Below are 576,716 nucleotides of genomic sequence, written 5' to 3'. Positions count from 1 at the left end.
TTTCCTTTTGAGGAGGGCAGACATTACTAATGCAAGGCGGCCATCTTAGAAGGTCAACAACGGGTACATGTCTAGTCTTTGTAATCAACACAAATGGCGGCCATTACTGAGATACGAAGGGTCATGCGTATATTCCTTTAGAAAAACAATATAGTGGACAGAGACCAGCTCTTTGTACGAATGATGGCATTAGCAGAGCAGATGCACCGGAACCTCTGGGAGATGTTGAATTTTCTGCGCTGCTTTCCCAGGTGGAACGGCACTGACCGTGATGTAACGAAGAGGCTGCCATTACTGAAGGAGCCACTAGACACAGATTTGCTTCAAGCCATTAAACCTGCATAAGGCAGTATAGGGTCTTATTGATCTGGCCAGTGGGACCCAGTGTTACATAGTGTGAAGACAAGTGGCCTAGTGACTGGTGTATGAGAACAGACAACGCCATGGTATAGCCTTAAAAACGTGAGCATCCCGACTCTACCAAATGGCGCCTTCTAACCATGGAGGCCAGAGGAGGAGTCAGGAGCATTAACATAGTCTAAGAGTATGGATGAAAGAAAGAAAATGAAAGCAAGTCATTATGGGTCATTAAAGATCTGTCAGAATAATACAGCAGTTCATTATTACAATCAGTTTAGAGTCATAGCGAGGCAGGAAAGGCATCCAGGGTCAGAAAAGCACACATAGAGGTGATTATTGTGGCATTAACACCCGATCTGGCAGGCCGGATCGTGCGTTATCGGCCCGGTGCCTGAGTTAATAGCCAAATCGAAGCTAGGGTGTTTAAAGGGGGCCCCAGGCCGATAACACACAATCCGGATCAGGTGTTAAGGCCATTAGCACCCCAGGTTGCTAAAAAAAGGGTTTTCCTTTCTACAAATGGACGCCAACATGGCCATCATGGAAAGGGAAGCAGCGCCCCGCTTCCCTTTCCATGGCTGCTGTTCTGAGCAGAGAGGAAGGTGTGACTGCAGCGGCAAGTGCCACCGCAGCCACAATAAGGTAAGTTTGGAGGTGACGGGATTACAAATAAAAAAAGGGGATGGGTTGGGAGGAAGATGGCGGCAGGGGAGCCGGCCGTCAGGCGTCTTGGAATGCACATTTACACCAGCGGTTCAAGCCCGCCTTTCTAGCTACTGTATTGGCTGGTTCCCGCTCCTGGTTGCTAATGCCTAATAGTTATATAATAATGGAGCACATTTAGGGTTGTTATCAAAAATACTTAGCATAAACCCTGGATTGTGAAGCTGATGGGAGATTGGGTAATATTATAGCAAGAAACCAATACATAACAGCATTTATCAATGAATAGTGAGCTTAATTGGAAGAAACAGGGAGGTGATGGGTGGAGCCCATTCTCAAGAGACTCACAATCCACAACGCTGCATATCCAGTCATTTGTGCTTTTGGTTCATTGCCCATAGTAACCTCACAAATGGCATAAAAGAGGAATAGAAGTAGCCGGTGTTGGGCTGGTGCATGTGTTCACCTGGCCAACTGTGTAACGTTCTTGGGGCCGGCCCGACCTGCATCATTGACCCACCAACATTCGACTGTACAGAGCACCCGCATTCGACCCTGCTCGACGTCCACTTGATGCCAGGGCCTCCACGATCCTACGTGCCCGACTGAGCCTGATCAGCTTGCATCAAAGTTCGAACCCGGGTCCGATGCATCAACCCACCAAGAACAGATTCCAGGTACTGTGATACAAAACTTACCCTAGGGCCCACTGGGACCTTAGAGACTGGTTAGTTCAATATATTTTTTTGGTAGTACCTTAACTACTACCCTTGGATCTATGCTACTTTCTCCAGTCATTTGCATCGTCTCTGTTCTTCCTCCCGGTTGAGTTTTTGTATAGTAATCTCTTTTCGTTCTACTTGCAGATTTTGTGATTAGAAAACTAAAAAACAATGGTGTACTGTGTTACTGAGGTGCATTTGAGAAACTACAGCAAAATTGCTATGCTATGGGACAAACAAACATGAAAAGAGACACAAAAAGAAACACAGTAATTGGTTCAATTTGAAACATAATACACTTTATTCATGCCTTGCATTGCATGATAAAACCACTGCAAATGACTACTTAAGCAAGCAAAGCTGCAACCCTCTAAACATGGGTGCAAAACTACTGCAACTTCCCCAGCCCCTCTGGATCTCTCCAGCTCTAGCACTCAGACCAGTTGAGCCTAACCTACTGCATCTCTAGCATCATAGCAAAATCCCTACTAGTTCTCAGCATTTCCCTGTCCCCACACATAAGCTCTCTCATCCCCCAGTTCTCTCTAACAGCAGTTTCCCAACCACACACTCTCATGACTTCCCTTCTCCTGCTGCCATCTCTAATGCAGAGCTAATGCTGTGTCTGTGTGCAGCGTCTGCAGTCTCCCAACTGGTGCGCATGCAGTATCCTAAAGCCTAACAGAACAGCTACTGATTATACATTTCAATGACGCAAATGGCAGTCTGTGGCCCTCATTAGGACCCAGGCGTTAAGGGGTTTACGGCGCCGTAAACGGTGCCGACACTTAACGCCTGATTCCAAGGTCCCTTTGCGGGATGGTGATTTTAACGCCTGCTTTTTGCAGGCGTTAAAACCCATGCCGCAAAGGGACCTTGGTGCTAATTACGGCACCGTAATTTACGGTGGCGTAATTAGCGCCTTTCCCCATTCCCATTATGCCCTATGGGGCAAAAATGGGAATGGGGAAGGGTAAAATGGGAAATGGGGATTTACCGCCCCACTCACCTTGGAATGGGGCGGTAAATCCGCCAACCACCATGGCGTAAACGTAGTGGTAATGGAGTTGGGGGAGGTGGATAAGAAGGATTATGAATGTGTGAAACTAGCTTTGATAGCTAGATTTGGGAAGACTCCTTCCCAGTACCTTAAGAGGTTTAGGACCCTCAAAAAGCATGATGGTACCCCTTGGGCTACCTGGGTGAGTGAAAGTTTGAAAAACTTAGAGGGATGGATTAAGGATTACAGAGTTAACACTTATGAAGGAATGAATAATCTTGTAATGTTGGAGTCAATTTATGAATTCTGCTCTCCTGAGCTCAGTCATCACTTGGCTGATTCAAAGGAATTAGATTCCAGGAAGTTAGCTAAGGCTGCTGACTTGTGGGTTGCCAACAGGGCCACTCACAAGGATTCTGGGGCTACTCAGAAAAAGGATTAGGGAAAACAGCCAAAAAAGGACTCCAAAGAGAATTCTAATAATTCCAATTCCAAATAGGGCCCCAAACAAAACCAAAAGGGTAAGCCACAAGGGAAACCAAATCAGGCTAGTGTACCTCCTGGTGCCAAACCAGAAGGAGGTCAGAACAAGCCACCATTCCAGAAAGCATTTGGTAAATACTTTGTTTGTGGCTCTACTGACCATGTGAAAGGAGATCCCAGATGCAAGGGTAAACCTTCAGGGGTCCAGCTTGTCTCCTTAGCCTTCGCTCCAGAGGAGGAAGTACAAATGGCAAGTGGAAACTTTCTATTACTGGCTGATGAACCCATTGGAGTCTCAGCCAGTGTTTCATTAGTGTCTCTGGGTTTGTGGGAACAACAGAACTTAGATGTCTATAATTCTATTCCAGATAATACTAAAGAGTATTACAAGGACAGTGTCCAGGTGAATGGTCAGGAGACTCTTGCCATTAGGGACACTGGGGCCAGCATAACTGTGGTGGACAAATCGTTTTTTCAGGCTGAGGATGTTGGTAAGGCACCCAAACGCCTCACCAAGTTAGCTGGAGGGCCTGTGCAGATACTTCCCCAATAACCAGTTCTCATCCAGTGTAATGACATGACTGTGAAGATACCTGTCAGCATACAAAGTGAGGTGCCAGGAAGGGTTCTGCTGGGTAATGACTTGAAAACTCTTGGAGTAGTGTCACATACTCCCAGATCTCCTAGTAAAAGGTTACAGGAGCTCACCAGACCTGCAAGGTAGAGAACCATGAGAGGTGCTCCCAAGGAGATGATGAAGAAAGAGATCATTCCTGCTCCACTGGAGATGTCAGCTGCTGTCTCTAAGAAACTAGAAGGAAAAGGGAAACCTAAAACTTCTAAAAAAGAACCTCACAGCCAGCACTCCAGTGCAGCCAACAAGCACTTCCCCTAGGTTGTCCAAAGTTACACCCGTAACTCCCCCTCCAGCTGAGGCTGAGAGGGAGGTACAACCCTGTGTGGTTGAACTAGACTCTGAAGAAGAGCTGGTGGAAAGCCAGGAACTCATTGGAGATCTGGATCCTGTTGACCATCCTGAGCTGCAGTCTTTACTGGCAGAAGGTGGACCCAACAGGGCAGACTTCAGCCGGTCAAGTGGCACAGCGAGTAGAGCGCTTGCTTTGACATCCGTGCAGAGCCTGCGAAGGCAGGTTCGAATCCCAGCCACGCCAAACTCAGCGTTTCATCCTTCCGAGGTCGATAAATGAGCACCACACACCGTGGGTAATAATAAGCAGTGCTCAGATACCTGAGGGTTCGTAGCGCTATATAAATGCCAATTTATTATTATTATTTATTATTAGAGAATGTCCAACTCTGGAAGGTCTTCGCCACCAGGCAGATGCTCAGGCTGAAGGGCAAGAGCCTGGGAAATATAGGTTACACTGGGAAGATGGCCTCTTCTGCAGTGAACCAAAGGAGTCTGCACCTGGGGACAACACACGACTTGTAGTACCCCAAGAGAACAGACCACAGTTCTTGCAGTTAGCCCATGAGATTCCTTTGGCTGTTCACTTGAGTTTCAAGAAGACTAAGGAAAGGCTCTCACTCTACTTTTATTGGCCAAAGATGGGGGCTGAAGTAGATAAATACTGCAGGAGATGCCAGATCTGCCAGACTTCTGGTAAGGTTGGCTCCAAGAATGTGGCACCTTTAGTGCCTCTCCCTGTAGTGGGAGTCCCATTTGAGAGAGTAGGGATTGACATTGTTGGTCCCCTTGATCCTCCAACTTCCTCAGGTAACAGGTTTATACTTGCTGAGGCAATTCCTATGAGGACTGTTACAGGTGCGGCTGTGGCTAAGGCCCTCCTTGGTATTTTTACCAGGGTTAGGTTTCCTAAGGAAGTAATCTCTGACAGGGGTCGAATTTTATGTTCCACTACATGAAAGCCATGTGGAAAACCTGCAGAGTTACTTACAAATTCTCAACTGCATACCACCCTCAGACAAATGAGATGGTTGAAAGGTTCAACAGAACCATGAAGAGCATGATAGGTGCTTTAGAAGACCCCCTTAAAAGAAAGTGGGACCTTCTACTGCCATGCCTTCTCTTTGCTTATAGAGAAGTCCCTCAGGAGGGAGTAGGTTGTTCTCCCTTTGAACTTCTTTATGGTCATCCGGTCAGAGGTCCATTGGCCCTGATCAAGCCGTGGTTGGAGAGTGCTCCTTCCCCCAAGCCAGTCAGAGTGTCTGGCTGTCATGATGCCTACCCCCGGAGCACCAGGCCAGGCCCAGCACCCCCGGGAGCAGGCATCACGCCCCCGGGTAAAAGCCCAGCGGCCCTTTATAGGGGCTCTTTGGACTCTGTCCTGGCGCCATTGGCGCCAGGCTCATGTTGGACATCAGTCCTGGCGCCATAGGCGCCAGGCTCATAAGGGGAAGTGTTTGGTGCACTTACCTGAAGCAGACCATGCTGCATGAAGAACCAAGCCAAATGAGGCTTAGGAGGGACTATTTTTCTGAAGGAACTATTTTGTTACTTGGGTGGGGCTGTGGAAGAATACTCACCTGGAACTTCTTCCAAGGCTATTTAAGCCACGGCCGGACAACCACACGTGGTTCGCGTTGTTCTGCATCCCAGCAGCTGAACGCTCACCGTGTCTGCTCCTGCACCTGGACTCCAGCCACGCCCGCCTCGAACCTGGAACACCTGTAAGGAAAGAAGAGAAGAGAAAGGTGAAAACCAAGAACTTATTCAACCTTCTTACCTGCATCCAGAATCTTCACGCCAGCATTCCTGAAGGAAGACTTCCATTGTAACGCTCACCTGATTCCCGCAGAGGCGCCGGTCTTGACTGGGCGAATACCGTATCTTCAAAGGTGATGTGTAACACACGGTTGGCTCTTTGGGCTGGACCTCTGTGCACTGTATGTCTGACTCGAAGACTAAGATGTCTGCAGATAGAAAATATGGGATTAATGAACTGGGGTTATTGGGTGTTTCTCTCTTCTTCCCCTTCTCTTCTCCTGTAGAACCCCAAAGGTTAACGCTCTCACCTTAGGCAAGTGAACGCCAAGCTCTCCATCTGCCTCGGGGCAGGGTGCCGTAACCAGTTTCTTCACTGGATAAGGGTGCAGGCCTCTTGACCTCAGAGGACTGCTGTCCGTCGTTTACTGCACGAACGGTAAGTTCAGAGTATTTCAAATGTCTTTAAAAGTCTTTTGTAATGATGTCTCTTGTTTTGCAGGGTTCCGGCGATGGCGGATGACGGGCTGAAGTGAGTTGAGGATGGAACCCGTGTGAGGAATAGAAGCGCCTGGAAGCACGTAAGTAAGCGCTTGTTGCCTGCTTCACGATGCGCACTAACTGTCCTTTTATCTTGCAGGTACAAGTTCGGAGCTGCTGAAGGGTGCCGGAATACCCACTGGGTTCGGCGTGGGAAGGAGTACTGGCACGTGAGTAATAAAGTTACCCAATGTCTTTAAACGCACCTTCTTTTGTCTTTCAGATGCGGGATGCAGCGCCGAAGCCTCCGGAGCGTGCGAAGAGCTGGTAAGCTTTTGTCTTTCAGATGCCGGAATGCAGTGCGAAGACCTCCGGAGCACGTGAAGAGTAGGTAAGCCTTTGTCTTTCAGAAGCCGGAATGCAGCGCGAGGCGTTGGTGACAGCCGATGGACCAGGTAAGAGAAGCGCTGTCACTGAAGACCGTAATGCTAACCTGTTCTTTCTTGTCTTTATAGGTGTTGCTGAAGACTGGATTCAGGATGGTAAGCCTTTTTCCCTTAGGCCCAGGATCAGAGCAGAGGACACGATGAGCGTTCTGCTGCAGAGGATGCAGAATAACGCAAAGCAAGATTCATCCATCGGGTGTGGTTTAAATAGCCTCCTGTAGTGCTCAGGTGTCTCCTTCCACAGCCTCGCCGAGGTAAGAAAAGAGTTCCTGCTTTCCAGAAGAGTTCCAGTGTTCTGAAACTAGGGAGTGGCTCCTGCCCCACCCAACAGGAAAAGTAGTCCCAAACAGAAGAGGATTAGAGGCTCAACTGGCAGGTAAGTAAGCAGCATGGTCTGCTGCAGGTAAGTCCACCCAAGCATTATGAGCCCGGTGCTTCCAGCGCTGGGACTGGGCATATTTATGAGCCTGGTGCCACTGGCGCCAGGACAGGGTCCAAAAGGTCCCAATTGGGACTGGTTGGCACTCGGAACCTGGGTTATGGGTCTGCTTCCAAGGGAGTTGGGTAAGTCCTGACCTTTTGGAAGCAGAGATCATGACAGCACCCCCCCTCAAGGCTCCTCCCAAACTGGGCTTCTCCGGGGGTTTGGGTTTGTCAGGAAATGTTCGATGGAATCTTTTGATTAGATGAGGAGCGTGGACATATTCTGCAGGTTCCCAGGATCTTTCTTGGGGGCCGTAGCCTTTCCAGTCAATTAGGTAAAATAGTTTAGATTTGGAGATCTTGGAGTCCAGGATGCTTTTGACTTCAAACTCGAGTTCTCCATCAACTAGGATAGGTTTTGGAGATTTAGTTAGTCGGGTTTGAGGTTGCACAGGTTTTAATAGAGAGACATGGAAGACCGGATGTATCTTCATGTGAGGGGGTAAGTCCAACTTGACTGCTACTGGGTTTACTATGGTAGTGATGGAATAGGGACCAAGGTATCTTGGGTTGAATGTGCGTGGTCCTTTTAGAGGTAGATATTTGGTGGATAACCAGACTTGATCTCCTACTTGATATTGGGGGGCTTCCTTCCGATGTTGATCTGCTCCTTTCTTGTATTGTTCCTTAGCCCTTTGAAGGTGAGAAATAGCTTCCTTAAAGGCTTGGGTGATTGTAGAATGCAGGTAGTCTACTGCTGGTGTTCCAAGATCTTGGAGTGGATCCAACTCCGAGGTTCGAGGGTGACTGCCGTATAGAAGAAAAAACGGGGTTTTCCCAGTTCCCGAGTGGACAGAGTTATTGTAGGCATATTCGGCTATCCAAAGGATATCTTTCCAAGTTTTTTCAGTTTGTTGCAGCATGCAGCGTAAATACTGTTCCAGAGTTTGATTGGTCCTCTCGGTTTGTCCGTCGGTTTGAGGGTGGTGACTGGTCGATAGTCTCACATCAATTTGAGCCGACCGACAGCAATTTTCCCAAAAATGAGAAATGAATTGACTACCTCGATCCGAAATTAGAACTGAAGGAAAACTGTGCAGTCGGACGATGTTTTCGAGAAATTCTCGGGCCAGAGTTGTTGCTGTTGGCAAGCCTTTGAGTGGAATGAAATGCACCATCTTGGAGAATAAGTCCACGATTACTAGGATCGTATTGTATCCGGAGCATGGAGGTAGATCGGTGATGAAGTCCATAGAAAGCGTATGCCAAGGGCGAGGTGGGATGTCAATAGGGTGTAAGAGCCCGGCTGGTTTTTCCTTTTGACTCTTGTTTTGGGCGCATACTCCACAGGACATTATAAAGTCTCTGATATTTTTTTTCCAAGACGGCCACCAGAAGTAGCGCTTGATCTTTTTTGAGGTTTTGGCCATACCGGGATGTCCTTCCATTAAGGAATCGTGATAACAAGAGATTACCTTTTTCTGTAAATCTGTGCTGGGCAGGTATAATCGTTCTTGGAAATACAATAAGTTGTCCTTCACTGCAAAGTCCTTTCCCTGCAGGTGCCAATTCTGTATGTCTGCTGGAGTTACAAGTTGCCTGGCTTTATCCTTAACTTCCTCTATGGATTGTGTGGCGATTACACCCAGAATTCTTTGTTCGGGAATGATAGGTACAGGTTTAGGGTTGATCAAGTGTTCTTCCACTCCCATCCGGGAAAGGGCATCAGCTTTACCGTTTTTTGTACCAGGTCGATAGGTAATTATGAAGTCAAACTCGGCAAAGAATAGTGCCCAACGGAGTTGTCTAGAGGATTGGGCTTTTGCGGTTTTCAAATATTGCAGGTTTCAGTGATCCGTAATCACAGTAACGGTGTGTCGGGCCCCCAGAAGATAATGCCGCCAAGCCTTAAAGGCAGACTTGATAGCCAGAAGTTCCTTATCAGTAATAGTGTAATTGATTTCAGGAGGCGAGAATTTGCGGGACCAAAATGCCACGGGATGCAACTGATTGGTTACTGGGTTCTTTTGTGATAGAACTGCCCCCATGGCAAGGCTCGAAGCATCAGTTTCAACGATGTAGGGGAGTTCGGGGCGAGGATGTTTTAATATTGGTGCAGAGATAAATTTAGTCTTCAAATTCTGGAAAGCTTGCTCCGCCTCGGTAGACCATTCAAAACGTTTGTTTTTCTTTAACAAGGCGGTGATGGGCTGGAATATTCGAGATAATTCGGGGATAAACCTGCGGTAAAAGTTAGCGAAGCCTAACATGCTTTGAACACATTTTACGGAGGATGGTGATGGCCATTTGAGAATTGCATCGACCTTCTTTGAATCCATACGCCCTCCGCTAGGTGATAATATGAATCCCAAGAACTCAACTTCAGTCACGTTGAAAACACATTTTTCCAACTTGGCGAAAAGTTTGTGTTGACGCAATCTCTCGAGGACCATTTTCACGTGTTTCCGATGTTCAGATTCCGACGAAGAATAAACGAGGATGTCGTCAATGTAAACAACAGCACACACATCTATGAGCTCTCTGAGGACATCGTTCATAAAATATTGAAAGGCGGCCGGGGCATTGCAAAGTCCGAAGGGCATGACCTGATATTCAAATAGCCCATACTTGGTGCGGAAGGCCGTCTTCCATTCATCGCCCTCTTTTACTCGTACCAAGTGGTAGGCTCTTCTAAGATCCAGCTTTATATATATGCATGCTTTTCTGACTTGGTCCAGGAGTTCAGGGATCAAAGGTAACGGATATCTATTCTTAACGGTGATCTGGTTCAGGGCACGATAATCTATACAAGTTCTAAGGTCCCCTTCTTTTTTTGGAACGAAGAACAAAGCTGAAGAAGCAGGGGACTTGGAAGGACGAATAAACCCATTCGCTAGGTATTGATCCAGGTATTGTCGGAGGTGAAGGTTCTCAGGCTCGGTGAGGGCATAAATTCTACTACAAGGAGGAGTAGATCCAGGTATCAGGTCTATCTGGCAGTCATAAAACCTATGAGGAGGTAGAGCGTTAGCCTGATCCTTCCGGAAAACATCTTGGAATTCTAGGTATTCGGGAGGTAACTGAGGAGTCTCCGAAGAAATTGCTGCCAGTGCAACACCAGGTGGGGGGTGACAAGAAGAGACACATTCTGGAAACTGAACCGTTCTTGCTCGCCAATCGATCTGAGGATTGTGTTTCTCTAACCAAGGTATTCCTAGAATAATCTGGAACTGAGGGGCCTTGATCACATCGAACACGATCTTCTCATGGTGTCCATCTTGACTTACTAGCGCCACTTCTTGAGTGGTATGCGTTACTGGTCCGGAGGCTATCTCCGTACCATCCACCGTAGTAATGACGTCCTTTACAGCCTTGGGACAAAGAGTTAGATTCATCCTCAAAACCATTTCATGATCCACATAATTGCCGATGGCACCGCTGTCGACGTGAGCTTCAATCGCATGTAATCGATCAGGATGATCAGGGTTAATGAGGACCATAGGTATCACGAAATGCGAGGTCACGGAACTGGTTTTAACGCTCCTACTACCTTCTTGGCTGGTTTCACCGGACAGACTCGAAGAAAGTGCCCTGAGTTTCCGCAATAGAGGCATAATTGCAACTGTTTTCTCCTTTCCCGCTCCTTTTGTGTTAGTGGTCCTTTCAGGCCCCCTATTTGCATGGGTTCCCCGGAGTCTACTCCTTTGGAAGGAGTTGGTGGTTTGGAAAATACTCGAGCATCAAACTTGGAACGATCGGCCTTCCTGTTCTGCAGTCTGTGATCTATTTGAACGACTAAGTCTATATAGTCTGAACAGTCTTGCGGGGGATTCACTACTTGGGCTAACACATCTTTGAGCTCTCCACGTAGACCTCTATAAAACAGCGTAATCCTTTTGTCCTCAGGCCACTGAGTTTCCACTATCAGTCTGTTGAAAGACGCAATATAAGCCAAAAGGTCTTGATTACCCTGTCGCAACGAAAGAAGCTCATTGTCCAAGGCCTGCCCCTGTGAATGTCTTGCGAACAGTTTTTCGATACTGAGCTGAAAAGCTTGAAAATCATGGAGAACCGGATCATCTTGATTAACTAGAGGGATCGACCAGTCTGCCGCATTGCCACTAAGGTACGAAAGCACGAAAGCTACTTTAGCTTGATCAGTTGGAAAGGCTGCTGGCCGGCATAAGAAATGCAACCGGCACTGATTAATGAATACTGCAAACCTCTTTGGGTCACCAGAAAATCGCTCGGGCGGAGCCAGAGGTACATTCCCAGGTAGGTTGATTTGCACTGGATTCATAGAGGATGTTGAAGGAAGATTTGCCCCTGATGCGGGTAATGGGGTCTGTCCGGCTTGTGACTGTAGCAATTGTCTAGCGAGATCGTCTGTTCGCTCCTTGGAAATAATCAGTTCCGTTCTTAGAGCGTTCGTTTCCTGACGGGCTGCATGCACTTCTGCTCTTAGTTCCCCAAGTAACTGGGCTAGCTGGTCGGTATTCGAGGTTTCCATAGCGCCTGGGCGGGTGTTTTTTGCGGTAGGCTTTGCGTTCTGTAACGCTCACCTGATTCCCGCAGAGGCGCCGGTCTTGACTGGGCGAATACCGTATCTTCAAAGGTGATGTGTAACACACGGTTGGCTCTTTGGGCTGGACCTCTGTGCACTGTATGTCTGACTCGAAGAGTAAAATGTCTGCAGATAGAAAATATGGGATTAATGAACTGGGGTTATTGGGTGTTTCTCTCTTCTTCCCCTTCTCTTCTCCTGTAGAACCCCAAAGGTTAACGCTCTCACCTTAGGTAAGTGAACGCCGAGCTCTCCATCTGCCTCGGGGCAGGGTGCCGTAACCAGTTTCTTCACTGGATAAGGGTGCAGGCCTCTTGACCTCAGAGGACTGCTGTCCGTCGTTTACTGCACGAACTGTAAGTTCCGAGTATTTCAAATGTCTTTAAAAGTCTTTTGTAATGATGTCTCTTGTTTTGCAGGGTTCCGGCGATGGCGGATGACGGGCTGAAGTGAGTTGAGGATGGAACCCGTGTGAGGAATAGAAGCGCCTGGAAGCACGTAAGTAAGCACTTGTTGCCTGCTTCACGATGCGCACTAACTGTCCTTTTATCTTGCAGGTACAAGTTCGGAGCTGCTGAAGGGTGCCGGAATACCCACTGGGTTCGGCGTGGGAAGGAGTACTGGCACGTGAGTAATAAAGTTACCCAATGTCTTTAAACGCACCTTCTGTTGTCTTTCATATGCGGGATGCAGCGCCGAAGGCCTTCGGAGCGTGCGAAGAGTTGGTAAGCTTTTGTCTTTCAGATGCCGGAATGCAGTTCGAAGACCTCCGGAGCACGTGAAGAGTAGGTAAGCCTTTGTCTTTCAGATGCCGGAATGCAACGCGAGGCGTTGTTGACAGCCGATGGACCAGGTAAGAGAAGCGCTGGCACTGAAGACCGTAATGCTTACCTGTTCTTTCTTGTCTTTATAGGTGTTGCTGAAGACTGGATTCAGGATGGTAAGCCTTTTTCCCTTAGGCCCAGGATCAGAGCAGAAGACACGATGAGCGTTCTGCTGCAGAGGATGCAGAATAACGCAAAGCAAGATTCATCCATCGGTTGTGGTTTAAATAGCCTCCTGTAGTGCTTAGGTGTCTCCTTCCACAGCCTCGCCTAGGTAAGAAAAGAGTTCCTGCTTTCCAGAAGAGTTCCAGTGTTCTGAACCTAGGGAGTGGCTCCTGCCCCACCCAACAGGAAAAGTAGTCCCAAACAGAAGAGGATTAGAGGCTCAACTGGCAGGTAAGTAAGCAGCATGGTCTGCTGCAGGTAAGTCCACCCAAGCATTATGAGCCCGGCGCTTCCAGCGCTGGGACTGGGCATATTTATGAGCCTGGTGCCACTGGCGCCAGGACAGGGCCCAAAAGGTCCCAATTGGGACTGGTTGGCACTCGGAACCTGGGTTATGGGTCTGCTTCCAAGGGAGTTGGGTAAGTCCTGACCTTTTGGAAGCAGAGATCATGACATCCATTTAAAAGCACCGCGTTGATCGCTGCAGCGCCGTGCTTCACTCACCTGTTCCCGAGACGCCGCCCGGCTCCATCGCGGCTCTCAGCACCGGCCGCCACATCTCTGCACCTAGGGAAGAGAAGAATAGACAAAAGGTGAGCAAGGGAACACAAGAGGAAAGCCGAATTTTCAGCCATATTACTTACCGGCTTTTCTTGGTGAACCATTCCACATCTCGGGTCAGCGCCGCATCTTTGGCAGGTACCGCACCCCGGCCCCTATGGGGAAAGGACAAAGGACATTACTGGGGAATTATAAAGACATTAGAGGGGTCGCCCTCATCACTAACTCACCTGATTTTACCACCGGCAATTTAACCCCTCAACGCATCGCCTTTGTTCTGCACCTGAAATAAAGGACAGATCACAGGTTAGGAAAAACAACATAAAAGGAGGCTCAAACTTGAACTTTTGCATCTTCATACTTACGGCGTATCGCTCAGAAAAGTCAAGTGGATTTTCCAGCGCCATTCTGAAAACCAGTGAAGTAACTGGACGAACGCGCGCCCCTGCACCAGAACCAGGATGGAGAGTTCATCCTTCCAAACCATAAGGTGAGCTTAAACCGGAGTTTTTGGAGGAAGTCAGAGAAGAACGAAGGGGAAGAAGGGGGGGAGCAAGCACACTATTCAGCAGACAGTTAATCCCTTTTCTCATCTGCAGAAGGATATTTCTACGGGCCAGACAAGCAGGATTAGGGGGACCTTGTCACTCCCAGGTCCGAATTCTGCGCATCACGCTTGAAGAGGCCACAGCAACCCAGACCAGACCAGCCCCTCCGTGGGAGCCAGGTGAGTGTTACAGAACGCGAAGCCTTCCTACAAATTCCCACCCAGGCGCTATGGAAACTACTGAGACTGACCAGTTGGCCCAACTACTGGGGGAATTACGGGCCGAAGTACACGCCGCTCGTCAAGAGACTAATGCTCTCAGGAGGGAAGTGATTGTAACAAAGGAAAGAGCTGATGACCTGGCTAGACAGCTTTTGCAAGGTCAAGCTGGATCAACTCCTTTACCCGGTTCCGGAGGAAACCCCGCTCCTGTGCTTTCCAGTAACCCGGTGCAGATTAATCTACCTGGAAACATGCCGCTGGCCCCACCCGAACGCTTTGCTGGGGACCCCAAACGATTCGCCCTATTCATGAATCAGTGTCGTTTGCATTTCCTGTGCAGACCTGGGGCCTTCCCTAATGACCAGACCAAGGTAGCCTTTGTATTGTCATATCTCAGCGGCAGTGATGCCGATTGGTCAGTTCCACTGGTAACTCAAGATGACCCGATTCTTCGTGATTTTCAAGGATTTCAAGCAAGCATGGAAAGGTTATTTGCTTGTCACTCCCAGGGGCAGGCTCTAGATGTCGAACTTCTATCTCTGCGACAGGGCAATCAAGACCTCCTTTCCTACATTGCAACCTTTAATAGACTAATTGTGGAAACTGGCTGGCCAGAGGATAAAAGAATCACGTTATTTTATCGAGGTCTATGCGGAGAACTTAAAGATGTCCTGGCCCAAGCTGTAAATCCGCCCCAAGAATGCTCAGAATATATAGACTTAGTGGTCCAATTGGATCACAGACTGCAAAACAGAAAAGCAGATCGGTCCAAGTTTGAGACCCGGGTGTTAGTCAAGACCCACGCTAACCTCAAGGGGGCTGAGGCCTCTGAGCCAATGCAAATCGGAGGAGTTAAAGGACCTTTAACTCAAAAGGAACGTGAAAGAAGACGGCAGATGCACTTATGTCTTTATTGTGGATCCTCTGGACACTTTCTACGAGATTGCCCGGCAAGGCCGCCCAGGAAGGTGGTAGGAGCCGCTGATAAAATCCATGTAACCTCTGTATCGGGAAACGACCCCGCCCGACAAGCGTAGGGGTCCGCTTGCCGAGCTTGAAAACAAACTCTCAGACCTCGCATTTCATTGTGCCAATGGTCCTCGTAGATCCGGAACAGCCTAAGCGGTTGCATGCAATAAAGGCATACATCGATAGTGGGGCTATAGGAAACTACGTGGATCGTGAATTGGTCTCCAGGATTAACCTCCCTCTGCGTCCTAAAACCAGCAAAGATGTCATCACCACAGTTGATGGAACCAAAATTGCCTCGGGACCGGTAACACATTCCACAGCTGAGGTGACACTTGTAGGTCCGGACGGCCATCGGGAGGCAGTTGTGTTTGATGTAATCAAGGCTCCACAGTTTCAGGTTATTCTCGGAATCCCTTGGTTAGAGACACATAACCCTCGAATTGATTGGCGAGCGAAGAGAATAACCTTTCCGGAGTGTGCACGAACCTCCTACCCAGAAAATCTGAAGATCAGTCTAGCATCAGTAACCTCTGTCTCCATGCAACTACCTCTGGAATACCAAGACTTTCAGGACATCTTCCAAAAGGAACAGGGCAACACGTTACCTCCTCACAGATCGTACAATTGCCAAATCGATCTGGTGCCCGGTGCACAACCCCCTTGTAGCAGGATTTAGGCCCTTACTGAGCCGGAGAATCTGCATTTGAGACAATATTTAGATCAATACTTAGCCAATGGTTTCATTCGCCCGTCAAAGTCTCCGGCATCCTCGGCTTTGTTCTTCGTGCCAAAAAAAGAAGGCGACCTTAGAACTTGTATCGATTACCGCGCATTGAACCAGATAACTGTTAAAAATCGTTACCCTCTGCCTTTGATCCCTGAACTCCTTGACCAGGTGAAGGACGCTTGCATATACACCAAGTTAGATCTCCGGGGGGCTTATCATCTGGTACGAGTAAAAGAAGGTGACAAATGGAAAATGGCCTTCCGTACAAAATATGGACTATTCGAATACCAGGTGATGCCTTTCGGGTTGTGCAACGCGCCTGCTGCCTTCCAATTCTTCATGAACGATGTCCTTCGGGAACTCATCGATGTCTGTGTTGTCGTGTATATCGATGACATTCTGGTGTACTCCTCTTCGGAATCAGATCACAGAAAACATGTCAGGGCCGTCCTTGAGAAATTGCGCCAGCACAAACTGTTGCAAAGCTGGAAAAATGCGTTTTCCATACCACCGAGGTTGAGTTTCTTGGATCCATCCTGACACCTAAAGAGGTCCCAATGGACTCACGGAAAGTGGATGCCATCCTCAAATGGCCATCACCTAGTTCGGTGAAAGGTGTCCAAAGCATGCTTGGTTTTGCCAATTTTTATCGCAGGTTTATCCCGGAATTTTCACGGGTGGTGCAACCCATCACTGCACTCTTGCGGAAGAATAAAAGTTTTGAATGGACCGAGGAAGCTGAACAGGCCTTTCAGGAATTAAAAGCTAAATTTACGTCCGCACCTATTTTGAAACACCCGCGTCCTGATCTCCTATATTTAGTCGAAACCTGTCATGATCTCTGCTTCCAAAAGATCAGGACTTGCCCGACTCCCTTGGAAGCAGACCCATAACCCCGGTTCCGAGTGCCAGCCAGTCCCAATTGGGACCTTTTGGACCATGTCCTGGCGCCAGTGGCACCAGGCTCATAAAGATGCCCAGTCCCAGCGCTGGAAGCGCCGGGTTCATAATGCTTGGGTGGACTTACCTGCAGCAGACCATGCTGCTTACTTACCTGCCAGTTGAACCCCTGATCCTCTTCTGTTTGGGACTACTTTTCCTGTTGGGTGGGGCAGGAGCCACTCCCTAGGTTCAGAACACTGGAACTCTTCTGGAAAGCAGGAACTCTTTTCTTACCTAGGCGTGGCTGTGGAAGGAGACACCTAAGCACTACAGGAGGCTATTTAAACCACACCCGATGGATGAATCTTGCTTTGCGTCATTCTGCATTCTCTGCAGCAGAACGCTCATCGTGTCTTCTGCTTCTGATCCTGGGCCTAAGGGAACAAAGGCTTACCATCCTGGAATCCAGTCTTCAGCAGCACCTGTAAAGACAAAGAAAGAACAGGTTAGCACTACGGTCTTCAGTGGCAGCGCATCTCTTACCTGGTCCATCGGCTGTCACCAACGCCTCGCGCTGCATTCCGGCATCTGAAAGACAAAGGCTTACCTACTCTTCGCATGCTCCGGAGGTCTTCGCACTGCATTCCGGCATCTGAAAGACAAAAGCTTACCAGCTCTTCGCACGCTCCGGAGGCCATCAGCGCTGCATCCCGCATCTGAAAGACAAAAGAAGGTGCGTTTAAAGACATTGGGCAACTTTATTACTCACGTGCAATTACTCCTTCCCACGCCGAATCCAGTGGGTATTCCAGCACCCTTCAGCTTCTCTAAAGCTCCGAACTTGTACCTGCAAGATAAAAGGGACAGTTAGTGCGCATCGTGAAGCAGGCTACAAGCGCCTACTTACGTGCTTCCAGGCGCTTCTATTCCTCACGCGGGTTCGATCCTCAACTCTCATCAGCCCGCCATCCGCCATCGCCGGAACCCTGCAAAACAAGAGATATCATTACAAAAGACTTTTAAGACATTTGAAGTGCCCAGAACTTACCGTTCGTGCAGTTAACGACGGACAGCAGTCCTCTGAGGTCAAGAGGCCTGCACCCTTATCCAGTGAAGAAACTGGTTACGGCACCCTGCCCCGAGGCAGATGGAGAGCTCGGCGTTCACTTACCTAAGGTGAGGGCGTTAACCTTTGGGGTTCTACAGGAGAAGAGAAAGGGAAGAGGAGAGAGGCACCCAATAACCCCAGTTCATTAATCCCATATTTTCTATCTGCAGACATCTTACTCTTCGAGTCAGACATACAGTGCACAGAGGTCCAGCCCAAAGAGCCAACCGTGTGTTACACATCACCTTTGAAGATACGGCATTCACCCAGTCAAGACCGGCGCCTCTGCGGGAATCAGGTGAGCGTTACAGAACGCAAAGCCTACCGCAAAACTCCCACCCAGGCGCTATGGAAACCTCGGATACCGACCAGCTAGCCCAGTTACTTGGGGAACTAAGAGCAGAAGTGCATGCAGCCCGTCAGGAAACAAATGCTCTAAGAAGGGAACTGATTATTTCCAAGGAGCGAACAGACGATCTCGCTAGACAATTGCTACAATCACAAGCCGGACAAACTCCGTTACCCGCATCAGGGGCAAATCTTCCTTCAACATCCTCTACGAACCCAGTGCAGATCAACCTACCTGGGAATGTACCTCTGGCTCCGCCCAAACGATTTTCTGGTGACCCAAAGAGGTTTGCAGTATTTATTAACCAGTGCCGGTTGCACTTCTTATGCCGGCCAGCAGCCTTTCCAACTGATCAAGCTAAGGTATCTTTTGTGCTTTCGTACCTTAGTGGCAATGCGGCAGACTGGTCGATCCCTCTAGTTAATCAAGATGATCCGGTTCTCCATGATTTTCTAGCTTTTCAGCTCAGTATGGAAAGACTGTTTGTAAGACATTCACAGGGGCAGGCCTTGGACAATGAGCTCCTTTCATTGCGACAGGGTAATCAAGACCTTTTGGCTTATATTGCGTCTTTCACCAGACTGATAGTGGAAACTCGATGGCCTGAGGACAAAAGGATTACGCTGTTTTATAGAGGTCTACGTGGAGAGCTCAAAGATGTGTTAGCCCAAGTAGTGAATCCCCCGCAAGACTATTCGGACTATATTGACTTAGTCGTTCAAATTGATCACAGACTGCAGAACAGGAAGGCCGATCGTTCCAAGTTTGATGCTCGAGTATTTTTCCAAACTACCAACTCCTACCAAAGGAGTAGACTCCGGGGAACCCATGCAAATAGGGGGCCTGAAAGGACCACTAACACAAAAGGAGCGGGAAAGGAGAAAACAGCTGCAATAATGCCTCTATTGCGGAAACTCGGGGCACTTTCTTCGAGACTGTCCGGTGAAACCAGCCAAGAAGGCAGTAGGAGCTGCAGTTACCAGGGTCACAAACTCTGAGCAGGGAAACGACCTCGCCCGACAAGAATAGAGGTCCTCTTGCCGAGCGTTAAAACCAGTTCCGTGACCTCGCATTTCGTGATACCTATGGTCCTCATTAGCCCTGAACATCCGGATCGATTGCATGCGATTGAAGCTTACGTCGACAGCGGTGCCATCGGCAATTATGTGGATCATGAAATGGTTTTGAGGATGAATCTGACTCTTTGTCCAAAGGCTGTAAAGGACGTCATTACTACGGTGGATGGTACGGAGATAGCCTCCGGACCAGTAACGCATACCACCCAAGAAGTGACGCTAGTAAGTCAAGATGGACACCATGAGAAGATCGTGTTCGATGTGATCAAGGCCCCTCAGTTCCAGATTATTCTAGGAATTCCTTGGTTAGAGAAGCACAATCCTCAGATCGATTGGCGAGCAAGAACGGTTCAGTTTCCAGAATGTGTCTCTACTTGTCACCCTCGACCTGGTGTTGCACTGGCAGCAATTTCCTCGGAGGCTCCCCAGTTACCTTCTGAATACCTAGAATTCCAAGATGTTTTCCGGAAGGATCAGGCTAACTCTCTACCTCCTCATAGGTCTTATGACTGCCAGATAGACCTGATACCTGGATCTACTCCTCCTTGTAGTAGAATTTATGCCCTCACCGAGCATGAGAATCTTCACCTCCGACAATACCTGGATCAATACCTAGCGAATGGGTTTATTCGTCCTTCCAAGTACCCTGCTTCCTCAGCTTTGTTCTTCGTTCCAAAAAAAGAAGGGGACCTTAGAACTTGTATAGATTATCGCGCCCTGAACCAGATCACCGTTAAGAATAGATATCCGTTACCTTTGATCCCTGAACTCCTGGACCAAGTCAGAAAAGCATGAATATATACAAAGCTGGATCTTAGAGGAGCCTACCACTTGGTACGAGTAAAAGAGGGCGATGAATGGAAGACGGCCTTCCGCACCAAGTATGGGCTATTTGAATATCAGGTCATGCCCTTCGGACTTTGCAATGCCCCGGCCGCCTTTCAATATTTTATGAACGATGTCCTCAGAGAGCTCATAGATGTGTGTGTTGTTGTTTACATTGACGACATCCTCGTTTATTCTTCATCGGAAACTGAACATCGGAAACACGTGAAAATGGTCCTCGAGAGATTGCGTCAACACAAACTTTTCGCTAAGTTGGAAAAATGTGTTTTCAACGTGACTGAAGTTGAATTCTTGGGATTCATATTATCACCTAGCAGAGTGCGTATGGATTCAAAGAAGGTCGATGCAATTCTCAAATGGCCATCGCCATCCTCCGTAAAAGGTGTTCAAAGCATGTTAGGCTTCGCTAACTTTTACCGCAGGTTTATCCCCGAATTCTCTCGAATAGTCCAGCCCATCACCGCCTTGTTAAAGAAAAACAAACGTTTTGAATGGTCTACCGAGGCGGAACAAGCTTTCCAGAATTTAAAGACTAGATTTATCTCTGCACCGATCTTAAAACATCCTCGCCCAGAACTCCCCTACATCGTTGAAACTGATGCTTCGAGCCTTGCCATGGGGGCAGTTCTATCACAAAAGGACCCAGTAACCAATCAGTTGCATCCAGTGGCATTTTGGTCCCGCAAATTCTCACCTCCTGAAATCAATTACACTATTACTGATAAGGAACTTCTAGCTATCAAGTCCGCCTTTAAGGCTTGGCGGCATTATCTTCTGGGGGCCCGACACACCGTTACTGTGATTACAGATCACCGAAACCTGCAATATTTGAAAACCGCAAAAGCTCAATCCTCTAGGCAACTCCGTTGGGCACTATTCTTTGCCGAGTTTGACTTCATAATTACCTATCAACCTGGTACAAAAAATGGTAAAGCTGATGCCCTTTCTCGGATGGGAGTGGAAGAACATTTGATCAATCCTAAACCTGTACCTATCATTCCCGAACAAAGAATTCTAGGTGTAATCGCCACACAATCCATAGAGGAAGTTAAGGATAAAGCCAGGCTACTGGTAACTCCAGCAGACATACAGAATTGGCATCTGCAGGGAAAGGACTTTACGGTGAAGGACAACCTATTATATTTCCAAGAACGGTTATACCTGCCCAGCACAGATTTACAGAAAAAGGTAATCTCTTGTTATCACGATTCTTTAATGGAAGGACATCCCGGTATGACCAAGACCTCGGAAAAGATCAAGCGCTACTTCTGGTGGCCGTCTTGGAAAAAAGATATCAGAGACTTTATAATGTCCTGTGGAGTATGCGCCCAAAACAAGAGTCAAAAGGAAAAACCAGCCGGCCTCTTACGCCCTATTGACATCCCGCCTCGCCCTTGGCATACGCTTTCTATGGACTTCATCACCGATCTACCTCCATGCTCCGGATACAATACGATCCTAGTAATCGTGGACCTATTCTCCAAGATGGCGCATTTCATTCCACTCAAAGGCTTACCAACAGCAGCAACTCTGGCCCGAGAATTTCTCGAAAACATCGTCCGACTGCACGGTTTTCCTTCAGTTCTAATTTCGGATCGAGGTAGTCAATTTATTTCTCATTTTTGGCGAAGTTGCTGTCGGTCGGCTCAAATTGATGTGAGACTTTCGACCAGCCACCACCCTCAAACCAACGGACAAACCGAGAGGACCAATCAAATTCTGGAACAGTATTTGCGCTGCATGCTACAACAAACTGAAAAAACTTGGAAAGATATCCTTTGGATAGCCGAATATGCCTACAATAACTCTGTCCACTCGGGAACTGGGAAGACCCCATTTTTTCTTTTATACGGTAGTCACCCTCGAACCTCGGAGTTGGATCCACTCCAAGATCTTGGAACACCAGCAGTAGACCACCTGCATTCTACAATCACCCAAGCCTTTAAGGAAGCCGTTTCTCACCTTCAAAGGGCTAAAGAACAATACAAGAAAGGAGCAGACCAACATCGGAAGGAAGCCCCCCAATATCAAGTAGGAGATCAAGTCTGGTTATCCACCAAATATCTACCTCTAAAAGGACCACGCACATTCAACCCAAGATACCTTGGTCCCTATTCCATCACTACCATAGTAAATCCAGTAGCGGTCAAGTTGGACTTGCCCCCTCACATGAAGATACATCCGGTCTTCCACGTCTCTCTATTAAAACCCGACTAACTACATCTCCAAAACCTATTCTAGTTGATGGAGAACTCGAGTTTGAAGTCAAAAGCATCCTGGATTCCAAGATCTCCAAATCTAAACTATTTTACCTGATTGACTGGAAAGGCTACAGTCCCCAAGAAAGATCCTGGGAAACTGCAGAATATGTCCACGCGCCTCGTCTAATCAAAAGATTTCTCGAACATTTCCTAACAAGCCCAAACCCCCGGAGAAGCCCGGTTTGGGAGGGGCCTTGAGGGGGGGGGTGCTGTCATGATCTCTGCTTCCAAAAGATCAGGACTTGCCCGACTCCCTTGGAAGCAGACCCATAACCCCGGTTCCGAGTGCCAGCCAGTCCCAATTGGGACCTTTTGGACCATGTCCTGGCGCCAGTGGCACCAGGCTCATAAAGATGCCCAGTCCCAGCGCTGGAAGCGCCGGGCTCATAATGCTTGGGTGGACTTACCTGCAGCAGACCATGCTGCTTACTTACCTGCCAGTTGAACCCCTGATCCTCTTCTGTTTGGGACTACTTTTCCTGTTGGGTGGGGCAGGAGCCACTCCCTAGGTTCAGAACACTGGAACTCTTCTGGAAAGCAGGAACTCTTTTCTTACCTAGGCGTGGCTGTGGAAGGAGACACCTAAGCACTACAGGAGGCTATTTAAACCACACCCGATGGATGAATCTTGCTTTGCGTCATTCTGCATTCTCTGCAGCAGAACGCTCATCGTGTCTTCTGCTCCTGATCCTGGGCCTAAGGGAACAAAGGCTTACCATCTTGGAATCCAGTCTTCAGCAGCACCTGTAAAGACAAAGAAAGAACAGGTTAGCACTACGGTCTTCAGTGGCAGCGCATCTCTTACCTGGTCCATCGGCTGTCACCAACGCCTCGCGCTGCATTCCGGCATCTGAAAGACAAAGGCTTACCTACTCTTTGCATGCTCCGGAGGTCTTCGCACTGCATTCCGGCATCTGAAAGACAAAAGCTTACCAGCTCTTCGCACGCTCCGGAGGCCATCGGCGCTGCATCCCGCATCTGAAAGACAAAAGAAGGTGCGTTTAAAGACATTGGGCAACTTTATTACTCACGTGCCATTACTCCTTCCCACGCCGAATCCAGTGGGTATTCCAGCACCCTTCAGCTTCTCTAAAGCTCCGAACTTGTACCTGCAAGATAAAAGGGACAGTTAGTGCGCATCGTGAAGCAGGCTAAAAGCGCCTACTTACGTGCTTCCAGGCACTTCTATTCCTCACGCGGGTTCGATCCTCAACTCTCATCAGCCCGCCATCCGCCATCGCCGGAACCCTGCAAAACAAGAGATATCATTACAAAAGACTTTTAAGACATTTGAAGTGCCCAGAACTTACCGTTCGTGCAGTTAACGACGGACAGCAGTCCTCTGAGGTCAAGAGGCCTGCACCCTTATCCAGTGAAGAAACTGGTTATGGCACCCTGCCCCGAGGCAGATGGAGAGCTCGGCGTTCACTTACCTAAGGTGAGGGCGTTAACCTTTGGGGTTCTACAGGAGAAGAGAAAGGGAAGAGGAGAGAGGCACCCAAGAACCCCAGTTCATTAATCCCATATTTTCTATCTGCAGACATCTTACTCTTCGAGTCAGACATACAGTGCACAGAGGTCCAGCCCAAAGAGCCAACCGTGTGTTACACATCACCTTTGAAGATACGGCATTCACCCGGTCAAGACCGGCGCCTCTGCGGGAATCAGGTGAGCGTTACAAAACCGACGCATCCAGCTTAGCCATGGGAGCTGTCCTGTCTCGGAGAGACCCCGAAACCAACCAACTGCACCCCGTAGCATTTTGGTCCAGAAAGTTCTCGCCGCCGGAGATAAATTATGCAATCACCGATAAGGAATTATTAGCCATTAAGTCCGCCTTTAAGGCTTGGCGGCGTTATCTTCTTGGCGCCAGGCATACCATCACCGTGATCACTGATCACCGAAATTTACAATATTTAAAAACTGCCGAGGCTCAGTCTTCACGACAGCTCCGATGGGCTTTATTCTTTGCTGAGTTCGATTTTGTAGTCACTTACCGTCCCGGCTGTAAGAATGGCAAAGCGGACGCGCTATCTCGAATTGGAATGGGAGAAATGGACACAAACTCAGAACCTGTGCCGATAATTCCCGAACAAAGAATCTTGGGGATAACCACTTTACAAACCCTTGAAGACATTCAAGCACGGGTAAAACTATTCCTGGACTCTTCAGCCTTGCAGGATTGGCCCAAAAGGGGGTCTGACTTTTCAATCAACGATGGCTTACCTTACTTCCAAGGACGTTTATTTTTGCCAGAAAAGGAATTGCAAGAACTGCTTATTTCCCGTCATCACGATACTCTGATGGAAGGACATCCTGGCATTGCCAAAACAGAGGAAAAAATTAAACGACATTTCTGGTGGCCGTCCTGGCGAAATGATATTAAATCTTTCGTGATGTCCTGTGGAGTTTGCGCCCAAAACAAAGGTCAAAAAACAAAACCCGCGGGTCTTCTTCAACCCTTAGACATTCCACCAGCACCTTGGCACACCTTGTCACTAGATTTTATCACGGACCTGCCCTCTTGTAATGGGTACAATACTATTCTGGTTGTGGTGGATTTATTTTCCAAGATGGCCCATTTTATTCCGTTGAAAGGATTACCTTCAGCTTTTGTTCTTGCCAAGGAATTCCTCGAAAATATCATCCGTCTGCATGGATTCCCGTCCATACTAATCTCCGATCGGGGAAGCCAGTTTATTTCTCATTTTTGGAAAAAGTGTTGTCAACTGGCACAAATCGACGCAAGACTCTCAACCAGCCACCACCCACAGACCGATGGTCAGACGGAGAGAACGAACCAGACCCTTGAACAATATCTACGATGTATGTTGCACCAATCGGAGGGTAATTGGAAGGATATTTTATGGGTGGCTGAATATGCATACAATAACTCGATACACTCTGGAACTGGTCAGAGCCCCTTTTATACCCTATATGGACATCGCCCTCGTACTTCAGACCTGGACTCACCTTAGAGCCTCGAAATGCCCGCAGTCGACCATTTGCATTCTACGATTACTCAAGCCTTCAAGGATGCTACTGCACACTTACAACATGCGAAAGGGAAATACAAAAAGAATGCGGATCTGCATCGAAAGGAGGCGCCTTCATACCAAATAGGGGATCAAGTATGGTTGGCTACCAAACATTTATCGCTCAAGGGACCTCGGACTTTTAATCCAAGGTATTTAGGCCCTTACTCGATCAAAGCTATAATTAACCCAGTGGCAGTCAAGCTAGATCTACCAGCTAACATGCAGATTCACCCCGTTTTTCATGTGTCGCTTTTGAAACCAGTGCAACCAGGAACCAGATTAATAAAGCCACCAGAACCAATCCAGATAGATGGGGAGCCTGAAGTCGAGGTGAAGAACATTTTGGACTCTAAGATCTCAAAATCAAAACTTTTCTATCTAATTGATTGGGAGGGGTACGGGCCTCAGGAAAGATCTTGGGAACCCAGCGACCACGTACATGCACCTCGGCTAGTAAAAAGGTTCCATCGGAATTTCCTGAACAAACCGAAACCTCCTGAGGGAACGACCTTGGGGGGGAGTGCTGTCATGATGCCTACCCCCGGAGCACCAGGCCAGGCCCAGCACCCCCGGGTGCAGGCATCACACCCCCGGGTAAAAGCCCAGCGGCCCTTTATAGGGGCTCTTTGGACTCTGTCCTGGCGCCGTTGGTGCCAGGCTCATGTTGGACATCAGTCCTGGCGCCATAGGTGCCAGGCTCATAAGGGGAAGTGTTTGGTGCACTTACCTGAAGCAGACCATGCTGCACACTCACCTGATGCAGACCATGCTGCATGAAGAACCAAGCCAAATAAGGTTTAGGAGGGACTATTTTTCTGAAGGAACTATTTTGTTACTTGGGTGGGGCTGTGGAAGAATACTCACCTGGAACTTCTTCCAAGGCTATTTAAGCCACGCCCGGACAGCCACATGTGCTTCGCGTTGTTCTGCATCCCAGCAGCTGAACGCTCACCGTGTCTGCTCCTGCACCTGGACTCCAGCCACGCCCGCCTCGAACCTGGAACACCTGTAAGGAAAGAAGAGAAGAGAAAGGTGAAAACCAAGAACTTATTCAACCTTCTTACCTGCATCCGGAATCTTCACGCCAGCATTCCTGAAGGAAGACTTCCATTTAAAAGCACCGCGTTGCTCGCTGCAGCGCCGTGCTTCACCCACCTGTTCCCGAGACGCCGCCTGGCTCCATCGCGGCTCTCAGCACAGGTCGCCACATCTCTGCACCTACGGGAGAGAAGAAGAGACAAAAGGTGAGCAAGGGAACACAAGAGGAAAGCCGAATTTTCAGCCATATTACTTACCGGCTTTTCTTGGTGAACCATTCCACATCTCGGGTCGGCGCCGCACCCCGGCCCCTATGGGGAAAGGACAAAAGACATTACTGGGGAATTATAAAGACATTAGAGGGGTCGCCCTCATCACTAACTCACCTGATTTTACCACCGGCAATTTAATCCCTCAACGCATCGCCTTTGTTCTGCACCTGAAATAAAGGACAGATCACAGGTTAGGAAAAACAACATAAAAGGAGGCTCACACTTGAACTTTTGCATCTTCATACTTACGGCGTATCGCTCAGAAAAGTCAAGTGGATTTGCCAGCGCCATTCCGAAAACCTGTGAAGTAACTGGACGAACGCGCGCCCCTGCACCAGAAGCAGGATGGAGAGTTCATCCTTCCAGACCATAAGGTGAGCTTAAACCGGGGGTTTTGGAGGAAATCAGAGAAGAACGAAGGGGGAAAAAGGGGGAGCAAGCACACTATTCAGCAGACAGTTAATCCCCTTTCTCATCTGCAGAAGGATATTCCTACTGGCCAGACAAGCAAGATTAGGGGGTCCTGTTCAATTGGTGGTCCGAATTCCGCGCATCACGCTTGAAGAGGCCACAGCAACCCAGACCAGACCAGCACCTCCGTGGGAGCCAGGTGAGCGTTACACTGACTATGTTTTAGGTCTCTGAAGGAGAATGTCACAAATGATGGCAGAAGCAAGTGATAACTTGAAAGCTGGACAAGCATTGGTCAAGCACTGGCATGACCAAAAGGCTAACATGTTTGAGTTTACTCAGGACCAGCTAGTTCTCGTTATTATTCCAACAAGGCAGAGGGCCTTGCAAGACAAATGGATGGGACCCTTCAAAGTTGTGGGCAAACTTGGAGAGGTCAACTATCTGGTGGACTTGGGCAATCCCAAGGAGGCTCCAACAGTCTTCCACACCAACAGACTAAAAGCGTATGTCTCCAGACCTGATGTAGGAGCTTTGCTTCTAGCATCAACAGAGGAAGAAGAAGAGAGTGAAGTTCTTCCTGATCTCCTCAGGGGCTTACCTTTAGACGAAAAGATTGAAGGAGTAAATCTCTCTTCAAATCTGACACCTGAGCAACAGGAAGAGTGCAAATCTATGTTGAATCAGTTTGCCTCCCTGTTCTCACTCTCACCAGGCTTGACCCCTTGGGGGCAGCATGACATACTCACTGATGACTGTCTGTCAGTCAAAAGCAGAGGATATCGAATGTCAGAGAATGTAAGAAGCCACATCAAAGGTGAGGTCAACAAGATGCTTGATCTCGGGGTAATAGAGCCCTCTACTAGTCCATGGTCTAGCCCAGTTGTGTTAGTACCAAAGGCAGGATCTAAAGAACTTAGATTCTGTGTGGATTACCGAGCTCTTAATGCAGTCACTAAGACTGATACCCACCCTTTGCCAAGGACAGATGAGTTGGTGGATAGACTTGGTGCAGCCAGGTTCCTCAGCACATTTGACTTGTCGTCAGGCTATTGGCAAATAGCCCTGACAGACCATGCCAAGGAGAAAACTGCATTTTCTACCCTAGTTAGCTTATACCAGTTTAAGGTTATGCCTTTTGGATTGAAAAATGCACCTGCTACATTTCAAAGGATGGTAAACCAGGTTCTGAATACCAGGTTCTGAATGGGATGGAGGACTTCTGCATGGCATACTTGGATGACATAGCAGTGTTCAGCAATTCCTGGGAAGAACATGTAACCCACCTGAGAGATGTTTTGCAGGCTCTTGGACGAGCCAATTTGACCATAAAGGTGAGTAAATGCCAAATTGGACAGAGTAAGGTAGTCTATCTTGGACATGAGGTAGGAGGTGGAGAAATAAGGCATTTGCTCAGTAAGATTGAAGCTGTGCAAAATTGGACAACACCTACTACTCCAACCCAAGTGAGAGCCTTCCTAGGCCTCATTGGGTATTACAGGAATTTCATTGAAAACTATGGGTCCATAGCTTCTCCACTGAATGTCATATCCTCTCCTAAATTCCCTAAAAAGGTTAGGTGGAATGAGGAATGCAATCAGGCCTTTGAAACCCTGAAAAAGGCTCTTTGCCAAGCCCCAGTACTCAGAGCTCCTGACTACCACCAAACTTTCATTGTGCAAACAGATGCTTCAAATGTAGGAATAGGTGCAGTCCTCAGTAAACTGGATGGGAAAGGTAGGGAGCACCCCATTTGCTTCATCAGTAGAAAAATGAAGGATCCTGAAGCAAGGAGGGCAACCATTGAAAAAGAGTGTTTTGCTATTGTGTGGGTTCTGAAGAAGTTTAGGCCATACTTGTATGGTTCTACTTTTGTCATTCAGACTGACCACCAACCCTTGAGATGGTTAATGCAAATGAAAGGGGAAAACCCAAAACTATTGAGATGGTCAATCTGCCTGCAAGGGTTTGATTTCACCATTGAACATAGGTCAGGGTGTCACCACCAAAATGCTGATGGTCTCTCTAGGATGTATGTCATCGACTAGAGGTATGAGATTCATCCAGGAGTGGATTAAATCCTCCTGTCCCTTAGTCTGGGGGGGCGGGTGTTAGGGAGAATTCTCTCTTTAGGCTGAATTTCCTAACCTAGTGAGTCCCCCAGCAGCTTTGCTGGATTTCTGGAGTTTGTTTTTTTCTCCTACCAAGAGTGATACTCTTTTTCTCCCACTCTTGGACATGATTTATGGTGTTCCTTTGACTGTTAATGTGTTTTATGGGCTATGGGGTCCTTTACTCCACAGGGTCTCATATGTTTTTACTATGTGTGTTACACAGCACCCTCCGTGCAGTAACACAGGGGTGTCATAGTGACACCCCACCATAGACTCCATACCCTGGGACTGACTACTGTCTCCCAGGTCATGTAAAGTCACCATTGGCTTTACTAGTCCCAAATTATGAACAAAAACCAGTACAAACCATCATATTGTGGACGTACTGGTCGGGGCAATTCGATTGCCCCGGGGTCTGTTAGTCGAGGTGGCACGTCTCCGTCCCCCCTGATCGAGTTTTGGCTGGTGGCAGTGGATACTACTTTTTATATTCGACCGCGAATATATCCCTATGGGATTTTCCCATTGTTCGAGGCTACCAACTTTAATTATTCAATTCTCATAGCCTCGAACATACCGCCGGTTTATTTATTTAATATTAATTTGCCGGTTGGTATTTTTTGCCAGGACTCCATTCTAAAATGGCGTTTGTGTTCTCTTCTGTGACTCCAACCCAAGTCAAGCCCTTTGTTCCACTTTTTGGCAGGCTTCTCCACGGAAGCCTCCAAAAGTGGTGCCACTCTGTCTGGGTACCACAGGGGGTGTGGGAGGGGGTTTAGGCACCCTGGGCTGAGTTACCTCAGCCGGCCGGCTCACCACTTAGCATGTTTGATTGACAGCTAGGCTGAGTGAATGGGGGTGTGCTTCATAAAAGCAGGGCTTTGGGGACTGGAACTTCAGAAGTCGCCACAGGACCTGAGAATCCAACGAGGGAGAAGCTGAGCCGACCTACCACGATGACACCACCAGTGGAGCCCTGCGGAACCGACTCACCACTTCCCGACGACAGAGAAGATCTCCCGGCTGGAGAGGCTTCTTCCCCTGACTGGTGGGCACAACCAGTTTACCTTCTTTTCCTCGCATCCCAGGACGTCTTGTGGTCGAATGGCCCGTACCAAGCACCCTGGCAACCGGATAGCCACTTACAACTGGACCGCGAATAAAAGGACCGCTCCTTTTACCTGAGAACTCCACGGCTGGTTTCTTCCCTGGCAGTGCAACGGACTCCTGTCTTCCTCCCCGACGAGATCCTCTCTTCCCCCGGACGAAGCACCGACTTGCATCCGCTGCCAGGAACAACTGCCCCCGCTGGAGTATTCTCACCACTTTAAGGTACCGTGTCCGCCAGGCCTCCCTTTCTAAAGATTGCTACAAGATAATAATAATCCCTAAACCTTCTGGACTGGGCTGGCCGCCTTGACCTTCTAACTGGTCCCTTTCTTTTGGTCCAACTCTTTTAGTGACCGTGTTTTTGAACTGCTTACTATTAGTGCCTGTGTGTTTTTCTAGATGTGGTTTTTACATTAATAATTATATCTCTTTTACACCAAGCTCTGGTCAGTGTTTACTTGTTCTACTGTGTTCTTTCGACCTATTGTGAATACTCTGTATACTGCCTAACTCTTCTTGAGGGAAGTCTGACTGCTCAGCCACAGCTACCAAGTGAATCTGTATGGTACAGACTGCTACCTAGTGGGTTTACTGCCAAACACCTGTAGTCTTAAATCTTTTGCAGTGGTCCCAGAGGGAACTGCACAGGTTTCTGCCTAACAGGGGTGCTGTTAGGAGAATTGGGAAGTGGCTGCTGTGGTACAGGTTCTGCTGGGAGGTGCAGGGATGCTTTTTTGTTGTAAATTTTGGTTTGGAGGGAGCTGATTTTGCCCGCTAGGGCCTTTTGGATGTTAGTGCACCAAGGATTGTCTTTGGGGGTATTGTTAAAGAGAGGAGAATAATTCCTTGGTATCTGAATTAGCTTTAGATATTCTATCATTAAACACATTTATTTTGTGTTGTTGATTTCCTTTTTGTACAGGTTAGAGTGGTTGGTTAGCTTAATTTTGTTCTCTTCAGTGGGAGAGTGGCACCATACTGATTGCTGCTTTCTTTTTTGAATCCTACGTTCTTTCAAGTGATGTGTAAACCAGTTATTCAGGTGGGATATGTGTCTACTTTTACGAGTTTTAAGAGGGGCTATAGTGTCAAGAGCTGTATTCATGGTGCTATTGAAGACTTCTACCAGCAGGGTAGGGTCTGAGGTATTAGTAAAGTTATCAAGAGTAGGAAGAAGGTGAGGTAGGAGGAAATGCTCTGCTGTGATCTCTTTTTTACACCTAGTAGGGAGAGGCGGTGCCTTGAGCATCGGTTTAGGGCGGGCAAGGACAATTAGAGTGGAGAAGGAGATCAAATAGTGGTCTGTCGAAGGTTGCAGTGTTATGTTCGTAATGCTAATGTTACAGTTCAAATCGGCCACCCAGTCTAGCGTCCTACCTTTGGCATGTGTAGATGAGGAGATTTTTTGTGTTAAGCCATAGTCATTAATTAGTGAGGCTACTGATGAGGCATGTTTGTCATTACTATCATTGAATCCGAGGTTGAAATCTCTCAATAGCAAAATGTGTGTATGGTCCTTAGTATTATTGTTTAGGATACTGGTTAAGTCCTCCTCAAAGGAGCCTAGTGGTCCCAGTGGTCTGTATTATACAAAGATGGTGAGGGTACGGTTGCCTGATAGGTTGAGTTTGGCTGTGAATATTTCACAAGATTGGAGTGGGAGATTGGAGGTAAGCCTAATCGGTAGGTTAGATTTGTGGATGATAGCTAGGCCACCACCTCTAGAGTTTGGTCTGTCGACTCTTAGTAATTGGTAGCCGTCAGGTACTGTTAGCATGATGTCCAGGTTCTCATTTGCTATAATGTCGAAGATGTCGGCAGCATGAGCTACCATCGACCTGGCATTGATAAGGGACCCAGTTAGTGATAAGGTGCTGGTTGCCTTAGTTACAGGGGAAACTTTGGTAGCGAGGAGACCTTTTTTGAAGTTAGTTTGGTTGGTAACAGAGAGGGCAGTTGACATAGGTTTGTCTTTGGTAGTATGGTTGTTTAGTGGCTAGTCGAGTAGGTTGGGCGGCCTTACAGGGAACACCTCTGATGGTGTGGGCAGATAGGGGGTCATAGATGCAGGGCAGTCTTGCTCTCAGCCTCATGTTTCTGTCCTTGGGCGGGTATGAGGCTAGGTATACGGCCGCCATTATAGGAAGGAGGCCTAAGGCAGGAAGTAAGGTCTGAGCCTTGGTAACTTTCAACATACTTAGTGGCAGGGACAGCAAATTAGCAATCATGTATGAGCTAGGGTTGTGGACATTAATTTAAAGCTAAACTTAGTAGTCATGCAGCGTAGGCTAAATATGTCATGCAAACGTAAGCCTTATGTGCTAATCAGATCATTAGCAGTATTAGAAGCATTGTTATAACAATAAGCAAATATCAGGTACTGTGTAAAAATTAAGCTAGTACATAAGTAGGCATAAGCAGAGTGTAATACGTAATGGTCATGTGGTAGGCAGAGTATGCTATTCGGAAGTAGGCAACGGCAGGATATTGCAAAAGGTTCTATGGCGAAGGCAGGAGGTACGGTGTCAGCAGTTTAGGTTATTACGTGGATAGGCATGGGCCGTACTATATTTGAAATAGTTGCAGGCTACATGCAAGATTTCCAATACGCATGTGAGACCAGAGGCAGCACTTTGGCGGACAGGCAAGTACAGGTACATTTGAGTGCCAGTTTGCAAAGGCGAGGGCCTAATAGTCGTAGGTGAGTCAGCACAAATTCATACAAACGGTTCAATGTAAGTATATGCAGGCAATGTGCATAGCAGGTGTCACAGTGAAGAAGCCAGTGCGGTGTATGGTACAGTGCGGTTACAGTGCTGATAGCATTATGGGTTACCAGGACATTGTCACAGTCTTTAGGCAGCAGTGGTAGAATGGCGGCATAGAACAGATTCGAATCAGCAGTAAAGGTCGTGCTAGAAGTAGTGAGGCACACGAGGCAGGGAACAGAGACTACTGCCTTTAACAGGGACTACTTACGAACAGTTGTGTAGACGCACTCTGTTTTAACAAACTTTTCTTGCTGGTTGGGGTGTTTGCGTCGTCACTATCTGGGGACACCAAAGGCGTGCAAGGGTGTAAAACAATCCCTACGTGTGCTGTTTTCTTAAAGAAATGTATCTAGCTGAGCCCCTGAACCCCTGAGATGCGCTATACGGTCCTATGCAGTGGTCGTACAAATGCTTTAAAGTTACACTACACCGTCTCATAGATGGAGCAGATACACTACCTGGATTTTACCAGCCTGTACCGCTGTGCCCCTCTATAAATAATGACAAAGCCTACCCGGTGGGACACCCCGAGATCATCTGTAACAATTCTGGTGACATAGATCAATATTTAATCTAATCAGATGCAAGGTCTATCCACCCGGAGGTCTCTACATACCTGTGTTGCCCTATACGCTTTTCTGCACATGCGTTGAGAAAAACAGCCCTGCTGCGAACACACAGATGCGGAGCGCCACCTGACCGGCACTTTGCGTACAATCGAGTTACAGGTGGCCCTGAAACAGGCATATCGCCTGGGGCGCATACTTGAAATATGACATTTTAAAACAGTCACCCCTATGCTCTTCTGTGAATATGTTTCCATGTTCCTACAGCAGAAACAGGAGGCCTCTAGCTTTCTAGCCAGATGTGTGGATGATGCCACTAAACAGGCCTACAGTGATGATTATTATAAACATCAGGGCATACGCTTGCATATGGAGTACATTGAGGACAACTCTGCTTGGCGTCTGCTGGCGAAATTATGCCTTAATTCATTGTGGGGCAAGTTTGCGCAAAGAGTTAATCCGTTCAAATCAAGCCATCGTTACAGATGCAGATGTGCTTCACGCCTATCCATTTGATAATTCTTATGACGTGAGTAGCTGCGTGTTCATAGATGATGAAACGGCTTGTCTGTGTTGGCGCTACTCCGTAGAATATCCAACAACTTCAGACAACGCAAACATATTTATGGCAGCGTTCACAACCACTCACGTCCACTTTAAACTGTTTGCTGTAATGGAGCAATTACAAGAACGGGTTCTGTATCATGATACTGATAGCTTTATTTTTGTCAGTCGGCCAGGGTTTCCAACCCGTCCAGCGGCAATTATCTAGGATATCTAACTTCTGAGCTGGCTCCTGACAAATATATTTTGGAATTCATATCTGCGGGGCCCAAAACATACGCCTATCGCACATCTCTAGGAACCATCAACATGAAAGTAAAAGGTATAACGTTAAATGTTAACAAAACGGCCCAAATACATTTTTGACAATTTAAAAGATCTGGTGCTGTATTTTATACATGGCGATGCGTGTAACGACCCTCAGTCTATCGTCGTTACACATCCGGGTATAGTGCGCAATATAAAACAGTGGGAAATTAGCACTCAGTGTTGTGTTTGATAAAAGAACCCTGTTGGCAGATGGATTGACCCATCCCTATGGCTATTAAATATTTTGATAATAACCACTATGACCTCCTTGCTATTGCATATTTTTATTTATTTATTTATTACATTTGTTACTCGCCCAGACGCGAGGGTATTACAGCGAAATTTCAGGTGAATTATAGCATTTTTATACAGTGTTACAGTTACAATCATATAAAACATATTTTATGCTGAATTACAATAAGTCATGTGATCAAATTTCTTATACTAAGTTACAATCGGTCAAAGTAGCAGGTCACAATTTGTTTAAACACTAGTTGCAGATCTAGAGGTGACCCCTAGAGATAGATGAGGCCATGGGGACTTCATTTAGTGTTTTGGTTCAAAGAAAGGCGGCAAACCAGAAGCATTCTTGTACTAAGGTGGAGTAGGACTGGCTGAGGTTAATATTTGTTGAATAACCAAGTTTTCAGTGCTTTTTTGAATCTTAGTAGGGAGTCCTCATTTTTGATGCTAAGGGGTAGTGCGTTCCAGTGCGATGGGGCTAGGACTTTGAAGCTACTTCCTCCTGCTCTACTGTATTTGTATTGAGGAACTTCCAAGAGGGGCAGTTTATTAGATCTCAGTGTCCTCCAGGAGATTTTTTTCTTGATGGTGTTGTTGGGGTAGCTAGGCGCTTTGTTGGTGATGCATTTATAGACGATGCTGAGTGTTTTGAAGATGATTCTGGCTTCAATTGGCAGCCAGTGGTTTTCTCTCCTGATGCTGGATATATGTCCTGACTTCTTTATATCTAGAGCAGGTCTAAGGGCTTTGTTCTGTAATAGTTGGATTTTATTTAAGTTGGTTTTGGAGCTTCCTAGGAAGAGGATGTTACAGTAATCCAATTTCGTTAAGATCAGCGCTCTGGCCAGAGTGATGCAATTTGTGGGGGTGAGAAATTGGCGGCTGAGTGCAATAAGTTTTGCTGTGAGGGCTGCTGTTTGTTTGTGCATCGTGAGGTTGGCATCTATATATACACCAAGAGTTTTAACTTGTTTGAGTACTGGGATCTGTGTACCGTCAATGTTGATGTGAGAGTAGTTAGAGTGGAGGGTGCTTATTCTTTTTTGGGAGCCCACGATGAGGACCTCCGTTTTCTCATCGTTAAGGCAGAGACTGTTTAGGGCCATCCAATTTTGAATTATAGAGTAAACTTTATTGATGGTGTAGGTGTCTTGGGTGTGGTCACCTGTAATGAGGATGAGGATCTGGGTGTCATCTGTAAAGTTGGTGTAGATGACACCCATATCGTCAAGAGCCGAGAATAGGAGTTTAGTATATGCATTGTAGAAGGTGGGAGAGAGGCAGGATCCCTGGGGGACTCCTATGGGTATTACTATAGTGTCCGCTGCATAGTTTCCGATGGCAACTCTGGATGTGCGGTCCGTTAAAAAGGACTTGATCTACTGAGTAGCGTTAATGGAAAAATTAAAATCTTTTTTTAGGGTGTTGCATAGTTTGTCATGGTCTACCAGGTCGAATGCTGCTGATAGGTCCAGTAGCAGTAGGGTGGCTAATTTGCCTGAGTCTCTGATAGAATCCAGTTGGATTTTCAAGTCCAAGAGGGCTGTCTCCGTACTGTGGTTGGGCCTAAAGCCAGATTGTCTGGCTCCTAGTAAGTTATTTTGTTCGAGGTGGGTTTGTATTTGGTTGTAGGCTATTTTGTAGATAATTTTAAGTAGGAAGGGGACAGTCGTTATGGGCCGGTAGTTCGTGGGCACTAATGGATCTAATGTGGGCTTTTTTACTAGAGGGGTGACCCATTCCGCTTTAATGCTAGCTGGGACCTGATTGGTATGGAAGGAGGCATTCAAGAAATTGGTAATTATGGGTGTGAGAGTAGGGGCACATAATTTGATTAGGTGTGCTGGAAAATTGTCTCCTCTGCAATTTGAAGCTTTAAGTTTCGATATAGTATTGAGTACTACATCATGGGAGACAGGTGTGAAGTTGAAGAGTGGGGTGGTATCTTCTATGTTCATGGAGATTTGGTTAGACGTGGAATGCTTATCAGATAGGAGATTTCTTTTGGAGATGATTTTATTTTGTAATAGTTTGATTTTTGATGCCAGGGCATCTTGGATGGTGGTGCACCATTCTTTACTTGGTTGGACTGGGTTGATTATGGGGATCAGATTCTCCAACTCCTTGAGTATGGTGAACAGTTATTTGCTGTCAGAGGATGCATTACTGATTCTGGTGTTGAAGACATCTGCTTTATAGGTAATGATAGCTGATTTGTAGATTTTGTTTGCAGAGTTGAATGCTTCCATAGCTTCTAAGGTATGGGTTTTATTTAGCCGGTGTTTGAGCGGTCTTTTAATCCGTCTAAGAGAGACTAATTCATTGTTAAACCAAAAAGAGGATTTTTTATCCTTCCGTTTGGTTTTGTTAACACAAGGTGCTAGGGTATCAATTGTGCTGGTGAGACAATTATGATACATTTCAGCTAGGGCACAGGGGTTTTCAGTATTGATCTTTTTATTATTGAGAGAGGTGGCTAATAGAGGGTTGAGGTTTTCTGCTGTAAGTTTCTGGATGTTTCTCGTTACATGAGATTCCTCAACGACAGTTTTAGGTAGGTTTGGTTTGTTACACAAAATAGAGAAATGTATACTATGATGGTCTTACCACGGTATCGGGTTAATGGAGTCTATGGATACTATGGTATTGAGTGGTAGTATGCAATCTAATGTTCTCCCTTTTGTATGGGTAGAGGCGTTCACTAGTTGTGTGAATGCCATGTCTTTGAGTGCACTGTGTAGTGCTTCTGCTTTGTGGTCTTGGGTATCATTGAATCCTAAATCCAAGTCCCCTAGGACTAGACATTTTGTGTTCACTTTAATAAGTGGCGTTAGCAGTAGTGGTATATCTAATTCTGGCTGAGATTTGGCATTGGGTGCTCTATAGATAGTTATTATGTTTATGGTAGTCTTGTGGTTTGTAGCTAGTTTGGCTAGCAGGACTTCGTAACCGTATGGGTTCTCGATATGGCAGGTTCTTATTTTGAGATGGGTTTTAGCAATAATAGCTACTCCCCCACCTACTGATTTCTTTCTATCTGTCCTAAGGATGGTGTAATCTGGAAGAATGGCAATAGAGAGTGAGGGTCTTGAAGCTTGGTGGAGCCAGGTGCATAGCGCACCTGTTCTAATTCACAACTGAGTGTCTGAGATTTCAGGTATTTGAATCTTCATGTTTATTTATTCTTTGCATTAAATTGTTTTTACACTTGTATTTTTCCTTTCTGTATTAAGTATGTCTTTTTATGAATAAAATATTTTTACAATTCACAAACAAGTGTCTGAGATTTCGGGTATTTGAATCTTCATGTTTATTTTTTCATTGCATTCAATAGTTTTTACACTTGTATTTTTCCTCTCTCTATTAAGTATATATCTTTTATAAATAACATATTTTACAAATCATAAAATGGTCTGACTCTTTATTATGCAGCAACTTTTAAAGAGTCTGTTTCTAATCACATTACAGCATTCTGTTGTTTTCAAATGTTGACTTTTTTATTTTCACCGACATTATTATAAACTCTTGACGCCTTTTATCTTAACATATATTTCCACTCGTTTTATGCAGAGTGTGTTCACCCAAGCTCAACATAAAGACACACCAGGGTTTTATAAACAACAGATTTTTTTACTAACATTTTTATTCAGTTTTTATTCACAATAGTTCAAGCTGTCAACTGTTGCACAACGATCTTCTCCGATACAAATTTCGACATATCAGAAATTACATCATACACAGACGGTCTTACACTGTGGTAATAAGCAAACATACATAATAGAAAAATGGTTGACAGAAATTCATAAAACTCCCTGTCAAACAACCAATATCCTTTCACGCAGCGGCAATTTTGTTGCAGGTTGGCCGCTTTTATTCGCAACGATGACCCCACAGGGGCCCTTAAATCACCAAGAGCCCCTCTGTGATGCTTTCCTCAGTAGTTTTCCATTATTGGGTGGTTGGTCTGACGCAAATGTTTGCGTTGTATAAAAGATTGTATAATTCTGTCGGTGCTTCCAGATAACCTAACAGTCTTGGACATATCATACTTAGATGTTCTTTAAGTAAAGCCACCAATAATCGCTGTACACATCCAATGGCGGGTATCACATTAAATTGATCACTCTACGACAGGTGTTCATTTTTATCTCTTGCAAATAAGGTGAAACATGAACACTCTCAGCTGTCAGAAGTCATTCTTCGTGTTTCCATGCACATTGTTCTAGCATACTGGGCCTGATTATGGCTCCGGCGGTAGCCGTGCTGGTAAAATCGGCAGGTTACTGCTGCCAGATTTTTTACGGCACCTTGTTCCACCGAAACACCTGGGGATGAGGACACCAGCGTTCCTAAAAGTCATGCGCCGGAAAAATGTCAATCCCCATTCCCATTGGGCTCAATGGGAATGGGGATGGCGGAAGCACCTGGTGGGGGGGCGGCAGCCGCCTGCAATCATGGAGTGTGCTGGTCTGGTAACAGCGGTGCCGGTAGGTATACCAGCACCGTTGTCACTCGACCGGCATGCTGTAATGAGGCCCACTGTCTTTGATATACTTTATCTCCCCACTTGCACACTGTTTTCTCAATAATGCTTCTTACACACATCGGACATTTTTCGCCGTTTGTATACTCCACAATGTTTAGATACACATCGCTCCGCCCCATGTCTAACCCTTAGCTGAATTAGCGACTGTATCAGACGCATAATTTCTACAAGGCATCTAGAGCTCAGCATGTGACATATATGACGTAGCAAATTATCCGTGTAAGGTTTTTCCAAACACTCGTGAGCATCCTGGCGGGTGTCATCAATTTTGTGCCCTGAGCACCATCTGTGAAAGTGTTGTTTTAAACACATTTTCACAACAATGGCCGTAAAACCTTGGAAGGCCAAGATTTCGACCCAGGTCACAGCCGGTATAACCATATAATTTTTTACGCTATCGGTTTCCATTAGAGAAACACAGGCCTTACAAAGGACATTTTCAGAACACCCTGAGTTTTCAATTTGGTTTGAACATTGAACACAGTAAATATTGATAGTCTCTACTACAGCCTGGTTGTCCTCAATGCCATCCACTTTATCGGTTAAAGGCTGTGAACAAGACAAATATGCATAGTTTTAACTACGGTTACTTCTTACACCCTACAAAATACAATTGCTTGCATTAAAGTATACGCAGTGGGTAACAGGCCGTCCGAAACCCGAGGCACTTGGCCCCCCATTTTTTCTGCTGGTGCTGCGGGGCATAAGCAGTGTCCGGCGTCATCGCCGCATTCACCTGAAAACCAGAAAACCATAGACTCATATCTACTTTCTTCAGTTTTGCTTTGACCGCTGTTGGTTGCCCCATGATCACTTCATCGCCACTCCAGGTCGCCATTCCCAGATGAGCCCCTGTTATGTTAATGTTTCCTTAATGTTTTGAATGCAATCTCCAACAGACTCCCCGATAGCCGTAGCAGTAAGCACTGGCTCGCTGTCACCCGAAAGTTTAGCCATGTTCTTACAAAGCACCCCGGTCTCACGATCTGTCAACACATCCTGATCAATCTCCAGATCATCATTATCCCTAAAACAATATGGAATATAACTATCCTCAGAACCCCCAGTGCTTCCTGGAGGTGTTTTCCCCTTGTCATAACTGTAGCTGTTAATAGTTGCCATTTTCTGAATAGTCCCTGAATAGCTAAAAAAGCGCTGTATTTTCCACTGCGTCGCTAAAAGCTAGATATCTGGGTTGTACGACCCTCCCCCATGCCGCCGTCATAGCTTTGGGCCAGCCCTTTCAATCACATTTTATATTAAAATTATATAAAGTGTATATACAACGTATTTAAGGTCTTATCAAATGTATTCCAACTTTATATAGAAATAATATAAAGTTTATAGAAAATTCTAAAATGATGACGTCTCATCTGCCTAGCTTTATATTACATCTCTAATAAATCTATATAAATCGATGTGTCGATGCTCTATAAAAATAATATTAAGTATATATAATATCTTTTATAAAATGATGACGTTGTCCCCTTTATATTACAGCTTCAATAAATCTATATAAAGTGATGAACATTAAAGCACTTATCAAATACGCTCCAAGTTTACATAAAATCAATATAAAATGATGATGTCACCCCGTCTGCCTAGCTTTATATGACAGCTTTATAAACATTATACAAGGTTTATATAAAATTATTCAAAGGCTTATCAAATATGCTCCAAGTTTATATAAAATCTATATAAAAAGATGACGTTGACCCTTAAGGACCTAACCCATTCCTGTGTCATCAACGCGTCACTACCAACTCACACTCACCGCCTAACTCCTCACAACTCACTTTGCCCTCGACCAAGCAACAGCGCACATGCGCTCTCCCATATTAAAAGCATTTTAATATAAACTTTATATTAAAATCATTTTAATATAAAATCGAGATTCACTTTATATCAAAACATATCAAAACACACAAACACACTTTATAACCCTTTATATAAATACAATATAATTTTGATATAAAAACATTTTGACAGCAACACTTTTTTATATTAAAGTTGATATAAAAAAATCAATAAGGCGGGACTAGGACCGGCCCCTATAACTACTAACATCCCTTTGTTGTGTTCATGGACCCAGCAGCTGCTTTTGACTAGCTGTCTCTTCAGAACCCTGTCCAACATGGGGCTTCATAACAGCCTACTTCACATTATTGTAAGTCTCCATGATCGTAACTTTGCTAAAGTTAGACTCAAGTGTGGTGAGACAAGGTTTTGTCTTAACCTCCTTTTGTTTAATAACTTTACCAATTCTCTATTTGCCACACTGTGTCGAGCTTCAGCAGACATCCCCAATTCCAACAGCGTCAAAATTCCTTTCCTCTCTTACGTAGATGACAGCGCACTTCTGGCAAGGGCTCCCAATTCCGTACAAAAACAGATACATATTTATGTAGGCTATTCGAAAGATAAGGGTAGAGGTTGTGTTCCTTTTTCCCCAATATACCAGTTAGGAGGGTCGAAAGGGCGAGACTCTGCTGATTTGCTGTTTGGCGAGTTGGCTCCCCACGAAACAGGAGGTAGGATCATACACATTGGAACTATCACAAGTGAACATCTGTATATAAATAGAACAGAATCAACATTTGCATGACGCTGAATCAAGCTGTGATAATTAAAGAAGTACCGTCCTTCACCTAAACTAACTCTCTATCCAGTATATATCAACGGAAACACAGATTCCGGCTTCACGACACGGAGCAGCATCTCGAAACACCAATACGAACGGAACGTCGCTGTGATTCACACTTATAAATGATCCATCAGCCAGATGTTTGTGCAACCGAACACATGACAGAAGCCACTTGGGGACATTAGGATTCCAGCCTTTGACCATTGCAATTGAATCTGTGATATACTGTTAAATACCTGACATCTATACAATCTGCCTGGGGACTGCGGGCGCATTTCCTTTGACCCAGGCTCCCTGAAAGTATAACTACTGGTCTTCCCGATACCCGAAGAGATCTCGAAACGTCATACCTGGAACTGCACATACAACTTGAGCGCACCCAGAGATAGAGGAAAGCGTTCGCGACCCTGAAACGTGGAGTACAGTTCTAGACAAACCACACACCATGATGACCCCGAAAACCACTGAAGATGAAAAGAAAACAGTCCCTCAATCGGGCCCACGGACAAGACAATGAACTAAAACTCAACATGGACCCCACAAAACACCAAAAGTAATACATTGTTCAATGAACAGCACCAAACTATGTCAGAGCTTTCTAGAAAGCGCACTGCAAAAAGCCCCACAGGACCAATTATAAGCTACAGCTGAACATAGCAGTACGCCAGTTGCAACACATCCCCACTCGATACTCCATCCTACAGAAGAACAAGAGAAAACGGAATCAATGCACGAACTCTCCAATGTATGGAGGTCACCGGAAATATCCAACAACTTAATATACACTCCATTACCGGCAATCGGGAATAATATGACTACGACCAAATGTGATAAGAAGATGAGATCTTGGCATGAATATGAACAGGAAACCACTTCATCCTCACCGATGGAAAAAACAGAAGCCCAGAGGAAAAAACATTTTGAACAAATGCAGAAGGGGTCACTTAATGACTTATACAGCATAGAGAAGACCCAGACAACTCCCCCTGTGGAACAGGACAGCGAGGAGAATACTAAAGACACCAAAAAACAATCAGAAAAGCACAAGACCCTGTCACAAAGTATCCCTCAGAAAGATAAAGCACAACTAGCAAAAAGAAGGTGGCAATCCTTATATGAGAGACTCAGACAATAGCAGGAACTGACACAATCAACTGCCATCCAGCAAAATCCACTAATGGCCCGCCTCCCTCTAGACATTCTCGAAATAGAGGCACTCATGCAGAACCAGGAAAAAAGAAGAGAGGTCTTTGGGAAACCCCCGAAGGACACCGTGATAGAGGCGTATCAAAATACCCTGGCAAGAACAAGAGAGCCAGTTGAGAAACAGCCCAAGAAAATTGAACACACACCCCTTTTGCCTTAACTAACACAAGTGCAAACACAGCCAAGTACAAAAAAAACATTCTTTGATGCATAAGACATCATCAGTAACTTGACAGATGTGAAGAGGAAAGATACAACGAACCTCACGAGAGACTACTACTCTTTGACCAACAAAAAACGAAATGCTCGTGTCCAGAATTCACTTCAGCTGAAACAGGGGCAATTCCAACAACCATGTTAGGCTTGCAAAACATGCTAGTCGCTATCACTTCACAGCCAATGATTCCATTCTTAAAATTCAGGAGGCTAATGTTGATGCAAATAAAGATCAAACAACCCTACTTACCTTAATACACTCAAAACAGATATACATAGAATCCTTTATCGAGAAAATACATGACCGCATAAATCGAGAAGCAGAAGAGAGCAGGTCATGACAATCCAGGCTTTTAAACATTGCAAGAAACGATAGGTTAGAGAAAAACCGACTTACTGATGAACTAATCAATATGATGACAACGATCAATACACAGAATGAACCAAAGCAGAAGAGGCCCGAATCATCAAACAGGGCACCATTTGACAGAGAAAGAAATATAGCTGACAGAAAAGAGCAGAATGAGAAAACTGTAACACCGATAACAACTGTAGTCGGCAACCTCATCGATATAGATGGCGAATCCAGCAGTGGACAACACGCCTCAACACCTAAGGAAAATCCACAAAAAAGAACAAAAGAAAATAATGGTACTAATGTAACTTCAAATAATGCGACATTACTTGCAAATTACCATATTTTCGCCCAACCCACCAAAAATGATATAAACAAAATAAATAAAGACAAGATATCAAAACCTTGAAAAAGAAAAAAAGTTCTCGTGCCTTTCTTCGACACATTACAACCCCAGGAGAACCCCTCATAAACAAAACTAAAAAGGAGCATACCCGGAGCCCCTTACAACCAAGCTCGACTCCAAAGGCAACCCTGGAATAACCTTGAATATAGTAGAAGAAATACCAACAGAACAGAATGAAGAAGACCCACAGATACAGATGCTTTTAGAACTATTGCAGCACCTGGACGATGATGGGGAGATATCAGAAGAAGCTCAAATTCAGATGAGTGATACTTCACTCATTATAATCGATCGGTATGAAGAATCTGAATCAACCCAGACACATGGTATGACGCTTACATGTGAAGAAATCTCAGTTTCTATGCTGTTTTCTCAGAGTGACTGACAAAATAACAGCTGATCCAACATCAGTGATTCCACTCTCAAAACAGAGTTGAAATGTCCCACCCGGAGGATTGAACTAAGTTTACTGTCCTTTGTCGATCCACGCAGACAAAGATCATTAAATACACACAGCCTACTGCTGACCAGGATCGCAACACATACAGATGGACTAATTATCAATAGAACAAATACCCTTAGGCTATTCAAAGCCATACCAAACTTAACAAAGATCTCCACCAATGACATTCAGACAATAGAATTCATAGACAAGATAAACTTGGATAGAGTTTGACTACATTTTATATCCAACACCACTGAACAGTTCATCATCAACAATAAAAGACAACTTAATTTTTTTGGGATTCGAAGTACAGAAAATACCCAGCACATCTCAAAACGAAGAAGGACGCAATATCGAGCTCGACTCCCAGTATACGAAATGCGCATCGATCTAAAATAATAAACTCCAACAATACAGGGAAAATAGATACACCTCAGAGAAAAAACCAAAACAATGAAAGAAACAATCAGGAATAGCGAAATACCAACAGGAACCAAACAGATTACACAAAACACTACATATGGAGAGACATGGATTGGCCGCAAGAACAATAACCATTACCGAATGTCACAAGGCACAATCTCTCCTTATGCCTCTGGAATACAAGTGGAAATATACATCTGTTCAATGAACCAAACCAAGAGCTTGCCACTTTTGATATCATATGTATACAAGAGTCATGGATACACAAGCAACCAATTTGTGATGGCTACACCACCATGATGAACCCAGCGATAACAAAAGAAAGGGGTCGATCGGCGGCAGGACTTTTGACCTTAATCAAAGCAGGAGTGCACCTAGAAATCATAGAATCACTCAATATCCAGGAATGTGTTCAATTAACCATTCTTAGACAAATAAGGTCATACGGCTCAATTACATCGAAGAGAAATGGCACGCCAGCTAGAGAGATCCTTGGTCTAATAAACAACTATTGGAACCCAGTCGCAATCTCAGATGAAACCTACATAGACCTGGTATGTACGACTATTGACAAAGCAGCAACTACATATCGTAACATAAATTTCATCCTATGCGGCGACTTAAATATACACATGTTTGACAAAAAAGGATCAGCACTTAACAAGCACATGTTATCCCCGAGAGCACAGAAATGGAGTTAAGAAATGGAAGCTAGATCCCTTACCAAAGTCATCGCTATTGACAAAATCACTAATCTCCCGAGCCAAACATGAGAATGTGGCACCTCAAAAGCGATAATTGACTACATTTATGTATCAACGAAAACACACTCTAAAATCACCAAAGTAGAAAATATCAAAACTAATAAAAGTGACCACGACATGTTGACAATTTCTTGGTCCATGTTGAATGCACAAAATGACAAGGTAACACTACCAGAACTAACAATCAATACTGGGATGAACAGACTTAAAATATCCACAGTCGCACTAAGAAAACTTCTAATAACATTCGAATCACACAAGCTCAGCGATATTGAAAAAGTGAATTACACCTGGCTTCTTTGTCCATTCAGAGCACCGACGAATGGATCCCAACCCAAGGATCCGCCTCATCTCCATGCGTATAATTCACAAATAATCATCAAAAAGAAGGAGCTACGAAGGACAATCAAACAGATAAAAAAGAAAACTCCAGTAAATTATGCCATCTTAAGGAAAATCAAGCAAAATTACAGAAATTGGAGGAAAAATAATAGGGCAATGCAAGATCAAGTTAACGCAGAAACGATGCTCCTAGCCCTGAAGAAAACCAACTTGCGAGATCTATGGAGCCTGCTGAATTCCAAACACACAAGATTCCAGAAGATGATAACTGAAGTCCCAGGAGTAAAATGGACAACCCACTTTGAGGGTCTATATAAAGACAGCCATAACCGCACTAGGCAAAAACAGGAACCCATAATGGAATCCTGGACTTTTGAATGGGACTCTGACGATATTGAAAGAGCAATTACTAAACTCAACCCATCTAGAGCTCCCAGGCCCGCTGGCCTTCCAAATGAGATAATCAAACAGGAACCGATGATATGGAAGGACCTCTGCGAGAAACTTTTCATTCTAATTACTAAAACCAACACGATCCCGCTCTCTTGGCAAACAGCAGTACTCATACCAATCTTCAAACAGGCCGATACCAAAGACCCTCGAAACTATAGATCAATCGCCCTGTTAGACCCTTTAGGAAAGATCTTTGCCACAATAAATGGGCAAAACTTCAAAATAGGGCAAAAAATGAGGAAATCTTTGCCATTCGTCAAACAGGATTTGTGAAACACATTGGCGCCAATATCAACCTTCTATTGTTGAATCTCGTAAAACAAGAGGCAATATTGAAAAGAATGCAAATATTAGCTGTTTTCGTCGACTTACAACAAGCGTTCGATTTAGTAAATAGAGACCTACTGTGGGGAAAACTCCATAACTGGGGATGCCCGCAGAAATTCTCACACCCACCAAACAACTTTACTCCAATACTTCAATCAGAGTAAGGATGTCCAGAGCTGGCACAATGACAGATCCCATCACAACTTAGAATGGTCTCAAGCAGGGCTGACCTCTAGCAGCGGCTCTTTTTAACCCTCTCACAGCCGATTTTGAACACAAAATTCACACAACACAGACTAACCCTCCAAAATTGAATGCCACATCCTTACCCTGTATAACTTACGCAGACGATATCGTTCTATTATCTCAAAACCAAAGAGGGCTACAAATAGCCTTGTCTAATCTCGAAACATACATGCAAATGAACCAACTAAAAACTAATATTAAAAAAATGAAAGTTATGACTTTAACACAACAACATCCAAACAAGAAAAACACCAAAGCGCTCTTTCAATACAAAGAAAAGCTCAGACAAGTCAAGACTTTCAAATATCTTGGAAATGGGTGAATCAGTCCCCAACCAAAACTGAATGGGCCCTCCATCTTTAAACCAAAGCCCACTCACTAGATCGACAAGGACGTATTTTACACTACAAATACGGGAAATACTCAGCTAGACCGATTATAACATTCTACCGCCAAAAGGTGGCAGCCATACTTACCTATGGAGGAGAAAATATGATCAATATTGACCCAAAGATCTGACAACAACTAGAAGGGATCTTTTGGAGAAGAGTTCTATCCCTCCCATCGGCCGTTCCAATGGCCCAGTTGAGATTCAAGCTAGCAATACAGTCACTGGAATCACTCATCATGTGGAAAACATTAGACCTCCACAGGAAGATAATTACAGAAGCAAAGATGCCACCACTGCACATATTCCAAAAAAAAACTCCACATCCCAAGCAACTACTTTATTAACATGGAAAAGACATATGGAAGCAATACGAATAACATCAGCAATTCCGATAGAAATGCTCTTACAAAGACCAGCAAAAGAAAAATTGCTCTTAATGACTGGATCAAGATGATTGAACAGAACTCGAAATACCAACATAATCTACATTGTAAATTTTACAATCGGACGATCAATTGTATACCAAAATCTTCTTAAACCTTTCCAGCTCGACCAGTAAGAGACACTTTTTTATTTTTTTAATTTTTATTGTTTTTGGTTTAATATCAAATAAAACCTTTACAAAATCAGTTTACATTTTGATACACTACATATATACAATAAAAAAGAAAAACAAAAATATACTAATAATTCATGCAATCATTAATTGCGCTTAAAAACAATACAATTTGAAGTAGAAATTCATATAAAAAAAATAAAAAAGGTTTAAAACAGGACTAAAGCCAATAAACCCCATCAATGCAACATCATTTTCACATTATTATTATTTTTTTTTTAAATATATTTTTATTATTGTTTTCTGATGTTTTTTGCACATCAACAAGTTTCAAACAATGCATGTCAATCACAATAATGCTTGTATCTTAGATCGTTCTTAGTGTCGATAAACTTAAACCGGCAGAAAAAACAGATAACGAGAAAAAAAAAGAATGACTTGCACATGGATATCAAATTAACACTTGTGCCCCCCCTCCCCCCCCTGCCCTCCCCCCTCCCTCCCTCCTTTCCCTCTTTTCCCTCCTTCCTTCCCCTGGTTTTGCTCTAATACAGATATGGTCGAGTCCTATCAAACCGATTATGTGGTGCTTTTTTTCAACTTTTTCACGTGAGATCCTTCGTGTTGGATGTATTGCTTAACTTCTTACTCTGTTGGCTCTCCTGTGTGGGCTAGCTAGCTAGTGGGGGCAGTTTTCTGTATGTTTCTTGCGGATCATGTCAGTGTGTGTCTGTTGCTTCGTCTCATGGTGTCCCTGTGCGCTGAGTAGAATTCTAAGAAGGGCAGCCATATCGTATTTATGTTCCTCTTAGATTCTTGGATTGCTGCTGTGAGACTTTCCATTTCAAAGATGGCGTGCGCTTTAGTGACCCAGTCGTTCTTTGTGGGCAGGGACGGGGATTTCCATTTTATTGTGAGACAGACCCTTGCTGCTAACATCAAGTTGCGGGGCATGTGTGCAAGTATTGATTTGGAATCCTCCCCGTCTGGCTCTACTCCAAACAGGACTAGGATTGGAGTTAAGTCCCTGTGTATTCCATCTATGGCTTGTATCCAGCCCAAGACCTCCTTCCAGTATGTCTGCACTACTCGGCAGCTCCACCATTGATGCCAGTAATCACTGGTTTCACCACATCCTCTCCAACAAAGTGGAGACGTGCCGGGAAACATCTTGGACAGTCTTTGGGGAGTATAATGCCATCTGACCAATAAGCGTGCATTGTGCATTTTGTATTGGACTGAGATAGATGATGTCCACACTGCCCTACGAATGGTGTCCCAGGTTTTCGGTTGTTCAGTGAGGCCTAACTCTTGTTCCCACCTGACTTCGGATTGGGGGCGTTTCAGACAACCCCTCGTGAGCAAGGCTTTATACATGCGTGAAATCAGGCCTTTCATTGTTTGGGGGACACTTATTATCTGCTCAAATGGAGTGAGGGGGCGTTTTAACTTTGTGCCCCACCTGACATCGTTCAGGGCACCTCTTAGCTGCAGGTATAACATAGGGGTCACCTCGTTTCCACGCATTGGTTCTCTCGCTTCTTCGTAAGAAATAAAATTGCCTTCTCTCCACATTTGGCCCACCCGCGACAGCCCTGCGTCGAGCCAAGGCTGAAAGTGCTGTACTTCTGCTATAAGATCACGGATGGGAGAAGCCCAGATGAGACTGAGAGGGGAGGGCCATGTTGTGACACCCTCCATTTTTCTGGAAGGGCGCCATAGGGACCATAGGACCTTCAGAATTGGGTGTTCTCTTATCCTACGGGTCATTGCTGGTAGAGGAACCCACATCCATTCTCCCAGTGTGACTGGTGCAAAAATGTCATTTTCTATGGCTATCCATTGTTTTTCGGGGTTTTCCCAGAGGTGGTCTGATAAAACTCTGAGCTGTGATGCCCTGTAATACTCTTCTAAATCTGGGTATCCCATGCCCCCTGCATCTTTGGGTTGAATCATTGTGGAGTATGGAATTCTTGGTTTCTTGTCAGCCCAGAGATATTTTAGGAGCGTTCGCTTGACCTCCGCCATGAACGGCTCCGGTATTATTATGGGGAGGGATTGAAACAGGAACAATAAACGAGGTAAGATGTTCATTTTTATGGAGGTGAAACGGGCTGCCCAGGATAACGGTAACCGCGTCCACCTGCGTATGTCTGCTTGGATGGTTTTCCATAGTGGGACGTAGTTGGCTTCGAATAGGCCTGATATGGGAACCGTTATGTTTACGCCCAGGTATTTTACAGAGTGGGATTGCACCAAGAATCCCCAGTCCGCCCTCAGTTGCTCCAGAGCTGCGATGTCAGGTTTCAGTGGAACCGCAATAGTCTTTTGCAGGTTAGCTCTGAAGCCCGAGAGAGCCCCATAACGTAGTATCTCTTGAAAGAGGGCGGGTATGGATTCAACAGGTCGGGTGAGGTATAATAAGATGTCATCCGCAAACATAGCTAATTTGTATTCCTCTCCTCCTCGTGGAATTCCGTGAATCAGGGGGCTGGATCTTATGGCCTGGGCAAATGGTTCAATAACTAATGCGTATATTAAGGGGGATAGCGGACAACCCTGCCTCGTGCCCCGTGTTAGGGTGAAAGACGTCGAGGCGACACCATTAATAGATACTCTAGCTTGAGCAGAGTGGTAGAGTGCTTTGGCCCCTTGGATCCATGTGTTCCCTAGGCCGACCCATCTTAGTACTGCCCGTAAAAAGGGCCACTCCACGCGATCAAACGCCTTCTCGGCGTCGATCGATAGGAGCAGGGGGCCTTCTCCCGCCTCTCGCAGTGTCGCCATGAGATCCAGGGTCTTCCTGATGTTGTCTGCTCCCTGCCTTCCCCTTATGTACCCGACCTGGTCAGTGTGGATCTGCTGTGGCAAAACCACCGCCAACCGTGCCGCCAAGATGCTAGAATAGATCTTGGCGTCTACATTAATTAGGGAGATAGGGCGATATGATGAGCATTCCAGGGGGTCTTTATTTTCCTTTGGAATGACAATAATTATGGATTCAGTAAACGATTTAGGTGCCTGGCCCGTCTCCAAAATTGAGTTAAATAATTTAGTAAGGAATGGGGTCAAGGAGGTGCTATTAGTTTTATAAAAGGCTGGTGTGTAGCCGTCTTGTCCCGGTGCTGAGCCCGCTTTTAGATTCGAAATCGCTCCCTGAACTTCAAAGGTGGTGATTGGATTATTTAGTACTCCAAGGTGTTCTTCTGTTATTGTTGGTCGGGGGAGAGCAGATAAATATGGGTGAATAGCCGGGGTATGCTCCTCTCCTTCTGTTGTGTATAGTTCTGAATAGAACTTAGCAAATCGGTTGACTATGTCCTGCGGACCAGTGAGGAGGGAGCCCGATTCATCGTTAATCTTATGGACTGCCCTTTCCGCTCTTTGTTTTCTAAGTCGGTTTGCTAGCATTGTGTGGGCCTTATCCCCCTTCTCGAAGAACTTCTGCTTTAGGTACTTAAGCTGCGTGAGTGCCTTGCCCTGCCATATGTCTCTCAATTCTCCCCTAAGTCCCTTGATTTGGTCTATTAAATCTACCTCGTGAGTTGGATTCTGCCTCAGAGTTTTCTCTAGAGATGTTATCTCTGTTCTCAATTCCCCCTCTCTGAGCTGTCTGAGCCTTTTTTTGGCGGCACCTTCTGCTATGAGGAGCCCCCTAATCGTGGCTTTTCCTGCCTCCCATACTGTGTTTAGTGGCATGTCATTAACGTCGTTAACTTCAAAATAATTATTGATGGCTTCTGCCAGGGATTCTTTAAATATTGGATCTCTGCACAAGAAGTCATTACAAATCCATCTGCGCTCGGGTTTGGGCGATGGGCCGAGGTTTAGCTCTATAGTGCATAAGTCATGGTCTGACCAGGCTACAATTTCTATGGTGGATTTCAAGATAGCGCTCTCCTCCTCTGCTCCCAATAATATATAATCTATTCTTGAGAACGTTTGATGCGGGGGAGAGTAGAAGGTGTATTCCCTGTCCTCTGGGTGCGTTGTGCGCCAGGTGTCTATTAGGTGATGTTCTCTTAACAAGCCTCGAAATCTATCACCTTGTAGGTGGCTGGGGGGATGGACATTCTGTGCCACTGAAAGCCAATCCTTTTCTCTTTCTGCCACTACATTGAAATCTCCCCCGCAAATCAGGGTGCCCTCTCGCCAGTCCTCTAGGAAATCGAGCAATGGCTCGATAAAGGTGGATTGGGCTTGATTCGGGGCATATACAGAGCAGAGAGTGACCTTACGTGTTCTTATCCTTCCTTTCAGAGCTACGAACCTGCCCTCTTTATCTCTATGTATGTGGTCTATTTGGAGGCCCAGGGATTTCCTATATAGTATTCCCACCCCTCCTTTCTTACGCGGGCCTGATGCCCATATTGGGTCTTCCATGTCCCTGCCCACAATTTTACGTTCTTCCCCTCGGGTGTATTTCGTCTCTTGGACGAAAAGAATGTCAACTCCGGATTGTTTAAATTGACGAGCTAACATTGACCTTTTTTGAGGGGAGTTGAGGCCCTTAACATTAAGGGAACCGAAGACGATTCCATAAGTCCTAGCCATACTGACCAATGTAGATCTTATGTTGTGCCCCATTTGTCTGTAGCTTTTGAGGTAGCTTTATTTCCAACACCAGTTTTTGGTTATTGCCATATTGAGGAGGACCCCCCATATGTAAAGTATTGTAACGTTTCAATTTTTCTGTTCTGTAGGATTGCTTGTTCCCCCCTCCCTCCCTTCCCTCCCCTCCCCTGCGAGATGCTCTCGGGAGCATCCCATTTGTGAGAGAATGAGACGCCCTTTTCATAGAAGGGCCACACTAAAGGGGCCCCTCTCCAGCGATATTGCATATTTTCAACCTAAAACTTGAACAATTAATTCGGCCTGCTTAGTGCAACTATTAACTTATATGGGTCCATGGCCTTAACTTTAACATGACAAATGTCCAATCAACTATTAGCTTGTGGTGCTGAGGCGGGCGAGATCGAAGCCGGCTTTCCCTCATGGGCCTCGAGAGTTGCTGTACTTTTGCATTCTATCAGTACTCCTCAAGGAGTGTTAAGTTTCTTGAATTTCCATTTGGATTGCGCTCGTCCTCGTCGTGGTGGCTTTGGTGCTGAATCGCGCAATGGGCCTGTTGGTTCTCTTCTGGGCTCGGAATTTGCATCTCCCCCCGAGACCTGCAAGTGTTTTAGAGCTCTTTCCGCTTCCTCAACCGACGTGAGCCTGAACTCCTCACCATCGTATTCGAAAGAGAGCGAGAAAGGGTGTCCCCAGCGATAGCGCACTCCCTTTTCCTGCAACCACCCCGTTAGGGGCCGACATCCTCTTCTTTTAGCCAGGGTCATTGCGGATAGGTCTTGAAAGAGTTTGACCTTTGAGCCCTCGAAGTTTATGGTGTCCTTGTTTCTCGCCTTTGCTAGGATTTCCTGCCTTTGCGTGTAATAGTGGCATTTAACAAGGACTGAGCGGGGTCCGCGCGGCGGGCCACCCGCTCTGTGTACCCTGTCGAATTGCATTGCTGGAGGGTTTTCGCCCTCATAGAGAGATAGAATCAGGGATTTTATTTTACTTTCCAAGCTGGTTGGGGTTTCCCCCTGCGTTTCCTCGAGGCCCATGATTCTTATATTGGTTCTCCGCTCCCGGTTTTCCAAATCGTCTATTTTGGACTCTACGTCTCGTTCCTTCTGCTCTAGGTCTTGGAGCCGAGCTTCGTACTGCATTGTGATAATGTCCCCTGATTGCTGGACATTCTCCACGGCGTCCAGCCTATCTTCTACCTTGGCCATTTTTGATTGGAGGTCTGTTACAGTTTCTGTGAGGCTTGTCTTTATCGACCTGATCTCCCCGAGAAGGAGGCGAATGTCGGATTTTGTGGCACTATCACGGTCGTTACCTGGTATCTCCGAGGTGCTTTGCACTTCATTCTGCTCCATTGCCTCGTTTGGGCGACTGAACCTGCGCAGTGTTGCCAGGGTGGCTGGATCCAGCTTGTGCGTAGAGTTTGGCGGGCGTTTGGTGTTGCCTTGGAATGGGTAGTGCTCCCACTAGCGATGTTTAGGGTGACAACGACCGGGGCAGTGCGTAGGAGCTTTATTGTCTGGGAGCATAAAGATCTACCTGTGCTCTTGGTGGCGGTGCGATGAGTCGATGAGAGGCGTTGCTAGCCTCGATGCAGGTTCTCCTTTTTGTCGCTGGGGGTCACCACCCAGCTTGTCAAAGGGTTTGCTGCTTGAATGGAGCCAGGTGCCAAGTTGGAATGAGATGGCCACCGGTGCTTTATTATTCGAGTACGTAAGAGTGTCCACACGCTTTCAGCAATCTGTGGTGGCAGTGCTACGTGCTAGCGGATGGTGATGCCAGCTTTGGTGCGGGCCTCCCTTTTCTTAAGCGTGGCCCTTATGCTGATACAGTGAGCACCGGGGCTATGAGTACTCGGGGGCTCGAGTTTTAATGTTCTGTGAAGTGCTCTTTGCTATGTCCCGCACTCGCTGGACCAGCCCTGCAGCGTTCTCCCAGGCAGCGTGGAACCGCAAGTCCTTCGCCACGTGTGTCGCCCCTGGCCTGTTCGTTAAGGGGCATACAGCGCTACCTGAGCCGGGAGCCTGGTTAAGGTGGGATGCGCGCCTCGAGCATATCCGTGGGGGGGAGGGGCGGATGGAGCTACGGAAGTCCGTTCCTCACTTTTATGGGCTTTCAATCGCGCTCCCCCGCACTCCTTACCGGGCATCCCTTGCGTCTCTTCTGCTGCGGCCGGTTTGCGGCTCGTGGCTGCAGGGCACTTCGCTCTCGCCCGCCTCGGGGTGTTCTGATTCCTCGGCTTCGGTTAGTCGGCCGCCATCTTTGTTGTTGGTGTGACGGCTTCGAGCGTTTTTTTTCCGGGACCGCGTTTACTGAGAAGATGCTTACGATTCTTCTCCAGACTTCCTCCGCTTCGTCCCTAACTGTTCATGTTCGGTCCCATGCACTTTTCGCGTTGAGTTTGATCTTTTTTAGGCGAATTTGTTCAGCATTCGTTGTCGCTGGAGAGGGAGACACGGGCTTAGGCTGCCTGCATGTCTGCGCCCCCTGGTGGTCTCCCCTCACATTATTATTTTAGATTTAGTAAACAGTATTAACCTTCATTTAGCCACATAGGAAGGAAAGTGCAAGCTAAGCTTTTGGTATGGCCAAGTTGTAAATCAAGATATACTTAGTTATACATTCAGATGTACCTCAGACAATTAAGGGGCTGATTCATGGAACAAACGTGCGCCGAAAATCCCAGCGCAAGCAGGCGCAAGGAGGCGCAAGCTTGAGAAAGCAAGCGCACGCGATTCAAGGAAGGCGCTGCGCTACGTTCCCACTGGTTGTGCGCCAAATCCGTGCATGGCGCATGCTGGCGCACACGTCTCCAAACAGCGTGCGCTAAGCGCACAGCGAAAGCGCACATAGCGCAGCGCACACAACAAAAGTAGGCGGAACAGGGGGGGTAACACGCAGAATGGGGAATAACGCGTGAAAAAGAAGGCGTAACTTGTGAAGTACTGCTGGGAAGTACACGGAACGCCCACACGCAGCGAACCACACGTATTTATGGAATCGAATATGGCAAACCCGCGCACGGGCAAGGACACACACAGGCCTAAACACGTCCGCCACACGAAGGCAGGCGGTAGCGTCCCTGCGCATTACAAAAGTGTGCACAAATAAAAAGCTTGTATATTCTGAGTGGGGTACGTGTATTACTGGGGTCTGCGGGTAGTTTCACACGCGAAAGGGCGCTGTGCGAGTGGGGTACGTGTATTACTGGGGTTTGCGGGAAGTTTTACATGTGTTTGGCCCTGTGCGAGTGGGGTACGTGTATTACTGGGGTTTGCGGGAAGTTTTACATGCGTTTGGCCCTGTGCGAGTGGGATACGTGTATTCCTGGGGTTTGCGGGAAGTTTTACATGCGTTTGGCCCTGTGCGAGTGGGGTGTGTGTATTACTGGGGTTCGCAGGTAGTTTTACACGCGAAAGGGCCCTGTGCGAGTAGGGTACGTGTATTACTGGGGTTTGCGGGAAGTTTTACATGCGTTTGGCCCTGTGCGAGTGGGGTACGTGTATTCCTGGGGTTAGTGGGAAGTTTTACACGTGAAAGCGCCCTGTGCGAGTGGGGTACGTGTATTCCTGGGGTTCGCGGGAAGTTTTACACGCAAAAGGGCCCTGTGCGAGTGGGGTACATGTATTCCTGGGGTTCGCTGGAAGTTTTACACGTGAAAGGGCAACACCCATGTGCGATACGTCACAGACGCGCTTACACGCTAAGGGCCTTTGGTCCAATGAAATCGCGTACGTCTGCTGACCCGCTTACACGCTAAGGGCCTTTCCTCGGATTTCACACTGACGTGCACTTTTTTCACGTGCCAATTCACTCCGTATCAAGCTGGCCACACGTACACACACGGAAGACCACGCTCCTGCCCTGAAGGCCATTTTCCTGCCCCCCAGACCCCCGAGCATGCTCCCACCTGCCATCTGCTGCTGCCTGACTGCCTGCTGCCCATGTGCCCTGCTATTTGGTGCCTGCACATCAGCCATCTGCAGGGGTCCAGTTGCTGTGTCCACCCCTGCTGGAACAGAAGACTCCCGACAGGGATACCATCGCTCCACAGCCCAGCCCCAGGACCCAGTTGCCCACCCACTCCTGCCTCTGGGGTTGCGATGTCGGGCACATCTCCATCTGGCACCACTGGCAAACCCCAGCCAGAGAGGCAGAGGGCCACCAGCTTCACTGCCACCGAAGTTGGTGTCCTGGTGGAGCATGTCCTGGGGCATTATGATTGCCTCTTCAGAACATCACGCGCCAACAAGGAAGGACGGGAGAGGATCTGGGACGACATAGTGGTTGCCATCAACACGGAGGGGGTGGCAACTCGCGACATCAAGCACGTCAAGAAGCGCTGGGAGGACTTCAGGTCCAGGACCCTCCACAAGGCCCGGCGCACGCATGAGTAACATCCAGATGAGGGTCCTGGAACGCGTAGGCCCAGTGCTCCACGCCCAGATCCTTCGGAGGCAGACCTGTCTGGAGTTGAGCAGTAAGTGGCCAAGCATTGCTGTGTGAGACAGGGCATGTTGCAGTGTGCTGGTAGTCTGATGCTTGCCTGTATGTGTGACATAGGCCACGTATGCACGTGTGTGTGCAGGGACATCATGGTCATGCATGTGAGACCAGTTATGTGTGAACCACATGGTTGGTGCATGTGTTTTAATGCAACATGGGGAGCTCTATGCGGAATGCACACATGAAAGCATGGCTGTCTCTGTTCCTGGGCATGGAGGGGGGTGAGGAATGGGTGCTGATGTCATGTACATGTATGGTGCACATGTGTGTGTGTGTGCCTGAGAAGTGTGTGTGTGACTTTGAAACGCCATGGATGCATGTGACTTTGAAGGCAACATCTTGGTTTACAGGGGCCCTTCTACATGGATGTTGATGTTGATTGCAGATGCCGGGACTGTTTCTGCATGTGTGTTGTGTGCATTCACCCATGTGTTGTGGAGGGACAGGATGGAAGTGACATTTGACAGTGCCACTCATGTGTTATTGCTTCCTGTCTAGGGTATTTTGTACTGTACCCTGATGCTTGTGTTCTATGTCTCTCTCTACGCAGCGTTAAGTGAAGAAGAGGGCGGAGACGGCGCTGTGGAGCCAAGCGGCGGGGATGCCTCCACTGGGCGGCGACGCAAGGCCCAGCCACCCTCCCAGGAATTATCATCATTCTGGAGCGAGGGGGCTGGTGCTGCGTCTGCCACAACGGCTGTGGCGGAAGGGCCGGGTGAGCCCCCACAGGGGCTTCCAATGGTGGAAGACAGTACAGAGACATCCAGGTTGGTGGTCTCCACAGAGATGGAGGAGCCCGCTACTGAGCCGCACATGTGGCCTGGTGGGGGTAGTACCACTGCTGCAAGTGGTGCAGTCCAGGGCTAGGGTCAGGAGGCAGCGCAGGTCACCGCGGAGGGTCTGTGCATGTCCCTGTCCTTGACCCTGTCACTGTTCCACCATGATCCAGCAGGGAGGCCCCGTCCCAGGCCCGTCCGCAGGTAGGGAAGAGTGCCATGCCATCTGCCTCTCCACTACCTGCAGACGAGGGGTCCCATGAACGTATGGGCTCCGTCCTGGTTGGTGTCGCGTTGCGCACATGTGACATTTGTGATGACGTGCGTTCTTCCTGGGCAAAGAACGCATGCCATAACGAAGAGCAGCATCGCAACGTGGCACTGTTGGGAGGGGCCCTGGTCGGTGGGTTCCTACATGTGACGCGCACTCTGGCAGACCTCTCCTCCTCTGTGGAGACTATGCGCCAGTCGTTCTCCCTGCCGTCTTCCGGCCCAGATTCTACCAGGGCCCCCTGTGGACCTGGCCTGACCAACACAGCCAGCTTGGTGAAGATCCCATCCCTGCCACAGTCGGGAGTCGGCGGTCCAGCAGGGGTGGACACCACAACTGGAGACCAGCTGATGGAGGATGTGCAGGCATCATCGGACAGGGCACATGGACAGCAGCAGCAACAGCAGCAGGAGCAGGCTCTAGGTGAGAGCAATGATGGCTCGGGGCCATCGACATCAGGGGGGGCAGGCATCGGCCAGAGGGCAGGAAGACCCTGGAATGGATGTGTCTTCCGTGTGGCTGCGGTTGGGCCAGCGCATAGATGCGGAGTTCTTCATGCGTCGGGCGGTGAGGCAGGCAGAGTGCCTCGAGGCGACTCGCAGGGAGTCGGAACAGGCCATGAGTGCCTCCCTGCGAGACCTCAGGGCCAGGGCAGAGGCCCGGCTCCGGGACATCGACATGGAGTTCGATGATGCCCTGGCCCGGGACACCACAAAGTGAGCCGCAGGACTTGCCCGCTGCCATTGTATATAGTTAGATGGTGTTAGGTTTCCTTTCCTTTTCTTTTTTTATTTTGGTTGCGCTTGGACAATGCACCACGTTTTTGTATATAGTTTTTTATTAGGTAGTATTTTTGGTAGGTTTCATTTCATCAGTTGGGCTCATGGACCCTGGATTGTTCATTTGTACATAGTTCACCATTGGATTTTTCTCATTTTTTTTATTTTCACCATGGAGCAATGGATTTTACTTTCTTTTTTTCCCTTGGATTTGCTTTGTTGGACTGTGACTTTGGACACCATTTCTTTTGGATTTCTTTGGATTATGATTTCTTGATTTTTATTCTTTTACGGACATGCAGCATTTCTTGAATTATTCCTATTGTTGTGTGTGTTTTTTTTTTATTACATTCATGTGTTTAATACATTTTTTTCTTCATACTTCGATGTGTGGTATTATCTCATTGGTTTCATGCATGTCATGATATGGGTTTTCACATTCACTTGCACCCATTGTGTGTGTGTGACTGACATGTGTTCAGTAACATACTTGCCTTTGGGGTTGTATCATGTAATTGCCTTTTCTATGTGGGTGGATGCAATACTTGGTTGGGTCTTTGGGCTGGGGAAGCTGGCCATAAGGGCCATGATTGAGGATCGTCATGATGTGGGGGCAGGTGGACATGAGTGGGACATGAGTGGGGGCCTGCTGGCAGGTTCCCCGCACTGCTTGGGGGTGGGGGTGCTGGGGGACATGAGTGGGGGCCTGCTGGCAGGTTCCCCTGACAGCTGGGGGGTGGGGGTTGCAGGGGGACATGAGTGGGACATGAGTGGGGGCCTGCTGGCAGGTGCCCTGCACTGCTGGGGGGTGGGGGTGCTGGGGGACATGAGTGGGAGCCTGCTGGCAGGTGCCCCACACTGCTGGGGTGTGGGGGTGCAGGAGGACATGAGTGTGACATGAGCGGGGGCCTGCTGACAGGTTCCCCTGACTGCTGCGGGGTGGGGGTGCAGGGGGACATGAGTGGGACATTGTCATGATGCCTACCCCCGGGCAGCTGGACCAAGCCCATCCGCCCCGGAAGCAGGCATCCGGACATCTGTTTAAACCTCAGAAGCCCCGGCTAGGGGCTATCTGGGTTCAGTCCTGGCGCCTTAGGCGCCATGCTCATAGTAGAAATCAGTCCTGGCGCCTAAGGCACCAGGCTCATAGTCATCACTTACCTCAGGCAGACCATGCTGCCCATGCATCCAGGCCAACCTAACACCTGGAGGGACTATTTTTCCACAAGGACTACTTTTCATTCGTGTGTGGCTCTAGGGACTTCTTACCTGGGACTACTTTCAAAGCTATTTAAACCACGCCCGATCTTCAACACACGCTTCGCGTTATTCTGCATTTAGCAGCGTAACGCTCACCGTGTCTGCAAACCTGCAGGCGTTAAAAATCAACCCGCAAAGGGATCAGGGTGCTAATTACAGTACCGCAATTTGCGGTACCGTAATTAGCACCTTCCCCATTCCCATTATGCCCTATGGGGGAAAATGGGAATGGGGAAGGGGGAATTACCGCCCTGCCAACCTTGGAATAGGGCGGAATTCCCCTTTTCTCCAATGCGGTGCCGGTATTTTACCGGCATGGTCCAAGGTGCTAATAGCACCTTGTTCCACCGCCTACCGTGTAATGAGGCCCAATCACTTATATTACAAGACTTACCTGATTGTCACCGGAGGCTTTATTCTTCAATACGCCGCATCCAGGAAAAAAGATAAAGACAGTGAGCTAATCTCACGCATCTTTACAGGATAGTTTGGGTAATACAGACTCTTACCTGAACGCCACCAGCAACCTCCAGACAGAATTTGCCACTGCAAATCAACAGGGAGTGCAAGAGTGAACTTTGGACATTTTGAACTCTTTAGAAACTTGGCAAACTCCGGACTCAATAATCGTCCAGAACCCCAACACCTAAAACCCGAGAAGTAACTGGTATCTACGCGCCCCTGCATGCCACGCAGGATGGAGAGCTCACCAATCAAAAACATAAGATGAGGACACTGACCGGGAATATCGGAGGTGGCAAGTGGGGAGAACGGGAGCAGGGAGGAGGGTCTGCATTCACACCCACGGGGCTAAATACCTTTCTCCATCTACAGGAGAATATTTCTACAAGTCAAGTTTACAAGACTGAGGGGGTCCGTCCAGACGGTCATCTTTGCCCTACGCTTCACGCTGGTGGAGGCCGCAGCGGTCCGGGTTCGGATCTACGCCCCTGTGGGAACCAGGTGAGCGTAACAGAATGCAAAGCCTACCTAAAAAACCCCACCTGGGCGTTATGGAAACTTCTGAAACCGACCAACTAGCCCAACTGTTAGGGGAATTTAGGGCAGAGGTGCACTCTGCACGTCAGGAGACTAATGCCCTCAGGAGAGAACTTATTTTGTCAAAGGAATGCACTGATGATCTTGCTAGACAACTGCTGCAAAGCCAAGCCGGCCAAACACCACTACCTGGACTCGGAGGGAATCCAACTCCTGTCTCTTCGAGCAATCCTGTGCAAGTGGTTCTCCCAGGGAGCATTCCTTCACCCGAACGTTTTGCTGGGGACCAGAAAAGGTTTGCCGTGTTCATGAACCAGTGCCGCTTGCACTTCCTATGCAGACCAGGAGCCTTCCCAAACGACCAAGTCAAAGTAGCCTTTGTACTGTCGTACCTTAGTGGCAGCGCAGCAGATTGGTCAATCCCGCTGGTCAACCAAGATGACCCTCTTCTTCGGGATTTTCAAGGTTTTCAATTGAGTATGGAAAAGCTGTTTGCCAGGCATTCGCAGGGTCAGGCCCTGGATAACGAACTTTTATCCCTACGACAAGGCACTCAGGATCTGTTAAGCTATATCCCAACCTTCAATAGGTTAGTGGTAGAAACCGGCTGGCCAGAGGAGAAAAGAATTACTTTATTTCATTGTGGGCTTTGGGGTGAACTCAAAGATGTTTTGGGCCAAGTGGTGAACCCACCCAGGGATTGCACAGAATATACAGATTTAGTAGTCCAGTTAGACCACTGACTCCAGAATCGAAAGGCTGATCGAGCTAAATTCGAGAATCGAGTTCTGGTCAAACCACATGTTACCTCCAAAGGATCTGACACATCAGAACCCATGCAGATCGGGGGGGTTAAGGGACCCTTAACGCAAAAAGAGAGAGAAAGAAGACGACAAATGCAATTGTGCCTTTATTGTGGGGCTTCAGGACATTTTCTAAGAGATTGCCCAATTAAACCATCCAAGAAAGTAGCCGGAGTAGCTGTTAGAAATCAAACAGAGCCTGAATCGGGAAACGGCCACGCCCGACAAGCGTAGAGGTCCGCTTGCCGAGCTTGAAAAAGGACACTCAGACCTTGCATCTAATCATACCAATGGTCCTCATTGATCCTAGACTCCCATCACGTATGCACGCAGCAAGGGCATATATCGATAGCGGGGCCGTAGGAAACTATATGGACCATAAATTGGCTTCTAGGATGAATCTATCTCTCTGCAAAAAGACCGCTCCGGATTTCATCACCACAGTCGATGGAACTGAAATTGCCTCAGGGCCTGTAACTCATTCCACTACAGAGATGACATTGCTGGGTCAGGACGGGCATCGAGAGACTATTGTGTTTGACTTAATCAATGCCCCACAGTTCCAAATAATACTGGGGATACCTTGGTTAGAAACACATAATCCTTGTATTGATTGGCGAGAGAAGAGAAGAACCTTCCCGGATTGTGCACACACCTGCTACCCGGAAAAACCCTTGAACAAAGGCCTGGCCACAGTCACTACTCCAGTCGTGCAGTTACCTCAGGAATACCAAGAATTCCAGGGTGTTTTCCAAAAAGAACAGGCAAATACCTTACTGCCACACAGATCATACGATTGTCAAATCGACCTCAAACCCGGTGCACAACCCCCATGCAGCAGAATCTACGCCCTCACGGAACCCGAATATATCTGCACCTATGACAATATCTAGACCAATACCTTGCTAATGGTTTAATTCGTCCATCCAAGTCCCCTGTTTCCTCAGATTTGTTCTTTGTACCAAAAAAGGAAGGTGACCTTAGAGCATGTATAGACTACCGCGCATTAAACCAGATTACTGTAAAGAACCGATACCCATTACCTTTGATCCCCGAGTTACTAGACCAGGTAAAGGATGCTTGCATTAACACTAAATTAGATCTCAGAGGGGCATATCATTTGGTACGTTTAAAGAAGGGTGACGAATGGAAAACTGCCTTGCACACCAAATACGGATTGTTCGAATATCAGGTGTTGCCCTTTGGGTTGTGCAATGCACCAGCAGACTTCCAGTATTTTATGAACGATGTCCTTCGTGAACTCATCGACGTTTGTGTTGTCGTTTACATTGACGACATTCTAGTGTACTCTACCTCAGAATCAGATCATGTTGAGCACGTTCGAGCAGTCCTTCAGAAACTACGTCAGCACAAGTTATTTGCAAAACTGGAAAAATGCGTTTTTCATACCACGGAAGTAGAATTCCTAGGATTTATCTTGACTCCAAAAGGAGTCCGAATGGACTCTCGAAAAGTGGATGCAATCCTCAAATGGCCATCACCCAATTCAGTTAAAGGAGTACAAAGCATGCTCGGATTTGCTAATTTCTACCGCAGATTTGTTCCAGACTTCTCACAGGTTGTACACCCCATCACAGCACTTTTGCGAAAAAACAAACGCTTCTTGTGCACCGAAGAAGCTGAAAGAGCCTTCCAAGAGTTGAAGTCGAAATTCACATCAGCACATGTCTTGAAGCATCCACGTCCCGAACTTCCATTCATAGTCGAAACAGATGCGTCCAGTTTAGCCATGGGGGCTGTCCTGTCCCAGAAGGATCCCAAAACCGGTCAACTTCATCCTGTAGCCTTTTCATCCAGAAAGTTTTTGGCCGCCGAATTAAACTATGCGGTTACCGATAAAGAATTGTTAGCCATCAAATCCGCCTTCAATGCTTGGAGACATTACCTTCTCAGTGCTAGTCACACCATCACAGTAATCACTGACCACAGGTACCTGCAGTATTTGAAAACAGCCAAGGCCCAATCATCCCGTCAACTCCGATGGGTGCTATTCTTCGCCGAATTCGATTTCTTGATTACTTATCGGCCTGGTTGCAAGAATGGTAAGGCAGATGCCTTATCCCGAATAGGATTGGGAGAAGCATTTTCAAACCCAGAACCAGTACCCCTAATTCCAGGACAAAGAATCCACAGCGTAACTTCTTTACAGACTTTGGAAGATATTCATTTAAAGATTCAACAACTTTTTGATTAAACAGCCCTGCAGGACTGTAACAAAAGAGGTCCAGATTATTCAGTCATTAATGAGTTACCTTACTATCAAGGGGGTCTGTTTTTACCACACAAGGAACTGCAAGAACTGGTAATCTCCAATTACCATGATGCTTTGATGGAAGGACCCAGGTATTGCCAAGACTGGAGCTAAAATTAAAAGACAATTCTGGTGGCCCACCTGGCGAAAGGACATAAAGTCATTTGTGTTGTCTTGTGGGATCTGCGCCCAAAACAAAAGCCAGAAGAAGAAACCAGCCGGTCTTTTACAGTCTTTGGATATTCCGCCTACACCTTGGCACACTTTGTCCCTAGACTTTATTACAGATCTACCCCCATGTAATGGGTTTAACACCATTCTAGTAGTTGTTGACCTTTTTTCCAAGATGTCTCACTTTATTCCTTTAAAGGGATTACCTTCCGCTTCAGTTTTGGCCAAGGAATTCCTTAAAAACATCATTCGAGTAAATGGATTTCCTTCTGTATTGGTGTCAGATCGAGGTAGTCAATTCATTTCGCAATTCTGGAAGAAATGTTGCCAACTAGCGCAAATCGACGTGAGGTTATCCACTAGTCACCATCCCCAGACCGATGGTCAGACAGAAAGGACCAACCAGACACTGGAACAATACCTACGTTGCATGTTACATCAGACCGAGGGCAATTGGAAGGATATATTATGGATTGCCGAATACGCATACAATAACTCAGTACATTCAGGAACCGGACAAAGCCCCTTTTATACCATGTATGGTCATCATCCTCGAACCTTAGAACTTGATTCACCCCAACACTTGGAAATGCCGGCAGTGACCCATCTGCATTCTACTATTACTCAAGCCTTTAAGGAAGCAAATGAACATTTGAAAAAAGCAAAGGAGAAATACAAGAAGAATGCCGATCAGCATAGGAGTGACACTCCCCATTATCAGATTGGAGATCAAGTTTGGCTGGCAACCAGACACATACCCCTAAAAGGGACTCGAACTTTTAATCCTAGATATTTAGGGCCTTACACCATTAAAAAGATTATCAACCCGGTCGCAGTTAAATTAGAATTGCACTCTAGTATTCGGATCCATCCCGTCTTCCATGTTTCACTTCTAAAACCAGTTCAACCCGGAACAAGATTAGCCAAGCCACCTGACCCCATCCTAATAGATGGAGAACCTGAATTTGAGGTAAAAGATATCCTGGACTCTAAGATGGTTAAATCTAAACTTTTTTATTTAATCGATTGGAAAGGTTACGGACCACAGGAAAGGTCATGGGAACCCAGTGACCACGTCCATGCACCTCGATTAGTGAAGAAATTCCATCGGAACTTCCCAGACAAACCAGGGCCCAGAGGAAGAACAACTTTAGGGGGGCATTGGGAGGGAGTGCTGTCATGATGCATACCCCCGGGCATCAGGACCAAGCCCATCCGCCCTGGAAGCAGGCATCCAGACATCTGTTTAAACCTCAGAAGCCCCGGCTAGGGGCTATCTGGGTTTAGTCCTGGCGCCTTAGGTGCCTTGCTCATAGTAGAAATCAGTCCTGGCGCCTAAGGCGCCAGGCTCATAGTCATCACTTACCTCAGGCAGGCCATGCTGCACATGCATCCAGGCCAACGTGATACCTGGAGGGACTATTTTTCCACAAGGACTACTTTTCATTCGGGTGTGGTTCTAGGGACTTCTTACCTGGGACTACTTTCAAAGCTATTTAAACCACGCCCGATCTTCAACACACGCTTCACGTTATTCTGCATTTAGCAGCGTAACGCTCACCGTGTCTGCAAACCTGCATCCAGCCTTCTGCCACGCCCGCCTCGAACACAGAGCCTCTAGGAGAGAAAGGAAAATAGATTACAGATTTAATCTGATTCCTCACCTGATTTCGGATCCTGCATCACTCCGAGCCTGAAGGGACATTCTTCCGGCACGCATCGCTTCCCAGCTGCAGCGCCACTCCATTTTCGCCAGCCCAGGGCATCTCCGACTCGGCACGGCCTCTGTCACTTTTTCAGTGATTTTCAACACCTGGGGAAAAGACAAGAAAAAGCAAGGTGAGCCTAAAGAGACAAAAAAGGCAATCACTTATATTACAAGACTTAGCTGATTCTCACCGGAGGCTTTATTCTTCAATACGCCGCATCCAGGAAAAAAGGAAAAGACAGTGAGCTAATCTCACGCATCTTTACAGGAGTGTTTGGGTAATACAGATTCTTACCTGAATGCCGCCAGCAACCTCCAGACAGAATTTGCCGCCGCAAATCAACAGGGGAGTGCAAGAGTGAACTTTGGACATTTTGAACTCTTTAAAAACTTGGCAAACTCCGGACCCAATAATCGTCCAGAACCCCAACACCTAAAACCACTGAAGTAACTGGTATCTACGCGCCTCTGCATGCCACGCAGGATGGAGAGCTCACTAATCAAAAACATAAGGTGAGGACACTGACCGGGAATATCGGAGGTGGCAAGTGGGGAGAACGGGAGCAGGGAGGAGGGTCTGCATTCACACCAATGGGGCTAAATACCTTTCTCCACCTACAGGAGAATATTTCTACGAGTCAAGCTTACAAGACTGAGGGGGTCCGTCCAGACGGTCATCTTTGCCCTACGCTTCACGCTGGTGGAGGCCACAGCTGTCCGGGTTTGATCTACGCCCCTGTGGGAACCAGGTGAGCGTAACAGACATGAGTGGGGGCCTGCTGGCAGGTGCCCTGCACTGCTGGGGGGTGGGGGTGCAGGGGGACATGAGTGGGGGCCTGCTGGCAGGTGCCCCGCACTGATGGGGGGTGGGGGTGGAGGGGTCATGAGTTGGTGATCAGTAGTGCAAGCTGACATGTGGCTTGGCTGGGGGGCATGCCCATGGTGGATGGGCTGCCTGCGGGACATGACCAGGGGTGCAGGGTAGTCCCCTGTGGTGTGGGCTGCCTGCAGGGGCCGTGGAGTGTGTAGAGGGAACACCTGGGAGGACCCACACTGCCAATTCACGTGTAGGACTCCCTGCGCACCCCCGCAATACATGTACCCTGCTCATATCGCGTGTGAGATTTCACGCGAACCCCATTAATACACGTACCCCACTCGCACAGGGCCAATCACGTGTGAAACGTCCCGCCAACCCCAGTAATACACGTACCCCACTCGCACAGGGCCAATCGCGTGTGAAACTTCCCACGAACCCCAGTAATACACGTACCCCACTCGCACAGGCTCTTTCGCATGTGAAACTTCCCGCACACCCCCGAAATACACGTACTCCACTCGCACAGGGCCAATTGCGTGTGAAACTTCCTGCACACCCCCGAAATACACATACCCCACTCGCACAGGGCAATCGCGTGTGAAACTTCCCGCGAACCCCAGTAATACACGTACCCCACTCGCACAGGGCCAATCGCGTGTGAAACTTCCCGCGAACACCAGTAATACACGTACCCCACTCGCACAGGGCCAATCGCGTGTGAAACTTCCCACGCACCCCCCGAAATACACATATCCCACTCGCACAGGGCCAATCGCGTGTGGAACTTCCCGCGCACCCCCGAAATACACGTACCCCACTCGCACAGGGCCAATCGCGTGTGAAACTTCCCGCGTACCCCAGTAATACTCGTACCCCACTCGCACAGGGCCCTTTCGCGTGTGAAACTTCCCGTGAACCCCAGTAATACACGTACCCCACTCGCACAGGGCCAATCGCGTGTGAAACTTCCCGTGAACCCCAGTAATACACGTACCCCACTCGCACAGGGCCAATCGCGTGTGAAACTTCCCGCCACCCCCGAAATACACGTACCCCACTCGCACAGGGCCCTTTCGCGTGTGAAACTTCCCGTGAACCCCAGTAATACACGTACCCCACTCGCACAGGGCCAATCGCGCGTGAAACTTCCCACGAACCCCAGTAATACACGTACCCCACTCGCACAGGACCAATCGCGTGTGAAACTTCCCGTGAACACCAGTAATACATGTACCCCACTCGCACAGGGCCAATCGCGTCTGAAACTTCCCGCGAACCCCAGTAATACACGTACCCCACTCGCACAGGCCCTTTCGCGTGTGAAACTTCCCACAAACCCCAGTAATACACATACCCCACTCGCACAGGGCCAATCGCGTGTGAAACTTCCCGTGAACCCCGGTAATACACGTTCCCCGCTTGCCGTGCTGGTACAGGATTAGCGCAGCCCTTTGCGCTGGATTGGGGATTTTGATGGCTTTTCCCTGCGCGAGGGGCGTTCTTGGGGGCGTAAATGGCGCTGCTGCAGGGTTGCTGCGCCACTGTGCGCCACGGCTGGTTTTGGTAGCTAAAATCCATGAATACGCTGTGCGCGGAAATGGATTTTAGCGCACGTGGCTGGCGCAGACAATCGCACGCGCACACTGTGCCCCAGCCGCGTGCGCCACTTGTGCGCTAAATTCTATGAATTACCCCCTTAATCTCAATAAGTGCAAGTAAGTCAATCAGCTTCAAGGTAAGTTGTTGGCTGTAATCCTCCATACATCGTTTCCACAATGCTTCTCTAGCAGTATAAGTTTTGTTTAATATGCTCAAGTCAAAAATTTGATTCCGAGATTCCTCAAAAAAGTTACAATAAACCACCAGGTGTTTCAGAGTTTCACTCTCTTCATCCGACACACAGAAACGACATATACCTGAACCCATTATTCCCTGGCATCTATACCAATATTTAGTTCTCTCATAGGTTGGTAATTGGTTTAGCCTAAAACGGAGGTAAGTTTTCCTTGCTGTAGATGAGGGGAATTGAATTAAATATTTTGGTCTATCACCCCATTTCCTCCGAAAGAGATTGTATTCATAAAAGGATGAATAGATGTCCCCTGGTTTCCACAGGGGCGTCGATCGGACCCGGACAGCTGCGTTCTCCATTGATGACTGAGTAGTCTGGGCCTTTCTTTACCCAGTCCTGCAGGGAAGTTGGATCGAAGAGTTGTTGGATCTTTACCTGAATATCCTCAAGTGTCTGTAGAGTAATTATGCCAAGAATTCTTTGTTCTGAAATTATAGGCACCGGTTCCGGGTTTGCATATGCTTCTTCCATCCCTATTCGGGATAAGGCATCTGCCTTGCCATTTTTACAGCCTGGTCGATAAGTGATCACGAAATCGAACTCGGCAAAGAACAATGCCCATCGAAGTTGGCGCAACGATTGGGCCTTGGCTGTTTTTAAATACTGCAGGTTTCGGTGATCTGTGATTACAGTAATGGTATGCCTGGCACTGAGAAGATAATGCTGCCAAGCCTTGAAGGTGGATTTGATGGCTAATAACTCTTTATCGGTAACCGCATAGTTTAATTCGGGTGCCGAGAACTTTTTGGACCAAAATGCTACTGGGTGAAGTTGACCGGTTTCAGGATCCTTCTGGGACAGGACAGCTCCCATGGCTAAACAGGATGCATCAGTTTCAACTATGTTTGGAAGTTCAGGGCGTGGATGCTTTAAGACAGGTGCAGACGTGAATTTCGCTTTCAGCTCTTGGAAGGCCTTTTCAGCTTCTTCGGTCCATAAGAAGCATTTGTTTTTTTGCAAAAGGGCTGTGGTAGGGTGTACAACAAGTGAGAAATCCGGAATGAATCTCCGGTAGAAATGAGCAAATCCGAGCATGCTTTGTACCCCTTTAACTGAACTGGGTGATAGCCACTTGAGAATTGCGTCCACCTTTCGAGAGTCCATTCGGACTTCTTTTGGAGTCAGGATAAATCCAAGGAATTTGACTTCCGTAGCATGAAAAATGCATTTTTCCAATTTTGCATATAACTTGTGCTGGCGTAGTTTTTCAAGGACTGCACGAACGTGTTTCTCATGGTCTGATTCTGAGGAGGAGTACACTTGAATATCGTCTATGTATACGACAACACAGACATCAATGAGTTCACAAAGGACATTGTTCTTGGAAGGCGGCTGGTGCATTGCACAACCCGAAGGACATCACCTGGTATTCGAATAACCCATACGTAGTGCGAAAGGCAGTCTTCCATTCGTCGCCTTTCTTTACACGTACCAGATGATATGCCCCTCGGAGATCTAATTTAGTGTAGATGCAAGCGTCCTTTACTTGGTCTAGTAATTCGGGGATCAGAGGCAATGGGTATCGGTTCTTAACCATGATCTGATTTAATGCGCGGTAGTCTGTACATGCTCTAAGGTCACCTTCCTTTTTTGGTACAAAGAACAAAGCTGAGGAAACAGGGGACTTGGATGGACGAATTAAACCATTAGCAAGGTATTGGTCTAGATATTGTCATAGGTGCAGATTTTCGGGTTCCGTGAGGGCGTATATTCTGCTGCATGGGGGTTGTGCACCGGGTTTGAGATCGATTTGACAATCGTATGATCTGTGAGGGGGTAAGTTGTTGGCCTATTCTTTTTGGAAAACATCCTGGAATTCTTGATATTCCTGAAGTAACTGCACGACTGGAGTAGCAACTGTGGCCAGGCCTTGGTTCAAGGGTTTTTCCTGGTAACAAGTATGTGCACAATCCAGGAAGGTTATTCTCTTCTCTCGCCAATCAATACAAGGATTATGTGTTTCCAACCAAGGTATCCCCAGTATTATTTGGAACTGTGGGGCTTTGATTAAATCAAACACAATAGTTTCTCGATGCCCATCTTGACCCAATACTGTCATCTCTGCAGTGGAATGAGTTACAGGCCCAGAGGCAATTTCAGTTCCATCGACTGTGGTGATGACATCCAAAGTGGTTTTTTTGCAGAGAGGTAGATTCATCCTAGTAGCCAATTCATGGTCCACATAGTTTCCTATGGCCCTGCTATCAATGCATGCCCTTACTGCGTGCATGCGTGATGGCTGCCTTGGATCCACAAGGACCATTGGTATGATGAAGTGCGAGGTCTGAGTATTCTTCTTCAAGCTGGGCAAGCGGACCTCTACACTTGTCGGGCGTGGTCGTTTCCCGAATCAGGCTCTGTTTGATTTTTATCAGCAACTCCGACTACTTTTTTGGATGGTTTTATAGGGCAATCCCGTAGAAAATGTCCTGAGGCCCCACAGTACAGACATAATTGCATCTGCTGTCTCCTTTCTCTTTTGAGTTAATTGTCCCTTGACCCCCCCGATCTGCATCGGTTCTGGTGCATCTGTTCCTTTGAGGGTAACGTTGGGTTTAACCAATACCCGATTCTCGAACTTAGCTCGATCAGCCTTTCTATTCTGAATTCGGTGGTCTAACTGGAACACTAAGTCTATATATTCTGCGCAATCCTGAGGTGGGTTCACAACTTGGGCCAAAACATCTTTGAGTTCACCCCGAAATCCACGATGAAATAATGTAATTCGTTTTACCTCTGGCAATCCGGTTTCCACCACCAACCTATTGAAGGTTGCGATATAGGTTAGTAAATCCTGGTTACCCTGTCGTAAGGATAAGAGTTCGTTATCCAGGGCCTGTCCCTGTGAATGTCTGGCAAATAGTCTCTCCATGCTCAATTGAAACCCTTGGAAATCCCGAATAAGAGGGTCATCCTGGTTGACTAGTGGAATTGACCAATCTGCTGCGCTGCCACTAAAGTATGATAGTACAAAGGCTACTTTGGCTTGGTCGTTCAGAAAAGCTCCAGGTCTGCATAAAAAGTGCAATCGGCATTGGTTCATAAACACAGCAAACGTTTTCGGGTCCACAGCAAAACTTTCGAGTGGAGCTAAAGGAATGCTCCCTGGTAGAATCACTTGCACAGGATTGCTCGATGAAACAGGAGTCGGATTCCCCCCGAGCCCAGGTAATGGTGTTTGTTCAGCTTGGTTTTGCAGCAATTGTCTAGCAAGATCATCAGTGCGCTCCTTTGACACAATCAGTTCTCTCCTGAGGGCATTAGTTTCTTGGTGCGAAGAGTGCACTTCTGCCCTAAGTTCCCCTAACAATAGGGCTAGTTGGTCGGTTTCTGAGGTTTCAATGACGCCCGGGTGGGGATTTGTAGATAGGCTTTGCATTCTGTTACGCTCACCTGGTTCCCACAGGGGCGTCGATCGGACCCGGACAGCTGCGTTCTCCACCAACGTGATGCATAGTTCCGAGATGACTGTGTGGACTGGCCCGCCTAATCTCGTCTGCTTGATCCATAGAAGTATTCTCCTGCAAGTGGAGAAAGGGATTTAGCCACCCGTGGATATGAGTGATAGCTCCCTCCCACTGTTCTCATTCTCCCTTCTTGTCACCTCCGATATCCCCTTTGAGGAACCTCACCTTATGTATTTAAATGATGAGCGCTCCATCCTGCGTGGATTGCAGGGGCGCGTTGATGCCAGTTACTTCACTGGTTTGAAGTCGTGGGAGAGTTCCAGAGAGTATTGACTCTGAGGTTTCCTGGCAAAGTTTGGTAAGTATCAAGTTTATAGAGTTCAATATGTCCGATGATTCACTCTTGTCTCCCCTTCCTTCCTTGTCTTGCAACTAAGATCGTGAGAAGATACCCCTCGTGGCAGTTGGTGGTGCTCAGGTAAGAGTCTGTATTACCCGACGCCGTCCGGTAAATGTTGCCGGTGTTTAACGTGTTGTTTTCTCTACCTTTGCAGGTGCGGCACATGAAGATGTGGAGAGTTATAGAATAATGCCTCCGGTGGTAATCAGGTAAGTCTATGATGATAAGTGTTTTCTTTGTTGGTTTTCTCGGCACACCTTGTTGTTTTCTTTTGTCCCTCAGGTGCCGGAGTTCGGCGAAGGAATGATGGAGGCAGCGCCGTATCGAAAGATGCTGCAAGGACTCATGAGTATGGCGCGGTGCTGTAGATGGAGATGCGACACATACAGAAATGATGTTCCTTCCAGGTCCGGAGACGAGATGGATCCGAAATCAGGTGAGGAATTCGAAATAGTTAGTTTTCTAATCTTGTCCTTTTCTTTCCTCTTGGTTTTAGGAGCTCCAGGTTCAAGGCGGGAGTGGCAGGAGACTGGATGCAGACTGCAAGCACGGTGAGCGTTACGCTGCTGGATGCAGAATAACGCGAAGCGTGTGCTGTTGCTCGGGTGTGGTTTAAATAGCCTCCAAAGTAGTTCCAGGTAAGAAGTTCCCTAGAACCACGCCCGAGTAAAAAATAGTCCCTGTAGAAAAATAGTCCCATCCAGGCCTCACGTTGGCTTGGACTCACTAGCAGCATGGTCTGCATCAGGTAAGTAAAGTCTATGAGCCTGGCGCCTATGGCGCCAGGACTGATTTGCATGATGAGCCGGGCGCCTAAGGCGCCAGGACTGAACCCAAACAGCCCTCAGCCGGGGCTGTTGGGGTTTTAAAAGGTATCTGGATGCCTGCTTCCGGAGCTGATGTGCTTGGTCCTGATGCCCGGGGTAGGCATCATGACAATAGGTCCCAGTCAGGTCTAGCATGATGCACCAGTGGTATCTCTGATATTTTTTCTTTTGGCTCGGCAGACACATACTCATTGACTCTGGAGTTTCGTTGATCACATTGAGAATTAACTTGAGTTTTAAAGTGAGTTTATTCAGGGAATGAATGTTGTGGTCACCAAGAATGTTGTTGTGCTCCACATATAATGTATTTTTAGGAGGGTCAACTATTTTAAAATAATGTTTTAGACTTCTCCAATTTCGCTTTGCTGAGAGGGGTAACATGTTAATCTCATGGCATATCAATGCATTAGGGTCGGATAATGCTAAACCTATAACAGTTTTCCATAATTTGCCCTGTAGGGCATCGAGAAAATCATCGATCTCAAAGGTACATATATCCAAAGGGTATAACAAGATGGATTATACTTTAAGTAAGTAGAATTGAATAAGAGGTAACAAAGAAAACATACAGTGTTTATGGAGTATAATTTTCATTTGTGATGTCAAAATTTTGACTTTATGGTTTAAGAAAGTCTTCCACATGGTCAAGGAGTAAGTGTCTGTAAATGGGTAGCCCAAGTATCGAATCAGAGCCGCATACACAATGTCAACCCAATTGAGTGACCAAGCAAAGCGGATGGGTTTCCGTTTGTCATCAGCAAATATTAAGATATATCCCTTTTTTAAGAATACGGCTGAACATACCCACAGCAAAAGAAATCATGATGAAAAGAAAAATAATCATGAGCGAAATGAACAACTGCCGATTCTGTAAAGGGAAAAATATATTGGAAACGCTAAAGCACATTTTCATGGAATGTTCAGCTCTAAATGAAAAACTAACTCTATTCAAAAGTTTATACATGATTTCACATTTGGTTATTTTGCCGAGAATACAAATCTTTGAGATGAGCTTTACTGTATACGATTTTTAGGAAACGTAACCTGAGACAATGGGCCTCATTACGACTTTGCCAATATCCTGGTAGTAAATCCGTCAGCATACTGGCAATTGGTAATACCATTATCGGTTCTCGGTCTGGCAGAATTACTACCGAATTATGAGTGCCAGTAAGGCTGGTAAATCCTAATTTCATGGAGTCCTAGAGGACCCCATGGGGATTTGCCAGAATTACTGCCACCGGTATTACCACTGCCGGTAATACTGGTTATTTATTGCCACTAGGGTGTCAAAATAAACTCCAGCCCATAGCTGGAGCTAATTCCTCCACCCCACCGACAAACTTGTACTTGGCCGGTGCGGAAACATGCTGGTATACAGTAATACTGGCACGTTATTTCCATACCGGCCAAGTCATAATGAGTCCTAATGCGTCCAGCATTGTTATGCTTATTAGTGTCAATGGATTTGGATATGTTCTAAGGCTATTTTGCCATTTCTCAGGAAGGATTTGTATATTAGACAAGGATGCCTGAGGCCACGCAACCCATAACTATTGTATTTTTTTTAATTTCATTCTACCTATTCTACCTATTTTTAATCTAAATGTTTTTATAATAGTTGACATCAATTTTTGTAGCTTGTTGTTTTATCATTGTCTTGCTGGATCAAATTGTGTTAATGCATATATTGACTTTTGGTTGTATGGATACTCGTTAAAATACCAGAATAAAGCATATTCATTCAGCATATCTGAAAAGACTCATATAAGGTGTACAGCATCCTAGTGTGGAAACCCGAGGCTGGTTTGAGGCTTCATTGATGCTCCTGTCTAAGTATTCCTTTTTTGTCTCCTTAATGTCTTTGGCATATCCACTTCTGAGACTGTAACGTTTTATCCACTTCAAGGACATCTTGCCGTTAGTGTTGAAGGTTTCAAACCATCTTTATCAAATATTGCAAAATCTCTATTGATCCATTTGGTTAGCAGCTTTCGTACCTGGCTTGGGCATTGTGACAATGTTCGGTGTGCCTTAGCAGATTGCAGGGTTCTGAGCTTATTGGCTTCCTATAGTGTAGTGAGAGGATCTTGCCAAGGCTTCTGGGTTATCTTGTGGCCCCCGCTTCCACTGTGGTGTCTGACAGGTTGCCGGCTACAAGACCTATTTGAGAGTTGGAGAATACCCAACGCGTGTGCTGGCCTTACATGTTCCCATGCCAGGGATCCCAATTGCCTTAGACCACCTTTGCAGGGATGCAGTTTGAATGATGTTGATGACTTCAAATTCAATTTCCGAATGAGAAATGGTTTGAGGTTATGTCAAGTTGCAGACAACACAGTGACATCATCTATGATGTCATACCAGTGATTGGCACTGTCGTGAATGGATCTGCAAGGTGATGGAGCTGCAAAAAAGGTCTCTTTGAAATATGTCCACCTATTATCACAAATTGCCTCCTGACTTTTATGATGAGCTTGACATGTGTTTGGTGGGGCACGTATGTTGTGGCGTATAGTAACTGAATGTATTTCATTATGTTGTCGGTTGAGGAGGGGTTAAGTAGCTTAATCCTGGATCTATGTGAAAAGGTATATTTAGATTGCTGGTGGTAAAAGTATCAGCTGTTGAATTCCTTTTTTTTGGTTTTCTTATTTTCAGGGGGGGTGCCGCTCAGCACCACCCCTTACGTTGACTGAGGCTTGTTTGATTCAACCAATTCCTGAAATATTGCTGGTTTGGTGGATGATGACATTTTAGAAAATACTTCCCAGTGAGATCAGTCCGATCATCTTTACGTGACTCGTTCATGCTATAGAGAGATGACCAATCACATTATTATTTGTTTTTGTATATTGAGCGCTGTTGCTGACTTGTCTTGATGTTTCAGTGTCATAGTTTGGGCTGTGCATTTTGATCATTCCCCTGCTCATTCCACCAAATTTTGGGAGCCGAAAGCCTCCAATGTCTTTTCTTTTATTGGAGACATGTTGTTTGTGAATCAAATTCTTTTTTCCAGGCCCTTCATTCCATCCAACACAGATTTCCCTAAACTTAAAATTCGACCCCTATTTTGTTAGGTAGGGGATTAAATTTGATATAGACGTGTTGCAGCCAGTGGTGGATCACATACGTTTCAGCCTGACTGTGAAAGGGAAGCTTTTTCTGTTGAATCTATCTGTCTAAAAAAGCCTTTCATAGGTGCAAGCCTCTGTTTTCTGGTGCTGTGAAAGATCGCAAGTGGTAAAAGTGAACGTACCCCCATCCCTGGCTTTATAGGCAGTTCTGATGTCCTCTCTGAATACTAGATGATGGCGAATCATTGTATTTCTATCGCCTCTTTTTTAGGGCACCCTGGGAAAAGGCTAATTAGAGGCAACATTCTTTGAAAAGAAAAGGTGATTTACTCCCCAGATTCTGCATCCAGTCACTTTGAGACCAGAAGAGATTGACTATATACATAGAGAGATTGCTAATAGGGGGGTGACTCTGAGTTTCTGGAGTTCCCTGTAAAGAGTAACTGGAATCATCTACATATTATGCACAGTGAGACCAGGGACAAAGGCGTATATACCAAGGAAGGTGAGACAAAGCTGACCTTTGCGGAGGCCTGCAGTCTGCTTTCAACTGGTCCCAAGTGAAAGGATGAAAAGGATTGGAAGCACGTGCTGTCTTGTCAGATGCCGAAGAAATGAACTATGAAGGGCAGTCAGTGATCCCCACTCTACAGGGTGTTTGACTCTCCAGAATTCTTCCATTGTTATGGGTGGACCCTTTTGTGGTTCTGTTTACTCAGTTTTTACTCAAATGCCATTAGCCACAAATAGGTGTTTCTCACTTTGATTGAAACATGCAAATACATTGTGGTGTTCCCAGGTTTCTCTCTTTATTTAATTCCCCCCTCCCCTGTAGATCCCACTGGGATGTAACCTCTGATCCCAAGAGTATAGCAAAGGATTTAATTTGGGGGTGCTTAGGAAAGGACAGAATTGAACATACCCTCTCATCCGATCTAAAGACGGAGGATGCTATGGACTTCTTGACTTCCACCTCTGCTTTGTAGCCGCTGCATTGTGTATTTCGGTGAGAATTATACGCTTGTCCTCTTGCCTGGTAGCTGCTGTATGTGGTCCCATAGACAGCAGATTCCTCTGCATGTTCTCGAGCACCCCTTCCTTCCCACCCGAAATATCCCAACTCTGGGAAGCGTGGACTCCTCTAACTATTGGATCTTAAATCACCTGTTCAAGCAGCCAGGGTTTCAATTTCTGTCAAGTTGAGAAAGCCAAACACTCCCACCCCATCAAGAGTGGATAAGAAGATGGGGACTTGTTTACATAATGCAAAGGCTAGCACATGCAAAGAGGGTAAGGTTTCCGACTTGGGAGGCCCTCACTTTTTCTTTAAGGATCAACTGGAAATTGCTCACCAGGCTAATTCTTCGCCCTGATGTATGCAGGTTAAATTTGAGGTCCTTTTTGATCTCCCCATAAGGCTAACATCCCACTCTGTGTAGCTGTCCATGCTCAAACTATATAAGTAGGTTGTATGATGCGGCAAACTTGGCATTTTGAAGGACCCTTAAGCCTTTGTGATTTGCACCAGTGTGGCGGGCTATCCTTAATATGGGGCACACATCAGCAAATATGATTCCACCGCTCCAGTTGACTCTAATTCATAAATCTGACAGCATCTCATTTCTAGGCAAGTTGAAGCACATTATTATGGAATCTGCATTTTGTCTTGCACCTGCTGAATCCATGCAAATGCTGCCCTGCAATGCACAGACATGGCGCAAGGATTTACAATTGTTTGAATGTTGAGGTGCAAACATGCAATAAACCAAGAACCACCCGCATATCCATGCATGGTTGAAACCTCAACATGCAAACAACCAATATTGAATATGGAGGACTGCTTATGAGAAAGTAAAAGTGTAAGGGGTCCTCTCCGTGCAAAATATGGGCACATCCGGGGAAGCTGAGGTAGGAAGAGAATCTCCTAAGTTTCAAAAACCTAAAGACAACAATTTTTAGATAATTGACCAATCCACCCTAATGTACTCCTTATCGAGATCACTCAGTCTGATCAGACTGTCCATCCACATGTTGGTATCTGGGGGATATTGGCTAGTCCACCGCAATAGTATACATTTCCTGCCCGCTATCATACACATAGCCAGTAACATCCGAACTGAGGTCGCGGCCCCGGGGAACCAGCCAAACACACAGCACATTAGCTCGCAGGGAACTTCATAGTGTAGCATTGCCTTGAGACTATCCATCACCCCCCTCCACCACTCCCCCAGCTGCGGGCATGACCATAACATATGGCGTGTGTCTGCGGATGGCGCCCGGCATCTCTGGCAATTGTCGCTCTTAGATGGGTCAATCCAGGCATGGCGAGCGGGTGTCAAGTAGACTCTATGAAGAGTTTTAAGCTGTATCAGTTGTAAAGCAGTATTAAACGCCCCAATATGGGATCTTGAACACAACAGGGCACACTGTCTACCAGTAATTCGAACCCCCACATCTTTCTCCCACCTACTCCTATATTTCATTGGCTCTCTTGTGGAGTCCTGTTGGATGAACCCATACAAGGAGGAGACCAAGCGGCTAGCAGCAGTCGAATTAAGGAGATACTGAAGGAATGAGAGGGGTGGGTGTAGGTCGGGAAAAGTAGGGGACCATGCTTTAAACACCACACTCATACGGAAACATTGGAGTCTCCTATGCAGGCCACCCCCCATTTTAGTCACGAACAGTGACACACACTTCCCCTCCAGATATAAGTCTACCATGGTACCTATCACCTGCCCTTTCCATTCAAGCTGCAGTGCCCCATCACACATTGTGGCAAGGCACTCAATCCTCCAGAGATGGAGCCCCGGGTCGAAAAGCATGTACACTCCCAACTTCTCCAGGACCCTGTTCCAAGTATGCACCGTAAAGTCCACTGGATCAACCTTGATACCAGGACACCCTATAAAGCATATGGCCGACCAGAGCACTTCTCAATCTGCACATGAAGGTACTGCAGAGAGCCCGGCATCCAGTATGAGGAAAAATGTAATTTCCCAGCCAGAAAGTATAATTCCATATCCGGTGCACATATGCGACCTTGGTCCCACGGGAGAACAAGGGTTTTCCAAATAATCCGAGGGGGCTTGGGATGCCACACCAGCGCCGCCATTAACGATCTCAAGTCATTAAAAAAGGAAACACCCGGACACACCAGGATATTCTGAAACAATCTTCGCAATAGCATCCCTCCCCAGTAAAGACAAGGGCAGCGAAAACCACTTCTCTAACTTGTGTCTCAAGATTGTCCGACAGAAGAGACTGATGGTTCCTCTTAACATGCACACCCAGATATTTAACAGTGGTCGTTTCCCACTTAAATCCTCCCAAGTCCCCAGATCTCACTGTCACCTCATTAATCAGAAAAAGAATGGACTTCGATCAGTTTACCCGTAGACTCGAATACCGCCCACATTCCGTGACCTCCTGCGCCAGGATATGCAGGTTCGTTCCATTGTCTCATCCGGATATAAGGAAACAAATTCTCTTGACCCTCCCATTGACAGTCCGTGATTATTATGAAGCCTCCACAACCTAGCCGTTAGGGGCTTAATAGCGAAGGAAATAAGAAGGGGGGGAAAGCGGGCATACCTGTCGTGTGGTGAAGGAGTCTGAATACTTCCCAAACAAGCCGTTCCTAGCCGAGGCTCCTGAGTACAATAGCCTCACGGCAGAGAGGAAGTATTTCGGGAGCCCCATGACTCTCAACACCTTGAACAAGTAGCCCCCCTCAACTGAGTCGAAGGGCTTTTCCATATCCAATAGAGGTGCTATGGCCTGTACCTTCCGGTCAATCTGAGCCAAAATAGAAAAAAGTCTCCAGAGGTTCAGCGAGGTCGACCTCCCGGGGATAAACCTGGATTGATCCTTGTGGATTAGGCACAACACAAACGGGAGCAGCCTATCTGCCCGGATCTTGGTAAAAATCTTGGTATCCAAATTTGAAAGAGAAATTGGGAGGTACGATGCACAATCCAGGGGACTTTACCCTCTTTCAGCAATAGAATTACCACCACCTCCTGCATCAAAAGGGGAAGCTGGCCTGACTCCAATAACTTTTCCCACACACCCTCCATATGTTTAGCCAACACAGCCCCATTTCCTTAGAGAATCCTGCTACAATCCCATCAAACCCAGGTGCCTTAGCCTGAAGGGAGAGCCCTCATTGCCGCAAGAATCTCCTCCTCTGTGATTGGCTTACCTAGCAGCAGGCACGCCTCCAGGGCTAATGCAGGTAACTAAGCTGTTTCCAGATATTTGATCATTTTGCTCACCGCCAGAGATCACCTATATGCCTATATCCCTTCATAATACTGTGCAAATGTGCCCAGAATCGCAGCAGAGTCAACCACTACCCTCCCATCTGACGTTTGAATTGCATCAATGTCCGGGGAACCTCTTTCCTGTCGTGACATAGCTGCTAGCAGACACCCAGGCCAATTCACCTCCCTATATTGGCGTGCCATTACCAGACATACCAAATATCTAACCTCCCTCTCATTTCGGTCCACTGGGATCTGGGTGCTGATTCCCACCCCATTTACAGAGACCACAGAACTGGGGAATTATCTGATTACGTTCTTGGTAGTAGCACACAATGCTCTGTCATTCTCATCAGATATGGACTGGCCAACACGTAGTCCAGCCTGGACGATGTACCATGGACAGTTGAATAGTAAGAGAACTCTTTCACTTCCGGATGCAGCACAAGCCACATATCCACCAGGCCTAACGTCAGCATACTCTTGCATACCTGGTCTGCCACCAGAGAGATATGGCGGACATTCCCTTCAGACCTGTCCAGCTGCATTCTCAATGTGACATTCAAATCACCTGCCCAAACAATATTAGTATGCATAAACTTAAAGTAACGCGAGAGCAGGGATTCAAAAAAGCCTGGATCGTCTAAATTTGGCCTGTATTTATTAATACATTTCACCAGAGAGTGAGCCCAGCTCCCTGACACAATAACAAATCTACCCCTTGGGTCAACCACTTTATGCAGAAGCTGGAACCATAACGATTTATGCAACAATGTCATGGACCCCTGCAGAGTAATTAGAATACGATGTGTAGTATATATTGGAACCCCAGGATTTGGCTTCCCCTTCGTTAGCCACTCCAACCGAGAGACTTTCCTGTAGCATAATCACTTTTGCGCCAAGTTGCTCGCAATAGTTGATGACCTTTCTGGTTTTACATGGGTTGTTCAATCCCTGCACATTCCATCTTATAATATTACATTCTGCCATGCACCCATAGTCTCTGAACTTGTGTGCTGCATATCCCCATCATCAAAAGGCGTGAATCAGTTTTTTGAAAAAAAACACACCCACAACTCCCCTCACCTCCTCCCCCTCCCCATACCCTTGCAAGTCTCAACAACCCTCGCCACCCAACACCCACATCCCCCCACCACACTGCCCATACTGCCCGGGAGTGACATACCCCCCCATCCAATCCCTTCCCCCAATACCCAACGACCAGGCTTCTACCCGGGGGCACAGAATACAGCAACCTAGCCCACGCAAACCTCATCAGCTCCTCACCTTAGGGGAGAGGGCCCACTTAAACACTATGAATGGCAAAGGGCCGATTTAATTACAGTAATTATCTACTTACAGGCCCCCAAACCAGCATACCCAGCTATGCAATCATGTGCTCGGCCACCCAACAAGAAATTCACTTTGAACATCAGATGGAGGACCCCCACCCTCAGATCCTACCCCGCCCCAGTCAAGACACAGGCTGGAATTCCACAAATGCAGCAGTTCCCGCTGGCTTCCTGAAAAAGATTGTTTTGTTATTGTGGACAACTCTCAGTCTTGAAGGGTACAGCATTGCATACTGTATTTGTATTTCATGCAACATATGCTTAGCCGCCAACAATGACAGCCTTGCTTTTTGCACTGACGGGGTGAAGTCTTGAAAGAACGATATCCTTGCCTCTTTGTAGTGCAGATCCCCCAATTCCCGAGCCCTATGTAAAATTACATCCCGGTCATGATCGTTCAAAAGTCTCATAATAATAACCGGGTGGGGATTTTGGCCCGGTCGCAGGACCTGGCATGATATACAATGTGCTCTTTCTACAATGAATTGGGAAGAAAGCAGGGAATCCTGCAGCACCTCCTTGACAAATGCTTCCATGAATTGTTACAAATTGCATGTCGGGACTGACTCCGTTATCCCCACCACCCTGACGTTGTTCCAACTGGATCGCACCTCCAAGTCTTCGTTCTTCTCCCGGATTTCCTTTACTTCCTTTTGCAGGCCATGAATCGCCTCTGTTACTTCATTACTAGTAACTTCCAACACCGCCACTCAGCTTCAGGCACACAGCTCTCCCTAGCCATCCCAGAGGGGTATACCATCTTTAGAAAGGATAAAGAAACATCAAGAGGAGGCGGCGCAGCCGTACTAGCTAAAGATACTTTAAATACAAGGATATCCTCTGATCTCCCCTTCAGCGCAGGGGAAGTCATCAGCTTGAAAATATCCCTTACACCCTCTTGTACACTCAGTCTTCACATTATCTAAAGCCCCCCTGTGGTTATCTGCACTTTCAAAGATGACATCACAACACTCCTGATTCACAACATGAAACCTCAGTCCAAAGCAATCATCATCAGTGCGATTTCAATTTAGGTTTGAATGACCCCTTAAACATCCATGCAGACCTTTTAGCCAAATCTATGGAAGCCCAAGGGTTCACCCAAAGGATCCATGCCCCTACACACGAAAAAGGACGTACTCTTGACTGGTTAGCAGACACTAACTGTACCACTAACATACACTCCAATATCCCCATGCCCTGGTTGGACCAAAACACCATGATCTTTACCACTATCGTTATCACTAAAATCCAGAACCATCCAGCACCAGCACCTAAGGCACCCTCCAGAAGCTTTAAGAATATGAATAAAGACAACATGCTGTTAGGAAAGATTTCTTAATTGTGGGTAATTTTCCTTCCATGTGGCTACCCCTAAACTTTTTGCTGTTGTTTTCACCATGATCTAGACTTTGCCAGAGAAGTGCAGCCTTCTGCCGCACTCCTCTGGGCTTTCGCTCCATTCTTATGGGGAAACTGACATGCCCTAAAGACAGTCAGTACTGGGAAACACTGTTTTCCGTAGTTTCTTTATCATGTTGCAGCTTTCGTGCAACATGACACAAGAGGGCACTGTAAGCTAAGTTACTGCTCTCTTGGGTCTCTAGTCTTCTACAGGCCCTAGATACTCTGCTAGGATTGTAAATGATCGGTGCAAGTGAATCATGGACGGGAATGGTGGCAGCGATCGTTTCTTGTGTTTTTGAGCTCCTTTTGGCATATTAAGGGTGTTTCTCGCGCTTAGCCCAAAATGGTGGCCTGGCTCCCAAAATGGCCAGACCACGAGGCTCCTTTGTCCTGTCGGCTGACCATCTTGCCCCCTTCACCTTCCCCAGGTTGAGCCGACCCGGGGCCTTCCTTATTTGGGCATGTACTTTCCCGCGGGGAAAACAACACAGATGCTTTTGCGGGCTTCTACAGGTCTTGTGTGTGCCTCTGGGATGTGGGCTGGGATGTCTGGTCCCAATACACATCCTGGGTGCCAGAGAGTCTAGTGTGGTGTGAATGCCTTGGACCGCCGTGGTCCGTGATAGGTCCACGTATGGTGTGAGTGTTTGATGAGTGGATCTCCCATTGGGTCCCCTCCGTTTTGGCGCGAAGGGAACCGTGGATAAGAGGGGGCTGGAAACGCCACTACCATGTCGATCTCCTGCGTTCTCACGAACAAAGGAATACAGGAGCCAAGTATCCTGCAACCACGAGGCTGAACCGAGGAATCGCTGGTGACCCGCTGAAGGACTGCTCCTCTACACTGCTGTCGCTTTGTGAAACCCTTTCTACCTCTGATCGAACCAGAAGGCCTGTACTGGTACTTCGACCCTTGGAATAGGGGGGACAGCTATTCTCTGCATCTTCACCATCTCCTGCACGTAAGCCTTCGGAAGTGTCTCTGGGCCATCCAGCAGACTGCCCAGCCTACCCAGGAGTCTTGCTCTGTAACCGCCATCAGGTTGTGTTGTATTTCGAGTCCTTGTCACTCTCACACGATTCGTACACTTGGCATTCCCAGGTCTGAAGTGAGTAGTGTACATTTGGCTGAGATAGACACGGCTGCTCCGTTGCCCTGCTGTGGTAACAAACTGTGTGGGTTCACTGCATTTGGGACACCCTCAACTCAACTCTGCTGCTGCAGAATCTACACGACGACGGGACGTCCCCTGCTCCCCTGAACCTGCCAGCACTGAAACTGACGTGGAGAAGCCTGGGTCTGCTTGCATCGGGGACCGGTGAGTAGCATAGCTAGGAACTGGTCGCCCTCCTGCAGGAGCCCATAGCTTATCCCCGCTGTGTCAAACAACACGCCTTTCCGTACTCGCGCTCTGCTTCTGCCCACAGTGGAGGCTGCGCTTGAGTCGCGGAACTCTGTTCATCTTCTTTTGTGCACCGAACTGAACTGCCTGATTCCCTCGAAGAGACTCCCCTTTTTGCCCGTTGGCACCAGCGTGTGCAGGTACTTTTGAGCACAAGGCTCCACTCTTCGTAGGGCTTGGACTTCCTTTTAGTTAGGTGCCTCTGAAGGCGGACTGGGTCTAATTATTATTTTGCGCTGCCTGTTTTCCTCCCCTTCTAGGTGGACTACACATTTTGTGCGTCTAACTCTTTAGACTCGTTTGTATTTGTATATATATTGTATTGGTTTGGTATGTGTTGGTTTACTAGAGTTTTATTGTGATTTCTCGCTACGGTCATTGGTGCAAAGGCCTTGGAATAAATGTGTATATATGTTTAATATAACACCTGTTTGGAGTAATTTGTAAGTGTCCTTACTTTGTATGCTCATTGCGGGCTTTCCGTCACCCTCACCCCTCTTGAGACCTAGTCTTGACCGCCGCGATCGCTACCCTGATTGGTCTGGCTTGTCCAGAGGTTACCCTGTTCCAAGTAATTAGGTTGGCCTTTTGAACCTCTGCGCCTCCAGGACAGAGTTCAGAAATCCGTCTTAACAAATTGGTGTACAGCGGTGGGATACGACTGAAGGTATCCAGTGTTGCGCACAAACTAAGGCATTTCAAGTTATTCCTGCGCACAAACTAAGGCATTTCAAGTTATTCCTACCAGGACACGTAGTAAATTGTCGTAGTATAACTTTTAAAAGGCTATAGTCCTATCTAACAGTATGGAAACAAATACCTTGTTAACTTTAAATGCTTCTAAATCCGAAACATTGAAAAAGATGTGTGCGGAGAGAGGTGTTTCCTCTCAAGACACCAAATTGGATATGATCCAAAGAATCGTGGCGTGGTAAGAAGCGCAGCTTGACGCTATAACTTCTGAGGACAGTGCGGAAGGAGGTGGGGCTGCTCTCACTGGTAGAACCGACGGCTCTGCCGCTGCACTGATCCACTGCGACCACGAGGACAGGGAGGATGAGATGTCTAATGTTTCCTCTGCCAGTGTTGATGGGGAGGCTATGCTTGAATTCTAGAAGCAAGAGCTGCGGTTTAGGCAGAAGGAGCTTGAGTTCAGCATAACCAAACTACAAATCGAACAGGCAGAAAAACAGAAAGACAGGGATCACCAGTTGGAACTGGCCAAGCTTCAGGTTGCAAATGGATCCAAGGGTCCTGGACATGGGTCTGGGGCCTCCTCTCATCCACGGTTTCCGAAAGATCTGCTCAGTGTGTACGAGGAAAGGAATGACATTATGGACTGGCTGAATACGTTTGAGTATGCATGTGAAGTTAAACAAGTTGACAATGCTGATAAGATTGCCTGGTTACTCAGCAGACTGCCCCATTCTGGCTGTAGTGCCATTATGGAAATGTCGAAGGCTGAGCGAGCTGATTTCGCAATGTTAAAGCAAACTCTCATTTTAAAGTTTGGAAAGACTCCTGCCCAATATTTAAAACGATTCCGAGAGTACAAGAAAAAAGAAGGTGGTACTTGGGTATTTTATGTAACCGAATCCTTAAAAAACTTGACTGGCTGGGTCGAAGGTTATAAGGTTTCTACCTTTGAAGGCATGATAAATCTTGTCATGCTGGAACACATTTTTGCATCTTCTTCCCCGGAGCTTAAGCAACATTTGGCCGATTCGAAGGAGATAGATTCTAAGAAGCCGGCCATTGCAGCAGACTTATGGGTGTCACATCGAGTGTCCCATAAGGACAAAACTCATCCTGGTAAGCAGGAGTAAGGGAAAAAGTCCAAAGATAAGGAGGGTGGAGAATCTGATAAATCTTCTTCTCAAAAGGGCCACAAAAAGAAAAATAAGGGTAAGACACAAGAGAACTCACAGGGTAGTGGAGGTCAGCCTCCGAAACAGAACTCTGGTTACAATAAGCCTCCCTATGTAAGCAGACCCAATGGATCTTGTTTTGCTTGTGGAGCAACTGACCACGTGAAGGGGGATCCCCGGTGTAAGGTTAAACCTTTGGGGGTCCACTCCTCTAATCTGGCCTTCTCCTCCTACGAGGAAGAAGAGATTACAGGAGCATCCTTCTCCTCAGACTCATTCCCCAGTGGTATAGAAGCGGAGGTAGTTTTAGTTTCCCTGGGTTCCTGGGAGCCTAAAGTCGCAGAGGCTTATGCTAGGATTCCGGATAATACCAAGCACTACTTTAAAGACAGTGTGCGGATCAATGGAGTAGATACTCCAGCTCTTAGAGATAGTGGGTGCAGTCGAACTGTAGTGGATCCTACCTTGGTAGACTCAGAGGAAGTTGCCAGAGCTACTCTGATGCCCACTAAGTTGGCTGACGGCCCACCTCGCATGTTTCCAGTAATACCTGTAAATCTTACTCTCAATGGTACAGCAGTCAGGATTCCAGTGAGCATTCAGAGAAAAGTCCCAGGAAAGGTCTTGTTAGGCAATGATCTCAGGGCTTTAGGTCTCGTAGGAGACACTGCCGACAGACCCTGAACACGGTCTCAAACACGGGCAGCATTGGCCAAGACCAATACGCCGCCCCAGCCGAAGGGGAAACCCAAGGCGAAAGGAGTAAACAAGTCAAGACGAGGGAAAGAGAACATTCCCCCGAGCTCGCCTACCACTGCGGTGGAGGAAGTTGGTCAATCGCCCGGGTCTGACGAGGAGGTGGCGATGCCTGAAGTATTTCACCCCAACGACCATCCTGAACTAAAAGACTTGTTAGTAGAAGGTGGTCCTGACAGGAAAGAATTCAGTAAAGGCCAATGTGAGTGCCCATCTCTGGAAGGCCTAAGGAGACAGGCCTGCTCCCAGCTTGAGGGTGAACCTCCTGGGACGCATCAGATTTATTGGGAAGGTGGACTCCTGTATAGTGAGCCCACAGAGTCTACAGAAGGAGACCATAGGAGGTTGGTGGTTCCCCTTGCTGTAAGACCCTTCCTCCTGCAGTTGGCGCATGAAGTGCCCCTTGCTGGTCACCTTGGTATTAAGAGGACCAAGCAAAGGTTATCCATGCACTTCTACTGGCCCAAGATGGGGGTGCAAGTAGAAAGTCACTGCAGGAGTTGTGCCTCCTGCCAGTTATCTGGCAAGGTTGGCTCGACAATCCAAGCTCCATTGGTACCACTCCTAGTTGTGGGAATAATATTCGAAAGGGTAGGGATCGACATTGTTGGTCCCCTTGACCCACAAACATCCTCAGGTAATAGGTTTATCCTGGTGCTGGTCGACCATGCTACCAGATATCCTGAGGCCATCCCATTGAAAACTGTAACTGCCAAGTCAGTTGCAAAAGCGTTACTTGGCAAATTTACTAGGGTTGGCTTCCCTAAAGAAGTTGTGTCAGATCGTGGCAGCAACTTTATGTCGAAGTATATGCAGGCTATGTGGAAAGAATGTGGGGTCACCTACAAGTTCTCTTCTGCATACCACCCCCAGACCAATGGTCTGGTGGAACGTTTCAACAGAACGTTAAAGAGCATGATTGGGGCTCTGGAAGAACCTCAGAGAAGAAAATGGGATCTTCTTTTACCATGCTTACTGTTTGCCTAATGAGAGGTACCACAGGAGGGTGTTGGCTTCAGCCCCTTCGAACTTCTGTTCGGTCATCCTGTACGGGGACCCTTAGCCATAGTCAAAGAGGGATGGGAGATGCCCACTCCCCCTGTTACTACCAACGTAGTAGATTATGTGCTGGGGCTCAGAAAACAGATGGTACTTCTGATGGGCTTGGCTAGTGATAAATTGAAGGCAGGACAAGCGCTGGTGAAACATTGGTACGACCAGAAAGCTTCCCTCATCAACTTTACACCTGGTCAGCAAGTCCTGATCATGAATCCCATAAGGCCTTCAGCTTTACAGGACAAATGGTCAGGCCCTTACACCGTGGTGGAGCCCCTGGGTGAGGTTAACTATTTAGTGGACCTTGGAAGGCCTGGACAGGCTCCAAAAGTGTTCCACGTAAATAGGCTGAAGGCTTTCGTCCCAAGAGTCGAAATCGCAGCACTGCTACTGGCTTCAGATGTTGAGGAAGAGGAGTCTGAACCTCTCCCTGACCTGTTCCAAAGCGATCCACAGAGAGCTCCTTTGAGGGTGTCCGAGTGGCCCCTCACCTGACTTCTAATCAGCAGGCTGAGGTGAAAAGTTTGCTTAGGCAGTTTTCCCCCCTGTTTTCACAGTCGCCTGGTTTGACACCTTGGTGCAAACATAACATAGACACAGGAGACAGTGTACCTACCAAAAGTAGGGGATACAGGATGTCAGACAAAGTACGGTCTTATATTAAGACCGAGGTCAACAAGATGTTAGACCTTGGGGTGATTGAACCCTCTAGTAGTCCTTGGTCCAGCCCTTTGGTTTTGGTTCCAAAGGCAGGCACTTCTGAATTGAGGTTCTGCGTGGATTACAGGGCTTTGAATGCTGTCACCAAGACAGATGCACACCCCTTGCCTAGAACAGATGAGCTGGCGGATTCTTTGGGTGCCTCCAAGTACCTCAGCACATTTGACCTCACTGCTGGCTATTGGCAAATAGCGTTAGCAGAACATGCCAAGGAGAAGACAGCGTTTTCTACTGCAGACGGCCTTTACCAATTCAGGGTAATGCCGTTCGGGTTGAAAAATGCACCTGCCACTTTCCAGAGGCTTGTGAATCATGTGTTGAATGGGTTGGACGAATTCTGTCTTGCATATCTGGACGATATAGCAGTTTTCAGTGCCACCTGGGAAGACCATGTGAAACACCTCGGGATTGTGCTCCAGGCTCTTCAGAAAGCACACTTGACCATAAAGGCTAGTAAATGCCAGATTGGACAAGGCTCAGTGGTTCACCTTGGACATGAAGTAGGCGGAGGGAGGATACAGCCTCTTCCTAGTAAAGTACAAGCAGTACAAGACTGGCCTTCCCCCACTACACAGACCCAAGTGAGAGCCTTCTTAGGACTCACGGGGTATTACCGCAACTTCGTGGCAGACTATGGCACCATAGCTGCCCCTCTGACTGCCCTCACCACTCCGAAGAAACCCAAGAAGGTAACTTGGACCGACGAGTGTGAGAAGGCCTTCAATGGCTTAAAAGACTCCTTGTGCCAGGCCCCTGTCCTCATGGCCCCTGATTATCAAAGACCTTTTATTGTGCAGACGGACACCTCTGACACTGGGATAGGAGCTGTACTATCGCAAGTAGTTGAGAAGGGTAAGGAACACCCTATTGGTTTTATTAGTCGCCAGCTTAAGGACAGAGAGCTCAGATGGTCCACAGTGGAGAAATAATGTTTCTCTGTTGTGTGGGCCCTACGGAAGCTGAGGCCCTACCTCTATGGGACCGACTTCACTGTGCAAACTGATCATAAGCCCTTAAAGTGGCTAATGAACATGAAGGGAGAGAATCCAAAGTTGCTTAGGTGGTTCATAAGTCTACAAGGCTTCGGCTTCACTATTGAGCATAGGCCAGGTGTCCAACATAGCAATGCTGATGGGTTGTCCAGAATGTTTAACCGACCTGAACAAGAGACTCATCCAGGGGTGGATTAGTTCCCCCTGTTCATAGTCTGGGAGGGGCGAGTGTTAGGAAAGATTTCTTAATTGTGGGTAATTTTCCTTCCATGTGGCAACCCCTAAACTTTTTGCTGTTGTTTTCACCATGATCTAGACTTTGCCAGAGAAGTGCAGCCTTCTGCCGCACTCCTCTGGGCTTTCGCTCCATTCTTACGGGAACACTGACATGCCTTTAAGACAGTCAATACCGGGAAACGCTGTTTTCCGTAGTTTCTTTATCATGTTGCAGCTTTTGTGCAACATGACACAAGAGGGCACTGTAAGCTAAGTTACTGCTCTTTTGGGTCTCTAGTCTTCTACAGGCCCTAGATACTCTGCTAGGATTGTAAATGATGGGTGCAAGTGAATCACAGACGGGAATGGTGGCAGCGATCGTTTCTTGTATTTTTGAGCTCCTTTTGGCGTTTTAAGCGCGTTTCTCGCGCCCAGCCCAAAATGGTGGCCTGGCTCCCAAAATGGCCAGACCGTGAGGCTCCTTTGTCCTGTCCGCTGACCGTCTTGCCCCCTTCATCTTCCTCAGGTCGAGCCGACCCGGGGCCTTCCTTATTTGGGCATGTACTTTCCCGCGAAACACAGATGCTTTTGCGGGCTTCTACAGGCCTTGTGTGTGCCTACAGGATGTGGGCTGGGATGTCTGGTCCCAATACACATCCTGGGTGCCAGAGAGTCCAGTGTGGTGTGAATGCCTGGGACCACCGTGGTCTGTGATAGGTCCACGTATGGTGTGAGTGTTTGATGAGTGGATCTCCCATTGGGTCCCCTCTGTTTTGGCGCGAAGGGAACCGTGGATAAGAGGGGGCTGGAAACGCCACTACCATGTCGATCTCCTGAGTTCTCACGAACAAAGGAATACAGGAGCCAAGTATCCTGCAACCACGAGGCTGAACCGAGGAATCGCTGGTGACCCGTTGAAGGACTGCTCCTCTGCACTGCTGTTGCTTTGTGAAACCCTTTCTACCTCTGATCGAACCAGAAGGCCTGTACTGGTACTTCGACCCTTGGAATAGCGGGGACAGCTATTCTCGGCATCTTCACCATCTCCTGCACGTAAGCCTTCGGAAGTGTCTCTGGGCCATCCAGCAGACTGACCAGCCTACCCAGGAGTCTTGCTCTGTAACCGGCGTCAGGTTGTGTTGTATTTCGAGTCCTTGTCACTCTCACACGAGTCTCTCACACGATTCGCACACTTGGCATTCCCAGGTCTGAAGTGAGTAGTGTACATTTGGCTGAGATACGCTCCGTTGCCCTGCTGTGGTAACAAACTGTGCGGGTTCACTGCGTTTGGGACGCCCTCAACTCAACTCTGCTGCTGCAGAATCTACACGACGACGGGACGTCCCCTGCTCCCTTGAAGCTGCCAGCACTGAAACTGACGCACAGAATTCTGGGTCTGCTTGCATCGGGGACCGGTGAGTAGCATAGCTAGGAACTGTTCCCCCTCCTGCAGGAGCCCATAGCTTTTCCCCGCTGTGTCAAACAACACGCCTTTCCGTACTCGCGCTCTGCTTCTGCCCACAGTGGAGGCTGCGCTTGAGTCGCGGAACTCTGTTCATCTTCTTTTGTGCACCGAACTGAACTGCCTGATTCCCTCGAAGAGACTCCCCTTTTTGCCCGTTGGCACCAGCGTGTGCAGGTACTTTTGAGCACAAGGCTCCACTCTTCGTAGCGCTTGGACTTCCTTTTAGTTAGGTGCCTCTGAAGGCGGACTGGGTCTAATTATTATTTCGCACTGCCTGTTTTCCTCCCCTTCTAGGTGGACTACACATTTTGTGCGTCTAACTCTTTAGACTCGTTTGTATTTGTATATATATTGTATTGGTTTGGTATGTGTTGGTTTACTAGAGTTTTATTGTGATTTCTCGCTACGGTCATTGTTGCAAAGGCCTTGGAATAAATGTGTATATATTTTTAATATAACACCTGTTTGGAGTAATTTGTAAGTGTCCTTGCTTTGTGTGCTCGTTGCGGGCTTCAGTCACCCTCACCCCTCTTGAGACCTAGTCTTGACCGCCGCGATCGCTACCCTGATTGGTCTGGCTTATCCAGAGGTTACCCTGTTCCAAGTAATTAGGTTGGCCTTCGGAACCTCTGCGCCTCCAGGACAGAGTTTAGAAATCCGTCTTAACACATGCTACCTCTCCTAACTCCTTTCCTAGACTCAAAGCACCAGGATAATGATCCATCAATCCTGATATGTCAATACAATGAAATCATGGCAGAAGTTATTGATAAAGTTGCACCCCTAAAAAGAAAAAATTCTAAACGCTCAGCATACATCAACCCTTGGTTCACTTCAGAACTCAGAACAATGCATGCGTCAAAAAGATCTGCAGAAAATATTTAGCGCAAACCGCCAACTATAGCAAACAAATGCCTCTTTCAGGCAGCAGCTAATAACTATAAAAAAGAAATTCTTTCAGCTAAAAGTGAGGTCTATAACCAGAGAATATCCAATGCTCAATCCAACACTACAGAATTATTCACCATTCTCTGTGAGCTAGAATCTCCAGCACCTACCCCGGATCACATTGTCAAAGACGAACAATGGTGTTCTGATATTCAAAATGCCTTAGCAGACAAAATGTCCTCACTTCAACGAAAAATAGAACAAAAAAAATCGAAACTTTGCCTTAACCAAACACAGCCAACCTTACCGCCTTCAGCAGAGGCTAATAAATTCTCATTCTCTCAGGGACACAGGTGCTAATAGCTTGATGTTCTGTGTTCCTTATATTTATATCAAATACAAAGTGAAATATGGTTTGTTTAAGGCCCAGTCCATTTTGTAGTGAAAAAAAAATTCTAATCTGAAAGCATTTTGGCAGCCACTTTCAAGAAGGGTTGCATTTGTAAAGTTAAGTATTGTTTACGACCATAGGTAGTGATTCAAATCGGTGGGCAGTCCTTTCAGACATGATATCTTTGAAAGTACCTTTGCCTAGAGAGATATCAGACATTTTATGCAGCCGGGGGAAGTCTTAGTATAGACTGGATGTTGCACAAGGAAAAGAATGCGAAACAATTTAATTCTATTTATCAAAAACGGTGTGAAGTTCACTTTTTTGCATTCCCCTGTCTTTCAATGCTCAGGCAGAATCTGGTTTAGTGTGGGAAGGGGGAAGAGCGTTTTCAAATACGCATCTGTTACTGGAGAATAGTACATCTCCAGCCTCGAAATATAAAGAGACTGAAAGCCTTACATGAAATTCATTTTAAAAATGTGCATGCATCTGGATAGAAAGGACTACATTCATGTCAAGGGAAGCGATACGCACACACATACACACCGATAGATGAAAGACCAAATCCAGGTTTAATGAAAGTCACATACACACCTCTATAGAGAACTACACCCGTGCATTCATAGAACACAGGGTAAATGCGGGGTCTGAACATAAAAGATTCCTGAGAACATTACATGTGAATTCAAACTTGCATGAACCAATGCAAACAAATACCTTTTGGAATGCACATGGCTTAACACATTGTCCTAGGCTAGCCCGTTATTGCCTATGTTCCAATTGTCCTCTACGTGGTTAATGTATTCACTATTTCACACCTGCACAGGGGAGTTGGTGCGTACATGTATATATTGAATGCTAATTGATGTAATTTTTCTCTGGCACCTCACTTGTAATGCTGGAGACAATCAGTGGTTTAACCATATGTGAATTATGTAGAAGGTTCTAGTGAGAAAGATTAGTGACCAATTCAAAGCAGAAATGTCTAGTGTCTATTCGAGGACAGCATATTTACATGGGCATGGTTGTGATTGGAAGTGGACTTACGATTTCAGTCTAAGGAGGATAGCTCAGGGGCAACGTGCTCGCCTTGGAAGTAAGATGACACGGACTAACACAGGTTCAATCCCCGGGTCAGTGCTTAGAAACCTCTGGGTATTAAGTGCGTTATAAATAACCTTATATATCATAATAGTGAAATTCATATAGGCAGGTAACATTTTGTTTTAAATCGAGTACTATAGGGTAAAGTTAGAAACCGACTTGGTTTGAGTTGCTTCAATTCTTTTAAATACATTTCAATTTTTAGCTACCTCACTCTCTCTTCTTTGGCCCTGAAGCATGGGGGTGGGTTTGTATAGATGGCAGCAGGAGGTTGGTATTTCACATGTGTGAAGCGAATATTAAAATATATAAAAATATTAAACAGCCTCCGGTGTTTTGGCTGCACAATGTTCCGGCTTAGCAGCAAAGATTAGTTGAAGGTGTGAGTTGCTTGCTCGTTATAGATCTTGCTATGTTTCCAGGCTCTGTTTATCTACCAGCTGTTTCCAGTTCTCATCACTTTTGTATGAGGTATTTGAGTGTGTTTTTTAACTATTGGATAGCTGACAAGTTAAGCGGTTTCCTCTGCTATGGCCCCAGGGTGCACTTCCAAAGTTTAAAACTCACGTGACGGCCAACACAGCCCTTTAAAATTTTCAGAGGTCTCTAAATCGAGTACGATTAAACAAGGGGAAACTAACAACTGTGAAAGTGATTTGAAGGAGGGATCTGATATTAAGTGCTGTCTAAGGGTCAACATTAATATTATTAACTAGAGAATGTTATTAATGCGGATCTTATATTTCTAGATTGAGGGCAGAGGCTTGCATACAGTAGACCACCAATGTTAGAACTTACAGACCATTGGGTCCCCTGCATACAGTTTTCTTCATTTACAAACCAAACCGGAATTGCAGTGACACAATCAAGGCAGAAACACCTTTACTCTTCCCTTTAATGCTCCCTTTTGTACGATGCAAAGCATAGCATGAAAAGTACACTTTGCAGGTGGCATTCAGTAAAGGATTCCTATGGAATCCACCTGCTATTACCCAGGTGCACATGCAAGGCGTATTCCATTGGGGTCCACTGGTTTTACGTCTGCATGAAAATATCATGCAGGCATAACACTGGGTGCTCTTCCCAGATGGAGGAGAAAAGGAATACAGAGATGCAAACTATGCTTTGTGCCCCTCTACCGCCTTCTAAAGGTGCACCAATGGGGCAGAGCATTACATCGAGGCGTGAAAGCGTTACACCTCTCCTTTACGCCTCCATTTAACGCACCATGCCACTGAAAATGATCCCAAGAATCTTTTGTATTTTGTGGGACTGTAAATAGACCATCAATATCTCTTTTTGGATCCCCTTTTTTTAATAAACTTTATTTTGAAAGAAAAAGGCAGACATCACAAAACATCACTTACATTGCATGCAAGATAAGCAACCTGAAAAGAATGCATCATATTAGCTCTACCAGTCGGGCTGTTCTCTTCTTCAGTTTCATGACCCACTTCCAAGTTCCTTAATCACTTTGTCCACACCCCTCCCCCCCCATGATTCAGGTGGCACATCTCCGTCTGATTGCAAAGACCTCAGGAGGAGTAACCTCAATGGGTCCCGGATATCCATAGGCCTGCATGTAGGGGCTACCATGGCAATATAAGTCTCTTCCCTTTCGCTGGTATAGACCAGATCTCTCATCCATGTTGGGGCCGACTCCGCTTTCCAGTACCTTAGAATGCATTTTTTAGCGACAATACATGCCACGTTATTACGGACACTTTGCCGATATCCCCCAACAGTAGGAGACATTGTGGGGGGATATCGATAACGTCCATCAGAACCTCGGCCACTTGAGCCCAGAACTGTGACACATACGGGCAATCCCAGAACATATGTAAAGTATTGGCCGGGGCACCCCACACTTCATGCAAGCATCATCAAACCCAGGGGTAGATCTGGCCAGATGAGCCGGCGTATCGCGCAGATGAAGCAAGACCTTAAATTGGATTAACCTGTATCTGGCACACATTGACACTTCTTTAGTCAAGAGACAGCATCTTCCCCATTGTGGAACATAGAGCTTGTGTCCCAAGTCACGCTCCCGCTTCAATCGCCTGAATAAGGCTATCGAACCTGGAAACCATAAGCCTAGATTCCCAACCCGCAATAATTGCTTCAATACATGGATGAGTATTCTGGTCCTTTTTGCATAGACTTGATTAAAGCTCAGCAGCTCTTTGTATGGTGCACCAGGCTTTCTATGGCACCGGTCCGGAGTTCTTACAGGAAGAATTCCCCCATATGTTCCTTCTCATTCCCTTCGTTCAGCTTCCTCCTCTTTCAGATACCATGTTGTTTCCGCTCCAGATCTGGGGGGCGTGCCTTTCCCATGGCGGCGGGTAGGTTATGGAATTCCCTTCCGCTGGCCTGTCATGCTACTGAGGATCACCTGCTCGTTTGCCGCGCCTTGAAGTCTTTTCTTTTCTAGGACTCTCTTTCACTTCCGCTCGGCTACGTTGTGGTCTGTCTCCCAGTTAGCGCCATGATGCCCTCGTTGGTGAAGGAGCGCTATACAAATAAACAAACAACCTGGGGGATACAGAAGTTAATTGTTGTGAGAACGATTAATGGATGCCAAGTGATACTATGGGCAATATTACACGGGGAGTCGTCTATATATACCAATTTCAGTTATGCATGCAAATGTTCAGAGGTTGTATTCAGTTAAAATCTTTTTTTTTTTAAATGAAAAGGCATTCTTTGACGTTTAGTCTCTTAGGAATACCTTGATGGAGAGAAAAGCATGGTTTCCAGCCAGCCATAACATCCCACTCAGGTGATAAGATATGGCATTCACAACACGCCTATACACAAGTGTTTCAAGGCTCGTCAAGGTGGTCACCGGGGGTTCATACTAAATGAAATGAGCTGTTGCTGGGCATGAGAGAGATCAAGTCTATTCTAGTCCATGTTTGGGACCTGTAACAATGATGCGTCACAGGCATGTACGGCCCAGGTAGGATAGGAGCGTAAGATGAATGGGGTGTCTTGGACCAAAGAAGTTTCAGTGTACTGCACAGATGGTATTGCACTGGGCTCTCCAAGCCACCAGGAGCCAGTGCAAGGAGCACTACTCCGGGGTGATATGTGTCGGAGACAAGCAGCAATCAGCCACTGCTGACAGAGTCTATTATAAGGGGTGGAGACATATCCCACAAGACCCACACACCTGTCAATGCCATGATCAAGTCTTGGGGTGCTAAATACAACTACAGCAGGGACACTTGGAGGGAAGGGTAGATATTAGCTTGGTTTCATGTAATGCATGTTAGGTTGTGTAGCAATTCCCACTGCCTAAATATGATTGCTGGCGTGATGGTGACTCCATGGGCCAGGCCCTACCACATGCTGCGTGAGGTGGGACCCCGCATGGGGAGGATTTCCATGGTCTCCTGCACAGCACAGGGTCATTGACATGGATAACACAGTGGGAGAGAAGGCTCACTGGTGTGGTTTGGAGTTGTGAAGCTGTGAGTATTGGTGATGGTGCAGGAGGAGGGGCAGGAAGAGGAGATAGGAGGAGGGAGGGAGCATGAGAGGTGCAGAGGTGAAGATTGAGGAACAGTGGAGCAAGCACAAGAGGTTGAAGGTGGGAAGGTTAGGGAGGGGGCTGAGCAGAAGAGCTTGTAAGGAGAGAGAAAGAGGTCAAATAAATGAAAAGAGGAAGGGAGACACGCGGGAAAGAGGAAGGATCAGAGAAGAAGCAGGAAATAAGAGAGGAACAGAGGAACAGGGAATGTGACAGCAAGATAGATCACACACGCACTCACACACTCAGTGAAAAACACTCAATATTTTTTGCCTATACCTGTACTCACATGTATTTATTTGTTCACATTTGCTCACTAGCTATGAACCCTTTCTTGATGATTCCTGACAGAAGGAGATGTATGTTGTAAACTCTGTGTATTTAACTCCAAGTCATGTATCTTGGAGATACAGCTATTGTAATTTATTCTGCCTCATCAAATATAACACTGTTGTTCTGTGTGGTGTCTCCCAGTAGACATATTCATATCATTGTTTTCATAAGTACAATGAAAAATTCTGGAAACAATGAAAGGGGTCTGATCATTTCTTTGACCAGGGAAATTTGTTTGTCCCATATGCATAAAAGTGTTGGGTCTCCACCAGAAGCCCCTTCTTTTGATCGGTATTGGGAGGAGGAATGAGTATGTGACATTAGAGAGGTTAGAGGCAGCCAGCTTGATGGCTAGTGGAGATTGATAGACCCATAGGCAGGAGTGAGCTTTGAGTCAGTGAGGAGGGAGGCAACATTGAATTGCTTAGCAGCACCGTTACCAGATCCGCACCAGGAACCTAGAACATCCTGGCCAACCTCACCTCTGGGAGACGCTGTGGAATTTGCTTCAACAGAGCTTGAAGCTTCAACAATAATACCTGAAGCACTTGAGCGGCGCTACCTAACCTGCGGCCCACAGGGAGAGGCCAGAAAAGTAAACAAGACCTCATAGTCTGACGCATAGCCTATGCGCTGCATTGATAGAAATCCTCAACACATCGCTGGAGCCCAGTACACAGCAACATTGCACCTTATCAAAAGCTACCGATGGATCCCCATGGCACAGTACAAAGCCTTCTCTACCCCTATAGGATTACTTGCTTTTGGACTTCATTGGGCCCTGGACACTTTCTAACAAGCCCTGGATAAGAGCCGGCACCCCCATCATGAGTATGTGGGGGCTTACTTAAATGTCATCTTGATATACAGCAAGCTCTGGGTTGCAATACTCATAGTCTTTCACAGGTTTGACATGATCTAGGACAGTCAAGCGTGGAGGCTAATCCCAGCAAGGGCCTCTTAGCCATGTCCATGGTGAGCATCTTTGACTTTAAGGTGGGAAAAGCCACCGTTCAAACAAGGAAGACAAGTTGAAAGCAATACACATCATTCTGACTCTCGGCCCACAGGCACAAGTTAGCAGCAGGATGGGAATTAACAATGGGTGGCTGGACGGTGCAATGTTCAGGACCCTGAGGCAGTTAGGTGAGTCAGAACCCGACCAAGCACTTCTGACCCACCTCAGTGCTGGGAGACGTTGTTGGACTTGCGGCAGTAGGGCCTACAGATTCCACAGCAATTCTTTTTTATTTATTTACTTGCATTAAAATTGAATCAACAATTTGTTAGCAAATAACATTTCCATAGAAAAAATACAAAAGAGATGAAAGGAACTGAAAAAGGATAAGAGCAAAAGGAAAAAAGGAGAAGAAAAGAATAACCCAATTAAGAATAATCAAATTAAGACAATTTTACAGTTCCAATCTCTGGAAATATTTCAATCAGAATCTTGACTACTGAGGTAACATGCTTATTTCTGTAACCTGCCATTAGGAACTTCCACCACCCATCAGAATCAGATATTTCAAAATCCAAAAAGAGAGCGATCTGAAATGTAGATCTCAGAGCCGGGCACAATGTCATTATATGAAACAAAGATTTGACTTTGGTTTTGTCGTTACAATACTGGCAACATTTCTCTGTCGAATGGCCCCGAATACCACGAATCTCATTAGTCAGATGCAAATTCAGACCTGCCTTCAAAAATAGATTGCTTACCTTTTTGTCTGGGAATTTCTGCAAGTATTCACACAGTGAAATTAGTTTCCGACCTTCTGAGAGGAGATGTGCGACAGAATGGTAATTACTGGCCGCCTCCAACAGTAAAATTCAATCACAGTCCTGAAGTTTTCGTTTTACCCGTACCGGGTTAGACAGTAGTTGCTCCAGGGAACTGCTGATCACTTCTAGAAGGTTCGTCATGGAGAGGCGCCATCCATTCAGAGATGAATTAGAGGTCCACCACATTTCTTTGCAGATCATCTCCAGAACCAGAGATCGTGAAGGATTACAGCATTTCCCAAACAAGGTGAGTCTGTTCCAGTTTACCATACATTTCAACAAGCTCGAGCCCAATTCACTCCAAAGGAGAGTGATCGGTTTGGACAAGGGGACCCCTAGGATTTGTTTCCAGAATATGCCCTCCAGGTGGTTCAAGATAGGGTCTCGGATATTAAACATGGCCTCCACCCCATAAACCACTGCAGGGACCACGCTAGCTCTTTAGAACTTTACGACTGGTAAGATGGAGAAACAGACACATCTTTTATTCAATGCACAAGCTTGGCTGGTAGAAGTTTTCATCTTTTCCATAAGATAAGTTGTCACAGGAACAGGATTTAGAGTTACTCAGCCAGACACCCAGGTATTTGAAAGATTGCACCTGTTCGATCTTTTCTCCATCTAAATACAAAGAGTGACGGTTTTCCCCCTGAGCACTGTTGCCAAAAGACAAGGTTTTCGTTTTCCCCTTGTTAATTTCAAGATCGTTTTGTTTAATGTACTGTTGTAGGCGTCCAGTTGCGTTTGAAGGCCCACAGGGGTCTGGTTGATCAATACAATATCATCCACATATAGGAGTCGAGGCAACTGGACTTCACCAACCTTAGGGGGGAATGATCTGGTAGACACGAAGGCTTCAGGCATGTCCGCCACAAAAAAATTAAACAGGGTTGGTGCCATGGGACACCCCTGCTTGACACAATACCTGAAACACGGGAGTGGTGCTACCCAACCTACGGCCTACAAGGAGAGGCCAATTTGAATTTCTGGAGAAATGTTGTAAGCAAGACGCCTTTGTTTGCCATTCTGACACCTTTTGAGTTGCCTTACATTATATATATAGTTCCGAATAAACCTTCTTCTAACTAAAACCACAAGTTGCTTCTCTCTTGGCTTCTTGGCATTTAACATCATGAAGATCTTCACCATCGATTTTAGATGTTCGGAAACCCGGAATGGACGTTACTATTCGACAGGCCTGTCCCTATTTCAAACATTGTAACTGGAGTTCCGTAAATACAAAATATTATTCTTTGCTGCACGTACCGCTGATAGTCACAGGTATTATGCTGAATGAGCTATGTGTCTCTTTGCAATTTTCTGCAGAGCCATCTTCACTTCCTGGTTTCTTAGACTGTAGATCAGCGGGTTCAGCATTGGAGGGGTCACTGTATAAAACAAAGAGTACAACTTCTCCTGGTTTGCAGAGTTTTTAGACACCGGTTTCATGTACAAGAAGATGCCTGTGCTGTAGAATAGGACGACGACCACAAGGTGCGAGGCGCAAGTCGAGAAGGTTTTATATCTGCCTTCATCAGTGCGGATTCCCAGGATGGTGGTGATGATGGAGATGTAGGTGAAAAGAATGACAAAGCTTGGAATCAGCAGAACAACAGTTGCAGCCGAGAAGATCACCGTCTCTGCAAGGAAGGTGTCCCCGCATGCGATCTTTAAGAGAGCTGTGGCTTCACAGAAGAAGTGATTGATAACATTGGACGTACACAAAGGCACCTGTAATGTAAAGACTGTCACCAGCATTCCAGTGAGCATGCCACTAAGCCAGCAACAAGCCCCAATGGCGACACAAATGGACTTCCTCATGATGACCACGTAGCGCAAGGGAAATGAGATGGCGACACAGCGATCATACGCCATGACTGCTAGGAGCACACATTCTGTACAACCCAACAGCAGGTAAGAGTACATCTGGGTTGCACAGGCCAAGAAGCTGATTCTCCTCCCAGCGAGGAGGAGTTGGACCAGCATGTTGGGCACCGTCACGGTTGAGTAGCAGATGTCCAGGAAAGAGAGGTTCACCAGGAAGAAGTACATGGGTGTGTGAAGGCGCGGTTCACAAATGCAGACTGTGATCAGGATAATGTTCCCAATGACGGTGGCTGCGTATATCGCTAGGAACAGCAGGAAGAGATAGATCCGGAGATGGGGGTTATCGGATAAACCCACCAGCAGGAACCCCTCCGCTGAGCTGCCGTTCTTCTCCATGGATATCTGTGGGTACAGGAGGACATTGTGCATGAAGAATGGTCGGGACATTATGAAACATATTTATATTGCAACATGGAGTATTGGACTGTATAAGCCATTATTATCTGATGAACTTAACTGCATCGGATGTTCCCAAGAGAAGTCCAGGGTATGATCATGTGCTTTGTGATATCTCCTGAAAGAATTTAGCACGCAGCACCACCTCACAGATTCCTGCTCCTCATCCTGCTATATTAGCGCCTTGAGCCTCAGCTGGAGAGAACATCTCTTTGCTTTGTTTCCCGAGGGGGGGGGGTTCTACATTTGCACATGCTACTTTCAAGACTTCCCATTCAATCTAGTCAATGAATTAACTTTTTCAAAGAGCACAATGAGCAATCCTGAGCACACTGCGTCTGCACCACTTCTCCCTTAGTTAAGCATTGTCTTCTTGGCTACCTTGCTTGCAACCCTGCCATATGCCACTCACTCGCCACCTTTACATGGATTCAATCAGAGAGCGTAAACCCCCACTCATCACCATGGACCAAAATATCTACGGATGACTTGTGGGAGGACACACATCGCAGCCTTTGAGGGTCAAAAAGGACCTTAGTCCATAACCCCTGATTCTTCACCAACATAAGGTAAAGCCTTATTGACGCTCACACTGCTTGATCCAATCCTATCTAGCCAACAGCATGTCCCCAGACAACCCCTGCCATCGTAGCAGACTACAGTTCATGGCAGTCTGATGTCATTACCAACACAACACAATGCAACACTCATCACTGACCTCGGCACACGCCATCCCCAGATGCACCCTGGATCACGGAAAGGCGTCTTTCATCACATCCACTCTCAGACCAAGTGAGCTTACAATGGGATGCTACTTCATCCAGTACCATGATCAAAGATCAATTACCATAGTGCACACATGTTCTCACCTGGGACCAGCTTCACAAAAACCATGACTCATCTCCCCCAACTAAATCCTTTCCTGCAAATCTGCTCTCACCCCTCAAAGTGGGGAACACACAAATCATATTGGCTTTCCACTCACAGCAAGGACTTCTCAGACATAAGCACATCTCTTAAATGTCTATCACCCACTCACTGAACATGGGAGGATACGTGACGCCTGTGCAAGTGCAGACTCACATGACATAGGGTAGCTCTATGTAGTATGAAGTATGTAGTATGAATGCAAGACATTCTTGACGTTGTTAAGGTGATCAGGTAGAGAGAATAGCGACCTTGTAACTGTGGGACAATCCTTCTTTTTCACAGTCGATCATGTTTCCTGCCAAACTTTGCACTTCTGCAGGACTGTTTACATGTATTAAAATCTCCGCCTGGAATATGCAAGGGCTCATTATCTGCTTATATCTAAAAACACCACCACACTGCTCAGCGAGTTCTGTGGGGAAAGAAGGGGATCTCTTGCTCTCGTTGTGATGTCTGGCCAGGAGAGCAAAGCTTGACAAAAACAGCTTGCCTTCAACAAAGTAAATCTACCCTAGTTCATGTCAAACTACATTTATTGTGGTTGTGCATTACTTGACACCTTTTACCCTAATAGAAAAGGGGGTTCTCCCACAATTCTGCACAAAGGGAACTGAATGGAGCAAAGAGACAGTTGCTCTGGTCTACGAGCTTTTAAGCCAACTCCACTTATTTCAAGGGGGTTTCAATCCCCCTGGAGTCTCCTCATCAAAACCACATCTTTCAACTCGTTGACACCATAGATCTCAACTTGTAGCTAAACAGACGCAAGACCGCCTGACAATAAGAATGGCCTCTGCCCAGCCCTCTCCAATGGACCACTTTGCCATTCAGCCATTGTACCCTCCCAAAACTCGCCAGCAACTCCAAACTTACCTCATTTAAAGGTCAATTTTCCAGCTAATCACAACAGTTCCCATTCCTTGACAATGTCACCCAGCCATCAGTTGAACATTCTTCTAATATCCACAACAATAACATGCTCTACTTTATAAATGCTCAGGCTGGGAGGCCACTATGGAGAGCAAAAGAAATGGCTGCCTAAGTGCTCAGCTCCTGAAACAATTCCGCATTTCATTACAAATCAACTCTAATAACAAACGCAAAATCTGGTGAGAGTGTATGCATAACCCATGTCACTCAGCCCCGTAGAGTGTTGAGGTCCAGGAAGTGCTGGAGACTAGGCCAGCGACCCCAGCGAGGGAGTAACACGTGGAGGCTTGATGGACAGGAGACACACAGAGCAGAGGTAAAAAGGGTGATTACATTTCTGTGTCAACATTAGAGTTCCAAACATAGATCTTAAACGAGAGCAACACTCCTGCCCAAACATTGGGCACAGGATTGCGAGAATTAACAAATAGTGACATTTACAAAACTTGACCAAATCCAAGGTTACCACCAGCTAGAACTGCCTCCAAAATCAAGGTGTGTTACATGATTCTCCACACACAAGGGCCTATTCATATACAAGCAATTCAATTTGATTATATCATCTGCAACAGAAGTATTAGAAGAAACCATTTGTGCATCCACAGCCCTTTTGAAAATGCTTTCAACTTCAGCGATGATATATTGATCTTGGAACTTACCCAAATGGAGCATGATGAAAAATTGAGACAAGTATGTGCTAGCCTTACTGTAGCAGGATTCACACTCGATTATGAAACGTGTGAGATACAGGAAACCCACCTCAAATATTATGGATACATATTTTATGAGAAAGGTATGTACCACGTCATGAAAATATTGTGCCCGCTTCATGCCCAGATATAAACTTACAAACCCACTTTACCACCTGATGAAAAATAATCTTACTTTTTTCTGGTCCTCGGCATGGCAGCTTGCATTCGACAAAGTGAAGAAAGGACTCACAGAAGCAAAACACTTATCCTACTTCATCCATCCTGGCAAAGCCAAGCTATCTTAGATGCCAGTCAGTTAGGTTAGGTACCATTCTGACCCAGTACAACCAACACAAGCTGAGCCCCAAGCATGTTCTCGCCAAAGCAGGTCTAGCCCTGTCTCCCGTTGAACCGGCATGCACTCAACCTGAGAATGAGAGCCTAGCAGCCAACTGGTCCTGCAAACATTTACACCACTTTCTCATTAGGAAATATGTTGTATAATAATTAAGTCTTCAGCACATGAACTGGTAAGTAACGTTAGACCAAGTCCATGTAATGTCCATGAGCTACTGGGTCGAAGTGATGAAGGACCTGGATCTCCAGGGCGGCTCTGGTGGTTGGATGGCAGTATTTATTCCACAATCAGGAGGAGAGCTGGGAGGGCGACCGCAATGGGGCTTCTCCCTTCTGGCCCATGAGCTGTTCACCATCAGCACATTGTGGGTCTCCCTTATTCTTCCAAGAGGATTCTACTTCCCCGTTGTGTTCCGCATTGATAGTTGTAACCTTTTTATTTCGCCACCTGCAAACTAGTGAAAAATGTCTGATTTTCTTACATACGGAGCACTCCTTATCTCTTGCTGGACATTCTCTGTCATTTGGCCAAGTGTTTGGTGCATCTGTGGCACTTCAGCGGTTCCTTTCTTCTCCACTTCCCTTCTCTTGCGTCAGCAACCTGTTTCTCCTTTATATTTCTAAATGTATTCGCATGGACCTCTGCTGAGACGGAGCTGCCTGCAAACTCTTTCCATTGCCCTGTGGTTTGTTCCACTGTCCTCGCAATCTCTATGGCCTTATCCAGCTCAAGTTCTTTCTCTAAATGAATTTGTCCTGCACCTTTCTGCTGTTGGTGTGGACCGTCATCATGTAGCAGATATTCCTTCTGCATTGTTGCCAAAGTTGCACAGTGCAGCTAGATCACGCAACTTGGCTACATAATCATCCACGGGTTCTTATGCTTCTTGTTTGCGACCATAGAATCATATTCTGTGCAGAACTGTGTTTTCATTGCCGGCAAAACGCTTCACAATTCTCCTGACAGCCTCTTTGTACACATCGTTGTTCTCATCTACCCCTGCTTCAGGCGTAAGGCTGGCAAATACACATTGTCCTTCCACTCCCAATGTATTCAATAACATTGCTCTGCAGCTCGGTGCAGTATACTCCGCACCTCTTAGCACTTTCAGGTATGTTGTGAACAAGGGATGCCAATGTGGCCATGGGATTGCAGGTCTACCTGATGTTTGCAGAAACGGTCGGCGGGAGGCGTTGCTCCTTGCATGGTGATCTGCGGGTATGGGATACCGTCCTGGTCGCCAAATATGTTGTATAATAATTAAGTCTTCAGCTTACTTGAAGCAACAACTTTATTTGCTTCAGCACAAGAACTGGTAAGTAACATTAAACCAAGGAGATATAATGTCCATGAGCTACTGGGTGGAAGTGGTGAAGGACCTGGATCGCCAGGGCTGCTCTGGTGGTTGATGGCAATCTTTATTCCACAATCAGGAGGAGCGCTGGGAGCGCGACCTGCTCTGTGAAGTTGGTGCCGTAATAATGGTCCTTTGCCGCTTGGCGCGACTGTCGCATTCCGGGAGAGGTCTCGCGAGACTTTGGCTGTGCCGCATCTCCCGAGCTCCCTACAAATTGGACCACATTGATAACCGATCATGAAGCGCAACCCTAACTATTTGCTGACCATTAAACGTAAATTTCCCATGGATCCAAACTCCAAGAATAGGACCTCGATATCAACCATGTGCCAAGGAGAGATCAGAACGCTTTGCAATACATATCGCAACACCCAACAACGGGCAAATCATCCACAGCAAATAGAGACGCAGAAACCTATCCGAATTACATTTCAGCACACACACTGCTTCCTGCTCTATCTGCAACCATGCTAACCACAGCGACGTATGACAACCCAACACTCCAGACCACACTATAAGTGATTAAGTAGAGAGGATTTAAACCATGAGATGTGCCCTACAAAATTGCTGCTGTCAAAGAAGTTGAATTACTTGTGAAGGCACGCCCCTGTACGCTCACGCTAGAAAAAATACAACCCGCTAGGGAAAATAGGCCAAGAGATTTCTTGAAAGGATAACAAGTTTAAATCGTACAAAAAGTAAGGGTGCAAGCAAAGAACTCTGCTGCTTGAGAACGTTCTGGCTGCCAGTGATACAAACATAAGCTTCTAAGGCATCACTGTGTCACCGACACATAGTACACATCGGCGTGGCTGGTTGGTGAGACCCTATACATGGGCCTGCTGCATAGGGGATGCCAGGCTGGGATTGGTTCCAGTCTCGCCCGTCTGTCTTCTCTCACGTGGGGACAGCTGGGCTCATCTCCATCTCTACAGGGACTTAAGGTCAGGCGCTTCACATGTTGCTATTACAGAGTTACTACTGCAAGATAATACTACTACATCACTATGGCAGCACCTGGGAAACCTGGGGACTGTCACAGGGGGAGGAACACCATCATGCTATAATGTATTCCTCCCTGTACCTCATACTACAAAGGGTGCATTTATGTAATAAGATGAAATGGTCATGTTCGTTTAGATCTTTTATGACCATTGATTTTATGGTTGGTGGGCTGAGGTCACCCACCATTGCAAACGGCTCTTAAGGCACGTCTGGAAGAACTTGTAAAAACCACCATAAAAACCTGTGCAACATTCCAAAACACACCAAGCAATGAACCACCGATACCACTACGAATCATTGACTTTCTAAACCACTGATTTCTTTGGTCCCATCTCAGAAGGGTCTAATATCCTCATAGTCATCGGTGAATACACCAATGAGTCAGTTGCAGAAATAAGGGATGAAATACTCAGAAACTAGGGGATCCAGAACATTGCCAGTCAGACAATGGGCCCCCAATCTCTTCAATGGAATTTAGTTTGACATAAAAAATGTGCACTCATGTGGCTTCAGGGCAATGGAATGGACGCCATAAAGAAGGCTGTCAAAGAAGCCAAAGTAAATAAATGCCATTACGACAAGCAATGTTCCCCATTTTACGCCATGATATGATATGATGCAGCATTTATAACGCGCCTGTAGACAAGTGTTTCTACACGCGAAAACATGATTACACCAGGCCACATGATCACACCAGGCCAAAGGAAGCCACGGCAACCATGCCGGCTGCTCTCATGGGGGTCGCATCAGGACCAATGAGTGAGACGTGTCAGTATAAACAGTCAGAAAAATCAAAAAGCTAGACGTTATACCACCAGGAGAAGAGTAGAAGAGAAACATTATTTGAAATAGGAGATGAAGTTAATATGAAGTCATTTTGAAGCAACTTCAAGCGAGAAAATCTTACTCCCAATGTGCACATACATCATCGAAGGTAAAAGAAGCGAAAATACATAGGCAATGAATGCCTCTCATTTCAAACAATTATACAGTCAGGAGGAAGAAGGTGCTACAACAAACCCAAGCTATAGCAGACTAAACAGAACTAACATCAGGAGACAAAGGTGAAGATCATGAAGGAAGAAAAAACAAGATACCTCACCACCATCACAGGTGAAGTGAACCAACAGAACCAGCATCAGGAGACAAAGGTGAAGATCATGAAGGAAGAAAAAACAAGATACCTCACCACCATCACAGGTGAAGTGAACCAACAGAACCAGCATCAGGAGACAAAGGTGAAGATCATGAAGGAAGAAAAAACAAGATACCTCACCACCATCACAGGTGAAGTGAACCAACAGAACCAGCATCAGGAGACAAAGGTGAAGATCATGAAGGAAGAAAAAACAAGATACCTCACCACCATCACACGTGAAGTGAACCAACAGAACCAGCATCAGGAGACAAAGGTGAAGATCATGAAGGAAGAAAAAACAAGATACCTCACCACCATCACAGGTGAAGTGAACCAACAGAACCAGCATCAGGAGACAAAGGTGAAGATCATGAAGGAAGAAAAAACAAGATACCTCACCACCATCACAGGTGAAGTGAACCAACAGAACCAGCATCAGGAGACAAAGGTGAAGATCATGAAGGAAGAAAAAACAAGATACCTCACCACCATCACACGTGAAGTGAACCAACAGAACCAGCATCAGGAGACAAAGGTGAAGATCATGAAGGAAGAAAAAACAAGATACCTCACCACCATCACAGGTGAAGTGAACCAACAGAACCAGCATCAGGAGACAAAGGTGAAGATCATGAAGGAAGAAAAAACAAGATACCTCACCACCATCACAGGTGAAGTGAACCAACAGAACCAGCATCAGGAGACAAAGGTGAAGATCATGAAGGAAGAAAAAACAAGATACCTCACCACCATCACAGGTGAAGTGAACCAACAGAACCAGCATCAGGAGACAAAGGTGAAGATCATGAAGGAAGAAAAAACAAGATACCTCACCACCATCACAGGTGAAGTGAACCAACAGAACCAGCATCAGGAGACAAAGGTGAAGATCATGAAGGAAGAAAAAACAAGATACCTCACCACCATCACAGGTGAAGTGAACCAACAGAACCAGCATCAGGAGATCAAAGTGAAGATCATGAAGAAAGAAAATGAGACGTCTCAAAACCATGAGAGTAGAGGTGAACCAAACAGACCAACATCAGGAGACACAAGTAATTGCAATTTTAATTGTTTAATTGAAAAGCGCTTATACACAAGTGAAGTGCTTCAAAGCATTTAAAGTGAAGATGATGAAGGAAGAAAACGAGACACCTCGCCACCATCAGAGGTGAAGTGAACCAAACAGAACCAACATCAGGAGATGAAAGTGAAGATCATGATATGATATGATATGGCATTTATAACGTGCCCATATACAAGTGTTTCAAGGCACGACGAGGCAAGGGAGGGCAAACAGAGGGAAGATGGAAACAATGATCCCACTAGGCCAGGTGACATTGAGATCGTGCAAGTGCAGAGGAGGGGGGCAAGGGGAACAAGTGCAGGGGGCAAGGGGAGGGGACAGTGCACTACATAGGGTAACAGTAAAATAAATAAAGACTATAAATAAAAGTGCGGCCAGCTGGTGGCAGGTGCAATGATAAGTGCAGACATCGGGTTTCAAGTACTAGTAGGGCCTGTAGGGATACAGGAACAGTCCCTGAGTGCAAGGGTTGCCAGGGGGGCAGTGCTGGTGTGCAACTGGCGGGGAGGGGATCTGGGCCTGAGATCAGAAGGTAGCCAGGTAACAAGTGCAGTTTCAGAATCAGCCAGGAGATCAGCAGGGGAGAGGAGGAGAGAAAGCAGAAGCAAAGAGGAAGGTCTTGAGGTGCTTCTGGAACCGGAGATGGTTCTCCTCAAGTTTCCGAGAGGCAGGGAGGCTGTTCCAGAGGGAGGCCCCAGCAGAAGAAAGAGATCTACCACCAACTCGCTGCTTGGAGAAGCGACTAACCCTGAGGGAGTTGAAGCGGATGAGTGAAGAAATTGCGAAGGAAGATATTGAGGTCCCAGGCCCCAGAAGACCTTGTGGACAATGCAGAGGGGTTTGAACGTAATCCTCGCCGCTACTGGGAACCAGTGCAGAGATTTCAGTCCTGGAGAGATACGATTTATCTTTTTTAAGAGTGCGCTTCTGGCAAGAAACAGTATCGTCACACCAACAAGATTACTTCTTAAATAGTATTTATTTTTTGCATTAGTATCATGCACTTTCCTTCTATGTACATTAGTTCACATATTCATATTTGTTTCCTCTTTTTTGCATTAATGTCATGCACTTTCCTTCATACATTTGTTCGCATCCTAGTATATTTTTTCTCTCTTCATACATTAGTTTGCATACTAGTATATTTTTTCTCTCTCGCATACTAGTATATTTTTTCTCTCAAAACGTGTTTCCTCACGTCTTATGCACGTGGTTCATCAGGAGAGATGCTAAATAGAAAAGTAAATTTAGGAAAAGAAATAAGAGAAAAAGAGAATTATTTTTTTGTTATATTGTTCATATTTTGGTGGTGGTGAGATGCGGTGAGCAACTATGATTACATTGCTTGTAAGTTGTACTCACCTACATTTCTTAGTCATCTAGTCATAATTCTAATTTATTATTCCTTTTTCATTTTTATCTCTTTTATTTATTATATAGGTATATTTCAGCTAGTTTCTGTAAGTAACAAAGAGAAAAAGTATAAGTTTTTAACCTATAACTTTAACTTTAACTTTAATATTTTTCCGCAGGTTTCTGTAAATAACAAAGAGAAAGGATGTACATTTTTAACCCAAACTTTTTTATTTTCCCAAACCTTATTTAGGAAACCTTCTTTGAAATAGTGGAAATCATTACAAAATTGGAGTCACCATTAATCTCTCCATTGTATCCCAAGCCATATACTTTCTAGCTTAGGGTGCCTTTAAAGACCAGAGTATATTCCTCACTTTCCTTATTTTTAAAAAGAAAGAAGTTACCTTTTTGTTCATCTCGGTACGATTGCCTCCAGTCTGCCAGGATCCGCGCTAACTCTCTGTGTGATTCTTTTACTTTTATACAGGCCGCGATCGCGTGATGTATGATGTCATCGCGTCACATTACGCGATGACGTCACACGTCACGCTACAATGTCCGGCGGCCATTTTGGTTTTACAATTTTGCCGTTATTTTACAGACATTCGGTTTTTTTCAAAGAATTTTCTCATTTCTTTGAGATAATTTTAAATTACTGCGTACCGGGTTAAAGTGTGTCCTTCCTTTGGGGCCTTATTTGTATAATACCAAATGGGTGCAATATAATAAAGTAAAGGATAAGGAACAAAGAAAAGTATCAGAAGGGAAGGACAGATCGAACAGTCTAAATAAGAAAAACCTTTTCACAATACATTCTATAATTTTACCATCAAGAAAATAAATAAATCTTTGTGCTCGTCATCAAAAGATTTCAACATAAAGCATTTTAATAATATACTGAAACATGATAATAGTCAAGAATTTTGATGCATTTTCAAAAAGTCTTGCACTCTATTTTCATAATTTGGAAATAATTGAACTTTTTTTATAACCAGTAAGCCATTTCATGTTCAGAATTCAGACCAGAATGGCACGTGTCCAGGTTACATATCCATTTTGCTTCTCTTCTTCTTAGCTGAAGTTCTCTGTTTCCTCCTCTTTCCATTGTGTCAACCCTTTCCATACCTAAAAACTTGATTTGTTTAATTTCAGTTATTTGGGGGCTGATTCATGGAACAAACATGCGCTGAAAATCCATGCGCAAGCAGGCGCAAGGGAGCGCAAGCGTGAGAAACGCAGCGCACGCGCACGCGTGCGATTCAAGGAAGACGCTGCGCATGTTTCCCGCTGTCCGTGCGCCCAATCCAGCCATGGCGCACGCAGGCATACACGGCGTGCGCTACGCGCACAACAAAAGCGCACATAGCGCGGCGCACACAACCAAAGTGGGCGGAACAGTGGGCGTAACATGCGGAATGGGGAACAACATGTGAAAAAGAAGGCGTAACTGGGGAAGTACTGCAGGGAACTACACGGAATGCCCACATGCACGCGAACAACCCGTATTCATGGATCCGAATACGGGAAACCCGCGCACGGCAAAAGACGCACACAGGCGTCAACGCGTCCGCCACACGAAGGCAGGCTGAAGCGTCCCCGCGCACAGTACAAAAGTGCGTGCAAACAACAAACACGTATATACAGCTACGATGAATGCCCCATTTGTCGCAGCACTGATCGTGGGACACCGCAGGAGGAGGAGAATAGCCAGGGCATGCATTTTTGCACCACTGACAAGTCTTTTTGGGATGCCTGACGACCAGGTCTATGGCAGGTATAGGTTTCCACCCCACATCATCCTACACATGGTCAGGGAGTGGGAAGATGACCTTACATCCCCCACCCTTTGCTCCCAAGCATTGAGCCCCTTGGAGAAGGTGCTCAATGTCCTGCATTTTTTGGCCACTGGGTCATTTCAGCGGACTACTGCCATAGTGGGGGGGGGGGCTCACAGGCCACGCAGTCACGCTGCCTACACCAGGTACTGGCAATCATGACAGCGCGCCCCTCAGTCCGCAGGCACATATACATGCCCAGAACACCCGCAGAAAGGCAGGTCGTTGTCCTGGATTTTTTCAGGGTGGCACACTTCCCCAAACTGCTCGGTGCCATAGATTGCACCCATGTGGCCCTACGTCCACCTAGGGCCACTGAGCATATCTACCGAAACCGCAAGCACTGGCATTCCATCAATGTACAGGTGCTATGCGATGCAAAGGGAATGATCACCTCTGTCTATGCAAACTACCCTGGCTCCACCCATGACAGTTTCATATACAGAATGTCCGCCCTGAGCCGGGCCCTGGAAGCTGGCCAGCATGGCGACACATGGCTCCTAGGTGAGTACAAATGCCCTTGCACATGCATGCATGTCACACACACACACACACACACACAAATAAACAAACCACAATAATCACAACCATTTACACCTCCCCAGGGGACAGTGCCTACCCTCTGAGCAACCACATGATGACGCCAATCCGGAACCACACCACCCCAGGTAAGATACAACGCCGCCCATATTGCAACCAGGGCCATAGTGGAGCGCACATTCGGAGTGCTCCAGTCACGTTTACGCTCCCTTGACCGCTCTGGCGGGCAACTACTCTATGCACCACCAGTAGTGTGCAGGATCACGGCAGGGCGTCCCGGTGGACATGGTGTTGCCCCCACATCCCCAACCACAGGCACAGGTGCTGCCCATGGGAGGGGACAGGGCACGTGGCGAGGAAGCCCGGACCCAGCTTGTGGCCACATTTTTCACCTAAACTCCCACCCCTGCGGAGTGCACACAGGCCTGGCACATACCAGGTGACAATCCATGATGACAAAGAGACAGTCAACTGTCACAACCCTACCACCCTGAGATAGTTGCCATGGAAGTGCCACATCGTCTGCATCCCTAGCTACTTAAACACAAGCTATCCTGTGTGACCAAAAGGCACACATATGACATATGACATGATATGGCCTATACACAAGTATTTCAAGGTGCGATGAGGCAGGGAGGGGGGAACAAGGGAAGACAGACAACGGTACAACTAGGCCAGGTGTCATTTAGATTGTGCAAGTGCAGGGGTAGGGGGAAGGTAAAAGTGCAAGGGGAAGGGGGGGGGGGGAGTGCAGTACAGGGGAAGTAGACCAAAAAACAAATACATAGGTCAGCTGGTGGCAACTGCAAAGGGTAAGTGCAGACAAGTGCTGGGAAGGGGGGGCTGTAGGGATAGAGAGACAGTACCGCAGTGCAGGGGTTGCCAGGGAGCCAGTGCAAGTGGGGAGTGGCTGGGCCAGGGACCGAGGTCGGTGAGAGTGGCCCAGTGCAGATCCAGGGCAGTTCCAGTGAAGAATTCCGCAAGGGAGAGGCAGAGAGAAAGCAGAAGCAAAGAGGAAGGTCTTGAGGTTCTTCCCGAACCGGAGATGTTTCCCCTCAAGTTCAAGTGAGGCAGGAAGGCTGTTCCAGAGGGAGGGTCCTGCCGCGGAGAGAGATCTACCCCCAGCTAGTTGCTCTGAGAAGCGGATGACCCTGACATGCAAGGTGTGCATCACACACACCTGCAAAACAGGCCATGGCCATCACTGTTATGTCACTCAAACCCTCCCAAACCACAACATGACATGGCAAGCAATACCCATACACCAACACAGTAACAATAAGGTACACATTGTCCAAAATGTACAGTGGCATCAGACAATGATGCCTGACCAGGAATCAGATGAAATGACAGACCAACAACCTCCCACCCAAAATAAGTAATTTCCAAATGCATTACAAGAGTTGAAGATGTAACATAACAATGAATGCCTGTCTACATGCACATTGTGCATTGCAAAATCAACACTGCAGCTTCTGTGTGCTGTGTCCTACTCCTGCAACACACTGCTCAGCGCACAGCACAGTGAACAGCCATTGTGTGTGATGCACACCCTGAGCATCACATCTAAGCGACAGACCACATCAAAAAGCAAATTAGGCATGTCCAGGATCCATAATTGGTCACAGAACATGTGCTGCAGGGACACAGTGGCCACCAGAAGGCAAACAGTGTACACGTGGATATGCAACGGAGGGAGTACATGTAGTGCATCAGAGTGCAAGTGTGTGGGTCTGCAAGGACATGCACTCAACATATGCATGTGCACTCAAGTGACCATCAGTGTTCTCTACACATCACATGTGAACATTCACCATGTGTACACCCCAGCATGTCAAACCACAACTATCCCCTCGCACCTGAAAGGTAAACACAACACATGAACAGGCATTGATCAGCAGAACACAACATGTACATAGGATACCACCATTACAATGTCAGAGTTCCCATCACACTGCAGGGCAAGGCAACTATCAACAAAAACCCCCCCTCCCTCACAAATGACCATGACCCACTGAACAACTGCACCTGGGTCATGGAGCCTTCAACCCTCAATTCCACCTGGCCACAGGATCACCTTTACCCTTCGTCACCATCTCCCACCTTGTGTGTAAAAAGGTGCTTGCACCCTCAGAATCCACACTCATTTCCAAAATCACATAATCCAAGGCATAAAAATGAACCCGAACACCCTCCAGTAGATGACTTGACGTAGCAGTACCTCACAAAGGCCAAGTACTACCACAATGATGCAACAACCAAGGTAGCACAGTAAAACAATGTCACAACAGGATGTGAACCATGTGTGGTACATAACATAGGATGATGCACCATGAACGGATGTGTATTGTCACAGGTCCCGTGTACAGGCGCGGGAGTGTCACGAAACAACCACCCCCACCATGTCCCGGGTGCCTGCAAGGTCAAACTCACACAGGCCCCTGAGACCCTGGTGGGGAAGGAGGTTCAGGGATATGCAGTCGGGACAGGTGTTGGCACACTGGATAACTGGAATGAGTGGCAGGAGAGGGGAGGAGGAATGACACATGAAAGTAGGGAATGCATGCAAATGTACTACCTGCATGAACACATACACAATCCAAACAGACTTGGACATCATTGTCATGGCCTTCTGTAGTCCAGGCTTAGGAGTGGTACGAACCAACCAGCCCCTCTAGGGTTTTGGCGCCTGCAAGTTCGGGGCTTACACAGGCATCCGCAACCCCAGCGGGGAAAGAGGGTTAGGGAACGTTGCTTGGATAGGTACGGGAAGCAGGAACAGGGTTCAAAATTGCATAGGATTCCGGGTGATTAGGGGGAAAAACATACCAAATTGAATCACACGTACATCCATGCATTAGTGCACCCCCCAGCAAGCCTATGCAGAGCAGTTTGAAAGAAAAACAACAAGACACTTAGCTCTGGTTTTGAGTGCTGGCCTCCTGCCTGCGCACTCTCAGGTCCGGTTACAGGAGCACTGCAATGCTGCAAAGAGAGCCACAGTCAACAACCTGTATGTGCCAATTACACAAAAACACACCACCAAACATGCCCCATAGCAACAAACTACTCTACAAACAGACAATCTGGTGTAGATGCTTTGTACCGATATATAACATTACCCCTGTGACGGGTCATACACAGTCAATGCAGTAAGTCAGCCGCCGGTGGGTGTGTGGCAAATGGAACACCAATGTGTCACAATTCACACAACATGCAATATTCCCTGGGTAAGCAGACAGACCCATATAGCAAGCCATGACTTCAGAGCAAGTTGCGTACCACCATGACCGAAAGAAAGCTGACAGTGCATGTATCAAAATGTACATGGAAATGAAATGCACTGCACCCGAGTATGTCCCTTGCTGTATGTCCCTGTGAGCTGCCCCTTTCCATGTCTCGGAAGGCCACATGGTTGATACAAGTGCCTCAATGGACCTTGGTGTACCGGAGGGTATGTGCCACTGCCCCTGCAGGTGTCCCAGACAACCTTACAATCAACAGCCATCAGTCCACCAACACATCTGAGCTGCATTGTGTGCTTCAACACCAATATTCGTCCAAGCTCACCCTCAGTGCTGTGACTAAGCCTGCATGTGCAACTCGCCTGGTGCAAGCTTTGCTGTGTTGTTGCCCCCCTGTGCTGCTCACCTTGCCTGGAGTTCCTTGGAACATGTCAGCAGTTCTAGGATGTAGGTCTGCAATCCCTGTGCCTCTGCTTGTGCACACATGTGCATGTGGGCACCAACAAACGTGTCCAGAATTTAGACATCCAATGGGCCATGTCTGCTGGCAAAGGTGCTCTGGAGGCTCGTCTCCCTGCAGAAAGGGCATGAAACACATGATTAATGCTTCAAAGTCATCTGTGTGTGTCTCTTCAGGCATCCCATTACTTGACCATGTCAGAGAGTCACATCATAAATCACACCATCAGTCCGTCTTTCACATCCAAAGTGTGGAACACACTATCTACAGCATGAATTGCAACAAGCATGTGTACAGTAAAGATAAGAAACATACTACACAATGCATAGCAATTAATGTACACATTAATCAAGAAACACCCCATCTAGCAAAAGCTGAACAGTGGACAATAACACCAAAATCATCCCACCAGGGGTGCAAACACAAGTCACACAGCACCAGACATGCCACAGATATGACAGTCCAAAGCCCTTGTGTAAATGTTTGTGACACCGAACCATCCTTGCGAGCCCATGGATAAGGGAGGCAGGAGTGGCATATGTGAGTCAAGGACCCCAAGCAGCAAACACATACACAAGACAAGCCTGAAGGGCCCAGCTGGAACAGACAGTGGATGCCTTCAAAAGCCACAAAGCACCGCACTGTCACATGAAAGCACAATAGACAAGCAATTTTAAACTATATTAACTATTAACTAATTACACTAACTCTGGAAAACCTACATTACCTAATTAAACTAACTATCAAACAGAAACTTAACTAACTAAACTAAAAGAAAAATCAAAAATGGCCACATACGACCCGGGGGGAGGGGAGGCACCCAGGAGGGGGGAGGTACAGGGTGCTGCTCAACATCCACATGCGATGATGCTGAGCCAAAAAAAAAAACCTCCATGGGCTCAACGCCTGCTCAGCCCGACCTATGTGGGAGATAGATGGTCGTCCGAGTCTGGCTCATCCTGGAAAGGAGGACGTGGCACAGTAGCCTGGCTACGCCTAGCCGCAGCTTGCCCCTCGTCGGCAGCAAGTCTGCCGGACGGGTGAGCCTGGTTCTGTGTGGCGATGTGACGTAGGTCTGCATGCAGAACCTCACGTGATACACGTGCTTCCTCTTGCAAGGTAGCACGTGTAACACGGAGTTCCTCCTGCAAGGCCTGGCTGGACAACCGCTGCACCTCCCGGCAAGCCTGTAGCTCAGCCGAGATGGTACGCTCAAGCTGTGCAAACCTCTCCTCTGCCCGCTGCCTCTGGGACATCATAAGGACACCCAGAGTGGATCTGAGGGAAGCATACTCCTCCCTCAGGGCATCCATGTGCGCCTCTGCTTGAGCAGCAATTGCTTGACGCAGAGACGACATTTCATCCTGGCGTGCCCTGTCTGAGGCCGCCATGCCCAGCCTGAGCGAGCGGGCCGTGCACCGTGCCGCCTGCTGCTGGAGAAGCACCTGCCTAGCAGGAGGGAGCACAGATCGGGCACACGCTCCATGCTCTCAGCGATGTTCTCCATTGCTGCCTCCTGCCGTTCTGAATTGGCAGTCATGTCTTGCTCCCACTCAGTATGCTGCGGTTGCGCGCGGCGACCGCGTTGCCGGGCTTGACCCTGCGGGACGCAAGGACCGGGGGTCCTCGCTGTGTTGGCACCGCCCGCGGCTGCACGACTACATGCCCCCGTCGACGTGATGTCCCAGGCACATCAGTGACTGGTGTGGAGGGTGACCCTGCGTCCCGATCCACCACGGGCGGAGGAACCAAGACTGTCTGATCCCTCAGTGCCGGTGTCGCAGACAGAGGAGTGTCCACATCAGAATCACTCACCCCTGACACATGGACTTGAGGCTCATCCAACTCAACATGGACGTCAGAGTCGTCATCAAGGCTGGACTCATAGGTAGCCAGAGACAAGATGGACTGCAGCATTTGGGGGTTTTCGTGGCCTACCACCCCACGACCCCCACTAGTGCTGGGTTGATGTAGTGGTAACAACCCTGTGTCTGGCATGACAACACCATCCTCCGCCTCCATTGCGTCATTCCCTGAAAAATAGGGAGAAAAAAGGTCACTACACATGTCAGAAGCACACAACACACACACACACCGACAGCAAATGCATCAGGCAGACATGTGACACACAACATATGACCTGCAATGCATGCTGGGTCAACTTTGAATTGCTTCTGTGATCAGACCTGTTGAAAGGTGGCAGTTTCCATGTAAGTGGGTCTATGCAGTGCAGAAAATGTGTACGCCACTCACTACCTACATGTACAAGGACTCCATGGTGTGTGCCAGGAAATGTGAAGGCAGTGCAATGTCAAATTCAGACATCACGTGCATTGTGCATTCAATGTGTACCATATCTAGAAGCCAAGCACCCCTCCACCCCAGTACCAAAGCAGGGATGCCTAGCATGGTATCAAAAGGCTGACCATACACCTGTGTATTGACAGGCAGTGTTGACTGGCATCAACAGCTGAATGTGATTCAAGTGACAACACTGCAAATGATGCTGGGACAGTAAGCAGGACACATGATGAAAACTCTGGATTCCGCCCATGTGTGAAGAAGACACAACAACAGTTGGACAGAGTCATTGGCCATTGAACAGGCTGAGGCCTGTGAGCCACACAGATTGACAGACCCTAAACATGTGTGCAACGCAGGACTGAGCCACAGTTGACATGGGAAGGCTGATGAGATGGCAGGCAATGTATGTAACCAAGGACTTGTATTACAGTGATCATCCAGTGAAGGACACATAGGGGCACGCGTGCAATGCACATGGAGCATGAATGGGCACTCATGTCCCTGCGGGACATCTGACCTATGCACAGTACAAGTGAGATACCCTGCATCAAGTACTAAGGCTGTACCACACGGCATATGTTTGGCAGATTGTACGCTGGAAGTTAGCATCTACACAGGACGCATGAACAAGAAAGTACACATTGGCAAGATTGAAGAACACCAGTGCAAAGGTGGAACTGGGGTGCAGAGTGGCGGAGGAGGGGCAAGGGAGCATGCCTACATGGAGTCCCCGCATTGCAGGCAGAGGAGACATGCATGACGGAAGCATTGCATTACTTACACAGCAGAACCATGTACACGTCACATGTAGCGGCAATCATGCACAACACATCCCACAAGTGAAACACACACGTCCTCAACAAACACACATCAACACTCACTGGACTGGGCATCAAAGTCCAGCATCTCTCCCACTCCTTCGACCAATTCAGGTGGTATGAACTCCGCAACGAGTGCCTCATGCGGAGTGAGCTCTTCCTCCTCTGGTGCAGGCCCACCGCCAGTCACCAGAGTCAAGTTGTAATTAGAGGCACGCTTAGCCTTAGTGCTGCGTTTGATGTCATTCCAGCGCTTTTTGCACTCTTGCGCCATGCGCACCTCATGGCCGAATGAACTGATATGTTCCGCAACATGCTTCCAGTGGGTGTCACGTTGGGCAGCCGTAGTGTGACTATTGGCACCCACTAGCATGTCACGGCTGTGGCCCCGCACGTAGTCCACGAGGAAGTCCAGTTCCTGCTTACAGAAAGGCTTCTTCCTCGAAGTGCAGGAGGTCGTGGCTGTGTGTGGGGTACCAGCCTGTGCTGCAGGTGCAACCTTCCTCCTCTTGGACTGTGGCGCAGAGCCTTGCTGGCTAATGTGCCCTGACCAGTATGGCCAGTGGGTTCGGTGGATTGAGCCAAGGGAGTGGCAGGTGGAGGGATGACCAAAGGCCTGACTTGTGTCGGTGGCAGCTGGGTGCCCACTAATGGACCCTGCGCAGCAACATCAGCTGTGGCAGGGTCATTGACCGCAACGGTCCTGGTTGGCAGACTCACAACCGGGGTGCTGTTGGGTGCATCTGCCCCTGCACTTGCCAACACCCGGCTGTTCGGGGCAGCAGATGACATGACTGCCCCAGGGACACGTGTCTTGGTCTGAGCAGCCCGGCATGCCCCTATGGTTTCCCCCCTGGCCTGTTGGAGATCTACCAAGGGCTCTTCAAGTGCCAACGCAGCCTGCGCTGGCAGACCCCGAGCCTGGGTGGGGGTGTCCACAGCTGCACCTGCAGCTACCACTACCCTTCGGCCCGTGGCAGTCGATGGAACGGACTGCCGGGTCACACGGGCGCCAGTGCCAGATGCAGAAGCTGCATCCCCCGGATCAACAGGGGGTGGTGGCATGACTGCACCGACACATGGCACAACATTGTGCTCAAGTGGCGCACCCTTGCCTCTTCCCCCTCTGTGGCCGCCCTGGACACCCTGGAGTCCCCCTACTCCCTGGTCACCACGACCACGTCCCCGACCACGCCCGCCATGAGGAGTACGCCCAGCTGAGGTGCCCCTCACCTTTGGTGTCCTCCCAACCATGGCACAAATGTAGTAGTGCCGGCACAGATGGAGTGGTGCCAATGGGAGGTGTACACCACAATTGACCTGGGCAATTAGGGTGAAGGGGGTGGGAAGCAAGATGTTAACAGCCCCCCTGCACCTGCAAGGCTGTATGTGACCCCGGAGATGTAGTGACGGGTCACGCAATGCTCAGGCACCCCAAAACTGCAGTAAAACCGTGCACGCAACCCTGCAGCCTACGTGGTGGATTCAACCTCCCGCAGTACGCGGTGGCACCCAGTAACACGAATAACGCATACGCGTGGGACACGCAGGCTACTATGACATCAAAAATGGGTGCGATACACAGGGGCACCCGCAGTGGGAAAAAGAGCGTGTGCGACTCACCGTCTGGCTAGCGCGATGCAGAAAAACACGCGTAGCCAATACCCCTGCCAAAGGAAGAGAAACGTCCTTGATAGCTGTGAAGTTGTGATGGCGCGCGAAACAACAGGAAGCAGCAACACACGTCAGTCTCCACGAAAGGCACGTACAGCGAACTGCTGGGCCTGCTCACCTTTAACCCGTGCTGAGGGAAACGCACGCGCGCGTCACATCACTTACGTGCATGGGCCCTTTCCTCATATTACACGCGGACGTGCAGTTTTTCACGCGCGCTGAAATGCCCATGCACGCCTGTGCGCGTCACGTCACAGGGGCGCTTGCGCTTGAGGGGCCTTCTGTCCAATGAAATTGCGTATGCGTGCAGACGCACTTACGCGCTAAGGGCCTTTCCTCAAATTACACGCTAACGTGCCAAATTTTCACGTGCCAAATCACTCCGTATCAAGCTGGCCACGCGTAAGCACACGGAAGACCACGCTCCTGCCCAGAAGGCTGAACTACTGCCCCCCAGACCCCCGAGCACGCTCCCACCTGCCATCTGCTGCTGACTGACTGCCTGCTGCCCACATGCCCTGCAATTTGCTGCCTGCACATCAGCCAGGGGTGCTGTTGCTGTGACCACCCCTGCTGGAACCGAAGACTCCCGACTGGGATTCCATCGCTCCACAGCCCAGCCCCAGGACCCAGTTGCCCACCCACTCCTGCCTCTGGGGTTGTCATGTCAGGCACTGCAACATCTGGCACCACTGACAACCCCCGGCCAGAGAGGCAGAGGGGCACCAGCTTCAGTGCCACCGAAGTTGGTGTCCTGGTGGAGCAAGTCCTGGGGCAGTATGATGCCCTCTTCGGAAGTTCCCGCGCCGACAAGGAAGGACGGACTCGGATCTGGACTGACATCGTGACTGCCATCAACGCGGAGGGGGTGGCAGTCCGCGACTTCCAACATGTCAAGAAGCGCTGGGAGGACTTCAGGTCCAGGACCCTGAACAAGGCCCGGCGCCTCTTGAAGGCAGCGGATGCCAAGGGGCGCCGGGGCCACTTGTCGGAAGATCAGATGAGGGTCCTGGAACGCATATCCCCAGCGCTCCACGTCCAGGTCCTTGAGAGGCAGACCCGTCTGGAGTCGAGCGGTAAGTGTACATGCATCCTGATTGTGAGCTGTGCGTGTGGTGATGTTTCAGTAGTGTGCAGGTTGCACATCTGTTTGTATGGGGTCGAGTATGGGTGGGGGTGTACAGGGCCGTGGGGCTAACACATGCGAGGGCTGTAATGTGTGAGACATGGATGGTGCTTGTGTGTGTAGGCTTGCATGCCAAATGCAGTTGTGTGGGCACACATGTTTGGATGAATGTGTATGTAAGTAGACATGTCCGTGATGTCACGCATGTATGTTTTTTTCAGCTGCATGTATCAGCACTGTGTACATGTGCATTTGTGTGTATTTGACAAGGGTGCAACAGTGATGCAACATGGATGCATGTGACAGCAGGATGTGGAAGCCTGATTGGCAGATGTGACATGGATGCCCATCTGAACACTGCAACACTTGGCAGAGGTGTACACATGCATGCAAGTGTGGTGGTGTGTGTACATGTGTGGTGCACTTCCTGTGTTGCATGTGATGTCTGGCTCAGCTTTGCCTGCTCATGCTGTTGTATGGGTATGGATGATGCTGGCAGTTGCAATATGGCTGTGGTATGGCTCCTGTGTGCGAGTTGAAATGACATGTGTGTTGGGGATTGTGATGGCATGTCTGAGGTTTGCCAATGCCACTCATGTACAACTGTCATGTGTGTATGTGTCCATTGTACAGTGCCCTGATGCCTGTGTTTTATTTCTCCCTGTCTGCAGCGTCAACTGAGGAAGAGGCCGGAGAAGGTGCTGTGGAGCACAGCGGCGGGGATCCCACCGCCAGCCGGAGACGCAAGGCCCGGCTCCCCTCCCATGTTGTCATCTCGTCGGGGAGTGAGGAGTCCGGTGCCGCGTCCCAGGCCACAGCTGCCGGGGGGAGGTCCAAGAGGCGGAGGTTGGAGTTGGACTCCTCGGCAGCAGAAGGGGCAGCTGGGACCCCACAGGGCCCAACGGGGGAAGATGGCACGGAGTCATCCAGGTTGGTGGGGGGTTTGGTGGAGGAGGAGGCTGTGCAAGCAACAGAGACGGGGTCTGGAGGTGGGGATCCCACTGGTGCTAGTGGTGCAGTGCAGGACCAGGGACAGGAGGCAGCACAGGCCGCCGCGGAGGTGCCTGTGTGCAATCCTGTCCCTGATCCTGTCCCTGCATCATCTTGCACCAGCAGGGATGCCTACGTCCAGACCCGTTTTCAGGCAGGGGATGAGCAAACAACAACTGGCCTTCCTCTGCCTGCGGACGTGGCTATCCAGGTCCGGGTTGAGCCTGTCCTGACTGGTGTGGCGTTGCGTCAACGGGCCATGCGAGGTGACCTGCAGTGTTTTCATGAGGAGACTGCACGTCATCTCGAATGGCTTGTTGACCACGTCAGCCTGCTGGGACAGGTCACCCAGGCCAGATTCCTCGGTTTGATGGGGCTTGCTACAACCCCCTCCTCAACTGAACCCCCTACGCACCAGTCGTCCTCCGTGCCATCTTCCCACCCATCAGTCACCTGGGTGCCCTGTGGAGCTGCCTCTGACGGTGCGGCCAGGCTGGTGGAGGAGGCATCCCTGCCACAGTCGGGAGTCGGACGTCCAGCAGGGGTGGCCACATCAACGACTGCACCCCAGCCGGTGGAGGATGTGCAGGCAGCAGGAGGCAGTGCACGGGCAGAGGCACAGCAGCAGCAGCAACGTGGTGGGAGCCATGAAGGCTCGGGGCCTTCAACATCGGAGGGGAAGGCATCGGCCGGAGGGCAGGAGGACCCAGGACAGAGAGTGTCTTCCGTGTGGCAGTGGTTGGGCCACGCCATAGAGGCGGAGCGGCAGCGGGCGGAAGAGGCACGGCTCACAATATTCAGGGCGGAGAACTCCATGCGGAGGGCCCTGAGGCGGGCCGAGTGACTCTAGGCAATCCGCAGGGGGTTGGAGGTGGACACGTCGACGGCCCTGCGGACCCTCGGGGCCATGGAGGAGGACCGCCTCCGGGACATTGAGCAGGAGTTCGATGATGCCCTGGCCCGGGACATCCAAAAGTGAGCCGTCAGACTAGCCTGCTGCCCTTGTACATAGTTATGTAGGTAGTGTTACGTTTCCTTTGTTTTTTTATTTATTTTGGACCTTTTGGACATTGGCCACATTTTTGTATATAGTTTATTTTATTAGTTAGTGTAGTTAGATAGGTTTCCTTTCTTTTGTTGGGATAATGGACCCTGGCTTGTTCGTCTGTACATAGTTCACTGTTGGATTTTATTTTTCTTTCACAATTTACCCATGGAGCAATGGCTTTCAATTATTATTTCCCATTGGATTTGCTTTTGTGGACAGTGACTTTGGACACCATTACTTTGGATTATGATTTTTGGTTTTGCATTTTTTCACAGACATGCTTCTTTTCATTTTTGTACATTCCCATTTCTGTTTCTTTATTTTTGAATCTATTTATGTTTCCTTTAATACATATTTTTTTATCGAACTTCAATGTGTAGTATCATCTCATTGGTTTCATGCATATCATGATATGGGTTTTGAGATTCACTGACACCCATTGGGTGTATGTGAGGGACATGTGTTTGTTTCGAAACTTGCAATTGGTGTTCTGTCATGTAATTGCCATTTCTGAGTGGGTGAATGCAATCCTCGGGTGGGTGTTTTGCATTTGGAGGCTGACCATAGGGACCAGGGATCTAGATTGTGATGACTTGTTGGCTGGGGGACATGAGTTGGGGCCTGCTGGCAGGTGCCCCACAGTGCTGGGGGGTGGGGGTGGTGGGAGACATGGGTGGGGGCCTGCTGGCGGGTGCCCCACAGTGCTGGGGGGTGGGGGTGGTGGGGACATGAGTTGGACATGGGTGGGGGCCTGCTGGCAGGTGCCCCACAGTGCTGGGGGGTGGGGGCGGTGGGGACATGAGTTGGACATGAGTGGGGGCCTGCTGGCAGGTGCCCCACAGTGCTGGGGGGTGGGAGTGGTGGGAGACATGGGTGGGGGCCTGGTGGAGGGTGCCCCTGCACTGCTGGGGGGTGGGGGTGGTGGGGAAATGAGTGGGGGCCTGCTGGCAGGTGCCCCTGCACTGCTGGGGAGTGGGGGTGGTGGGAGACATGGGTGGGGGCCTGGTGGAGGGTGCCCCTGGTGGCTGGGGGTGCAGGGGGACATGCCTTGGTGGGCAGTAGTGCAAGTTGACATGTGGGTTGGCTGGGGGGCATGGCCATGGTGGATGGGGTGCCTGCAGGACATGTGCAGGGTAGGCCCCTGTGGTGTGAGCCACCTGCAGGGGCCGTGGAGGGTGTAGAGGGAACACCTGGGAGGACCCACACGTGTAATTCACGTGTGGTGCTCCTCGCGCACCCCTGTAATACACGTACCCTGCTGTAATCGTGTGTGGAACTTCCCGCGCACCCCTGGAATACACGTACCCTGCTGATATCGCGTGTGAAACTTCCCGCGCACCCCGAAATACATGTAGCCAGGACATTCGCGTGTGGAACTTCCCGCGCACCCCTGATATACATGTACCCTGCTGAATTCGCGTGTGTGACTTCCCACTCACCCCTGGAATACACGTACCCTGCTGATATCGCGTGTGAAACTTCCCGCGCACCCCGAAATACACGTAGCCAGGACATTCGCATGTGGAACTTCCCGCGCACCCCTGATATGCACATACCCTGCTGATATTGCGTGTGAAACTTCCCGCGCACCCCGAAATACACATAGCCAGGACATTCGCGTGTGGAACTTCCAGCGCACCCCTGATATACACGTACCCTGCTGACTTCGCGTGTGTGCCTTCCCACGCACCCCTGGAATACACATACCCTGCTGATATCACGTGTGAAACTTCCCGCGCACCCCGGAATACACGTAGCCAGGACATTCGCGTGTGGAACTTCCCGCGCACCCCTGATATACACGTACCCTGCTGAATTCACGTGTGAAAATTCCCGCGCAACCCTGATGTACAAGTACCCTGATGGAATCGCGTGTGGAACTTCAAGCGCACCCTTGTAATACACGTACCCTGCTGAAATTGCGTGTGGAACTTCCCGCGCACCCCTGGAATAACGTACCCAGCTGATATCACGTGTGAAACTTCCCGCGCAGCCCGAAATACACGTAGTCAGGACATTCGCGTGTGGAACTTCCCGCGCACCCCTGATATGCACGTACCCTGCTGATATCGCGTGTGAAACTTCCCGCGCACCCCGAAAATACACGTAGCCTGGACATTCGCGTGTGGTACTTCCCGCGCACCCCTGAAATACACGTACCCTGCTGATATCGCGTGTGAAACTTCCCGCGCACCCCGAAATACACGTAAGCAGGACATTCGCGTGTGGAACTTCCCGCGCACCCCTGAAATGCACATACCCAGCTGAAATGACGTGAGGTACTTCCCGCGGTCCCGGGTGATACACGTAGCGCGCTTGCCGTGCTGGTACAGGGTTAGCGCAGCCCTTTGCGCTGGATTGGGGATTTTGATGGCTTTTCCCTGCGCGAGAGGCGTTCTTGGGGGCATAACTGGCGCTGCTGCAGGGTCACTGCGCCACTGTGCGCCACGGCTGGTTTTGGTAGCTGGAATCCATTAGTACGCTGTGCGCGGAAATGGGTTTTGGCGCACGCGGCTTGCGCAGGGATTCGCACACGCACACTGTGCGCCAGCCGCGTGCGCCACTTGTGCGCTGAATTCTATGAATTACCCCCATGATGTTCTTGGTTGTAGTGTACTGCCATAGGATATCTGAAATCTTTATTCTTAATTGCTCTTAAATGCTCTTGGAGTCTGATTTTTAGTGTTCTGATTGTACTTCCCACATATCTTTTTTTACAGATACATGTTATCACATAAATAACATATTTTGTATTGCAATTAATATATTGTTTTATCTTTTGGTATCTTCCATTTGGTAATCTTATTTCTTTGGTTCCATTCTCCATTTGATCACAGATTACACAGTTCCCACAGCTGTAAATTCCTGTTGGTGCCGGCACTTTTAGAAATTGACTAAGGGTCTCAGTTCTATCTTCTTTAAGATGACTTGGGCTGACCTTTTGTTTCAATGTTGGTGCTCTTCGATAAATTATCCTTGGTCTGACTTCTATATTGAGTTTGATCGTATCATCACTTTGTAGACTATTCCAGTGTTCTTTTAGAATTTTCTTTAAAATAAATGCTTCACTGTTGTAAGTAGTGATAAAGTCTACCTTTGTTTTTTTATTTTTCAACTTTGGTTTATCTTTCATTAGTTCAGTTCTGGGTATTTTTTCAGCTTTTTTTATAGCTTTTTCAACTTCTTCAATTTTGTAGCCTCTCTTTTATAACTTTTCTTGGAGTTTTTGAACATGTTCTTCATATTTTTCTTTTGAGCTGCAATTCCGTTTTGTTCTTAGAATCTCACCATAAGGTATATTTTTAATTATGTGCTTCACATGGTTATTTTCTGCATGTAACACTTTATTTACTGCTGTTGGTTTTATGTATAGATCAGTCAAGATTTTTTCTCCATCTGTATAGATTTGTAGATCCAAGAATTCTATGCTCTCTGGACTTTTTTCTGTGAATTTGATATTATAATCATTTGTGTTCAAATAATCAATATATTCGTGTAGTTTATTTGTATCTCCATTCCATATGATTAATACATCGTCGATGTAGCACCCCCAGTAAACAATATATCCTTCTGTGAATGCTAAATGTTGCCACGCATGATTGATCTCAAAATGCCCCATAAATAAGTTTGCGTACGAGGGTGCAAACTTGGCCCCCATCGCCTTTCCTTGCTCTTGTCTGTAGATTGTTTTATTGAACATAAAAATGTTATTGGTTAGAGTAAAGTGTAACATTTATAGGATCATTTTGTTTTGTTTCAAGAAGGAAATTGATCTTGATTTTAGAAAGTATTCCGTAGTTTCAAGACCTTTAAGGTGTTCGATACTAGTGTATAGAGATACCACGTCTAGAGTTACAAAAAGAAAGCTTTTCTCCCAGGGTATTCCTTCCATCTGTTGTATTACATGTTTACTGTCTCTCAGATACGATGCTAAATTGGTTGTTAGTGGCTGTAGATGCAGGTCTATGTACTATGAGGCTCTTTCAGTCAATGAGCCTATACCATTTATTATTGGTCTACATTTTGGAAATTGGTCGAATGTTTTATGAATTTTCGGCAGGAAATATATTATGGGCGTTATTGGGTGAATGTTATCCAGATAGTTGTTTTCTTCTTCTGAAAGTAGGCCAATTTCTTCCCAGTTTTTTTTATCATAAGATGCCACTGAGTCTGAAGTTCTTTGATCAGGTTTTTTTGGAGTCTAGATTAACAGTTTCTGTCACTTAAGTGTCTGTTTCCTTCAGTTATGTTATTCGATTCTTTGCATAAGAACAATGTTACCACCTTTATCTGCAGATTTGGTTACCGATTGTTTGTTTTTGACAAGAGCGTCAATAGCTTTAGATTCTTTAAGTGAATGATTGTGTTTGAATTTCGTTGGTTTATTTTTGAGATAATTTTGTCTCAAAATGTCACTCACCATTTTTTGAAAAACATCTATGACATTATTTTCTGCCAATTTAGGAATGAATTTTGATTTCAGTTTTAGGTTTGATTCTTCCGTTTGAAAAGGATTAATATTCTTTTCTTCCAAAAACATTTCAGTAGTGTAATTTTCCTCAGTAAGATTCATAATATTCAGCGTTCCTTCGACAATTTCAATTGTAAGTGGTGAAATTTCTTGTTCTACCTTTTTTTCTTTTTTATTCATTACTTCAGCAAAATATTTTTTCAGTTTCAATTTTCTACAGAATTTAAACAGATCCACTTGCGTGTGAAAGTAATCTGCTTTGTTTGATGGACTATAATTTAGTCCTTTATTTAACACTGTGCATATTGTTTTGTCCACTTCCTGTCCAGCTAAATTAATTACTAGATTCACTTGATCTTTTTGTCTTGTGTTCTGGTTTGCATTCCTCCTTGTCCGCCTCCTTTGTTTTTGCGTTCCTCCTCTTTTTCCTCTCTTGTTTTTGGTGAATTGGTTAATGTATTTTCGCTTATTCCCGATTTCATGCCTCTTATGTTTGATGTCCCTTGTGGATAATTTGATTTTGTGATGGATTTGTGCCTTCGGAATTCTTCTAAAAAATTGAATTCTTGTGTTCTGTTAGATGTACTTGGTACTTCTTCCGTTTATTTTCCATTTCACTATTCGTATCAGTATCTGATTATTGAGTGATTGATGATTGTATATTCACATTTTTATTCGTTTTTGGATATACTTTTGAGATCGATGTAGTTTTTCCTTTTATGTGATATTTCCTTTGATACGTGTATACTCTTCCAATCTTATAGTCAATTTCATCCCTTAGAAATGCTTTCTGTTTTTTGGATTTCAGTTCTTCTGTGAATTTATTCAAGTATTCATCAAGTATCTGGTAATTTTTAAAGGTTATTTCAGGAAGGTTTAATTTTTCAATTGATTCTTTTAATGCTTTTATTTCTTCTAATGCTTTATCATGTGCTAGTGCTGAGTGATTTATGATTCTAATCATCATATCTTTTGAAGTTTTCGTAAGGAGTGTCTCCCATTCTTTCAACTCTTCTGTATCCTCATCCTCAAAGGACGGAAAGATACAGATCCTCAAGCCTCGTGGGATTCTTCCCATGTCCATGTACATCCTTGGATCCTGGAGAGATACGATCCCTGGGCTTGAGGCCAAAGACAAGTTTTGCAGTCCTGTTTCGTATGAGTTGCAGAGGGCGGAGAGTAGAGGCAGGCAGATTTAGAAAGAGGCTGCTGCAGTAGTCAAGCCTAGAGAGAACCAGAGCTCTGGAGACAGTGAGCTTCTGGGGGAAGGAGAGGAAAGGAAGAATACCTCTGAGGAGGTGCAGCTGGTAGTATGACTTCTTAGAGACATCAGAGATGTGAGGAGAGAAGGAAAGTGTGGAGTTGAAGGTGACCCTGAGGTTTTTCGACTCACAGGTGGGAGCACGAAGAGAGCCAAGAGAGGCCGGTCAGAGTGTGACATAAAAGGAGGGAGCAGGTGTGCCGATGAGGAGAATCTCTGTTTTACTGGCATTGAGGCAAAGATCATTGGCGGCACACCACACCTGGATGGCAGACAGACAGTCAGAGATGAGAGAAGGAGAGGAGGTGGCTGAAGGGAGCCTGAAAATGAGCTGAGTGTCATCCGCATAGCACTGAAAGTTGGGGCAGAGAGCGACGATGCAGTGGGCAAGAAGTGCCAGGTATTGGTCGAACAGCCAGGGAGAGAGGTTGGACCCCTGGGGGACACCACAGGTAGAGAAAAAGATAGCAGAGAGGAAGGACCCAAGTTGGACCTGGGAGGGTCGGTCAGAGAGGAAAGAAGTCGGCCACGCCAGAGCCTGACCAGTGATACCCAGGTTATCACGGAGACGGTTGAGCAGGATGGCATGGTTGACAGTGTCAAAGGCAGAAGAGAGATCAAGGAAGATGAGGACACAGGGGGTGTTGGAATCGAAGTTGGAGAGCATGTCTTCACGGATGTTCAGGAGAGCAGGTTCTGTGCTTCTGGCAGCTCTGAAGCCAGACTGATGGTCATGGAGACAACCAACAGATTCAGAGTGAAGGTTAAACTGGAAAATGGTCAGCTTTTCCAGGAGTTTGCCCAGGAAAGGAGTGATGGAGATTGGATGATAGTTAGCCAGGCAGGAAGGGTCAGGGGGGAGGGTAACACACTAGTGGCGAAGCAGTGGTTGCAGAAATCAGCCAGAGCAGGAGCCAGGGTGTCAATGTGGTCCTTGATGGTATTGGAGGAACAGGGGTGAACCTGTTTTGACGAGACTTTCACAGATCAGACTTGTCTAGAAACCTTGTCACAGGTGAACATGGGAAAGTTAGAGAAGGAGAGAGGAGAGGTGGCTGCAGAAAGGGCCAGAGGAAGAGCAGGGAGTAGAGGGCAGAGGAAAGGAAGAAAAGAAAACAAGGCACCTCGTCATTATCAGAGGTGATGTGAAACAACAGAAGCAACAACAGGAGACGAAAGTGAAGAACATGGAGGAGGAAAACAAGACAACTCTCCACCATCAGAGGCTAAGTGAACCTAACAGAATTAACATCAGGAGATGAAAGTGGCGATCATGAAGGAAGAAAATGAGACACCTCACCACCATCAGATGTGAAGTGAACCAAACAGAACCAACATCAGGAGCCAAATGTGAAGATCATGAAGGAAGAAATTGAGACACCCCACTGTCATCAGAGGTGATGTGAAGCACCAGAACCAACATCAAGCGACGAAACAGAAGATGATGAAGGAAGAAAACAAGATACCTCACCACCATCAGAGGTCAAGTGAATGTTACGCTCACCTGGTCTCTGCTGAGGTGTTGGGGCACCATTGCAGCCCTCCCAGGAATTAGATCACCCCCGTCAGGCCTCTCCCTCTGCAGATAAGCTGTGACTGGCGGCAATTGATGACACTGCTCCTGCGTGGATATGAGAGAAGGTGAGTGTGCTGATCTGTGACTATTGTACCTCTCAAACTCTTCTCCCGAAGGTGTGATTTCTGTGAGCATGTACCGACCCATAAGGCTCACCTGTTAATTATTGATGATAAGCTCTCCCTCCTGCTACTTCTGGCAGGGGCGCTTGTCAATGGGACCTAGTTCCTTCACTGATCCCCGGTAAGTAATAGTCCAGTCCAGCTGCGACTATGCTTCTCCTGGTTGGTAGTAAGTGTCTCTCAATGTCTCTTATCTCTTTCCCTTTTTGTTTTCTCTTTGTCTCTTCTCGTTTTAATGTCTTGGTATTATTGCTCCCAATATTGTTGTCAATTCCTGAATAATGTTTCTCTTCTGTTTTCTTCCCAATAGGTGGAAATGCAGCCCAAAAGCAGCTGTGGGGCGCGGGGCGCGGCCGGGTGGAAGATGGATGAATCCACAATGTCCGACAGCAGGTAAGTGATGGTTTAAGGAAAAGCGCGAGGTTCGGTGGTAGCGCGACCTTAAACTAAATGTCTTTTAAGTGTCTAACCTTGTCTTTCGTTTTTCCTTGCAGGTGCTGCTGTCGCGGACGGAGCGTGTCGTGCTGTGGTGCCAAGATGAAGATTTCAGCGTTCTAGAAGATTTGAAGATGAGCTGCAGTGCCAAGATGAAGATGTCAGCGTTCAGGAAGATTTGAAGATGAATGCAAGGATCAACAAAGACGCGCACAGGTGACAGCAGATATCCCTAGGTGGTAAGTATGATGGCAGTAATCAGGATTTCCAAAGGTAAGTCCGATCCTCCCAGACGGCGGTGAGCATTACGCTGCATGGAAGTGCAGAATAACACGAAGCGTCGGCCTCGGGGATCGGCGCAGCTTATAAAGCGGCGATCATGGGCACGCCCACTAGGCCTGGCTTACCTGCCACACCCTGCCACTCCTAGAATGTCAGCACGTGCAAGGCTACCCAATAGCAGCAGCCACACCCAAGAGTACACGTGGGGCTGCTTTAGTGAATGGAAGTTCCCATGTTAAATGCACTTTACACCCAAAATGAGGTGCTATGTCCATAATAAAGCACTCATATCCAAAATAAATGTTCTTGCTTACTGTTATTCATGAGCCAGGACTGTTTCCATCCGAACCCCCTGTGTACGTGGCCCTTTAATGTTTGCGTTCTCGGCCCGATGATCATGGCAGCGAACCAACAGAAATAACATCAGGAGATGTAAGTGAAGAACATGAAGGACGAAAACGAGACACCTTACCACCATCAGAGATAAGGTAATCCAATAGAACTAACATCAGGAGATCAAAGTGAAGATCATGAAAGAAGAAAACGAGACACCACACCACCACAAGAGGTGAAGTGAACCAACATCAGGAGACAAATGTGAAGAACATGAAGGAAGGTAAAACGGAAAAGCAGCTCCCCTGTCTGGAACTTCAGTGGAACACCCGAACGTTTCTCTATCTTGGTATAAACATACATCACTCCATCGAAGATACGCACAAATCTAATCGCTGAAAGCAAAAAGTGGTATAGAAGCGTCCATCAAGTTCTGGGAGAAACTCCCCCTGTTAGTAGCAGGACAACCATCTCTGGTAAAGATGATAGCCCTACCCAGGCTGCTGTACCACTTAATTAATGTGCCATTTCTCATCCCGAGGAAGTTTTTTGTAGTTCTTAACACGATATTGGGGAGCTTCATATGGGGCAAAGGTAGGAGAAGAGTCGCCATGGAAACAGTGTAAAGATTACGCAGAGGGAGGAATGCGATTCCCGCACTTCGAACTATACTATTTGGCGGGCCAGCTGCATTCTTGCATCTAGGGAGGCAAATATGGAAAAGGACTAAAGAATTGCTAAAAGTGGAAGAACCCTACTCCCCCCAGATACCGCTGGCAGCTCTCAACGGGAGCAACAGAATATATCTCAAGCAAAGCAGAGACTACTGGGAATCCAGAGGAATCATCACAACTGGAGACATAGCCCCAGAGGGAGTGAAACTAAACTTCCAAGACCTAGTCGACTGACACGGATTACATAAAGGCCAGTTCATAACCCACGCAAGACTCAGCAAGCTTTTAGATGCCAGAGGGCCGTCCTTCGGAAAAAGACAAGTAGAAAACCCAACGCTGGGCCTACTTTATGACGTCACCGAAGGAGGACATATGGTATCCAGGATGTACCAAATGCTTGTAGAAGAGCTCCCTAAAGACAAAGACAAAGGGAAGCAGGCACGGGACAAGATACTCAACAGAATAATCTCAGAAAAAGAATGGGCAAAAGCAAAGCTCTACCCAAAAAAGATATCCAGAAATGCCAGGCTAAAGCAATTTTTTTTTAAAATTTTTTTTTTTTATACGGTTTATAATAAACCTTTAAAAAACAGAAAAGGAAGATATAACCCATCACACAAGCGAGTTACAAAGCTTCACACTCGATCGATCCCAACTTCATACATCAAATGCGACTACAGGGACATGAACTTGGAGCAGTGATTAGACACGAGGCACACTCGTAGTTTCTAAGTTGTATGTTCCCTCATCCTCAAGCTGTTCAAGTCGTGATGTCATAGCTTCCAAGAAAAAAGTTAACGCTAAAATTAGTCTTTGATCGGTTGCATCAAACATTAGTTGCCACCAGTCTTTTACACGATAGGTCGCTCTTTCCAACGCGATACTTCCAAATTGTCGAGTTCTATCCTCAGTGAGACCCACGCAAAATATGCCAGGCTAAAGCAATTACAGTTTTACATACTACATGGGGCATACCTAACGCCAGAAATAATATCCCGCTTCCAAAGCGCCACCGCACAAAGCTGCCCAAAATGCACAGAGGCGAACGCCAATCTGGGACACATGTTTTGGTACTGCCCAAACATTTACGAATGCTGGCAAGTAATCGAGCAGCGCCTGAGGGAAAAGGGGTTTACAGGTCAGGCCTGGACCTTTGAAGCCTGCCTTCTGGGCCTCTACAGCTCCTCAAAAAAGAACAAACCAAAGGAAAGGATGACCAACCTAGCATGGGCACTAGCTAAGAGACGCATAGCGATGAATGGAAAGCCAAAGATGGACCAAGAGCAGAGACGTGGTGGAAAGACCTTAGAAGATGGACTGTTGCAGAGACAGCAGTCTGGCAAGAAGCACTACGAACAGGGAGGAGGGAACGTTCAATTGACATACTCAATAATGCAACTTAATAATTCAAGTATTATTCATCTCCTCAGGTGACAAGCCCCCTCGAAAGCGCAGCACTAAAGGAACAGTCAAGTCACATTGCACAAGAGTCACCAAGAAAAACATTGACTGCCAAGCACGCATTACGCCTAGAGATCCAGATCTGAACACTTGTGGTATTGGGTCAACAAGATCCTGTGGCCAAGTTCTAGTTTTTGTTACCTTGCTAGAAGTTGGGGTTGGGTGGTTTTGAGGGAGGGGCTGGAAGGGGGGTTCAAGGGATACCAATGCATAGTGTGAGAAATGTTTCTTCTCCTACTTTGTACCAAAAAAGTAAATAAAACAAAAACATTTAAAAAAAGAACATTAAGGAAGAAAACAAGAACCCACACCACCATCAGAGGTGAAATGTTCCCTCTAAGCTGTGTGCATGTGTGCTTGCCTGTAAGAGGATTCAATTCAACACTACAGCTAAGTCAATGCCTAGTCTGGGATGCTGAATGGAAACCCTTATTGATGTATCTTTATGTCCAGTTCATGCGTTCTGGATGACTACCCCTATATAACACCCCTCTCTTGGAATCCCCCTGACCCCACTGAGCCAAGAAGTAGTTCTGTTTTGCAAGTTTAAACGGTTTATTTGATAATTTAAACAATATATATATATATATATATCACACTTTATAATACATTCATAATTGAATATCACCCCTAATCTGAGCAGTAATCAATAATGGATAGTCTGGCACTAGCACACTTCTTTATAATCAATGATGAGTGGTTATAGGATGGATAACATAGCAACAATACTTTTATGGTTTCAAATGGATGCAAGGTGGAATGAAAATGCAGTACAGAAAAAAAACTTGATAGGATTTCAGCAAAAGACAATGTAATCACTTTTCTCTTGCAATTCACTCCCCCCTTTATGCAATGCAAGGAAATGGAAGGAAAGAACACAGTTCTCAGAAATGTAATCAAATGTAATTCAGTTCACCCCAGCAAGCTCAGACTACAGAAGTTTACAACACAGGCCCAAAATGCTTTTATATGTGCTGGCAATGAAGTGAGGAATATGCTGAAAATGGTTTTAATTCCCTTTAGGAGGTTCAGTGTGAGTGATAGATACTTGGGATGAGTTCAGGCTCACTTTAGCAAGGATCTAGGAGTAACTAGCAGGTTAAACGAATTTTTGGCAAAGGAAGGCAAGGAAGCTGCTGTTTTCACACGTGGCTGGATTTTTAACCAAATCGCGAATCGCGGCAAAATTCGCGAATGCGTAAATCACGATTACGGCAAAAGTATGAGGAGTAGCAAGTCGGTTCTAAGCTTGTTGAAAAGCTGAGATTCTAAGCTTTCAGAGGAAAGTTAAACCAAGTTCCTAGTCCAAACGGTTCCAGAGATACGGACAATTAAATAAAGGTAGTTTTTCGGATTTGAAATTTTAAAAGTTCAAAGCGACAGGTTACAGCTTGCAGCTAGAAAATGACAGGTGACAGTTAGGAGGCAGTTCTGGTTAGATTTAATTATATTATTTTAACTAAGAGATTGGTTCTGCACAGTTCTGCTAGGTACTCACAATATATTTTTGAATTAGGCCTCGCCACGGATCTGGTCAGGTTTTGGACTGGACTCCGGTTCTGGTCTCGACACTTCACAGTGATCTGGGTCAGCTCTCTGGTTCTGCTAACAGCGGTCTGGGTCACTCTGGATCTCTGGCCCCTGGTTCTGGATACTGCTCTGCTTTCTCTGGGTACAGCACTGCTTCTGGATCTTTCTGCACAGCTTTCTCTGGACCCAGCGCTGATCTGCACGGCTCCTGGATGCTGCCACCGCTGTTAGGTTTGCTAGATGCTGAGGCCTACTGAGGAGAGTTCTCAGTTTGTGGGTTTAGGCCCTTGCTTTGAGTTCTGAATCAAGTTCTTTGGAGTTTTAAAGTCTAAGTGTTAAATCTGGTATCTTCTGGATGTTGTATGGTCCGGCAGAGCGCGTTGCAGCAAATGGAATTGAATCTCTACCTGTCCCAGCAGTCTCTTTTTATGTGTTTTGAAAGTGGGTGTGTGCCTGGGCCTAGCTAAGCCTGCCCCTTTCTACTTGTCATTGGCCCAATTCTCCCCTCTCCCATGATTGGGGGAAGGAACTGTGAGTCAGAGTGATTCTGTAGGTTTTATGGGTCAGAGGATCCTCCCCTGGTCAGTTTGCCCACAAATCTATATTTGATCAAAATACACATTTCATAGATACACAGTGGTTTGAAATTACATGCACCCATCACATCTCACATGAGGTATACCCTGTTCAAACTCTGCTCTTCCTGGGGGCTTGCATTCAGAAATGGCAACATTTGTGCTTTTTAATGGTTTTGCAACATCGGATTTTTCTCCAGATTTGTACACATGTACACGGTCTGTCCATACATATTCCAGTAAATTCCCATGTCTCTATCTCAATCACAGAGTCTGTAGCATACATAAATAGCAGGGTTTTGCCCCAGAACATCACACAAATTGGAGTTTGGGCTTGAATCGAAGGTACATTTTTTAAATGAAGGCTCTCAAAGTTATACATTCCTGTCATTTGATTACAAAGAGTTATCGGTGTTTCTGTAAAATATATATTTTGCTTTCAATTCAGTTCTCAGAGTGTTGGAGTCCGCCTCCAAGACTTGGGTGGGTCAGTGATCACATGTGTCTTCTGGCAGGCAGGCCTTTGTTGACAGGAAACAGTCAAAATCAACATATTCTATTCAAGTGCGAGAGCCTATTGTGTGGTCTCCAGGAGGCTCCCAGCCAGTCTGCCTTCTATCAATCAAGAGGTCATGTGAGATTCTAACTCCTGGTGTGAATCTCTGGAGGTGAGAGGTTTCCCAGCCTTTGGCCTGTTAATTAAATCAGATTGTCTTCTGGGAACAGCATGTGGTTAAGATTTTAATTAACTCCCAGCCTTTGATGTAAAGGCCTCTCCTGCAACTCCTGACATGCAGTTTCCCTGTCAGAGTTTAGACCGCTAGCGCCGCCCTCAGTCAAAAGCGGGTACTGCATGCATTTTTGGGATCTTTCTTGGATTAATGCATTCCAAACAGGAATGGTTCTTACATGGTAGTAAATAATCCTTGCTTAACATTGTTTTGATGGGGCTCCTGACAGTAAAATGGTTATGTGGAACCCCACAAAAGGGTTGAATGAGCCACGATTTCAGCAACTTTTTGACATCAGTAACAGTGGATTTTGTTAACAAAGATCTTTCTTTACACTGGTGGGTGGCAAGTTAGGTAACCATTTTGGTGTGCGCACAAACTGCGTGGTTCTCCTGGATTCTGGCGCACATGTGGGCTATTTGGTCATCTTGCATTTTCTAAGCCCACAGCACCAAATGTTGCAGCATGATAGCTCAAGCGTGGGTCAGGACCCCCAACAAAGCCCCCCCATGCGACTGCACTTTGAATTTGAGTCGATGGGGAGTCGAGTGCAAAAGGGTTTTGACCCACGCACTGGTATGTCCGCATAATCTTCTTCCAATTCTGCAAATGGCACAGTTCCGCATCTTTTCCTCCATCCGGTACTGATCGATCAGTTCTCCTCGCCGGTCCTGATGGGAATATTGGGCGGTACTCCGGGCCCCTTGCGTCTCTGCTCCCAGTCTCCGGATCGTCCTCCTTGGCCAGCCTCCAGGTTTTCTTTCTCCTAGGATGACAAAGGAAGAGCGGCAATACCTATTCATGGACATTTCTCCCCCACCATTGATATAGTGGGGTGGCACATATATTTTAGAACTCAACAGATATGAACATGCACATTTTTTTAAATTAAGCGTCAGGAACACATAAACTTGAGAGACACAGAATTTGATAGGCTATATGTAGGATCTTTTAGGGTTGGAATTGAATTACTCTGGAGCGGTACCCTCTGGGATTGCAGAGGACTCCTCCAGTTGCTGCAAAGTGTGCCTGGGATGGCAACACTTCAACTGGTTTATGTGGACCCACTTGTCTTCCCCCTCTGCCAAACCGCCTTTGGGGATGCGGATCTTGTAGGCCACAGAGGAGATCTTGTCTATAATCTTATAGGGTCCCTTCCATGTAGGCAAAAATTTTCGCTGCTTCGCCTGGTTTCTTTGGAAGTTGTATAAATAGACCCGGTCCCCCACCTGATATTCCTTCCTGGAAGTTTTCAGGTCATAGTGGGTCTTCATACTCTCGGCTGATCTTTCTAGATTCCGCTGCGCATAGGCAAAAGCATTATGAAGGTGTTTCCTTAAATTCTCTACAATACTCATGAGTTGTGGAGGCATTTATCAACGTTTGCTCTTGGGTTCTGTAGAGCAAATGCTGAGGAAGCACCATCTTGCGTCCAGTCATCAACTCAAATGGTGACATTTTGGTTGCAGATGAAGGGGTAGATCTGATCGCCATTAGGACCAGAGGTAATCGAATATCCCAACTTGGCCCAGAATCTGCCACAAACTTTTTTAAGATGCTCACAATGGTTCGGTTGTAGCGTTCCACTGATCCAGAAGAAGCTGGCCTGTAAGCAATATGTAGCTTTCTTTTGACCCCCAGTATCTCCCACATCTTTGTCATTACCTCACTGGTGAAGTGACTACCTCTGTCTGACTCAATCCTTTGAGGTAGACCAAAACGGGAAAAGATGTGGTTGATCATCAGGGCAGCTGCAGTTTCTGCCTTGCAATTTGGGGCTGGGAGACATTCCACCCACTTGGTAAATAAGCATGTGACCGTCAACATGTACTTATTCCCCCGAGAGGAGCGAATCACGGGGCCTACAAAGTCGATTTGTAAATCTGACCATGGCAGTGTCATCCCCCTCTTTTGGAGAGGCGCCCGGTGTGTGAGGGATGTTGGCTGAAATTGTTCACACACAAGACAACCCTTCAAGTATTGGTTGAGGTCCTGGCCCATGTGTGGCCAGTATGCAACCTCTCTTAAGATTTCCAGTGTTGTGCGAAACCCCCTATGACCGGCGGTGGCCGCATCATGGGCGTGACTTAACATCAGGCTTCGGAATGAGGTAGGAACCACCCACTGATCGTGGCCAGCTTTCGATTTCCTTACCAACAAACCGTCTTGGATTCTGAACATTTTTGGACATTTCATCAGCACTCTTAGGTCCTCTTTCCCAATGTAATCAGTATCCATCAGGGGAAAGTTCTCAGGGTCCTCAATGTGCTGGTAAAACTTACCAATTATTGGATCCCCCTTCTGAGCTGTAATTAAATCAGCATCAGGGGTCTCCTTACTCCATTGTGCAGTGGAAAGATCATTGTGAGCATTTTTCTGGGACCTAGTGATAACAGTGACCTGGAGTTCCCCCAACAGGGACTCTGTTTCTATTAGATCCCCTTGGATGGCCCCTGTTTTGGCCAGCTGATCAGCTAAGTCATTCCCAGTTTTGTCTGGTCCCTCTACTTTGGAATGACCCTTGATCTTTTTCCAATAGATGGTCATCCCATTCAAGGTGACCAGCTCATCAATGTTTTGGATTAACTTCCCATGTTTCAAGGGTTTGTTATTAGCACATAACATGCCTCTGGTTTTCCAATTAACCAGGTGCTCCACGAACTCGTTCCGGACATAATCCGAATCTGTGATTATGACCAGTTCGTGGAGTTGATGTTGGATAGCGGTGAGGATGGCTTGATGCACAGCCATCAACTCTGCCACCTGACTACTTCAGGGACCAATTTTGTACCCAGCGGAGGGTTCTGGGAACTCCTTCACCCATGCATTCCCTACGCCGGCCACCAGTTCTTTTTCCCCGTTGTTGTCAACATGGTAAGAGCATCCATCCACATACACAGTGGGCATTCCCTCACACTTGTCTTCTTCAAAGACTTTGTGGGGGGAATTAAGGTATGCCTCCATGTTGTCCTTTATTTTTAGACTTTCGTCCTCGAGACAGTTTTCTCTGGCACAATCATGCAAGTCAGCCAGACCTTGCGCGAGGGGACTCTTCTTGTTTTGGCCATATCTGACCTCCACAGGAAAGCCTTGCATTGACAGAATCCAGAAAGTAATTCGGGAATTACTCACATTTCCGGCCCAGATTCTGTCACTTTGGAGATATTGCAGAGGCTGGTGTGGAGTCTCCACTATGATGTGCTCCCCCTGGATAAACGGGCGGTAATTCTTCAATGCCCACACCGTTGCCAGGAGTGCCTTCTCACAATTGTTGAATTTTTCCTCCACAGAGGATAAAGTTTTGCTCGCATAGGAGATTACTTTATTGACCTTGTCATGCTTTTTGTATAATACTGCCGTCAAGCACGTATTAGAGAACCCCGTCTCCAGGAAGAACTCCTTGTTTCTGACAGGGTAAGCTAGGCAAGGCGCTTGTGAGAGGCTTCTCTTGAGTTGTCTTACCGCCTCGGCTTGTTCTGGACCCCATTCCCACTTGACCCCCCTCTTCAGGAGATGAATCAGGGGTCTGGTGATCTCTGCATAGCCCTCAATGAACTTTCTGCTGTAATTAGTCAGTCCAAGGAGGCTCCTTAGTTCCCACAGAGTTGTGGGGTCTTTCAGTTTCTGAAGTGCTTCCACTTTCTTTTCCTGGGGACAGAGACCCTGAGGAGTAATCTCATGCCCCAAGAAATTAACACGGGTTCTACACCACTGTGCTTTCTGAAAGGAAAGTTTTGCTCCGGCGGCCCTCAACTGGGTCAGAACATAACAGATCTCCGCTATGTGTTCCTCCACAGATGAACTTTTGATGAGGACATCATCTACATAAGCCAGGTTACCCCTTGCACCCAGGTCGGGCATGGCCTTGTGTAGGAAAATGTTGAATTCATTGCCGGAGTTGAGGTATCCGAAGGGAGTCCGGGTCCATGTGTACTGCTGGCCCCCAAAGGTAAAAGCCAGCTTGTATTGGTCCTCCCTACTGACAGGCACAGTCCAGTATCCATTGGTCAGGTCTATTGCAGTGAATACTTGTGACCCCCGGATCTGGGCCAGCCCTTGGTCAATGTAGGGCAGCGGCCATCGGGAAGTATGGACCCGTTTGTTGAGCTCCCTGAGGTCGGAGCAGAGTCTCCACTGGCCGTTTGGCTTCAATATTCCCAGCACCGGATTATTGAAGGTGCTGTGGACTGGACGGATTATTCCCCGGGACTCAAGGTTCTTAATTATTTCAGTAAGGGACTCCATTGATGCGAGAGGCAAGCGATATTGCTTCACAAACACAGGAGTCATGCCAGGGTCCGTGGGGATTGTTGTTGTGTGGATGTCAGTGCAACCACAGTCATATGAGTCTACCGCAAAGATATCTTGGAAATCCAAGAAAACTTGTTTCAACTTTTGCTTTTGTTCCAGAGTCACACAGGCGTCAGAAGAGAGCTTCCACCATCTGCCTGAAGCCTGGAAAGACTTCTGGTTTGGCTATCTCAGCGGCCTCCTCCAGCTGGGTGGAGAAGTCCCTGGTCAGAGTGCTGATTTGGACTGGAGGCCTCAGGTGGGAAAGGCAACCCTCATGGACCTGGAAAATCACCTCATCCCTCCTGAAGTCACAAGTCATATCTTCCTTACCATAGGGGCAGGAAGTGTACACCAGGAAGTTCCCCCCATGCCGGGTAAAAATCCTGTCTGGTGTTGTATTGTCATCACTGTCACTGTCAAAACAGTCCTTGGGGATTGGTCCTAACAGTTCATTTCCTAAATCGATGGAAAAATGTCGGTCATCAACCGCCATTCCAATAATGGTGCCTGCGGCTAGAGTAATACTCTTTAAGTCGCTGTTATCCACCTCTATTAGAATGGTGTCATGTTCTATGTTGACTAATGGAGTTGGGTTTACCCCCAACCCTTGCTGTTGGAGAGAAGCGTTTAGATGTATGTAAGCATCAGGGTTTTTCAAATGTTGTCCTCTTTTAGCTTTCACTTCCAGGGAGAATTGTCGGGTCCTTTTTGGGATGGTGACTTCCTCTTTGATCTGAATTTCAACTGCATAAGGTAGCAATTGAGCTAACCTAAATGCTTTTTCTGGATTATCAAAGCCCATGGGATTATCCGCTAATCGGGACCAAGCTTTGAAGTTTATTAGGTCCAAACTAATGACAAAGCGATTGAGAATGTCACTGCCTAAGTAAAAGGCGGCAGTGATGTCTCGCATGACCCAACAATTATGGACTATGCTCTTGTTGCCAATGGAGATTTTGAGCATACACCTGCTTGGCAGGAGATGTTTGGAATTAGGTGCTTCCAGGTCCATTTCCCATTTGTCCAGCAGTTTGAATGTGGGAATGGCTGGATCTTTTGGGAGTTGGCGGAACATGGCTTCGCTGATGAAGCTCTTACCGTTGTTCACACACACTCGAGCGAGAACAGAGTCCTTCCCATCATTTAACTGAACAGGGATGAACAACTGCTCTCCAATTTGCTGAATATCAGCCAGGCTCTGAGCTGATTTCACATCTTTCTGGACTATAGGAGTGGGAGTTTCTGATTGTGGATTAGTAAAGAATTTCAGGGTGTTTCCTTCCAGTGTGGAATACCACCTTAAACTGGAAGAAAGGTTGATTTTCAGAAATAGAGAGGACCCCCCATCACCAGTCTGTTGTCCTACTGCTATTACTGTCACGTCGGGAGTTTGGTTGTTCTGGAAGTGAAATTCTACTTGGTCAGATTTTTGTTTAACCATGTGGCAGGTGCCGTTTAAACTAACATGGTTGACACTCTGTTTTAATTTTATTGGTCGGCTAGTCTGGGTCCAGAGGACCTTGTTTACACAATCTATTAGGGGTGACAACCTTCTCAGGAGGTCATTCCCTAGTAAACAAGGGGTGCCCTCTGAAGTCACTACTATGACCGGGTGTTTCACCTTGTGTCGCCCAATTTTAATGTCCAAGTCTGCAGTCCCCTCAACGGGAATTTCCTTCCCGTTAAAGTTCTGCAGTTGTCCAGGAAGAGAGGTGAGAGGAATTCGGTAATTCTCCCCCCTTCCTGCGTTTAGTTCCTCAAAGGCCCTTTTGGACAGAAGGGTAGCTTGGGATCCAGTGACAACCAGTGCCAAAATTGTACCCTGCCCCTGTACTTGTACCGGGGCATAGTATCTTCCCTCCTTCTCCTCAAGGGGGCACAGATAATGCACATTTTTGGACAACTGGTGGGCTAACTTTCTGGTTTTGGACATTGCTAGCAAAGAGATTTGGGCAGAATTCTGTGGAGAACCTTGGGAATCTGAAAGAAAAAGTTGGCAACTGGAGATCAGAGCCATTGTGGGTTCCCCTGGTTCCGGTTCTGGGCCGCCCCCCCTTTCTTGGAGGCAGTCACCAGGATGGGTTTGAACCAGGGGATTTCGGTATTGTGGGTTCTGGGATGAGATGATGGGCGGCGGTAGCTCAGTCTCCATATCTCCCCTTTCTGAATTGACATCCCTTGGGACCCATTTTTCCTTGGGAGGAGTTCCCCCATCTCTGAAGGAGAAGATCCATTTCCCAGGATCTTCTGAGGATCCCTCTCCCTCAAATTGGAAGACCTAAACCTCCTCCACTAAGTGGGTCTGTTTGGGTCCTTTGTTTCTCCTACCTCCTCTCTGCTCCTTGGGTGGCAGACTTTCAGGGGTAGGAGATTTTGTTTCCGGTTCCTGGTTTTCCAGGAGCTGTTTACAAGTTGGGAAGGAAGCTGCCTCCAAGGTTTTACACCCTCCTTCCCCTTGTGCCTCCTCCCTGGGAACCGGTGGGTTATCGGGGTGCCGCCCCCGTCATTGTTCTGGAGCACCAGGTCCCGAGTTTGGGGCATTCTGTGGTGGCATGCTCATCTGAGGGTTCTGTTGAGCCCTCAGTATGTGACCCAGATCTCGTGCCATATTTTGGACCTGGCGCTCAAGTTGTGAAACCCGCTCAGGCTGATAAGGGGCTCTATTTTCTCCCCTGGGCTGATCCCGGGAAGGGTAGCTATCCCTTCTCTGGTAGTACCCCTGGTTGGGAAGATTTTGGTACCCCTCCACCCTTGGCCTCCCCTCTCCTGGATTAGGTTGTCTGGGCTCAGGGAATTGGGGAAAGAAGGATGGATGATTTTGGGGCTGGAAGATCAGACAGGAACCTCTGGGAGCAGTGCCTCTGAGTTAGAGGATGAATGGACCAGGGTTACCAGAACCAAAAAGGCCAATAAGGCAAAAAGGGCCTTGCTTAAGGACCCATTGAAGCAAATAAAGGCAATAAGGAGTGTTATCACGCCTTATCATAAGAACGCCAAGTATTCCGTATGGGAACACTTGGAGCTCTATGAGCAAATGATGGAGACTTTCCATTTAAAGGACAGCAGTAGCTGCAACCAGTACGTCAAATGGACATTCTCCCCAGAATACTCCAGTTTCTTTGCGGGGCTGGAGGACCAAAATCATTTAAGATGGTGCACAATGATAGGCTCCAACAACAGGTAGCGATGCAGGAGAGACTGAAAGAGTCTAGTAAGGCCTTAACTGAGGAACTGAAGGCGCAGGCTCTTGCATTGCAACAGGGAGCAGGGGCGGATAGAGATCAGGTTTGCTGGGAAAGGGAAACTCCTGAGCATAGGCGGCCATCTTGAAACATTTTTCTGTTCACAGAAATCCTCAAGAGGCTCGCAATGCAGCCTACAAGTCTCTTTTCACCCCCAACAAAGCAGGAGGAGCATGCGCCTGCAGGCTTTGAGGTTTTGTGCTGGTACTATATTTACTTGGGAGCGGGGCGCGGCGCGTGCGCGGGTAGAAAGTGGTTAAAAGTTTTATTTGAGAATTTAAACAATGTATATATATATATTGTTTAAATTATCAAATAAACCATTTAAACTTGCAAAACAGAACTACTTCTTGGCTCAGTGGGGTCAGGGGGATTCCAAGAGAGGGGTGTTATATAGGGGTAGTCATCCAGAACGCATGAACTGGACATAAAGATACATCAATAAGGGTTTCCATTCAGTATCCCAGACTAGGCATTGACTTAGCTGTAGTGTTGAATTGAATCCTCTTACAAATTGGGGGCTCGTCCGGGATGTTTGGGTTAGATCTATCACTTGTGCAGATTAATACAGCATGCCAGCTGACCAGATACACATATCCGGTCGGATCTCCACGCTGTGTTACGCTGTAAAGCAGTCCTCAAAGGAACGCTCTAAGGAAAAGGTCTGTTTTGCAAAAATAAAATACAAACTTCTGTAAGTCAGGACAGAGACCAATCTCTAGAATGACGACCTTAGTAGACATGAAAATAGCCAGAGAGCACTTCTTACATAAGTTATTTGTGAGAGGTGTGTGGACTCACCAGGACCGCATGGTCTGGTTGCAGGCCATCACGCAACAGGTCACTGAAACAGGGTCAGATATATGGAGATATCAGGGTCCCTTACATGTGGCCCTGAGTGAACTATACATGGCTCCTAAAGCTAAGGATGAACAAGACAAGATGGTTAGGATAACGGCATACCTGTACCTATATATGGGAGACATGCAGGATAAATGTACTGAACGCCAAGATCTGGCGAATAAGCGACCGATGGCGTTAGAGAAGGTCCAATCTGACCTGGTCTCTTCTGAGCAGAGGCTGCAGGGGAGCCAGGAGTCAGAAAATGATAGTAGGCAGTATATCATTAAAATAAAAGAGGACATGGATATACTGCAACAGGAAAAGACAGACCAGGATACCAGAATTCTGGCTTTGCAGAAGGAACGCCAAGACAGTTTGGACTCCCTACTGCAGAGCCAGAAAAAGCTGGAGCAACAGATCAATTTCAACAGGGCATGCACAGAGCAGGTAGCCACCCTGCAAATCCAACTAGACAGAGAGAAAGATGAAAGCAATGAACTGATCCTGAAAGACCTGGATACCAGGCAGAGTTTGATCAGGAGCGCCAGAAAGCTGGTGCCTTCCAAAGGCAAAGGGATGACCTGGCGTCACAAATTCAAGCTCTTGGTCAGGAAAGGGACACCTTAGGCCAGGAAGTCTGCCACTTAAGAAGAAAAATGGAAGAAAATCACCTGGCCCACCAGGGACTGGGTGACCTCCAAAAAGAACAGCAGGACTTGCTAGAGCACACCACGGATATTCAGACAGGAGAATGCTTTTCACACAATCTCCATTGTTTCCAAGTGTTCAGAGTTCCTTTGGGCATAGACCTTCACACATTATATGGTAACTTGCGTCTATACAAAAACAGTTTCACTAAGCACTTTGTAATCCTACACAATGATATAAGGTTGGTGTATGTTGCAAACCATCTTGTATGCACTGCAAAAGAATTGTGTACATGCAGAGTCATGACATTCTTAAAAATGCACATCCTATGTTAAGGCATTTAAATATGCCTTGCTTGCAAAGTATTAGTATTGCGGGTCTGCAAATATCCCAGTGAGTGTTTACTGCTACGAAACCTCACTTTACACAGTGCTCTATCAACTAGTATTGGAGGCAAGCACAGGGGCCGGGGAAGGGTATGGGGGAAGCATCACTCCTTGCGGTTGATGAACAAAGCAGCACATTTCAAAGACCAAGTCACAAGTTTCGGCAGTACAATGAAGGAAATGTGTTGTGTGTTTGCTAAAGGATCGGAAATTCTAGTACCCATCTAGACAACAGCACCTTTGTTTTTCGTTCTATGCTCAACTGCTGAATGCTTTTCAATATAACCATGTCTTCTGTGTGTACAGACTCTAGCATCTCCATGCATCATATTTAACTGATCACAAAGAATTACAAAAGAGGGATCCATAGTTACAGAAGAAGGCACTCAATCAGTTGTATCTCAGATGAATTGATGCAATTAACTTAAACGGCATATATGTGAGATTTTCTTCAACAAAGTCTCCATAATAAACCTCAGTAAGGCAATTGTTTAATTTTATCTAGGCTTTGGTGCAGAATGGTCGGCAAAACTATACACCATTATGTGCCCTGTCATTTGACTTCCTATGTCAGGGGTATAAGCAGGGCTCTAATCAGATTGTGCTTCCTAATGGGAGTCAAATTGTAATTGTTTATTTTTAAAGCGCTTATACACAAGTGAAGTGCTTCAAAGTGCTTCAAGGCAGGAAGGGATCAAGGGGATAAAGTAGTCATTCTTAGGCATTGAAGATTCCAAATGATCTAACAACAGTAACTAGCATACTAGCATACTAGGCCAGAGGAATTTCTACTTGTATACGTCTGTGCCAAAGAGTAGGGAGAGAAGAGAGGTTTGGGGGAAGGGGCAAAGAAGGACATACACACATACAGAAACAAGCTAGTGAGGGGAGACAGGGAGGACAGGAAAGACAAACCTGGTGGGCCTAGTACATTCAAGGGTGTGCAAGTGCAGAGACAGGAAGTGCGAGGGAGGGGTAGGCGGACAAGTGCGCCCACTCCACAGGGGCCTGGGTTAAGTGCAGAGTGGTTGCCACTCACATTGAACGTATTCTGAGTGCAGTAGTACAAAGCAGAGTGCAGGGGTTGCAGGCAAGTGCAGGACTGGCGGGGGAGCCTGGGACCTGTGAGGCTCTGGAGGTAAACCAGACAGCCAGCTAGCTAACTGCACATTTTGGGGAAGCGAAAAAGGAAGGGAAGCAGGAGAGAAGAGAAAGGAGGTTAGCATAGGAAAGGGAGAGAGCAAGAAGAAGAGAAGAAGAAGGTCTTGTGAAGTTTCCAGAACTTACGGAGGTCTGGCTCAAGACGGAGGGAGGCTGTTGTCTGAACATGATTTTTCAGGGAGTAAGAAGGTAATTAGCTTTGCCAATAGGGATACTTTTTGCCTATTAAAAGGTGTTCTTTCCCCTTAAAATTCCTCTTGAGATCGGGCATTAATATTATTAGAGTTCCTTCCTATGCCACTGCTCTACTGGTCACTAATTCGAAAAACATATCAGTGGAGCTTTGTGGGTTGAAGCAATGATATGTTCATTATGTCTCGTTTTTGTTAGGCACGTTTTCCTTTTTAGGGAGTATAACTGCATGGTGCATATGTCTCTTACCTCTAAGGCTGGTGTTATCACTACCCACAGGAGAACGTAATGGGGATAGTAAGCAGAAGCACAGGAATCTTTGATCATCATATTCTAAGGTGCAGTTATTCTGATGCAATTATCCTTACACAAATTATTAGAAGCATGTTCTCCTGGCCCTTGAATTACATTAAAGTGGCATTTGAATTCCTTTCAGCATGTTTTTGACACATTGCTTTTAAATGCCATTAATCCATCGGCAAATATATTCTGTTTCTTGACAGCCACTTCAGTTATGAAAAGAGATATGTGTGTTTTGTAATACAAATGAGAGATTTTCCAGTGACATAGAACATACAATGGGCCTTATTACGAGTTGGGGCTGTATCCCGGCGTAAATCTGCCTGAATACCGCCCAAATTAATTACCGTTACCACCACTTGGTCCGGAGGAATTTCTCCCAGATTACATGTGCTGGTAGCAGTGTAATACCCCATTCATATTGAGTCCTTTGGACTCAATGGGCCTTTTTGGCAGAATTACTGTGGCGGAAATTCAGACGATTCTGCTGATTTTTCGTCCGTGAGCTGGAGGATTCACTTCCAGAATTTTCCTGGAAGCAAAATCCTCCACTCCAGGCCCAAAATCGTAATTTGGCGTAGTGGTAAAGTTGGCGGTACTAGAGTTACCGCCAATTTTACCACTAAACGCCAAACTCATAATGAGGCCGACATTTTTCTCTGCACAGATGTTAGTTCACAAAATACTATGGCAGATATTGAAGTCTTGGACTGGTTGATGAGTTTTCTGTATAATCACATATGACATTTTATTTTAGCCTATGTGTTTGGAAAAAGTGTTGTAAGATTTTTAAAGAGGTGCAGGGGCTGGGAAGAGGACATTCCTTTCCAAACTCTCTTTTGTGAAGGTAACTCACAAAGTGGATTACCTTATTGATCAGTTGCACACATGGAAAATGATGTGCGCACAACAACCAACCGGTTCCTCACATAGACAAAAATAATTAGAGGGAATATTGATCAGAATATGAAAGTGAAGATCATGAAGGAAGAAAACACAACACTTAACTACTACCTACTGGGTAGCTTGTCTGGTCTGACATTGGTCGAGCCAATGGATGAGAGCTGGAATGATACGTGAGTGTTTCGGTAGGTGCAGGATGACTCTGTATTTGTATGGCTTGCAGGGGGGCAAGGTTGCTGTTGAGTAGTCTGGTGAGGAGAATGTGGACCAGTTTGGACAGAACTAGTGCTTCGGCCAGGCTTCAGCACTCATCTGGGGGAAGGATGTATCTGATCTTGTATAGGCGGTGTAGTTGTAGATTACATATTTTGGTGACTGCAGGTATGTGGTGTGTGAAGATAAGATGTACATCGATGGTGAAGCCTAGGGATTTGACAGGTGTGGAGAGGGATACAGGTGGGTTGTCTATGGCAAGTGCTTTGATTCAAGGGGTGAAGTTGGGTTTGTGCCTGGGGGGCAGATGAGGAGGTATTTGATTTTGGAAGGTTTGAGTTTAAGGAAGCGAGTGGCTATCCAAGTGGTTACGGTGGCGTGACAGCTTTTGAGGGTGTGGAGATGTGAAGGGGATGAGATATGGAAGTACATGTGGGCGCCATCTGCGTTTTCGTGGAAATGGACATGTTTGGTAAGTGTCTGTGTGAGGGATTCTAAATATAGGTTGAAGAAGAGTGGTGACAGGGAGGATCCTTTCAAGACTCAGTACTTCACTGGGGTGGGATTGGATCGATAAGGGGGCATGTAGGCAAAGAGGGTTTTATCAGTGAGGAAGGAGGTGAACCAGCCGAGGATGGTGCTGGGATGTCGAGTAGAATGGTATGGTTGATGGTTTCGAAGGCAGCCAAGAGGACGAGGTGTATGAGTAGGTGTGTGTGACCTTTGCCTGATGATGCTGAGCCAGGGTGTAGCCAGGGTGGCGATGCAGTTGTATTTGGCTTGAGATGGGCATGCATCATTCAGGTAGTGTGCAGGTTTTTTGTTGGCTGTGAGGTTGATGAAGGCGTCTCTGTTAATCGGGTGCAAACTGTCCTGTGTCTGAATGTTTGGGAGTGTCTGAATGTTTGGGAGTGGGTGTAGGAGTGGTGAAGCAAAGTGGATTGTTTGTTTGATGTTGTGTATTTTAGAGTTGAAGTAGTCCATTGAGGGACTTGTTTCTCTCAAGTGACACCTTCAGTCTACTTCTAGCCACAAATGATAGATTTCCCAAATCTGAGATGAACTCAAAACAACCCTGTAGAGCATGTTTCTAGCAGGGGCTAATATGGGCAGGGAAATATCACTGCAGGCTCTTGTAGACATGGTTTGGGAAGAGAAAAGACAGGATGAGTGCTCTGGCATGGGGGTGCTCATTCCCACCATCTGTAGAAAATCTGAGCATGCTTAGTTCTGCTCCACTGTCACTCTACTGGGATCAAGTCTCTCTAGGAATTGCTCCAAAAGAGGGAGAGCACTCACCTTGCGAGATATGTCCACAATGGATCCTATGAGGAGGCTTGGAGGCCACCAACTATCTGCTACGATTAACCTGTACATGGAGTGGAAGAGCCTCACTCGATTGGTTTCTTGTTAGTTCAAACCCTGTTTCAATAGCGGTGAAGATGCTGATAAGAGGAGGGAGAGGGACTCTTTCTGTAATGTCCCTTGAGAACATGGAGCTTTTCGGCAGCTGAGGACCAAGAGACCATGAGACCTCGGGACCCAGAGCAAGACAGAGTGCCTGGATCCCTCTCCATTCCCCCAGAGAAAAATATGATAAAAACAAAGAAAGACAGATTACAAACACACACACACAACAATATTAACTTTCTAACCATAGAATAGTGCACAAAAATAATTAATTCTGCACGATCTCCGACATACACCAACACCCTATTTTTACATTCAAGTGTTAAAATCAAGTCTAGGGACAACACAACATGTTTCTTTCTTTTCAAACAGTATATAAAGTCTCTGGAAATTCTTCAGGGGTAAACAACTGCCTCTGTTGCCTCTAGCAATGCCATTATCAACAGCACAGATATAGTAATCTGCGTTACAGAGGCAGCCAGTCCTGCATCATGAAAACGCACAACAAAACACAGTTTAATCATGCTGTTCTTTTTGAAAAAAACACCAAAACGTGTATAGACCTTGTTCTTCTCTAAATGCATGGCTTACCTCAGGCCGATTAATGGGCTGAAATCAATGCTTCCTCACATTCTCCTGCAAAGACACAAAGCAAAGTCGCACTTAGTTGATTCTAATAGGGGCCATTATGGACGTTAGCCCATTATGTCTATTAGTGTGAGACCAACCCATCCAACGGGCATAGTTATAAACAACCTACTCATAATAGTGAGGTACAGGTCGTGTCTCTTCATCATATTTTCACAGAAGACTTGAACGTAGTATTGTCTCGGTCCTCACCCTTGTCTCAAAAGTCACAAGAACCCAGGTACTTGTAATATCCAATAATCAGATTGACTGTGCAAGAGACCAGTAGAGTATATCCACAGCCTTGGTTTGGTGGAGGGCTAATGGGGCCCTGGGCGGTCGCACGGCCCGCCCTTCCCCAAGGCTGGCTCTGTATCTACCTCCATCGTATGCTAAATCACTGTACATTAGCTCTAGACTTTGTTCCTTACAGTTAGCTATTTTCACACAATTTTGGGAGCAGCATGGATCACCTATGTGCGCTTTATGAGGCCAAGGGGAAGAGATATTAAATCATTTTATGTTTAATTTGTTACAAATTGAGAGCGCTAAGAGTGTGATATCTTCACCCACTGTTGAGGAGGGTGGGTATCCGCCCAACCGCTGTCGCTCTTCAATTCTGCAAGGCAGGAGAGTTGCTAGGTCTGGAAAAGATCTGGCGCTATGCTAATTTTGGGACTGTCAGGACTGGGGGCTAGCTAGCCTTTTTGGTTGGGACCCCTGAGCTTCTATCTGGGGCTACAACCAAAAGACCCGGGGCTATAGCCCCCCCAGAGTCCCCTAGCAACACGCTCAGCACAGTGATGTGCACTGCTCGCTATGTCCATCAAGCGTGGCTCTGCAGACTGTGGGAGTAACATGAACCAATCCGCCAGAATTAGACCGCTAGGAACCCGTTCACTGGGTGATGACAGTTGGCAGGCCTGCAAATACACTCTCCCCAGGAATTCGATCTCTACTGAATGCTGGTCCTGTTCTACTTCTCAAACTCCGCCCACAGAGTTTCACGAGCAACCTCTCTGGAAATTCTACCAACACAAATAAGGTTAGCCCCTTCTCCCTGGGAACCCGTTCATTGGGCAGTGATACTCACTGGGGCTGCTAGTGCACTCTCCTCAAGTGATGTTTTTGAGTGTTAATTGGAGAAGCAGACGCCTTTTAGATTTCTCGAGATTCTGCGCACCAACACAGGTGTAGTGTGACTACATCAGAACGTGCTCTTGCGCCTTGACCACATCTACTAGTTCTAGGAGCTGTAAAGTCAGCCTGCTCACACCACAGACAAGCACAAAAGAAGACTGCTGTCACATTGGCAGCTGTGTTGCCAACATATTTGGGTCCAAATTCGGCATGTGTGCCACAGGAATGTCAGTGGAAAATTGGTAAAAAGAAACAATTTCCAAGTGTGTGCCCAAAAACGGTGCAGAAACCATCACACATTTCCGCCATGCGCCACATGCTTCCGGTTAAACGACACAGGGGTATTGTGTTAACAGCCTTCCCGCCTGTTACAGTAACATTGTAGCGGGCCGGGCAAATCATCATGAATGCAGGTCCACTGGAAACACAGAATGACAGGCAACAATCTTGCAGAGCGCCTTCATTGAAATGAGCCCCAACTTGCATTCAGTCGAGGAGTGAAACCGGATGTGCACCTCCTTCTGGCAGTCTCGAACCCTCTGTCGGTAACATGCGCTCTCCTCCCGGCTTCCTCCCACACATTTGTGCTCTATCCACATTCTTTAATTTGGCCTGTTTCTATAGCTTCAAGTCTCTGCATCACCTGACTATGACGTATGCCGTAAAGCGTAGGTAATCAGAGAAGCCTCACATTTTCAAAGCATCCATCACTTGCATTCAGAGCCCAACTAAAAGTGTTACTTTTCAAAAACATCACTTTTTACTGACAACAAATCACCCAAAATTGTTTAACAAAATCATGATGTGCCTTGAGTAGGATGGGTTTGGTCAATATGGTCAACTTCAGAGGTGTTTTAAGCACCTAAATAATTGTAGGACAGCACCACTCCAGGGCGCTCTTCAGAGTCCCGTATCGAAAAGGTATGGTCCTATATGAACACTTCTGTGGCATTTGCCGTCTATGGCATTTCGCACTGATCGCTTCCATGGATCTTAAACAAATTGGGCTCTCCACAATGTACAACAAAGGCAACACCCTAGACTCAGTCTTCACATCATGCCCCTGCATCAACTGTGCAGGCCCTATCCCACTCGACTGGTCTGACCACACTGCCATCCCATTATCAGTCACCCACTCAACTATGGCTCACAAAGGTAAGCCTAACGCCCCCTCACTCAACGCCGCTCATTCAAATCCTTCCAGGTGAATGAGCTGGAAGTAAACTTTGCCGACTTCCCCACCACAGGGAATGTCTCGGGCTTCCTGGAATTATTCAGCAACTCTGCTATGAAACTGGGCTTCACTCAGGCCCCCTTCAAATCCAGCTGGCCAAAGACCAAACCATCCACCCAATGGTACACCCCAGAGCTAGCCTCCAACAAACGCTCAATCAGAGCCCTAGAGAAGTGGCAGCACAAACATCATAACTCAGGAGAACTCACCAAACCGTAAGATTCTGATTACCAAGGCCAAAGCTGCTTACTACTCCACCACCATTGCACCAGCCGGCAACAGGAGCAAAGCCCTCCTTCAAATAGTAAAGCTTCATACCGAACCCTCACCCAACCCCGAGGTACCAGCAACACATTTTTAATTGAAAAAATAGACAAAATTTGAAAGACCATTGAATCAACCTCTCACAGCATTAGCATCCCCTGCTCCCTGGCACGCACACTGCCCCTCTGGACCGAATGCTCTTATCTCTTATCTCTTTCCCCAGGATTGCCTCAAAATGATTGCAGCCCTCAAACCTACTTCTTACTCTGACGATATCATTCCGGCCCCCATCATTAAACAATTGACAGGCCCGGCGCTCAATGCGCTCCTCAGCATCAGCAAAACCTCCCTCGCAGAAGTCATACAACCTCTTTTGAAACAAACGACCCTAGATCCAGACGTCCTGGCCAACTAACAGCCCATTACAAACCTCCCGTTTATTGGCAAAATCTTTGAAAAAGTCATTGCTACCCCACTACTTGCCAGAATTGAACAAATCCATCTCCTAAATGACTATCAGTCAGGGTGGCGACCCAAATGTATCATCGGAACAGCAACCATCCAGGTGGTGGATGATGCCCTCTAAATCATAGATAAGGGTGACTTATGCCTCCTCGTCCTCCTTGACCTCTCGGCTAAATTCAGCACAGTCAACCACACCGCCTCCTTCTCTCCCCTCTTGCTGACATGATGGAATTCTCTGGCACTGTCCTGATTTGGTTTATCTTCTACCTCCCAGGCAGACACCAGGCTGTCTAGGTGAACTCGTAGTGTTCTAACCGACTACAGGTCTCCTGCGGAGCCCCCCAAGGCTCCATCCTCTCACCAATCCTCTTTAACCTTTACATGGAGCCTCTCTGCACTCTCCTCAAAGATCCCAATATAGCAATCCACCATACGTGGACGATACTCAGTTTTACATGAGAGTAAATAGGACGCAGGACATCATTCGTCTCTGCGATTACCTAGCCATTATCGAGTCCTGGATGTTGACTGCCTATCTTAAACTAAACCCATCGAAGACTGAATTTGTCCTGATCGGTCCGCCCACTAAAAAAAACACTTCACCAACAATAGCTCAGTGATATGCAGTTCTCAGACTCAGCAACATCCTTAGACTTCACCATTGACAGCAGCCTGCTCTTCCAGAAACACATAGCCAAGAAGGCCCAAATAGCCTGGCTCAGAATCTCTACCCTTTGGAAAATCAAACCCTTCATCCCGCCACAGGAATTCCAGACAGGCTGCGCCAGCCGCGTGCGCCAAAACCCATTTAGGCGCACAGCGTATTCATGGATTTGGAGAGTTTGAGGTAGAGAGTTTGAGGTAGCTGAGCGAAGGGCTTGAGAAGAAAGGTATTTTGGAAGAGAAAGTTGGATGTAGTGCGGGACCCGTCCCCACAAAGCCTTGTGGACAATGCACAGGGTCGTCAGATTGTTCATTGCAGCTACTGGGAGCCAGTGGAGAGATTTCAGGGCTGCAGTCCTGTTCTGGATTAGTTGCAGAAGGTGGAGAGTAGAGGAAGGCAGATTAAATAAGAAGTTGTTGCAGTTGTCCAGCCTAGAGAGAACAACAGCTCTGGAGACAGTGAGCTTCTGGGTGAAAGTGACAAAAGGAAGAATACCTCTGAGGAGGTGCAGCTGGTAGTGGGCCTTCTTGGCAAGGTCTGTGATATGAGGAGAGAAGGTGAAAGTGTGGTTAAAGAGGTTTTTAGCCTCAGAGCAAGGCAAAGGAAGAGGGCCCAAGGAGGGCGGCCAGAGTAAGAGAGGAAGAGTGGGAGCAGGGGTCTCAATCAGAAGGATCTCTGTCTTACTTGCATTAAGGCAGATATCACTGGAGGCACACCAATCCTGAATCGCAGATAGACTGTCAGGAATGAGTGACAGAGAAGAGGATGCTGGGGGGAGCCTGAACGAGATCTGGGTGTCATCAGCATAACACTGAAAGTTAGAGCAGAAGGTAGAGATCCAGTGAGCCAAAGGGGCCAAGTAGACATTGAAGAAGCAGGGTGAGAGGATAGAGCCCTGGGGAACACCACATGTGGAGATCGAGGTGGTGGAGAGAAAGGACCCAAGTTGGACCTGGGAGGGTTGGTCCAATAGGAAGGAGGTCAACCACTCCAGGGCCTGATCTGTAATGATCAGGTTCTCACTGAGTCGTTTGAACAGGATCGCTTGATTGACCGTGTCAAAGGCAGAGGAAAGGTCAAGGAGGATGAAGACAGAAGAAAGGCTAGAGACGAGATTAGTGAGCAGATCTTCACGGGTGTTCAGTAGAGCAGTTTCTGTGCCAGCTTTTCCAAGAGTTTGCCCAGGATAGGAGTGATAGAGATTAGGCGATAGTTTTCTGGACAGATAGGATCGGCAGAAGGCTTTTTAAGGAGGGGGTGCAAAAGGGAGTCCTTGAGGAGAGAGAGGAAGGATCCAGTGGCAAAAAAGTGATTGCAGAAATCGGCCAAGGCTGGAGTGAGTGTTAAGATGGATTTCTAAACTCTGACCTGGTGGGCAGAGGTTTAGGAGGCCACCCTCGGTTTAGTGAAACAGGGGAACCTTCTGGACAAGACAGAGCAATCTAGGTAGCTTAGCAGGCGGTCAAGACTAAGTCTCAGGAGGGTTGAGAGTGATCGGAAGTCCACAATGAGCACACACAGCAACTAACCACAAATTACTCTTAGACAAGTGTATAGGAAAAATAACTAGACATGTATTGTTGGCCGGACAAAATAGACACAAGTAACTTTAGCAATGAGAAAACAGTTATCACACAAATCCTTACACTATACAACATATATACAACACATTTCCTTATGCAATTAAGTTACAGGATAGAACCACAACCTGTGAATAGAGGGTCAAGTTAGTACACAAATGGTATTAGGTAATTCTTCAGAGTTTGTTCCCTAAATTTCGAGTCCAACCCTTTACGCTCAACAGTACAGTTGTGCGTAAAAGCGCATGATTGCGCTATTGAACAAAAAGCAGGTCTTCTTGTAGGGGCTCTAGCAAGTCAGGAAGGGGCTGGAGGCGATTAAGAATTGGCTCAGACTATTTCAGTAGGCTCTGCCCTTGGCAGCAGAGCAGTGTTCAAAAGGGAAGAATAGCTAGGGAGCACAGGCTAACCTAGCCAAGTACGAATACCTTTAAGGGGTACTTGTGTGTAAAAACGATGGGCTGTGCCAGGGGGTCACCAGTAAGTGATGCAAGTACTCACTGGGCCTCATTACGACCCAGGCGGTAAGTTACCGCCTGGGCCGTGACTTTACCACCATGGCGTAAACTATGTTTACGCCATGGTGGTAGGCGGACTTACCGCCCCATTCCAACCTTGGCGGGGCGGTAAATCCCCATTTTCCCATTTTCCCTTCCCCATTCCCATTTTGCCCCATAGGGCATAATGGGAGTGGGGAAGGCGTTAATTACGCCACCGTAAATTACGGTGGCATAATTAACTCCATGGTCCCTTAGCGCCATGGATTTTAACACCTGCTAAAAGCAGGTGTTAAGTCCGTCATGGCGCTAAGGGACCTCGTACTCAGGCGGTAAGGGTCGGCGCTGTTTACGCCGCCGTAAAACCCTTACCGCCTGAGTTGTAATGAGGCCCACTGACCCTCAGCACAGTCCGGACCAAACTTTGCCCGTTTGGTCGAGGTCGCTAATAGGTTTAAGCCCTGCAGGTTTGCAGCGCTTCGGCTGTCAGCGGCTGCGGTGGAAAAGGATTGTCCGTGATGGGACTGTTGCCTTTTTTCAGCTTTCGAAGGAGGTACGAAGAGCATTTTGGTGCAGATGCTTCAGGGCATAGGAAAGCAGAACACCAGGGGAACTGTAGCGACCCTCACCTCAGGTAGTGACGCAGAACTCGTGGATGATGGCAGCGTTACGAACTCTCCTTATTCGGGACCCAGAGGAGCTAGGCCTTTGGTGGGAGAATGCACAGGACCACAAGCAAGCGATGTCCCAAGTCTCGGGTCTGTACTCGAGACGGCAGTGGTGCTGCGAATTACCCTGAGGTACAGCTAGACGGGTAAGCATGGGGTGCCGAGAGTAGTTGTTCCCACTACTCCAAAGGAGTGAAGCACTTTGGCAGGCCTTCTTGATCGAAGAAGAAAGCAGGTGTCTGACAGGGCAGCAGAGGGCAAAGGATGCCAAAACCTTCCAAAGCGTCTCTGTCCATTTTTTCATGTAGACTTGGCTCCTTCTATAGTTCGGTGAGCACACAGGTGATCGACCTGGAATAGCTCTAGGGCCCCTTCTCTTTTCCAAGATTAGCTTCTCGCCAACAACGGGGACTTCCAATAGAAGATCTGCTCTTTTGCAGGCATCCCAGACGTGGACCAATCATAGCCCACAGTGGACTCAGCCATTCAGGCAATCCAGACGTCCTGGCACCAGTAGTGTGGATTGGGACTAGACAGTCCCAGCTCTCTTCCTGTGCACACATACATGACAGGCAGAAGCCTGCGAAAGAGATTGGTTTTCGCGGGAGGCTGCATGAACCTCGGTGAAGGCAAGGGACAAACTGGCTATGGGACAGAGCAAAAGACTTTGTGGCTCAGCCATTTTCGGACCTGGCCACAGTCTTGAGCCAAATGCGATAAACACAGTTTAACGCAGTAAAAAGAAGTAAAACATTATGAAAAGTAACTTCTGCCACCAGTTCGTCCCAGGCACACTCGTACAATCACCAAATAATCCTTCAAGGGTATCGAAGGCCATAAAACAAAAAGGGAGCCCAGCGCATGGTACTGGAAGGTATATTGTGCACTGTTCAAAAATTACCAAGATATGGCAACATAGTCAAAGACACAGTTTCCCCGTACTGACAGTCTGCAGGACGTGTCAGTTTCCCCATGACAAGTGAGTAAAAGCCCAGAGGAGTTCAGCTGAAGGCCGGGCTCCACTGGAAAAAGTCAGGTTAGGATAGCCACACAAAAGCAAAAGGTTTGGGGGGGTCCATAATTGGAGGGAAAAGTGCACATAAATGAAATCTTCCCTACCAGCGTGGGTGATAATATGGTCTTTGATGGTTATGCAGCAGCAGGGGGGCACCTGTTTAGACGACACTTTCATAGATCAGACTTGTCTAGAAACATGGTCAGGCGTTGTCGAAGAGAAAGAGAAGAAAGGAGGAGGAGAGGGAGAAGTGGCCAGAGGGTGGCCAAGAGAGGTAGAGGGAAAGGAAGAGGAGAGAGAGAGGACAGGATGTCCTGAGTTTTAGTGGTAGAGTGAGATGCCAGAGCCCTACAGAGGGCTTTGGAGGGAACAGGAGAAGTGGAGATTGCAGAAGGATTGGCCAGTTCCTTGCAGATTTTAGGTTTAGGTGTGTTGTTGGAGGCCGCAGAGACAAATGCCTGGATGTGGACTCTTCCTGGACAGGGCACATAGTTTGTATTGCCTTTGGAGCAGACAGTAGGCCAGTTTGTCAGAGTATGTGCCCAAATCCCTCCACTTCACTCAGACACACTGCACTAGCGTTTCTGGGTGGCAAGGTCAGAGTCATACCAAGAGGTGCACTTGGAGGTTGGCTTCAGACGGATTCTAATGACAGGGTCAAGGACGTCCAGGGTGCTAGAGATGGAAAGATGAAGGTTAGAGAGGGCTGTGTCAGAATGTGAGTCAGCCGCAGGCATAGGAGGAGCAGAGACAGTAGCAGCAAAAGCATCCACTGACACACGCTTCATGAGCTGAATGACCAAGAAGGTTGGCAGCAGTACTGGGGTAGGCTTGGCCTGAGGGACAGAGCATTTCAGGTGAGAGGAGAGCAGAAAGTGGTCAGTCCAAGAGAGAGGAGTGGTGAGAGTCTTAGAGAGGGGGATTTCTGAAGAGATGAGAACATCCAGGGTGTGACCGGCAGAGTGTGTCAGATCAGAGGGTAGAATGGAAAGATAGAGAGTGTCGCAGAGGTTGCAGATAAGTCCAGAGTAGGCATTAGAAACATCAAGGTGAATTCTGAGGTCTACGAGGAGGAGAAGTTGAGAGGTAGAGGGAAGGAGAGAAGAGTAGAGGTCAGTCCACACTGAGAGGAAGAGGGCAACATGGCCAGGTGGCTAGTAGACGGTGGTCACAGTCAGAGAGAGGCCAGGAGAGATAGAGAGCCTGCAGAACAGGCATTCAAAGGAGGAGTAGGCTTGCGTATGAATGACAGAAGCAGGGACCCACTACAGAAAGATTAGGGCTACTCCGCCTACGGGTGGGTTGGTTCTGGGTTCAGAGAGGATCTTGCAGCCATCCGGGAGGAGAGTGTCAAAACTCGTGACAGAGCTGGCCGTGAACCATGTCTCAGTGAGAGCGAGGACATCCAAGTCAAGTTCTTCAAGGAGGGGGCAGATGTCAGATGAGTGTTTGACAGCAGAGCGAGAATTTAGAGTAGCAACGTGCAGCATGTTGCCACATTTGAAAGACTTCCAGGCTGAGGTACAGGATTGAGGTACACCCAGCGGAGGAGGTGGAGGGGCCTGCAAGTGGATAGAGGTTGAAGCAAGAGGTGGCATAGTAGCCAGAGAGGAGGAGGGAGGTGCCAGAAAGGTGGCAGAAGAAGGAGGTTACAGAGGAGCCCAAGAGGTGCTAGGAGGAGTAGCAGAACAAGGAAGGAAGTTGATAAGATGCGGGTGATGCGGGAGACGCCTATCAAAAAGGAGGAGATTGGGCTGAGTGCCCTAGACCAAGATGGTGCCACCCAAATAGACATTAATGATGATATTGAAGGAGTGGAAGGAAGCCAAGAGGGCCTCCCACTGAGTGCCACCATTAATGGGTGAGGACAAGATAGGAGAGAGAGCCAAGACTATATGAGGGGTCCATATGTCTGGTGAGGGAACGACAAAGAGGATGTTAGTGAGAGTCTGTCTGGAAGAAGCACTGGTGTAGGTATCAGTGATCAGGAGGCCTGGGTTGGAGACCAGGATGTCCCTCTTGAACTTCCGCCTTCCAGACTTAATGAGAGGGATAGGATAGGAGATAGATTAGCAGTTAGAGAAGATGGGAGAAACGGAGAGCACCATATGGGGTGCAAGGAGGAAAGTAGGAGGGAGTGACAGATAGAATGGAGAGATGCACAGCCCATCGCTGCACAGTGCATGGTACACAGAGTGGGGGGGTGTCACACAGAAGGGAGCACACAGAAGGAACAGACAGGTGACACCGAACAGTAGAAATGGTACCCCCCGCTTGGTGGGGATCTAGAGAGTGGGAGCGAGCCTAATGGAACCCAGTTCAAAGCACATCAGCAACCACAGAAGGGGACCTAGAGAGTGGGAGAGAACCTAATGGGGCACAGTTCAAAGCACAACAGCAACCACAGAAGGGGACCTAGAGGGGGGAGAGAGCCTAATGGGACACAGTACACAGATCAACAGTAACCACAATTGAAGGGGGACTTAGAGAAAGGACACAAAACACAAGTACGGCTAACGCCAAAGGGCAAGAGTCTAGGGTAGCACAGAGACAGAGTACGTTATGTAAGACGGTTAGGTGGAAGCACACGCAAAGACCAGGAAGTGTAATAGAGAGCAGCAGTGTCTGTTCCCACTTCCTGCACCTTTCTTACTTTTTTCAGTCGTTGTTGTTCGAAGGCTGTGCTGCCTGCTTGCACTCTGCTCTGCTACCCCTTCATTGCCTAACACCTGCGTCACACAACACTGCAGTCTTGTCCTGCATGGGCTTTGCCATTTGGCATTAACTACCAGCATCTGACTTGTGACCTTGTGACGTACATGGGCTGGGTACATTGTGTTGTAATATGGATAAGCCGGATCTGCAGAAATAATACTGTAATCTACCATATATGGTGCTAATGCTACACTTGTAGAGAGCAAACGGAAGAGAAGGTTTGACATGTCCCTTTGTTTTGTTACAGAGTCTTGGTCTAATCTGCTTGAGGTGTGGTGTGGGCATGTCAGAGGAGCTGAGTGCAGAGGGAGGCCTTGGACAAAGGCAAAATGGGGGATCTGAGGCCTACATCTATGAGAGAGCATAATGTAGCATACCATAGCATAGCATAACATGACATAGCAGGTCAGATAGCACTGTGAGTAGAGCACTCGCTTTGACATCCGTACAGAGCCTGCTGACACAGTTTCGAATCCTGGCAGGGCCAAACTCAGCCTTTCATACTTCTGAGGTCGATAAATGAGCACCACACACCGTGGGTAACAATAAGCAGCGCTCAGATGCCTGAGGGTTCATAGCGCTATATAAGTGTAAATTATTATAATTATTATAGCATAGCATAACAATCCTGCCAGATCAGCAGTAGCACTGAAGAGCAGTGCAGAAAGGACACAGTGGCACTATTGATATTGCATGCAGAAAGAAATGCAAAGTTGACAAAAGCAAGATGCAGTATTGTCGGTAGGAAGTGGTATGGTATACCTGGGGCAAAATCTATCCTCATCAGGAAAAAGGGTAACCCCAGAGTGTAGCAACTGCAGCACAAAGTACACCACAGTCCACTACCATTAATAAAATGCAACAGTTTCTATGATTGTGTAACTATTGTAGAGCTTGGATTTTTGACTACCCTACCTACACAACACCCATGTTACAAGGACTTAAAGAAGCACAGAATGTTAGAGGGTTGCTTACAGAGACAGGGGAAACAATCACATGTTTCCAAGAAATATATAGCTGCTATAAGCAAAGCGGCAGTATTAGCAACCCCTGATTACTCTAAAGGAATTTTATTTGTTCTCACAGTCCAATGGGGAAGTAATGACAGCAGTGTTGACTCAGGCAACATCTATGGGACACAAGCCATTGGCCTATTGAAGTGGGATTCTAGACTCAGTAAGGCAGGGTCTGTTCCCTTGCGAGCAAGCATTAGCAGCTTCAGCTTTGATGATTGTAAAACCATCTTCCATAACTATAGGGTGCTCAGTGACATTACATGTGGAGCTTGTGGATTTCACCATTCTGGAAAGGTGCAAATCAACCCTCACTACCCAAAGAGGTTTTGAGGTGATATTATCCAATCCCTCCATTCACATTGTAAGGTGTCACACAGTGAACCCTACTATAGTCATTGCAATACCCGTTCAGCCAGGGGAGGCGGGGCATGACTGTGTTACATATGAAGGACCTGAGGATGACCAAGTTTGTGTGAGGGAGGATGCACTCGAAGAGGGGGATGTGCTCTTTGTTGGGTCATCAATGATTGATCAGGAGACTGGCCAAATGCATACAGGTGCCTAGTGTGCCTTGTAGAAGGGGAGTACTAATAAGTAGTAAAAAAAGAGGTTACCAATGCATTTTTCTGCACCAGCAGCAGAACACATTACACCGATTGTTGCACTAGAACCATGACAAGGGTGTTTAGTGACAATATACTCTGACACAGTGCACGTCACAACCACAGTACATTCAGGGTTGTCCAGATGGCAGAGGAGGTTCAAGAGTGCTGATGCAACTCCTGTGTAGCATGCCGCATTGCTGGAAAGATTAATATATGCCTTATCCCGCCCATCACTAGTTGCAGTTGTAAAATACGCTGCCCACACCTGAGACGCAGACTTAGTTTCACTTGGTAATGATGCAGCAGATAAGGCCGCCAAAAATGCTGTGCATCTAGTAGAGCCAGGCATCAAGGCATATCCTTAGGTGGTAATGCAACGGTTGCAACTAGCAACAGCAGTCCTACTTACTTAAACAATTGAATTGCAAAATCAGGCACCCCAAGAATAGAAGGATTTGTGGCTAAAAAGGGGGTGCTCACTGTCAACGAGGGATCTAATTTGGAGGCAAAATATTATAGGGCAAGTAGTAATGCCACAGGAATGGCTTATGGTTTCTCTTGAGCAACTGCATTACCCAACACATATGTCTAATCAGTGTATTGCAGCAGATATACAGGAGGACTGGTTTGTCCCCGACCTTCAAGAATATGTGGATACATTTGTGGCAAATTGAACTACCTGTCACCTCTACAGCACCAGGCACACCCTCAGCACATTACCCCATCCAATAGGACCATTTCGGGAACTCCACATAGATTATGTGGATATGATTAACAGGTGCAGTAACTATGGTTAGCTTCTAGTTGTTGTGTGTCAATTTCTACGATGAATTGAAGTGGGTACTTGTGCACAATGAGATGCTAAATCAGCGGTACATTTTTAGTGCACAAGGTCTTTCTTTGCTGGGGTATATGTGATGTCCTAAAGTCAGATAAAGAGACTCACTTTTTCAAAGAATTATTCAAAGAGCTTACATCCCTACTAGGGATTAAACTTGAATTTTGTTTGATTTACCACACTCAAATCAACGGGATTGTGAAACTTCTTATGGTCTCTTGAAACAAAGGCTGTCTAAGTTATGCCATACATTAGGGAGAAACTGGCTGTATTGTCTTCATTTGGCTCTATTTAGCCTTAGGAACCAGCCATGTAAGGACCACACCTTTTCCTCACACGAGATAGTAATGGGGAGAAGGCTATACAGACCACTCACACCCACAAAATGCATCAGATGCACACAGGGCATCTGAGATGTGTGTGGATGAGTTTCATGGGTATTTGAGAGATTTAACAATATGCATTAAATCAATCTCCCAACAGCCTGCCCCTCAGAGAGAGGAAACAGCTGTCAAGTCTACGTTCGACCCAACATCTCTACAGAGGCATCTCTGCTTTACCCCAGGGACTTCATTTATGTGCACAAATGGAACGACTGTAGGTTCCAAGGTCCTTACAGGGCAGATTAAGAGACCCCGTCTGCAGTGCGTGTGAAGAAGCTAAAGTATTGGATACATCTATCTGATGCCCGGAATGCGACTGGTACAGCACCGTCTCCTGCAGGCACTCAAGATCTGTGATATTACAAAAATAAATGTAGTTATATTTCTAGTTACATTTCTGCAACTGTGGCTCCCCTCAGGCACTATGACACTATCATGGTAATTCATAGAATTTGGCGCACGCGGCTGGCACACAGAGGGCGCGTGCGGCAGTCTGCACCAGCCGCGTTCGCCAAAACCCATTTAGGCGCACAGCGTATTCATGGATTTATACATCCATAAGCAGCCGTAGCGCAGAAAGGCGCAGCAATCCTGCAGCAGCGCCAGTTACGCCCCCAACCCCGCCCCGTGCACCAAAAACATCGCACAAATCCAGTACATGGTGCAAAGGCCATTGGACCAGCATACAGCCCCCCAACCACGAAACCGCGTGTAAAACTCCCCGCGCACCCCTCAGAATACACGTACCCCGCTCGCGCCATCGAAAATGTGTGTAAAATTCCCCGTGCACCCCTTGGAATACACGTACCCCGCTCAAGCCAGGCAAATCGCGTGTAAAACTTCACACGCACCCCTCGGAATACACGTACCACGCTCGCACCAGGCCAATCGCGTGTAAAACTTCACACGCACCCCTCGGAATACACGTACCCCACTCGCGCCAGCGAAATCGTGTGTAAAACTCCCTACGCACCCCTCAGAATACACGTTCCCCTCTCGTGCCAGGCCTATCACGTGTGAAACTTCACACGCACCCCTTGGAATACACGTACCCCGCTCGTGCCAGCGAAAATGCATGTGAAACTCCCGGCGCACCCCTTGGAATACACGTACCCCGTTCGCGCTAGCAAAAACACATGGAAAATATCCCCCCTGTGGAGTGGGCTGCCTGCGGGACATGCCCAAGGGTGAGGGGCTGCCTGTGGGGCATGGGCAGGGGTGATGGGCTGCCTGCGGGCTATGGACTGGGGTGATGGGCTGCCTGTGGGCTATGGACTGGGGTGATGGGCTGTCAGCGGGGCAAGGGGAGGGTGAAACGGCTGCCTGTGCATTTTCCCAGGGTGCGCATGCAATTCCACACGTGATAGGCCTGGACGAGCGGGGTACGTGTATTCCTAGGGGTGCGTGGGGAGTTTTACACGCGATTGGCCTTGCGCGAGTGGGGTACGTGTATTCCTAGGGGTGCACGGGGAGTTTTACACGCGATTGGACTTGCGCGAGTGGGGTACGTGTATTCCTAGGGGTGCGCTGGGAGTTTTACACGCGATTGGACTTGCGCGAGCGGGGTATGTGTATTCCTAGGGGTGCGCGGGGAGTTTTACACCAGAATTCAGGAATTTCAGGGGTATTTGAGAGATTTAACAAAATGCATTAAATCAATCTCCCAACAGCCTGCCCTCAGAGAGAGGAAACAGCTGTCAAGTCTACGTTCGACCCAACATCTCTACAGAGGCATCTCTGCTTTACCCCAGGGACTTCATTTATGTGCACAAATGGAACGACTGTAGGTTCCAAGGTCCTTACAGGGCAGATTAAGAGACCCCGTCTGCAGTGCGTGTGAAGAAGCTAAAGTATTGGATACATCTATCTGATGCCTGGAATGCGACTGGTACAGCACCGTCTCCTGCAGGCACTCAAGATCTGTGATATTACAAAAATAAATGTAGTTATATTTCTAGTTACGTTTCTGCAACTGTGGCTCCCCTCAGGCACTATGACACTATCATGGTAATTCATAGAATTTGGCGCACGCGGCTGGCACACAGAGGGCGCGTGCGGCAGTCTGCACCAGCCGCGTTCGCCAAAACCCATTTAGGCGCACAGCGTATTCATGGATTTATACATCCATAAGCAGCCGTAGCGCAGAGTGGCGCAGCAATCCTGCAGCAGCGCCAGTTACGCCCCCAACCCCGCCCCGTGCACCAAAAACATCGCACAAATCCAGTACATGGTGCAAAGGCCATTGGACCAGCATACAGCCCCCCAACCACGAAACCGCGTGTAAAACTCCCTGCGCACCCCTCAGGATACACGTACCCCGCTCGCGCCATCCAAAATGTGTGTAAAATTCCCTGTGCACCCCTTGGAATACACGTACCCCGCTCAAGCCAGGCAAATCGCGTGTAAAACGTCACACGCACCGCTCGGAATACACGTACCACACTCGCACCAGGCCAATCGCGTGTAAAACTTCACACGCACCCCTCGGAATACACGTACCCCGCTCGCGCCAGCGAAATCGTGTGTAAAACTCCCCGCGCACCCCTCGGAATACACGTTCCCCTCTCGTGCCAGGCCTATCACGTGTGAAACTTCACACGCACCCCTTGGAATACACGTACCCCGCTCGTGCCAGCAAAAATGCATGTGAAACTCCCGGCGCACCCCTTGGAATACACGTACCCCGCTCGCGCTAGCAAAAACACATGGAAAATATCCCCCCTGAGGAGTGGGCTGCCTGCGGGACATGCCCAAGGGTGATGGGCTGCCTGCGGGGCATGGGCAGGGGTGATGGGCTGCCTGCGGGCTATGGACTGGGGTGATGGGCTGCCTGTGGGCTATGGACTGGGGTGATGGGCTGTCAGCGGGGCAAGGGGAGGGTGAAACGGCTGCCTGTGCATTTTCCCAGGGTGCGCGTGCAATTCCACACGTGATAGGCCTGGACGAGCGGGGTATGTGTATTCCTAGGGGTGCGTGGGGAATTTTACACGCGATTGGCCTTGCGCGAGTGGGGTACGTGTATTCCTAGGCGTGCGCGGGGAGTTTTACACGCGATTGGCCTTGCGCGAGTGTGGTACGTGTATTCCTAGGGGTGCGCGGGGAGTTTTATACGCGATTGGACTTGCGCGAGCGGGGTATGTGTATTCCTAGCGGTGCGCGGGGAGTTTTACACCAGAATTTTTAAGGTGTTGACCCTCCCGGTTGTGCCCCTCCCCCCTCCCCATGCCCCGCAGGCAGCCCATACACCCTTTCCATGCCCCGCAGGCAGCCCATCATCCCTGAACATGACCCACAGGCAGCCCATCATCCCTGAACATGACCTGCAGGCAGGCCAAATGGCACCATGCACTTGGTAGCCCCGACTCATGTCCCCACCCCACCCCACCCCCAGTGACGGGCACCTGCCAGCAGGCCCCAACTTATGTCCCCACCCCACCCCCAGTGACGGGCGGCTGCCAGCAGGCCCTGACTTATGTCCCCCACCCAACACGTCATCACAATCCAGATCCATGCCCCTTATGGCCACCCAAATCCCACCCCACGCCACCCCAGTCCAAACACCCAACCAAGCATTCCATGCACTCCACATTGAAATCCCCATGTCATGATAGATCCCAAATAACCAGTATGCGCATGAGTACAAGTCCGTCAGACCCACATAATAGCGACATATGACTGAGAAAACCCACATTGTGACATTCACAAAACCAATGAGAGAAGACCACAAAAATGAAGTAAAAAACAAAAATGAATAAATGAAACGAAATTACATAAGAAAAAAATAATAAATAAAAGGATGTCCGAAATGAAGGAAAAAATATTAATGGTGAAATGAATAAAATGCAAGGAAAAATGCCTCCAATGTGTCTGTCCATAACACCAAATCCAAAGTAAAAATAATAACAAAACCATTCCTCCATGGTAAAAAAAAAATATGTAAAATCAGGTCCATAACTACATACAATGTAAAAATCAAGGGTCCATGTGCCCAACAATCCAAAGGAAACCTAAGAAAAAACCTACCTAATAAATACCTACTTACAAAAAGCCAGGGCATAGTCCATGCGCCCCAAAGGAAAAAAAAATAAAGGAAACCTACAACTACATAACTATTTACAAAGGCGGCGGGCTAGTCCCACGGCTCACTGTTTGATGTTCCCGCCCAGGGCATCATTGAACTCCATGTCGATGTTCCGGAGGTGGGCCTGTTGCCTGGACTCGAGGTCTCGCAGGGATGCAGCCATGGAATCCCTCAACTCCCTGCGAGTTTCCTCGAGGCCCTCTGCCCGCCTCAAAGCCCGTTGCATGTAGTTCTCCGCCCTGATCATCCTGAGCCGTGCCCTCTCTGCCCGTCGCTTCTCTGCATCTGTTTGCCGGCCCAACCACTGCCACACGGAAGACACTCCCAGTCCGGGGTCCTCCTGCCCCTCGGCCGATGCCTGCCCCCGGGGTGTTGATGGCCCCGAGCCATGATGCCTCCCACGCTGAGCCTGCTGCTGCCTCTGAAAAACTGCCTCTGGCACTACGACGGCATCCGGGCTGATGGAATCCCACGGCGCCGTCATGCACGTGCCCTGCCCGATGATGCCGGCACATCCTCCATCTGCTGGGGTCCAGTTGGAGGGGTGGCCACCCATGCTGGACCTCCGACTCCCGACTGCAGCAGGGATGGGATCTCCACCTGGCTGGCTGCGTTGGTTGGGGCAGATCCACAGGGGGCCCTGGTGGCATCTGGGCCAGAAGGCGGCACGGAGAATGACTAGTGTATAGTGTGCACAGAGGAGGAGAAGGCCGCAAGACTTGCCGACACATGGAGGAAACCCCCGACCATGGATCCTCCCAACTGGGCCACGTTGGCACACAGCTCTTCGTGATGACGTGCGTGGTCCCCCCCAGATAGCACGCACGTCATCACGAATGTCACGTGTGCGCAACGCGACACCAATCAGGACGGACTCCATCTGGTCATGGGTCCCCTCGTCTGCAGATAGAGGAGTGCTAGATGACATGGACCTCCCCCCTACCTGCAGACGGGATGGGATGGGGCATCCCTGCTGGTGCATGGTGATGCAGTCATAGTGTCAGGGACAGAGACATGCACAGGCATCTCCGCGGCGACCTGTGCTGCCTCCTGCCCCTGCCCCTGGACTGCACCACTTGCATCATAGTACCACCCCTACCAGGCCCCATGTGCGGCTCTGTAGCGGCCTCCTCCTCCTCTATAGACACCACCAACCTGGATGTCTCTGAACCGTCTTCCGCCGTTGCAAGCGCCTGTGGGGGCTCATCCGCCCCTTCTGCTGCAGCCGTAGTGGCGGATGCGGCACCAGTCCCCTCGCTCCTGGATGATGGAATTTCCTGGGAGGGTGACTGGACCTCCACAGCGCCATCTCCGCCCTCTTCTTCACTCGCCGCTGTGTAAAGGGAGACACTGAAAACAAGCATCAGGGTACTGATGTACAATACAATAGACCCCTAGACAGAAAGCAATAGCACATGAGTGGCACTGTCAAACGTCACTTCCATCATGTCTCCCAACAACACATGGGTCAGTGCAGGCAACACACATGCAGGAACCGGCATTGCACATGCAACAAACATTTGCATCCATGTCCACCGCACCATAGAAACATCCAATGGTGGGCTGAAACTCATATGCATCATGGGACATGAGGGTCATGCATCTGGCCCCGTATGCCCACAGACACAGTGGATACAAGGATGAGTAGGCTGTATCAGTGAATCAACACATTGTCACGGACATGTGTCATGGATCCATGGCGCACACACTACTCAGACACACGGACATGTACATCATGCATGTACATGACAGCAGCACACATCTCTCACACCCCAAACATGTGAAAGTACAGACACAGGCATGCATACATGTGTGCATTCCGCATGCTGCTCCGCATGATGCATTGTAACACATACACCATCCATGTGGGTCACGCCTGACACGTCCCTGCACACACACATCCATACATGACCCATGTCACACATGCAGCCAAGTAGCTAACTACCAGCATACTGCAAAATGCACTGTTTCAAACGTGAATGCATGGCAACTTACCGCTCGACTCCAGACGGGCCTGCATCCTGAGGATCTGGTGGTGAAGCACTGGGCGAATGCGCTCCAGTGCTTCTGGACGTGTTTCATGTCGCAGGGTGCCACCCATCTGCGTTGATGGCACCCACTATGTCCTTCCAGATCCTCTTCCGTCCTTCCGTGTCGGCACGGGATGGTGTGAAGAGGGCATCATAATGCCCCAGAACTTGCTCCACCAGGATACCAACTTCCTTTTCACTGAAGCTGGTAAATCTCTGTCTCTCTGCTGCGGGGTTGCCACTGGTACCGGAAGGTGTTGTGTCGGATATGGAAACCCCAGAGGCAGGTGTGGATGGGCAACTGGGTCCTGGGGCTGGGCTGTGGAGTGATGGAACACCAGTCGGGAGTCTTCTGTTCCAGCAGGGGTGGTCACAGCAACTGGACCCCTGCAGATGGCAGATGTGCAGGCACCAAATGGCAGGGCACGGTGGCAGCAGGCAGGCAGGCAGCAGCAGATGGCTCGTGGGAGGCAGCTCGGGGCTCTTTGGGGCAGTAATTTGGCTTTCTGGGCAGGAGCGTGGTCTTCCATGTGTTGTCGCGTGGCCGGCTTGATACAGAATGATTTGGCACGTGAAACAGCACGTCTGCATGACTTCCGAGGAAAGACCCCTGGCGCGTAAGCGCGTAGGTGACGTAGCGTGCGTGCAGGCTTTTCCCTGGCATGAGTTGAAGGTCCCACATGGGTTTCCATCGCTCCATACGTGCTTTTCGTGGAAAGCGCTGCATGTGTTTTCCAGGCGTTGGGGTTCACACGCGATTACTTCACAGCGGCTACAGTGCGTACTTCTTCTTTTGGCATGTGTGTTGGCTACGCGTTCTTCTTGTACACGCAAAGGCAGACGATGAGTCGCACACGCTATTTTTCATAATGCGGGTGTCTCTGGGGCCAAGGAGGAGCTGATGATATTTTACTCAAATTTGGCTGAAGATGCACATGAGGGGACATCACATGCACCAGGGAAGAATTTGTTTGGCTGGCCCAGCTGGCGGAAGAACCGGACAATCTCATGCCCAACGTCAGTTAGTCGCGTACCCCTTTTTTTCCGGGCATACTAGCCTGCGTGTTGATCACGTATGTATTTTTTGTGTTCCTGGCTGCCACAGCGTACTGCGTATGTTTTTTTACACGCACGTGGGCTACAGGGGTCGCTTATCTCTTTTTCTTGCTTTTTTGGGATGCCTGAGCGTTGCGTGACACGTCATTTCTCCTAGAGGGCACCAGAATGGGACATTCATCGTAGCTGAATATACGTGTTTGTTGTTTGCACACACTTTTGTAAGGCACTGGGACGCTACCGCCTGCCTTCGTGTGGCGGATGTGTTTAGGCTTCTGCGTGTCTTTGGCCGTGCATGGGTTTCCCCTATTCGATTCCATGAATACGTGTAGTGCGCGTGCGTGTGGGCGCTCCGTGTACTTCCCAGCAGTACATCCCCAGTTACGCCCTTATTTTCACGCGTTGTTCCCCATTCCGCGCGTTCCACCCCGTGTTCCGCCCCCTTTTTGGTGTGCGCGCTAATGGTGTGCACTTTCGGTTTGCGCGTCGCGCATGGCGTTCTGGATGTTGCAATGACGTGTGCACCCGTGGGCGCCACGCACGGATTTGGCGCACATTCCGGGGAAAACACGCGCAGGCCCTTCTATGAATCGCACGTGTGCGCTTGCTTTTTCACGCTTGCGCCATGATTTTCGCCGCACATTTGTTCCCTGAATCGGCCCCTATGTTTTCCTCTTTACCATAGTGTTCAGGATTAAGAAGTAATGCAATGTACACATGGTTATGTATGGAGGTCTTGTGTTTCTGGCTTCTTCTTTCATTTATTGTAGGTAATTGTACATGGTTTGTGCATATAAAAGGGGGAAAGAGTATAGTAATTATTCTGAAACATTAAGTATAAGGAATGTCAAGAAATAAAAGGGAAAAAGAAAATGAGATTGAATACACAGAGTATGAGGGGGACATCGCAGATACAGTTGCAGATGTGCACAACCCCAAAACAGATAACATATGGTACAATCACAAATGAAGGAGCTGGGAAGAGTTAAGTCAAATGAGAGCTGCTACATTTGTCCCCTTATACCACATGCAACAGGCACGCCCAAACTGTTTATCCCGCAAGATGCCACCTCTATAGCCCAATGTTTAGTGCACCTGGCCCTTTGCAGAATACAAAGCTTGTTTCAAGGACACATTGCCCAGGCAGTCATAATGGACAGAGATGAAAGTGGGTGTGCCATGAATTAAGAGCAAGCACAGCCATTACTGAAATTGGAAGGTGCACTGTTTTCTAACGACAGATTGGTGAAAGGACTAGTGAGCTGTACAGCGGTGGGTCTACTGGTTTTTTTGAGCATATAGTTGCATGTGTCACCCAGAAATGTTCTAAAACCTGGAGTACCTATGCGTAAAAATGTAACTGGGTCGAACTGAATGGAAAGCCCACCAAGGTGCAAATACTGGCGCACTTCTCCTTTTGCTTCAGGGGAAATTACACTATATTGGTAGGCACAAATTAAAAGTGCAATAAGACTTTGTCCATACCCGACTTAACTAATGGCACATTAGCATTAATGGTTTTTTATTGGGTGTGCAGACAGTGTGCTTATCTCCATCTTCCCCCATCCTGGAGAGGCGTCTGTTCGCTCGCCACCTTGCATCCGGAAATTCTTATAGTGCCTGACTCACATTTGACTGTCATGAAAGTGCCATCCCCTGTCACAACTGAACCCCCTCCTCATCAGCGTGCTTGCAGCTCACTAAGAGTTTGACATTAAATATTCCTCTAATAAGCTCAAAGCAATCCCAGGACAATTCCATCTGTTTACAAAGATGGAAGTGTTCTTTACCTCCCTCATTGTGCCTGGTATCCAAACTGCAGCCAATGTCAAGTGGTTGTAGATAACCAGGTGGGAGATGCTCCAGATAGCGAACCAGACAGAGCAGGGTCTCAATTAAATAAAAACAGTATTACGGGCTATTCGTCTCTTGACCCTCGAGAACCTGTATGTTTTGGATTTGCTTACAGCAATGAAAGGGGGCGTATGCAAAAAGATAGGAGTTTCTTGCTGCACATACATACCTCCAAATTATATGGACAGTGGATCATTAACCCATGCCATAGGTGCCCTCCACAACGTACGGATTGCCATGGAAAAGGAAACTAGAGTGAGTGCTGAAGACTGGTTCGATTCAATGTTTTCATGGTCCCCGTCTTGGTTGGGGATAGCCTTAAAGGTGCTGGTTCCTATCATGGTATTGTTGCTTGTAACTTGTTGTACCTGTCAAATGATTTGATGGTGCTGCTCCAAGACAAGGCCTAAGAGTGCGGTGATGATGGTGGTGTCTATAACAACAGGTAAAGCTGCTCCCCTCACAAAACACATGTACACACAGATCGAAAAGTGGAATGGTGAAATAAAACACAAGATGGTAAGAGAAGAACAACCAGTTGGTTCCCCAGGGACACTGTCCTGCCTCCCCGCCCCCCCGAAGAATCCAGCAAATTATGTGGAGCATTGGGTAGATTTGGCAGGGGACGGGGTGTGCTGTTTTATGACATGTACCCCAGAAGAAGATGCCTGGATGGGGGAAAGTTTATGTCACATGCGCAAAGTGTGGGTCCCCAGAGATGATGATTATAAAAGAAGGGAGGCTGCTGGGTTAGTTATGGAGTATTAACTAAAAGGGGAGTGTTGGGATTCACGTGCAATGTCCTAGGCAGGCAAAGAGATTTAGGCTGTGCAAGACATATTAGCAGTTCGGCTTAGTGCTGGCAGTTCTCATTGGGCGTAGCAGAATGGGCACGCATTCAGTTGTAGTTAGCTTTGACACATAAGAGAAGCCCCATATAGCAATACAGAAGTCGAGCAAAGTCAAAGACACAGTTGTGCAGTGACCTGCGTGAGAAGCTCTATGTGAATCCTGCTATAGACATTACTATTTCTTGCTGATACCTTGCAGATACTTTGTTTGCACCTGAGTTCCGAGGGCACTGTCATTCCAATATTAAGCCTGGGAGCATTGATTGCTCGGCTACGCATTCTCCGTGCCTGACTTGTGCAGACATAAAAGGACCATGCATGCGCGAAGTCGAGCAAAGTCAAAGACACAGTTGTGCAGTCGTTGCAGAGGCTGCAGGGCAGAACCTCTACACACCGTGAGTATGTGACATTTCTTTTCCGAAAAACATTGACTTATTTTTTTTTCAAAGGTCAACTAGGAGGGGAAGGGACAAATAAACCCATTTGAGAGACAATCATGTCACGCTCTTGTAATGTGCGCAGTGGCGCTCTAGGCGATGACTCTAGGGCTCCAGAACTCTAGGAACCCATTGGTGTGATAGAAATCCAATTTCTTTAAAGAGATAAATCTTCAAACCCTACCCAGTGGGAGGGGAGAGATTTTACCCGCACAAAGGTGTGTTTGTGAAGGATAATCAAGTACCCACAGGGTCAGGAACTAGGGCCTCAGCTAACGTTGATGCAAGGGTTTCTGCTGCATCAACACCTTCACACCAGATTTTGAGAGGAGTGCTGGCATCAAATTTGGAGTATACACTTACTGCTTCCACACTCAAAAATACCATATCAGAGTGCTTTCCAATGAGAGGGCCATCATGTGACAACAAGGTTCCTCTGGATCAAATCATAAGTCTTCCCTCTGTACCAAAGAAGGGTGACCCCTACGATGCGACTTATGGAATTAATATCCAGGGGTTAGGTGGGGAGGCTGGAGTTCCAGCCCCCCACATATCCCTAAACTCCTCTTTCGAGTTGAATGCAATATCAGCACTACTAGAGGTCTACAAAGTGGCCACAGAAAATCAGGCAAAATCCAAACAGAGGGAAATTACATCCTCACCCAAACATAACATGCCAGAGAAACATTTGACCCAAGAGAATACAGCACCTATGCTTACAGCTTTAAATGTTGTACTTTGTTCTCTAGTCAAAGTATTTGAAACTCTGAAAACAGAGGTGCAGCAAAACTCTGGTTTACTCCTGGAAATCACAAAGGATTAAGAGATTAATGAAACTTCGTTAGTAACTCTGAAGTCCGCAGTCAACAACTCTTTGGGGGAGATCCTGGTCGAGTTCCGTTCAACATCAAAGAAGCAATCTGGAAAGATGGACCTTCTCTTGAAACAATTGGAGGGGGCCAAGGAGGAGCTGATGATATTTACTCAAATTTGGCAGAAGATGCACATGAGGGGACATCACATGCACCAGGGAAGAATTTGTTTGGCTGGCCCAGCTGGCGGAAGAACCGGACAATCTCATGCTCAACGTCAGTGCCCCCTTTGAGAGGCTGAATCAGAAGGAGAGGGAAATAGGTGGCAAACATAAGAAGTCAAATGGAAAAACTAAAAAGAAGACGAAGAAGCATCTCTTGGACTTAAATGAGGCTTTGCCAGCTGGTGCAGGAGAATTAAAGAAAACAAAACATTTGAAATGCAAAAAAAGAAAAGAAGCACTGATGTAAACCATTTAATTAGAAACCTAAAAAGGGCTGTCTTCGGGGAAGTGCATAAGGTCAAGAAGAAAGGGATAATGCCTCCACTGAAACTGGGGAAGAATAAAAAACAAATTAGAAAATGATAAAGTGGCTGGGAAATATGTTGCCAGCTTAGAGATATCCAAAGTTACAGTGGGGATTCAAACTGAGACTCATCGTGAACCACTGAAGATCGGTCCGATATTCGTGAGAGGCAAACAGCGTGCTGAAACTATGAAAGCTGTAGGGTCTATTCCCTCTAGAGGCCGCCTAGACAAAAAGATTAATATTGGGCATTCTTTGGCTATCCCACACTTACCACCAATCCCTAATAATGACAATGCTGCACCTCTGCCTCTTCAGGAGATTCCGATCATACCTCTGGAGAATGTTCTGATTACTGAGGGCAAAGTTACGGAAACTCAACAAAGGTTAGGGAACATAGACGTTCTTGCACAACTAAACTGCTCATGTTCAAGGGTTAGTTCAGAAAAATCCACCTTGGTGCAAGTGAATCAACCGCAGGGTCCTCTTCAGAAAGGGGTACCAAACGTGTTTATTTCAAGATCAGTCTTGGCAAATAAACCTAGAACCCCATTGAACCGAAGTATGATCCTCTCAATAATGAAAGCAATTCCGGACCTGCAGTTTTTCACTTTGCCAGACATTGAGTTAATTAGATTTCCATTCTCACCATCAACGGACATGGTGGAGCTTGGCTTAAAGTACAGACTGGGAGTGGATGCTATCTGGAGATTTGGATCAGAATGGTCAACAAGGGGCTATTTAGTCTCCTTGGATCTGCCTTCTAGGCCAAAAACATGCAATGCACAAATAGCTAAACCTAATGCACTACAAATCAGCCAAATAATGATTCTCAAAAAACAGATATGCCCCCCAATGTGTGGTGCATGGTCCCCGAGATTGTTTCTCAAATCTTTCTTAAATTGGGCTTTCCAGAGCAGCCGCTCTAGTAAAGGAGACCATTAAAATGTTGGTCTGGCATACTAGGCGCCGTAAATCCTTTTGTGGTGAAAATAAAAGGGCACACGTTTTTGATAGATTTGATCTGATAGTGTTCCAGGAGACATGGTTGAAGGCCTCTTTTGGGCTAGATGGCTTTTCAGTATTTCATCAACTGGCTTCAGGGAGGGGACGGGACGTCCAGCAGAGGGCATATGTATTGCTTGCAGAAACGAAGTATTTAGCCATTCTGTTTTGTTGTCCGATAGGGTCACAGGTATTCTGGTGGTGAGAGCGTAATCAGTGTTGGAGGGTTGTAATCTCAAATATATTATAGTAAATATCTATTGGAACCCCTTGAATTCTGCCCTGTTGGATTTCCATCATAGGTTGGCAGACCTTCTCTACACCTCCCAGTACCCCTCTGACGACCTCCTGGTTATGGGAGACTTAAATTCCCAATGTATAAACGGGGCCGCCCTAGGTTCCATGAGCTGTAAAGTTCCTACGATTAATGGGGATATGTCGCGTAACTTTCTGTTGGGATGGGATCTATCTATGCTTAATGATAATTTTATGGGGGATATTCCTCTGGCCCCTACTTGAATGAGGGAAGAAAGTTTATTAATAATCGATTATATCTTCCTTTTAAAGAGCCTCTTTAATAGGTGTGCCCACTTCTCCATCAACAACGGGGCCCCAGTTGACCATGTAATTCTGGAAGCTGTTTTTGATGAAAAATTAGTGAGCTCAAAACATTGTTTCACCCAAGAGCTATTTTTGAATAACGCTGGAAATAGAGTGGTGAAGTTTAAAAAGGGTGGACGTCCCTTGGTTAATGAACTGGGGAAGGTCACCAGCTCCTTGACGGAGGGAGAACTATCGAACTTGTGCCAACCCAGTAAATTTGTTGAATTCCTATGGGACCTTAATCCACGGAATCAGTATCTGCCCCTTGAGTTGTCAAACATAAAAATCAGTTTGATGCCCAGATTTGGGAGAAAAAAGAGATAGGAGGAGACTCCTAAGACATCTAAAAAGGGTGAATAAGGACACTCAGGATTATAGGAGGGAATCTAGACTTGTGAATAATAGATATATGAAGTGGTCTAGATCACATAAATCATATAGGTTGCAAATAGAGGGAGGACACATGTTGAAGGCAATCTGTTTAAAGAATTCTCGCAACTTTTCGTCCATTATTGGGTCAATGGAGGGGCCCATCAATATGGCACAGGATGGGGTCATTCAGGAACAAGCCTGGGTGGACAACTTTTCTAAACTTTATGGTACTGTGAGGGTACTGTGGGTTTGCTTAATCCTAAAATCATTATTGAGACAGAATGGTCCCTGAATATATCTCAAGAAGATGTAACTACCCCAATAAAAGAATCTTCATCTTCCAGATCCCCAGGACCAAATGTAACAAGATTATTAAATCAAATCATGAACTCTGGGCTTGGGATTTGACAGCCCTTTTTGCCAGAATAATGATAAACACCAAATACCAGAATCTTGGAGAAGAGCGATTATTATTCCGATATACAAGAGGGGAGATCGCTTGGCTCCCTCAAATTATCCCCCAATCTCCCTCTTGGATGCTGATGGAAAGGTTTTCGCCAGACTGATGCTGCGGGATCTGGAATTATGGGCCAAGACACAGGGAATTGTTCCTGAACGCCAGATAGGCTTTAGGCGAGGCCTCTCGACATCTCTCAATGGCCTCGTCCTGAGCAGCATGAGTTGTGGTTCTCTCTCCAAGGGTGGTACTCCTCTATTTGGGGAATGGGTATACCTGTCCGAAGCTTTCGACACCATCAATAGGGACTGCCTTTGGGAAAAGTTAAGACAGTGGGGACTCCCGGATAACTTTCTGGCCATTCTGATAGAACTCCACAACAATTCAGAACTTCAAGTTAGCTTGAACAGGACTCGGAAACTCTCGAAATCCATCAAAATAGAATGAGTACAAAAGGAATGCATAGTAGCCCCTTTCCTGTTCAACCTATACCTAGCTGATCTGGCCAAATGGATACAAGATTCGGCTTTGGCGAGTCCAAAACTGAGAACCACTAAAATTAACTGGTTGGCATACGCCGATGATATTGTGTTATTAGAGCACACGTGATCTTCAAACATCCCCTAAGGGTTACTAAACCGTTCATCGGACGTGTGAAATACTGATCCAAAATCCCTTGAAGGTCAAGGAATCCACGAAAAGGATGGATTGGATCAGGACAATTGCGACAATGAGATCATCTAAAATTTCTGCCTCTATGAATCTAACTAATAAACCTAGAGCATTTCTACCTACTTCCTTGAGGAAGTACCCAGATCGGTCTAGTAGAGCGGACTTCTTGAGATTCTGATTAAATGTGTTGCCATCTTTGGAAATACAACATATAAGAGATGGAGTAGAGAGTCCTACCGATATCTGTCAAAAATGTGATAGGACTGAGACACAGGGCCTCATTACGAGGATGGCGGTAAGGCAACAACGGCGCCGGTATCGCTACCGGCACCGTTGCTACTGTACCACCATACTACGAGTTCTGCTCACGGGTGCCCTTGCAGCCACCAGGATTTACCGGGTGGCCGTACCGGCACCCACAAGCAGAATTTGATGGTAGCAACGGTACCGTTAATAATGGTACCGTTACTACCACCCTTCCCATTCCCATTGAGCCCTATGGGGCTCAAATGGGAATGGGGAATAATGTTTTACCGGCGCCCAGAAAAGGGCAATTACCGGGTTTGGCAAGGTCGTAATGACCCGGTAATTGCCCTTTTCTGGGCGCCAGATAAAAATCAATACCGGCGGAAGCCGTGCCTGTACTACAGGCACGGCTACCGCCAGCTTCGCAATGAGGCCCACAGTCTTTAAGACATCTGTTGGTTGTGTGCCTAGGGACGTTGGACCTGATGATCCAAAGGCTACAAAGATTTGTACATCATGCCTGGTATTTAGAAACAGACTGCTTCTGGAAAAGTCTAGCTTCAGGTAATGAAGTCTTTCTAATATTTGAACTGTTAAAGGTTTTGAAAGAGCTAAATTTAGCAAGACAGTTATAAGAGCCAAATTACATTGGACTTAGAAAGGAAAGGGCCATTTAGTTGGGACAATGGTGAAAAATATTCATGGTGTATTTAATATTCTGTCTATCGCTCCAATAGGTCAACAATCATGAAAGTGATATGATGGGAGAAAAAAAATTCTCCCTGTTTTTATTCATCTTTTCTTTTAAAGGGATATTGTATACTTTTCTTTTTTCTCTTTCCCCTTTTCTGTTTTTATTTGTTGATTATAATTGTGTGTATATCTGAAATGTTTTGCTACCTTTTAACATGTGATTCTTGTTGTTTTGTGAAAAGTTGATTTTTGTATTTGACTATAACACAATTAAAAAAAAAGCTGTGTTAGTAGGTAGCAGATGTCGGTAGGCCTGCGAGATGGAGTCAGAGACTTGTTGCAGTAGAAGCGAGGTCCAGGGGCTAAAATAGCAGGAGGTCCTCCATGTTGGATTTCAGGGTGTAATAGTATGCCAGAGGATAGGGGGATGTTTGTATCAATAATACCACAGGTCAGCAGAGCATCTGTGGCCCATCCAAACCCTTACCCTCGGCAATAATGGAGAACTCAGCCATGGGGCAAATAAACCATCTTTATTCTCCAAAAGACAGGGATCATACAGGAAACAACAAAATCTCTGGCAATATCTGCATCTGAACCCACGTCACCTGGTTTAATCCCTTAGTGACGTCGCAACCACCAACCCATCCCAAACACCGAAGGGCCATCTCCATTGGGTACCTCGGGAGATACCAAGTGTTAGGGAGAATTCTCAGAAATGTGCTAATTCCCCTCTACCTTACAGACCCCCAGCACCTTTGCTGGATTTTGACGACTTTAACTGAAGAGAGTGAGACCCTTTTTTTCCCACTCTCTCATGTATTTTGTCTATACTTTGTACACTGTGTTTCTTTTGGTGGTGGAGTCTGACAAACTCCACAGGCATCATCTTTTACACTTTGCCACACAGCACCTTCAGTGCAGGTGCACAGGGAAGTCTTTCAGATTTCCCAAAGTTTTAAATACCTTCTCTTGGATAAACTACTGTTTCCAAGAGCAGTGAAGTGAAATTGACTTTACTAACATTGTAACTTTCTAGACCCAGCACACACTATCGTACAACAGGGTGCTGGAGGGGTTACTTTGTATCCCCTTTGTCTAGTTTCTCATGTAACATTTTTATGTTATCCTTTTCTCGATGAATGGCTGGTGGTAGTGATTTACTTTTAACTACCGTGGTGTGCTTTTACCGCGGGCTGTGTTCGCAGCTGCAGTAAAGCACCCAAGGATGCCATTTTTGTCAAAATGGCCCAGTCTACTTTTTCCACCATTTCTTTGTGGAAAGGTCCTTCTTGAGATTTACTCTGCGTGCCAAACCAGGTTTGGTCCCTTTGTTTGTTTTGTCTTTAGCAGGATTCACGAGTGAATCCTTCCTCAAGCTTCAGGATGTCTTGCGGGGGGCCGGAAGTGAGGGGCGTGTCCGAAACTCCCTGTGATTAATCCCCTTGGTTACAGGAATCCACCCAAAGGTGATTGGCCAGCTGGCTGTTCCGCAAGGACAGCCACCCTGCTGTTTGACTGGCAGCTAGGCTGGAATGAATGGGAGAAACCTGCATTAAATGCAAGGCTCTTTTGCTTGAAAGGCAGAGTCGTCCACTGGATGAAGGAATCTGAAGAAGAACTTGGAAGAGACGCCTTCTGCATCTTCTGGACCATTGGTTTTCCTGGTGAAGCCCTGCTGCTGTGCTAAAGCTCCGAATTCGCCTCGATTAGAGAAGCCCTGCAAGGAAGATTTCTCCCCTTGAGTTGGTGGGACCAATCAACTCCAAGGTAAACCCGTCTGGACATCCTCTCAAATCTGGTTCTATTTCCACTGCTGCTGCTGTTGGAACCTGAAGAGCCAGGGAGAGGAACACCAGATCGTGTGCATTGCTTTTTAAGTTGGCCAAGAACTCCAGGAAGATCCTCCGGACTCCCAGGAAGCAGGACTGACCGAACCTCAGCCAACTCAACAGAGTGCTGGACCCCAGATGCAAGGAAAGCCCATCTCAACAGCCAAAAGTCTGCTGTAAAGCTATTTGCTGAGACGCGGGAAGCTGAAACTGTGAAGTGCCACTGAATAGAAGTTGGTCCTTTTCTGTCGCTGATCATCCCATTGCAGTGCAGGAGTCCTCCAGACATCCTCCCTCTAGTCCCCACGACTGAGGTCCAGGAACACAGGATCTGCAGAGCTGCACCGGAACAGAAGCCAGCTGGAACCAGTTCTTCTAACCAAAGGTACTGTACAGTCTAAGAGAACTTACCTCTTGTTGTGTAGCCTCACATGTTCTCAGTTGAGACTTGTCTTGGTTGCTTCTGTAGAGTTGCTTACAGCTTCTTTACCTCACAAGACTAATGAGCTTGTGGCCCTGCTTTGATTTTTTCTTTTCTACAAAGACATTGTGCAAGACTTTTTCCTACCTGCGAGAAGTGCTTCACCTCATCTAGACTTTTGCCCAATTGACATTGGCTGACCTGGCTCCCTGAATGACTCTTCTTCCCTCTGACTTTGTATTTTGTCTTCCTTCCAGGAAGGGGTTATCTTACTTTGCATTGGGGGTTTCCAAAAGTACTTACCTGCTTCAGAATATTTGTGAGATATCTTGTTTTAGTCTAATAACCTATTTCTTTGACATGCTACTAAGTAGTGCTCTAAATGCAACAGGGATATGTTAATGTCCACAGTGTCCTCGCTATTTAAGTCACCTGCGGGTGTAGGAAGTGCCTGTGTGCCATCCCAAATGTGTACTTGCTGACCTAGAGAAACTAAGAGTGTGTATTTTGGAGTGTATTTGTGTGTTACTATTATATTTCCCCTTCTTAAGAAGACTTACTCAAATCGACTGTTAAATAAATTAATAATTGTTTAATCAAGAAACATTGTCTGTAAGAGTTTATTTGAATACTTGTCACTGTGAATCTCTGTGTAACTCCCCTACTGCTCACATTGACCCCTCTTGAGATAAGCCTGGCAGCTCAACAGGCTACCAAAACTGTGTAGTACAGACTTATACCAAAGGTTGGGTTCCTATTGCCAGGGGGTCAGGGTTGTTGTAGTGCACCCAAAGGGTACTGCTCCAAATCTTGCCTAACAACACCCATAGAAATCCCCTATGCGAGTTATTCCAATGGTCTTCCCATGTCAGGTGGGTTCACCCGAGACTTCCCCAAAAACTTTCTGTTACTTTGTTTCAGGGTCGCACGATGACCATTGGCCCCTGCAACATTATACACCACCCCCGGGCTTCATCATCTGGATTGGCTGGAGCAGGTCTCCCCAGATCTGGGACCCTGTTCTGTTCACAGCACTTGGTGTGCCCTTTCAAGGTAATGGGAAAGACTGTGTGTCCCCATTGTTGCCACTGATATAACCACCTAGCCTGGGAGAGTGCCTGCTGGTTGCAATATTCAGTGGACAATGAATGTATCAACCTTGTCTGCTTCGCTGGGAATAGCTCCTCTTCCCACCATGAGTGAGTAGCCATTGTTCAGCCCAGCTGGGTCACATGGGCGAGGACCACGAACCTGAGCCTTTCGGTCTGCAATTATTGAGGATTTTATTCTGTATTTTGCAGGTGGCTCAATGCCTCAGAAATCAGGAATTTTCAACCTGCCCTTGTCCTTGGCTGTGAACACTGTCTCTGTCCTCCACGCTGCCCTGTAGAGTCTGCATCTCTACTTATTACATATTTTGAGGCCTATGGCTTCATGCGACTTCACTTCAGTCCTTCTATGGTTTCCCTGTATGTTCTAATACCTCCTTTTTAGAGATTAGTATTGATCGAGCCCGTATAAATTCCTTACATGTCCCTGTAGCTCCTTATGGATAGTTGCAATGCAGTGATTGCAAGCTCAGTCCATGTATGCTTAGCGTTCTTGTGTTTCTGCATTTGGCTAGTGGAAAGGAAAAGCTTTTGATAGTATGTGTATGTATCTGTACTTTATCTATAGAACGGTGTAAGCATGTTCTTCGTGTGTGAACGTTTGTCTGCGTAACTTTGGGAAGGAGTGCAAATTTGCTATGTCGTGTTGTCACAAGTGACCTCAGCAAAGTTGGATTTTATTATCAGTCAACTTGATCCAGTGATGAGAAACCTGTCTCTTTGAAGCCGTCGATGGTATATGGTTTGAACGGTCATCTGACAGAATATCTCTTTCCATACGTAGAATGAACTGGTGCGCCTGGTGGTTGGCTGAACAACAAGTTACATCTCTCGTTTCTCATCCTTTGGGCAGGAATGCACATAGGGGACAGAAGGGCCATTCCAGGGACCCTCTCTTCAGTTCCCCATCTGGTCAACCTTTCGACCACTTTTCCAAACCTATTCACTTTCAACTTCGGGAGCCACATTTTGGAACTCCCCTAGATAACCATAGAATCTTGCATGTGTTACACTTACCTGGTCTCTGCGGGGGCGTTGGTGCACGGTTGGAGCACTCCCTGGACTGGACTCCTCTGGTTCAGGCTTCACCCCCAGCTGCGATAGTGTGAACTGCACTGGTTTCTGGCAATACCCTTGGGAGAAGGTAAGAGGCAATGAAAATGCTGCGGTTGAATTGCGATCCCCCTAGAACTCTCCGTTCCAGAGTGAGATGAGCATGCGTTTTCCCATATGATCTAACCTGTTGTTTTGTAAGGATGAGCTCTCCGTCCTGCTTTCTCTCAGCAGGAGCGCCGTTGCTGGACCAAGTTGCGTCACTGGTCCGTGTACGTGGTGGCCCAGTCCGGCTGTGACCAATCCACCTTGAAGGTAAGTTTTTGTAGCAGTGATTGTTGTCTGTGTCCTTTTGTACTGACTTTTCCCCAATGATTATTGTCCGTAATATTGTAATGTCCTTTCTCTCCCCTATAGATGTGAAGATGGACACACGGAGTCACGATGATGGAAGCGAGTTCAAATGGTGCCAGAGGGGAATTTGGAAGACCCCACTAGAAGGTAAATTGGCTTTCCGGATGGTGCAAAGATTAGCTTATTGCACGGCCAAGCGTTTAAAGTTTATCAAGTTGCTAACCTTGTGCGTTCTGTCTCCCATGCAGGTTCGGCCTCATGGCGCTTGATGGCGAGCGATTGTCCGAGGGCCTGTCGGCTGCCCGATGAATGGATCTGTGAGGATGCTGAGCCGGAGGATGTCTCCCATGCTGTTGGGTGTTCGGAACAGGTAAGGAGGCGAGGCGCTGCAGGCGTCGGATTTGCAGGGACAGGTCAGGTAAGATGCGTGTGGAAGCTGCAGTGTTGGAATCAGGTAAGCGGCGCTTCAAGCGATGGCATGGCTGAACTCAGGTAAGATGCGTGCTGTAGCTGCAGAGTTGGAATTAGGTAAGCGGCGCTTCGAGCGATGGCGTGGCTGAACTCAGGTAAGATGCGCGCTGTGGCTGCAGAGTGGAGATCAGGTTAGCTGAGCTTCGAGCGATGGCATGGCTGGACTCAGGTAGGTGCGCGCTGAAGATGGAATTCCAGACCCTGAAGAGAAGCGTGCAGAGCTGGAAACAGGTAAGAAGCTGTAGACGGCGGTAAGCGTTATGCTGCACACAACAGACTAAAGCGAAGCACCAGCATGTGGGTGGGGCTGGCTTATATAGCCTGGCACCAGCCACTCCCTTAAAGCACTGCCTTGTGGCAGCACCTTACCACTCCCTCAGACTTCTGCACGTGCTTCCAATGCTTTTGTATGGGCACGCCCGGCCTGGATGCACATGCCTTAGGCACATTGTGTGCAGAGCACACTTTCAAATAAGCCTGGCGCCAAAGGCGTCAGGACTGGGTCCATTTGGACCCTGTAGGGCATAAAGTTAATGGCCTTTGACCAGTGGCCATGACAGCATGGTCATCCAAACTCCATGTCACGTAACAGCAATCTCCTTCTGGGTTGCACCCAACCCATTTTCCCCAAAAGTCTCTGCTGTCTTCTGGGTCATCGAACACTATGCCAGTGGGGAACAGTGGAAACCCTGTTATCTGTGCCCTTAGGGTATCTCAAGCTACTAGTATCTTGTTATCTTCAAAAGTCATTTCTACCAGTACCTTCATGCATTCAATTTTTTGCGTGTATTTGCAATAACTTGGTGACAGCTTCAGTCAGTGTCCCGTTTGCTTTGTCATTTGCTGAAACTAATATCCAGCAAGAAGACCCGATCTTGACACGTACTCCCCCTACCATTGCTGTGAGAAGGTCCAGACCATATCTATTCTGGAGGACCATTAGCCTTGCCAACATAAGGATGTTCCTTTTGCTCTCATCATCCATGGGGCCCATTGCCCTCCACATATATTCTGAAGTCTTTCATCCATCAGACCCACCATGGTCCCAGGTTACCTGTGCTCCAGAGATCGAACGCCTTGGATAGTTGCCACAGGGTAGTTTCGCCCTGGCCATGTGGAAAAGCCTCAGAGAGCCTTGCAAGCACTGTGCTGGGGATGTCCTCTTCTGACATTCTCCTTTATTCTGTGACTGGTTTGAGCTGACAGTATGTATGGCTTTCTTGTCCGCCGTGCTGCTCTTTGGTGATGTCGTGTGCGGGTTGGCCACACCCCACTGTTCCTCCGTCCACTGTTCAAAATTCCTCTTTTCTTATTTTATTGAGATTCTGGGCCTTCACAATGTCTATATCTTGGGTGGCTACCAGAGGGCGCTGCAGCAACGGTTTGCAGCCCAAGGAAAATCACTGCTGCGGCCCGGGAGGGGGTCTGTTGTGGTGCCCACCAACCTTCGCAGTATCACCATGGGAATGGAACACCACCCCAGTGCCCGGGTCCGTGGGGGCAGTGGAGGCGGGACGCGCCTACCACTGTCGTGCTTCGTGAAATAGGAATAATACTGAGGGACCATGCTAGGTCCGCCGTCCTCATTGCCAGTGTTGAGGTGAGAGAGGGCTTCTCTTACCTCGGGCGGCCGAGCCGATCTATTTGTGCAGCACTGCTGCTGAATAATGGGAGGCCCACATAGAGGATGCGTCCAGTCTCAAACGCCTTTATTATATTCTGCCTTGCCCTTTCCCTTACCCTGCATCACTTCCCTTCCCTTGTATCCCGCCTGCCCTAACCCAACTACCACATAAAAACGTGGATGAAGTGCTGTGTCCAAATATGACACCTTCCACCACTCCAATTTATAAGCACCATGCGTGTCCTTCACTGAAGTCCAGCTAAAACAAGCATTGGCAAAGCCAACGGTTTTGGCTTGTGTTGCCAGGCACTGCTATTAGATGCCCGGGCACTCCCACCAAATTGCACCTAATGCTACCAATGGGCAGTTAATACTACTACGGCTGTGCCTGGTAAGTGCATTTGCCACACCTACACACAAGCTCACACTGTTGGCACTGCCAATGCTTGCTTGACATGGGAGTGACTCTTCAGTGCTCTTTTGCATGGTCAATTTGCTCAAAAGACTGCCCCTGGCAGCATCCTTGCCACTTCGCATTTAGGTTAAGCCAGGCAGTTGTCTTCAGGGACTTAGAGTCAAGTTTCAAGGAGTTTTCACATATCCATCCCCCTGCATCGTAGCACACACCCACAGTTCTGTAATTGCTGCCTATATTTTAGTTTACATATTTTACTTGTTTACAGCTGAAACATACTTACCGATAAAATGACATCTGGGAATCAAAGGAAACGTGGTCCATATGGAAAAGAACAACTGGTAGGCATATTATTTTTTTGCTGCTTCTTTTTTGCTTGGTTTACTTACATCTGCTTAAGAAATGTAAATTATTTAAGAGTACCATCCATAGTATTTATTGTTTGGGGGTAGAGACAGTAGGCTATTTAGGCATGGTTTGCTGCCAATGATCCAAATGTCACAAAGCCTAGCCGGACCGTTGTTATCTTTCTCCCTTGTACCCCCCACCCCCCTGCCACCCTCAACCTCCCCTTTATTTTGCCTTGAGGTGCCTTGAAACACAATTTGTTGTCTAGGGGCTTAGAAAGTTTCCAATAAACAAAAGAAATAAATAAAATGGTAATTGCGGGTACATTTTGTGCAATTGTTTTTTATTTTTATAATAGATAATATAGAAGTGTGCTTCTTTTGATTAGTCACATGCTCCTTTTCTTTTCAAATGTATGGGTTAAATCATTAAAGTTCAATTACATTTCTTTGTATACACAGAGAACACCATTCTTAGATGTCAACCAAAGCACATCTTGTAAGAATGACTTTGAACCTAATTAAAAAAAGACCAGAATAACAGAATCAGCGACTACAGAACCCATTCATGTAAAATCGCACCATGTTGCCAGGAAGCAATTGAGACTTTTAGTTCCTGTTCAGTTTCTGAATTTGTTACTTCGCAATTAAATAGTGATGATGGTGGTTCATCAAATTATGAGGGACATTGCACGCCAGAGGATTTTGTGGGTATTCCTGGCTTAGAGATTGATGTTGACGATGAACTCTTTTAAAAAGTTCAGAAGCAATCCAAGTTAAGACATTATGATGGGCTTGTAGATGATTGTGAAGATGACAACTTAGCAAGGAGAGACTTCAAATGATATTGATTTCCCAGAAGGAGAACCACTGAAATTGACGACGTCCCTCAGGAAATTCATCCAGGGACTGAACACATTCACTCTGGTACAACCACATCACTCAGGGCTGCTGTTTTGATGATTTCTTGTCTACTGATCAAGTTTAAGTTGTCAGATGAGGCAATTTCAGATGTTCTAACAGAAAGCTAACAGTAAACTTCTGCCTCAAGGTCACTGCATGATAAATTCTTTGTACCACATTAGAATTTTTTTTAAGGATTTAGCTAACAATCTGATACCAACAGTTCACTATTATTGTTCTTCATGTTATACCCCAGTTAAAAAGAGTACTCAACAATGTACTAGTCACATTTACAGGAAAAACCTGACCGAACCTGGTGCTATGTCCGATTTTGTTCAGCTGTCAGTTATTGCTCGGTTGCAAAGTCTGTGGAAAAGAAATGATTTTTCAAAGTATGTTAGAACACATCGATTCAAACATTACTCTGCAAATATAGGAAATATTAGCGATATTTACGATGGGCTGCTTTACAAAGAGATGTATAAATAAGTATTCTAAGTGACAAGAATAATTTGGCATTCTCAATCAATACAGAGGGGGTACCAATTTTGAAGACTTCAAATGTAAGCATGTGGCTTATTTATATGTTAATAAATGAGCTGCCAATAGCCATGAGGAAAAAAATGCATAATGTATTGCTCTATGGGATATGGATTTCCCCGGGCAAACCTCCAATGTGGCCCTTTCTACAACCTTTGTATGAGGAACTTGCATTGCTCGAAAAAGCTTATGCATTTCATGATGTCAACTGACCGTTCATTTCAAGGTGTGCCCTGTTAACATGCACTTGTGACTTGCCAGCAAGGGCTTTAGTTTATAACTGTGTACAACATAATGGGTACTACAGCTGTTGGCAATGCCTACAAAAAGGGAAGCGTTATAAGTTTCAAAATGGAGGCTCATCACACATATTTCCTTATGATGAAAAGGATCCTAAAGGGAAGCAAACAATGAGAACCAAAATAACCATGAGTGTAGATAATGAGGGTCCATTTTGGTTTTTGTACTTAAAATATACAGACACAAGAAACAGCTGTGTCATCGATTATATGAACAGAGTGTGTTTGGGTGTCATGAATCTCTTGCTGCGAAATTGGTTCTCAAAAGAGAACAAGGACGAAGGCTTTTCGTTTGTTGATAAAAAAGAATATGTCAGCAATGCACTAAAAAAGATTAAGCCAACACCTTTTGTCACGCGGGTTCCACGTACAATCGAGGACCTTGTACATTGGAAAACATCAGAGTTTAGAAACTTTCTATTGTTCTGGGGTGTACCAATATTTAAAACGGTGCTTACAGATTTTTATTTTGTACATTTCTATTTACTTTCATAAGGTATTTAACTGCTGTAAAAAGAGAGCATTAGTGAGCAGGATTAATCTGATGCTGAAACATCTTTAATCACATTTGTACAACTATACGAACAGTTGCATGGTGAAAGAGGAATGACTCTTAACCTTCACAATCTAATCCATCTGACAGACTGTGTATGTTTTACAGGCCTGCTGTATATCAATAATTGTCTTATTTTTTAAGATTTTAATGGCTTTCTGTTAAAAAATATTCATGCCAAAGAAGGTGTTGTTATGCAAATTCTGCATGTAATTGAGCTTTGGCAGGTGACACCTTTGCTGTTTGAAGTGCACAGAAAAACAACTATCGGAGGAAGTGATAGACCTGTATCAATCGTACTAGATTACCAGACAAAAGTAAAGAAATCGATATGGGCATATGTGCGCTGGGGAAAATTGTTTGGAAACAATTACTGGAAGAGCATTACAAGCTACTGCAAAACATGTATTGTTTAAAGGTAACTACAGTGAAGTGCTTCCTAAGAGTAAATATGTACAAAAGGGTTTTTTATTTTTATGGATCAGAGTACTGCAGATTGAAAAAGAGACAGCAGAGATCTGTATCCTATAGAAAGGGAAACCAGCTTGCATTGGGAATTGCAGTTTGCTTTTTACAGTTCTAAGTGGATACAGCAATATATAATGTTGCCTTGTTCGAGAATTTCAAAATGATTGGAAGCATTGGACAGTTGTGGACTGTAGAAAAGGGTGACGTGGTGGATGCTGTGCCATTAGGTACCATAACTAATGTCTGCAACCTGGTGCAAGTAGAGAGTGAAACATATGTCATTTCACCGCCAAATCTATATGACCGAGATTAAGAAGCAGTGTATTCTTTTAATTGGCTAAGGAAACCCATACTGCTTGCCAAGACAAAGTGTTGTCACCATCACTTCATTGTGCATTCTCCTATTGACAGCTTATTAAATGAAAGTGGGGGGTCAAAAAACTGCTTTAAGAAGAACTGTGCTATTAATGTATCTAAGTACCCAGGATGTTAAGTAAAACAAATGTTAACTTCTGCTAAATATGTTTTGTGAAAGGAAAATGACAAATATTAAATAATAGCACTGTAACTGTGTTATATAAGATCTGTATAGTCTTATTTATTAAATCAAACCATCCTTTCAAATGTAATGCACACCAATTTCATTAGCAGTTCGACTTGTAATTTGCACTAATAAAATGCAAAATAAATAAAACCTAAACTCTGCGAAATGTTTTACCACATGATGTGAGGTGGTTGAACTGATATCTTCTGGGAGCGATTATCGTCGGGTGAGGAAGTTTTTCTGACATTTGAAGTAGTCGCAGTCTTAAAAGAACTAGAGTTAGGGGGGAAAGATTTTTAAATAAATAATATTATTGTGTTTTAGGAAGTGAGGATTTGTGTAGTTTTGGTTTAGACTGTTGCAGTATGTGCCAATTTTTGTTGCATGTTTTTACATTCTATATGATCGTATTGTGGTCTTCCTGTTCTTTAGTGTGTTTTTTTGTTGATGTTTTTTGTTTTTATTTATCTCTTTTTCTTGACTAAGTTCTTACTGTGTTGGTTCAATTGAAAATGTCTCTGATTGCTTTTTTTCTTTAACTTGTTAATAGTGTTAAAAGGCATTTACTGTTTTATTTGCTTTGTTTGTTTTTTATATGGCTAATAAATAAAAAATATTAAAAAAAGAAATTGACCACATTAAAATGCTAAAAAGCTGCAACCAACATTGAAACTAGTTTGACATTATTTTTCGAACCTTTAAATGCAGTAAAAATGTGTAGCGTTGCTGGATTGGATTTTTTGAGAAACAAGTTGAAGAAAATCCAAAAGAAATCCTCCACTTTAAGATCAAACAATCCTTGCTTGTCAAAAAATTAAAAATAAATCCTGTAAAAATGTGTGCCTGCCAATTAGTGTTAGTGGATTGTTTTTCCTGAGAAACAAGTCGAAAAAAAAAATCCTCCAACCCAAGGCAAATAAATCCTTGCTTGGAAGAAATCCCCCAAAAATCCAAAATAAATGCTAAAGAAATCTGCAGCTTCAATCCCAAAACAATCCAAAAATCTGATTGTTTTTGCTAGGGAATGGCTAGCTGGCAGCTAAGTATGCACTCACACTCTGCTAACGACTCTCCCAAGGGTTTGGAGGGACTCTGGTCTCAGAAAAGTCTGCAGTGATGACACTTAGCTGTATCCAGAAATACTGACCTGTTCATGAGTGAGGTCTGTGACATCACAGGGGCAGAGCCACACAGGTCCTGTTGCAGGCATGTATACGACACAAAGGGAAAATGACACATTCCTGACTTTTCTGGTATTCACATGCAATTCTTAGCTGCATAGGCACGTATTACACCTGTCATAGAGTAGAACCACGTGTGTGTGGTATTTACATACAATTCTCAGGTAATGCTGGTTCTGTGGCCCAGAGTGTGTATATGATAAACATCACCCATGCGTGAGAAGCTGGAACATTGAGGGGGAGCTTTTTTTTCTTACAGTTCTTTCTTTTTTAATGAAAACATATTTAAACCAGGAAAGTTGTGCAGATGGTTGCACTTTCCCATGCTTTCTGGACGGTTTAGAACAATTTTGCCTAACCCTAAAAGTTCGACTCCCAAAAGTTCGACCCCCAATTTCCTGCATATATATATGCGGGGGGGGGGGGTACAGTATATAAAAAATGTATAGGGGTAAGGTGGGGAGGCTGTGGGGGGTCTCCCCCCACATATATATTTGCGGGAAATAAACATTTTTTGGGAAGTCGAACCTTTGGATTCAGTAAAATCACTTAGATTCTTTCTGGACTAATTACACGTGAACCATATGTGAAAGGTGAGCGCACATGAGTTTTGGAAGTGCATTGCTGCATGTGTGTGTGTGTGTGTGTGTGTAGAGAACCACACTGTTGACTTTCTCTGGCTCTTCCCATGAGGCGGCCAACCACATTTCAAACCGTAGTCTGTGCTCAATTCGCGCATTGCTTGCACACATGTCACATGGTCAACGGGTACGCCATCCATATGCATGTAAATGCATGATTAACGTGCAATTTGCACATATGGAAACTCTGTTTTCCTTCAAGCATAAGTTACATTTACACGTGGAAGAAGTTGTACAACCCATCCATAATAGGCGCAGCATGATGACGTCACAGCAAGGAGACTGCTGCCCAAGTTAGCCAAGCCTACCAACCTCACATAATGGTAGTGTCTGGCCGTGCAGTAACATCCATGCAGGTAAACCCATTTTACATAACCCAATGAAAGGTTACCTCTAGGTTTCAGATGAAGAGTCAAGTCAGGCCATGGCTCTTAAGTGGTGTGCCTTATGGGGTGCCCGTCAAAGAGAAATGCTGAACCCCTGATTTGCATACAATCATCTAGGTGTGGCATTCAACCCCTAAACAGTGGCTTTCACAATGAAAGATTAGCAACAGAAAGTACTGTAATAAGGCCACAAAACCTCATGTAACGGTAGCCCCCGCACCCCGCACAGACAGACTCTGACACAAGTATTCCATCAGGGCTCCGCCGGCACTCTGGTGCACATGCATGGAGATTTCCCTTTTATTCCCGCGACGAGCTGCATCACTACGTTGCGGCCGTAACGTAACTATGTCACTACAGGTTCTGTACCTCAGCCTCAATGTATAGTGTCAAAGAGAACTAAATCCCTGCCAGAAGCGTTCTTACAATTAGGGTGTTACGTTGGCACTGGGAAAAACGATGCATACATGTAACATTGCAAACAAACTAATAAATACATTGCGTGCAAAAAATATGACCATTCTCTGCAGGGGATCCTTGGAACTGAAGTCCGTCAGTTTCCGAAGCCGCAAACCAACGCCTTAAAGACTATTCATCTCTGGAGGTCCTACTAAGAGAGATGGCATGTTGACATGGGGACAGCACGTAGCATGCCCCTGACCATGCGGGACTCTGCTACCGTGCTGGCACGAGGGTCCCACGGCATCAGGCCAGTGCCCCCACGTGTAGGCCTGCAGGCCTACATAAAGGAGACACAGACTCAGTAGTTCCTCTTCTGGAGTCTGCAGCTGGTCTGTCTCACGTGTCGGCAGGGACTCCTTTTATTAGCTTGGGCCATGACGCAGGGTACCAGGGATAGAATTCCAAAGTTGGGCTGCCCTGACAGAAAAGCTGCCGTCTCCTGTTTTGATGAGTTTGAAGTTGGGGATTCTAATACTATTAGATTGTGCCTTTCTAATCGGACGTTCTGACGTGTATCTGGTGAATCTATCGGTCAGGTATATGGGAGCCTTGTTGGTTACACATTTGTGTGTGATGTTGAGTGATTTGAGCTTAATTCGTTCATTTATAGAAAGCCAGTTAATAGCACGTCTCTCGTGGGAGATGTGCTGCAATTTAGGATTCCATAAAGAAGATCTTAAGGCATCATTTTGAAATGTCTGGAGTTTGTTAATGGTATGTTCGTTGGTGCCCAGATAGAGTGCATTGCAGTATTCAACTTGGATAATACTAATGCACGTGCTATCGTAGTACAGCTTTCAATGGTCAGGGATGGTTTGCATGTGTGGATCAGTTTGCAGGTGTAGCCGGTGGCTGAGGCAATGGCGTTTACTTGCCTATTGAGGTTGAGTGCCGAGTCCACGTAGAAACCTATGGTTTTTACTTCATTAGCGACTTTGATCTTGACACCGTCAGTAGGGATGGATTTATACCGAGGGGAGAGTTTATTCAGTTTGTTGGTGGATCCCACGGTTAAGAGCTCAGTTTTTTTGTCGTTGAGACATAATCCATGGGGGGGCCATCCAGGTCTGTATAATTAAGTAGATTTTGTTGATCAGGTCTACATCGTTATCATAGCCTCCTTGGATGGGGATGAGAATCTGGGTGTCGTCAGCGTAGTTTGTGTATGAGACACCCAGATTGTCAAGTATATCGAATAAGGGCTTTGTAAATATATCATACAAAGTAGGGAAGACACATGATCCCTGTTGTACTACGCAGGCAATTTGTACTGGGTCCGCTACTGACAAGGGTGAGAATACTCTAATCGATCTATTATCTAAGAAGGATTTTATCCATGCAATAGCATACTTAGAAAAGTGGGTGGCTGATTTCAGGTGGTTGCACAGAACTTTGTGGTCAACCAAGTCGAATGCAGCGGAGAGGTCCAGGAGGAGAAGAATATATGCTTCTCCTTTGTCTTTATGGTAATCCAATTCGTTCTTAAGGTCAAGAAGGGCCGTCTCAGTCCCATATCTTGGCCTAAAGCCTGATTGGTGGGTGCCTAGTAAATAGTTAATTCCAGGTAGGATTGAATCTGGAGGTAGGCTGCTCTGTCCAGAATTTTAAGGAGGAATGGTAGTGTCGTGATCGGCCTGTAGTTGTGGGGACGCTGTGGTCCAAATTAGTTTTTTAAATAATGGTAGTACCCAAGCGTCTTTGAGGTTGGTAGGGACTGAGCAAGATTTGAAGGAGGAGTTGATGAGGGCGGTAGTGAAAGGAGCAAGGTCCTTTGCGGCTTCTTTAATGATCGGAGCTGGGCATGTATCCGCCAGGCATCGGGAGGGTCTGATGGAAGAGATGATATTTTCGACCTCACTTGTTGAGACCAAGTTGAATTTGAATTGACTACAATGTTTAGTTTGGTTGTTGGTGATTTCTTGCAAGATGGCTTCTTGAGTTTATAGTGCAATCCTATGTAGGCTGGATTTTTTGGCTATAATCTTGTCTTGGAGCATGGATATTTAGAGGGCATCTTGGATATCAGTACACCAAGTTTTGTTTTTGATGCACGAGTCAATGGGAGTGACTGGGGATTCTAATTCTCCTAGTATGGAGAAGATTTCCCTAGTACTTGAGTTGGCTTTTTTGATTCTATCTTTGAATGTCTCTTTTTTTGGTACTGATGGTTTCTTTTTTATACTTCTCTGCCAGGGAGGTGAGAAGGTTTTTATTTTGCTCAGAGGGGTTATTTTTCCAGCTGGTTTCAGCAAGTCTTTTCTTATTGCGAAGGGCTTTCAGGCTAGGGGTGAACAACGAGTTCAAGTGAGCTAGAGGTTTTTCTTTGCTAAGTTTCAGCGGTGCAATTGTGTTAATGGCTGAGTTGATTGTGCTGTTGAATAGATCAACCAGGTTGGTTGGGTCAGACGGCAGGTATCTGGTGTTGTTTATAGGGTGGATCAAAGATAGGAGGTTGGCTACTGTAATGTTCTTTTTACATTTAGTTAGGGCTGGTGGGGCCATAGGCTTTGCTGAGTTGGTTTGTGGACTGTCTTGAATGGTAAACAACATCAGGTAGAAATCTGTCCAAAGACGCAGTTCAGTGGTGGTTATGCAAGAGTTGCAGTTGATGTCTGTGAACCAATCCAGAGTCCAATCTTTTATGTGAGTGGGTTCATTATTCCTGAGAGTGAGACCTGCCTCAGTGATAGTGTTTGCTAGGATGGTGGCGTTGGTATCATTGGGATCGTTAAGACCCAGGTTAAAGTCACCAAGTATAATAATCTGGGATCCAGGTTTGGTGTTAGTGTTCACTAAGGTCGTTATATCCTCTTCAAATGACCCCAGTGGGCCAGGGGGTCTGTAGACCAGGTGCACAGTGATGGTGCGTGTGGCCGATAGACTCAACTTGGCTGAGAGTAGTTCCGCAAATGCTAGGCCCTCTTTGGAGATTTCTCTGTCTCGTCTTATGATGGTAAAGTTGGCCAGAACAGCTAAGGAGAAGGCAGGACCGGCTGTGTTGTGGAGCCATGTCTCTGTAACGGCTAGGACATCTAGCTGTTTGGTTGTAATGATGTCAGCTATCTCTGTGGCATGAGCTACTAGGGATCTAGCATTTATAAGGGCTCCCTTGATTTTGTGATTTTCCTTAATTGTGCACTTAGTTAGGTTTGTGAGGTTAGGCTAAATGCAACAATAACACTCCTTTCGATGGGTGGCTGGTAATGGTAGGCTGAATAAAGCTCACATCAATATCTGGCAAAGGTACTAGGAGGTTGGCTGGATGTATGTAGATATAGGATATAGATAAGAGTCATGGGAGACTGAATGCAGCCTACAGTATCAGTCTTGGCAATGTGGCTCAATGAACCTACATCGTATTAGATTAGGTGCAGCAATCATAGGATATACAGAGGCAGAGATTAGAAAAGGGGGCAATGATTAATCACATACTTAAAGGCAGTGTGAGGGTAGTGCTTTGAAAGAGAGCACCGTACGGGGTGGGTCTAGTGCATCACACAAAGTCAGGACATGTTAGATACATTGCGCGGAAGTGTGGCAGGTTCGGTGCAGCCAAAGAAATGGCAAAAGGTAGAGAGTCAAATTATAATGCAGTTCAGTTTGTAATGCACATATACAGGCTAACGCAGCATAACGTTATGGCATATGCAGTTGCCACCATAAGGATGTTTAAAGGGCAACACACAGGGGAGGGACACATTCCCTTAAAAGGGCAACACACTTGGGTGGGTCACACGCCACACTGTGTTCAATGCGTCGATAAGATTGTCATACACCCATCAACGGATCATGCCTTAAAAACCCCTGTAAAACAGGGGAAATGACTTGGTGTCAATTTCATTCACAAACACCAAACAGACCTTTGCAAAAGAAACTGACCAGGGGTCGCCCTGAGATTCCACCCAACCAAAATAGATCATGTTATTGACTTTCATCTTGCCCTTCTGCAGGGTCATGTGATATATGACGTTGTGCGTGTACGTGTATTTGCAAGCCGTAAGCACATATGGCGTATTGTCTCTAATGTTTGAGGGTCTCAGCACAACCTACAGCACCCATTTTTCTTTGGAACACCCACCCATGCCCCTTTGATAGCAAGGGAAGGAAGCTTTAACATAAAGCTCTTTCTTAAGACAGGACAAGGGGATTGCACAATGAACTTCTGAGGTCTACCGATAGTGAAATGCATTCTTGAGAAAGTGTTAAGGGATACAAGCCTATTTATGCAGTCGGGATGCATCACCCAATCCCATGTGACCACCTTTCTTTTGCGTGAATGACTGAGCAACCCCCAATCCCTCACACCAACCAGGGCACCGGTCGATCCCTTGAAAAAGCTCACGTTCAGTGCTTTATTTATTTGGGTTTTTATAACCTCTGTTGCTCTGCGCGGTCTGACCAGCGCGTTGTCCCTGTGCTATCCTCTGTTCAAATTTAATCAAGGCCGTACTTGACCCAGATATAATGGCACCCCTCAAAAAAACTAGTATCGAATTGTGCTCAGAGAACATGATTTCTAGGTACAGTTGACCTCGGTTTATCTTAACAAGCGTGGCAATGGAAGTTGGCCCCAGTTCGAAATGAACAGCTTGGCCTGGGATTGCTTTGGACAGACCCACGATTCGGCTGAACAGGGTGCCCGTCAAGATGTTGGCAGAACCTATCACACTCGTGGTACGAAGACGCTAAAGCATAAGTAATGCTTCCCACCAGCTTTGGTCTGTACACTGCGATAATCCCTTCCAAACTGTATCCAGAGTCGCTGGTGACCAATGTCTTGCTAGAAAGCGGGATAGCAGCTGCTTTGTTGTGGCGTATCCTAGCAACCTCGCCTCACCACTTTGTGCTTCAATCTCGTAACCTAGATGGGTATAATGATCGACCCTGCTGATATGACCATCTCTCAGCAGAATTCTCTGCTTATCGTTCTGGCCTTCCCAAATATCTGGTATTTAGGTCTATTCATCTTCACCATCGAGCTATTTCGGTCGGCGTACTCCATAATGGCATGAGCACCTCAGCATATCCCAATGCAAGTGGAGCCAAAGATGGCAAGGCCATCAGTGTATGCCAAGAAGCCAATCTGGCATCTGCAACCTTGCAATTTTTTGCAAAGGTTTGGAGCGATCCATAGTATCGGTTGTGGTCACCACTCTACTACGTCAGTTCAAAACTGGTCACCTGCGTTTGCAGAACCTGGCAACGCCACACCAAACCACTGGGCTTCACAGATGCAAGCCACAGTGTTAAGAACTAGCTTCTGAAATGCAAGGAGGCCAAATACACCACTTAATGTTCAAGTGGGCTTCAAGGCCCCTAAGCAGTTCCCAGTGTGCAACAGAGCAGAGGCAGTACACACACTTGCTAAGGATGTGCCCTTTGTCCTCAATGCACCCCCCCAGCTAGACCTCTCTTTATCTGTTGTTGATCACCTGTCCACTCTCATGTTTGTTTTTTGTACGCCCTGAGGCCTTCGGGCGAGTTGGCGCATTATTAAGAATTAAAGATTTGGGGTGAATTTCTGCTATTATATTAGACCAGTTCATTGATTGTTTTGTGACTCCTGGGGGGGGGGGGGGTTTCTGGCTGTATATAGTTTTGTTGTCATTACTTTATGATGTAATTTTGTGTACATATTATTCTATGTTATGTTATTCTTGAAAATAAATAATAAAAAAAGAACTAAAATAAATAAATAAATAAATAAATAGAGGATGGTCTAATTGTTCCTTGGATCGTAAATTTACATCTTCAAGACTTCACGCTGGTCAAGCAGGCCATGGAAGCTTCTGCTCACCCACGAGAGCATAGATCCCCCAACAGTAAAATAGTCTATCCAACAGGCTGCCTGCTATCATACACTGAACAACAGAAAGGTGTTTAGGTGGCTGCAAGATCACCTTGCCAACCCCAGTCTGAACGCAGGCACCTCCCTCCCCCGGTTCATTAAGGCTGCTCTACTGCAAGTGTGCCGACAGCTGGAATGTGCAGTGCTGCTTGTATTGGATCTGAGGGTCCCATCCAATTTATTTCTTTTTTAATTTATATAGCGCACATAACCCAGAGGCATCTAGGCACTTTTTGCTTAAGACGTTGGTATAGTGCAGGACATCCAAAAATGATATGCTGGAACGCAAGAGCGTTTCCTGGGGCAGGCTAAGCGGGTGGTGGCCCAGGGCGCAGCAGCTGTGAGGGCACAGCAGGTGTTGCTTCCAATGAGAGCAGCATCAGTGCACAATACAAAAAACATAGTCTACCGCACACACACAAGCACCTCTGTCAGCCTAAACTCTCTGAACTGTGAGGGACGAAGCCTTGGGCAAAATACAACTAGCCCCCACTACGGAGAGACTTGCAAGGTCTGAGGGGCAGAGGCAGGCAATGCCAACAAAGACCAAATAAGAGGAAAGAGAAAGAAAGAGTCAGAAGGCTGGCAGAGATTGGAGAGGGGCAAGAGGCGATTAGTATGAAACATGCAAGGGAAAGACAGACAAGTTGAGGGCAGTGATGGGAGAAGAACAGGCAAAGGCACTGAAAACAGGATACAAAGTAATGAAAGAAATATAGACAGACAGAAAGTGGATGGGCATGGCAGAAGGAAAGAAAACAAGCATTGGCAAAGCCCATAGTTTTGATGTTTTCTACTTTTTCTTCCAATTTGCATTCATAGGCACCAGTGTACAAGCAGGAGAGGGTAACGTTTCAAGAGAGGATGTGAGACGGGATGCAGGTGTGCCAGAAGGAGCGGGGAGGAAGCCATTGAGAAAGGGGGCCATTGATGATGCATCAGAGGAAATATGAGTGAGAAAGGGTTTGAGGGGGAGCATAAGAGAAAAAGCAAGGGTCTAAGAGGAAGGATTAGACCTAAAAGCAAGGGTCTAAGAGTAAGGATTAGACCTAAAAGCAAGGGTCTAAGAGGAAGTATCAGAGCTAAAGCAAGGGTCTAAGAGGAAGGATTAGACCTAAAAGTAAGGTTCTAAGTGGAAGGATTAGAGCAGAGGGATTAGAGCTAAAGCAAGGGTCTAAGAGGAAGGATTGGAGCTAAAGCAGGGGTCTAAAAGGAAGGATTAGACATAAAGCAAGGGTCTAAGAGGAAGGATTAGAGCTAAAGCAAGGGTCTAAAATGAAGGGTCAGACCTAAACCACGGGTCTAAGAGGAAGGGTTAGACCTAAAGCAAGGGACTAAGAGGAAGGATTAGAGCTAGAGCAAGGGTCTAAGAGGAAGGATTAGAGCTAAAAGCAAGGGTCTAAGAGGAAGGATTAGACCTAAAAGCAAGGGTCTAAGAGGAAGTATCAGAGCTAAAGCAAGGGTCTAAGAGGAAGGATTAGACATAAAAGAAAGGGTCTAAGTGGAAGGATTAGACCTAAAAGCAAGGGTCTAAGAGGAAGGATTAGAGCTAAAGCAAGGGTCTAAGAGGAAGGGTTAGACTTAAAGAAACGGTTAATAGGAAGGATTAGAGCTAAAGCAAGGGTCTAAGAGGAAGGATTAGAGCAGAAGGATTAGAGCTAAAGCAAGGGTCTAGGAGGAATGATTGGAGCTAAAACAAGGGTCTAAGAGGAAGGATTAGACATAAAGCAAGGGTCTAAGAGGAAGGATCAGAGCTAAAGCAAGGGTCTAAAATGGAGGGTTAGACCTAAAGCAAGGGTCTAAGAGGAAGGGTTAGACCTAAAGCAAGGGACTAAGATTAAGGATTAGAGCTAAAACAAGGGTCTAAGAGGAAGGATTAGAGCTAAAGCAATGGTCTAAGAGGAAGGATTAGACATAAAGCAGGGGTCTAAGAGGAAGGATTAGAGCTAAAGCAAGGGTCTAAAATGAAGGGTCAGACCTAAACCACGGGTCTAAGAGGAAGGGTTAGACCTAAAGCAAGGGACTAAGAGGAAGGATTAGAGCTAGAGCAAGGGTCTAAGAGGAAGGATTAGAGCTAAAAGCAAGGGTCTAAGAGGAAGGATTAGACCTAAAAGCAAGGGTCTAAGAGGAAGTATCAGAGCTAAAGCAAGGGTCTAAGAGGAAGGATTAGACATAAAAGAAAGGGTCTAAGTGGAAGGATTAGACCTAAAAGCAAGGGTCTAAGAGGAAGGATTAGAGCTAAAGCAAGGGTCTAAGAGGAAGGGTTAGACTTAAAGAAACGTTTAATAGGAAGGATTAGAGCTAAAGCAAGGGTCTAAGAGGAAGGATTAGAGCAGAAGGATTAGAGCTAAAGCAAGGGTCTAAGAGGAATGATTGGAGCTAAAACAAGGGTCTAAGAGGAAGGATTAGACATAAAGCAAGGGTCTAAGAGGAAGGATCAGAGCTAAAGCAAGGGTCTAAAATGGAGGGTTAGACCTAAAGCAAGGGTCTAAGAGGAAGGGTTAGACCTAAAGCAAGGGACTAAGATTAAGGATTAGAGCTAAAACAAGGGTCTAAGAGGAAGGATTAGAGCTAAAGCAATGGTCTAAGAGGAAGGATTAGACATAAAGCAGGGGACTAAGGGGAAGGATTAGAGCTAAAGCAAGGGTCTAAAATGAAGGGTTAGATCTAAAGCAAGGGTCTAAGAGGAAGGGTTAGACCTAAAGCAAGGGACTAAGAGGAAGGATTAGAGCTAAAGCAAGGGTCTAAGAGGAAGGATTAGAGCTAAAAGCAATGGTCCAAGAGGAAGGATTAGACCTAAAAGCAAGGGTCTAAGAGCAAGGATTAGAGCTAAAGCAAGGGTCTAAGAGGAAGGAGTAGACCTAAAAGCAAGGGTCTAAAAGCAAGGATTAGAGCTAAAGCAAGGGTCTAATAGGAAGGATTAGAGATTAGCAAGGGTCTAAGAGGAAGGATTGAAGCTAAAGCAAGGGGTCTAAGAGGAAGGATTAGGCCTAAAGCAAGGGTCTAAGAGGAAGGATTAGAGCTAAAGCAAGGGTCTAAAATGAAGGGTTAAACCTAAAACAAGGGTCTAAGCGGAGGGGCTAGACCTAAAGCAAGGGACTAAGAGGAAGGATTAGACCTAAAGCAAGGGACTAAGAGGAAGGATTAGAGCTAAAGCAAGGGTGTAATAGGAAGGATTAGAGCTAAAGCAAGGGTCTAAGAGGATGGATTACAGCAGAAGGATTAGAGGTAAAGCAAGGGTCTAAGAGGAAGGATTGGAGCTAAAGCAAGGGTCTAAAATGGAGGGTTAGACCTAAAGCAAGGGTCTAAGAGGAAGGGTTAGACCTAAAGCAAGGGACTAAGATTAAGGATTAGAGCTAAAACAAGGGTCTAAGAGGAAGGATTAGAGCTAAAGCAATGGTCTAAGAGGAAGGATTAGACATAAAGCAGGGGACTAAGGGGAAGGATTAGAGCTAAAGCAAGGGTCTAAAATGAAGGGTTAGATCTAAAGCAAGGGTCTAAGAGGAAGGGTTAGACCTAAAGCAAGGGACTAAGAGGAAGGATTAGAGCTAAAGCAAGGGTCTAAGAGGAAGGATTAGAGCTAAAAGCAATGGTCCAAGAGGAAGGATTAGACCTAAAAGCAAGGGTCTAAGAGCAAGGATTAGAGCTAAAGCAAGGGTCTAAGAGGAAGGAGTAGACCTAAAAGCAAGGGTCTAAAAGCAAGGATTAGAGCTAAAGCAAGGGTCTAATAGGAAGGATTAGAGATTAGCAAGGGTCTAAGAGGAAGGATTGAAGCTAAAGCAAGGGGTCTAAGAGGAAGGATTAGGCCTAAAGCAAGGGTCTAAGAGGAAGGATTAGAGCTAAAGCAAGGGTCTAAAATGAAGGGTTAAACCTAAAACAAGGGTCTAAGCGGAGGGGCTAGACCTAAAGCAAGGGACTAAGAGGAAGGATTAGACCTAAAGCAAGGGACTAAGAGGAAGGATTAGAGCTAAAGCAAGGGTGTAATAGGAAGGATTAGAGCTAAAGCAAGGGTCTAAGAGGATGGATTACAGCAGAAGGATTAGAGGTAAAGCAAGGGTCTAAGAGGAAGGATTGGAGCTAAAGCAAGGTTCTAAGAGGAAGGAATAGACCTAAAGCAAGGGTCTACGAGGAAGGTTTAGAGCTAAAGCAAGGGTATAAGAGGAAGGATTAGAGCTAAAACAAGGCTCTAAGAGGAAGGGTTAAAGCTAAAGCAAGGGTCTAAAAGGAAGGATTAGAGTTAAAGCAAGGGCTGAGTGCAAAATAGAGAGATGGACAAGATGGATTGAGGGTACAAGAGGGGATGTCTTCAAAGGTGTCAGGGTGAGAGGGTGAATAAGGTGCGTGGAGGAAGAGTGCAGCAAGAGAGAGTGACAGCGCAAGGTGAGAAAGCGACTGTGGCAGTACAAGGTGATAGAGTGTGACAGCGCAAGGAGAGAGTGACAGCGCACAGAGAGGGAGAGCATGTGACAGCACAGAGACAGAGAAGTTAGCGAGCGAGTGATAGAGAGAGAGATGACACATGGACAAAGAGAGTGGCAGCATTAGGACAGAGAGCGCGAGGGATGATGCTTGGGGAGAGAGGGACAGTGCATGAAGAGAGAGAGTGACAGTGCATGTAGAAGGAGGGTGCTGACACAGTCCTCTCCGCCCCCGCAATAAGCACATCTCTGGTGCCCTGAGTGGCTGGGGAGACTATATATATCTGCCTCTCAAAACAAGTGACATGGGACTGAGGGGGGGGGGCAGTGCTACTATAAGGACATTTTAGGTGACAGTGTTGGGGGCCTCTAACAGAGGTGCCTGAGGGTACACCACTTGGTCCCTAAAATCATTAAATATGCCCCCTTGTTAGGGTGTCTTTCATTATATAGTGTGAATTTGATCACTTGTAAATGCTGTGTGAAGTTAAGCCAGAGTGAATTTAAATATTTTGCCCAGAATCACACACTTTGGCTAAACAGTGAAACGGGGATTTTAAACCAATCTGCTATTTAAGCATTTGACAAGACACTTGCCAAGTTGTACTTGGCACAAGAATGCTAGTTTTGGGTTTCAAAGCCGCCAATAACACTGCACGAAAGAGTGCACCTGGGTAAAACATTTAATGTCACTTGCCAAATACACTAATTGCAGCAACCTGTACATCCTTGAGGAAACATGTTAAGCTAAAAGAATATCACTGGAGCTTTGTTTTTCATCTCCTGAAAGGAAAGCTATACAGAAAATAATAAAAGCCTGAAACAACCTTTATTTTCGTTTCAGAGACACACTGGGAGACGTTGTGTAATAAACTCAGCTATGGAGAGTCTTTGACACAAACCTCCAGCTTGATGGCATGTAGGATGCCAAGAATATCCCACCAGGGACAAAAATCAAACCATGTTATGCATTTAAAGCTGGCAGACATCAGGGGTACTAACACAGCTTTAAAAGGGGGCTTTATTCTGTCACTTTAGCTGGTTTTGAAGTGGGCACAGATTTGCACGATAACTGTGCTGTTGGCATTGTCCTGTCATGCATAAGAAAGGCGCTGGTGGTGATAAATAAAACGTGTTTGAACAGCTGCAGAGTCCTGGCACCATGTGTGCTCCTCGGCCAGGCCGTGTTCTGGCTGCAGAGTCCTGGCGCCATGTGTGCTCCTCGGCCAGGCCGTGACCTGGGAAACGGGCAGTGCTTGTTCACCCGGGCCTCTGAGCTCATTCTAAATTCAGAAAGACGATGCACCCTGGACTCTTCACGGCAGTTGCAGTAAAGAGCTGCATTTTGCACTTATTAATTGAGAAGAGCCCCCAAAATCCCAAACCACACGCTTCCTGCAGAAATGTTTTTATCATAGCCCAATCTGGCCACCCTGGATGGGACGGGGCTGGCACACAGACAGACGAGGGGTGGGCAGCCGGAGGAAGGGTCACTAGGCCAGTACAGGATGAAAGCCCGAGCTTAATTATTAAGTATGAGCCTTTGAAACGAGCCCCCTTGGAAAGACCCCCATGCAAGAATCGCGGCTCCACTCTACCCGGGAGGAACAGAGACGCTCACCTTCACATGCGGCTCAGATGTCCGAGGCTTGACTTCTCATCTTTCTCCGAAGCAGCTCGAAGGATCCTATTTGAAGTACTCATGTCCTTTGACCCTTACTGAGCCCGCTTGGGGGGCTGGGGGTGTGGGGGGGGTCTGTATTTCTGTCACTAAACGCGTCAATGGTGATCTCTACCGATTTAGTGCAAACGATTGGGCAAAGTCGCGCCCTCCTGACTCCCTTCAGCGATTGAAAGAAGAGAGAGACTGTTTCCACAGGTCACGTTCTCCTTAATTACTATGCACTGCCTGTCTGTTCCTCCCACCCGCAGGCTGGCCTGTCTTAAAGCGCTTAGAAACTACACCGCAATCACACCTGTGCTATCCCATGCCGTCCTGTACACTGTTCCTTGAGAGGCCTCTTCACAGCAGGCGAGGAGCTAGTGCCAGGCGGCGGCGACGCCTTCAATGGTAGAGATGGCGGAGAGCTTCCTTTTATATGGAATGGCGGTGCCTGGAACGTGCAGGCGATTCCAGGCCTTGCACCGCCTTCTAGATGATTCTGGGAGCATGTCCCACCAGGGCTGAGCCGCAGAAGGTTCCTCAGGGGCTGGAGACTGAGCTGGTCACATGTGGTTAATTAATGCCATGGTACAGATGGAGCAGAGTGAGGTGGAATATTCTAGACTTTGTAAATACACGCAGAGCCCTCTGGGAGATCTGCTTTCATGGTAAATTCTCCATCTTGACAAATGACCCCTGTTATGACCTGGAAGTGGACATCTGTACAGGAAGTAAGATATGGGCCTGGGCAGGTCATTAGCACAGGGATAATGCCAGGCCTTCAATATTCGTGACCAGCCTCTCTCAGTGGTCATAAAGAGCCACGCCCAGTCTCCACTTAGTGATAGTTGATAACATTTAACCCCTGGCTGAAGAGATATGAACTGCGTTGAAATACCTTGAACAGGAAAAACATGGCAAGTGCCCATCATCGCTATGGATTCTGCCTACTGTTTTGGAGTGCTATTTCGAATTTGGACTGAACTGGACTTAGTTTACCTCTGTTTTGGATAACGTGGTATGCCATTGACTTTATCAACATTTATGGAACCAAATGGGTTAAATTGAAGTAGTATTTATCCCTACTTTTATACTTTCTTTAGAGGCCACGCCCACTTTACCCACAAGTCTTTGTAAACCAAGAGCCACGCGCTTCCTGCGCGTGCACTTCCTGCACGAGTGCTGACTGAGAGTGCTGGCTGTTCGGCTTTTCAGCTGGGCAGCCGGTCGTCGGAGTCTGGCACATTGATTTAGAGTGTGAGTGGCGGTTTCTGTTGTGGATTCTCTGTGACTATTTTTAAGCACAGAAATAAACTGAGTAAGTCTTGTATACCACATTGTGTGTTGGGGGCAGCAGTAACTTGTGGCAAAATATCTCATTTTCGATGTATCAGATATATCACCTAATAACAAATATGTCCCACACAAAAGCAACATCTCTTTTAAAAGATAAAACTCAACAAACTGCTTTACCTCGCCCAGACAAAAGTATGCCCATAAAAAATGCAACGCTACCGGCAGAATTGCTGTCCTCCCGTAAATTAAAAGGGAAAGGAAAAGACCCGCCAGGAAGCGCATGCGTCGACCGGCGAGAACTACGGATGCCGAAAAGGCATTCCGTAAGTTTAGGTTCCGCACTGAAAGATAACAGAGCAGACTTGCAGGATATAGCAAGTCAAAGTGTGCAAGTTCCTAACTTGCTGTCAGTTATGAATGAGATCAATAAATGCTCCCATGTGTCAGATGAAGAAATAGTGTTATTTAACACTCAAGTTTGTGCGGAGTTGGAGCAAACAAATAAAAAACAAGATCACTCCGCTCCCGTCCAAGACATAAATAAACAGATAACGATTCAAATACATGCTAGTGGGGACAAATCTTTGAAACGTATCTTCCCTCCCAATCGCCTACATCTGAAAATTCGTTTTTAACGGCAGGTGGTTGGACCACGGCGAACACCGTGAAAGATTCCCTTGAAATAAGGAAAGAAGAAATGGTCAACACTGCATCACATGCTAGTGGTAGTAATATTGAAGTAGTACCTGAAAATTGTAAAACGAAGTATAAGACAAACGATGACAAGAATGTACATAATACGTTGAACAAAGATGCAGTTGCAGAGTGTGATAGTAATGATGTGCCAGAAATAACTAGTAATTTAAAAGGTACATATGCAAATGAAACATCTATAGATTGTGAAAATGAAAAAAAATGTTAACGAAGATGAAATAAGAAATGTGCCTGAAACCCAAATTATTGCTGAATCGAAAAATGATGGTTATGTAAATGAAGAACTGGGAAATAATGTGCAAATTTGTAAAGTGAGGATGGTTGTGCCAATGAAGAACTGGAAAATAATGTGCAAAATCTGGAAAGTGTGGATTTGAACCTCTCAGACGCTCTTATTATACTACCAAGAGTGCAATCACAAATGATAAATTCAACAGGATCTACTGATGCATCTTATATCATACCAACACCCAGACCATCTTTTGGGTTTAAAAACTACAATATACCTGCACATGATATCAGGCTAGCGGCTATGAATGCAGGTGTTTTTAGTTTGACCAAATTGTATGAAAATATAGAGGCTCAAAGGACCAGAAATGTGGAGAGTATGCTTGGATTCAATACAAATTTAGACATAGTTCTGTCTGAATTGAACCAAATAAATCTAAAAATGGTGGAAATTGAAAGTGACATATTGGAAGAATTAATAAACTTCCAATTAATATGTGATGGACATTTTAAGAAGATAAACCGAAAGGATGCTGTGGGGGTTGGTCCGATCGAGTAAATGTAACTGAAGAAGTTGTTGGTAATATCTTGGTCGAAGAAGAAATATATACAGAAATGATGGAAAGTAATGGAAATAACTCAAGGGAACATGCTAGTATAGTCGATGTTGATGATGAAGTTATTTGTCTGGAAGCAGTTGTAGAACAAACGCAAATGAGTGGTCCCAAAGAAAATGAGCAAATATTAGAGGATATGTTTTATCAATGCAAAAAAGGGAGAACTAAAAAATTGAATGCTGAGAAAAGAAAAATTCTACAATCACTAAATCTACCGCTGAAGCGAACACAAATATCAAAGAAAAAAGAGGTGCCACTGACAATTGTAGAAGATAAAGATAATAATGAAATAAATTGCAAAGAGCAAGACATAAGTATAAGGTCAGAAGAACATCTTAATTTGAGTGTACTGATGAATATGACAACGCATACTAATACATCTATGGAAAATGTTGAACAGAATCAGATGTATGACCAGGAAAATGAAAATGTCCTGGATTTTGTTAATCCGAATTGCGCAAAGGTTACAGGAAATTTCTGAACGATGGAGTAGAAAAGGACAATACAGAATCCTGGGTTAGAGACAAATAAAGTCACATGTCAAAGAATTCAAGGGACACATGAGAAGAATGACAAAGAGACAAGTGATGAAGGACAAGAACAGTTAAAAGATAAATATGTTGCCTCTAGAGAAAAAGAATATCTCCAATAAAGTGAGAAAAGCGAATTCATTAAATTAACAATGTTGGAGAGAGAGTACAAGGATCCATATCCTAATAGACCAGTCCTGTTGTCTCTATTCAGGTGTATAAAGTCCTTGGAAGCTATAAGTTCTCAAGACCTAGAAGCGGTTATCATGACTAAAAACCGAAGACGGGACACTGTTGAGATACCATCTTTAGTAATCAGAAATATGATGTGGAAAGAGAGACGAAAAATTGAGGAGCTTGGTTTCCAGATGCAAACTCCTAAGATAAAAAGCCGGAATAAAGAGACAACGGAATTAGATGAAGAACTAGCTTCCAAATATGAGCATAAATATATGCAGGATGAATTAATAATTAACTGCATGGGAGTGCCAGGAAACTTACGACATGATGTATATTATGACAACGAAATAAAGAAAGTGTAACGCTCACCTGGTATGCACGGGGACGTCACTCAGCCTGTTCTGACCTCTTACAACCTCAAACCCTTCCCTGGAGTATACTCGACTGGAGACTGGGCCTGAAACACACGATTGATAGAGTTTAACTCCCTATTGTCTCTGTGTGCTTGAACCCCTTCTTCCCGGGGTCCAACCCTTCCCTTTGATCCACAGCTCACCATGTTTTCTTGGAAAGTGTGCTCTCCATTCTGCTATCAGCGCAGGGGCGCGTTGATTGATGCGGGCTCGTTGCTGCCTAGCTACTTCACTGGCAAGAGTCCGACAGGTAAGTATAATGAGTCTTTTTAACAGTTCTCTAACTTTGTTCCGTTCTTTCCTAAGATGATGGCCGGCGTCCGGGGATGGTGACGTGCTGCTGAGATGAGTAGCGCTGAAGGTGAGTGAGAGCGCGATGTGCGATGCAACCCTTTCGTATTTGTATTGAACTGAGTTCTTTTTCTGTGTCTTTTAGGTGCCGCGACGTTTTCAGCGTGGATGCCGGTTATGAAGAAGAAATGCGGTGAGTAAGCGCGGTATGCAGCGCCTCTAGATGTTCCCCGCTAACCTGGAGTGTCTTTTCCCTCTTGCAGATGGATGAGAAGTTCCGGAGACATAGTTCCCCCAGAGCGGCAGGGATTCAGGTAAGCGTTAGACGGTCGTACAGTCTTTAAAAATAAGCAAAGATTTGCTGAATGCTTACTAACGCCTTTTTTCTGTTCTTTTCCCTTTTCCTTAGGAAGAAGCGTGCCGGGATGGGAATGACACCGCCGAAGATGCCCGCAGAACCGAAGGAGCGATGAATGATGGGCGGAAGCGCCGCAAGGTAATCTGTTCCTGACAGTGTTCTTGTTCTTGCAGGAGCTGAGCGCAGAAGAAAGATGCAGGCCTACTGGAGACCGATCCGAACACAGTGAGTGTCACGCTGCAGGTGCAGAAAACACAAAGCATGTTTCTCAGCCTGGACGTGGCTTAAATAGTCTCTGGGTATCCCAGGTGTCTCTGGGCTGAACCACAAAAAAGACTAGACTGCACATGCAGTTCTGGGAACTGAAATATGTGGGGGCATCCATCTTGTCCCCACCAATGCACTACAAGTCCAATCCCCAATGTTATCCTATGGGAGTGAGTGAGTCTGGTGCCACAAGCGCCAAGTCTGACTCTAAGTGGGTCTTTGGAGGGATGGAGAGGCCCTTGAGGGCCATGTAGGGAAACGTGGCCTGGCTCCAGTCTGACATCTTGGAGGGCTGGGGACATGAGGGGCAGGAATCATGACAGAAAGTTGAAGAAACAAAACCGGTGAGATGGGCATGGTTGGAAAAAGCTCAAAATGAAACTAAGCCAAAGATATCTTAGCAAGATAGTCAGAAAGCGGCAGCGACATTTAGGATTGGAGCCTGGAACACGAGGGGCCATGCACATTTAATGCATAAAGAAAATGGTGTTTTGTTGGAAGGGTACGATCTATTGTTGCTCCAAGAAGCATGGTGGTTGTTCGAACCTCTATGGCCCAACCGATAAATATGTTGGGTTCCGGCTGTCAAACAAAAAAAAGATCTACCAATGATGGGCTTATTAACCGCTTTAAAAATGAGTGTTCCAGGTAAACTACAAATGTGGGAAAATCCTCACCCAGGTCTACAATTAATTGAACTTGAAATTGAGAACCCAGTAGTAAAAATTGCAATAATAAATACTTACTGGAATCCTTTAAGAAGCAGAGAAGATCATTTTATGCAAATGGCAACCAATTTATTAGATGAAATAGACATTGACCCTTCTATTTCTATGACTTTACTAGTTGGTGACTTAAATATTCACTGTACACAGAATTGTAAGAAATGAATGTCTAGACAAGCAGAAAAATGGCTCAACCTAATGGAGTCACGCAATATGATTATGTTAAACGGTTGTATTGAAGGTGACATCCCACCCAAATCTACTAGGAAAAGTGCAACCTCTCATCCTATTTTTGATTATGTGTTTGTTTCCAGAGATTCTTTAAATAAAATAATAGAATTTAAAATAGTTGAGAGTAGTTTGAGTGATCATAATGTACTGGAAATACCATGTAAAATTAAAAATAGGCAGCAGAAAGGAATGTACTATGAAAATGATGTACAAGTTAACCAAGGATTGAACGATATAAAAAGGTCCGAACCAAAACTGGAAAGACAATTAAGTGGGATAGTTTTAACCAAAGAAAAGCCATACATAGAAGTATTACATACATTTGTTGATAAAATAGAAAGTAAGATCAACTGAGGATTAAAAAAGAGATCATAAACGACTCTATATTACGGGATAAAAAAGGCAAAAAAGAAAAGAACTTAGAATTTTAATAGCAGAAAGATCAATTGATCTCGCTAAGCAAATAACGGTAATACAAAATAATTACAGAAATCAGGTGAAACCACATAGTCAAGAAGAAGCAAGACGAGAGTGAAAGAATGTTACGTGTGATTACTACTAAATCAAGTGCTCATATCTGGACCTTATTGAAAGAGGGGGCGGATACAGAGCCAAGCCTGCATACAATGAATGCAATTGGTGAAGCAGAAAGGATGAAACATTTTAAGAGTCTGTTTTTTGATGACACAATTGTACAACCTCAATACAGAAACCTTTCTGAATTAGAAATGAAGCTTGATATTTATGTAGAAAATATTCAAAGAATAATGGGGAAATTGAGTACATCCCGTGCTCTGGGCTTGGATGGCATATCGAATGGTAAAATGAAAAAACATCCTGAAAAATGAACAGAAATTCTCCATTTAATATTTCAAGAAGTACAGAAAACAGAATTGATTCCAAAAAAATTGAAGAATTCTATTATATTACCGATATTTAAAAAAGGTAATCGTTTGTCACCTGAGAGTTATAGGCCGTTAGCCATTACGGATGTCCCAGGAAAAATATATGCTAAGCTCATATTAGAAGATCTCAAAATATGGCTGAAGCAAAAAACTTGTTAGATCCTTGTCAAGCAGATTGTATAACTGGTATAGGAACATTACCAAATTTACATATATTACAAGCACTGAAAAATCAGAATCTAGATGAGAAAAATAAGCTATACATTGCATTCATTGATTATCGTCAAGCTTTTGATATGGTATCCAGGCCGTTATTATGGGAAAAACTGGAAAGTGCAGGATGTCCTGAATACTTAATTAATTTAATCCAGCAGTTATATAACAGAACAACTATACAGGTTAAATTGAATAAAGATGGCCTCATTAGAAAAGAAATTGCAACCGATGTGGGTTTGAAACAAGTTTGTTTATTAGCTGCTACCTTGTTTAATTTTTATATTAGTGGCATAAATAATTACTTTGATAAGGTAAGATCTAACCCTACGAGATTAAATCAGAAGCAGATCAAATATATGCTATATGCAGACGATTTGATAATATATGATCAGACATCCATTGGACTGGCATGAATGATACAAGCCTTGGAAAGCCATGCCAGTGAGAACAAACTGCTGATTAATTCAGACAAATCGAATATTATGATCATTGGTGGCAATTTAAGGTCTAAAAGAAAACTTGATAACAGGTGGAGAATTAATGGTGAAATAGTAAAACTGGTGAAGCAATATAAGTACCTTGGTGTGAATGTGAATGATTCTATTAAGGATGGACCTTATAAAGACGACATCACGGAAAAAATGAATATATTGTGCTCACAAGCTAAGATGATAAAAAGTAAATATGGCAAATTTACGAGTATACCAATGATTACATATTATCGCCAAAAGGTTGAACCAACAATTACCTATGGTGCATCTTGCAAAATTTGAAAGAACAACCAAATTAGGTACAAATAGAAGGGAGATACTGGAAGAACATCTGAATATACCAAAAAGTTTTCCGATGGTAATAATACGATTGGAATTAGGACTACAATCTTTGCAAACAATAATTGATTGGAATTCATTAAATCTGTATGCAAAATGCATTAGTGAAGGATGCTATCAGAACACAGTTATTGTAAATATGAAACGGACGATGTCGGGAAAGGTACATGAAACAATCTCCAAGTGGAAACGTAGATGTCAAAATATTATGGAGGAAGCGGGCATCTCTGATGAACTACTGTTAACTAATCCAGGGAAGGCAAAACTAAAAATTATGTGGTGGGATAGAATAAGAACCAGGTCAGAGTGTAGTAAATATAAGTGTTTTCAAAATGACATATTTCTACATACAAAAATTAATTAAATACCAAAATATATGAAGAAGCACCCAAATCAGCAATACAGAAGTGAAATAATGAGATTCAGATTTAATTTGATACCAACAAAATATGCTCTTGCTAAATGGAACAAAGATTCACATCGTGATGATAAGTGCAGATTTTGTGAATTGCCTGAAGTAAAAGAAACACTACGGCATGTCATGGTGGAGTGTAAAAATCTCGATGATTTTAGAAAAGAATGTTTTGATCATTGTCTAAGTGAATATAGTAATTTAAATAGAGAAAGTGTTTGGGTTATTATGTGTAATGCTCAACGGATATCTTTAAATCTGGGAATAATCAGATATTTAATTAAATTAAAACATTTAGAATCACAAGTTGTATATGTATACTAGATCAAACTAGATGTTAGAATCTGGTTTATTAATAACAAGATCTGGAGTCTATTGTATGACACAAGACATGTTTTATGTAATTTTGTTATTAGAAACATTTGTAGTTTGTTTGATGTTTTATTTGTTTTTATTCTTGTTTGAGCCTCATATTTGTTTCTTTTGTTGTTTTGGCATTTTACATTTGTTTTTATACAGAAGCAAGAAAACCTATATTTGAAATTTTAACTTATTTCCAAAACTGATGAAAATAAGTGGAATGAAATATGCATCAATCTTGTCCTTTTAAATGTTCAGAAATATATTTGTAAAGTTGTATTTTCAACTAAATCAAATAAAAAATAAATAAAAAATGTTGGTGGGACAGCTAGACCTCTCCTCCCCAAGCTGTGATGTGATGCTTAACACTATTTTAAACCCAATGTATAACTGTATAACTTTGCCTTGCACTAGTTATTGTTGGTTTTCTCTAACTGCTGTTGGTCCTGTGGTAGTCCATCAATGCACTCTTGCTGTGGGTGCTGTGTGACCCACTGGAATGGCAAGTGGGTTCAGGAATCATTGGCAACCTTGAAATCTTGCTGCATCATCTATAAGGCATTCGCCCTCAAGTCACCCAGCTATCTTGCAAAGAAACTCAGCATCTCCAGCTGACAGCGGAACACCAGAAGCCAGGACTCATGCAGACTTGGAATCCGCTGCTGCTAAAAAGGAAAGGACCAGAAAAAAAGCCTTTTCTGTCTATTCCATCAGCATCATACTCACCCCACACGCTCCAACAATTCAGAAAATAACTCAAGACCTACCTCTTCAAGGAGTCTCCCCTCCTCAACACCTATGCAATTGAGTCGCCCCCGTGCCATCTGACTCGCTAGACACCGTCCGCCTCTCTCCTCCCCGACACCCTGTACAGCTGTGACCATCTGTATCCTACCCCCGCGGTATATCTGTTCTGTTGTTACCTCTGAGAAGCGCTGCTTTTTGCACCTGATTAGTTTTATACTTCTTTATAGCGGTCCGTTATGTGTCTGTATAGTTGTATATCTCTGTAAAGCACTCTGTTGCTTCTCGAAGCTCGGTCTGCGCTCAATAAATACCATAGTTATAATAATAATTGTATTTATTCATTTATTAGTTGTTTTTAGTTCACAGAATTGTTACTCAACACTCTGGTAATTGATCACTGCCTGTAGATAGGTGACCATGGAGACGGTAGTTTCCACAGATATTCACAAGACAGCCTCTGGTAACCCGACACCCCCTGGATTCAGGCTTCCTCAAGGAGGGGCTCTTTTCTGCGATGTGCCCTTCTGCTGTTTCAACCTGAACAGGCGAATTGCCAATCACCTAAAAGAGCAGGGAGAACACACACCGCCAACAAATGCTGCAAAGAAATACAAAGATGGTTAGAGGAGCCAAGGTATGAAGCAATGCAAGAAAACAATAGTACTAAGGAGTACCTAGATAGGGTTTGAGGAGTGGACTCTGCGATAGGATTAACCTACAAAAGAAATAAACTATTACCCTCTACATAAATGTAATACACCAGAGCATCCCAGAAATAAATGGATAAATAATTCAAACACAGACCTGAAGGGAAAACTGGCAGTATTGAATGAAGTCCAAATAGAGGGAAAACAACAAAAGGACAAAATAATAAAAAGGTAGGTTAGTACAGGAGAGTAACCCGGGCGGCATGAGGGACCCACTAGTGACGGGTTGGTTCATGTACCGGAAAGCGTCAATATGCACTTGGTCAGTAGTTTACTGTAGAATGTTGAAGTCCCAGAGGATGTAGAAACCAAGTTCCAAAGTAAAGGATAACAGTGAAATCCAGCAGAGTGTGTTTAACTAGTATGAACAGTTCAGGATAGCAGGATAGCAGCAAGTGAAATGGTCTCAGGAACCAGAAAGAGGTCATGGATGAGAACAGAGGACAACCAATTACCTTAGTGGGCTGTAGTACCAGGAAGTCACTGAGGAAAAAAGGCAGGCAGTCCGTGAAGGATTCCGGGTCAGTAAAGGAGCGGGCGTAACCAAACCAAAGGAGTATCCAAATGCAGTCCAAATTGAATAGCCAAGCGTCTGGAACCAGAAGATCAAAAATAGAGCACTGACTGAAAGTCAGAAGGGGATACGGAACGTAACCGCAAGGAGAGTAACACTACAATTAGCAGCAGAGAGCTGTACGAGTAGCGGTGCTTTAAAGTACAGAGGGGCGTGGTTTAGGTGCACATTCCTTACGCCTGCAAGGAGTCAGCTGACACGGACGCGCCGGCGTGCAAACAAGCGCCATGGAAACCTGTATCGATTCCAGAGGGGAGCTCGTGAGTGTGCTCTTCTTCGCGTGAACGCCGCGGATGAACCGGCGCTGTCATTCCGCGTAGAATACGTAACAAGAATTTATACAACTATATTCATACAAAAACACCAAAAAATAAAAGATCACATAACATATACTACAAAAATGTCATAATACATTAATCATATATAAACAGATAATTGAATAACATTTCATACATAACTTCACCTATGCTTCAGATTTGATCGAGATTTTTAGCCTAACTAATTAGCACATTTCCTTCCAAAACTACTATGGCTTTAGACCATACCCGATATAGTGAAATAAGAAAAGCCTCAGATTAAGAATTCATACAATATTGCCAAAAGTGGACAGATAAAATAAATGAGCAATTATGAACATACCGGCTATAGTTCAGATAGTACACATTTTGTAATATAGGGCAACAAGAAATCTGTGCATTATGCAACAATCAATTACTTGAGTACATTGAAACTGCAGCATTTCAATCAGGAGGGCACGACAAACACCGCAATCATGGCATAATTCAATATGTACAGCTTTTATTTTAGAAATCACAATTTGATCAAGCTTTATAATTATGAAAATTACAATTTTATTGTAGAATTATTTATGAACCTCTTTTCAAATAGTTTGGAATTTGTTGTGATGATAAAGAAGGACATGTAATTTTCTTTTAATTTTGTTGTAAATAAGAAATAAGAAATTGTTTTGTACTTATATACTTTGTAAAATGTTGAAAGCTTGGGGAAAAAAGAATGTTTCATCCAAAACAACAATAAAATAAAAAATTTTAAAAAATGATATAGGGCAACTAGTCATAACTCACTGTTTCTAATACGTCAGTATTGTTACACATACGACAATAGAGCCGGTCAATGGCCAGCTTCCATTGGGTACCACGAATCACTCGTACAGGAAGTTGGTAAGATCTCATGAGCAAACGAAACTTGCGTATTGAAGGATCAGGACAACGCATCAAATATGGCTGAGGACATAAATAGGAATACACCATTCCTCGAATGTACTTATAGTTGTGCAATTCGTACATTCGAGTGAAATTGGTCACCCAATCATTCCTCCTCAATTTATATATAAATGTGGATTTCACAGACGATGGCCACAACAATTCTGCTCAACATTCCATTCCAGCTCAATAAATATAGTACGACAAATGCTGTCAAATATATTCGTACTGTCAAACATTTTCAATGTAATCACATTAGAACCAATCATACGCAATAGTTCACTCTGAGGTTGACACTTGGCTTTTTAAAAGACCTCGCTGTTGCAACACATTCGCCTTTAGGGACTGAGGACCAAGCTCGACCCTGATATATTGAGTCGGGCATGATCGAGGCAAACCCAGGATGTTACGCCAAAAAAATCCCTCTATTTTTGCAAGCCAAGAAAGATTTTCCAGAGAAATGGCTTGAATCCCATATGTCACAACTGGTGTTAGCCATTGTCTGTAAAGAAATAAAATTCCTTTCCAGCGAATAACCAGTATGGTGGGTTACAATGTTCTTTATGAGTAACATCATTTGATTGGCACGTCTGATTTTGTTTTCAACTAACAGATCGAAGCCTCCTGTGCTGCAAAACAATATGCCCAAATATCTATATCTGTTGGTATATTCGATATTGCCCCATCACACCACCATTTTCGGTCTTTTAACACTCTTAGGGGAATAAAGCATGGTTTGTGTTTTCTTTAGGAACACTTCGGTCATGACAGACTTTACCAAACAATACCTAAAGAACCTGGGCCCATAGGCTGGGATCTTGTTTCACTACCAGAGAAGTCATGCCATTAGGACCAGGGGCACAGGAATTTTTCAGCTTCCCAATTATCTCCAGAATACTAGCCAGCGAATAATCAAGAGGCCACTCCAATTTGCTAAATTTTGCTAAGGGTGAATATTCATCTGTATACATGTTTTAAGTAATATAGCAAGACCAATTTTCTTCGCTCATAGGATTCACTAACATTTACTTGGAGTTGGTTCTAGCAGTGTTAAGCAACTTCCATATTTTAGATACTTCGTTCTTCTGAAGAATACTGAACATACTTTGGTGAACCTTCGACGTATGTACCAGTTATGATAATTATTGACCAAGCACTTCTTATGACCTAAGTAAAGTAATGGAGAGAACCACATGGTTTTCAATTTACCTCGGTCCCTCCTATATTTACATTTCATAACCCGCAGTTCACCATCAAATGAACTATTGATGTATTTACCTGTCATTACAGTATTTGAATTAGGCAAGGAAGCTACATCAGTTGCAATTATTCTTATTGTGTTTTCGATATTGCCGGAATTCATATTGACCATTACAGTTTTTAATTCCTGCAGCAACATCGAAATAAGCCTAGACATTTTTATACACTAACATATATTCCATTGTAAACGACTCCCCCTGTTGTTAGCATTAATATGCATGGGGCCACGATTGTTACAACTAGACATGTCGAAATGGAACCTGGCACAAATAAGTGAATAATCACTCGCCATATGATCAGAAATTTCAAAATATACTATACTATAATAACAAAAATACTGCCCTACTGAACCGATTGCAAACTGTATAGCTTTTTACCACATTGTTCTAAAAAACGGTGTTCTAAAATGCATAATTTCAGCCTTTAAAAAAAAAGACTTCTGATGAAATCCTGCATACCCCCCGATATTATTTTACGGATCCCTCACTATTGTTCACCAGCCACCACTGACTTTGAATCATTTCAAATATTTGTGGCCACTCAGCAGCCATCTGCTTCCAACTGGGCACCAAAAGCTGCCTCCGCTACTATGTTCGATAGGGCACAACAGATAGCTATATCACGGGTAATTTGCCCCAACTGGGTGTTTTTAGAAATGAAACAATCGCCATCTTGGTTTTTGCTCGATGCGAGGGATAGATGTGGCTATAGCCGAGGCTAACAGAAAATGAAACGCAGGAAAAACATGCAAATGTCATCAGTCTAGAGGTGTGGGGACTGGGTGGCGTGAGGACACCAAGTGCATTTTGGGAGTTGGAAGGGGTCTAGGGACTGAGTTTGCAACACAAAGCTTTTCTGTAGCCTTGGCTATAGCCCTAAATAGCTGACATTTTATGGGAAACTACGTCACAGAAACAGAATGTGTTGTGGGGAGAATGGGAAAGAACAGGGGAGGTGAGGAGGCCTTCTGAGGAGTGGGGGGAGCTGGCACAGATGAGGGGGGCACTTAGTGAGGGCCTGAGGGGATGGGAGCATTTTCTTTTTTTGATTTTCTTTCTGATAGTCGCATCTACAAAGGACTACAGATAGCCAAGGGTATCTGTAGTTGTGTACCCGCAGTTATAATGTTTAAATATATATACATCTATAGTGACGTGGGGGGTGAAATACCAGTGACACAGTAGGCATCTGGGACTCCTATCCATGCAGTAACCAGGATCGACTCTGCCTAGATTCAAAGTGAAGAAGCCGCCGTCCCCCTCGGGCCATGTTGCCTAATACATGAGCACTAGTTACAAGACCACTTAGAGCAAGGCTTTTCTTTGTGTGTCTTTTGCTGAAATGTATTATGGAATTTGTAGTCTCTTAGTTAAGATGGGGTGAATGATGCCACAGTTGTACACCTTTTTCCCTAACACGCTTTTATAAGGAGTTAAATCATTGAGTGACACTATGGTATGTGTACTTTTCAAGATATCTTTATAAAGCAGAGTATTGTTGAAAACAAGATATGGGGGTGAGGAGGGGAAATTATTAGAGGGCAAGTAAGTCATGAGTATTTGCTCGGGATGTGGCAAGAGAGTTTGCAAGCCTGGACACTGGTGTAGTTATATTACCCTGGTTGTGGCTGCTTTTCAGGGCACAGGTAAAGGACACATGTGGGTGGACAGCGTAACTCTTTTTCAGAGGGCGGACGTAACCCCTTGGATTTTTGTAAGTTGGCAAACCTGCTCAAGTACTTGGCTACCAGGAGTTTACTCAAGTTGTCATGTTCCCAGTGCAGACGCGTATCCACAAGATCACAAGCACTGGTCTTGTTTGGGATTTTGTTGTCTAACTAAATATATATAATATATATATATATAATTCAGTAAAAAAACTTTGTTAAAGGGACGTTACGGTTAAGTTAAATATCATCAATGATATTTGTGATGTCATCTTTGATGTCCTGGGTGTTAGTCTTAGCAGTACATGCACTGTGGTGGCGCGAGTTATGGTTGCTTAGCTTACCATAACTGGCGAATTTCAGGGGGTTTTCGGTTTTACTTGGAACCATAACGTCCCTTTAACAAAGTTTTTTTACTGAATTTCATAGGTTTTTAGTAGCACAACTTAACCATAACGTCCCTTTAGCAAAGTTTTTTTACTGAATTTCATAGGTTTTTAGTAGAGCAACTTAACCATAACGTCTGTTTAACAAAGTTTTTTTACTGAATTGCATAGGTTTCTAGCAGTGCAACGTAATAACCATAATGTCTACGAACATCTGATTTCATTGCACACATTCCAGAGAATGTCACATGACCATATGCTGGCACACAGCATGATGACGTATTCGAGAACCCGTACACACTTCTCAATAAGATCTGTGTTTCGTGGAGAGTGTGGAACTACATTTTCTACTGATGTGGGAACTTGCAACTTCAACATTTCCCTTGCACACCTCCAACACCTATTCGTACTCAGCCATTAACAATCTAGTACACAGTACATACTTTTAGCAAAACTGCTATTTATCTTAAATTGACATCAGCTAAGGCCATCCCTCCTTCCCAAGAGACAGCACCACTGCTGTAATGAAGGGGCATGAGAAACACTGGCCCCTACCTTCGAAATAACACACGTGCAACATTTTCCCCCGTCCACCTACCCCTCCTTATTACTGTTTGGTGCCTCTTCCCTCAGTTCCCTCCGCATCTTTCGCTCTTAGCTCTCCTGCCAAAAAAAGCCATCCAAAAACAAAATAAATGTTCTTTTAGGAACCACCTTTCACAGTTAAAAAATACAACTAAAAAAAAACGCACAGACTCCCTCTACCTTATATTTCTCAGTAAAGTACATAGACGCAATAAGATTTTCCAACATTTCCATTTGCAATTTGTGTTATGCTAATGGTAATATTGTGGCATTCATCCTCCGTTCCAGGGACTGGAACGGTGGAGAAAGGGCCAGCAGGCCAAGTTATCAGCCCAATCGAACCGAGAGTTGCAATTAGCAATCTAGATTTCCAAAGCGGTAACCCATGCTCCTGAAAAAGGGAATTTTTTGTCCTGTACCAGGACACCTTTGGCGTCCCGGTTTAGGAAGGAAAATCCGTTCCCATGATGGCCACCATAGAAAGGGAAGGCGGGATTTCCAAACAGGCCCCCTCTTCGCTTTCCATGGCAGCCTATAAAAGGCAAAAACGAAACCCTGTGACCACATTACCAGGAGCAAATTTTTCTTCCCTTTCAAATATATCCTAATTTCAAATAACTTTACCACAAAGCCAGTCCCAGGTCGACATGGCCACTTTAATCCTATGTTTTGTCCCGTCTGGTAATGGCCAGTAGCCACATTGTCCGGATCATGACCTTATACCATAACCCGGATATTCTGCCCACTGCTCATGGCTACAGCCTACCCCTCAGTCATCGAATCTGTACCGCTATTTTTTTAAACTACATTATGACACTTGGTAAAAACGAAAACACTGCCACATCTCCAACACCATTTTTTTCAATCGTTGCCAATCAGCCTTACGCAAATTTATTGTAAATCCACCCAGCTTTTTTTTCAAAACTGTCAAAAGAATACACAAATGATTCGTCATGTTACTTGTGCACAAAATCCCAACAAACTTCACGTCAAACTTCACATCAGAAGTATTCCAATCATCAGGATTAACTCTCACCTCGCCACACATTATTTCATGTGGAATCCATGGCAATCACAGAAGGGGGCATGTAACTATGTGGAAAACATAACAGAAAATATGTTTCAATACCCACCCTTTATTGCAATACATCTATTGATTTCTTAAATCGGCATACAGTTTAAACTAACGATTACTACACACAGCAAACAATTTAAAAAAGGACAAAAAGAATGTGGAAACTGATACACAAATCGATATGGTCATACATGACATTTTAAAGACATATTAGCGTTGAACATGGGTGAAGCTAGTGATAGTCTACAAACGGCGAGATTCTGCACTCCCCATAACTACAAAAAAATGGCAACTACTCCAAAAAATAGTACTTCAGGTATATTGCCAAAATTAATGTTCAGGTAATAAAAAATTAAACCTCATTCCGGTGTAGAGTTGTCAAAAGCAAACTTACACGATATTGACCGTCTCCATTCTCTTGGTGAAACTCAGACAGCAATGTGCTTGCACCAAAGAATCGTCATGAACTGATATTGAATGTGTCTTACAAACTTTTGGTATGCATAACCTTATAAAATTTTCCTTATTGCAACTTCCACTCCCTGCATTCTTACTGAATATTACCTTTCGCTGAAGGTCAAAAAACAATTGACCGTCATGGGTTCAGTCTCATGCGGGGGCCTCCTGAGCGCGCAATCAAAAAAGCAAACTTAGTGCCCTTCACTCAGAATCCAAATACATACTCACTTTGCAACAACATGGCTCACCGAATTAATGAGAACTGGTACTCCCATATACTTGCAGACCTGCTGTTTCCATCAAACACTGCAGGTGGCTGCCTCAGATTTCAAACTCTGGGGCGCCAGTTTGACTGCAATATTATTGTAAATACATTGTAACACAGACACAGTAATATTTCGCCTCTACATTACGTACATTATATTGAGCAACAACTTCCAATGTACCGTATGACTTTCGTGACAAAAAAACACCACTTTTTTTCTTCCTGCAGCCACATCCCATCCCAGCCTCATCAACCCTCACCTTCCGAGACAGTATTTGCTAAGTTTGACAAGTGCAATCTTTAGTTGTTTTATATGTTTTAGCGGCGATGTCCGCAGACACCAAAACACGGATGAAAGATGGCGGACGCATCGGAACAATCTGACGCACTTCACGCTCTTCACCGTCCAATTAGTGAACGCATCACATGTCCGCTGACATGACACTGCCGATTAGCCAATCGTTATCTTGTCTGCGGAACGAACAGGGAAGTGTGACCGCGGAGAGGACGTTTTAAAGAAAACTACTGGACGGATTGTCACCAAATTTACAAAAGCACGCTTTCGGGACCAAGCTCCTGCTGCAATTTTGGTGAAAATCCGTCCAGCTGTTTGGGCTGTAGGCATGTGCAAAGGTTTTCTCCCATTCAGTCCATGGGGAAAAAAGACGTTTTGGGACCCCCCTATAACTTTTCCCCCCCAGGACCAAACAACACCAAACTTTGCAATAACATTCAGAGTGGGCCATATACTTGTTTTGCAAAGTTTGGTGAAGATTCGTCCAGGGGACGCGGAGTTACAAGCCGCCCAAAAAGTGCTCTTCCTATGGAAACAGCAACTTAACCATAACTACACAGCCACTAGCGTGGCTGTGTAATGTATATATTTTTTTAACAGTGTGAAATTTGCACCTTATGTTTTATTTGCAGTGCATATATTACTGTGGCCATGGCTAGTGTCTCTTTCTCTGCACACTGATTGTACTTTTATAGGTCTGTTTTTGAGTTACAAAAAAATGTAAGTGCATCCGTGGCTACAAGAGTGAGCTTGTTGCCGCGGGTTGTATAGTCACGGCTATAAAAAGATGGTTGGTAAAAACAGTTGTGTATGTGTTTCGGTGATTGCACTTGGTTGGTGTTACTGTTGTAATTGTGTACTTGCCTGTGGTAGGTTGCAGTTAAAATGTGTCAGCCATTTTTGTATTTTGCTTACTATGTAGTTCTCTTTTTGTGCTATTGTTTTTCAAAAGTATGAAAGCCACCATTCTGTACACCTTTCTCATTCTGATTGCAGCACTCACACTGTGCACATGCTAAGTATGTGGCTGATGTGAAAGTGAGTGTTGGCAAATATTTACATGTTTAAAGGTTTATTTGTAGCTATATGAAGCATTGGTATTAGATGGCATGTATTGCCACTATTTTCCACCTGCTCAGATCAAGTGGCAGTTAATTGTAGCATAAACGTGTTTAGAAAGTCCATTGTTCTTAACTTTGCAGAATTAGGTGTGTAGCAGTGTGTTTCATGGTGGCTGCTAATCATGTTTCCAGAGGTTGGTAAAGCTGCAGAATCTGCTTTCACTTTTCTGAAAGGAGGAAGAGCCTTTAAAACAGTCAAACAGTGCAGTGTGCAGTAGTGTGTTTCGTGTTTGGTGTGTGGCAGGTGAAGGACAGTAACAGGGACAGCAGTGGTCTGCTTCACATGTGAGTAAAGTAAGAGCGGCACGATCCATGGGTAGTGACTCTCAGATGAGACCAAACCGGTCCCTCGCTCACACACTATTATCTACAACTGTACAGTGTAACCACAATTTTGCCCTCACCTAGCTCGGAGCCTCACAAATGGTGATTTGAACTTTGGTAGTGGAGAACGCCTTAATTAAGTGCTCCTTGTAAGGGGCTGAGCCATGCCAGTTCCCCAGAGGCACAAGTCGGGTAAAGCGGCTCAAGGTGAGTGATCCTCGCTGACTTTACTTCAAACAAACACTCAGACATAAACCTCCTAGTTACCGGAGTCTAGCACTGGGTGGTGACTGTAGGTTTTAACATATTTGAGCCACTGCAGTGGCATCAACTATCATGAAGGGTTGAGTCCGAGTGGGGAGGCAGCGGACAAGGAGCCAGGTTCGTCTTTATCACAGAGAGAAAGCAGAGACGAAGGAGAGGGACACAAAAAAAGAGTTGTAACAAGAAATGTTGACAGACGAACTTGACAAACCAGTGGAGGGTCCACTGTTAAGCAATGTGAAAGATGATGACGCAGCAGGAACTGCTATGTGCCCTTTTCCCTGGTCTGACCATTCAAATGCATTCCCAACAGCCCCAAACCCTTGATTTGTTTGCGAGGGGGATGGGCACAATGTAACTTCCAACAGCGACCACCCCCTCGAGTGGAAGCATTGTTAATGAGGAAATAAGCGAGGGGACGGCTCAGCCACCAACTATAATGACAACAAAAAAAACAACTGTAATGCTTCATGCTCCTCCCTCAGCCGTGGTTCCAGGCTTGATGCCTTCCAGTGTCCACCACGAAGAGCGTGTCCTTGTAAATGAAAGGGAAGCCCTTGTGGCAGATACAGGGTTTATCCTGACATAGTCTCTGGGGCCAGAAGGAGTTGAAAAGTATGATCAGGATCCCGAAAAACACGCTTGTTAGAGAGACAACTGTGGCCCTCAAACCCTCAACAAACTATTTGAAGTGCCTTATGAAAGAAAGAGGAGGCCCTGATGTGGTGCGAGAAAGGACACGTGTACAGCTACCATCTTTTGAACTATAGCACATGGAGCTACTGAAAAATGAGAGCTTCCTGGTTGGCCTATCGCAAAACGTACTTAGTAAATCATGACAAGGCCCATAAAGGCAGGTTCTCCCTCACCTAGCTGGATGGCATTAGACCCCCGCTGATGCAAAAAAAGAAATGCATTAAAGATCTGCGAACACCATTAGTTTTGCCCTTGGAGTGCTCACAGGAGGTGAATCTAAACACGGGGGTGGATAGAGTTTCTACATTGGGGGAACTACTTTCCAGCGACATAGTTAACAGATCAGGGGTGACAACCACAAATACGGTAACAGCAAGAAAAAGAAGCTTACACGAGATGGAACATTGCTCCCCCTCTAATGTGAACAAGTCTAAAAAACCTGACTCAGATGGTAGAGAATGCTCTCCAGATAACACAGAAGCAGAAGATTCAACCACAGGGTTGCGGGGGGTGGGGAGGTTTGATAAACTGGACCCTAGCTGAGATTCAGAATCATCATCCTCAGACTCAACACTCACCGCGAGAATGGGCACAAGGTCCAGAGTGAACTTCAACACGAAAAATAAGAGATCAGACCGAAACGCTTATGAAAGCACATCTGACTACCAGACTCAATGTAGTCTGATGTCAGCCTTAACATCTCTTTCTCCTTTTTTTAAAACTGTACGACTCAATCAATGACAATTCTAAAGATCAAACTACTCTCTTGGCCATGTATCATTTAAAGTTGATTCACAGTGAATCTTTTTAAATAGCCTGCAAAACAGATTGAACAGAAAATCTGAGGCAGAAAGTATCTTGCAGCAACTCCTCTACGATCACATGAGGAAAGTGGGAGCAAATAAAAAGCTTCAACTAGAAGCGGCAAAGGAGATTTTGAAATGGGGTAATGAATCATCAAAAAAGGGCCCCCTAGAGGTGCTTAAAATGTCTAAATCAACCAACACGGAAAATGTAACAACTGAACAGGCTGGAGAAAGAGAACAGAACGTGGCAGCTGCACTTCCTCACACAGGCATTCATTTACCTCAAGCCCCAGCAACCCTAATCTGAGGGGGGTTAGAAATCACAATCTCCCCTGATGAAGGGCCGGCAACGTTGGAGGGGGACAAAGATTCGCTTGGAGAGATATCTAATCTAGCCAAGGCGGAACTGACGACTCCGGTACCTGAAGTAATAATTGAAATCGAGGAGGAAGTCAAGGATTATGAAATCTTCTACTTGTGAAGAAAGAAGAAGCAGTTAGTTAAAAAGAAAGCTCTACTATAGTCGAAACAGCAACAACACTAAAAAAATTGAAGAATTTATCAGCCAAAAAACCCACTTAGTCGGATGGTGCTAGCGATTTAATCCGGAATTTAGAGATCCCTCGGCCAGAGCTGGTTATAAAAAAAACAAAAAAACAACAAGCCAGTCAGAGGCCCGATGCCCAAAGATGTTACATCTGGTGAATCAGAAGTTGCGCTGTAGGTGCAGTCCTCAATCACCAGTGGTAGTCGGTCTGTGGAGTCGTTGGACAATATCTAATGTCTAATGGACGTATCTTTCTATGATATGGACGATAGAGCCCAAGAGCCCCCAACCACACCAACCTTTAAGGAAGCTGCAGGAAATTCAGAGTGTTAGACTCACCAGAAGTTCGGATAATTAGTGTGAATACAAAGACTGCCTCAAAGGATTCGACAGACGGTCAGTTCTTGACCCTGGAAGACAACCAACGACAACTGCTAGCTTGAGTCCAAAACAAGGAGCCCTTTAAACTCTCCAGAAATCAATATTTAGGGGAGAGGAAACCTCAATATCCAAGTACTTCTGATGAGAAAGAGGAGAATGACAGTTGGGAGCATGGACATTTGGACCAGACGTGCAAAACAACGTACAGAAGAACTGGGGATGCCCAGTGACACAGATGCAGTGAGACTGAGTATAATCTTAAACCTATACCAATGCAGGATCTTTCTGCACAGAATCTAATAAGTCTCTGATGAGCTGAGATTAAATCGAACAAATATCTTTAGACTGTTCCATCACATTCCAAAATTAAGAGACATAACATCAGACAATATCACTGCAGCAGAGTTTCCAAGTTTAAAACAATTAGATCAGGTCTGTCTACATATAAGATCTAAATAGTCTATAACTTACAAATGGATTCGGCAGAGTCCCTATGGCCCGTGCGTTTTGATATCAGAGACAAGAGAGACTCTAAGCTGCAGGGGAGAGGAACCTCAGTGAAGGCCTAGAAAAGCGGCTCTACAAATGCAGGGGACAAAGAGTACAATCAAAACAGATATCAGGTCCCCCAAGAAGAATGGGCTGGAGGAGTTGATGGCTCCCCAAGCATGGGCAAGGATGCATTTGAGAACACACCATCCCTTAATCGACAAGTAGGGGTGGGGAGGTCAATAGTGACAAAACATAACCCAAAAACCAACTTATTGAATGGGAAGAACTGGGGATGGGTGGCCAAGACCCTAAATGTCAACACAACTCAGTAATTCCCTAGCCCCACCACTGGAGACTCGATGGTTCTGGGATCCTGGAAAACGAGAAGATTTAGCCATGTGTTTAATTCCCACCAGGGAAACATTGACAAATTTGACATCCTATGTTTTCAGGAAACTTGGCTCTTGGAAGCTCCTGTTGTGGAAGGCTTTGACGTTTATTTAAACCCGGCAAAGAGGGGTGCAAAGGGCATGTCATTTGCTGTTCTCTTGACGTTGCTAAAAGACGGCCAGGGATTGAATATAATCAAAGCTAGAAACCCTATATGCAAATAACCTGGGTAGAAATATAGACCCAAGCCGATATCCCTGACCGCGTGCTGATAATAATAAATCTGTATTGGAACCCATTGGTCTGGAAGGAGGCAGTATTTCTGACGACTGTAATGAGACTGATTGACGACCTGGGCGTGAAAATGCAGTACCCGTTGATACTTCTTTATCGTGACTTGGAAATAAATTGTATGAGAGAAACACAACAAGGGGCAGACACTCTGGGACAAATATGGGTGGGGAAAAAAGAGTGTGCTGAAATTTGCCTAAGGGAATTGGAGGAACGTGATTTCCATATGTTAAACGGCTATACTACTGTGGATATACAGGCAGCCCCCACTTGGGCAAGAGGAAACCAACACTCCATACTAGACTACTTCTTTGCCTCTGAGAGTATCTTCCCTTTGATTACATCTCTGGAGGTAATTAAAATGAAAAATAGTGACCATGACCTAGTCTAGCTGACTTTGGGGCGGAAACTCAGAACTATGGAGCATGAGGTTGCTGTAGGAGAGGGAAGAAATCTTCCCCTATTAAACTGAAAAGGTTGCTGCTCTTAACAATCGATACACCATAGCCATACCATTGTTGAGGGATTACTGGGACGTCAAGGAGGATGGATTGAAATCCCAGGTCAAACCAAAACACCAATACGACAATGAAGTGGCAAAGAGAAAAAGGGAACCCAAGAGAAATAAGATCACTGCAGCAGTCAGGGTCTCGGAAAGTGCACTTTTATTAAAAAAGCAAAGACAACAATATACAAACTGGTTAATAAGTCATAAGAGTACCATGCTGCAACGAGATGCTGAAAGCATGTTCAAGATTCTGGCAGAAAACGACTCTAGGAGCCTATGAGACTCTGACACTGACCCACAAGTGCATTCACCTTACTGCCCCTGACTGCCTCTCTCAAAGGATCCACCCCGTCTCCTCTACTACTTGGCCAACCAGATCACCATATACAAACATGCTGTCTGTGCCATTAGCAAAAAAAAAGCTAGAGCGGGTGGATCCAGCTTCCCATATCTCGCACCCACCCACTGGAACGCCCTCCCTCCCACAATGCGAGGTGAGGCCTCCCTCAGTGCCTTCCGCAAAACCATGAAAACCATCTTATTCACATAAGTTGCGCCGCACCAGTGGTCGCCATATCATATGCATATGTTCCTACTGCATAAACTGCATTGTAATGACTAACTGTACCAACCAAAATATCAGTTGTATGCCTTGTAGAATTCATAATGTACCACCGAATGCCACTATTCCTGTAACTAAGCTCTTGCAAGTAACAGCACCACAATGCCCATGGGCTGCTAGCGCGCTATATAAATTTAAATAAATAAATATGGTGCCTTTTAAATGAGGCGGGTGGGTCGCAACTTGTGTTACAGGGAAGTGCAGTGTCTGAAGAGACTTGGGTCGCCTTCTTTGGTGCCCTGTTGGGTAAAGTGGGAGTGAAGGAGACTAAAATGAGCACTATAACAGAAGGGGCAAGGTGGAAACTGGGCATTACGCAAGAGGATGTTCTTGGATTGATATGTAAGGCAAGTAATTCTAGAGCCACAAGCCTAGATGGCCTTTCAAATCTAATACTAAAACAAGATTCGGAAGTGTGGTCATCCTTTTGTATGAAACTCATCAACGAAATTAGAATTGGGAAGGTTGTCCCGGACTCCTGGAAAAGGGCATGGTTGTGCCAATCTTTAATAAGGATGTAGAGCGGGACCGAAAAACTGCTGTCCTATTGCCCTTCCTTGACGTCCCGGGGAAAATATTTGGCATACAGTCTTTATAACAAAACTTTTATGTAGACATGCACATATAATGAAAACTTTATAACGAAAAACATAACAAAAATATATGTTGGGATGGGGTAAAGGGTTCATTCCTGTGGGGAAACAGTTGGTATGGGTTTTTAGGGGTGGGAAACGGGTTGGGAGAACCCCCCAAAAAAGAAAAAACAAAAAAAAAGAAATGTGTTATGTTTTGTCGTTGTAAAGTTTTCGGTATATGTGCTTTCTACATATAATGTGTCGTTATAAAGACATGTAACCAAATATTTGCTTCACTCATCCTGGTTAGATTGAAGCGATTAGATGGTTTTGTTGAACATCCTCAAAGTCAGGGCAATAAAAGAGAAACAGAAATTGTACGTTGCTTTCGTTGATTTTGCCCAGGAATTCGACACTATTGACCCTGAGTTGCTATGGGCCACACCGGCTCCAATCAGGGCACTTTACCTGAATATGTCTATGCATATCAGACTGTCTCAGAAGGGCTTGTTATCTAGAGAAATCCCTACATTGAGGGGTTTGAAACAGGGCTGCCCGCTCACCCCTGAGCTATTTAAGTTATTTATATCAGATTTAAAGGTGGCAATGGAGGCGAGTGGTGCATTTACTCCTAAAAAAAACCTTGGCCCCCCCCACACCTCTCTTTTTTCTCTCTTCTCTCTCCTCTGTCACACCTGAGGAGGTCACTAGACAAGTCCGATCTACGAAAGCCTCCTTCAAACAGGTGGTCCCCTCTCCCTCCAAAACCATCAAGGGCAACATTGACTCTCTCGCTCCAGCCTTGGCCTACCTCTGCAACCTTTCCTTCACTACTGCAGTTTTCGCCACTGCTCTTAAGAACTCCCTTGTGCACCCTCTCCTCAAAAAATCTTCTGCTGACCCATCCATTCCGGCAAACTATCACCCAATCTCTAGCACTTCTTTCCTGGGCAAACTATTTCTCAGCTTACCCTCCACACTGAATCTATTGGTTGCTTCCGTGACCACCAGTCTGGCTTTAGAGCATCTAGAGGCACAGAAACTGCTCTTCTGAACACCCGTGAAGATCTGCTCTCAAATCTCAATTTTAACTCTGCCTCTGTCCTCATTCTACTCAACCTCTCCTCTGCCTTCGATATGGTAAACCACGACACTCTGATTGCACGTCTCTGTGATACCCGGGGCATCACTAATCAGGCCCTGGCGTGGCTAATCTCCTTTCTCTCTGACGGCCCATCCCAGGTGAAATTGTGGTCCTTTCTCTCCCCTATCACTCTCTCTACATGGGGTGTCTAACCTATCCCACTGGTTTTACATTGGCTACATGGCCCCCCTGTCCTGTAGGATAGCCACTTTCACCTCCAGCTTTCGGTGTTACGCAGATGACACGCAGCTCTCTTTCAGGCTTACTCTCGGCCTCTTCCTCCTCCTCTCTCCTACCTGACTGTCTGTCTGCAATTCAGTCATGGTGTGCTGCAAACAACCTCTGCTCTACCCAGGTGGCTGTTGCTTAATCATTCTAGATACTTGCATCACTTCTTCATCTGTTTGAAAGTATTTAATATATTCTTAAAATGTGAGACCTAATTGACTTTAAAGTACTTTTGCCTGTAGCACAGACATAGGTATACCTATATGCTGAATGACATTTATTACTTACAAATGTTGTTCTTGGTCACATTTTACTTAAACATAAAGAATACACTGACAACAGGCAGAATGTTGTATACTTTCTTGTGGATGCTTCTCTACAGCAACTTCCTTCAGTATTTCCTCCTCTGTGGGATAATTTTCTTCTAGTCAGTCCATGTAGTTGTCCACTGTAGGGTGAGAGTAGAAAACTCTGTCTGACACCTCACTTGCTGGAATGAACAATGGAAGAACAGTACCCGATGAAAGAAGGTGGGATTATCTGCATTTATTTTCTGATTGAGTCTATAATATTTACAGTGGTCAGCTGCCAATAGAACTTCAAGTACCTCAGCTGCTGTTCAGCTGTTCGACTTATAAGAAAGTGTCATTTTTTGATTGGTGTTTATATGTACTAATTACAGTGGGGACTCCTTTGCTTCATCACCTTAAGTGTTTTTTTAATATAGTGAGGTGGTATTTCCTGAGAGAGCGGTGTTTTTTTAGAAAATTGTGGAGTTTAGGAGGGCATAAATACTGTTTTTGCTGGATATTTCAGAAATTGAGGCAATTTCAGAACGAGATTGCATCAATACATAATGTGGACTGTCGGATGTTATGTTATATTATGTTATGTTATATTACTTTGCATTTGTATAGCGCCTTATGTACCACTGGTATGATCTGAAGGTGCTGGTAGGTTGAACGCCCTCGGGAACCGTAGTTCAAGTCAGTAGAGAGAGAGAGAGAGAGAGAGTAATAAGGTGCGTGTGAGCACCGGATATGTGTGCTGCAGGTGTGGTATTCGTATGATAGCTGCTTCTTAGCGGTATGTGTGGTGGTTGGGAGATCATGAGTATGTGTTCATTCTGGCAGGCTGTTATCCAGACCGATTCTGACTGCGTTAGGCCTGAAGAGAACACACTATGCTGGTGGGTGTGTAGCCAACTGTGTTTAACTAGGATGATGGGGAGTATGAGGCAGGTGTTGGTATGAGAACAGCTATACCGAATGTGTCATAGTATCGCTGTGTTCTATTTGAGTGGTGGTGTATAGAAGATAGTAAGCGTGGAGATGTGATATGGAGGTTTACATTAGAATTGAGCGCACTCCAACCGGTCCATGCACTCCAACCGTTTCATGCGCTCCAACCGTTCCATGCACTCCAACCGTTCCATGCACTCCAATCATTTTGGTACAGTGTCCATTCCATGCTCTCAGTCTGCTCCATGCTTTCCATCCGTTGCATGTACACCCTCAGTTCTATGCACTCTATCTGTTCAATCTCAATCTGTTCCGTGTATTCCTTCTCATGCACTTCGTCCGATCTATGCATGTTACGCCCTCATCATCCGGTCCACCCCCTTAGTCCGTTCCACCCATTTCATCCTTTATAACCACCTTGTCTGTTCTAGAATCATCATCTGTTTCACTCACTTCCTCCGCTCCACGCGCTTTCTTCCTCCGCTCCACGCGCTTACTTCCTCCCCACCCCACACCCTACATCCGCCCTACACCCTACATCCGCCCCACACCCTACAACCACCCCACACTCTACATCCGCTCCACTCTCTACATCCGCCCCACACCCTACATCCGCCCCACACCCTATATCCGCTCCACACTCTACATCCACTCCACACTCTACATCCGCCCAACACCCTACATCCACTCCACACCCTACATCAGCTCCACACTCTACATCCACTCCACACTCTACATCCGCTCCACACTCTACATCCGCTTCACACTCTTCATCCGCTCCACACTCTTCATCCACTCCATTCACTTCATCCGTTCAACCCACATTAACCGTTCAACCCACGGTATTCGTTGCATGCACTCCATCAGTCACATGCTCTCCATCCGTCCCATGCTCTACATTTGTCTATTCCATTCGTTTTGTTTATTCCATGCACTCTTACATTCGCTGCCATCTATCTGTTCCATACACTCTGTCATCCATAACATGTATTCATCTTTTCCATCCTCTTGTCCACTTTATTCCTCTTGCCCACTTTGTTCCTCTCATCCATTTCATTTATTTTATCCATTTCATTAATTTCAACTACTTTACTGCTTTCATACAATTTGTTCCTTTCATCCACTTCACTACTTTCATCGACTTTACTCGTTCTATTCAGTTTGTCTGTTTTAATTACATTAGTGGTTATTAGTTTTCGATTTCTTGTTCAGTTCATGATGCTAGATTGTTATTTATGATATAGCAGTTTGGGGATAAGGTCATTGAATTGCTGTTATCCAATTTGAGTTAAGAGTAGATTTTAGGGGAAGAGCCATGTTTTGAGTAATTTGCGGAAAGACATGAGGTTATCTGTGAGTCAGATGTGGGGTTGGAGTGCGTTCCGCAGAGTGGGGGCCAGAGTGGTACGACTAGGAGGTCAACTGAGCTTGATCTTAGAGTACGTGCAGGTGCATCAAAGGTTTTTTACTCAATTAGAGGGTGTCGGCGAGTTGCCCATGGCAAATGGCCAGGGTAGTGGGTGGGGAAAAAGGTTGCTGTTGCCACATACCATGATTTCAGTTTTGGAGGGGTTTAGCAAGAGGTGGTTTGTGGTCATCCAGTGATCTATGTCGAGGAGGCAGGAGGCAAGTTCGTGTTGGCAGTTGGGTTTTGAATTCAGGAGTTTTAGAATTAGTTGAGTGTCATCAGCGTAGTTGTAGCACAGGATATTGTGCAAACAGATTATTCGTGGGAGGGTGGCCATATAGAGGTTAAACAGGAGGGCTGATAGGCATGCTCCTTGTGGATCTCCAGTGTTGACTGGTCGGGCTTGGGAAGAATAGGCAGAGAGTACGGTTATTTGGTCCTATTATTGAGGAAGGATGCTATCCATTTGTGAGTGTTTCCACGGTTTCCCAGTGAGTGGGAGCGGTTAAGGAGGATTGAGTGGTTGATTGTGTCAAAGGCAGCGGATGGATCAAGAAGGATTAGTGCGGCGCATCTTGCAGAGTCTGCAGTGTTTTTAAGGTCATCCCAGATTGAGGTTAGGGTGGTTTCGGTTCCATGTCGGACTCTGAAGCCTGATTGAGCGCGGTCTAGGAGGTTGTTGGCTTCGACAAAGGCATTTAGTTGGGAGTAGGCGGTGCGGTCAATGAGTTTGGCAAGGAACCTGGTGTTTGAGATGGGGCGGTAGCTTTTGGGCTCGAGAGGGTTGAGTGAAGGTTTTTTTATAAGAGGTTTGATATGAATCGTTTTGAATGCGTCGGGAAAAATTCCAGAGGAAACAGGAGTCGTTTATGATGGTTCTTGTGTTTTCTCATGCGCAGGTAGATGCGAACATTTCTTTGAGGGTTGTGGCTGAGCAAGGGTCCAGATGAGAGCCAGATGGTTTGCGGGCAGAGAGAAGTTTGAGAAATTGGTCGGTTGATATTGGACTGAAGGAGTCGAATGTCGGTTGGGTAGTGGTCGCAGGCGGTGGGATGGCCGGTATGGTGGGTGGATTGCCAGGTGGGTGTAAAAGAGCTATTTTGTTGGTTAGAGCGTTTGTTCTTTCGAGAGCTGTGGGGTAAAAATGGAGAGAGAGTGAGACGCACAGTGATTGTGAGGGGGTCGGAAGGGTGGTGGTACATGATGGTTTGCTGAATTCGGCGATGATTTTGTGGAGTTTTTTGCTGGGGTTTTTACAGTTTAGGATTCGGGAGTTGTAATGGGCTTTTTTTGCTTTCCAGATTTCAGACTTGTACAGGCAATGGTGCCGGGCTAAGGTGGATCTGCTCAGGGGTGTTTTTTCTTTCCGCCATTTCCGTTCTAGGGATTTAAATAGTTGTTTAGTAGTCTTCAGTTCGGGTGTGAACCATTTGGGAAAAAGGCCATGGCGAGCGGATGGTTTGCAAGAGGGGGTGAGTGGTATTAGTGAGGTGTTGAGCCATGAGTCAAAAGTGTCGGAGGTTAGGTGTTCGTTGGGCAGGCGGGTAGGGGGAGGAGACTGAAGGAGTGCGTCGGCTAGGTCAGGAAGGATTTTTAGTTTCTTCCAGCATTTGCATAGATTCAGAGGTTCTGGTTCGGGTAGGGGGATTGCGTTGGGTGAGCGAATGGTGAAAGAAACAATTTAGTGATCGGACCAGATGATAGGGGAGGGGGGGTTTAGATGTATCAGGTTGTGGGAGCTGAAGATGGCATCAAGTGTGTGTCCTTTATAGTGAGTCGGCCCGTTTATGTGGGTTTGGAAGTTAATCGCGTCTAGGCCGTCAACCAAAGAGTGTGTCATAGGGTTGGTGGGAATGTCAAGCCATATGTTCAAATCTCTTAGAAGGGTGAGCTTGGGATGGTTTAGTTGGAGGGTGGCAATAGAGTCGCATAGGTTGTTTGAGAATTGTCTATCGTAGCCAGGGGGTCTGTAGATGATTAGGAAGCTGTGGGAGAACGAAGGGGGAGGGACAGTTTTACAAGGAGTGATTCGCAGGAGGGAATGGATGGTTGATTGTCGATGATTGAGGAGTGGAAGTGAGACTTGAAGGCGATTGCTATTCCTCCTCCTCTAGAGGGACGGTTCAGTGGGATGAGGGAGTAGTCAGGGGGGAATGCTGCATTGGCGATAGGGGCGAAGTTGTCAGAGAACCAGGTTTCCGTGATAAAGACCAGGTCCGGTTTGTCAGAGGAGAGGAGGTCAAAGATGCTGTGTCTGTTTTTCGCTACAGATCGGGCATTAAAAAGGATGCAATTTACTTCGGTAGAGGAGGATAATGTGGGAGTGGCAGAGATGGGGGGTTGGAGGGGAGAGGGTGGAAACTGGAGAGAGAGAGGGGTGGGGTAGTTGGTGGTCTATGGAAAGAGTAGGCGAGCAAATTAGTTGGTGGGTTTGGGGGGGAGGGGTTGGATAGGTGTGATGGGATGATTGGGTTTGGCGTGGGGGATTTGAGGGTAGGGTGTGAGGGGTAAGGAGTTTCAGTTGTGGACGGTGAGAATTCGAGGATGAGGGGTTTCAGGCAGGGTAAGGCGGGGGGAGGGTGGTGATGATCGTGATTGGGAGGATGAGGTGGTGGGTCGAGATAGGAGAGGCGATGAGTACTGAGAGATTGTGGGAGACTAGGTGCGTTTTCTCTTCAGTGTCTTTGTTGCGATTGGTGTGTGAGAGAGGCTAGGGAGGTCAGAGGGGGAAAGGGATGTGGCTACTGTTCTTGCTAGGGCGAGGCGTGCGATTTTTAGGGAGGGGAAGGAGTGTGGTTGGCGGAGGATGATGGCGGGAGTGGATGAGGGAAGCGGGGGTGGATGGTTGTAGAGCTGGGTGTGCGTGGCAGGCTAGCAAGGGGAGCGGGTATGATCATATTAGGCTGGCAGGTGGAGGGGATGGGAGGAGCCATTGTTTTAGAGTGGGTGGCTCGCTACCGGGCCCCTCTGGCTTGGTGTTTGGAAAGCGGATGGGTAGTGGATGTGGTGGAGGGTGGGATGGTTTGGGGACGGGGGATGGGAGGTAGGGCTGGCGGAAAGAGGGGGGTACGTGGGGATCATTTTCGGTGGACCTTGGTGGATAGGGTGCACTCATGGTTTGGATTAGTTTGGTCTGTGATATAAATGGGGTTGGATGCTCTCGTTCACACCTTCCCACTTTATCTATATCACTGGATGTTAGTTGTTCACACTCTCTATGATTAACAGTTCTACAGCTGTACCTAGCGATTATTTGCACTTTCTAAATTCAACTATACCACTGGGTGAGATTATTCACAGTTTCTACGATCAACTAAACAGGGTGCTTTTATTCACATATACTAAGTTTTACTGTTCGCAGGTTTGACATTATTCACACTTTGTAAGTTCAATTATGCCATATGGTGAGATTAACCACAGTTTTTAAAATTCCACAATACCATAGGGTGATGTAAATATGTATGTATAAATATAGCCCACGGTCAGATTATTCGCAGTTTCTAAATTCAACTATGTCACAGGGTGAGATTATTCACATTTCTTAAGTTCAGTTATATCGCGAGGTTGTATTATTCACGATTTCTAAGTACAACTATGGTACGACGTCCTTTCGTCTCGGGATGTTTTTAAGCAGGGTTTTGTACCGCAAATTTGTTTTCGAAAAAAACCATCACATTTTTTGAAAATGGGGGGGTTGGGGGAACCCTCCCCCCCAAAAAAAAAGTTTGATCCCGCGATGAAATGACATGGAACCACAACTATAACACAGGGTGCGGTTATTCACTGTTTTTCAAGGGTGAGATTATTCACAGTTTCTAAATTCGACTATATTACAGTTTCTATATAGACTTTCAGAATGCAACTAGACCATAATAGTGCTAATAGGCCGGTTTTCCAAGTGCAACTAAAGCACGGATATGCTCTTGGGAAGGCTTTCTGAATGCAGGCAAATCACATATATGCTATTTAGGCAGACTTTCTGAATGCAACTAGACTACGGATATGCTATAGGGCGATGCAACTAAGCCAGAGGAATAGAGAACTTAGAGAATGGGAGCATTAGTGATGTTGAGGACGTAGGTGATGTGTTTTCAAAGCATTGGCTTAGTAAGTTGTTCTGGTTTTATAATATTATACTAAATGGAGTATTCGAAATGAGAGGTTTGTGTGCAAATGGTGGAGAAATATTTGTGAAGTGAGCACAGGCTTTTTCTCTTTGGGAAAATAAAACTAATTAGTCATCTAAAGCACAAGCGCAACAAGCGCAGAGACATTTTGCAAGCTTTTTTGAATTCTAATAGATTAGAGGAGTATTTGTCTGAATGAAAATATATTTTTAGGTTGTATATTGGCACAAACACATAAAGGCTCTTTCCAGAAATATTATTGAAAATACAATTGTTCTTTGATGCCCACTTTTCTTTATAACCACGGGTACTATCATGACCATGGCTAAAGACCAGCCAATGAAGCGTCACACCCCCTCTCAGGAGTTTCTATAGCCATGGGTATCAGTAAACAAATGGGACATCGAGGATTTTGGCCGGCTTGTGAAGCCACAGTGATAACTTCCGCCAGAGCCGTGGATACAGTATTACACATTGGTGTGTAGTGATCATAATATTATATGGATGTTATAGCACACAATTTGACACAAGTGTACATGTCTTTCTGATTCTATGCCCTCAAGTGTACCCTTGTGGCATTTGAACTTTGAACTTTGAAACCTTGTTAATATGTTTTTGTGAGTATGTAAATAATGTACGTGTACCCGCGGCTACAAGCGCTGCATTCATAAACACTGCTATCATCAGGCCAATGGCACGTTGTGTATTTTGGCAGGCTTGTGTAGCAGTGGGATGAATGCTGGCTTGTAGCCGCTGCTATTAGTGCATGAATTTCTGTGCAGTAATCATGTTATTTTTCTGGATGTTAAACCACACAATTTGTGTTTTTGAATGCATGAAGAAAATGGATGTGTACCCGCAGCTATAACGGATTGTTCATAGCTGATGGTAGCATATCAGCGGCTATTAAACATTTTTTTTTTTAAAAACTGCTTTAGGTATTATTATATATCTGCATATGTATGTAATGGGTAGTCCTTAAAAGGACTGTTTTGGGGTACACTGAGTGTAGTATTTTAGCACGTTTGGACTACTGATTTGATGTTATCAAGGAATACCACATTTCTTTCATCAGTTAGGTGTAATCCGTCATGTCTATACAACTGTATGTTGTTGTTTGATATCCATAATTGTTTTTCGTCTCTGATGAAAGCTACAACTATCTTATTAACTTTTCTCCATGATCTTTATAATTTTAGAATGAAATCTGGTGTTCCACTTCCATTTTTGCCTCTGAGTCAGATTGGAAAATTTAAAGATGGTGTGAGGAAAAAGTTCCATTCGTTTTTGCAAGTCCTGTTTCATCAATAAAGCAAGGGAGATTCTTCGTACATTACCCAAATCATGACCTTCTCAGACTAAACAACTTAAGAAAAACTTGGGACCACTGTAATCCCCGCAATTCAAACCATTTAATTCTAAAAACAGTCCAACCCAGATCCATGTTAGTTTCTCACAAGAAAGTTAGTAACCAAACGAGCCAACTATCTCCAATCAGCCACATAGTTTTACAAACAGTCATATCTGTTCTCCTTCTCACTTTGTAGAAAATAACATCCTCAGACTGAATTTTCAGTAATAGTAGGAGTGGGGCATGCTTGATGTGTGTGTTTAGTTGTTTTGCAATGTGTTGGTATAACTGTTGGAAGTGAGTACTTGGCTGTGATTGGTTGTAGTGAAAATGTGTCGGCCATTTTAGTAGTTTGTTTTCTACAGTCCTATTTATGTGCTATTCATTTTTTTAATCTATGACAGCCACCATTTTGTAGACTTTTGTCATTCTGTTTATAGAACCTACACTGTGGACATGCTGGCTCTGTGGCAGTTGTGAAGAACTGTGCATTCTTTGGAATAGTTGAAGGTGAGTGATAGTATATTTTCATATATTTCATGCTTTATATAAACTGTGGTTTATAAAAGATATATTAAGCACGTTCATGTTTTTGAGTTAGTAAAGGTTCTAACTATTATTTTGAAAGCAGGCTTTTTCTGGTGATGAAGCAGCAGTTCATGTTAAACTATGGTTATTTCTCACTGTTTTGTTGAAGGTCATATTTGATAATACGCTGTTATTGGGGCTTTGGGAAGTTCTTTTTTGGTTCCTAATGTATTTGTTAAAAATAAAGTAGTGCAGCTGCATGTCTAAAAAATGTGTGGCAAGAATTGATGAAAGTTGTTCATTAGGAAAAAAATAGATTTCAGTTTGAAGAGGTAGGTCGTACATTGAGGTGCATGGCATAGTATTAATGAGTATACTTGCTCCAGTGAACATTAAACAGAATGATCAGAGAACAGTAAAATGGTTTTATAACCACTTTTGATGATTTACAAAATAGTTTTGTGTGGTAATCTGAAAATAGTAGACAACAGTCCTGTGGGTTGCACTGGTGTAAGATAAGCTTCCCTCAACATAGACTCTGTATGCATGAGCCACGGACGTTGAAGCATGCCTCATATCGAATAGATTGAATGAGCAGTGCAAGCTTCCATCAATAGAATGGTTGCAGCCTGCGCCTCGGCAGTGCTCACTTCCCTCACATATAATGTATATAACATTGGCCCTAGCAGTTAAACCTGGACTCATAAAGAACGCAGGAATGGTCTCAGTAGTGCAAGCTTCCATTATGGAAAAGTGACAAAGGGCTTCATTATAAGTTTGGTGGTCTGGAAATAAGGGTGCCAGTAGCAACGTATCGGCACCCTTTCCAGACTGCCACACTATGAGTCTGCCGGCAGGGCCACGGTACTCCCGGCAGGCCTGACCTGCAGGGAATTCAGGCCCCCTACCAGCAGTGTTTGCACTGAAGCACTGGCGATGATGCTACAGTGTCCCCATTCCCATGGAGACCCATGGGACTCACAGGAATGGCGATTTACTGTACCGTTCCGCTGCTTATGATATCCCAGTGTCACCCAGATGTCAGGAGGCTGAAACAGCGTTACGGGTCGGAGGTAGCCTGCCGCCTACTGGTGGATTCTACCGCCAACCTCGTAATGAGGCCCACAGAATTGGTTTGCAGGTGGAATTACCCCAAGAAAAACAGGCGCACTATGGGCCTCAGCGGTGCAATCCCAGCCCACATGTAACAGCTGCAATATGGGCTTAATTGTGCCTGCTTTTCCCATGTAGAATAGGCACAGTGCTTTAAAACGTTCCTTCGCATACATTAAAGGCTTGCGGTGTAAACCGGTGTAAGGTAACCTTTCCTCAACACAGAATGTGTAAGCATGTGCTATTTAAATGCAAGCATTCATCATATAGAACGGATTTAATCCCCAATCTAAGCTTCTGTGAAATAGATCAGTTGCAGCATGGCCTTTGCCAGTGTTTTTTTTATTTTTTTAAGTTTTATTTAATTCGGTTAACATCAGTCACAATTATTTATCCACACCACAGTTCCAAGAACAAAAGGAGCATGCACCAACAGTGAGGTGCCGGAACAGTACATACATAAGATAAATGTCAGCCCACATGGTGCCCCCACCGCGCCCCTCACTCATGTGAACATCTAATACTACAGGAGCAACATATGTCGCCTCAAAAGGCCATTATTGAGTTAGGGCCCGGTACTCATCAACAATCACCCTAAACACTCTACATCTTCCTCCAGTGCCTGTTCACACCTCAAGAAGTCCCTAAATGGCTCCCATATACAAACAGGTCGCGAACGGGCAGGGACCATTCTACACAATTCAGTTTCATTGCCATTACACTAGGTAAAATCGGACATCCATTTACTCACCACCAGAGGGTCACAACTAATCCAAGACATCAAAATGCGCCGTTTGGCCAACACCAGGCAAATCGAAAGAAGCTTCCGAGCACTCCTACCCAATTCCGAGAGCCACCCAAACACACAACCCATGATTTCCCTGGGAATCTCAGCGTGTATCATCAAGCCTATCCTGTCTAGCACCTGGTTCCCGAACCCTGTCAGCCCTGGGCTCAGCCACATCATATGCAAGAAGCCTGCATCCTGCTCCTTACACCTGGGACCTCTACCATCCACAGACTCATCAAATCTACACTCGCATTCAAAGCAAATTTGCGTTGCGTGCATATCTACCCATATACATCCACATGTTATCATCCAACTCAGCCCCCCTCTGCCCGGTCCACTCTGCACTGAAGGTACACCATGGGAGTAGCATCCCGTACCTTATGATACCCGGAGAACACTATACCTCGCGCTCCTCCCAAATTCACCAAATATTTCACAAGAGTGGTCGCATCAGGCTGCGACGTAAAATCCAGTGTCCACTTCCAAAACGCCACCCATATTATTATTATTATTATTATTAATATTATGGTATTTATTGAGCATTGACCTAACTTCGAGAAGCATCGGAGCGCTTTACAGAAGTATAAACCAATACAGAAACATAACAGAGCGCTTTACCGAGGTGTACAACATTACTGATGCATTTCAGCGTGCTTTTCAAAGGTAACACAGAACAGATATACAGCAGCAGGTAGGAGTAGGGGTACAGCTGTACCAGGTGGCGGGCAGGAGAGGGGCGGACAGCTTCTAGCGAGTCAGGTGACGAGAGGGGTGACATGTTGGACTAGAGAATCCTTGAAGACGTGGGTCTTGAGTTATTTTTCGAATTGTAGGAGCGTGGGGGCAAGTCTGATGCCGACGGGGAGGCTGTTCCATAGTCTGGGGCATAAGCAGCGAAGGCTTCTTTTCTGGTCCTTTTAATTTTGCGGCAGCAGATTGGAAGTCTGCACGTGTCCTGACTTCTGGTGGTGCACTACCTGCCGGAGATGCTGACTTTCTCTGCGAGGTAGATGGGTGACTTATGGATAAAAATCAAACATGTAATTCACACCCTTGCCAGACCTGGAGGACTTGAGAGCAGCATCACAAACAGGGGGAACACCCTGGATATTCAAAACACTCAACTTGGGTGTGAATGGGAACCTGTGCTATAATGATTCTGAAAAATAAGACAGAACTAAAGTTAGGATCGTCCCTTTCATTAGACTTGTAACTTGTGCGTCATACTGTTCATGGCCAATGCAGCCAAATACTGTGCATTTATTGGAATGTTAACATCCTTAGTAAGTCCATCATATAGAGATGTTTATACAAAGTGAGATAGAATGTAGTTTGTATGTAAACATTTATTTTGAGATATTTTACACAAGTAAGTAGAGGTGTTTTTATCTCTAATGAGAAGTTTCTTTTCTCTACAAAATGATTACTCTGTATAACCTTAATTAGGGAAGTACTGGGAATACATTCAGTATTCATACAGCACCATTATGGAAAAAGAACTTCACCACTCTTCCTTATATTTCTATTATGAAATGTATTGCATTGTCGTTCAGACATGTTATAGTCACTGAATAGAGAAGATGAGCCATCCATGAAAGAAATAAGGTAGACCATGGTGTAGACTATATGTGTGTTTGTATAAAATGTACAATTATTATGGCTAGTGGTCTGGTAGTGTTCTAAAATATATAGTGGGCACGGCCAAAGGCCGTGGCTACTGGCCATTGCTGAGGGACATGGCTATTGTCGTGGAAAGAATCTATGTAACAACAAAACTCTTGAAATTCAAAGAAATAACTTTAGTTGCAAGAATGTTAAGGTGAGAATTTAGCTAAAGCCACCTTAACTTCACGGCCCCTGTTGCGCAGCATATAACCACAATCTGAAAAGCACATGTGTGCGGAAAGGTGTGTGCCCATGTCCAGTTTACCTACAGGTTGATCTCTACTCATATACAACCACGGGGCACAAATGCCTTTCACCTGACCGTATCCCTTCCCAATGCTTGGAATTGCCTTCTGATCTTCTTCTTGCTCGATGCTTGGTATCACTCATGTGGACACCTTTCCTGTCTCGTTGTCTGATGATCACATTGTTAGGCTTTTAAAAGTTCGTCTCTATATTCCTGCTCATTAGATAGACCTGTGCGTTCATTGTTACGCAGAAATAAGACCTAATATCAATCAGTGGTAAAACTCTCAAATAGACCTAGGGCACTCTTAACTCAATATGTAATGCGATCACTAATATACCTCTGTTATGAAAAGTTACACTCTTTATGCAATCGCATTTTCCCCATGAAGGCCCTGTAATCAAAGAAACATACACGATCTTGGTACTCCTCAACTGTACAGATGTTAAAACAGGATCTCAGCAGGAAAGAAAACATTTTGAGGAAATGTAGGGATGCCCCCTGACTTCCTTCCTCAAAGATCGCCTTGGCAGCCCACAAATAGGCACATTTTTGGCTAGAACAGGCCTTCCTGAAAACTCATATCAACATCACTCTTAATAAACGCAAAGTACTTAATGCTATAATAAAGGTTATACATCCTCCTTGCTTACTAGCCTCTCTGTTTCCATCGAGTACAATGGCCAATGGTTTTATGACTTGTTTGTGACCAAAAATAGAAACATTCCGGATCATATTGATGAAGATGCTTTGCTTTCTAAACTCCATCTTTTTAGCCACCTCCCTGCGAAGTCATTTTTTCCAGTCTCTCCTGAGTTGATGCTTTCCCATTTCCAGGCTTTAAAACCATCTAACTGATGTTTTGATGCTCTTCTGGGATGTGCTGCTCAGATGCAGGCCAGCCCTTTAGTCAATTTTATGACATTATGCATCAATCCGTCACTATATCAAGGGGTTGTTCCTGTGGTCTGGAAAGCTTCCACTTCTATCCAGCTGCCTAAGAAGCCTTCATTAGACTCCACCTTGTTTCAGAATTATCGTGCTCACTTTCCAATTACAGCATTATGTAAAAAAACATCAGCTTTTGGATCCCTAGAAGGTTGATTTTCACCCACTTAATGAACCAGAAACAGTGCATATGTGGGATCATGCGGGACATAACTGTAGCATTTGCTATGATTGATTTCGAAATTCTTTTATCTAGACTATCCGATACTGTAGGTGTCTCAAAGTATTCCTTGGTCTGGTTTAGCTGGTCGTACTCAACAAGTCAAAATTAGAAATTATTTCTCAAATTCTACCTCAGTTTCCTCAAGGGTACCACAAGGCTGCTCATTGTCCCCTCTGATTTCGAATATGTTTATTCAATCCTGATTCGTCGATTCTTTCCAAAAACAATGTTAACTATTATTCTCACGCAGATGACACACAGATTTATATGCATGTTCATAATCTTCTAGAGACTTTTCAGAACATCTTTCATTGTACTGATGAAGTAAGACATGGTATGATTTTTAATAAACTTCAATTTAACTATCAAAAATTTAGCTCATCCTTTCAGGTCTAAAACAGATTTTTTATAATCCAACATGGATCCCTTCCTCTCCTTTCCTATTTGAGCTTCCCACCACCTTTTCACAGAAGGTAAAAAAATGTGGGTTGTATTTGGCAACCTACTTTGAGTAGTGAACAACTGGCGGGGGGCATAGTAAAAATAAATTTTGTAGAGAATTCGGCTGACTTGTCACGCTCTTCCTTTCATCAGCATAGCCGATCATCCAGTAGTATGGTCATGCCTTGGTAAATACCAAATCAGATTATGCTAATGCCCTCTTATCAGGCATCAGTCCAACTCAATTGTTCGGGTTGTAAATTGCCTATAAAACTAATTTCTCTCATTCCAAATTCTGCCTTTATCCCTCATTATCGTAACTCTCTTCATTGGCTGCCTGCCAATGAAGAGAAGAGGATTGATTTGAAAATACTTTGCTGGTTTTCAAGTGTAATCATGTCTTGGCACCTCCCTACCTCCCACAAATATCACAACTCTGTCACCTGGCCAGAAATGGACAATCTGCCAATCAATGTTTACTCATGGCATCTACATCTTGTTGTTGCTCAAGAGGAGGAAGGCATTTCCCTGACTTGGAACCTCATCTGTGGAATTCACTTCCCTGTCTCTTAAAGAAACGGCCTCCTTTCTATTGTTCTGGAAACTACTCAGGATCTACCTGTTTAAATAATGTCCCCCTGTTCTCTCTTATCCTTTAATTTAGTTATTTTTACCTGCTCATATCACCTTCACCCAGATACACTATATTGCTGTCCGGTTTAGTGCATAATGAGTAAATGAAAATGAAAAATGACAGCACACACTTCTTTTTCTCCTTTGCCTCCTTCATCTCCACCATCTAGAAACAAATAACCATGTGTTCCACTGTAATCTGTCACTGTATGGCTCTCTGCTGCCTCACAGATAGGTCAAATTTCTCCTGTTTTACAGCGCCACACCTGACCTTCCACCTCCAATCTCCTTCTCGCCTTACCTCTTGCTTCCTCCCCCAAATCCCATGACTGCTTTGATGGAGACTGGAGTGCAATAATGCATTACTACCATGCATCCCTTGCTAGTATGAACCTTTTCAAATGAGTTAGTATGATCAATGTACTCAGTTATGTTAACAATGGGCTTCCTTACAGATCTTCCTTACACCTTCTTGAGCATGGCCTTTTCACACCATTTTAGACCTGTAAAATTCCACCTGATCGAGCCATGGTGTACAATACACCTCCTCTAGAAGATGTTTCCATTTCACTTAATATGATCTGACCACATATCTAGCACCCACATGACTCTTATGCTGGTCTTCCGGTGGCTAAGCACCCATCCATGTAATGCTTACATCATTGTCACATGGCCTTATGGCACTCACACGCATGCTAGCTAATCGCATCTCTAACTGGGCCAACTCAATAAACATGGCTGCAGTTACCACATCACTACCCAGAATTGGCAGCTGTTCTGCCCTGTCGATGACTCACACATGTCCGCAATTTACCAGAAAAGGATTTTTGCTGACAACAGTTCTCTACTTATTTTATCTCATCATCATCATTGATCTTTAATCGGCTAACTTCACCCGGGCCTTACTGTACTTTTGTACCCTTTGTCTAACATTGTAAATTAAAAATATTGTACTGTATTAGTGCAACTGTGGGATGTATTGACCCACCCTGCTATACTATGTGGGATCACTCTGCTAGCTATGGTGCAAGAAACAGCAACAATGGCGGCAAAACTCTTGTGTGTGCTAAAAACCTCCAAAACCACGTTCTTCAACACACAAAAATATGGATGCACAACCTGCCACCCATGGTGCATGTGTGGTGGAATAGAGCAAACACTGTAGAAAATGTGCCAGTGGGCTTCATGACAAGCAAACAGAGGGCAGAGGGAAAAGCAGCACTTTGCAAGTGAAACTCCAAAATTCGCCTGTAAATGACATTTACTTTGTTGCTAAAAACTCGAAAATGCCTGTACACAACACTTCTAAACATTAAAAATCTTGCTTGGCACTAAAATTCAGTTAATATAATGAAGCATTGTGAATGTACAAGGTCCTAAAAGTGAAGAGCAAAACGTTTTCTCAGAAAAACTGGGTTGCCTGCGGATAACAGCTCCTGTCAAAATCTGTGTACAGCACACTGGGCTTCCTGTGAATGACAGCCCTGTCAGATGAGCTCTCCTGATGAAACTTCAAAGTGATCTAAACTAAAAGTCTGCCAGATTAGCAAACATAAAAGGATTTGTTGCTGAAAAGAATACAGATCTCAGTTGTTTTTGATCCCACAGGTTTAAAGACAAGAAAATAACTTATCCATGTAATTTGATGCAACTAGTTTGGTTTCTGCTGGATTTTAAGAAATTAAGAATAAATTAGCCTGGCTGGGCCTGCAAGGATTAGAAAAACAGGTTTCTCCCAAGGAGAGGGAAATCCTCCCAGCAGAGACTCACTGATAGATGATAATTGTGGGTTAGGTCAGACTTTTGGCTACAGCCAGGGAATGAACAATGGCAGATCCCCAGGCCAGGAAATGGACGTGTGGAAGGGTCATAAACTGCTCCTTGAAGGAATTCCCCAAAGGAGGGGGCTACTCCTTGAGCTCCAGGGAGAGACAAAGGGGTGGACCATTTGCTGCTAAGAATAAATAATGAACAATTTTAGAGACTCATAACTTGTTATCCAAAGTGGTGAAAAATCTAAAAAGGACAGATTTGTTAGTCTAATTTTTGACTGTACGTTTCAAGAGGCGGTGGAACTGTGTAACATATTCTGGACAGGAATGGCAATATATGTGGTTTTATGTGTACTGTATTAATGCTAGAATTTTGAAACTATACACACACATCCCTATGGTAGACACACACATTTGTGGAAATTTGCAGACAGTTTGGAAAATGTGTTCATGGTGAAATGGACAAAATTCTGCAGAAAGGTGAAACAAGGTCTCTCAGCTAAGGGATTTTGATGAACAGATACTACATAAAATATGGAGTTGTTGTGTGTGATTTTTGTAGAGGTTACCAATGTATAAATAGGTATTTAGGACACAATTCGATTTTGATACTAGTGGCTAGGGGAGGTTTCTAAGAACTGAAAAAGCCAAATCATAAATGTGACATCATCCGTCCTTGATCCAATCACTCAGTGTCATGATCACTGCTTCCAAGGAGTCAGGAACAGCCCAACATCCTTGGAAGCAGGCCCCTAACTGTTATCTTAGGCACCAGCCGGTCCCCACTGGGACCTTTTGGACCTTGTCCTGGCGCCGGTGGCACCAGGCTCATCAAAGCCATCGGTCCCAGCACTGGAAGCGCCGGGCTCATAATATGTATGAAGATGCTTGGGTGGACTTACCTGCAGCAGACCATGCTGCTTACTTACCAGCCACATAGGAATCCTCTGTGAACAGGAACTACTTTCTTACCTGGGTGGGGCAAGCTCCACTCCCTGGATACAACACGGGAACTCTTCTGGAACTGGAACTCTTTTCTTACCTAGGCGGGGCCGTGGAGGAAGACGCCTCATCACTCCAAGGCTATTTAAACCACACCCGATTGAACAAACGTGCTTCGCGTTATTCTGCATCTGCAGCAGAACGCTCACCGAGTCTGTTCCAGCCTTTCTTCCTTCCGATCCTGAACCTGCAAGAACAATACTTACCACTCCTGTATCCAGTATTCAGCAGCACCTGCAAAGACAAGAAACAACAGGTTAGCACAGCAACCTTTACACGCAGCGCTTTCCTCACCTGATCCATCGGCAGCGAACATTTCTTCACGCTGCACCTCCGCCTGTGAAGACAAAAGCATTGTTATTACTTACCGGCACTCCGCGAATTCCGGATTTCTTCAACGCTGCAACCCAGCATCTGAAAGACAAACGAAGAGACATTAGACAGGTATTTACTCACGTCCATCGCGCTTGCCACAATAGAACGCCTGCAAATACTCCGGCGTTTTCCAGCATCTCTTCAGCACAAACTCACAGCTGCAAGGGAAAAGAGACAGTTAGAGCGCTTGCATTTACTTACGCATTTCCAAGCGCTTCATTCCAAGGCTCTGGCTCCAACTTCGGCTCTCTTCACACCATCTCCTATCTCAAGAGCCCTGCAAGACAAATAGGAAAAAGCATTATACAGAGTCCTGTTCTATATTAACGTGCCCACGCACCTAAAGACTAGCCCGGAAACTCACCGCTCGTGCAGTTAACGACGGTAGCGATCCTCTGATGTCAAGAGGCATATGTTTCACCAGTGAAGGAACTGGCAACGGCACCCTGCACCAGACGCAGATGGAGAGTCCAGCATTCACCTATCCAAGGTGAGCACGTTGACCTGGGGGCTCTACGGAGAAGCTAGGAAGAGAGAGAGAGAGAGGGACATTCAACAACCCAGATCATTAACCCCCATATTCTTTCACCTGCAGAAATCTCACTCTTCGAGTTCGACACACAGTGCGAAGAGGTTCGGCCCCAGAAGCAAATCGAGTCCTGCACATCACTTTTCGGGTCACAGACACCTTCCTGCCAAGACCAGCGCCTCCGTGGGAATCAGGTGAGCGTTACAGAACGCGAAGCCCACCGCAAAACTCCTACCCAGGCGCAATGGAAACCTCAGACACTAATCAATTAGCCCAGTTGCTTGGGGAACTAAGAGCAGAAGTACATGCAGCTCGTCAGGAAACAAACTCTCTAAGAAGAGAGCTGATAATTTCCAAGGAGCGAATAGAGGACCTCGCTAGGCAATTGCTACAAACGCAGGCAGGACAGACACCTTTGCCCGCTCCAGGAGGAAGTTATCCTTCTGCATCATCCTTAAATCCAGTGCAAATCAATCTACCCGGCAATGTGCCTTTGGCTCCGCCCGAACGCTTTTCTGGTGACCCAAAGAAATTTGCAGTGTTCATTAACCAGTGCCGCCTACACTTCTTATGTCGACCAGCTGCCTTCCCAACAGATCAGACCAAGGTGGCTTTCGTGCTTTCTTATCTCAGTGGCAGCGCCGCAGATTGGTCGATCCCTTTAGTCACTCAGGATGATCCGGTTCTGCATGATTTCCAGGCCTTCCAGTCCAGCATGGAGAAACTGTTCGCAAGACATGCACAAGGGCAGGCCTTGGACAATGAACTTCTTTCATTACGACAGGGTTATCAAGACCTCTTGACTTATATAGCCTCATTCAACAGACTTATAGTGGAAACTCAATGGCCTGAGGATAAGAGAATAACGCTCTTCTACAGAGGCCTGCGTGGAGAGCTCAAGGATGTGTTAGCTCAAGTCGTGAATCCTCCACAAGAATGCTCAGACTATATTGACTTAGTTGTCAAATTGGACCACAGATTACAGAACAGGAAGGCTGATCGTTCCAAATTTGATACCCGAATGTTTTCTAAACCACAGACCTCTACTAGGGGAGCTGACACTGTGGAACCCATGCAAATAGGGGGCATGAAAGGACCTTTAACCCAAAAGGAGCGGGAAAGAAGAAGACAGCTGCAATTATGCCTCTATTGCGGAAACTCGGGGCACTTTCTTCGAGACTGTCCAGTGAAACCAGCTAAGAAGGCTGTAGGAGCCGCAGATAACTGTACCACAAATTCTGAGCAGGGAAACGACCTAGCCCGACAAGTGTAGAGGTCCTCTTGCCGAGCGTTAAAATCTGTCCCGTGACCTCGCATTTCGTGGTGCCTATGGTCCTCATTAGTCCTGAACGCCCGGATCGTTTGCATGCAATTGAAGCTTACATCGACAGCGGAGCAATCGGTAATTATGTGGACCGTGAAATGGTATCAAGGATGAATCTACCTCTTGTCCCTAAGGCAGTAAAAGATGTCATTACTACAGTGGATGGCACGGAGATAGCCTCCGGACCAGTAACGCACGCCACCCAAGAAGTGACGTTAGTGAGCCAAGATGGACACCGGGAGAAAATAGTGTTCGATGTGATCAAGGCCCCTCAGTTCCAGATCATTCTGGGAATCCCTTGGTTAGAGAAGCACAATCCTCAGATCGATTGGCGAGCAAAGACGGTTCAGTTTCCAGAATGTTTTGCCACTTGTTATCCTCGGCCTGATGTTTCACTGGCGGCAATCTCTTCTGAGGTTCCCAAATTACCTCCCGAATACCAGGAATTCCAAGACGTCTTTCGGAAGGACCAAGCTAACACCCTGCCTCCTCATAGGTCTTACGACTGTCAAATAGATCTGATACCCGGAACAACTCCTCCTTGCAGTAGGATTTATGCCCTCCCCGAGCCAGAGAATCTTCACCTCAGACAATATCTGGACCAATACCTAGCTAACGGGTTTATCCGTCCTTCAAAATCTCCAGCTTCCTCGGCTTTGTTCTTCGTTCCGAAAAAGGAAGGAGACCTTAGGACTTGTATAGATTACCGCGCCCTGAATCAAATCACCGTTAAAAACAGATACCCGTTACCTTTGATCCCTGAACTCCTGGACCAAGTCAAAGACGCATGTATATATACAAAGTTGGATCTCAGAGGAGCCTACCATTTGGTACGAATAAAAGAGGGCGATGAATGGAAGACGGCCTTCCGCACCAAGTATGGGCTGTTTGAATATCAAGTTATGCCCTTTGGACTTTGCAACGCTCCTGCCGCCTTCCAGTATTTTATGAATGATGTCCTTAGAGAACTCATTGATGTGTGTGTTGTTGTCTACATTGATGACATCCTCGTCTATTCATCATCTGAAGAAGAACATCGGAAACACGTTAGAGAGGTCCTCGAGAGATTACGTCAACATAACCTTTTTGCTAAGCTCGAAAAATGTGTTTTCAACGTAACTGAAGTTGAGTTCCTGGGATTCATATTGTCACCTAACGGAGTCCATATGGATTCAAAGAAAGTCGATGCAATCATCAAGTGGCCTTCACCAACCTCTGTAAAAGGAGTCCAAAGCATGTTAGGCTTCGCTAACTTTTACCGCAGATTCATCCCTGAATTCTCTCGAATAGTCCAGCCCATCACCGCTCTGTTAAAGAAAAACAAACGTTTTGAGTGGTCTACCGAGGCAGAACAAGCTTTTCAGGACTTAAAGACTAAATTCATTTCTGCACCTGTTCTAAAACATCCTCGCCCAGAACTCCCCTACATCGTAGAAACAGATGCTTCTAATCTTGCTATGGGGGCAGTTTTATCACAAAGGGATCCGGTCACACACCAATTACATCCTGTAGCCTTTTGGTCCCGCAAATTCTCGGCTCCCGAGATCAACTATTCAATTACAGACAAGGAACTTTTAGCTATCAGATCGGCCTTTAAAGCCTGGCGGCATTATCTTTTGGGAGCCAGACACACAGTCACCGTAATGACTGATCACCGCAATTTACAGTATCTGAAGACAGCCAAAGCTCAGTCTTCCAGGCAGCTTCGCTGGGCTCTGTTTTTGGCTGAGTTTGACTTTATAATTACTTATCGACCAGGCAGTAAAAATGGAAAAGCAGATGCCCTCTCCCGGATGGGAATAGATGAACATTTGACCAATCCAGAACCAATACCCATAATCCCAGAACAAAGGATTTTGGGCTTGGTCAGCGCTCAATCCTTTGAAGACATTAAGACTACAGTCAAATCACTTTTAACTCCGGCCGACTTACAGGACTGGCAATTAAAAGGAAAAGAATTCTCAGTGGATCGAGACCTACCATATTTCCGAGGACGATTGTACTTGCCCAGTGAGAAAATACAAAAACAGGTAATCTCCTGTTATCACGATTCACTAATGGAGGGTCACCCTGGCATAACCAAAACCATGGAAAAGGTCAAAAGACATTTCTGGTGGCCATCATGGAAGAAGGACATTAGAGACTTTGTAATTTCCTGCGGTGTGTGTGCCCAGAATAAGAGTCAGAAGGAGAAACCAGCCGGTCTCTTACACCCACTAGACATCCCTCCCTGTCCATGGCATACCCTGTCCATGGATTTCATCACGGACTTACCTCCATGCTCAGGGTATAATACCATTTTAGTAGTCGTGGATCTATTCTCCAAGATGGCTCACTTCATTCCCCTGAAGGGCCTACCTTCAGCTTCAGTATTAGCCCGAGAATTCTTAGAAAACATCGTTCGGTTACACGGTTTCCCCTCGGTTTTGGTCTCCGATAGGGGAAGTCAATTCATCTCCCACTTTTGGCGAAGTTGCTGTCGGTTAGCCCAAATTGATGTGAGACTTTCTAACAGTCACCATCCCCAAACTGACGGACAAACCGAGAGGACAAATCAAACTCTAGAGCAATATCTACGTTGCATGCTCCAACAAACTGAAAACCCTTGGAAGGACATTCTTTGGATCGCTGAATACGCCTATAACAATTCGACTCATTCTAGAACCGGGAAGACTCCCTTCTTCCTATTATACGGACACCATCCTAGAACCTCTAACCTGGATCCTCCCCAAGAATTCGAAACACCTGCTGTGGATCACTTGCACTCGGAGATCACTCGTGCTTTTAAGGAAGCCACTGCCCATCTGCAAAGAGCTAAAGCTCAATTTAAGAAAGGAGCAGATCAGCACCGTAAAGAGGCCCCTCACTACGCAGTGGGAGATCAGGTCTGGTTATCCACTAAGCACCTACCTCTAAAAGGACCCCGCACTTTCATCCCGAGATACCTTGGACCCTATCTTATCTCTACCATAATTAATCCGGTGGCTGTAAATTGGAATTGCCTTCGCATATGAAAATACATCCAGTATTCCATGTCTCCTTACTAAAACCAGTGCAACCAGGAACCCGATTGACCGAACTCCCGGAACCTGTTTTAGTAGATGGAGAACTTGAGTTCGAAGTAAAGAACATCCTAGACTCCAAAATCTCCAAATCTAAATTATATTACTTGGTTGATTGGAAAGGATACGGCCCCCAGGAAAGGTCTTGGGAACCCTCAGAGCATGTCCACGCACCTCGTCTGGTCAAGAAATTCCATTTAAATCACCCCGACAAGCCAAAACCCCCGGAGAAGACACGCTTGAGAGGGGCCTTGAGGGAGGGTGCTGTCATGATCACTGCTTCCAAGGAGTCAGGAACAGCCCAACGTCCTTGGAAGCAGGCCCCTAACCGTTATCTTAGGCACCAGCCGGTCCCCACTGGGACCTTTTGGACCTTGTCCTGGCGCCGGTGGCACCAGGCTCATCAAAGCCATCGGTCCCAGCACTGGAAGCGCCGGGCTCATAATATGTATGAAGATGCTTGGGTGGACTTACCTGCAGCAGACCAATGCTGCTTACTTACCAGCCACATAGGAATCCTCTGTGAACAGGAACTACTTTCTTACCTGGGTGGGGCAAGCTCCACTCCCTGGATACAACACGGAACTCTTCTGGAACTGGAACTCTTTTCTTACCTAGGCGGGGCCGTGGAGGAAGACGGCTCATCACTCCAAGGCTATTTAAACCACACCCGATTGAACAAACGTGCTTCGCGTTATTCTGCATCTGCAGCAGAACGCTCACCGAGTCTGTTCCAGCCTTTCTTCCTTCCGATCCTGAACCTGCAAGAACAATACTTACCACTCCTGTATCCAGTATTCAGCAGCACCTGCAAAGACAAGAAACAACAGGTTAGCACGGCAACCTTTACACGCAGCGCTTTCCTCACCTGATCCATCGGCAGCGAACATTTCTTCACGCTGCACCTCCGCCTGTGAAGACAAAAGCATCGTTATTACTTACCGGCACTCCGCGAATTCCGGATTTCTTCAACGCTGCAACCCAGCATCTGAAAGACAAACGAAGAGACATTAGACAGGTATTTACTCACGTCCATCGCGCTCGCCACAATAGAACGCCTGCAAATACTCCGGCGTTTTCCAGCATCTCTTCAGCACGAACTTACAGCTGCAAGGGAAAAGAGACAGTTAGAGCGCTTGCATTTACTTACGCATTTCCAAGCGCTTCATTCCAAGGCTCTGGCTCCAACTTCGGCTCTCTTCACACCATCTCCTATCTCAAGAGCCATGCAAGACAAATAGGAAAAAGCATTATACAGAGTCCTGTTCTATATTAACGTGCCCACGCACCTAAAGACTATAAGGACTAAAAAGGTGTCCGGAAACTCACCGCTCGTGCAGTTAACGACGGTAGCGATCCTCTGATGTCAAGAGGCCTATGTTTCACCAGTGAAGGAACTGGCAACGGCACCCTGCACCAGACGCAGATGGAGAGTCCAGCATTCACCTATCTAAGGTGAGCACGTTGACCTGGGGGCTCTACGGAGAAGCTAGGAAGAGAGAGAGAGAGAGGGACATTCAACAACCCAGATCATTAACCCCCATATTCTTTCACCTGCAGAAATCTCACTCTTCGAGTTCGACACACAGTGCGAATAGGTTCGGCCCCAGAAGCAAATCGAGTCCTGCACATCACTTTTCGGGTCACAGACACCTTCCTGCCAAGACCAGCGCCTCCGTGGGAATCAGGTGAGCGTTACACTCAGATGCAAGGCGGAGATGAGGTTCTGATCCAATCCCAGTTCACAGGGGAAAGCTTAGTTAAGCCGGCCCATACACCTGTTTTTGTGATGTCATTTGAAAGGATAAATAGAGACAGCTGACAACACATAGGAAGTCACTCACGGACTGACTCTTCTGATTCCAGCGAAGCACTTTGTTCCAGCCTTTAACATCCTTCCAGATCCAGATGCCAAGTATCTTGCCAAGCAGTAGCTGAACCAATTGCAAGGCCTCAATCCTCAAACTTTTTCTCACAACCCAGTGAAGTGCTGTGGTGTGGGAAATCATCCTGAACTAGCATTCTGAAACTATCCGGCTTGCTACCATAAGGCTTCCCTGATGAACTTGCTATCCCGCTGATTGAAATACCCAGAACCAAGAAGGGCAGATCCTGTGCAAATCCGGTGAACGGCCTAGCTGATCCAGTCCTGCACCTGATGGGCTGTCCTTCCTTGATAGACTCAATCCATTGACCAGAACCGTGACTGTCCAAAAATCTTAAATCCCAGTGGATTGTGTGTATTAAAAGGACATTAGAGAACTATTGTATACCTTGCTTATCTTGTTCTACTCTAATGTCTGAACTATCCCTACTTTCATAAACTGTAACAGTGTCAAAATCATTAGTGCTATTTTCTTCTCTCTAGTTGCTAAAGCGCCATTTTCATAGTCATCTTTATTTTTGTAACTCTGATCCGTAAATCCCACTTTGATTCTTTGGACTGGTGCCGCCGGGAAAGTGATGGGGATCTGTTACTGAAGTCATGAATCAGTCTCAGAATTTAATGTGTCCCGACTTGGTTGCCTAGCCAAACGCTCTAGCCTTGAGTAAAAGCATAAGCCACATTTTTCGATTCTAAACTGAAGTCTTGTCAAAATTTAGTGTCTTTATTTTCAAAAAAACCCTCTTACTAAACCTCCATAACTCCCTCAGTGCGAAACAGCGTGATTGACCCGTTATATCAAAAATCGCATAAGGAAAAGTTTGTAGCGAATGGACATTTTGAAATGTTTACACGTGTGAATTAGCTTTAAATTATTTCCCACTTTGACTTTGAGATTTCAATTGTTTTCTTTTGATTAAATCATTGCTGTTGTTTGCTTGCATCTATTCAAAGTGGCTCCCCTAGAAATGTATAATAATTTAAGCATTTTTGACCACATTTGGTGTTTTTGCTCAGCCAATTTCAAAACCATCCTGACAGTTGAAAAGTCAATTCCGTTTTCTCTTGTGTTTAAAGGGGAAGGTGGGAGTGATATTCTGTTTGATCTGTGTTATTCCTGAGTACCTGCTCTCTCCTCACATGTATTTAAATTGCCTATTGGGGGTTGAGGGGTGTTGCAGGGGGAACCCTTAACCATAGTGCTATCTGTTCTAAACCAATCCAAAAGTATTCTTTACTGTGCTGCATTTGGTTATGTGCTCATTACTTGATTACTAGTGCATTAAAGATATTATTCCGTGTTTTGTAACCCCATTGGTGATTGTTGTTACCTATTAAAATATATTGTGATTTAAATTCTAAATACATAATTAAATATTTACCTTTGCAAACTAGCCTGATTGCTGGTTCAGTGTGACCAGGGGTTGGGGGGTCTCAGGAGGAGAAGGGTGTGATATGACTGGTATATCATTCACAATATTGAATTTATAGATAAAAATAAATAAGGGTTTCATATGCCCACTACATGCAGGGTGAGACTTAGGTGCGTGCCAGATTGAAATCACTTACACAACGTAAGAGTGCAAGTCTGTTTATTTTGGTTACATAATAACACTTGCAATCCTTCTTCCTAATCCTTTGCATCTCATCTCATTTCAAGTGTTCACTTCACATCTGCGCTGCACCCTCCATCATAGCTTTCTGTGAAAGAGCCTCAAACTATGCTTGCCCCCCCTAGTCTATCCTAATCTTACTATTCCATTCTGAAAACATTTGTAACTTCTGTTTAATCTCCCACCTTTTGATCTTTTGAACCATGTAAGGCTCTCAGAGACCCTCTGGGTAGGGTCAGTGCTGAACAAAAATTCAAATGAAATAAATGAAATAAAAGAATCAATATTTTTCCACTCTCTACAACATCTTTGTTAATAGTAGGAATAGTAAACACTACTAGTAGCATTGTAATCATCTTACTATTATGGATGTGTAGGGAATTCTCAAGGCTTTTGTCCCAGGAGCATAATGAAGAGAGTGGGAACGTGTGCATAATGGCAGTTACCGCACCACCGAGTACTGCCCATTAATGTGATGCTACTCATTTCAATAATTTGGTGGTCTGACGAATAAATCCTAATGTGGTACACAAGTTCCCTCTTAGACGTGCAAGCTAAAAAGAATTTTTTACATAGTCGAATACTGCCTCGATTCGATATATTTCTTTCTTAATGTCCGTTAGTCTTTGCACGCCCGGCAATGGCTCTAATACTAGTTGGCCATCACCCAGAAGGTCCTCCAGGGACCTAATGCTGCCTGGACTCCTGAATCTTCATGAAGTGACTCTGGCCAGGATTGTTGTTTGACGTCATCAAGGATCGACCTCAGCTCATCTTTCAGATCATTTTACTTTTCTCCACAGGTAATGTCCCATTCAATCCTTTGAACTGCGATAGGGATGTTATATGTGAGACTTGTTAGAACAGCTAGAGTGGTATTGTTTAAATCGTCTATGAAGTTCACTTCTCCTTCCAAACCCTTGTTGTTTTCTGTTGTTCCTGTCTGCGCCTTTAAGCCTCCGGGTCAGTGGTGCGCAATTCAAATTTGTTAACGTAACATAACATAACATAACATAACTTCTCCCAGACGTGCATGTACACTGGTTTACTGCAGACCCATTATTAAACCAGCTAGTTTTCCCAATTCCCTAGCCTGGCCTCATGACTGCTTCCTGCATAAAAGCTTATGGAGTGGCTATGGAGTTAGTCCCATCCCACACTCTGTATTTCAGGTGTCAGCATGCTCTTCTGTTCACCATCAGCATAGCCCTCTGCTGCACCAGCCTTATTGCTGCTCCTGCTGAACGATTTGGAAAAGGAGACGTTACTTGCAAGTTCAATATTGGCAGATAAAAGGGCCCAGATCCCAGTGTACCATTCTAGATGGTCTATTTCATTGGACCATTTCCATTATTGAGAGTTCGATCCAACAGGTTTTAAGCACTGGCTCACTGGGGCCCCTGCAGCCCCAGCGGTGCAGGGGGGCCCATGCTGCTCATGCTTAGCAGGGGGAGTCCAGTGGCAGTGGAGGGGGGCCCACAGCAGGGCTTGCAGGGGGGGTGGGCACCACATTTTGTGTGACGCCACAGGTTTTAAGACTCTATCACAACAGCTTCTTGTAGGAGATTGACTTTAGGAGGGTGTTATGCTGTTTGTTGAATGAGTGTTCACATAGTCTTTCTGATGGATAGGTGGATGACATTTTTTTGGGGGGAAAAAACATTTGATGATACAGCTCACCTTTGATGTATTCAAGTGAAATGACCAAGTTCTGCATACCGTGTATCCTTCTGCCAGTCACCCACTGTGCCAGGCGGCAATGTTTCTTGCCACACGTGAGTGGCATAGTCGCCTCCCCTGGAAATACAGATGGTAGATCTGGGCCCCCTGATAGGCTGGGCCTGCTACAGTGTGCCAGAGCCGACACCCTTAAAGTGATGTCCGGCAAGGCGCGCCCTAATAGCAGATGACAAAGGAACCATTTATGTGGACAGTAACGCTTATCTTTATCACATTAGAAGAATGATGGGAAACAGTGTGACTACATAGACAGCCATGCATTGGGCCCCTCCTCTGACCTGATACGGCCTCCGAGGTGTGCCTGGCATGTGTTTTTAATTCATTAATTCCTCTTATTTTATCATAAAACATTGTGTAACTCTTGTACCCACGTTAAACTATGCATCATTATTTTTTGTTGTGTTTAAGTTCAATAGAAGACAATTACTAAAATCAATCATAGCTAATGCTCCTACAAAAGTTAAGTTGTAGATTTTTTTTTAAATTAAAGTCCTGCTAAGCACCATGCCTCCCTGCATCTGTGATTATCTTATGTCCACAAGCATCAACACTATGGTTTATCACATTTTATACAATGCAATGTTGCGATGTCCATTTTGAGCCAGATTTGCCTAGACACTCCCTGATATAATAATTGGTCAATTCTCCACATTGAGTTAACATATGTTTATTTGTTTCTTGATGTTTGCTTCCCATTTCCACACACCCTGCAATACCTGTCTTCTTTGTGTAAACCGATGTTTGGATCCTGCACCGCCAATGTTGGAAGTTGATTGAAGCGAAATAGCACTAGGAACCTTGGTATTGTGGGAGAGGGGGCCTTTAGCGGATACATTTGTGGGCTCAGATAATATATCTGACACCCTAAATAATCACTATAGGGTATTCATTTAGCTAGGTGCTCGTGATTAAGCCACCAATCCCAAAGCTCACATTTCTTTGTACACTCTTTACTTAATGTATGCAATTCCTCGTCCTAGTTTGGGGTCCAACCAACTTCAAAAAAAGGGCTTCATTTCGCCTCGCAAATTCCCCCAATGGTTGGCTGTCTGTCCATTCAGTTGAAGCCAGTGCATGCCAGCAATGGACCATCCAGGCCCTTTCTTGTCTTCAGATACAGCAGAGCCTCCGCAGATGCCGGTGGCCGGGGAGTGAGATTAGGACAAGTTCAAGCCTAATAGCCTCATTTGGAACACATTGGGGCAACCCCCTCAATCTCCTTCAAATGTTCCCCTCCAATCTTTTCCGCCACATGACAATCTTCATAAAAGTGGCTACAAAACCATACAAGATAGTTGGTGCTGTGCACTGTCCACATGTTGGGCTGACGCCCTTGCGGCTATAGCCAGCTGTTTTACTGGCAAGGGCTACAAGACCATGAATGCCCATTCTTGTTTTGCAATAAAGCTCGTGCCTGGGTTCAATGCTGCACAGACGCACTGCCTGGGAATGGTTTTATTTGCTCTTGTTTCTCTTCCATTTTGCACATCTTTTGTACGTGTCTATGCATCCACCCCACATCTATGCATCCACCCCACATCTATGCATCCACCCCACATCTATGCATCCACTCCACATCTATCCATCCACCCCACATCTATGCATCCACTCCACATCTATGCATCCACTCCTCATCTATGCATCCACCCCACATCTATGCATCCACCCCACATCTATGCATCCACCCCACATCTATGCATCCACCCCACATCTATGCATCCACTCCACATCTATCCATCCACCCCACATCTATGCATCCACTCCACATCTATGCATCCACTCCACATCTATGCATCCACCCCACATCTATGCATCCACCCCACATCTATGCATCCACCCCACATCTATGCATCCACCCCACATCTATGCATCCACTCCACATCTATCCATCCACCCCACATCTATGCATCCACTCCACATCTATGCATCCACTCCTCATCTATGCATCCACCCCACATCTATGCATCCACCCCACATCTATGCATCCACCCCACATCTATGCATCCACCCCACATCTATGCATCCACTCCACATCTATCCATCCACCCCACATCTATGCATCCACTCCACATCTATGCATCCACTCCACATCTATGCATCCACCCCACATCTATGCATCCACCCCACATCTATGCATCCACCCCACATCTATGCATCCACCCCACATCTATGCATCCACTCCACATCTATCCATCCACCCCACATCTATGCATCCACTCCACATCTATGCATCCACTCCACATCTATGCATCCACCCCACATCTATGCATCCACCCCACATCTATGCATCCACCCCACATCTTTTAGATCATTATTGTTGTCTCGTGTGCAGTTACTATCTGATTTTCATTGTTAAAGATATTGCCTTCTCTCTAACCACTGTGGACCAATTAGAAGCTGAGCAGCAGATAGTGTGGACCTGAGGACACAACCTGTTGAGTGGTAGGGTGTGTCCTCTGGAACAAGCCAGCAGCCACTGTTCTGTTGTTCACAGCACCCCTAGCAACCACTCTAACGGGGGGTGGGTGGTGTGGATTGCTTGCGGATATTCCCCAACTCTATGGACCTCTCCTCATTGGTATGTTATTTGCCATAAGATCAGACATTTCTAGGGGAAGCCCCATAGCAACGTGCCATATGGTACGGGAACTTGTGGACTGGCCTGCGGTCCCATCAGCTTCAGGCCCCAGCCAACCTGGGTCTGGGACTCCACCTTTCATTCCAGTTACTGTGCATCATGCCAGCCGGCTGAACCTCTTTTCTCCAACCTCTTTGCCAACACCTGTGCCAGGTGCCACCCCACCTGCTCCTCAGTTTCCATCACCGCCTCCATCATCCACTCATGCTCCTACAACTCAGACTCGGTGGCAGCCTCCTGTTGTCTGTCACTGACCATCATTACAAGTGGTCAAGCCCTCTCCTTAGGCTCAGTCGGATCTGATGCAGCAGGTGGTAGGGATGTGCCACACCATCCACCTCCTCCCAGAACAACTCTTTGCACCCACTACACCTGCACCGTCCATCCAGGGATGGGGCTATCCCTTCACCCGGCACTGTAAGAAGAGGCCTGCCCCTGGCTACCGGGGAATGGGTGATCCAACATTGCCAGTATGGCCAAGAACTATGGGCTATACATATAATATATAATAATACCCAGAGGTTCCTAGGCGCGGACCCGGGGATCGAACCTGTGTTGCTCTGCGTTGTCTTGCTTGCCACTGAGCTAAACTACCCGTTTGGGCGATCACCCCGTCAATACACTGGTTCCCAAAAACCTTTGGAAATGTTGCCACCGGGTGCGGCAAAGAATGGTCCTGAGAATTTGCCATGGAAGTGCAAAGTGCGAAGTGCTACCCTAAAGCCTTCTGCCCGGAAATGTACGTGAGGAGGTGCATCAGGACTGCACGCACTTCAGTAAATTCCAGCTCCAACATTAGCCCTTTGCCCGTTGCCCAGTCCGTGCCCACACATGCTATCATTAAAGCATCCTGTTCAGCAATGCCCTACATTGAAGCAAAGTGCATGCCTGCTCCTGTACTGCCTGCTCTACCATTGGCACGCCCGTAGACTGTTAGCCCCACTAAGTATCCCAGAGAGACTCTGTTCCAGCATCCTCCTCAACCATTTCAGGGTCTGTAAAGACTGCCTGCAACTTGAGTCTTTGCCCAGGTACTCCCCTGACCCACTCTGTGAGCTGCACCAGTGACACCTGCTAAAGGCTTTGCTGCTGGAGTGCCAACCATCACTGCCACCAAGGAACCCCATTCACGCCTGTCATCATTTTAACTGGGAAGACTGTGTCCCAGTCACTACTGCCACCTTGGTGACTGACCAGACCATGCATGCAGACATGCTCCGCTCTTTCTGTGGCAGCCCTGGATGAGAAGGCCTCAAAGATACTCTTACTACTCAGAGGTGCATGTTTGCAGAAGCCGGTAAATTCTCCAGGGTCATAAACAAAGCCACTGAAACTGACATCTTTCCTGAGGTACCCAGCACCAGCAATGCTCAAAAAATACTCTATCACCAACAACAACAAAAGACATCGCCCAGCCAAACTGCCACAGAATGGCTACCAATACAGAGGGGTATCCAGGTGTCCAGCTCACCGGCTCTGCCATCAGCCTCGGCAGCCAAGTACATGCCCAAGCTCTGCCCAGCGCGTAGAGGTTGGCTGACTAAGGGGGCTCCCTGAAGGACTGGTTGGGCCCCAGGCAATGGTACCTGTGATCATTAAGGGAGGAAAGCTCGAGCTTCTAACCTGCAAACTCATGTCACTCCCATTGAAATCCCTACTCGGATTCGGCTTGATTGGGCTTGTAACTATGAAATGGTGTTGCAGGCTGAAGACCGATGGTCTGGAGGGTTTCCCAGAGCAATGCCAGAGGTTAAGATTAATTCTAGACCTTTCAGCCATCACCTCTTTTGGTTTGCTTATACATTATTGGAAATACTCACGGTACATACAGATCAGGGTGAAGGTGCCTCAGGACATCAATGCCATCACTGAAAGCTTGGCATTGGTGTGCAGCAATTAGAACCCGATCCAAAACCACTGGTGATTATAGGTCCCCTATATCTCAATGTTTAACGCCTTGTAATCATGGGCCGGTGCATGGCTGGACTTCACTAGCTTATCCGCTTCAGAGGGGTGCATACACAACAAACTGTGATCTAGGTCGCTGACTGATGGGCCAGTGGGGTCTGCATCACCCGCTATGTCCACCCAAGACTACCATCACGGTGCATGGCTGTGTCCGAATTACCACCAGCCGCCGTTCACACTGATGGAAACACCAGAGAAGGAGTTGCTTCCAAGGTGACTACTAGTCCAGCGCACCATCCTATCCGAAGCAGAGACTGATATGGGCAACCTAGGGGTGCCTATTACCAAGGTTACCAGCAAGACCGTCCATAGCCCTGCTATGCACTACCCAAAGAGCTGTTCCAACATTTGCAGGCAGGAAAATAAACTTTGACGACTCTCCATTTGTGGACAAACCTTTTGAAGCAGCATTTGGCCCAAAAAGCAGATGTGTTCTGAACATGCAACTGGGATCATGGAGGGGCACACGATGTGGAGCACTATATCCATGTAACTGTTGACACCCATTTTCGAGAACCATCCTGCAGGTTGTCACCCTGTATCATCTAGGATGCCAGCGCTTACCTCGAAGCAGGGATGATATAAGATTCCCTGAGCCCCTATGCATCACCAATACTGGTGGCTTGCAAAAATAACAATAACATCAGCATGTGCATTGACTAGCGATGATTAAACAGCTGGAAGGTATCAAACCAATACACTGCCCTCCGTGTGTAGACAAGGCTTTCAAGTGTCTTATCGGGGGTCAGTGGTTTAAGGAGTGGCTACCACCAGATACAATTGTACCTCGATGGCAGGGAGAAGGCTGTCTTTATCAACCCACTGATTTTTTATTGAGTTTATCCAGATGCTTCAGAGTATCACCAAGACCCCTGCCACCTTCCAGAAGAAGACGGAGAAGACTGTTGGGTACAGAAATCTCCTCAACGTGTTAGCCTACCTCAATGAATTCATCACCCTCAAGGAGCACAACCAGTGCTTTCTAACCAATAATCCCCCATTAACCTATGTCCTAAAATCAGTGAAACTGGATGCCCCTGTAATGACTCTCGGGCAGCTAAGGCAGGGGCAGCAGCACTCCCAGTGAGGTCAGGGCTTCAGGGTCCCCTGTGACCCTATGATGTCCAAAGGCCAATTAGCCAGAAGACTTCACCTTGGGAGATCAAAACAGATAATGAAACCTGCATCACCCAGAAGGCAGTGCGGCAACATGTTGACAATGATGACCATTTCTACTGCTGAGGTTCTATATAGAAACACCCAATCCTTGGCTCTTGCTAGGCATCTACACTGAATGCTCACACGTGCCTGTTTTTATTCAGCTGCCCTCCAGCAAGAGCCAACACCAGCCTCGCATGGGCAGCCTCTGAAGTGTAGCAGTAGGTGAATAACTGCTGTTTGCTTACCTCGCTCAGCCTGTGCAACCTGAAATGCAATCTTTTCGGCAGATATAAATCAGCGTCCGTTATCAGAATAAGCTCAGAGCTCTCTCTTGTTAGTTTGCAGATGAATCACATGTAAAATCTGCCATATAAATTACACATGACCTACATGCATGTGTTTAGCATTGACATGCTGGACTTGAAAGCAAAAAGGATGCTTAAGGAAAGGGCAGTAAAGGAACTGCAAGCCATTTAAATGCACAGGGAGGAAACTCTGCATATGGACTTTATTCTCAATTGAAAACCGTAAATAATTAATTTCTCTGCAGTTAAAGGCACAGTAACGATCCAGTGCACATTGAATATTGCTGCATGTAAAGGCACAGTGTGGATACTTGAATATTATATATCCCTGCCTACAAGGAATGACGGAGGAACTGTGGGTTACAGGCATTAGGGAGGTCTCTGGGGCTGAGAGTTAGTGGGGAGCATCCCTAGATACAGATTAACCCTAGCCCCCCCTCTCGTTTCAGACCAATAAAAAGAGCTGTGTAAGAGGGAAGCACCACTCAGCCTTTGGAAATAAGCCGCAGTTCAGCCTTCCCTGTCCACGGATGTACCAGGGCCCACGCCAGTGCAAGTCCTGGGAGGGAACCCCACTTGGAGAAAACAAAATACTTAAAAAAAATAAAAGTTTCTTTCTGAATTCCCTCTGCATTCATAAGGACATTATTTCTGTAACAGAAATAATTTCTTTATGAAGCCAGAGTGACTACAAAAAGAAGTGTCTTTTTTAAGTCTGAGGGCTCCTCCCACGCCATGACATGCAACCCCCTAGGCTGGAGGCCTCCATGTAATGGGGTGGGGGGATCCCTATGACTTCAAAAAGAAATAGTTTATTTTTGAAGTCACTCTGCCTTCATAAGGAATTTATTCACACTATGGTTTGGTCCTTAAAGGAAATAATGTCTTTACGAATTTAGAGTGACTTCAAAAACAAACAATTTCTTTTTGAAGTAATAGGTGGTGAAAGGGTGCACACAAATGTATGGGTGGCTGCCTGGGTTTGCCTGTATGAAGAAAGGGTGCACACTTAAATGTATAGGTGGCTGCCTGTGTGAGTGTATGATGAAAGGGTGAACACTTAAATGTATGGGTGGGTGCCTGGGTGTGTGTGCCTGTATGGTGAAAGGATGCACATTTAAATGTATGGGTGGCTGCCTGGGTGTGCCTGCATGGTGAAAGGGTGCACATTTAAATGTACGGGTGGCAGCCTGGGTGTGCCTGCATGGTGAAAGGATGCACACTTAAATGAATGGGTGGCTGCCTGGGTGTGCCTGCATGGTGAAATGGTGCACACTTAAATGTACGGGTGACTGCCTGAGTGTGCCTGCATGGTGAAATGGTGCAAACTTAAATGTATGGATGGGTGGGTGTGCCTGCATGGTGAAATGGTGCACACTTAAATGTATGGATGGCTGGCTGTGTGTGTGTGTATATGCTGAATGGTGTGTGTGCTTGTGCTCAGGGGTACAACAAAACCTACATTTTGGGGGCTCACCCTTCAAATGTTGAGAGAGGTGCTAACTTCACGGTTGGTGGGGGAGGGGCAAATATTATTTGTGGGGGGCATCACACTTCGTTACGCATTTTAATGAGACTATTTTAGTGCAGCTTCAATGTTACAAGCAGTTAACTCTATCCTTTAAGTCTGAAAGCACCCACTTATGGACTGCTGTGAGAATGAACTGTCTCCTGTTCCCTCTCTACCCTTCCCACTCCCTGGCATGCACGTACTAAACCCATATCAAGAAAAACTGTGGCATTTAAAATGCAGGTACTAACAGTGAAATGCTTTATGTTAGTAATTGCTGGGCCCTTGTTAACAGCGAAACCCAGGTGCAGTTTAACATCTGTGTCCTGTTCTGTCCGGCAACTGCTCTGAATGTCAATCAGGTAGAGTCAACATAGACCAAAATTTCAAGGGGGGGGGGGTGCTGAAGCCCAGTCAACTCAATGGTGTTGCGCCACTACTTGTGTTTAATGCCTTGATTGCTTATTGGTCACCTTCATTATTCTTGTGTAATCTTCATTACTCTTAAGGCACACTGCCTCATACACAAGTACTGGAATGAGGTAGAGGTACATGCAGGTAATGACTGACTTGGCTATCTTCATTACTCCTAGACCCACTCTCCTTCATCCCAGTACTTACCTTTGAGGCAAGGAGCCTCATACGTAAGCTCTGCTGCAATTAAGAGGGAAGTGGAGGTTGGTGTAAGGGGTGGGAGGTAGAGGGGATGTGTGGGGGTGGGCAGAATTGTGCAATAAATCATAATGGTTGTGCATGTCCAGGCTAAGCAGGCATGATATGTGGTATTAGTGCTTAGAGGGGCTAGAGGGGCATTTTGGTGCAGCCAGTCTAGTCATTACTCAGTTTGGTATGGGGCATTTATGATAAAGCAGTCCTGCTAAGTGTAATTATCTAGCTAGACTGGCATTTGAGTTTTGCCAGTCAAGCCATTTCTTACTGCAGCATTGTATATTTTTCTGGGCATTTGTGATACAATGATACAATGATATGATATGATTTAAGTCATTTATAATGTGCCAGTACAAAAGTCTAGGCGTGACAAGACAAGGGAGAGAAGATAGAGGGAGGAAAAGACAAACGATCTTACTAGGTCTTGTGTCATTCAGATCGTGCAAGTGCAAGAACGAGAAGTGGAAGGGGAAAGGGAGGGGGGAAGTGCAAGGGAGAGGGGAGGGGAAAACAGGGCAGCAATCCTCTGAATAAGTGCAGCCAGGGCAGAGCTGCTCTGGGTAGTGCAAGGAGAAAAAGTAACTGTAGGGTTACAGTTTCAGCCCCTTTGTGCGTGGTAGGCCTGGAGGCAGTGCAAGGATGACTGATCAAGAAAGAGCCTGGACTCAGTGAGACTCTGAAGGTAGCCAAGCAGCCAGTCGGTACAGCAGACAGGTAGGTCAGATAGTTCATTAAGGGAGGGAGAGAGAGAAAGCAGAGGAGAAGAGGAACGTTTTGAGCTGCTTCGGGAACTTCATGCAGTCCGGCTCAAGTTTGAGAGGGTCAGGTACCTGCAAAGGAGAGAAATCTACACCCCACTCTCTGCCTGGAGAAGCGTCTAACCCTTAGAGAGTTGGAGGCAGCTGAGCGAAGGGCTTGAAAAGAAAGGTATTTTGGAAGAGAGCGTTGGCTGTAGTTCAGTCCCCAGCCCCAGAAAGCCTTGTGGACAATGCAAAGGGCCCTGAAGTTGATCCTTGCAGCCACCAGGCGCCAGTGAAAAGATTTCAGGGTTGGTGAAATATGATCCCTGGGCTTAAGGCCAAGGATAAGTCTCACAGTCCTGTTCTGGATGAGTTGCAGAGGGCGGAGAATAGAGGAAGGCAGATTGGGAAAGAGGCTGTTGCAGTAGTCCAGCCTATAGAGAACCAGGGTCTGGAGACAGTGGGCCTCATTATGGGTTTGGAGGTAGCCATTGTTACGCTCACCTGGTATCCACAGGGACGCCACCCAGCAGGGTTACACGCTGGTATGCTTCTCCGCTTTGCCCTGATGTGGTCTGCGGGGAAGGTTCTGCCTTGTGGTAGAATTAGGAGTGCTTTCCGTCCTTCCTTCTTTGCAGGGGCGCGTTGTCTTTCATGGGCGAGTGCGATCCAGTTACTTCACTGACGCCGGCCCGTTTGATATTGTTCAGGTAGGTCTTATTGCTGTTCTTTAGTTTTGTTGCTATCCTGCATGCCTTTCTTCGTTTAAAATGGCTCTTTTTTCTCCCTTAGGTATGCAGAGCTTCAGCGCGGCAAACTGGATTGGACGAGACCCGCTGGTAAATGATGGCGCATTAAGAGCGCTATGATGCGGTAAGTAAGCGTTATGCGCAGCGCTGCGAAGTCTTGCCTTTGCTAACCTGTGTTTTCCTTCCTTGTAGGTTGCAGTGTTCTTCAGCGCGAGTGGAATGTCCGGAATGGTGCTAGCCGAGAGGCGACCAGCCAGGTAAGCCTTTTGAGCAGTTCGTAATTTGTAAATGTCTCTACAGCTTTCTTTAATGTTGCCTCTATCTTCCTCTTTCAGGTCGTTCTGTCCGGGAGGCGTGCAGATTCGAGGAAGCTGTTCTCAGTAGCCGCGAGTGTTTAAAGATGAAGACTGCAGGTAAGATGCTGCTGACTGGCCCCATGAGGACTTTTGATGAGGATGCCAGGCTCCAGAGGCCCAAGTCCTGACTCCACCTGGCAATGGGTTTGCCAGAGGGGGTTTTGGGCGAGGGTCGTGACAGCACTCCCCCTAAGGCCCCTCCCATGGTGTTCCTTCTGTCTGGCCTAGGTTTGGTTGTGAAATTCCAATGGGATTTTCTGATTAGACGTGGTGCGTGGATATTCTCACTGGGCTCCCAGGATCTATCTTGTGGTCCAAATCCTTTCCAATCAACGAGATAATACATCTTGGTCCTAGAGTCCAAGATATCTTTGACTTCGAATTCTGATTCTCCATCAACAAGTATGGGCTTAGGTGGTGTCCCAATCCGTGTGTCGGGTTCTATTGGTTCCAAGAGGGACACATGGAATACCGGGTGGATGTGTAGATTAGGTGGTAAATCCAGTTTCACGGCTGCTGGGTTGATAATTGCCTTAATGGTATAGGGTCCTAAGAATCTGGGATGAAAGGTCCGGGTTCCCTTGATGGGTACGAATTTAGCGGCGAACCAAACTTTGTCTCCTACTTGATAATCAGGGGCCTTTTTCCGGTGTTGGTCGGCGAATCTCTTTTGTCTTTCTTTGGCATGAATAAGGTGTTCCTTTGCCCTTTTGAAAGCCTTAGTAATGGTTGTGTGTAGTGTCTTTTCCTCTGGCATATCCAAGCTGGCTGGAAGGTCTAGTTCCGAGGTACGTGGATATCTGCCATGAAGGGTATAGAAGGGCGTTTGTCCCGTGCTTGAATGCAAAGAATTGTTATATGCATATTCGGCTATTCATAGTAGGTCTTTCCAATTCCTTTGTTCGTGGTGCAGCATGCACCGTAAATATTGCTCGAGTGTCTGATTGGTTCTCTCGGTTTGGCCGTCCGTTTGGGGATGGTGACTGGTAGATAGCCGAACGTCGATCTGCGCCATTGCACAACATTTTTTCCAGACGTTTGAAACAAACTGGCTGCCTCGATCATAGACCAGAACCGAAGGGAAGCCATGTAGCTTAACCACGCCCTCCATGAACACTTTTGCTAAAGTGGCTGCGTCTGGGAGGCCTTTGAGAGGAATAAAATGGGACACTTCGAGAATAAGTCCACAACTACAAGGATGGTTTTGAACCCTTGGCTTGGAGGTAGATCAGTCATGAAGTCAAGGGAAAGAGTGTGCCATGGAACTGGAAGAAATGTCCAATGGTTGTAGGAGACCAGATGGTTTTTGTTTCTGTGATTTATTTTGTGCGCAGACACCGCAGGACTGAATATACTGAATGATGTCCTTACGCCAGGTAGGCCACCAAAAGTTCTCTTTTACCTTAGCTAGGGTTTTGGGGATCCCAGGATGCCCTTCGATCAGTGAATTGTGATAATTTGATATAATATGCTATTGTAATTCTTTCTTGGGTACATTTAGGTGATCCTGGTAGGTGGTCCTTGATGGTATATTGTTCTCCTTGAGTTTGCCATGCGAGGTAGGCATCAGGATTCATTGTCCGTTGGATTTCTTTTCGTAGTTCTGCTTGTGTTAAGGCTGTCGTGATACCCAAGAGTTTGTCTTCAGGCATAATAGGTACTGGGTCTGGAGTTGTACATACTATTTCATCTATGCCCATGCGAGATAAGGCATCCGCCTTTCCGTTTCTGACTCCTGGTCGAAATATGATTACATAATCATATTCGGCGAAGAAAAGGGCCCACCGTAATTGGCGCGAGGACTGGGCCTTGGCTGTTTTGAGATATTGCAGGTTTCGGTGGTCTGTGATGACTGTAATGGTGTGTCTGGCCCCCAGAAGGTAGTGCCTCCAGGCTTTAAAGGCAGATTTGATAGCCAGGAGTTCCTTGTCCGTGATGCCATAATTAATCTCTGGAGGTGAGAACTTTTTTGACCAGAAGGCTACAGGATGTAGCTGGCCGGTTTCCGGGTCTCTCTGTGAAAAGACAGCCCCCATTGCGAGACTGGACGCATCAGTTTCAATGACATAAGGGAGGTCTGGACGAGGATGTCCCAGGATTGGAGCGGAGGTAAACCTTTGTTTAAGCTCCTGAAAGGCTTCTTCTGCTTCTTCGGTCCAAGCAAACTTTTTATTGTTTTTTTCGTACTAGTACTGTGATTGGGTGCACAACCTGAGAGAAGTCTGGGATGAACCGGCTGTTGAAGGTTGCAAAGCCCAGCATGCTTTGTACCCCTTTTAGAGACGTCGGTGAAGGCCATTTCAGAATAGCATCTACCTTGTGCACGTCCATTCTGATGCCTCCTGGAGTAAGGATAAAACCAAGAAATTCTACTTCGGTGACGTGAAAAAAGCATTTTTCAAGCTTTGCAAACAAGCGATGTTGACGGAGCTTGGTGAGGACTGAACAAACGTGCCTGACATGATCTTGTTCCGAGGCTGAGTATACTAAGATGTCGTCTATGTACACTAAGGTGCACATATCAATTAACTCCCTTAAGACGTCATTCATGAAATATTGGAATGCCGCCGGAGCGTTGCATAACCCGAAGAGCATGACTTGATATTCAAACAAGCCGTACTTAGTACGGAAGGCGGTTTTCCATTCATCTCCTTTTCTGACTCGGACCAGGTGGTACGCTCCTCGAAGGTCCAATTTGGTATAAATCTGGGCATCTTTAACTTGGTCTAGCATCTCAGGGATAAGTGGCAAGGGGTAGCGGTTCTTCACGGTGATCTGGTTCAATGCGCGGTAGTCAATACAGGTTCTCAAGTCTCCTTTCTTTTTCGGTACGAAGAACAAAGGATTGGCTGCAGGGGACTTCGAAGGACAGATAAATCTGTTTGCAAGGTACTGGTCTAAATATGATTTCAAATGAAGGTTTTCTGGTTCTGTGAGAGCGAAGATCCTGCCGCAAGGGATTTGTGCACCAGGATCAAGGTCGATCTGACAGTAATTGGGCCTGTGCAGCGGCAATGTATTGGCTTGGTCCTTTCGGAAAACGGCAATGTATTGGCTTGGTCCTTTCGGAAAACATCCTGGAAATCATAGTATTCACTTGGCAAGGTATTAGTTGCTCCCAGGGTTGATACTGTCGCTCCGGGAGTCATGGGGATAAAGACATTGGGTTTCTCCTCTTGGTAATAGCAGGCAGGGGAGCAGTCACCGGGGAAGGTTAATTTTCGTGCCCGCCAGTCTATCAAAGGGTTGTGAGCAACCAACCATGGCATCCCTAGTATTAGCCTGAACTGAGGTGCCTTGATGAGATCGAATGAAATAGACTCCCGATGTCCGTCCTGACACAGCAAGGTTACCCTGGCTGTGCACTGGCTTACTGGTCCGGAAGCGATTTCTGTCCCATCCACGGTGGTTACCTTGTCCATAGTTGGCTTAGAACACAAAGGAAGCCCGATCTCTGCTGCCAGTTCTTGATCAATATAATTTCCAACTGCTCCGCTATCGATGTATGCTTCAACGGCATGCATTCTTGATGACTGTTGGTGGTTAATTAAGATCACTGGTATTGCAAAGTGTGAGGTCAGCAACTCTTTCTTCTCTCTCGACAAACTGACCTCTACGTTTGTCGAGCTTGGTAGTTTCCCGATTCCTTAGTTTCATCCTTCTCTGTGGCCCCGACTGTTCTTCTTGGGGGTTTTACTGGACAGTCCTTCAGGAAATGTCCGGTTTCCCACAATACAAACAAAGCTGTTGTTGTCTTCTTTTGTTTTCTGGCCACTTATCTCTGGCAACCAGTCTGTTGAAGGTAGCAATGTACGTTTACAAGTCCTGATTCCCCTGTCGGAGGGACAAGAGTTCATTGTCTACTGCTTGTTTCTGGGTATGGCGAGCAAAATGTTTTTCCATTTCTCTCTGGAACCCCCCCAAAGTCATGTAATAGAGGATCATCATGGGTTACCAATGGCACCAACCAATCTGCTGCACTACCACTCAGGTATGATAAGACAAAAGCTACCCGAGCTTGGTCGTTTGGAAATGCTCCAGGCCTACAAAGAAAATGAAGGCGGCACTGATTGATGAATGATGTATACTTCCGTGGGTCGCCTGAGAACCTTTCTTGTGGTGCCAGGGAGTGGGTGGTATGGCGGGGTTTTGCATCGTTGGATTGCTTCCAGGCAGAGGCGTCTGTCCTGCCTGTGATTGCAAGTATTGCCTTCTAACGGGCACGTTTCCTTATGCTGCAATCCAATAATGGCTTAGTTTTAACTTATTTTCTCCTGATCAGGACTACTGTAGCATGTCACATTTGTGTTTCAATTTCAAAACTGGGGTTGCATAGTAATCTTTCTTTTTGGAGTCAGTGGAAGTTGGGCTATATTTGGGCTACTTTCCTGACTCGTGGGGCTACAGGTAGGTTTCCCTTTCTGGGTGCTGTTACAATACAAGCATTCTTTTATGGAGAGGTGCATTACCAGTGACAACCTACAGAGGTCCTCATAAGAAATCCGAGAGGACCTCTGTATGTTGTCAGTGGCACTGCACCGCTTCAAAAAATGCTTGTAATGCAATGTAATGCTCAGATCCCAGGCTTTTCATATCTGCCATACATTTTAATTGTTAGAAAAACATTTGCACTCTGAGGGCCCAATTCATGGAAATGTGCGCAGAAATCCCCCAAGGGCCGCGTACCGAGAAGGACACTTAGCGAGCCTGCGTGCATAAAGAAAAATGCGTGCCCTGCGTATTCATGCAATTGCTGGTGCAAAGTAACCGTACTCGCAAGTTGCGGCCGGAACACCCCCGACACACCCAAAGCAATAATAGCCAGAAAAGCCACCTTTGCATGCTCCCCGGGCGTGAATACATTCACCCTTCAAACAGTTTGTGGGGTACCCCGCAAGCAGGCCCACGTGCAGGGTCCCCCGTAACTGTTCCCGGCATCCCGACAACCTACGTATGAAAGATCATAACTCGGTCTAAACTCAGAAAATCTGTTCTGAACCCCTGTAAGCCGGTCCTGCACCTAGTTACACTGCTTACACGCACCAATAAATCAGTTCGGAACCCTGGTTGCATACATGCACCCCGAAATTCGACATGCATCCCCACCTCCGTGCGACAAATTCTACATGCAAGTGTGCTTATGCCTGCCTTCGGATGCCGGATTGTATGAAGGACTTGCATGGCCATTTCCCACCCGAGAGGTTGCGTGATCAAATCCATGAATATGTCTTGTGCCAGGCAACTGTGGGCGTGCGAGGGACTGCCTGCAGGCCACCCCTCAGGATGCCCATTTTTGAGCAATTTCTTCCCCATTTTTGGTATTCCGCCCCCTTCCCAGCCCTCTGCGCAAGCCACGCCTACGCTGTGCATGGAGTCTCGCGCAAGGCCCTCAATGGCTCGCAGAGACGTGCCGAGCATGCGCAAACTCCATGCACGTCCAGGAAAAGTACAGCGTATTCGATTCCATGAAGCGACAAATGTGGATTCGCGTGCAGAATGGCGCGCAAGTTCCCTTTTTTCAATGAAATTTATTCCATGAATAGTGAGTGTGTTTTTTATATTGTTCAAGCATTTCTCTGTTGGAGGGATAGAAATTAAAAATAGCATCACAGGGGCATGAATGACCTGGACGTGCATTGTTCATTCCCCTGCTCCTGATCTAATGAACATGATATATGCGCGTTTCAAAGCACATCCCGTTTATGAATTTGGGATGCACTTTGAAATGCGTAGAAATGGCCTTTGTCTCGCTGCTTTGTGCAAATGCATAAAATGTGAGAAAAAGGCTGTGAGAATGTGTTCATCTAGGACTCTGAATAAATGTCAGATTCCATTTGAGGCCATGTGCACCGGGCATTGAGAGGAACTACGACCGGGCTGCAATTATACATACAAACAACAGATGAACTCCCCACTTGCGCTGTTGCTCCTCCCCTTTTGTACCTTTGCACCGCCCACTTTGCACTTTCCCTCCTCCCCTTTGCACTGTCCATCCATACCCCTTGCACTGTCGATCCATCCCTTTTGTGTTGACACTCCCTCCCTTTTGTTCTGTCGCTTTGTCCCTTTTGTGCTGTCGCTCTGTCCCTTTTGCACTGTTGCTCCTTCCCCGTGCATTGTCGCTCAATCCCCTGTGCGCTGTCCCTCCTTCCCCATTGCGCTGTCACTCCTTCCCTCTTGTGCTGTCATGCCTTCCCTCTTTACCTTGCCCCTTGCTATGTCACTCTTTCTTGCTCTGTCTCTCCTTCCCCATGCACTGTTGCTTCTTCCCTGTGTGCTGTTGCACCTTCCCCATTACGCTGTCGCTCCTTCCCCCATGTGCTGTTTCGCCTTCCCCCTTATGTTGTTGTGCCTTCCCCCTTGCTATGTCGCTTCTGCTTGCTCTGTTGCTCCTTGCCCCTGTGCGCTGTCGCCTCTTCCCCCGAGCTCTGTCGCTCCTTTGCCCCCATTTGCACTACCACTCCTTCCTTCAAATGTTGCACAATGCTCCTGTGCACTGTTGCTGGCCTCGCTTTCATCGAATGGATTATTTTATTCTCCCTTGTGTTGCCATTTATTTCTTATTCCTCCCCCACAATGAATCCCTCACCCCCCCACTGCCCTTCATTCCTTCCTCTCTGAGCTGTCATTTCACATTCCTTCCCTCGATGCTAAATATAAAATGCAATAAACAACGACAAACGCCAACACTAGCGGCATTAGCAGTGCTTGTTTCCCTAGGAGAGTGCATGTATCCAGTCACCTGGGCATCACACTGATGTATAGGAGGGATAGCCACAGCCAGACCCCCCAGGAGAAGGCCATGTATGGGGGCCACTGTTATGTGTAGTTTATTCAAACTGCCGCTAGTACCAGCAGGCTTCACATCCCTCAGCCTTCATGCATCTGATAAAAAAAACTAAGAACTGACAAAGCTTCATCAAAACAGAAATGTTTTACCTTTCTTTCCGAATTTAAAGAAAGTTGCTTCTCTACTAACCAGTGGAAGACTGTGGCACAATTTGACCACTATGACAGGGCTTGATCGTCCATGCACCCTTTATTTCTTCCATCTTGGAGCTCCCAGGAAACAACACATGATCAATCAATCGAAAATATATGAAACCTATCATTGTATGGCCAGGCATCTTAATACTGATGATGTCCTATGCAGATAGAACTGATCATGAGATATTGATTATCTGGAGCCTGCAATGTTGAACGAGTACTCTTGAAGGTTTATGAGAGTAATAATTTAATTACGAGGAGAGTTTTTAGCACTTTTATTTATTGTGAATAGATGTGGAAAAGCATTGTTTTATAAAAATTGTACGATTCTGCCGCTCATTGAATGTACTATATTGAAGCACGGCCCTTTACTATGTTATCTAGTGTAATACCAACATGATAATCACTACTGAAAGACAAGGCAGCATATATTATGGCAATCACCCGCGCATCAGGGGGTCAGACGTGGCTAGTAACGGCCTGCCAGCCCGAGCCTAGGCAGGCCCAAGCCAAGTGAGGGCTGTTGGCCGTTACCGTCCATGTTCGTCCCCCGACAAGGAGGTGATAGCCACTTGCACCCCAGGGTTCATATGGGGTGCAAATGGTTCATTTATTTTCTGGGATATTGGCTGTGCATATTGCGCAACGCCAATCTCTCAGGCAAAAAAAAAAGATGGCCGCTGCCATAGGAAAAGGAACTAAGTCCATTTTCCATTTCTATGGCGGCTGCGGGTAGGCAGACTGCTGGGACCTGAGCACCAAACTCTGGTCCACCTGGTAAGTTGGAAGGGAGGATGCGTGGAAAGGGTACGTTTTGTTTTCGGGGATCGGCTGGAGGTCGGCTTCATTAAGATGGCATGGTATACAGAGTATTCTCATCTGCACTTCCATCCACCTGATTGGCTGAACGCCCTTCCCCGGGTGCGAATGTACTACCCACTCGTTACAATTCTAATGGCAGCCTGCCAGTTTTACAGACTTTCACAGAAGAACCGGCACCGTTATTAACGGTTCCGGTGCTTCCGTCATCCCCAGTCCCATTGAGTCCTTTTGGGCTCAAATGGGAATGGGAATTAACGTTTTTCCGGCACCTGGCTTCACAGAAACACCATTACGACCCTGGTGTTCCTGGAAGTCAAGCGCCGGGACTATCCGGAAGTGTCCTCATTTCGAGTCCCGCCCAGCCTTTTTCTTTGCTGACACACAAAGAATAATCAGGTCAAAGATTTCCGAAGGGGGCATTGCGTAGCAGTGAGGCAGTGGTCTGCGGGCAGGGACGTTATTTCACCAAAATGCCAGGGGTAGCGGAAGTGACATCACACGACCCTTGACCTCAGATGAAATCACAGGAAGTTATGTCATTTGACCCCACCCGATGTGACATCACAGGAAGTGATGGAACATGACCTTTCACGTCTTAACAAAATAGGAAGTATTATCACATACCATTTCTTTCTTTTTTTTTTTTTTTTTTTTTTTTTAAATGTATTTATTGGTTTTAACGGAATAACAAAAACAAGTATACATCAATTGAATATCAAGCAAATAATCGAAAAGTAACGAAACCCTCCCACCCCCACCCCCCCAACTCAAGACCAAGTAAACATTATTGTCCCATCACGATCGGCCAGATTGATGGCTAGGAAGGTCCGATCCATCCGAGGCATCGTCAGAGTTATTAGGATGCAGAAGTGGCTCAGTCAAGGCCACCCAACGTTGTAGTTCTCCGCTGGAGTCTAGCCTTTGTTCAAGGATTGCCGTTTCCCACGCGCCAGTCTCTGCCGTTATCCATTTAGTCAGGTCCCCCCACCACAATGCCTCATGCGGGGCCCTAGGGCTCTTCCATCCCATGGCTATGCGCCTCTTCGCAGTTATGTAGATCAAGTCTTTGAGCTTGTTCAGAGGTTTGTTTTTGTGGTTGCGTTTGTATCTGCCCAGGATGCATACAGCGGGGGAGTTCACCTCTAGCTCGATGTCTGCGTCCGCCACCCTCCCCTGAACCTGTGTCCAGAAGTGGCGTATCTCCGGGCAGCCCCAGAACATATGCGTCATACCCGCCTTCGGCTCCCTACATTTGGGGCACAGCTGGACCTCGGCTCCCCTGAAATTAGATATGGCCTCTGGAGTTAGGTAGGATCTATTAGTGATGTACAGTTGGATGAGCTGCAAACGGGCATTCCTGGAGACTTTTTTATGGTAGTGGGTTATTTTCTCCCAAACGGCATCCGTGAAGTCTAAGCCGAGTTCGATTTCCCATTTTGCTCTACATTTAAGCTCGGTGTTGGTCGTGCCCAGGAGCAGGGTTTCGTACAATCGCGAAGTTTCATGGCCGCCCTCGGCTGTGTTCAATAATGCTTCTATGACCGTATTTTCCGTCATGGGGGTGGTGGCCTCCGGCCATCTGACCCTAATGGCGTGTGTCACTGCCCCGTGGAGCAAAAATTGGCCAGCGGGTAATCCCGTAGTTTCAGTAAGGTCAGGAAAGGGCATGATCTCTTCGTCCCGCATTAGATCTCCCAGGGTGGCCACTCCGTGAGGCTCCCACTGGGTGCGCGATTCGTGAAAGCCCCATGGCTGATGAGCCATAATTGCTGCTATAGGGATTTGAGGTGAGAAAGGATCGGCTGGCCCCACAGTTTTGCACGCTCTGTTCCAGAGCTTTATTCCAAGTCTAATTAAGTATGGAAGGGGCTGCGTGAATCTGCCCTGTGCCCACAATAGGTCCCTCAGGAGGAGGTCGGGTAATGCAGGTTGGAGGAGCCTAGTGTCCGAGGTGGTCTCATCGGCCATCCATCGCATCACATGCCTCAGCTGGCTCGCCAGATAGTACAATTCGAAATTAGGGACCTTAACTCCTCCCCTCTCGTAAGGTCTTTGGAGTGTGTCCAGCGCCACCCTGTGTCTGCCCCCCTGCCAAAGGAACCGTCTGCATAGTTTGTTTATGTTTTTAAAGAAGGAGGGGGGGATATTGTAGGGAACGTTTGTAAAGTTATACAGTAGGCGGGGGAGAGCAACCATTTTAAGTAGACCGGCCCTACCGGCCATCGAAAGCGGAAGCTTACCCCAGAATTCCATGGATTTTTCTAGAGCATCTTTGGCTCTAACCGTGTTAAGTGTATGTTCCGTGAATGGGTCCCGGTGTATGGTGATTCCCAGATATTTAAAGGAGGTCGCCTGCCACTCCAGATCCAGGGCGGGGAGGGAAGGACCATTTTTGTATAGGGCGGCTAGAGGGTAAAGGCAGGACTTCTCTTTGTTAATACGAATACCCGTGTATCTACTGAATCCGTCCAGTGTTTCTAGGATGTAGGGCAGGAGGTGTTCGGGGTTATGTAAGAACAATAGCGTATCGTCCGCATACATAGAGACGAGGTGGGTCTCTCCGTCAATTACAATACCCCCATCTCCGTATTCCTGCCTGAGGTACGTGGCTACGGGTTCAGTGGCGATGATGTATAGCATCGGAGAGAGTGGGCAGCCCTGGCGAGTGCCTCTATGTAACGCCCATTTGTTTGAGAAGGTCCTGTTCGTGCGCACCCTAGCGGTGGGGTTGGTGTAGACAAGCCGGGTCCATCTCAGGAAAACAGGTCCTATCCCCATTTTAGCCATAGTGGCATAAAGCCATTCCCAACGCACTGAATCAAAGGCCTTGGTGGCGTCTAGTGACGCCACCGCGTATTTCTGAGGCCTCTGCTCCGTGCTGTATATAATATGGTGCAACCTGCGCAGGTTCTCTGTTATGGAGCGACCGGGCACGTAACCCGTTTGGTCCTGGTGGATCAGGTGTGGAATTACCCTTCGCAGTCTACTAGCTAGCAGGGAGGTTAGGATCTTGCAATCAACATTTAACATGGAAAGGGGTCTATATGAGCCGCAGTGCGATCCGTCTTTCCCGGGTTTCAGGAGAGGGACAATCACCGCCTCCCTCAAGGAGTCGGGGAGGGCACCCCGCTCGTAGGCTTCATTGAACACCTGTGCCAACAATGGGGCCAAGGTCTCCTCATACAGTTTATAAAATTCCCCGGGGAGGCCATCAGTGCCTGGGGACTTACCGGTCGGGAGTGATCTAATGATTGCCTTGACCTCATCTGGGGTGATGGGTTCGTCCAAGGCTTCCGTCATATGGGGCTCTAGCCTGGGGAGATCTATGTCGTCCAGGATGTCCTCTATGTCGGAGACGTCCACGGGTGGGGGTTCGGCGTATAAATTGCTGTAAAAATCAGAGAACACCGAATTAATTTCGGTCTGGGTGTGCACTAAGGAGCCATCTGGTTTGAGTACTTGGCAAATGGGGGTTCTGGGGGCTTCTCTCTTGTACAGCCAAGCTAGGAGTTTACCAGGTTTATCACCTAGAGCGTGGGTACGTTCAGTGTGTTTGGCATAGCTCAGCCTACCCAGGGACTCCCAATGTGTGAGACAGGTTTGCTTGAGGTCAATCACCTTCTGTAAATGTTCTGGGGATGGATCTAGTCTGCCTTCAAGCTCCCCCAACTCGCTCTCTGCATGTTCTAAGGAGGAAGTAATCGACCTCAGTGCTCCCCCCATGGTTGCAATCATCTCCCCTCTCAGGACCACTTTGTATGCCTCCCAGGCGGTGCCTATGTGTTTCACACTGTTGAGGTTCCTTTCCCAGTAGTCTTCAGTCCTATCAGCGATGTGTTCGCGGAGGGCTATGTCTAGGAGAGCTTCAGCCCTAAGTCTCCAGGTGGGGACCGGGGGTCTAGGCGGGTAGATCTCCCAGGTGGCTACTAGTGGGGAATGATCGGACAGTACTCTGGGCTGGTACTGAGCACCGCCGAACATTGCCTGTTGTTCTAGGCTCACGAAGAGGTAGTCTATCCTGGTGTGGACTGCGTGAGGAGGGGAGTAAAAGGAGAACACACGTGCATCTGGGTGCTGTTCTCTCCACAAATCTTGGAGTTGTAGCTGCTGTATCAACCTTGACAGGATTTTGGCAGGCGGGGAAGGGCGTGTATGCTTATCGTCCGACCTGTCTTTCAGGGGGTCTAAGGTGCAGTTATGGTCGCCCCCCCATATCATGGTTTGGTCCCTGTAAGGGCCGAGGCGTGGATACAGGGAGTGGAAGAAGGTAGTTGCATCATGGTTTGGTGCATAAGTGCTGACTAGACAAACCTCTCTCCCTTCAATGGTACCACATGCAATTGCCATCCTGCCCTCATTGTCTGCTTTGGAGCCGATCAACCGGAAGGGGACAGAGGGGTCCACCCAAATCAGGACACCCCTGGCGTAGGAGGAGTAGGAGGAACCTATCAGGGTGCCGCGCCAGGCCTTTGCCAATGCTTTCAGTTTGTCCGATGTAAGGTGTGTTTCTTGTAGCAGGGCTATTTTGGTTTTGCTTCTTTTAATATAGGAGAGTATGCGCCGTTGTTTCACGAAGCTGTTCATGCCTCTGACGTTCCACGTCAGGATTTTCAACGTATCGGCCATGTGGGATTTGGGATTCTGGTGGCCATGTCCAACGCCACCGGGAACACCACGAGTGGCCGGGGGATCGTGGGGGTCTTGTGGTTTCCAGGAGATTCGTGCATGCGGGTCTCAGCCGGGTTACTTGCGTCCCCGAACCTCTGCTTCGGTGGCTGCCAGCCTATCCAGCGGAGGGTAGGTGCCTCGTCCGTGCCGACTGAAATGGATGTAGATGGTCTTGGTTGTCCCTGATTCGGGCACTTAACAACTGTGCCAACTTCCCCTGTCCCGCCCCCCCGTAACTGTGAACTTCCCCAACATAAACCAGGTCGAGTGAGGAGCTCCTCACTATGACAGACCCGTTTCCGCTCCTTTAGACCGAAGGACGGTCGCATGGTGCCCTACGGGCGGGTAATGAATACCCTTAACAAGAAAGAACTTCCAGGGGTAGGAGAGTGTTCGTCCGGGCGCCTCATGTTACGAAATCTGGTCAGCTGCTGCGTAAGTAACCGTTCCATGGTGGGGCCCCCGAAAGGCACCGGGGCCCTGGGAGATGGGGCTCAGCGGGGTTGTCGTTTCTTGACTTCGACATCTGGGATCTGCTCCCTGTCCATCCAGTCTCGGGCCTCTGCCGGGGTATCGAAGAGGTGAGTTCTGTTGTTTCGTATCACCTTCAATCTGGAGGGGTAGAGGAGCATATAGCGTAGGCCAGCAGCCTTCAGTCTTGCTTTGGTGTGTATAAACTGTGCCCTCTTCATTTGCACCTGAAAGGTATAGTCAGGGTAGATGGATATCTTGGCTGGACCCCTGCAGATCTGGCCGCCTGACCGCGAGAAGGTAAGGATGGTTTCCCGGTCTCTGTAGTTAAGTACTTTTGCGATCACGGGTCTGGGTGGGTTGCCAGGAGGGGGTTTCGATGTGAGGGATCGGTGAGCCCTTTCGATTACAAAGCCCTGAGAGAGTTTTTCTGCTCCAATCTCCTGTATCAGGAGATTCTCTACGAAGTTCGTGGGGTCCGATCCCTCGATGCCCTCCGGGAGCCCCAGGAGGCGAATGTTGTTGCGGCGTGCGCGCCCCTCTGCCTCCTCGGCCCTGTCTTCCAGGTTTTTAACTTTTTGTTGAAGTACATCGACATCTTTGAGGAGCACTGTCTTAGCTTCAGTGTTCTCGCGGACCTGGGCCTCCAGCACCTCTGTTCTGCCGGCCAGGGATCGAACGTCCTGGCGCAGGAGGTTTAAGTCTATGGCGACAGCGTCTATTTTATGCTCCACGGCAGCCTGGGAAAATTTGATAGCTTCAAGGATCTGTGTGTTACTAGGTTCCGCTGAAGGCCCCAAGGGGTCGGGCAGGTCTGCAGCAAGAGTCTCGCTCATGTTATCTGGCGCTGTGGGCCCCGCCGCCGTGAACGTGTCGATGGTGGTCTGGCGTTGCTTAGCCCTTGCTCCTTTGGTAGACATGTCAACTGAGCCTCAGGGCTTCACTGCTGACGAGGCGGCCGAGGTGAGCCGCTATGGAGTGGCCGAGGAAGCCGTATCGGGTGGGCCGCGATGGCGGATCACTGTATGCTGTGGGCGGCTCCGTAGGCGCAGGGGGGACGGGTAGTGTGCCGTTTCTTTGGATTACCAGGCCGGGCACGCCTGTGTGTGTCGGTTGCGTTAGTCCCCCCCGCTCACCTCGAAAGGCCTCCGAGGCCCTGGCTCCCGGTTCTGTGGCTGGCAGCGCCCTCGTCCGGGACGTTCCCGGCTGGTCGTCCCGTTGGCACCTTCCGTCGTCCGCGCTCCAAGCTTCGCGGGTGCCCCGCAGGACCCCCTCGTCAGTCCGGCTGGGCGTTCGTGTGTCCTCGGCCCTCAGCTGAGTGTTACGGCGCAAGCGGCTTTAGGGCGCGGGCCGCCGCGTCTTGCAGGGCTCGAGAGCCGCCATCTTGGCTCTGGTCCGCGGGATCGTGTCGCGCGGTCTATTGGGCGAGACCGGTCCTCCAGGGTCTCAGGAATCGACTCGCAGGTGCAGCAGGATGTCGGCCCCCGGTGAGGCGGTTCATGGGGTTCGGGGCCCCCGAAAAAAGTAGTTAATAGCAGCTTATGATGGTCGCATCAAGCGGAGCGCAAGGAGCGAACGTCCTCTTCACATGGCGGTTAGCCACGCCCCCCACATACCATTTCTTTCTAAGTACACTACGAAAAATATGGTTACGATATCACTGTAAAGTGATATACATTTCACAAAAGAATAGGTCCCCATGTGTATCGTTAGTATCAGTTTGTATAGTCCCATATTACCAAATTACTGTGAACGCAAGCAGAGGTTGTTATTATATAGCACTTACACTTAAGCACTTTATATAGAACAAATACACATACAATATCACCCACCCTGTGCTGGTACTCATTTATCAACCTCAGAAGAATGAAAGGCTGAGTTGGCATTGCCAGAATTCGAACCTGCAGATCACACACATTGAGGCAGCAAGCACCCAACCCATTGAGCTATCTTACCGACTCTAGCTATCTTAGCGGCTATAGTAAAATGAGCATTTACAGGTCTGAATGTTCTCAAAGTCAGAAAGCAAATTACACTCTGTAGTGGATACCATTAATTTGGCAACTCAGATTTAACAGCAGACTAGCTCATCTGCAGGTCTGGTGCGAAGTTTGTCCACATGTCAAGCCTGCGTGGATTAACTTTCCAGGCTTCATAGGTTGGCAAAATACACACCACTGGGAGGGTTCATAGCTGTGTATGAAAGAATTCAGAGAAGCGCTGGGAAAGCAGCGCACTCACACAGCATCCCATACTCTGGACACTTGTTATCTCATACATGCAAACACACATCCTGAACAGCATGCCAGGGAGATAGGAAAGATAGACACATCACAACAAAGCATTAACTGTGGCACAATGAAATCAAGGGCCACTGTATGCGCTATGGTCAAACATTTCTACACTGTACACAAGCTTTTAGGCACAAGGATTTTGTCAAGTGACTGAAGACACAGAGATGGAATGTCTTGTGATGATCGTAACAGAGACAAGGGCAGAAAAAACATGCTATAACTGCAACTTGCGAAAACTCCAATGCATAGTCAGAAATGGATGCTTATTCTAACTCACCCACTGAAGTGTGCCTGAAATTAACCTTTAATGAGTCTAGCAATTATTGTATAGAATTTCAGAAAGACAAAATATGTGTTATTCCTTTTCTTTCTTATTTAAGGTCACTGCTCAAAGTGTTACTCTTGTGGAACCCGCAAATGTTGTGTACAGCCTTAGCAGACTGTGGCGCTTCTCCTGGTTTGTATCTTGTTTGTTTGTTTGTTTGTTTGTTTGTTTATTTAATATAGCGCAAAACCAAACCCGCAGGTAGCCGGGCGCAAACATTACAAGGATACTTGAGAACCTAGTTACAGTGACAAGCAAAATAGGCAGTAGGACAGTTCAGCAGCGTTACAGTCTGAGTATACTTATACAGTTAATGCAGGTGTCGGAAGCATAAAGAGCGAAGTAACAATCAACCACAGTTTTGTAGTCCCGGTAGGGTCCAGTGAAATTCCTAGATACTAGCAGTGGTAGTCGGAGGTCCCTATGGGGGGTCAAGTTAACAAAGGGCATAGTCGGGAGGTGTCACTCAGGACGAGTGGTTCTAGTAAAAGAGGGTGATCACATTAGATGTCATTAGATTGTATCCATGAAAGAACCTTGCGCCTGAAACGTAGGTAGGGTTGGTCCTTACTAAGTTCTAAGGGGAGTTTGTTCCAGGTTTGGGCAGCTATGACTGTAAAGCTAGCGCCGCCAGCTGTACTCTTTTTATATCTAGGCACCATCAAGGTATAAGCGTTAGTCATTCTTGTGGGGCAGGTTGAGATTCTCTTGTTGATTCTGTTTGCTAGATAGGGAGGAGCTATAGTGTTGAGGCATTTGGACGTGAGCGAGAGAGTTTTGAGGGTGATCCTGTCTTTATGAGCCAGTGGACATTCCTTCTGGAGGTAGAGACATGGGCTCTGTTAGGAATGTTTAAGGCTACTCTAAGAGCGTTATTTTGGAGTGTTTGGAGTTTGCTAAGGATATACTTGTTAGATCCCGCATATAGGGCATTACAATAGTTCAATCTGGATATGATAAGTGCATTGGCTAAGGTAATACAGCTGGCCTCGTTAGGAATGGTCTACATGCTCAGATCAGTTTACAAGTATAGGCTGTGGAGGAAGCTAAGGAATGTTAATTTGTTTCTTGAAAGTGAGTGCTGACTCCAGATAGACCCCAAGGGTTTTGACTGCAGGCATCACTTTGATGACATTGTTGTCAATGTTAAACGAGGCATAGTTCAGGTCAAGTTTTCTAATCGCTGTCTCTGTGCCGAGGATCAGAATCTCTGTTTTATCGTCATTCAGGCAGAGGCCATGGGATGCCATCCATGCCTGAATGAGGTGATATATCTTGTTTACCAAAGCTGAGTCTTCCAAGAAGTTACCCGAAAGGGGGATGAGGATCTGAGTGTCATCTGCATAGTTAGTGTAGATGACACCCAGTCTATCCAACTTGTCAAACAAAGGTTTGGTAAAGATGTTGTACATAGTAGGAGACACACACGATCCCTGGGGGACAACGCAGGAGACTTGTATGGGATCAGCAGCTGCTAAGGGGGAGAAGACTCTCATTGTCCGGTTAGCAAGGAAGGATTGTACCCAGGTTACCCAAGACTGTTTAAGGTTATTGGGCACTAGGTTAGTCTTAAAGGAGGCATTAATCAGTTTGGAGATGAAGGGAGCTAGGTCTCTCGCTGCATCTTTTATAATTTGAGCAGGGCACTTATCTCCTTTACAATTAGAAGGCTTTAAGCTTTCAGCTTTCAGCCGGTCAAGTGGCACAGCGAGTAGAGCGCTCGCTTTGATATCTGTGCAGAGCCCGCTAAGGCAGGTTCGCATCCCGGCAGGGCCACACTCAGCCTTTCATCCTTCCAAGGTCAATAAATGAGCACCACACACTGTGGGTAATAATAAGCAGCGCTCAGATACCTGAGGGTTCGTAGCGCTATATAAGTGCCAAATTATTATTATTATAATTTTTCTGTCTCTAGTTTGTTTGAAGCTAAAGGGGTGAGGAGTGTTATTGGGCTGGTTTAGGGAAGGCTGTACCTTAGGAGTAGGCTCCGCTGGCAATAGCAAGGCAGCTTTTTTGATTGCAATGTTGGTTTGAAGAGAGCTCATTTTTCCTGCAAGAGCATTTTGTATATTAGTGCAACAGAGCTTATTTTTGGGAGTATTATCAGTTTGTGGTATGGGTGATTCCATTTCACGGAGGGTGGAGAATAAATGCTTAGTGTCAGATTTGGCTTTAGCTATTCTGTCGTTGTAAGTGTTCTTTTTTGTGCTAATAATTTCCTTTTAGTACCGTTTGGCATGGGTGGCTAACTTAATTTTGTTCTCCTCAGTAGGCGAGTGTTGCCAGATTGATTACAGTTTCATTTTTTGAGTTCTAAGGTCTTTCAGTTGAGGTGTGAACCAGTTATTCAGGTGTGAAAGTTGTTTGCCATTACGGATGTTGGTAGTGGCGATCAGATCTAGTGCCTTGGTTGTGGTGCTATTATAGGTTTTCACAAGTAGGGTCGGGTCTGTGATATTATCTACATTGTTAAGGGAGTGGAGGAGGTGTGGAAGGAGTTGTTCTACTGTAATGTCTTTTTTGCTTCTAGTGGGGAGTGGCGGGGCCATAATTATAGGTTTAGAGTAAGGTCAAGTGAGGCAGAGAATGAGATTAAATGGTGGTCTGTCCATATTTGAGGAGTTATACTGGTGATACTGATGTTGAAGTTGAAGTCAGATTTAGAATTATGGTAGCTGCAAGTGAAGGTTTAATATCCTGAGACTGTCCAGGATACTAACATTGAGAGGAGAATACACCTTTTGTTCTTTCGCGTACACTAGTTTCAATTTTTGTGTTACATACTACTCATAGACTTGTAATTTGTTCCTCAGCATTTGTTTATTGCATTGCACATTAGATCATTTGCATATCTGAGGTCACATATATTAAATTGTTTGCTGTTCCTGTAATGAGTCTTTCCAATCATGTGATACACTTATTCATTGAATTAACGTCATTCAATTTATGTATTATTGGTGAGTTGCTTATCTCTTAAGTTCTGCAATATTGGTAAGTTGCTTCTCTCCCAAAATGCCTTTCCTGTTTCACTTTGCTCATTGAATTCTCATCATTCAGTTTATGCGATGTTGGTGAATTGCTTGTCTCCCAAATTGTCTTGGCCTCTTATTGAATTGGCATCATTCAATTTCGACAATGTTTATAGATTGCTTGTCTCCCACATTTTTTCTCCCATTGGTGAGTTAATTGTCTCCCAAATTGTCTTTTCCTGACACGTGGTTCCCCGTCTTGGCGTTGACGGTTCTTCAGGGGATGTATTGTTTATTTACTCTGAAATGGTATTCTCTAAATAATTCTTTGTAATGTGTTCATATATACATTACTAGTTGAGAGGCCTGAACAAGAATGCCAAACACTCCAGAAACAAAGAGCCGCATGGCACTGGCCACAACTCAGGAGCTTCAATTAAAAAAAGAAAAACACAAAAAAATCCCTACGTATGCTATGATGTGTCAGCCCATATGGGAGGATAGCTCAGGGGCAACGCGTTTGTCTTGGAAGCAAGACAACGCATAGCAACGCAGGTTTGAATTGAATCCCAGTCGTGTGCTTAGAAACTGGTCTCCAGTATTAAGGGCGCAATAAAAGAACAATTATAAAATTATTTTACAAAAGCACAGACAGTCGGAAACCGCATCCTGGCAAGGCCTGCTCTATCAGCAGGTGACAAAGGAATCATTTATGTGAGCAGAATGATGAGAACTAGGCTGCTTTAAATGTACATTGAACCATACATACAGCCATGTCTTCAAATGGACAGCAATGTGCTAAAAGGGACAATGACTCAGCGGATCTGGGACCTCCCTCAGCTCTGAACTCTGAAACCCCTCAGAGCCATCATGGCTCCTCACCCATCACCTTTGCCCTCATGCAGAGACGTCTTTATGGCAGGGCAAAAGGGGCACTTGCCCCGGGCCCCACCTTGGAGGGTGCCCCACCGAAGAGCCTTATTAAAAAAAAAAGTCAGTTTCCCAAAGTCATCAAAATTAAGTATCACACATCAGGATTTTCTATGGTGTGCTGCTAAGGCTAGACCCATTTTCTGTCTCTTGTTGACAAGTACATTTTCTTCTGATCTTTTCATTCTGTAATGCTATGTTCACTGTGGTATGCATAGTTTTCGTGGCACAACACCTGTCGCATTCTCACCTTTCTGTCGGGATTATATTGATCATGTGCAATAGCCAAAGTTGAAATACATATTGATACATTTGAGTGTCCCGATGGTTCAGAGGATAGCTCAGTGTGTTAAACACTCATTGCAGAGATATGCGTTCACATGCAAGATTATAATACCAAATTCCAGCTAGGCCGACTCAGCGTTTCCAATGTATGAAGTTGTTAAGCCTGCATGTATTTGTACTTTGTTCTATAGCACTCCAGGTGTTATCATCACCAATGTACCTGCATTAGATAGCGGTTGCTATAGAAACTAACATAGTGTCAGTATGGCGATGGTCTAGAAATTGGTTTGTTTAGATGGGGAGTTGTAAAACCTAGGCAGGCACCTCCAATGATGACAGTAATGTGTTAGAGGTGTTTATGCATCCAAATTCCAGACTGTGGAACGAAAGCGTTCATGCTTGTATCCTGGCTTTGCCAGCAGACCATACAGTGATCCTGGACACATCTTATAACACTGAGAGTACTGTACTGCCTTCTATGAAAAGGTTTTCTTCTCACATACTGGTGGCATTGTTTGGCCAATTACCTGATCTTTCCTATCATGTAGGCCATTTGAGTGGAAGGAGTTCTAGACAGAAGATAGCAGACCAGATATAGCAGGCTTCTTACCAGCATATTTTAAGGTCTGCTGATGTGACAGCTAAAACGGTTTGCTTTTTTGTACAATTCAAAGGTTTTTCTGCACGTTTTTAAATACCATTGCACAAGCCTGTGTTTGGGGTGTATTTAAAACTTTACAATACAAAAGAGAAACCTATCTGAAGTCTTTTAAGATCACATCCATTAGTGTGCTGGTATTTATATAATTTCCTCGATGATGGAGACAATGAAGCTAGAATCATTCCCATTTTGCATACTATGTTTCTAGAACTTTTTGTTTTGTAAATTGTTTATATTGGGTTATGTGATTTTCATATTTTCCAAGTCAGTTCTGTAAAATGGGTTTATTTTAGTTTAAGGTAAAAGCTAGAAAATAAATTGCTAAAGAGCAGAAATTCCAGAGTAGATATGAATTCCAGCTTCACCTCTTAATGAATGTGTGATCCTGGGTAACTCATTTAATCTTGTATTTCTTCACCTGTCAAAATTGCAAGTCGCTAAACCTTTCAAAATTGTCAGCCCTTCAGAGTGATTTCGTTCTCAGGGTATGATCTTTAAAAAAGACTCACCCATGGTTTCACTGGCTATAGATAGTGTTGCTTCCACTATAATGATAGTGAGCATTGATATATTACACACCACAGCCACCTGTTTATTTGCTCCCGAATGGCAACACTGCTTGAAAACCATGTCCCACTTCTAATCTCAGTCTGTCTGGATACAGGCACCTTCCTGGTATCTTCACTTCGTCATCCACTCTCTATGCTATGGTATGTGGAGTTTTATCCTTGCTTCCCATTGGTCGTATGTATCCATGCTTGAGCGCTTTTGCTGTCTCTGAGGCAGCTAATCTCAGACTATTCTGGATTATGTGTATCCTTGTCATAAAATCTGTGTCCTGCAGTTATACTATGTCCAGTATACCTTCCACGTGGCTGCCATTGATGAAATGTTTTCTGTAACTATGCTTGAACACACGTACCCTTGCGTAGACTGCTAATGTTGCCCTTGAAATGCTATTTGTTTATCACTCTGATTGCAACATGAATGAAGAGTGTATGGTATCTGAAAGGGAGTTTACCATTTTTTATTTTGATCTCTGCGAGGCAGCATATCAAGCTATGGGTTGTTATCGTGATACGGGGTGCGGCCGGGGTGCGGCACACTAGATATTCTATATCCCTTAATTCCTTTGGCTTGTTGGAGGGGGGCCCCAGAGGTGTCCGTGTCCCGGGCCCCCAAAGTGCTTAAGATGACCCTGCCCTCATGATGTTAATCATTCTTCCTGCACCTGGTAAAGGAAGACCAGGATGTCTCATGTGGCCTGTTACTGCCCTGGAGGTACACCTGGCATGTCTGGATGTTTTAAATAATGAATACATTTTTATTTTATCATACAACATTGTCTGACTCTTCTAGCCATGTTCAAATTCAGAGCATTTTAATTCCAGTATCGCTGTTTTTTCAAACATTTTGTGTCGAGAAGATATATTTATTGCACCCTCACCCTGGTTTGGGGACTTGGTATATCCTTACTGAACCCCCCTACACCTGCCCTTGGTATGTTCCCAAAGCATTGGCCTGGTTTGTCACGCCTATCTTGCAGGTGCCATAGATGCCGTTTGTTGCGTCACCCGGTGCTTTGCAGTCCATCTTCCAGAGTGCGTGGTCCCACATCCAGTCGTGTTCTGAGCCAGATATTGCAAATAGGCATCGCCGCTGAGTGTTTTGGCCCTTTGTCCTGTAATATCCTGCAAACATTATGAGTTACTAGTCAGAAAACTACTTTGATTGCACTGCCAGTCGGGGCACCAATCCTGCCACCTCTACATCTTTCCTCTGGTCCTTTGCTTCTTCTCACAGCTGCCGGAACCTGTTGCAGAAAACCAATGCGGAAGTGACTCATGGGTGAGTGTGATACCTCAAATTTCTTGGTGGCGTTACGACCGCCTACATGTGGGAAAAAAGGGGCAAAATTTGGGCGAGATATCTCATGTAACAAGAAAGTTACAAGGCATTGAATGGCGACATACCGATATCACCAAAAAAGGCCTTGGCACTGGGGGGGGGGACCCATGGCAGTTAAGGGGTTAACAGTAGCACTGGAGAGTAAACACAGGCATGCCACTGGTACTTCTAAGAAAGATCACATCTCCGAAATCAGAAGGCAGGCTCATTGGCTCCCTGTCAAGGAGAGAATTGTATTCAAAACCCTCTCCCTCGCTCACAAATGCCTCCATGATCTTGCACTCCCATACCTTGTCAAAAGAATTGTTAAACACACTGCCACAAGACCCATTAGGAAGGGGTACTGCAACACGACTCTCACGCCCAAGACTAATAGGATCCGCGCTGGAGGATCTAGTTTTCCTACAATGGTCGCCTCCCTTTGGAATGCCCTTCCCACATACCTAAGAACCATTGAGTCCCACCTTGCATTCCGCAAAGCACTTAAAACCAAGCTTTTTGTCTGAATACTCTCAAATGCTCAATGTTGTAATTTTGACTGCATATTTGCATGTATACTAATACACCTGTAACCAAGAGACCTTACGGTCACCTGTGAAGCACTTAATTTGAAACTTTCTTGTAACAGCGCCTCAATGCCTCTGGGCTGTAAGTGCGCTATACAAATGCAAATAAATAAATAACTGCTGTCCCCCATACAGTGCCAGACTGTGTTACTCCACACCAACATCCACCACCATCTATACTTTTCTTTAATGCATTGGTGTCAATGGAATAAGTAGAACATGCAATGAACTCGCCAGGGAGGGTTTCCATCTACACCAGTTAAAACAATAGCTGACTCTGTAGAGCCAAGCACATTTCAGACACGCAAGTTCAGTTTTGGGTCTACATGAGATAACCCATACAGATATGTACCTCAATTGCAATTAAGAAGAATCCTTTTAATAACATTAGTTTGTCGTGACTTTATCAATATGTTCTAAGAAATGTTTGGCAGTGTAAGCGTAAATCTAAATAGTTTGCTAGTGCAGGAATGACGCTGTTAGTTGACAAACTACCCTTTTCCATTCTGCCTGCATGGTTTCTCTCTTCAGCTGCACTGAGATTATACTGAGTAATGAGACGCCTCATTAGGAGTTTGCCGGTCCGGAAGTAAGGGACACAGAACTCCCAGCAGCCCTGACCTGCTGGGGATTCAGGCCCCTACCGGCACACCTCTCCACCAGCACTGTTACTAACGGTGCCGGTGCTTCAGGGTCCTCATTCCCATGGGAGTTACTGTTCCAGCGCAACTTGTCATGTCCTGGCGGCACCGGGGTGCTGCCAGGATATCAGGCAGCAGAAACGGTGTTACAGGGTTGGAGGCAACCCGCCGGTCGCACCGGGGGGGGGGGGGGGTTACCGCCGACCTCGTACATAGTCTTTCTCAAATCAACACACCTTTTATGCTTGCATCAATTTCAGTGGTAATTATATTTCCCATCGGCATGCTTGAAGCAAACATTTGCATATATTTGCATCTTTCCCTGACAGCCACAACCGCCTGCATACAAAACACACCCTGTCCTGCCCCTGTTGCTGTAGCTACTGCTATTGCTGCAAATATGGCAATTGCAACAAAAGAGTTCCTTTTTCGGTGTTTGCCAATAAACCCAATGATTTGGTACATGCTCCTCTGCTCTCTCTGCAGACTCATGTATGCCAGAATGATGAGTAGAATCAATCTTAAACCAAGGTGGTCTGGAGGAGACTGATCCTCCTTTACCTTTTACCTACTGTTACTTGTCTTTCTCCAAACTGACTTTCCAGGACAAACGATTGCACTTCTCTCAACCAAAGCATCTCTTGCGTGTAGCAATTCATGTCCTCAGTGGGCCAACCAGTCTCTTGAGTCAAACGTGGAAGCCCCTGAGTCAGCAATATAATCCTCATGAGCAGGTACATCCAGGTTACAACCCTGGATTTCTGTTCTCAACTTCTCAGTAAAACCTTTTGGTTCTTCGCCGACATTTGGAAAGTGTTTAGTTAAATTCCTCAACTGCCCAGGTGTCCATGGGTCATGTAGCATTACCAGGTTACCAGCACCGTTATTCACAGTGGTGGAGGCACCTACCTTGAGCTTGGGTTTGATGTGGACTGATTGCGTGTGTTGCACTCTATGCATGCATCGGGGCAATGGATTGTGCTAGGAGCGCCCGTGTGCACCTTTACGATTATGTGTTCATTTTGAGGTCTCCGCCTCTCAATAATATCTTCCTCTAGCTTTTCTTTTTCTTTAGGCTTCATCCTCAAGTCTCCTCCCTTAACATTGACGATATCCCGATCCCGATTTTGTCAAACTGCTTGGCGTACATCGGGATGCCACATAATCTCTCCTGCGGCAAGTCAGCGCCATTGCTTCTTCTGCTGCCTACACGACTAAACTAATCAATGCATCGAGACCTTTCCCCTCCTCTCCCTGGAGCGACCGTAGGATCTAGGCTTGACTATTGTATTGCCCGTCTTGCAGCCACCACTGATAACAACTTTCGGAAATTGCAGGTTATTCAGAGAAACGCACTTATAGCTGCACTGAATATCCGGCATGGTAGCTCAGCGGCAACGTGCTCGCCTTGGAAGCGAGACAACACGGAGCAACACGGGTTCCCGGGTCCGCGCTTAGAAACCTCTGGGTATTAAGAGCGTTATAAATAACCTATCATATCATATCATATCCCCAAAGCTGACAACATCACTGCGGCAAGGAAAGAAGCCAGCTGGCTTCCTATACTTTCCATCACGCATAGATAACTGATGCCCCACCTTACTTATCTCTCAGAGAATCACACAAGGATCCTCTTCCGGACCTACCAGGGAAGCCTATGCCCACCGCATCACCCAGCCCCAAATGTCAACGGGCCAAAGCTGGAGGCTTCCAGGCCATTGCGGCCAAACATTGGAGCCTTCTCCCGCCTACCTTGCGAGACGCACATTCGAGCGCTAAACACATTGACGTTCACTTGATTGTGAACTGTGAAGTGCCTCCTCTGTCTTGGGGTGATGTGAAACTGAAAACAAACCTTGATGTCTGATTAACACGGTATGTAACATAATGCCTGTATTGCCCTGTGAGTAACTGGTCATGTAACTGCGCCTCAATGCCTCAGGGAGTAGCCGGCGCGCTGTAAATGTAAAAATAAATAATGAATAAATATCCTCCACACCTTTTTCCTTTCCCACTAAATGAAGGTATAGGGATGTCATCATTCTATACAGAGGCGGTTTGGGGGGATCTAGTTTTCGCTCTTCTCTCGTGTCCCTTTCTCTTTTCAGCAGTCTCTCTATCATATTTCTAAATTTTTCATTTATGTTTTTTCACTCAGTCTGGACTCCCCTATTCTCCTCGACCAGAACGTGAATCATTTTAAAAAGCTTCCCAGTCTGCTGGCCTATATTCCCTCCCTTGCCCTCTAAGGTATGCCCTAACTGAAAAGATCTAATCAGGTGAAATGTCCCAACTGCTGGAAACGGACGTTGTCGGCCCCCATTTGTCACGCACCTCCATTTTACAGGTCCTGTGCTGTACGTACCCCCTCTCTGGAGTACTAAAGTTCCTTTGACTGACTCCCATTTCTAGTCCCATATGTTTTAGTCTTTTTTGTATATGTAATATCTAATTTCAAGCTTGATTTAATCACTGCCATAGTAAGACAGATCTGAATTAAACAAGATTTGCTTCTCTATAAAGCTCCACTCTCAGCATCTCCGCCTCTCTGTCTCTGCCCTCATCTCCCTTCTGTCTGTTTTCCCCTAGATGCCTCTGATCTCAAATCTTAATATTTACGCTTAGGTATGTAATTCATTTGATCAATCCCCATAACTGCTTTAAATAAGCCCAATGTATCCTACCCTTCTCGTGTCTAGCTCGGCTGCACCTCTAATTAAATCATGCAGGACTTGATGAAGCACAAGCAATATAAACGTTCATGTTGGCCACCTCTTGGAAACGCCCGGAAGAGGTTACAATCCTTTGTGTGCACACTGGGGCTCGAGGGGAGGCGGTCTGCTACCCCTGTTACCATCTCAACTGGACACGAGGAACACTAGGTGGGACAGCACCAACGTTTGGGAGCCCAAATTCATCACCATATAATCCAATATTCAACATCAGGCAGCAAAGGTAGAGGCAGGATTTGTTTCCATACAGCTGTGCAGAAATCGTCAGGGAATGATGATTAGGATCCCCGCGTCACAATGGTGTCTCCAAAGCACAGCAACCTTAGTGCTTTTATAGGGTTTTTCTTATACAAGAAGAGTCTGTGTAACACAGGTCGGTGAGTAAATTAGGAATGGACTTTCTAACAGAACCTTCACCAATCCTTGGGGGCATTGTTTTCAACACTAGTCCGGGACCTGTTCAAATCTGTTCAGCCTAGCTGCATCGCACAGTACATGGGCTCTAGTGTATCTTTCCATTACATGTTTAAGCCCCGACCATCTACCTACCGTTCATGGGGTGTACGTTAAAAAAAGTATCCCAAAAGATTGAATCACAAAATCACTGAGCCCACTTGCCTGTATTTTGTAATTTGATCTCTTGGGAGTTTGCCCATTTCTCAACCACACTGCCGTTAGTGTATTTGGGGGACACCCCTGGATACCCCATACCCCATAATACCGAACTGGCGGAGCGAGGGACACTCCAGCAACCCCTGCTCGGTATTATGGGCAAAATATCTAATGTACTTTGATAGGTTATTTATAACAGGCTTAATACCCAGAGGTTTATAAGCGCGGACACAGGGATCGAACCTGTGTAACTCTGTGTCGTCTTGCTTCCAAAACGAGCACGTTGCCCCTGAGCTATCCTCCCGAGACTATGCCGAATGCACACTAAACATGCATTCGTCATTTTAGATTCAATCTTTTTGTTCATTGCCCTCTTCATGTGACTCTTAATCTAGTCCTCTAGTGGCTAAGCGTGCCTTCGTGTGATGCTGTGGGGCGTGTCACTGTGAGTACCTGCACCTCGGACATAGGCTTACGTCATTCTTGCATGGCCTTATTGACTTTCGTCCGTGTGCCAGCCAACAAAATCTCTTTCCGCTCCACTTCTCGAAACATGGTTGTGGCATGCTAGACGGCGGGCCTCAAGATCCATGTGCATTGGTACCGTCTCTCTCCGTCTCTCTCTCTCTTCCTAATAAATACATGGCGCACATTGTGCAACAAGAATGAAAGACTGGTGGGGGAAGGACAATGTGGCTGCCCAGGAAATCCCCTCATTTCTCTAAGCATCTGGCAAGGGGCTCTAGCAGGCCGAGATAAGGGCTCCTGGCGATATGAAAAGCAGGTCCTAGTTTCTCCTTTGACCTATGAGTACTGCATAATGGTGGGATCTGGGTTCATTCACAGCTAAGTGTATCGAAGCTCTGGCATGAAGAGCAAACCTTGTGGTATCACCATAAGTTTGAGAACCACCTATCCTCTGGGTCAGGAGTTTGGGACTGATCCAAATGTGGCTCCTCTGGGCCTTTGGCTATGTAAGCTATATGGTGGTCCTTAAAAAGTCCACCATTTTGACAGGGGCAAGGCGGTCCCCTAGTTCTTATGTCATTAAAGGCTGGGCACTGTGGGATTCACAACCCTATGCTACCATAAACAGTGACTGGTTCGCGTATGGCCTTCAGCAAGGTTCCTGCTTAGCAACACATATGAATATGTCATATGTGGAGCTTGCTGGTTATAGTTCTCGATTTGATTTCTAGCTTTGATTTACCACCAGCTAGTTTCCAGTTTGCAACTGTTCTGCTTGCGTTATTGGAGTGTGTCTTTGAACCATTGGTTAACTCATGAGTTAAGCGCTTGTCTGATGGCACCAAACTGCAGGTCACAGGTTCAAAACTCACGGCAAGACCAACTCAGGCCTTCATTCTTCTGAGGTCAATAAAATGAGTACCAGCAATCTGGGCAATAAGAAGCGGTAGGAATCTAGCAGAAGGCCATCTATAAGGGCACACATTCGTATTAACTAGGGAATGTTTTTATTCCTGATCCTGGGGACGCGGGCTGTCAGAGGTGGCCAGCACAATGTAGTGTATCTACTCAGTGCCGTTGTGGCTTGACGGTCAGACGTGCCAGTCGTGTATAGGTTCTTTCCTCTCACACATTTGGTCCGCGTTGTGATCCACCTTCTGATCCAGCCTCTGGCGTGCTTCTCTACACTCCCTGGCCTTACACACTCAGCTGGCTTGTTTCCTGCCCGCTCAACCCCCCTCTGAAGTGTGGGGCTTTTGGGTCCTGACTTTCCCAGTGTAGGTGCCTGGATGACGGTCACGCCACAGAATATTTGAAGATTGGAGGGAGACAGGTGACGTGCCATGTGGGTATCTGGCCTCTTCGTCCACCAGCCTTTTGTCCTCTTGGCTTGTTCCAGACCAGCTAGAGAAGTGGTAGAGCAGCGTCTATCGTACAGCTCCACGACTGACGCAGTGGGGTACGCGAGGCCTGAGGCCTAATAACAGCCCTTTGTTTGTTTTTCTCTCCTTAAGTGTGTTTATTTACTACTTAACTTACAAGTCCTCATAGGTTGCTACATCTGACTGTGAATCGGCCATGGGGGTCTCTTCCAATCTGCACACTGTTGATCAGTGTGGTGAAAGGAGTATGTCAGTGGATTCAAACATCACTTCCTCTGATAAATTGGCCTCTCTGTGGAGACAAACCATTGCCGACTGTTTTATTAACAAACCTCCCGGTGATGGTTTGAGTGAAGAATACAACATATCACCAGGTGTTGATCATCAGGTGTTGATCACCAGGTGTTGTTATAGACTCCAATCAGGGAATGCATGTGTCAGGGGATTCCCTTATTGAGGAATCTATTCCTGAGATCTCTGGTCAAGGCCAGTTAATATTGGGAGAAGGAGGGGTTGATGTCCCATTTACTGGCCGCACCAGCGTTTCAATAACGAATACACCCCCCATGTTGAAAGAGCGCTTGGGCGACTCTGTTCTGGATCAGTAGTCTAGTTCTCCTACTCCGTTCTCCAGAATGAGTTCTTTTGTCTCTTCTGTACAAGCGGGGAAAGCCCAAACAATCTATTTGTCCCTTTGGCTAACAACACTGATGAGTGTTTGGTACAGGCGTCAGTGTCTTTGGACTCCATTTATATGGCAACTGACTCTTTCAACTGGGAGGAAGTGATTAAAACAGTTATTTCCCCAGGACAGAATCTACAACAGCTACACTTGGCTCCATCGATTTGTTCTACATCAAATTGTGAAGAGATTTTTAAACTTGGGGATTTGATTTAGGAAGGGCCGGTACCATTTATCAAGTGTCATCGTGGGAAAGTGAATGACTCTGCCCGAGAGGCTATACGCAGTGGTCGAAAAGAAGTAGAGGAACTATGTTCCCTGCTGGTCTGCCCCGCTCCCCACAAACCCCATCCCTGTGCCCCCTCCCACACACAATGCAAACCCCCAAACAAACATACCTACTATTTATGGGAATGTGCAGCGCAGTGCACTGAAGTGCAAGCTTCAACTTCTTCCTACACTTTTATTTTAAAACTAAACCATTCCAGAATGGTTTCTTTTTATAGGAAAAGTGAAACTTAAAAAATATAAAGTATGGGAGCACCCCATTTGTATGGTTTTACGGTGGTTTGTCAACCGGCCACCCAGTGGCTGCTCAAAGATCCTGGTGAACCTATCAAGATATTCTCGTGATTGAACGTAACTTTACGGCTGAATCGGCTAATTCCGCAATCTTAACTGTACATATTTATTGTAATCCAACAAGGTGTGTCGACTGGGAATTTCTCAAGGGAATTATCACTGTAATTCAATGAATGGTTATGCAAAACAAAGAGGTGATGGCTGGAAGGTTTAGAATTAATCTTAATTACTCGGGGCAACCCTCCAGACCATCGTTCTTCACGTGCGAAGCCATTACATAAAGGGGACAGGCCATTTGCAAATTAGGTTTGTCCCACCCCCAAAGGGGCAGTCCAACTTGAACTGCTAGGTCACATAACTTCTGCACGAGACCACCAACATCCCAGACATTTTTCAGCCTCATTGGGCATCAGGTGAGGAGTAGCTTGGGTATCTAGGCCCAGCAGGCACGGGCGCCACATCTGGGCATGCCCGTCCCACTCAGAGTGGCAATGCAAAATAAAGAGATGATGGCTCGAAGGTTTAGAATTAATCCTTTACCTCTGGCAATTTGATGAATGGTTGATGGAAACCCAGAGGAGGTGTGATTATGTTAGCAGGAGACTTCAATACCTGTGTCCCTATTTATCTTGAAATGGAGGAGGTTGTTTCAGCTGGAGGTGCAAACATGAACAAACAGAATATTTGGCTGACATGGGCGGCTTTTCTAATTGGATGGAACCTCTATCTATTGAATAGTAATGTATTGGAGACTTGAAGGGTGCGGCAACATGGACAAGGGGATTTTATTCCTCTCACATTGAATATATTTGTGTGAGTAATTACTTCTTTCACAAATGCCATTGCTTTAAGGTGCTAAAACTGAATTGAGTGATCATAATACATTGTCTGCAGGCTTTGAAATAGTTAGGCGTGAACTCAGTAAAAAGGAAGCAACGGATTTAATTGTGAACGTGGCCTAGAACCGTATCTCCTGGAACGATACAACTGTTTGTAGGTTTAATGCTTCCCTTAGGGAAGCAATTACAAGGGACATTGAAGATTTGTATTTGTATTTGTATTTAGTTTATATAGCACTTTACTCCAAAGCGCTGCACATTTTAACAACAGGATACATAAAACAATTAACATTACAGTAACAGTAGAATCAATTTGCAATTGTGAATCAGACCAACAAAACAGTAAGTAGAGCAATTAAACTGAAGGGAAGAGGGAGAGTAGTGCAGTAGAACTGAGAGGGAGAGGGAGGGGTGGGAAAGAGGAGGAGGAGTGAAACAGATGGGGCAAAGGGTGAGAATGGGGGGACGGGGAGGGGAGGGAGATGATCAAGGTGATGAGGCAAGGGGGGAGGGGGCAGGAAGGTGGAGGGGTTTCATGGCGGGGAGTGGAGAAGGAGATATTTAAGGGATGTGCAGAATGAGGAAAAGGTAGAAATAGAGCTGAGTGAGAGAGGTAAGGAGTTCCAGTGCAGGGGGGCTAGGAGTTGGAAGGAGCGGAAACGGGATGTGGCAGAATGGGAATGGACAAGTGGACACAAGATGAGGCAGAATGGATATTTTCTCTGCTAGAGAAACATGCTTTTTTTAAAAGAGAACCTTACCCGTTTAAAATCAAAGGCTAAATGTACGGGATTAGTCCACCTACATGTTATTGATGAAAAAGTCTCAAGTATGGGAAAGGAGATGAGAAGAGAATTGAGGAACATTAAAGTTAGCAAAGAAAACCAAGCAACCAAAAGTATTCTTTCTAGACCCAGTAAACAGAAATACAAAAATAGGCTTATTCATGATCGCCATCTAATGGTACAGAGGGACGCTGAGTCACTGCTGAAAATAATTGGGGGTACACATGAGAGGAATATCTGGTTTTTGATCCACATCATAGAGAGGGATGAAGTAGAGCTCCAACTCAATCCAGTCCCACATGCTATATGAAGTAAGCATTTTAAAGAACTATATGCAAGAGGGATGTCCACTGACACAGAGGCTGTTTTGGAATGGCTAAACAAATGGGGTCAGAAGTTTCATCATGATGATATCCTTTTTCTGATCAAGAAGCCGGTCACTCCGGGGCTTCAGGGACAAAAGGCCTATTGAACCATACCATGAAAGATTCCCTAGCCCTATGGGCCTCTATACTGTTCATCTTATTTATGAAAATAAGTAACGTTAGTAGGACGCCGATTTCATGGAATCTGTCACACGTAGTACCAATATACAAAAAGGTCAATCGTCTGGATCCATTAAACTATCGCCCAATCCCGCTTTTAGATGTTGAGAGTAACATTTTATCAGTCTTGATTCTAAGAGAGGCTGAAAGTTGGGCATTATGGACTTGACACCTGGGAAATGTTAGTCAGGATTTTGGAAAATGTTGGGTACTACCCTTAATGCTACAATTCACAAGGTCTTGCCGTATAGGGTGGTTGGACCTTCAACGTTGAGTATCTACTTAGGTTTTATTGATTTCTACTCATCTTTTGTTTTAGTGAATTGGAGATTGTTAATGTGGGGTTTACCGTCTAGTTCATTCCATATTGTGGTATACCTGCACGCAGATACTTGTATTGAGGTTTGAATCGACATGAGAGGAAATATGACAGCGAAGATCCTCATGACAAAAGGAGTCTTAAGCAGGAGTGCATAATAGGACCCATCGTATTGAACATCTTGTGAAAGTCTGTGGTAACCACCTTAAACGGCAAGCCTATGCCGACGATATTATCATTATGGACCATGCGCAATTGTGGCTGCAAAGAATGTTTGTTTGTTTGTTTGTTTATTTTATTTGTATGGCGCTCCAGACCCGTAGGTAAATGGGCGCTTAAGGAAGCGGTTACAGCATTGAGATATACATTACATAGTACAACAATTACATAATTTACATGGTACAACAATTACATATAGAGTGGGCATGGTTGCGGCCTTGGTGAGTTGAGGATCTTAGAAGGTGAGGTATGTGCTATTCTTTGTTCAGTAACCAACCAATAACATGTTCCTAAAGATCGGAAAGGACTCAATAGTTTTAATCTTGAGAGGTAGGGTGTTCCAAAGTTGGGAGGCAAGCACTGTGAAACTAGCGCCTCCTGCTCTTTTTCGGGCGAATCTGGGCACTGATAGGCATAAGGAGTTGGATGATGTGGTAGTTCTGGTGGAGGATGTTAAAGTAAATTTGTTGGTGAGGTACGGTGGGGCTAGGTGGTTTAAGGACTTGTAGGTGAGGCAAATGGTTTTGAGGTCAATTTTTTGCTGAATGGAGAGCCATTTACATGCTTTCCTGGTTGTGGAAATGTGCTCTCGTCTAGGGATGTTGAGTGCTGCTCGTAGCGCGTTATTTTGGAGAACCTGGAGTTTGTTGATTATGGATTGGTTGGCTCCTATGTACAGGCTATTGCAGTAGTCCAGTTTGGACTGGATGAGGGCTCTGGCAAGAGTGAGGCAGCTGTTGGAGGATAGGAAGGATCTACTAGCCCTAATTAGCTTACCCGTATAGGCCGTGGCTTAGGCGGTCGCATTGATTTGATTGGAGAGGTTGGTGTTGGCGTTGAGGTGGAATCCTAGGGTTTTCACACTCTTAACGATGAGGATGGTATTGCCATCTATGATAATGTTATTGTAGCAAGGAGGGAGTTTAGACAGGTTATTGGGAGAGCCGACCAGAAGAAGCTCCGTCTTCTCATCATTCAGGCATAAGCCGTGGGTGGCCATCCATGCCTGAATGATGGAGAAGAGTTTGTTGATCCGGGTGACGTCCGCGTAATTGCCCGAGATGGTGAGGAGGATCTGGGTGTCATCTGCGTAGTTAGTGTAGGTGACACCCAGATGGTCCAGTTTGTCGAAAAGCGGCTTTGTAAATATATTATACAAACTGGGGAGACGCAGGAGCCTTGTGGGACTCTGCATGTGATAGGTATGGGGTCTGCGCTGCAGTAGTGGAGAAAACTCGCATAGTTCTGTTCGACAGGAAGGATAGTATCCATGCGGAGGCAGGGGAGGAGAAGTGGGCTGCAATAGATAGGTGGTTGCAGAGGATTTTGTGGTCGACTAAGTCGAAGGCCGCTGAGAGGTCTAGGAGAAGTAGGATTGCGGCATTACCATTGTCTTTGATTTCGTCAATCTGGCTTTTGAGGTCAACCAGAGCGGTTTCTGTTCCGTGTTGAGGTCTGAAGCCAGATTGAGGTATGCCTAGCAGTTGGTTGGATTCTAGGTACTCCTGAATCTGGAGGTAGGCGACTCTGTCCAGGATTTTTAACAGGAAAGGGACAGTGGTGATGGGTCTATAATTAGTTGGTATGGCTGGGTCTAGTGATTGTTTTTTTAAGAGAGGGAGAACCCAGGATTGTTTTAGGTTACTGGGGGCAGGGTTGTTAGTGAATTACAGGTTAATGAGCTTGGTGATAAATGGGGCGAGGTCTCTGGCTGCGTCCTTTATTATCTGGGCAGGACAACTGTCCCCTTTGCAGTTAGATGGTTTTAAGGCGGTGATGATTTTTTTGGACCTCAAGGATAGTAACTTTCTTAAAGGTGAAGCCTATATTATCTTTGATAGGATCTGGTAGGCTAAGGATAGGGTTGGTAGTCTTATTGCTGAAAAGTTGTTGGCGTTTGTCCTCGATTTTGGTTTGGAGTCCTATGATTTTGTTGTTGAGGGCGTTCTGGATGCTGGCGCACCAGGGTTTATCTTTAGAGCAGGTGTCTGGAAGTGGACTGGGGTTTTCTAGCTCCTTCAGTATTTTAAATAGTTCTTTAGTGGAGGAACCAGCCTGATCTATCCTAGCATTGTAGGCATCTTTTTTGGTGCGGATTATCTCACTTTTGTATAGCGCGGAGATGTTCTTGAGATTGGATTTGTTTTCAGATGATAGATTGGTTTTCCATAGGAGCTCTGATTTGTCCTTCTTTTTCCTCAGTAGTTTAAGTTTGGGGGTGTACCACGAGTTCAATGGTATCAATGGCAGTGGCCATGGAGTTGTTGAAGGTGTCAACAAGTAGATTTAGGTCAGCATTGTCTGGTAGAGCGTTAAGGGTGGGTAGGATCAGGGGCAATAGGGCTTCGGCGGTGATGTTGTGTTTGTTTCTGGTTGGGCAGGCTGGTGCCAAGGGGCACTTTTTAGGAGCTGCATGGTTGATGTGAATTTCGAGGGGGATAAGGTAGTGATCCATCCATGTGAGAGGTTGGGGGTCCTTACAAGTGGTATTGCAGTTGAGAGTTGCTACCCAGTCGATAATTCTACCTCTCTGGTGGGTCGGTGAGGTACTGAGTTGAGTAAATCCATGCTCAGTTAGGGCGTTAGCTACGGATGTGGCTGGAACGTCCTTGGGGTTGTTGTATCCAAGATTGAAGTCTCTGAGGATAATGGTTTGTGCTAGTGGTTTGGAGTTTTCAGTGATGAGCGCAGTGATGTCTTCTTTGAAGACTCCAGGAGGGCCTGGGGGTCTATATATAAGGTGAAGAGTGATCGTGCTTGTGGGAGAGGTTTGTAGCTTGACTGTGAGTAGCTCACAGGATTTGAGTGATAGGGTGGAGACTAGTCTACAGCCTAGTAGTGATTTAGAGATGATTGCTACGCCTCCTCCCTTGCCATTAGGTCTATCAGCTCTGAGAATGGAGTAATTGACAAGTTTCCGTTAGGGCGAGGAAGTCAAGATCGTTGGTTAGGATGGTATCGGCAATCTCGGTGGGGTGTGCGGCCAGGGACCTGACATTGAGTAAGGCTTCTTTTAGGGGGAGTGGATCAGGCTTATTAGGGGGCGTTAGATTATTCTTGGTATTGGTATTAAGTTTGGCAGGGTGGTTGGTAGCTGTAAGGGGGAGCCTACTGCCTAGTCTATTGTTGTGGGGTGTGATATCTGGGTAGGTTGAGCATAAGGGTTTGGGGTATTTCAGTGTGGGGGGCACAGTGTGGCTAAGGGCACTGAGTCTGTTGGAGGTAGTAATGTTTGTGGGGCTGTTGTTTACGGAGGAGGCGTGGTGAGGGTGGTGGTTAGGTGGGAAGGGTGATTGGGAGGGTAGGAAGGGCGTGGGGCAGGGGATTGGGTGGTGCCTTGGACATCCAAGATTGGCTAGGCCATCGTAGAAGGTTATGAAGTTGTTGCCGCTACAGGGTAAATTGTCTGGCACGATACAGAAGGGGAACATGGTGAGAGTAAGCCAGATGAGCATGGTCTGGGCGCAGGTTGCAATACAAAGCAAGTGCAGTACACTGTACACTGATTTGGCTAGGTTGCAATGGGGCAAAGCCTAGATATGAAGATACACTCTGAGGTTTAATGCCGTAAGGCAGCAACTAGGTGTAAATGCTAGGCAGGCATAGGTGGTGCACATAGAAACACATAGAGATGGAACACAGAGAATGTTAGAAGCTTTGCATATATATGCTGCAGAGAATGACTTGATTATAAATAAGGCTAAAACTAAGGTGATGTAATTCTCTAGTGGAAGAGGGAAGAGGACATAGAAATGGACCCTGGATAAAACAGCTATCAAATTCACCAAACATTTTGTTTATCGACGCATACCTTTTTTCAGTAAAGAGAGAATGGTTGCTATCATGGCAATGCTACACGCAAAAGTTGATCATTTCATACTGAAAAGGAAAGATATTAATTAAAAATAAGGTTCATTTTAGCTGATACCTATTTTGAAATTGTATAAAATGAAACTGGTCCCAAAGGTAACATACGGTTGAGAGACCAAGCTCTCGCTTGATTGGGAAGTCATGGAGTTGCTGGAATCTAGATGATGGAATGGGAGTTTGCGCCAGCCAAATTCTCGCCCACTTTTGGTGATTCCTTTTGAGTTGGGTCAGCTGTTGCCTAGTTTGTGACCTGGGTGCAGAGGTTCAATGGAATACTGGGAGAACTGATCTCCTCCTTGGACCCACTAGATGAGAATTCCTGTTTGGTTAAGAGGAGATTAGGGGACTTCCATTGGATGTGTACCTGTGCAGCCCTCTCAAAAGATAATTTATGTTAGACATTTGCAGCTGAGCATAATAAGTGGGGTACTGCACCGTTTTATTTGGTGAAATTCTGCAATAAAAATCTTTTCTATCTTGTTATGAGGTTCTGTTTTAATTTACTTTTAACTGGAGAAGTAAGAAATACAAGAAATGAAAAGGATTCCCACTGTTCTATTTGTCCCCCTTTGTAAAGTATCTATGGCGACTGTATCATGAACGCAAAGGGGTGCAGAGTGTCCCTTTTTGGCTGAAGTGCACACTCTTTGTTTCTCGGAAATACATGTTCAACACGCATATCATGGACACCGGCTGCTTCTGGGGTCTCTGCTTTCTGGATAAATCCACCCTCCTAATAATACGTGTTTGAAGGATTCTTAAAAAGGTGGGATCGAATGAATGGTAATTTATGTTTTTATCAATTAATTATTTGTTTGTGATTTCTGTGATTGTATTCTGATGTTATCTTCAATATGTGTTTGTTATTTGTAATTTGTGAAACGTCTGTCTGTTGTTGAGCTGAGTGTATTTTTATGAATGATATATGGTTGTTACTTGTAATTTGTGAAAGGTTTATTTTTGTTAATCCCTAACACTAATAAAATAAATATTCCTGAACAATCATTTACTGCATAACATATGTGGATTATCCATTCATTAAGTAGGGGCTTCGAAGGAGTGGATTCAGTTTGTCAGTTAGAAAAAACATTGACGTTATTCAAAAGGTTAGTTTGTTGAAGCAGAAGCCCATGGATTAAGCTGAAGACTTGCTGTCGAGAGCTGAGGAATTGAACATTGAAATTGGTGATTTATAACACGCTTAATACCCAGAGGTTTCTAAGCACGGACCCGGGGATGGAACCTGTGTTGCTCCGCGTCGTCTTGCTTCCAAGGCGAGCGCCTTGCCCCTGAGCTATCCTCCCGAGAGACGCGCAGTGCTATGGAGCAGTTGGGGATCATGTGGACAGACTATAACACTGGATGTAAAGTCCTTGTAGTGATCTGAGTGTCCATTCTTGTGGCTGGGATTTCTCAAAGGGGATCAATGTCTTTGGTTGAAGAAAGCGATGCCAATGGCAAAAAGGTCATTTTACAAAGCCAGGAAGATCCATAAGAAGCAAACGGGACGTGCAGTTTCTGTCTGTGTATTAGAACTTAATGTAAAGCAGAATGAAAATGATGAGCCAGTATGAGGACATCAGCATATCTTTTAATGAACTGTACGCTTTGAATTTGTATCAATATTTCTAACTACTCTAAATCATGAGTCTTTTTATATTAAAGATGACTTTATCTGGGTAACATAAGTCAAGTGTTGGTATAATCACCCATGTACCCCCCATGATACCATGGATTGATAATTGATAGTTAATCACAACTTCTCTGTGTATACCAATCCACGTTATGCAAGCTTAGTGGTTGTATTTGGGCAAAATGTTTTCTTTTTTTTTTTTTAAAGAAAAGCTGAAGCTTGAAGTCTAGTCTCTCAAGAATCTGCTGGGGGAAATGATGGATGTGTCTTCCAGACAGAAGTTGTACTCCCCTTAAGAAACTCAGGTGATTATTCAAGGTGCTAAACTGCTGCAAAGCTGGGTCCGCATTGGGGAAAAGAAGTGCCCTCAAGCGTTTTGTATGAGTGCTTTGTTACGCTTTCCAGCAGTGCATTCTATTCTACTTGAGGGTGATATTTCGACTCATTTTCTCTTTGTAACTGCTTCTCTGTGCGTGAAAAAATAGAGATAAATCCCTAACAGAAGTGGCTATCTTGACGTTACAGCGAACTGCAGATATTCAGCGACGCTCATCAAGATGGCAACTCTCTGCATGTTGCTTGTGGAGCTTTCTGAAAAGAATCCAAGCCCCCCTTCATTTCTGAATCACAATCCTGCAGCATTCCTCTATTCTTTTTATATATCACCCACCAGACAGAAGTCGATCTCGCAGAGACTGGTGGACGGACCTAAACTGTTCAATTTCCCTCCTACAGGAGACTCACTTGGCCCTCGAGGACATCACGAGACTCAGAAACACACAGTTCCCAAGACAACATGTAGCGTCACGAGGTTCAGAAAAAGGATTGACAGCCAGCCATCTTCATTGCAAAGGATGTCCCGTTCACTTCTTTTTCATTTTATTGAACTTATCAAGCGCTTTTCCTCAAAATCGCTATTACAAGTATTAGAGAGCAGTACAATGACATAGCGCGCATCCCAAGTGCCAAGCAAGTTCTGTTGGCTGCATTGGCGGATTGGATTTCCCATGCATTGGATTTGCAACTAATTACATAAACCTGGAGACCTTTTTCAGCATCTTTAAAGCTACACCCCTTTTTTTTCTCTTTCTCTCTCTCTCTCTCTTTTCTTCTGTATTGTTTGATGTGGTTTGTTGTGCGTTTAGCTGTAGAACGCTGTATTTATTATCACATAGTATGAAAGTGTGCTAATAGTTTTTTATGAAGGGTAAAATTAGATTTTGGATATAGATTAATAGTGTTCTTGTTTTGATGTTATTGTTGTTGTGTTGAATTTGTATTTTGATGAAAACTTAATAAAGATATTTAAAAAAAAGCCACGCCCCCTAGAGCCGGAGCAGTACTTAATTCAAGGGTCATGTGCACTCGCGCATTCACATCCTGGGTGCCAGACGAGTGCTGTTGGCTGTTGGCTGGTGTTGGGTGATGGCAGACCGGGGTCATTTGCCTATATCAATATAAAAGAATTATGGACCGGGGTGGATGCTGGGGCATCGGGAGTGTAAAACGTACTATTTAGTTGGACACGCCCAGAGTTACAGTCTAGAATGAGAAAAAAAGAAAAGGCAAATATTGCCAAAAGGGATATTTTAGCGGCACCATTGATGTTCACTTGACGACGGGACAGTATGTCTCAGCATTTGCAGTTACCTCTCCCGCCTTCCCTGCCTTCACCCACCTCTCCGGTGAAACAGTTTCAACATAGAGAAGTGATGGGGGAAGCAAAGAAGGGCAGGGAGTGTCCACGTTATGTAAGAATTGATGTAGTAACTCTGTGTGAGACTACACAACCCTTGTCCTCTTGGTATTAGGTAACCCACCTTTTTGTATAGGCCTGTACTACACAAGTTGGTAGTGTGACTGAGCAACCAGGCTTATCTCAAGACGGGTAATTGTGAGCTTAGAGCTGTAGCAATGAAATTCACAAATACAAGTAGCCAAGTAACACACTCAAGGTTTCAGAGGTAGGGGCAGGCCTAATTAGAAGTGAAATAAGACCAAGGGGGCAGATATATAGGGGTCAAATGCATGCTGTATGAGCAATTCTATACCCTGCTACCTGTGTATATCCCAAATGATAAATAGGATGCATTCCTGAAGCCCTTGGGGGCTGAGCTGGGCCCATTTGTCGCCGGTCATGTAATGATCAGGGGCAATTTTAACAGAAAGATTTAAAGAAAGCCAGGAAGATCCAAAAGGAGCAAATTGGACATGCATGTTCTTTCTGTATATTAGAAAATAATGTGCGGGTGAACCAAGATGATGAGCAAGTATGAGGACATCAGGATATCTTTTAATCAACTGTACGCTTATTGTTCTTTGAATTTGTATCAATATTTCTAAATACTCAAAATCATGAGTCTGTTGATATTAAAGATCACAAGACAAGGAAAGTGGCAAAAGAGGGGTTAGAAATGCCGTATCGGAGGCAGAGCAAGCACATAAAAAAATATGGCGATGGTCCGGCACCAATTGAAATGAAACAGAGGTGCTAGCTGAAAGGTAATAAAGCGAATAAATACCTATTGAGGTCAAGTAAACAAAAATGAAACATAGAAAATGGTGGTGGGACTGAGGGATCCCTTGGGAGTGATACACTAAGTGGGGGTCCCACATTGCAGATAGTTGAACACTATTTTAGGGAGATAATGATGGGTGCGACCCGCTCCCCCTCGAAACAGAAACAATATATTGGAAGAGCTGGATTGCCGTGTCTATCAGATGCAGACAGGGCGCAACTAGATAGCCCCATCACGGTGGAGGAGGTGGACACAGTGATTAAAGCACTGAAGACTAGAGCCCCAGGTACCGATGCATACACTCTGTTGTTTTACAAAACATTCAGAGTTCAACTACTACATCCCCTCGCCAAATTGTTTAATTCCTTTCAACAGTCGGCGAAGGTGACAGACACAATGGAAGAATCACCCACCATTCTAATATTAAAAACAAATAAGGATCCCCCAGAATCTGCCTCCTACCGGCCGATTTCACTATTAAAAATTGAGGCAAATATCTACTCCAAAATATTAGTGAATAGACTAACGGAAATACTACCAGGACTCATTGATGTGGATCAAACAGGCTTTATCCAAGGAAGATTTACAGTTGATAATATTCGATGCACTCTCAACCTTGTCGAGATAGTAACAGCAGAACATAGCCAAATGGCCCTCCTAACACTGGATGCCACGAAAGCAGTAAGGTGGACTAGTCCTTCATGCAAATGACGCACCAAGCATTTAACTTTGGGGCGGCATTTCAGTGAATGATAGTAGCCAACTATAGAATGCCCAAAACCACAGTATGGGTGAATCAGGGACATATTTAGCCATTTCACTTACTTGTGGCATGAGACAGGCATGAGACAGGGTTGCCTCCTCCCCTCACTAATCTGTGCCCTTATAATTGAGCCCTTTGCCAAGCATGTTAGGGACAGCCTCTCTATTGAGGGTATGAGAGCAGGAGACAAACGATATAAAATCTCATTATACGCGGATAACATCATGTTGACACTCACGGATGTTCAGTCATCCCTGCGGGAAACCATGTCAGAACCGGAGTCATTCCGGAGAACATCAGAGTTTGTCATTAATTACCACAAGTCAGCAGCCCTAGGGGTGGAAATGCCAGAGGGGATTTACAGGCGCTACGGCCGCTGTGTCCAATCTCATGGAAAAAGGAAGCCATGGCTACTTAGTGATACGGATCCTAGCTGTCAGGCTGAATCTTGACTGTAAATCGGCAGAAGCTGCTGAACGCCGACAGACCCTCAAAGGCATGGAACACTCAACTACCTTAAGCAAAGCTGAGCATACCACACCCCCAGCGGGAAAGGGGAAGTGGAGAAAATAACAAAGTAACAGACTCCTTCAGGACCCTCAGGAAAATCTGCAGCAAAAGGAAGGAAGCAAAGGTTATGACAATTATCACACTCTATGAATACCTTCTAATAACTAAACATGAAAATTAAACTAAAGTACCTGTTATTCCTCTGCAACTAGCTCAGATGAAGCTATGACTTCTATCTGCACACACTCAGGGAGTTTCTTACAAAGTTAACTGTGTTACTTGAGTGTAGATTATCCCTCCTGAGTAACAGATATTTTCTACCAAGACTAAGTTTTCAGAACTTTTTTTTGTGAAGAATTCGTAACCAAAAGGATAAATAAACTGGTACTTGACTCTTCAGTTGTGCACAGCTTTACTTTGAATAAGGCTTCCTGTCAGATACACTGGTGAAAGTATTTTCTTTATGTGGTAGGTTTAGGAAAGTTCATAGGTTCAATGATGAGCACCGTCCATCTGAGTTTCTGTTAAGTTTCCACGCTCCTGTCTCCACCATTTTGGAAATAGTCACTGTACTTCCACATGAGCCAGGTACTTTCTCTGAAAAGTCTTACATGCCCAAATACGAACACTTGCCCAAGTTCCAGACCTCTGCTATGTGGATCTGATCTGTTTCAAATGAGATCATGGAAACAAATGCAGGATTTTTTAACAATAAAACTATTACAATAGTAACTTTAAATCGCCTCCTTGCATATTCAATTACAAAGGAAGCTAAGCAAAATCGATGCGGCTGGCGACCCCAACCAAATCATTAAGGGGGTAATTCATAGAATCCAGCGCAAAAATGGCGCACGCGGCTGGCGCACAGTGTGCACGTGCGACAGTCTGCACCAGCCGCGTGCGCCAAAATCCATTTCCGCGCACAGCGTATTCATGGATTTTAACATACATAACCAGCCGTGGCGCAGAGTGGTGCAGCGACCCTGCAGCAGCGCCAGTTACGCCCCCAACACCTCCCCGTGCACCATGCACAGCGCACAAATCCCATACATGTTGCATAGGCCAGTGGACCAGCATACAGCCCCCCAACCACGATCGGCCCTGTGCGAGCGGGGTATGTGTATTACTGGGGTTCGCAGGGAGTTTCACATGCGATTGGCCCTGTGCGAGCAGGGTACATGTATTACTGGGGTTCACGGGGAGTTTCACATGCGATTGGGACTGTGTGAGCAGGGTACGTCTATTACTGGGGGTCGCGGTGAGTTTCGCACGCGATTGGCCCTGTGCGAGCAGGGTACGTGTATTACTGGGGTTTGCGGGGAGTTTCACACGCGATTGGCCCTGTGTGAGCGGGGTACATGTATTACTGGGGTTCGCGGGGAGTCTCACATGCGATTGGCCCTGTGCGAGCGGGGTACGTGTATTACTGGGGTTCGCTGGGAGTTTCACACGCGATTGGCTCTGTGCGAGCGGGGTATGTGTATTACTGGGGTTCAGGGGGATTTTCAGACGCGATTGGCCCTGTTCGAGCGAGGTACGTGTATTACTGGGGTTTGCAGGGAGTTTCACATGCGATAGGACCTGTGCGAGCGGGGTACGTGTATTACTGGGGTTTGCGGGGAGTTTCACACGCGATTGGCCCTATGCGAGCGGGTACGTGTATTATTGATTACTGGGGTTCGCGGGGAGTTTCACACGCGATTGGCCCTGAGCGAGTGGGGTACCTGTTTTACTGGGGTTCGCGGGGTATTTCACACGCGATTGGCTCTGTGCGAGCGGGGTACGTGTATTACTGGGGTTCACGGGGAGTTTCACACACGATTGGCCCTGAGCGAGAGGGGTACATGTATTACTGGGGTACGCGGGGAGTTTCACATGCGATTGGCCCTGAGCGAGCGGGGTACGTGTATTACTGGGGTTCGCGGGGAGTTTCACATACGATTGGCACTGTGTGAGCGGGGTACGTGTATTACTGGGGTTCGCGGGGAGTTTCACACGCGTTTGGCCCTGTGCGAGCGGGGTACGTGTATTATTGGGGTTCGCGGGGAGTTTCACACTCGATTGGCCCTGTGTGAGCGGGGTACGTGTATTACTGGGGTTCGCGGGGAGTTTCACACGCTATTGGCCCTGTGTGAGCAGGGAACGTGTATTACTGGGGTTTGTGGGGAGTTTCACACGCGATTGGCCCTGAGCGAGTGGGGTACATGTATTACTGGGGTTCACAGGAAGTTTCACACGCGATTGGCCCTGTGCGAGCGGGGTATATGTATTACTGAGGTTCGCGGGGAGTTTCACACGCGATTGGCCCTGAGCGAGCGGGGTACGTGTATTACTGGGGTTCGTGGGGAGTTTCACATGCAATTGGCTCTGTGTGAGCGGGGTACGTGTATTACTGGGGTTCGCGGGGAGTTTCACACGCGATTGGCCCTGTGCGAGTGGGGTACGTGTATTACTGGGGTTTGCAGGGAGTTTCACATGTGATTGGCCCTGTGCGAGCGGGGTACGTGTATTACTGGGGTTCGCGGGGAGTTTCACACGCGATTGGCCCTGTGCGAGCGGGATACGTGTATTACTGGGGTTCGCAGGGAGTTTCACACGCTATTGGCCCTGTGCGAGCGGGGTACGTGTATTACTGGGGTTCGTGGGGAGTTTCACATGCGATTGGTCCTGTGCGAGTGGGGTACGTGTATTACTGGGGTTTCGGGGAGTCTCACACGCGATTGGCCCTGTGTGAGAGGTGTATGTGTATCACTGGGGTTCGCGGGGAGTTTCACATGCGATTGGCCCTGTGTGAACGGTGTACATGTGTTACTGGGGTTCGCGGGGAGTTTCACATGCGATTGGCCCTGTGCGAGTGGGGTACGTGTATTACTGGGGTTTGCAGGGAGTTTCACATGTGATTGGCCCTGTGCGAGCGGGGTACGTGTATTACTGGGGTTTGCGGGGAATTTCACACGCAATTTTGCTGTCAGAGCGGGGTAAGTGTATTTCTGGGGTTCGCAGGGAATTTCACACGCGATTTCGCTGTCAGAGCAGGGTACGTGTATCTAGTGGGATGTTTGGGGAGTCCCACACATGAATTGGCAGTGTGGGTCCTCCCAGGTGTGCCCTCTACCCCCTCCACGGCCCCTGCAGGCAGCCCACACAACAGGGGACTACCCTGCACCCCTGGTCATGTCCCACACGCAGCCCAACCACCATGGGCATGCCCCCCAGCCAGCCCACATGTCACCTTGCATTAGTGATCACCAACTCATGTCCCCCAGCACCCCCACCCACCCAGCAGTGAGGCTCAGGCCCGGCCTCATGTCCCCCACCACCCCCACCCACCCAGCATTGATGGGCACCTGCCAGCAGGCCCCGAATCATGTCCCCCAGCACCCCCACCCCACAGCAGTGAGGCTCAGGCCCTGACTCATGTCCCCCAGCACCCCCACCCACCCAGCAGTGAGGGGAACCTGCCAGCAGGCCCCGACTCATGTCCCCCAGCACCCCCACCCACCCAGCATTGGCGGGCACCTGCCAGCAGGCCCTGACTCATGCCCCCCAGCACCCCCAACTCCCAGCAGTGAGGCTCAGGCCCCGACTCATGTCCCCCAGCACCCACACCCACCCAGCAGTGAAGGGCACCTGCCAGCAGGCCCCGACTCATATCCCCCAGCACCCCCACCCACCCAGCAGTGAGGGGCACCAGCCAGCAGGCCCCGACTCATGTCCCCCAACACGTCATCATGATCCACAATCATGGGCCTCATGGCCTCCCAAATCCCACCGCACTCCACCTCTGTGCAAAGACCCAACCAAGTATCCCATCCACCCCACATTGAAATGCCCATTACATGATACAACCCAAATGGCAAGAACTTACATCAACACATGTCTGTCACACACACACAATGGGTGCTGGTGATTGTGAAAACTTACACCGTGACATGCATGAAACCAATGAGAGAATACCACACATCAAAGTAATAAACCAAAATGTATTGAACACAAAAAGAATGTAATCAAATGAAAACATGCAAAAATGTTTGAAAAAAAGATGAAATGCAGCATGCCCAAAACACAAAAAGAAAAACATGAAGTCTGAATCCAAATAAATCGAAATTAAAATGTGTCCAAAGTCTCCAGCCACCAAATCAAATCCAAAGGAAATAGAAACAGTAAAATCCATTGCTCCATGGTGAGAGAAATAATAATAGATAAATCCATTGTTCAACTATGTACAAAGAAGTAATCCAGGGTTCATGAGCCCAACAAATGAAATGAAACGTAGCAAAAAAACGACCTAATGAAGAACTATATACAAAAAGGCGGGGCATAGTCCAAGTGCCCCAAATGAATTAAAAAGATAAAGGAAACCTAAAACTACAAACTATATACAATGGCGGCGGGCTAGTCCGAAGGTTCACTTCCTGATTTCCCGGGCCAGGCGATCATCGAACTCCTGCTCGATGTCCTGGAGGCAGTCCTCTCCCATGGCCCTGAGGGTTCGCAATCACATGTTGACCTCCAACTCCCTGCGAATTGCCTCGAGGCACTCGGCCCACCTCAGTGCCCTCCGCATGGAGCTCTCCGCCCTGACCATTGTGAGCCGTGCCTCTTCCGCCTGCCGCCGCTCCGCACCTATGGCCTGGCCCAACCGCTGCCACACGGAAGACACTTCCAATCCTGGGTCCTTCTGCCCTCTGGCCGATGCCTGCCCCTCGGATGCTGAAGGCCCCGAGCCATCATGGCTCCCACCTTGTTGCTGCTGCTGCTGTGCCTGTGCCTGTGCCCTGGCTCTTGCTGCTTGCACGTCCTCCTCTGGCTGGGGTGCAGTTGTTGAGGTGGCCACCCCTGCTGGACGTCCGACTCCGACTGTGGCAGGGATGTGTCCTCCACCAGCCTGGCCGCAGGGTCAGAGGCAGCTCCACAGGGTACCCAGGTGATACACGGGTGGGAAGATGGCATGAAGGACGACTGGCGCATAGGGGGTTCAGTGAGGAGGGGGTCGGAAAAAGGTCCAGCATATGGAGGAATCCAGCCCTGGTGACCCGTCCCAGTAGGTCAACGCGGTCAACGAGGCATCCGAGATGACGTGCAGTGTCTTCACGAAAACACTGCAGGTCACCTTGCATGCCCTGTTGACGCAACGTCATCCCAGACAGGACAGGTTCAACCCGGTTCCGGATTGCCACGTCCGCAGGGAGACGAAGGCCAGTTGTTGTGCGCTCATCCCCTCCCTGAAAACGGGTCTAGACGTAGGCATCCCTGCAGGTGCAGGATGATGCAGTCACAGGATCGGGGACAGGATTACACACAGGCACCTCCGCGGCGGCCTGTGCTGCCTCCTGTCCCTGCCCCTGCACTGCACCACTGGCACCAATGGAATCCCCACCTCCAGACCCTGTGTGTGTCCCTTCCACGGTCTCCTCCTCCACCAAACCCCCCACCAACCTGGATGACTCCGTGCCATCTTCCTCCATCGGACCCTGTGGGGTCTCAGCTGCCCCTTCTGCTGCCAAGGAGTCCACCTCCGACCTCCGCCTCTTGGACATACCCTCGGCAGCTGCGGCCTGGGAAGCGGCACCAGACTCCTCACTCCTCGACGAGATGACAACCTGGGAGGGGAGCCGGGCCTTGCGTCTCAGGCTGGTGGTGCGATCCCTGCCGCTTTGCTTCACAGCACCCTCTCCGCTCTTGCACATGAGTGGCAGTGTAAAACTACAGACATGGCATCACACTCCCCAACACACATGTCACTTCAACTCACACACATGAGCAAATCCACAGGAATATTGCACCAGGCAGCACCGTCCATACACAAACAACAGCACGAGCAGCCGAAGGTGAGCCGGACATCGCATGAAACACAGGGAGTGCACAACACATGCACACATGCCACCAGACTGACATGCATCTGTACATCTCCTCCACTGCAGTGATAATGTCACCATCTATGTCACATCTGGCAATCAGCCTCCTACATGTCAGTGTCACATGCATCCATGTTGCATCACAGTTGCACTCTTGTCAAATACACACACATGCACATGTACACAGTGCAGATACATGCAGCAGCAACCACCATCCATGTGTGAGACCACAACTATGCCAACGTACATACACAGAAATTCAAACATGTGTGCTCCCACACCTGCATTTGGCCAGCATGCTTAGCAACGCATACACCATCGATGTGTCTCCCACATGAGAGGACTCACATGTGGCAGCCTCACGCCCCTGTACATACACATCCATACATGGCCCTACAAAAACACATCTGCAACCTGCACACTACTAGCACATCACAACACGCACAGAGTCCAATCAGTATGCATGTACACTTACCGCTCGACTCCAGACAGGTCTGCCTCTCAAGGACCTGGACGTGGAGCGCTGGGCGTATGCGTTCCAGGACCCTCATTTGGTGGTCGTACAGGTGGCCCCGGCGCCCCTGCGCATCCGCTGCCTTCAAGAGGTGCCGGGCCTTGTCGAGGGTCCTGGACCTGAAGTCCTCCCAGCGCTTCCGGACATGTTTGATGTCGTGGACTGCCACTCCCTCCTCGTTGATGGCATTCACGATGTCTATCCAGATCCTGGTCCGTCCTTCATTGTCGGTGCGCGAACCTCCAAAGAGGGCATCATACTGCCGCAGGCCTTGCTCCACCAGGACACCAACTTCCCTGGCACTGAAGCTGGTGGCCCTCTGCCTCTCTGGCTGGGGGTTGCCAGTGGTGCCAGATGGTGTTGTGCCCGACATGGCAACCCCAGTGGCAGGTGTGGGTGGGCAAGTGGGTCCTGGGGCTGGGCTGTGGAGCGATGGTATCCCAGTCGGGAGTCTTCAGTTCCAGCAGGGGTGGTCACAGCAACTGCACCCCTGGCTGACGTGCAGGCACCAAATAGCAGGGCACGTGGGCAGCCGGCAGGCAGCAGCAGATGGCAGGTGGGAGTGTGCTTGGGGCTCTGGGGGGCAGTAATTCGGCCTTCTGGGCAGGAGCGTGGTCTTCCGTGTGTTGTTGCGTGGCCAGCTTGATATGGAGTGATTTGGCACAAAAAAAAATTGCACGTCAGCGTGTCATTTGAGGAAAGGCCCTTAGCGTGTAAGCGCGTCTGTGACGTAGCGCACACAGGCGTTTCCCTCATGACGTGGGCATAGTGGTTCATCGCGTGCATGAAAAAACTGCACGTCCGCGTATAATCCGAGGAAAGGGGCTACGCGCGTAAGTGATGCGATGTGTGTGGCCGTTTCCCTCAGCACGGGTTAAAGGTGAGCGGGGCCAGCATTTCGCTGTACGTGCCTTTCGTGGAGACCGACGTGTGTTGCTACTTCGTGTTGTTTCGCGCGCCATCACAACTTCACAGCGGATCAAGGACGTATCTTTTCTTTTGGCGGGGGTATTGGCTATGCGGGTTTTTCATTATCACGCTAGTCAGACGGTGAGTCACACACGCTATTTTTCCCACTGCGGGTGCCCCTGTGTATCGCACCCATTTTCGAGGTCATAGTAGCCTGTGTGTCCCATGCGTACGCATTTTTTGTGTTACTGGGTGCCACCGCGTACTGCGGGAGGTTAATTCCATGCATGTAGGCTGCAGGGTTGCGTGCACGGTTTTACTGCAGTTTTGGGGTGCCTGAGCGTTGCGTGACCCGTCACTACATCACCGGGGTCACATACAGCCTTGCAGGTGCAGGGGGGCTGTTAACATCTTGCATCACACCCCCTTCACCCCAATTGCCCAGGACAATTGTGGTGTACACCTCCCATTGGCACTCCTCCATCTGTGCCGGCACTACTCCATCTGTGCCATGGTTGGGAGGCCACCAAAGGGGAGGGGTGCCTCAGCTGGGCGTCCTCCTCGTGGCGGGCATGGTCAGGGACGTGGCTGGGGTGACCAGGGAGTAGGGGGACTCCAGGGTGTCCAGGGTGGCCGCAGAGGGAGAAGAGGCAGGGGTGCACCACTTGAGCACGATGTTGTGCCATGTGTCGGTGCAGTCATGCCACCACCCCTTGTGGTTCCGGGAGATGCAGATTCTGCATCTGGCACTGACGCCCGTGTGACCCAGCAGTCCATTTCATCGACTGCCACGGGCCCAAGGGTAGTGGTAGCTGCAGGTACAGCTGTGGACACCACCACCCAGGCTCAGGGTCTGCCAGCGCAGGCTGCGTTGGCACTTGAAGAGTCCTTGGAAGATTTCCAACAGGCCAGGAAGGAAACCGTAGGTGCACTCAGGGCTGCCCTGACCAAGACACGTGTCCCTCGGGCAGTAATGTCATCTGCTGCCCTGAACAGCCGGGTGTTGGCAAGTGCAGGGGCAGATGCAGCCAACAACACCCCGGTTGTGAGTCTGCCAACCAGGACAGTCGCGGTCAATGACCCTGCCACAGCGGATGTTGCTGCGCAGGGTCCATTAGAGGGCACCCAGCTGCCACTGACGCAAGTCAGGCCTTTGGTCGTCCCTCCACCTCCCACTCCCTTGGCTCAATCCACCGGTGCCACTGGCCATACTGATCCGGGCGGCATTTTCCAGCCAGGGTCTGCGCCACAATCCAAGAGGAGGAAGGTTGCACCTGCAGCACAGGCTGGGACCCCACACACAGCCCGACCTCCTGCATGTCGAGGAAGAAGCCTTTCTGCAACCAGGAACTGGACTTCCTCGTGGACTACGTGCGGGACCACAGCTGCGACATGCTAGTGGGTGCTAATTGTAAGACTATGGCTGCCCCGCGTGATACCCACTGGAAGCAAGTTGCGGAACATGTGAGTGCATTCGGCCATGAGGTGCGCACGGTGCAAGAGTGCAAAAAGCGTTGGAATGACCTCAAACGCAGCGCTAAGGCTTAGCGTGCCTCAAATTACAACTTGACTCTGGTGACTGGCAGTGGGCCTGCACCTGAGGACCTCACTCTGCATGAGTCACTCGTTGCGGAGTTCATACCATCTTAATCGGTCGAAGGAGTGGGAGAGATGCCAGACTTTTATGCCCAGTCCAGTGAGTGTTGCTGCATGTTTGTTGAGGACATGTGTGTTTTACTTGTGTGATGTGTTGTGCATGACTGCCACTACATGTCACGTGTACATGGTTCTGATGTGCAAGTAATGCAATGCTTCCCTGATGCATGGCTGCTCTGCTGGATGGTGGACATGTGGAGCGGACGGGGACTGTCCGCATCACCACTATTGCACCCTACTCACATGCTGGTCACCAGTATGTCCCTCCAGTCCATGGTCCAGCTCACTGGCCTTTCTGCATGTAGCGTGGGGTGACCTTCCTCTCAGCTCATAGCCTGACTGACGTGCATGTGTCCTCTGCCTGCATGCAGGTACTCCATGTAGGCATGCTCCCTTGCCCCTCCACCGCCCTGCTCTGCACCCCAATTCCACCTTTGCACTGGTCTGCTTCAATTTTGCCGTTGAGTACTTCCCTATTCATGCGTCCTGTGTACATGCTAACTTCCAGCGGCCAATCTGCCAGACATATGCTGTGTGGTACATCCTTTGTACTTGATGCAGGGTGTCTCACTTGGACTGTTCAGAGGTCAGATGCCCCGCAGGGACATGAGTGCCCATTCATGCTCCATGTGTATTCCACTCATGCCCCTATGTGTCCTTGATTGGATGATCATTGTAGTATGAGTCCAGGGTGACCTACATTGCATGGCATTTCATCAGCCTTCCCATGTCCACTGTGGCTCAGTCCTGCGTTGCACACATGTTTAGGGTGTGACAGTCTGTGTGGGTCACAGGCCCCAGCCTGTTTAATGGCCAATGACTCTGTCCAACTGGTGTAGTGTCTTCTTCACACGTGGGTGTACTCCAGAGGTTTCATCATGTGTCCTGCTTACTGTCCCATCATCATTTGCTGTGTTGTCTCTTGACTCACATGATGTAGTTGATGCTGGTCAAAACTGTCTGTCAATACACAGGTCTATGGTCAGCCTTTTGATACCATGCTAGGCATCCCTGCATTTGCACTTGGGGGGAGGGGTGGTTTGCTTGTAGCCATACTACCCATTGAATGCACATTGCACATGATGCCTGAAGTTGACCTTGCACTGCCTTCACAGTTTCTGACACACATCATGAAGTACTTGTACATGTAGATAGTGAGTAACGTACAACAAATTTGCTGCACTGCATCGACCCACTTCTGTGCAAACTGACACCATTCTACATGCCTAATCACAGAAGCAATGTCAAGTTGACCCAGCATGCATGGCAGGTTCTATTTTGTGTGTGACATGTCTGCTTGATGTGTTTGGTGTCTGTGTGTGTGGTTGTGTTGTGTGCTTCTAACATGTGTAGTGACCTTTTTTCTCTCTACTTTTCAGATGATGACGCAATGGAGCCATAGGATGGTGTTGTCATGCCAGGCACAGGGTTGTTATTACTACAGCAACCCGGCACAAGTGGGGGTAGTGGGGTGGTAGTCCATGAAAACCCACATGTGCTACAGTCCATCTTGTCTCTGGCTGGCAGGGCCAGCCCTGATGAACACTCTTACGTCCATGTTGAGTTGGATGTGCATCAGGTCCATATGTCAGGGGTGAGTGATTCTGATGTGGGCACACCTCTGTCCGCGACGCCTGCACTGAGGGGTCAGACAGTGTTGGAACCTCCACCTGTGGTGGATCGGGACACAGGACCCACTCTCCACACCAGTCACTGATGTGCCTGGGACATCACGTCAACGGGGGCATGTAGTCGTGCAGCCGCGGGCGGTGCCAACACAACGAGGACACCCGGTCCTTGGGTCCCGCAGGGGTCAACCCCAGTATACTGAGTGGGAGCAAGACATGACTGCCAATTCTGAACGTCAGGGGGCAGCAATTGAGAACATCGCTGAGAGCATGGAGCGTGTGGCCCAATCAGTGCTCCCTCTGCTAGGCAGGTGCTTCTCCAGCAGCAGGCGGCACGGTCCACGGCCCGCTCACTCAGGCTGGGCATGGCGGCCTCAGATAGAGCACGCCAGGCTGAAATGTTGTGTCTGCGTAAATCAATTGCTGCTCATACAGAGGCACACATGGAGGCCCTGAGGCAGGAGTATGCTTCCCTCAGTTCCACTCTGGGTGTCCTTATGATGTCCCAGAAGGAGCGGGCAGAGGAGAGGTTTGCGCAGCTTGAGCGTACCATCTCAGCTGAGCTACATGCTTGCCGGGAGGTGCAGCAGTTGTCCAGCCAGGCCTTGCAGGAGGAACTCTGTGTTACACGTGCTACCTTGCAAGAGGAAGCACGTGTATCACGGAGGTTCTACATGCAGACGTACGTGTCATTGCCACACAGAACCAGGCTCACCCGTCCGGCAGACTTGCTGCCGACGAGGGGCAAGCTGCGGCTAGACGTGGTCAGGCTCCTGTGTCACGTCCTCCTTTCCAGGAAGAGCCAGACTCGGACGGCAATGTATCTCCCACATAGGTCGGGCTGTGCAGGCGTTGAGGCCATGGAGTTTTTTTTTTCCTCAGCATCATCACATGTGGGTGTTGAGCAGCACCCTGTACCTCCCCCCTCCTGGGTGCCTCCCCCCCGGGTCGTATGTGGCCATTTTTGATTTTTCTTTTAGTTAAGTTAGTTTAGTTTCAATTTGATAGTTAATTTAATTAGGTAATGTAGGTTTTTCATAGTTAGTATAATTAGTTAATATAGTTTAAAATTGCTTGTCTATTGTGCTTTCATGTGACGGTGTGGTACTTTGTGGCTTTTGAAAGCATCCACTGTCTGTTCCAGCTGGGCCCTTCAAGCTTGTCTTGGGTATGTGTTTGCAGCTTTCGGTCCTGACTCACATATGCCACTCCTGCTTCCCTTATCCATGGGCTCGCAAGGATGGTTCGGTGTCACAGCCTATTACACAAGGGCTTTGGACTGTCATATCTGTGGCATGTCTGCTGCTGTCCAACTTGTGTTAACACCCCTAGTGGGGATGATAGGGGTGTTATTGACCACTGTTCTTCTTTCGCTAGATGGGGGGTTTCATGATTCATGTGTACATTAATTGCTATGCATTGTGTAGTATGTTTCTTATCTTTACTGTACATGTGCTTGTTGCAATTCATGCCGTAGATAGCGTGTACCACACTTTGCTTGTGAAAGACGCACTGATGGTGTTATTTCTGATATACGTCTCTGACATGGTCCAGTCATGAAATGCCTGATGGGACACACACAGATGATTTTAAAGCATTAATCATGTGTTTCATGCCCTTTCTGCAGGGGGATGAGCCTCCAGACCACCTTTGCCAGCAGACATGGCCCATTGGACGTCTGGAAGCTGGACACGTTTGGTGGTGCCGACATGCGCATGTGTGCGCAAGCAGAGGCACGGGGATTGCATTCATACATCCAGAAAACAGCTGACGTGTTTCAAGGGACTCCAGGCAAGATGAGCAGCACAGGGGGGCCACAACACAGAAAACCTTTCACCAGGCCAGTTGCACATGCATGCTTAGTAGCAGCACTGACGGTGAGCTTGGACAAATATTGGTGTTGAAGCGCACAATACAGCTGAGATGCGTTGGTGGACTAATGGCTAATTGATGGGAAAGCTGTCTGGGGCACCTGCAGGGGCAGTGGCACATACCGTCCGGTCCACCATGGTCCATTGAGGCACTTGTATTAGCCATGTAGCATTCCAAGACATGGAAAGAAGCAGCTCACAGGGACAGACAGCAAGGGACAAACTCATGTGCAGTGCATGTCATTCCCATGTAGAATTTGACACATGCACTACCTACTTTATTTCGGTCATAGTGGAACACGACTTGTTCTGAAGTCATACCTTGCTATATGCGTCTGGCTGCTTACCCAGGGAACATTGCATGTTTTGTGAATCGTGACACATTGGTCTTCCATTTGCCACGCACCCACCGGCGCCTGACTTACTGCATTGACTGTGTATGAACCATCACAGAGGTAATGTTACATATGGGTACGAAGCATCCACACCAGATTGTTTGTTTGTAGAGTAGTTTGTTACTTTGGGGCATATATGGTGGTGTGTTTGTGTGTTATGGGCACGTACAGATTAGTAACTGTGGCTCTCTTTGCAGCATTGAACTGCTCCTGTTACCGGACCTGAGAGTGCGCAGGCAGGAGGCCAGCACTCACCCCAGAGATAAGTTTCTCTTTGTCTTCCATTTGAGTAATGTGTTACTATGTGCATGATGATCACGTTTGGTGTAATTGTGTATGTGTTAATGTGAGTAGTACAGTTTTGTGCATTTCCTACTTTCCTGTGTAAATCCTACTCCCCTCTCCTGCCCCTCCTTCCAGTTATCCAGTATAGCAATGCCTGTCTCGACTGCATATCCCTGACCCTCCTTCCCCACCAGGGTCTCAGAGTCCTGTGTGAGTTTGACCTTGCAGGCACCCAGACCACGGTGGGGGTGGTTGGTTTGTGCCACTCCTGCGCCTGAACATGGGAGATGTGACAGTACACATCAGTTCGTGGTGCATCATTCTGTGTTATGTACCACACATGGTATACATCCTGTTGTGACATTGTTTTACTGTGCTACCTTGGCTGTTACGTCATTGTGGTAGTACTTGGGCTTTGTGACGTACTGCTACTTCAGGTCATCTACTGGAGGCTCTTCTGGTTATTTTTGCTGCCTACAGGCTTTTTGCTTGGCTTCTGTGTTGGCCTGCTTTGAGTTCTCTTTGATCTGGTGTTTTTGCAAGTCAAGGTGGCCTCTGAGGGTGCTGGACACTTTTTATACACAAGGTGGAAGATGGTGACAAAGGGGAAGGGTGATCCTGTGGCCAGGTGAACTTCAAGGATGAAGGCTACATAACCCAGGTGCAGTTGTTCAGTGGGTCATGTTGATTTGTGAGGGAGGGCGGGTGCTTTGTTGTTGACAGTTGCCTTGCCCTACAGTGTGATGCGCACCCTGACATTGTAATTGTGGTATCCTATGTACATGATGTATTCTGCTGATCAATGCCTGTTCATGTGTTGTGTTTACCTTTCAGGTGTGAGTGAATAGTCGTGGCTTGACATGCTGGGGTGTACACATGGGCAATGTTCACATGTGATGTGTAGAGGACACTGATGGTGACTTGATTGCACATGCATATTTCGAGTGCATGTCCCTACTGACCCACACACTCGCACTATGATCCACTACATGTACAACCACCCTTCCATGTCCACATGTACACTCTGCTTGCCTTCTGGTGCCCACTGTGTCCCTGCAGCACACGATCTATGACCATTTGTGGATCCTGTACATGCGTAATTTGCTTTTTGATGTAGTTTGTCGCTTAGATGTGATGCTCAGGGTGTGCGTCACACACAATGGCTGTTCACTATGCTGTGCACTGAGCAGTGTGTTGCAGGAGGTGGACACGGCACACAGAAGCAGCAGTGTTGATTTTGCAATGCGCAATGTGCATGTAGACAGGCATTCATTGTTATTTTACAACTACAACTGTTGGAATGCATTTGGGTGTGACTTCTTTTGGGTGGGAGGTTGTTGGTCAGTCATTTCATCTGATTTCATGTCAGGCATCATTGTCTGATGCCACTTTAGATTTTTCACATGTCAATGTGTACCTTATTGGTACTGTGTTGGTGTATAGCTATTGCTTGCCGTGTCATGTTGTGGTTTGGGAGGATTTGGGTGACATACCAGTGATAGTCTTGGCCTGTTTTGCAGGTCTGTGTGATTCACACCTTGCATGTGTGCCTTTTGGTCACACAGGATTGCTTATGTTTAAGTAGCTAGGGATGCACACAATGTGGCGCTTCCATGGTAACATTCTCAGGGTGGTAAGGTTGTGACAGTTGACTGTCTCTTTGTCATCATCGATTGTCACCTGGTAAGTGCCAGGCTTGTGTGCACTCCGCAGGGGTGGAAGTTTAGGTGAAAAATGTGGCCACAAGCTGTGTCCGGGCTTCCTCGCCACGTGCCCTATCCCCTCCCATGGGCAGCGCCTGTGCCTGTGTTTGGGGATGTGGGGGCACCACCATGTCCACCGGTACGCCCTGCCGTGTTGTAACATTGTGCAGGACACATGCTGCCACAATGATCCTGCACACTACTGGGGGTGCATAGAGTAGCTGCCCGCCAGAGCGGTCAAGGGAGCGGAAGTGTGACTTGAGCACTCCGAATGTGCACTCCACTATGGCCCTGGTTGCAATATGGGCCGCGTTGTATCTTACCTGGGGTGATGTGGTGGGGTTCTGGATTGGCGTCATCATGTGGTTGCTCAGAGGGTAGGCACTGTCCCCTGTGTATTTGTGTGTGTGTGACATGCATGCATGTGCACGGGCATTTGTACTCACCTAGGAACCATGTGTCACCATGCTGCCCAGCTTCCAGGGCCCGGCTCAGGGCAGACATTCTGTATATGAAACTGTCATGGGTGGAGCCAGGGCAGTTTGCATAGACAGAGGTGATGATTCCCTTTGCATTGCATACCACCTGCACGTTAATGGAATGCCAGTGCTTGCGGTTTCGGTAGATGTGCTCAGTGGCCCTAGGTGGACGTAGGGCCACATGGGTGCAATCTATGGCACCTAGCACTTTGGGGAAGTGTGCCAACCTGTAAAAGTCCTGGACAACAGCCTGCCTTTCTGTGGGTGTTCTGGGCATGTATATGTACCTGCGGACTGAGGGGCGCGCAGTCATGATTGCCAAGACCTGGTGTAGGCAGTGTGACTGCGTGGCCTGTGAGACCCACCCCCCACTATGGCAGTAGTCTGCTGAGATGACCCAGTGGGCATAAAATGCAGGACATTGAGCACCTTCTCCAAGGGGCTCAATGCTTGGGAGCAGAGGGTGGGGGATGTAAGGTCATCTTCCCACTCTCTGACCAGGTCCAGGTTGATACGAGGTGGAAACCTATAACTGCCGTAGACCTGGTCGTCAGGCATCCCAAAAAGGCTTGTACGGGGTGAAAAAATGTGGGCCCTAGCTATTCTCCTCCTCCTGCGGTGTCCCACGATCAGTGCTGCGACAAATGGTGCATTCATCATAGCTGTATATACGTGTTTGTTGTTTGCGCGCACTTTTATACTGTGCGCGGGGATGCTTCCGCCTGCCTTCGTGTGGCGGACGCGTTGACACCTATGCGATTCTTTTGCCATGCTCAGGGTTCCCGTATTCGAATCCATGAATAGGGATTGTTCGCGTGCGTGTGGCCGTTCCGTGTAGTTCCCTGCAGTACTTCCCCAGTTACGCCTTCTTTTTCACACGTTGTTCCCCATTCTGTGTGTTATGCCCCGTGTTCCACCCACTTTTGTTGTGTGCACTGCGCCATGTGTGCTTTCGCTGTGCGCGTAGCGCACGCCGTTTGATGACGTGTGCGCCTGCGTGCGCCACACAGGATTTTAACGCACATCCCAGGATTTACATGCGCACGGACTTCCATGAATCAATGTGCACGGCTTTCGCACTCTTACGCTGCGATTTTCACACTTGCGCTGCGATTCTCACGCTTTCGCACGCTTGCACGGCGCACATTTATTCCATGAATCGGCCCCTAAATATAGTGAAGCCGGTTGCTTCATACACGCCGTGCCTGCTAAGCAACAGCTGAAGGTAGTCTGAGGGAACCTGACGATGCCCCCCTTTTCAGCGGCCTCTGGAAAGTAAAATAAACACTAGTTTTCTAACATAATGCTCCACAGTAAGTCCGGCGGGCATTAGGAAAATGACTTTTGCAGAAAATAGAGCGTAAGCCTTAAGAGTGTAAAAAACTGTCTAGCGCAGTAACGTTATGCACGCGCATGCTTTGTAAAGCCAACAATCAAGGAAATAAAGATAGAGTCTCAAAAGAAGCTCTACACACCGATAAGAATGAATTCATAGTTTCTAACTTAATAAAAAGGTATTATCTTTAAAAGTTTGCGGTTCACAATTCCAGCATGCTTGCAGATGAAAACAAAGGGCAGATTAATTAACTTATCTAATTAAAGATTAATTTACTTATCTTTAAAATGAACTTTTCGCTGCTTCCAGTCAGCCTTGCTCTTCAGCACTTCTTGGAAAGTTTTTTCTTGTTTTCTTGACACCCTGAATCCTGGATAGGCCCCTGAACCCAGGCCTAGTAAACTGGAACTTCACAATTTCTGACCAGCGCAGCTGAATGTTGACAATGAAAGGCAGTTGAGAACTCCTTCCAGCAGAACAAAAGGAGTTCTCAGCCAATCAAATCACTGACCTGTTCCTCCATTTTGGCTTGGACAATTGTTAACACTGTAATTAACCAAGTTAATGCACGACATCCCTACTCTACATGATACCGAAAGCGCGGAGGCACGGGCCCCAATTATTATCCGCAACTAGAATGCTGCTGAGCTATAGGACACAGCGATGTGAATGAAAGGTCACCTGTTGTATTGTGCCTGTCTGGGTGAGCTAGCTTGTGATGTCATTGGAATGTTCTGAGTGAGTGCTCTGTGTACTGGCAGTTACAGCTGGCTGGCCCTGGGTGATGGGAGCCGGTGTTTGTCTAAGCTAATGTCCTTTATGTCTTCATGTGGATTGTAACTAAGTATCTGGAAAGAAACTTACCTGAAGAAATCTTAAAGAGCTTGGAACCTGCTTTTTGACTTCACCAAATAGGTTTAGGCCCCCTAACGTTAGTACGCCATAACCCAGACGTCACTCCAGGCCTGCAAGGGTGGGGGTTCATGCTGAGCATGGGGCGGATTGCAACATATCACACAGATGTTTACAGGCAGGAAGCTGTTGACGTTCACAGAAAGTTAAGAGAAATGTACGCTTAGAGAACAGGAAAGGTTCAGATATATGGAAATAAGGCACTGGATAGATAATCCCCAAGTTACACAGGCAGCCTCATGAGAGATGGGGCCTTAGAATTTGCTAATTAGAGAGGGACCGGTGAGGGGTAATGTCTCCCAAACTATATCACATTCTACGAGTAGAAATGTGGTCACACAAACCCCAGTACATGGCCAAGTGGGAGGCGGATCTGGGACAGCCAATGCAAGAGCAAGCTGGGATAGATATATGGTCGAGAAATGACGCTTCCTCGAAATACATCACAAATAGAAAATGTCCATTCAAGCTAACGTACAGATGGTATTATCCCCCCGCCACCCTACATAAATTGAAACACGCCTTAGGTTGCAGTTGTTGGCGGAAATGTGCGGCACAAGGGTCATACTTCCATATGTGGTGCACTGCCCGATTGTTCAAATTTATTGGGCGGAGATTCAGGTTGCAGTTGCATTAATAACAGGGATCCATGGAACTGGCCTGTTGGCTTTGCCTGTTGAAGACGTATAACCGAAATCAGGGGAGACCAGCAAGCTACTTACTCACTTATTGGTGGCGGTGAGAACCATAGGAGCCAGAGTCTGGAAAGTGCTAGAAGGTCCGCTCAGAGTGCTATGGTGGGCAGAGGCGGGCAATATTCTGCTGGCCGAAAAGGTGACAGCCGCGGTGGACAGCAGGTTCCAAAGGTTTATGGATGTCTGGTCGCCTGCACTTGAATATGACCAAACCTGTCCAGTGCAAACGCATAAGCCACGGCTTATCACACAGCTTCTGTGAAACGGGAAAGAGGGAAGGAGAGGAGGAAGAGGGGAGGAGAGGAGGAAGAGGGGAGGAGAGGAGGAAGAGGGGCGGAGAGGAGGAAGAGGGAAGGAGAGGAGGAAGATGGGCGGAGAGGAGGAAGAGGGGAGGAGAGGAGGAATAGGGGCGGAGAGGAGGAAGAGGGGAGGAGAGGAGGAAGAGGGGCGGAGAGGAGGAAGAGGGGAGGAGAGGAGGAAGAGGGGAGGAGAGGAGGAAGAGGGGAGGAGAGGAGGAAGAGGGGCAGAGAGGAGGAAGAGGGGAGGAGAGGAGGAAGAGGGGCGGAGAGGAGGAAGAGGGGAGGAGAGGAGGAAGAGGGGCGGAGAGGAGGAAGAGGGGAGGAGAGGAGGAAGAGGGAAGGAGAGGAGGAAGAGGGGAGGAGAGGAGGAAGAGGGGAGGAGAGGAGGAAGAGGGGCGGAGAGGAGGAAGAGGGGAGGAGAGGAGGAAGAGGGGAGTAGAGGAGGAAGAGGGGAGGAGAGGAGGAAGAGGGGAGGAGAGGAGGAAGAGGGGCGGAGAGGAGGAAGAGGGGAGGAGAGGAGGATTCAGATCGGGGAGGCAGAGGATGATTGTAACTGCCTTACTGATCTCATTGTTTATACACTGTTCCTGCAGCAGAATTTAAATAAAGTTAGTAAAAGAGATCAAACAAAAAAAGACACATTTTGTGAATGCGGGGAAAGTACAGTGACGTGCACATGAGCAATTCTTTCTAAAATCGAAATAAGAATCCAGCGTTGCATACAAATATTTATAAAGGCACATCGAGTCAGAAAGATACATGTCCATTGTATGCACACTGGCATATGCAGCATAAAACAATTGTTTTTCCATGTGTTTTTGGCAGAGCAGCATGGGAGTCCATAAAGAAAGGGACGTGCAGTCAGCAGTAGGCAGCTGATCATATTGCAGGAAAGGGCACGTAGTGTTTGGACCGAGAACACAAATGTTGAGGGCACGTTCTGTAGGAAAGCAATGTCATGCAAGGATCAAAGAGCAAGGAAAGCAATGACCCGCAAGGATCAAAGAGCAAGGAAAGCAATGACCTGCAAGGATCAAAGAGCAAGGAAAGCAATGACCTGCAAGGATCAAAGAGCAACGAAAGCAATGCCCTGAAAGGATCAAAGAGCAAGGAAAGCAATGACCTGCAAGGATCAAAGAGCAAGGAAAGCAATGACCTGCAAGGATCAAAGAGCAAGGAAAGCAATGACCCGAAAGGATCAAAGAGCAAGGGAAGCAATGATCTGCAAGGATCAAAGAGCATGATTATTGTTCTCAGAATAGGGGGTCTTACACCATTAAAGACTCTGTGTGGAGCACCACAGGTTAATCAGTAGGCACTATGTGCCACTGGGAGGCAATGGTAATAACAGAGGTCTGGGGAGATGTATGCTCCCAGAGCTGGCACAAGAAGACACCATTGCTGGTGTGAGACAAGCTGTACAAGAGTGAAGCCATAGTCAATAACAAGTCTTTAGGTACCCAATACCATTATGGCAGGTATTCTTTGCGAAGGTCCAGATACACTAAGACAATCCTGCAGGTTTTCAGCTGGTGCCTGAAGGCCCTCATAATAGCTGCGATTTATGGGTAGCGTGCCAGGTTGGCCTCAATACCTTTCAGGAGACAGTAGCTTGAAGAGCACATCAGGTTCATGGTTCTCTATATCTGGAATTCTCCCGCCCAATGCCACGACGGAGAGTGATTGGAGTATGGATCTTATCTTCCAACATTTCTTTGCTCTGGAACTTACATTTATAGTCAACGGGAATATACCTAATGAAATATGCATCTCTTTGCAATTTTCTGCAGAGCCATCTTTACTTCCTGGTTTCTTAGACTGTAGATCAGGGGGTTCAGCATTGGAGGGGTCACTGTATAAAACAAAGAGTACAACTTCTCCTGGTTTGCAGAGTTTTTAGACACCGGTTTCATGTACAAGAAGATGGCTGTGCTGTAGAATAGGACGACGACCACCAGGTGTGAGGCACATGTTGAGAAGGCTTTATGTCTGCCTTCAACAGTGCGGATTCCCAGGATGGTGGTGATGATGGAGATGTAGGTGAAAAGAATGACAAAGCTTGGGATCAGCAGCACAACTATTCCAACAGAGAAGATCACCGTCTCTGCAAGGAAGGTGTCCCTGCATGCAATCTTTAAGAGAGCTGTGGCTTCACAGAAGAAGTGGTTGATAACATTGGAATTACACAATGGCTCTCGCAGCGTGAACACTGTGTCCAGCATGCCCATGAGGCTGCCACAAAGCCAGCAACAAGCCCCAATGGCGACACAAATGGACCTCCTCATGATGACCACGTAGCGCAAGGGAAATGAGATGGCGACGCAGCGATCATACGCCATGACTGCTAGGAGCACACATTCCGTACAACCCAACAGCAGGTAAGAGTACATCTGGGCTGCACAGGCCAAGAAGCTGATTCTCCTCCCAGCGAGGAGGAGTTGGACCAGCATGTTGGGCACCGTCACGGTTGAGTAGCAGATGTCCAGGAAAGAGAGGTTCACCAGGAAGAAGTACATGGGTGTGTGAAGGCGCGGTTCACAAATGCAGACTGTGATCAGGATAATGTTCCCAATGACGGTGGCTGCGTATATCGCTAGGAACAGCAGGAAGAGATAGATCCGGAGATGGGGGTCATCGGATAAACCCACCAGCAGGAACCCCTCCACTGAGCTGCCGTTCTTCTCCATGGATATCTGTGGGTACAGGAGGACAGAACCATTGCAAATCCATGTTCGTAAAGAAGAAACATGAGAGTATACAGCACATTCAGATTGTGACATGGATTTTTGGATTGTAAGATCCTTCAGTATTTTATGAACTCCAGGGTATGAACAGGTGCCTCGTGATATCTGATTACAAAGAAAAGACCCTGTGCCACCTCACTGGCACTTACTCCACATCTCGCTGACCAGCCCCTTGAACCCCAGTAAGAGAGAAAGCCTCTTTGATCTGTTTCCTGAGACAGAAGATTCTACATTTCCAGATGCCACTTTGAAGATTTCCCAATCACTCTAACCGATAAAATAACTTTATTTCAATTGTGGTGATGCTCAGTTGTGAGCCCAGTGCCTCTGCACCACTTCAGCCTGTACGTTAAGCATCTTCCTCTTGGAAATCTTGCCTCCAGCCCTTGAGTGTCCTGACTGCATAACGCCACTCACTCATCACCTTTTCATGACGTTCACCCAGGATTTGAAGCCTTGAAATAATGGCCACGGACCAAGTTCTCCATTCGCCACTCGCACATTGCCCGCAATACTGGGCCCGACACTAAGAACTTCTCATCGGGGGATAGTGGCGGTGATTATGCCCTCAGGTGTCACTTGGGTTGCCTACCGACTGCATATCTTATTATCCTCCAGTAGATTTAGTGAAATATCACTGGGGCATGAAATCCTGCAAGATTACCTTACTGATGCCATTCTTGGGCAAAGCCTATAAAACCTACACTCATGCTCCATCCAGGAGTCACTTAGAGTTCTGGCTCAACCAGCAGCTCTTACCTATAAGGGACCCTTTACGACCCAAAGATGCTTTAGCGACAAACATTCACTGCGATTCCAATTGCTCTTCAGCATGGAGTCGTCCCGCACCTGTCAGAAATAAGAAGACAAAGCATCAGAGGGAGTCATGGGTAAAGGAACTCACCTGAGCCACCCTAACTGTTGCCCCCATCCATAGCCTCGTGTTGCAGAGAACATGAATAGTATAAGAAAGTCATGGCACAGATCATTCTCAAAGCAAAGAAAAAAGCAGCATTATACACTTCAATGGCTGAAGAAACAGTATGCCTGGAAGGTGGATCGGTAATTGCTGTCTTATCTAAAAGACCATAAACCTCCTGGAAGCAGGGAACACACAATGGTTTGGAAACAGTATGCATTCTAAGAGTAGTAGTAAAAAAAAATCCTTTTCACATGTAACCATTAAGTTAGGCACAGGCAGTCTTAAGGTGGGCTCAATAGTTTCGTAAAATGACGGATGTTATTTCAAAAGGTGGATTGAATTGAATGTTTTGAAAAAACACATAATTGAGAAACAGGGCCAGTATTGAATTCTCCTCACATAGAGTCTAAAATGTGTTTTGCAGCCTCTATGTAGTGCCAGGTCATTGTTTCCAATGTAGCTGCTAAGGTTCCCTGGCTGGTATAATGCAGCACTATAAAATATGCTCTCAAGATGGACCTGTTGCAGTCTCCAATCGTGCCCCACGATGCCTAAACTTGACAATGGTTTTCTGGCTTTCATACAGTGTAGCAAGTGCAAAAGAAATGTTTTAATGGTGCAGTGTCCGCTGTTATCACAGGGTGCCTGATGCTTGGTAATGGGTGCCACCCATTTGCCTTATACGTCCAAGGTTTCCGTTGTCAATGTCCTGTTCCTCTCTCACATTAGGAGACCTAAATGGTAGTGTTTGACAGCTGTTGTTGCGGAAATGGTACTGGAAGGATGTCTTCGTAATTTGTTTATGTGATTACATTATTGGACCTGGCTACAGGGTTGGCCACAGTGTATCATAAAACCAATATCTATGTTCCGGATGCTGTCTTTTAGGTTAAGCATCTAGAGCACCCACATCCTCTCTGTGTGGTGTTTGAGAGTCTTTCAGGTTAAGCATCTTCAGGTACTTGAGCTCCCACATCCTCTGTGTGTGGTATTTGGGAGTCTTTCAGATTAAGGATCTTCAGGTACTTGAGCGCCCATATCCTCTCTGTGTGGTATTTGGGAGTCTTTCAGATTAAGGATCTTCAGGTACTTGAGCGCCCATATCCTCTCTGTGTGTGGTGTTTGAGTGTATTTCATGTTAAGCGTATTCAGGTACTTGAGCTCTCACATCCTCTGTGTGATATTTGAGAGTTTTTTAGGTTAAGCATCTTCAGGTACTTGAGCTCCCACATCCTCTGTGTGTGTGTGGTGTTTGAGAGTCTTTCAGGTTAAGCATCTTCAGGTACTTGAGCTCCCACATCCTCTGTGTGATATTTGAGAGTCTTCTAGGTTAAGCATCTTCAGGTACTTGAGCTCCCACATCCTCTGTGTGATATTTGAGAGGCTTTCAGGTTAAGCATCTTCAGGTACTTGAGCTTCCACATCCTCTCTGTGGGTGGTGTTTGACAGTCTTTCAGGTTAAGCATCTTCAGGTACTTGAGCTCCCACATCCTCTGTGTGTGTGTGGTGTTTGACAGTCTGTCAGATTAAGCATCTTCAGGTACTTGAGATCCCACCTACTTCTGTGTGTGGTAATTGAGAGTCCTTTAGGTTAAGCATCTTCAGGTACTTGAGCTCCCACATCCATTGTGTGATATTTGAGAGTCTTCTAGGTTAAGCATCTTCAGGTACTTGAGCTCCCACATCCTCTGTGTGATATTTGAGAGTCTTTCAGGTTAAGCATCTTCAGGTACTTGAGCTCCCACATCATCACTGTGTGTGGTGTTTCAGAGTCTTTCATGTTAAGCATCTTCAGGTACTTGAGCTCCCACATCCTCTGTGTGATATTTGAGAGGCTTTCAGGTTACGCATCTTCAGGTACTTGAGCTCCCACATCCTCTCTGTGTGGTGTTTGAGAGTCTTTCAGGTTAAGCATCTTCAGGAAATTGAGCTCCCACATCCTCTCTGTGTGTGGTGTTTGAGAGTCTTTCAGGTTAAGCATCTTCAGGTACTTGAGCTCCCACATCCTCTTTGTGTGGTGTTTGAGAGTCTTTCAGGTTAAGCATCTTCAGGTACTTGACCTCCCACATCCTCTGCGTGATATTTCAAAGTCTTTCAGGTTAAGCATCTTCTGGTACATGAGCTCTCACATTCACTGTTTGTGGCGTTTGAGAGTCTTTCAGGTTACGCATCTTCAGGTACTTGAGCTCTGACATCCTCTTGTACAGATGTGGCCGGGGCTATCTAGAAGTCACCCCAATTATCAGCATAGAATACTTGGGCCAATGAAAGATCCCCCGCCACAAGAACGGAAGCCTCAGCCATCCTCTGTGTGTGGCATTTGAGAGGCCACCTCTGAAAACCATCACTGATAGATCCTGCAATGAAGGCCCAGCATGTGGGAAGTACCGTCCCACTGGTGTTTCTATTTTGTGGTTTGAGACGGTGTATCTATGTAGGTTCATCCTTTCACACAGCTCTTTGCAGCCCTCACCCACCTAGGTCCCTTGTATACCTTTTTTGCATTGGATGTGGTATACAACATTTGGTGATCTGCAGTTGTATGCCCCTATTCTGTATTGCGATTCTGCAAACTGGGAAACAGCACATAGAGTGTTTAAAAGCCCTGGCACGATTCCGGTCTACCTCATTTGATCATGGTATGGGACTTCTCTCCGGGCACGGATGCACAGAGCTTTTAAAAGACGTGCACCTTGCCACGCAAACTCCACTTTAATTGCCCATGGTTTGGAAGGCCAAGCCAAACCCTGAGGCACAAATGGATCCGACACCCAAGTGTCACAAAAAGCCACTGCCAAGCCTGCTAAGGTGGCATGGAAGAACAACGTGCTTGATATTCAACACTGTAAGTATCTACTGTACTGTCTACATGGTCATAAAGGTTACAAACAGTGAACGGCCTCTTTGTGTATGGTTTGCATTCAATCAATCAATCAATCAAAAATGCTCTATTTCGGAAAATGCACAATTTCCATTACGGTAAGTAGAAAATGACCACATTACTAGATAAAAAATAAAAAAAACTCCATTAAAAGCAAAGTACAAAACTATAAAAGTGTGTTCGAAAGTCAGAAAAAAAAGAATTTTCCTTGTTGCTATAAACAATATATCAACTGCAAATCATAGCGGTGGTTCATTAAGTGCTAGGAACATGAGTGCTAGGCGACACTTTCAAAAGCCATGTTTCCTCAAGACAGGTAACAGTGTACACTGATGAAGCACCGTCTACTTGGGACAAAATAGCATAAACTGCAGTAGATCCTCAGGGACATCTGTGGTGCCAGGGCATCGTCCAGAGTAAATATGGCTCAGGGCCTGGTGCGATTTTTAAAGAGAAATATTGGGGGTCATTAGGAGTGTGCCGGTCCGCTAAAAATGTTGGAAAAAATGCCAATAATATCAGCTCCGGCATTTCTACCAGTCTGGCACACTCCCAGTTTGCCGGTTGGGGTTATGATCTACCTGCAGGCCTGACGTGGCCATAGTTCAGGGCCCTACTGGCAAATCATTGCCGTAATAACCTCCACCGGTACTACCAGTGTCAGTGATTGTGGCAAACCCATGGAGACCTATGGGACTCCATGAAATGGGAATTTACCGCTCTAATATCCCAATAATACCGGGACATCAGGCGCTGGTAACGGTAAGGCGGGTTTGCCGGTAACCGGCCGGAATCACTGGCGGGTTACCGGCAAACCCTTAATGATCCCCTTTGCATGTTTCTCCAAACAAAGCTCTCTCTGAGTTTTTTTGTAGGAGAAAATGTATATTTCTGTTCAAAATCTTATGGATTCTTGGACTCCAGTCCAATTTAATGTTACACACATTTCCGGATTTGCCCACATTGAGGACCATAATGAGATCGACTGCATTCCCAGATGACCTACAATACACCCTAACCCAACTTCATCATGGAGGATACTGGAAAGGGATGGGCTGAGGATTTGTACTAAAATACTTTGTAGCAAAATATTTTCGGTTACAGCCAATTTGTTCATATCTGCAATGTCTCAAATTCTTGCACAATAAACCGCTAGGCCAACAGCCTTGGCCTTTTAAGCCTTAATTCGTGACGACTGAATCAAAAAGCCCCCTGCTGATGAGGCAACATGCTTGGCTGAATCATACATGATCAGATTTTCCCATCTCATATTGTTCAATACGCATCCACCCAGAAAGTCACAGCTCTGAACCCTTTGGAGCCTTTTAACATTACAGAACGAAATCTGGTCTGCGGGATGTTTTCTTATTGGTTGGTGAAGAGATCTATTTTACGTGGAAGGAGCTTTGGGGCCTTGGCTAGCAGAATTGCGTCATCCACATAGACCAGTCTTGGATATTGAGAGCCACCCAGACTTAGGGCATCTGAAATTTCTTCTTTTTTTTATTGAAGTTTTAGGTAATGACATTGGTCCAATAAGAATGTAACCACAGTGGTAATCTGAAAAAAACATTCACAACCTTTCTTCACTTCCCCCCTCCCCCACTTCCCTCCCCCCACCCACATCCCGTTATGGATTAAAATATTGCAAATACGACCAAGGTCCAACACAATGTGTTATGATACATCGCAAACAAAGGGTAAACATCAAGCAAGTGCTCAAGACGCTGGGCCCGCTCTCCGGCCCCACAATTCCGCTGGGTAGGGCACCCCAAAGTCAGTTTCAGATCCAGTGGACTGTTTGTGGGTGTTTCATCGACCTCAACTGGCTCTCCCATATTTGTCAAAGAAAGGGAGCCATAGACCCTCAATATTAGTTTTAGATTTGTCAATTTGGTGGGTCAGGAATTCCATGTCGTATATAGCCCGGAGTTTGGTGACCCACTCTTTTTCCCCCGGGGGCGGGCAGCCTTCCATTTCTGCACCCAACAACTTTTGTCAGCCACCAACATGGCCTGTAACATGTGGTTGCGGGTTACCTTCGGGCCTCCCCCTCCCCAATACCAAACAACAATAACCAAGGGGATAGGGTTCTTTCAATTCCATCCACCTCCTTTATCTAGGACAGGACCTCACTCCAGTAAGTCTGTGCAACATGACATTTCCACCACATATGTACATAAACCCCCCTTTCAGTATGGCATTTCCAACAGTGCGGGTCATATCCTTTCCTCATCCTAGCGATCCTTTGTGGAGGGTAATGCCATCTATGAATTAGTTTCAGGGCCTGATGGCGGTATTGGGGGGCAGCTGTTGAGCGATTGGCCTGCCTGCACATTTTGATCCATCTTCTGTCGGTGATGGGGACACCTAGGTATCTAGTCCATTGTACCTGGGCAGGGGGTGGGGGTTCCGTGGGGTGGACAGTAATAAAAGGGTGTATAGCCTAGAGATTGTCCCTTTATTTCCCTAGTACATGATCAGGAATTTTTCAAAATCTGTTAGGTCCCTCCTGAGTGTATCCCCCCATTTATTTTCAGTTAGGACCCCTTTCAGCTGGAGATATCGAAAGGGGGAGAGGTCACCCAGACCCAGGGACTCCTTCAAATCACCTAGAGAGATGAATATACCATCTGTCCACAGCTGTCCTGCCCTGACCAGACCCGCCTCGTACCACTGCTGGAAGGCCAAAGGCTTATCGATCCCATCCATGAATGGTGGAGCCCAGGTACAGCTCAGGGGTGAGGGTCACGTTGTGAGCTATCTAAAGTAACCCCCTTCTTTCCATATGGTCCACAGTACCCCCAGGACCGGGTGGTTCAAGATCCTCCTTGGTATATGTGCTTTGGGAACCCACAGCCATTCGTCAAGCGTAACCGGGGCAAAAAGCTCATTGTCCATTGCTACCCACTGTTTCTTTGGGCCCATCACAAAGTGGTCAACCAGGATTTGCAACTGAGACGCTTTATAATATGTTGCCAGGTCTGGGAAATTCACACCCCCCTCATCCGTGGGTCTTATCAGGACATCACAGGTATTTTGTAAGCCTTAAGCAAGCCTGCATACATATTCTTCTCAGCGCCTCTATGCCCGTGGGTTGTAGGGCGCTATACAAATACTAAAATAAAAATAAAAATAAATAGGCAATTCTATGGGACTTTCCTGCCCGGAGGTAGCGCAGGAGGGCCCGTCTAATCTCTAGGAAGAAGGGCCTAGGTATTGAGGTCGGCAACATCTGGAACAAATACAGGAATTTAGGGAGAATCACCATTTTGATTGAGTTGAGGTGAGCCATCCATGACAGGCCAGGTTTTAGCCCTCGTTCTATGTCACGTTTAATCGCCGACCACAAGGGTGGGTAGTTGGCAGCAAAGAGGTCAGCCAGGTTCTGCGGGAGCGGGACTCTTGTCTCTCGGTCGCGTTGAGCTGCCCTGCCACAAACACGACCGACTTCCTCAAGTTCACCTTATAACCTGCGAGGGCCCCATATCGCTCCAAACTACTCAGTACCTCGGGGACCGACTGGGATGGGTTGGTGAGACAGAGCAGCATGTCGTCTGCGAATAAGCTCATTTTACAATTCACTTCCCCAATCTTAACCCCTTTCATATTTTCGTTCCCCCGATGGCTATGGCCCAGGGCTCCATCACTAATGCATATATAAGGGGTGATAGGGGACACCCCTGTCTCGTGCACCTTTCCAGGGGAAATGTTGCTGACTCACCACCGTTGACAACTACCCTTGCAGAGGGGTCCGAATAGATGGCAGAAATCCACCGTCGCCACTTTGGCCCCATCCCCAGGGACGAGAGAACGCCCTCCATGAAAGGCCAGCCCACCCAATCAAACGCCTTCTCCGCTTCCAAGGACAGGAGAAGGGCGCTCTCCGTTCTAACCACCCTTGAACTCAAAATATGAATGGTTTTGTGCATGCTACCAGCCCCCTGCCTGTTGAGCACAAAACCTACTTTATCCCGGTGGACCAGTTTGGGTAAGCACTTTTCGAGATGCGTAGCTAGGATCCTAGCAAAGATCTTTGCATCGACATTCAAAAGTGAAATAGGTCTATAGGAACCACACTCCGCCGGGTCTTTACCAGGCTTCGGTATCACAATGATCATGGCCTGCAGGAATGTCGCTGGGATGGTGTGTGGGGACCTAATTTGGTTGAATAGCTTGGCCAATAGTTGTATTAGGACTGATTGGTACTGTTTAAAGAAGTCGGCCGTGAATCCACCCCCCCCTGGGGCCTTACCCACCTTGAGTTGCTTGCTAGCTCCCTCCGCCTCCTCCTTTGATATATCTCTTTATAAGGCCTCCCACTCAGGTTCAGTGAACCTGGGCAGTGGGGGGTCCTCGAGATATTTTCGGACTGCCTCTTGGGATTCATCCTCCTGTTTCGGGTAAAGTTCCTTATAAAACCCTGCAAAGGACTCCACAATGTGTTCCGTTTTAATTTGGATGTTACCTGCCTCAGCCCTGATGCCCTCAACCCGTCTATCCGCTCTGTTTCCCCTCAGTCTATGTGCCAGCAGGGTCCCTTCTCGTAGTATCTTTGCTTAGTGTACCTCATTTTCTTAACCACTTCGCCAATTAAAACTGTATGTAGGGCTTGTCTCTTTTCCCTCATTGCGCCCAGGAGGGTTTCCCGATCTACTTCCCTCTTAGTGACCTGCATTCTCATGGCCCGTTGTTCCTCCCGGAGTTTGGTCTCAATCAGTGCCCTTTCCCATTTCCTCCTTGCACCCTCCGCAATGAGAAGGCCTCGGAAAGTGGCCTTTGCCGCCTCCCAAACTGCAACCAATGGTATTGCGCCCGTGTCATTCGTTACAAAATAGGCCTCCATTTCTTTCTGTAAGAATTCCTTGAGGACCTGGTCTCTCAGGAGGGTGTCATTACACCGCCACCTGTATGAACTCTGGCTGCTCTGGAGTCGCCAGTCCATTACTAGGAGTTCATAATCCGACCATGTGACTGATTCGACTGATGGGCTTCCAATCTACCCTCCTCCCTCCTCTGACACTAATAGTAAGTCAATTCTGGTATATGTTTGGTGTGGGGGGAGAAAAATGTGTACCCCCCGGGGGCTTGGTGAAACTTTCGCCAAACATCTACCCAGTAGTGTTCCTGTAGGAGATCCCTCAAGGTGAGGTTGTCCTATGTGGGTTCATTTACCCCAGCCCCTTTTGCAGACCACCAATCTAATCGGGGATCCATGATGAGGTTAAAATCCCTGCCCAGGATCATTGCCCCCTCTGCCCATTCATCCATGACCTCCAGTACCCTACGGATGAATTTGACCTGACCTACGTTGGGTGCATACAGGGTGGCTAGTGTGATCCGCATTCCATGGGAGAATCCCTTGATCCCTAGAAATCGGCCCCCAAAACCCCTTTTAGTCTCTACCTCGGTGAGATGCATCGAATTTCCAAGGAGGACGCCAACCCCCTCTTTTTTACAGGATTTGTGCGAGGCCCAAAAGTTCCTGCCTATCTCCCTCCCTTTAATCACAGACTCAGCCCCCCTCCTATAATGTGTTTTCTGTAAGAAGAGGACTAGTAGTTTTTGTTTGCGGAACATATTGCTTGTGAGAGAGTGCTTGTTCTGCGAGTGTAGGCCCTTAACGTTGAGCGTACCAATCCGGCCTTCAACCATGATCGTTGCTACCCAGAGCCTTAAAGAATCCGGTGTGTCTCCCTTGGTCGATCCCTATATGTAACCCATAGATCCATGCCATGATGTTCCCATTGCCCTTGACCCTGACCCTCCCACCCCCACTCCCTTAGTTTTCTTACCCATTTTGTAAGGCGTTCGTCGCCGTCACCCCAGCTAGGGTTGGAATTAGCAACGAACCACCAGGGTTGCTACCCTGGCCCCGGGAAATACAATAATATGGGACGTTCCCTGACCTCTGCAGTCAAAGATATTCCCCCTTTTCAGCCAACCTCGGGGTCCCAATAAAGGCCCGGTTCCCCTGTCCCCCTCCCCGTGCCCATGATATATGATCCGTCCGTCTAAAATGCAAGTCTCCCTGGAGTATATCACTTGGGGCGGGTCTGAGGGCCACCGCCCCTCTCAAGGGCGAAACAGAGGGGGCCACATCATTTGCCACTGAACAAGCCTCTCGTTATGCAACTCTACAACTTTAAACCATACCCCTTGAACAGAAACCCGCCAACCGTAGTGAGAACATAAGCTAACATGCATTTTCCCCCATGTCATTGAGGTCCCCAGTAAGTGGTGTGTACCAACTCCAGCACAATGGCTAAGCATTAGACCCATCCAGTGTGTTCATGTTGGACCTCCACGATCCGCTGGAGGATGTCTAGTTTTCTGGAACTTTCGAGTGCCTTTGACTTTAAGCTTCCCTGAGTGAGCTCAGGGCCTTGGGGGGCTCGGCCGGAATCCCCGTCACCCACATTCTGTTCTCTGGATGTTCCCAGGAGATCCCCCACCAAGTCACCCATAGTTCTCTGAATGTCCTCCTGCGTAACAAGCTGGTACCTCTCTCCCTGCCATTTAAACACCAGGTGGAATGGGTGTCCCAGCGATATCGGACCCCTTATTCCTATAGCCATCTGGTGATGGCTCCACAAATTTTCCTCATCTGAGTGTGAGGGCTGATAGGTCCTGAACAATTGTCACCCTGGAGTTTCCATATTGTATGTCTCTCAAAGTCTATGCCCTTTCCAGAAGCCTGGCTTTGTCTCTATAATAGTGGAATATCTCCAGCACAGAACATAGGCCCCTCCTGCCCCCGCCCGCCCGATGAACCCTATCGAGTAGGAGCATCTCTCCGGAGTCAGACCCCAGGACAATTCTGATGATATCTTGAACTTTCCCCTCCAGGCCCACTTGGGTCTCCCCCTCCGTCTCTGCCAGGCCGAAAATCCTCAAGTTGTTTCTCCTTTCCTGATTTTTCATGTTGTCAACCTTGAGTCGGAGGTCTTCCTCACGACGTTGCAGCTCCTTGAACCTTGTTTCATCTGTGTTTCGAAGAGGTCTGTTGATACCTGGTTGTTTTCCACCCCCTACATCCGGGCCTCCGGTGTGGAGACCTTAGCCATGAGATTGACCAGCGTGGCCCCCATGTCTGTCCACATACCTCTAATTTTGTCCAGGATAGACTGGATGTTATTTTGGATGGTGTTCATGTCGGGGGCTGGTGTGGGGGGGCGTGCGGATTCCATCTCTGAATGTCCTGGCGTAAACTGATATCTCGCAAGAGTTTCTTTCCAACTCATAGGATCCCACTATACCCAGGTCGCTGTGGCCACTCAGTGTGCCCTCTGGTGGGCACCTAGTGCCAAGGTTTGTTCACCAACCACCACCGTGGTCTGTCTATACAGATGTGTAGGGGGCAGAACTTTGGAGTTTTCCGGACTTGTTTGGGGGCGTGCAGCACTCCCTGGTCCCCACTTTAGAGGTTGCTTCTCTAATCACCCCAAGGTGACCGCCAGTGGTGTGGTGCCTGTGGGTCGGTGTCCTGGGGGCATGCTAATACCCTCCTAGATATTTCACTCGGGGGGCCTAGGTGGTCTTTTGTTAGTACCACGGAGACTGGAGTAAGACTTCTCTTCCTTGGTCTGGGCCACTCTGCGTATCAACCATGTACCTCCCCAGTGTGTTGAGGGAGGAAAACGTTTCCAGGGGGCTGCCCGTGCCACCCCCCCAGAGCTGGCCACTGCTTCCGGCAAAGTTCCAATAAATGTGCAGATTCAGGTGGGGGCACTCTGGCTGGGGGTCCCCTGTGTGCTCACCTAGGCTCAGTCGAGGCCGCCCCCTGGTCATATGGCAGAGTGATGTAGTTAGGACTCCTGGTTCTGGGGATTGCGTTGTGGACCCATGGTGGAAGGTTGGGGCTCTGTGGTCACATCATCCGTGGGGTGGATTCCCTGGGAGATCTACTTCAGATATACAGGTGCGGGGACAAGGGGCGGGCCCGGGCGCGCTCCCGCATTGACCCGAGCCTGTTGAGGGGACTGCTATGGGGAGGGCGGTCCCTCCGGGGGCTGAATTGTCACAACCCCTCCGGCGCCGCCACTCCTTCCCGAGTCGTCCAAGATGTGCCCTTGCAGCAGCCGTGTGGCCTGGGCGTCTGGCCGCACATCCCGCGCCATGGGGCCAAGACACAGAGGAGGGAACAATGGGACTGGACGTGCTCCAGCGTTGACCCAAGCCGGCAAATAACTCCACTAGTGAAGGTGGGTGGGTGAGGGAAGCCCCGGGAAGACCCGCTGCCAGCGTTAACTCCACGCAAGCCCCCAGGCTTGTGGTGGGCAGCGCAGCTTCTCCGCTCTCCGCTCCTCGCAACGGTGCCTCACACGTCACTTCACCTTCAATTGCAGGGGGGCAGAGGAGGGTTCCTTCCATAGGATCTCTGAGGATCGGGGGTCCCAGAGGGGGCTCAAATCCGCTGCAGGGTGCCGGGGACCTTCAGCGGCGGCCAAGGGAGGAACACAGATGGAGGTCTGGGCTCCTCCCCCAAATGGGCGGCAGGCTGTGCCGCTGTCCTCGGGCTGCGACTGCTTCAGGGCCGCGTGGGGGAGGGGGAGCTCCGAGGCCCTCGAGTTGCTATCTCCTGATTGGGGGCACCCCCGGAGGCCGCTCTAACACCCCCAGGCTCCTCAGCAGGTCCCTACTCCGAGTCTCATAAGCTGAGGCAGGTCACGTTCCGTTAGACGGGTGTACTCCACAGGCTTCCCGGGGCCATAAGGGGAGCATACAAATCAGGCTGGTATCTTGCCTGTGACCCCTGGTGGCCTCCCTGAAATACCTATTAAGTCATTTTCCAAGTCATTAATGTACAAGGCAAAGAGTAGTGGGACTAGCACACATCCCTACCTAGCCCCAACCATACAGGTCTTAATTTGTCTAACATACCGTAGCAAATGTGCACCTATAAATCAGCAGTTCCAGCAACGGCCTTGGGGTTCTGTGACTCAAAATTCAGGACCCCAAAAGGTCCCCATTGACACAATTGAATGTGCATGATGCATCCATGAAAGTAGAGTATTGTGGGGATTTGAGGCAATTAATATTGCAACCAGGATCTGCTCCTGGTTTCCTACCCCCATTCTGAAGCTGTACTGGAATTCTGAAATGGGGACAGGCATCACAGCTCTATGTAGATAGATTGTTTTAGACTACCTTGCCGAACAATTTTACTTGCCGGAACCAGCCATAGAATTGTCCTGGAACATGCCCTATCAGACACATTTGCCCTTTTCAAAATCAGTGAAACAATTGTTATTGTTCAAGACTTGGGCATCATGTAAGAGCTTCCTATTGCATTGAAAAGGTCTAATAAAATCTAATTAAATCCTGGCCCAAAGGAAGTGTCTATTCTATCGTCCTGAACGGGGCAATAATCAGGCCCTGAGCTTTCCTTGCTCACCGTTGCTATGGCAACATTGATCATTTCTTCGATTGGGAATGTTGAGGGAGACACCTCAATGGGTGAGCCTAGAGAGTGCATTGTCAACGGCCGTAATGTCATTCCCTTAAGGATTATGCATCCCTGGAAAGTGGTGTATCCATGAAGGATCAGTCTTGATACAGCTCCCCTGGAGGAGTCTTTTCCTCTACATCCCATTGAGACTAATGACCAGAATGTTCTTAGCCCAGTTGCCTCTATTAAACTTTCCCATGCCAGCCCTTTTTGGGTAATGTTCCCTTCCTCTATCGCTCGCTTCTGTATTCTTCTGGCCGTGGATATTTCTCTTGAAGTGGTTGGCGACATCAGCCACATCGTTTGCCGCTCGATGAGCCTTGCTTTGCGTTTCACGGACTCCTTTGAACAGATAATTTAAAAACAGAGGATTGGGGTCACTTCCAGTGCGTGTCACAACCTCCATGTTAAATACCCTTGCTCCCCTCCCTCTCTCTCGCTCTCTCTTCCCCCCTCTCTCTCTTTCTCCCTCTCTCTCTCCCCTCTCTCTTTCTCTCTCTCTCCCCTCTCTCTATGTTCCCCTTCCTCTCCCTTTCTCTCTCTCCCACTGTGTCTAGAGTATTGCTTGCTCTCACTTGTGTCACTTACTCTAAGGCAAGGTTTTCATTTGCACAACCTGCATTCATTGTGTTTTGTTATTATATGTTACTGTATAATGTATACTTCACAATGCTGACAATGCCAAATGCATGGCCCCTTTCTCCCTCTCACAACGTTGTCATTACATCTCTCTCTCTCTCTCTCTCTCTCTCTCTCTCTCTCTCTCTCTCTCTCTCTCTCTCTCTGTCTCTACCTCTCTCAGTGTATATCCCTCACCATACACTCTCCGGAAACCCCTCTTCTACCACCACGATAGATCGGCATGCACTGTTTTAGTGACATATGCAGAGTCGGAATAAATAGTCATGTGGCACCCTTGCGATGACAGCAGCACTTCAATGAGTGTTAGGAGCTCTGCTACAAAATAATGCATCAGCAGTCTTTTCATGACCAATGTCTCATATTCACCTACCTCGAGGCACACCACTGCAGTGCCCATTTGTCCCTGCACCGCCCCCTGGTCTCTTGCCTCAGAGTTAACTGCTTTACATCTCACAACATGGATGTTTGGGCTTGAGCGGATAATCTCATATGCTGAAACTCTCTGTGTGGTCAGGGTAGATTTCGATCTCTCCAAAATGACGAACACTGAATGCTCCACATACAAAATGACGGAACATCCCATCACGATTGTGGAACTTTTTTTGATTGTGAACGCAGCAGCAGAAAGTTCTTGCACATGAACTGCCCTTGCATAACTTAGTCAAGACTACCACTGTAATAGGCCACTGGCTTGTGTCCCATTGTACTTTTCTGGTTCAGTACTGCAGTCATGAGTTTACTGTTAGAATGTGAGGATATGCAGAACTCCTGTGTATAGTCTGGGTTGGCGAGCATTGGGGGTGTTGATGTTACTTCCTTTAAGTCATTTAAGTTTTTGATCATATCTGCTATCCACTTGAGTTTGTGATTGCCTTTGTGTGCTTCCAGAGGACCTGTAGGAGCGACCTGGTATATGCTGCATAGTCTAAAATCCATGCTCTGCAATAGTTGTGGGTCTGGGAGTGGCACACACAGATGCTGCTCTGTCTGGTATTATTATTTTGCCGTTTGCTAATATTAGCTGACATAGATAAAGCACTTCCTGCTGGCAGTACTGTAGTTTGGCCTTGTCAACTGTGTACCCCTTGTGGGCCAGGAGTTTAGGAGTGTAATAGAGTCTATGCAGCAGTGCTGCTCACTTGGAGGTTTCCTAAATCAGCCTGCAATATTCTGTTGAAAATGCTTGGGCTCTCGCAGTACCCCTGAGGTAAACGAGTGTGTTCGTAGTGCTTTCCACCATGGTCAAATGCTGTAGGGGGTGCAAAGGCGCTTTTGTTAGATTCACACTGTAAAGTGGGTCGTCTCTTGGGGATACTGCTTAGAATGGTGGCGGGTTTAGGGACCACTGGAAACACTTTCTGTACCACATCATTTAGAGGATGCAAATCCTGGATCATTCTCCAATTACCCTCTGTTGCCTTTTTGACAGGGTAGATCACTGTGTTACACAGTGATGTGGATGGCAATAATATGCCTTGATTGGGCAGGGCCAGTATTTTGTCTCTTATTCTCTTCTCTGTTTCTCTTGATAGTGGGTACTGTTTCACCGGGGAAGCACAGCCCCTGCTTTTAGTGTTATGTGTACTGGGGTCACTTCCTTTAAACACCCGATGTCATGTGGGTTGGTGGTCCGCAACAGCTCGGTTACATATATTAAATCTGCTTCAATGATGGGGGTCAAAGCCACAACAGCCTTCAGGTGGCACTGCACTCTTCGGTACTGTACCATGATCTCACAGGGGATGCAAATCTCCAAAATGATTTCTCCATCACAGACATTGTTTTCAAACCATTCTGCCTCTGTCACCTCCTTAAGAGGTACAGTGGGCTCAATGCAAAGCACTGTGAGCCACTCACACCCATGCCTGTGCATCCCTAGTACAACCACTCTCTTCGCTGACACCAACAACCCTTGCAGGGCTAGGGACAGAATCGTGCCCGCCACGGATTCAGGGGACACTACAGGGCAGAAGATAATATCTTCCGGTACTCTCCTACAGACCTTGGCAATTTGTGGTGACTCCTCCACAAGCACTATTATTCCTAGATGAACATGTCTGGGTCTATGGGTATCCCTCGGACATCACCTCTCCTGCCATAGTATTACTACCATTGCTCTTATTGCACACATTCCTGGTGTAGCACAAACAATGCCTTGATCAGTGAATGGGATTGCCATATTCAAGTTACTGAGCAGGTCCCTGCCCAGCAAGTTGACAGGAGAAGTCTCAGAATACAATAAGGGAGCACGCACTACCTTCCCTCCCACCTTATCATCCAGCTCTTTAGTGTACGGAACTGTAGAAATAGCCCCCGAGAAGCCCTGCGTGTCAAGAGTTTTGCCCGATAAAGGGCAGTTCCCCTCACTGATGCATGATTTTGCAGCACCCGAATAAACCATAAAAATGAATGGCTTGTTTCCTATCTCTGCCACCAACAAGGTTTCCTCATCAGAGTTGAGGGTCATTGACAGGACGGGACACGCAAGAGTTCTCTGTGGTCTGTCCTAATCAGGATATGTATTTTTTTTGGTAAATGAAAATGTGGTTCCCCCACCACGGCTGCTCCTTGAAATGGGGTGACCATACTATTTGGTGTTCCGCTGAATGAGGTTGTGACACCTCCCTGTTGGGATGTGTGTTGGGGTATGCATTGTTGTACTGCTTGCTGCTGTTGCACAGGTGAACCAGATATTTGTAGGGGTAACTGTGTGTATACCTGGTGTATCTCGTCGGGTATAGAAGTCATTCTGGGTACCTGCCCTTTTGGTGGCCTGTGGGGGTGGGGGGCTGTAGTATTACCCCATCATGGGTCTGCTCCTACACTCTCTTGAAAAGTGCCCCCATTTCCCACAGTTCCAATATTGTGATCCCCCCACAAATCCCATTTGCCCAAAGCCCCCTCCCCTTGCTCCTTGAAACCCACCTCCCCTTGCTGCTGTCCTCCTTGTGGCCACTGTGGGCCTGGGTGCTGTAGACCCCCATCCCACGGTCCTTGCCCTTCTTCCGACCAAACTGCAGCTATTCTAGCATTTGCAAACTCTTGGGCATTTCCTGCCACCTCTGTCTCTATCGGCGCCAATACTGACGCCTCCGCAGCGATTTTAGCTAATTTGTTTTGTACTAGTTTCCCTTCCTCTGCTTGCAGTCTCTGGGCTGCTTCCTTATCGTGCTCCTTTATTCTCTTGCAATGGTGTAGTGTCTTATTATGCTCTGTATTTTGGTGCACCCCTTCACCCTCGATGCCCACGATTGTGTCTAGTGCCTTTGACACTTCTTTGGGCATGCCCGTTTTAATGATAAAATAGAAAAAGTGTATTGACTGGTCCCATGAGCTACCCATCTCTGTTCTCCACATCTCCTGAACTTTAAGAACAAACTGAGAGGGGTAATAATAATAATAATAATAATAATAATAATAATAAAGCATTTATATAGTGCTACAAACCCTCAGGTATCTGAGCGCTGCTTATTATTACCCATGCTGTGTAGTGCTAATTTATCAACCTCGGAAGGATGAAAGGCTGAGTTTGGCGCTGCTGGGATCTGAAGCTGCGCCAGCAGATGCTACACAAATGTCAAAGTGAGCGCTCTACTCGCTGTGCTATCAGACCGGTCTTTGTCATCGCCCATAGTACATTGCATTATTGATTGTAATTCAGGTGTGTCAGGGAATGCACGCTGCAGCGGGTCCAATATTTTTGCCCGGATCTTGTTAAATGATGCTCATCATGTGCATTGTTTCCTAAATTTGCTCCTGGTTACCCTGCGTTTACCCAGACATCCCCAGCCTGGTCTCCAATAGTTACTACTAATAAGCTTTTTATGTCACTGACTGCCAAGGGAATTTGCTTTTCAAATGCATAAATCTACTTACCCGCACCCACTGTGAGGGGCGGGAGCATTTTTTTCAAATTGTTTTATCCATCTGTGCCCATGGCACTTAATGCAACCTCCCGGACCCCTTATCTATAAGGGTCATCTGCATCTTTGCTCTACTCCGATCCATCCTTTTCCCACTTACTTTTTTCCTTGCCACCACCATCCGGCTAAATCTGCACCATGACCTATATTCCCACAAACTCTCTTCCGGGGAGTTTATTCAGGTGCTTGCTCTGCCTCCTCATCCTCATTATCTTCACTCATCAATTGTACTCCAACCCGCTTCCTCTCCTCAACGAGATCCTGTATTCTTGTATCCTAAGCTGTCCGCCTGCTCGTCCCCTTCTCCCTCCTTTTCTACGTGCACCTTTTTTTATAGCTCTGCTATCTATTCTGAACAAAATGCCTCCGGCTTTCCACCCATCTGATCCCTGCTGTGCTGGTTTATCAATTTTCACTTCATTCTGTGCTGCCTTCAATCTAGTCAATTCTGTTTGTGCCACTGCCAGTGTCACTTCTAGCTCTCTTTTGTTGACATTGGCATGTGCCAGGACATCTGGAGGGGATGCATATGGGGGTGGTGAGACTATCGCTGTGGTGGGCACATAGGTCAGGTTGGTGTAACCTGCTGTGGGGCTCCCTGCCAATGGGTATATTCCCCCATGCTACGCTGGTGTCCCTGACCTCCTTTCCTGTACAGTTGCCCCTGCTATCATTTAACACGTCTCCTCCCTAAAGATCTTCCATATCTTCGAACATTTTCCAGAGGCCTAATATTGCTTTTCTCTTTTGCAACTGCTTCCCCTCACGATTCCCTTATTATGGGATCGCTGCTCTGACCATGAACAGGGCATCCCCCTCATCTTGTTTTGGTCACCCATTGCTTGTGATCCTTCTCGATTCTGACACGATATAGTGGCAGGGCCTTATGCATATATTCTATGGGTCTTTCTACGCCCATTGTAATGGTCTGTGCGCCTACTTTCTCTATGCCTTTGGAGGCGCTCTGCACACGCTGCCACTGCCCGTCAAAAAAGTCAGTCCTTCCTTCCCTCCCTCCCGTCAAAAAATAAAAACACACTCTTCCCTCCCCCATTTTTCAACCACACACCACACTTACTCTCACACTCCACACACTTAAAACCCACTGCTACTTACACAATGCCCCTCCATGGGCGTCCACCTTATACAATAAAAACACAAACAAAACAGGCTAAAATAACAAGCTAAAATAAAAACAACTACTATTCCCAAGCCCACTAATTATGCTGGGCTCCTACTTATTTCCTTTTCCTCTGTTAAACAATATAAGTAGTACCACTTTCTTCCCCTCACTTGGAAAGGCTCCCTAACATTCTGTTTGCCTTTCCTTAATATTCTCCTTAAGAAATAAATAATACCAAAAAATACAATAAACCACATCCACACCACACCAACAACCTCAATTCCCACGTGTTCACAACCTCCAGACTCTCCCATATACCCGTCCCCTACTTGTTATCGATTGCAAGGGTATACTCACGTGCGCGTGTTCACCCAAACTCCTCCATCACGGGGTTCCCAATAACACCAGCCTGCACTCTCTTCTGAGCCGTGCCTCACGCCAAAGAGCCGACAGGAATTTTGCAAAAACGGCTCCTGTAAAACCACTCAGGAATACAAGTTTTTCAGGACTGGTCGCTGGAGAAGCGGCCAGGACACCTCCGCAGGCTAGGGGGGCGGCACTGGGATCACGTCGGGGTCACCAATTGAAGGCACACCCCTAAGCACTCAAACCAGAAAAAATACAACCGCTAGGGAAAATTGCCCAATAAACTCTTGCAAGGATAACAAGTTTTTATTTCTACAAAATAGGTGTGTCAGCAAAGAACTCTGCTGCCATGGAACATTCTAGGCAAAAAGGATGCAGGTAGAAGCTTAAAAGGGGACACAGCGTCATAGGTTTCATCATTTGTATACAGTGGTGCGTCTCTATACATGGTAGGCCTACTCCATAGGGAATGCCAGGCCATTGGTCCCAGCCCCGTCTGTCTGTCTGCCATCACGTGGGGTCTGCTGGGCTAATCATCTCCAGGGAACCAAGGCCAAAGGACCAATTAGCTACATTTACGAACAGTGCTACTCTATCATTGTACAGTGCACCTGGTATGCTCAGAGGCTAGCACAGGGAGAGTCTCAAGGTCACACTAACCCACACATCCTTCACTCATCCCAATTGCGTTTCTCGGCTTCCAAAGTTTCCACCCTCCCTTTTGGACTGTAATGTATCCCTCCCCATACCTCGCATTATAAATCATGTCAGTATGAAATAAAGGTGGGACGATCATGCTCTTTGATCTTCTACGGTGGATTGGTTTATGGTTGGTGGTCTGGGGTTAACTGGAATCTTGGAATTCAGGGGTCTTGGAACAAGGGCAGTTGTAGGGGGCTATAACCCGTAATGGGCTGGGTGGGGGTCAGAGGCCTGCTTTGGCCTGCGTGTGATAACACAAACACCAAGGCACCCGGGACTGTCTTGTGGCCTTGCAGGGCACATTCGTTCTCAGAACAAACATATTACAACAATCTTAGAACAAAGAAGAGTTTCTGTGAAAGTTAGCAGCGTGGGCCTCTCTCTTCAGCGCTTGGGCCTGTTCAGATTTCCCTTCAGGCTTGTGGCCTGCGTCTAACACACTGCATACTATATGGCCATGCAGGCCTTATGCTTCGACTCTGGCTATTTTATATCTGCAAAATGGCGTCTGCTTATATATGCTCACTTATCATTCACTAAACAGGTCAACTCCCTACCCTCCTCTACAGCATACACGTGCAAACTGATACACACTGGCAAACCATTGCTCTCTGCAAGTAGTTGCATCACCCTAGCCAGAAACCTTATCCTTTCTCGCCTGGACTACTGTAATGCCCTCTACCTAGGATCTTCCAAAGCCATTATCCAAATCTTACAAAATAATGCCCTTCGAGCAGCACTAGGCATCTCCAGGAGAGACCGTACATCTGAGACTAGCCGACAGAATAACAGGCTCCCCACCCATGATAAGATCACCCTAAACACTCTATTGCTGACCCACAAATCACTCAACAATGCCGCACCCATCTACCTGGTTGAGAGATTTCACAAGCAAACGTTCACTAGACCAGTAAGACTTATCAATAAAGATCGTATTGTCATACCTAGCTTCAAACGATCTACAACTGGAGGTAACAGCTTCCCGGTGAAAGCATCCAAATTATGGAACACCCTACCCCCCAGCCTTAGAATAGACAGAACCTATCACAAGTTTAGAACCAACACCATTACATGGCTAAAGTCCAACAACCAGCACACCTAACCTTCGCCCACTGCTACAACAACAACCGCGCGCTATTAACGCTCTTATAGACTCTATTTCTGTATGTATATCCCTGTGTCCATTAGCGTGTCTGCTGCACATCATGTTTTTTTTGCACATATGCCTTCTCTGTACATAATGTATGACCTGTATGTACGCAGTATAATTCTGTGTAACCAAGCTTCGCATATACATGTAATTTGCTGCGCCCTGTTACCCTCGGGTATGATGCGCATTATAAATAATAAACAAACAAGCAAACAAATACGTGCGCTATGTCTAAACGTCATACAATGTTATGATCATGTCAGGACGTTTAGAGCACCCTCATCTCTTGTGAGGACCTTTAGAGCACCCTCCTCTCCCCTGGTCTATTATAGTTCTTCCAATGGGGCTGGCCTCAAGCTAAGGCGCCAGAGGGGTGTGATGGGTTTGCTCCCCTCCCAACACCTTTCGGTGTGCACCAAATAAATGAAGATTTACAGACATCAGTACGCATTTTCAAGAGTAGTAAACGCCCTCTTATTTTAATTGATGTTGTTAATGATATGTGCCCAAGCTCCATGCGTATTGCCTCAATTTGAATAGATAAAGCCAGTCCCAAATTACAACGCCACAGTTTGTCCTCAAGCAAATTCAACCATTGCAGCTGTTTGCCTGTAAATGTTTCAAGCCCATATAGTATTGCAGGGATAATGCTAGTCTTATATATAATACTCATTCCCTCTACAGAGTGACCCCCCCCTTCACCTGTACATAAGAATGTATGAGTCCAAATCTACTTAAGTACTTGGAGATGAAGTAGTGCTGTTGAAACTTAGAAGGAATGGTGGGAGTCACCAATGTGCCGAGAAACGTGTAGGTTTCTCCCGGCTCCATTGGTGTGCCATCTCACTTGCATTTAAAGTCTTTAACCAGGCGGCTCCTTCCCACGACCATAATCTTAGTTTTAGTACTGTTTATATTTAAGTTGTTCTCTTCAGAATATCCCTCGAGGGGCTGTGAGGGAACGCTGCAGTCCGATAGGAGTTCTATCAAACAGCACTTATGTCGCCTAATTAGACCTTCAGAGCGGTCGGGGTCTCATCATATCCCATCTAGTCATTCTTTGATATGATATGCTGAGGCTCGACTGCTTTAAATTCATTCAGCCAACAAATTAGAACCGGATAAAAAGTTATGAAAAGCTTTATACATAAACAAGAACTATATATTGTGAAGGACACAAGAGAAGTGTACAGAAGGTCCAAGTGGCTAGCGATTAGCCTTACAAATAAATTCCTATGAAGATGTACAGTGTAGGGTCATGAACACGTTGTTTCTATGTTCTTCAATACATGCTACAACACAGAAACACACTCATGGAAGAGGCTCAATGTATACAGTCCGGATGAAGGCTGCCAAACTAATGGAAGGAGCACTTGACCGGAACCAATCCTGATCATCTGTTTTCTTATGATTGAAAGGGACCTGGAGATCATGGTCATTACCAGGTACCCCTGCACGTGCAGGCAAAGAGAACTTGCATGATCCAGACATCCTTGGCACCCTCTTTGACAAATTGAATTAGGGTGTCACCAGGAGTCGCAGCTGAGGTCTATCTTGCTACCCCTGAAAGAAAAGAAAATATATTTTTTTTTTAAATAGAAGCTCCTGGGCAGTGGCCAGCACCATGTGGTCCATTGTTTCTAGAGTGGTTGGCTTTCTTGTTCAGGCCTCTTGAAAAAACACTTTGAGCAGTGACCCTAATTAAGAAAGAATTGGAGTAACACATAATTTGTCTTTATGGAATTCTATACAATATTTGCTAAACTCATTAAAGGTTTATTTCAGGCACACTTCAGGGGTGAGTCACCGATTTAGTTTGTTCTCAAACACCTCAAATTCACAATGCAGACAAAAACTTCCAGAAAGCTTTTAGGGTAGAATAATCATCCATTTTGGACTATATATTTTGCTTTTCACAAGTTGGATTTATAGCATGTGTTTTTCTGCTGTTGTCTCTGTTACAATCACAAGACATTCCATCTCGATGGCATCGGTCACTTGACACAATCCTTGTGCCTAAAAGCTTGTGTACAGGGTACAAATGTTTGACCATAGCCCATAAAGTGGCCCTTGATTTCATTGTGCCACCATTAATGCTTTGTTGTAATGTGTCTATTTTTCCTATCTCCCTGGCATGCTGTTCAGGATGTTTGTTTGCATGTATGAGGTAATGAGTGCCCAGAGAACGGAATGCTGTGTAAGTGAGTGCTCTGCTTTGCCTGCACTACTCTAAATTCTTTATTACACAGTTATGAATCCTTCCATTGGTATGCATTTTGACAACTTCTGAAGCCAGAAAAGTACATCCACGCAGGCTTGACATCTGGCCAACCTTGCACCAGACCTGCAGATGAGCTAGCCTGCTGTTAAATCTCAGTTACTAGTTTAAGGGTATCCACTAAAGAATGTAATTTGCTTTCTGGATTGAGAACATTCAGACATGTAATTGCTCATTTTACTATAGCTAAAGCCGGTAAGACAGCTCAGTGGGTTGAGCACTCGCTTCTGCGAGGTGTGTGTGATCTGCAGGTTGCAGGTTGGAATCCTGGCGAGTCCAACTCAGCCTGTCATCCTTCTGAGGTCGATAAATGAGTACCAACACAGGTTGAGTGATATTGTATGTATATTTGTTCTATATAAAGCGCTTAAGTGTAAGTGCTATATAATAACACATCATTATCGCTTGGCCTTGGACGTCTGCTTGCATTCACAGCAATTTGTGTATATGGGCCTATACGCGCTGATATTAAAGATACATATGGTGATTCATTCTTGTATGATATTTATATCACATTACAGTGATACCGTAACCATATTTTTCGTAGGGTACTTAGGAACAATGCTATGTGATGCCACTTCCTGTTTTGTCAAGGGCTGAACGGTTGTGTTACTTTGCTTCCCTTGATGTCACTTCATGGTGGGGTCAAATGACATCACTTGCTGTGATGTTATCAGACATCAAGGGTCGTGTGGTGTCACTTCCCAGACCCCTGACATTTTGGTGAAATGATGTCCCCGGGTACAAGGATGAGTGGGGCTAAAAATGGCCTACTCAGCGCTCCCACTTCTACAAACAAAAACACCACACAATCATAAAGGTAAAGGGCGAGCAATATTTGAACAGGTGAAGAAGGTCCATCTCTTAACCTTTCTCCTGGTAATATTGCAGGAACCACCTGCATCGAGCAAAACAACAATGGTGGCTATTAATTTCTGAAAAGCTGGACAAGTGGCACTCGCTTTGACATCCGTGCAGAGCCCGCCAACGCAGGTTCGAATCCCGGCGGAGCCAAACTCAGCCTTTCATCCTTCCGAGGTCGATAAATGAGCACCACACACTGTGGGTAATAATAAGCAGCGCTCAGATACCTGAGGGTTCGTAGCGCTATATAAATGCTACATTATTACTATCATTATTAAAAGCATCTCTGCCACAAAGGCGGATATATATAAAGGTTTTAAGGACCAGGGGGCACCCACGTCTCTGTAAAACATTTTAAAAACTGCTGGATGTATTTACCCCAAACAAGTCAAGGAAATTAGGTCAATGCTTTTTGCCTAAAATGTTTCTTATTTGGTCCAAATCTTCCAAGTGGTTTTCATGCTATGGCTGTTCAAAAACTGCACTTTATCTCTATGGAAAAATGAATGGGAGTGTTTTTTTTGCTTTCTTAATACCTTTTTCCCAAAATGTCCAATCTAGGGGGCCCCTTTGCAGTCTCTTTGGTTGCTAAATATCAGCCAAATCCAGTATGCAAGTCAAACGTTATTAGCAATTCGATGTTCGGTTTTCCTATGAAAGCTGATATACACCTAGTTTGGCGACTGCCACACTATGACATATATATTTTCTGCCTTTGTTTCCGGTGTGTTTTCCCTTGCAATGGGTGGTTATTGGTTTTAGTGTAGAATTAGTAAAGATTACCTTTACTTTAGTACTTACTGTATGGTTGTTTGGAAGATACCTATGTTGACCTGCCTTTCTGGAAAGTATCATGTTCCAGAGGTTTAGGCATAGCACACAGTAGCTTTTGTTCCTTCATTGTATTTCTTCTTGATTCAGTAGGATTTGGGTGTGGCGTTTGGAAAGCATAGCCACATTTTTCGAAAGCTTTCCCTGATCATGCAACGTCCTTATGAATTTTCAGAAGCAGCGGTGTGATCAGAAGAGCTTTGTTCCTCTCTGTAAATAAATAAATAAATAAGTAGATGAATAAATAAATAGCTTCTCGTAATGTTTCCGGCGAGGGATACACACTTCTGTCATTGCTCTACATGAAGCTGTATGCATAGGCCATTCCAGCAGTATTCTTAATTAGGACTGGTGTATATGGATAGCTATCGGGTGGCAGAGAACTAGGCTTTTGCTAAAAGCTGCATACATGAGATTTTGCATGATTTCAGAATGGCAGTGTGACTAAAGCTGAGCATACATAGTGTAAATGGCCTATTTATACAGAGAGGGGGAAGTAAGGATAACCCCACCCCAGGTTTCGAACGCGTGTTTGCCCACAGAACAAGGTCCCGTTTCCACAATAGGGATTCTGTCACACAGATCCGCTCAAATAATGTGGTATTTATCTATTGAACTTGTTTGTATTTTTATGACACTTTGCAGTAAGTAACAGGCTTTTAGTAATTGTTTCCATTTAGTTCTTTATACTTAAAACAGTACAGCGGATTATGTCGATGGTGAGTTTAAGCATGTATATTCCATGGGTGATTAACACAGAGTAGGTATATTATGTCAATGAATAGTAATATTGGCATATGTTCACTCTTTGCAATGATTAGTGCTGGGCAATGGCTTTTAATCAAAAAAGAAGTTAGTGAGAAATCATGATGCAGAACTAATTGCTGCATTATGGTTTCAAGAGTGGTACAAATAATTGATTGTCTTATAAAGTTTTGTGTGCCGTGGTTATTAAGATTAAATAGAAGTACCATGATATTCTTTGTATTTAGTTTCCTGAGTTGGTTGTTTGATATTCCATGTTGTTGTCTAGAGTGAATTCGCCCAAAACAGTCCTGAAGAAGACAAGACAAGTCGAAACCTGTAGCCTCCGGATGAAGACGTGACCATCATACTCTAGGCTTTTGTCTTTAATAGTTGGCTTTAAACTAGCAATAATTATTATGGAAATATTTGTGTACACTTTCATGAAACATGGGCAGTAGTTTAGTGTCTAAGTCATGTTCCTTCATTTGTGTACATCTATTTGTGAAGGCAGTTTGACATAAAGTTCCAACATTTATTAAACATGCACAAGAGTTGGGATGTCTATAGAAAGTTGGTTAGCCATTCTCAGGTTGGACTAATTTTGTGATTTTCTCACATTTGTCATTGTATGTTGAGACATGATCCCATTTATTTGTATTTTCTTTTGTTTCTTGCCCTGATTCAGCATGTCCTGTATACAGTCATCAACACAAAAAACATTCTTACCAGGCAATTTGGGGATTATCAAACGTTCTGTTTGGCTAAGAGATGTATGGAAGGCAATAGACATTTTTTCAAAGGGTTTTTGCCATCATGGGATAGTGCATGAGACAAAGGTCTTGAGAATCTTGTCACTCACAATAAAAAGGTTACTAACCTGCAGGTATAGGTTTTAATCATCAACATCATTGCTAAATGTGGCATAAATTGTGAACATTTAAACTGGAAGGTTCTTATCCTATTTGGACGATTAATCAGGTTGTTTTTCCCATGCTGCAGTGGAACAGGAAGGGCCCGTCATTCATGCCAAGTACATCCTCGGCCATACTTCCTTTCTCTCACAGAGTGAAAACCCAAAGTGGATCCAGGAAAATGGACTTGGAATTCAACAGAAGATAGACCTTGCAGAAACCTGAAGGCAGGAAAGATACTGGAGAACTTATCACCAGCTCAAGTTTCTGGACCCTACTGACACACCAAACAGGGACGGACTACATCTCCCATAATCCTCTTGCATAGGGAGAATCCAGAACTGATCTGGGAAATGCAAGTATTGGGTCAGGGGCAGAAAGATTATGTTGAGGCACTAGGAACCCCACAGAATTGCTTCCCATTCCCCGAATAGGACAGTCATGAGAGACATATGCCCTTCCCTGAACCAACACGTCAAGAGATAGGGAGGACTGCACCCCTCAAAGTAAAGCAACCAGAAAAAAGAAAGGTCTCTACCTTTTTCCACACCAAAGGGAGCCCCAAAAGGAGGAAAGCAAAGCTCACCACCCCCATTAAAATGAAAGTAAGAAACACCCACTTAATAAAGAGTACATGAGAAATACGTTACAGCCTTGCCACCCACAAAAGGGGTTTAAAACAGACCCATTGACCTGACATATACAGGGATAGTAAAATTGAATCCCAGAGTGGATTAACCCTTCAGCAAGAGGCAGAAACAGAGAACAGATGAAACTTCCAGGCAACCAGCAAACCTTCAATTTAAATTGATATGAAATGGTGGCTGGCCTTTTTGAAGATTCCCGCTAAATATTTAGGACTCCAAAGTAGCCATGTCACTGAGCAGTCCCAAAACAGTCAAGGGTCATCTCCAACCATTCAGTAGTAGAAACATATTTAGTAGAAGATCCAAGCACAGGGGAGAGTAAGAGCTGGTGACCCGGTCCAAAACAAGCTTAACTGTGGGTTTGGAAAGGGGGTAGTGATACAGGAAAAGTGGAGGTGAAGAGAGGTGACATCCCTTGAAGCCTGTGGCTTAGTCGGATGTTACTCCTGTTATCAAATCACTCGCCAATAAAGGAATTATTTACCCTATTAGTAGTCCATGTAAAACCTCCAATATTGACTGTAATAAGGCTGGGCAAGGCCTCTTACCATTTTGTTCAAGTTCTAAGAGCTTTAATTGCAGTAATGGACTGCTCTTTCGAAGTGGTGCTACAATCATACCGCCCAATGACATCCATTTCACGGTAATAGATCTTTGTTCCGTGCTCTGTCCCCATACATCAGGATAGTGAACACTTGTTTGCATTTTCATACAAAGGAGTCCAGTATACCTAGACGAGATTACCCCAGGGGTATTCAGAGATCCCCACCCTCTTCTCGCAACAGCTAAAAAGAGATCTGAATGATATAAGGTTACCTGGAAAGTCTGTATTGATTCACTTCAAGGATTACCTGTTGAAGTGTTAAAACCGTCACCTTCTTATTAAGCTTGCAAACAATATACCCAGGCGTTACTAACTGCCCTATCTGAGCAAGGGCAGACAGAATCAAAACAGAAGTTACAACTGGGCACTCAGAGAGTCCACTACCTAGAGCATGGCATTATGAAAGGCAACAGATTGACATCACCCTTTCATCCAGAGGCTGTTTATAAGATTGCAAAACCTCAGACTGTCACACAGATGAGAGCATTTTTGACAATGGATTTAGGGTTATGCTGAAATAGTTAAAACCCTTCAACAATACACCTGAGTCAAAATGTTGCAGCCCTTACAGCGGACTCCAGAGGAAGAGGAAGGCTTCACGAGAATAAAGTAATGGCTGGCTAAAGCTCCCCCCCATGGGACTTCCAGATTATAAACAAGGATTTTCTCCATACTTATCTAGAAACATGTTACTCATCATAGATCTATAACTTATTACAGTAAAGAGTTACATCCTCTGGATGTTGGATTACCCAATTGTCTCAGATTTGTGGATACAGCAGAATCGGTGGTAGAACAGAGTGAAAACATTGTGCCGGGGTCTCCTTTAGAAGTAGCTGTACCTCATGTGCAGTTTCCTTGTTGTTGAAAACCAAGACGCAGTATATGTCAGCTTCTAGACTAAGCAACTAAATTCTTCTTTCGAATTGTTTGAATATCACTCTGACCAGATGCTCTCTGCTGAATCCAGCTTCACTACTCACCCCTCCCAAAAAAGGGGAACCACATGATACTACTCCACAGGATTCCAGTACTCAGCCGGACACACCTTGGATGCTCTCATCTCAGCAGACATCCCCATCTGTCCACCCAGGGGGCACAATCCCCTCTTCAGGGCCCCTTCGTGGGTCCGGTAATTGACTCACTACTGTTTCTACACTCTGATAATTGGCAATATCTCCTTGTCATTTTGTCATTTTGTGTTTTGAGGTGGGTGGAGACTTACCCATGCAGGAAAGCTGATGCACTAATGGTAGTTATAATCTTGGTTAAATATTTTGTCCCCATTAGCATCAATAGTGATCAGGGCACACATTTGCTAAATGCTATTATCAAGGCCCTTCTGTCCACTCTGAAAATCCAACATAACTTGCATTGCCTTCATCACCCACAATGCGCAGGAACAGTAGAGAGGAGGAATGGGGTTCTGAAAAAAAGGTTGGCCAAGCTGTGCCAGTAAACGGGCCTGAAATGACCTGCAGCATTACCCTTAGTGTTGTTTAGCATGAGGAGTACCCCAAGTAGGAAAACAGGAGGCAGTGCCTACAAAGTTGTATATAGTGGTCCTATGTATTTGCCTTTGTGTTCGACTAATGATATGCTATTAAAGTATGTGAAATCCCTGATCTCTTCTGTCAGTCTAGTCCACAACCAGATCATATCAGCTCTACTTGCCCATAGCCTTTCCTTGCCACCTGGAGATGAAGGGCCTCATTAGGAGTGTGCTGGTTTGGAAACAACGATGCCGGTAAGCCTACTGGCACTGTTGTTTCTGGACCAGCACACAACGACACTGCAGGCGGGTGCCCCCCTGCCCACCAGGGTCAGACCTGGTGTGCGGAACGGCACCCGCCGATGGAGTTTCATGGAAGCACCGGCCCGCAGTGCCGGTGCTTCTGTGTTCCCCATTCCCATTGAGTCCAATTACAAAATTATCGGAGGCTGACTTCCCAGCCGCCGGACTCGGAGTAGCCCAGTGGCATCGGGAAATCAGGCGCTGTTAATTCATTACAAGTCCGGCGGAACGGCTGCCGCCGGACTCGTAATAAGGCCCCAATTAAGGTCCATTTACTGAAAATCTGCTTAAACTCCAAGGTGGAAGAGCCCATTCCAAGTCCTGTTACAAACTGCAAGAGGATGTTAGCCCTGGAAGAGTGAAGTATCAAATATCTGTATTCTGTTTCCTTATTCTGTTATAATGTATCTTCTTTTCTAATCTATCCAATGCGTCTACCTTAGAGCCTGTGAAAAAATATAACCTTACTAATATTGTTACTTCTTCGGTAGGGAGCTCGCCCTGGTACTGCACACACTACATAATCCACTGACAGGGTGGTAACTGTGCAAATTTAGGTGATTGGCAATGTGAGTTTGATCTAGTGCAAGGATTCCTACCAAAGCCAGCCATGTGCCCCCTTGTGAAATTGGAGGAGTGATAAGGATTATCCCCAGGACCTCAGACCTCAGTATTAACCCTTACTAAAACTGAACCTGCAGGAGCTAGGTCAACTCAAATGCCTGAAGTGTCAAAAATGTATCAAGAACCATCCCAGGTTTCCAACCGAATCCATTATTGTTATTCTTTTCTATATACTAGGCGAAGGAATAAGGTGACATTGAAAGATAGATACTGGCATACTGAAGTGCCAGGTACCAAGGTGGTAACCAGGAGGAAGACACATGGCAGTAATGATGCCAGGGCCAGTAGTGCAGTAAATTTCTTCTTGGAATTCACAGAGTAATTGTGCCAGGAAGGTGTAGCGTATGGGGCATGAGTAAGTTGTTGGGAAAGAGTTTTCAGAGGCTTGGTGCAGTTATAGTGGTATATATTTACTATCTTAGATTCTAGGAATAAACATCAGTTGTCAAAGGTGTATTCTAACTCATCCAGTGCTTTGTGCTAGTTTACTAGGGATTTAGACAACAGGACATCTAAAATAATTCCATTCAGTGTCTACTACAGTTACAATTATGGAGTTTATGAGAAATGTACAGATGCATGATCAGTCCCTCTGATATGATACAATTACTAGTATTGACAGGTCAGGGTACACGTATCCTGAATGATTATGGTGTTGATGGTTCCTCTGTCTGCCTTTCACAGTTCCAAACTGCCCTGAGAGAGCTGCAATATGTCTGCAGCAAAAGAGTAAAGGAGGATGACAGGGAAGAGTAGTAGCAGATCAGATTGGGGGTTGGGGTAGGGCAGATTCTGCACTTGCTACTTGGCATCGGTATAAGGGGAAAAATGTAGAAGTGAGATGAGGACATTTACAAGAATCCACTGGGACGCTCAGCAAATTAACCAGATATGCTTGCAACAGCTAGCAACAAGTGTTTTAACCACGGGTAGAGAGAGATGCAGTGGGACATGGCTTGTGAAGAGGTGCAAGATTGCTTGAAAACTGAACTGTTTAGCATCAGGGAAGACATTTGAACCTAACAGCTTGCTTAGAATCCTGGGAATGATACTGGAGGGCCTGGAGCTATTACTGGCAGTACAATGAGTGAGTTGATAGACGGCACCTTCCCAGAAAAGGGGCCAATCAAAGGCATCTTGGCACCTACAGCAAGATGATGCCTGGCTGAAGGGAATTATGTAATTGGGACCTCGAAGTGTGGAAAGTGAGACCGCCTGGTAGTCCAGCCAGGTACCTTCCATCTTCCCCAAGGATAACCGCTGATCTGTGGTTCAAAATTGGCTCAACTTGGGAAGTCTCCCGAGTTGCAATATCTGAATAGGTTAGGTAGAGGGCAGGTGTTCTTAGTGGGGAATAGAATCTGCTGGGAGGGAGACGCGTCTGGGTTGACTCCAACGGGTAGAGGATTGTTTTGAGGAACGGGTAAGTGTATAGAAGTGATTTCAATACCAGAGACTGTGCATTTCACAGTGCATACAGAAGTCAGACAGTTTAACATGGATTGGCAGCAGTGGAGAAGAAGCAGATAGAACAGAAGATGATGTAAAATGTTCATAAATTCATCACAGGGCGAAATCCTTTGTGCTTCTTCATAAAAAGATTCATGAGAAATTCCACTTGAGCCCAATGTGCAAATTCTACTTCTCCTTTCTTTAATATCCCGTTTATCTCCTGTACTATACTCAGTGAGCCAAGATGAGAAAACTGGATTGTTTTGGGGAATTTTACCTGAAATGGAGTAGAGAGAAAGTCTGTATGAACGCCTTGCACTAATGTCGAACTCCAGGGACTGCTAGTATTGTTTGCCAGTTATGGAGGAACTGTTGAACATACCCCATTTAAAGCTTACTGGGAAAAAAGGGATAAGAAGACTTACCATTAAATCTTCCAGCATTGGCCGCCTCCTGAGAAAAATCCCTATATTATGAGAAATGACGATCTGCTGGTGGTTTTCAAAAGGATTTGTGCTCATATTCCAATGTCCAGACCAGACGAACCCAATGCACTCTATGCTTGACTGGTCAATTGCCTCCTTCTTCGACTGGTACTGGTAAATACCCTATTAGGGTAAATGATATTCAGACTAATTTGAGTCTTATCTAGAGAAAAAAAGTGGTGACATACAGCAGTGCCCTTTGCATACTGTTCCACCTTTGTAAACCGTATACCCTCTTGTCGGCTCTGGTCATTGTCATCCATATTTGCTAACTTGGTATTCATTTTCTTCAGTATCCCTTAACATCGCTCAATCGTTAAGGAGGGGAAGACATTCCCTAGAGAGCATACTACCCTCTGAGCACACAACTCAGACATTTTGATCAATTGAAGTCCTCTCCTTCTTTGCTAGAGGACCCACTGCCTCTAAACACTTATTCTGAGCGGCATCACGTGCCCTGTCTATGCCCTTACCTGTGTCTTTGTGCTACTTAGAAGCATGCTAATCTTTAGGTCCATGCCGGAGTGCTAGTACGTTTGCCTTCAATGGTGGTACTGGGGAGTTCAGATGTCATACGCCCTTTAACCGTAGCATCCATCTTTGCAGAAATAAAGGTCGGGAAAGTATCGGCCCACTAGGGGAAGTGGTTACCCTTCAGTAGAATTGGGCTTCATGATCGATCTAGCACCAAACATAGAGGCTCGTGAGTTATCCTGAATGTCTCTAATGCTAGGGCTGGGCCCTCCTAACGATGTTGTTCTAGTTCTATTATTATGAGCTTCTTCAGAGGATATTACTAAATAGGAGAACCCTGATCCATCCGGTGGTTCTGCTAGAGTCAGAGTTTACGGAACCGTTCCCCATGGCAGATGGATCAACAGCTGTCCGTGGGGAGAGAGTGTGTACCGTGTTTAATCTCTTGGTAGCTTCCCAGAATCACCAACTTCATCTTGGCATTAGCTTCTAGAGGAGGGTTCTGAATCTTTGTTGCCATGGAGGAAAGAGCTTTCACAATCTCTTTGGAGAATGTATTTATTTATTTCATTTATTTATTTGCATTTTTTTTAAAGCGCTCACACAGCCCGGGGGCTTCGAGGCGCTGTTACAGGAATATGTCTTAGTTGCGCATTTATAACACGCTTGATACCCAGAGGTTTCTAAGCCAGGACCCAGGGATCGAACCTGTAATTCTTCGTGTTGTCTTGTTTCCAAGGTGAGCACGTTGTCACTAAGCTATCCTCCCGGGAATCCCATGATGGTGGTAGATATGGTACCCGCGTGACCTCGGAGATGCAGGCTTTCACAAAATGTGCACACATTTTCTACCCTAGGCGGAGCATCAACAGAGGAAGCCTCATTCATTTCCTCCTAAAATTCCTACCCTCTCCGTAAAAACTATGAGTCTCCTACCTTTGCTGCTGCTAAACTTGGTCAACCAACCCAACATTATGTATCCTATGCACATTATGTGCATGTTGAGTTTGGAAACGAGCACTGGGCCTACCTGATTGCATACCCATGGCCTCATTAAGGCTTGAGCTAGGGCTAACCTCACTTAGCTGCTTGGTGGAGCTAAGGATCATAGCACTATACAGAAAGTGCCTGGTTCCCTTGAGGGACTCTGTATGCTGATTTGGCACATATCTTGAAGGGAGATATAAAACGGCTGAAAACTAAGGCTAAGAGTAGAAGTGATCCTATTCGCTGTGGACTTAACAACTGAGGACCTTATAAGATACCCTCATGATGTCAATAAGGCCATGTTATGATCAGATTGGATAGCCACAATGACAACAATGAGGCAATACACTCTATACTACAGTCTGTCACCACTCGATAGGAAGCTGGGGAGTTTACCAAACTACCTGATGAAGTTCCCAAAGTCGCACTGGGCAGCCCAATTCTTACGATATGAACGTAATCCTCTCACGACTAGAGAGATTTCTCAGGTCAGAGGGCAAGAGAGGGATACAGATCCTAGCTGCGCTCTTCGTAATGATATAACAGCAATCCAAAATAGGAAGTATATACTATACTGTACAGCATTGACAGGAGTGAGAACCCAATACTTGAGTTGTTTCATACATAACTCTGCAGTTTTAGATGTCGAACAATTTTTTAACAGAATTTCCAGCTGAAAGGAAACCCTAGCCATAATTGCTGTGCTAAAAATTCACAAGAAGCAAATCTGATCAATTTAAAATAGTGTTAGTTTGATTGTGATGGTGCTGTGTGTGTTTTAGATAATGTTCAATTGTTTTTGTAGATACTCTGTAATGCTTTTGTGATTTTTGTAATGTTTTTATTCTCTTAAGGAAAGTATATTTAATGTTGTGTAAGGTTGTCTTAGTACAACCAGGAGCACAAATAAAAAAATACATTTTTTCAAAAATGATGTATCCTTTCCTATTTACAAACATTTTTGCTCTTCTGAGTACAACCCTACAATGGGAAATCTTATTTAATTTTCTACAGTGTCAACAAGTTAAACCTAGAAAGGTAGTGTTTTCGTTAATGTAAATTTGAGAATAGAGCACATTAAATTTAATTCTAAAATCAGCACGGACAATACCACGGTTTGGCACCATGGAGAATGGGACGCGTTCTCCCTCTGCAAGGGTTCCATGTTCTTTCTTCGATGGCTTTTTTTTGACAGGTTTTTTAACTAAACTATTTCACTGAAAAAAACATCGAAAAATATATTTCTTTATTTTTGGGGGGTTCTCCCCAAGCACCCTCTTTCCTGTTGTTTTTTTACTATTCCTGACCCGCCCCCAAACTCTTTATATGCCATTTCACACCCCCTATATTTTTAGATGAGTTTGTTCGGTGAAAATGTTTGCTACCAAACCCATCTGAAAAATAGCCATTGATGAAAGAAAGGTATACGTCTGCAAGACGCTAACAAAAGAAGTTGTTGCAGTGTGCATAGATATCAGTTTAGGCTCTAGAGCTCCCTCATTCTGTCGCTGCACCTGGTGCATGGAGCGTCCTAAACTGAGAGCACACAGAAAAAAAATGGTCTTCCTTTAGAATGTGGCGGAAAAGCATCATAACTTGCCAGAGAAGTGTAAAGCTGTTGGGACAGTGTTAACAATGCATCCACTAAGTATAGGCGGAGCCCAAGCAGTATAGCATACACTGTTGGTCCACACAACGATCCATCAATCGCACTGACCTATCACCAGTAGAAAAGTGGTGCAAACCTATTGCTCTGCCCAACAGAAAATGGCTGCTCACTCACCATGGCTTTAACAGGAACACCTCACACCAGTTTTCTTCTACCTGAGTACAAGGAGATGCATACCAAGACATCCAGAGGAAGAGGGCGCATTGAAGCATGGGATGCATCAGAGGCTGACCCAGCACCAGCGGACCAGGAAGCACCACATGCAGGCTGAGTAGAACTAAATCAATGGGGTCAAGAATGGACACATGTGCCTACCAAGTTGGTGGGAGGCAGAAGAAATGGGGCAAATGTTACATGCAACATAGCATGATGGCCACCTCATGTAACCCACCCACCACACCCAGCCATCGCTGTGCATCATTGCAAGTATTTTGAGAGGCAATACGACACAAGGTGAAACCCACCATTGCATGCATTATCCCACGTCAGTGAATCATGCGCCTACATTGACACATCACTGACACATGCCCTCCATCCCTCATAGTTAATCATGTAGATGCAGCAGCGGGGCATGCACCTTTCATCCAAAGGCATGCCTTAAAATCAATAACTGCAAAGGTGACCTCAGTGCCTACTCCTCAAACTGTGGCACAGGAAATGTACAATTGTGCCCATGCAAAGTCCCACACAGTGGTTGTGTGTGCCTTCAGCATGTTAAACATGTGGCATGCCCTGCAACACAAATGTGGCACTCTCATGTGTGTATCTGGCAAGGTGTGCAGCTCATATTGGTGTGTTGTATCCTACATAGTTCACCAGATTAGCACCAGATGAGGAGAGAGACATCAAGGATGAGAGGATGACCAATATGACACAAACGCAGACATCTTGCACATGCACTCTGAGGTCGCCACTGCCGTGAGACGGGTACTAATTCTGAAATTCCTCTGAATGTGGGAAGACACAGATTTACTGTTGCAATTATACACAAGGAATGATGAATCTGACGGTGCATGGCGACATGTATGGGGATGTTCCCTAGCTATCCACCCAACTTGTCATGAACAACCAACTTCTGTGAGTACAAAATGTCCACAAGGAGGGACTATCACTAACCCGTGCAACTACCCACTTTCCAATGCCACAGGTGGCTGGGACTGACAATCGACCAAGTGCCCAATTTCAGCCATGCCGGACCATCATTCAGGTCACTGGAAGCAGTGGTATGACAGTGGGTGACCACTTGAATATGAATGCAACACTCACTTGTACTGTCAGGTTCACATCCAAAGGTACATTTTGTAACACTGTCCACACATGTAACCCAACGTAGTAAGGGTTGCGCAAGAGATTTCAGATCACATTGCCTCACAGTCTGTTCCAACCTGTGTACCCCTTGCACTTGAGTTTTCATTGGCATATTGGTCAACCATGCCGAGACTGCTTATAAATGCTGTCTTCTTTGTGGAGGTGGGGACTGCATTTTAGCCTGGTGCAGGCCGGGGGTGCTACTTGGCTCCTCGTGTGTTGTGATGAACTCTCCTGAAATCGGATCTGAGATGTACTAACGACATCAGAAATACAAAAACTATAATTAGGCTTGATATGAGAATTAGTGACATCTTGGCAAATGTGCCATATATGACCCATTTGCCAAGAAGTCACTTTTTTCAGAAAGCTACATTGGTTGTCAAATCTCTTTCATAAGTTCACAGATGCTACATATATTTCAGAAATAAACCCTAATGGCCGGGGACATTACCAGGTCAGTTAATGCCACAGGACAGATTTTGGACTTGAGTGAAGCCCACTTTTGATGCACCATCCAATATTTGTTTCCAAACAAAGTTGAGGGACAAAAAATGTGGGCATCATAAAATGGACCTTAGTTAAATGTCCCCGTCAAGAACACACATTGGCCTTCAGATCATTCAAGAAATTCCCCATGGAAGGTGTCATGGAAGACCTCACCAACCTCTACTCAGACTAACCAGGACCACCCCCTTAACCAACATCAACTGCCATGCCACGGTAAAACAACAAACCCCCAAACCTAAACTTACCACACCCTAGAACACCCAATAAATGAACCTCAACAAAAGAACCACCAGCATACTAGAAAAGAAATGGCAACAATCACACAGTGCACCCAACCTCATCCTGTTCAATGAGCTCTGCGCTACACGCAGATGAATGATCAACTCTGCCAAGGCGAATTACCATCAGAACACCATAGCAAATATCAAATACAAAAGCAGAGCCCTCTTCATAGCCATTATATATTGCATCAAACCTCTCCCTGGCCTGGTCCACCTGTGCCTCACTCGATCGAAAAACCCACTGCCATCAACTCCTTCCTCATCAACAAGATCACCACGAGCCTCTACATACAGACACCAACACCACAACTGACAGCACACTATACATCTCATCTTGCAAAACCACAACTACCTGGAAAACTTTCAACACACTCACCATGGAAGATGTGACTGCCACCCTAGCATCCCTCAAGGCCACATCATATGTGGATGACATCCTCCCTACCACAGTACACATCATGACCTTTCTGACTGAGGAATTCCTCCTTTAACTGGCAATCATCAACAGCTCAGCTCCTTAACTCAAGGCACCTTTCCCTAGACCATCATGACCAGATAAACCGTCCCGCTTCTCAAGAAACCAACAGTGGGCCCGATAACCTCAGCAACTATTGCCACATCACCCATCTTCCCTTCCTTGAGAATGCCATATCCACGCAACTCCTCCAAAATATTGATACCAACAACTACCTTCAGTATTACCAATCTGGCTTCAGACCCTGATGCAGCACAGAAATGGATACAATCAAGGTGATTGATGACGTCACTAACATCCTCAACAATCGTCATCCTTGCTTCCTGGTTCTCCTCGACCTCTGACCTGCGTTCAATACAGTAGACTAGACGCCTGTCCTACTACATTAACCACCATCAATGTATCCTAATGGATTCCTCCACATCACTAACTCTACCCATCAAGGATCCATCCTCTCACTCTTGGTCTTGAAGGTTTACACAGAGCCACTTGCAATGGTCCTGGCTCCACACAACATCTACATCAACCAATATGCAGAGGACACATAGCTCTACCTCAAGATCTCCTCCTTCAAAGACATCCACAGGCTCAAAGCCTACCTCACATTGATCCCGTCCTGGATGCCCAGTGCTTACCTGAAGCTCAACCCATTCAAGACTGAATTCCTACTGCTGACTAACAACACCGAACACCCTAACAGCCAGACCTGGCCCTCTGGTATGAACCTCGAGGGCTTCACTCCACTGCTGATAATCTGCGCCAAGTTGCTTGGTTCTGCTTCGGCAGGCAGCGCATGGCAAGGGACAATTAAATGGCCTGGTGCCAACTTTCCTTGGTGTGGAAAATCAAGCTCTTCATACTGGTGAACAACTTCAGATCTTCCAAGACCCGGGCCCTCATTAGGACCCTGGCGTTAACCAATGGCGCTATTAGCGCCATGGTTAACACCGGTAACTTACCGAATCTGCCATGGTGAAATGGGGAATTACCACCCCATTCCAAGGTTGGCGGGGCGGTAATTCCCCATTTACCATTGGCCCTTCCCCATTCCCATTTTTGCCCCATAGGGCTCAATGGGAATGGGGAAGGCGGTAATTACGGTACCGCAAATTGCGGTACCGTAATTACCTTCAAGGTCCCTTTGCGGCTCCCTAACTTAACGGCTGGTACAGACCAGCCATTAAGGTCGGGAGCCGCAAAGGGACCTCGTAGTAAGGCGTTAAGGGGTTAATGGCGCTGCAACCTTTTACAGCGCCATTAACCCATTAATGCCTGGGTTGTAATGAGGCCCCTGGTCCTTTCCCACCTGGGTGGTCTTTTGGCAACTACCCTGACAACCCTGAAATGTGTCGTATATGCTGCAGCGCAACTTGTCAAAGGACTCTGCAAGCACATATCATCTTGCTGCATAATCTACTAGGCTGTGCCCCTGAAGCCCCCAAGCTACCTCGCTGAGAAGCTCAGCATTTCCAGAGGCCTACTAGCCACCAGAAGCCAGGACATGTGCAGACCTGAACTCCACTGGTGCACGAAAGAAAGAACCAGAAGACAGGCCTTCTCTATGTCCGAAATCACTTCTTTGTCAACATCGACCTCGCCCCTACTCTTCTTTATTTCAAGAAGTAGCTCATGTCCTTCCTCTTCAAGGAACGACTCCTGCTTAATGACTAGATCCACACACCCTCCACTCCCCACCTAATCTACGACTGGGCGATCTGCACACCTGAGTTTCCTCCCCTGGTTGCTTGTTGATCCATTGCTGCCAAATTGCTCACCATCCCTATGCAATGGTTAGGTGCCAGCGTTTTTTTTTTGTTACTTTGTCGTTTTAGTCAAGACCTGGTTTGTATAGTGCCTGTCTTGCCATTCTTTTTATTTCAGTACTTAAGAGTATTTGTGTTAGAAAACTTCTTCTATTGACCTACCATAAGGTGTCTCTGGCCCATGTTACCCAGGACCAGGGTATACTGTCGGCATTTGTATTTTTGAATTTATCACCAAAACACCTCTGAGCTTATGGAACAAGTTTAAGCTTAGCACAAAGGAGCATCCCTCCATCCTTGTGCTCCCGTTCAGAATGGGATTTCGTCCTTACCATTGAGATTTTCCTGCGAGAGGGAGAGAGGTTATAGCTGAAAATAAACCCTAAGGAACCAATTCATGGAATTATTTGCACGGTTCAAAGTGACTTTGCACTGCTGAAAAGTGACTTTGCACTACCGGCACAAACCCAGATTCATGGAAGGGTGCAAAGTCAATTTTGAAGTACAAAATGACAGCAAAAATACACTTTGCACAGTTCCATTAATCAGGATTTGTGCCGGTAGTGCAAAGTCACTTTGAACTGTGCAAAAAATTCCATGAATCGTGGCCTATATGGGTAGCCTTATCAGTTTTACGGGGAGGGGGTTCACCCCATGTGCTTCCCCACTGGAAAGAGAAACTGTGCCAATAGGTGCTTAGAGATCTGCCAAAGGTTTTACATAGAATTTGAAGAGCCATGAGGCAGGGACAGGGCCTTGGGGGACTCCGCAAGTGACCAAGCAAGCCAAATACATGAAGTTTCCCAGTTTAACTTTCGATAGACTGTTCTGCAGCTAGGAAGGGCCCCAGACTAAGGAGGTCCCAGTCAAGGCTATTCATAATTCCAATAGTTGGAGACGAGTTTGATGGTTTACAGGTTGTGGATAAGTGTTTGAAGTTTTAGTTCTTCTTTTATACACAGGAAAGCAGACTGATGTGCATGATGAAGGTTGTTAAGTAAGCAGTTAACAGCATATGTAATCATCTGTATTAAAAAGTGTTTTGCTTTGAAATTTTAAGCAGAGTAATTTTCACATCCTTATTCCTTGGACTATTAATCTTTGGGTTCAGCAATGGTGGGGTCACTGTATGAAAGAGAAAACTCTTTTGATTCTGATTGGCTGAGTCTATAGATGTTGGATTCATGTAGCTATAGATGTTCTATTTCATGAGGTCTGTAAGTGCCCATGGCCCGCCATCTCCCTTCTTAGGGCCTTTGTTTAATTTCTTTTTTCCTCTCTGTCTTCTTTTTTCTCTTTTTACTCCCCTCCATGGTCCTGTTGCCACATCCCCTCCCATTTCCTCTCCTTCCCTCTGCCCGCCTATCGTGCCTCTGATTAGTGGCCTGCACCAGGAAACACCCCTCTTCACAGAGGACCCCAGGGCAGCATTGACCGGGCAGCTGACAGCGAAGGACCGGGGGCAAAGGGCTGCTCCACTCAGTGGCCATACTCTCCTGGGACACCTGATACAGACAACCCACACCGATGGATAAGATAAGTTTGGTGTGGGCGGGGAGTACAGCCATTACTGTACTTGTGTAAAATCCCACCACTCATTACTTATTACCTGTTATAATATAGCCCATTTGTGTTAGTCAGCCATATCTCACAGTTAGCCTAATTGTGTAAGGTAGCCATATTTTGCAGTTAGCCTAATAGTGTAAGGTGTTCTTGCGAGAGAGGGGCGCCCGCTACCATTGTAAAACTATTTTTTAAGGAACCTGGGATTGGTAACCCTAGGTCTCCTGGGGGCAACCAGACGTGGTCTCCCTCTCACTGTGCTTAGAGAGGCATCAGCTTCACCTCACTGATGATCCCCAACAAGGGTGAAAAACGTGTATGGGGTTGCTGGTGGTACTCTCGTTCAGATTGGAATTGCCATTGTATTTCGGTGCTGGACTGCCCCTGGGCGGGACAAAGACTGATATGCAAATGGATATTTCCCATCTGTGAAAGGCACAGTGAGTAAAAGCAGTGGCTGCGAACTCTCAAGTGGTTAATAACCACTGAACAGGTTATCATGTCTGTTCTTGCGAGAGAGGGGCGCCCGCTACCATTGTAAAACTATTTTTTAAGGAACCTGGGATTGGTAACCCTAGGTCTCCTGGGGGCAACCAGACGTGGTCTCCCTCTCACTGTGCTTAGAGAGGCATCAGCTTCACCTCACTGATGATCCCCAACAAGGGTGAAACACGTGTATGGGGTTGCTGGTGGTACTCTCGTTCAGATTGGAATTGCCATTGTATTTCGGTGCTGGACTGCCCCTGGGCGGGACAAAGACTGATATGCAAATGGATATTTCCCATCTGTGAAAGGCACAGTGAGTAAAAGCAGTGGCTGCGAACTCTCAAGTGGTTAATAACCACTGAACAGGTTATCATGTCTGTTCTTGCGAGAGAGGGGCGCCCGCTACCATTGTAAAACTATTTTTTAAGGAACCTGGGATTGGTAACCCTAGGTCTCCTGGGGGCAACCAGACCTGGTCTCCCTCTCACTGTGCTTAGAGAGGCATCAGCTTCACCTCACTGATGATCCCCAACAAGGGTGAAACACGTGTATGGGGTTGCTGGTGGTACTCTCGTTCAGATTGGAATTGCCATTGTATTTCGGTGCTGGACTGCCCCTGGGCGGGACAAAGACTGATATGCAAATGGATATTTCCCATCTGTGAAAGGCACAGTGAGTAAAAGCAGTGGCTGCGAACTCTCAAGTGGTTAATAACCACTGAACAGGTTATCATGTCTGTTCTTGCGAGAGAGGGGCGCCCGCTACCATTGTAAAACTATTTTTTAAGGAACCTGGGATTGGTAACCCTAGGTCTCCTGGGGGCAACCAGACGTGGTCTCCCTCTCACTGTGCTTAGAGAGGCATCAGCTTCACCTCACTGATGATCCCCAACAAGGGTGAAACACGTGTATGGGGTTGCTGGTGGTACTCTCGTTCAGATTGGAATTGCCATTGTATTTCGGTGCGGGACTGCCCCTGGGCGGGACAAAGACTGATATGCAAATGGATATTTCCCATCTGTGAAAGGCACAGTGAGTAAAAGCAGTGGCTGCGAACTCTCAAGTGGTTAATAACCACTGAACAGGTTATCATGTCTGTTCTTGCGAGAGAGGGGCGCCCGCTACCATTGTAAAACTAATAGTGTAAAGTAGCCTTACCTTGCTTTTAGCCCATTCGTGTTAGTCAGCTATATGTTGAATTTAGCCTAACTGTGTAAGGTAGCCTTACGCTGCTTTTAGCCCATTTGTCTTAGTCAGCCATATCTCACATTTGGCTTAATTGTGTATGGTCGCCTTACCTTGATTTTAGCCCATTTGTGTTAGTCAGCCATATCTTGCATTGATCCCAATAGTGCATGGTGCATAGATGGACACTGGATGAAGATATTGGTGTTTGTACAGCAAACTCATTTCTCCTCTCGCACACCACACCTTGACAATTTAGCGGAAGGCACAGGCTCACTCCACAAACCCTGGACTCACATATAACAAGCTACTATTACACATCACCTCTGCCATAAGAATGAAGCTACTTTTAAGTACACACATTTGAACCGTAGCTTCCCATATTACTCTCTATCTCCTTAAACATAATGTCCCCCTTTAGTCCATAGTATACCTCTGCTGCGCCTATACACACTCCATTTAGACATAGGTGACTACCAGGGACTTGGCCACCCTCCCATAACCTTAATAGCTGAAATGCACACACGCATAATCGTACCTCCCAAATTCTCCCAAATTTTGGGACTCCAGTCCCTCCGAAGGTGTTCAACCAAAAGCGCGTTAGGACCACAATTATGATGAAAGGTGCTATAAGAAATGACTGAATGAATGAATAAAGATGGCAGTACCGTAGAATATGGCTACAACAATCAGGTGGGAGGCAACAAGAACCCAATGGACTTGGCACAGGTTATCCCCCACAAGCCCAAAGCATGTGTCTGGGGTTGCTGATGGTACTCCTGTTCAGAGGAGAATTGCCTAGCATTTCGGTGCTGGACTGCACTTGTGGTTGGGATGAAGACTGGTATGCAAATAGATATTTCTCCTCTGTGAAGGGTGCAGTGAGCTAAAACGTGGCTGTAGACCACCCTGAGTGTAAGAAATTCCATAGAACAGGATATTTGACCCATGTTCATTCTCAGTAGAGGGGCTCCCACAAACTTTTAGAAATGGAGAAGACTTTGGGCCTCATTACACGGATGGCGGTAGGGATTTAACGTTACCGGTAATGTATTACCGGTAACGTTAAATCCCCATGTGGATCACGACCCGGCACACCGCTATTAGCGGCACCGCTAATTACGGTGCCACTAATAGCGGGCAGTCCGCGTGCGCGCGACCCTCCATCCCGTTAATTACGCCATGCCGCTATTAGCACAGCATCACAAGGCCAGTGCACATGCTAATAGCGGCATGGTAAATCCCCCCAAACCCCTTACCGCCATGGTGCAAATACCGGCATCACGGACCACCCGTTAAGTGAAATGAGCAGTGTTCCTACCTGCCACAGGTGCACCAAATCAGCACAGGTGAAGGCAATGGAGACTGTGGCAGCTCATAAGGAGCACACCACACGCCTTCCCACACCCCTCCCCACACCAAGATGGTTCCAATACTGGCAGCATTACATGGCCAGGAGGACCTCATTGCAGCGCAGCTGCTACAACAACAGGCAGCACAAAGGAGACGCAGGAAGAGGAGGAGGGCAAGACAGGCACAGCAGGCACCACAACACCACCTAATCATACCACAGAGGCACCCACCAATACCCAGGATCAGAGCCAGTCCATTCAACCTGACCCCTGAGCAGATACACACCCTGTACCGTCTGGACAGGGCTACCATCACCAGCATCGTGGACATGATCCACGACGACATTGTGAGCCTCATAGACATCAGAACTGCCATCCCCCCGCTACTGAAGGTGGTGAGTGTGCTCCACTTCCTGGCCACAGGCACCTATCAGCATACAGTGGGACAGATGCATGGCATCTCACAACCAGTATTCTCACGCACGCTGAACCAGGTACTCGATGCACTCCTGAAGCATGCACCTGAACACATATCCATGCCACAGACTGCCCAGGAGATTGCAAACACAAAAGTTGGCTTCTATTAACTGGCAGGCATTCCAAGTTGCATCGGGGCCATCGACTGTACCCATGTGGAATTGGTGGTCCCACATCACAATGAAGTAGTGTACCGAAACAGGAAGCAATTCCACTCTATCAATGTCCAAATGGTATGTGACGCCAACAAGATAATCACACATTGCTGTGCCAGATTCCCAGGATCAACATATGATTCCATGGTCCTGCGGAACTCAACTATCCCACGCTACATGGAGCGACACACCGGACAACGTTCGTGGCTACTTGGTGAGTAGCAGGGCAAGCACATGGCTGCGTGATTTGGGGGGGGGGAGATACATACTCCAACTGGGTGTGAATGGGGGGGGGAGAGATACATGCTCCAACTGGGTGTGAATGGGGGGAATGGGGGGGAGAGATACATGCTCCAACTGGGTGTGAATGGGGGGAATGGGGGGGGAGAGATACATACTCCAACTGGGTGTTGACTGGCGTCTGTAGGGGAAATGGACATACAGATGTACGCCAATGTCCTTCAGGGAAGGCCACGATGTACTTGAGAGGAACCCACATGCAATTCGAAGGTGCAGAACATTGAGAACAATGCAGGTTGCAAAATATCACACATCCATCCACATTGCACATCATGCCACGCCACATATTACACAAACCTGCAACATGGTGTCAAGACCGTAATACAGAATCAGTGCAGCACAACATCAATCCAGCAACGCGCCCTTGAATGCATGCAAAGGGATCACCCCTAGACATAGCACTGAACCACACACCTATGGCACCACTGAAGTGATGCTTCACAGCATGGCAACATCGGTGTCAGGATGTCAGTACACTAGCAGTGTGTTACCTAATTTGTATCGGCCAGGGACACCTAAGACCTGGCCTCACCCATGACATGTCAATTACTGTTGGAGGCATGAATGTGGCATTTCTACTTGCAGGGTCGACCTCCCCCTTGCACGTTGCTGTCACACAGACCATCTGCATGAATGCTGTCAATTTAGTACCTGAATCACAATGCAATGTCAATTTGTGTGATGTGAACAGGCCGATTTTGAGGTGAACAGTAACAGGACCCCGTTCATTCCCCCATACAGGTGATGCGGGCTATCCCCTGAAGCCCTGGCTCCTCACACCTGTACGGAACCCACAGAACAGGCACGAGGAGGAATACAATTGTGCACATACCCGTACCCGCATCGTGATCGAGCAGACTTTTGGACTATTGAAGTCACGTTTCAGGTGCATTAGCAGGTCTGGTGGTGCTCTCCTGTATGGACATGAGAAGGTGTCCAAGATCACCATGGCATGTGTCATGCTGCACAATATGTGTATCAGACGGAATGTGCCACTGCCCCCTGACGTAGAAATAGAGGTACCTGATGAGGATGATGATGGTGATGAGGACGGAGGTGAAGGGGATGCAGGTGTTGCAAGAGGGGATGGGCAGGAGGGACGTGCTGTGAGACGGCATCTGATCCACCAAATATTCTGAGAAACATGTTTCCGTACTGTCACATGGATATGTGGGGTAATGCACTGGTGTATGTTTTGAAGCACGCAATGGACCCTGTTGCCAATAAAGTACACACACACAATGAAGATGTCCAAGCCTGTGCTTTGTTCAGAAACCAGTGTATTGAGTGACATGAAGGTGTAGTAGTGCAACACCTTCCCCCCAACAGACCCATAACACCCCCCCCCCCAACAGACCCATAACACCCTTCCCCCCCCAACAGACCCATAACACCCCCCCCCCAACAGACCCATAACACCCTTCCCACCCCAACAGACCCATAACACCCTTCCCACCACCCCCCACAACAGTCCCTCATGTCTCTGCCATTTCTGCCATGGCCAGTGCACACCGGGGTATCCCCATTAGCCCCCTAATTGCAATAGTCCTTGGAAGGGTCTTGAGGGTTGCCAGACGTGCGCCTGGTGGTTCTCATCGAGCGCCTGAGGGGGCTTGTTTGAGTCGACCCGGAAGTCGAGGATGGGGCAGACTGGCCTTGTTGGTGAAAGTGGCGGTCCATTGTGTCTGCCATGCGGACAAGCACCTCCCTAAGACTTGTAATTTCATTGCAGATCCTGTCTGTGTTGGCGTCCATGCGCTCAGTGGAGTGCCTCGCCGTCTGGACTATCTTCTCCGTGAGATTTGCTGCCTCAGCGACATGCTGCCCAACCAGCACGGTCAGCTCCTGTTGGCGCTGCAGGATGGCGGTGAATTGCTGATCAGTGCCGGGTGACCGTGCATTGGATGCCGTGCCCACAGATGGCTCCAATGCAACTGGTGATGGTAGCATGGGTGACATTATAGCAGGGTTGGTGTCCTCGTAAGTCCCATCAGAACCAGGGGTCTGGGATGCCATGGGCTCTGGGCTTCCTGGGGGGCTTTGGGTGTGCATCTCCATTTGCTGTAGTAGGGTGTCCTCTGGATCGGACTGGGGGCCAGTGGCGGCTGCCTCACCAGCAGAGCTTGCCGCAGCTGATGATGGGCCCTGGGTGTCTGGCATTGTTGACAGTGGGTTTGCCTCCGGAGGTGGGGCCACAGTTGGTGGTGCAGCTACTGCTGCCCTGGCAGTGGCACTGTGACGTAGGCTGCCACTCTTCAGGCGTGGCCTTCTCCCCTTGCCCCTGGATGTTGCAGGGGTATCCTCCGGCTCCTGTGCCCTTGGCCTCTTGGATGTAGGTGGTGCCTTTGATGCATCAGCAGCATCCTCCCCATCTGTATGTGAGCCTGTCAGGGACGAGAAGGGGGATGGCATTGGTTGCTTTCAATATACTCAATGTAAATTACAGGAATGATGCAGTTGTGGCCATTGGGACTTAACAGTTGTGGATGCAGGTGATGTGCCAGTTCAGTGCCTCATCCATGCATGTTTGAGTTTGGGACTTGTCTCTGCTGATGTGTGCATGTGTGTGTGTTTGGGTCTGACACTGACATGGTGATGGATGGGTGCATGTGTGGATGTGTGTCCATGCATGAGTGGGGTCTGGGCTCACATATGGGGGTGACTGTGCATTCACACCGCATCCTGTCATGTGTACACTCACCTGCATCAGAAGTGGTAGCCACGCCGACCTCCATGCTGCCCACTCCCTCAATGCTCTCGGTGGCTATCATGTTGGCGCATGTCTCCTCCCATTCCTTCAGGTGTATTGGGGAGCCATCTCCGCCAGCAGTGGCAATGCGGTGGTTCTCCGCCAGGATGCCCCTCACCCGCAGCCTGAGGTCGTCCCACCTCTTCCTGCATTCACGCACAGTGCGCGTGCTAGTGCCCACGGCACTGACTTTGGCCGCCACCTCCTCCCAGATGGCTTTCTTCTTGAGCAAGGTGGCACGGCGCATATCATTTGCAAAGACGACCTCTGCATGCTTTGCAAGGGTCTGCGTCAACATGACCAGTTCCTCGTTGGTGTACTTTTCCTTCCGCTGCCTGTCACATGTTTTCTTCAGGGCCTTGGGCATGATGCAGGTGTCACGGTCGATTTCACACAGCTCACTACTCCAATATGGTCCAGGGGGCAGAGGATGGCAATGGATTGTGTTTTTAAAGATGGCCGCCGTGCTCTTTCCCTTTCCGGTGCGATGACGCTATTTCCGCTTCCGCTATTTAACGGTCGATGCTAATAGCGGTCACCGCTAATAGCGGTCATCGCTAATGGCGGTCATCGCTAATAGCGGTGACCGCAAATAGCATGTACAGTGAGGGCGGAGGTGCTATCAGCACTTTGGGCGGGCACGGTAAGGTGCTTTTGCGCCATGGCGGTAGGGTCATTTACCGGCATGGCCCTATGCGCGTGTCCGCTTACTCGTAATGGTGCTCTATTGGCGGTCTCCTGTGAGGGCGGACACGCTAATAGCGCCATGCCGGTAAATCCCGTTTTTTAGCGCCTACCGTGTAATGAGGCCCTTTGTGTCGTCCTTCCGAGGAGCAGATTCCCATGATGGTGGCTATGATGTGCACATAGGAAATGAGTGTGAAAGAACTTGGGATCAGAAGTGCAAAGATCTCAGCTGAGAAAATCACCATCTCTGTGACAGAGGTGTCCCCACACGCCATCTTTAAAAGAGTTGTGGCCTCACAAAAGAAATGGTCGATAATATTGTGACCACATAAAGGCAACTATAGAGTATAAACTGTGTCCATGAGTCCTATTAGGATACCACTTATACAGCAGAAGACCGCCATTGTAACATAGACAGGCCTGCTCATAATGACTGTATATTGCAAGGGAAACAAGATGGCTGCATAACGGTCATAAACCATGACTGCCAGGAGCACACATTCTGTACCACCCAAGAGCAGAGACACGTACATCTGAGCTGCACATCCAGCTATGCTGATTGTTCTCCAACACAGCAATTGGCCCAACAGCCGGGTACAAACACTGTTGAGAAGCAGATGTCCAGGATGGAGAGGTTCCCTAGCAGGGGTGGACTGGGAACCAAAAGAGGCCCTGGAGATAATTTTCAAAGTGGCCCCATTTTAAATATTTTCAGCAAGCCCAACTCTTTTCCTATGGGAACATTTGGAAACACCACACAAAAGAGGCCCAGGGTACAGAGGCCTACCGGGAAATCTTCAGAGTTCCCTGTAGCCCAGTCCACCCCTGTTCCCTAGAAAGAAGTACATCGGAAGGCGTGGCTCGGTGACCCAGGACGTGATCAGCATAACATTTCCAATGATAGTGAGCAGGTGTGTGAATAAAAATGACACAAAAAGACCAACACTTACACACAGGTCCTCAGACAGTCCTAGGAGTAAGAACTCTCTCACAGAGCTTTTATTCTTCTTCATTGGGTCCCTCTTTCTTGTCTGTAGGAAAACAAGGACACACTCACAGTGAATAGATGTGCATCAAGGTTGGTTGCGACACAAGTCTATGCTTATAAATCATGGTGCAGTGCCCTGGAAGACCTACTAAGGCTCCTTGGGTTGCTGCGGACACATGCTGCCTGGGCAGGCAGACTAACTGGATCCACCCCGCTACCATTTCTGCAATCAACGCTGAGCCCGTCCGCATATATATTTATTAGGGTGCCCCCACGCAGCTGCAAACGTGTCGGGCTGCTGACTACTCAGGAGAAACAAAACCAAGGCCTGCAGGAAAAAGGACCCTGAGACCGCCCTGGAAAGGCTGGTATTAGCATAATTGACCAGAAAACATTTGACCTAAAACATTTGATCACATTTTTTCACCATTATTTCAGTCAAATGTAATTCAATATATATATGGGGGTGGGTAAGTGTATATATTAAGTTGAGGGGAAGTGGGGGGATTTGCAGGGGGTCGCCCCCGCATTTTAGACCAAATAAAAGGTCAAATAAATTAGATCAAATGTGATTAGGTCAAATGTTTTAGGTCAAATAGACCCCAACCGCCAGGCTGGCTCCCAAGTGAGGTTTTTTGTATATAGTTTTTAAAGGCACTTCTTCAGAAGTACCCTTCTTGTATAGTTTTGAAGGGCTCTGTTTTTATATTTTTTAAAGAACTCTTCATATTTTTAAAGGAGGTCTTTTTGTAAGTTTACTGCAGCTGCTTAGGGTTAGTTATAGAAGTTATATATAGTGTCTAACGTGGTTTCTCTGTTTTTTATAAAAAACCTAAAAAAGTAAGGAAAAGGAAATATCTATGCATCACAGATAGCAAGTAAAGGAACAGTACACCAGCATTTCTGTGTCTGCCGTTCCATATAATCTCATGTTTCTTTACTAGGGGGTTTGGAGGAATCCTTACCACTGCCTTTCCTACTCACATCCGTTTCCCACAGAGGTGCACCCGGATGATCCGCACCTCAGGTAAGCACGGGTCGCTGAAGACCGGTAAGAAGCGGGTTAAGTATTTAAAAGTAAGAAAGGTTGTAAGACAGTGTATTGCTGCACCCACCTTTCTCTCAAGAAGTGCATCCAGAGCATCCCCCACTACACATACAACAATGAAAAGGAAGAAAAGCAAGAAAAAGCAAGACAGTGTTTAAATCCGCCACTGCACAGCGGATGTCTCTTGGCATCTGAACATCTTTTGCCCTTTGTGTGGTAAGGGTTAAGGATGATAAACCGGTGTAGAGGGTGTTGAAATCCACCACTGCGCAGCGGCCATCTCTTGGCATGTGAAAACAGTTCATACTAAGTGAGGTAAGGGGTGAGGGGAAAGTGCCGGGGCAGAGGGTCTACCACTTCACAGCAGCTGTCTCTTGGCATCGGAACATAGTTCATACTATGTGAGGTAAGAAGTGAGGGTGAGGGGACAATGTAGAGGGTGTTCAAATCCGTCACTGCACAGCTGCCATCTATTGGCATCTGAAAATAGTTCATAGTAAGTGAGGTAAGAGGTGAGGTTGAGGGGACAGGTTAGAAGGTGTTGAAATCCACCGCTTCACAGCGGATGTCTCTTGGCATCTGAACATAGTTCATACTATGTGAGGTAAGAGGTGAGGGGACAGGGTAGAAGGTGTTATAATCCACCACTGCACAGCAGCCTTCTCTTTTCATCTAAACATAGTTCATACTATGTGAGGTAAGAGGTGAGGGTGAGGAGACAGGGTAGAGGGTGTTGAAATCTGCTGCTGCACAGCGGCCATCTCTCGGCATCTGAAAACAGTTCATACTAAGTGAGGTAAGGGGTGAGGGGAAAGTGCCGGGGTAGAGGGTCTACCACTTCACAGCGGCTGTCTCTTGGCATCTGAACATAGTTCATACTATGTGAGGTAAGAAGTGAGGGTGAGGGGACAATGTAGAGGGTGTTCAAATCCGTCACTGCACAGCTGCCATCTATTGGCATCTGAAAATAGTTCATAGTAAGTGAGGTAGAAGGTGAGGGTGAAGGGACAGGTTAGAAGGTGTTGAAATCCACCACTTCACAGCGGTTGTCTCTTGGCATCTGAACATAGTTCATACTATGTGAGGTAAGAGGTGAGGGGACAGGGTAGAAGGTGTTATAATCCACCACTGCACAGCAGCCTTCTCTTTTCATCTAAACATAGTTCATACTATGTGAGGTAAGAGGTGAGGAGACGAGACAGGGTAGAGGGTGTTGAAATCTGCCACTGCACAGCGGCCATCTCTTGGCATCTGAAAATAGTTCATACTAAGTGAAGTAAGGGGTGAGGGGAAAGATCCAGGGTAGAGGGTCTACCACTTCACAGCGGCTGTCTCTTGGCATCTGAACATAGTTCATACTATGTGAGGTAAGAAGTGAGGGTGAGGGGACAATGTAGAGGGTGTTCAAATCCGTCACTGCACAGCTGCCATCTATTGGCATCTGAAAATAGTTCATAGTAAGTGAGGTAAGAGGTGAGGGGACAGGTTAGAAGGTGTTGAAATCCACCACTTCACAGCGGCTGTCTCTTGGCATCTGAACATAGTTCATACTAAGTGAAATAAGGGGTAAGGGGAAAAATCCAGGGTAGAGGGTCCACCACTGCACAGGAGCCGTCTCTTGGCATCTGAACATAGTTCATACTATGTGAAGTAAGAGGCGAGGGTGAGGAGACAGGTTAGAGGGTGTTGAAATCCACCACTGCACAGTGGCCTTCTCTTGGCATCTGAACATAGTTCATACAATGTGAGGTAAGAGGTGAAGGTCAGGAGACAGGGTAGAGGGTGTTGAAATACACTGCACAGCGGCCATCTCTTGGCATCAGAACACAGTTCATACTATGTGAGGTAAGAGGTTAGGGTGAGGGGACAGGGTAGAAGGTGTTGAAATCGCCACTGCACAGCGGCCATCTCTTGGCATCTGAAAATAGTTCATTCTAAGTGAGGTAAGGGGTGAGGGGAAAGAGCCAGGGTAGAGGGTCCACCACTTCATAGCGGCCATCTCTTGGCATCTGAACATAGTTCCTACTATGTGAGGTAAGAGGTGAGGGCACAAGGTAGAAGGTGTTAAAATCCACCACTGCACAGCGGCCATCTCTTGGCATCTGAAAATAGTTCATACTAAGGGAGTTAAGGGGTGAAGGGAAAGAGTCGGGTCCACCAATTCACAGCGGCCATCTCTTGGTATCTGAACATAGTTCATACTATGTGAGGTAAGAGGTGAGGGTGGGGGGACAGGGTAGAGGGTGTTGAAATCCACCAATGCACAGCAGCCTTCTCTTGGCATCTAAACATAGATCATATTCTGTGAGGTAAGAGGTGAGGGGACAGGGTAGAGGGTGTTGAAATCCACTGCACAGCGGCCATCTCTTGGCATCAGAACACAGTTCATACTATGTGAGGTAAGACGTGAGGGTGAGGAGACAGGGTACAGGGTGTTGAAATCCACTTCACAGCGCCCTTCTCTTGGCATATAAACATAGTTCATACTATGTGAGGTAAGAGGTGAGGGTGAGGGGACAAGGTAGAGGGTGTTGAAATCCACCACTGCTCAGCGGCCATCTCTTGGCATCTGAACATAGTTCATACTATGTGAGGTAAGAGGTGAGGGTGAGGAGACAGGGTAGAGGGTGTTGAAATCCACTGCACAGCGCCCTTCTCTTGGCATATAAACATAGTTCATACAATGTGAGGTAAGAGTTGAGGGTGAGGAGACAGGGTACAGGGTGTTGAAATCCACTGCACAGCGCCCTTCTCTTGGCATATAAACATAGTTCATACTATGTGAGGTAAGAGGCGAGAGTGAGGAGACAGGGTAGAGGGTGTTGAAATCCACCAATGCACAGCAGCCTTCTCTTGGCATCTAACCATAGATCATATTCTGTGAGGTAAGAGGTGAGGGGACAGGGTAGAGGGTGTTGAAATCCACTGCACAGCGCCCTTCTCTTGGCATATAAACATAGTTCATACTATGTGAGGTAAGAGGTGAGGGTGAGGGGACAAGGTAGAGGGTGTTGAAATCCACCACTGCTCAGCGGCCATCTCTTGGCATCTGAACATAGTTCATACTATGTGAGGTAAGAGGTGAGGGTGAGGAGACAGGGTAGAGGGTGTTGAAATCCACTGCACAGCGCCCTTCTCTTGGCATATAAACATAGTTCATACAATGTGAGGTAAGAGTTGAGGGTGAGGAGACAGGGTACAGGGTGTTGAAATCCACTGCACAGCGCCCTTCTCTTGGCATATAAACATAGTTCATACTATGTGAGGTAAGAGGCGAGAGTGAGGAGACAGGGTAGAGGGTGTTGAAATCCACCAATGCACAGGAGCCTTCTCTTGGCAGATAAACATAGTTCATACTATGTGAGGTAAGAGGTGAGGGTGAGGGGACAAGGTAGAGGGTGTTGAAATCCACCACTGCTCAGCGGCCATCTCTTGGCATCTGAACATAGTTCATACTATGTGAGGTAAGAGGCGAGAGTGAGGAGACAGGGTAGAGGGTGTTGAAATCCACCAATGCACAGTGGCCTTCTCTTGGCAAATAAACATAGTTCATACTATGTGAGGTAAGAGTTGAGGGTGAGGTGACAGGGTAGAGGGTGTTGAAATCCACCACTGCGCAGTTGCCTTCTCTTTGCATCTGAACATAGTTCATGCTAAGTGAGGTTAAAGAGCTGGTGTAGCAGGTCCACCACTGCACAGCGGCCGTGTCTTGGCATCTGAACATAGTTAAGACTATGTGAGGTGAGGGGTGAGGAGACAGTGTAGACTGCAGAGGGTGCTGCTAAAAGCTAGGATGTGTAGCATTGAGGTGGCAGGGAGGGGAGTTTCTGATTTATGTCACATGAAAACAGGGTCATAGGAGGAGCAGTGCAGGTTTCTCCTACAGTATCTTGAGGATACTGGGAAATGGGGGGAGCTTTAGTAGTGGTGCTCAGCTGACAAGGGTGAATAACAGTGAACATCATCTCTTCAGATGGAAAGTGCCGGCTCCTGCCCTTGAGGAGCCATCCCAAGAAGAAGAAGAAGACCCACCTTAATTCAATGCACTCGCCACCTGACTCAACTACTGAGCGTTTCTTATAATACATAAAATAATGATTGCAATCTCAGAAGGACGAAGGGCTAATCTGGCCACCCCGGATTCGAGCCAGTGTTTAGCAGCCAATTAAATATCAGATCCCCCAAGCCCTGCAGCCTACCGAATGGCGGGCAGAGTGATCCTAAAGTATATTCTTTATTTTTATTTTATTTATTTGTTTTTCTTTACATTTTTGAAATGCCCACACCCAAGGGTATCATGACTTTGGTACATTAAGTAGGCCTAAAAGGTACATTCAAGGCAGTCAATGGTCATGTTAACAAATGATTCCGGCTTTACTCATATTTATCAAATAGATATATTTTCATTAGCTTTTTGAAGGTAGTCTAGGATTATTCGGTGCTGATGTGGGCAGACAAAGAGTTCCAGAGAGTAGGAGCTGTAATGCAGAAACTGACACCGCCAGCTCTTTTGTTCTTGTTCTTGTTGATAATACGTGGTTGTGCAGCATTTTGTGAGATAAGGTAAAGTGTGTATGTAGGCAGATGTTTCAAAGTGTTTGTATCACTCCTTATGTGTGACATTTGGCTTGAAATAAGCTCTGCAATAAAAAAAGGCCCAAACAATGCACCCCCCAAAATGAGGCAAATGGGCTAAACAACAAAACAATAAAAATAAAATCTGAACAGAGTAACAGGTCTTCCCCTGCCAGTGTCAGGTTCCCGGTATAGATGGTGATGTGTAGGGACCTCACAGAGGCGACTGTGAGGTCATATTTAAGTTTCCTATTTCGCAGAGTGTCAAGCAGCTGTGCATCCTGGGCTGGCGAGCCTGCAAGACATTCAGCTGATTGACAGCAAAGTGAAAGAGTCTGCAACAGGCGTAGTTTGGAGGGAGAGGGGCAGGGAATTCATATAGGCCTTAGCATGGCCATGGGTGTTAACGGGAAAGATAAGTAACCAAACAACATGTGCAGGCTGTGTGTCCCTCCTCACATGCCATCTCCCACATCGCTGCTATTCCCATGCCCATGCGTTCCTGATGGCATGAGTACATCTCAAAGCCACCAGTGGTGTAGATGGGGTGTCCCCCATATGTATGTACCCTCTAAGGTTTAGTTTTTTTAAAACTTAATTATTGAAGTGTAAGACATTTTTGCACGGTTCACTTTTCAAGACAGATTCTGAATCCGACACCTGGGCACATCAGCAGTACACATCAAATGACAATATTTAAACCTTAACCGAACGTCCTAGCACATGTATTTAGCAAGTGTGATCTTATGCAGGTGTTTGGAAAAGCAACGTGTGTTGTTTGAAAAAAGTGACTTCTTGGCAAATGGGTCACTCGTGGCACATTTTCTAAATGATCACTAATCTCCTATCAAGGCTAGATACAGTGTTTTGGTTTCGGAGACATTCTTACAGCTCTTAACCCACAGTCGGGTAAAATGTGGAGTGTGTCCTCCATGGAGCCTCACAAATGTATTACAAGTTTCTTGAATTTACATAAGATAGCACAGATGCCCTGGCACTGGTGCGCTCTCACATGGATTTTCCACCCTCTAAGTGCATCCTTCATGGAAAAAATACACATGTAGCCCTGCATCACCAGTGATGCAAAGTGCAAAAAAGTGAATTATATTTTTGATAAATTCAATAAATGCAAAAGAAAGACTGAATCAGGGGTTTAAGAACAAGCTGCATTGAATGCATATCTCCAAACATTAACAACATAAGAGATGGCACCTGCTGTTTAAACCCCTTATAAGTCACATAGGTTCCATTTCTGCAAGAGCACCAAACATTTATATAACATTGTAACATTGTAAGCTTCGCATATACTTGTTGCTGCGCCCGGTAACCTAAGGGTCTGGTGCGCAATATAAATAAAATAAACAAACAAACAAACAAACAATGGCCCTTGGTATTAGCCTATTTGACCTAAAACAATTGACCTAATGACCAATTTGCAATTTGGTCTAATTATGCAAGGGTGATTTGGCCTTTGGGGCAATTTGGTCACATATATTGCAAAATACCAACTCTGGAGAGCAGGGGTTGCTGGGGTACCCCCTGCTCCCCATGTTTGATATTTTGCAATTTAGGGTGTATGTTTAAATTGGGCTATGAGCAAATAAATTGAGGTGAGTTTGCCGTGATTAAAAATAATTCAGTGAAACATACCCAAACCAAGGCCCTTACCTTTACATGCAGGTGAAAGGTGTAATGTCCAATGCCCACTTGTTTCCAGAGCCCTTACACTGAGCGAGTCTTCACAGTCTTCCTAAGATTGACGGGAGTGTGTCCTCTGGTCCTTACTCTGATGAGAAATGGATCCTCTTCCAGATGAGCATTAATACTTCATCAGAACTCTCTATTGCTACCGCTTCCTGAACTCGCTGATCTTGTAAGCTCACTGTCTACTGAAGCTGTCTTGCCCTTGCAGCCCTCCTCGTCTACTCAGAAGGGAGCAGGAGAAGGCTGCCTCCTGGTCACTGGTCTTCTGCACACATTCTTTGCCTCTTAAGCATAACTTCCCCTCTTGGAGGCCTTGCCTTTAAGTTCCTGGAGGTTTCACTGTGATCACTTTGCTGGCAGCAGGTGAGAGGTAGAGGGCTCTTGATCTCACAGTGAAGGGATCATGCAAGGCTCTCCAACAGCTCCATCAGGCGGGTGCTGAGGCCTCTTTAAAGGACTGAAGTGTCTGCAGCTAATCACCTGAGACTGAAGTTCTAGGATCCTGGGAGCAGGTCCCGAGGAAGCTACGGAATCACAGGAGCGTGCCCTGGTCTGAACTTTGAGATAACCTCATGAGGCCAATTAGCACATTTTGCAAAGCTGATGATATTTCTGAACATAATGATTGGTGGGGAAATAATAAGCAAACATTATTTTGTGGATTAAAAAGACTCAGTGGTTTATTAAGAGCAAGCATGCTTAGTATTGCAAACAAATGTGTTCACAGGTAAAGGGATACAGTCCTAACCATGGTCTCTGACGTTACTGTGTTACAATATCTGGGTAAAAACAGTGCAACTACACTGCTGGGTATGGGGGCTTGAAGGGGAGGCAGAGGTATCTTACAAAGTATATTGTCTGGCTCTGGGGAAAGATAGCGGAGTCACTAAGTGTGTCCCCAAGACAGTGACGATTGGCCAGAAGATGCTACGGGATGATCCCTGGTCACCCCCACTTAATCCCGCGCTCAAAGAAGGCGACAGTCACACATTTACAGTTATGTGTGACAACTCCTAACTCTGAGAACTAGAAACAACATGGAACCAGTCAAGGCAAACCCCTCCCCATGCCCAAAAAAGGAGCATTTTCTCTAGTCCTGCCTCAGGTGTTTCCATGAAAACTGCCCCTTTAAGAGGGTTCAATTCTGTGGATGGAGGAAACACTTTGCAAAGAAAGCGAATCCCTTTGCGTGTTGTGTATACCCGCTCGGCCATCAAAGGTACATTACATGTTTGTCCAGCGCCTGCTCGGCGAGGGGGTTCAGGCGTTAGAGGAATATTACATTCTTCTGCAGATATCCCTTGCCGACCCTGCAGAGACATCGGGGGCCCACTATGCTACCCTGGAATTCACACGCAGCACGCTTGCGGTGTGCTCTGACACAGCAATCATTTACCTGCAGAGACATCGGGCCCACTGTGCTCCCCTGGAATTCGCACGCAGCATGCTTGCGGTGTGCTCTGACACAGCAATTATTTTCCTGCAGAGACATCAGGGCCCTCTATGCTCCCCTGGAATTCACATGCAGCATGCTTACGGTGTGCTCTGACACAGCAATAATTTGTCTGCAGAGACATTGGGGGCCCACTATGCTCCCCTGGAATTCGCACGCAGCACACTTGCGGTGTACTCTGACACAGCAATCAGTTGCCTGCAGAGACATCGGGGCCCATTATGCTCCCCTGGAATTCACACGCAGCACGCTTGCGGTGTACTCTGACACAGAAATCAGTTGCCTGCAGAGACATCGGGCCCACTTTGCTCCCCTAGAATTCACAGGCAGCACGCACGCTCGCAGTGTACTCTGACACAGCAATCAGTTGCCTGCAGAGACATCGGGGCCCACTATGCTCCCCTGGAATTCACATGCAGCACGCTCGCGGCGTGCTGTGACACAGCAATAATTTGCCTGCAGTGCAAGCCTCAAGTGCTCCATCATGCAAAAGTACTTGCACCCTGCTTAACCTCTACTAAAGCATTTACAAGGCCAGGGGACACACTCCATACCCATTACACCCTCTCCAACTAATTCAGAATAGGACTACAAGACTTTTCTTGCCCTCAAGCTTAGGGACCGTATATCTCTAGCACTCAAATCTCTAGTTCACAGTGGCTGCATGGATCAAATTCAAGACCCTCTGCATCACCCACAAGGCTTTCTGGGGCCTGGGGCCGCACTACATTCAACTTTCTCTCCCTAAATACATCCCTGCTAGAGTCCTTCAGTCCTCTAGCTCTAACTCTCTGCAGGTCAGACGATTCACTAAGCAGAGAGGGGGGTAGATCTCTCTCTTCGGCAGGAGCCTCCCTCTGGAAGGGCCACCCCGCCACTCTCAGACTTGAGCCGGATCTCCTTAAATTCCAGAAGCTTCTCAAGACTTTCCTTTTCTCCTTGGAGATCTGCAACCAATGTAGCGTTTGAAAAAGTGACTTCTTGGCAAATGGGTCATACATGGCACAATTCCCAAAATGTCACTAATTCTCATGTCAAGGCTAATTATAGTTTTTGTGTTCCTGGTAGCATTAGTACATCTCAGAACCCACTGGTGGTGTAGATGGAGGGTCCCCCATATGTATGTAGCCTCCATACACAGAGTTTTTACTTTTTTTTAAACTTGAAAATTCCAGTGTTAGACCTTATTGGTCCACTGGCTGTTCGAGACCGATTCTGAAACCGACACCTGGACACACCAGTACACATTAACTGACCATATTAAAAACTTAACTGAACATCCTAGCACATGTGCTCACTGCTGCCACATCTGGAGCCATCTTGCCTCCTGCAGCCCCTCCCATACTGGCTCCCTTGTCATATTCCACTATCCTCGCTCCCTTGCCTTCACCCTCCTTACTAACACCCTGTCATCCTTGTCTCGTTTGCCTCCCCTAACTCTATCTCTCATGCACTCTTGCCGCTTACAGGGAGACCTCTGTCCCCTGCAACACCCCTGAATGTCCATCAAAAGTTGCAACCTAATCCATGTTGCCACACTAAATTCTTGCTCTGCTGTCAAGCACTACTGTGACATCTGCTACCTCCTTGAGCTCCTGGACCTTGATGTTCTTGCTCTGACTGAGACATGGTTTAAGGACAGCTCTGTCACACGTTTTGACACACACTTCTCCCTGAAGGCTACAAGATCCTCTCTGTGCCCTTGACCAACAGGCCAGGAAGTGGAGTAGCCCTGATCTTTCCTGCGTTGATGCATGTTTCCATTATCCCCACTCAGGTCAACTCCTCCTTTGAAAGCCTGGTCTGCAGACTCTCTCTCTCCCCTGTCTCCTCTCTTACTCTGGCCAACTTCTATCGGCCGACGGGCCAGTCCACACTCTTCCTCTTGGAATGGGCTGACCTGGCCTCTTCTCTCCTTTCCACTTCCCAACTCCTCCTGCTGGGGGATCTTAACATTCATCTTGACTGCCCGGACTCCTCAGGACCTTTCCACAACCTGTGTAACTCCCTTGCTCTTTCCATTCTATCCTCTGGTCCAACGCTCACTGCTGCCACACCTTGGATTCTCTCATCTCCACAGACATCCCATTCTTTATTCCTCTCACTTCACCTCTCTCATGGACCGATCATTCTCTTCTCTCTTCTCACTTGAAGCTCTCTTCTGCTTTTGCAATGGCACACCCTACACCACTTCCTGCCTTCAAGGTCACCCGACCCATGAAAAGAGTGACAGTGGCTGCGTTTGCCTCCACCTACTCTCCTCCTTCTACTACTGCGGCTGACTCCCACCCTGATACCACCCTCCCTAACTTTCACTGTTCCATCTCCAACACTCTTGACATTCTTGCCCCTGTCATGAGGAACTGTCTGAAGCCTGCCAAAAAGTGCAACTCTTGGCACGACTCTGATCTGGTTGCCCTTAAGTGCAAGTGCAGAGCAGTGGAACAGAAATGGGGATCTTGAGGTACTCCCTCAGACAAACTGGCCTGCCACCTTCTTCAAAGGCAATATAGACTCTGCATCCGCTTCAGGAAAAGAGTCTACATTCAAGCCTGCAACTCTGCGGCATCTAACAACACGGCCAAACTTTTGAAAGTCTGCAGGAAGCTGGCCAACCCTACTGCAGCTGCATCCTCTACTGCACCCACCCAGGCCCTTTGCGCTGCCCTGGCCACATATTTCACCACCAAAACACAGGATATCCTGTCCTCACTCTCTTCCACTCCCCCTCCACCAACAACATCTCTTCGGTCCCCTTTAGCCGCACCCACCCTTCCCCCTCTTCTCTCCTCCATCTCCCCAGTCACACCTGATGAGGTCACTAGACAAGTCCAGTCTATGAAATCCCCTTCCTAACAGGTGGAACCCTGCCCTTCCAAAACCATCAAGGACAATATTGACACTCTCGCTCTAGCCTTGGCTGACCACTGCAACCTCTCTTTCGTCACTGGTGTCACCTCTCCTGTCCAGCACTCTCTTGTGCACTCTCTGCTCATAAAACCCTCCACCATCTATTCCGGCAAACTATTGCCCAATCTCCATCACCCCTTTCCTGGGAAAACTCCTGGAGAAGCTGGCTAACACTCAATTTAAACTCCATACTGAATCTGTTGGTTGTCTCCAAGACCATCAGTCTGGCTTTAGAGCATCCAGAGGCACAGAAACTGCTCTTATGATCACCCGTGAAGATTGGCTCTCAAAATTTAACACTAACTCTCCCTCTGACCTCGTTCTCGATCTTCTGCTTTCAATACGGTAAACCACAACATCCTGATCACCTGTTTCCGTGATACTCTGGGCATCACTGATCAGGCCCTGGCGTGGCTTGCCTCATTTCTCTCAGACCGCCCCTCCCAGTTGGAACTCGGGCCTTTTTTCTCCTCTACCACTCTCTCTACATATGGTTCCCCCAGTGATCTAACCTTTCACCCTGGTTTTTCAACACCTTCTTGGTGCCCTTGGCCCACAGGATCTCTACCTTTACCTCTAACTTTCAGTGTTATGTGGATGACATGCGGCTCTCTTTCAGGCTACCTTCGGCCTCCTCCTCCTCCTCTCTTATCCTGGATTGTCTATCCGCAATTCAGGCTTGGTGTGCTGCTAACGATCTCTGCCTGAATGCCCAGTAAAACAGAGATCATACTCATTGGGACCCCTGCTTCCGCTTTCCCACTCTCTCACTGGCCTGCCTCCCTTGGCCCTCGCTTATCAATGAGGCAAATCTTGGGGTCATCTTCGACTCCACTCTCTCCTTCTCTTCTCACATCTCAGACATCTCCAAAAAGTTCAACTACCAACTACACCTCCTCAGAGGTATTCTACCTTTTCACACATTCCCTCAGAAGCACATCACCTAGAGAGCACTGGTTCTCTCTAGGCTGGACTATTGCAGCAGCCTCTCTCTCAATCTTTCTACCTCTACTCTCCGTCCTCTACAACGCATCCAGAACAGAACCGCAAGACTTATCCTTGACCTCAAGCCCTGGGACCGCATCTTTCTGGCACTGAAATTCCTACACTGGCACCCCATGGCTGCAAGGATCAAGTTCAGCACCCTCTGCATACTCCACAAGGCTTTCTAGGGCCAGGACCTGCCCTAGCTACAACGCTCCCTTCCTAAATACTCTCCCTCTAGAGCCCTCTCCTCGTCCGCCCCCAACTCTCTGCGGGTGAGCCGCTTTCGCAAACATAGATTTGGGGGTAGATCTTTATCCTCTGCAGGTGCCTCCCTCTGGAACAGCCTCCTTGCCTCTCTCTGCCTTGAGAGGGAACACATTAAGTACCGGAAACTCCTCAAGAGCTTCCTTTTCTTTCTCCTTCTCTCTCCCTCTACCTTGCTAACCTCCTTTCCTTCTCTCCTCCCTCCTTCTCCCCCACCCTAAATCTGTTCAGTTTTTGCTGACTGGTTGCCTGGTTCACCTCCAGAGCCTAACAGGTCCCAGGCTCCCCCGCCAGTCTTTTGAACTTGCTTCCAGGCCGCTGCACTTCTTTCAGCATTACTGAACTTTCAGCTTACGCCCCATGAGCGGGGCAACCTCTCTGCAGCCTCCCTGGGCCCTGGACTGTTTTGTACCCCCGCCTCCCCTCCCCATGCCCACACCTCTGCATGTATGCATGTATTACCTAAATGTTCTAGGACAAGTTAATTGTTGTCTTGTCCCCCCCACCGTGTCTCGTCTTCCCCTCCCGAGCTGGGTTGCAACTACAACACATCATGCACTTACACTAGGAGAAATGTCTCCAGGCCTAGTATTCTAATTTTCTTTCTGTTTTTGATAATTCAGGTATTCAAGGCCTAAGAATGATTACTGTATTCCCTTGTTCCCTTCCCACCTTCAAGCGTTTTGAAGCACTTCACCTGTGTATAATCACTGTATACATAAACTATAAATAAATAAATGTATTTAGTGGGTGTGAATTTATGCAGGAGATTTGTAAAGCAACGTGTGCTGTTTAAAAACGTGTCTTCATGGCAAATGGGTCACTCGACACACAGAACACTGCACTGGGTCAAATCAGCCAGCATCAGGAGGGGCATTGGGGGTTTCTGTGGCTCTACCTTTGACCAATTGGAGCTTGGATGATCAGGAAACCTAACATTGCACCTCAGAACCCTGGGCTGGTCAGGAAAGCCTCCTTTGGTCAGTGGCTGGGCCTCAGGACCAAGCATGAGATGGAAATGGTATGGTGAAGCAGGGTCTCCCCGCTGGCTTGAGTGATAGGTCTATGGACCTTGGGCAGTGCTACAGGGAGATCTAAGCCCCAACTTAAGCTCCAGCTTCAAATGGTCAGTGCTTGGCTCCCAGGAGGAGGCTGGGCCTCTCTAGGGGACTTGTAGAATACTTCTCTAGGTACAGTCATAGGGGCTATGTGGCTAGAGCCCAGGATGAGATCTGTAGAAATAATGTGTGTCTGTGGCCCTCATGGAGCTCTCAGTTATGTAAGTTGGAGCCTGGATGCCATGCGCAGTGTGAACACCCATGGGGGTCAAATAAACCTGTCATTAGTAGTTTCATCCATTTTGGAATTGGTGCAAGGAATTGGTTTCGTGTATGAATGTTGTAGGGTTCTCAAATACCCCATATAGTGTAAAGATGTTTATTAATGAGTGTATGATTGAATAGCTGTATAAATGGTGGAATATACGTGCGGATGTTGAATAGTTATCCAATAAGAGATATGATGTATTAACAAACACTATTTAGTGATAATAGCCACATTGAAGTTGTTTGTGTAAGACAGTCTCCAATCTCACCTGCGGAGGTCCATTGTGTTACTGGTAGAAATGTGGCTGTGGCTGTCATGGAGCTCTACGTTGTAGGGCCCAGCTGTCTGGTGTCAACTTTGAGACCTCTTCGGATTCACAAAACACTGCAATTTGAAGGTGCAGCCATCTCAATGGATGTGTCATAGTTTTTTTTCCAGAGGAGACTGGGACCTCTCTTGAGAATCACAGCATCCCACTTTGAAGACCAGGACAGAGTTAGGACCACCGTGAGCTTGCAAGTCCTGCTGGACCACCAAATTCAGAGTGGACATTGGACAGATGTTGGCTCTCTGGAGGATGCTGGGCCTCAGCTTGTACAATTAATGTCCTGGATCATCAGAGGACCCTGGTACTCCCCCCAAGGCTCACGGTATTTCCATTGGATAACACGCACAGACAACATGCATCAGTGGTTTTAGATCTGGACCCTGAGCAATGACAAACCTGGGCCTGTAAAACTTGTCCAGTTGAGGTCTGGCTGCTCATGGGAGGTTGAGACTGCTCTTAGGGATCACTGAACACTGCGCTGTATAAGGACATGAAACTTAGTCAGTGAAAGTAACTCAGGACCAAGGGAGGGGCAAGGTTGAGCCAACGGGACCCTTGGAGCTCGTAATTAGACCTTATATAATGTATTTGTCAATTGGTGGGTAGGACTCCTCCTGAATAAACGGGATGCAGCTCTTGGCCAATGTCGCTACCATACATTGGTATATAGAACATTGGGTCGGGAGAATAACACAACCGGGCCTGTATGGCTTCATGATGGTCAACTCAGATGTAGCAGTGACTGGACCCCGTAATAATGTTGGGACACATCACATGGCTTGTGAGGAACTGCTCTGGATAGGAACAGGCACTTCTTAGTGATGGCTAGCACGGAAGATCATAGCTCAAAAAATCATGGCTTTGGAGGATGTTATTCTTATTGGTGGCCAAGGAACTCTTTTCTGGGTAAGAGACAGGGTGTGGTGTGGTTGGCAGAGCCACACGGACAGATGCGTGGGCACCTGTGGCCCTCCTTGAGCTCTCACTCAGGCAGGTTATAGCTTGGCTCCCCAGAGGATGCTGGGACTCCTCACAGGTACACAGACCAATACTCTGGGTAGTGACGGGCACCCTGTGTCAGCACCTTGAACATCAGGCTATGGGCAGCAAAGCCAGCGCACATGCATGTCCTCCCCTAGTTCTAACAGTGATTAGAGCTTGGAAGCTCGGGCACAGTGTGCCTGCTCCCCACACTCACAATCATTCTCTGGAAATGGGCAGAGATCTTGGGATGGCGAGAAACACGACGACAAGGGGAAGGACCCAGGTGTTCCTGAGGAGCGCCCTGGAGGGACAACAGCAAACAATAGCTGGGAGGAACCACTTAACATTGAAGTAAGGCGGCACTGACACACACATGCACTAAGGAGAAGGACATTTATTGGGTCAAGAAGGCTCTCTGAAGTATAGCCTTGTTAATATGCCACAAAAGGAGCGTAGCCGCTCTCGCTGCCCATGCTGTTAGACATCCAGATTCGCAAAAGGTAGCCCAAATGGAAGGAGCACAGCAAATTCACTCTTTTCATTTGCATTTTAAAAATGTGCAGGTCACCTTATTCTCAAAGGTGGCTTGCACATTTCTTGTGGGCTAGTTGGAAGTGCAAAAGAATCTGGCCCTTTATGACCCCACAATATTTTGGAAATTATTTGATAAATAATGGAAACACATTTTTTTTAAATGCCAATTAAGATAAAAGACACTATGCCTTATGAAAGGTTTGCCGGTCAGGAAACAAGAGTGCCGGTAAACTCACCAGCACCCTTGTTTCCAGACCGGCAAGCTACGTGTTTGCTGCCGGAGCTACTGTGCCTGACAGGTCTGACTCTGCCGTACACGGAAGTCACAGTAGGCAAACCCTTCACAGAAGCACCAGCACCGTTAGCAATGGTGCTGGTGCTTCCGTGTCCCCACTCCCATAGGAATGGGGATTAACAAATATACTGGCACCTGACTCATAACGAGCCGGTGGCAACAGGATGTCAGGCGCCAGTAAATTAATACGGGTCCGGCGGCAACCCGCCGGTAGCACCGGCAGGGTACTGCCGGTCCTGTAATGAGGCCCACTGTTTTTTAACAAAGCAAAATAAAATATACAAGAGAAACACAAGAATAATGTAAATATTTAAATTGTACACGCAAAGCGAGAGTTATCTTGAAAATACCTTGAAAAGTATAGTAAAGTAAAACAAATGATTAATCAATAGTCATAATATCGTTTTCAAAATTCAAAAAAACATTATTAGATGCTGGAGAATGAAGTTAGGATCCAAAGCTGGAGAATTGATAAGGAAGTCAGCCCTATAGAAAACAAGGATGGGGGAAGCAAGTACAGTGAAAACGAATGAAGGGAACAGATAAGACAGAGACATGACAAAGGAAAGGAAAGGAGGCATACTATCATAAATGGGGACAAAGACAGAAATACATCCTTGGTGAAATAGCTAGGAAAAGAGCAGAAATGATAAACTAATATCCATTCAAGATAGGAAAAAGAGCTTAAGGCTAAAAGATGACTCCAGTACACAGGGTAATACGGGAAATGCAGGAAAAGGGAATAGAAGGAGCCGGCCAAAAAATAAGAAAAATCAGAAAAAACAAGCAGGAAGAACATGTGCGAGACTACTGTAGACCTAAGAACATAGGTACTCTGGATTGGAACACGGATTGGAAACGGTGTTCGGGAATCATAGATGGGAAAAATCTGTTTGTTTTTTGTTAATCCTGTTACTTATTCAAGTCCGGCACCTGTCCTCTGTGTGATTTTGTGTACGGACTGTAATTCTATGAGATGTCAATTCCGACTGCAAAGTCTTGTCTTGCAACAAACAGAATCACAAGTTGGTTGTTCCCACACATGTCCGGTGTCTGTACAACGGGCTGTACATTGTATTGTTTTTTTTTAACATATATACCAATCAAACAATGTTTTCATTAACGGGTGGTATGCGCATGGCAGACTTGTGGCATTGATGCGCCACTGGGTTCCAGAAGAATCATGGAAAAAATAAACTCAACTCTTTGGATTAAAGTTGCTCAATCTTGATTAGTCCTTTTTTAGCAGAGATTACCACCCTGTGGAAATCGTATATCACCTCACCTGTCTGGAAGGGGCATTTCGTAAACACCTTCTGCCCTTAATTCAAGTCATCACCAAAACCAAGCCCTTTCCACTTTTGACGTTGTACCAGAGATATCATGTTGACATCAGCTAAATCCATTGCTTGGGCAATCGCGGGCTTCCACTTCCTAATAATATCAGACACATCAGGAACATTTTTGGTTCGTCCATTCATTTAAAGACACTCTGCATGCATTTTTGAGTTGGTTCATGCCATGTTCTTCAATTAACGCTCCACTCAAAAAAATGCATACTTGGAAACATAGTTCTTTTACAAACAGAAAAGTATGTTTAATCAATGTTGTCTCCTTTCTCAGGAGTTGCTGCTTGACCCTCCAAAAATCATAAAATGTTCCGTCATGCTGCCAGGCAGTGCACCACACTGCTTCTTGTATGGCAGGTTCCTGCTGGGTGTCACTGTGAATGTCTCTTCAAAATTTCGAAGTAAGCAAACAAACGGGAGACTGTTTAATTCCAGACAGGCCACTTTGGACGTTGATTGCTGATCAAATTCCCCGTAAGAAACAAGTCGTCATTAACAGGGCATATACTCATTGAGAGGTCATGAACAATACAAATACCAATTATGAGCTTTTTAGTAACACATTGGAGTTTTTGCATTTTCTAGAGTAAAAAATGTTGATTGGAAACAAGGGAATGCAAAACCTCTGATGTTTTTGAACTAAGTAAAACCCATAATTTCATAGATAACGCAACATGAACTAAATTATAAACCATTTATGTCCAGCAGCAGCTGTTTTCCCATTACTATGAAGCACTTTATTGTCATGGCTACAAATAAATAAATAAGAACAGCATTAGTATTTGCATAAAATAAATGGCAATTGTTGTTTATTGTTGTCTAGCAATTATTGTTGCAAAAAACAATGTTTGTTGTACCTTGGCTCAGCTCTTAATATTTTCGCCAGGATCTTTTCTGCAGCAGGTAGATTCCCTTCTTTGAGCATTCAGCAATGTTTCTCTGCAGTTGGAGTGGAGTGTGCCTGGTAGTCAGCATCATTACTCTTCTGTGCATCAGTGCAATCTTTCTTGGTTTCTATCTCATACACTTTCCTAGCTTGTTGGCTGGTTACAGATTGTAAATTGTACCGATCAGTATTTTTGTCACACTTAAATGACTTTCTCATACTATGACTAATAAATAATTTCGTAATATCATATATGACTCTTTTATTTAGTGATAAACTTACAGGTAAAGTAGACGGCCAAACAGTGGCATGCATAAAGTGTTACCGATCATGATGGAAACAGAATGTGAACACAGACCATTTTAACCACTAACACAAACACTTAATGATAGTTGTTTAGCATGCAAGAATCAGGACAGATTAAAAAAGTGTGGCTACATGCCACATGTGATAACTTACTGTACACACAAATCATCAATGTCCTTGCTGTCTTCTTCTTCTTCAAGATTTCCTGTCTGCATTATTGTGTCAGAATGTTGAACAGGTCTGAAATGAAGACATATGAGGGCACGCCCCTAAACACTCACATCAGAGAGAATACAACCCGCTAGGGAAGAAAGGCCCAAGTCGGTCTTGTAAGGATAACAAGTTTTAATCACACACGCAGATGAAAGCAAAAGCAAAGAGAACTCTGCTGCTAAGAACGCTCTGCCAAAAAGTAGTACAAGCAGAAACTTATAAAGTAAAACATTGTCATAGATGACGCAATACATACAGTTAAAACCAACGTGGCTGGTTGGTGTGCGCCTATACATGATCTGCCTTCTCCATAAGAGATGCCAATCATTGATTCCAGCCCAGTCAGATCGTCTTCCATCATGTGGGTGCTGCAGTGATCATCATCTTCTCACATCGAAAGTCAAATAACGAATTAACTACACTCCTGACATAATACTATTTTATCACTATACTATGCACCTGCCAGGCCTTAAGACAGACACAAAGGAGGTTCTGGGAGACTCTAACCTTCACTCAAACATTTCAATCACTCCATTCCACGCCATCCGGCTCCAAGGCCGCCACCCTCGTTAAGAACTATAATTTAAGCCCCTCCCAGCACTTCACAATACAAATCACAGGATTTTCACTCAACAATGTTGCCTATTAGTCTTCTTTGAACATTTCAGGATTTGTTACTTTAGGGTTGGTGGTCAAAGGGAACCTGGTGCCTTGGAATTCAGGGATATTAATATTTAGTCAGTTATATGGGCTATAACCCGTGCTCGCCTGGGGATGGGCGGGTCATACTTTGGCAGTGTGTGATAACATGCACACCAGGTGCCGGTCTGTGATCACGGCCTTGTAGGGCACATTCCTCTTGATTAAAAAACACATCTTTGAAACACTGTCAGAACAATGAATAGGGGTTGCGGCAATTGGGGGTGTGGACTGTCCTCATGGGAGCTTGGGCATGGCTGGAGATTTCCCTCATCCCGCAATGTGCGCCTAGTGCATACAATGCTGCATTACCACGCAGGCCTTCCCTTCTACCTATGATTACTAATATCTATGCACGATAGTAATGCTGCTCGGGCCCTGCACCTATGTGGGTTGATTATATTTGATTATATTGAAGTCGGGTCCTTTGTATTGGGAGGTGGTCCTTTCCACGGCCCCACTAACCCCTGGCCCATCATAGTGCTTTGAATGTATCTCGCCTTACTCTAAAGCACTTAGGGGGTGGGACGGTGCTGCTCCCTTCCCAACATTCCCCCCTTTCATTACTTCTACAGTAATGAACCTTGGGATACCTCTGCGCTCCCGCTCCCCCCTCTCTGCTTCCACATATGGCTGAGTTCCCTTTATTGGCACCCAGGCCCTACACACTGACCACAAACTCCCATACCCCATGCGCGTACTCTTCAGGTGAGCAAGTCATGTAGATGCATCCGCCTCCCCTGCCAAGTCCGCCAAAACCTCTGTGTAATTTTCAGGGTCTGGGTGTTGAGCAATGATTGCATGGTATAGTGATCAACTTAATTTCAATATGGGATATCAGTCTGTACTTTATATTACTTTTGAAACCACAATTGATGCAGAAAATAACAAGGATGAATGCAATGATGGGCATCAACATCTTCATAATTGCTCTGAGCGACGATGGGGCAGAACTGAATGCCATTGCCAGCTGAACGCCAAAGTAAACCAATCACCAATCACTGTCCTGTACTCCTCCCACCTTCTTCATGTGAACACCCACGCCATGGACAGCTGCGATGATATGGGATTATGATGCACTCTCTGCATCCTCTGGAGGCACAAATGTACAGCAGGAATTGCCAATTTTTGTAAACCCATCCTTCCATTGCCGTTAACATGTCCAACACAGGTCGGTTTTGCATCATCATAAGTCTCAATGCATGGAACTCAACCTTGATCAAAAGGATTCTACTGGACTGAGGAGCTGTATTCTTCTGGTATTTCAGCAAGCAATGCAGATGAGTCTTTGGATATGTAATTGAATCTTTTTGTCCTCTTTAGTTGTTGAAACTGTCCTTTTCCTGGCAGAATGTGGAGCTCTTGTGTGGGCAACAAGCCTTTCTCTTCATTTATGAATGCAGGGAGACTAGTTGGCTCCTCGGCAGGCAGTGCTCCCCTCCTTCAGGTGTTCTCCTGGGATTACTGATCATGCTGAGTGCAATGTGGCCAGTGAACAACAGCCCCTCCATGATGGTGGTAGGTGCAAGTAGGCTTGTTGGCCACAGGCCCAGTAGTAATCCATCATTGCCGCTGTTCCCTTCTTCATATCTGTGATCAGGAGAGTCTTATTGCAATGTTCGTTCGAGCCGACCAAGACTGTACCCTTGCTGCGGAGTCTATAGTCTACTTCCTTGTGCACTAACACCGGCTTTTCCATTGCTGCAATCCACACCAGTTTTGTGATATGCTCTATCCAGATTTGTGCACAGATATTGGCCACACATGCTATAATTTCCTTGCTGTATGTTACAAGTCCTTCTGGCAAGCAAGATAGTATGGTGTCCTGCCAGTTGTTATTGACATATTTATGCCCTTTCACCATCAGATAGGGTAGCTCCACACACTTGATGTTTTTTGAATCGCTGCTGCGCTGTACAAGTCTGGACCCACCATTTGCAGTTGCATGCTATGTACCTGAAATGTTCCTTTTATTCTTCATAGTGCAAGATGTACTAGGCATTGTGCCTCTGATTGTGTTACTAACACCTTGTGAGCCCCTGATGCATGCGGAATGAGTGAACACACATAACAGCTTCCATTCACAGAGTTTCTTCCCACACCACTCATGTCAGAATACCATGAGTTGTAAACTCGGGATGGCAGATATCCTCAATCACATCCAACTGCAGCCCTTGATACACATCATACTTTCTTCGTACCTCTCTTTTCATTATTCTACGCATGCTCTCAGGGATGGTTGCTTTAACAGTGCTATCGAAAATGAGATTATATTGTTTTGAACTGTTAGACAATCTCCTACTTTCTGAGAACAATCTTTTCCCTGTTTTCCTCACTGTTGTGTTGTACCTATTATAATCATCACTAACACATGTATCAGCACTATTGCTACTCTTATATTAATTTCCATTGTTATTGTTAGTATTCACACTATTACTAATGTATGTAACTCCGCTAATATTATTAACATTTATATGTACTGTCCCATTTGGATAATATACAATCCCACCCCCCCTTTATAAGACCTCCCGCTATAACATCTTCCCCCAATACAGTCCCAATAGTACCATCACTACACAATAATGGTCAACCCACAAGTCCATATTTTCTCATTCGCGCATCTACACCTCAGGTCCGTACTTAACAAATTATTTACATTAGTCATGTCCATCTTCTTCTCTACTGAAATGAAAACCCAGAAACGCAGGACAACAAAAAGAGAAAGAGATGTACAAGACATACATTTTATACAGAGAAAGAGAAAGAAGAGAGAGAGAGAGAAAGAAAGAGACAGAAAGAGAGAGAACGAGAGAGAGAGAGAGAAGAAAGAAAGAAAGAAAGAAAGAAAGAAAGAAAGAAAGAAAGAAAGAAAGAAAGAAAGAAAGAAAGAAAGAAAGAAAGAAAGAAAGAAAGAAAGATATGGAGCTGGCAGCTGAGCTTCGGCCCGGCACTGGAGTGTGCCACAGAACACGTATCACGCCTGGACAGGCTGGTGTAGTAGGTGGGGTACAGGTATTGCTACCTCTCCTTTTAAGATAATTGGTGTACCAACGTGCTATCTGAAGGTGCCCTAGAGACGTCGGAGAGATGGACCCAATAGCGCAAGCCCTTAACTTTCACAGTGAGGAGAGTGCAAAACACCACCTCGTAGGGCCTGTGGAACCAAGTGTTGTTCTACCTATGAACGCAATTACGAACAAATACAGAATCACTAGGCATCAGCGGTTGTGTGGTCATGCGCTCGGGATCTGTCGCCATAATAGTTGCTACATCCGATGTCTCTGTCGTTTCAGTCCTGGGAGGTGCAATCTGTCTGGAGACACAATAAATTGCCCTAAATATTCTTTTGACCAAATGAACGCGAGTAAGTATACTGTTAAATTGGGTTGAGTCTGAACAAGAGTACAGAAGGTGGCTAATGTTGTGATCCGTAGAATATTGTTCAGCCTGGTCTGAAACAACTTTTTCAAAGTGAGTCTCTCTCCCTAAGTTTCAGCATGCTCACTAAAATTACCTGCCAAATGATTTGCATCCCATTACTCTTATCAAGCTTCACACTCTGTATTGCTAGACGCCACATACAGGCCCTTAGGGACTTACCTACCCCGACACCCCCTGACCAGCCTAATAACACAACATCTAAACAATATCTAGCCATGGACGCGACCTTACACAGAACTCCAACCAACCCTTGTACAATGGAATATAGGAATACACGTCTCAGAGCTAGAATAGCGAAAATATATGAGCCCCCTAGAAGCTCACGACCCATCTCCATAGGAAAAAGGACACCTAAAACTCTGCCCAGCCCTATGCCCGCAAGTACCGAGCTAGTACTTAACTGCCCTCCTAAGACAAAAAGATGCATAATCCAGCATTTGAATTCTAAAGACCATTCAGCCTCCCACCTAGCAACTAAAGCTCTCACTAGCTCGGCCATCAAAGGAGTGCTAACAAATGCTAGATCACTAGTAGGTCATGCCACGGAGATTTCTGACCTGATCCTGAGAGATAACCTAGACTTCCTTGCCATCACTCAGAAATGGCTACATGCCGTAGCAGGCCCTATGCTTATGCTAGCAGTACCCGTTGACGACACCATTTTGAGACAAGAAAGACAAGGGACTAGAGGAGGAGGTACTGCCATTCAGGTCCATCTTAACAGTTTTGGGGGCCTGAAGCACAGACATCCTTGGGCCCCCCTGAATCCCATGTCGCCCCCCCAACCCCAAAACCCATGTTGCCTCCCCTTGAAACCCATGTCCTACTCCCACCCCCCTCCAAACCCATGTCTCCTTACCGCGACACCCATGCCTCCTCCCAATGTGAAAAATTGAAGGGATTACATATCTAGCCCAATTCAACAGATACTCGTCAAAGCTTTAAATGGATTATCTAGTTGTTAATAAAATATAAACATTATACGTCTGCCTCTAATGATACATCATGCCTTATATTATACGTCTGCCTCTAATGATACATCATGCCTTATATTATACGTCTGCCTCTAATGATACATCATGCCTTATATTATACATCATGCCTCTAATGATACATCATGCCTTATATTATACATCATGCCTCTAATGATACATCATGCCTTATATTATACGTCTGCCTCTAATGATACATCATGCCTTATATTATACGTCTGCCTCTAATGATACATCATGCCTTATATTATACGTCTGCCTCTAATGATACATCATGCCTTATATTATACGTCTGCCTCTAATGATACATCATGCCTTATATTATACGTCTGCCTCTAATGATACATCATGCCTTATATTATACGTCTGCCTCTAATGATACATCATGCCTTATATTATACGTCTGCCTCTAATGATACATCATGCCTTATATTATACGTCTGCCTCTAATGATACATCATGCCTTATATTATACGTCTGCCTCTAATGATACATCATGCCTTATATTATACATCATGCCTCTAATGATACATCATGCCTTATATTATACGTCTGCCTCTAATGATACATCATGCCTTATATTATACGTCTGCCTCTAATGATACATCATGCCTTATATTATACATCATGCCTCTAATGATACATCATGCCTTATATTATACGTCTGCCTCTAATGATACATCATGCCTTATATTATACGTCTGCCTCTAATGATACATCATGCCTTATATTATACGTCTGCCTCTAATGATACATCATGCCTTATATTATACGTCTGCCTCTAATGATACATCATGCCTTATATTATACGTCTGCCTCTAATGATACATCATGCCTTACATTATACGTCTGCCTCTAATGATACATCATGCCTTATATTATACGTCTGCCTCTAATGATACATCATGCCTTATATTATACATCATGCCTCTAATGATACATCATGTCTTATATTATACATCATGCCTCTAATGATACATCATGCCTTATATTATACGTCTGCCTCTAATGATACATCATGCCTTATATTATACGTCTGCCTCTAATGATACATCATGCCTTATATTATACGTCTGCCTCTAATGATACATCATGCCTTATATTATACGTCTGCCTCTAATGATACATCATGCCTTATATTATACGTCTGCCCCTAATGATACATCATGCCTTATATTATACATCATGCCTCTAATGATACATCATGCCTTATATTATACGTCTGCCTCTAATGATACATCATGCCTTATATTATACGTCTGCCTCTAATGATACATCATGCCTTATATTATACATCATGCCTCTAATGATACATCATGTCTTATATTATACATCATGCCTCTAATGATACATCATGCCTTATATTATACGTCTGCCCCTAATGATACATCATGCCTTATATTATACATCATGCCTCTAATGATACATCATGCCTTATATTATACGTCTGCCTCTAATGATACATCATGCCTTATATTATACATCATGCCTCTAATGATACATCATGCCTTATATTATACATCATGCCTCTAATGATACATCATGCCTTATATTATACGTCTGCCTCTAATGATACATCATGCCTTATATTATACGTCTGCCTCTAATGATACATCATGCCTTATATTATACATCATGCCTCTAATGATACATCATGCCTTATATTATACATCATGCCTCTAATGATACATCATGCCTTATATTATACATCATGCCTCTAATGATTAGCATTGCTTTGTGAACATAAATATGCTCTGAATTGGGGTGAACGGTGCATCTAAAGGGCCAACTGAAGGTGTTCTCGCTATTCAGCCTGCATGGCCTTAGGGGAAGGGGAGGTTGTCGACTGCCCAGTGGGTAAATGGCCCCACTCATGATCAACATTCAAAACTGTAATCCAGCACCCCACCCCCAAAACATTGTGGGTCTGGCTGCGCCCATGGATGTTAAGACAATAACACAGCTCAGAATATTCACAGCTGAGAAGGTTTAGGAAACGCACTGTGATGCATGAAGTTACATGAACACAAACGATTGTTCGAGGCTTTCAAAAGGACACAACAAAGTGTCCCTGTAGTAAACAGCAGGACCAGCAGTGTGTGTTTCTGCCACACTGAGAATCCAGCATCTCAAACACTGGAGTCTAAGGAACACATAGGGGACATATGCATTAGCCGAACATGAATCATACATTGCACAGCCTGGAACTATAAGCAAACTGGAGAGATGAACATCATGCAAGAAAAATAACTGCAAGAAACAAATTAGTCGCCAGCGATCAATCTTCTGCTTCCATAGAGAAAGGGGCTGAAATGTACATCGCCCTTTTTGGCACAGATAACAGTCAGAGAAGTCGTGCTCCAGACAGTGGTACAGAGAACTGTCAAACACATGTGGGCATCGCGGTGACGGTGGTGAGAGAATGGGTAGAATACGGCGGGCACAGAAAGTGCGAGCTGCCATAAGAAGGCAATTGACAAAGAACAAGTGCTGCTCAAGCCAAGATCAGTGTGCCTTTAAATCTTTAGTGTAGAACATTGCCCTAGTGTCAAGGCTGTTATGCTAAAACGTGGTTTAAACAGACGTTGCCTAAGCCAAAGAGGTGTGAAGAAGAAAAAGAAATGTTATCAGCATTTGGTAAATAATACAGAGGTGAAACAAGAGGGGCAGGAACGCTGCCCTTCTGATTAAAAGAGGTTCAGGAGGAGGAGAGCATTGCCTGTCTTGCGTGTGGCAAACACAAAGGGTGTAGTGAATAGCGCCAGTGTGATGCTTGTTCCCCTTGAAGAAATTCTTGAAACTAATTGTGAAGTAGAAGACATTCTTAATACCTTTGAAGTTGACCCTCACCACAATAGTACTTCAAATTAGTAGTTTGGCCTGGCAGGCCGTAGAACGATGTAATAATTGTTCCACTTCGGGCAGGGAATTATACCTGATCAGAGAGCTGCAGTAGTTTGTCTTGGCAGGCAAGGAAGTATACCAGGTCCAAGAACTTTTGGTTCTTTTCTGGCATGGGAGCGCACGAGAACGAAGAGTGGTAGAATCTGTAAAGCTGGCATGGGAGTAAACCAGGTGAATATTGTTGCAAGTACTGTGATGTGGTAAAAAACTAAGAAGAAAGCATTTGAAGACTCACTTGAGTGTTTTGGTGAATTAGTACTGAAACTAAAAGTGGTGCCAAAATATCCTGACAAAGACACTTGTTTTAAAACCAATGAAGCTTTGAAGTTTTCTTTTGTTGAAGTATTCTTTATTAACGACGAGAAACAAGATCTTTTATTTGAAATTGACATTGTTGATTACAAGAAGCTGTCTCAACACTTTGACTACAAGTAGCAAGAAGGAAGTTGTGTTAAACAATTGTGAATCACTTGTGTTATCAACTTAGATTAAGAGATCTGAAGTGGAACTTTTTATGAGACAGGATTTCCTTTTTGAACAGTCAAACAAAAGTCATCTTGAACGTGGGGAAGGGAAATTCGCCCAGGCTATCAGAAGAAGTAGCTATTACAATGCGAAGTCAGCTGTTATGTTTGTTGTTCTTGTACTGCCATTAATGTCCTTGTTGATTTGGTGTGTATTGAAGTGTGAGGGACAGGACCCTTTTTTTTAGAGTGGTTACTTTAGTCTATTTTTGGCTAGGGATAGTGAGGCGTTTTACCAACTATTTGAATTAATTAAATTGTATCTTTTGAAAAATCTTCACAAAGTTGTCAGCCTCACATTTCTGACCGCTCGCACCAATCAGTCTAGCGGCCAGGCACATTTAATGATCAAATAATAAGTATATAATAAACAGAAATTGTAATCTTTCATTGTAAGTGGTTCCACAGGTTTTCCAGAAATAACAGATCCATGCATTTCCAGCAAATACATTTGGTTTCCATCATCAAACAGCACTCCAGTGTTTCATATGTAGAGATTCTTCCATTTTGTAAATGAGAAATTATTGACTCTCTGGCTTCTTGAACAGCTGCTGCAATTTCAACAGAAGTGCAATCCTTCATACAGACTCTGGTCTGATGTGCTGACAGCTTTGATAAACCGTTCACACATTTGATGCAAACAAGTGGAACACAATTGGGTTTTCTGTAAAATAAACAAATTAAATATTACAGCACCAAAACAATGATCAACTCTAGCATCCATTTGCACGTATAGGAATTGTGCATAATACTGGATTTCAGTTGATAAAATAAATGTTTAACTTTTATGCAACTCTGGAAGTGTATGTTACAATATTTAGGGAAGGATTGTGTGTGAGCAGCAGGTGTTCACCGTGTTTCTTTTTATTGTTATGAGCCATGGTTGCATTAACTCCACAACAGAAAACCATATGAGAATTGTTTCCAAAACCTTGCAAACATTGGACGGGCTCAGAAAAGAGCCGGCAAAGTGTGGTGGTAACCACTTAATGGTTTGGTGCCTTGAGGGTCATTCAAGGGATGAAAAGGGACATTCTGCTCTGTCCCCTCTCATATCATCACCAGCAACAGTTGGAAGCAATGACACAGACCCAGTGATTGCAGTTTTGAAGTTCAGATCTCCGAACCACTCACGGAAATCCAGATTCCACAAGGTAATGGAAATTAAAGAAACTATATAGAAATGGCTGATATCCAGAAGAGAAAGAAACGTTTTAGATTTGTTTTAAAAAATCTGCCCAATATTGGCATGAACCTTAAAGCATTGAAATAGGTCGGGGAAAAGAGCTACATAATGGTTTGGTGCCTTGAGAGCCATTCAAGGGACACAGAGGGAACACTGCTTCCTAATGTCCCTTGTCAGGAACAGCATCAGGTGAGATCAATGACGCGGACCCATTGGCTGAACATTGCAGTTTTGAAGTTCAGATATATTGGCACCTCACACAAAATATAACTTCTACGTTGGTACCCGTGTTTTATATATTTGTAAGTGCTTCCCTTTTATGGGTGAACTTCTGTAAAATGTACAACTGCAGAGGTTTGTGTTAACATATTTACAATGGGAAAAATTGCCCTTCCTGGGCAAGCTCCTGGAGAAACTGGCCATCTCCCAGCTTATCCTCCATGCTGAATCTGTTGGTAGTCTTCATGACCATCAGTCTGGTTTCAGAGCTGCCAGAAGCACAGAAACTGATCTCCTGAACATCCGTGAGGACCTGCTCCTGAACCTCGACTCCAACACTCCGTGTGTGCTCATTCTGTTTGATCTCTCTTCTGCCTTTGACACTGTCAACCATGCCATCCTGCTCAACCGTCTCCGTGATAACCTGGCTATCACTGGTCAGGCTCTGGCGTGGCTGACCTCTTTCCTTTCCAATCGACCCTCCCAGGTCCAACTGGGGTCCTTCCTCTCTGACATCTTTTTCTCTACCTGTGGTGTCCCCCAGGGATCTAATCTCTCTCCCTGGCTGTTTAACCAGTATCTGGCACTCCTCGCCCACCGCATCACCGCTCTCTGCCCCAACTTCCAGCGCTATGCGGACGATACCCAGCTCATTTTCAGGCTACCCTTGGCCTCCTCCTCTCCTTCCCTCATCTCTGACTGTCTGTCTGCTATCCAGGAATGGTGTGCCGCCAATGACCTCTGCCTTAATGCCAGTAAGACTGAGATCCTACTCATCGGCACACCCACTCCCTCCTTCCCTGCAGCTCTCTGGCCAGCCTCCCTTGGCCCCCTTCCTGCACCTACCTGCAAGGCAAAAAACCTCGGGGTCATCTTCGACTCCACACTCTCCTTCTCTCCTCATATATCTGACGTCTCTAAGAAGTCACACTACCAGCTGCACCTCCTCAGAGGTATTCTTCCCTTCCTCTCCTTCCCCCAGAAGCTCACTGTCTCCCGAGCCCTGGTTCTCTCGAAGCTGGACTACTGTAACAGCCTCTATCTTAATCTGCCTGCCTCCACTCTCCGCACTCTGCAACTCATCCAGAACAGAACTGCAAGACTTGTCCTTGGCCTCAAGCCCAGGGACCGTATCTCTCCAGGACTGAAATCTCCACACTGGCTCCCAGTGGCTGCGAGGATTAAGTTCAAAACCCTCTGCATTGTCCAAAAGGCCTTCTGGGGCCTGGGGCCTAAATACCTTCAACTCTCTCTTCCTAAATATCTTCCTTCCCGAGACCTTCGCTCATCCGTCTCCAACTCCCTCAGGGTCAGCCGCTTCTCGAAGCAACGAGCTGGGGGTAGATCTCTCTCCGCGGCAGGGGCCTCCCTCTGGAACAGCCTTCCTGCCTCCCTGAAACTTGAGGAGAACCATCTCCGGTTCCGGAAGCACCTCAAAACCTTCCTCTTTGCTTCTGCTTTCTCTCTCCCTCTCCCCTGCTAAATTCTTCACTGAAACTGCACTGAATCTGCAACTGGGCCACTCTCAGTGACCTCGGTCCTGGGCCCAGCCACTCTCCACTTGCACTGCCTCCCTGGCAACCCCTGCAATGCGGGACTGTCTCTGTATCCCTACAGCCCCCCCCTTCCCAGCACTTGTCTGCACTTACCTTGCACTTGCCACCAGCTGGCCCTATTTATTTATTTTTATTCTACTTACTTTGTACTGCACTTCCCCCCTCCCCTTCCCCTTGCACTTCTTCCCTTCCCCCTACCCCTACACTTGCGCAATCTGAATGACACCTGGCCTAGTAGGATCGTTTTCTGTCTTCCCCTTGTTCCCCCCTCCCTGCCTCGTCGCGCCTTGAAACACTTGTGTATAGGCACGTTACAAATGCCATATCATATCATATCATAAGGATTGCATTTGAGCTGCAGAGCTTCACCTAACAGGAGTTATTTCTATTTGTCTTTGATTGGTAAGTGCTTCCATTTTGGGTGAGCAATTGTTGCATTATCTCCACAACAACAAAAATCTTAGTATTGCTTTAAACATTTTGCAAACATTGGACAGGCTCAGAAAAGTGCAGGTAAAATGTGTAAGGGGATACTTAATGGTTTGGTGCCTTGGGAGTCATTCAACGAATACACCTTAGGTATGTGGACATTTAAAAACTCCCTTCAGTGGAATACTTGTCAGGCCTGCATTTTGATCAAGTTCAGTGAATCTAGTGAACATGTATTAGCATAAGAATGATAACATGTTGTTAATACTGACAGGTGAACAGTCAAAGGAAAAAGGCCAGATCTTCTGTTGTAATTCTTTGAAATAACAAATGTCATAACAGAGACATGGACAGGTACACTTACTGTTGAGAAGAATTATTTCTTAAGGTAGGAAAGCAGTGTGTTGGACAGCAAAAAGACCAGGATGGCCTTCAGTACCCTTCAGAACGGAACAGTGTTGTGTCTAGAGCTGCAACGAAGACAGGATTTGCTGTGCTATTTATGCAGCCAATGAGGGGAATGGATGGGGATACAGTTTCTGAAAGCTGGCCTAATTGGCTGATCTGAAGGCAAGAATCAACCTGAATGATACCACCCACTTTCTTATTTGTCAGAGTTAAGTGCCTCCCACTCATGAAGATTCTTGCCAAGGTGCAGCCAATCAGAACTAGCTTTTCCAAGCCATCTCCCTCCGCCCCCATGAATAATTGCATAAATAGCAGAGCAAACCCAAATGTCATTGCAGTGCTGAACACAGAGCTGTTGAGTACTCAGGGGTACTATAAAGATGGCTGACATCCAGAAGAGAAAAAGAGACAGAAACATTTTTTATTTGTTTTTACAAATCGGGCAAATATTGGCCTGAAGTAGCAAGCATTGAAATGGGTGGGAAAAATATGGGAGGATCTACATTTTGTTCCTTGAGGGTAATTCAAGGGATATTAAGGGAAACACTGCTGTCCCCTCTCATATCATGAACCGCAATAGGTGGGATCAAGGATGCATACCCAGTGATGCAGTGATTGCAGTTTTTAAGTTCAGATCACATAAAACCTTACGGAAATACAGCTTAAACAAGCTAATGAAATATAAAGAAACTATATAGATAGCTGACATCCAGAAGCGAAAAAGAGACACACATTTTTGATTTTGCAAAATCTGGAAAATATTGGCATGAAGTTACAAGCATTGAAGTAGGTGGGAAAATGTGGGAACATGTGGGAGGAGCTACTTAATTGTTTGGTGCCTTCAGGGCCATTCAAGGGACAAAAAGGGAACACTGCTTGCCCAGTTCCCATATCAGGAGCTTTGGGACCCTTGGCACAATTCAAAAAAACAGAAACAGATACAGATTCAGTACGAGTGCACAAAAGAAATGCTTATATCAAGGCTATTTTAAAATGTCCAGTTTATTGAATACATTCTCTTATTTTTAAAAAAATGTCTTGCATGCAGTCCCAAAAACATACAGGATATCTCAGGATTCAGAACATTCTTACAAATCTGAATATTTAATTCTTATAACATCACATATCCATGCCATGAACTGTATGGAAAATACATTTTAGAGATACATTTGGATTTTCCATTCCTGAGCAGAGGGTTAACACGCAGCAAGCACAGTGCCTCATGACAAAGAAAATGTAATGGGCCAATAAAAGCAAGGAAGCTGGCCCTGGGGCAGTGTATGTGACATGCACCTATCACAAGTTCTGTCCAATTGAAGATACTGGGCCTCATTGCGAGTTTGGAGCTAAAAATCAGGCATTGCCGGCATGCCGGTATGAACGTGTCCGGTAGCATTGATGCCACAAACTGGGGCCGATCATGAGTCCTTGTGCATGTGCGTACCGGCATGCCGGTAACAGAATTACCGGCATGCCAGTAAAGTCCCACAAACCCCCTGAAAGCAGCATCATGAAATGCACTGATACCTCCTCCTCCATAATCATCTCCTAAATAACGGCACCGCAAATAACATTAGCGTTATTACTGGGTCCGTAATAACCGGAACCAGGAGTAACATGATCGTGCAGGAACGGGAAATGCTCCGGCGGCCATCTTTAAAAACACAATCCATTGCAATCCCCTGCAGACAGGACCTGTACAGCCTAAATTCCAAACACACCTTGAAGAAGATGTCGAAGGCAACCAAGAAAGCCGTAGCTCGCCTGAGCAAACCAAGATTCAGCGACGGGGAGCTACACATGTTAGCCAATACCCTAGGGAGCAGGCCGACGCCGTATTCTGTGCTGACCTGAGGTGTCCAGCGCAGCTAAGGAAGAAATAGATATGTGAGGAGGTAGCACAAAAGGTCAGTGCAGTTGGCACCACTGCATGCACCGTTAGGGATTGCAAAAAGTGGTGGGACAACCTGCGCCTGCGAGTACAGAACATTCTGTCGGCCAATCGCAGCCAGGGGCTGGCAACAGGCAGCGGGGCACACTCCCCCATAAAGTTGACAAGGTGGGAAGAGATGTGCAGCTCCACTATCGATATGGAGGGCATCGAAGGAGTAGGCGGAGCGGACTATGGAGTCCCATCATCGGCTGATGAAGGTGAGTGACCCTTTGCACACATCACAAGTCCCCACAAACACCTGACATCCACATTACAATGTTGTCCTACAAATGTGAATCTGATGAGAGCTACTAGATGGATTATCATACACACATTCCTACATCCCTGTCTATATGCTGGCCCCACCACTGTCACATCAAATTGCATGCTGCATGCGGCTCCTATGCCTAATACACACCCGATACACAGAATAACAGCACATGTCACACAGCACGCAGGCCACAACACACATGTAGGCCACACAGCAGACACCATGCCCAACATGTCAACGGCTGAGGGATGCCAATACCACCCTCCCCAATCTTGCATGCACCCCAACAACAAGAATGCAACAAGCCACAAGGCACAAACTGCACAAACACCAATGCAAGCATGATGCAAGTACTCCCATCACTGATGGCCTGCCTCTCTCGGTCCCCCACAGGCACGGATGCAGACAGCGATGGGCATGATGCTGGTGCACAGCCCAGGACACCAGGCAACACGTATAGTGGTCGGGACGATGGCACCAGGCCATCCACATCCAGGGGCACAAAGCTGATCCACGTGCCACACAAGGCACACACCAGTGCCCAACCAGCTGCACCACCCCCAACACATGACAAGCAAACACCTGCCCCTGCACCCCAGGAGACACACATCTCACAGGACGAGGCCACATCTTTGGAGACCGAGCTTGACGGCTCACAGTTGGCAGCCAATAGCTCTGTTGGAGAGGCAGCTGCATGCACACCACATAGTGGGGATGAGGACGAGGGTCATGAAGAGGCCACCCATGAAGGGAGCTGCTTGTCGGGGGATGCTGTACGTATGCCCGGCCTCAGGGCACCCCTCAGCACGAGCCTGAAGGTGAGGGTAGAAATGCTGAGTGGCTTACACAGTGGACAGCCCTGCATTGGCCACATCAACACCAGCCAATGACCCATCCACCTCCACCGAGGGACGTCTGTCAAGGATGAAGGGCCGGAAACAGGAGATGCACGGACTCGTCAAGCAATATGTTGCCGATGGTGAGGCAACACGCCGTGCAATGAGGGACAACACTGTGGCCATCATAAGGGCCGTTAACAGGAATTCCAGGCGGGTCCATGAGGGCTTTGCCACTGTGGCCCAGATCCTATCGAGAATGGCAAACACCATGGAGCAGCGGCATCCATGCCACAGCCATCTACTTCGTCGTCTGCCACGCCTGCCAGCTCCACGCAGACCAGCCCTGTGCGCAGGTCCCAGCGTAGCATGTGGCGCACTGATATACAACCCACACCTCCAAAGAGGGGCCGGCAGTAGCAGGGGAACCATGCACGCGTTCACTGGCAGTGCATCTGGACACATGTTGTATATCTGATGTGGCATGGTGTTGGAGGGAGGGTGAAGGGGGTGTGGAGGATTTGGGGGAGGGAGGAGGAGGAGGTGTGTGGGGGTGTTGGGGGGAAGGGGGAGGGGTGTGTGGGAGGTGGAGGGTACATACATGTTGTGAATTCCATCTGCACGATACACACACAATACACCTGTGTCAATTTATTGAATGACAGTGTGCAGTGCAAATTCATCCCGAAAACCCAGTGCCCATATTCACCCTGCCACAGTGCCCAGGGTCCCACATCCATGTCACCCTCTGCATAACAGTGCTTTAGAAAGAATGGTTTAGCAATGTTTGGCGCACAGCATATCCCTCATGTGCATCGCGGCCTGGCCGATGTGCAACATCTTCTCCTTCCTCATCTTCATCTTCACCTGGTGGTGGCTGCGAAATGTCAGGTGGCAGAGGGACGTTCCGCTGGATGCACATGTTGTGCAGCATGGAACATACCATGATGAGCTTGCCCAACTTCTCAGGACCGTACACAAGTGCGCCACACGATCCGCTGAGGCAGCGAAACTGTGCCTTCAGCAGGCCAAAGGTCTGCTCTATGACCACACGAGTGCATGTATGGGCACGATTGTAGTCCTCTTCATGCCTGTTCTGTGGATTCCTGACAGGGATGAGGAGCCACGGCTTCAGGGGATAGCCAGCATCACCTGAATGGGAGCACAATAAGGTATGTGTAAGGGTATTCCTTCTGTTCCATTTGTGCTCAGCCTGTACATCGTTCATGCTCATATCCCGTATATCATGAATGGCAGCTATTGACTTGACATCTGCGCAACTATCTGCTCTGTACACAACTAGGCACTCCATGGTGCTGGTCTTGGGTGACATACACAACTTGGGGCCTTGACATTGGAATCACCAACCACCCAGATGGAGTGACAAGGTCCATGATGTAGTCACATGTGAGGGTTGTGTGGCAGGGGATGAGACTAAATGCATGTTGGGCAATGTTTGATGCATTTGGCTAATGCACTACGTGACACAGCTTGTATACTCTATCATGCTTATGGATAATTGTTGACGCCATGTAGGTGTCCCTCGACGTCTTCACACCAGTCCCAATGGCACAATATGAATGTTGGTAGGGTCCCCTAGTGTAGGGATGTGTTCCTAGGATGTTGCAGGGTATCAACTTGCATGCTGGTACTCATGTGCTGTGGGTGAATCCCCCACCCTTCGCACCCATGTAGGTGTTGTTCAATACTTAATGGCTCCAATTTGAGGCATCCTTGTCACATGTGTTTTCCAATTTGTATTCATCTGCACATGTTGCCATGGTGTTATGCAGTGTTACTGTTGCGGAGAGGCAGTGACAGGAGATTTCCCTGAGGGGGATATCATACTGCATACTCATGGAAGCATAACCTGCGAGGTGCTTCGCTGCTGTCATGTGTATTCAGCTCTATGACTGGTTGATGGTGCATTGTGGTGCTGTGGGTATGGGCAGGTGATGTCCAGTGGACAGATTCAGGGGTGTGCGCTGATTGTGAGTCTGACTTTTCCACATTGGTGTGCGGGCCAAATATGTAGGCCTCCATTTTCTGTGTCATGCATCTTATTTGTATGATTATGGGCATGTTGTTTGCCAGCATGGACTGTGTCCAGACACCCCATTGAGGACATTCCCATGGCCCAGAGGGCAGACAGGCTGCATATGCATGCCCCCCCACAATGCACTCCCATGGCCCAGAGGGCAGACTCACCTAGCAGCCAGACACGTCGTGCAGCATCTCATTCCATATAGCGGGGTAGCGAGGAGTTCCGCAGCACCATTGCATCATGCGTGGATCCTGGGTATCTGGCACAGCAATGTGTTATCATCTTGCTGGCATCACACATCATCTGCACATTGATGGAGTGGTATTGCTTCCAATTGTGGTACACCACCTCCACGGCATGCGGGACTACCAACTCCACGTGGGTGCAGTCAAGGGCACCAATGACATTGGGCATGCCTGCCAGTGTCACCCCCATGAAATGCTATTTTGGTGTCATTTACCTCCTGTTCTGTCCATGGTAGGGATATGTGGGCCCTTGCATGCTTTAGGAGTGCATCCAGCACTTGGTTTAGCACACCAGAGAAACATGGTTGTGAGATGCCATGCAGCTGCCCCACTGTGTGCTGGTAGGTGCATGTGGCCAGGAAGTGGAGCACAGACACCACCTTCAGCAGAGGGGGGATGGCGGTGCAGATGTTGATCAGGCTAACCAAGTCTTCATGTATTAGATCCACTATGGTGGTGATGGTGTCCCTGTCCAGGTGGTACAGGGCGTGGATCTGTGCTGGGGTTAAGTTGAATGGACTGCCCCTTAGGCGAGGGATTGGTGGCTGCCTGTGGGGAACCACTGCCTGCACTGGTGGGATTTGCTGAGGTGGTCTAACCCTACTTCTCCTCCTGCGTCTCCTCTGTAATACCTGCTGTACTGCCTGCTGAAGGAGTAGCAGTGCAGGCATGTCCTCCAACTCCAGTATCGCAATTGCAAGTCGAATCATTTTGGTATTGGAAGGGCTGTGGTGTGTGGGTGTGCTCTTTTTGTGCAGGGCCAGTCTCCATTGTCTCCACCTGTCTTGATTGTGTGCACCTGTGGCAGTTGGGAACACAGCAGTTTGCTATTTATGGGTGATCCGCGATGCCGGTATTGCCGGCATCATGGTGGCCCTTCTTACCTGCATCTGGATGCCGGTATGTGCATCTCCGTGGAACTCATAATGTCCTCTTCCTTGTGGCATGCCGATGTTACTGGCATGGTGCTCGCGCGCACGCCGGTATGGTGGTGCACAGCCACAGTGGGTCCCTGTCGATGCCGGCAGTACCGGCATCTAGGGTCCTAATACAATGGCCCGGTAATGGATGCCGGTATTGCCATACCGGTACCGTTATTACCAGAGCGCCAACCTTGTGTCATGATCTCTGCTTCCAAAAGGTCAGGGTTTTCCCAACTCCCTTGGAAGCAGATCCATAACCCAGGTTCCGAGTGCCAACCAGTCCCAATTGGGACCTTTTGGACCCAGTCCTGGCGCCAGTGGCACCAGGCTCATAAATATGCCCAGTCCCAGCGCTGGAAGCGCCGGGCTCATAATGCTTGGGTGGACTTACCTGCAGCAGACCATGCTGCTTACTTGCCTGCCAGTTGAGCCTCTGATCCTCTTCTGTTTGGAACTACTTTTCCTGTTGGGTGGGGCAGGAGCTACTCCCTAGATTCAGAACACTGGAACTCTTCTGGAAAGCAGGAACTCTTTTCTTACCTAGGCATGGCTGTGGAAGGAGACACCTAAGCACTACAGGAGGCTATTTAAACCACACCCGATGGATGAATCTTGCTTTGCGTTATTCTGCATCCTCTGCAGCAGAACGCTCATCGTGTCTTCTGCATCTGATCCTGGGCCTAAGGAAAAAGGCTTACCATTCTGAATCCAGTCTTCAGCAACACCTATAAAGACAAGAAAGAACAGGTTAGCATTACGGTCTTCAGTGACAGCTCTTCACTTACCTGGTCCATCGGCTGTCACCAACGCCTCGCGCTGCATTCCGGCATCTGAAAGACAAAGGCTTACCTACTCTTCGTGCGCTCCGGAGGTCTTCACACTGCATTCCGGCATCTGAAAGACAAAAGCTTACCAACTCTTCGCACGCTCCGGAGGCCTTCGGCGCTGCATCCCGCATCTGAAAGACAAAACAAGGTGCGTTTAAAGACATTGGGGAACTTTAATACTCACGTGCCATTACTCCTTTCCACATCTAACCCAGTGGGTATTCCGGCACCCTGCAGCCGCTCCGAACTTGTACCTGCAAAATAAAAAGACAGTTAGAGCGCATCGTGAAGCAGGCAACAAGCGCTTACTTACGTGCTTCCAGGCGCTTCTATTCATCACACGGGCTCCATCTTCAATTCACTTCAGCCCGTCATCCGCCATCGCCGGAACCCTGCAAAACAAGAAACATCATTACTAAAGACTTTAAAGACATTGGAATTACTCGAAACTTACCGTTCGGGCAGTAAACGACGGACAGCAGTCCTCTGAAGTCAAGAGGCCTGCTCCCCTTATCCAGTGAAGAAACTGGTTACAGCACCCTGTCCCGAGGCAGATGGAGAGCACGGCGTTCACTTACCTAAGGTGAGAGCATTAACCTTTGGGGTTCTACAGGAGAAGAGAAAGGGAAGAAGAGAGAGACATTCAATAACCCAGTTCCTTCATCCCATATTTTCTATCTGCAGACATCTTACCCTTCAAGTCAGACATACAGTGCACAGAGGTCCAGCCCAAAGAGCCAGCCGTGTGTTACACATCACCTTTGAAGATACGGTATACGCCCAGTCAAGACCGGCGCCTCTACAGGAATCAGGTGAGCGCTACAGAACGCAAAGCCTACCACAAAACTCCCGTCCAGGCGCTATGGAAACCTCGGATACCGACCAGCTAGCCCAGTTACTTGGGGAACTAAGGGCAGAAGTGCATGCAGCCCGTTAGGAAACGAACGCTCTAAGAAGGGAACTGATTATTTCCAAGGAGCGAACAGATGATCTCGCTAGACAATTGCTACAGTCACAAGCCGGACAGACCCCGTTACCCGCATCTGGGGGAAATCTTCCTTCTACATCCTCTATGAATCCAGTGCAGATCAACGTACCTGGGAATGTACCTCTGGCTCCGCCCGAACGATTTTCTGGTGACCCAAAGAGGTTTGCAGTATTTATCAATCAGTGCCGTTTGCATTTCTTATGCCGGCCAGCAGCCTTTCCAACTGATCAAGCTAAAGTAGCTTTCGTGCTTACGTACCTTAGTGGCAATGCGGCAGACTGGTCGATCCCTCTAGTAAATCAAGATGATCCGGTCCTCCATGATTTTCAAGCTTTTCAGCTCAGTATGGAAAAACTGTTCGCAAGACATTCACAGGGGCAGGCCTTGGACAATGAGCTTCTTTCGTTGCGACAAGGTAATCAAGACCTTTTGGCTTATATTGCGTCTTTCAACAGACTGATAGTGGAAACTCAATGGCCTGAGGACAAAAGGATTACGCTGTTTTATAGAGGTCTACGTGGAGAGCTCAAAGATGTGTTAGCCCAAGTAGTGAATCCCCCACAAGATTGTTCGGACTATATAGACTTAGTCGTTCAAATAGATCACAGACTGCAGAACAGGAAGGCCGATCGTTCCAAGTTTGATGCTCGAGTATTTTCCAAACCGCTGAAAGCAAGCGTCCCCAAACAGCACGATCCTCCCCGCAATGAGAGACAATGAAGGACTCTCCCAAAATGGGAATAAGGCCAAGACAGAGTGCGGGTGAGCGTAAATGGGAGTTTATCAATCAGAATTGGGCATGCAAAGAACTCTGCAAACTCCGAGAGCGCTCTGTCTGACAATAGCAAAGACAGGCGTATATATTTACAAAAAACGTCATCAAAACCTACATACTATAGGGGGCACAAGTTCATTGGGATTGGGTGGCGACGACTAACTATAGGTGCTGCTGTGGCGTGGTTGGTCTTGGCTGGAGGACGTCACTGGTCACCCTCGTGGGTTGGGCTGGGCCTGGCAGGTCGGCTTGAGTTCATCCGGGCGGTGTTGGTGTGCCGAGGCGGCCTGTGGCAGAGATGAATGCCTTTTCTGACTTACTTGCCCTCTGCCATGCACACCGCAGTCATTCAGTCATTTACAGTTCTATTCTCTTTAGTAAATCTTTCAATAGGTTAATGCAACACAGGAGGAATGCACCTTGTGAGGGGTCTGGAGATAATATATCGAGGCCTGGTTACTCGTGATCTGTTGACCGGGACCGTAGGTCGAGGGGCTAAGCTTCGGGGACTGGGGCGGGTGGTACAGGTCTTTCTGTCTTGTTAGAAGTGGTTATGGATGTTTCGCTGTGTGTTGTCAAAGTGTTGGGTGTCCTGATTGCACAGGGCCATAAGTCTAAGACAGTCCGGTGGGTTGTGGGGTTTACAAGGGGGTGCTTGAGTATAAACTAAGGTTTACTGCTGTGCTGTAAATAATGCAGGTGGCTGGCCGCGGCCTTGGGTGCTGCAGTGGGGCTACAAGTCTTTGAAGCGGCTCCAGTCGGGTCGGGGGAGGCGTGACAACGCAGAGCGGGGCTCTGTTCTCATGTCTTGGCAGCCTTCTGAGGGAGGGAGGGGGATACATCGAGACCTTGTACGCTTTCACAAAGGTATCTCCCTCGTGTGTTGCCGAATATAGGTAAAGACATCGCAAACATTTGAATACTTTCTATAATACTTATTTAAAATCACTTCAAAACATGCATTTAACCTTTGCTGGGTGCGTTTCGATTATACCCAGTCCGATCACCATATTTGTACATTATATTCTAGCAGCTACAGTGTTTTAGTTACATGCATATATATTCGCAGAAAATGAGGTAGTGGTTAGATCAGTGGAGTACATAGAAAACGACCCGCCACTGTACGTGACGGTGGTAGCATATGAGGGGCTCAGACATTCACACATGATAAGTGCACGCTCGCGCATTCTTTACATGAGTTCATAGTATAGTTGCATCCGCTTCCTCGTGTACTCTAGCAGCATTAGCTTTAGTTATGGCGCGAAACCATGTGAGGTAGGCTGCCTAGTGATACACGCAACGAACAGATCCCTGGAGCGTTCCTTTATCATTAGCATCCACCTGTAATGGTGCGAGCTCGCCGTAGCTTATATCACGGGAGCATACTCTCTCATTCTAATACATTCTACAGGCATTTGTATTATGTGGAAGAAAGAAATAATGCAAGCGGTCTTGACATTAATATATACATATACATAAAGACTGTCTGCCATCAGAGGACCATTTTACTGTTCTTCTCATTGTTCAGGCCTGCTGGCCGGGTCAGGCTGATAGTGATGGTACACTGCGGGAGGTGAACTGTTACAATGTTAGCGTATTGCGCTAGCTCATGTCCGTCTTGTTCGTGGGAACGTGCTCGCAGCGGATCTGCCAGGGTGCTGCGGCAACAGGGATGTTCTCCAAGGGTGGGGGCCGCGCTACAGTGTGCTGAGCTCACACCATCTTTACCGGGCAGAGAATGGTTTTTGGGCCTAGCTAAATTTGTGTTGTAATCAATACATGTGGGCATTCGATACGTGTGGGCAATGTCTCCAGTGGGTGAGCCCTCCATCACCTGGGCCCGGGTGGCATGAGGGAACGCCCAATGGGCCATAGCCCTCACCTGGGGAAGAAACGCAGGCGAGAGGGGTCTCCTGGACCAGTTCTCCCCTACATTTCCCCCCTTTCGTTACTTAAGTAACAAATTCTTTAACTCCTCTATCCTCCTACATTCTGCTTCGTCCATCACCGCCTCATACCATGCAGGAGTTCCTTTGATAGGCATCCATGCTCTGCACACCCCCCTTATACTCTCACCTCTCCTGGCGTATTCATCTGGAGTACACGTAAGATATATGCACCCACCATCTCCTTCCAAATCTACCCACACTTCCTCGTACCATTCTAGTATGCGGGGCTCTTTGATGGTGGTGTGCCAAAGCTTATCTACAATATCCTTGTCGTGGTACATGGGCACCAGTTGGTACCTGGGTGTGTTGTCTACCCCTGTTTGTACTTGTGCTTCTTGCATCGTTTTTATTGTACCGTGTGAGTTGCCCATTGTCACCATCATCATTGAACCATTTGGTACTGCGCTGGCACAGACTCGAAGACCCACCTGGCATAGGCAGAAAATCAAAAGGAGGAACACCACAGCTGGCATCAAAAATGTCATCGTTGTTCCAAGCCATGAGGGGACCCAGGAGAAGAGGTTATCGAACCATGTACTATCTTCTGCTCCGCCTTCCATCTTCATTTTTTCTCCTAGGTTGTGGACTGCTTCGATCACATGGGACAGGGAGCCATTCTCTGCGTCTTCAGAAGGTACGAAAGTGCAGCAGGCACTTCCTATTTTTCGGCAAACACCGCCGTCCATCGCCGTCAACAGGTCCAGGACATACCTGTTTTGCATGGTCATCAGTCGCAAGGCTCTTAGTTCGACCTTTATTATGTTAAAACCTTCTTCAGTGTCGTTCGCCAGCTGAATTAATTCCCAGCGGGTTATCTGGAGCCATTTTGCGTTAGCCCTCGCTTGGACACTTGATACGAGCGAGGCAAAAAATGTTTCTGCTGAGCTGAATAATCGATATTTGTCTGGGATCTGGGCCAATAGTTCTGATGATGCCTTTGATATATAGTTTGATGCTCGTCTGTTGCGGGTCAGCACCTCTCCCTTGCTTCCAGAAGACAGGACATACATTTGTGGTTCTGCAGTTGGTTGGGCCACACTCTGTTGTGTGCGTTCCTGTGTCCTTTTGCTTCCATCGATGTGGCTTTCTGGTATCACCATTAGAGCTGAGTGCAGAGTGGCCATTGAGCAGCTGCCACTCCACGATGGGGGGAGGTGTAGGTATGCCTGGTTGCCACATACCCAATACGTGTCCATAAGGGCCGCAGTCCCTTTTCTTAGGTCTGGGATAGTGAGGGTTTTGTTGCACTTCTTGTTCGTCCCCATGGACGTTCTCCCCTCTCCTTTGAAACATAGTTCATAGTCTATTCCATTCTGCAACTTGAAAGGCTTTTCGATGGGCGTAACCCAGGTTAGTTTTGAAATGTGTTCTCTCCATACGGGTGTGCATGTTTCTTCTATCCATTGCAATTTCTCCGGTGCCACACCCCTCAGTGCTTCGGCTTTACACATTACTTCTTCGTTCTTCCACTTGTTATCAGAAAAAAGTGTCCCTTCGATTGCAAAAAATGGTTCTTTCAGACATACAACCCCTGACGGTTTTGGGTAGCACGTTTTCTCGTTCTGCAGCATTTGAAAAGTCACTTCATGTGCCTGGAAGGTGTTCTTAATTCTGCACAACGTGAGATGAAGGAGACATTGGGCATCTATAATCGGCAACTCTTTGGGTAACAGTACTTTGGGTGTACCTGATGCGTGAGGGATGAGGGAGCAAACATAACAGCTCTCGTTTGTTGTTTGTTTAGCTGTGGCACTCATGTCTGCATACCACTTATTTGTTTGGTGGGGGTGTCGTGGGTCTTCCATCTTATCTAGACCTAGCCCATAGTACTCATCATACTTCCTCTTCCCTGCTTCCCTCTTCCGTCTATTGTTCTTATTTCTCATATTCTTCCCGATTCCCTGGGCAAGGGACAAACTAGACCCCCCTTTCTCATTCCCGCCCCCCTTCACCCAGTCATCATATAATATTTCATGTGTTTCTCTCATTCTTTGATTCTCTATGGCCGTGGGGGCAGGTTGGCTGGTGGGGGTATTATACAACCAGGATATGGCAGAGGGATTTCGGTCGTTTAAGCTGTGAGCATTGTAATTAGACATCTCAGGTGGGGACAGTGTGTTGTTTTGTTTTTCACCCTTTGGCCCTCCATCGAGTGAGATGACAACACTGGATGACGTAGTATAGTAGCCCCACACAAGTTTAGTTCCGTCCCATATCAAAAAATCACCTTCCCTTGTAGTTGCATTGATACTTGCAGTTGTATTGGTCCCAGTAGTTGTGTTGCCCCCTCCCCCCTCGTTCATCTCGATAGAGATGAACGCTATGAACCAGTATGTAACCAGACCAAATAATAATGTAAAAAACAATATTATGCACGCAGATAGTCCACATTCATACGAATATATACATTTCACAGTTAACCATTCTCTAAGTCTAGTAAATCTATCCGTTGCAGGCCGCCCGTTAGATGCCATGGAAGCTCCTGTTTTAAGATATAAAAGTGCATTGAGTGCATACATGTAAACATTTTGTTGGCACCATCAGTGCCAATATACATGTGACGGGGAATGGAAGCGGGTGGGGATACGGGGAGGGGTATTCACAGACAAGGGTGTATACAAGCTCATAGTTTGGCATTCCATTTAATATATGTACATATATTCACACTCAACAAGATGAAAGTTAAAACAAAATTTTCCCCTTTTTTTTTTTTTTTTTTTACATCTTTATCAGTTGTACATTTCTTCAAATTCAGTACCAGCACATACACGCAAGTTCATATTCAGTCATTCTGCTCAGTTGCAGCGTTTGCTGTTGTCTGTGCCTCCCCATCTACCTCCTCTTGTACGTTGCTATATGCTTTCCGTACATCGGTCAAGTGCACCCAGTACCTCAACCCTTTGACCTTTACCGCCGTAGGCGTGCAAAATATTACTTCATATGGGCCATGGAATCGTGGTGCATTCCACCGACGCACAAAACTTCTGACATATATCCAGTCGCCTGGCGTTAGCTGTAGTTGTTGCCCTGGCTCCGTGTCAGCGCCTGTTACGTTTCCCTCTTCTCTAGTGAAGGGTGGGGACAATTGCTTTGCTATCACGCGCGCTGCCCTTGTCAGTTTCTTTAAATAGTCTGTGAACTCATCTCCCAATATCGCGGCGCTTCTGTGAGCGTCTGAGTGTTCGCGCAGTGGTGAATGTGCTGTGTTCATCCGTCTCCCAGTCACGATCTCGTGCGGGGACAAATGGTGGTCTTTGCTTGGCTGGTTTTGTAACTCAAATAGCGCAAGCGGTAGGCAGTAAATCCAATTCTTTTTTAATGAAAAGCATAGTTTTGATAACCTGCCCTTCAACAGTCCGTTCATTTTTTCCACTACGCCATTACTTTGAGGATGATAAATTGAGCATAATTTATGTTTTATTCCCAACAATGTAGTCACTTCCTTAAAAAGCTCATTCACAAAATGGGTGCCATTGTCTGAGCGGATCACGTCACAAATTCCCCAGCGCGGGAATACTTCCCTTACTAGGAACTTGGCGGCGCTCTTGGCATCGGGTCGCGCGCAGGGTCCTGCTTCCACCCACCTTGAAAATGGGCACACGACCACAATCATGTACCGTGCACCATTACACCTTTCCCCCATGTCTGCGTAATCTATGTGTAGTTCCTTGAATGGGCCAATGGGTTTAGGGATTGTTCCCCGGAGAGTGCGTAATGTCATCCCTGAATTGTATATTTGGCATGTTGTACATTCCATTGCCAATCGAGACACATGCTCCTGGAGACAGGGCACGAACCATTCTTCCTGTATTTCTGCTGCGATGTGTTGTTTGGTGTTATGTGCAGGGAAGTGTAGCTGTTGAAATGCTATCTCTAGTAGCTGAATTGGCATTACCACCTTCCCCGAGTTATTTTGCCTCCACAGCAGGTCTGTTCCTGACTTACTGCACCCTCGCTTTGTCCACAATAGTTTTTCCTCTGCACTGGCTCCTTCCTGCAATTCTATTATTTGTGGTATGGGCATGACATTATATCCCTCTGGGGGCTCTTCGTTTGTTTTGTCCTTAAGCATGTATTCACCTGTGTCATTTTTCTGAAAATAGGAAGCCTCCTTGGCGGCGGCGTCCGCTGCCGCGTTCCCTAAAGACACAACATCTGTGTTGGATGTATGTGCTTGGCACTTTAATATTGCTACTGCAGTGGGGTTTTGCAGGGCCTCAATTAACTCTTTTAACAATTCTGCATGCTGTACAGGTGTTCCATCTGCCCTCCTAAAGCCCCTCCGCCCCCACCTTGCTAGGCCTCCATGTACTGTCGTTGTCATGTAAGCTGAGTCTGTGTATATCGTCACTGCACAACCCTTTGCTGCATGTAGTGCTTCTATGAGCGCAATCAGTTCTGCTGCCTGCGCGGAGTAATGTGATGGGAGGCGGTATTGTACCAGTGTTTCATACTCACCGTCTTCTAACCTCACCACTGCCATGCCAACGTGTTTTTCTCCCGTGTCCGCATCAATTGATGCGGACCCATCCACAAAGTACACTTCCCCTTCGCTTAGAGCGTTCTCACACACCACTGTCTCCTCCCCGCTTCCTCCTGTGTAGGTTGCGCAATCGTGGTTCTGCATGTCTTCGAGCGTGCACGCTTCTGTAATGAATGTGGCGGGGTTCACTGTCTTGCATCTCACTATATGGATGTTGGCACTGGACAGTATAATCTCGTAGGCGGTCGCCCGCTGTGTGGTCAGTGTGCTTTTTGATCTCTCGAGTATTGCAAATAATGAATGTTCCACAAACAATGTCACAGGGCAGCCCATTACTATTGTGGCACTTTTCTCAATCGCGAACGCGGCTGCAGCGAGTGATTGCTCGCACGCGAAATGGCCCTGCATCACGGCATCTAAAGTGCCACTATAGTAAGCCAATGGCTTGTGTCCTAAGGATGTTTTTTGTGTCAGGACTGCTGTCATCAGTGTTTCCTTGCAGTGTGAGAATAGGTAAAACTCGCGTCCATAATCAGGGTTTGCGAGTACTGGGGCGCTTGAAATCAACTCTTTTAGTGTTTGGAAGCAGCAACTCATCTCTTCCGTCCATTCCACCTTCCTGTTCTCCTGTTGGGCCACCTTTAGTGCTTGTAATAAGGGCCTGGTGTATGCTGCATAATCTAATATCCATGCTCGGCAGTAATTGCACATTCCCAAAAATTTCTGCATGTCTTTTACTGTTGTGGGTTCTTGTACTGATCTTATGGCTTCTACCCTGTCTGGTATTATTCTTTTCCCATCTCTTGAAATCAGCTGTCCTAGGTACAGGACCTCTGTCAGACAGTATTGTAGCTTTCCCTTGTCCACTTTGTACCCCTTGTTGGCCAGCAAAGTCAATAATGTTATTGAATCTGTTCTGCATGTCTCTTCGTTTCGTGCGCAGACTAGTAAATCATCTACGTACTGAATAATGGTGCTCTCAACTGATAGGTTTCCTAAGTCTTCATGTAATACGCGATTGAAGATGCTCGGGCTCTCACAGTAACCCTGTGGTAATCTGCAATGCTCATACCTTTTACCCCCCAGTGTGAAGGCGGTGAGGTATCTACTCTCTTCAGCCAGGGGTATAGAGAAAAATGCGTTTTTTAAATCCACTACTGTGAAATGTGATGCCTCTTTCGGGATGCTGCATAGTATTGATGCAGGGTTCGGGACTAGAGGGAACTCCTTCTGAATTACATCATTGAGGGGGCGTAAGTCCTGTATCATCCTCCAAGACCCCCCTTTTGCTTTTTTGATCGGATAAATACAAGTGTTACATGGGGAGTTTGAAGGCACTATTATCCCTTGTGCTAGTAGGGCATTTATTGTCTCTTTTATCCCTTCTTCAGCTTCACGAGACAGAGGATACTGTTTAACTCGTGGTAAAATTGCTCCTTGCTTTAACTTTATTACCACAGGCTGTACTCCATGCAACAGTCCCACATCATGGGGGCCTGTTGTCCATAAGTTGTTTGGTACGAGCCTCATGTCGTCATCAAAAAACGACAGTGGTGCTCCTACCACTGTCATCAATTGGACGGGAGTCTCCCTTGCTTGTATTAAAATATCACAGGGCATCGCTATTTCCATCACTATTTCACCATCCCCTTCTGAGTCTGAAAAGAGATCCTCATCTGTTACCTTTCGCAGGGCGATGTTGGCGTTTGTGCATAGCACTGTGCGCCACTCACACCCTTCCTCGTCCACTCCGATCACAGCTATTCTTTTTGCTGACACTTGCACAGCGTGCAAATCTAACGATACCACTGATCCTGGTGCTGTGTTGGGGCATACTATGGGGCGGAAGAGGAACTCCGCCGGGATCCTCCAGTCCATGCTTCTCAGCTCGGGAATTATGAGGGCCAGAGTCTTCAGCCCTTTGATAAACATTTCCTCATTTTGTGGCAGTCCTCGTATTTCCTGCGTGGTTGTGTAGGCTTGCACTACCAACATTGCACGCAAGGGGCGTATCCTGGGTGTGGAACACACTATCCCTCTCTCGGTAAATGATATGGTCATGTTGAGTTTACTCAGGAGATCCCTCCCTAGCAAGTTAATTGGGGAATGTTCGTAATACAATAAGGGTGCCTTCACAGTCTTACCCCCCACTGTTACATCCAAAGCTTCTGTGTAAGGAACTTCAACTACAGCCCCAGAGAACCCCTGCGTCTCTAACTTCCTGTTAGATAACGGGAATCGGCCCTCTCTGATACATGATTTCTCCGCTCCCGAATCAACCATGAATATAAACTGCTTGTCTCCTATCTGCGCCCCTACCAATGGTTCCTCTGCTGCATTGTAGGTGGTGGATAGAACTGGACACGCAAGTGTTCTCTGTGGGCTGTCCTATGCGGGGTATCTCGTCGCCCCTCCCTCATTAAAGACATTTCCGGAAACTACCGACATGCCGCTGTAAGGTGCTGGCGCGGGGGCCCCGTTTGCTGTTGTCGCGAAAGGGTTACCTGGCGTGTATTGCATGCTGTCATTGTTTTGGGGGTGGTTCTGTGTCCTATACTGGGGTCCTTGTTGCTGGCCCGTGGTACCCTGGCCGGTGTTTCTTAGTTGCTGCTGTCCCATTGGGAGACCGTATGGGCTTCCCGGGTGTGGATGACCATAACTCTCCCCCTCCTGGAACCCATTGTTTTGTCTACTTCTGCACTCCCTGGAGTAATGTCCCCATCGTCCACAGTTCCAGCAACTCCCTTGGGGGCCCCTGGGACCCTGCCATCCATTTCCTCCCATTCCCCCATACCCCTGTCCGCCTCCTCTCCGGCCCCTGTACCCACCTCGTCCCCCTCGAGGGGTCCACTCTTGCCACTGCGAACTTCCACCTTGCTTCTGCTCAGTCCACTGCCGCTATGCTGGTCCTGCCCAATTAGTTGCCACCCTTCCTTGGAGTGCTATCAGCCCCTCCTCCTCCTCATCTCCCTCTCTACTGTGTGGGAGCGTGGCTACTGCTGCTGCAACCTTCACTAACTTTGACTGTACTAACTTCGCCTCGTCTGCCAATCTTTTCTGCGCCACCTCCTTCTCCCTCTCCTTCATTCTTTTACAATGGTGTACTATTATGCTCTGAATTTCTGGCCATCCCTTTGCTTCAATGCCTGCTATCTTGTCAAGCGCCTTCTGCACTTCCTTTGGGAGCCCTCTCTTTATAATAAAATAAAATAAAGATGTCGATTGATACCAGGGCGTGCCCGTTTCTGCTCTCCACATCTCTTGGACCCGAAAAATATAATCCATAGCCTCTTCCCCGTCATTCATTGTACACTGCATCACTGACTGCAAGTCCGGTGTGTCTGGGAATGTTTCGCGTAAGGCATCCCACACCCTGGCACGCACCGTGTTAAAGGATGCCCCATCATGGCGGTCACAGTCTAACGTTACTCCCGGGAAACCGGCCTTAACCCATACCCTTTCAGCCTGATCACCTACTGCTGATACGAGTAGACTTTTTACATCTCCTATGGCTAGGGGTACCCCGGCAGTATGTTTCTCAAAGGCATATATCCACTTACTTGCCCCTCCTGACAACGGGGGCAATAGCTTTAATAAATTGGCTTTATCCATCTGTGCCCATGGGATATAGTTAGGCCTCCCTCCTCCCCTGTGTATCAACGGGAGCTGTAGCCTTCCTTTTGTCGTTCCGTCCGGACCCGTTTGAGCTGTTGATGTCCCCAGTGATGCCATTTTTCCCACTCTGTTCCTTAGTCGCCCCGTCCACTCATCATCCAGGGTTCTCAGTGAACACGTACCTTCCTCCCCTTCGCTTCCCCCTCCTATCGCCATACTCAACCTGTCGCTTTCTTCTACCTCGTCCCTTATATCACACAGCAACTCCTCTCTAATTCCCCCCTGCCTTTCTTCGCTTGCAGCATCTCCCTCTCCGGGCCCTACTTCTATTATTCGTGTTGGTTCTTCCTCAATTCTGAACAAAATCTCGCCCTTTTTCCACCCCTCTTCGGGCTTTCTATTTTCACCTAGCGCTCTGGACGTACGCCCTGATCTAGTTGCATCTAGTGCTGTTCGTTCGCATATGTCTTTTATCCTCGAGAGCTCATCCTTTGCTATCGTCAGTCTTGATTCTAAATCATCTGTGAGCTTCTCTATATCTACCCTTTGTGCGCCTGCCTGGGCTCGCTCCCTCGTGCTTTCGTATGGCGGAGGTGCCGTGGGCCGGAGGGGTGTAGTATCTCTCGGGGGAGGTATGTAAGTGGGATCACTGTACCCCTCTGCGGGCACAGGCTTCTTTATTATCGGGTACAAACTTATTACCTCTACTGGTGGCGCTACACTTGAGCCTTCTTTGACATCTCTTTGTATTAGCAGTGGATTGTCTGTGGTGGACGGGAGATCAGGATTTAGTGCTGGTGTCTTAGGCGGTGGTATCTCTTCAAATAACCTCCAAAGATCTAATATTTCCCTCCTATTTTGCAGCTGCTTTCCTTTGTATTTTAGATAAATGCATGTGGCCACTGTATCCAGGACACTTTTATCAAACGACCCTCCCTCGGGCCAAATCTGAGGTAACCCCTCCCCCTTTAGCTCGGTCACCCATTGGTCGTGATATTTTTTAATCCGCTCCACGTATCCCGGGAGATTCTTACAAATATGTGATAAGGGTGTTTCAGCCCCCATCTCTGTGCCCTCCTAGTGCTGACGTGCCTAGTGTGTTTGCAACTACAATGTGAATGTAGTATCAATATTATTCTTTATATTTTACTTCACATTCAATGTTGGGTCCCTTTGGGCTCTCCCCCTCCCTGACTGCACAATACAAAACTGGCCGTACACAATGTCTATTATGTTCTTTTTGAGGGGCACATACAAGAGCAACCCATTCTTTGGTTTGACAATGTCAGACTGGAAATCCAAAAGGTACTCACACACTCCACTATATTGACGTTATCTGAAGAGAGAAAAAACTTTTATCCGACCACACTTATCATGACCATTTAACTATTATGCACTTATAATCGCTCACACATTCACAACGCTAAAATCTCTTCTAGCACATACGAGGTGCACACACCTCTTGGCACCATTCACCATTCAAGCTGCCCTCCCTTTCCTCCCTAGCCGGCTGTCCCTAATCGCCTTATTTGAATATCTAGATGCGCATATATATATAGATATTAACCTGTTTCCCCCTCCTTCTAATAGGACTCTGTTTCTCTTACTGTCTCCCCAAGTCTGTGCTAATCACAGTTCTTTATTCTCCCCCCTACCCTGAAGAAAAGGAAAGAAGTAATAGCGGTCACTAATGTACTCTCAATGTCCCCTTTTGCTGAACACTTTTATTTTATACTCCACTTCTTCATATATTCCCAGTACTAGTCAAGATAGCACTATGCGGCGCCGCCTTCCACCCCCTTTTGGAGCTAGGTTCCCGTCACTTTTATCTCTTATTCACCTCTTAATCCTAATGGCCATATGCAAAGAAAAAGCAAGGAAAATTTAAGATGATCTTTAGTAGATCTGCGTACCCCCTCTTCGTTTCCTGTCCTACACTTCACTCCCCGCTCCCCTTAAGATCGCTCGCACTCAGTACTCACGTGCCCGTCTTGAACCGATACTCTCCGAAACTGGGTCCGTCCAGGCAGTGTCGCCGTCAGCTCAACAGTCAGCCCCGGCTCCGGCGAGCGGTACTCAAAGGGGATTTTTCAACCGGGATCCCGTACCCCCTCTCTATTGAGTGCGCACTTCTTAGTGTACCGGTCGCCGTTGGCGGGCAGCCTCCCGGAGCCGGCTCACCGTGCGTATCCCTTTTCGACCGGAGATTCTCGTGCCAAACAGGGACGGTTATAAGGAGGTTAGGAAGAAATAAATATCACGCTATCGGGGTCACCACTGAAAGCAAGCGTCCCCAAACAGCACGATCCTCCCCGCAATGAGAGACAATGAAGGACTCTCCCAAAATGGGAATAAGGCCAAGACAGAGTGCGGGTGAGCGTAAATGGGAGTTTATCAATCAGAATTGGGCAGGCAAAGAACTCTGCAAACTCCGAGAGCGCTCTGTCTGACAATAGCAAAGACAGGCGTATATATTTACAAAAAACGTCATCAAAACCTACATACTATAGGGGGCACAAGTTCATTGGGATTGGGTGGCGACGACTAACTATAGGTGCTGCTGTGGCGTGGTTGGTCTTGGCTGGAGGACGTCACTGGTCACCCTCGTGGGTTGGGCTGGGCCTGGCAGGTCGGCTTGAGTTCATCCGGGCGGTGTTGGTGTGCCGAGGAGGCCTGTGGCAGAGATGAATGCCTTTTCTGACTTACTTGCCCTCTGCCATGCACACCGCAGTCATTCAGTCATTTACAGTTCTATTCTCTTTAGTAAATCTTTCAATAGGTTAATGCAACACAGGAGGAATGCACCTTGTGAGGGGTCTGGAGATAATATATCGAGGCCTGGTTACTCGTGATCTGTTGACCGGGACCGTAGGTCGAGGGGCTAAGCTTCGGGGACTGGGGCGGGTGGTACAGGTCTTTCTGTCTTGTTAGAAGTGGTTATGGATGTTTCGCTGTGTGTTGTCAAAGTGTTGGGTGTCCTGATTGCACAGGGCCATAAGTCTAAGACAGTCCGGTGGGTTGTGGGGTTTACGAGGGGGTGCTTGAGTATAAACTAAGGTTTACTGCTGTGCTGTAAATAATGCAGGTGGCTGGCCGCGGCCTTGGGTGCTGCAGTGGGGCTACAAGTCTTTGAAGCGGCTCCAGTCGGGTCGGGGGAGGCGTGACAACGCAGAGCGGGGCTCTGTTCTCATGTCTTGGCAGCCTTCTGAGGGAGGGAGGGGGATACATCGAGACCTTGTACGCTTTCACAAAGGTATCTCCCTCGTGTGTTGCCGAATATAGGTAAAGACATCGCAAACATTTGAATACTTTCTATAATACTTATTTAAAATCACTTCAAAACATGCATTTAACCTTTGCTGGGTGCGTTTCGATTATACCCAGTCCGATCACCATATTTGTACATTATATTCTAGCAGCTACAGTGTTTTAGTTACATGCATATATATTCGCAGAAAATGAGGTAGTGGTTAGATCAGTGGAGTACATAGAAAACGACCCGCCACTGTACGTGACGGTGGTAGCATATGAGGGGCTCAGACATTCACACATGATAAGTGCACGCTCGCGCATTCTTTACATGAGTTCATAGTATAGTTGCATCCGCTTCCTCGTGTACTCTAGCAGCATTAGCTTTAGTTATGGCGCGAAACCATGTGAGGTAGGCTGCCCAGTGATACACGCAACGAACAGATCCCTGGAGCGTTCCTTTATCATTAGCATCCACCTGTAATGGTGCGAGCTCGCCGTAGCTTATATCACGGGAGCATACTCTCTCATTCTAATACATTCTACAGGCATTTGTATTATGTGGAAGAAAGAAATAATGCAAGCGGTCTTGACATTAATATGTACATATACATAAAGACTGTCTGCCATCAGAGGACCATTTTACTGTTCTTCTCATTGTTCAGGCCTGCTGGCCGGGTCAGGCTGATAGTGATGGTACACTGCGGGAGGTGAACTGTTACAATGTTAGCGTATTGCGCTAGCTCATGTCCGTCTTGTTCGTGGGAACGTGCTCGCAGCGGATCTGCCAGGGTGCTGCGGCAACAGGGATGTTCTTCAAGGGTGGGGGCCGCGCTACAGTGTGCTGAGCTCACACCATCTTTACCGGGCAGAGAATGGTTTTTGGGCCTAGCTAAATTTGTGTTGTAATCAATACATGTGGGCATTCGATACGTGTGGGCAATGTCTCCAGTGGGTGAGCCCTCCATCACCTGGGCCCGGGTGGCATGAGGGAACGCCCAATGGGCCATAGCCCTCACCTGGGGAAGAAACGCAGGTGAGAGGGGTCTCCTGGACCAGTTCTCCCCTACACCGCCAACTCCTTCCAAAGGAGTAGACTCCGGGGAACCCATGCAAATAGGGGGTCTGAAAGGTCCTCTAACACAAAAGGAGCGGGAAAGGAGAAAACAGTTGCAATTATGCCTCTATTGCGGAAACTCATGGCACTTTCTTCGAGACTGTCCGGTGAAACCTGCCAAGAAGGCAGTAGGAGCTGCAGTTACCAAAGTTACAAACTCTGAGCAGGGAAACAACCTCGCCCGACAAGAATAGAGGTCCTCTTGCCGAGCGTGAAAACCAGTTCCGTGACCTCGCATTTCGTGATACCTATGGTCTGCATTAGCCCTGATAATCCGGATCGATTACATGTAATTGAAGCTTACGTCGACAGCGGTGCCATCGGCAATTATGTGGATCATGAAATGGTTTTGAGGATGAATCTAACTCTTTGTCCCAAGGCTGTAAAGGACGTCATTACTACGGTGGATGGTACGGAGATAGCCTCCGGGCCAGTAACGCATACCACTCAAGAGGTGACGCTAGTAAGTCAAGATGGACACCATGAGAAGATCGTGTTCGATGTGATCAAGGCCCCTCAGTTTCAGATTATTCTAGGAATACCTTGGTTAGAGAAACACAATCCTCTGATCGATTGGCGAGCAAGAACGGTCCAGTTTCCAGAATGTGTCTCTACTTGTCACCCTCCACCTGGTGTTGCACTGGCAGCAATTTCTTCAGAGACTCCCCAGTTACCTCCCGAATACCTAGAATACCAAGATGTTTTCCGGAAGGATCAGGCTAACTCTCTACCTCCTCATAGGTCTTATGACTGCCAGATAGACCTGATACCTGGATCTACTCCTCCTTGTAGTAGAATTTATGCCCTCACCGAGCCTGAGAACCTTCACCTTCGACAATACCTGGATCAATACCTGGCAAATGGGTTTATTCGTCCTTCCAAGTCCCCTGCTTCTTCAGCTTTGTTCTTCGTTCCAAAAAAGGAAGGAGACCTTAGAACTTGTATAGATTATCGCTCCCTGAACCAGATCACCGTTAAGAATAGATATCCGTTACCTTTGATCCCTGAACTCCTGGACCAAGTCAGAAAAGCATGCATATATACAAAGCTGGATCTTAGAGGAGCTTACCACTTGGTACGAGTAAAAGAGGGCGATGAATGGAAGACGGCCTTCCGCACCAAGTATGGGCTATTTGAATATCAGGTCATGCCCTTCGGACTTTGCAATGCCCCGGCCGCCTTTCAATATTTTATGAACGATGTCCTCAGAGAGCTCATAGATGTGTGTGTTGTTGTTTACATTGACGACATCCTCGTTTATTCTTCATCGGAATCTGAACATCGGAAACACGTAAAAATGGTCCTCGAAAGATTGCGTCAACACAAACTTTTCGCTAAGTTGGAAAAATGTGTTTTCAACGTGACTGAAGTTGAATTCTTGGGATTCATATTATCACCTGGCGGAGTGCGTATGGATTCAAAGAAGGTCGATGCAGTTTTCAAATGGCCATCACCATCCTCCGTAAAAGGTGTGCAAAGCATGTTAGGCTTCGCTAACTTTTACCGCAGGTTTATCCCCGAATTCTCTCGAATAGTCCAGCCCATCACTGCCTTGTTAAAGAAAAACAAACGTTTTGAATGGTCTACCGAGGCGGAACAAGCTTTCCAGGATTTGAAGACTAAATTTATCTCTGCACCAATCTTAAAACACCCTCGCCCCGAACTCCCCTACATCGTGGAAACTGATGCTTCAAGCCTTGCCATGGGGGCAGTTCTATCACAAAAGGACCCGGTAACCAATCAGTTGCATCCCGTGGCATTTTGGTCCCGCAAATTCTCGCCTCCTGAAATCAATTACACGATTACTGACAAGGAACTTCTGGCTATCAAGTCTGCCTTTAAGGCTTGGCGGCATTATCTGCTGGGGGCCCGACACACCGTTACTGTGATTACGGATCACCGAAACCTGCAATATTTGAAAAGCGCAAAAGCCCAATCCTCTAGACAACTCCGTTGGGCATTATTCTTTGCCGAGTTTGACTTCATAATTACCTATCTACCTGGTACAAAGAACGGTAAAGCTGATGCCCTTTCTCGGATGGGAGTGGAAGAACACTTGATCAACCCTAAACCTGTACCAATCATTCCCGAACAAAGAATTCTGGGTGTAATCGCCACAGAATCCATAGAGGAAGTTAAGGATAAAGCCAGGCAACTTGTAACTCCAGCAGACATACAGAATTGGCATCTGCAGGGAAAGGACTTTGCAGTAAAGGACAACTTATTGTATTTCCAAGAACGATTATACCTACCCAGCACAGATTTACAGAAAAAAGTAATCTCTTGTTATCACGATTCTTTAATGGAAGGACATCCCGGTATGGCCAAGACCTCAGAAAAGATCAAGCGCTACTTCTGGTGGCCGTCTTGGAAAAAAGATATCAGAGACTTTATAATGTTCTGTGGAGTATGCGCCCAAAACAAGAGTCAAAAGGAAAGACCAGCAGGCCTCTTACGCCCTATTGACATCCCACCTCGCCCTGGGCATACGCTTTCTATGGACTTCATCACCGATCTACCTCCATGCTCCGGATACAATACGATTCTAGTAATCGTGGACTTATTCTCCAAGATGGCGCATTTCATTCCGCTCAAAGGCTTGCCAACAGCAGCAACTCTGGCCCGAGAATTTCTCGAAAACATCGTCCGACTGCACGGTTTTCCTTTGGTTCTAATTTCGGATCGAGGTAGTCAATTTATTTCTCATTTTTGGCGAAGTTGCTGTCGGTCGGCTCAAATTGATGTGAGACTATCGACCAGTCACCACCCTCAGACCGACGGACAAACCGAGAGGACCAATCAAACTCTGGAACAGTATTTACGCTGCATGCTGCAACAAACTGAAAAAACTTGGAAAGACATCCTTTGGATAGCCGAATATGCCAACAATAACTCTGTCCATTCGGGAACTGGGAAAACCCCGTTTTTTCTTTTGTACGGCAGTCACCCTCGAACCTCGGAGTTGGATCCCCTCCAAGATCTTGAAACACCAGCAGTAGACTACCTGCATTCTACAATCACCCAAGCCTTTAAGGAAGCTGTTTCTCACCTTCAAAGGGCTAAAGAACAATACAAGAAAGGAGCAGATCAACATCGGAAGGAAGCCCCTCAATATCAAGTAGGGGATCAAGTCTGGTTATCCACCAAATATCTACCTCTAAAAGGGCCACGCACATTCAACCCAAGATACCTTGGTCCCTATTCCATCACTACCATAGTAAACCCAGTAGCGGTCAAGTTGGACTTGCCCCCGCACATGAAGATACATCCGGTCTTCCACGTCTCTCTATTAAAACCCGTGCAACCTCAAACCCGACTAACTAAATCTCCAAAACCTATCCTAGTTGATGGAGAACTCGAGTTTGAAGTCAAAAGCATTCTGGACTCCAAGATCTCCAAATCTAAACTATTTTACCTAATTGACTGGAAAGGCTACGGCCCCCAAGAGAGATCCTGGGAACCTGCTGAATATGTCCACGCTCCTCGCCTAATCAAAAGATTTCACCGAACATTTCCTGACAATCCAAAACCCCCGGAGAAGCCCGGTTTGGGAGGGGCCTTGAGGGGGGGTACTGTCATGATCTCTACTTCCAAAAGGTCAGGGTTTTCCCAACTCCCTTGGAAGCAGATCCATAACCCAGGTTCCGAGTGCCAACCAGTCCCAATTGGGACCTTTTGGACCCAGTCCTGGCGCCAGTGGCACCAGGCTCATAAATATGCCCAGTCCCAGCGCTGGAAGCGCCGGGCTCATAATGCTTGGGTGGACTTACCTGCAGCAGACCATGCTGCTTACTTGCCTGCCAGTTGAGCCTCTGATCCTCTTCTGTTTGGAACTACTTTTCCTGTTGGGTGGGGCAGGAGCCACTCCCTAGATTCAGAACACTGGAACTCTTCTGGAAAGCAGGAACTCTTTTCTTACCTAGGCGTGGCTGTGGAAGGAGACACCTAAGCACTACAGGAGGCTATTTAAACCACACCCGATGGATGAATCTTGCTTTGCGTTATTCTGCATCCTCTGCAGCAGAACGCTCATCGTGTCTTCTGCATCTGATCCTGGGCCTAAGGAATAAGGCTTACCATCCTGAATCCAGTCTTCAGCAACACCTATAAAGACAAGAAAGAACAGGTTAGCATTACGGTCTTCAGTGACAGCTCTTCACTTACCTGGTCCATCGGCTGTCACCAACGCCTCGCGCTGCATTCTGGCATCTGAAAGACAAAGGCTTACCTACTCTTCGTGCGCTCCGGAGGTCTTCACACTGCATTCCGGCATCTGAAAGACAAAAGCTTACCAACTCTTCGCACGCTCCGGAGGCCTTCGGCGCTGCATCCCGCATCTGAAAGACAAAACAAGGTGCGTTTAAAGACATTGGGGAACTTTAATACTCACGTGCCATTACTCCTTTCCACATCTAACCCAGTGGGTATTCCGGCACCCTGCAGCCGCTCCGAACTTGTACCTGCAAAATAAAAAGACAGTTAGAGCGCATCGTGAAGCAGGCAACAAGCGCTTACTTACGTGCTTCCAGGCGCTTCTATTCATCACACGGGCTCCATCTTCAACTCACTTCAGCCCGTCATCCGCCATCGCCGGAACCCTGCAAAACAAGAAACATCATTACTAAAGACTTTAAAGACATTAGAATTACTCGAAACTTACCGTTCGGGCAGTAAACGACGGACAGCAGTCCTCTGAAGTCAAGAGGCCTGCTCCCCTTATCCAGTGAAGAAACTGGTTACAGCACCCTGCCCCGAGGCAGATGGAGAGCACGGCGTTCACTTACCTAAGGTGAGAGCGTTAACCTTTGGGGTTCTACAGGAGAAGAGAAAGGGAAGAAGAGAGAGACATTCAATAACGAAGTTCCTTAATCCCATATTTTCTATCTGCAGACATCTTACCCTTCGAGTCAGACATACAGTGCACAGAGGTCCAGCCCAAAGAGCCAGCCGTGTGTTACACATCACCTTTGAAGAAACGGTATACGCCCAGTCAAGACCGGCGCCTCTACGGGAATCAGGTGAGCGCTACACCTTGTAATGAGGCCCACTGTGTTAATGAATACTGCATGGGTGGAGTTTGCTGAGTATTTACAATCAAACACATAGGAAGAAAGAAGAGTTTTGGGAAAGCAGTGAAGAATGAAAGCCTGTTCAACGGATGAAAAGCAGAAGTAGCTGATAGAAACTATCTGCAAGAGGGTAATTTCCGAATGGTGCTGAATGCAGAGTTTTGTTTCGCAAGAGAGAACCTGATTTCCAGAGAGGGAGATTTTGAGAGGAGACAGACTGAAAGGAAGGGCTGATCTAGTTGTAATGCCTGAAGACAGTTGGAGATTCCACATATTCTTGTTCTTTGAAAGACAGTCTAAAAGGGATTATAGTTACCCCCAAATTATTGAGACAAATGTCACTGTGAAATGTCAACAAAACAAGAAACCATATATATCTCCCTATTTGAGGATAGAATTGCAAGTAGGACAGAGATGGATGATACCACAGTTGTCACACTTAAAATAAATGCATGACATGGTCAGGAAATCCCTTGTCATACAGTGTGCACCCCCCTATGCCTACTACAAACAGGTGCCAAGGGAAGTCTTAGTTTTCTGCACATTTGAAAGTGAATCCCATCTGATTTTGTGGTGTGCTTTAAAGTGCCCCATGGTTTGTGCAACTGCTACAATGTGCACCGGTGGATGTCCTTTGTGGATTCAAATGCCTCTTTTTGTTTAAGCACAGGTGATGAGATGAAAAAGCACATTGAATTGCTTGCACCAAAAGAAGCTCAGAGAATCTGCTCCATAGTGTCCAACATTATTGTATCCAGCGTCAATCTGGGAACCAATCATTTTTCACAAATATTGGTAAATATTTTAGATTTGAATTAGCAATAGAATTAGAGAACCGCAGGTTAGAGTAAATATTTGTCTCTGATGTCAATACTTGACTAGGGTTGCAGAGAAAACTAAGTATATTGCTTGTTTTTAAGAACTGCTTCTCCGTTTAATTAATTAAGGAGGATGCAGGTTTCAAGTAAACAAACATAATTCCTTTTGGTATTTTTTATGCTTTTAGTCAATGTAGAATAAAAGCTTTTATATGTGAACCACAGCTGCTCAATGTGTCCATCTTTTCTGTCAATTCGTGGCTTGTTGTGCTGTGCAGTACCCACCTGTGAGCAGTTACTCCGCACTTATCCTCTGTGGTGGCAAATATAATTCCTTACTTTAAACTGTGTCAATCAATCTTTTGAAACAAATGCTTGTCAATGAGTGTCTATTGTAGGATGCATTAAACCATTATATTTTGTCTAGAACAGCCATTAGCGTTTGATTATTTCTAGGTATTTGTTATATTTATATTGCATATATGTATGGCAGATTGTCGAGACAACACCCAGAAGATTAAAAACAGCTTTTTTTGAGTGCCCAATTGTGGGGTGAGATTGTGGTGGTGTGAAGTGTCAATATTGATTCTGTAGATAGATCTCAATATAAGTCAGACTAGGAAGGTGGACATGGATGAGGAAGAGATGGCATAAGAGGAGTGCGCTGTAGAGGAGTGAAGAGAATGAGGCACTAGGAAGAGGGACTAAAAGAGGATATAGTTTGAGGGATTGGAAAGAGGATGAGGGGCTAGAATGAGGTGAAAAGATTGGGAAGAGGGACTTGAATTAGGTAGAGGCACTAGTACAGGATAGAAAGAGGGAAAGAAGGAGTAACAGGTACTAGCACAAGGATTTGGGACTAGGATAGGAAGAGGTACTGGGTACTAGAGGTACTTCATGTGGGACTGGCATGAAGGGGAGAGACTCGGTTTAGGAATTAGAAGGAGGGAAAAGGACTAGAAGGAGGTGGGATAAGGAAGAGGGAGAGGGGCTAGAGCATGAAAGAGGACACGGAAAAAGAAAGAGGAAGTGGGACCAGGACAAGGACGAGGGACTAGGATGAGGAAGAGGTAGAGTTATGAGTAAAAGAGGATGAGAGATGAGGAAGAAGAAGGGAACATGGATTAGTATGGTGACTCGGTCTCCATTATTTACAACTCTTACGTTTTCTTTTGTGAAGTCCTGCCAAAGCATATGCTGTTGAGTGGCAAGGTATAAAAACAAATGATGTGCAATGCATCTATTGTATGCCAATATTGCCATTTGCAATGCCAATCAAATATTCTGCTTCTCAAACACTTTATGTCCCCCGCTCTCGGACATTGTTTTTGCCACTATTAGGGAACCTAAGTGCCACCAGGTCTTCCAAAACCAATAACAAGATAGCGCATTGATTAAGTATCATTCATTTCCTGCTGTTCTTTCCTGATACAGATAGGAGGGAGAAGCCACAATGGAGAAATGGAACGGAAGTGCAGTGACTGAGTTCATTCTGTTGGGACTTTCGGACAAGCCACAGGTGAAGGTAGCTCTCTTTGCGATATTCCTGGTGATATACCTGGCCACCATCAGTGAAAACCTCCCCCTGATCACTGTATGCGTCCACGAGCCCCGCCTTCATTCTCCTATGTACTTCTTCCTCATCAACCTCTCTGTTTTGGCAATTGTGGATGCATTTGAGGTTTTGATGGTCACCTTTTGCTTGTGAGTGAAATTTGGGCATCACATGTGCTGCTTTTGCCTAACGACACAAAAAATGTTTTTTTTTAATTTAAAAATAAGGCTACCTACCCATACGGTATAGTCTGTCTACACTACAAGGGGCTTAATAGATGTAAACATTTCTCAGAAACAAAAACACGGTATCTAGCCTTCACAGGAAAGTTAGTGATATTTTAGCAAATGTGCCATGAGTGACCCGTTTGCCAAGAAGTCCCTTTTTTTAAAACAATAGATGTTGCTTTTTTAAAATCTCCTCTATAGGTTCACACTTGCTAAATACATATCTTCAGAGGTTCAGTTAAGGGTTCAATATCGTCCGTTAATTTGTACTGGCGTGTCCAGGTTTCGGTTTCAGAATCTGTCTTGAAAAGCGAGCTGACCAATAAGGTCTCACACTGGAATTTCCAAGTAAAAAAAAATGAATGTTTGTATGGAGGTTGCATACATATGGGGGGTCCCTCCATCTACACCACCAGTGGGTTCTGAGATGTACTAATGCTGCCAGGAACACAAAAACTATGATTAGCCTTGACGTGAGAATTAGTGCCATATATGACCCGTTTGCCAAGAAGACACGTTTTTCAGAAAGCTACATTGGTTGCAAATCTCCTTCATGAGTTCACAGATGCTACATATATTTAAGCAATAAACCCTGATGGCCGGGGGCAATACCAGGTCAGGTATGGGCCCAGGGTTGAGTTATAGGCCTAAGAGAAACCCACTCTTTGGGGTGCAAGCATCAAACAGCATCTCTGTGAAAATGCGCCTCCAATTTATTTTTCAAACAAAGTTGGGTTCAAATAAATGGGGGAGTCGGTGTCCTAAAACGTTAAAAAAAGCCACCTTCCTTTGGACTTGAGTTCATATGGGCCTTAGCTGACAGGTCGCCTCACTGTGGGGCACATAGAGAATGCTCATATAAAGATTGTTTCCATTGGTATTTGAAACCGAAGCAAATCCACAGAATACCTCCTTGGTTACCACCAACTATTTTGGAGAAACTGTGGAGAATGAGGGATGCTTGTTCACATGTAGTGATGACGGCCCAAGGTCTCAGATCATCTGGAAGGAGGTTCTCCCCAAGGTCAAATCTACTACAGGGATAACGGGGCCATTGGACCCCTTGGTGGCAATGTTGGGTGATACGGCAAGAGGGACTTATCGGATGTCTGGCGCGACAGCTGACCTAATCACTCACCTCCTCACTGCAGCTAACTTTCCAATAGACAGACCTTGGAGAAATGTGGAGAGGCCGATGGCCAATATGTGGTGGGAAAAGATCTGGGAAATTCTGACGGTAGATGGATTCACCCCCATTAGACTGATATCCCAGATACGTCCCGAAGTGGGGCACGTGTGTCACCTACAATAACAACCACCCGAGCCAGGTCTTCAATCCTGCGCTATATGCCCAGTTCTGCTTCTGTTGAGAATAACTGTTATATTGCTACCCTGATCAATACATGTGACACAAAAACTCTTAGATGAAGAATGGTGCAATCAATATATTGGGCCCTGAATGGCAAGGAAATCAATTGAGTCCGTATGAAAGATTAAGGTTCTCATTACCACTGCATTTTATGACAGCCCCTGACCCCTGAGTTTGTTTCTGATTTAGTGTTGTTCCATTATTTTCTGTACTGTGAAAACAGGAAAAATCAAAAATAAAAGTATGCAAAAAGAAATTTAGAAAGGGGACCTTTCTTCCTTTTAATAAAGCCCAGATCAAGTGTAGTGCATGAAACTGGGAACCAAGCTTGCAAAGGTGTCAGAATCTGGATGTCGCTGTTCATTAATGATATGGGCTGGTAATTTAGCTTGTCCCCGCTTTCCTTTTTGATCAATGATATCAGGGCTTGATCCATTGACCATGGCTTGACCTTGTTTTTTTATTTTTTTTTAAATTTTATTTTGACACAGTTGAATACATCACCTTTTAAAAAATATAACATAAAATTACTTGCATTACTTAGGTACAATATAAAAAAGAAGTTATAATCAAAAGCATAACAGAATCCAATTATACATTTGAAACCAGACACTTCAACAAAATGGAATCCCTCAATATTTACAACTTAACTGCGACAGGTAAGATTACATCCAGAAAGTGCACTATAGCTTTGATCATGCGCAGTTCATATCAGCACATAGCAATTTCCAAATTTGAATTTCGTCTTGGTCACTATATAAGTTCAGCAGTTTGGAGAAAAATGTCTATCGTTGTTCGTTCAGGCTAGTACAAGAAACAATCAAGTGTTGTAAAGTCTCTTTTTCATAAACCAACCCACAATAACGACAATGGCTCACGTTAACTGAAATTATGTTGCGCCTAAAAAGGACTTCCCTGGTTAGGTATAGATTCAATCTAAACCGTAGGTATTTGTTCCTTAAATTTGCTGAAGGACATTTCAGCAAGTAGCAAGCAATATGACCTAGACGTTTGTGACCAAACTTGCTGTCATTAAAGTCTTTGTACTTCAGACATGTTTCTCGATTTAGTATCCAAGCGCACTGGTAGAATTTAGCTTTGGCTCGGACTGGATTTTCAATAAGCAGTTTGATTGTAACATCGGCCGCAGCCAAAATATGTATTACACGATTGCGCCATGTGCGCGGGAAGACCTGGTTAGAAGACATGAGATAACATGCCACTGTGCTCAGAATATTGTTATTGCCTATCCCCAGTAGACATTTACGAAAAGGCGCACATCCGCCATTTGACTCTAGAAGCCATTGAGTTCAAGCCAAGTTCAAATCTTAAAATGGGCATGGGGACGCACATTTAGGTGCAAGACTTTCTTCCAGAAGGAAGCTTCAAACTTGTTCCACATTTTGTCATTGAGGCATAATTTGGATTCTGCTGCATATGTTAATATAGGTATTACTATTTGCTCATAAAAAAGTATTAAATGTTTTACGGTGAATCTACCATATTTAAAATTCAAAATTCTGGCCTGGGAAATCAGGTTAGTGAGTTTTTACTGCAAGTTAATCGGGTAGTGATTATCAGTTATTGTATTCAGTACCATGAGCCCTAGATATTTATATTCTGAAACAGTTTTCAGAGGCGCAGTACCAATAGACCAGGGATAGGTAATGCATTTGCTGCTGACCTGGTGTTTACAAATCATAATCTGATATTTGTCTAGATTCACAATTAAATGAGTATCATTAACATAGGTGGACAGTGTGATTAATAGATTTTGTAGGCCTTTTGGAGTCTGTGATATTAAAACCAGATCATCTGCATATAGCAACCATCCTATATGTTGACTTCCTAATTTTGGGGCATCTGATAAAACACCAACAAACAATTTGACTAGGTCAAGAATAAACAAATTAAACAAAAAAGAGGCTAAAATGCAGCCTTGTTTGAGGCCCATGTAGGTGGCGAACGATGAGGACAGAAGACCCTCAAGATTACGTCTTACTCGCATAGTGGTGTCAGAATGCAACTGGACAATGAGGGTTAACAATGAAGCTGAGCAACCTAAAAGGTGTAATTTTCGAAACATAAACTCTCGACTTATAGAATCGAAAGCTGAGCGAAAGTCTATAAAGGCAAAATACAAAGTCTGCCTCCGAGCTGCATATTGGGCTTTCAACATGTTGATGGTTATGATGTTAGATGAAACCAGATTGAAAAGGGTCTGCCAGATTGTATTTTTTAGCCCATACTGTGTATGTATAAAAGTATGTATAACTTTTTTAGTATAACTGTGATGTCTACCTACCTACCTATATCCCGCTGCATTCATCGACTTGACCTAGCCAAACTATTGCCTAGAATTATTGATTGCACTTTTGGTCCTGCACCCTCCTAGCCAGCATAGCTGGACCTTTGTTTTTGAGACCTGCTTGCATTTGTTTCTGTACTCACCTAGGCGGCCCAGCCTCTGAATCACTGATTACATCTGCACTTGTACTCTCTTAGCCATCATAGTTAAACCTCTGCCTCTGAGACCTGATTGCTTTTGCTTTCGTACCTACCTAGCATGCTTAGCTGAATCACTGCTATTGAGTCATTGACTACACACATCATATCAGCACTTAGTATCTAGGTGACTCTTACTACTAGATTGTCCCTACTTGCTAATACTGATAGTATACATCGTGCTTTGTACTTGTCACCAACGGCTCTCACCAACTACTAATGTGGCACTTTAGATAGGCCTCCTTGTACAACCATGTATCTACCAGTGACTTACACAGTCCTACATCTACTCACCATGCTAGATGCTAACCTACCTAACACCCTGCCTCCATTGACATCGGTAACACATCTGACCACCTCTGTATCGCGTCCATGCGATACACTTAGTAGAAACCTTAGACTCCGTGCTACACTAACTAAACTGCATGAACCTCCCCGTAGGTCTCTTCCCCCTACAAACATCAAAACTAACTTCCAGCAGATCTGCAATCCTCGCTATACCAGACCACCTCCTTCACCTAATTCCAATACCTACCCAACTCAGAACATTAAGCCCACTAACACACCCACTACTCCATCTCCCCAGGCCACAGAGGTCTCCAACTCCCAACTATCGTTGGAGCACTCCTGAACGTGAGATTGCTTGTTGCCCACGCCCTTGACATTGCCGACCTAATTTCAGAAGGCAACCTTGACTTTCTCGCTATTACAGAGACGTGGCTACACAATGCAGCAGGACCCTCACTCATGCTAGCCATCCCGGATGGCTATACGATCATCAGAAATGACCGAGAAGGTGCAAGAGGCGGCGGCATCACCAAAATCTCCAAAACAAGCCTCTCACAGTACCCACACAATCGATCCAATCTTGCGAGACCTTATCCGCTAAACTCCAGATAAATAATAATCAAACTCTCACCATCCACCTTTTATATAGACCCCAGGCCCCCTAGGCACCTTTGAAGAGGATCTCCACAACCTTCTCACTAATAACCTTAAACCTTGTTCTCAAATAATCCTCCTTGGGGACTTTAACTTAGGTTTCCATGATACTACGGATACTAATGCAACAGTGGTAGCCAATACTATTCACGCACTAGGCCTAACTCAAAGAGTTGACAATCCTACGCACCTCAAGGGAAGAACGCTAGATTGGATAGCTGTCTGTAACTGCTCAGCCACTATCCTATCCATAAAACCCCTACCTTGGACAGACCATTCTTTAGTGTCCTTTAACCTAGCCACTGCCAGACCCATCCCCATAGTCCTTCCTACAGCACCGCCTTGCTTAACCAGAAATAAAAAATGCATTATGGTAGAGAAAGTGATCTCAGCTATATAACCGACCCTCAATGCATTATCAGCTAATCTAAGCCCTAGCACCCTAGTACAAGAATTCACTAATATCATGCTCGTCACCCTAGATAAACTGGCACCTCTCAAACTCAGATCAAGTAAACCAAAAGCCCACCTAAATAAATGGTTTACGCCACAGCTAAGAGACTTGCGCATCCTGAAAAGAAAAAGTGAAACTACCTGGAGGCTCTGTCCTTCAGTCGACAACAAAGCCAAACTAACCTCTCTCTCCTCACTCTACAAAAAAGAAGTTTGCCAGGCTAAACGTAACTCGTATGATGACCGCATAGCCAACTCTAACTCCAGCATGAAAGAGCTCTTCTCTATTCTAAAGAAACTTGAGTCTCCTATCGCCACACCGGACGCTTGCACCAAGGATAAACCTTGGTGCACAGATATCCAGCATGCCCTAACAAACAAAATTACTACTCTCCAAAATAAAATCCAACAAAAAAAAGAAGTACTTAAAATTCAGGATTCACCCAAAACGCCCAACACCAATAATCTATTGGCTCACAGTGATTCCTTCCACATTTCTAAAATGACCACCTTGGAAGTAGAAAAAATTATCCTGTCGCTTAAACCTTCCAATTGTAAAGGTGACCTCTGCCCAGCACAGTTAATAAAAGACGCTGCCAGATAATTATCGCCCTTTATCACCAAACTGATTAACGCCTCCTTTGCCTCAGCCACCATCCCTGCCAACCTTAAACAGTCCTGGGTACTCCCCCTACTTAAAAAGCAGACATTAGACCCCCTCATCCCTACTAATTACCGCCCTATTACTACGGTACCGTTTCTTCTCAAGATTCTGGACAAAGCCGCTTATAACCAAATTCAAAAGCATCTAGAACTACACAACCTCCTAGGAGAGAGACAATCGGGCTTCCGTCCCTTACATGGAACCGAAACTGCCCTTATTGACTTGAAATCCCAAATTGACGAGTTGCGAGACAAAGGGAGAACAGTACTTCTGCTACTCCTTGACCTCTCAGACGCCTTTGATTTGGTGGATCATAAAGTCCTCTGTAGTCACTTAGATTCTGCTGCCCATTTCTCCCCGGAAGCCATCAGATGGATTGAGTCATTTCTGAGTGAAAGAACGATAAGAGTATTCTCCCCCTCAGTAGCAGCAGATCCCACCCCTATCTCATGCGGTGTCCCCCAGGGCTCCTGCGTTTCCCCAACTCTATACAACATCTTCACCAAGCCCTTGTTTGATGATTTGGACCATCTCGGTATCACCTACACTAATTACGCAGATGATACACAGATCCTCCTCCCGCTTTCTGGGGATCATGCGAAGGACACGGAATTGGTGAACAAGGTATATCTTATCATCCAGGCTTGGATGGCCACTCATGGCCTCTGTCTGAACGATGATAAGGCAGAGTTGATTATCCTGGGCACTCAAACTAATATCAAAAAACTAGGTCAGGAATTCTCCTCATTTAACATAGACGGGAATATCATCCAAGTGTCCAAGGACGTAAAAACCCTGGGATTTTATCTTGATTCTACCCTATCTCTTGACAAACAACTAAAATCCCTTGCCTCTTCCACGGCTTACACGTGCAAATTAATAAGAGCCGGTAAACCTTTCCTTTCCAACAAGAGCTGCTTAATCTTGGCTAGAGCCTTAATACTCTCTAGGATTGACTACTGCAACGCTCTCTACACCGGAGCGAATAAAACTATAACGCAAAGACTACAAATATTACAAAATAATGCGCTGAGGGCAGCACTAGGTATAAACAAAAGATCCCACATCTCTGCCGCCAGACGCTATCACAACTGGTTGACCATTGAGAACAAAATAACACTTAAGATGTTATCCCTGACCCACAAAGCCCTTAATAACTCCGCCCCCAAATACCTGATTGACAAATTCCACAGGAGAACATCCCTCAGACCGACTAGAGCTGTCAATTCCAACTGTCTGACAATACCGAACTTTAGACTTAAGACGATCGGAGGTAATAGTTTTCAGGTAAAGGCTGCAAAGACCTGGAAATCACTACCACAAGATTTGAGAGTGGACTCACCCTACCTCACTTTAGAAAAAATGTCATCGAACTCCTCACCTCGACTGACTTCAGCTGACCTCACATGACCTATGTCACCTACAACCCTGATTGCCCTCAGTTGAACCTTGTATATTTGTAACTGTGTCCCATGTATATTTTGTAATTATCTGTGTCCTATGACCTCATGGTATTTTCTACTGTACATTCTGCCATGATGTAACCTGTAACGTGATTGACCTTTCTCGAATTTGTAAACTTTGTAATGACTGTATTTTATATTGCACGCTATGCTCCGATGTAACCTGTAAGCTTTGCATTTTCTTGCCTCTGCGCCCTGCTACCCCTGGGTCTGGCGCGCATAAAAAGTGAATAAACAAACAAACAAACAAACAAACAAACATTGTGATTCAGTAGCTTATTAGATGGATTATTCATTAGGTGTCGATACCCCCTGGAGTTCCAGCTGATCAAGGAAAGGGTGGTGTCATACAAGTCACAATGCTAAGGCTGAGTGTCTGTGTGAATACGATCATATTTGGGGAGACCAATAGATTGTTTATTATGGACCAGATGTTGTGTAGTTTGATTAGAATTTATTCTTGGCAGAGAGATAGATGTTTCTGATTCTGCCGAAACTATAAATCCCAACTCAAACAGTTGCTCCCTAACCGCCCAAATAGCATTAAGTACAATTCTAGAGTTTATCCATAGTATGACTGCCGACCATTGGGACTTGTCAGGAAATTCCACTTGCTCTATATCAACAGTTCCAATGTCATCCAAATCTGGTATCTCAGAAAATATAGCCAAAACAGATGCACGATTCAAACGATACTGGGGGGCCGGGGCAGGGCAACATCTAAGGGATTATGAGTGGATGGCCGATCTCTTAAAGTGAGGCGTCCTATTCCTTTGTTTTGCGATATTAGCAGAGTCAGAGGATGGTGTATTAGACAGAGTCGCAGCTCTAGACACTTCTCCACCTGAAACTGCACCAGTATTGAGAATTGTTAGTAATGTAGTTTTAATCAAAACTTCAATATCAGTACAGGGAAGAGACTTGTGTACAAGTTTGTTATTTTGAGACGCCATGCAAAAGCCATCGATTATATGCTGCCCTGGTGATTGCGTTTTCTGAGATGCCACATCTGAAGAGCTACCTGCACTGGCTATCACGTTAGAACTGTGTGGTTTTAATGTAGTAACAATAGGTGCACAGTGCGGCAAAACCAGCTTGGTTGGAGCTGGTTGAGCGGTCATATAATCATCGACCGCCTGTCTGATTTCCCTACGACGGTCAGTTATGTTCTGCATTTGTGCAGAAGACTTAGATTGCAAGGTTGATGAAACGTTTGATTCAGTTAATGCTGAGACATTATCTACAGCCAAGACTACATCTACCAAGGTATTTAGCAGACTATATGACTGTACATCTTTGCTCATGACCATGATCTCCTTCGGGAGGAACGCTTAGGTGCAGCCTTAATGTTTTTTTACTTCTTCTGCACATGCCCTTTAATTTCACTTGTTTTACAGATGTATCACCTGGACTAGAACCCCCAAACACAGCGTAATTGATTTTTTTTTTTGCAGTGGTTGTGAGACAAACCCTGGTGCCTTGCCACTGTCCATTGAATCAACAATAGCCTTGCTTATGTATGGTAAGGTTGGGTAGGACCACGGGCTTGCAGATTGTATCTCAGAAGGTACAGTGGGTAGGCTGCCCAGACTGTCAAGTTTATTTACAATGTCTAACTGTGCTGCCAGAAGCTGATTCAGTTGCTGAGAGTGAACATCTGCCTTGGCAGCCAGGGCTTCGAATAGCTTCGCAAGCGAAAGAATGGCTGTGTTCATAGATGATAGCGCAATGGTGACCATATTGTTTTGTGTGTTAGCTAGTTCAGCTATTGACTGATGATTGGCAGCAGTTTTACGGGGAGTGGGAGCAGTGAATGAAATTTTCTCGACTGAGTCAGTATCGCTAGTGGTTATGAACATAATTGGTGATTTGGATAGATTATCAGAAAGAGTGTGAGCAGTAAGGTGTGAGCTATTCATGTCCAAATCAATGACATCCATATTACCGGAACTGGAGGTTTTGAGAGGTGGAGTACCATTACAAACCGGTATAGAATGGACAGAGTGATCAACAGTAGTTGCTGCCCTGGCAGTGAGCACATTGTTCAAAAGTATGCTATCTGTCAGGGAAACATTTTCTTTAGCAAAAGTGACCGAGATCATCTCGGAAGGCCCACCGCTTGGTAGCGTTCTCGAAGGGCGAGCAGTATCTTGTGAATCAGAGGACTCATGCATAGATTTATTATGTAAACAAATGGCAGGACCAGCTGATTTTACCAACGTTTTTTTCACCTTATCGAAACCAGGGGTTTCGTCTTCCCTGGAGTCCAGTTTTCCTGCACCACGAAAAAAGGGGCAAATGTCCATGGCCAAAAGTAGCTCCGCTTTGGATTTCAATTTGGATTTGGCTATAAGAATGCAAGGAGTGGAGCTCAACCGAGATTTTTTGGGAGGGCATGGCGATGAATCAGACAACGAACCGTCAACGTTGGCAAGATGATCTGGTGTGATAATGGGCATGCCCGACTTCAATGAATTAATAGGTCTTTTCATTTTGAAAACTGTAATCCTCCTTGATGATTTGCAGACGGTGCACGCAGCTCCCAAGTTGGAAAAGTAAAACAAAATTAGTAGAGGAACAAAATTAAAAATAGAATCAAAAAATAGGCGCGAGGTAAGGGGGACTTCACAGGGCTTCCACGGTTGCGCGCGCGGGTTGCGCGCGCAGCCTCTTTTATATGGACAAGCCCAGAGGCCTTGGTTTGCACAGGCTTGTGGATGTCGGAGTTCAGGCAGGAAAATAAGAGCGCCGTGGAGAAAGGGTAATCCAAGGGAAAAGCAGCGTCCAGCGGGTAAGCGGGACTTCACGGGGCTTCCACGGTTGCGCCTTGACCTTGTTTGTCAAGGTCACATTGTATGTCAAGCAGAGGATAGGCCCCAGGTGGTGTTCCAGCCCAAGGAATTGGTCAATCGGGAGCCTCTCCTGTCCAGGTGATTTACCAGGACTCAGTCTGCTCAAGCCCCCTTGTTTGTCTTTTCCATGATCAGTCTACCCAGCCTCTCTGCATCCTGTGCTGTACCGCCCTGTCCCCTGTATATATTGGATTCTAACATTTCCTGAACTTCTCAAAGATGTCCGTGCTGCTTGTAACAGTCCTCTAGTGCCATCCTCTAAGCCAACATTAAATTGGAGTCTTTCTTCTTCAGGCTGTTTGCCAGCAGGCTGCAGGCCTTGTCACCACATTCCAAAAAGTGCCCAGTGAGTGCCCTTCCTGCTTAGACAATTGTTCATTTAGAGCAGTCTGTTACTTATGAGGCTCCACCCAAATTTGTTGTTTACCGAGACCCCTAAACTTCTTTTCTCTCGGGCACATGTCTCCCTCCGGCTCCCTTGCCTCAATGAAACCGTCTCATTTCATGACGTCTCTTATGCTTATCACTCGCCCTCTGAGGAAGCTTTCATGGACACCCACAGCATCTCTATCGAGGTCCCCAAGCCAGCATTCAGTTCCCTAATACTCGGATATTTATGCCAAAGCTATCCATCTACTAATTTACATGCGCCCTGCTCCCAGAGGGATAGCTCAGGGGCAACATGCTCGCCTTGGAAGCAAGACGGTGTGGAGCAACACAGGTTCGACCCCCAGGTCTGCGGCTAGAAACCTTCCGGTAATAAGCGGGTTATCAATAACCATTTACAATTACACATACAGTCTTTTAGGTGAAAGGACAAAAGTTGTGAGAAGAAAAAAATGGAGAAAAAACAAAACAGAAAAGGGGCAGGGAGGGGCACACAGACAGGGAAGGCCAGCCTAACACAGACTACTGTTGCATTAATAGGAAAGTGAAATGCATAAGAGGAAATCACAGAATCCAAATGTGTACATATTTTAATCTCATGGATACACTTATAAAATTATACAAAAGTCCAGTGAAAATGGTATCAATTGTCTATTCTTAAAATGGAGAACCCAGAATGCTTCAGTATTGTTTGGTTCTCAAATAGATATAATTAAGAAAGTAATATGATCAAAAAAATGTTAAGTAGACACTGGCCTTTTGCCAGCAGTTATCTGGAATCGGGGTGATTCTTTGCCCTTCCCCCTAGCGAGCATTCACACCAGGATGCAATCTTAAGGACTCAGAAATAACAGAAGGCACTGGACAACATGTCTGTCAAAACTCTAGGCTCATATGTTTGTAGATTGTGTCAGAACAACAAACATTACATATGAACATTCATTAACTGAAATGCTCTGTTTGCAATGCATGGACTGCTCATGTAAACCCTCATCATTTGGTTTATGCTCTATAAGTTAGAATTGGCCATCAAATTAGATCAATAAATGGATAAGGGCTTCTTAACCGTTAACAAGACCTTCTAAACAAAGACAGTATAGGCCAGATTACCAATAGCACACATGACCATTGTCCAGCATATTTTTTATGATGAATTGCACATATGAGATGCCAGTGTTTTCATGCTGTCTGTGTCCATATGTGCGAGCATCCACACATAAGAAAACGCATGTTTGACTTTGTAAACAATGGCATACTATGGGCCTCATTACGAGGAAGGAGGTAACCATGCCGCTTTTAGCGGCATGGCTACCTCCATTGCGGGTACCGGGTTCCCTGAATGGGGAAATACTGGGCCATTCCAACCTTGGGGGGCCTGGTATTTCCCCATCCAGGGAACCTTGACCCGGTACATCCCATTCCCATTTCAGCCCCCATAGGGCTCAATGGCAATGGGGAGCATGCTAACAACGGGCCCGTTAATGACGGGCCCGTTGTTAGCATCCTGATCTGCTCGCGGGACCCGCTAAGGGCACCTGGTAAAACCCACGAGCAGACCTCGTAATGGGGCGGTAAGGGGTTAACGGCTCCGGCACCTTTACCAGCACCATTAACCCCTTACTGCATTCCTCGTAATGAGGTCCTATGTCTATTATGTCATTATACCCACATTACAAAGTCACTTTTACCTTGCCCATAATGATATGCCACTTCAAGAAAACATGTCCATGATGGCTGTGCCCCTGACAGTAGTATCTCCACATTAGAGATTCACTTTGCCTTTGCTCATAATGCCATGCAGCATAAATAAAACGTGTTACTTCCATCTGTCTCCATATATGCCAGAATCCCTATGAAAGAAAACTGACTTTGGCCGGCTGTTAGGGAGAATTCTCTGTTTAGGCTGAATTTCCTAACCTAGTGAGTCCCCCAGCAGCTTTGCTGGATTTCTGGAGTTTGTTTTTGTCTCCTGCCAAGAGTGAGACTCTTTTTCTCCCACTCTTGGACATGAATGTGTGTAATTCCTTTGAATGTCAATGTGTTCTATGGGCTATGGGGTCTTTTACTCCATAGGGTCTCACATGTTTTTCTATGAGTGTTACACCGCACCCTACCTGCCGTAACACTGGGGGCGTCCTAGCGGACCTCCATCATAGACTCCATACCCGGGGACTGCCTACTGTCTCCTCGGGCATGTAAAGTCACCATTGGCTTTACTAGACCTAAATTTACTAACAGAACTAGTACAAACCATCCTATTGTGGACATACTAGTAGGGGTAATTCGATTACTCCTGGGTCTGTTATTCGAGGGGGCACTGTCCCGTCCCCCCTCGGCGAGTTTTGGCTGGTGGCAGTGGAAACTACTTGTTATATTCGACCCCGAATATAACCCTATGGGATTCTTCCCATTGTTGGAGATTAATACCTTTTTTCCGTTAATCTCTAACATACCACCGGTTTACTTATCTTAAATAATTCTATCGGATGGTATTTTCTGCCAGAACTCGGTTTTTAAAATGGCGTCTGTGTTCGTCTCTGTGACTCCTAAACCAAAGGTTGAGCCCTTTGTTCCACTTTTGGCGGGCTTCTGTACAGAGACCCTCCAAAGTGGTGCCATTCTGTCTGGGTTACCACAGGGGGTGTGGGAGGGGGTTTAGGCACCCTGGACTGAGTTGCCTTGCCAACTCCGGTCGCACTCTGGTGTGATTGGCGAAAGTGGTGAGCCTCCCCGCTCACCACTTAGCGTGTTTTGAGTGACAGCTAGGCTGAATGAGAGGGGGTTTTCTGCATAAAAGCAGGGCTTTTGGGACTGGATCTTCAGAAGTCGCCACAGGACCTAAGAATCCGACGAGGGTAAAGCTGAGCCGACCTGCAATGACGACACCTCCGGTGGAGCCCTGCTGAACCGACTCACCACTTCCCGACGACAGAGGAGATCTCCCTGCCGGAGAGTCTCTTCCCCTGACTGGTGGGAACAACCAGTCACCTTTGCTTTTTCTTCGCCCTAGGACGCAGTGGTCGAATTGCCCGTGCAGAGCACCTCAGCAACCGGATAGCCACTACCCCTGCACCGCGACCAAAAGGTGGTGCCTTGTGACGGAGCACTCCGCAGCTAGTCTCTTCCCTAGTGGTGCAACGATCTTCAACTTTCCTTCGACGAGGAGATCATCTCTTCTCTTGGCATAGACCGGACGGGCATCCACGACCAGGAACAACTGCCCCCGCCGGAGCTGTCTCTCCACAAACAAGGTACTCTGTCCGTCTGGCTTTCCTTGTTGCCGGATAGAGTGGGGTGTCTTAATCCTCGCCTCTCCATAGGGTCACCCTCAAGCTTCTATAACGTTTGGTTCTGAACTGGTCCAATCTGCCTATAACAATCTGCGACAAAGACTCGAAGCGCATTTCCACTAAGACTTTTTGGGACAGATCGCCTTGCCTCTCTCCGAGTGGGCCTGACCTCTGAACTTTGGAATCTACAGTGGTCCTTGTCTTCTTGCCTTGCATCTTTGTTCTTACAAGTATTGGTATCGAGTTGATTTCTTAACCCGCCTTTTCTCTCCCGTCCTAACGAATACTAGAGTGCCATCTAGGTTAAAGCATACACCTCTGTCTGCAAATAAGTGATGCCGTTGAACCTAGACTTGTCGAACTATTGTTAGGGGGATTGATCTTATTCTGATAGTAATTGCGATTGAAGTTGTTTTGCCGTATTAGTGCCAGAGTGTTTTCTAAGATGTGTCGTTATAAATAAATACCTTATATCTTTACACCGAAGCCTTGTTACGTGTTTGCTTGTCTTACTGTGTAGAATTGCCCTATGCTGTATACTCCACATACTGCCTAACTCTTCTTGAAAGAAGTCTGACTGCTCAGCCACAGCTACAAAGTGAATCTGTGTGGTACAGACTGCTACCAAGTGGGTTTACTGCCAAACACCTGTAGTCCTAAATCTTTTGAAGTGGTCCCAGAGGGAACTGCACAGGTTTCCGCCTAACACTGGCTCTTAATGTGGCTAATAATGCCATGCCAATGCAATGACACATGGCAATGCTAGTTGTGCCTGTTGGGTCAGTGTCCCTACAATACACAGTCACTTTGACTTTGCCCCTAATGCTATGCCACATCAAGGACAAATGTCCATTCTGGCTGTGCTCATGGCAGTGTCCCCACCAAGAGGAGATTCTCAAAATGGAGGTTACTAGGTGCCTATGTCCTGTACAGCCACCGCAACAAAAAATCCCATGGGTAACTTTATTACAGACATTTACACAAACAAGCAAGTTAACTAAAAAACATTAAACATATTCTATTCATATCTCAACACAATTTATTTTAAAACATTCATAAGTGCCCCTAAATCCATATGTGTGAGGTTAGTGTCATGATCTCTGCTTCCAAAAGGTCAGGGTTTTCCCAACTCCCTTGGAAGCAGATCCATAACCCAGGTTCCGAGTGCCAACCAGTCCCAATTGGGACCTTTTGGACCCAGTCCTGGCGCCAGTGGCACCAGGCTCATTATTATGCCCAGTCCCAGCGCTGGAAGCGCCGGGCTCATAATGCTTGGGTGGATTTACCTGCAGCAGACCATGCTGCTTACTTGCCTGCCAGTTGAGCCTCTGATCCTCTTCTGTTTGGAACTACTTTTCCTGTTGGGTGGGGCAGGAGCCACTCCCTAGATTCAGAACACTGCAACTCTTCTGGAAAGCAGGAACTCTTTTCTTACCTAGGCGTGGCTGTGGAAGGAGACACCTAAGCACTACAGGAGGCTATTTAAACCACACACGATGGATGAATCTTGCTTTGCGTTACTCTGCATCCTCTGCAGCAGAACGCTCATCGTGTCTTCTGCATCTGATCCTGGGCCTAAGGAAAAGGCTTACCATCCTGAATCCAGTCTTCAGCAACACCTATAAAGACAAGAAAGAACAGGTTAGCATTACGGTCTTCAGTGACAGCTCTTCACTTACCTGGTCCATCGGCTGTCACCAACGCCTCGCGGTGCATTCCGGCATCTGAAAGACAAAGGCTTACCTACTCTTCGTGCGCTCCGGAGGTCTTCACACTGCATTCCGGCATCTGAAAGACAAAAGCTTACCAACTCTTCGCACGCTCCAGAGGCCTTCGGCGCTGCATCCCGCATCTGAAAGACAAAACAAGGTGCGTTTAAAGACATTGGGGAACTTTAATACTCACGTGCCATTACTCCTTTCCACATCTAACCCAGTGGGTATTCCGGCACCCTGCAGCCGCTCCGAACTTGTACCTGCAAAATAAAAAGACAGTTAGAGCGCATCGTGAAGCAGGCAACAAGTGCTTACTTACGTGCTTCCAGGCGCTTCTATTCATCACACGGGCTCCATCTTCAACTCATTTCAGCCCGTCATCCGCCATCGCCGGAACCCTGCAAAACAAGAAACATCATTACTAAAGACTTTAAAGACATTAGAATTACTCGAAACTTACCGTTCGTGCAGTAAACGACGGACAGCAGTCCTCTGAAGTCAAGAGGCCTGCTCCCCTTATCCAGTGAAGAAACTGGTTACAGCACCCTGCCCCGAGGCAGATGGAGAGCACGGCGTTCACTTACCTAAGGTGAGAGCGTTAACCTTTGGGGTTCTACAGGAGAAGAGAAAGGGAAGAAGAGAGAGACAGTCAATAACCCAGTTCCTTAATCCCATATTTTCTATCTGCAGACATCTTACCCTTCAAGTCAGACATACAGTGCACAGAGGTCCAGCCCAAAGAGCCAGCCGTGTGTTGCACATCACCTTTGAAGATACGGTATACGCCCAGTCAAGACCGGCGCCTCTATGGGAATCAGATGAGCGTTACAGTTAGCAACCGAATAAAGGGCAACGAGTATTGGTGGTGAAAACCATTTATAACAACGGGAAAGACAAGCATCTGTTAACATCCCTTGTGCTATATGACTGCAAAGTCCAGTGCAAACCCCTGTGACTGAAGGGTGGACAAATAGTACAGTTTGAAGCAACTACACATTAATTTAAAAAACATGGCTAAGAGTCGGTTCCCTGGTGGTGTTCAAACCTCCAATGGATGTGTTACTCGAGAGGAATTAAACACACACACAGTATTCTACAACTAAAATATGCCCACACAGGTTTTGCAGCCTACAAGGATTCGAGGTCCACCCATCTGAAAAGTCCCCCCAACATTATTTCAAGGCCTTCATCAGGACAAAAATACATGTGTTGCCCATGTTGGGGTGGTCGATAAAGGTCCCAATGAGAAAGAGGGGTTCACATTGCATGCGGAATATTGGTGACTGGGATGATGACAATGTTGCAGCTATGTGTCTAGTGTAGTTAATAAGGAATGGACAAGTGCTACTTTTAGTGTTACTTTGTATTTAAGTTGATACATTTTAGATTCACACCCGTGCAGCAAGATAATGTAAAATCTGTTGAAGCAATATAAGCACAGTGTAGGTGTGTAGTGTGCCAGGTAGAGCCTAATGTTGGGCAGCAAGGAGCTTTGTAAGTGCATGCGAGATGGGAGATTCGTAATGGAGAAACCACTATGAGAGGACGTGGTAGTCTTGAACATACATGCACAGACATACATACATGGAGTACATGGTGAAACACAAATCTGTATGCCGAAAGTCCTCTCATTGCTAAGGATTGTGCAGGCCCAGAAGCCTGGGGTGGCGAAATGTACTCTGTGTGACTGGGAAAACTGGTTGAGCAAGGTTGAAGGTTGTGGAAAGGCAGTGGGCAGCTGCGATAATATCAGATGGTCAGCTACAGCCAGACTCAGGATTTTACGACTTGGTACTATTGTGGAGAGAAGATGCAGTCTTTTTAAGTGCATGGGAGCCTGTTATTCATTGTCCAGGGAAGTCCAGCCATCTGGTAGAGTCAGTTTGGAACCGAGTAGTAAACCCGGCGCAAGGGATGCTTGAGTTGACAAATGGTTTATGGGTTTCAATCAGGTTCTCAGGATGTGCCCAGAGGCCATGCATGCTGATTTGGAAATTATATAGATTAGTGTGAAATAAGGACGCCAGCAAGTCTGGGCAGATAACATATTTATCACCAGTTCAAAGGGGAACTTGTCTGTGTCTCTCCCTTCTCATATTGTTGAAGTGTCCTTACAAAGACCATGTGCATCACGTTCAGGGTTAGAGGTCCCTTGACAGTAGGAACTTGTAATGAATTCTGTTTTGTTGTGTGAATGTGTAACTAGGGGATGACATCATGACCTACCACAGAAATATCCCAAAAAGGGGTGTGCTGTAAATATGAGCTGATGCATAAATATGTTGAAAGGGGATGGTAGTCAAATAAAGGTGTCCAATGAGAGCATGGCAATTAAAGGAGATTACAGTTCCTTGTATAGGTTTGACCAATCATGTGTGGGGGAATAATTTGTAAAAAAATATGTGGGAGTGTTTTAACTGTTGCAAAATGTATAAAATGTGTAAACTTGTGTGGTTCAGGGTGACATGGGTTAGTTTGACTCCATGGCGTCATCTAGCTCCTCCCGGCCGTTTGTACAATAAACTTGCTTTACGGACAACCGTGCACTCACTTCTTAAGAGGTGGGCCTACTTTGGGTTAAGGTGATCAGCGGTCCATCCACACCCACATCCGTGTCTTATAAAGTCTGTTTTGCCCGACTGCAGCCTCCAGGTTCTGATAGGATTCCTGAGTAAATGCTACCGGAGGGTTGCCGGGCTGGCGTAACATCAATTTACCCAAATCCACTGTATGCTGCTTCACCGTGGCTATGACGGTCAAAAATGACAAAAAGCTTGTAGTAAAAAAGTCCTCTATCGGTCCAACAAGGATAAAACAAGATATAGTTTCAATACTTCATGTCGAAGAAACCCTTTGAGACTGCATTCGGGGAAGATATGGGGTCCAGCATGGACGATTCTTTTCATTGAGGAAGATGGGGGTGCTGGCAGCAGGTCAGACAAAATAACAAAGACAAAACCAAACAAAATAGAGATAATACAATTTGTTTTATTAAATCTCTATTATAATAGAGAATAATTTGTATTATCTCTATTTAGTTTGGTTTTATTATTTTGTCTTTTATCTGTGAATGTCTGTGATGCTCTATAATGCATCCGATGAAGGGGCTGTTTTACATAATCAATGCATATACATGCCTTATCATACTGCCATGAAGAATATTTATTAATTCAGCAACTGAGCCACTATTATTAGTATTATTATTTAATTCTTATTCCACGCCACTTGCCCATAGGCCTCTCTACATGTTCAAGTGCCGCTGACTTAGCATACGGCGTCATGCCCAGTTTCAACCATCATCCTTCTTACCCCTGAGGGGAATTCCTCCTGGAACACTGCTATGATTTTGCTGAAATGCACATGATAACGCGTTTTAAACTATCAGTATAAAGGAGCTCAGGTGCAAAGAAGTACCACACATTTCGCATTGAAGCACACCATTTGGGCGGAGCCGTAGACACCTAAAGAACTATCTCGTTTGCATTCTGGTCTCTTGCTGTGTTGCACAGGCTCAGGGTTTCTCTGTCTCTTGTGGTTTTCAGAGTCTGCTTTTCAGGGTTGGTCACACATTTTGTGGTTGCAAGGTCCAGCTCTGGTAGATGAAATACGCTAAAAGAGAAGCGTGTGAACCACCATTCTCAGCAACAGCAAGCTCCAGCTCCTCTTCTGCCCGTCTGGCCAGGTCAGCTGTTGAACACTAGCATATCCTCTAACGGAAATTGCTTCTATTGGTAACTTTAAGCAGGGCCACTTTCACATCCTTGTTCCTGAGACTGTAGATCACAGGGTTCAGTAAGGGTGGGGTCACAGTATAAAAGAGTGAAATAATTTTATCCTGATTTACTGTGTCTACAGATTTTGGTTTCATGTACATGAAAATGGCGGTGCCGTAGAATAAGATTACTACGATCAGGTGTGAGGCGCATGTGGAGAAGGCTTTGCGTCGGCCTTCAGAAGAGCGGATTTTCATGATGGTGGTGATGATACGCACATAGGAGACGAGGGTGAAAAAAGTTGGGATCAGAAGCGCAAAGATCGCACCTGAGAAAATCACCATCTCTGTGACAAAGGTGTCCCCACACGCCATCTGTAAGAGACTTGTGGCCTCACAAAAGAAGTGGTTGATAATGTTATGACCACACAATGGCAACTGTAGTGTAAAAACTGTGTCTATGAGTCCAATTGAACCACCAATTATCCAGCAGCAGACCACCATTGTACCACAGATAGACCTACTCATTATAACACTATAACGCAAGGGAAACAAGATGGCTGCATAACGGTCATACGCCATGACCGCTAAGAGCTCACATTCTGTGATACCCAGGAGCAGTGAAATGTACATCTGAGCTGCACATCCGGAGAAGCTGATTCGTGTCCTGGATACCAGCTGGGCCAAAATGAAAGGTACATACAGTGATGAGAATAAAATGTCCAGAATCGAGAGGTTCCCCAGGAAGAAGTACATAGGAGTTTGAAGGCTCGACTCTGTGACACAGACTGTCACCAAGGCAGTATTTCCAATGATAGTGAGCAGGTATGTGAATAGGAATAACACAAGGAGAACGTTATTGACCTCGGGGTCCTCAGAAAGCCCCAGCAGCAGGAACTCAGTCACGGAGCTCCCATTCCACTTCTCCATTGAGTCCCTTCGGCCTGGAAATGAGGACAAACCAAAGTTAATAGAGGCGCATAAAGTCTGGATGTTACATCATGTGTGGTGCATTAATATATGTTGCACCATCATGGTGAGCTGCCTTGAACATCATACCACTGTGTGAAGCCCATGATGGGATGTTTTGTTTGATGTCAGCTTACCCATATTTATTTCTATCTTGTGACACCCCATTCTTCGGATGTCTGTGGCATCATGGATAAACACAGTTGTTACTGTACATATATGGTCACCCCTGTTCTGTCTTTCCATAAAATGTCCATAGCGTTTGTGCATAAAACACAATTATTATGTCCTTGATTTCTGTCTGTGTAACAGGGGTAGGCATGGAAAGACAAACTATGGCTGTCCTGGGTATTATTTATGAACAAAGTTAGCCATGTATGTACAAAGTCATAACTGCTCTGCCTGCCTCTGTTATTTTTGTCCATACATACCAGTAAATACACCAATGTTATCAGGGGTATACAAGAATAAGCAACCAGATTTGTCCAATGTTACACACGGTCCGCCTTTTTTATGTTTAACGTTTTTTTATCAAGGTTTGTCAATGACACTTCAACATGCAATTTTGCTTTTACTCCTGGCTTTTCTTTAGTGGATAATTATAAAGCTATGGGGTTTTAATGTTTTAGTAGGAACATTTACATTCATGTTAACAAATACAAGTTACTGTTTTTCAGCACCCCCTCAATAGAACTCTGAAACCCAAGCCTCTGTAATTCAAATGAATACAGTTCAATCAAAATGACTCCCTTTTTCTTCCACCTCCTAAAACTGTAGGCATTCTAAATCATTATATTTTGATAGTCTTGGTCAAATGTTAGGAGGTGGCATAAAACATAAGCAACGCAGGACAGAATGTACTTGAAACACTTGTGTAAAGGCGCATTATAAATAACATATCAATCAATCAATGGGGCCCTCAACTACCAGGATAGCGAACTGAAGATCCTGTTTCCAGGTCTTATCTACATATCCAAAATTATTTGCAAAATTACACCAATTCCAACGTGAATAGGCCGGACAGTCGATAGATATGGAAATACCTTATCTGATGCTTCATCAAGCCTAATGACCCTCAATTAGACCTATAGGGAGATTATGAATTGACCATAGTAAATTAGGTCAATATTACTGAGTGCTTAGCAGAGTTATTTTGAGGATTATTTTAAGGATTTAATTCTCTTATCTTTTTTTTGTTTTTATTGTATTCTTATGTTAATATAATGTATATGGACGAATAGTTTTCAACATAACTAAAGAGAAAGTTTATCTGAGCTAGTATATATTTTAATGAACTGATGAAATGTGATTCTTTGATTCAGATTGATTTATGATATATGTGTAAAGTTTATTCATAAACTGAATTACATTAAATAAAAGTTAAGAATATGTACTTTCTGAAAATAGTTCACAGGGCATTTATGAAGTTGCATTTCCTTATATTGCTGTTAAGCTCTTTTCAGTATAGAATTACATTAAGTTATCATCATATTTTTATGGTTCTTTGAAGAGGTTTGCCATAAATGACAATATAGAACTAGAATTTGAACAGCTCTAAACTCCAAGCCAGGTTACATAGGCCTGCAGGCAAAATGACACATTCCTGTTAACTTTAACAAAATGTGTATTCAAACTATTGACTTTGACAGCATTCTACTTTCATACACAAACGGAAATATATAGAGCATCATTGGACCTTTCACAATACAGTATAGTGTTAATGTGTTGACTGGAAACCAAAAAATCTTCATACATTTAAAAAATGCATTTGTTTCTATGGGCAAACCACAAGATAAGAAAACGTGTCCCGTTTGCAAATTGATTTCCAAAACAAATGATCTCCCTGCTTTGGTATAATTAGAGGGTAGCAAAGTGCTTGCATTATTATGAAAACATAGCAGCAGAGAGTACAACAATTCCTAACAAGCACATATATTTTGTTGAACAAGAAAATTAAGACGATTTAATTGCAAACTGCAGCTCATATGCAACAAGAGATGCAAACGTATGTGATGTTTATGTTAAAAAAAGACACAAGTCCAGGCTAACATAGATAAAATACTAACCAAGGTTAAATGCTTAAGTAGGATGCTCGTATAGCCAAACATTTTATGGATAAAGCACTGGTGTCTTTTACCATTTAGCAAAGACCCATCACATGCAAACATTGCAGTTCATAAATACGCGATCGATAACACGAAAATTGGCTTAATTTAGAAAGAAAAAAGCAAAATGGTCAGTTCAACTGTTTCTAGTGATTACCTTAATGACATCTGTATCTGTTGGTATTGGATTGGCTAACAGGGAAACAATGGCAACATACACATTGTTGACTGGAAGTAGGTAGTTTCACCATTTACGAAGTGAATGTTAGAATAGGATATGTGGCATCACTCACCTACTTTATAGCTAATATTAGGAACTGTATATTGGTTGACTATTTGTTTGTTTGTTTGTTTATTTATTTATATAGCGCTCTTGACCCGGGGGTATATATGCGCTTTGAACATCAGGTTACAGGTAAAAGACAATAGTACAGTATTGATAGGGCATAGATAATAGTATTCAAACAATATACATAAAATTGGACATTCGGAGTGCATACATATGTGGTAGGACAGTTATTTGTTGGTTAACCAGGAAATGACCTTAGTTCTGAAGGGTTGGAAAGTAGGTGTAGATTTAATATCCAGTGGGATGGAATTCCAGAGTTGTGATGCCAAAGTTGGGAAGCTGGATCCTCCAGCTCTTTTGAGGGAGTATTTGGGAACTGTTAGTTGTAATGAGTTGGACGATCTGGTGGTTCTAGTGTTCTGTCTTGGTGTAAATTTGTTCGAGAGGTAGGGTGGGGCAAGATGATTGAGGGCTTTGTAAGTAAGGCATATGGTTTTCAAGTCAATTTTCTGTTGGATGGACAACCATTTGCAGGCAGTTCTGGTGGCGGAGATGTGTTCCCTTCTAGGAATATTGAGGGCGGCACGGAGTGCGTTATTTTGTAAAACTTGCAATTTATTGATTACTGTTTTGTTGGCACCTACATAGAGGCTATTACAGTAATCCAGTTTAGATTGAATGAGTGCTCTGGCTAGGATGAGACAGTTGCTAGGGGAGATCAGTGGTCTGCAGGCCCTGATTAGTTTACCGGTGTAGGCAGTGGCTGAGGCGGTCATGTTGATTTGTTTAGCTAGGTTGATGTTCGTGTCTAGGTAGAAACCGAGGGTTTTTACGCTCTTGGCAATGGGTATGGTGTTACCGTCAATAGTGAAGCTAGTGTAGCCGGGACAGAGTTTACTGATAGTGTTCGGTGAGCCGACAAGAAGCAATTCAGTCTTGTCATCATTCAGGCATAGGCCATGTGTGGCCATCCATGCCTGAATGATGGAAAAGACTTCATTGATCCATTTGGCGTCCTTGTTGTAGTTGCCTGATAGGGTGAGGAGTATCTGGGTGTCATCTGCGTAGTTAGTATAGGTGACACCCAGATTGTCCAGCTTGTCGAATAAGGGCTTGGTGAAAATATTGTAAAGGGTAGGTGAGACACAGGATCCTTGTGGGACACCGCAGGTGATGGGGATGGGGTCAGCCGCTGCTAGGGGGGAGAAGACCCGCATGGTTCTGTTGTCCAGGAAAGATTGGATCCATGTGACTGCAGAGTGGGAGAAGTGTGCTGCCAGAGACAAATGGTTGCACAGGATTTTATGGTCGACCAGGTCAAAGGCAGCGGAGAGGTCAAGGAGTAGAAGGATGGCAGCCTTGTTTTTGTCTTTGAGTTCGTCTATCTGGCATTTGAGATCAACAAGGGCCGTTTCTGTCCCGTGTTGTGGTCGAAAGCCAGATTGGCGAGTTCCTAGTAGGTGATTGGCCTCAAGGTAGTCCTGGATTTGTAAATAAGCCACTCTATCCAAGATTTTTAGTAGGAATGGGACGGTGGTAATGGGTCTGTAATTCGTGGGGATGTCAGGGTTGAGAGTAGTTTTTTTTAGTAGCGGTAGGACCCAGGACTGTTTCAGATTGCTGGGGACCATGTTGTTGGCGAAGGACAGGTTTATTAATTTGGTGATAAATGGGGAGAGATCCCTAGCTGCATCTTTTATGATCTGTGCGGGGCAGCTGTCCCCCTTGCAATTCGATGGTTTAAGGGATGCTATAATTTTCTGAACCTCCAATATGGATACCTTTTTGAAGGTGAAGCCTGAACTAGTGGCAGTAGGTGGAGGGGGCGTGGGGAAGGAGGTGGGATCGAGAGTGAGTTGTTGTCGTTTGTTGTTGATTTTAGTTTGGAGCCCTGAGATTTTGTTAGCTAGGGCATTCTGGATCCCTGTGCACCAGGGTTTATCCTTAGTGCAAGAGTCAGTGGGGGTAATGGGGTTTTCTAATTCCTTTAGTATGTTAAAGAGCTCCTTAGTACTGGAGCTTGCCTGGGAGATCCTAGTATTGAGAGATTCTTTCTTGGCCCGTATAATCTCATTTTTGTAGAGGGTGGAGATGTTGGTGAGATTGGTTCTGTTATTTATAGAAGGCACTGATTTCCAGAGTGGTTCAAGTTTGTTTTTTTGTTGACGCAGGGTTTTCAGCTCCGGGGTGAACCATGTGTTCAGGTGCGCTTTGGGTATTCCTTTGCGCAGTTTCAGTGGGGCAATGATGTCAATGGCTTTGGCCATGGACTCATTGTAGGCGTTGACCAGTTGGTTCAAGTCCGTTGTGGAGGGTAGTGCGTTTAAAGTAGGGATCACCAGAGGTATTAGGGCTTCCGCTGTGATATTGCTCTTTTTCCTAGTAGGGCAGGCAGGTGCCATGATAGGCCTTTTATGTGCTGAGTTGCTGGTAAGAATGTCAAACGGGAGGAGGTGGTGGTCAGTCCAGATAAGTTGTGTGGGATCTTTCGTAGTAATGTTGCAGTTAAGGGTAGTTATCCAGTCAAGGATTCTGCCTTTCGAGTGGGTGGGTTTGGAGCAAAGTTGTTGGAGGCCATGCTCCTCTAATGCCATGGCCAGGGCAGTGGCTGGGGTGTCTAGGGGGTCGTTAAACCCAAGGTTAAAGTCACCGAGTATAATCAATTGTGCTGATGGTTTGGAGCTTTCAGCAACTAGTGAAGTGATGTCTTCCTCAAATGAGCCAGGAGGGCCCGGGGGTCGGTAAATTAAGTGCAGCGTAATAGTACTTTTAGGGGAGGTTTGAAATTTGACTGTAATGTGTTCACAGGATTTGAGTGGGGGAGCAGAGGATAGTCTGATGTCAAGCGTGGACTTAAAGATGATAGCTACGCCGCCACCTCGAGCGTTCGGTCTATCTGCTCTAAGGATGGTGTAGTTATCAGGTATGGCTAGGGTAAGAGATGGACCTGCAGCATCGTGCAGCCATGTTTCCGTTACCGCAAGGAAGTCCAGGTTGTTTGTTAGAATAATGTCAGCGACTTCTGAGGCATGGGCGACTAATGATCTGACATTTAGGAGAGCTCCTTTAAGACTGGGATGGATAGTGTTGATGGGTGTTACAGTGTGAGGGTTGATCTTATTGAGTGATTTGGTAGGGCCTTTGCTAGGTCTGTGGTGGGTTCTGGCGCCAAGTCTAGAATTCCGATCGGAGGGGATGAGGGTAGTGTTACGGGAGTTGGTTGGGTTAGCTAATGTAGAGGTGTTGTAGTCAATGGTAGGGCAAGATGCTCTCGTGTTGATGGGGTTCTGCTTATAGATAGCTAGGTGTGTGTTAGCTGCGACATGCGGAACGTGTGCATGTCTATGGGTGGGAAGGGCGGACTTGGTATCCGGGGGGAAGGCTGGTGTGGTGGGCAGGAATGGTGTAGGGCAGGTAATTGGGTGGTGTCTTGGGCAGGCGGGTCTGACTAAACCATTATTATAGGCTAGGTAACTGTTGCCAGTGCAGGGTATGTTACTTTGCATGACACAGAAAGGGAACATGATCGCAGTCAGGCAGAGTAGCATGCTGGGGCTAAGGTAATGTACAGGGGAGTGGCGTGAAGGGGGCATAGGCGTTATAGGTAGGGCACAACACAATGCGAATGAGGTCTAGGCGACCATAGGGCACAACACAATGCGAGTGGGGTCTAGGCGACCATAGGGCACAACACAATGCGAGTGGGGTCTAGGCGACCATAGGGCACAACACAATGCGAATGAGGTCTAGGCGACCATAGGGCACAACACAATGCGAATGAGGTCTAAGCGACCATAGGGCACAACACAATGCAAGTGGGGTCTGGGCGACCATAGGGCACAACACAATGCAAGTGGGGTCTAGGCGACCATAGGGCACCACACAATGCGAATGAGGTCTAGGCGACCATAGGGCACAACACAATGCAAGTGGGGTCTAGGCGACCATAGGGCACAACACAATGCAAGTATGGTCTAAGCGACCATAGGGCACAACACAATGCAAGTGGGGTCTGGGCGACCATAGGGCACAACACAATGCAAGTGGGGTCTGGGCGACCATAGGGCATAACACAATGCAAGTGGGGTCTAGGCGACCATAGGGCACAACACAATGCAAGTGGGGTCTAGGCGACCATAGGGCACAACACAGTTGCAGTGGTACGTTAGCGACCATAGGGCACGGCCAAATAGCAGTCATGAGGCATGGAGCACTAAGGGCTAAGGATGCCTGTACTATTAAAGAGGTGGCAGCAGTAATGCATAGAGGCGGCGGCGTTGGAAGCATGAGCGTATCTAGCAAACAGTTAAAGAAACCGAGTTCAAATGTTTATGGGTGCGGAGTAGCAGAGGGCATACCAGAAAGCACAATAGTATAGACTGAGGGTATTCCCACTACTCACAAAAGATTAAAGGTCCGTGGCCCCTGGCTCCTGATGCTCCAAACAGGCTCTCAACAGGCCTTTGTATGGCCTTCGTAGGGCTGCCGGCGCATCCGCCTGCCGGCGGATGTAATGGGCGGGATAAGCGAGGCTTAGCCTCGATGTGGCGCCGCGATGCGCCCGGCATGCGGGGGTCAGGCAGGAAGTTGGACAAGGCCAGGCAGGCCTTCGTTGCAGCTTACCAGCTGTTATGGCGTTGCAGCGATGGGGAAAGGGCTCCTGCCCTCTTCCCTTGGATGGGGCGATGTAGTGAGGCCCAACAGGCTCTCAACAGGCCTATGTTTAATGCTAATATATTATCTGTACAAGAGAATCAATATACATCAATGTTGAACAAGAGAGTGAGAGTGAGAGCATTTGCTTGGCTCGGGTTCTGAGTGTTCCTTCCTTACTCCTAAGGTTCACCAGAAACATTTCTGGCTCAAATTCTCAGTGGGCCCTTCTGGCTCAGGTTTTTAAACCCTCCTGGCTCAGGTTTTCAGTGATCCCTCCCGGCTCATGTTCTCAGCAAGCTCTTCTGGCTCAGGTTCTCAAATAACCCTCCTGGCTCAGGGAGTTCTTGTGGCTTAGGTCCTGAAGGAACCCCTCCTAGCTCTAGTTCTCAGTGAGTCCTTCTGGCTCAGGTTCTGAATGAACCCCCCTGGCTTGTGTTCCCAGGTAGCCCTTCTGACTGAGGTTCTCAAAGGATCCTCTTGGGTTGGGTTCTCAGTGATCCCTCCTGGCTCATGTTTTCAGGAATCCTTCCTTCCTGTGGTTCTCAAGTATTCATTCTGGCTCAGATTCTCGGTCATCCCTTCTGGCTTGTGTTGTCAGTGATTCCTCATGACTCAGTTTCCCAGTAATCCATCCTGGTTGGGGTTCTCAAGGAGTAAGTAATATACATTTTCCTTGGTGCACTTGCCAGGCCGCCAGACTCCAGGTTATGGCTCCCGGGCTAACCTCTATCGCCCTTTTGTTTTCTTTTTTCGTCTCATAGGCATTTTCGGCTTTCTGGCCCTACCAATCTTGGGCCCCAGGCCAACATGCCTCTCCACTTCTCTAGGACTTGTACCTTGGCCGCACCTTAATACAGGCATCATTGTATAGCCTTTTGTCTCTCGACACCTCTTGCCCTTGGTGCTCTTGGCTTGGTAAATGCTTGTTTTCTGTTTTGGACTTCTCTGTCCACTTCCTAAACTTCTCTGGTCCTCCATATCCAATCCAATTTCTGCCTGGCTTGGATGACCTCATCCTTCATCTCACCATTTCTCTCCTCCAAGCGGCCCCTAGTTTTAACTATACTCTGCCTTCCTCCTCCTCTGTCCCTCCTCCAACTTCACCCTTTCTGTGTACTCTTTTGTTCATTATCCTCTCTGATGTTGCTCGCATCTATCTCTGTCCTTTTCCTGACACTCACTCTCTCTCTCTCAACTTCACATGCTCAGTGATTTTCAAAGGATTCAGCAAATCCTGTTATTGGTCAACTACCCTAAGATTGTTATCATAACACTGATGGCACCAGACTGAAACTTTATACACCCAGCAAGGGGTGAATGTCTTGGTTCACTCCCATTGCTTATTAGGTAGAAGATGTTACCTGTGACAGCCCAGAGGATGACATTCTGGGGGTAATTCATAGATTTCAGTGCCGAGGCAGCGCACGTGAGCAGCGCAGAGAGGGAGCGTGCGTCAGCGTGCACCAGCCGTGTGCACTAAACAGCATTCTGGCGCACTGTGTATTCATGGAATTCCCAAGCCATTTTGAGTGCTGGCGCAGAGAACATCCCGCAGCGCCAGTTACGCCCCCAAGAACGCCCCTTGCGCAAGGAAAAAGCATTGAAATCCCCAATGCAGCGCAAAGGGCCGCGCTAATCCTGCACCATCTTACAGGGCCGGTACACTGTAATCGTGTGAAAATACTACGCGCACCCCACTCACAGGACCCAAAAGCGTGAAAATGTACTGGCGCAACCCTCGGAATACGCGTACCCCGCTCGTGCCAGGTAAATTGTATTGGAAAAGCACCCCCCTGTGGCGTGGGCTGCCTGCTGGGCATGCCCAGGGTGGATGGGCTGCCTGCGGGGCATGGGGTGGGTGAGTGGGCTGCCTGTTGGGCCTGGCCAGGGTGGATGGGGTGCCTGCGTGTATTTCGGGGGTGCGCGGGGAGTTTCACATGCGATAGGCCATGGTCAAGAGCAGGCTACGTGTATCGGCGGTGCGCAGGAAGTTTTACACGCGATAGGGCTTGTGCGAGCGGGGTATGTGTATTTGGGGGGTACGCGGGGAGTTTCACATGCGATAGGGCTTGTGCGAGCGGGGTACGTGTATTTCGGGGGTACGCAGGGAGTTTCACATGCGATAGGGCTTGTGCGAGCGGGGTACGTGTGTTCTGAGGGGTGCGCGGGGAGTTTTACATGTGATAGGCCTTGTGCGAGCAGGGTATGTGTATCTTGGGGGTGTGTGGGAAGTTTCACACATGACACTCCAGGGGAGAGCGGGGTATGTGTATTTCGGGGGTGCGCAGGAAGTTTCACATGCGATAGGGCTTGTGCGAGCGGGGTACGTGTATTAGTGGGGTACATGGGGCGTTTCACATGCGATAGGCCCTGTGCGATCGGGGTACATGTATTTCGGGGGGGCACGGGAAGTTTCACACGCAATAGGGCTTGTGCGAGCAGGGTACGTGTATTTGGGGGTACGTGGGTAGTTTCAAACGCGATAGGCCTAGTTTAAGCGGGGTACGTGTATTGGGGGTGCGCTGGAAGTTTCCCATGCGATAGGGCTTGTGCGAGCGGGGTACGTGTATTAGTGGGGTACGCGGGGAGTTTTACAGGCAATAGGCCCTGTGCGAGCGGGGTACGTGTATTTGTGGGGTACGCTGGGAGTTTCACACGCAATAGGCCTTGTGCAAGCGGGGTACGTGTATTCTGATGGGTGCGTGGGGAGTCCTACACGCGATATCGCTAGCGCAAGAGGGGTACGTGTATTCTGAGGGGTGCGCAGAGAGTTTTACACACGATTTGGCATTGTGTGCCCTCCCGGGTGTGCAGTTTCCCCCCTCCCCATGCCCTGCAGGCAGCCCACACCACAGGGGACTACCCTACAACCCTCACCATGCCCTGCAGTCAGCCCACATGGCAGCATGCACTTGTGAGCACACTTGTGAGCCCCGACTCATGTCCCACTGAACCCCCACCCACCCAGCATTGACAGGCACCTGCCAGAAGGCCCCGAATCATGTCCCCCTGCACCCCCACCCACCCAGCATTGACTGGCACCTGCCAGCAGGCCCCGACTCATTTCCCTCCCAACACGTCATCACGATCCACGCACATGGCCCTTATGGCCGCCCAAATCCCACCCCACGCCACCCCAGTCCAAACACCCAACCAAGTATTCCATCCACCCCACATTGAAATCCCCATTACATGATACATCCCAAATGGCAAGTATGCACATCAATACATGTCCGTCACACACACACAATGGGTGCAAGTGAATGAGAAAACCTACATCGTGACATGCATGAAACCAATGAGAGAATACCACACAAATGAAGTATGAAACCAAAATGTATTAAAAATAAAACCAAGGGAATGAAAGAAAATCCCACAATAATAGAAATAATTAACAAAGGGCTGCATGTCTAAAATAAATGAAATAAAATATATGAATGCTGCATCAAAATAAATCCAAATGAAAATGTCGCCAAAGGGTTTGTCCATCAAACAAAATCCAAATGAAAAAATAAATCCATTGCTCCGTGGAAAAAAATGGAAAATATGAAGTCCAATCCAGTCTTCAACTATATACAATTTCCAAATCCAGGGACCATGAGCCCAACAATCCAAATGAAACCTACAAAAAACCCTACCTAATAAACAACTTTATACAAAAAGGTGGGGCATAGTCCAAGTGCCCCAAATGAAATGAAAATATAAAGGAAACCTAACACTAATTAACTATATACAATGGCGGCGGGCAAGTCCTACGGCTCACTTGTTGATTTCCCAGCCAGGGCATCATCGAACTCCTGTTCAACGTCCTGGAGGCGGACATGTTCCCTGGCCCTGAGGTCTCACAGGGATAACACCATGTCCACCTCCAACTCCCTGCGAATTTCCTCGAGGCACTCAGCCCGCCTCAGCGCCCTGCGCATGGAGTTCTCTGCCCTGACCATAGTGAGCCGTGCCTCTTCAGCCCGCCGCCGCTCCGCATCTATTTGCTGGCCCAACCGATGCCACATGGAAGACACTCCCAATCCAGAGTCCACCTGCCCTCTGGCCGATGCCTGCCATTCTGATGTTGATGGCCTCGAGCCATCATCGCTCCCACCTTGAGCCTGCTGCCACCATGCATGTGCCCTGCCTGTTGATGCCTGCATGTCCTCCTCCTGCTGGGGTCCAGTTGTTGGGGTGGCCACCCCTACTGGACCTCCGACTCCCGACTGTGGCAGGGTTGTGTCCTCCACCAGCCTGGCCGCTGGGTCAGAGGCAGCTCCACGGGGTACGCAGGTGATACTTGGGCCGGAAGATGGCATGGAGGACGACTGGCACATAGGGGGTTCAGTGAGGAGGGGGTCGGTACAAGGTCCAGCAGACGGAAGAACCCAGCACTGGTGACCCATCCTAGTAGGTCGACGCGGTCAATGAGGCATCCCAAATAATGTGCAAAGTTCTCACGAAAACCCTGTACGTCATCCCGGATGCCCCTTCGACGCAATGCCACCCCAGCTAGGACAGGCTCAACGCGGTCCCAGATTGCCACGTCTGCAGGGAGAGGAAGGCCAGTTGTTGTTCGGCATCCCCTCCCTGCGAACGGGTCTGGATGAAGGCATCCCGGCTGGTGCGGGATGATGCAGTCACAGGATCGGGGACAGGATTACACACAGGCACCTCCGCGGCGGCTTGTGCTGCCTCCTGTCCCTGCCCCTGGACTGCACAACTAGCACTAGTGGAATCCCCCCCTCCAGACCCCATGTGTATCCCTTCCACGGCCTCCTCCTCAACCAAACCCACCACCAACCTGGATGACTCCGTGCCATCTTCCTCCATCGGACCCTGTGGGGTCTCAGCTGCCCCTTCTGCTGCCGAGGAGTCCACCTCCGACCTCCACCTCTTGTACCTACTCTCGGCAGCTGCGGCAACGGACGCAGCACCAGACTCCTCACTCCCCAATGAGATGACAACATGGGAGGGTAGCTGGGCCTTGCGTCTCTGGCTGGCGGTGGGATCCCTGCCGCTGTGCTCCACAGCACTGTCTCCACCCTCTTCATCAGTTGACGCTGCAGACAGGGAGAGACAGAACACAGCCATCAGGGCACTGTACAATGGTCTGATACACACATGACAGATGCAGATGAGTGGCAGTCTCAAACTTCACACATGGCATCACACTCCCCAACACACATATCATTTCAACCCACACACATGCGCACATTAACAGGAATGTTGCAGCCGGCAGCAGCATCGATATACATACAACAGCATGAGCATCCGAAGGTTAGCCTGACATCACATGCAACACGGGGAGTGCCAAACACATGCACACACGCCACCAGACATACATTCATCTGCACATCTCCACCACTTGTCGCAGTTAAATCATCGGCATCCATGTCACATCTGCAAATCAGCCTCTTACATGTCGATGTCACATGCATCCATGGTGTATCACAGTGACACACATGTCAAATACACACACATGCACATGTACATTGTGCACATACATGAAGGTGGAAGCAGCATCCATGTGTCACACCACAACCATGCCACAGTACATCCACATAATTCAAAACATGTGTGTATCGACACATGCATTTGGGCACCATGAATTTGAACACATACAGCATTGATGTGCCTCACACATGACTGGACTCACATGCGGCAGGCTCATGTCCCTGTACATACACATCCATACATGGGCCTTCCAAGACATATGTCCAACCTGCACACTCATGCCACACCTCCACATGCACAGCGTCCAATCAGTAGGCATGGTCACTTACCGCTCGACTCCGGACGGGTCTGCCTCTGAAGGATCTGGCAGTGGAGCGCTGGGTTTATGCGTTCCAGGACCCTCATCTGGATGTTGCTAAGGCGGACCCGGCACCCCTCTGCATGCTTTCCCTTCAAGAGGCACTGGGCCTTGCTGAGGGTCCTGGACCTGAAGTCCTCCCAGCGCTTCCGGACGTGTTGCATGTCGCGGGCTGCCACCCCCTCCTCGTTGATGGCAGCCACAATGTCCGTCCAGATCCTCTACCGTCCTTCATTGTCGGCGCGTGAACTTCCAAAGAGGGCATCATAATGCCCCAGGACTTGCTCCACCAGGATGTCAACTTCATTGGCAGGTGTGGGTGGGCAACTGGGTCCTGGGGCTGGGCTGTGGAGCGATGGAATACCAGTCGGGAGTCTTCTGTTCTAGCAGGGGTGGTCACAGCAACTGGACCCCTGCAGATGGCTGACGTGCAGGCACCAATAGCAGGGCACGTGGCCAGCAGGCAGGCAGCAGCAGATAGCAGGTGGGCACGTGCTCGGGGCTCTGGGGGGCAGGAAAATGGCCTTCTGGGCAGGAGCGTGGTCTTCCGTGTGTTGTTGCGTGGCCAACTTGATACAGAGTGATTTGGCATGTGAAAAAAAACTGCACGTCAGTGTCATGCACTCACCTGTGAGGCATGCCTTTAGAACGGCAGCCAAACCGTTCTTTACTAAATGCAGACTGTTTTCTAAGCTTCCTGCCAAACGATATTGAAATCTGATTTGGTTCACATGATCAGTCACGTGTCTAGGGCACGTATTTAGGTCCTTTCCTCAGAACGCTCGGTGCTTCTGATTGAAGTTTTCCTCGCGGACTGTTCGGTTACTCCCGAACTGCTTTCCTTCATCTTCCCGGAGTATTCTGTTTCAGCCATTTCGGAAGCTTCATTCCGGCTTTCATCTGCTACTCCACCATTTCCAGACGGCAGCTTCCCTGCCGGCTACGTTAGCTTCGGCTTTCATCCGCTACTCTACCATTTCCATACAGCGACTTCCCTGCCGGCCACGCCAGCTACCATCGGCAACTCCTCGTGTTCAACTTTTCCACGCGAAGGATTCTACGCGGCGGTCCTGCCAGGGGCTGTTTCAACCGCATAGGCTGGTTATGTTTATTAAAGGTATGAGACTTTGTCATTACTAGTTTCCTTATAGAATCCTCCAACTTACTTCCAGAAGGACAGAGGTGCTATTTTTTGCTCCATTGGGTGAAACTGCCTTACAACCCAGTGGGGTTTTTGAGTTCCTATTTTATACTGTTTTCATCACTGGAGTATATTAGTTTGGACTCATTAAATCTTCAAGGACGATTAATGTACTGCACTTAAGTGAAAACCTATTAGCTTACCATGTTGGAGAATTAAGGATTTTGTTTTGTGCATTGAACAATGAATACTAGCCAGACTCCACCATCCCGACTCCAGTTCGACCCTCGTTCCATTCGGGATTAGCTCCCTACTAACATTGCCTTCCTTGTCGTTGTTTTTCTATATTTTGGATTCATCTGGAGCATCATGGTTCTTCATCATCAAGTCATCTAATCAATTAAGGTTAGTGCAGAACTTAGTGGCGAATTAGGACATCCCAGTGGAAGTGCTGTTATTTACCAATTTGTTTTCTTGTAACAGATTGGAGGCTGTGCATAGTTATTCATCCTTTCAATTGATTCTTCACTCTGGCTGTATACTACTTCAGGCAGTGAGGGGAATCAGTGGAAAGGATTCTTTCTTGAGGATACGTCACTGAAGGTTGAGAAGAAAGACCCGGATCCTTCGTGTATCCTTTTCTTAATATATACGTATCCTTTTTGTGGTTGTATTTTATCAAGGAAATTTGGGTCGCATGACAGTCAGCGTGTAATTCGATTAAAGGCCCTGTGACGTAACGCGCAAGGGCATTTCCCTCAACACGGGTGCATGTTGATTGTACACGTGCAAAAACTGCACGTCTGGGTGTCACTGTGTGTAATTGGAGGAAAGGCCCTTAGCGCGTATGCGTGTAAGTGACATTGCACGTGTGGGCTGGGTTAAAAGGTACGCGCAGGACGCCATTTTCTTGTATGTGCTTTTTGTGGAGAACGAGTGGGTGATTCTTGTACTTCTTGTCGGTTCACACGTGATTATTTCACAATGGTTCCAGTTCGTACTCCCTGTATACTCAGACGGCGTTCAATTCTTCTTTTGGCGGGGGTGTTACCAACGCGCACACGTGCGTCTTTTTCACATTCTTTTTCCAGGCAGACGGTAAGTCGTGCACGTATTTTTCAACTGTGGTTTCCCCCGTGTGTCGCATACCCATTCAGAGGTCATTGTAGCCTGTGTGTACCACGCATGCGCTTATTGTGGTGTTTCTGGGTGCCACAGCGTAGTGCGGGTTCTCTATTCCATGCACGTGGGCTTCCAGGTGTCACGTGCATGTTAAATTCTCTTTTTGGGGTGCCTGAGCGTTGCGTGACCTGTCATCTTCCCCCAGGGGTCACAGATAGCCTTGCTAGAGCACTAGGGTACGTATTCCATCTAGTACCCTACCCCTTTCACCCCAATTGCCCAGGACAATTGTTTACTGCACCTCCCATTCACACAAGAACATCAGTGCCATGGTTGAGAGGCGACCAAGCGGTAAGGGAGGCAAAGGTGGCCGACCTCCAAGAGGTGGGCGTGGTAGGGGACGTGGCCAGGATGTGCAGGGTGGCCTAAGAGGCCAGTATGTGGAGGACCAATCAGGGGCACCTATGCCCCCCCCAATGGGTCGGGGAGATGCAGCTGACACCATCCCAGCTCAGGCCTTGTTAACATCGCCCATATTGTCAACCGAATGGCACAGGATGACTCCCAGGCTGACTTTCGTGTCACCAAGTCAAAGCCACGTGTGGCGGTGAAAGTTGCTGTAACCAGGCCCTGTGAACCTGGGGCAGCAATGTCATCTGCTGCCCCAAGTAGCCAGGGTGAGGAGGCTGCAGGGACAGCTGCAGCTCAATCCACCCCAGCTCAGAGTCTCCCAGCCGGGACAGTGTTGGTCCAAGTCCATCACACCGAGGTTGGTCCTGCCAACATCACCCAGCAGCCAATGCCTGCAGTGAGACCTTTGGTCATTGTGCCTTTGGCTACTTCTAGTGCCCAGTCCACCTGCGCTTCAGCCCCTACCAACCAGAGCAGCGTAAGCCACCCAGGGTCCGCACCTCCTTCCAAGAGGAAGAAGGGTGCCCCAGACACGGCTCCCCCCTCCGGCACATCAAGGAAGCGTAGTTTCAATGATGCAGAACTAGACGCACTTGTGGGCTACGTGTCCGCCCATGGCTGCGAAATGCTGGTGACTGCAGGGTGCAAGACCACGACTGCTCAACGTAGGGCCCACTGGCAGTGCATCGCAGACCACAGTAGTTCCCTTGGATTTGTGAGGCGCACAGCTGATGATTGCTCTAAGCGGTGGAATTACCTCAAACGCAGAGCAAAGAACAAGCTGCCTATACTCTGGTGACTAGCAGTGAATCTCCACCAGAGGAGGAAGTACTCACAGAACATGAGTCTATCGCTGGAGCCTTCATCACAGAGGATCAGATCCAAGGCGTGGGAGACCTACCAGATCTTGAGGCGAAGTCTGGTGAGTGGCCATGCATGTGTGTGCAAACCATGTGTATGTTGCTTGGGTGATGTGTTCTGATTGAGTGCCCGGTGAGGCTGTGTAGTCATGACTGCTATGGGTCACCCATGTGGTGCCTCCAAACCATCCCCCAGCCTTGGGTTTGGGTTTTCAAGTATCCCTCCTGACTGCAGTACACAATTAGCACCTGATTACTGCACTTGCCCTTCAACTGCCATCTTGCCACAACATTGTTCATACTGTTTTCCTGTTCATTCTGCCTGATTGATGAAATCCTTAGCATTTTTACCACACATTTTTGTGCCGTTCTGCCCCAGATGTGACATACTTCTGACATAGATTACACACCACAATGGCCCACATTTGTTACCTTATTATGGGAATGATTTCATCAATCAGGCTGATTGAGTAATGGCCTGCACACATTCATTTCGGGGCCCTGTTTGAATGTTCAACATGACAATTGTCTTCTGTCATGTCGAAGTGACCAACCGTTGATGTATTCATGTGCCTGCCATCACTGCATCAGTGAACACTGGCTTTGTTGCAGCATGTGGCACATGCGTGTTTTGTCACACTATTTTGCATGTTCAATTTCATGATGTCCATCTCACCTGGATGGGTGACAGTACTGATTTGCTACCATCTGGGTGTCCTTGTCAAATCTGCCATGGCTATGCTATGTGCCATCTGTGTGCTGGCATGTGTCATGTATGCGGATTGTCCATGCCACTCACAGGCTAATGTGTGATGCCAGTGCTATCCAGCATGCAGCACATGTGTTGGTTTTCCATATTGCAGTCATCAGTGTCTGCTTTTTGCCTCCCCTTCCAACTCATTGCCAGTGCATGCATGCCAGAGTTATTGTCATGTGTGACATGTGTCATTTATGTATCGGATGTCTGCCTCGTCATGCCTATGTGTGTGGGATATGGTATTCATGCCTGATTTAATTACTTTTCTTTTATGTTTTTGCAGGTAATGAGGCACTTGATGCTGTTGAGGAGGAGGAGATGGCGCAGAGGCAGGAGTACTCACAGCCACAATCGGGCACCAGTGGAGGACGTGGGGTGGTGGTGGGTGAAAACCCATTACTCCTACAGACCATACTGTCCACGGGTGTCTTTGGGTACACCTCCGGAGACCTCTATGAATCAGGTGCTGAATCGGACATTGAGACATATGTCCCGTCGCAGGTGAGTGTTTCTGGCAGGGATGCTGTTCTGTCCAACCCACCTGCACTGGGGGTAGACCCCTCTTTGGGGCATTCAGAGTTGGAAAGTCCACCTGTGGCCGTTACGGATGCAGGGTCACACTCCACAATATTTGCTCCTGTTCCTGGGCCAGCAGATCAAAGGAGGAATGCAGTCCTGCAGCCTCAGGCAGTGCCAGCACAACAAGGTGTACATCAACTTACTCCAAACAGGTGTGGTGCCCGCCAACGCGGTGGCCTTGCGCCACCAGGCAATACTGTGTGGGAGAACTCCATGTACACCATAGCAGCACAACAGGGGCATCGTGTGGGCTGGACTGGAGACTCTGCGCACAGCCATATCTGCAGAGTCACAGGCCCACAGAGATGCCCTGAGGTTAGAACACAGGTCCCTCAGAGATATTCTGTGTAAACTTGAGGTGTCCCAGAGTACAAGGTCAGAACAGCAGCTGGAGCAGCTGACACGCACACTCTCAGCTGAGCTCCAAGCAACCCGTCAGGAGATCCGGGCATCACGCGAGGCCATGCAGGCAGAAATGCGTGCTACCCATGAGGTGCTGCATGGGGATCTCCGTACCATCATCCTGCAGAACCAAACCTTTCAGATCTGCATGCTTGCTGCCATGGAGGAGCATGCCAGGGCTTTGCGTGGGCTGCCTCCCATATCACGGCCACCTTCTGATGTAGCAGCAGAGGGTGAAGAGAGCGACGGCAGTTCTCCCACTGTAGGGTAGCCGTGCGGGCCATGAGCCCATGGAGGTTTTTTTTTCTCAACATCCAAGCATGTGGGTGTTGGGGTACATCCTGTACCTCGTCCCTCCTGGATGGCCTCTCCCCTACCCCCGGTCCACACATGGAAATATTTTATTTTTTTGCTTTTTTCAAATTTCATTCCGATTTGCTAAATGAAAATAGTATTCAATTAATTTGTTATCTTTATTTCTTCTTATTTCTATTTTTAATTCTTATTCTGATTTCTTATTTTCCTTTTCATACATTTATTTTTATTTGGTTATGCTTCTGATTTTTACTTTGTTATTTTAATTTGTTTGTTTTACTTTACATTTACTTTTGCTTTTTCTATCTTTGATTTGCATTTACATTTCTCTTCATAACCATTTTCTTTCAAATTGTGAAATAATGTTACAGTGTTTTGCTTTGTGTGGCTCCCGTAGGCATCCACTGTATATTCCAGCTGGATACATGCAGGCTTGTCCTGTTTTTGGATTAGAAACGTGGGTTCCTGACACACACACCCCTCCTGCTTCCCCTTTCCATGGGCTTGCAAAGGGTGTGACCAAGCGACAGTCATTTACACAGAGACATTGGGCTCCCATTCGTTGTGTCGGCAGTCTGTAGTCCAAACTGTGTATACATCCCTAGTGGGGATTGTTGTTCATTTCTCCACTGCATGGTGGATTTATATATGTTTTTACATCCAGGATGTTTTCCTTATATACATGTAGCTTCTTCATGTCTTAACGAGCCTGTCTCCTTTGCAGATGCAGTTCATGTTGTATGCAGTACACTGCCACATTTGCCTACCAGCAACACTCTGCAGTTGGAAGGGGTGGATGTGCTGGCTTAGTCAGGTTGTAACACTTTCAGTACTTTAATTTTTTACTGTCATATGTTGCCACCGTTGGATCCTGTACTGATGTTTTGTCTTGCTGGTAAGTATTTCTTCATGTGTTTTTTTTTTTCATTACTGAGAGGAAATTGTCTCTGGCCTGTTTCCATTAGGGACAGTGGACTTTGTGACACTTGTGTCATGTGTTGTGCATTCATTTGGTTGCTTTCACATTGCATGCCATGTCATGTCATGGTGTGTTGGGTAGCTGAGATGGGGAGGGGTTGGGTGACATGCCACTATTTGGATGTAGTATTTTGCAAGGGGGTAGTCTTTCATGCTGCATGAATGTGTGCCTTTTAATGACACAGCATTGGGTGTCTTTAAGTAGCTAGGGAAGCACACAATGTAGCACTTCCAGGTGAACAATCTCAGGGTGGTATGGTTGTGACACTTTACTGTCCCTTTTGTCATCATCATTGATTGCCAGCTGGTATGTGCCAGGCCTGTGTGCACTCCGCAGGGGTGGGATTTTAGGTGAAGTAATTTGCCACAAGCTGGGTACGGGCTGCCTCACCACGTGCCCTTTCACCGCCCATCCGCAGCGGCCGTGCATGTGGTTGGGGATGTGGGGGCACCACCATGTCCACCGGCACGCCCCGCCAGGATGCAACGTTGTGCAGGACACATGCTGCCACTATGATCCTGCACCACTGGGGGCGCATATAGCAGCTGCCCACCAGAGCGGTCAAGGGAGCGAAAACGTGACTTGAGCACTCCGAATGTGCGCTCCACTATGCCCCGGGTTGCAATATGCCTGTGTTGTATCTTAACTGAGGTGGTGTGGTGGGGTTCCGAATTGGCGTCATCATGTGGGTGCTCAGAGGGTAGGCACTGTCCCCTGGGGAGGTGATAATGGCTATCATTAGTGGGGTTGTGACATTACTCAATATCTGACATGCATGTATGTGCAGAGGCATTTATACTCACCAAGCAGCCATGTATCGCCATGCTGCTCAGCTTCTAGGTCCCGTTTTAGGGGTGACATTCTGAATATGAAACTATCATGGCTGAACCTCGGATAGTTGGCATATACTGAGGTGATGATTCCCTTGGCATCACATACTACCTGCACGTTGATGGAATGCCAGTGCTTGCGGTCATCAGGCATCCCAAAAAGGTTGGTCCTGGGTAAACAAATGCAGGGCCTGGCTACCCTCCTCCTGCGGTGTCCCACGACCACTGCTGCGAGGAACTGTATATTCATTGTAGCGTATGAGCTTGTTTGTTGTTTGCGTGCACTTTTATGCTGCGCGGGGCCGCTTACGCCTGCTTCCTGCTGGCGTACGTGTTTCCGGATGAGCGCGTCTTTTTTGGCACACAGGTTTCCCCTGTTCTCTTCCATGAATACGTGTTTTTAGTGCGCGTGTGGGCATTGCGAGCATTTACCTCCCGTACTTCCCCCGTAATGCCCAAATTTTCACACGTTGTTCCCCATTCCGCATGTTACGCCCTGTGTTACGCCCATTTTTCTTGTGTGCGCTACATGATGTGCGCTTTCCCTGTGCGTGTCACGCATGGCGTTTTAGTGACGTTTGAGCCTGCGTGCGCCATCCACGGATTTGGTGCACATCCCAGGTTTTATAAGCGCAGCGCATTCCATAAATCGATGAACTGATGCGTGCACGGCTTTTGCACGCGTGCGCTGCGATTTTCACGCTTGCGCTCCCCTTTTCGGCGCACATTTATTCCATGAATCACCCTTTCTATATAAAGTAACACATACCTAGTTCAATAGCAGGGAGTCATCTGTCCAGATAGGCACCACAACCTGAGATCTTCCTCATCACTGTACATTGAAATAGACGGAGAGGAGCATTTAAAAAACATACGAAGGTTTGTTGGGAGGACTGTTCCATTGAAGTCTGTGGTGGTATATAAACAGAGTGGTAACATAACACGATCTGGAAATATATCTCTGTGTTCCCCAGGTATATTATCCATCCTTACTTGGTGCCTAATAGCAGTATTGCATCCTTCGTAGTCAGTCTTACCCATGGACATGATGACTCATGTCAAGTCAAAAAACAAAGACTTTGGGGCTCATTTTAACTAGTTTCTATGTGGCACCTTGTATTGCGCCTCATTACAAGTTTGCTGGTGCCGGATGCAATTGCCGTTAGTGGCATTTGGTCTTCCGGAATTCCTGGCAGATTACAAGTCCGGGTAAGGTGGTCCATCCCATTCCATGGAGTCCCATAGTACTCCAAGGGGGGATTTTGCCGCAACTATTCATGCCGGTAATAAAGGCCGTTTTTTGCTGGTAGGCGGTAGATTTACCTCAAGCTCTTTGCTGGAGGTAAATCCTTTACCCCTACCGGCAAAGTTGTAGTTGGCCGGTGCGTAAAAGAGCGGTTAATGTTTATTACCGGCATTTGTACCGTGTGCCAGCCAGCGCAGAATGAAGCCCATTGTCTCACATCTAGGTCTACGTACGAAAATATCGTTTCTCATGCTCACTATTGTTTCCTCCCATCCAGGTATCCCGATAAATCACAAGCATCTGCCCGATATAGCGCTCTTTTATTATTGTCTCTATTAAATTAGCTACAGTGTTCATCAGTCGTCTGTGAATGTCCAAAAGAAAACTAAGTATGACTGACGCTACCACTATTCTAACAACTAAAGAAGGGAGAATGCTTCCCTTCTCATTGATCTTGCTTCTGCCGGCTTCTTCTTCTCAGTTCTCAAGTAGTCTCTTGTGACTCCTTTAATCCATTCATAGAGGTCTTTCAAGACTGTGTTACACTCCTTTCCCTTCTCAGAGGTTGGCTTCTTGAACCTTGAACAACTACTTTGCTCTTATAGGGTTACTTTCCCCTTTCCCAGGTAGTGATACCCAGGCTCTGTAATTCTCTCTTTTTGTATCCGCTTCTACTTTCCTCAGGTCACAATAGTCTCTCTTTAGCTTCTGTGTCTTTTGACAGATATTCCAGTTGGCCCTTCTGCTCAGGCATGGCTCTCTCCCTCTTACTGTGTCTTAAAGTTCCTATTGAATTCGTATTTCTCTTATTAAACACTCTGCTGTTCTCCTCCGGTGTTTGTTTCTCTTTCAAGATTTATTATATTATATATAAGGCTACGTTTGTCACCATCTGTATCACTGATACGAGCATGGATTATCCCATTACGATTCGCCTTAGGCCTCCCAAGTCTTCAGTTTCCCCCTTTACCTGGGCTTTACTGGGATAACGTCACCAGGCCATTCATATGTTCGGGGGTTTGCTGCTTTCCTCGTTTTCTCTGCTTCTCTCCGGCGTCCCGAGTTTCATACTCTCCCTCGTTACACATTGACAACTCCATGGGTAACCGGATGGTAGGCGGTCGGGCCACCTAGTGGTCTCAGCGTAGTTTGAGGAACAGCCAGTCCACCACAGGATCTCTGTGATCACGCTACCACTATTGCCTTCTCTCTTCTTCATTCTTGCTGGATGCTCAGTGCCCCGTGCCCTGCTCGCGGCTTCCCTGCAGTTTTCAAACTCGCTGGCTTTGCCGTCTGCAGAGACTCTTCACCTCTCAGGTGTTGCGCTGTCCTGGGGCTTCCCTGGCCGACGTACGTGTCTCTCTGCCTCCACTTGCTGCAATGTCTCCCTCCACTTCAGCTTCTTCGTCCCAGTTAAATGGGAATTCCTACTTAAAGAGACATTTCATTTTTTGGTTGACAATAACAAATGGCAGCATCTTCTTCTTCCCAGTCTCTTGATTGTATGTCCTTCAAGTGGTCTGATATTCCCAAAGAGGCCATAAAAGAATGTCAGAGTTCCTCAGAGGAACGGGAGTCCTTGCCCCAAAGGGGGAGACTGCCCGGTGAGGTCCCACTTGCCTCGACACATAGGGAGGGTGTTGAAGAGTGGGTTCACCTCCCTAGCCTCAAAGGTGGGGCTCCGTCTCGGGAAGCAGGGACGAATTCCTTTGCTTTGTCACATACCCTTACCCTTATGTCCCAAGCTTCCCCTTGCACATTAATTGGAAAACGGCTGAGGAAGTCAACATTCACTTGTTCTTGTCCCTTTTGATTTTCAACCATGAAACAAAACGGTTGCAAGTCATTCTGGCATTGGTGTCGTTCCATAAACTCATCAAAGTTAGAGGAGGATGGTCCGCAACTAAACTAAATTTTCTCCCAGTCAGGTAGTATTTTAAATGTATAATAGTCCATTTAATAGCCAAGGCCTCTAGCTCAACAGTAGCCTATGATTGTTCTCTGGGAAACAGTTTTCTACTGGTCTATAATTCTGGATGTTCATCGGAGTCATGTTCTTGTGAGAGTATAGCGCCTAGTGCCATTTTAGATGCATCTGTTTGCAATTTAAATTCCGTATTGAAATCCGCATTTTCAGGACATGTTTGTTACACAGCACATTTTTCAGACCCGAAAAACTCGCTTGATCTTCTTTGCCCCATACGAGTTTCTGGTCTGGGGTTGCACATGTTTCAGTTAGCGGCTATACTAGAGTTGTTAGGTATAAAACTCCTATAATAGCCGGTTAACCCCTAGAAAGGCGCAAAGTTCCCTCTTGTACTTAGGGGTGTCAGTTTGTTGGACGACCTTGACTTTCTCACTCTGTGGTTTTAACCAGAGCAATGCCTATGAAAAACAACAGGTACCATATCGCAGATTGGGTAAGGTAACATTTTCGTGGGTTGGCTGTCAGACCAAATCTTCTTAATGCCTGGGGGATTTCATAGAGATGGCGGACATGTTCGGTCCAACTATTACTATGAATCGCAATATTGGCTTGGTATGTTCCACAAAATGCTGTATGTGGCTTCAACATTTTGTCCATGAGATGTTGGAATGTGGTGGGGGCCCCGTGAAGATCAAAAGATAAAACCTTACATTGAAAGATGCCTTGCAGTGTTGAAAAGGCAGTTTTCTCAATATCTGGTGGATCCAAGGAGAACTACTAGTAGCCCTTAGATAAATCTATGATTACAACACAACTATGATAAATAGAAGACATAATACAGGCACCACCCAAACCTGTAGAGTATGCCTTTCCTGTTGCCCAGGATATCTAAACCTCAACACAGGACATCTTCACACATGATATGATATCATAGGTTATTTATAACGCGCTTAATACCCAGAGGTTTCTAAGCGCGGACCCGGGGATCGAACCCGTGTTGCTCCGTGTCGTCTTGTTTCCACGGCGAGCGCGTTGCCCCTGAGCTATCCTCCTGAGACTAATATCAGCCACTAAAGCCAAGGACATCTCAGCATGACACAGTCAGCAGCAAGGCCAATAGTTTGAAAGCACTATGGAGAACACAAAAAGACTCTCCACATTTTGACTAACCCTCAGTTTCCCTCCACTTTACTCACCACCCACAAACACACACCGTGCATTTGCATACAGTTTTTTCAAAAAAGCCCACAATGTCTGGACACAAAGCCCTCATTGTCTGGACACAAAGCCCTCAATGCCTACTACACTTCGAACTTAAAAGGCTTGAAAGCCCGCAGAGCTCAGGCTACTTCCGATCTGCAACCTCAACACAAAGTATTGCAATCTTGCCTTTCCCTCTCCTCCCAACTAACCAAACCCACCTAGTCTCTCCCAGACCTGCCAAAGCATTGGGCGCCCCTGCAAATGGTACAAAACCTAATAGCATAATTGCATAAAGTGTTGAACAAGTGATCACATTTAATAAATCCAAGATTTGATACCATTTTTTGGACAAATCAAAAATATATGCAAAGCTGGTCAAATGCATTAGCTGTAATTTTAATTGTGGATCACTGGGCCATGGCATCTATAAAAGTACAGAAACAAATCTGTAATTCAACTCCACAGTTAGAAGTTATGCGCTTCTCTAACCAATCGACACAGGTAACATGAATGCACCAGTTCCATTTTGTTTCTAAAATTCAAGGTAACACAGGACCATTTGATGCAAATTGCAAGTAGCAGGATCATTGTGAGAGGGCAGGATGTAACTGGCATGGCATCACATTTGATTACTGGAAGGTGTGCTGTTATCTGCTGACAGCCTGCCTGCACATGCCATTAAATAGGAGTATACTTTATTTTTTGGCAGTTCTGTCATTTAGCACAGGAATGATGATGGACATTATATGCTCTGGAACTCTCAAACAAGGACCCATTACATCTCCTTTCGCAATGGGTAAAACTGGTGGTTTTACTGGCCTGTAAATAATTAGCATCCAGGGTAGAACGTTGGAATCCTGACAGCCAATCAGGATCCAGCATTCTGAGAAATATTCGCCTGTTTAACCATGGATCCTGCTGGTTGGGAAAGTTCCATGGTTCCCTCTGTGGCGCTTCTCCTGTGTCCTCTTCCTTCTCTCCTTCCGTGCTCACTCGTGTCCCAACACGGCCCAAGACTGCCAAGTTCCTCCCACCCGTTTGGCAACATGGTCCAAATACAGAAAAGGCAAACGGATTTGCACACTAAGCCAGCAGAGAATCAAAAAACATGGCTGCTGCCTATTGTCAACTTCTTCAAACCAACTTGATCTCGGGAGGATAGCTCAGCAGCAACGTGCTCGCCTTGGAAGCAAAACAACATGGAGCAACACAGGTTCGATCCCCGGGTCCGCTCTGAGAAACCTCTGGGTATTAAGCGTGTTATAAATAACCTATCATAACATATCAAATAACCTTTCATATCACTCCTCGCCTCTCTTATTATTTCCCAAGTCAGTGAGCAATACGGCCTTGTATGTGCCCTCGGCCCTCCGTATGTGTTAATTCGGGCGTGTGGGCACATTGAGGACCAAATTGCCCACAGGCATGCGCAATAATGCAAAATAATTGCCACACACTGGTATATGATTGTCACAGGTAGATAGCTTAAGGGCTACGTGTTTGCATCAGCTGTAGGACAAACCTGAACGTCACTAGTTCAAATTCCAGCATACAAAACACAGACGACTTTATCCATCTGAGTTTAAGAAGTTAAGTACCATTAACCTGCGTAATAATATCACTTATTATGCTAGCGCTTGAAAGCAGGAAAGTTCCGACATGAAGTGCTACATAAACAGATTGCTATAGTTCCCTGTGTGAAGTGACTCACTAAATCAGGCCATGCTTGGGTAATGCTGAAGCAAACAAACTCCAGACTCCAATTTAAGTTTGCAACATGTGCAGAGAAGTGACCCAACAGAGTATCCCCGGCATAAAGGATGGACCCCGATAAACAAAAAGATCCATCCTAAAAGAACAGTGACCACCTCATGAAGATAGTGATTATAACGACCTTGTATTAGTAATAACCTTTACACAATGTTCGGTCTCTTGCCAGATCCTCTCCACTTGCCATTAGACCACATGGTCGTCCCTCCCATTTACTATGTGATATAAATCCTGGTTGTTCATCCCGGCAGAGCCTGGCGGGTCCGGCTGCTTTCTATACAGCGACCCATCTGAATTGCAAGATTTGTGAGGAGACAGTATTGGTGCTTCACCTCACTGGGAATGTCTATAAAGTCATTCATTCCATTCTGCCCAGTGCTGCGGCTGAAGATCAATTGAAGGCAACTTTCCCTATGCCTCGGTTAATAATTGATCATTGATTCTCTCAGCAACGCTCATCACAAGCTATTTATTTGATCAAATCCTAAGGTAGAATGACTACATTAAATATTCAGTTATTTGATTTGATACATGTTACATGTTATAAAGAACACATGATAATATGTGGCTGTAAATGTGACATACTGTTATGCTGCAACATCATCAATTAAGTCAACATGTGTTTCGCGTCTACAAAATCTTGTTCAGGGTGAATATTCTGTGTGGTTTTGTTAGGAAAAGTGGGTTGATTTAAGTAATAAAAAATGAAATGTCTGCAAGGAATCTATACAAACCAAAAGGTTGACAAAAATAAAAAAAGAATAAAAATAAAAAGAAATCATTAAGAAAACAAGGGGAGAAAAGAAATGAGTATGAAATCAAACTGTTGGTTGTCATAGTCATTACATCTGAGCTGTCGTTTATATTCTGCGGTAACTATAAGCAGATGAAGACCCATCATCGATCCAGGTGGGATATGCAGTTGGCCCTAGAGTCCAGGAAATGGCCGGCTTGCTCTGCTGGTTTTCGTAATGCTTTCTTGACCTATGAGTAGATAGATCTCTGGTATGCTTGTTATTAAATTGTCTCTAGCATTGTTTAATTGATCGTCTGTGCCCAAAATGCTGCTGACCAATGACTGTCCTCAGTTAAACCTTAGAGCGGATTGGGGTTAAAAGAATCAATACTATGTTCCACTGGTTCCTTCCCCTTAATTCCCCCTAACATACATTTTAGCAGAACAATATAACCAATATGGCCATCGCAGACATGTGTTTCTAATATTGAGACACATTTAGAGCCATGCACTTGATAACCCAAAACAACACAATCTCAATTCATCATAATCACAAGACTCAGTCAGGGCCAGCTCCAGATAATGTCCAAAACTCATGCAGAGCTCTTATAACACTGTTCCGTATAATCCCTGTAATATAACACTGTTCTGTATAATCACTGTATTATAGCCCTGTATCATAACATTGTTTGGTATAATCTCTCTATTATAACACTATGCTGTAAATTCTCTGTATTCTAACACTGTTCCGTATAATCCCTGTAATATAACACTGTTCTGTATAATCACTGTATTATAGCCCTGTATCATAACATTGTTTGGTATAATCTCTCTATTATAACACTATGCTGTAAATTCTCTGCATTCTAACACTGTTCCGTATAATCCCTGTAATATAAAGCTGTTCTGTATAATCACTGTATTATAGCCCTGTATCATAACATTGTTTGGTATAATCTCTCTATTATAACACTATGCTGTAAATTCTCTGCATTCTAACACTGTTCCGTATAATCCCTGTAATATAAAGCTGTTCTGTATAATCACTGTATTATAGCCCTGTATCATAACATTGTTTGGTATAATCCCTGTATTATAACACTGGTCGGTATAATCCCTGTACTATAACACTGTTCGGTATAATCCCTGTATTATAACACTGTTCGGTATAATCCCTGTATTATAACACTGGTCTGTATAATCCCTGTATTATAACACTGTCCTGTATAATCCCTAAATTTACTCAGAGCTCTGTTCGGGATTATATCCAAACTCATAACTGCTACTGATAATAAGAGGAAGCTATGAAATGGTTTTACATTTCGCTCAAACGTGGTTTAGCTATTTGAGGAAAAGATAATGCAATATTGCTTGCAGATAATGGTTCATATTTGCACAGTACTCCACAGCAAGGTGAGACTGGAGGGTAGTCTTAAAACCCAGTTGAGTGATGAGGGCGGCACAGCAGGCCTTATTTTATTGGACCTGTCGGCCGCCTTTGACACCATTGACCAAAAGATCCTGCTAGCCAGATTACAGGGTGTGGGGTTCCCTGGACCAGCCTTGAACTGGTTTTATGCGTTCATGTCCTCTCGTGTTCAGATGGTTTTCCACCCTCCTTATAGGTCCTCCTTTGTTACGGTGACATGCGGGGTCCCACAGGGCTCGGTCCTTTCTCTGCTGCTTTTTAATTTGTATATTCAGCCCCTGATGACACTCATTCGATCTTTTATGCAGACGATAGCCAAGTACTGTTTAGGTTAGGCCCGGACCAAACAGGTACAGCATAAAAATTGAAACAATGTCTTCACGCCACTCGAGGCTGGATGGAAGCTAATTGGATAAAACTGAATGGAAAGACAGAGGTCCTGATTCTGGGCCCGACTGATGCCCCTGCAAACTGGATGTCTGACTTTTGGGCCCTCTGCCAGAACCAGTTAACATGTTCTGGAATTTCATTTAACATATCACTAAAAAAGATACAGAAAAACAGTTTTCAGCATCTCATCACAGTGAAACTAATAAAGTGCCAGTGCTTTACAGTACACTTCAGTCAGCTACACGTCGCTGTTAATTAATTCACCAACACAATATACTCTTGCACAAACTCACTCTATACACACAACATGTTTCATTCCTCTCTCTACATTAACTAAGAGTCCACATGAATTTCTTCAGGGGCCCGCCGGCTCCCGCGTTCCTCAAAATAACTGCCTGGGGGAGCTGAATTCTACTTCACAGCCCAGCTACACCCATACTATCTTCCACTCCATATGCACAGGCACAGCAAGTTCTAGACAACTCTGTATTCTCTTCTGACACAATAACATGGGTATGCATACCCCATGTGTTCACTTTCTTCAAGTGTCTCACAAGCTCAAATTCTTTTTGTTTTTTAATTCAAGTTGCTATTAACTTAAGCATGTGTGCCACTCTCCACTTGCATTCCTCCTCTGCCCATCCCCCACTTTTGCTGTCATATTTGCAAAGCCCAAGAGTAATAAACAAAATTATTGTTAGTGTTGTCACTATTTCCTTCTGATCAAGGTTGGCAGGGGGGATTGTTGGATGGGGCCAATGGGCTGCAGGTGTGTGTGTGTGTGAGGGGAATTTAATGGCACACCTGCCTGGATTGTTGAACCTACATACTGGCACAGGGGTCTGTAATCAGTGTCTCATGAGATGTTTTGAACTATGACTCCCATGACCGCTCGCTATTGACTATGGTGGCTAGGGCTGGTGGGAGTTGTAGTCCAAGACCTATGGAGACACATAGGTTGCAGGCCCCCTTACAAAGAAAGCATTACATCTCTTATGCACAGTATGAGGAATAATCACTTTATCAAACAACACATTGATGTGACAGCTTCTTGCTACTGGCAGCCTCAACTAACGGAGGACAGTGAGTTCATGATGCAAGCACACTGGCAAAAGAGGGGGATGAGTGTAAACTAAATGAGGGGCTACAAATGCTGGAATGACCCTGGGTGCAAGGAGTAGGGACATCTCTCTGAACACTGAAAATGACTGGGTGAGACCTTTAATCCAAACTCTAGACACATGGGGAACATGCTGGCAACATGCATGTACATGTCTCCCACACAAATGTTGCAGGGCCTGCTGTTGTTAGTGACACAGGAATTGCCACATCTTGACTGCCATCCGTGCCGCTGTTTCCCAAGGGTGGGGTCGCTGACACGCCCACCCTTGGGAAACATCACTCACAGGCAGAAACCAGAGGTCCAGAAAACAAACACACATTTCCAACTTCTACTACAGCCACAACACTGGGAGCAGCACTCACACATGCGTGATTGTACCAGCTGGTGTGAATGGAGTGATAGAGCAAGCATGGGTCTCTAATGCTGAACAGGAAGTTGTTAGGGTTGCTTTCTCTAAGAGTGTGTTTGAGGTGTGTTTGTTTGTTGTAGGAAAGGAGGTGTTAGGGTTGGCTCTTATACTTGCATGTGTGCTGAGCCAGGATTGATGTCACCATCAGAATGTAGGCTGTGAGTCTGGAGTGTGAGATTAGAATGTTTGGGGTTGAATGGGTTCTAACCCAGGCAGTTAGATTATGTGAGCCTGGGTGGTGGGAGCCAGTGGGCTCCTGTCCCTTTCCTCTTTATCTCCTAATGACTTGTTGACATCTGATCCTGTAACCTAAGAAGCTAATAAAGTAACCACTTTGTGTACCTGGCCTGTGTATCCTGAGTGTCCCTTGGAGTGAACCCTATGACCAAGAGCCGGTCATAACAACTGGCGACGAGGATGGTCCAAGGTATGGTGAAGGAGGACCTTGGAGTGGACACCAAGTGAAGCAAAAGGAGATGCAGGTACCTGTGTGATGTCATGTGAGAGAGGAGAAGAGACTCTGCTGCGGGGGGTGCAGGCAAGAGGACAAGTGAATGAAAGGAGAGAGGGAGAGCCCACTGCCCCCCATAGACTGTTTGCGCCCACCACCCAGGGCTGTTTGAGCCAGTCCACCAGGCTGGAAGGGACAGCCTGTCAGAGGAGACTCCTGGGAAGAAGGTAGAGTTCCCTATTTGAGGCCAGGAGTCATTAGAGGCTGTCCAAGAGTCTGGAGAAATGGAAAGCACCCAGGGCTGGAAGGGACAGCCTGTCAGAGGAGACCCCTGGGAAGAATGGAGAGTGCCCTGTTTGAGGCCAGGAGTCATTAGAGGCTGTCCAAGAGTCTGGAGAAATGGAAAGCACTCAGGGCTGTTTGAGTCAGCCACCAAGTACTTCTTTAGTCAGCCCCCAGGGCTGTTGCAGGCGGCCACCTAGGGGTGTCAGAAGCACCCTGCCCCATGGAGCCTGGGGCAAGGATGGCCTGTTGGAGTCTGCCAGGAACAGGCCCCCTGGTACATGAGGAGACATTGGCAGGGTTGCATGAGGCTGCCCAAGTGTGCCACCATTTCCTGAGTGACTATGCCAGCATTATTTAAAAAGGGGAAGTGTAATTTCCATGCCAAGTAAGCGTAATTGTGCCTTTTATGTACCTGGAGGCTAAAGATTTTAATTAGAATAGACGCTATGCTGATTTGGTCTGAGGTGGGGACCATGCAATGAGAAAATGGTTACTGTTTGGGTTTGGGTATGATAGTAGTTTTTGGGGATGATTAGATTATGCTTGCAGAAGAAATTTTGGAGTTTCATTTAAAAGTAAAATGTCATAATGGATTGAGCAACGATGTGGCAAGGAGTGACTGAAGAGTACTGTTGTGCATTAGAAGTGAATTACCATGAAAAGTATTAGTGAGAATGATGTTGCACTTAGAATAGGAGATGCATTTTATTTTAGATGTAACCATTTTGAGGCATTGCAGGTTGGTTTTAGAGTTGGCCCCAGTTGGCAACATGGACGTTTAGGTCTCATTTAAAGTTGGTTTCTACATTTGTGTTGTGACAGGGGTTGTGTGTGAGTGGCACATATGAGGTTGATTGGGGTGGACAATCAAAGGGTGTTGATCCTATTATGCTTAGTATAACGTTTTGAGGCATTTTAGCATATTAGGTTACCTGTTTAATGGCGACATGGACTTTTAGAAAATGTGACTTGGATGTACTATGTTTCAATGTTCTGATCATCCTAAGACTATGTTTTGCTTGTGTGTGTGTGGTGTGAGATTTGTGATCTTAAAGCACAATAAGAGTGATGTTGGTCATTAATGGTTACCACAATCTTTGAGTCATTTCAGCATTTAGAGTTGCCCATGCTTTGGCAACATGGACTTTTAGGAAATGAGATCTGCAATTTATAATGTGATTATTGATATGTCATTGCAATGCTTACTATAACCATTTTTGAGGCATTGTAGGCGTGATGTTCTGTTTGTGCGTGTATGGATGTGCAACCCATGATGACTGCCAGAGTGACTGCAGCGCTCCATAGCAGTTAACATTCTATGCCGGGGTTGTCTGTATTTTGAACATCCTGTGTTTGTGTGTCTGTTGTAGCAGTATGTGAATGTTTTAGTGTTGGTGCATGACCAGTGTTGGGTTTTGAAATCTTTTATTGTTTTTGGAATATGTTTTAATTGATGTACATGACCAGGGTTGGTCAGGGGACTCTGCAGAGTTGGAGGTGTTTGGTGTTTTGAGGCCCTGTGGGGTTAGTGATGTTACTAGTGGTAGGCTAGTATAGAAGCTAGTTGGAACTTTGATTAATTGGTTAGTGACTCTGAGGGGTCCAGAGGTACCTAGTAGGAGACTAGTACCATAAGCTTTGCAAAGCTGTGTTTTTGTGATGATTGGTGGCTCTGAGGAGTTCACATGAAACCTAGTGAAGCTTTTATGTTGTTTTGGATTGTGGCTCTGCAGAGCAGTCCAGAGGCATCTAGCAGGGGACTAGTGCCTGATGCTGTGTGAAGCTTCTATGTTGTTTTTGAAGGTGTCTAGCTCTGCGGAGTTTACTTGAAGCTGTAAGAAGCTTTGATGTTTTTGGTGACCCTGGAGTTGTTAAGGTCCAGGGATTGCTTGGAATTCTGGAGATGCAAGTTACATTGCATTTAGTGTTTTCTTTTAACTTTAGGTGACTTTTGGAATTGTTCTTGAGTCCGCTCTTGATTAATTTCAGAAGCCTGGCAACGTTTCATCTGCAGCTGTGTTCACTTTGGGGTGTTTATTTGGTTTTGAAGGGCTCATTTGTCTGGCCAACATTTGTAGCGTTATGCTGGTGGTGGTTGTTTAGTGACAGCTGGTTGCGTTTTTCTTTATTGGTGTGATGAGGTGAGTGACTGGTGATTAGGTGTGTCTGTGTTGCTTGAATTTTGGAATGGATTTGACAGCGGCATGAGTTGTGACTGTGGTTTCTTGGTGACCCAGGTAGATTGTTGGGTTGTTAGTAAGTATCTTGCGCAGTTATGACAGTACCTGGTTTTTCCCGGTTTTGGGAGTTAGTACTCGGAAGTGGCAGTCCGAGGTTCCTTTGTGGCAGAGAGGAACGGAAGGAGCTTTGTGTTTGGTTGGTCTTAGTAGTGTTGTGGTTTGTTTGCCGATGTGGGCGGTTAGTGCTCGAAAGTGGCAGTTCGAGGTTCCTTTGTGGCAGGCGGGAACGGAAGGCGATTTGTGATGTTTTGATTGGTTGGGAATGTTAGTTGTGGCGGCTGGGACTGTCTTAGGATGTTAGTTACGCCTGTTTGTTCAATCTCTGGGGTTAGCGGAACTCTGCTGAGAGTGAGGTGTGTCTTGCTGTTGTGAAAGTGTGTGTTGTTCTTTATGCAAGAGGAGGAGGTGTTAGGGTTGCTTTCTCTAAGTGTGTGTTTGAGGTGTGTTTGTTTGTTGTAGGAAAGGAGGTGTTAGGGTTGGCTCTTATACTTGCATGTGTGCTGAGCCAGGATTGATGTCACCATCAGAATGTAGGCTGTGAGTCTGGAGTGTGAGATTAGAATGTTTGGGGTTGAATGGGTTCTAACCCAGGCAGTTAGATTATGTGAGCCTGGGTGGTGGGAGCCAGTGGGCTCCTGTCCCTTTCTTTCCTCTTTATCTCCTAATGACTTGTTGACATCTGATCCTGTAACCTAAGAAGCTAATAAAGTAACCACTATGTGTACCTGGCCTGTGTATCCTGAGTGTCCCTTGGAGTGAACCCTATGACCAAGAGCCGGTCATAACAGAAGTGCAGGGGCATGAAGGGCCAATATGTAGCCCCTCAGAGAAGCAACACAGCAGAGCATTAATGAGTAGAGTAAGAAAGGTAAGCCACAGCGCCTCCCACCAGGCAAGCGCAGCTGCCTCTGCCAATGAGAAAATACACCAGGGAGCCACTAGGAGGCACGAAAGCATGCAGGGGCATGAAGGGCCAATATGTAGCCCCTCAGAGGCGTAAGAGAGCAGAGCATGAATGGATAGAAAATCAAGGGAAACCCCAGTGCCTCCCACCAGGCAAGTGCAGCTGCCTCTGCCAATGAGAAAATACACTGGGGTGCCACTACGAGGCGCAAAAAGATGTACGGGTGAGAAGGGCCACCATGTAGACCCTCAGAGGCGTAAGAGAGCAGAGCATGAATGGGTAGAGTAAGAAAGGTAAGCCACAGCGCCTCCCACCAGGCAAGTGCAGCTGCCTATGCCAATGAGAAAATACACTGGGGAGCCACTAGGAGGCACGAAAGCATGCAGGCGTGTGAAGGGCCACCATGTAGCCCCTCAGAGGCATAAGAGAGCAGAGCATGAATGGGTAGAATAAGCAAGGGAAACCCCAGCGGCTCCCAGCAGGCAAGTGAAGTCGCCTATGCCAATGAGAAAATACACTGGGGAGCCACTAGGTGGCACGGAAGCATGCAGGCGTGTGAAGGGCCACCATGTAGCCCCTCAGAGGCATAAGAGAGCAGAGCATGAATGGGTAGAATAAGCAAGGGAAACCCTAGCGGCTCCCAGCAGGCAAGTGAAGTCGCCTATGCCAATGAGAAAATACACCGGGGAGCCACTAGGAGGCACGAAAGCATGCAGGCGTGTGAAGGGCCACCATGTAGCCCCTCAGAGGCGTTAGAGAGCAGAGCATGAATGGGTAGAATAAGCAAGGGAAACCCCAGCGGCTCCCAGCAGGCAGGTGAAGTTGCCTATGTCAATGAGAAAATACACTGGGGAGCCACTAGGAGGCACGGAAGCATGCAGGCGTGTGAAGGGCCACCATGTAGCCCCTCAGAGGCATAAGAGAGCATAGCATGAATGGGTAGAATACGCAAGGGAAACCCCAGCGGCTCCCAGCAGGCAAGTGAAGTCGCATATGCCAATGAGAAAATACACTGGGGAGCCACTAGGAGGCACGAAAGCATGCAGGCGTGTGAAGGGCCACCATGTAGCCCCTCAGAGGCGTAAGAGAGCAGAGCAGAAATGGGTAGAATAAGCAAGGGAAACCCCAGCGGCTCCCAGCAGGCAAGTTGAAGTCGCCTATGCCAATGAGAAAATACACTGGGGAGCCACTAGGAGGCACGAAAGCATGCAGGCGTGTGAAGGGCCACCATGTAGCCCCTCAGAGGTGTAAGAGAGCATAGCATGAATGGGTAGAATAAGCAAGGGAAACCCCAGCGGCTCCCAGCAGGCAAATGAAGTTGCCTATGCCAATGAGAAAATACACTGGGGAGCCACTAGGAGGCACGAAAGCATGCAGGCATGTGAAGGGCCACCATGTAGCCCCTCAGAGGCGTAAGAGAGCAGAGCATGAATGGGTAGAATAAGCAAGGGAAACCCCAGCGGCTCCCAGCAGGCAAGTGAAGTCGCCTATGCCTATGAGAAAATACACTGGGGAGCCACTAGGAGGCACGAAAGCATGCAGGCGTGTGAAGGGCCACCATGTAGCCACTCAGAGGCGTAAGAGAGCAGAGCATGAATGGGTAGAGTAAGAAAGGTAAGCCACAGCGCCTCCCACCAGGCAAGCGCAGCTGCCTATGCCAATGAGAAAATACACTAGGGAGCCACTAGGAGGCGCAAAAGCATGCAGGGGCATGAAGGGCCAATATGTAGCCCCTCAGAGGCGTAAGAGAGCAGAGCATGAATGGATAGAAAATCAAGGGAAACCCCAGTGCCTCCCACCAGGCAAGTGCAGCTGCCTCTGCCAATGAGAAAATACACTGGGGAGCCACTACGAGGCGCAAAAGCATGTACGGGTGAGAAGGGCCACCATGTAGCCACTCAGAGGCGTAAGAGAGCAGAGCATGAATGGGTAGAGTAAGAAAGGTAAGCCACAGCGCCTCCCACCAGGCAAGCGCAGCTGCCTATGCCAATGAGAAAATACACTGGGGGGCCACTAGGAGGCACGAAAGCATGCAGGCGTGTGAAGGGCCACCATGCAGCCCCTCAGAGGCGTAAGAGAGCAGAGCATGACTGGGTAGAATAAGCAAGGGAAACCCCAGCGGCTCCCAGCAGGCAAGTGAAGTCGCCTATGCCAATGAGAAAATACACTGGGGAGCCACTACGAGGCGCAAAAGGATGTACGGGTGAGAAGGGCCACCATGTAGCCACTCAGAGGCCTAAGAGAGCAGAGCATGAATGGGTAGAGTAAGAAAGGTAAGCCACAGCGCCTCCCACCAGGCAAGTGCAGCTGCCTATGCCAATGAGAAAATACACTGGGGAGCCACTAGGAGGCACGAAAGCATGCAGGCGTGTGAAGGGCCACCATGTAGCCCCTCAGAGGCATAAGAGAGCAGAGCATGAATGGGTAGAATAAGCAAGGGAAACCCCAGCGGCTCCCAGCAGGCAAGTGAAGTCGCCTATGCCAATGAGAAAATACACTGGGGAGCCACTAGGAGGCACGAAAGCATGCAGGCGTGTGAAGGGCCACCATGTAGCCCCTCAGAGGCGTAAGAGAGCAGAGCATGAATGGGTAGAATAAGCAAGGGAAACCCCAGCGGCTCCCAGCAGGCAAGTGAAGTCGCCTATGTCAATGAGAAAATACACTGGGGACCACTAGGAGGCACGGAAGCATGCAGGCGTGTGAAGGGCCACCATGTAGCCCCTCAGAGGCATAAGAGAGCATAGCATGAATGGGTAGAATAAGCAAGGGAAACCCCAGCGGCTCCCAGCAGGCAAGTGAAGTCGCATATGCCAATGAGAAAATACACTGGGGAGCCACTAGGAGGCACGAAAGCATGCAGGCGTGTGAAGGGCCACCATGTAGCCCCTCAGAGGCGTAAGAGAGCAGAGCAGAAATGGGTAGAATAAGCAAGGGAAACCCCAGCGGCTCCCAGCAGGCAAGTTGAAGTCGCCTATGCCAATGAGAAAATACACTGGGGAGCCACTAGGAGGCACGAAAGCATGCAGGCGTGTGAAGGGCCACCATGTAGCCCCTCAGAGGCGTAAGAGAGAATAGCATGAATGGGTAGAATAAGCAAGGGAAACCCCAGCGGCTCCCAGCAGGCAAGTGAAGTCGCCTATGCCAATGAGAAAATACACTGGGGAGCCACTAGGAGGCACGAAAGCATGCAGGCATGTGAAGGGCCACCATGTAGCCCCTCAGAGGCGTAGGAGAGCAGAGCATGAATGGGTAGAATAAGCAAGGGAAACCCCAGCGGCTCCCAGCAGGCAAGTGAAGTCGCCTATGCCAATGAGAAAATACACTGGGGAGCCACTAGGAGGCACGAAAGCATGCAGGCGTGTGAAGGGCCACCATGTAGCCACTCAGAGGCGTAAGAAAGCAGAGCATGAAACGGTAGAATAAGCAAGGGAAACCCCAGCCGCTCCCAGCAGGCAAATGAAGTCGCCTATGCCAATGTGAAAATACACTGGGGAGCCACTAGGAGGCACAAAAGCATACAGGCGTGTGAAGGGCCACCATGTAGCCCCTCAGAGCCGTAAGAGAGCAGAGCATGAATGGGTAGAATAAGCAAGGGAAACCCCAGCGGCTCCCAGCAGGCAAGTGAAGTCGCCTATGCAAATGAGAAAATACACTGGGGAGCCACTAGGAGGCACGAAAGCATGCAGGCGTGTGAAGGGCTACCATGTAGCCCCTCAGAGAAGTCAGAGAGCAGAGCATGAATGGGTAGAATAAGCAAGAGAAACTCCAGCGGCTCCCAGCAGGCAAGTGAAGTCGCCTATGCCAATGAGAAAATACACTGGGGAGCCACTAGGAGGCACGAAAGCATGCAGGCGTGTGAAGGGCCACCATGTAGCCACTCAGAGGCGTAAGAGAGCAGAGCATGAATGGGTAGAATAAACAAGGGAAACCCCAGTGGCTCCCAGCAGGCAAATGAAGTCGCCTATGCCAATGAGTAAATGCACTGGGGAGCCACTAGGAGGCACGAAAGCATGCAGGCGTGTGAAGGGCCACCATGTAGCCCCTCAGAGAAGTAAGAGAGTAGATCATGAATGGGTAGAATAAGCAAGGGAAACCCCAGCAGCTCCCAGCAGGCAAATGAAGTCGCCTATTTCAATGAGAATATACACTGGGGAGCCACTAGGAGGCACGAAAGCATGCAGGCGGGTGAAGGGCCACCATGCAGCCCCTCAGAGGCGTAAGAGAGCAGAGCAGAAATGGGTAGAATAAGCAAGGGAAACCCCAGCGGCTCCCAGCAGGCAAATGAAGTCGCCTATGCCAATGAGAAAATACACTGGGCAGCCACTAGGAGGCACGAAAGCATGCAGGCGTATGAAGGGCCACCATGTAGACCGTCAGAGAAGTAAGAGAGTAGATCATGAATGGGTAGGATATGCAAGGGAAAACACAGTGTCTCCCAGCAGGCAAGTGCAGCTGCCTATGCCAATGAGAAAATAGGGCAACTAAGGGACGCATGCCCAGGAAATATAAAATAGATTAAACAGAGAGGGGACTCCAATCTGCCCTAAATGCCCTGGTGGCCTTTGCCAAGGAATGCCATCTTCAGATAAACCTTACCAAAACTGAAATTATGCAATTCAGTAATAATAAAAAGTGATACTTCAGATCGTTTTGTGAAACTATGCCGTTAGAACCAGTGCAGCAATGCATGTATCTGGGGTGATTCTGAATGTGAGGGCTAAATGTTAGAAAATAGGCTTACGAGTGAGGAAATACTAGCAATGAGAATAATAAATCTAGACAGAAGGTATGGGGATGCTCCCCTTAAGCAGACCATAAGAGGTGGGGAGATACCAGCAACAAGATTAAGAAAACTAAACAGAAGGTATGGGGATGCTCCCCTTAAGCAGACAATAAGAGGTGGGGAGATACCAGCAGCTAGATTAAGAAAACTAGACAGAAGCTTTGGGGATTTTTCCCTTAAACTGACCATAAGAAGTGGGAAGATACCAGCAGCCAGATTAAGACAACTAGACAGAAGCTATGGGGATTTTTCCCTGAAGCCGATCATAAGAAGTGAGAGGGACCAGCAGCTAGAGTCAGAAATCTAAACAGAAGCTATGAGGATTTATTCCTAAAGCCGACCATAAAAAGTGGGGAGATACTAGAAGTTAGTTTAACAAAACTAGCAGAAGCTCTGGGGATTTTTCCCAAAAGCTGACCATAGCAATTGGGGCGATAATAGCAGCTAGATTAAGAAAACTAGAATGAAGCTATGGGGATTTTTTCCGGAAGACGACCATTAGAATGGGGGAGGTACTAGCAGCTAGATTAAAAAACCTAGACAAAATGTATGGGGATTTTTCCCTTCAACGGACCATAAGAAGTAAGGAGATACAAGCAACGAGATAAAGAAAACTAGACAGAAACTAGGGGGATTTTCTCCTGAAACCGACAAGAAGAGGTGGAGAGATACCAGCAGCTAGATTAAGAAAACTAGACTGAAGCTATGGGGATTTATCCCGGAAGCCGACCATAAGAAGTGGAGAGATACTAGCAACTAGATTATAAAAAACTAGACAGAAGCTATGGGGATTTTCCCCTTAAACCGACCATAAGAAGTGGGGAGATACCAGCAACGAGATTAAGACAATCTAGACAGAAGCTATGTGGATTTTTCCCTTAAACCGGCCATAACATTATACAAACGAAATGTATTTGTGTAGTGTTATATGGTCTGGAGACATCTGTGACAGATATAAGTAGATGTCTTAACAGACTGGAAGGGAAATATTGAAGGAAATGTCTTAATTTAGCCAGTTCCACCCATCTAAACCTCATGAGAAGTGAAGTGGGGTTCATTTCTGTGATTACGAAGGCAAGCATTAGAAAAGATTCTTTCTTTTTGAAAATTCTTTTAACAGAAGTAAATACGGTGTCTGAGACACAGAAAAGGGGGCCAAACAAGGGCACAAAGTCCCAGCTGGTAGATTATACAAAAACAATGCAACATTTTTCAATACAATTGAGTTTACATGGAATTATCTGAACCCTCTTATGGTCCAGTTGAAATTCATGAACAAAAAAACAACTATGGAATTGGGGACAAAACACATTAGCAACACCTAAATTGGCACATGGCAAAGTATACTATAAATACCATCCAACGTTTATGTATACCTAACCCTATATCAACCTATTTCCGACAGAGAGGCACACCAAATACTAATTAGGTTTAAACTAAAGAAGCTGGAAATCCCTGGACATTTTTGGATCCTGCAAAGAAATTAAAAGGAGTCAACATTACTATCCCTATGTGGCGTTTTGGGTGGTATAGAAACCATGAAACATTAGTATGTGGACTGCCTTGCCTTTATGATACAAGCAAAAACGACTTGGCCAATTGATATATGAAATGGAGAGTCTAGGGGAAGAGGCTTTTTTGGGCTGGATGTGTGGGTGGATCCCAAGTGATTCTCAATTTAGCAATTGTAGCACATGGGAAAGAAATAGAGAGGTGGTTATCTGTACTATTTGTAAGTAGGGTGCTACTAAGAGACTTGAATATGCTGTTCTTTTATAGAGAAAATCTTTATGTCATTATGAAATGTTTATTGACTTGAGTGGTAGGTTAGGTATGAAGTAGTGGTGGGTGTGCATGCCGTGGCAATCCTCGCAGACATGAAGGCTGCAGTGTCTACTTATGGCAACGCAGGTAAGTTCACAAACAGTGATTCTGAGACTGCTAACACACCTCCAATAGTTGAATTAGTGAATGGCGATCATAAGGAAATGCAGCGGAGGGGCACAGGCAGAATGAATAAAGGCACATTTGATTATCTATTTCCCTTAAAATTAATGCCTTGCGCTCAGGTAGTGGGGAACCGGGAATTGATTGATAGTCTGATAACATAATGTATGAGAGTGCAGTCGCTACACAGCTAACGGTTTCTGTACAGGGGTCTTTGTGTGTTACATGACTGTTACCAGAAGGCTGTGGCACCCTTTATGCCATAGTACAGCCCCCTAACAGGACTGAGGGACAGAGTGGACAGGGAGAGACTCATTCAGGCTGAACCCCAGTGCACCCACCCTTCAGAACTGAGGGGCAGGGAGAAACTCATTCAGGCTTAATGCCAGTAACCCACACGTCAGCACTGAGGGGCAGGGAGTGACTCATTCAGGCTGAACCCCAGTGCACCCACACCTCAGCACTGAGGGGCAGGGAGAGACTCATTAAGGCTGAACCCCAGTAACCCACACAAGAGCACTGAGGGGCAGGGAGAGACTCAATCAGGCTGAACCCCAGTAACCCACACATCTGAATGCCAGCAAGACTGAGATCCTCCTCACTGGCATACCTTCACCATCCTTTCCCCTCACTCTCTGGCTGGCTTCTCTTGGCCCTCCACCTACCCCCACCTGCGAGGTTAAGAACCTCGGGTCATCTTTGACTCCACACTTTCCTTCTCCGCCCACATCTCTGAGGTCTCTAAAAAGTCAAACTTCCTACTGCACCTCCTCAGAGGTACTCTGCCTGTCCTCTCCTTCCCCCAGAAGCTCATGGTCTCCCAAGCTCTGGTTCTCTCTAGGTTGGAATACTGTAAAATCCTCTTTCTAAATCTACCTGCCTCTACTCTCTGCCCTCTGCAACTAATCCAGAACAGGACTTAGAGACTTGTCCCTGGCCTCAAGCCTTGGGATCGTATTTCTCCAGCTCTGAAATCTCTCCATTAGCTCCCAATGGATACAAGGATTAAATTCAAAACCCTCTGCATTGTCCACAAGGCTTTCTGGGGCCTGGGTCTAAAATACCTTCAGCTATCCCTCTGCAAATACCTCCCCTCTCGAGCTCTTTGCTCCTCTACCTCTAACTCCCTCTGGGTCAATAGTTTCTCAAAGAAACGGGCTGGGGGTAGATCTCTGTCTTCGGCTGGGGCCTGCCTCTGGAACAGCCTCCCTGCCACTCTAAAACTTGAGGAGAACCATCTCCGGTTCCGGAAGCACCTCAAGACCATCCTCTTTGCTTCTGCCTTCACTCCCACTCTCCCCTGCTGATTTTTCTCTCCTGGCACTGTGCACCTGGCCACCCTCTGTCCTCTGGGCCCAGGTACCTGCTCACCCTGCCACCCACCCGCACTGCCCCCGGGCCACCCCTTGCACTGGGGTCTGTATCTGTACTCACACAGCCCCCCCTTTTTCTTCCTGCACTTATCAGACCTACCCTGTCTGCTGCCTTAAACCCAGCACTTGCAGATTGCTGGCTGCACTGCCACGGTTTGTTGCCTTTATTATTTATTTATTATTATTTATCTGTTTCTCCTCTGCTTCGCACTTTCCACTTTCCCCCCTTTCCATGCACGTTTCCCCTCCCCCTCTCCCATGCACTTGAGCGTTCTCAATGTCACTGGGCCTAGTAAGATCGCTGTTTTGTTCTCCCCGATCCCCTCCCTTGCCTTGTCGCGCTCTGAAACACTTGTGTACGAGCGCGATAGAAATAAAATATCAATCAATCAATATCAGCACTGAGGGGCAGGGAGAGACTCCTTCAGGCTGAACCCCAGCACACCAACACATCAGCACTGTGGGGCCATCAGCCTGCCAGTCAAAGTCTTCAAAGCAGACCCTCAGGCAAGGAAAGTGTGCCCCCGACACACTGTAGATGCGAAGAACAAAGATATAAGCGGTGAGGAAATATGTTTTAAGCTGTATCTTAACCCGGAAACAATCTTTTTTTTTTCTCAGAGTGGCCACAAGACCTTTCCAGAGTTTTAAGTGCAACACATCACATGGCGTGACCTCCACAGCATTGTCCTCACACACCTGTGGATCATGCCCACTTTGTGATCAGCAGGACAAGGGTTTGGAAGCCATGTCATATGAAAAAGAGGTCTTGAACTATGAATTAGGTAGATTTTACCTGTTGCTGAGATATGCATTTCATCAGCAAGTGCAATGGCATGTTTCCCCAAAGGAGGGTGGCTCTGGCATTCAGGAGGCCTGGGGCAGTGCCAGTCAGAGGTAAGGCACACCCAACACGGAACTGGCTCTGCTGGAGACCTGCTGGGCTCTGTAAGGATAGCATATAAGAGACTCCCCACCTGTATAGGCAGGCAGTAGCCCGAAGGGAATTTGGCTTGGGAATTAGTGCAACATTGGGGATTCCATGGCCAGTATTCAAGCACAGCAATCACCTGCCTAGAAGGTATGCCCATTCTATGTCTTGGCTCACAGCTGAGACTCCAGACATGGGTTGGTAGTGTGTCTGTACCTGCATTGCCGATCAGCTGAACAGTAATACTTCTGTCCCATGGAAGGGCAAGTGTTTCATTGTGTTCCTGCTACATGGAAAACACAGCAGCTCTGCTGAGAAGAGAAGGTACTGGCTCATTAAAGAAGAGAGGATTTGGTCCTGCTGCCTTGACGCATGGCAGGCAGAATTGCTGTTACTGGTTAATTACTTTCAAACTGCAAAAAGCCCGTGCTTTGGATCCAGAAAAAAACAAACATAATAATAATAATAATAATAATAATAATAATAATAATAATAATAATAATAATAATAATAATAATACTAATAATAATAATAATAATAATAATAATAATAATAATAATAATTAGGCTTTTATATAGCGCTACAAACCCTCAGGTATCCGAGCGCTGCTTATTATTACCCACGGTGTGTGGTGCTCATTTATCGACCTCGGAAGGATGAAAGGCTGAGTTTGGCCCCGCCGGGATTCGAACCTGCGTTAACAGGCTCTGCACGGGTGTCAAAGCGAGCGCTCTACTCGCTGTGCCACTTGACCGGCTTATAACATATAAAATAGAATAATTTCCAGCATGTCAAATAAACTTGTTCTATTTAGTCTGATTCATTATGCATCAAGCTGTAGGAATCATTATGCATCACACTGTGGGATTCATTATGCATCCCACGGTAGGAATCATTATGCATCACACTGTAGGATTCATTATGAATCACAATGTCCCATGTAGTCTCATTCATTATGCATGAGACTAAGGAATCATTATGCATCACACTGTAGGATTCATTATGCATCACACTGAGGAATCATTATGCATCACACTGTGGGATTCATTATGCATCCCACGGTAGGAATCATTATGCATCACACTGTAGGAATCATTATGCATCACACTGTAGGATTCATTATGCATCACACTGAGGAATCATTTTGCATCTGTCATGATGCCTACCTCCAAGGAGCCAGACAGGGCCCGGCACCCTCAGAGACAGGCAACATGTATACTAGGGAAGTCCCAGCCACCCCAGATAGGGGCTCTTTGGACTCAGTCCTGGCGCTGTTGGCGCCAGGCTCATACAAGATATGGAAGGAATAGTGTTTGGTGCAAACTTACCTGGCAGACCATGCTGCAATTTCCTTACCTGGCAGATCATTCTACAACTTCCAGATGAAAAAGGAACTACTTAACCACACGGGTGTGGCTGGTGGCAGGATACATACCTTCAGTGGAAGGATACATACATGGGACTACTTGAAAGGCTATTTAAGCCACGCCCAGACAGCAAACCACGCTTCGCGTTGTTCTGCTCAAAGCAGCTGGACGCTCACCGTGCCTGCTCCTGCTCCAGTCCTCGACCAAGCCTGCCAGCATCCTGGAAACACCTAAGGATAGAAAAGGGAAGAAGAAACAGGTGAAAACAAACCTTATCTGTTAAAGCTGCATTCCGGATTCAGCGCGCCAACGTTCCTGCAAAAGACATCATTTTAAATACTCACCGCGTCGCATACATCTCGGCGCTCTTCTCTTACCTGCACGTGGCGCCTTCGGCTCTGCGACGCCCATCCGGATCTCCTGCAGCATTCCAGCACCTACGGGGAGACGAAGAGAAGAAAGCAAGGTGAGAAGGGGAAAATAACCCAGAAGCACTTACCCGCCAAGCTAATTCTTCTTACCTTCGGGTCGATGCCATTCCTTGGGCATTTCAGCACCCCAGACCCTATGGGGAAAAAGCAAACATCACATTAGTGAATGCAAGAACCGTAGCAAACGAACTATTTTAAAACTTACCTGCTTACAGGTCGGACTCAGCTTCTGCTTCGTACCGGCTCCATTTCTTCGGCATTCTCGAACTCCGGCCCCTAAGGAAAAAGAGACAGGAAAAGACAGTAGTGGGCCTACACCAAAACTCACCTGAAATCAGGTTTTTGACGGAAACTGCCCTCAGCCCGGAGTCTTCCATTACCTGCAAAAGAGAAGAGGAACAGTTTAGACTCAAGCTTGCCATAAACATTTACGGTACTTACCGGAACTGACAAGCAAACTCGAACTTACTATCCAGTGACGTAACTGGATCCCAACGCGCCCCTGCATCAGATCAGGATGGAGAGCTCGCCTTTTCAATCCCTAAGGTGAGTCTCCACAGGGAATTACAGAAGGGTTGCAAGGAGGGTGAGAAGGGGAACGGGAGATCAACACAAAACCCGCAGAGTATTAACCCTTCCTTTTCGCTCACAGAAGGGTATTCATCCGAGCCAGACAAGCCGGATTTGGGAACCCAGCCCACTCCATCTTCAGGGTGCTGAACATCTCCTTCGAAGAGGCCACTGCCGTCCAGACCACGCCCGCGTGTCAGGACCCTGGCAAGTGTTGGGGTGGTGGCAGGGAAAAGGGTCCCTATGTTGGGTTTTTGAGGGAGAAGGGGTCCTCTTCGGCGCCCGACTGGCTTCTCACGACGTGTTCTCCACCCCTTTAGCAGGTCGCGAGGCCAGGGGTGGGGAACAGCCAAGAAACTACATTTCCCAGCAACCCCGGCGGCAGGACACATGGGAACCGCGACCACGCGAGGGCACATGCGCGAGCAGTGCCCCACGAGCGCCGCTCGCAATCCTGACCGGCAACCTGAGCTGACCTGTGTCTGCAGAGATCCGGTCGGCAAGCATCAGCGGGGCACCAGCCTGCCTGAAAGCATACCCCAGGTCCCGTGTCACATTTGAGATAAGTAGCGCATGTTCTCTACGCGCAGTGGCTAATTGCATGGAAGGGATTTGTTTGTTTGTTTGTTTGTTTATTTATTTATAGCGCGCGCCAGACCGGGGGGTATCCGGGCGCGTGTTCAAGAATACTTTAAGCTTACATGTTACAGTTACACATTTCAGGAAGGTTACAGGGTGCATTGAAAGTAAATGATGACAATATACATGGTTACGTGCACAGGTGAATGTACACAGGGGTGTGTACTCAGTATACATTGAATGTCGAGGAGCAAGGTAGGTTCAGCTGCAGATTAAAAGGTGGGTCAGATGTGAGAAGTCCTAGTCTAGTCCTAAACTAACACGAAAACCACGAAAACCAAGTCGCGTGCAAAACGAAACTAACTCTTGGGGCAAAAACTATTAATCCTGCATGGGTAGTGCTTGCATAGCTACTGCATGCATCTTGGGGGGCATTGCATGGTCCAGACTCCTTAGGACCCGTGTGGGGAACGAAAGACACAGGACGCCCGATCTCAGAACAATTAACCCTTTAAGGGTAGAACTAGCGCACGCATCCGTTCTGACATTCCTCGTTTGTTTCTAGTGGAAGACGACTCCGCGGAACGGTGCGTGGACAGAAAAGACGGCAGTCGCCGCAGATCACCTGAGAACTAAGCTAAGTTCATGTTTATGTTTCTTGTTGCTATTAATGACAGAGCGAGCCTAGTGAGTCACGTCTAGGTGTACTGCATCTCACATGAAGCAATGTGGGGGGCGCTTATTTCTACATGCAGTAATGTGGGAATCTTGCATGCAATAATCTGAGAAATGTTTTGCAGGTGTTTGTGAACAATAGTGGCATACTCACTGGCTCTGCAGAAGCAGTTGGCCAAACTGGTTGGAGCTCCAGCACAAAGGCTCCCGTATTGAGTGTTTACTAGATGTTGTAAAGAGTATTGGAGTGGCAGGTTACAACTCCACCGAAAGGAAGCAGGAGCCAAGGAGCATGTTACCCTAATTTCCTCATTCCTATCCACAACTCCTTCCTCTTCCTCTTCCCGGTGATCCTACAACCCTCAACCTATCCACTCCACGGACCCTAACCCTCTTTCCCCAAAGGGTCGCGGAAGCCTGCGATGGTGTAATCTCCAGGCCCCAAGACCTAACGGGAAGGGAGGCGTTTGTGCTGCCTCTGCGCCAGGAGAAGAAGACTGAAGGCTCTGACACTGCGCCTCTGTGGGAACCAGGTGAGCGTTACAGAACGCGAAGCCTACCCACAATTACCCACCCAGGCGCCATGGAGACTTCCGAAACAGACCAACTGGCCGAACTATTGGGGGAATTACGGGCAGAAGTTCACGCCGCCTGCCAAGAAACCAACGTTCTTCGAAGAGAACTGATCTTGTCCAAAGAACGAACCGATGACCTGGCTAAACAGCTTTTGCAGAATCAGGCTGGACAAACGCCATTACCTGCTTCCGGGAGAGAGTCCACTCCTATGGCTTCCACTAACCCGGTGCAAATTAACCTGCCGGGAAACATGCCTTTGGTCCCACCTGAACGTTTTGCGGGGGACCCCAAGAAATACGCTGTTTTCATGAACCAATGTCGTTTACACTTTTTATGTAGACCTGGGGCCTTCCCTAATTACCAAACTAGGGTGGCTTTTGTTTTATCGTATCTCAGTGGCTGTGCAGCCGATTGGTCTATTCCATTGGTAAATCAAGACGATCCTATCCTTCGTGACTTTCAACGCTTCCAGGCTACTATGGAGAGATTATTTGCCCGGCACGCCCAGGGTGAGGCCTTGGATAACGAACTTCTGTCTTTGCGTCAAAGGAACCAAGACCTCCTATCTTATATCGCCACATTTAACAGACTGATCGTGGAAACTGGGTGGCCTGTCAATAAAAGAATCACCTTGTTTCATTGAGGACTTCGTGGAGAGCTAAAAGACGTTCTGGCTCAAATTGTGAATCCACCCGAACTCCGTGAGGAATACATTGATTTAGTGATCCAACTTGATCATAGACTCCAGAATAGAAAGACAGATTGGACTAGATTTGAAACTCGGGCTTTGGTAAAAACCCATGCAAACCCCAAGAGTACCGACACTTCGGAGCCAATGCAAATTGGGGGAGTAAAAGGACCCCTAACGCAGAAAGAACGAGAAAGAAGACGGCAAAACCAGTTATGTCTTTATTGCGGAGAGTCTGGACACTTTCTACGAAATTGCCCGGTAAAACCACCCAAAAAGGTGGTTGGAGCCACAGACCAAAACCTTCCAAAATCTGATTCGGGAAACGATCAAGCCCGACAAGCATAGAGGTCTGCTTGCTGAGCGTGAAGACAAACTCTTTGACCTCGCATTTCATCATGCCAATGACCCTCGTGGATCCAAAGCAGCCTCAACGATTACATGGCATAAAGGCCTATCTCGACAGTGGGGCGATTGGGAACTATGTTGATCTTGAATTGGCTTCTAGGATTGGTCTCCCTCTCCGACCAAAAATCACCAAAGATGTCATTACCACGGTTGATGGGACCGAAATTGCCTCTGGGCCGGTAACACATTCTACCACAGAAATGACACTGGTTGGCCAAGATGGTCATAGGGAAACCATAGTGTTCGACGTAATCAAGGCTCCACAATTTCAGGTAATCTTGGGGATCCCTTGGTTAGAAGCACATAATCCTCGAATTGACTGGCGAGCAAAGAGTATCACCTTTCCTAACTGCAGACAAACTTGTTATTCCGGAAATCCACAAGTGGGTCTAGTCTCAGTAACCTCTGTGTCAGCACAACTACCACTTGAGTATCAGGACTTTCAGGACGTTTTTCAAAAAGAACAGGCCAACACCTTACCACCTCACAGGCCATACGATTGTCAAATTGATCTGGTACCCAATGCTCAACCGCCTTGTAGTAGGATTTATGCCCTTACCGAACCAGAGAATCTTCATTTACGCCAGTATTTGGATCAGTATCTTGCCAATGGGTTTATTCGCCCGTCAAAGTCACCGGCTTCTTCAGCTTTGTTCTTCGTGCCGAAAAAGGAAGGCGACCTTAAAACATGTATTGACTATTGCGCCTTAAATCAGATAACGGTTAAGAATCGTTACCCCCTGCCTCTGATCCCTGAACTCCTCGATCAGGTGAAAGATGCCTGCATCTTTACCAGGCTGGATTTAAGAGGGGTTTACCATCTGGTGCGCGTCAGAGAAGGCGATGAATGGAAAACGGCCTTCCGCACCAAATACGGACTCTTTGAATACCAAGTGATGCCCTTCGGGTTGTGCAACGCACCTGCTGCCTTCCAGTATTTTATGAATGACATCTTTCGAGAACTCATAGATGTTTGTGTCATCATATATATTGACGACATCCTAGTGTACTCTTCCTCTGAATCTGATCACCGAAAACATGTTAAGGCCCTCCTGGAGAAACTACGCCAGCACAAACTATTTGCAAAGCTCGAAAAGTGCATTTTTCACGTCACAGAGGTTGAGTTTCTTGGTTTCGTCCTAACGCCAAAGGGAGTTCGAATGGACTCACAGAAAGTGGACGCGATCCTCAAATGGCCATCGCCTAGTTCTGTGAAAGGGGTTCAGAGCATGCTTGGTTTTGCCAATTTCTATCGAAGGTTTATCCCGGAGTTTTCTCGAGTGGTTCAACCCATCACAGCCCTCTTACGGAAAAACAACCGCTTCGAATGGACAACGGAAGCAGAACAAGCATTTCAGGAACTAAAAACTAAATTCACCTCCGCACCTGTGTTAAAACATCCCCGTCCAGATCTCCCTTACGTTGTGGAAACTGACGCATCTAGTTTAGCCATGGGAGCGGTCCTATCACAGAGGGACCCAGTCTCGAACCAACTGCATCCTGTGGCCTTTTGGTCCAGAAAATTCTCAGCTCCAGAAGTTAACTACGCAATCACAGATAAAGAACTATTAGCTATCAATTCAGCTTTCAAGGCTTGGCGTCATTACCTTCTCGGCGCAAGACATACTGTTACCGTAATTACAGACCACAGGAATTTGCAATACTTAAAAACGGCCAAAGCTCAATCCTCACGCCAACTCCGTTGGGCCCTGTTCTTTGCAGAATTTGACGTTGTATCACCTATCGCCCCGGCTGCAAGAATATCAAGGCGGACGCACTATCTCGAATAGGAATGGGCAATTCTACCCCAACTCTAGATCCAGTTCCGATTATTCCCGAACAGAGAATTTTGGGGGTGATCTCCTCACAAACTCTAGAGGATATTCAAACTAGAGTTAAATTGCTTTTCGACACTGCAGCCTTGCAAGAATGGAGCCTCAAAGATCCCAGATTTTCAATTAATAATGATTTACCTTATTTCCAGGGGTGACTGTTCTTGCCTCAAAAGGATTTGCAAGACCTCGTTATTGCCCATCATCATGAGACACTAATGGAAGGACACCCGGGCTTCGCTAAGACTGAAGAAAAAAATTAAAAGGCATTTCTGGTGGCCCTCCTGGCGAAAGGATATAAAATCTTTCGTGATGACATGTGCAGTGTGCGCCCAAAATAAAAGTCAAAAGCAAAAACCAGCCGGTCCGTTACGACCTCTGGACATCCCACCGGCACCTTGGCACACTTTATCGCTGGATTTTATAACTGACCTACCTCCTTGTCATGGATTTAATACTATACTGGTAATTGTAGACCTCTTCTCCAAGATGGCCCATTTTATTCCCTTGAAAGGGCTGCCTTCAGCCTCCACCCTAGCCAAGGAATTTCTTGAGAACGTCGTTCGTCTACATGGTTTTCCATCCATATTAATCTCCGATCGGGGAAGCCAGTTTATTTCTCGGTTCTGGAAGAGATGTTGCCAAATGGCACAAGTTGATGTGCGTTTATCTACCAGCCACCATCCTCAGACCGACGGCCAAACCGAGAGAACAAACCAGACATTGGAACAGTACTTACGGTGTATGTTGCATCAATCAGAATATAATTGGAAAGATATTTTATGGATTGCTGAATACGCGTACAACAATTCTGTGCATTCAGGAATTGGCCAGACTCCTTTTTATACCTTATTTGGCCACCATCCCAGAACTTCGGATCTTGAACCACCTCAAGGCCTTGAAATGCCCGCCGTGGATAACTTACATGCCACCATAACCCAAGCCTTCATAGAAGCCAAGACTCATTTACAGCAGGCCAAGGACAAGGAAAATGCTGACTTACATCGGAGCAAAGTACCTCCTTACCAAGTTGGAGATCAAGTGTGGCTGGCGACTAGACATCTACCACTTAAAGGCCCGCAAACATTTAACCCAAGATATATAGGGCCTTATCCAATCAAAGCTGTAATCAACCCGGTAGCCTTCAAACTCAATCTGCCCCCCAACATGCGAATCCATCCGGTTTTCCACGTATCACTGTTGAAACCTGTACAACCCGGAACCAGGCTACTCAAGCCACCAGAACCAATCCCAGTAGATGGGGAACTGGAATTCGAAGTTAAAGACATATTAGATTCTAAGATGTCCAAGTCAAAGGTTTTTTACCTAATTGATTGGAAAGGATATGGACCTCAGGAGAGATCTTGGGAACCAAGCGATCATATACATGCACCTCGTCTAATACAAAAATGTCATCGTAAGTTTCCACACAAACCAAAGCCTCCGGACAGTACATCCTTGGGAGGGGCCTTGGGGGGAGGTACTGTCATGATGCCTACCTCCAAGGAGCCAGACAGGGCCCGGCACCCTCAGAGGCAGGCAACATGTATACTAGGGAAGTCCCAGCCACCCCAGATAGGGGCTCTTTGGACTCAGTCCTGGCGCCGTTGGCGTCAGGCTCATAAGGGATAACAGTCCTGGCACCATCGGCGCCAGGCTCATACAAGATATGGAAGGAATAGTGTTTGGTGCAAACTTACCTGGCAGACCATGCTGCAATTTCCTTACCTGGCAGATCATTCTACAATTTCCAGATGAAAAAGGAACTACTTAACCACACAGGTGTGGCTGGTGGCAGGATACATACCTTCAGTGGAAGGATACATACCTGGGACTACTTGAAAGGCTATTTAAGCCACGCCCAGACAGCAAACCACGCTTCGTGTTGTTCTGCTCATAGCAGCTGGACGCTCACCGTGCCTGCTCCTGCTCCAGTCCTCGACCACGCCTGCCAGCATCCTGGAAACACCTAAGGATAGAAAAGGGAAGAAGAAACAGGTGAAAACAAACCCTATCTGTTAAAGCTGCATTCCGGATTCAGCGCGCCAACGTTCCTGCAAAAGACATCATTTTAAATACTCACCGCGTCGCATACATCTCGTCGCTCTTCTCTTACCTGCACGTGGCGCCTTCGGCTCTGCAACGCCCATCTGGATCTCCTGCAGCATTCCAGCACCTACGGGGAGACGAAGAGAAGAAAGCAAGGTGAGAAGGGGAAAATAACCCAGAAGCACTTACCCGCCAAGCTAATTCTTCTTACCTTCGGGTCGATGCCATTCCTTGGGCATTTCAGCACCCCGGCCCCTATGGGGAAAAAGCAAACCTCACATTAGTGAATGCAAGAACCGTAGCAAACGAACTATTTTAAACTTACCTGCTTACAGGTCGGACTCAGCTTCTGCTTCGTACCGGCTCCATTTCTTCGGCATTCTCGAACTCCGGCCCCTAAGGAAAAAGAGACAGGAAAAGACAGTAGTGGGCCTACACCAAAACTCACCTGAAATCAGGTTTTCGACGGAAACTGACCTCAGCCCGGAGTCTTCCATTACCTGCAAAAGAGAAGAGGAACAGTTTAGACTCAAGCTTGCCATAAACATTTACGGTACTTACCGGAACTGACAAGCAAACTCGAACTTACTATCCAGTGACGTAACTGGATCCCAATGCGCCCCTGCATCAGAAGCAGGATGGAGAGCTCGCCTTTTCAATCCCTAAGGTGAGTCTCCACAGGGAATTACAGAAGGGTTGCAAGGAGGATGAGAAGGGGAACGGGAGATCAACACAAAACCAGCAGAGTATTAACCCTTCCTTTTCGCTCACAGAAGGGTATTCATCCGAGCCAGACAAGCCGGATTTGGGAACCCAGCCCACTCCATCTTCAGGGTGCTGAACATCTCTTTTGAAGAGGCCACTGCCGTCCAGACCATGCCCGCGCCTCCGTGGGAACCAGGTGAGCGTTACAGCATCACACTGTAGGATTCATTATGAATCACACTGATGATTCCTTATGCATAAGACTGTCATATTTACTCTGATTCATTATGCATCACACTGCAGGATTCATTATGCATCACACAGTCCCATGTACTCTGATTCATTATGCATCAAGCTGTAGGAATCCTTATGCATCACACTGAGGAATCATTATACATCAGACTGCCACATTTACTGTGATTCATTATGCATCACACTGTGGGATTCATTATGCATCACACTGTGGGATTCATCATGCATCACAATACAGGATTAATTATACATCACACGGTCCCATGTACTCTGATTAATTATGCATCAAGCTGTAGGAATCATTATGCATCACACTGTGGGATTCATTATGCATCCCAATGTAGGAATCATTATGCATCAAACTATAGGATCCATCATGCATCACACTGTCCCGTGTACAATCAATCACACTGTCCCATGTACTCTCATTCATTATGCATCACACTTTAGGATTCATTATGCATCACACTGAGGAGTCATTATGCATCACACTGTAGGATTAGTTATGCATCACACTGTCCCATATCCATTGATCAAGTATGCATCAAATTGTAGGATTCATTATGCATCACACTGTAGGTTTCATTATGCATCACACGGAGGAATCATTATGCATCACACTGTAGGATTCATTATGAATCACAATGTCCCATGTAGTCTCATTCATTATGCATGAGACTAAGGAATCATTATGCATCACACTGTAGGATTCATTATGCATCCCACTGAGGAATCATTTTGCATCACACTGTAGGATTCATTATGCATCACACTCAGGAATCATTATGCATCACACTGTAGGATTCATTATGAATCACACTGATGATTCATTATGCATAAGACTGTCATATTTACTCTGATTCATTATGCATCACACTGCAGGATTCATTATGCATCACACAGTCCCATGTACTCTGATTCATTATGCATCAAGCTGTAGGAATCCTTATGCATCACACTGAGGAACCATTATGCATCAGACTGCCACATTTACTCTTATTCATTATGCATCACACTGTGGGATTCATTATGCATCCCACTGTAGGATTCATCATGCATCACAATACAGGATTAATTATACATCACACGGTCCCATGTACTCTGATTAATTATGCATCAAGCTGTAGGAATCATTAGGCATCACACTGTGGGATTCATTATGCATCCCAATGTAGGAATCATTATGCATCAAACTATAGGATCCATCATGCATCACACTGTCCTATGTACAATCAATCACACTGTCCCATGTACTCTCATTCATTATGCATCACACTTTAGGATTCATTATGCATCACACTCACCCATGTACTCTCATTCATTATGCATCACAATGTAGGGTTCATTATGCATCACATTGAGGAGTCATTATGCATCACACTGTAGGATTAGTTATGCATCACACTGTCCCATATCCATTGATCAAGTATGCATCAAATTGTAGGATTCATTATGCATCACACTGTAGTTTTCATTATGCATCACACTGAGGAATCATTATGCATCACACTGTAGGATTCATTATGAATCACAATGTCCCATGTAGTCTCATTCATTATGCATGAGACTAAGGAATCATTATGCATCACACTGTAGGATTCATTATGCATCACACTGAGGAATCATTATGCATCACACTGTAGGATTCATTATGAATCACACTGATGATTTATTATGCATAAGACTGTCATATTTACTTTGATTCATTATGCATCACACTGCAGGATTCATTATGCATCACACAGTCCCATGTACTCTGATTCATTATGCATCAAGCTGTAGGAATCCTTATGCATCACACTGAGGAATCATTATGCATCAGACTGCCACATTTACTCTGATTCATTATGCATCCCACTGTAGGATTCATCATGCATCACAATACAGGATTAATTATACATCACACGGTCCCATGTACTCTGATTAATTATGCATCAAGCTGTAGGAATCATTATGCATCACACTGTGGGATTCATTATGCATCCCAATGTAGGAATCATTATGCATCAAACTATAGGATCCGTCATGCATCACACTGTCCCATGTACAATCAATCACACTGTCCCATGTACTCTCATTCATTATGCATCACACTTTAGGATTCATTATGCATCACACTCACCCATGTACTCTCATTCATTATGCATCACAATGTAGGATTCATTATGCATCACACTGAGGAGTCATTATGCATCACACTGTAGGATTAGTTATGCATCACACTGTCCCATATCCATTGATCAAGTATGCATCAAATTGTAGGATTCATTATGCATCACACTGTAGGTTTCATTATGCATCACACTGAGGAATCATTATGCATCACACTGTAGGATTCATTATGAATCACAATGTCCCATGTAGTCTCATTCATTATGCATGAGACTAAGGAATCATTATGCATCACACTGTAGGATTCATTATGAATCACACTGTAGGAATCATCATGCATCACACCGAGGATTCATTATGCAGCACACTGAGGATTCATTTTGCTTCACACTGTAGGAATCATTATGCATCACCTAATCTGGTGGGAGAGGTTGTAACTGACATATAATGTAAGGTAAGTGAGTTTGGAGATACCAGATATGAAGGCGCTGTAGTCAAAAGCGTGTGTGGAAATAATATATCTAATATGCTATCAGCTGCAGACTATGGAACTCTAGGCTACCCCTGACCAGTATAAGAAATAGGTCAAACCCCTAGAAATTCACCAGTTATGGTAAGCTAAACAACCAACACTCGCACCACCACTGTGCACTGCTAAGACTAACACCCAGGACATCAGAGTTGACATCACCAATGTTTTACTTGTAACCATAAAGTCATTTAAACAAGTTTTTTCATTGAATGTCATGGGTTTTTTACCAGTGCACCCTCATTTGCTACAACTTAACTACTATCATACTTACCCCAATATAGCAACATGTTTCTCCAATTTAGAAAGTTTCACCTCACAACTCTGCCATTCCCCACCTTCTAGCATAATTTGAACACTTCTATACACTTTTTGCAATTTTTTCCACTATTTTTGCTGTCTTTTCGGGCTCATGTGCGGTCTGATGACGTGTTCGTGAACGCTTCTGTACTTCGTTAACACGTCTGTGCTTCGCGAACAGTTAGGAATTGCATTTTCTGCTGATCTAGGAACTTTGAAGATCAAAATGGACACTTCCACAGCTCCTAAACCTTTTCTTACTCATTATCCATTAACAATCTAGCACATAGCACATACTTGGAAGAATATTAGGAAAACTGCTATGTATCTTAAAAATGGCATCAGCTAGTGCCACCCCTCCTCCCCAAGAGCCATCACCACCACGACCTGTTAAGGAGAATTCTCAAAATGTGCTAATTTCCCTTACCTTTTGAGACCCCCAGCAACTTTGCTGGATTTCCAGGATTTTATTTCTTAGCTGGAAAGAGTGTGAGCCTTTTTTTCCCCACTCTTTCATGTATTTTATTGTTTTTTACTTCTGTGTTCTGTGGTTATGGAGTTTTAAAACAACTCCATAGGCATCTTTTTCCGTGTGTCACACAGAACCTTCAGTGCAGTGGCACAGGGATGTCTTTCAGACTTCCCAAGGTTTAAATAACTTCTCTCGGACTGTCTCCCAGAGGATGTAAAGTTAAATTGACTTTACTAGTCTCTTTAAATGTACAGACCCAGCACACACTATCTTCCTAGAGAGTGCTGTAGGGGTTGCCTAGAATCCCCTGAGTCAAAACACTCATGTAATAGTTAAATGTTACCCTTTCCTACGTGAAATGGCTGGTGGCAGTGGTTTAGATCAAACTACCATGTTTTTTTTTACCGCGAACAACGGTAGCTAAAAATCCGCTCAGCCATGTTTTTCAATATGGCACCCAAGACCTAGCTGTACAAAACAGACTCCGGTCAACTTTCTTCGCCATTTCTTTTAGGAAAGGTCCTTCTTGTGTTTGTCTCTGCGCGCCAAACCAGGTTTGGTCCCTTTGTTCTTTGGCCTTTGGCAGGTTTCAGTGCTGAAGCCCTCCTCTGGTGCCAGAGTGTCTGGGGTGGACAGGATGTGAGGGAGGTGCCCGAAACTCCCTGTGCTTAGTCTCCTATGAGACCTGAAAGCACTCTGGCGTGATTGGCTGGCTGGCTGTCCGGCAAGGACAGCCACCCTGCTGTGTGACTGACAGCCAGGCTGGAATGAATGGGGGAAAAGTGTTTAAAAGCAGGTCTCTGGGACTTGGAAAGTAGAGTCAACCACTGGAACTAAAGAACCGAAGACGAGCTGAAGGAAGACAACTGCTGCAACTCCTGGACGACTGCTGAAGCCCTGCTGCAGGTCCGAATTGCCTGTAACTCCATCGAAAGAGAAGCCCTTCAAGGTGAACTTTTCCCCTTGAGTTTGGTGGAACAACCAACTCGTAAGCCGCCTGGACACCGTCCCCTCCTGGTCGAATTCTTCTACAGAGTGCTGTGGAAAACCAGATAGCCAGTGGGAAAGATACCAGTTTGTGGACTTTAAGGCACTCACACGTTAAACCGACGTTTAGCCAAGCTTGTGACCTCTTCACTGGGCAGTGCAGGAACCTCCCGACGTCCTCCTGCTTGTCTCCATGACTGAAGCACAGGAACAGCGAGATCTGCTCAAACTGCCAGGAACAACTGCCTCAGCTACCGCTCTTCTTCACTTTAAAGGTACTGTGCAAACGCGGCTCGGAAATCTTTTCGGCCATGGAGAAAGTTTGTGAAACTTTCCTGACTTCGAAGACTTGTCCTTCCCTAAACATTCATCTAACTTTTCGTCTGACCAAATTCTTCTGAAAACTGTGGCAAAGAATTAACCCTTTACTACCAGAACTGTGCTATCCTATACAAAGATTCTGAACCATTGACTTTGGCCCAGGCCTATGAATTGAATTGCTGTTTGTAGTTAACGGAAACCCTTTACCCTGCCTATGAAAGTATTTGTGCTTCATTTCTTATAACCTTGTCTTTTTACCCCTTTTTAAAAGTAACTGAAGTGTCATTTTGCTCCCACTTTAGGGAGCTAAACTTGTTCAATAACTTATTGGTTGTGTATTTGTAGTATATTAGTCTATGATATTGAGCTGCTCTTTCTAGTGTAATGTTTTCCAACTGACTGTGTAAATAAATGTAGTAAGTGTTTGTTTGAATCACTGTATTTGGTCTTTTGTGTAACTTGTTCTACTGCTCGCTCAACTCTTGAGATAAGTCTGGCTGCTCAGCCACTGCTACTACATAACTGTGTAGTTGTAACGCTCACCTGGCTCCCACAGAGGCGTCGATCTGAACTGGACAGCTGCAGTCTCCACCAATGTGACGCGTAGGGCCGAGATGACGGACTGGCCCACCTAGCTTCATTTGCTTGTCCCGTAGGAATATTCTTCTGCAAATGGAGAAAGGGAATTAACCACCCCTGGAGTTGAGCGTAAATCCCCCCACCCCCGCTGTTCACCCCACAGATCACCTTTGATGTCCCCTCTTATAGTCTCACCTGATGGTTTGAAAAGATGAGCACTCCATCCTGCATTGTGCGCAGGGGTGCATTGATAACCAGTTGCTTCACTGGCTCGAAGGAATTGGTGAGTTCCAGAACAATATTGACTCCGAAAGGTATGTAGTTCGTAAAAGTTCACATGTCTGACTTTCACTCATGTCCGATTTCTTGCAGTTTACAGCTTGACCCCAGCGAAGAGTTCCTCGTGGTAGCTGACGAAGTTCAGGTAAGGATTTGGCTTATCCTACACAGTTCAATAAAATAAGGCCAGAACGTAACCTGTTGCTTGCTCCCTTATTCAGGTGTGGAGAGAAAATATGAAGTTCGGGGAATAATGCCTCCGGCGGTAAAATTAGGTAAGTCTATTGTGGTGAGAAGAATTTCCCTTGTTTGTCCCTTTGTCTCACCTTGTTGTCCTATTGTTCCCCTTAGGGGCTGGGGTACGGCGAGGATGCAATGGAGACTGTGCCGACCCGTGAAGAGGAATAGTACCCCCGGCGGTAATCAGGTAAGTCTATGGGGGTAGTTACTATTGCCTCTGTTTATTCCCTTGGCTCACCTTTGCTGTTCTTGTGTTCCCCTTAGGTGCCAGAGTGCGGCGGGAACGTGCAGAAGGATGCGGTGGATCGTGATGATGCTGCGAAGGCCGGTGAGTTCAGCACGGCGCTGCAGCAGGCGAGGCGGCGTGCGTAAAATGCTTCTTTCTTTCAGCTCGGAGGTGCGGTGGATCCAGAATTCAGGTAAGGATCGAAGGTTTTGCTCTTATTCTAACCTTTTCTCCTTCTGTTCCTCCCTTTTTCTAGGAGCTGCAGACTCGAGGCGGGCGTGGCAGAAGACTGGATGCAGGCTTGCAGACATGGTGAGCGTTACGCTGCTGGATGCAGAATAACGCGAAGCGTGTGCTGCTCTTCGGGCGTGGTTTAAATAGCCTCCAAAGTAGTCCCACGTAAGTATTCCTCCCCAGCCCCACCCGAGTAAAAAAATAGTCCCTAGGTAAAATAGTCCCTTCCAAGCCTCATTTGGCTTGGAGCTCTGCAGCATGGTCTGCATCAGGTAAGCTTGCAGCATGGTCTGCATCAGGTAGGTTCCACTCTATGAGCCTGGCGCCTATGGCGCAGGGACTGACTCTCCAGGGGTTTTTGGGCTTGCTCAAAATAACGTGATGCCTGCTTCCGGGGTTGCTGGACCTGGTCTGGTTCCCCGGGGGTAGGCATCATGACAGTAGTACAGGCTTGTACCAAAGGTGAAATTGTACTGATGCTTGCAGTCTTAATTACATGTAGTGTTCCCCAAGGGCACTGCATGTGATTCTGCCTAATACAACCAGACCTACACAACGAAAGAAGCGCAATACTTCAAAGGACAATCAAGAAGACCAGGAAGATGAGGTAGAGGAAGTGCCTACCTCTAGCACCCAAAGAGAATCATGGGTGTGGCAGTTCCTTACCACTGTTGGGGATGTACCAAAGGCTAAAGCTACCAAAGTGAATTGCACTGGCTGCAGTGTTGTACTCAGTCCCTGACAACCTGGGCAGTACTCCTACGGGACCACCTCCATGCGGCACCACACCAAAAATAACCACTCTAATGCTCTCCGAAAAGTTGTCCCTTTCTTAGGAAGTAGTAGGATGTCTTCCTCCACCTCATCTTCCTAAAACAATGCTGTAACCACACAGCCTACTTCTGTGGGACACAAAATCCCACCAGCTACCTTGCATGCGATAAAAGAGGCTGTTAATCCATATCTTTCGAAAACAACAGTACTCTGTATATACTGCAACACAACACTCTACAGGGGGGGGCAATCTCGAAGTACTTTGAAGCTGTAATCAAGAAGCATGAGAAACACTGCCCTCTACCTTAGATTTATCACACGTGGAACATCTTCCCCTGTCCACCGGCCCCTCCATATGTTTGGTTGGTGCCCCTTCACTCATTTCCTTCCCAACCTTACTTTCTGGCCTGTCCTGCAAAAAAAGAAATTACATATTTTTTTTAACATATGAAAAGGTTCCTTTAGGAACCACCTTTCACAATTAAACAACAGAACTAAAATAATAAGCTTATAGACTACATCTACTTTACATTTTTCAATAAAGTAGTTAGATTCAATAAGATTCTCCAACATTCCCATTAGCATTTTGTACTAATCTAATGGAATTAATGGACAATTGTATACTAGAGAAAATTCTTCTCTCTAGTATACAATGAACACCATACTCCATTGCCATTTATAACTATACACAGTCTCTGCATTCCACTGTCTAGCCCATGCCTTATTAGAAAACCTGCATTGCACGTGCACACCATCACACAAAACAGCCCTTCTACTCTTTTTAATGTTATGTTTGTAACACTCCTTCATTACCTGCTTTAAACCATTCACACATATATCCACCAATCACTTTAAAAAACTCAACATATAGCACTTATTAAACTTTCCCCCACCAACTGCCAGTTAAAAATGTTCTACAAATCTTTTCCATCATGATTTCCCATACGTATATCATAAAGCTGTGCTCCTATAAATAAAAGGGGCAGTACAGATGGACAAGAGCTCATGGGAGCCCAGGAGGGAAGTGCCAAAGGATCCCAAGATGGAGGTTTTTCGAAGTGAAAATGTTTCCTAATGCCACATCACTGTATATAAGTTATAAATAATTCCTCTTTTAACATGAATGAAAGAACTATAGACCTCATTTTACAAACATATTTTTTGCAACGCATACTTATGTGAGTCGTTATCAGCAGCGCATACCCCAATAGGCAAATCATAGTAGACATTTGTCCTTGCCAAAGGCCTGGCCCTCTGCCTACGGCAGTAAAGTTATATCACTATTTTTTGTGCTTACATTTCGACAATTTCAAAAAAGTAAAACACACAACAGATTTCCAAAAGCATCCTTTCAGGTACTTGCTGACGCTCTTCGCACAACTTTGCTGCAATCCCGTCCAGCTCTCCGGGCTGCAGCCTCAAGCAGTTTTTTCCCATGTAAACCTACAGCTTCGCCCATGCTGCATGCCTGCAACTTTGCTGCAATCCCCTCCACCACTCCGGGCTGCAGTCGCAAGCCGATTCTTTGTTCCCCATGTAAATCTGCAACTTCAGCTACGCTGTATGCCCCAATAAGCAAATCAGAGTAGGCATTCGTCCTTGCCAAGGTCGAGGCCCACTGTCCATACACCAAACTTGTATCACTATTCTGTGGCATTGCCCATGACAGAAAAGTTATATCACTATTTTTTGTACTTACATTTCCACACTTTCAAAAAAATAAAACACAGTACAGAATTGCATCCCTTTAGGTTCTTGCTGATGCTCCTCAAGCAGGTTTGTTGTCATTCAGTACAGTACTTTAGGCTGCAGCGAGAAGCAAAATCTTTCTTCCCATTCCAACCTAGGCTCGGCCATGCTGCATGCCCAAATAATCAAATCAGAGTACACGATTCTCAAGTAATTGCAGAGCGGTAGGGTAGGCGGATCACTGCGCTTCATCTAGTACTTTCCGTCCCCTGCACACCTCTGGGTATTGGATAACAAGATCCAAACAAAATATACTTTTTTGTTCACTTATTGTTGATTTTTAGTATTGCAAAGTATCAATGAAGCCACTCTTTTATACAAATATTACATATGAAAACATGCAATGATTTCTGTTTTATTTTTTGACAGTGCAAAATGTATGTGCATAAAATAATCATATAACTTAGCTCCCAGATGACAATATCCATATACACTTTGCAGAATTTCAAAATTCAAGGTTGGGTCTATAATCATTCTAAAATCTTGTGTGTGCATTTGTCAAACTGCAAAAGAGTAATTACCCATCTAAAAATGTTGAAACCCACCCTCTAATGTTGCCCTCTGTTCACAAAATCCCAGCAAACCTTGCAAAAACATTCATATCTGGGTCAAATATTTTGGGACCCCTCGTCTAATTTTGTTCCCTCTTAGCAAAACAGCACCAAACTTTGTAGAGCCATTCAAGGTGACGTCTAGAATGATAGCATACAATTTCATACAGTTTCACTGAGTTGTGCCAAATTTATACGCCATCCAAAAACTGCTTTTCACCAACCCTTTAATGCAAAAATATGTATGTATGCCCCCGAACATCTTAGATGTCTGCGGACATCGCAGTGCTGTCCCCAGACTGATGGCGGACATCGAATATGAAAATACGCCCTTTTTTTGGCTTGTTATGACCATATCCCATCCCATCCTCATCACCCCTCCCCTCCACAGAGATTGTTTCATTAGTTTGACAAGTGCAATGTTGTGTTGTTTAATATGTTTTTACTGCGATGTTTGCAGACAACGGCAGCTGTCCATGTATCAAACATGGCAGACGTTGCCCCAAAAATATGACGCACTTCACGCTTTTCACCATCCAATATGCAGGCGCGCCCGATGTCCACGGACATCACAGCATCCCCTGGACCAATCGGGGGCCCGTCCATCAACCGAACAGGGAAGCAAGTCTGCGGACTGAACCCAGATATCACTGTTTTTTTTGCATACTTTTTGGACATTTAAAAAAAAAACTACTGGTCGGATTTATACCAATTTTACAAATGCACGCTTTTGGGACCAAGCCACCACTCCTTGCACACATTTTGCGAAAATCCATCCAGCAGTTTGGGCTGAAGGCATGAGCACATTTATTTTCCACTGGGCCTCTGGGAAAAAAATAGAGATTTTGGGACCCCCCCCTATAACTTTGCTTCCCTTGTACGAAACCTCACCAAACATAACAGAATCAATCTGTCATGTACCTTTTTCCCCAAAGTTTCATGATGTTTTGTCCAGTTCAGGTAGGCAAAGTGCTCTTCCTATGGGTTGAGCAACTTAACCATAACTACACAGCCACTACTTCAGGATGTGTACAAGCGTGATGTACGTCATATTTTTGGAAACGCCTGCCATGTTGGATTAGCAGACAGCGGCCGTTGTCCGCGGATAGCGCGCTGGGGGGAAAGTCTGAAAAACACATTTTGGGTTGTTTTATGACAAAAGGATGGTCTGGTAAGGGTGGGGGATTGGAATAGAGATGATATGGGGCTATTTTTCTAGGTGAAAAAAGTGGGTGCACATGCTGCCCGCTCCATGAACACCAGGGTAGTCTGCGGACAGCACCGTGAATGAACAGCTTTGAAAACACATTTGAGGTTATTTGATGGCTTAACGAGGGCATACAAAGGGTAGGGGAATAGAATGAAGATGATATGGAGCAGTTTGCAGATGCCGCCGAGTCAGCGGTCAATTTCGTAATCCGCAGACACCAAATCAATGGCTGGGGGTTCAGGGCGTGATTTATTATTTGCAGGAGTATTATATGTAGATGTTATGTGGTTTAATCAGTGGTCAAAGTGTGCGGGAGCGGTTGGGAGCAGTGTTCCTCTACTTGTTTTTTTAAAGTTTTACTATTCCTATTCTTTTATTTTAAAAAGAAACAGTTCCAGAATAGTTTAGTTTTAAAATCAAAGTGTAGGAAGAAGTTACAACTTGCACTTCAGTGCATTGCACTGTACTTCCCCTTAAACATCAGGTGTGTTTGTTTGGGGGGGTTGCATTGCACGTGGGAAGGGGGCATGGTGATGGGTTTTTTTTGGGGTAGCGGGGACAGGTCACCAGGGAACATAGTTCCACTACTTCTTTTCGTACACTTTGACCACTGAGTTTAATTATATTGTGGTGGCTGTGGCCAGTGACCAGTTTCCTGGGGCTATGGCCTCAAGAACCTGTTAACTGGCCACAACCACTATAGTAATATTTATATAGTAATTAGAGGTACTGTAGGGGGAGTAGAAAGTATTTGGTATTTATGATTGTGGTAGAACTGAGGACAGTGGTTATGAAAATGTATTTGTTTACACTTGGTACGGTTACTTAGATGTATAAAGTAGTCAACCTGGAATCTCTGGTTCATTTCCTGTGGGAAAAGAACAGTATAATTTGTTAAGCAGGATAGTTGAAACGGTTTAATAGCATACAGTTTTACATATACATTTACTTTTCTGACCCTCATAAACAGTACATTCTATTTATTATGTTTGGTACAACATTCGTGTGTGGTACACTGCTGTTGTATTGAATTGAATAATCATTGGGCCATTGGGGAACAAAAACAGAGAATAAAAAGAAAACTACTAAAATTATGTCAGTGTTAGTGTAATAGTATGTTTGTGTGTTTTTATTAAGGGAATGTTTAAAGTAGTTAGATACCTGTTGGCGTATTCTAACTACAGAATACGTTTTGTAGTAACCTGAATTATGATGGCGTATTTCAAGTGTATTGCAATGAAGGTTATTTTTTAAGTAGTTAGATACCTGTTGGTGTATTCTAACTATCTTGACTTTTAAAATTACCATTGTAGTATTATGGATGTAGTTATATACCTGTTGGCGTATTCTAACTGTTTATTGTGCTACAGTTTAGTGAGTAAATTTGGGTTGAACGGATATTAAGTAGGCATTTGTTAGATTTGCCGTTAACCTATGTTTTGGACAACGGAGGTGTTGTTAAATTCAAACTAACCACTTATTTTTTTGACATATGCAGCATACGTGGAACCAGTGTGGTATATTGTACATACTGTTGTTAAGGTTTTCTTGCCAAGAGATACTTTGCTGTGTGTGAAGCTAGCAAGCTTACAGTTATGTTTGGTGCCGTCTGCATTGGCCCTAAGAAGCATTAGTGTGACATACTGGCTGTGTGAGTTGATTTGCATACTGGAACGATTGTCCAAATTGCAAAAATGACATAATAATATTTGCTTTCTGCAGAAGCTGCTGAAATGGAATGGTTTCACAATTTGGTATGGATACATATACAAATCATTCATTGGGGATGTGCTCTTGGGAAACATGGTTGCAGAGAGTGCATGCATGTTTCCACGTGTAGGAAATCTGGAAGATTTAATTTATAGGGTTGGTTTTGGTTTCCAGTACTTGTAGTAAGTACATTAGGAATTATTGAGGATCTTCTTGTGTGTTTATGATACATTTTACCATTCCTGCAGAGTAGTCCAATTCTTGCCTTATACCTGAAACACTGCAAATGCCGTCAGGATTATTCGTGGCATTTCTATGAAGGATGAGCATTTGCAAACACAACTGGTCTGAGCCTTTTAAGTACATTTTGTGAACAATTGGTGGCAATTGGAACAGAAGATTGATTGTTACATTTGCGTAGCAATTTACTCCAGTTGTGTTGCTGAATTTAAATGGACCAGAGAGTTGTGTGTCTGCATTGTTTGATGGGCCTGCAGATTTCTTTGGAGAAGAGGTATTTGTCTCTTTCATTTCTGATGTATGTGCAGTTAAGTTTATAGTAGACAGTTTTGTGGTTTGCATTACTTTTCTTTTAAAAGGTCTTTTCTGTTTAGGTACAGGATACATATCTGTGGGATGTACAGTGCGCGTAGCCTGTTGTATTCTAGGATGCAAGGAATGTCAGTGTTGACTTTCTTTGCATCAACGTTAACTAGGAATAGACCATTGAGTGTATGCAGATGTGAAAGTGCCACATAACTCATCCCTTCCTTAGAGACTGTGCTGCCACTATCAATTAATGCCTGATCTAGGGTTAGACCTGGCGATTTGTGAATAGTGACAGCATATGCAGAGGTAGAGATAATTGTTCTCTGCATACATATATGTCTGCAAAAAGAAGGAAACGTACTATTGTGTGGCAAATTATTTTAACTTCTGCAAGTTTCTCAAAGCGAATGCTGACAAACTGAATATTGTTATCATGTGGGTCTATGTGGAAGACAATAACTGTTCTAATTGCTCCAATACAGCTGTGTTGGAGATAGATTTTACTAAGGTATTTAGTCAAGCAGTTGCTCGTTGACACATGGGGAGTGTCATGCCGTGCACTTCTAGTTTGTCTGTGGAGCTGATATGCAGTATGGGTTGCATTTCTTTTTTTAACATTGTCTCATTGAATTGACTACAGCTTGCAAAGGTTGGCATTAAGGACATGCATTTTAGATTTTGTTGAGTTAATTTTTCCATGAGATCAGGAGCAGATGTGTTTTGCCCTTATAGCTCATGGATTAGTCTATCTATCTATATATCTATCTATGTTCTTGTATTGCGCCACTTACCCAAAGGCCTCTGTCTAGTATTTAAGATGGATTTTGCATCTTTGTAAGCAGACCAGCTCTAATGCTTTTTAAAATGCTAGCATAGGTGATGTCTGCAGACTGACGCATGTTTTAGTTAGTTCTTTGTACTGAAAATATTCCCAGAGATTTACATTTCCAATGCTGCCGAGTGTGTTGTGGCATTGTGGACTGTTTTGAAAATAGGTTGACCTACCACTGTTGTTAACTGTAGGAGGTCTCTGAAAACAATAACATGTTTTCCTCTAAACAGTTCATCATACTCGGTTGTTAGGAATTCTTGCATTCTGAGGTAAATTAAAGCCAACATGAGGTTGGAAACCATGCTTAGACCATCTATTAGAAGCACTTTCATTTGCTTCAGAATTCTGCATACTTCAGTAGCAGCCTCTGCTGATCATTTGCAGTATTCTAATTTATTTTGGTGTTCTACTGGAAGGAGGAGTAGTCGGTGTAAAGTTACACCTCTTATGTTTTAGGCAGATAAACCTGCGGGGCTGTTGCAACAGCCAAAAGGGTGTTGTTGGCTAAGGTTTGTAGACATGTGATTAAAATGTTTTACCAGAACCAGCTTCAACACTTAAATATAGCAGCAGATGTTTATAATTTTTACAACTACACATTTTTGTTTCATGTTTAAATCCATGTTCAATTTCTTTAGTGACTTCTAGATCAATGGTGAGTTGTTCATCATTTAGCAGTGATTTGAGCACTGACAAGTCTTCAGATTTTCTATATTGACACATGGTATTTTCCACCTCAGGCATGGCTATTTCTGCTTCATTTAGAATGAGTGGTTCGCCAAGTGGCAGAAGTGGAAGTGTTGTGGCATGCAGTTTGTGGCCTAAACTGGGCAAGCTTGTTCTCTTTTTGTGACAGTATGGCTCACTTTAAAATGTCCAGCTTGTGCATTGTGGAGGGGACAGTTTGGGGTATGTTACTCCAATGTATTTGAAGGTTGCCCTGAAGGACTTCTTAAAAAGCCTAATGTAACTGTTTCCTGCTGTAAAGATATTTTTTTCTGAACTGAATCAGAGGCAAACATAGAGGTGTCCAAACCTTTTGAGTCCAGAAATGGAAGAATGGAGGCAGCTTGTAAATAAATCTGTATCTGCTTTTTTATATTCTGCAGGAATGTCATCTTTTCAGAATGACAATATAAAGTCTGATGGTGTCAAATTATTTTGTAAAGCTGGAGTACATTTTAGTGATGTCAGAAATGCAGTTTTTCTTTAAAATGTTAGGAGTTCTTTGAAAAACATTCTTGTAAGAAAATTGTAAGGGAAGACATACAGTGTATAGTTCTACTGTACATAAAAGCAAAACAAAGAAACAAAAGGTGCACTGAAAATGGCTATGGCTATGTCTTTGAGGAGGCAGAGTTTATGGATTTTGGGGGACTCTTGTATCCATTGGCTAAAGGTGTATGTTGAGCACTGTGGATTGGGTGAAAATCTTGGATTCCATGAATTTTAAATGTTATGGTATGGCATGCAGGGGATGATGTGGGTGGATCTACAGTTGACTTGAAACATCCGGACATCAATGTTCTTCATTGTGGAGGGAACAGTTTGGGGTACGTCACTGGAATTTCATTGCAGTTTGTAATGTAGGAGACATTTGGAAAGTTGATGGAAATGTTTCCAAATTCTAAAATTGTTTTTTTCTGATTGCTCAGAGACAAATGTGGATGTGTTCAAATTAATTTTGTCATCAAATGGAAAAAGCAAGGGCAACGTGAATAAAGCGGTGTGTGTTTTTTTGCGTGAGGTTGGCATGACATCTTTTCATAATGAGAACATTAAGTTTGATATTGTGAACAATTCTCAGAGAGATGGAGTGCATCTAATTGATGTAGGCAACCAGATTTATCTGGAAAACATTGAAAATACATTGAAGCAGTTTACTTTGTAGAATATTTGTTATTTAGTATATAAAACAAAAGAATCAAAAAATATTTAAAAGTCAATGAGACAAAAAAGGTTCTTTTAAGAGCACCATTGTTGCATGAAAAACAATTTAAAAGATTGTAATGCCCTCACCCCACGCCTGAAACTTTTTAGAGGTCCGTGGTCTTCCACAGTGTCCACAGACTATGCAGGCTGCCAAAGGGCATGCAACTTTTTTCTCATTTCTATTTTTTAACTGTGAAAGGTAGCTTCTAAAGGAACTGTTTTTTTGTGTGTTTTTTTGATTTTGTATTTTTTGGGGTTTTTTTGAATTTTTTTACCAGGTGAGTGTATGTAAGGTAAGGAAGGGAAGGGGCTCTAACCACAGAGACGAAGGAGCAGGTGGACAGAGGAAGATGTTGGGCGGGTCTTAAATTTAAGGTGGGGGCAGTGTTTGTCATGTTCATTGACTGCAGCCTCGAAAGTAGTCCAAGACTGCTCCCCGTTACAGATCGGTACTTCACAGTACAAACATAGCACTCTGACCCTCAAAAGTTAAGGGTCAATAGCATTCTGTATGGCCTGCAAAGCCGCAGCTGGGATCCTCTGTCCCAAAGGAGTATCCTTTCTGGTAAGAGGAGCATTTGAAGATGATGGGGTGGAGGATGTCAACCTACTCTTACCTGAGAAAGGTATTGCCTTTCTCAGAGCAGTTGGTTGGTTAGATTTGGTGTGGCACCTCATGGAAGTGACCCGTAGGAACACAGTATATCTTTGCACTCAGTGCATTTCACTTTGCTTGTAGAAGCCTTTGTGACATTTCCAAGGGTCATGAAAAATTGCCACACCCAGAACTCATCACTCCGAGTACTGGAGATGGGGACTTCCTCCACCTCATCCTCTTCTTCCTCTTGCCCCTCATCTTCTGTATCTCTGCGCCTGTTCCCCTGCCCAGGCCCTCCAGGCTGCTGAGGGATTGTGGGGAAACATAATGTGTACATTTGCAAGTAATCATTTGTACAAAAAGGTGTATTTGGGTGCAGTAAATATAGGTAACGTCGCTTCACGTATATGCGTGTGTTGGTTGATGGGCAGGAGATTTTCTGTTCTCCCCTGTGCTTCTGGGCTTTGTGAATGCTACCTATTGTCAGCGGACATCCGTATTGTCCCCGGACTCTACAGCTGCTGCATTGGGGACAAGTATAATATAAGGTGCTTGCAGTAGATTAAGGATGCATTGGTAAAAACATATGAAATTCAGTGAAAAATCTTTGTCAAAGGGATGTTAATTTAAGTTGCACTAATATAAACCTATCAAATTCAGTGAAAAGATGTTGTTAAATGGACGTTATGGTTACCAGTAAAACCAAAAAACCATTGAAATTCGCCAGTTATGGTAAGTTAAGCAAACATAACTTGCACCACTACTGTGCACTGCTAAAACTAACACGCAGGACATCAAAAATGGCATGACAAATATTACTGATGACATCACCTATCAAATTAATTCTGATGCAAAGTCGGTAGAAGGTGTTGTGTGTACAGTATTGATAACTACATATTAAGGATGATCAGGGGACCACTTATGAAATATTGAATGTATTAAAAATGTAATCCTTTAAAGGAAATGCTATATTGGAGTGTTCTTGTTAATGAAACAATACATGCAGATAGTAAATGGGTGCACCATGCACCAACAAAGTGTCCTGGTGTTAGTTTTAGCAGTGCACAGTGGTGGCGAGAGTTATGGTTGCTTAGATTACCATAACTGGCGAATTTCAATGGTTTTTCGGGTTTACTTGTAACCATAACGTCCATTCAACAGTTTTTTCACTGAATATATATATATATATATATATATATATATATATATATATATATATATATATATATATATATATATATATATATATATATATATTGTAAAGACTGGGGGAGTGTATCTGTACTCCTGCCTCTATATGGCAGAGTAGAAGCACAGAGCACCCCAGCCAAGGTTCTCTATAGGGTAGGGAAGGAAGGGCAACCCAGGCTTAAGCTCTCATGAGGTGATGCACGCTGGTTCTTAAGTACAGTGTAGTGCCCAAGTCCCCCACAAAGGAATGTCCACACTCTATGTTCTGTGATAACATAGTTCTTTATATAAATAAGGTTCAATATATATACACAATTAAATAACACACTTTCTACTTTGGCAAATCTAATTTTGCAAATATATATAATGTCTATGTGGTACCACTATTGACTCCTTTAAAATGCACCAACTGCTGACAGTTTCTAATGGCATACAAATCAAACAGTAATGTGTATCAGCATAGGACATAGGAAGGAAGGCAAGTTAGATTAAACAATGGCAGAATGATTATTTTGTTACTAAGACACAGTTCTATGTGATGATCCCCCTACCTGGGCAACCTGTAATAAAGTGTATTAACAGGCCAGGTCCATACGTGCTTAAATAGTCTTGTTTCCTGGTCAAATATATTCCACTACCCCAATGTACCTGAGTTAGCAGATTTGTTGACGGCTCGTTGGCGGATTCCTCATGAGCTGACTCCTTTTAAAGCAGGAGCCACTGTCACCGAGATGCCGTGAGGAAAATGTGAAGACTGTCTTCGGGAGAGCAGCTTCTAATTCTGCGGCGCTCGTTGACGATCGAACGTGGATGTCCTACGTAGACAAGGCATGCGGTTCACCCCAATGACAGAGTTCAGTGCCACAAAGAGAACTCGGTGATGAGCATAGGCTTGGGCGTCAGCGTAGACGGTCGGGCCTTAACCACGGCTGGATCTTCACTTGTCAGTGTCTTTGTGGACTTCAGGTGGCCGGAAACCCACCAGCGGATTCTCTTCGGTCATCTGCGATCTCGACTTTCTCTGGCAAAAAAAGCGGTTGACAGTGATGGCAAGGGAGTCCTTGGTTTAAAAGTTCTTAGGCAGTGGTGGAACTTTGGGGCTGCGGTCGATGAGATTACGGTGGTCCTCTGAACCCCCATCGATGGGGATGGACGTCGACGGCCTCAATGTCCCGGTGCTTACTTCAATGTTTCTCGGCGGACCCCGTCTCTGGTCAGCAGCTGTTTGGGACTGACTTCCAGGGTGCCTTAAAGAAGATCAGCTTCTGCACAAAGTTCCCTCGTAGCTCGGAGAGAGGTTTCCTAGCCAGGTCCTCTCTTGGATCAGTCCTTGACAGACACAACAGCTTTTGAATTTTGTCCACAGAGAGCAGCAGCATACCTTCTTCTTCCAGCTGGGCTTCAAGGAGAAGCAGCTTCAAGTTTCAACTTCAGATTCTGAACAATTCTGGTAAGTGAGAGGTCCCCAGATATACAGTTCTGTCTCTCATTCACACTGCTGAGCCAAGCTCAGTAGCCAATCATTCAGAAGGTCATTCATGCAGGCCAGCAGCCAATCAGATAACAGTGCATTCAGGCCATTCACTTCCACCCAGACACTCACAACAAGGAATATGGAGTGGGGCAAGCACCCAGCCTTTCAGAACACCACACTGCATTCATCCTAGTTTGAGGCAGGGCTGTCTCATTCTTTGTGTCACACACACAGATACCAGACACCCATATCATGAAATGCATATTGGTCGCACACTCCATTCACCTAGGTCCCACCCCAAGGGTGTGCCCACAACATAAAGTCACTGGGAAGGCTCCAGCAAGTCTGGCCAGGACTTCCCCACAATACCATATATGGTTCTTCCACCCAACAGCCAGTCAGGGGAAGGGACAGAGTCAGGGCTTCCCAGGACTTTGGGAAAACAAGGTAACAGGTAATAGAAACCAAGAGTCCCCAGGAGCCATCTTGTCTCCTATCAGGAATCCATTGATTCCTATGGCATGTCATGCGTATCCCAAAACAGAGAATACTCAGAGGACCTGTAGAATTCAGCATGGAGCTGCCACCAGCCCATACCTTGTTCTGTGGGCCACACACAGGGGCCCAAAAAACATACACTAGGAATACAGGGTTGTACCCCCACCCATGGGTTCCATAAGGGTATCCCGAATGTCTCTGTTCACCACAACCAAAAAGAGGAAAACTAAACTGCCAGGAGTCCCAACTGGACTCCTGTGCAGAAAACAACACAGAACACACATGATAAGGGATGAAAGCAAGCGTCCCCCATAAGGCAGTTACCTCCCCACAATGAGAGGCAATAAAGGACAAACCCCAGGAGGGAATGAGACCAGGACCAAGTGCGGGTGCGGGTGATGTAAAAACGGTTTTTATCTAACAAATATAGGGCATGCAAAGGTCTCTGCAAGCTCCGAGAGCGCTCTGCCTGACATCACAATATATGACTCCAGTTATCCTGCAAATCCTACAATAGGTTAATCTACGATCACATGAGAGACAGGGGAAGCAACATGCAATGTGAGACTTCACCAATACATCAGTGTACAGTTGCTTTTGACCTATTAACCGGGTGTCAAAAGTCCAGGTGTCTTGTCAGAGGGCACAGGGTGAGCTGCCTTGTCATTTTATCCTGTTAGATGTGGTGAGGGATCACTTTACGATATGTTAGTACAGGGGTGAATAACTGTCTCCATGGCCCATTAACTTGGGGTGAACTGGAGTACTATTGGATCAGTAGGACACATTTATGACCTCTTGAGGCTGTGGGATTTAGGACCAGGATGAACATAGTTCATTTGGCCAAACTATGGCGGCTTCTGACATGGGGGAGGTAAACACTTGAAGCGGGTCCAGAAGGAATGTGGGGAGGTGAGGCTGTGCCGTTCGAACACCAGCAATCCCTGGCTGGCCTTGACGGGAGGAGGGGGAGATGGCCTTTTAGCTTTAAGCAATTCTCTGTTCCTGAACTACACAAGATACCATAAGGGGTGACAGTTACTACAGTTAATAGCATTAGGGTGATTACATGTTTCTATCGTTTACAAACTCGTTTACTGCTTCATACGTAACAATGGGGGTCTGGCAGCGACACATGTATTACATAACGTTAGTTGAACACATATATATAATTCATAGGACATACAAACGAGTAACAACGTGAGGTAGCGTGAGGTTGGATTGTATACGCAGGATCAGAGAAGCAATATGTTTGTTTACATTCTTGTTCATAGCAAAAACCGGCTCTCTGACCTTGACGGCTGTTACACTTTTTAAACTGTGTTTCACTACATTACACACAAGTATTCTCCGTAACGCATTTCATTTTATCCTTTGTACATTAGCAGCAATCGTTAGTTAGTATAAGGCAGAATCTTAACAAGCCCTTTCATTAGACCTTCAAAGCACATGGTATTTTGCAGTGGCAGGGGTTCATGGAGGAAGGTTATTGACACCATGGGCCTGATCACGACTTTGGCGGTAACCCTTAAATCCGGCGGTAGCGTTATTACTGCTGGATTTAAGGGTCCGCCAAATCCGGACTTCGCCCCAGCTCTGAGCTGGGGGGAAATCCACCGAAAATTTGCGCTATTACCGCCGGCGGGAAATCCGCCGGCGGTAAGAGCGCAAATTTTCCCCATTGAGCCCAATGAGGAATGGGGCATTCCCGAATGGGCTCAATGGGGAATTACATTACCGCCGAACTCGTGATCTGGCGCTATTACTGCCGGAGAGTTTGGCGGTAGGGCTAATCCCGCCGACGGTAATACCGCCGGCGTTACCACCAAAGTCGTGATCAGGCCCCATATATTTTAAATGTTGGGGGTTGGATGCAGGGTCAAGACCTGTTTATTGGGATGGTTCTTGTTATTTTCCAGACTCGAGCTGCAAGTCAGGTCACTTCTAGGAAGAGTGATGTACTGCGGAAGGTAAACAATACAGTGTTTGTTCGGATACTTGTTTGTGTCTGGTTGCTCGTGAGAAGGAGCCTTCAGCAGATCTGCCATGGGGTGGAGGCGTGGGGGAAGTGCAAGGGTCCCTGTGCACGGTGAGCAGAAGCACAGCTACAGCTTTTGCATGCAAGCTATTTCGCTTGGGGTCTGGCCTGTACATCTAAAATGGAGTCTTGGCTTTTTCAAAATGGTGTCTATGGTGTGTTACAGTATGGGTCGTGTGGCCTTATGTGTCGATCAGCAGCCATCCTGCCTCCTGGGCCAGGTGCATGGGGGGCCGCTGACAAGCCACAAGCCTCACAAAGGTGGGGAATGTTGGGGAGGGAGACCTGACGACCTGTCATCCCATACATTTCCCCCCTTTCATTACTTAAGTAACGAATACTGTAACTCGGCCAACCTCTGGCGTTCTTTCTCATTCGCAACAGCCTCATCCCACGCCGGTGTGCCCTTTATTGGCATCCAGGCTCTACATACCCCTTGGAGGCTCTCCCCCCCTCCTAGCATACTCGTCTTGTGTGCAGGTCACATATATACATCCCCCATCTCCTTCCAAGTCCACCCATACCTCTGTATACCCTTCCTGTTCTCGGGGCTCCTTTATTGTGGTATGATACAACCTGTCCACTATGTCCCCATCATAATACAATGGCACCATTATATACTTGGGCCCAGGGTCCTCACCTGTTTGCTTCTTGCATGATTTGTGCTGCTCCTCTAGTGTTGCCCATTGTCACCATCATCATTGCGCCATTTGGCACTGCATTTGCACAGCATCGAAGACCCAACTGGCACATGCAAAAAATCAGGAGTAAAAATACCACGATGGGCATCAGCATTTTCACCGTCAGCCCCAGCCAGGATGGTACCCAAGAAAAAATGTTGTCAAACCAAGTGCTGGCGTCTGTTCCACCTTCGTTCCTCATTCGTTCCCCCAGGTTATGCACCGCTGCGATAACATGTGATAACGTTCCATTATCTGCATCTTCAGAAGGTACAAATGTGCAACATACACTCCCGATTTTTCAGCAAACACCTCCATCCATCGCCGTTAACAGGTCTAGGACATACCTGTTCTGCATGGTCATTAACCGTAGGGTCCTTAGCTCCACCTTGATCATGTTGAACCCTTCTTCAGTGTCGTTGGCCAGCTGGATCAGCTCCCAGCGTGTGATCTGGAGCCATTTTGCGTTGGCTCGCGTCTGGATACTCAGGATAAGGGAGGCGAAGAACGTTTCAGCAGAATTAAATAGCCGGTACTTGTCTGGAATCTGGGCCAACAGGTCTGAGGAGGCTTTGGATATGTAGTTGGATGATCTCCGATGCCTTGATATCACATCTTGGGCGTTGCCCGAGGACAGGGCATAAATGGCGGTTTTTCTGTTGGTTGTGTATTTCGTTCGCGGTGGGCAGTTAGCACTCCTTTTCCTCCGTCGATGTGGCTCTCTGGGATTACCATCAGAGCCGAATGTAGCGTTGCCACAGAGCATGTGCCCCTGCAGGATTGTGGGAGGTGCAAGTACGCCTGTTTACTGCAGACCCAGTAAGTGTCCATGAGTGCTGCTGTCCCCTTTTTCATGTCTGGGATAGTGAGTGTCCGATTGCAGTTCTTATTTGCACCCATGATGTTTTTTCCTTCGCCATAGAAGCACAGTTCGTATCAGATTTCTTTTTGCAATTTAAATGGTTTTTCTATGGCGGTCACCAAGGTTAGCTTTGTGATGTGTTCCTTCCAAACTGGTGTACAGGTTTTCGCGATCCATTGCAGTTTTTCTCCCGGCAGCCCTTGTAGCGCTTTAGCTTTACGCAATATTACTTCATCTTTCCACTTATTGTCCAAAACAATGTCCCTTTGATCACGAAAAAAGGTTCTCTTAAACATATCACTCCTTTAGCTCTTGATTAGCAGGTTTTTTCATTTTGCAGCATTTCAAAAGAGACATTGTGTGCTTGGAAGGTGTTCTTAATTCTGCACAGCGTGAGATGAAGGAGACATTGGGCATCTGCGATAGGCAGTTCTTTAGGTAGCAAGACCTTATGTGTGCCTGTGGCATGGGGGATCAAGGAACAGACATAACAACTCTCGTTGGTTGTCTGTTTTGCAGTGGAGCTCATGTCTGTGTACCTTTTATTTGACTGATGTGGATGCCTGGGGTCTTCTATTCTGTCTAGGCCCAGGCCAGAATATTCGTCATATTTTCTCCTCTCCACCTCCCTCATCCTCCTACTGCTTTTAAGGTAGCTTTTCGCCTCTCTCACTGTTTGCGACATCACCCCTCCTTTTCCCGCGCCCCCCTTTTCCCATTCATCATATAAGGCCAAAAACCTCTCTGCCATCTCTGCAATCTCTTCTTTCCTACTCGCAGGGTGCTAGTTCCTGTGGTTGGGTTAACTTCTGGTGTGGGCATTGTGGCAGTAGTGTCATACAACCATGATATAACAGAAGGGTTACGATCATTTAAACCATAGACATTGTACTCCGAGGTGTTTGAGGGGGAGCTGGACTTGTGGTTGGCCTGTGGTTGGTATCATTTGGGGACTGCACATGAGTAGGGTCCGTATCATAACCCCATACAAACTGAAATCCATCCCATATTAAGTAGGCCCCCTCCTTAACCATTCTGGTTCCATTCCCCATATTGGTTCCACATTTATATGAATATCTGCACAAATCAAAGGCATCATTTACATTTCTAACTGCCCTAACACTATTCGTTGCGGGCTGCCCGTTCGTTGCCATGGTTACTCCTATATGTTAAAACATAAAAGTGCATTAAGCATACTCAGTCATGTGTATTTACTATTTTCACCATTCACTGAAAGGAAAGAGAGAGAGAGAGAGAGAGAGAGAGAGAGAGAGAGATTTTCTCAATATTTGCAATTCACAATTATGTACATTTTTCCTCTCTTAAAAATAATTCATATCAGTATATTTTCTTTTTATAATGCATTATCCTTATGTCTCTCTTGTTATTGTGACACTTCTGCTGGGTTTTGTACTTCTTCCTCTTGTTCTTTTCTGACACTATCGTAGGCTTTTCGTATGTCTGTTAAATGTATCCAATATCTCAGGCCCTTTACTTTAACAGCCATTGGTGTGCAATACACTACCTCATATGGGCAATTGTTAGGAAAGATTTCATATTTGAATGTAATTTTCCCTCCATGTGTCAACCCCCAAACTTTTTGCTGCTGTTCTACACCCTGATCGAATCTTTGCCAGAGAAGCGCAGCCTCCACCGCACTCCTCTGGGCTTTCTCTCACTTCTTATGGGGAAACTGACATGCCCTTACAGTCAGTACAGGGATACTTCGTTTCCCTTAGCCCTTTCCTCATGTTGCAGCTTTTGTGCAACATGGAACAAGAGTGCAATGTAACTTACTTTACCGCACCCTTGGGTCTCTAGTCATTCCAAAGGCCCTAGAATCTCTCGCTGGACTTATTATGAACTGTGCAGATGTGTCACGGACAGGACTGGTGGCAGCTATCGTTTATCTTATGTTTTGAACCCTTTTTTGCCATGTTATCCGTGCTTACCGCGCTTGGCACGAATAGGTGGCTTGGCTCCAAAATGGCCATGCCACGAGGTTCTTTGTCCTGTCCTTTGGCCATCTTGCCTCTTCACCTTCCCCAGGTCGAGCCAACCCGGGTTAGTCCTTATTTGGTCATTCACTTTCCCGCGAAACCCAAAGCTTTTGCAGGCTTCTGCATGCCTTGTGTGTGTGCCTCCAGGATGTGGGCTGGGATGTCTGTTCCCAATACACATCCTGGGTGCCAGAGAGTCTGGAGTGTCCTGAATGCCTGGGACCACCGTGGTCCGTGATTGGTCCACGTATAGAGTGAGTGTTTGTGAGCAGATCTCCCATTGGGTCATCTCCGTTTTGGCGCAAAGGGAACTTTGGATAAGAGGAGGCCAAAAACACCACTACCATGTCGATCTCCTGAGTTCACACGAATAAAGGATAAGGAGCCAAGTATCCTGCAACAAGAAGCCGAGTCGAGGAACTGCTGGTGACCCGCTCGAAGGCACCCTGAGGCCGCTGTCGTTCTGCGAGACCCCTCTGCATCTGATCGTCCTAGAAGGTCTGCAAAGGTGCTTCGACCCATTGGAAGAGTGGGACCAACTATTCTTGCCACCTTCATCAAACCCTGTAAGTAAGCCTCTTCAGAAGTGTTCCTGGGCCACCCAGTGGGCTGACCAGCTTACGCAGGAAGTTTTCTCTGTCATCGCCGCGGTTTCGAGGAAGCCCTCGAAACTTGGTATACTGTTTGCTCTGTGTCCACGGCACCCTCAAACTGAATTCCGTACACTTGGCATTCGCAGGTCTGAAGTGAGACGAGTGCGCCCGGACCGCAGTAAACGCGGTTGCCGTGTTGCCCTGCTGTGGTAATGACCTGTGCAAGTTCGCTGCACTTGTGACCCTCTTGACCTGGAAGCCTGCTACCGCAGAAACTACACGGTGTCGAGACATCCTGATTGTCGCATTCGAACCTGCCAGCGAAGTGGACTGAACTGGCAAAGTCTGGGTCTGCCTGCGCGGACCGGTGAGTAGTTCATACCCCAACCGGTGGCCCCTAGCGCAGGAGCCCATTTCTTTTCTACAGCTGTTGCGAAATAGCGACTCTATCCCACACTCTCAACCTGCCTCTGCCTGCAAGTGGAGGTCCTGCTTGAATAGTGGGGACTTTTTCTTCATCAACCGCATCCACCTTCCTGAGCTGCTAGTGACCCTTGAAGAGACCCTATTTTGTCCAGTGGCACAAGCGTGTGCATGTACTATTGAGCATAAGGCTCCTCTCTTCGTAGGGCTTGGACTGCCTCTTAGTTAGGTGTATTCTTGATGTGGACTGGGTCTAAAGATTACTTGCACTGCCTGTTTTCCTCCCCATCTAGGTGGTCTACATATTTCGTGCTTCTTAATCCGTTAGACCCCCTGGTCTTGTATATATATCGTGTTGATTGTGATGTGTTGGTTTACTTCAGTATCATTCTGATTCTTTGCTATGGTCTATATTACAAAGGCCTTGTAATAAATGTGTCTATATTTTTAATATAACACCTGTCTCGAGTAATTTGTAAGTGTCCTTGCTTTGTGTGCTCATTGAAGTCTTTCAGTCACCCTCACCCCCCTTGAGACTTAGTCTTGACCGCCTGCCATAGCTACCCTGATTGGTCTGGCTTGTACAGAGGTTACCCAGTTCCAAGAAACTAGGTTGGCCTTCTGAACCTCTGCCCCTCCAGTTCAGAGATCCATCTTAAAAAATATGAAATCTTGGGGCATTCCACCTACGTACAAAGCTCCTCAAGTACACCCTCTCTCCTAGCATTAACTGGCCTTGTGGGTTTTCTTCTATGAATTGTATTGCCTCATTTCCTTCCTCTCGTGTAAATCGTGGTGCAAGCTGTCTTGATATCATGCGGGCTGCTCTGGTGAGTTTTGTCAGATAGTCATTAAATTCTTCACCTAATATTGTGGCGCTTTTGTGGACATCTGAATGTCTGCGAAGTGGGGAGTGTGCTGTGTGAATGCGCCTTCCAGTCACTATTTCAATGCGGTGACAGACAGTGGTCCTTGCTGGGTTGATTTCTCAACTCGAACAAGGCCAAAGGCAGACAGTGCACCCAATTTCTTTTAAGGGAAAAGCACACATTTTGATAACCTCCCCTTCAGGAGGCCGTTGATCTTTTCAACTACGCCACTGTTTTGCGGATGATAAATAGAGCATAGTTTATGTTTAATTCCTAGCAGAGCTGTAACTTCTTTGAAGAGATCATTGACAAAATGCGTGCCATTGTCCGAGCGAATCACATTGCAAATTCCCCAGCGTGGGAATACTTCCCTCACTAAGAACTTTGCAGCGCACTTGGCATCTGGACGTGCACAGGGCCCTACTTTGACCCACCTGGAAAATTGACAAACTACCACTATCATGTATTGTGCACCATTACATCTTTCTCCCATATCTGCATAGTCAATATGTAGTTCTCTGAAGGGGCCTGTTGCCTTTGGTATTGTCCCTCGCAGTGTTTTTAGGGTCATTCCTGAATTGTATATCTGACATGCTGTACACTCTATTGCCAATTTGGATATGTGCTCCTGTAACCCTGGAATAAACCAATCTTCTTGTATCTCTGCGGCGATATGATGTTTTGCATTGTGTGCGGGAAAGTGCAATTGTTGGAATGCTACTTCTAAGAGCTTGATTGGCATTACCACTTTTCCTGTGTTATTTTGACGCCATAAAAGATCAGTTGCTGACTGGCTACATCCCCTCTTTTCCCACAGCTGTTTCTCTTCTTCACTTGCTCCTTCCTGTAACTCTAGTATTTGTGATACGGGCATGGCGTTATAGCCATCGGGGAGATCTTCCTCTATCTGTTTGTGTACTAGGTACTCACTTTACTTTACTTTCACTAAATAAGAGGCTTCCTTGGCTGCAGCGTCCGTGGCAGCATTTCCCAAAGAGATAATATCTGTGTTAGTGGTGTGGGCCTGGCACTTCACTATGTCTACCATGGTGGAGTCTTTCAGTGCTTCAATAAGATCTTTGAGGAGTTCCGCATGTTGTACGGGGGTCCCATCTGCCCTGTGGAACCTCCTCCCTCCCCACCTTGCCAATCCGCCATGTACTGCAGTGGTCATATAGTCTGCATCTGTATAAATTGTGACTGCACACCCTTTTGCTGCATGTAATGTTTCAATCAGTGCGATAAGTTCTGCTGCTTGTGCTGAGTAATGGGCGGGCAGGCGTGCTGTATTATTACTTTGTACTCACCTTCTTCCAACCTCACAATGGCTATTCCTATGTGCTTTTCACCTGTGTCTGGGTTTATTGATGGTGACCCGTCTATAAACAATACTTCTCCTTCATTTAGTGCATTTTCACTCACCACAGTGCTTTCTCCCTCCTCCCCCTTGTATGTTGCACAGTCGTGTGCCTCCATATCTTCCAATGTGCATGGTTCTGTGATGAATCTTGCGGGGTTTACTGTTTTGCATCTCACTATGTGTATGTTTGCGCTAGACAGGATTATCTCGTAGGCGGTGGCTCTTTGCGTTGTGAGTGTGCTTTTTGATCTTTCCAAGATAGCAAACAGGGAGTGCTCCACAAACAGGGTTACGGAGCACCCCATCACTATTGTTGCACTTTTTTCAATAGCGAACGCTGCGGCTGCCAGAGATTGCTCACAGGCAAAGTGTCCTTGCATGACTACGACCAGCGTGCCACTGTAATAGGCAAGGAGCTTGTGTCCGAGGGATGTCTTTTGTGTTAGTACCGCTGTCATGAGGTTCCCCTTACAGTGGGAGAACAGGTAGAACTTGTGTTCATAATCTGGGTTTACGAGCACTGGCGCACTTGAGATCAGTTCCTTGATTGACGTGAATGCGTCACTTAGTTCTGCAGACCATTGTATTTCTGTGTTTTCTCATTGGGCCTCCTTGAGTGCCTGTAATAATGGTCTTGTATATGCTGCATAATCTAATATCCATGCTCGGCAGTAATTGCACATGCCGAGAAATGTTTGCATTTCTTTTACCGTTTTTGGTCTTCCCACCGCTGTAATGGCAGCTACTCCGTCTGGTATTATTTTCTTGCCATCTTGTGAGATTAGTTGTCCTAAATACAACACTTCTCGTTGGCAGTATTGCAGTTTTCCTCTGTCAACCTTGTAGCCTTTGTGGGCCACCAATGTCAAAAGAGCAATGGAATCTTTTCTGCACTCTTCCTCATTTTTGCGTAGATGAGCAGATCATCCACATATTGAATGTTCCCTAGATCTTCATGTAGAATTCGATTGCATATGCTGGGACTTTTGCAATATCCCTGGGGAAGTCTGCAGTGCTCGTACCTTTTTCCTCCTAAGGTGAACGCCGTCAAGTATCTGCATTCTTCCGCCAGTGGTATTGAGAAAAAGGCATTTTTCAAATCTACTACTGTGAAATGAGATGCATTCTTTTGGAGGATGGATGCTGGGTTAGGGACCAAAGGGAATTCTTTTTGGATGACATCATTGAGGGGGCGTAGGTCTTGGATCATCCTCCATGCCCCACCTTTTGCTTTTTTAATAGGGTAAATACAAGTGTTACATGGCGAGTTTGAGGGCACTATTATGCCTTGTGCCAGTAATGTACCAATCATCTCTTTTATCCCTTCTTCCGCCTCCCGGGACAGGGGGTACTGTTTTACCCGGGGTAAAATGGCTCCAGACTTGAGTTTTATTTTAACTGGTGTGACCCCATGCAGTAGTCCCACATCGTGAGGGCCTGTGGTCCACAGGTTACTGGGTACTGCTTTCATGTCATCATCGAAGAAGGAAGAAGGGGCTCCTACCACTGCCATTTGTTGTACAGGCACTTGTCTCTCTTGTATCATGATATCACAAGGTATCGCTATTTCCATTATTGTCTCACTATCACTTTCTGAGTCTGAGAATAGGTCCTCATCTGATAGATCGCGCAATGCAATGTCGGCATTAATGCACAATACTGTGCGCCATTCACAGCCGTGTATGTCCATTGCAATGACGGCTAATCTTTTGGCTGAAATCTGGACTGCATGCAAATCTAGTGACATCACTGTCCCGGGCACAATCTCTGGGCGTGCTATTGGTCGGAAGATGAACTCTGCGGGTACTCTCCATTCTAAATTTTTCAATTCTGGGACCACCCATGCTAATGTTTTCAGCCCTTGAATGAACACATCAGGGTCCACCGGTATGCCGCGCACCTCAGGTGCTGTTGCTCACGCATGCTCCACCAGCATTAAGCACATAGGGCAAATCCCTAGAGTTGAGCACACTATGCCTCGTTCTGTGAAGGAGATAGTCATATTAAGTTCACTGAGAAGATCCCTTCCCAATAAATTGATTGGCGACTTTGGTGACTGTTCGTAGTATAATAGGGGTGCCCTTACTGTTTTACCCTCTACGGTGACATCCAAATCTTCTGTATAAGAAACTTCGACAACAGCCCCAGAGAACCCCTGCATCTCCAATTTACGATTAGATAGCGGAAACCATCCTTCACGCAAACATGATTTCTCAGCTCCCGAATCCACCGTAAATATGAACTGTTTATTCCCTATCTGCGCCCCTATCAATGGTTCCTCTGCTTCATTGTAGGTCGTAGATAGTACAGGACACGCAAGTGCTCCCTATGCTGGGCGCCTTGTGCTTCCCCCTTGGCTGAAGACGTTACCTGATACCACTGCCACTCTACCGTACGGGGCAGGCGCACCGTCAGCTGTTGCCGCGAAAGGGTTGCCCTCCGTGTATGGCATATGCTCACGGCTCTGCGGGTGCTGTTGTACGTTATGGGGTAGTTCCCTTCGCTGTTCTTGGTACCCTTGCTCTTGTTGCCCTTGTGCCCCTCCCATAGGTAATCCATATGGGCTTCCCGGGTGTGGATGACCATAAGGTTGCTCGTCTTGGTACATGTTATTTGGCCTGCTTCTGCATTCTCGTGAGAAGTGTCCCCATCTCCCACAATGCCAACAATTCCCCTGACCTCCTCTAGGTGCTTGCCATCCATACCCGCCATTTCCTTGGCCACCCCCTCTGCGTCCCCTGTGCCCACCTTGTCCTCCGCGGGGGGCCGGCCCACATTTGCCACTGCGGTCGGTCCTCCGTTCTGCTCCTGTCCATTCCACTGCGTCTGCCCGTTGCCGGCCCAATTTGCTGCCATCCTCCCTTGTATCGCTACGAGCCCCTCCTTTTCCTCTGCCTCCCTATTTTGGGGGAGTGCTGCTACGGCTGCAGCGACCTTCACCAGTTTCGTTTCTACTAACTTACTCTTGTCTGCCAACCTTTTTTGTGCAATTTCCTTCTCTCTTTCCTTTATTCTCTTGCAGTGGTGCACTATTATGCTTTGAATTTCTGGCCACCCCTTTGCTTCGATCCCTGCTATTTTGTCGAGTGCTTTCTGCACTTCTTTTGGGAGCCCCCTCTTTATTATAAAGTAGAAGAGGGATGTTGACTGGTACCAGGCTGTACCCGTCTCGGCCCTCCACATCTCCTGTACCCGAAAAATGAAATCCATAGCATCCTCCCCATCATTCATGGTGCATTGCATCACTGACTGTAAATCTGGAGTGTCTGGGAATGTTTCTCTCAGTGCATCCCATACTCTCGCACGCACTGTGTTAAAAGAAGCTCCATCATGGTGGTCACAATCCAATGTTACTCCCAGGAAACCAGCCTTCGCCCATACTCTATCTGCTTGGTCACCTACTGCCGATACCAGCAAGCTCTTTATGTCACCTACCGCTAATGTCACTCCTGCGGTATGCTTCTCAAATGCATATATCCACTTACTTGCCCCTCCTGATAGCGGGGGCAGGGACTTTAGTAAATTTGCCTTGTCCATCTAGGCCCAGGGTATGTAGTTTGGCCTCCCACCTCCCCTATGTATCAATGGGAGCTGTAGCTTGCTCTTGGTTACATTACCTGTACTCACCTTTGATCCTTTCCTTAACCTCCCTGTCCATTCTTCTTCCATTTCTCTTCCCAGGGGTGTCTCATCCAATCTTACTGACCTACCTACTGCTGCTGTCCCCAGCCTTCCATTTTCCTGCTCTTCATTCTCAACATCACACCACAGCTCTTCTATCCCCCCAATGGCCATCCCCTCTTCTGTGTTTTCTTTGCGTTCATGTGGTCCCAGTTCTTTTATTCAAGTAGTTTCTTCCTGGAATCTAAATAGTATTTCCCCTTTCTTTCACCCTTCCTCAGTAGACCTGTCAAGCGGTTTCGCCCTAGGCGTTTGTTCTGACCTTGCAGTGCTCGTTCCACTTTGCTCACATATATTCCTTATCCTAGACAGCTCCTCTTTAGCCATTAAGAGCCTGGAGTCTAAATCTTCTGTTAGTTTTTCAATGTCCACTGTGGGGATACTTACCTGTGCACTCTGTCTGGGGCACACATATGGTGGTGGTGCTGTTGGTCGTGGGGCAGCCGCAGGGGCAGTGGTGTGCATGCACGTGGGATCGCTATACCCTTCTGCTGGCACTGGTTTGTTTAAGAGGGAGTATAATCGAGCTACCTCTACTGCTCCCTCCGTTTCCCCCCCTTTGACTTGACTTTCAGTTGTTATCACAGGGGTGCTACTAGTGGCAGGCTGATCGAGTACTATATCTTTCTTTTTGAGTGGCGGTACTTCTTCGAACAGTCTCCACAAATCCAATATTTCCCTCCTATTGGGAAACTGTTTTCCCTTGTATTTTATAAATATGCATGTGGCTACCATGTCCAAAACACTTTTATCAAAGGATCCTCCTTGTGGCCATACCTGAGGCAACCCCTATCTTTTTAGTTGCGTGACCCATTGGTCCTGGTGCTTGTTTATACGTTCTGCATAACCGGGCAGAGTTGTGCAGATATGTGCCAGGGGTGTTTCCGCCTCCATGTTATATTATTGTTGCTCACAATGTGTTATTTGTAACTGTCACTGTCCCTCACGTATGTGTGTGTATCTCTTGTATCTAACAGTTCTTGGCTGTTACAAATTGCTCGTTCACAATATTACTGTGTTAAGATCTTACCGGGTCACATTTACAATGACCATACCACAAAACTATCTAGTATCACAAATTCAACATCGTTTCTTTAAAATACAATGCTCTGGAACATGAATAGCTTAGCATATGTAATACGAAACAGACGTTTAACAAACTTTTAAAATACAACACATAACAATGACCCTCCCTCTTCTTGCCCTACACTTCTATCTTCTACAAGGCCTCCTGATCCCTATTCAATTTCTCCCTCTCCACCCTTTAACTTTTAACACTTTTTCTAGTATCGATATACCCAGAATAAAGAAAACAGAAGAAGATGCAGTTCTAATGTATACACTGTATCTCCCTATTCTACAGACACCCTTATTTTATTTTCCATTATTCAACTTATTCCCAGTACTAGTCAAGATAGCACTATGCGGCGCCGCCTTCTACCCCTTTTCAGAGCTAGGTTCCCGTCTTTATCTTCCCTTAGTTCACCTTATTATCCTAATGGCCATATGCAGAGAAAGAAAATAGTATTAATAGTCGAAAGTACCCATTGACTGACCTGGCTCCCTCCCCTTCTCCTTTTATGATCACTCGCACTTAATACTCATGTGCCCGTCTTGATCCGAGATTCTCCGGACTGGGTCCGTCCAGGCGGCGCTGCCTCACACTCAATGGCCGCACCCCGGCTCCGGCGAGCGGTACTAAAGGGTTTTTTGGAACGGGACCCGTACCCTTTGGCCTACTGCGTGTGCACGTCTAAGCGTACCAGTTGCCGTAGGCGGGCAGCTCACTTGAGCGGACGCACCGTGCGTCTCCACTGCCACCCGGAATTTCTCATGCCAAAAGGGGACAATACAAAACAAATCACACCTTCGGGGTCACCACTGAAAGCAAGTGTCCCCCATAAGGCAGTAACCTCCCCACAATGAGAGGCAATAAAGGACACCCCCAGGAGGGAATGAGACCAGGACCAAGCGCGGGTGATGTAAAAAGGGTTTTTATCTAACCAATATAGGGCATGCAAAGGACTCTGCAAGCTCCGAGAGCACTCTGCCTGACAATAGCAAAGACAGTCATATTTATTAAAAAACTACGTCATAAATCCTGTAGCTATAGGGGGCACAAAAGTCTCGGGGATTGGGTGGTGTTGACTGAGCTATAGGTGGTGCATCGATGAGCTGCTAAAGGATTGTTGGACATCTGCGTGGTGCCAACGTGGGGTGGACGGGTCAGCTGGGCTCGTTGGGGTGGAGCTGCCAGGCCGGACGTGGTCTGTGTCGATGATTAATTAGTGGCTGCACTAACACTTTGCCCTTGTGGCCACACACACACAAACACTCATCACATTATATGACTCCAGTTGTTCTGCAAATCCTACAATAGGTTAATCTATGATCACATGAGAGACAGGGGAGGAAACATGCAATGTGAGACTTCACCAATACACCAGTGTACAGTTGCTTTTGACCTATTGACAGGGTGTCTTGTCAGAGGGCACGGGGTGAGCTGCCTTGTCATTTTATCCTGTTAGATGTGGTGAGAGATCACTTTACGATATGTTATGGCCCTTTAACTTGGGGTGAACTGGAGTACTATTGGATCAGTAGGGCACATTTATGGCCTCTCGCGGCGATTGGTTTTAGGACCAGGTTGAACATAATTCATTTGGCCAAGCTATGACGGCTTCTGACATGGGGGAGGTAAATACTTGAAGCGGGTCCAGCAGGAATGTGGGGAGGTGAGGCTGTGCCGTTCGAACACCAGCAATCCCTGGCGGGCCTTGACGGGAGGAGAGGAAGATGGCCTTGTAGCTCTAAGCAATTCGCTGTTCCTGAACTACACAATATACCATAAGGGGAGACAGTTACTACAGTTAATAGCATTATGGTGATTACATGTTTCTATCGTTTACAAATTTGTTTACTGCTTCATACGTAACAATGGGGGTCTGGCAGCGACACATGTATTACATAACGTTAGTTGAACACATATATATAATTCATAGGACATACAAACGAATAACAACGTGAGGTAGCGTCAGGTTGGATTGTATATGCAGGATCAGAGAAGCAATATGTTCGTTTACATTCTTGTTCATAGCAATAACCGGCTCAATGCCCTTGACGGCTGTTACACTTGTTAAACCGTGTTTCACTACATTACACACAAGTATTCTCTGTAACGCATTTCATTTTATCCTTTGTACATTAGCAGCAATCATTAGTTAGTATAAGGCGGAATCTTAACAAGCCCTTTCATTAGACCTTCAAAGCACATGGTATTTTGCAGTGGCAGGGGTTCATGGAGGAAGGTTATTGACACCATATATTTTAAATGTTGGGGGTTGGCTGCAGGGTCAAGACTTGTTTGATTGGGGTGGTTCTTGTTATTTTCCAGACTCGAGCTGCAAGTCAGGTCACTTCTAGGATAGTGGTGTACTGCGGAAGGTAAACGATACAGTGTTTGTTCTGATACTTGTTTGTGTCTGCTTGCTTGTGAGAACGAGCCTTCAGCGGATCTGCCATGGGGTGGAGGCGCGGGGGAAGTGCAAGGCTCCCTGTGCACAGTGAGCGGAGGCGCAGCAACAGCTTTCACATGCAGGCTATTTCGCTTGGGGTCTGGCCTGTACCTCTAAAATGGAGTCTTGGCTTTTTCAAAATGGTGCCTATGGTGTGTTACAGTACGGGTCATGTGGCCTTATGTGTTGATCAGCAGCCATCCTGCCTCCTGGGCCAGGTGCATGGGGGGCCGCTGACGAGCCACGAGCCTCACGGAGGTGGGGAATGTTGGAGAGGGGGACCTGACGACCTGTCTTCCCATACAGGGAGTACAGGACAAGGAAATGGAGGCCATGTCCCTCCAATGCATTTCCAGCATCATATATATATATATATATATATATATATATATATATATATATTCACTGAAAAAACTTTGTTAAAGGGACGTTATGGTTAAGTAGCACTAATAAAAACCTTTGAAATTCAGTAAAAAAATGTTGTTAAAAGGACGTCATGGTTACAAGTAAAATTGAAAGACCCCTGAAATTCGCCAGTTATGGTAAGCTAAGCAGCCATAACTCGTGCCACCACCATGCACTGCTAGGACTAACACCCAGGACATCAAAGATGACATCACTAGTATCAGGTTTTTATTAGTGCAACTTAACTATAACGTCCCTTTAACAAAGTTTATCAGTGAATTTCAAAGGTTTTTATTAGTGCAACTTAACCATAATGTCCCCTTAACAAAGTTTTTTCATTGAATTTCATAGGTTTTTATGAGTGCAACTTAACCATAATGCCACTTTAACAAAGTTTTTTCATTGAATTTCATGGGTTTTTACCAGTGCGTGCTATTTTCCTACAACTTACTAATATCATACTTCTCCAATATAGCCATATTTGTGTCCAATTACGAAGTGTCAACTTAAAACTCTGCCATTTCCCACCTTCTGAAATCATTTAAAAAACTTCTATACACTTTTTGCAACTAATTCAACTAGTTTTGCATCCGTAGATGTCTACGAACATCTGACTTCATAGCGGACCTTCCGGACAGTGCCACATGACCATACGCTGGTGCGCGGCATGATGACGTGTCCGAGAACCCGTCTGCACTTCACAATAAAATCTCTGCTTCGCGGACAGTTCAGAACTGCATTTTCTACTGATCTAGGAACTTTCAACTTTAAAATTTCCCTTACACACCACGACACCTATTCTTACTCATTATCCATTAACAATCTAGTACACAGTACATACATTTAGCAAAACAGCTATTTATCTTAAAATGGCATCAACTAATGCCATCCCTCCTCCCCAAGAGCCACCACCACTGCTGTAATCAAGGAGCATGAGAAACACTGCCTCCTACCTTAGAAATAACACACGCGCAACATTTTCCCTTGTCCACTTACCCCTCCATATTAGTGTTTGGTTCTTCTTCCCTCATTTCCCTCCCCACCTTTCGTTCTCAGTTCTCCTGCCAAAAGAAATACATCCAAAAACAACAAATGACATATTGCTTTAGGAACCACCTTTCACAGTTAAAAAATAGAACTAAAAAAACATGTACAGACTCCATCTACTTTATATTTCTCAGTAAAGTACATAGACTCAATAAGATTTTCCAACATTTCCATTTGCATTTTGTTTTATGCTAATGGGAATATTGTGGCGTTCCTCCTCCATTCTAGGGACTGGAACGGTGGATACTGGCCCAGCAGTTATCAGCCCAAGCGAAGCGAGGGTGGATAACCAGGTCTCTGGACCATTATCCCCCCATTCCAGCCCCTGGAATGGGGGATGAAGGGCATTAGCACCCTAGGTTCCCAAAGCGGGAAACCGGGGTGCTAAAAAAGAGGATTTTGGCGTCTCTGTGTAGGAAAGACAATCCTTTTCCAAGATGGCCACCATGGAAAGGGAAGGCAAGGGTTCCATACAGGGCCCCTCTTTGCTTTCCATGGCAGCCTGAAGAATTCAAAAAGAGAACCGTATGACCATATTACCACAAGCACATTTTTCTTCCCTTTCAGATCTATCCTAATTTCGAATAACTTTACCACAAAGCCAGTCCCAGGTGGACATGGCCACTTTAATCCTATGTTTTGTCCCTTGTGGTCATGGCCAGTAGCCAGATTGTCGGGATCTTGACCTTATTCCATTACCCGATCAATCTGGCCACTGCCCATGGCCACAGGCTACCCCTCAGTCACTAAAGGTATACCGCTATTTTTGATGGCTACATTATGACACTTGTCAAATAAAAAAGACTGGCACATTTGCAAAACCATGCTTGTAGGTCCTTGCCAATGCTCCTTACGCAAGTTTGCTGGAAATCTACCCATGTTTTATTTTTTCAAAAGTGTCAAATGTATGCACATACAATCGTCATATAACCTAGCCCCCACTTGACAAAATCCATTCAGACTTTACTATATATCTATATCTAGATCTATAATATTTTTGCAAACCTTTGTGTAGATTTGTCAAATGGCACCACATGTATAAGCCTTTACAATATTTTGGGACCCCACCTCAAATTTTGCTCCCTCTTGACAGAATCCCACCAAACTTGGCAAAAACATGTATATCTTGATCTATTATCAGTTTGCCAAATGAAGTGTAGAAGCCTTTACATTATTTTTTGACCCCCCCTTTAATTTTGCCCCTTCATCACAAAATCCCACCAAACTTTGCATACTCACTCAGAATCAGGTCAGGAATATTCATGCAGTTCCATCAAGTGGTGCCAGAATTATAAGCCATCCAAGAACTGCATTTCACCAACCCTGTAATGCTGAGGTACTCACAAAGTTTTCAGGACTGTTCGCGAACATCTGAACTGTTCGCAGACTTTTGCGGCAAAAAACACCCGTTTATTTTGCTTCTTGCAGCCATATCCCATCCCATCCTCATCACCCCTCACCTCCCCAGAGGTTATTTGATAAGTTTGACAAGTGCAATGTTGTGTTTTTTAATATGTTTTTACCGCGATGTCCGCGGACACCGGCCGCTGTCCGTGAATCCAAGATGGCGGGAGTTTCCAAAAATCTGACGCACTTCACGCTCTTCACCATCCAATCAGCGAACACGTTGCATGTCTGCGGACATGACGCAAGCCGATTAACCAATCGGTGTCCTGTCCGCGGAGCAAACAGGGAAGTGTGTCTGCAGAGCGGACATATATATCATACATTTTTGTGACCTACTTTTTGGTCCTTTTTAAAAAACTACTGGACGGATTTTCACCAAATTTACAAAAGCCCGCTTTCGGGACCAAGCCGCTGCTCCTGCTGCAAATTTGGTGAACATCCATCCAGCGGTTTGGGCTGTAGGCGTGAGCAAAGTTTTTTCCCCATTCAGTCTATGGGAAAAAAAGACATTTTGGCACCCCTCCTATAACTTTGCCCCCCCCCCGGACCAAACCTCACCAAACAAATTCAGAGTGGGCCATATACTTTTTTTGCAAAGTTTGGTGTGGATTCATCCAGGGGGAGCGAAGTTATAAGCTGCCCTAAAGGTGCTCTTCCTATGGGTTTAGCAACTTAACCATAACTACACGGCCACTACTGTGGGCCGTGTAATTTTTTTTATTTCTTTTTAAAAGCTCAATACTTTTATGGAAAAGACAGTCATCTCCCCACCACATTGGTCTGACTCCCGGGGCTACACAGGGGGCTTGAAAGAGAAGCAATCCCCAGTCCTGCTGCTATCTCATGGGGGCATTGCCATCCCTGTTCAAACACCAGACACGAGAGTGCAATTGCGGTTTGCAACACGTCCAGGGTCACTGTATTTGCAATTCAATGAAAAGAAAAAAATCAAATTAAAATCGGGCAGAGTGTACCCATCAGAAAGCACCAACCCCCGTGAATAAAACTAGTCCCCTTTATAGGTTGTCTCCTGCACTAAAAAACAAGGAGTTGCTCATTGACTCACTAAGATGGTGATGCACAGCACTGCCGCGGACTACCCTGCTGTCTGTAGAGCGGGCAGCACCAGCTTTTTCTACCTAGAAAAATAGCCTGTCAGCATCTCTATCCATGGACAGCCAAGTAGCAGCAGCTTGCCAAGCTCAAAGTATTAAAGAAAGTGATTCCCATGATCTCTGCCCCTCTTCGTCCGTTGGTGGTGGCAGCTATGGTGCTATCCCAGTTGGACTATTGTAATTCTCTCTACTTGGTGCAGCCGAAGGGGCTGATTCAGCGAATGCAACGTTTACAAAATGTAGCAGCTCGTGTGGCAACAGGTACACCCTATGGAGCCCACATTTCCCCAGTGCTTCGGACCTTTCACCGGCTCCCGGTGACCCAAAGTATCAGGTTCAAAGCGCTGCATGACCAGGGTGCAGAATTTCTCCGAGCAAAGTTAATTCACTACCATCCTAATCGCTGGCTGCGCTCTGCATCAGGTGATTTGCTTGTTGTGCCGACCTGCCGGCGTGTGCGGATTGGAGGACAAGCTTTTTCCATAGCAGCAGCTGTGTTATGGAATGAGCTCCCATTGGCCATAAAAAAACTATCCAACCATCTGGTCTTTAGAAAAGCCGTAATGACATTCTTGTTTTAGGCGGAGTGGTGTTCTGGTTATGGCTGTTGTGCCAAGCCCTCTAGGGCCAAGATACCTTAGGGTGACCGTGCGCTGTAACAATTCCCTTAACATAACATATTACCCAGATGCTCATGGCCTTGTTATGTTATCGGAGCTACGTAGTGTAGCTATTATTACCGGGATGCTCATGGCCTTGTTATGTGATCGGAGCTTATTATAGCGCGGCTATTACCCGGATGCCCATGGTGTTGTTATGTTATCGGAGCTTGGTATAGCGTGGCTATCATTACCCAGATGCTAAATGCCTTGTTATGTTATGTTATTAGGAGCTTAGTATAGTACAGCTATTACCCGGATGCTCATGGCCTTTCATGTTATCGGAGCTTAGTATAGCGTGCCTATTACCAGGATGCGCATGGCTTTGTTATGATATGTTACCAGAGCTTAGTATAGCTGTGCTATTATTACCCGGATGCTCATGGCCTTGATATGTTATGTTATCAGAGCGAAGTATAGCTAGGCTATTTTTACCTGGATGCTCATGGCCTTGTTTTGTTATGTTATTAGAGCTTAGTATAGCTGAGCTATTATTACCCAGATGCTCATGGTCTTGTTATGTTATGTTATTGGAGCTTATTATAGCGCAGCTATTATTACCCGGATGCTCATGGCCTTGTTATGTTATTGGAGCTTAGGTATAGTGCAGCTATTACCCGGATGCTCATGGCCTTGTTATGTTATGTTATGTTATGTTATGTTATGTTATGTTATGTTATGCTATGTTATGCTATGGGAGCTTAGTATAGCCGGGCTATTATTACCTGGATGCTCATGGCCTTGTTATGCTATTGAAGCTTAGTATAGTGCAGCTATTACCCGGATGCTCATGGCCTTGTTATGTTATGTTATTGTAGCTTATTATAGCACAGCTATTACCCGGATGCTCATGGCCTTGTTATGTTATGTTATCAGAGCTTAGTATAGCCTGGTTATTATTACCCAGATAGTCATGGTCTTGTTATGTTATGTTATCAGAGCTTAGTATAGCGCGGCTACTATTACCCAGATGCTCAAAGCCTTGTTATGTTATGTTATTGGAGCTTATTATAGTGCAGCTATTACCCGGATGCTCATGGCATTGCTATGTTATTGGAGCTTAGTATAGCGCAGCTATTACCCGGATGCTCATGGCCTTGTTATGTTAAGTTATCAGAGCTTAGAATAGCTGGGCTATTACTACCTGGATGATCATGGCCTAGTTATGTTATGTTATGTTATCGGAGCTTAGTATAGCGTGGTATTATTACCCAGATGCTCATGGCCTTGTTATGTTTTTGGAGCTTAGTATAGCACGGCTATTACCGAAATGCTCATGGCCTTGTTATGTTATGTTATATTATTGGAACTTAGTATAGCGCTGCTATTATTAACCAGATGCTCATGGACTTGTTATGTTATCAGAGCTTAGTATAGTGTTGCTATTATTACCCAGATGCTTGTGGTCCTGTTATGTTATGTTAATGGAGATTATCATAGCGCGGCTATTATTACCCGGATGCCCATGGCCTTGTTATGTTATGTTACTGGAGCTTAGTATGGAGCAGTTATTACCCGGATGTTCATAGCCTTGTTATGTTGGAGCTTAGTATAGCACGGCTATTACCTGGATGCTCATGGCCTTGTTAGGTTATGTTATGTTATTGGAGCTTAGTATAGCACGGCTATTACCCAAATGCTCATGGTCTTATTATGTTATGTTATTGAAGCTTAGTATGGCGCAGCTATTACCCGAATGCTCATGACCTTGTTATGTTATGTTATTGGAGCTTAGTATAGCGTGGCTATTACCCGGATGCCCATGGTGTTGTTATGTTATGTTATCAGCGCTTAGTATAGTCGGGCTATTAGTACCTGGATGCTCATGGCCGTGTTATGTTATGTTATGTTATTGGTGTTTAGTATAACACGGCTATTATGACCCAGATGCTCATGGTCTTGTTATGTTATGTTATTGGAGCTTAGTATAGCACGGCTATTACCTGGATGCTCATGGCCTTCTTATGTTATGTTATTGGAGCTTAGTATAGCGTGGCTATTACCCGGATGCCCATGGTGTTGTTATGTTATGTTATCAGCGCTTAGTATAGTCGGGCTATTATTACCTGGATGCTCATGGCCGTGTTATGTTATGTTATGTTATTGGTGTTTAGTATAGCACGACTATTATGACCCAGATGCTCATGGTCTTGTTATGTTATGTTCTTGGAGCTTAGTATAGCGCAGCTATTACCCGGATACTCATGGCCTTGTTATGTTATCAGAGCTTATTATAGCGCGGCTATTACTCGGATGCCCATGGTGTTATGTTATGTTATCAGAGCTTAGTATAGCTGGGCTATTATTACCTGGATGCTTATGGACTTGTTACATTATGTTAATGAGGCTTAGTACAGCGCAGCTATTACCCGGATGCTCATGGCCTTGTAATGTTATGTTATTGGAGCTTAGTATAGCGCAGCTATTACCCAGATGATCATGGCCTTGTTATGTTATGTTAGCAGAGCTTAGTATAGCACTGCTATTATTACCCAGATGCTTGTGGTCCTGTTATGTTATGTTAATGGAGATTATTATAGCGCAGCTATTATTACCCGGATGCTCATGGCCTTGTTATGTTATTGGAGCTTAGTATAACGCAGCTATTTTTACCCAGAAGCTTGTGGTCCTGTTATGTTATGTTACTGGAGCTTAGTACAGCGCTGCTATTATTACCCAGATGCTTGTGGTCCTGTTATGTTATGTTACTGGAGCTTAGTATAGCGCTGCTATTATTACCCAGATGCTCGTGGTCCTGTTATGTTATGTTACTGGAGGTTAGTATAGCGCTGCTATTATTACCCAGATGCTTGTGGTCCTGTTGTGTTATGTTATTGGAGCTTAATATAGCGCTGCTATTATTACCCAGATGCTTGTGGTCCTGTTATGTTATGTTAATGGAGATTATTATAGCGCGGCTATTATTACCCGGATGCTCATGGCCTTGTTATGTTATGTTACTGGAGCTTAGTATGGTGCAGCTATTACCCGGATGCTCATGGCCTTGTTGTGTTATCAGAGCTTATTATAGTGCAGCTATTACCCGGATGCCCATGGTGTTATGTTATGTTATGTTATCAGAGCTTATTATAGCTGGGCTATTATTATCCGGATGCTCATGGCCTTGTTATGTTATGTTACTGGAGCTTAGTATATCGCTGCTATTATTACCCAGATGCTTGTGATCCTGTTATGTTATGTTAATGGAGATTATTATAGCGCGGCTCTTACTACCCAGATGCTCATGGCCTTTTTATGTTATAAGAGCTTATTATAGCGCGGCTATTACCCGGATGGCCATGGTGTTATGTTATGTTATCAGAGCTTAGTATAGCTGGGCTATTATTATCCGGATGCTCAAGGCCTTGTTATGTTATGTTACTGGAGCTTAGTATAGCGCTGCTATTATTACCCAGATGCTTGTGGTCCTGTTATGTTATGTTATTGGAGCTTAGTAATGCACAGCTATTATTATCGGGATGCTCATGGTCCTGTTATGTTATGTTATTGGAGCTTAGTATAGAGCAGCTATTATTAGCCAGATGCTCATGGTCCTGTTATGTTATGTTACTGGAGCTTAGTATGGCGTGCCTATTACCAGGATGTTCATGGCCTTGTTATGTTATGTTAATGGAGTTTAGTACCGCGTGCCTATTACCAGGATGGTCATGGCCTTGATATGTTATGTTACTGGAGCTTAGTATAGCGTACCTATTACCAGGATGGTCATGGCCTTGATATGTTATGTTAATGGAGCTTAGTACCGCGTGCCTATTACCAGGATGGTCATGGCCTTGATATGTTATGTTACTGGAGCTTAGTATAGCGCAGCTATTATTACCCAGATGCTTGTGGTCCTGTTATGTTATGTTAATGGAGATTATTATAGCACGGCTATTATTACCCAGATTCTCATGGCCTTGTTATGTTATGTTACTGGAGCTTAGTGTAGCGCTGCTATTATTACCCAGATGCTTGTGGTCCTGTTATGTTATGTTAATGGAGATTATTATAGCGTGGCTATTATTACCCGGATGCTCATGGCCTTGTTATGTTATTGGAGCTTAGTATAGTGCGGCTATTATTACCCAGATGCTTGTGGTCCTGTTATGTTATTGTACTGGAGCTTAGAATAGCGCTGCTATTATTACCCAGATGCTTGTGGTCCTGTTATGTTATGTTATTGGAGCTTAGTATAGCGCTGCTATTATTACCCAGATGCTCGTGGTTCTGTTATGTTATGTTACTGGAGGTTAGTATAGCGCTGCTATTACCCAGATGCACCTGGTCCTATTATGTTATGTTATTGGAGCTTAGTATAGCGCTGCTATTATTACCGAGATGGTTGTGGTCCTGTTATGGTATGTTATTGGAGCTTAGTATAGAGCAGCTATTACCCGGATGCTCATGGCCTTGTTATGTTATGCTATTGGAGCTTAGTATAGCGTAGCTATTACCCGGATGCTCATGGCCTTGTTATGTTATGTTATCGGAGCTGTGTATAGTGTGACTATTATTACTCAGATGGTCATGGTCCTGTTATTTTATGTTACTGTAGCTTAGTATAGCGTGCCTATTACCAGGATGGTCATGGCCTTGTTATCTTATGTTATTGGAGCTTAGTATAGTGCTGCTATTATTACCCAGATGCTTGTGGTCCTGTTATGTTATGTTATTGGCGCTTAGTATAGCACGCCTATCACCAGGATGCTCACAGCCTTGTTATGTTATGTTATCAGAGCTTACTTTAGCGTGGCTATTACCCAGATGGTCATGATCCTGTTATGTTATGTTTATGTTATTGAAGCTTAGTATAGCGCTGCTATTAATACCCAGATGCTTGTGGTCCTTTTATGTTATGTTATTGGAGCTTAGTGTAGCACAGCTATTATTACCCAGATGCTTGTGGTCCTGTTATGTTATGTTATTGGAGCTTAGTATAACGCTGCTATTATTACCCAGATGCTTGTGGTCCTGTTATGTAATGGGTGCTTAGTATAGTGCGCCTATCCCCAGGATGCTCCCAGCCTTGTTATGTTATGTTGTCAGAGCTTAGTATAGCACGGCTATTACCCGGATGCTCATGGCCTTTTTATGTTATGTTATTAGAGCTTAGTATAGTGCAGCTATTACCCGGATGCTCATGGCCTTGTTATGTTATGTTATTAGAGCTTAGTATAGTGCAGCTATTACCCGGATGCTCATGGCCTTTTTATGTTATGTTATTAGAGCTTAGTATAGTGCAGCTATTACCCGGATGCTCATGGCCTTGTTAAACAATGCTCGGCCTCTTGACTGATCACATCCACTTTCCATGACACCACATGGTCCTCCCTCACCTACACCCTCGCTCCCATTTATCACGTGACATGTCCTTTCATCTCTGCTGTTTACTATAAAGCTTTTTTTACTTTTCTTTTCTTATCTTTTTTGTTATAAATCACTGTTTTTTCTGTGTATTTTGGGAAATGTCTAAGTAATGTATAAATGTATGTTTAAGTGTTGATTATGAAATTGTATTTATGCTTGTATTATATTGTTAAAATTCAACATGTTTTACCCACTATACAATAACAAATAAATAAATAGCTTTGAGCTGTATGGGTTTCATCGCTCCTGTGAGCCAAGGATTGTTCATACAAGGTTCCCCGCACCCACACGCGTGGCTGACTGAAGACTGTTATTGTACCTGAAGAAAGGGACGCATCCCCTTTAAGGGAAGACACACACACACCAGGGCGGGTGGAGTGCGGAAGGGGAGGGACAAGGGAAGGAAAAGGCAGTCGAGAGATGTAAGTGAATAAAGAAGGTTGAAACGAGATATGACTCCTGGCATTCTTGGTGGGGCCTGTGCGAGTGAATGAGAGAATTCCCCCCCTCCCCGATAACAACTGGCGACGAGGCCGACGAGAGCCCATGCTCTGCGGCACTGAGTGGTGAAGGGCCCGTGCGCAAAGCAGTGGTGAAGGGCCCGTGTGCCCAGCAGCAGTGAGGGGCCTGTGCGCCCAGCAGTGGTGAAGGGCCCGTGTGCCCAGCCGCAGGGAGGGGCCCGTGTGCCCAGCAGCACTGAGGGGCCCATGCGCCCAGCAGTGGTGAAGGGCCCGTGCGCCCAGCAGCAGTGGTGAAGGGCCCGCGCGCCCAGCAGAGGAGAAGAGACGGAGGACCTGCGAACCAACAGCAACAGTGTGCCCGCAGCAGAGAAGAACACAGAAAGCAGGCCCGGAACGAAGGTGGAGGGCCTGCGCGCCCGCAGCAGCGAAGAAAGTCCGACCGCCTGAAGGACCACGGAAGGGAAGCCGACGCTGAAAAAAGAGGGTAAGCGGCACCCACATGCCCCGACTTTAAATCAGCAAAGGGCTGCGCAGACAAGGCCTGCAACAGCCCGCAGGTCCACAGTACAGTGCTCCAGCTGCCCCAACCAGTGCACACAATCGAGGCACTGTGAAATCTGGGCGGGAAGCCCACGTACGAAACAAACAGTCCACAGGCCCACAGCACAGCCCCCCAGCATCACTGTGAAAGTTGGGCAGAAAGCCCATGAACAAAACATCCGTGGCTGCCCCAACCCATGCACACAGCCAATACATATTAAACTTTGGGCGGGAAGCCCACGAACCACATATACAGCCTGCAGGCTGCCAGGAACGCATCCTTGGCTGCCCCAACCAGCGGCACCCGTGAATACAGGATAAAAACACAAAGAAAAGGATAGCAACCAGGAAGGGAGCACCACCACAAGACCTAGATACCACCATACGGCACAAGAACCCGCCACCACCAAACCGCCCAGAGGTGAGGTGCTACCCCAACAAAGCCACGCCCACCACGGAAAACCCACGAGAAGACACCAAATGGGGAACATAGAAAAGCCCAACTCAGTGGGGCCCACAAGATAACCGTCTGAACACTACTACCAGCAACAACAGAGTAGCTAAGCCTCACCTTACTGCCAAGGTACAATCATAACGGACCCAGCACAGGCAGCGGCAGATACAGGGACAGCCCCCATTACCAATGCCAACCTCACCTTGCATGCCAGCCTCATGAGGAGACCAAGCCCATTCACACTTAACCCACACCATGACCAAGGACATCAGTGGGAAGAATGGGTTGAGGATTGGCACACAAGATCCCCCCAATAAAATTAGCATCTTTACCAATGTCACGGGAAGAGAAATTAAAAACATAATACGCACAATTCCCCCGCTGAACCGCGCCACTTATCCATGCCTTCTGGAAGCCATCAACGAAAAACTTGTCATAACACCCAATCGCGACTACGAACGCTATACCTTTAATCAATGTGCTCAACTCTCCCACGAATCTATAGGGGAATTTGTCATCCTCCTCCAAAGGAAGATCATAAAGTGGGACTTCGCCAACTTCAACGACGACGAAGCGATCAGGCTACACATAATAGAGGGATGTATATCCTCAATGTTCAGGAAACATCTTCTGAAAAAGCCCCTATCCCTCAAAGAAGTATTGGACTTAGCCAGGGTATATGAAAGGATCGACGTCCAAGCCGCAGCCATAGAAACCCCCAAAAAGGTTGAAGTCGTCGCAGCCATAACCCCCTACACCCGATACCCAAATGCTCAGAGCAGATCAACTCCCACATACTCCTCGCAATGTACACAGAGTGATCGACAATGCTACCGCTGCGGGTTTGAGTACCCACACAGGGGACCATGCCCTGCAATTGGCCAGCGATGCATGCAATGTGGTCAAGAAAACCACTTCCAAGCTATGTGCAAGGAACAACTCCCCAAGGTGAACCTAGTCCGCCAACAGAATGCCACTCGCCACCGGAGACACACAGAGAACAACATGACCAACGCGCCGTTGAAAGAGGAGTGACCTACCCCACAATCGCCTACCAACGCCCAAACACAGTGAGAGCACTGGAAGGACTACAGATTGAACCTGACAGGAAAGACCATGAACTCTATGACCTTTTTCATTGTGACCCAGTGCAAGTGGCTACGCAAGAGAGAACCTACACAAGAGAACTCCTGCCACCTCACGAACAGGAAAGCCATATCCTACCTTTTCCCCTGGAAATCGACCCATACGCCAACTCTCCGCCAAGATACCACCAGGAGGAAATGCAACAATTCCAATACCTACAGGACGGATATGACCGGGAATATGTCCGACTCCTCAGCGTCGACATTGAGGACACGTCAGCCCCCAGAGTAATGATACAAATGGCAGACACCAGAAACCAATTTGTCGTTGACACTGGAGCGACAGTAAATGTCATGCACGAACAACTATACAACAACATTGCTGCCCTCTACCCCCTGCGGAAGTCCAAAACACACATCTTCCAGTGGGGAGCAGCCCTACCCATGACATCCAAAGGACAATTCCAATGACACATCGCGACCTCGCAGTAAACTCCACAATTCACATCATAAAGAGTCCCTCTGTGGGTCGCTGCCTTCTCAGCTACTGAACAGCTAGAGCCCTAGCATTCATTGACCTACAATACGACCAATCTGAAGTAATAAAGGGGCACCCGCCAGAACGCGATAGCATCATGTCAATAACATGCCGATCACTCACCAAAGAGGATCTCAAGGCTCAATTCCCTAAATTGTTTGAAGGAGTAGGCATGCCCAAAGACTTTGTTGTCAAACTACACATTGACCCCGAAATCATGCCAGTACCACAACACCCCCGCAAAGTGGGTTTCCATCTCCAGGCCCAAGTATCAAAAGAAATTCAACTCCTCCTCCTCAACGACATCATTGAAAAAGCAGAAGGACCGACACCCTGGGTATCCCCCATAGTAATAGTAACCAAAGACAATGGTCGCCTATGCATATGCGTCGATATGCGCATCCCCGACACTGCCATTCAAAGGGAGAGGCACCCAGGCCCAAGCCTGGAAGACATGCTCATCAGACTGAACCAAGCGACACATTTCTCAAAACTAGACCTCAATCAGGGCTATCACCAGCTCGTCATAGACCCTGCCTCAAGAGCAATCACCACCTTTGTGACGCACGAAGGGCTGTTTAGGTATAAACGTCTCAATTTCGGCATATCTTCCGCCGCAGAAATCTTTCAAGAGACAATCAGATGCCTAATATCATCCAAGGTGAACGCCCTAAACCACAGCGATGATATCCTGATCTTCGGGAGGAACCAAGAACAACACGACAAAACCCTTACAGCTGTCTGCAAGATCCTCCAGGAGGCAGGTCTGACGCCAAATGGACCCAAATGCGACATCAACAAAACCAGCCTCAGATTCTTTGGACATATATTTTCCGACAAAAGGCATAAAAGCTGATGCAGACAAGGTAAAAGCAATCACTGATCTCCAAGCCCCCACAACAACTGCAGAACTACGCTCCTTCCTGGGGATGGCAGGATACTGCGTGCGCTACCTCCCAAATTATGCCACGATCACTGACCCACTTTGGAACCTCCTAAAAAAGGACCAGCCGTTTCTCTGGGACTTCCACTGCCAGACAGCATTCTCAGCCATCAAAGAAAAGCTTGCCTACCACCGCCAGCTAGCATACTTCCATCCAGATTGGCACACCATCATCATGGTGGACGCCAGCCCAGTTGGCCTCGGAGCCATCCTAGCTGAAACAGACACCAAGGACAACGCACGACATGCAGTTGTAGCCTACGCCAGCCGCGCCCTGTCTCACACCGAGAGGGCTTACTTCCAAGCTGAACAAGAAAGCCTTGCAGCGGTATGGGCCTGCGAAATCTTCCACCACTTCGTAATTGGCCGGAAATTCACCCTCGTAACGGTCCATCAAGCACTCCTCTCGATATTTGGGAACCCCAAGACTAAAATGCCTCCCCGATTAGAGCGCTGGGGGATAAGGTTACAAGAATATGACTACGTGATCATCCTCAAGCCGGGAGGAGAGGCCAACCCGGCAGACTACCTGTCAAGGCACCCACCGGTGAGAAGTGACGACACCCTAGCCCATGAGGTTGAAGAATAAATCTCATACCTATCCTCCAATGCCATGCCACCAACGATATCGACGGCAATATTTGCAGAAAGAAGCACGGCTGACTCGACGATCAAGGCCGCCGTACGCCTCACCCGCTCCAACAACTAGAAGAGAGCGCCAACAAAGAGGAAACGGAGGGGAGGGGGCGGACAAGAAGGACCTAGACCGCCTAGCCAAAATGCACAAGGAACTGGTGGTCACGGACGAAGACATATTGCTACGTGGAAACAGGCTAGTAGCCCCAAAAGACCTACGGAAGACGCTAGTAATGCTAGCCCATGAGGGCCCGAGAGGGATTGACAATACAAAAAAGATCCTAAGAAATCACATCTGGTTCCCCTACATGGACACTGTAGTGGAAGACATGCTGGCACACTGCAGGCCCTGCCAATTAGCATCAAAGAAATCACCCCCAAACCTTCTCCAACCAACGACACTTCCAGTGAGGCCCTGGCAGAAAGTCGCAATGGACTTCTATGGACCCTTGGAAGAAGGCGGTTACCTGCTTGTAGTCATAGATGAATACTCAAGGTTTCCTTTCATCAAACAAACACTGTTGACATCATTCACTGAAATAGCACCCATCATAGATTAACTATTCAGTGAATGGGGAATCCCCAACATCGTCAAGACAGACAATGGATCCCCATTCCAAGGACACGAATTTGCCGGATTCGCAGATCACCTCGGCTTCCATCATGAGAAGGTTACACCACTCTGGCCCCAAGCCAACGGAATGGTAGAACGGTTCATGGCCACCATAAAACTAACCAGACAGAAAGCCCTAGCTGAGCAAGTAACTCAAGCGCAAGCCATCTGCAGCATGCCGGTCAAGTGGCACAGCGAGTAGAGCGCTCACTTTGACATCTGTGCAGAGCTTGCATCGCGGAAGGGCCAAACTCAGCGTTTCATCCTTCCGAGGTCGATAATTGAGCACCACACACCGTGGGTAATAATAAGCAGCGCTCAGATACCTGAGGGTTCGTAGCGCTATATAAATGCCACATTTTTATTATTATTATTATGCTCAGAAGCTACAGAAACACCCAGGGAAAACCCCAGCTGAACTAATGGTAAGGTACCGGCCCCGAACACGCATCCCCCAGTGGGAAGACTACACACCGGAAGAAGACGCAGCGATAAGGGAACGAGACGCTGAAAGGAAGAGAAAAGCCAAAGAACGGGCTGACAAGAAGAGGAATGCAAAAGACCCCCAGCTAGAAGTAGGACAAACCGTCCTAGTACGACAAAACCAGAAGAAAAAACTGACACCCGTTACAGTCCAGAACCTCGAATCATCACGGCCATAAAGGGACCCATGATAACTGCAACTGGGGAACCAGGAGAGATGACCATTTCATTCTTCAAAAGACTATATCTCCATGACCACGAGGCACCGGAAGTAGCCACTGAAGATCCAGGAGATAACGACGATGTAGACCCCCCAGTTGAAGCGATTGGCGATTGGAGCCTCCAGGCAGACCCCACAGGACAGTGCGGGGACCGGCGAGACTCATTGAACAGATGTGACCCCGGCTTTCATGCTAAGCACAGGGACGCGCAAACACACACACACACACACACACACACCCTCCCCGCCAGTGCGGGAGGGCGGAAGGGGAGGGACAAGGGAAGGAAAAGGCAGTCGAGAGATGTAAGTGACTAAACAAGGTTGAAACGAGATATGGCTCCTGGCATTCTTGGTGGGGCCTGTGCGAGTGAATGAGAGAGTTCCTCCTCCCTCCCCCACATGCCAGGCTTGGCTGCATGTCCCATGCCCGGTGGATGCATGGATACAGCAGGATTCACAGATGGAGTCCTGGGTTTTTAGAGAGTTCTGCTAATTTGACCCAACTCTTTTATTTTTAAAAATACGCAAATGCCCGTTTTAGAAAATATAATGCGGTGCGGTCTGCGGGTACGCCCTTTCCCTCCCTGCAGGGAATCATGGAGAGCATGTGTGGTAGTGCGATGTGCAGCGTGCACCATGTGTGGTAGGGCGATGTGCAGCATGCACCACGTGTCGTGGGCGATGTGCAGCGTGCACCACGTGTGGTAGGGCGATGTGCAGCGTGCACCACGTGTCGTGGGCGATGTGCAGCGTGCACCACGTGTGGTAGGGCGATGTGCAGCGTACACCATGTGTCGTGGGGCGATGTGCAGCGTGCACCACGTGTCATGGGCGATGTGCAGCGTGCACCACGTGTGGTAGGGCGATGTGCAGCGTGCACCACGTGTCGTGGGCGATGTGCAGCGTGCACCACGTGTGGTAGGGCGATGTGCAGCGTGCACCATGTGTGGTAGGGCGATGTGCAGCGTGCACCACGTGTCGTGGGCGATGTGCAGCGTACACCATGTGTGGTAGGGCGATGTGCAGCGTGCACCATGTGTGGTAGGGCGATGTGCAGCGTGCACCACGTGTCGTGGGCGATGTGCAGCGTGCACCACATGTGGTGGGCGATGTGCAGCGTGCACCATGTGTCGTGGGGCGATGTGCAGCGTGCACCACGTGTCGTGGGCGATGTGCAGCGTGCACCACGTGTCGTGGGCGATGTGCAGCGTGCACCACGTGTGGTAGGGCGATGTGCAGCGTGCACCATGTGTCGTGGGCGATGTGCAGCGTGCACCACGTGTGGTAGGGCGATGTGCAGCATGCACCACGTGTCGAGGGCGATGTGCAGCGTGCACCACGTGTGGTAGGGAGATGTGCAGCGTGCACCACGTGTCGTGGGCGATGTGCAGCGTGCACCACGTGTGGTAGGGCGATGTGCAGCGTGCACCACGTGTCGTGGGCGATGTGCAGCGTGCACCATGTGTCGTGGGCGATGTGCAGCGTGCACCACGTGTGGTAGGGCGATGTGCAGCGTGCACCATGTGTCGTGGGGCGATGTGCAGCGTGCACCACGTGTCGTGGGCGATGTGCAGCGTGCACCACGTGTGGTAGGGCGATGTGCAGCGTGCACCACGTGTCGAGGGCGATGTGCAACGTGCACCACGTGTCGTAGGGCGATGTGCAGCGTGCACCACGTGTGGTAGGGCGATGTGCAGCGTGCACCACGTGTGGTAGGGCGACGTGCAGCGTGCACCACGTGTCGTAGGGCGATGTGCAGCGTGCACCACGTGTCGTAGGGCACCATGTGTGGTAGTGCGATGCGCAGCGTGCACCATGTGTGGTAGGGCGATGTGCACCATGTACCATGTGCCGTGGCGACGTGCAGCGTGCAGCACGCGTGTTAGTCTCCACGCTCCGTGTGAAGGCCCGGGGGTTGCTGCATTTCAAGTCTGGACACTCAATGAAAAGCCTGGTTTGTGATCGCTAGACAGGCACGAGGCGGCGCTGCTCCCCGTCATTCCATGGATATGGACTCCCCCAAACCCCCCACCCACCATGAACCACAGGTCCGCAGCCTCACTTGGCTGACCAATGAGCAAGCGGGCACTTTTGAGTCTGGAAATTGCTGCGGCAGAGCAGCTCTGCAGGGCGGTGTTCCCATGGCGCCTTCTAGGTAACTCCACAGTACTTACCTCCAGGTGCACTTGAGATGAGCAATGGCCGATGGGCGACCCGCTGGAACGACCCCCCGGATAGCCGGGAAGGGGGGTCTGGAGAAATGGCCCTTCTCTGCTTCATCAGCTCCCTCTACTCGCAATGCTTCCTGGACTCACTCACCTTCTGGGCTCCTGAAATGGTCCATGCAATTCCTTCACTGGGCGCAGGGCTGCCGCCCAGTGCTCCTCACCGCATAGAGAGCGGGTCCTGCCGAGCGCCCCAGCCCCGCAAGCCTTTATACAGGACCCCAGAGTCTGTAGCTGATGCCAGGCCCGAGCCTGGCACCTTATCCTCCTGGGATCAGGTCCCAAGGAAGCTGGCACTTCCCAGAAGCGTTCCCCGCTTTCAGCATTTAGGTTTCCACCTGAGTCCAATTAGCGTTAGGATATGGGCACTACTAACTAACCGTGTTGGCGCTACACACCCACGAGTGCACAGCCTGGGACGCCTGTCACTTTCTCCCATGGCCTTGCCATCTCGATAGGTGGCCCCTGCTGCCTGGGGCCCCCTGCTGCCTGGAGCATGAGGCTAGCAACGCAAGTGATGACAAAGAGGTGTGTGGGTTCATGACGTTGCAGGGGAAGAAAGCTGGGTGTCCAAAGGGTTGGCTCCACTGCCTCCCGCACACCCTTTCTGCCGGCCAAAAGCACATATCTGGGATGGACTACATATCCCAGCATGCACTACGCTGATAGTACACAGCTCATTGCCGGTGTACACCTGACAGAGACCACAAATCCAGTGTGCACTGTATTACAAGCACAAAACCACGTTGGGCGCACATCTGGCAATGACTACACATCCCATCATGCACTGTGTGCACTGCAAATGCATGTCTGGCACATTCCCTAACGCTGCTACTTAACTCCACCCCACTCCCATGCATCATTAGCTCCCTCATCAATGGTATCAATCGCGCCCCTGCACTCCCTGCACACAGCACACCTCTGACCACCCCAGATGCTGGCCAATGCGCACATCTGGTGGAGACTACACCCCCCTGCATGCACTGTGTTAATAGCCCACATCTCACTGTTGGCACATACCTGGCAGAGACTACATGCCCCAGCATGCACTCTGTAAATAGTCCACATCTCACTGTATGACCATATCTGGTGTTGTAGTAGATTGTGGGTGGAGCTATAGAATTCACACCCCGTCCAATAAGCTCACGGGGCCCTACAGGCCCCCCTGTCTGTAAGAGGCACCCTGGTAACACCCATGGCAGAGACCTGTCCTGGCCAAAAGACGCTCCGAGGCAAAATCTCCCACTTCAGAGTCTTCCAAGATCACAAGGGGCAGGAGCAGTATGATTCTGCATATCCGGCCCCGGCCCTTCTTCCCGCCAAGAGGCGCCAATTAGATGAATAAATACAGAAGTAACCAGAGCTGAAGGGTTATCTGCTTGCCTGCTTCTGTTGCTGTTTTCCAGATACGTCATGTCGGACGATATTCTCTGTCTATATTGACCCTGGCTGACAGCCCCTGTACTGAAGCTTGGTGCTTGGTCGGCGATTGTTGAAGTGGAAATAAAGTATACATTGAATTCAGAGAAAGAGTGGGGATACAGTGTGTGTACCACAGTACACGTATCCAGCAAAACACATGCACCTCTCGGTCACAGATGCAAAAGGGGTATCCTTGAAAGCATGGTAGAGGCGTGATAGAAAGCGCTGGCATCAGTGGGACACGAGCCCTGATCCTGCCTTGCTCAGAAGCTCTGCAGAGCTCTGCAAAGCATGATAGAGGCGTGATAGAAAGCGCTGGCATCAGTGGGTCACTAGCCCCATCCTGCCTTGCTCAGAAGCTCTGCAGAGCTCTGCAAAGCATGATAGAGGCGTGATAGAAAGCGCTGGCATCAGTGGGTCACTAGCCCCGATCCTGCCTTGATCAGAAGCTCTGCAGAGCTCTGCAAAGCATGATAGAGGTGTGATAGAAAGCGCTGGCATCAGTGGGTCACTACGCCCTGATTCTACCATGCTCAGAAGCTCTGCAGAGCTCTTCAAAGCATGATAGAGGCGTGATAGAAAGCGCTGGCATCAGTGGGTCACTAGCCCCGATCCTGCCTTGCTCAGAAGCTCTGCAGAGCTCTGCAAAGCATGATATAGGCGTGATAGAAAGCGCTGGCATCGGTGGGTCACTAGCCCCGATCCTGCCTTGCTCAGAAGCTCT

The 576,716-nt window shown here is 46.5% G+C and overlaps 3 protein-coding genes across 3 annotated transcripts; all 3 read right to left on the bottom strand.

Moving 5' to 3' along the window:
* Positions 1 to 101,443: 101,443 nt before the first annotated feature.
* Positions 101,444 to 102,433, bottom strand: LOC138452758 (olfactory receptor 2D2-like). The gene has a single exon (XM_069605107.1). The coding sequence runs from the start codon at positions 102,431 to 102,433 to the stop codon at positions 101,444 to 101,446; it is 990 nt and encodes a 329-aa protein (XP_069461208.1).
* A 231,482-nt stretch (positions 102,434 to 333,915) lies between these two features.
* LOC138452757 (olfactory receptor 2D2-like) lies at positions 333,916 to 334,941 on the bottom strand. Its single transcript, XM_069605106.1, has one exon. It carries the CDS (start codon positions 334,939 to 334,941, stop codon positions 333,916 to 333,918), a length of 1,026 nt encoding a protein of 341 aa, XP_069461207.1.
* A 131,563-nt stretch (positions 334,942 to 466,504) lies between these two features.
* LOC138452756 (olfactory receptor 2D3-like) lies at positions 466,505 to 467,437 on the bottom strand. The gene has a single exon (XM_069605105.1). It carries the CDS (start codon positions 467,435 to 467,437, stop codon positions 466,505 to 466,507), a length of 933 nt encoding a protein of 310 aa, XP_069461206.1.
* Between the last annotated feature and the right edge of the window lie 109,279 nt (positions 467,438 to 576,716).

This window comes from Ambystoma mexicanum, chromosome 4p, assembly GCF_040938575.1.
Source record: "Ambystoma mexicanum isolate Mex_15411 chromosome 4p, UKY_AmexF1_1, whole genome shotgun sequence".
NCBI classification, from domain to species: domain Eukaryota; kingdom Metazoa; phylum Chordata; class Amphibia; order Caudata; family Ambystomatidae; genus Ambystoma; species Ambystoma mexicanum.
This window is presented reverse-complemented; position numbering and strand designations above follow the sequence as displayed.

Bases quoted from the DNA above. Each gene is read 5' to 3' on its own strand.
- LOC138452758 (XM_069605107.1), bottom strand. From the start codon at position 102,433: ATGTCCCGACCATTCTTCATGCACAATGTCCTCCTGTACCCACAGATA.
- LOC138452757 (XM_069605106.1), bottom strand. From the start codon at position 334,941: ATGTCACAATCTGAATGTGCTGTATACTCTCATGTTTCTTCTTTACGA.
- LOC138452756 (XM_069605105.1), bottom strand. From the start codon at position 467,437: ATGGAGAAGTGGAATGGGAGCTCCGTGACTGAGTTCCTGCTGCTGGGG.